The 557208-nt window shown below is 44.0% G+C and overlaps 8 protein-coding genes across 9 annotated transcripts; 2 read left to right on the top strand and 6 right to left on the bottom strand.

The window, feature by feature from the left end:
- Positions 1-388: 388 nt before the first annotated feature.
- Positions 389-41314, bottom strand: LOC120053281 (UPF0606 protein KIAA1549-like). Its single transcript, XM_039000417.1, has 19 exons — positions 39700-41314; positions 39343-39431; positions 36869-37028; positions 36605-36735; positions 30194-30374; positions 29926-29985; positions 29422-29567; positions 27058-27235; positions 24629-24816; positions 18249-18475; positions 15381-15523; positions 13877-14097; positions 12957-13192; positions 12099-12237; positions 11407-11727; positions 7848-7900; positions 5263-5408; positions 4750-4880; positions 389-2416 (listed from the first exon to the last, which is right to left on the bottom strand). The coding sequence occupies exons 1-19, from the start codon at positions 41312-41314 to the stop codon at positions 2174-2176; spliced, it is 4608 nt and encodes a 1535-aa protein (XP_038856345.1). The 3' UTR covers positions 389-2173.
- Positions 41315-88672: 47358 nt separating this feature from the next.
- On the bottom strand, positions 88673-189654 carry LOC120054091 (homeodomain-interacting protein kinase 2-like). Its single transcript, XM_039001472.1, has 16 exons — positions 189335-189654; positions 170104-171259; positions 120132-120255; positions 118499-118621; positions 113969-114055; positions 107407-107585; positions 107030-107192; positions 103566-103788; positions 102414-102535; positions 99295-99425; positions 97939-98130; positions 96735-97073; positions 95944-96215; positions 95504-95661; positions 94896-95375; positions 88673-94558 (listed from the first exon to the last, which is right to left on the bottom strand). Exons 1-16 carry the CDS (start codon positions 189351-189353, stop codon positions 94475-94477), a joined length of 3852 nt encoding a protein of 1283 aa, XP_038857400.1. The 5' UTR covers positions 189354-189654; the 3' UTR covers positions 88673-94474.
- A 1969-nt stretch (positions 189655-191623) lies between these two features.
- On the top strand, positions 191624-293536 carry tbxas1 (thromboxane A synthase 1 (platelet)). Its single transcript, XM_039001471.1, has 14 exons — positions 191624-191728; positions 199435-199576; positions 219629-219722; positions 232557-232609; positions 236815-236911; positions 253398-253514; positions 260987-261075; positions 261274-261422; positions 261716-261843; positions 262264-262614; positions 291074-291162; positions 291643-291780; positions 292073-292235; positions 292585-293536. Exons 2-14 carry the CDS (start codon positions 199482-199484, stop codon positions 292699-292701), a joined length of 1680 nt encoding a protein of 559 aa, XP_038857399.1. The 5' UTR covers positions 191624-191728; positions 199435-199481; the 3' UTR covers positions 292702-293536.
- An 8833-nt stretch (positions 293537-302369) lies between these two features.
- LOC120054088 (protein mono-ADP-ribosyltransferase PARP12-like) lies at positions 302370-330163 on the bottom strand. The gene is made up of 12 exons (XM_039001470.1): positions 329847-330163; positions 328834-328969; positions 309705-309969; positions 309490-309627; positions 309263-309395; positions 305711-305879; positions 305023-305152; positions 304757-304853; positions 303909-303993; positions 303694-303824; positions 303289-303440; positions 302370-303184 (listed from the first exon to the last, which is right to left on the bottom strand). Exons 1-12 carry the CDS (start codon positions 330161-330163, stop codon positions 302928-302930), a joined length of 2010 nt encoding a protein of 669 aa, XP_038857398.1. The 3' UTR covers positions 302370-302927.
- Positions 330164-332813: 2650 nt separating this feature from the next.
- Positions 332814-492425, bottom strand: LOC120054087 (SLIT-ROBO Rho GTPase-activating protein 1-like). The gene is made up of 22 exons (XM_039001469.1): positions 491965-492425; positions 430429-430624; positions 416254-416416; positions 404449-404511; positions 390098-390277; positions 388845-388973; positions 385693-385914; positions 385056-385157; positions 373445-373642; positions 372756-372840; positions 371385-371412; positions 367723-367756; positions 363906-363966; positions 362728-362805; positions 361703-361837; positions 358900-359008; positions 357969-358193; positions 356063-356142; positions 341987-342167; positions 340090-340227; positions 336828-337212; positions 332814-335799 (listed from the first exon to the last, which is right to left on the bottom strand). Exons 1-22 carry the CDS (start codon positions 492026-492028, stop codon positions 335398-335400), a joined length of 3258 nt encoding a protein of 1085 aa, XP_038857397.1. The 5' UTR covers positions 492029-492425; the 3' UTR covers positions 332814-335397.
- An 8167-nt stretch (positions 492426-500592) lies between these two features.
- Positions 500593-505003, bottom strand: rxylt1 (ribitol xylosyltransferase 1). The gene is made up of 6 exons (XM_039001468.1): positions 503778-505003; positions 503391-503570; positions 503134-503236; positions 502711-503025; positions 502182-502352; positions 500593-501825 (listed from the first exon to the last, which is right to left on the bottom strand). Exons 1-6 carry the CDS (start codon positions 503923-503925, stop codon positions 501423-501425), a joined length of 1320 nt encoding a protein of 439 aa, XP_038857396.1. The 5' UTR covers positions 503926-505003; the 3' UTR covers positions 500593-501422.
- Positions 505004-524228: 19225 nt separating this feature from the next.
- On the bottom strand, positions 524229-534556 carry zgc:112052 (protein C19orf12 homolog). 2 transcript variants are annotated; one of them, XM_039001466.1, is made up of 3 exons: positions 534406-534556; positions 533477-533637; positions 524229-524797 (listed from the first exon to the last, which is right to left on the bottom strand). In XM_039001466.1, the coding sequence occupies exons 2-3, from the start codon at positions 533634-533636 to the stop codon at positions 524532-524534; spliced, it is 426 nt and encodes a 141-aa protein (XP_038857394.1). In that variant the 5' UTR covers position 533637; positions 534406-534556; the 3' UTR covers positions 524229-524531. The 2 variants fall into 2 exon arrangements, with proteins under 2 accessions (XP_038857394.1, XP_038857395.1); XM_039001467.1 differs by lacking the exons at positions 533477-533637; positions 534406-534556 and adding an exon at positions 528944-528991.
- Positions 534557-536045: 1489 nt separating this feature from the next.
- LOC120054084 (unconventional prefoldin RPB5 interactor 1-like) lies at positions 536046-548283 on the top strand. Its single transcript, XM_039001465.1, has 10 exons — positions 536046-536442; positions 537617-537651; positions 537880-537958; positions 538358-538493; positions 539652-539743; positions 545713-545960; positions 546115-546376; positions 546501-546652; positions 546849-547089; positions 547358-548283. The coding sequence occupies exons 1-10, from the start codon at positions 536371-536373 to the stop codon at positions 547538-547540; spliced, it is 1500 nt and encodes a 499-aa protein (XP_038857393.1). The 5' UTR covers positions 536046-536370; the 3' UTR covers positions 547541-548283.
- The last annotated feature ends 8925 nt before the right edge of the window (positions 548284-557208 follow it).

Genomic DNA, 557208 nt, shown 5'->3' with positions numbered 1-557208 from the left:
CCTGACTGCAGGTCGGTGCCGTTAACGACTTCAGTGAGCAAATGCTCACCTTTGATGACCACTGGCACGCTGGAGAAGTGTGCTCTTTACGTCTGAATCCCGCTTTCAACTGTACCAGGCAGACAGCAGACAGCGTGTATGGCATCGTGTGTTAGTTGTTTGCTGATGTCAACATTGTTAAGAGTGCCCCATGGTGGCGGTGGGGTTATGGTATGGGCAGGCATAAGCTACGGACAACGAACACAATTGCATTTTATCGATGGCAATTTGAATGCACAGAGATCCTGAGGCCCATTGTCATGCCATTTATCCACCGTCATCACCTCGTTTCAGCATGATAACGCACGGCCCCATGTCGTAAGGATCTGTACACAATTCATGGAAGCTGAAAATGTCCCAGTTCTTCCATGGCCTGCATACTCACCAGACATGTCATCCATTGAGCATGTTTGGGATGCTCTGGATTGGCGTGTCCGACAGTTTCTTCAAGTTACAGCCAATATCCAGCAACTTCACATAGCCATTGAAGAGGAGTGGGACAACATTCCACAGGCCACAATCAACAGACTCATCAACTCTATGTGAAGGAGATGTGGTGGCAAAAGGTGGTCACACCAGATACTGACTGGTTATCTGATCCCCACCCCAACCTTTTTATTAAGGTATCTTTGACCAACAGATGCATATCTGTATTCCCAGTCATGTGAATTCCATAGATTAGGGCCTAATGCATTTATTTAAATTGACTGATTTCCTTATATGAACTGTAATTCATTAAAATCTTTGAAATTGTTGCATGTTGCGTTTATATTTTTGTTCAGTGTAGTTTACCATACATTGGTATTTAAAGAGTCTTAATATTAATACGGTAGCATCATCAGTAACCTGGATATATTAGGACAAACATGTGGACATTGTGCTGAAGCAACACAAAATCTAAACAAGGCTCACGTAGAGTGGGGCGAGTTACAAACTAAACCTAGCAGTGCTCTATCATTAACTATCTCTGGTTCCACTACTGCATTGGTAAAGCTATGCATGGGAGTTGCTGCAGTATGTTTATTGCAGGTCTCTGTCTGTCTGTGTCTAGTGTTGTCTGCTCTGAACTCTGATTTTAGCTGTACAGTAGATTGAGACAGTTGCACTCCCTCACGCTGTCACAACACAAGGCATTGTGTGGCTCGTGGCGGAAAACAATGTAATCCTGCACCTGGGGCGTGTTTTGACAGATTTGCGCATATCAATATCATGACGGAAAACACAAAGCGTAGAAAGAAGCACCAAAGGAAGATGGAGGAGAAGTAAGAAGCTCTTCAAAAACCAAATAAATACCTAATGGTAATGGTAAGATGCCTCATTGTTAAAGGTAACATGGTATCAATGTTTTGAGCCTAAATGACAGATGCCCTACTGGCAGAGAAATCCCACTGTTGTGTAAAATGTTGTTAGGATGTCAAGGCAGGATGAGAGAGAGAGAATCAAACCACTTTGCTTATTATCGTCACACAGAGAGTCTAGAATGCTGTTTAAAAAGGAAGAAAGCAACAACACCTCAAATAAAAAAACTGGGCTAGGATCAGCGGTTATAGCCAGGCTTGGGCAGAGATACCTTGGCCAACGCTGGAGAGCAGGGGACCATTCACCTTCTTGCTCTAACCACTAGGGTCACTTGGTCCAGTATACTGTACGACATAGGACAGTCTGGGTTAAGAAAGCCAGAGGCTAAGATCCAGAGCCTAGAGAACAGTTCATTCATATAATGATTCTAGCCATGCTTACGCTACCAGCTGGCATATGAAACAACCTCCTCATTCTACCCAGCCCAGCAGATAGGTGCAGTGAAATGTGTTGTTTTCCAGGGTCAGCCATTTTAGTACGGCGCCCCTGGAGCAAATTAGGGTTAAGTGCCTTGCTCAAGGGCACATCGGCAGATTTTTCACCTTGTTGGCTCGGGTATTCGAACCAGCAACCTTTCGGTTACTGGCCCAATGCTCTAGCCGCTAGGCTACCTGCCGCCCCAAGACAGTACGGTCTTGTCTTTCTCCTCCTGTACAACGGAACTTCCATGGGAAGCATTGCTAGGTTGGAGCAGGCAGGCAGGGGCAGTGGTATGACTGGTGGATGTAGTATTAGAGGTGAAGGTTCAGTGAGGACCAGAGGAGGCCATCTGTGATCAGCTGTGGTAGCTGGGCACGGCTTGCTGTTTCTGGGAGAGGCGCAGCAGCTCCTCCCTGATGGCCTTGATGAGGGAAGCAGAGGAGTGATTGGGGGGAGAGGAGGACTCCTCTGGAGGGTAGCCGAATCCGGTTGTGTGTGTGTCCAGGTGGGCCAGGGGGGATGAGGGCTCCCTTAGTGCACTTCTACTAGGCATCTGGAACATAGAGGAGGAGGAGTAGTCAGGGTAGCCCAGAAGAACCTGACGCAAACAGGGAAGGAGGGAAAGAAGAAGAGGGAAAAGAGAAGAGAAAGAAGTTTTAGGAGAAAAGAGGAAAGTATGTGTTTTTACATTGCTTATTTCACTACAGTTCTCAATAGATCATGGGAACGTTCATCTCTACAGATTGACAGCTGGGAGGTAAAATAACTACAGATGCAGGATCTTCATTTTCACCAGTTTGCTACAGCAGGAAAATGATCCTGCAGCAACAGGAAATGTGAAATATTATGTGGATTATAATTCATGGACATTTGTGACCCGTTTCAGGAAACTAGGTGTTTGTCGCAAGTCACGACTTCACAGGAGAGCCATTTTAGCATTAAAGCAAAAATTAAAAAAATGGAACATGTGAACTTTTATGTGCCCTAATTACAAACTTGTATGCCATCTGTAAATACAAATACAATTGTTAAATTATGAGCCTAGTTGTTTAAGCCACAGAAAAAGTCAGCAACCTTCCCACTAGCCATGATTGGCTGAGATAATGAGTGGGCTGGACATGACGAGCCAGAAGTTCGGATTGGTCTGCCATATAGATTGCTTCTGTCTATTTGAGCTGGTCAGTCTATGTTGGTAATCCTGTCGAACACGGCTTTAAAAAAAAATGTGTAGTGTAGTGGAGCTGCATAAACGTTGCTCTCCACTTTCTGGAGGATCGAGTTTTGAAATCAGTGGAATTAGAGTATGATAGCTAAAGAGATGGAGAAAACACCTGTCTCCAGATTACATCAACAAACTAAGGGCAAACGTGGCATAGCATCCATGACAGGGAGACGCGTCCATCATGCATGATGATGTATACGGACGGGTAAGATAGTCTAGCTAGCTACATTTTCAGATATTACACGTTTCTAATTTTGACATAAAGTGGTTTCATTTCAAGCTAAAGTGTACTGTTAGCTAGCTAGCTAACGTTAGCTGGCCGGCTCTCCCTAGCTAATGTTACGTGTATGACGTTATTATTCGTATCCCAGAACCGTTTGCTTTGCTAGTTAGAGCCTAATGTTAGCTAACATGGAACCTAGTTGGTTAGCTCCCAGCAGATTCATGCAGGGTAGTAACGACATGATTTGGCACTATGTTCATTGTTGTTTAACTAGCTAACGTTAGCTGGCTGGCTCGTTAGCTAACGTTACGTGACGTGTGTGATCTTACAGCTAGGTTCATTCTTGACCTAGCTAGCTAGCTACATGTCTTAGGCTAAAGTGTACAACACCCGGTGAATATGGCCAGAGTCAGTAAACGTCGGCAAAAAAGCATAATGAAATTGTTGTTAGCAGAGCTGGTTAGGCTGTTTTCATGTTATCCAGAGGTAAACAAATCATCGGCCGGACCGTCAAGTGTGCGCTCTGAACGCTCCGAGAGCAAAACGAGATGGGTGGGGCTAAAGCTTAAGAGGGTGTGAACGATGCTGAATGGGTGTAGACAAAGAATAGCTCTTCACTAGATACCAAAACATTCAAAGGCATTTTTCGTTGGGGTTGATACATTTTTCATCTGACATTTCAAAGTGAAAATTACAAACTTCAGAAGCATAAAAAAAAAAGTTTTATATATATATTTATTTTTTTCTCCCCAATTTCGTGGTATCCAATTGGTAGTAGTTACAGTCTTGTCTCATCGCTGCAACTTCCGTACGGACTCGGGAGAGGCGAAGGACGAGAGCCATGCGTCCTCCGAAACACAACCCAACCAAGCCGCACTGCTTCTTGACACAATGCACATCCAACCCGGAAGCCAGCCGCACCAATGTGTCGGAGGAAACACCATACACCTGGCGACCTGGTCAGCGTGCACTGCGCTCGGCCCGCCACAGGAGTCGCTAGTGCGCGACGAGACAAGGATATCCCTGCCGGCCAAACCCTCCCTAACCCGGACGACGCTAGGCCAATTGTGAGCCGCCACATGGGCCTCCCGGTCGCGGCCGGCTGCGACAGAGCCTGGACTCGAAACCAGAATCTCTGGTGGCACAGCTAGCACGGCGATGCAGTGCCTTAGACCACTGCGCCACCCTGGAGGCCCCAGAAGCCTTTTTAAACCTCAAATACACTACACGTTTTCCATTTCCTGGGTTGCAGGCAAGTTCTCCTGCAACAGGGTGATCAAATTAAGAACCTACATCTGTACAGTGAACCAACATCCATAACTACAGAACTCAAACTGATATGCAGCAACATAGAGTCTAGAAGAACAAGAGCATGCCATTGTACAGTACATTTGTAGATCTAGAGAGGCTAGCGGGAGGAGGAAAGGATTAAAAACGGAGGTACAGTAAGTCTCATAAGGCGATGTGAAGTCAGAGCAGGACTCACAGGGTCTCTGGTGGGTCTGTAGTCATCGTCAGCGTACGGTCCCCACCCTGAACCTCCAGTCTGACCTGGAGGGGCCCTGCTCCCCGCCGGGTACCCCCCGTTGATCCGGCTCAGGTGATAGAGCGGGGCACCTACAAACAGATGCACGTACACACACACGAGCACACACAAAAATATACATATCAACCCTCAGGCATATCTGACATTTAATCCTCACTGGCCTGTAATACACTTTGATGCAGTTCCTTCAGTTAACATCTCTGTGCAGCAGCAGCACTCCATAAGGCAGAGTCCATTTATATTAGTGTAACTCTCACAGCACACCAAGACCCAGACTCTTTAATAATTCAATAGAGACTAGGCTGTTTGAGGCTGACAGGCTCATGGGAGAGAGGTGAGTAGTCTGGGTTAGACACACATACATCCAGTGACTGTTGAGCTGTGTGTGTGTGTGTGTGTGTGTGTGTGTGTGTGTGTGTGTGTGTGTGTGTGTGTGTGTGTGTGTGCGCGTACCTGTGGTGCCCCCTACTGGTCGTGGCCTGGCAGAGAAGGGGAGGTCTTCAGTGTACAGGCCCCTGGTGGAATAGTGGCTGTCTGGGGGGAGCTGGTCAACGTGTCCTAGGTCAACTGGTGGCAGGTAGCTGGAGCCCTGGCTCTGTCTGAAACACAGCACAAATGTCAAATAGAGGTCCTATTATATAACGTCATAGCTTCTATAATGTGCATCAGCCTTCAGTCATTGTTTCAGTGTGTGTGTGTGTGTGTGTGTGTGTGTGTGTGTGTGTGTGTGTGTGTGTGTGTGTGTGTGTGTGTGTGTGTGTGTGTGTGTGTGTGTGTGTGTGTGTGTGTGTGTGTGTGTGTGTGAAAATCAAAAGAAGATCAACCAAAGGAATCACCACCATCTCTGTCTTTTATTGGGCAGTTAGGAGACTGGATCAATTAAACCAGTGGTTCCCAACTCCGGTCCTCGAGTACCCCTAACAGTACATATTTTTGTTGTGGCCCCTGACAAGCACACCTGATTCTACTTGTCTACTAATTATCAAGCCCTTGACAGGTTGAATCAAGTTTTTTTGTCCAGGGTGACAACAAAAATGTGTTCTGTTGGGGTTACTCGAGGACCGGAGTTGGGGCACACTGCATTAAACTACTAAAATAAAGATGAACTAAATAATGTATGAGGCCCAATTCCCTGCCCTCCGCATGGACACACACAAGGTAAAACATCCCCCCACTAAAGATCTGGTAATATGAGACCATATATTCAATGTATGGCTCAATGTAGCCTACAGTATGTATGGCTCAATGTAGCCTACAGTATGTATGGCTCAATGTAGCCTACAGTCGTGGGGGAAAACATAAGAAAAATGAAAATGCTCTTCCTATCCTCTCAGAGTTAGGTAGCTACACATACTATTACATTATATCACATACAGTTGAAGTCGGAAGTTTACATACACTTAGGTTGGAGTCATTAAAACTAATTTTTCAACTACTCCACACATTTCTTGTTAACAAACTATAGTTTTGGCAAGTCGGTTAGGACATCTATGTGCATGACACAACTAATTTTTCTAACAATTGTTTACAGACAGATTATTTCACTTATAATTCACTGTATCACAATTCCAGTGGGTCAGAAGTTTACATACACTAAGTTGACTGTGCCTTTAAACAGCGTGGAAATTCCAGAAAATGATGTCATGGCTTTAGAAGCTTCTGATAGGCTGATTGACATCATTTGAGTCAATTGGAGGTGTACCTGTGGATGTATTTCAAGGCCTACCTTCAAACTCAGTGCCTCTTTGCTTGACATCATGGGAAAATCAAAAGAAATCAGCAAAAACCACAGAAAAAAAATTGTAGACCTCCACAAGTCTGGTTCATCCTTGGGAGCAATTTCCAAATGCCTGAAGGTACCACGTTCATCTGTACAAACAATAGTACGCAAGTAAAAACACCACGGGACCACGCAGCCGTCATACCGCTCAGGATGGAGACGCGTTCTGTCTCCGAGAGATGAACGTACTTTGGTGCGAAAAGTGCAAATCAATCCCAGAACAACAGCAAACGACCTTGTGAAGATGCTGGAGGAAACAGGTACAAAAGTATCTATATCCACAGTAAAACGAGTCTTATATCGACATAACCTGAAAGGCCACTCAGCAAGGAAGAAGCCACTGCTCCAAAACAGCCATAAAAAGCCAGACTACGGTTTGCAACTGCACATGTGGACAAAGATCGTACTTTTTTGAGAAATGTCCTCTGATCTGATGAAACAAAAATAGAACTGTTTGGCTATAATGACCATTGTTATGTTTGGAGGGAAAAGGGGGAGGCTTGCAAGCCGAAGAACACCATCCCAACCGTGAAGCACGGGAGTGGCAGCATCATGTTGTGGGGGTGCTTTGCTGCAGGAGGGACTGGTGCATTTCACAAAATAGATGGCATCATGAGGATGGGAAATTATGTGGATATATTGAAGCAACATCTCAAGACATCAGTCAGGAAGTTAAAGCTTGGTCGCAAATGGGTCTTCCAAATGGACAATGACCCCAAGCATAATTCCAAAGTTGTGGCAAAAAGGCTTAAGGACAACAAAGTCAAGGTATTGGAGTGGCCAGCACAAAGCCCTGACCTCAATCCTATAGAAAATTTGTGGGCAGAAATGAAAAAGTGTGTGCAAGCAAGGAGGCCTAAAATCCTGACTCAGTTACACCAGCTCTGTCAGTAGGAATGGGCCAAAGTTCACCCAACTTATTGTGGGAAGCTTGTGGAAGGCTACCTGAAACGTTTGACCCAAGATAAACAATTTAAAGGCAATGCTACCAAATACTAATTGAGTGTATGTAAACTTCTGACCCACTGGGAATGTGATGAAAGAAATAAAAGCTGAAATAAATCATTCTCTCTACTATTATTCTGACATTTCACATTCTAAAATAAAGTGGTGATCCTAACTGACCTAAGACATTTTTACTAGGATTAAATGTCAGGAAATGTAAAAAACTGAGTTTAAATGAATTTGGCTAAAGTGTATGTAAACTTCCGACTTCAGCTGTATGTATTGTATTGTATCTCTATGGTTAGCTACTCACCGCTGTAGTAAGCCTTGGACTGAAGGAGGGGACATTCCTAACTCAGCGTATCTCTGAGGAGAGAGACATTTTGTCAGGACAAAGACACACAGACACTGGGATGGATAAGAGAGACAGGCATTTTGTCAGGACAAAGACACACAGACACTGGGATGGATAAGAGAGACAGGCATTTTGTCAGGACAAAGACACACAGACACTGGGATGGATAAGAGAGACAGGCATTTTGTCAGGACAAAGACACACAGACACTGGGATGGATAAGAGAGACAGGCATTTTGTCAGGACAAAGACACACAGACACTGGGATGGACAAGTAAAGACTACAGGGACCTCACTGAAGCGTGCAGATCATGTATAATCAAAACAGATATCACCCACTAACACAGTATATATCCAGATAAAGCACTTTACACATAAAAGGCTGGAGCATAATATTGATATTTATGTTGATTGAATTTTACATTACGCCATGATAGACTTTGGCTGAGAGTCTAACATCGTACAGCACACTAAGCTTTGGTGTTTTGCAGGGAGAAATGGAGAAATAGCCTATGGGCTTCTCTTGTTTCAGCTGGATGTTGTTTTCCTGCTCTAAAAGTGACCTTTCAGAGCACATTAACGCACTGAACCAGAACAAGCACTGAGAATGGCTTTTATGAGAGCACAGATGAATTTAGAGCTCTCTCTACACCTGAGGTAGCCAACTGTCTTTATTGGGCTGGTTTTAGACAACAGAGCTATTACTCTGCTAAGACGTCTGTATGAATTTAAAATGACTGGGAGTGAACTTTATAAAACTAAATAGGAAAGGTCAAAGAAAATGTTCATCTAGAACGCTGAAGAGACAAACCTTTATTTGCTCTTATCAAATTTATTAAGGTCTGCTCTTGCCTCAAATGCCCTAAAATCAACTTTGAACAGCAGAAGGTTTTATATTTAAGAAAGGAATGCAGTGTACATTTAAAGCACTGGTATATCCACTACTATTGCATAATACATATAGTGCTGGTATTTGTTTGAAGCGGTTGAATCTGGACTGGAAAGTCCCTAATATATATCATTCATGATAAACAGCTCCTTCCTCACATTTGAATGTATATTATATTGTAAATCTTCCTAATATAATCAGTGTAATCGGGAACACACGCTATAGCAGTAATCTCATATAACCACACATAACACAATGTAGTATCTTATCGTTTAATTAATTAGCATGGTACTGCCTTGAGGGCAATTACGACCTAGTCCTTTTCTTTTTTTAAGCACAGTCAAAGGGTTGCTGCATTGCACGTTAACCAGAGGACTGTACTGTAGTGTAGATGACAAGTGTTTTGTTGCACCTTATGGCAAACAACCATACCAAACCACCAGCAGCCTTACGTCTCAAAAGGTTGGGCTGTGCAGCTCACATGTCCTAAGACTTAGGAGTTTGTTAGGAACATATGTACAGTAGTTACAGTATTACTGAGCAGGCTTATGGCTCGTGCAATGTACTGTAGTAGTGTACAGCTGCATGAAGGTCTTATGTGCTGTAATAATGTAGTGTTGAGTGGGGTCAGGGGTCAGGGGGCTGGGTGGACGAGACAGACGGAGACTTCTTTCACTGATTAGTAACTAAGAAGATCTAATTAAACCGGAACATGTTGTAAATGCAGTGTGTCTGTGCGGAGAGTCAAACTGACAGTGAAAACCTGAGAGTGGCGAGGTAAAGGAGGAAAAACAGTCTATCGTGACGTACAGTGAGGGAAAAAAGTATTTGATCCCCTGCTGATTTTGTACATTTGCCCACTGACAAAAAAATGATCAGTCTATAATTTTAATGGTAGGTTTATTTGAACAGTGAAAAACAGAATAACAACAAAAAAAAACAGATAAACGCACGTCAAAAATTGTATAAATTGATTTGCATTTTAATGAGGGAAATAAGTATTTGACCCCCTCTCAATCAGAAAGATTTCTGGCTCCCAGGTGTCTTTTATACAGGTAACGAGTTGAGATTAGGAGCACACTCTTAAAGGGAGTGCTCCTAATCTCAGTTTGTTACCTGTGTAAAAGACACCTGTCCACAGAAGCAATCAATCAATCAGATTCCAAACTCTCCACCATGGCCAAGACCAAAGAGCTCTCCAAGGATGTCAGGGACAAGCTTGTAGACCTACACAAGGCTGGAATGGGCTACAAGACCATCGCCAAGCAGCTTGGTGAGAAGGTGACGACAGTTGGTGCAATTATTCGCAAATGGAAGAAACACAAAAGAACTGTCAATCTCCCTCGGCCTGGGGCTCCATGCAAGATCTCACCTCGTGGAGTTGCAATGATCATGAGAATGGTGAGGAATCAGCCCAGAACTACACGGGAGGATCTTGTCAATGATCTCAAGGCAGCTGGGACCATAGTCACCAAGAAAACAATTGGTAACACACTACGCCGTGAAGGACTGAAATCCTGCAGCGCCCGCAAGGTCCCCCTGCTCAAGAAAGCACATATACATGCCCGTCTGAAGTTTGCCAATGAACATCTGAATGATTCAGAGGACAACTGGGTGAAAATGTTGTGGTCAGATGAGACCAAAATGGAGCTCTTTGGCATCAACTCAACTCGCCGTGTTTGGAGGAGGAGGAGGAATGCTGCCTATGACCCCAAGAACACCATCCCCACCGTCAAACATGGAGGTGGAAACATTATGCTTTGGGGGTGTTTTTCTGCTAAGGGGACAGGACAACTTCACCGCATCAAAGGGACGATGGACGGGGCCATGTACCGTCAAATCTTGGGTGAGAACCTCCTTCCCTCAGCCAGGGCATTGAAAATGGGTCGTGGATGGGTATTCCAGCATGACAATGACCCAAAACACACGGCCAAGGCAACAAAGGAGTGGCTCAAGAAGAAGCATATTAAGGTCCTGGAGTGGCCTAGCCAGTCTCCAGACCTTAATCCCATAGAAAATCTGTGGAGGGAGCTGAAGGTTCGAGTTGCCAAACGTCAGCCTCGAAACCTTAATGACTTGGAGAAGATCTGCAAAGAGGAGTAGGACAAAATCCCTCCTGAGATGTGTGCAAACCTGGTGGCCAACTACAAGAAACGTCTGACCTCTGTGATTGCCAACAAGGGTTTTGCCACCAAGTACTAAGTCATGTTTTGCAGAGGGGTCAAATACTTATTTCCCTCAATAAATGCAAATCAATTTATAACATTTTTCACATGCGCTTTTCTGGATTTTTTTGTTGTTATTCTGTCTCTCACTGTTCAAATAAACCTACCATGAAAATTATAGACTGATCATTTCTTTGTCAGTGGGCAAACGTACAAAGTCAGCAGGGGATCAAATACTTTTTTCCCTCACTGTATGTAACAGTTATCCATATAACATTAGGAAAACGGTGCACTGCTGCACCTCACGCTTACGAAAGCCGGTGAAATCCCCCCCAAAAACCTCGAACTTACGAGACACCCTTCGGTGTCAATTGCACTCGTCTGTAGCAGGACAAGGACCAAGCAGGAGAGCTGTCAGTAGGCCCCAGAGGTGTTAGTGAATCAATAGAGCATACAGACTCACCGAGGAGAAGGGGCTGAGTGCTGGGTAAGACGAGCCCCAGGGGCGGGTTCCACCACGGGGTGGGGGGCTAGAGCTGGGGAGGTTGGAGTTGACACCAGTTTGGGTGAGGCCGGCCGCGCTGCCCTGGGAGGTGGGGGAGACCAGGGCAAAGGCATCGTCCAGCAGAGAGTGCATCTGCTGCCGGGCCTCCTCGATGGAGGGCTGGGGGGGCATGTAGGGGGGCGGGGGCGGGGCATGCCCCGGAGGGGGCGAGTTGGGGCCAAGGAAGACGTCGTCGTTGGGGGAGGGGGTCCCGGACTCTGGGGCCTGGTCAGGGTCCGACTGGGAACAATAAGAGACTAGATTTGACTAATGTATTACTAATGTAAAGAAAGGAGGAGAAATATGGTCATTAGCCAAAGCCATCATACACATCATGACTCTAATATTCATTCAGATCAATTTGGAGTTGGAAAAAAAATATAAAATAAAATAAAATAAAAAATATTATTTTAAAAAAAATATCGCAAAAATGTGATTCTGTTATATGTTTTGTAACAACGCCAAAAGGAACAGAAATGTTTTATGTAAGTTACATCTGGACCAAGAAGACCAAGAAGACATTCCTCTCCTTTGACAACATAAAAGCACCTCTCTGACTGAGATTTCTATTGTGTGTATGTGAATACAATATGCTCCACAGGTATACCCACCACATAGGCCACGTTGTTGACCCCAGGGTATTTCCTGTAGGTGCCGTCGCTGTCGTTGGAGATGAGGCGGTCCTTGTCTGCGTCCGTCAGGCTGCCGTTCAGCTGGTGCTTCTTCTTCTGCTTGGGAGAACGCCTCCCCCTGCCATTGAGAGAGAGAGAGATGTCAATACAGAGTAGCAGCACATACAGTATTATGTAAGGGCAAACAAACACCGACAAACACACTGAAATGGCACCCTATTCCCTACAGTTAACAATTCTTTGACCAGTTGGTCTAAAAATGGCACTAATCCTTATATAGTAGTGCACTATATAGGGAATAGGGAGCCATTTCCAACGCAGGGACAGAATCAAAGTGTTTAGGCCTGGACTCTTATCTACTGGTCGTTTGGAATGGAATGGAGGCCTGGCAATCTGAATAGACATCAAACGTGAGGGTTTTTTATTCAATGGAGATATCTTTATCTTTCTCCCTAAAATGTTAGCAAACTGAAGGTGCATTTTAAAAACTCGTTCTACTTTTCCACTTTCTAAACTACTCTCCTACCGGTAGGAGACTTCTCCTCATTGTGACTGCAAAAAGCACCGGAAGTTTCTCCCAAGTTCAAAGTGATCAAAACAAATTAGTCTAGATGTTTCTGGAGGACGTACAGCTCCAAAAATGATTTTTCTCTGTCAGTCATCAGTGAAGAAAAGCTGGATGACATTCTCTTGAGAAAAAGTTCAGAATCGCGGTATCTTTTATAAAGAGAAACATACAGACATACCGCAGTTCCCTCAGGTACATTTACTGCACAACCACGCATGCATACCCCTCACTGTGTACACCCTACCCGTCCCAAACCCCAAATAACTGACCTCTTTTTAGGCTCCATGAACAGCGAGGGCATGTGGATGTCGGGGTCCAGGATCTTGTCGATCTGCATCTGGGCCTTGTGGTAGATGCGGTCCTGGTCCTTGGGGTCAGTGGTCAGACCGTTGTCCACCAGGTCGTCCATGGCTGGGAAGTCATAGTGACCCTTCCTCTTGGCCCGCAGACGGATCTTGTTCCGGTGGTGCTCGATCTCAGACTTGTGCCTCAACGCCACCTGGGTCTTAATAACAACAGGCAGACATGACTGCAGTGACTCACTTGGCCAGATGCATCTTTACTATACGCACGGCATACTTCATTTGACCTTGGTTTATACAGGTGAGTCTGACTGAGATGACATCTCTTTTGTCTGTACATTCGTAAGAGAAAAAGGTGCTATCTGGAAGCTTAAAGGGTTCTTCGGCTGTCCCCGTAGGACACGGGCGTCAAACTCATTCCAAGCAGGGCCATGTGTCTGCGGGTTTTCGCTCCTCCCTTCTACACTAGTTAGTAAGGAACTCCTCTCACCTGGTTGTCTAGGTCTTCATTGAAAGACCTAGACGGCCCTCCGTGGAATGTGTTTGACACCCCTGCCATTGGAGAACCCTTATAATAAGCCTTTTTGGTTCCAGGTAGAACCCTTTTGGGTTCCATGAACCCTTTTTGGTTCCAAGTAGAACCCTTTTTTGGTTCCTGGTAGAACCCTTTTTCTGGTTCCATGGAACCAAAAAAGGGTTCTACCTGGAACCAAAACCTAAAGGCTTCCCCTACGGGGACAGCCGAAGAACCCTTGTGGATGTCCAGACAGTGGGGAGACTAGAGAGGATCAGAGACACTCACATTAGAATCTACTGTTCATTACTGTAACCTGCATACATGTGTCTGAGGAAGGGTGTTAGTGGGTCCTAGAGGTTCAGCATCTCACCTCCTTGTTGAAGATGTTGTGTGTTTCTTGCCCACTGCCATTGATACCGTTGACAGTGGCGCCGTGGTGCAGGGCTGGGAAGGCCATGGGCTGCATGGCGATCAGCTGGATCTTATTGGACAAGCGCCGGCTGTCGTCGGCCGAGCGGGACATGCGGTCCACATGCTCGAAGATGGAGGCCGACGACAGCTGCTCGTCATGGCCGTTCATGGGTGGAGGACCTGAGGGGGACCAGGGAGGAAGACTAAGGTCAACATCACAGCCATGCAAGTTTGTGATAGAACTTACAGGTGTCATGCAACTATTTTCACCACCAGGGGGCAGATCCTTTGAAATAGACTCACTGAACAGTGTACTTACTACACAGGCATGAAACTGCATTCAATCGGATTACTACTTTTAACATGATCACGATATGTTTTTATATGTATTCCAATGTAAGATAATGTTTTTGTTTTGTTTTGTTGGGAGCTACAACAAGAACAAGGCAAGTTCATGACAAAGCTAACGTTAAAACTACTGTTGTTCAAGAACATTCATTGCTCCCCATCTCTGACGACACATCTGACTTCTGAATAGTGGTGATTGATGAGAAGCACGACACAAAGCAACCATGACACAACGGAGGTCACGTCACGGTCGCACAGACAGCAGCTACAGGTCCCAAAAGCCTCATGTCTACTTCAACACCGAGAGAAGTTGAACTGACAGAAAGCAAAACTCTTACCAATTCTATTCTTCCCTGAGAGCCAAAACAGACAAGACAGAGAAAGTGAAGTCACAGGAAAACAACGGACAGAAAGATTCAAGTTAACTAGATGACAAGGTAATTCTGTTTAAAACATATCCATATAGGCTAAAGTCTCTCCCTACCATTTCTACAGGACTAAGTCAGCGGCAGACCCAGAGCATTTAGAGCAAATACTGGAGGAGTCGGACATCGCTCTGCACTACATCATCACTGGTGTGTATACACTACTCTGAGTGCTATGTCAGGTCTTTGACCATCCACAGCAGAGGGTCATCTAGAAGAAGAAATTCCAGTGCTGATAACGTCCTGTCTCCTGGCCTCAGCCAAGCTTATTTAGACTGTGGAGAGAAGCGAAGGAGCCTCTGTTTAGCATGTGTGTATGTGCAAGTACTCTAGAGTGCTTTGAGGTCGTACTGCTGGAGCCATTCCTCTGTGGTGAGTCAGGTTCAGTCTGTGCCTGGCTGGCGTTGTCTCGGTCTCTGTCTGCACAGTGTACACACCCAGCAACCAGGCCAGAGTGGCACTACACAGGCCTTTCAACAGACTGTCAGACGTACTACCTACCTCACTTTCACACTAACTCAGTCTCTCCCCTTTCTCTTGCTCTCTGTCCCTCTCTGTCCCTCCTTCACTCCTGGTCTGTATCAGTTGCTTGTTTCTCTTCCCCCAAGTCTCTATTTCCCTTGTTTTCCCTCTCTCTCTCTGCTCCCCTGCCCCACCTCCTCTTCTCTCTGTGTTGCCAAGGACACTTGCCATTTAAAACATTGATGGGGATCTTGCGGGCCTGCTTGCTGTCGTTTGGCATGGCGATAGCTCTCAGGTTCTCCTCGGCTGACTCCCTCTCACGATCACTGGACCCAGCACTCACCATGGAGTCCCCGTCCGATGGAGAGATCCTGTCCCCGGAAAGCCACACACAAACCTGTCATGTTTGTACAAACACGCGAGCACGCACACACACAAACATGCTTACACATGTATACACAATTCCGAAGCTCTATATACTGTATAGAATGAAAACAACTGTGCTTTTAATAGTCGTTTTTAATTAATCAATTCCAGGGGGAAATACGTTTGTAATGACTTTTTCTCAAAAGAAAAAAGATTTTTGTCATAATCTATCACTAGGATTATTCCCATTGACAGCATAATTAAGTTCCTATCCAACTTGGTAGAACAGCTTTCCAGAGTCAAGGACATGTCAATATCAATCCTCTCTTTCAATCATTACCGCTCTAATCCCCTACATTAGTGACAATGTGACAGCAAACTATCATACTCGTCACCGGATTCAGTGCTGACTGCCACTCCTGTATTCAAGCCTAAATGATCTGCTATTAGCTAAAGCAATTAGCAAGGAGAAATGATCTTTCAGTCAGAGCGACCATTCTCCCGTCTCACGAGAATAGACCATCACGCATTGACACCATTGATTTAGCTGTGACGGTTCGGTAGTGGAGAGGCCAGCGATAGGCTACTCCACAAACTGCTAACCGTGCTGTGCGGGTCATGGGACAGAAAATGAACTGAGCTGTCCACAGTAGGTCACAAACAGGAAGTATATGTCACTGCTTTTACATTTTCTACCAGGATTATGTATCATAATATTTCATTTGTAAAGAGCATTTCCCACGCTCAATGTGCATAAGGTAGAAACCAAAACACAAAGCTCAGCGACCATACATCAAAAAGTAGAAAAAACAATCCCAGCATATCAAACCTTACCAACATATCAAACCTTACCAATATATCAAACCTTACCAATATATCAAACCTTACCAACATATCAAACCGTACCAATATATCAAACCGTACCAACATATCAAACCTTACCAACATATCAAACCGTACCGACATATCAAACCTTACCAACATATCAAACCTTACCAATATATCAAACCTTACCAACATATCAAACCTTACCAACATATCAAACCTTACCAATATATCAAACCTTACCAATATATCAAACCTTACCAACATATCAAACCTTACCAACATATCAAACCTTACCAACATATCAAACCTTACCAACATATCAAACCTTACCAATATATCAAACCTTACCAATATATCAAACCTTACCAACATATCAAACCTTACCAATATATCAAACCTTACCAATATATCAAACCTTACCAACATATCAAACCGTACCAATATATCAAACCTTACCAATATATCAAACCTTACCAATATATCAAACCTTACCAACATATCAAACCTTACCAACATATCAAACCGTACCAACATATCAAACCTTACCAATATATCAAACCTTACCAAAATATCAAACCTTACCAACATATCAAACCTTTTGACATATCAAACCTTACCAACATAAACCTTACCAACATATCAAACCTTACCAATATATCAAACCTTACCAAAATATCAAACCTTACCAACATATCAAACCTTACCAACATATCAAACCTTACCAACATATCAAACCTTACCAACATATCAAACCTTACCAACATATCAAACCTTACCAATATATCAAACATTACCAATATATCAAACCTTACCAACATATCAAACCTTACCAATATATCAAACCTTACCAACATATCAAACCTTACCAATATATCAAACCTTACCAACATATCAAACCTTACCAATATATCAAACCTTACCAACATATCAAACCTTACCAACATATCAAACCGTACCAATATATCAAACCTTACCAACATATCAAACCTTACCAACATATCAAACCTTACCAACATATCAAACCTTACCAACATATCAAACCGTACCAATATATCAAACCTTACCAACATATCAAACCTTACCAACATATCAAACCTTACCAACATATCAAACCTTACCAACATATCAAACCTTACCAATATATCAAACCTTACCAACATATCAAACCTTACCAATATATCAAACCTTACCAATATATCAAACCTTACCAACATATCAAACCGTACCAATATATCAAACCTTACCAATATATCAAACCTTACCAACATATCAAACCTTACCAACATATCAAACCTTACCAACATATCAAACCTTACCAATATATCAAACCTTACCAAAATATCAAACCTTACCAACATATCAAACCTTTTGACATATCAAACCGTACCAATATATCAAACCTTACCAACATATCAAACCTTACCAACATATCAAACCTTACCAACATATCAAACCTTACCAACATATCAAACCGTACCAATATATCAAACCTTACCAACATATCAAACCTTACCAACATATCAAACCTTACCAACATATCAAACCTTACCAACATATCAAACCTTACCAATATATCAAACCTTACCAACATATCAAACCTTACCAATATATCAAACCGTACCAACATATCAAACCTTACCAATATATCAAACCTTACCAGTATATCAAACTAATGCAAAACTATAGACTATATGGCATTTCTATAGAAGGAAACCCCTTTAAAGAAAGACATCAAATGTCTAGTGTACTGTGTACTGCATTAATAATTGATTAAGATGGGCTGTTGTGAATGGAGCATCTTTCAAAACCTGTCTACTGGAATCTCCCTGCTGAGGTGAATGAGGCACAGCCACACACACACTCTGTACGGGGGGGGGGGGGGGGGGGGGGGGGGCTACTGACCTTCCTCGTCTGCGTGCGCTGCGGGATGCCTTGGAGGAGGAGACGGAGATCCCCTTTGACTTAGGGGTGGGGACCTCACCGTTCTCCGATGCGGCTTCCTTGGCGCTGGGGTTGGGCAAGGGAGGGCCGGGAGCGCCAGCCTCCTGGATAACCATGATGTCATCCTTACTGTGCTGGCCCAGGTGCAGCTTGGCAAAGTCAAAGCCCTTCACACTGGGAGCCTGGAGCTGACAAGGAGGAGGATAGAGGACACAGAGAGGAGGAAGGGATGGAGGGATGGAGAGAGAAAGAGAGCGGAGGGAGAAAGAGAGATAAATAGAGGGCGGAGGGAGAGAGGAGGGGGATAAAAGAGAGGAGAGAGGAACAGGAGCAGGAGGATATATAACAACAGGGAAAATGGAGAGATTGAGAGTGGGGGTGAGAGGGAGAATAAAAACAATCACAGTCATCGATTTGCCAGCTGCTTTCAGAATCGAGGGAAGGTGTCATCAGACAGATATACGACGACAGCGGGAGGGAGGGAGGACAGACAGACAGAAGTAGGCCAGGCAGGCTGCCTTTCCCCTCAGGAGAGAGAGAAGCGAGCGAGCGAAGCGACAGAGAGATGGAGGGGTAGTGAATTGTGAGTGACTGGGGCTGCCTGAGTGATGGGGAGAGCGCAGGGAGAGTCTGCCAGGCATTAATGAATTAAAAGCAGGGGGATAGTAAAGTGGGGTAAACACAGGACTGTCTGTCTGTCTGCTATCCTCAAGGGGGTTCGTGCACTGGAGTCTAAAGCCTCAGGGGCTGTCTCACAACACAGGAGTAGACAGAGAGACCTGAGCTGTGTCATGTTAGTGCAGTAAGTGGGTTTCTGGTGTTAAGAAATCAGTCAAGTCACAGGGATTCCTTATTGAATGAAGAAGAGGAGACTGGTTGACACTGCCACCGTCCCACACTATAACCCTCGACAGCATACATTAAATCGACATATGGGAATTGATTCTTCTGGTGGATCACACCGCTTTCTCTAAAATGTACTGCTCTGATGGAGCGAAACATGGATGGTTTCACGAGAGGCTTGCTCGATGGAGTTCAACATTTTTAAATGGCGTGTAAAATAACGGTACTTTTTGCGATTAAAGACACCATTCTAGCTAGCTGACCACCGATTTACATTGCAATTTTTGTAAGGTTCTGAGAGTTTTCAAAAAGGTTATATATATACACACACACACACACACACACACACACACACACACACACACACACACACACACACACACACACACACACACACACACACACACACACACACACACACACACACACACACACACACACACACACACACACACACACACACACACACACAGTTGAAGTCGGAAGTTTACATCATACCGCTCAGGAAGGAGGAAGCATTCTGTCTCCTAGAAATTAACGTACTTTGGTGCGAAAAGTGCAAATCAATCCCAGAACAACAGCAAAGGACATTGTGAAGATGCTGGAGGAAACAGGTACAAAATTATCTATATCCACAGTCAAACTAGTCCTATATCAACATAACCTGAAAGGCCGCTCAGCAAGGAAGAAGCCACTGCTCCAAAACCGCCATAAAAAAGCCAGACTACGGTTTGCAACTGCACATGTGGACAAAGATTGTACTTTTTGGAGAAATGTCCTCTGGTCTGATGAAACAAAAATAGAACTATTTAGCCATAATGTCCATCATTATGTTTGGAGGGAAAAGGGGGAGGCTTGCAAGCCGAAGAACGGCGGCAGGTAACCTAGTGGTTAGAGCATTTGACTAGTAACCAAAAGGTTGCAAGATTGAATCCCCGAGCTGACAAGGTAAAAATCTGTCGTTCTGCCCCTGAACAAGGCAGTTAACCCACTAGGCCGTCATTGAAAATAAGAACTTGTTGTTAACTGACTTGCTTAGTTAAATAAAGGTAAAATAAAAAATGTAAAAAGCCGAAGAACACCATCTCAACCGTGAAGCACAGGGGTGGCATGTTGTGGGGGTGCTTTGCTGCAGGAGGAACTGGTGCACTTCACAAAATAGATGGCATCATGAGGCAGGAAAATGATGTGGATATATTGAAGCAACATCTCAAGACATCAGTCGGAAGTTAAAGCTTGGTCGCAAATGGGTCTTCCAAATGGACAATGACCCCAAGCATAATTCCAAAGTTGTGGCAAAATGGCTTAAGGACAACAAAGTCAAGGTATTGGAGTGACCATCACAGAGCCCTGACCTCAATCCTATAGAAATTTTGTGGGCAGAACTGAAAAAGTGTGTGCGAGCAAGGAGGCCTACAAACCTGACTCGGTTACACCAGCTCTGTCAGAGCTGGGCCAAAATTCACCCAACTTATTGTGGGAAGCTTGTGGAAGGCTACCTGAAAAGTTTGACCCAAGTTAAACAATTTAAAGGCAATAATACCAAATACTAATTGAGTGTATGTAAACTTCTGACCCACTGGGAATGTGATGAAAGAAATAAAAGCTGAAATAAATCCTTCTCTCTGCTATTATCCTGACATTTCACATTCTTAAAATAAAGTGGTGATCCTAACTGACCTAAAACAGGGAATTTTTAACTGGGATTAAATGTCCGGAATTGTGAAAAACCGAGTTTAAATGTATTTGGCTAAGGTGTATGTAAACTTCCGAATTCAACTGCATATATATACATACACATTTTATGGTACACGCTGCATATTGTAAAATTTGAATGTGCAACAGACCACACATAATTTAATATACAACTTTTTTACCTAAATGATTCATACTAATTTATATGTTAGTATTAAACTGTTATCTACTTTCTCAAAACATAAGATTCATCTGTAAAACAAATAATGAGACATTATTTGGTTACAACACTGAAGAAGATGTGGGTGAAGAAACATTTTTAAGAGTCTACAGGATGCACAATGAAAAGTTGACAGGCAGGTTTTTTTTCTTCTGGAAGGTTAGCCAACTATCTAGTAAACACTTCAGATACGAGGTTGGCGTTTCTTTTTTGAACACAATTAAATGGATATATCTTGTAATAGAACAAAATAGTAAGGTGGCCAATAACTGGGGACCGTATGCCAATAATACGCGCTGTATTTTTTTGCTAAACCTCTTGTCAAAAAGCTAATAGTATTAGTACTTCAACTGAAATGTCAAACATGCTAATTGCTAACAAGTTAGCGAACATTTTTGCGACACGAATCATCACAAAACATTGATGGCTTGATCAAAAGATAACCCTGCTACAGGTAATATATTTCTTAAACACTGTTGAATATGCATATAATACAGGGTGCTACGCTAAGCTTTTGTCTTTGAGAGGGAAAGCTCTCCAGTATGATAAACCGGGCATGCTAAGCAGTAAGCACCCATTGGTCTTACAGTCAGTCACCAACTGAATATCTAGGTAAAAACACCACCACCCCACACAGATCTAGACTATGCTACTGATTCTACCCACACACTATTCACTATGTCGGGAGAAAACAAAAGAGAGAAAGAAATATTGAAACCATGGCCTAGTCTAATGGGACCTACAGTACTTACTAAAGACTGATACTGTACATTATAGTATGGTATCCATCCAATATATGGCTTACTTGGATGAGACTTCAAAAACTACCATGATAAGCATCAAAAACATTGAAGCCAAGTATTCAAAAAAGACTTTGTTTTATTATAATACGTAAACATGAGTACTGGGCCAAACTAGCTACCATCTCTGTGTGTCTGACCAATCGCTCTCTAAGGCCTGGAAACAGGCCAACACGTGTAACAAGGAGAGGACTACTTTCTTTATACAGTACATTGTACCTTCTGCTTTGCATTCTTCCCTTTCAACACTGTTTTCTCTTCCTCCTCCTCATCCTCCTCTTCCTCCTCATAGCTCTCACTTTTCTGCGTGGGCTTTGGTTTTGGCTTGGGAGGAGGAAGCTTTGGCCCCTGAGCAGATGGAGTGGATGGAGATCGATACATGTGATGAGTTGACAAGGTCTCTGGGTGTTCACTACCATGGGACTTCATTGCCCCTTTAGTACAGGGACAATATGCTACCATCCTCTGCTCACAACAACCAATGGATCCAAGTCCACTACACACTACACAACCCATTTTCTTCAGGGTCTTCTACAAACTACTTGCTTCTACTTTGTACCTTCCCCTTTTTCTCATCTTCATCCTCCTCCTCTTCTTCTTCCTCTTCTTCTTCTTCCTCCTCCTCTTCCTCCTCACTCTCGCTAATGGTTATTTGCCTCTTGATTGAAAGAGGAGACCTTGATTCCCTAAACGATGATTCCCTGAATGGTGATTCCCTTAACGGTGATTCCCTGAATGGTGATTGAGTCGACTGAACAGAAACAGGAAAGAGAAATAGAAGTGGAAAGAGGGGATGTGTTATGTGATGATGGATGATAGAAGTGTTGGGCAGAGGTAGGGAACGATAGATGTGTCTGATCATCAGTGTACGGCTGCCTAGCCCCACTCAAGCAGCCCTGGAGCCAAATGGCCCAGTTGGACAGAGAGGTTGGAGGAAGAGAAGGCAGACAGACTGATCTATCAGAGAGACAGGATGAATCCTAATAACTACACAGACAGACCAGACAGACTGATCCATCAGAGAGACAGGATAACCCCTAATAACTACACAGACAGACCAGACAGACTGATCCATCAGAGAGACAGGATAACCCCTAATAACTACACAGACAGACCAGACAGACTGATCCATCAGAGAGACAGGATAACCCCTAATAACTACACAGACAGACCAGACAGACTGATCCATCAGAGAGACAGGATAACCCCTAATAACTACACAGACAGACCAGACAGACTGATCCATCAGAGAGACAGGATAACCCCTAATAACTACACAGACAGACCAGACAGACTGATCCATCAGAGAGACAGGATAACCCCTAATAACTACACAGACAGACCAGACAGACTGATCCATCAGAGAGACAGGATAACCCCTAATAACTACACAGACAGACCAGACAGACTGACCCATCAGAGAGACAGGATAACCCCTAATAACTACACAGACAGACCAGACAGACTGATCCATCAGAGAGACAGGATAACCCCTAATAACTACACAGACAGACCAGACAGACTGATCCATCAGAGAGACAGGATAACCCCTAATAACTACACAGACAGACAGACCAGACAGACTGATAATAGCAGAGCCTAACAGTATACAAGAGACAGCCGCCTACATATCTCTGTGCGTGTGTGTGTGTGTGTGTGTGTGAGAATAGAGATTAGACAGCCCCCAGCAGCAGTAGGCAGAGCAGATCCTAACTGTCTGGATAGCAATGAGTGTGTATTATGCAGGGTGTCTGTGTGAGCGCGTGCATGCGTATATGTGAGTGTGAGCATGTGTGTGAGTGTGTTGCTGTCAGCCAGGGGGATCTTGCAGAGCTGTGTGGAGCTGCAGTACAGCGGGGGCAGCCATGGGCAAGAACACAGCCACTGTGCCTTACAGCAGTGAGAGCCAATTACTGTCAGAGTGCCTGCCACATAGGGAGCTTGTGATCCTCTCTAATGCATGGGATGCTGCCACATAGGGAGCCTGTGATCCTTTCCATGAATACACTGGATCACTGGACAGCAGGGGAGATAGATAGGCTAAACTGTATGGGAATATAGAGTAGTAGTACTATCAGCACAGGGGCAAAACTCCCACTTCAGTCACATTTTCACTTAGTCTCAAATTGACACCAAAAAAATTCTACTTAAGTTGTAGGATTCGCCCCAGAGACCCAGCCTGAGACTACCACAACCACCCTATATGGCGAGAACTACAGCCCTCCAATCATAACAAGGAAGTAGTGTGTCATACAGACATGGAGAAACAGAAGTGGTTTAGAGGAGTGCACTGCCAGGGAGATATAGAGCTCTAGATATCGTGATGGTTTTTAGAGAGGCGATAACCGTATAACACAAACAGTGGAGAGACAGAGGAGTCGACTGGCTGATAAAACATCTCTCTCCATGCCGTGTGTGAAGGTAGAGGAGGAAAAATAGCTGTCAGTGTCAGAGATAACTAACAGTACAATGTACAATGCACAGAGGTGCTGCAGATGGACATATATACATATACAGTGAAAACATGTTCAGAACAGAAGAGACTGAAACAGTAACCCTACAACCCATAGCCTGTGTAGAGTAGGGCCATTTAAGACCGTGGCTATGGACAAAGAGACAGGCAACATAAACATGTAAGACCCAACACACCCAGACATGACAGCAGGTTAAAAGAGGTGAATAAACTCTAGGATCATGCTCCTTGGCACATCGTCCCTCCTCCTCCCCTCCTCCTCCTCCTCCCTCACCTTCAGTCTCTTTATTTCTATCAGGTTTTTGATCACCTTCTGTCTCTGCTGGACAGTGGTCACGGCGTCGGGCTGGAAGTCCAGCTTGTCGGTGCGACACAGCTTCCAGTACAGGATGGAGATGATGACGACGGCCACGCCTAGCGGCACCACCACGCCGACGATGATCCACACGCTGGTGTTCTCCGTGTCCGTGGGAGGGTAGCCCGCCACCTTCTCCACAGCTACAGGGCCATAGAGACATACTTAACACGTAACATGATATAGAACATTATAGAGTGTGTGTACATCATGTATGTGAAATTACATGCATGTGTCTGCCTGCCTGTGTGTGTGTGTGTGTGTGTGTGTGTGTGTGTGTGTGTGTGTGCACGCATCTGTCTGTGTTTATATATCCTCATCAGACATCCAGACTAGCACACCAAGTTAATTTCTAAACAGCTAGAGTAGATGCACTGCATGGTACACACTGTGTTCCACGCACAACATCTTTAGGCTGTCGGTTCTTCTGCTGTAACCAGGGGACTTCATTAGGCTTAATTAAGGCTTGTCGTACCCCTTGGGAGAACCCTCGCCTGCCGTAAGAGCAGTCTTACAGCAGGGACAGAAGTCCCCTGAGGTGCTCTGACCGTGTGTTAGGCTTTCATCCCGAACATGGGTATATAATGAAGTTGATAGGCATTTGACACAGTCTATAGGATAAAGTCATTAGTTGAAACACTGCTATAAATACACGTGAACATATACTGAGAAAGCAATTCATCAGTATTCTTTTTTAATCCTTTTTTATTGTGCAGATTCACTGTACTATGATCAGGAGCTCCAGACGCTTAATGAACACATTCTGTGCCAATGAATGCACTGATGCATGGATATGTGCATGGACAAAGATAAATAGATTAGATAGATAGGATAGAGAAAATAGATAAGATAGATAAAATAGATAGATTAGATAGATAGATTAGATAGATAGATTAGATAGATTAGATAGATAGATTAGATAGATAGATTAGATAGATAGGATAGATAAAATAGATAGATTAGATAGATAGATAGATAGATAGATAGATAGATAGATAGATAGATAGATAAAATGGATAGATTAGATAGATAGGATAGAGAAAATAGATAAGATGGATAGATTAGATAGATAGGATAGATAAAATAGATAAGATAGATAGATTAGATAAAATAGATAGGATAGATAAAATAGATAAAATAGATTAGATAGATAGGATAGATAAAATAGATAGATAGATTAGATAGATATATAGATAAAATAGATAGATCGATTAGATAGATAGATAAAATAGATTAGATAGATTAGATAAAATAGATTAGATTAGATAGATTAGATATATTAGATTAGATAGATATATTAGATCGATTAGATAGATAAAATAGATTAGATAGATAAAATAGATAAGATAAAATAGATTAGATAGATTAGATAGATAAAATAGATATATTAGATAGATTAGATAGATAGGATAGATAAAATAGATAAGATGGATAGATTAGATAAAATAGATTAGATAGATTAGATAGATAAATAGATAAAATAGATAAAATAGATAAAATAGATTAGATAGATAGATTATATAGATAGGATAGATAAAATAGATTAGATAGATAAAATAGATATATTAGATAGATAGGATATATAAAATAGATTAGATAGATAAAATAGATTAGATAGATAAAAATAGATATATAGATAAGATAGATAGATAGATTAGATAGATAAGATCGATTAGATAGATAAAATAGATAGGAAAGATAGATAGGATAGATAAAATAGATAAGATAGATAGATAGATTAGATAGATTAGATAAGATAAATAAGATAGATAGATTAGATAGATAGATAGATAAAATAGATTAGATAGATAGGATAGATGAGATAAAATAGATAGATAAGATGAATATGATAGATAGATTAGATAGATAGGATAGATGAGATAAAATAGATAGATTAGATAGATGAGATAGATAAGATAGATACAATAGATTAGATATATTAGATAGATAGATAGATAGATAGATAGATAGATAGATAGGATAGATAAAATAGATAAGATAGATTAGATATATAAAATAGATAGATTAGATAGATAGATTAGATAGGTAAAATAGATAGATAAAATAGATTAGATTAGATATATTAGACAGATAGATTAGATATATTAGATTAGATATATTAGATTAGATATATTAGATTAGATATATTAGACAGATAGATTAGATATATTAGATTAGATATATTAGACAGATAGATTAGATATATTAGATCAGATATATTAGATTAGATATATTAGATAGATATATTCGATAGATTAGACAGATAGATTAGACAGATAGATTAGATAGATTAGATTAGATAGATCTTCTATAGTCAAGAACATAGGAGTTGGCAAGACAGCATAAAGCGACCTGGGACCAGGCTATGGCAGACTGGAACTCACGTGTAGCCAGGATGCCCTCCACTCTGTATCCCAGTATGATGGCTGCCCTCTGCACGTCAAGGCGGTTCAGCATGTTGGCTGTAGTGATTGCAGGCTGCCGCTCCCCGCTGGGACCCTCCACAAAGTACACCATCTCCAGGGGGTGTTCCGCTCCCACCAGCCTGGTCGTACTCACAATCTGAAGGGAGGAAGATGTGTGATTTTTGAATGACTAACCCAATACATATAACATCTGTATGGTCCCTCAGTCAAGTATTGAATTTTAAAGACGGATTCAAATAACAAAGATCAGTGAGCTTTTCGAAAGCCTCAAAAAAAAGGGCAGTGATTGGTAGATGGGTTACAATAACAAATCAGACAATGAATAAATCTTTAAGCATGGTCAAGTTATTCATTATGCTGTGGATTATGTATTAAACCATCCAGAGACATCAAAGATACAGTCGTCCTTGAACTGAGCTGTAGGACAGGAAGGAAACTGCTAAGGGATGTTACCATGAGGCCATCGGTGATTTTAAAACAGCTACAGAGTTCAATGGCTGTGATGGGAGAAAACTGGGGACGGATCAACAACAGTGTAGTGACTTCGCAATAATGAAAAGAAGAACACAAATACAGAATGAAAATATTCCAAAACATGCATCTTGTATGCAACAAGGTACTAAAGTAATACTGCAAAAAAACACAACAAAGGAATACACTTTTTTTGCTGAATGCAAAGCCTTGTGTTTGGCTGGCCTTTTTTTCAGAAGAATAATGGGCAAATATGGCACAATCCAGGAGTGCACAGCTCCTATAGACTTACCCAAGAAGACTCACAGCTGTAACCGATGCCAAATGTCTTTCTAAAATGTATTGACTCAGGGAGCTAAATACTTTTCCTAAACTACTATATTTACATTTTTCTTCCTCTTCGACATTATAGAGTATTTTTTTGTAAATTGTCGACCAAAAAAGTAAAATTAAATACATTTTAATCCCACTTAGTAACACAATAAATTGTAACGCTCTGCAGCGTCAATGCCTGGTACTAGCTTCCAGTGGTTTAAATGTGAAATAGGTGGTTTCTATTCTGCCTCTACTTTTCTTTCCCCATTACCCAATAATAACATAGCAATACTCTGTAGAAGGGTATTGGTGCATGTGGTTGCAAACAGAGTGGACTAGTACAGTGTTAGTCACATCAACTGGTAAAAGCGTCCTCCCTACTAATTCAGTCGATATTATTCCTTGTGGTGAGCTCTCTATGAATCGGAACAGTGAGACTCATTATCAAGGCCTTGTAGTCTTTTCTACCCAGAGCACCACTGCTTTACTAATCAAGCTCTGCCTTTTGTGGAGCTCCACAGCACCTGCTCTCCTCTCTCCTCTCTCTTAACAACATTCAGGGGACAGGATAGGCCAGAGTATCCATGGCAACTCCACCTACAGTATTCATCACAGCGCCAGCCACTCAAAGACCAACCACCAAGTCAAATTGTCTTTCTTTCAAGACCCGTTACTCGACTGCTGTGTGCACCAGTCGCTAATAGCAGATCAATTATTAATTCTCTCTCTGCCTGGCAGCTGGAGTTATTATAAACCCAGGAGGTGTGTGTGTGTGTGTGTGTGTGTGTGTGTGTGTGTGTGTGTGTGTGTGTGTGTGTGTGTGTGTATGTGTTTTGGAAGGGGGTGGTTCAGGTGGGGCCACACACTGTTCATCATTCCACTCTAATAAACTTGGGGACTGGATGTGGATTAGAGGCTGGCTGAGGGAACACAGGTTGTTTTTCTGTGTCAGATCACACACGACCCAGACTTACTCTCTTCAGTAACACAGTACTTAGGGCAGGACGTGTAGATGTGTGTATGGACACGTGTAGATGTGTGTTTATGACTTATTCTGTATAAATGGCTCTGAGTAGCAGTACACTTTTAGAAAAAAAGGTGTTACCTAGAACCTAAAAGGGTTCTTCGGCTATCCCCATAAGAGAACCCTTTTGGGTTACCAGGTAGAACCCTTTTGGATTCCATGTAGAACCCTTTCCACAGGGGGTTCTAACTCGAACCAAAAACGGTTCTCCTATGGGGACAGCTGAAGAACCCTTTTTTCTAAGAGTGTAGTACACACTCAGTCACCCTTACCTCAGATAAACTGTACACACACATCTACCTGTGTATAGTATAGTGCAGGGGTATTCAAAACTTACCCTATGAGGTCCGGAGTACTGCTGGTTATCTGTTCTACCTGATAATGAATTGCACTTACCTGGTGTCCCAGGTGTAAATCAGTCCCTGGTTAGAGGGAACATTGAAAAAAACTGTGGAACTGGCTTCAAGGTCCAAATTAGAATTTGATGGGTATAGTCGCTCCGATGCGGTTACCTGAACACTGTGGTTAGCCACGCTGGTGGCCCTCTTGGTGCGCCTGGCCGCCCCCAGCACTTCTCCTAGCAGCAGGGCCACACGACGTTCCATCTTGGCCTGGAAGATCCGCTCGTCCACCCCCTGATCCAGCACACCCAGCAACACTGGTCAAGGACAGGAAACAGAGAGTTATGATATCACTCACAGGACAGGAAATACAGAACCAACACACAGCCTATCACACAGCCAGAACATAGGCCCTGCATGTGTATATCTTTCAATCCATCCTCTTGCTGCAGTTGACATTTAGATTGGATGGAATACTTAAAGGAGCGTTTCCCAAAGTCAGTCCTGGGGACCACAAGAGGTGCACGTTTTGGTTTTTGCCCTAGCACTACACAGCAGATTCAAATAATGAACAAATAATTCCAACAACCAAAACATGCACCCCTTGAGGTCCCCGGGACCGAGTTTGGGAAACGCTGACCTAATGTCAGAGGTGTTGGCAAAGGGGAAGCTTACCTGTTCTAACCCAAGACGAGCGAAGCAACTGGGTGGTGTTCAACTCTGGGTAGTGGAAAGCTATTGTGAAAGAACAGAGGGAAACCAGACAAGTACAGACAACCTGAAAATACTCTCTATTGAGGTTAAAATAGGTGTATAGAAGGTGAAGCAGATTGACTAATAGAATACATTTGATTAGAATACATTTATTTCCCCCCAAGTGAACTTCCCAGGAGTGGCGTTTGGCATAAAATCCCAATCCATTAGACTATGATAATAGACTTACGCTCGGCGATCTGCAGCACGGGGAAGCCCAGATAGTAGCTGAATTCCACCATGTTGAGCAGCCTCAGGTGGTTGCTGACCTCTGACCCCTTCAGGTAGCCGATGGCCCCACGCACCGCAAAAGTCACATCCACCGGCTCCCTCTGATGACTACTTGGCTGGTTCATGGTGATGTTCACAATCTAGGAAAATATGACATATCCACACGTCTTTGAGCTAGGGATGGATATCAAAAGTTCAGTAAATGGTAAAAAGAGACTCTGCACAACAAACCTTGTCACCAATAAACCATGTGAGCATACACTGCAGTGTGATGTTCGCAATTTGCCACACATAACCCACTGGGCAAAGATGTAAATTTAACATTGGTTTAAAGAGTTTTGAAACATTTTTTGGGACAAAAAACAGATGTTTTAGGCTTAGTTATAGTGAAACACGTCAATTCTGGTCTTCATTTTGATAGTTCGTTGCAAAAGTGATATATGTTGGTCTTTTAGTAATAAATCGAGCTCTTTTTGCCCCTAGCAGTTCAACTCTACCATTTCAATTGTGATGTAGAGGCACCTTGAGAAAGTGCATCATCTTAAGGGAGGGTACTTCTAAATGTGCTGGGAGGTACAGTACCACATCAAGGCTTACTATAAAAGCAGGTGACAGCGTGCCTTATTTGGCATTGGTCTTGGTAAGGGGAGAGTGACAATATATACTGCATGATGCTTCCTTGACTAGACAATTGACGTTACACAAAATGCAAGGTTTTTGCTTATGGTTTCAAACACATCTACAGTGCATTCGGAAAGTATTCAGACCCCTTGACTTTTCCCACATTTTGTTACATAACAGCCTTTTTTTATCTCATCAATCTACACACAATGTCAAAGCGAAAACAGGTTTTTCGAAATGTTTGCTAATTTATTAAAAATAAAAAACAGAAATACCTTATTTACATACAGTCAGGTTCATAAGTATTTGGACAGTGACACAATTTGCATAATTTTGTCTCTGTACTCCATAATGGATTTGAAAGGAATCAAGATGTGCTTTAAGTGCAGACTTTCATCTTTAATTTAAGGGTTTTGTCAAAATGATTGTATGAACCGTGTAGGAATTACAACCATTTTTATACACAGCCCCCCAATTTTAGGGGCTCAATAGTAATTGGACAAACTAATATAATCATAAATTAAAGGACCAAAAGTAATTGGACAATTGGCTGCACAGCTGTTCCATGGTCAGGTTTGTGTTTTTCCCTCATTAGTTAATTTACAAGTAAGCCGATAAAAGGTCAAGAGTTGATTTCAAGTGTGACATTTGCATTTGTGTTGCTGTTAACCCTCAATATGAAGTCTGTCACTGCCAGTGAAGCAAGCCATCAATAGGCTGACAAATCAAAACAAACCCATCAGAGAGATAGCAAAAACATTAGGTGTGACCAAATCAACGATTTCATACATTCTTAAAAAGAAAGAACGCACTGGTGAGCTCAGGAACACCAAACGGCCCAGAAGACCACAGAAAACAACTGTGGTGGATGACAGAAGAATTCTTTCCCTGGTGAAGAAAAACCCCTTCACAACAGTTGGCCATATCAAGAACACCCTCCAGGAGGTAGGCGTATCTGTGTCAAAGTCAACAGTCAAGAGAAGACTTCACCAGAGTAAATACTGTCGGTTTACCACAAGATGTAAACCATTGGTAAGCCTCAAAAACAGGAAGACCAGATTAGAGTTTGCCAAACAACATCTAAAAAAGCCTGTACAGTTCTGGAACAACATCCTATGGACAGATGAAACAAAGATCAACTTGTACCAGAATGATGTGAAGAGTATGGAGAAGAACTGATCCGAAGCATACCACCTCATCTGTGAAGCATGGTGGAGGTAGAGTTATGGCGTGGGCATGTATGGCTGCCAATGAAGCTGATTCCCTTGTATATATTGACGATGTGACTGCTGACAAAAGCAGCATGACGAATTTTGAAGTGTTTAGGGTTATATTATCTGCTCAAATTGAGCTAAATGCTTAAAAACTCATTGGACGGTGCTTCACAGTGCAGATGGACAATGACCCGAAGCATATTGCGAAAGCAACCCAATACTTTTTTAAGGCAAAGAAGTATAATGTTATGCAATGGCCAAGTCAATCACCTGACCTGAATCCAATTGAGCATGCATTTCACTTGCTGAAGGCAAAACTGAAAGCAAAACGCCACAAGAACAAGTAGGAACTGAAGACAGCTGCAGTAAAGGCCTTGCATCTTTTACCAGATCTAATGTGTTATATTCTCCAACATTCATTTCACATTTCCACAAACTTCAAAGTGTTTCCATTCAAATGACATCAATAATATGCATATCCTTGCTTCAGGTCCTGAGCTACAGGCAGTTATATTTGGGTATGTCATTTTAGGTGAAAATGTAAAAAAAATGGTCCGATCCTTAAGAGGTTTTAAAAAGGGGGGGACCACATATAAAAAGTGCTGTAATTCCTACAGTTCACCGTTCACCCGATTTGGAAGTAAATACCCTCAAATTAAAGCTGAAAGTCTACACTTTATTGAATTAATTCAACTCCAATATGCTGTGGTGGACAGCTAAAATAGGAATAACTAATATTTATGGAACTGACAAAGTATTCAGAGCCTTTGCTATGAGACTGAAATTGGAGACTTGGAGTCCACCTGTGGTAAATTAAATTGATTGGACATGATTTGGAAAGGCACACACCTGTCTATATAAGGTCTCACAGTTGACAGTGCATGTCAGAGCAAACACCAAGCCATGAGGTCAAAGGAATTGTCCTTAGAGCTCTGAGACAGGATTGTGTCGAAGCACAGATCTGGGGAAGGGTAGAAAAATATTTCTACAGCATTGAAGGTCCCCAAGAACACAGTGGCCTCCACCATCCTTAAATGGAAGAAGTTTGGAATCACCAAGACCTGGCCGCCCGGCCAAACTGAGCAATCGGGGGAGAAGGGCCTTGGTCGGGGAGGTGACCAAGAACCCGATGGTCACTCTTGGAGTTTGCCATAAGGCACCTAAAGGACTCTATATACGGGCAATTCCCCCCACCCACAACTTCTCACCTGAATGCATTTGAAGAGGTTGGGCAAAGGCTGAAATTGGGGTTGAGAGTTACCCTTTAACGTAATTTGAGTGAAATGACGTGGAAACAACGTCGATTCAACCAGTGTGAATATACAGAAGAAGAGCTTGATCTGATCTCATTTCATTTGCGGAATTGAAATAGAAAGGGAATTGAAAATTAAATGACCAGGCATAATTAAAATGGTATTCTCCAGATTTGAATTTATTATCCAGTCTAATCCGTTAATTTACTGAGTATGAAACCTACAGTTGAAGTCGGAAGTTTACATACACTTAGGTTAGAGTCATTAAAACTCGTTTTTCAACCACTCCACAAATTTCTTGGAAACAAACTATAGTTTTGAAGTCAGTTAGGACATCTACTTTGTGCATGACACAAGTAATTTTTCCAACAATTGTTTACAGACAGATTATTGTGGATTACTATGGATGTATTTCAAGGCCTACCTTCAAACTCAGTGCCTCTTTGCTTGACATCATGGGAAAATCAAAAGAAATCAGCCAAGACCTCAGAAAAAAAATAGTAGACCTCCACAAGTCTGGTTCATCCTTGGGAGCAATTTTCAAACGCCTGAAGGTACCACGTTCATCTGTACAAACAATAGTACGCAAGTATAAACAGCATGGGACCACGCAGCCGTCATACCGCTCAGGAAGGAGACGCGTTCTGTCTCCTAGAGATGAACGTACTTTGGTGCGAAAAGTGCAAATCAATCCCAGAACAACAGCAAAGGACCTTGTGAAGATGCTGGAGGAAACAGGTACAAAAGTATCTATATTCACAGTAAACCAAATCCTATATCGACATAACCTGAAAGGCTACTCAGCAAGGAAGAAGCCACTGCTCCAAAACAGCCATAAAAAAGCCAGACTACGGTTTGCAACTGCACATGGGGACAAAGATCGTACTTTTTGGAGAAATGTCCTCTGGTCTGATGAAACAAAAATAGAACTGTTTGGCCATAATGACCAATGATATGTTTGGAGGAAAAAGGGGGAGGCTTGCAAGCCGAAGAACACCATCCCAACCGTGAAACACGGGGGTGGCAGCATCATGTTGTGGGGGTGCTTTGCTGCCGGAGGGACTGGTGCACTTCACAAAATAGATGGCATCATGGGAAATTATGTGGATATATTGAAGCAACATCTCAAGACATCAGTCAGAAAGTTAAAGCTTGGTCACAAATGGGTCTTTCAAATGAACAATGACCCCAAGCATACTTCCAAAGTTGTGGAAAATGGCTTAAGGACAACAAAGTCAAGGTATTGGAGTAGCCATCACAAAGCCCTGACCTCAATCCTATAGAAAATGTGTGGGCAGAACTGAAAAAAGTATGTGCGAGCAAGGAGGCCTACAAACCTGACTCAGTTACACCAGCTCTGTCAGGAGGAATGGGACAAATTTCACCCAACTTATTGTGGGAAGCTTGTGGAAGGCTACCTGAAAAGTTTGACCCAAGCTAAGCAATTTAAAGGCAATGCTACCAAATACTAATTGAATGTATGTAGACTTCTGACCCACTGGGAATGTGATGAAAGAAAAAAAAGCTGAAATAAATCATTCTCTCTACTATTATTCTGACATTTCACATTCTTAAAATAAAGTGGTGATCCTAACTGATCTAAGACAGGGAATTTTTACTACGATTAAATGACAGTAATTGTGAAAAACTGAGTTTAAATGTATTTGCTAAGGTGTATGTAAACTTCCGGCTTCAACTGTATGTGTCTGAAAACTTTCCATACCCTTATGGTTTGCTACATTCAAGAACGGCAAACTCGAACAGCGAAATAAGCACTTTCTCAAGCATCTGAATACTTTAATAGTGGACAACCTTTATTGAATCAAACCTGATTCAATAAACCAAAGCTGGTCATTTTGGTCTTGAATGAGTGACCACTGATCTAAAGACTTGTGTGCTGGAGACTGAGACCAACACTTAGGTTGTATTATTGTAGCACACACAGTCACGCAACCATACATTTCAACCATTACTCCCTGTTGCTTCACAAGCTTTAACAATTGTAATATAAAAGTCAAGCAGCTCCTGCCTCTCTTTCTCTCTCCAATCCGAAGCAAACCCTGCAGCTGCAATCAGCGTACTTGTCACTCCCTGACCTTAGAGAGCCTTTTTTTATTCTCTATTTGGTTAGGTCAGGGTGTGACTTGGGTGGGCAAATCTATGTTTCTATTTCTTTGTTGGCCTAGTATGGTTCCCAATCAGAGGCAGCTGTTTATCGTTGTCTCTGATTGGGTATCATACTTAGGCAGCCCTTTTTTCCACCTTAGGGTGTGGGATCTTGTTTTTGCATAGTTGCTGTCTAGCCCTGCAGAACTTTACGTTCGGTTTTGTATTTTGTTGTTTTGTCGGAGTTCAGTATTAAAAATCATGAACACTTTCCACGCTGCGCTTTGGTCTCATTCATCTAACGACGGACGTAACAGTACTGCTGGTGCAACAATCGTTAGAGGCAGTCCCACTCTATGTTCGAAGTCAGCGAACAAGCACCGCCAATTAAGACTGCAGTCTAGGCCAGGGGTATTCAACTCTTACCCTACATCACAGGTGTCAAACTCATTCCACGGGGGGCCGAGTGTCTGCGGGTTTTCGCTCCTCCCTTGTACTTGATTGATGAATTAACATCACTAATTAGTTAGGAACTCCCCACACCTGGTTGTCTAGGGCTTTATTGAAAGGAAAAACCAAAAACCTGCAGACACTAGGCCCTCCGTGGAATGAGTTTGACACCCCTGCCCTACATGGTACAGAGCCTGCTGCTTTTCTGTTATACCTGATAATGAATTGCACCCAGGTCTAAATCAGTCCTTGATTAGAGGAGAAAAATTAAAACAAGCAGTGGAACTGGCTTCAGGGTCCAGAGTTGAGTTTGAAGGGCCTAGGTACTGCATTTGCACACAGTAACCCAATTAGTTTCTAACTTTCTAATTTCTTGGCCTCAGCAAACTGGCTCTCTTGGAAAATCGGAGCTTTTCTCTCTTTTCCTTTCCACTTCCAGACTTATTCCAGCAGACGCTGCTCTTACCGAGCTCTAGCAATAAGAGCATAGCTAAAGTACACAGCCAGTGGTCTTTAGAAATAACAAATGTGTGAGCTAAGGGTTCCTGACAGAAATGGGTTGCGATTAGGGGTGATTCCAGACAATCAGTGCCAAGGCGTTGGACTCTATGGTTGAAAACCTTGGAAGGAGTAAGTGACTGCTAATGATAACAGAGCATTAGAAGAAGCTCTACTCTGTTCTAGTTGACTGGAGTGCTACACTGTATTCAGTCAGTCTCCACTTACATCCACAGTGAAGTTTGTGGACTCCTGCAGGCGCCGGCGCACTTCGGCATACGCCATGGTCAGGCCTTTCTCAATGCGCTCGCTGAAGTTGCAGACGCGCACGTCAATGTGCCTGGGCACAAACTGCAGCACTGGATGGGAAACAGAAGAGAAGAGTTACGTCTACATTCAGACACTAACAACATAGTACATACTGGGAATGCACTATTCAAATCTCCATTTCAAAAGGAGCTTGTATAGTTCGATACCAAACAGTGCTCTTACCTGAGTGGACCTGGTACTGGTGGTCTGGTACCTTCCAGTAGTGTGAGATGGACAGGAAGCGTCGACTTGACTGGCGCAGGGCGTTGATGACTGATATGGCCGTGTACACCACAGGACCCGACACTGCCCGGAACACAAAGTCTGGAGGATTCTTAGCAACCTTTACCAAGACACAGAAAAAAATATATATAATTTCTCTTCCTAGCAAGAGTTATTTTAATGTTTAGATGTATTCTTTCAAATCAACTCGGTCTTTCTTTTTGTCTTACTTTCAACTTCTACCATCCTCCAAGTGCAGCTGAATATCTCTTATTCAGTTCTGGCACCATGAACTATGAGGTACTGTATGTGTATGCACACTACCGTCTCCTTTTGCACTGTACAGCATTTAAACCGTTAAAAGGTAGAGACAGTGTCTTAAGGTCACTGCCTCTCTGCTGGGCCATGGAGTGTTGGGTGTGCAGTTAGCATTAGTGTGGTTTGTTTATCAAAGAGCCTGGAGATTAAGAGTCCACAGGAAGTGGGCTGTCCTTCCTGGTGCGTCCCATACCTATACCCCCACACACATGACCTGGGCCATTACACAACAGCCTCATACCCACTGCTGCAGCTCCCTATCGCTTGATTAAACTCAGAGCATGTTGCAGCTGTTAGGCGGTTTCTTAGGGAGCCTGCACTTTCTAATGTAAAGCTAACAACAGTGCCAGCACTTTGAGGTTAGCCCTAGTTGTCATGTCAGACCGCGATTATGGGCTCATTTATATACAGTGCCTTCGGAAAGAATTAAGACCCCTTGACTTTTTCCACATTTTGTTACATTACAGCCTTATTCTAAAATTGATTGATTAAATAAAACTATTTCCTCAGCAAACTACACACAATACCACATAACGACAAAGTGAAAACAGGTTTTTAAACATTTTTACAAACGTATTAAAAATAAAAACAGAAATACCTTATTTACATAAGTATTCAGACCGTTTGCTATGAGACTCAAAATTGAGCTCAGGTGACCTGTTTCCATTGAGCATCCTTGAGATGTTTCTACAACTTGAGGCCACCTGTGGTAAATTCAATTGATTGAACATGATTTGGAAAGGCACACACCTGTCTATATAAGGTCCCACAATTAACAGTGCTTGTCAGTGCAAAAACCAAGCCATGAGATTGAAGGAATTGTCCGTAGCGTTCCGAGACAGGATTGTGTCGAGGCACAGATCTGGGGAAGGGTACCAAAATATTTCTGCAGCATTGAAAGTCCCTCAAAACACAGTGGCCTCCATGATTCTTAAATGAAATAAGTTTGGAACCACCGAGACTCTTCCTAGAGCTGGCCGCCCGGCCAAACTGAGCAATTGGGGGAGAAGGGCCTTGGTCAGGGAGGTGACCAAGAACCCGATGGTCACTCTGACAGAGCTCCAGAGTTCCTCAGTGGAGATGGGAGAACCTTCTAGAAGTACAACAATCTCTGCAGCACTCCACCAATCAGGCTTTTATGGTAGAGTGGCCAGACGGAAGCCACTCCTCAGTAAAAGGCACATGACAGCCCGCTTGGAGTTTTCCAACAGGGACCTAAAGACTCTCAGACCATGAGAAACAGGATTCTCTGGTCTGATGAAACCAAGATTGAACTCTTTGGACTGATTGTCAAGCGGTGAAGCATGGTGGTGGCAGCATCATGCTGTGGCAAGGTTTTTCAGTGTCAGGGACTAGTCAGGATCGAGGCAAAGATGAACGGAGAAAAGTACAGAGAGAATTTTGACGAAAACATGCTCCAGGGCGCTCAGGACCTCAGACTGGGGCAAAGGGTCACCTTCCAACAGGACAACAATCCTAAGCACACAGCCAAGACAAGGCAAGAGTGGCTTCGGGACAAGTCTCTGAATGTCCTTGAGTGGCCCAGACAGATCCCGAACTTGAACCCGATCGAACATCTCTGGAGAGACCTGAAAGAAGCTGTGCAGCGACACTCCCCATCCAACCTGACAGAGCTTGAGAGGATCTGCAGAGAAGAATGGGAGAAACTCCCCAAATACAGGTGTGCCAAGCTTGTAGCGTCATACCCAAGAAGACTCAAAGCTGTAATCGCAGCCAAAGGTGCTTCAACAAAGTACTGAGTAAAGGGTCTGAATACTTATGTAAATGTGATATTACAGTTTTTTTAAATTTGTAATACATTTGCAAAAATGTTAAATGTAACTTTTTGCTTTGTCATTATGGGGTATTGTGTGTAGATTGATGAGAAAAAAACTATTTAAATCAATTTTAGAATAAGGCTGTAACGTAACAAAATGTGGAAAAAGTCAAGGGGCCTGAATACTTTCCAGATGCACTGCATAACATAACTTTATCTATGTAAAGACTGAAGAAAAAGTCTGCTTTTTCAGTTCACTCTTATCTCTACCCATTTCATGAGGTATTGAAGTGAATAATAAACCCCAATAAAAAATGCCCCATGCTGCATAATAATGTACCTGCAGTTCAACTGACTTATTGAACTCAGTCTTCAGGACATCTCGGATTTGGGATTTGGCAATTCCAACAGTGGCCCCAGCCGGAAAACCTGCATAGGAAGATGGAAGCACACATAGGTAGTAAATCTCATTATCAGATCATTATCTCATCTCTCATTGATAAATGCTGTTATAGATTCATTTAGTGGACAATATTATCAAAACATTACATCACAAACGATGACTTTCATACTAAAAGGGAAAGAATAAGACAGAGTTGTTGATTATATCTTAGTAACATTGATTAAGTTGACATTCCACATAATGTTGCTGCATTAAAAAAGTATATTAATACGACAAAGAGGTTATACACCTTACCGACTTCAACAAAGTACACAGGCTTGGAGACGTTACAGAGGTACTGGCGGCCGATGGTTGTAGGCGGGCTCTTAGTAGTAGTTAGGAGGGTGGTGGTAGTGGTGGTGGCCAGAGCGGTGGTTGTAGAGGCCTCAGTGGTGATGCTGGTAGTAGTAGTGGTGGTGGTGGCAGGATCAGTTGTGGAGATGTCTACACCGCTAACTGTAGTCTGGCTGTCGTTGGTCACTGCTGTGACAGGACTATCAGTATCAACGCCTTGGTCAGCCATGACTGACACCGGGGGGATGGTGGTGGCATTGGTGGCTGGTTCTGTCGGGCCTGAGGTGACATTGGGGGGTAATTCTGTCTGGCCGGGAAATGGGGAGAAGGCGATAGAGGTGGTCACCACAGGAGTTACGAGAGAGGTGCTGAGGAGGGCCGTCTCTGTGGCGGAGGGAGAGACGTACCACAGGATGTCTGTCTCCGAGGCAGTAGCACTAGGCTGCACTGACACTAAGACAGAGCTGTTGTCCAGTCCGACACTGGAGGTGGCCACAGGGCTCGTCCATTCACCGGACACCTGACCAGTGACACCCCACAGGGAGGACGAGAGATCCATGGAGGGAGTTGGCGCTACTGAAGCCTCCAGGAATGGCACTGTGACATTCAGCGGAGTCATCTCCGTAGTGTCCGCGGTGGTCGTATTCAGAGGCTCTGAGCTAGAGATATCAGCGGAGGACTCTTCGATCCAGGAAGTGTTGTCAGAAGGCTGGACCTCCACTCCATCCACTCCATAGAAGGCTGTGAGCATGTGGCTGAGGTCCACAGTGAAGGTGCTAGTGGCCACGATGTGCGTGGTGCTGATGGACATCAGGGAGAAATGCCTGGAGGTGGTGGTCACGTTAGTGCCCCTGTGTTCTTCTGAGTCTTCCTTGGTCAGCTGGATGGTGTAGTACTCCAGGCTGTTCATGTCTGGTAAGAGAAGGTCTGTTGGTTCAACCATAAAGGTATCTGCCCAGTCAACATCTGAACCTCCTGGTAAATCCCCTTGAGGTGTTAGTATTTGTGTTGAGGCTAGCGTGGGGTGACTGGGAGAGGGATGGATGGAGAGAGGAACGGACGTGGGGGCCACACTTCCAACGCTAGAGCTGTAAGCCGCTGTTGTGAGACTAGGTGAAGACGTCATGTGACGCATCGAGGAGAAGGACACGCCGACCCTGGAGGGGAAGGAGGTGTCGTAGCTTTCCGCGTTGGAGTCCTCCAGGTCGTACATGTCTGTGGGCAGGTTGGTGACCAGGGAGAAGTCGTCCCTTTCCAAGCCCATGTAGGACGCGGTCTCTGGGTAGTCTCCGGAGCCCCAATCCACCACCATGGTGTTGGTGGGGAAGAAGTCCTCAGGAGGGACCATGGTGGGCTCGGACGAGGAGGATGTGGTGTGAGGGTTCAGAAAAGGCACGTAGCTGGGAGCCAGCTGCATCTCAGGTGATGGTTTCGGGAGCATGTGGATATCTTGAGCAGCATCGTCCTTCTGCATGAGCTCGCTGTTGGGGCGAAGGTGATCCAGATAGATTAACCTACTTGAGGGATCAAGGGGCAGTTTGGGATCCAGCAAGAGATCGCCTAAACTCGGGGACATGCCTGGATTATGTTTAGACTCTTGCCTGGCTTGGTCTGACTGGGCTTCTACATCGACCAGATTGTCAACAGGCAGTCTAGGCTGGTCGAGGGGTCCAACAGGAAGTGATGTCATAAATGCAGGAGTTGTCTGTTTTGATGCGTCTTGCTGGTTGCTGGGGGATAATAATGGAGGTTCATCTGGAGCTCTCTCATTAGAGTTTGGAACAATGAACTGTACCAATGTAGTCCAACTGGTGGCTGTAGAGAAGTTCAAGGGTGTTGTGGATTTGTTGGACTGTGGTCCGAGAGGTTTCAGAGGTGGTACTGTAACAAGGGTTGGAGAGAAAATTTCCATGGTTGAGTTAGGACCATAGAGCTTCAGCTCCCTTGAGAGTCTGGTAGGGCCTTTATGTTGTTGCTGAAGGCCAACCACAGGCTCTGAGGAGCTTAAAGTGGGAGTGGAGAGAGGGTCTGGACCAATGGGGAGTGGATCTCTAGAAGTCAATGATTTGGAGTTTTGAGAAGCTGAAATACCCCATTGAGTAAGTGTTAGTGTAGATTCAAGTGGTAGGTGACCAGGTGAAGGGAGAGCTGTAGTTGTTGTGTCGTCTGGGTGCTCAGAGGCCTCAGTGTGTGAAACGAATAAGGCTGAGGGTGATTCAGTCCAGCTTGATGCTTCTTCCTGAAACTCATCCAACACGGTGGGATCCAACGAAGAACAGTCTACTGAAAAATAAACAACATCAAACTTGAACATTGATAATGGCAAATTATAGATCAGATAAGTTATCTGTAGAAAACTGAGTAGCCTAACTAAGACTGCACTGAAATAAAGTACTGTGGAAAATAGCGTGCTCTTCAAATTGACTAAGAGATCAATATGATCTCATTCTCATTGAAGACTTGTTGTTGATATACAGTGAAGCTTTTTCATTTCATTTTCTTGCTCAGTGAGTTTTGGCAACAACAACCTTTGGAAATGACCAGGAAGGAAGCCATCCATCACTCTTCAGAGAACAAAGTAGGCTATAAATGTTGAACCAAATTGCAGGATCAAATCAAACAACATTGGATAAAGTCAACCGATTTAGCCTAGTGACTCAAAGGGGAAAAGCTGTGGGGGTATTTCCACACAGGCATATAATTATAGACATTTCCTACATCACATCAATAGGACTCAAATATGTTCTGCCAGGCTCTTTAGCCTTAATTAGTAGGCTACTTTTCTCCATAGAATAAACACTGATCTGTGACTGTCAATAAATAACATACAAATTAATGAGAAGAATCATGAATGGTCCCAAGGACATAATATAGGATTACCATTTATCATCGGAGGGCTCCATATGGGCCTAACCTGATCCTCACCTCTGGAGCAAAGGTTATGGGATGATTATTGGATGCTAAAGGTACACATTTGAGGCCTATTCTTAATCTGTCGTGGTCAGGGTTGGGGAGTAGGCCTAATCAATTACATATAATCTGATTACAAAAAAAACGGTGACTGTAATCAGTTAATTTACCAGCAAAAATATTGTAATCAGATTACAGATACTTTTGAAAAATGAAATGATTACTTCTTGGATTACTTTTAAATTCAGAAAGGATGTGTGCTGAGAAAAAAATACATTATGACGCCTTTCTGTTTTCTCAGTGACATTCAATTCAGCATCGGAAAAAAGGTGCAAGTTTAAGTTTGTTCCACCTGAACGAGTCTGACCACAAGTCAGAGACCACAATGATGACAAACCAAATGTGTTTGATGGATCCTTTTTGTCTTCTTCTAATGCCTCTTAAGGGGAAAGTAATCCAAAAGTAATCAGATTATGTTACTGAGTTTAAGTAATCCAAAAGTTACATTACTGATTAGGACTTTTTCCTACAATTTTAGACAGGTAACTAACTAGCAACTGTAATGTAATAAAAGTAATGAAATCCACACTAAAACATTAACTTAAGCCTGATAACCTAATTTGAGTAGGCCGGTCTATGTGCAAAAAGATTCCAACCAACAACGTTACATAAAACGTACAATACCACTTATAGGCTGCGACATTGTGTTTGTGCACTTCTACAAAATCACTACAGTGCCTTAGGCATCAGGCTAATCACTAGTCTAACTAATGCAGTACCATTTGCCAAAGTGGCTGTAAAATGGAAAAATCTATTCAGAACCACAAAACACTGTTACAGTCCAGTGTGACTGGATGCACACAACAATGACAAAAAAAGTTATCGGCAGAACCCTCATGGAACAGCAGTGAATAAAAGGGTTAGGCTATCTCACAGTGAACATTTTGTGATGGTGTACTATCATTTCCTTTGTGTGTATGATAATACATTTAGTTTGTATAGCCTAATTAATGTTGTGTGTGGATGAGGATATATGGAGACCATATGTTCCAGAGTAACAACCTCAGGTCATTCTAGTTTAAGGGTCCAAAGTGAGCTACGTACTGAAGCACACTAGTAGGAACAACTAGCTAGTTACATAACATTTTCTGGTGCTTGACCTTCGTATGTCCCTATTCTCCCTCATCAAAAGCAATTGTATATTTTATTCAAAAGCCATCACAAACCTACCAGGACTAATTCTAGTAATTTTTTAGAGTGGGGTTTGGTTGGGCACTGAAGTGCTGTAATGGACAATATGTCTTCGCTGATGCAGTGAGTATGTTTCTGACTAACTTGCCAGACTAGAGAGTGCTAGAGAGTGCCAACGGCCTTTAATCAGTCATTTGCTTCTTGCGTAACTTAAGCATCATGCATGATTTAATTGGGAACTGCCATGATTACACAAGTCACAGTCTAATACACGTGTGTTTTGTGTGTACACGTGCGTGTGTGCGTGTTTCCGGGGCAGGATGTGTGTGTGAGCTGCCGGGAAGCCATGGGTGCCACGCTACAACACTTTGAATAATTCATAGTAGTGGACCTTCAAATCGGGTTCCAAAGAGCTGTATCAATTTGCCTAGTTTATATTCTAAAACGTGTTCTATACATTTTCCATTAGAATCGCGCTTAAAGTCCAAACAGAGGCTTGTGCTGTTGAATCAGGGAACTTTGAGAACCAGAAAGCTGTATTACCCTGCAATCAGACGAGAGGTGTACTGTATGTCATCACAGTTGGACTACTAGGCAGATCAGACAGCTGAGTTGAGGTGGTCTCCTGATGGTAACTGAGATGGTATCTTGAAGAAAGTAGATTGTCAACATGAACCTTCTGGAGGAATACTGTGAGTGTGTGAGTATCAGGTTTTGTTTACACTGAGGTGAACTCATGGCAGGTAACCAACAGGAAGCTGCTGAGGGGAGAACGGCTCATAATAATATCCGGAACGGAGCGGAATGGAACGGCATCAAACACCTGGAAACCATGTGTTTGATGTATTTGATACCATTCCACTCAACCGCTCCAGCTATTACCACGAGCCTGTTCTCCCCAATTAAGGTACCACCAACCTCCTGTGCAGGTAACAGGTCCTTCGAGCAGCATGGTGACTGCCTGGCTCTGTGAAGACTGTGAGATGGTAGATATTCTGGAACTGTCTGTGGTAAACCCGGCTGAAATCCACTTCAAATATCCCCTTTCAGAAAGTGTAGCTCATTCGCAAGAGATCGTATTGATTTTATGGGAGAGACAGAGAAACGCTGAGTTGTCCACAGTTTCATTTGAGAGGACTCGGGAGAAGACGCAATAAAGAAAGCAAAGTACGTTAGAAAAAGGGTCCGACTTTCTGTAATTCTTCTGTAACGTAGGCGTATCTAATGTAAACATAACAGGAATCTTCATCTATTCTGTTGGGTGTTAAAGCAGTGAAGTGAGCTTGATCGGGCTATGGGCTTCAGTATGCCGTGCTACTGTAAATGTTTTACACTGTCTGTGAGTACATTAGAGGGACTTCAGAGTTCAGACCCTGACTAGGCATCGCTAGCAGCACAAGCCACAACCAGACTCATCATACGGAGTGACTCAGCAACTGCCTGCCATGTCACTGCTCTCTGTACGAGCTCTCTACACATCAAAACAACCACAGTACCAGATGACATCTATTTATACAAAAGAAAGATAGAGGAAAACTCATAAACACACGCATCATCATCATACAACCCAAACTACCGAGAAGCAGTGAGCGATCCAGCCAAAGAACCACAGCTGCTCAGACATCTAGACTGGCTATGATGCATCTGAACTTTGTTTGTGGAGATGAACTTGAACTCAGTCAAGGTGCTCTTTAGGATCTTTGTTTTCCTTCATTGCTCCCATTCAGTCAATGTTAGATCTAGACAGTGACTGGCTCCCCTAAGAGGAAAACATGCTAAATGCTATCCTTTGGTTCTGTAACATGTACGCTGGGAGTTGGGGAGGAAGTACAGGGAGTGTATTTAATAAATAAATGAACATAGAAGAAAACAAGATACACGAGTAGCGTACAGACATCAAACACAAACAGAGTCAATAACGCAGAGGGAAAGAACCAAAAGGGAGTGACATATATAGAGAAGGTAATCAGGCCGGTGATTGAGTCCAGGTGAGTCTGATGAGGTGCTGATGCGCGTGACGATGGTGACAGGTGTGCATAAAAATGAGCGGCCTGACGACCTCGAGCGCCGGAGAGTATACGTGACAGTACCCCCTCCCTGAGTTTTTTTTTACAAAATAATTGTCATGCACCTATGCACTTAAATAGCGAATGGAGGACGCTTTTCCCATGGTTCATTTTCATGCCAGCCAGGTAGGCTATACTCCTGTTGTAAAGTGAAGCAATGTGCTTAATATTAGGAAAGTTGAGAAATAAATATAGTAGGCCTAGCCTCTAGAAAGGCGATGGGATCCTTCCCTTTTAATAGAGGCCATCAAAACTCTGTTAACTTGCATAGCCTATAGAAATGTTGCGCAACATGAGCTCATAGGCTCTCATGACTTTTTGTGATTTTCGATTGCATTTCCATTGACGCCAGAGAGATTATTTTTGTATTAGTAATTATTATGGATCCCCATTAGCTGCTGCTTTACTCTTCCTGGGGTCCAGAAAAAATTAAGGTAGTTTATACAATTTTAAAACATTACAATACTTTCTCAGATTTTACAACACACTGTGTGACCTCAGGACCCTACTCCACCACTACCACATATCTACATTACTAAATCCATGTGTGTGTGTGTGTGTGTGTGTGTGTGTGTGTGTGTGTGTGTGTGTGTGTGTGTGTGTGTGTGTGTGTGTGTGTGTGTTGCTGTTCCATAAGGTGTTTTTTTATCTGTTTCTTAAATCAAATGTTACTGCTTTGCGTCAGTTACTTGATTTGGAATAGAGTTCCATGTAGTCATGGCTCTATGTAGTACTGTGTGCCTCCCATAGTCTGTTCTGGACTTGGGGACTGTGAAGAGACCTCTTGTGGGGTATGCATGGGTGTCCGAGCTGTGTGCCAGTAGTTTAGACAGAGAGCTCAGTGCATTCAACATGTCAATACCTCTCATAAATAAAGGTAGTGAGGAAGTCAATCTCTCCTCCACTTTCAGCCAGGAGAGATTGACATGCATATTATTAATATTAGCTTTCTGAGTTCATCCAAGGGCCAGCCATGCTGCCCTGTTCTGAGCCAATTGCAAAAAAGTAATTTTTGTGGCACCTGACCACATGACCGAACAGTAGTCAAGATGCGACAAAACTAGGGCCTGTAGGACCTGCCTTGTTGATAGTGCTGTTAAGAAGGCAGAGCATCGCTTAATTATAGACAGACTTCTCCGCATCTTAGCTACTATTGCATCAATATGTTTTGACCATGACAGTTTACAATCTAGTGTTAGTCTAATCTAGTGTTAGTCATCTCAACTTGCTCAATTTCCACATTATTTATTAGAAGATGTAGTTGAGGTTTAGGGTTTAGTGAGTGTTTTGTTCCAAATACAATGCTTTTAATTTTAGAAATATTTAGGGCTAACTTATTCCTTGCCACCCACTCTGAAACTAACTGCAGCTCTTTGTTGAGTGTTGCAGTCATTTCAGTCGCTGTAGTAGCTGACGTGTATAGTGTTGAGTCATCCGCATACATAGAAACTCTGGCTTTACTCAGTCAGTGTCGTTAGTAAAAATTGAAAAAAGCAAGGGGCCTAAACAGCTACCCTGGGGAATTCCTGATTCTAACTGGATTATATTTGATAGGCTTCCATTAAAGAACACCCTCTGTGTTCTGTTAGACAAGTAAATCTTTATCCACATTATAGCAGGGGGTGTAAAGCCATAACACATATGTTTTTCCAGCAGTAGACTATGATCAATAATGTCAAAATCTGCACTGAAGTCTAACAAGAGCCCCCACAATCATTTTATCATCAATTTATCAGCCAGTCATCAGTCATTTGGTATGTGCTGTGCTTGTTGAGTGGCCTTCCCTATAAGCATGCTGAAACTCTGTTGTCAATTTGTTTACTGTAATATAGCATTGCATCTGGTCAAACACCATTTTTCCCAGAAGTTTACTTAGGGTTGGTAACAGGCTGATTGGTCGACTATTTGAGACAGTAAAAGGGGCTTTACTATTCTTGGGTAGCGGAATGACTTTAGCTTCCCTCCAGGCCTGAGGGCACACACTCTCTAGTAGGCTTAAATTGAAGATGTGGCAAATAGGAGTGGCAATATTGTCTGCTATTATCCTCAGTAGAGGGACAATAGAGTGCTGAGTACCAGGCACATAGCAAGTTTGGTAGGCTCCTAATGACCATCAGCAGCATCAGAGCTCAGTTTTGGAGAAGCCTTGTTACCGTGACTAAATGGTCACGTGGAATTTGACTGTGGTCATGACTCGTAACCGCCGGTGTGGCGGTAATACGGTCACCGTAACAGCCCTAATCAGGCCAACATGTTCCTTTTTCTTGGGTGTCCTGAAAATGAGTAGTGTCTCAGTGCCTGGATATTCCAGAGCGTACACTAGCTAGCTAACTTCCATGCGGCATGCAGCGCCACGGGGCGCCAAGCGTTTGAACCCCAGCAGCCGGGTAACACTCCTCCACACCTCCCTCCTTTCCATGACCATTAGTAACACACAGAGAGAGAGATAGATATATAAAGAGAGTGAGAGAGAGAGAGAGAGAAAAAGAAAAGTCTATATTCTTTAAAAACTTTTGTGAGTGTAATGTTTACTAATGTTTCCCTTGTTAATTTCCCTTTTGTTTATTGTCTATTTAATTTGCTTCGACAATGTAAACATATGTTTCCCATGCCAATAAAGTCTTTTGAATTGAATGAGAGAGAGAGACAGAGAGAGAGATCTTCTGCACAGATTCTGCCAGACCTGGGCCCTGACAGTAAAACTCAGTAAGACCAAAATAATGGTGTTCCAAAAAAGGTCCAGTCGCCAGGACCACAAATACAAATTCCATCTAGACACCGTTGCCCTAGAGCACACAAAAAACTATACATACCTTGGCCTAAACATCAGCGCCACAGGTAACTTCCACAAAGCTGTGAACGATCTGAGAGACAAGGCAAGAAGGGCATTCTATGCCATCAAAAGGAACATAAAATTCGACATACCAATTAGGATCTGGTTAAAAATAATTGAATCAGTTATATAACCCATTGCCCTTCATGGTTGTGAGGTCTGGGGTCCGCTCACCAACCAAGAATTCACAAAAAATGGGACAAACACCAAATTGAGACTGCATGCAGAATTCTGCAAAAATATCCTCCTCGTACAACGTAGAACACCAAATAATGCATGCAGAGCAGAATTAGGCAGATACTCGCTAATGATCAAAATCCAGAAAAGATCCGTTAAATTCTACAACCACCTAAAAGGAACCGATTCCCAAACCTTCCATAACAAAGCCATCGCCTACAGAGTGATGAACCCGGAGAAGAGTCCCCTAAGCAAGCTGGTCCTGGGGCTCTGTTCACAAACACACCCCACAGAGCCCCAGGACAGCAACACAATTAGACCCAACCAAATCATGAGAAAACAAAAAGATAATTACTTGACACATTGGAAAGAATTAACTAAAAAACAGAGCAAACTAGAATGCTATTTGGCCCTAAACAGAGAGTACACAGTGGCAGAATACCTGACCACTGTAACTGACCCAAACTTAAGGAAAGCTTTGACTATGTACAGACTCAGTGAGCATAGCCTTGCTATTGAGAAAGGCCACCATAGAGACACCTCCCTATCCCTCCCTCCCTCCCTCTCTCTCTTCCTCTCTCCCTCTGCTTAATGCTGGGCCTGAGAGGAAGCTACTAGCTACAGAAGCATCCTTCATTAGACAGAAACATTGTTACTTCTTACAGTGTCTAGGCCTACAGTGCCTTCAGAAAGTATTGACACCCCTTGACTTTTTCCACATTTTGTTGTTTCAGCCGGAATTTAAAATGTATTAAATTGAGATTTTGTATCACTGGCCTACACACAATACCAAAGTTGAATATTGTTGAAATGTATTGAAATGTATTAAAAATGTATTAAAAATGAAAAGCTGAAATGTCCTTTTTGTTATGGTAAGCCTTTTATTTTATTTATTTCAACTTTATTTAACCAGGTAGGCTAGTTGAGAACAAGTTCTCATTTACAACTGCAACCTGGCCAAGATAAAGCAAAGCAGAGCGACACAAACAACAACACAGAGTTACACATGGAATAAACAAACATACAGTCAATAACACAATAGAGAAAAAAAGTATATATACAGTGTGTGCAAATGAGGTAAGATAAGGGAGGTAAGACAATAAATAGGCCATAGTGGCAAAATAATTACAATTTAGCAATTAAACACTGGAGTGATAGAAGTGCAGAAGATGAATGTGCAAGTAGAGATACTGGGGTGCAAAGGAGCAAAATAAATAATAACAGTATGGGGATGAGGTAGTTGGATGGGCTATTTACAGATGGGCTATGTACAGGTGCAGTGATCTGTGAGCTGCTCTGACAGCTGGTGCTTAAAGTTAGTGAGGGAGATATGGGTCTCCAGATTCAGTGATTTTTGTAAATCGTTCCAGTCATTGGCAGCAGAGAACTAGAAGGAAAGGTGGCCAAAGGAGGAATTGGCTTTGGCTTTCCTAACTGCCTGTGTACAGTGGGGAGAACAAGTATTTGATACACTGCCGATTTTGCAGGTTTTCCTACTTACAAAGCATGTAGAGGTCTGTAATTTTTATCATAGGTACACTTCAACTGTGAGAGACGGAATCTAAAACAAAAATCCAGAAAATCACATTGTATGATTTTTAAGTAATTCATTTGGATTTTATTGCATGACATAACTGAATATTTGGTACAGAAACCTTTGTTTGCAATTACAGAGATCATACGTTTCCTGTAGTTCTTGACCAGGTTTGCACACACTGCAGCAGGGATTTTGGCCCACTCCTCCATACAGACCTTCTCCAGATCCTTCAGAGTTTCAGCTCCCTCCAAAGATTTTCTATTGGGTTCAGGTCTGGAGACTGGCTAGGCCACTCCAGGACCTTGAGATGCTTCTTACGGAGCCACTCCTTAGTTGCCCTGGCTGTGTGTTTCGGGTCGTTCTCATGCTGGAAGACCCAGCCACGACCCATCTTCAATGCTCTTACTGAGGGAAGGAGGTTGTTGGCCAAGATCTCGCAATACATGGCCCCATCCATCCTCCCCTCAATACGGTGCAGTCGTCCTGTCCCCTTTGCAGAAAAGCATCCCCATAAGAATGATGTTTCCACCTCCATGCTTCACGGTTGGGATGGTGTTCTTGGGGTTGTACTCATCCTTCTTCTTCCTCCAAACACGGCGAGTGGAGTTTATACCAAAAAGCTCTAAAAGCTCAATATTCCAAGGTAAGAGGTTTTAGGTTGTAGTTAATATGCAAAAATGTATCAACGTAAAATTAATCAACATTTAGTGTTTTCTTCACCCAACTTTTAACCCAAATCCAATGACGTGGAGATTTTTGGGTTGTTGATTTCAAGTTGAATTCACATTAGTTGACAACTCAACCAAATGTAAATCAAAACTAGACAATGAACTGACATCTGTGCCCAGTGTGTAATTTGACCGAGGACAATGCAACAGCCAGCAGACGGACAGGTAACTTGGGTTGACATTACAGTAGGCACGGCTGGACAAAGGGTTACAGGACAGAGTACCGCTGCCACCTGCTTGCTGAAACACGAGCGTTTTGCGCACCACTGGGTTTCATCAATTTAACAGGCATGGAACGCATGCACGGAGACACCTTCAAATATCCCATCGTCGTAGCACAAATGTCAAGTGCGTGAACTGGCAAGAGAAGTGTGCCATAGGACAGGTTTGATGAAGTACACTTATTTTGAGAAATAGGCCTAGTCATGCTCTCAAAAGGAACATTTGATAAAGAAATGTCCTGTTTTTATCAAAATATGACATAAATGATGCCAATGTTTCTTTGTGTAACTTGTGGTTAAATTAGCATAATATTCAAACGGAAGGTCAACAAGGAATGTGGACTATTATACTGTACAATTTTATGGTTACTGTTTGGCTAAATTATATTGATGAGTAATCAAATAAAGAATTTCCCATTTTATTCCTTCATTAAAACAAAATAACACTGAAATAAGCCCTGGTTTCATTAAAGGCTGACAGCATTCTTGAATTAATGTGGTGGGAGGTTAATTAATTCCTTACATGAAAAATCCCCTAATAATGAGATTCCTGCTGCACGTGATGGGGCCTTGAGGTGTCTCATTTGCATCAACACACAACATCTACATACTGGCACAAATTGTCTTCATAACAAATATTGGTCTGCCTCCTCACTCCTTCTAAAGACTTTGTGGATGAAAGAGTAGCTGAGTTGATCATAACGTCTACTAGCAACACAGGCCCATTCATATGACAGAATTATTCAATCAGTTTGAGCATCGGAGTAGCTGGCAGGTGGCCTGCACAACAGGAGGATTATCTGTGCTGCCAATGGCTGATCCTACCATTTCTTGTCATCCTAATAACATAACAAGAAATACACATAGCCAGAGAGAGAGAGAGCGAGAGCGAGAGAGAAAAGTGGGACACAAAATGGAACAAACACCCAATTGAGACTCTGCATGCAGAATTCTGCTAAAATAGGATTTAGGACTATACCCGCTAGTTATCAACATCCAGAAAAGAGCTGTTCAATTCTACAACCACCTAAAAGGAAGTGATGCCCACACATTCCACCACAAAGCCCTCACCTACAGAGATGAACCTCGAGAAGAGTCCCCTCAGACAGCCAGAGCCTCAGGACAGAAACACATTTAGACGCAACCCAATTATGAGAAATCAAAAAGATAACTAATTGACATACTGAAAAGAATCAACCAAAAAACAGAGCACATTGGAATGTTCTCTGGCCCTAAACAGAGTATACATTGTCAGAATACCTGACCACTGTGACTGACCCTAAATGTATAAAGTCATTGACTATGTACAGACTAGAGTTCGACTGATTAATCGTCATGGCCGATTGATTAGGGACGATTTCATAACAACAAGTTTTCATAACAATCGGTAATTGGCCTTTTTGGACGCCGATTATGGCCGATTATATTGCAATCCACGAGGAAACTGCGTGGCAGGCTGACCACCTGTTACACGAGTGCAGCGTCTAAAGGAGCCAAGGTAAGTTGCTAGCTAGCATTAAACTTACCTTATAAAAAACAATCAATCTTCACATAATCACTAGTTAACTACACATGGTTGATGATATTACTAAGTTAACTAGCTTGTCCTGCGTTGCAAATAATCAATACGGTGCCTGTTCATTTATCGTCGAATCACAGCCTACTTCAACTTCGCCAAACGGGTGATGATTTAACAAAAGCGCTTTCGCACTAACCATAAACATCAATGCCTTTCTTAAAATCAATACACAGAAGTATATATTTTTTTAAACCTGCATATTTAGTTAAAATAAATGCATGTTAGCAGGCAATATTAATTGGGGAATTGTGTCACTTCTCTTGTGTTCAGTGCAAGCAGAGTCAGGGTATATGCAACAGTTTGGGCCGCCTGGCTCGTAGCGAACTGTGTTTCTTCCTAACAAAGACCGTAATTAATTTGCCAGAATTTTACATTATTATGACATAACATTGAAGGTTGTGCAATGTAACAGCAGTACACTTAGGGTGGCCACCGTTTGATAAAATACGGAATGGTTCCGTATTTCACTGAAAGAATAAACGTTTTGTTTTCGAAATGATAGTTTCCGGATTTGCCCATTATTAATTTCTAAGGCTGGTATTTATGTGTGTTTATTATAATTAAGTCTATGATTTGATTTTGATAGAGCAGTCTGACTGAGCGGTGGTAGGCAGCAGCAGGCTCGTAAGCATTCATTCAAACAGCACTTTACTGCGTTTGCGAGCAGCTCTTAGCAATGCTTGGTGCACCGCGCTGCTTATGACTTCAAGCCAATAAACTCCCGAGATTAGGCTGGCAATACTGAAAAGAAAGTGCCTATAAGAAAGTGCCTATAAGAACATCCAATAGTCAAAGGTATATGAAATACAAATGGTATAGAGAAAGTCGACGCGTCATAATTCTACAACCTAAAATTTGAATATATATATATATTTAAAAATAAAATAATAATAAAATAAAAAATAAAAATCGGCCAATTAAATCGGTATCGGCTTTTTTTGGTCTTCCAATAATCAGTATTGGTATTGGCGTTGAAAAATCATAAATCGGTCAACCTCTACTACAGACTTAGTGAGCATAGCCTTTCTATTGAGAGAGGCCGCCATTGGCAGACTCGAGAGATGACAGGCAATGTGCCCACTGCCCTCAAAAGGCGGAAACTGAGCTACACTTCCTAACCTCCTGCCAAATTATGACCACATTAGAGACACATATTTCCCACAGATCACACAGACCCACAAAGAATTTGAAAACAAATCAAACATTGGTAAACTCCCATATCTGTTAGGCTAAATACCGCAGTGTGCCATCACAGCAGTAAGATTTGTGGCCCGTTGTCAAGAGAAAGGGGCAACCAGTGGAGCACAAATTGCATTGTAAATACAACCTATATGTATCTGTTTATTTATTTTCCCTTTTATACTTAATATAACATTTGAAATGTCTATATTCTTTTAAAACTTTTGTGAGTGTAACGTTTACTAATGTTTCCCTTGTTTTTTCCCCTTTTGTTTGTCTATTCCATTTGCGTTGGAGAGAGAGAGAGGTGGGTGCATCATCGAAAGATCTGAGGCGAGCCTTGTACACACATTTCACTTGCACATTTTGTGTAATAATAACATTATTCTGTGGAAAAACTCTATGGATCCTGGCCTGATACGTAAAGATCCTAATCAAGACCCATTGCAGAGGTATGCTACCACAAGAGTTTTACAGGAAATGTGTTGGTCATCGGTCATAAGCCCTGTAGTTTCCCTCATCCTGACCTAAATGACTGGAGATAAAGACTGAAAGCTACATTATCTTTCTAATGCAAGGGCGCTGTGGCCAGAGTAGACTGCATAGTGATTAGACAATGGAAACAAAGATCAACTTTGTGTAGACATTTCCAGATTTAGGAAATGTATTTTAAGGGGAAATTTGAAAGCTAGTTTTAGGCTAGGCTACAGACAACAATTTGTGTCACACTAAATTTCACATGACGTGACTGGGCACAAATTGCTTGATTCAACATTGTTTCAATGTCATTTGTCATTGTATTCTGACATGGAATGTGGAAAATACACTGGATTTGAAAGAAAGTCATCAAAGTAAACTGTTGCTTTAAGGATGAAATTTCAACCACAGGATTATGGTAACCAAATTTCAACATAGACAAATCTTGTATAAAAGATGTTGAATTTGTACTTTTAAAACAGGGGATGTCAAACTCAATCAGTGCATGTGCCATATTGAAAAAACACAAGGCATTTGCAGGCCAGACATAACCTAATAGGTTTGTTTTAACACCAGATGAGCTGACAGCCATTTTGCACTGTTTCGCTATGGCTTTAGTCATCAATCTAGCAAGAGGGCAATATTTTATTCATGTAGTAGTGTCAGCGGGGAAGCAATAAAATAGGCCAATGTAAACATACACATCTTTTTTTAAGTCATTCTAGCGCCCGATTTCGGGGACTGTCAATTTATCTTCTTTTTTTGTTGTTGCATAGGCCTACAACTGCGACCCAAACTGGCCTTTGTTTTATTCAGAAAAAACATATTTCAAGTTTGATTTGATTTAGTCCTATTTTTTTTTAAACTTACATTTTTCATTGAGATGGAAATGTGAATCCAGCATATCAATTATTCATTTGTAGACAAATTGGAATTAAAGCCAGAATAAGTCAGTGGCACAGATGGAACTATCCAAGCAGAAGATAAATCTTGTTCAAATGTTGATATTTGGTTGCGTTGACAACCAAACACAATTCAATAGCACTTTTGAAAAATAATAAATAGCCTTACAAACTAATGTAACGTTCAAACTTGGCAACATTTTGAGGTTGCTGTAACTACACATTTCTTCTGATGTAATCATAGAAAGCGTGCATGTTTAAGATAGCATGCATAGGTCATTGCAGGTCTGTGGAGATCTTCACAGTTGCTGTAATAATCTGTACAGAATCTCAAACAGATCACTTTCCCCATATACTTTTATACTCAACTGCAATCCAGGACACTTGGTTCTGCTATTAGATGAAGATCAGTGATATCACATTAACATGTTGTATAAATAAACAAAAGATCTTACATGATGTAGTGCGCCCAGTGGGTGGGCTATACTTTTTACACGGATGGATTTTCATACAGTGCTCTCATTTACTAGAGTTTCTTTCTTGGGCACAAACCGAGATGCTGTGTTGAGCTCAAATCAATATGAATCATTCGAGTGAACCAAAATGTAATTTACCCCTCCCACACGTCCTACTGATCCCAGCTCCGAAATATAACTAACATGATAAGGCCCGTCTGCAGATTCTCTTGATGTCTGTGACGTTCAGTGATTCAATCACAACCCATCCCATTCTCTCTACACATCCATACCCAGCAGGCCACCGCTGTAGGCTAGATAGAAAAAGCAACAGTATTGCCAGCTATGCAGAGTTTTTCTGTTCTGCCATTTGCAGGACAATAAAAAATTAAATCAAAAACACGTCTCAATATTTGTAAAACGCAAAGGAAGATAAATGGTACCTTTTAGATCAAGGCCCATTTTCCTGAAAAATATAACTGCATTCACGACTCTAAATTGTCTTCGTCGGGCTTCCCTATGCTGAGAACATTTAGCAGAGATAGTGTTGGTGTCTGCCAAAGCTGGTATGTTATAGCTACATCCAAGTCTGAGTGGAAACATATGTTTTTAGATGAGACTAATAATCTATTTTCACAAACTCTGTGTAGCATTCACAACTCTGAATTGTCTTCATCGGGCTTCCCTGATGAGAACATGATGTAGCTCGGAGAGGAAGACTGGTACTGCGGAGCCAAAGGCAACCCGTGTAAGTCTGGGTTTGAGGCAATGACAAAACTCACTAAATAAACACACACGCACGCACACACACACACACACACACACACACACACACACACACACACACACACACACACACACACACACACACACACACACACACACACACACACACACACACACACACACGTACGCACACACACACACACACAGCTCCGAGCAGAATACCACTGAACCATCCAGTACCCTCATATGGGTCATTTTATGAGAACCCACCCCACCTTTCATTATCAGAGTCACATTACAAATTCTGTTTCAGCCAAGCAGCTATGAAACACACACATACATAGACAGAGCCCTAGCTTATATGAGCTGCTGGGAAAGCTGAGATACCAATTACAGCCCCCCCCCCACCCCCCCATGATATCATATCCTTTGTTTGACAGGCTCCTTATAGCAAAAGAGTAAGTCATTTAATGGGTTGTGCAATTTGAAAAAAGGAAAGGGTGGGAGAAGAAAGAGGTATTTTGGTATTAATGCTAACTACAAACCCACACATGGTTCTGTTTTGAGCAGAGCCCCTCGCGTGACTGGCTCTTCTGAGTCTGGCAGTCGTCTGCGAACCCAGAGTGCAATAGAACAATCAAGACATGTCTGTGTTCACGTTTGCTTTATCTGGGGAGCTTTTGAGGTGGGAAAGATTCCATTGTTTTTATTAGCTGACTTTCATTAGATCTAGCTAGATCCCAGGGAGAAACAGCCGAGCACTGAGCAGACCCCCACTAAAAGTCAATAGTTTTGTGTTATAGGATCGGCGTTATCGTTGATCAATTGCTTTCCCACATGCTCACTCACTGCTCACATTTGCTTAGCTTATGGATGTAACGATAAAATCAAGATTGTATGGTGATTCAAGTCCTCATGACAAGGGAGAAATTAGAATAGAAAACAGTTTTAAGTCTTTCCCTAAGGAGCTAAGAGAGTGAACAAGTGAGATAAAATAGTACTGCTGGTTAGTCTACTTTAAGAAAATAACATCAAAAAAATGTGGGTCCGTGTTGTAAAAAAAATCACTTATATAAATCCCTTTTTATAAGCAACAAAAGAGGAGTAAAAATAAGTGATGTCCTTCACAGACAAAAAGGACATTTCTATCCTTACAGAACCTCGTACCTCTGGCAGTAGAACGTCTATAATAAAACACTATCAATGACAATTAGCTTGGCACTATCAACAGTTTAACAGGCCATGGTAAATTACATCACCGAAAATGACAGCTAGCTAGGGTCCGTGACAGATGACCACATACTGTAGCTTAGCAGTGACAGAGTGGTTTTCATAGTACAACCTAGGGTTGCAAAGCTACCAGTAATTTACCAAAGTTACCGGAATCTTCAGTCATTGTGGTAATTAACAGAAAATCTCGGTAACTTTGGTAATTTATACTTGAATAACTTTTATAAAATGTATTCATATATAGTATTCCTTTCTTTTACATCTGTGTCCATATTGTCCATGATGTTTGGTAGATAGATCATATGGTACAAGAGAAAATAGCCTAATTCATTTTTTAAAGTATCTAATCAACAATGGCATTATTTTCAATTACCTTTGTGAGGTCTTATCACATGAATATACAATATGAAATAATGACATACGATGATAAAACAAAACAAAAAGTTGCAAAACATTATTCTAAATATAAACCATTAACTTAGTGAATGCCATTGGTGTTTCGGCATGAAATATCCTTGGTATTTTTTTTGACACACTTTTATTTATTTGACTGTGTTAGTATGTATTTGTTGTCAATGTTTTTGTATCAAACTGGTGGCAGTTGTGAAAAAAGCCTTTTCCACCACTTATGTAATTATTTCATATTGTATATTTATGTGATAAGGCCTCACAGTGGACCAGAGATAATTACAGACACCTGTGATCATCTGAAGTACCCAAAAGGGCTACTAGATGTCTTGTGATAGATTACATCAAATCCTTGAAAGATACCACAATTCTGGTAGTTTACTGGTAAACTTCAAAAGTTTACCCTTTGCAACCCTAGTCCAGCCAAGTGCTCTCGTCTGGGCTGCCCAGCCAGATGGAGCATGAGTGTAGACCTGACTGAGGTCATGCCTGCATTTCATCAAATATTCATGGAGCCCTTGTGTTTAATCCTCTGGGAATCCATTTTAAGATAAGACAGAGAGGAAGAGGGGGAGGGGAGTCTGTGTGAGAGGGAGACCAGGAGAGAGGAAGAGAGATACAGAAAGAGGGAGAGAGAAAGAGAGAGAGAGAGAGGAGGAAGAAAAAGGTAGAGGAGTTAGTTTAGTTAGCAACCACATTATTTCCCAGTGGTTTTCTCCAGAGAAGCAGACTTTTCCATTGCCGGAATATTGTGTAATTCATTGGAGAAGACTGAACTTCCCCATGCGTCTTCTCCCACTCCCCACCCCCCTCCACTCACCCTGGCCCAGATTTTCTTCGAAAGACAGGAAGGCAAAGGGAGGCTTGTAACTAGAGAAGCCCTGAGGACTGTGTCATTGGGACTATGGGTGCAAATGAACTTTTGGCTAACCCCGACACATTGACATGGACGTGGCATTATTGTAATATTGATGTTGATTAATGTGCATTGTCACCTAAATTGTTTATTTTTATTTATTTTAAAAAATTGCACTCTCCTCTAATCTGCCTCAGTCTGACCCTGGATACGACTGGGGATTCTCAGGCCTGCTCCTAAGAAAGCAAACACTGTTACTGGGACAGAAAAACACATGACCTCATAAAGGAAATCATTCTTAATCAATGAAGTCGGCTATATAAGCCTGAGACGGTGGTTTATTGCTATGTTGGGTGGCTGGGTGAGTCTGGCTGCTTAAGGGTGCAGGCCAGGGTGGATGAGGAACCAAAACAACAATACACAATTTACCCCACAGTACCTCAAAAGAGGCCGGACCGAGCGGCACCACCTGCTGAGAGAAACATCTAAATAATTTGTGGCCGTTCGTTGAAGCGTAGAGTGATTTGCACCCGGAGCAATATGGCCTTAGTGTTGCCTTCTGCCAAATTTGGAACTTTGCCTCCGACAAAGTTCACAACAGTGGTGTTTTTCTTTTCACACCCCATTGAAAGCAGCCACGTTTATTTGGAGTATTTCTCTATGCCTGTGTGATAACAGGAGCGTAAAACTAGGACTGTGGCAATGGAAAACTAAAGACACTCTGTTCATTTCAAAGTCTAAGTTCAACTGATTTGAACGGCTCAAGTTAGAGTCCCCAAATGTTGTTCCTTACCCTACTTACACTAATGACATCACAATCTCTCTGCTATCCGACTGACACAGCCAGGCTTCCATTCGGAGTAGTCAGTTTGTTTTCAGGTTTGATTACAAACTGAGACATAATGGTCTTATCTGCAGAGAGAGAGAGAGAGAGAGAGGGAGAGGGAGAGAGAGAGAGAGAGAGAGAGAGAGAGAGAGAGAGAGAGAGAGAGAGAGAGAGAGAGAGAGAGAGAGAGAGAGAGAGAGAGAGAGAGAGAGAGAGAGAGAGAGAGAGAGAGAGAGAGAGAGAGAGAGAGAGAGAGAGAGAGAGAGAGAGAGAGAGAGAGAGAGAGAGAGAGAGAGAGAGAGAGAGAGAGAGCTATTGAGAGCTATTGGCTCTCAAGAGAAGAAAGGCTATGTGCACACTGCCCACAAAATGAGGTGGAAACTGAGCTGCACTTCCTAACCTCCTGACAAATGTATGACTATATTAGAGACACATACTTCCCTCAGATTACAAAGATCGAAAGAATTCGAAAAACAAATCCAATTTTGATGAACTCCCATATCTACTGGGTGAAATACACCAGCAAGATTTGTAACCTGTTGCCACAAGAAAAGGGCAACCAGTGAAGAACAAACACCATTGTAAATACAAACCATATTTACATGTATTTACTTTCCCTTTTGTACTTTAACTATTTGCACATAATGACATTTGAAATGTCTTTATTCTTTTGGAACTTTTGTGAGTGTAATGTTTACTTTTAATTTGTATTGTTTATTTCACTTTGGTTTATTATCTACTTCACTTGCTTTGGCAATGTTAACATCTGTTTCCCATGCCAATAAAGCCATTAAACTGAATTGAAATTGAGAGAGAGAGAGAAAGAGAGAGACAGGCTTTCACTGTGGAATACTCTGTAGCAGAAATACAACAGGAAACAAAGCCTTGCACATGGAGTCACTGATAAAAACCTCTAGCCAGGGCAATTCAGACCTTACTCATACAAAAACCATCAATAAATTACTATTTTATGACCATCAACGATGGCGTATGATCCAATCACATAGATGAGCACAAGCAGGCCTAGGACCACACAGTCCAGACCTGGACATATACAGTAGGTCTACTGATATTACCCACCAACATCTATAGAAAAAAATCCCTTTCGTTTGTTACATGACATTTAAAACATTGTAATCTACTACACGCCCATGTCCAGCCAAAGACCACCCACCTGTGAGTCCTTGATTGCCCTGGATCACTGTCAACCATCGTAAGTAGAATAAACAACATTTAGAGCTGAACATTTTGTGGGACTGAAAAACTGCAGTGGAAAATTGCCTTGTTACAAACAGAGCCAAATGGTGCTCTCCTTCACACACCAGCTTCATACGGTGACCTATGCTATATTACTGCTAGTTATATTGCAGGTAATAGGGCTGAAAATGTCCTGGTATTAAGCAGCCAGGAGGAAAAAAAGATGTAATGCTCTTACTGTTGCTTGAGGGGCAGTGTTATACCGTCCATAACACAACTAAAGGCACCCGCATACGAGGTTGGGTTTGCTCCTAGCAGAACTAGGCTAGGCATACTAGGTTGGGTTTGCTCCTAGCAGAACTAGGCTAGGCATACTAGGTTGGGTTTGTTCCTAGCAGGACTAGGCTAGGCATACTAGGTTGGGTTTGCTCCTAGCAGAACTAGGCTAGGCATACTAGGTTGGGTTTGCTCCTAGCAGAACTAGGCTAGGCATACTAGGTTGGGTTTGCTCCTAGCAGAACTAGGCTAGGCATACGAGGTTGGGTTTGCTCCTAGCAGAACTAGGCTAGGCATACGAGGTTGGGTTTGCTCCTAGCAGAACTAGGCTAGGCATACAAGGTTGGGTTTGCTCCTAGCAGAACTAGGCTAGGCATACGAGGTTGCATTTGTTCCTAGCAGAACTAGGCTAGGCATACGAGGTTCGGTTTGCTCCTAGCAGAACTAGGCTAGGCATACGAGGTTGGGTTTGCTCCTAGCAGAACTAGGCTAGGCATACGAGGTTGGGTTTGCTCCTAGCAGAACTAGGCTAGGCATACTAGGTTGGGTTTGCTCCTAGCAGAACTAGGCTAGGCATACGAGGTTGGGTTTGCTCCTGGCAGAACTAGGCTAGGCATACGAGGTTGGGTTTGCTCCTGGCAGAACTAGGCTAGGCATACGAGGTTGGGTTTGCTCCTAGCAGAACTAGGCTAGGCATACTAGGTTGGGTTTGTTCCTAGCAGAACTAGGCTAGGCATACTAGGTTGGGTTTGCTCCTAGCAGAACTAGGCTAGGCATACGAGGTTGGGTTTGCTCCTGGCAGAACTAGGCTAGGCATACGAGGTTGGGTTTGCTCCTAGCAGAACTAGGCTAGGCATACTAGGTTGGGTTTGTTCCTAGCAGAACTAGGCTAGGCATACTAGGTTGGGTTTGCTCCTAGCAGAACTAGGCTAGGCATACGAGGTTGGGTTTGCTCCTAGCAGAACTAGGCTAGGCATACGAGGTTGGGTTTGCTCCTTGCAGAACTAGGCTAGGCAAAGCGAACGTCTGTGCCTCACACTCCCTTAAAACACCTTCGCTTGAAAAAGAGACAAAAGTGGCAATATTTCTGTTGAGACGCTGTAGCAACAACAGCCAGTTCCTCAAAATAGAAATCTGCAATTAATTTAGACTAAGACCTCCCCTTTTGCAGAGGAGGTCTTAGTCACACAATTTTACATCTAATTAAGACGTTAGGTGCAGTACTTCACAAGTGAAAAAATATGCATGAAAACTAGTCGTCTCCCATTGAATGACAACAAACACTTCATTGAAGAATCCTGTCCACGGTTCCCACTCCTACTAGGAGTAGTACTGTTGACCAATCACCGATGAATGGGTGTTGACTTCGGCCAACACACTTCGACTTGCCTCATTTTGTGTGTGCGCGAACAGCTGAAAAAACCCTCATAATATAAGACGGACTGTTTCGACTAGGAAGCAAGTGACAGGCTTAAGAGGTAGGCCTTAGATTTAGGGAACATTTTCACAGAAATATCAAAAGATGCCTACCTACTTACAGTATTCACATTCATAACAAATACAAGTCATTTGTTTATAGCCTAGGCCTATAGATTATTGTAATATGATCTTGTAAATTGTAGCATACTTCTAAACCCCATTACATTGCATTGACCTGTCCTTGACCAAACAAAAACAGACTACCTCTCTCCTCAAAAGCGATCCCTAAGCCAAAGAATGCAGCTTCAAAGAGCAGAAAAAGATAGCAATACTGGGGTTGTGGGTCAATAAAACTGTTTGGTTGTGCTACGGGGCCTGGCGACAGCATCAGCACCCCAGTGTTTGGCTTTTGATGGCTGCTGTCCATTGATCTGTCTCTGGCTCCCTGCTCTAATGAATAATGAATGGCTCCATTGTCATCCAGCATGCATCACATTTCACATGGCAAAGGACGCTACTCATAATTAGCCAGGGCTTAAGCTAGTTTGGACTAGAGTCCGTTTTTTCTTATTCTTTTTTCGCCTGGGTAGCCTATAGTGTGATGCTGCTGGAAAACGCACCAGCCCAGATTTCATTCACAGCGACAGGGAAAGAAGCAGAACTAGGGCCTATAAGGAAGTCAAGTAGAACAATTACTCTGCTGTGTCTGGGGGAACAATTATGCCAGAGTCATCATGGTCCATTTGACCTAGAAACTTTTTCTCTGAGCCAGAAGGAGGAAAAGCTGTGGGCTGATAGCTGACTGCAGAAACAGAGCATGGAACTGTTGTCATCACTTTTCACTGTGCTGACGTGAACTGTATGGTGATAAGTAAGGATTATGTGCAGCTCTCTACACAAAGGGAGGCCAGACCCATAGATAGCTGAAATAGATCACTGTAGCCAATATTCCTCCCTTTACTGCTACTGGCCTTGGGATGACTAAAGTAAAGAAATTGAAAATACTGATTCAGAGTTAGCCTAAAGATTGTCCAGTTCAAGGTCAGTTCATTGTCACTTTAACTGTCTGTTTCAGTGGGGGGGACAATGTTTCCAGTGGGCAGAAAACTGATATGAAGAAGACTGAGGGAGCTGACCTACACTGTGTGGCTGTAAAATGATAACACCAGAGGGAAAATGAGTCTGGAGTAGACTACTCAGTATGGTGATTTCATCATCAAAGCCACTTCATTAATGCCTAATTGAAAGAGGCACTGCTGCTGCTGAATCTACGGAGTCTTTCAGCGGCGACGGTACAAAATGAGTCTGCTGAATACGATGCCGATGTGAATACGATGGTGATGTGAATACGATGGCGATGTGAATACGATGGCGATGTGAATACGATGGCGATGTGAATACGATGGTGATGTGAATACGATGGCGATGTGAATACGATGGCGATGTGAATACGATGGCGATGTGAATACGATGGCGATGTGAATACGATGGCGATCTGAATACGATGGCGATGTGAATACGATGGCGACGTGACGATGTGAATACGATGTTGATGTGAATACGCTGGCGATCTGAATACGCTGGCGATCTGAATACGCTGGCGATCTGAATACGCTGGCGATCTGAATACGCTGGCGATCTGAATATGCTGGTGATCTGAATACGATGGCAATCTGAATACGCTGGCGATCTGAATACGCTGGCGATCTGAATACGCTGGCGATCTGAATACGCTGGCGATCTGAATACGCTGGCGATCTGAATATGATGGCGATCTGAATACGCTGGCGATCTGAATACGCTGGCGATCTGAATACGCTGGCGATCTGAATACGCTGGCGATCTGAATACGCTGGCGATCTGAATACGCTGGCGATCTGAATACGCTGGTGATCTGAATATGATGGCGATCTGAATACGCTGGCGATCTGAATACACTGGCGATCTGAATACACTGGCGATCTGAATACGCTGGCGATCTGAATATGATGGCGATCTGAATACACTGGCGATCTGAATACGCTGGCGATCTGAATACGCTGGCGATCTGAATATGATGGTGATCTGAATAGGATGGTGATCTGAATAGGATGGTGATCTGAATACGATGGTAATGTGAATAGGATGGTGATGTACATCTGTGGTCCCCATCAGCCGCTGGGGAGAAGGTAGGAGATAGCAGGGGCTCATTCGCTCACTACTGCTTCTACTTCCAAGTGCCAGACTCTTGGACGATGTGATTCAAGTTGTCACTGTTACCACTACTCCTCAATTAAGGCACCACCGACAGCCAAGCAGGAGCCAGTCAAGTGGAAAGCAAAGCAGTGGGCATGATAAGGAAGACTTATTTATAGGAGTGCTGCTCTGCCAATCCCAGAGGGCCTAGCCCCTTATGGAAGAAGAGTTTGTTTTAAATATTCTTCCTCCCTAACAAGAACACAGATTACAGTAACGTCAAAGATGTCAGAGGCACGGTAAACTGAAACAACTAGCCTAGCTAAGTACTGGCTGAGGCTAGCTCGTTTAGGAGTTAGGGTAATAGCAATGCTGCATGTTGATGTCTTGAAGGATCATTCAACCATGTCTTTACTTTATGATAATAGTGATGAGTAAATAGCCTATGCATATGATATTACTGTGGGCAACCATAAAGCTAATAGCCTAGTTCTACCATTGTGGCTATAGCCCTCTTAGGGTCCTATAGAATCTGCATAGTGGAATCCTGATATTAAAACTGAATTCAACAATATTAACATACCTTAAGGGACATGTGAGACGGGAGCCGTATGGTTAGTGAAGAAAGTCCCATTGCAAATGTACGGTCCCTTACCTGACGTCCGGCGACGTTTCAGAAAATCGCGGACGGCGTCGGGCCGCGGGCGGCGGAGAGCTCTTTCAGGAAGTCACCGAAAAAAACGTCTCGGACTTTCGGTTTACGTTTTATAAAAATGACACATTTTTGACTTTTTTCCGCATTCTCGAAAATTCCCACAAGGGGGAAAATAAATCATATTGCAAGCGCACGAGCACGTGGCAAACGAGCGCGGCCTTTTCTCCAAAACTGAAAATATTTCGAAGACGAAACTCGGCGAGCGTAGGTTTGGAGTAATGGGCAGTTGGCCCCGAACGAGATGGCGTCGAGACCTCGGCGCTTTTTGAGTTATGGCCATTTTTCTGGGATTAAAGGGTTAAAACGCAAGTAGGGTGCTAATTTGACCGCTTCATGTCAAAGTACATAAGCATACGGTGTCAGGAAAAAAAGAACCAGCCATTTATCTATCGTAATTTAAGAGAAATCGTACATTGACCGTTTGGTGATGTTCACAAAGAGGAATTTTTTTCCCCAAAAATTCACAGATCCAGTTGCAGTGTGTTCAGACGAACATTTTTAAAGTGGGTCTCGAAGCTCTGCGAGAATCCTGTGATTTTTTGTGATTTTATGAAATAACACACACTCATTTAACCCTCTTTAAATAAGTCAGTTCTTAACATAAAGACTTAAAACTCAATATTATATAAGAGCCTACCCCGAGGAGGGTATGTGTTCACTTTCAGCTTCCTATGTCAACTGGAAGTACCTTAAAATGGTGCCATAGGGTCAGGTTTGAAGGGTAATAAGGTCAGATCTTTTCAAAACTTCACTTGTGTGATTAGACAACCCTCATGAACTGTAATCAGTCATTTTTCCCAACAGATGTCAAAGAAAAGCTCTCTCACACAAACACACACACACAAAAAGGAAGGATGGAGTGAAAAAGTACGGTGCTTAAAGACACACAAAGCCTGCAATGGCATTACTATTATCTCCAGGCCGTGCCGAGTTCAACGAGATGCCCCGCTTGACCGTAGCTCGCTCGGTCTGAGCGCAGCGACCGTTACAAGAAGATGGACACGAATGACCCTTTGACCTCAATATCAATTTTATTTGCTTTTGGGAGACAGAGAGAGAACCGTTAAGGTTAGAAGCACAATTTCACCTCAGGAACAATCCTAAGGTCCTCCCGATCTGTGCAAGCCTAACCTTGACCTTGTGGCATTAACCCTTCACAGTTAAAAGAAGGTGTTTACATCAAACAGTTTACAATGACATGTCTCCCCATTGGAATGCATTGACTGCACCTCTAAATTCAACCTGAAGCCTATGTGGGTTATGAATGTCTTATGACCCTGTCTTTGATGTCAGTCCATCAGGCCACCATGAGGTCTACCTGTGTCGATTCTAAGCTTCCTGGAGCAACCGGAAGTGGTTAAAATCACCCTAAAAGTGTTTGCAATATCCAACCTGCAGTTTGAGAGAAATAGTGCATTCAACCCTATGTAAATCAGTCAATTTTTAACATACAGACTTAAAACTCAGGATTCTGTAAAAGCCTACTCCAGTGATGATATGTGTTTATTTTCAGCTTCCTGTGCCAACCGGAAGTGCCATAATTGGTGTCAAATGGGCTGTTTCGAAGGGTTAAAAATGTCAAATCTTTCCAAAACTTCATATATGTGAATAGACAACCCTCCTGAACTGTAAATCAGTCATTCATCCCATCAGATTTCAAAAACAAAATTACACACCCACACAGAAATGATGGAGGGACACACTGAGGGGCTAAGAGGCAAACAGTGCATGTAGTAGTTACTTTTGTTTGAACTTTTAAAGAACCGTCAGACCTAGAGTTCTGAAACTTTACAAACCTGTTCTAGACCTCAGGTCGATTGTGCACGGTGAGTTATGTGGCTCTAGAAGGTTCTCGGACCGATAAAAAAGCCTCGTGTATTTGCAATGTTTTCAATTCATTTTGAGCTCAACGAAACTGACGACATTTAGAAACGTCCCAGAGTCTCAAGACTAGGTGCATTGAAACCGGCTCGGCCCATAGAGACGGACTCCAACGATTCTGTGCGATTGCTCATTCAAGCACCCCGTAGCAAGGCAATGAAAAAAGTGGAATTTCAGCACCAATTAGGGTTTTGCTCGGGCACCGAATGACCTATCGAGCCGAAACTTGGGATTCGAGGTCGCCTCACATAGGGCTAAACATAATGTGAGAATTGGACCCGCAGCTAGAACATAACTACGTATTATTTGTTTTATTATGGTTTAAAGAGAAGGCGCTGTGAATTTTGGGCCTGCTCTGAAATATGTTATAGTTGGCTTCTAAAGGAGTTGGAAAAAGTGAGTTTGGTGTCAGATGGTATCAGTTTGGTGTCTGACAATATCCAATTGACTGATGGACACCGACTTGCTAGTTGACTTTTGTACATTTGCAATATGTTTCAACGGGGGGGTACCATCACCAAAATCGACATGATGAAATTTCATGCAACGAGCGATGGAGAGGAACCACTATCACTGCCCGGCCATCCTGAGGTCATCAGGACGTTGACTTTTGCATTTCTAAAGTATTTAAGAGAATGCACGTTACATTTGCAATATGATGTGATGTTTTTCATATTGCAAATGCACGTTACATTTGCAATATGATGTGCTGTTGAATCATATTGCAAATGCACAAAAGTCGACTAGCAAGTCAACTAGCAAGTGTCAACAAAAGTCAACTAGCAAGTGTCCATCAGTCAATTGGATATTTTCAGACACCAAACTGATACCATCTGACTCCAAACTCACTTTTTACAACTCCTTTAGAATCCAACTATCACATATTTCAGAGCAGGCCCAAAATTCACAGCGCCTTCCATGAATGCACCAAAATAGCATTCTGAAATCACCACTAAAATGACATCACCATATTCTCCAGGCCGTGCCGAGTTCAACGGGACGCCCCGCTTGACCGTAGCTCGCTCGGTCTGAGCGCAGTGACCGTTACAAGAGAACGGACACAAATGACCTTTTGACCTCAATGTCAATTTCATTTGCTTTTGGGAGACAGAGAGAGAACCGTTAAGGTTAGAAACACAATTTCACCTCAGGAATGTTCTTAAGGTCCTCCCGATCTGTGCAAGCCTAACCTTGACCTTGTGGCATTAACCCTTGACAGTTAAAAGAAGGTGTTTACATCAAACAGTTTACAATGACATTTCGCCCCATAGGAATACATTGACTGCTCCCCTAAATTCAACCTGAAGCCTATGTGGGTTATGAATGTCTTATGAACCTGTCTTTGATGACAGTCCATCAGGCCACCATGAGGTCTACCTGTGTCGATTCTAAGCTTCCTGGAGCAACCGGAAGTGGTTAAAATCACCCTAAAAGTGTTTGCAATACCCAACCTGCAGTTTGAGAGAAATAGTGCATTCAGCCCTATGTAAATCAATCAATTTTTAACATATAGACTTAAAACTCAGGATTCTCTAACAGCATACTCCAGTGAGTATATGTGTTTACTTTCAGCTTCCTGTGCCAACCGGAAGTGACATAATTGGTGTCAAATGGGCTGTTTTGAAGGGTTAAAAATGTCAAATCTTTCCAAAACTTCATATTTGTGATTAGGCAACCCTCCTGAACTGTAAATCAGTCATTAGTCCCATCAGATTTCAAAGAAAAATTTACACACCCAAACAGAAATGATGGAGGGACACACTGAGGGGCTAAGAGGCAGACAGTGCCTGTGGTAGTTACTTTTGTTCCAACTTTTAAAGAACCGTCAGACCTAGAGTTCTGAAACTTTGGAAACCTGTTCTAGACCTCAGGTTGATTGTGCACGGTGAGTTATGTGGCTCTAGAAGGTTCTCAGACCGATAAACAGCCTCGTGTATTTGCTATGTTTTCAATTCATTTTGAGCTCAACGAAACTGGCGACATTTAGAAAAGTCCCAGAGTCTCAAGACTAGGTGCATTGAAACCGGCTCGGCCCATAGAGACAGACCCCAACATGTCTGTTTGATTGCTCATTGAAGGACCCCGTAGCAAGGCAATGAAAAAAGTGGATTTTCAGCACCAATTAAGGTATTGCTCGGGCACCGAATGACCTATCGAGCCGAAACTTGGGATTCGAGGTCGCCTCACATAGGGCTAAACATAATGTGAGAACTGAACCCGCAGCTAGAACATAACTACGTATTATTTGTTTTATTATGGTTTAAATGGAAGGCGCTGTGAATTTTGGGCCTGCTCTGAAATATGTTATAGTTGGCTTCTAAAGGAGTTGGAAAAAGTGAGTTTGGTGTCTGAAACTCTCCAATTGACTGATGGACACTTGCTAGTTGACTTTTGTTTAAACTTGCTAGTTGACTTGCTTGTTGACTTTTGTGCATTTGCAATATGTTTCAACGGGAGGGTACCATCACCAAAATCGACATGATGAAATTTCACGCAACGAGCGATGGAGAGGAACCACTATCACTGCCCGGCCATCCTGAGGTCATCAGGACGTTTACTTTTGTATTTCTAAAGTATTTAAAGAATGCACGTTACATTTGCAATATGATTCAACATCACATCATATTGCAAATGTAACGTGCATTTGCAATGTGCTTCAACAGTGAAAAACATCACATCATATTGCAAATGTAACGTACATTCTCTTAAATACTTTAGAAATGCAAAAGTGAACGGCCTGATGACCTCAGGATGGCCGGGCAGTGATAGTGGTTCCTCTCCATCGCTCGTTGTGTTAAATTTCATCATGTCGCTTTTTGTGATGGTACCCCCCTGTTGAAACATATTGCAAATGCACAAAAGTCAACTAGCAAGTCGGTGTCCATCAGTCAATTAGATATATTTAGACACCAAACTGATACCATCTGACACCAAACTCACTGTTGGTGAGTTTTTTGTATTTCTAAAGTATTTAAATAATGCACGTTACATTTGCAATATGATTCAACACATCATATTGCAAATGTAACAGTGTGTGTTATGTTTGCAATATGATTCAACACATCATATTGCAAACGTAACAGTGTGTGTTATGTTTGCAATATGATTCAACACATCATATTGCAAACGTAACAGTGTGTGTTATGTTTGCAATATGATTCAACAGTGTGTTATGTTTGCAATATGATGTGATGTTTTTCACTGTTGAATCATATGCAAATGTAACGTGCATTCTTTAAATAAACCCTATGTGGGTTATGAATGTCTTATGAACCTGTCTTCAATGACAATCCATCAAGCCACTATGAGGTCTACCTGTGTTGATTCTAAGCTTCCTGGAGCAACCGGAAGTGATAAAACCACCCTAAAAGTGTTTTGCCATACCCAACCAGCAGTTTGTGATATATAGTGCATTCAACCCTGTGTAAATCAGTCAGTTCTTAACGTATAGACTTAAAACTCAGGATTCTGTAAAAGCATACCCCGATCAGGATAGGTATTTACTTATAGCTTCCTGTGCCAACCGGAAGTGCCTTAAAATGGGGTCATAGGTGCTGTTTCAAAGGGTTAAAAAAGTCAGATCTTTCCAAAACTTTAAGTGTGTGATTAGGCAACCCTCATGAAGTGTAAATCAGTAATTTCTCTAAACAGATGTCAAAGAAAAGCTCACACACACACAGACACACACAGCAAGGATAGAATGAAAAAGTATGGTGCTTAAAGACACACAGAGCCTTAAATGCTTTTAGGGGGGATCCAGACTTCCATACCCGCTCTGGGAGCACTATACTACGGGCAAAAATCAATGGGTGCTGGCCTAAGTGATTTATGGAGGTTTTCAAAAAAAGTCAGAAAATATTCTGTTTTTTCTTCTGGAATTTTTGTTTTGTTTTTTCTTCTCGAGTCAATGGGGGTCCGGCCTGAGTGATTTAAGGAGGTTTCCAAAAAAAGTCAAAAAATATTCTATGTTTCATGTTTTGGGTTACCAGGCGTCATTTTTCAAAACGGTTTTAAATGCTTCATTTTGGCCTTTTAAAAACAAAATGTTATTTTCGACTATGAAATCCAAAAAGCACTTTTTTAAAGGGGTTGATAAGTTTTTTCTAATTTATTCACATTTTTGACTTCATATTAAATCAGATTGCAAATGCACAAAACATATTCCTTAAGTACAAGTAAACATTTCAAAAAAAATTATGATAATAAAATGTGACTAAAGTATCTTCATACAGTTCTTATACATGTGTAATTGACCTAAAAATCGAAAGAATTTCAAAAAACGGTCCAGAAAGCACTTTTTTAAAGGAGGTTATACGTTTTTTCCAAATTTTTGACATTTTTGACTTTTGACTTTTGACTTCCTATGAAATCACATTCCAAATGCACAAAACATATTCCTTAAGTACAAATAAACATTTATAAAAAATTATGATAATAAAATGTGACTAATGTATTTTCATACAGTTCTTATACATGTGTAATTGACCTAAAAATCGAAATAATTTCGAAAAACGGTCCAGAAAGCACTTTTTTAAAGGGGGTGATACGTTTTTTCCAAATTTTTGACATTTTTGACTTCCTATGAAATCACATTCCAAATGCACAAAACATATTTCTTAAGTACAAATAAAAATTTCAAAAAAATTATGTTAATAAAATTTGACAAAAGTATTTTCATACAGTTCTTACACATGTGTAATTGACATAAAACTCAAAAGAATTTCAAAAAACGGTCCAGAAAGCACTTTTTTAAGGGGGTGATAAGTTTTTGCCAAAACTTTCAAAATCTCAAAATTTTACTCTTGGGTCTTGACTTGCGTTACAAAAGGCCTATGAAAAATTTAGATAGAACACACTCGCCCACTATAGGAATTTTGGAGTGTTACACAGCTCATTTGCAGCATGGCATTTGCCATCAACTTTGGATGAAACACCGCCAGAAATAGTGTATTTGTCCATCGTGTATATGCTGCGCCCGGTGCCAATAACTTGCCATGTTATTTTGTACAATTGGGGGGGACTTCCCTTACAAATGTATTGAACTTAGTAGGAAGGCAACTACATGTGTTGAACTTAGAAATTCATTAATTTAATATATATATTTTTTAAATCATTATTTTGCACAAGATTATCAAATCAAATACATTTTTATTGGTCACATACGTCGCAGATTCAGCTCCAACACTGCAGTAGTATCTAAAAATGATTCACGACAATACACGTACATCTAAAAGTAAAAGAATGGAATTAAGAAACATATCAATATTAGGACGAGCAATGTCGGCGCGGCATTGACTAAAATACAGTAGAATAGAATACAGTATATACATATGAGATGAGTAAAGCAGCATGCAAACATAAAACAAACAAAATGCACCAATGATTCGTATTGTCCTTCGACCTTCTGAAGAGGTAACGGCGCAGGAATGGTCCTGTCTGTGTATGCACGTTTGTTTACCACTTTGTGTAGCCGTTAGCGATGATGCTAATGTAATGACTGGTAAATGGAAAGGCTTTCCCAAAAACATTCTCAATTCAATTCTACCTACAAAGTAATCTATGCCTACCCGGCAGAATGATATCACGATTATATGCATCAATCCAGTGGCCATATGTTTTGCAAACTATATGAGCGCTAAAGAAACATTGCTAACCAAACAATGGTCTCTGGCTGGTGAACAGTTGACTTAAAGGGAAACTACACCCAAAAAATTAAATGTATTTGATTTTTCCCAGACCTCAAATGTGTAGTCCTGATGTGGTTAAAGCATTGTTGTGGACTTACAACATCCAATTTAGTTGTTTTTCTACGGAAAAACTGAATTTGGGAGAAAACTAAACGGAACAGATTTTATAGGGCCCTACCTTCTACATCAGACTCAAAGACCAAGGCCCCCTATTACAATCTTCATTTTCAGAAGGCCACGCAAAGAGAGTTCCATTCAGAACACAGGCAAAGAAACGCAGACCAGAGCTTTCCTTTGTCTGAAGGCAGTCCAAGCCATGGGTGATAAATATGCACATGCAGTGGTTCTCTGCTCTCCCTGCCAAGGGGAATCATCCCAGCCCTAGCGAAGCCTTGCTCCAGCCAAGCCTTGCAGATCCTAAGTGTAAAGTGGTGGGCTTGCTGAAATCATCAAACGAGCGAGGATAGACACACATATTCATTTCCCTCCACGGGCCTAGATTATAAAACCAGCCTCTCTCTTCCTACAACTCACTTCCAGCAGGAGAGGAAGCCACTTTGATGAATCTCTCTCTGCACAGCACAATCCCTTCTTCCGCCGATGTAATTTCAACCCCTCGTGGGAATAAGCCTGGGCCTGGGTTTGCATCATCTGCAGAGATCCAGACGGCCAGAGTCAGTTATCACAGTTATCAGCTAGAGTCGGGGTTCTCTTATCTGCAGACAGGAACTAGCTATATATGGGCTATATCTGGGCTATATATGGGCTATATCTGGGCTATGGCACACATCTACAAACCCTGAGGCACATCTATATTCTAAAGACCTCCCATCTCTTCACACCTCTGATAACCTCTTTAGTGCAGATGGGAATGTTTCTGAGGGCCTCTTGGATTGTTGGCGAGACAAACACTGTAGCATTGCCTCTACTGTAGTTCTAACACAGCTTGGTAGGCACCTACATACTTTGGTAGCGTAGAACAATTTCATGACTACAACGCAATCAAAACAAGGCATGGGTGAGCTCTTGTCGATTGTTAGGGAGGTATTAAAAAAGGATTATCTTTTGGTAATCTGATTGAGCTGCTTGCAAAATGTTCGGCGATGTAACAACCGTTCCGGTTTCCCAGAAGTGTGCACAGCAGTGCACGTAGGCTACTGTGGATGCGGCTCATCTCTACAGGGGGGCATGAGCTTCCCCTGCCATGCCTGCTTGCTGCCTACTGACTGTACTGAACTTTTCACAGCCATTCAAATGCCTGATTGAGCAGAACAAGAGTAGGCAGCAATAATAGGAGATCAGAACCAGCACTGGGCAAAGCTCACGTGAACATGGGCCCTACTGAGTAGGCTATGTTGTGAATCTTTTGGATTTATCCAATTCTTAGCCCTTTCCCCAACAGCTCTTTCTCTGTGTCCCGGGATAATTTTTTTAGGCTAAACATTGTCGTCAGACCATCCTCAACACTCTCACTACAGTCTCTCTCGCTCGCTCTCTCTCTAGTTCTCTCCACTCCTCTCTCTCATCACAGTCCAACACTAGTGCAATGAGAGGCAAGGGGAATAGGACACCCCTCTGTCTGCCAGTGAACAATTATGTTTAACAGGTGTTTAATGGTTCAAACCGCTATTAGTTGACAGTTGAAAAATAAGAGAGTTGTTGTGACTGGCCAATGGCCAGGGAAGTGTGTCCATGATTAGAGCTGAATGAAAAGGAATACAATTGTATCATTCCTGATTTCCTGGGGGGGAGGCTTCCCTCAGGCGTTCCAAATTAAATCCTATTACCATAGTTTCATTAGTTTTTGACAGCTCTTTAAAAAGCCTTTTTCATGGCACATGATAGATGGAGAGGAGGGGATGGGGAGCTCAGGACATGATCTATAAAGTAGCCCAGAGTAAATTGAAGGATTGGGTCCTTTCTCTCTTTCTCCTCACGACAGGAAATTGGTTTAAAAGTCAAGCTTTTACTAAGGGACCATGCCAACCCTCGTCTCTGAATCCTCTCTTTATTAGGAGTACCAGCATCAAACAAGCCCTCTGTCCACACTATGTAAATCACACCATCATGCAGGCGGTGCCTCTGGATCCACTAAATCCAGTGTGGTGGACTCTCTTCACTCATCAGAAGACACTAAGGGAATTAACTATTGACAATGGTTTGCCAAAGGTTTGTCATTCAGTGAAATACAGAGAAGCTGTGTTCAAATCTGCTAAATTAATTTCCTAAATAGGCAGGTAAGCCTACTCAGCAAAGACTGTCTGAGCCCCAACATTGATCAAGGTCTGACAAGTTACAAAAATAGTAGCCTATCTATTCTTGGTTCGGTCTTGATGTTGCTGCTGATATTGTGAGCGCACAAGCAAAATAACAATGATTCTGTTCTTTTCGGTAGGTGACCCCAATCCAACCCACTGAGTTATGCCACGGGCCAACTTCAACAAACCCACGTAACTACGAATGAGAAGCTCCAGAATGTCCAGGGTAGTGGTTCTTAGTTAGCTTTTGTTAGCAGGAAAAGCTGTGCAAACACTCAACAAAAAATACTTGTCATACAGTCCACTAAATAAAGTAAAAGCCTATTCGCATCATAGCATCAAGGCAAGATCAAGAACAAGCTCCTAAGAGTAGGTCTAAATGGAATATCAATAATGCATTGTAGACATTTCATGGCACAGTAGGTATAATAATAGAATCATTCAACAAAGCCAGAGCAACCCTAAAATAGGATCAGAGAATTCATAAGAGCTGTCATTGTTGAAGCCTGGAGGGAAAACTAATCCATTCCGATTTGGATCTTGAAATGACATCGCTTTCATATCAAATAAACTGCAAGTTAGCATGAATGATGCAGACTGTTTCACAGCCAAATCAAGTCATTATGGATAGGATAACCTCATTGCTTTGAAACCAGAAGTTATGAGCAGTGATATGACAACCATATAAGCTACTGAAATCAGTCTTCTAAAAAGCGCACTTCTGATTCTTGCGTGCTAGCTGCAGTCTTCTCCATCATTGCGTCTTCAAAACCCACGTTTCTGCTAGGCTATAGCCTAATTCATGTAGGTTATTAGTCTAGCCTAGGGCTGTTACGGTGACCGTATTACCGCCACACCGGCAGTCATGAGTCATGAAGGCAGTCAAATTCCACGTGTCCGTTTAGTTACGGTAATTAGTCTTCTCCAAGCTCTGATGCTGCGGATGGTCATTAGTAGCCTACCAAACTTGCTAACTGCCTGGTACTCAGCACTCTATTGTCCATCTAATCACTCAGACATCGATGCAAATGTTTCAGCCATTTCAGTGCATAGATGACATGTATTTTTTCCCCTGCCCCTATTTTGAGACAGGTGCATGATAATGGTCCATTCTAAATCAAATTTCACACATATATTATTTAGTATATGTAAAGACAAAATTATATATCATCACTTGTGAATGATGCCCAGAGTAAGGCAAGAAACAATGCCTTTTTTCCTCCTTTTCTTTTAAACGTAGTCCCACACCTCATGTAGCCTAGCCCATGGGCCTGTATGTTTGTCACGGTCGTTGGTGTTACGCACACCTCTATGAAGAGGGAACGCAACACCCTGCTACAACTCAACGTGAAGTGAAAGAGGTATGGACTGTAGGTGCGAGTAAGGATGACAAAACGCAGAATTTTACAGTTTACAAGGAATTTATTCCGTCACATGGTAATTTTGGGGGAAAGGGGCTGGACGGAACCAAAGCAAGTAAATATCAAAGCCCCCTCGCCTACCTACCCACCTAACTTAGCACCACCTGGTGCGCTAACCAAAATACAGGGGGTGGTCCGCCCAGGTCTTTCCTAGTGTGCCTAGACAGTGAATATACTACGGGTATATGTATGCCCGCGGGCCTCTTGCCTAAGCACTCCCTAGGTGCCTTCCCCTTCCCCCCTGGGAACAAATGAAACAGAATTATCCAAATGTAATTAAACAATTTCGAGAATCAAAAACAGTTCTATTAGCACACACATACCTCAAATCAGCAGCTACAAAAATACTTAACAAAACCTGTCTCTGAGCCACAACCAAGACAGGACATCAAATCAGCTCTCTCTGCAACAACCACAGAACATAACCATCTCTGTTAGCAACAACCAACATAATGACCCTCAGCCATCAACCTCCTCTCTCAGCAATGACCTCTCAGCAATGACCTTTCTTCTGAGCAAAAGAACACTGGTTTTTACATAGCGTCAGAAGGCATTGGTAATTGGAGACAGCTGGGTCCTGACGAGGGGGCGGGGTCAGCTCTCCAATTAGCCATGGAGTCGACCAATCAGCTGCTTAGGGGGGATTTCAGGAAGCCATCCTGAAACACACACCTAACAAACCACAACACAGAAACTGGGGAACGTAACAGTTGGAATAAATATCAGACCAAGGCGCAGCGGACGTTGAGTTCCACATAATTGAATGATAAAGTGAAATTTAGCAAAGACAAAAAACAAACAAAAAAACAATAAACTAACAACGAACAGTGACTACAGAGGTGCTACATGCACTAACTCAAAACAATATCCCACAAACACATGTGGAAAAAATGCTACTTAAATATGATCCCCAATTAGAGACAACGATACCAGCTGCCTCTAATTGGGAATCATACCAATCACCAACATAGAAAAACAAAACTAGAACCCCACATAGAATAATAAACTAGACTAACCCCCAGTCACGCCCTGATCTACTCTACCATAGAAAATAAGGGCTCTCTATGGTCAGGACGTAACAATGTTTTGATAAGGTTTGTATCACAACTAAAGTAGCCAAATAACTTCTTAAAATTAAGCACATGCTTTACAAGGGGTGTAGAGCCTAACTGGTATACATACATAAGCAGCGCGTGAGTTTCAAGTTTGGGGAAGATCATTTTCACCATAAAAATGCACCTTTTATAATAAAAGCATTACATGCATAATCACATTTGTGGTCACTTTTGATAATGGTGTTTTCCCGCTATTGGAACATTCACGCTTATAGCCAACTGCCGCGTGTGCATTGCTGCGCTTATAATGTGAAGAAATTTTAAGGTAAACGTTTTGATCTGTTGCGTCAGCCACATTTTGCGTAAAAAAAGTTTTTTTGATGCTGGTGGTTGTATTAATTTGGGATCTATCGCATCCCACAACTGTTCCAGACTATAGAATAGGTCAACTTTTGTACCATGGGGGAAAGTAGATTTACATAGGCTACTGCTTTAGCTGTTCGTTAGGCCTACTCATCTTGATGACTGACAAAGTAAATGTGGACAGTTCTTCCAATATTTTCAATATGCACCTCGGAATTGGATAAGGACGCATGCAGTTGCGTCCCTGAGAGGTGGTTCGGAGCACGTAGCACTCAGGGAGAAGGGCACAACGCAGCACTCTGGGCCAAGGGCACAATGGCCACTGGCTGCAAAAGGCATGTATTTTAGGGTGCATTACGGCCACACAAAGGGGATGCCACCAGGAGATTTGAGGCATTATCAAGTGCTTGTCAAATTGTGAATGAGAGACTGATGAAGTGTGTACAGCCTGCGCAAAAAACAAAGCAGAGGTCATGCCTTTCAAGCAACTTTTTTCAAAACATCATTAGAGTCGCAAAATGCAGCCTTACAATGTATTAAAAATATAAGCATATAGCCCAATATTGGTAGAATGACTAAAGTTACATTAATAACTCTAAATTAAGCATCTAGGAATACCTATTTCTTTGTTAACCGCTCAACACAGAATAGCCACGTGCGCATTCCCTCAAATCATTTGGAGAAAATATCCTTTCTATTTTATTCAGCTTTGTTCAATTGTATTCTTCATACTATAAAATAATATAAAATAATGCAACGGAATTCTAAGCAAATATTGTCTGCTAAATGAACTAGTGTAGCCCACAGCCATATGTCATAGCCAGATCAGGACCTAACATAATGTAACGATCGTCGTCTTCTTCGGACGAGGAATATGAAAGATCGGACCAAACTGCAGCGTGGTACGTGTCCATGTTAAATTTATTACAACTGAACACTGAATACAAAATAACAAAAGTGAAACAACGAAAATCGAAACAGTCCTATCAGGTGACACAACACAAAACAGGAAATAACTACCCACAAACACAGGTGGGAACAGGCTACCTAAGTATGGTTCTCAATCAGAGACAACGATAGACAGCTGCCTCTGATTGGGAACCATACCAGGCCAAACACAGAAATACAAAACATAGAACAAAACATAGAATTCCCACCCCAACTCACGCCCTGACCTAACCAAAATAGAGACATAAAAAAGGAACTAAGGTCAGGACGTGACACATAAGGACAACTCAGAGTATGCTATTCTGTTCTTCTGAAATAGAATACATTTTCTTCATATCATGTTTCTTTAGACCTGTCTAAAATAAATAATGGATTTATTGTGAAGGTGTAGGCTATATTATAGCCCCAAAATTATATTATAGCCCCAAAATTGCCCTCACCAGAAGCCTGTGTTTCAGACATAAGGAAGTGGATGGCTGCAAACGTTCTACTTTTAAACTCGGACAAAACAGAGATGCTTGTTCTAGGTCCCACGAAACAAAGAGGTTTTCTGTTGAATCGGACAATTAATCTTGATGGTTGTACAGTCGTCTCAAATAAAACTGTGAAGGACCTCGGAGTCACTCTGGACCCTCTCTTTTGACGAACATATCAAGATTGTTTCAAGGACAGCTTTTTTCCAACTATGTAACATTGCAAAAATCAGAAACTTTCTGTCCAAAAATGATGCAGAAAAATGTATCCGTGCTTTTGTTACTTCTAGGTTAGACTACTGCAATGCTCTACTTTCCGGCTACCTGGATAAAGCACTAAATAAACTTCAGTTAGTGCTAAATACGGCTGCTAGAATCCTGACTAGAACCAAAAGATTTGATCATATTACTCCAGTGCTAGCCTCCCTACACTGGCTTCCTGTTAAGGCAAGGGCTGATTTCAAGGTTTTACTGCTAACCTACAAAGCATTACATGGGCTTGCTCCTACCTATCTTTCCGATTTGGTCCTGCCGTACATACCTACACGTACGCTACGGTCACAAGACGCAGGCCTCCTAATTGTCCCTAGAATTTCTAAGCAAACAGCTGGAGGCAGGGCTTTCTCCTATAGAGCTCAATTTTTATGGAATGGTCTGCCTACCCATGTGAGAGACGCAGACTCGGTCTCAACCTTTAAGTCTTTACTGAAGACTCATCTCTTCAGTAGGTCATATGATTGAGTGTAGTCTGGCCCAGGAGTGTGAAGGTGAACGGAAAGGCTCTGGAGCAACGAACCGCCCTTGCTGTCTCTGCCTGGCCGGTTCCCCTCTCTCCACTGGGATTCTCTGCCTCTAACCCTATTACAGGGGCTGAGTCACTGGCTTACTGGTGCTCTTCCATGCCGTCCCTAGGAGGGGTGCGTCACTTGAGTGGGTTGAGTCGCTGACGTGATCTTCCTGTTTGGGTTGGCGCCCCCCCTTGGGTTGTGCCGTGGCGGAGATCTTTGTGGGCTATACTCGGCATTGTTTCAGGATGGTAAGTTGGTGGTTGAAGATATCCCTCTAGTGGTGTGGGGGCTGTGCTTTAGCAAAGTGGGTGGTGTTATATCCTGCCTGTTTGGCCCTGTCCGGGGGTATCATCGGATGGGGCCACAGTGTCTCCTGACCCCTCCTGTCTCAGCCTCCAGTATTTACTGTATGCTGCAGTAGTTTATGTGTCGGGGGCTAGGGTCAGTCTGTTATATCTGGAGTACTTCTCCTGTCTTATCCGGTGTCCTGTGTGAATTTAAGTATGCTCTCTCTAATTCTCTCTTTCTTTCTTTCTTTCTCTCTCTCGGAGGACCTGAGCCCTAGGACCATGCCTCAGGACTACCTGGCATGATGACTCCTTGCTGTCCCCAGTCCACCTGGCCGTGCTGCTGCTCCAGTTTCAACTGTTCTGCCTGCGGCTATGGAACCCTGACCTGTTCACCGTACGTGCTACCTGTCCCAGACCTGCTGTTTTCAACTCTCTAGAGACATCAGGAGCGGTAGAGATACTCTCAATGATCGGCTATGAAAAGCCAACTGACATTTACTCCTGAGGTTCTGACTTGCACCCTCGACAACTACTGTGATTATTATTATTTGACCATGCTGGTAATTTATGAACATTTGAACATCTTGGCCATGTTCTGTTATAATCTCCACCCGGCACAGCCAGAAGAGGACTGGCCACCCCTCATAGCCTGGTTCCTCTCTAGGTTTCTTCCTAGGTTTTGGCCTTTCTAGGGAGTTTGTCCTAGCCACCGTGCTTCTACATCTGCATTGCTTGCTGTTTGGGGTTTTAGGCTGGGTTTCTGTACAGCACTGAGATATCAGCTGATGTAAGAAGGGCTATATAAATAAATTTGATTTGATTTGATATTACATGGATTTATTAGACTTTTAAAAATGTAGATGTTCCAAAGGTCAGCATCAGTGGTGATGTGTGTGGAAGCCAGGAGATGCTAAATGTGTTTATGTTAATTAATGGTGAATTACAATGAGACCAACAGTTATTTGCTTGACAATCACCAGATGACAACATTTTGTGAGATCCACAGCCCTAGTCTAGCCTAGGCTACACTCTTAGAAAAAAGGGTTATTCGGCTGTCCCCATAGGATAACCTTTTTTGGTTCCAGGTGGAACCCTTTTTGGTTCCAGGTAGAACCCTTTAGGGTTCCATGTTGAACCCTATGTGGAAAGGGTTCTACATAGAACACTAAAGGGTTCTCCTATGGAGACAGCCGAAGAACCCTTTTAGGTTCTAGATAGCCCCTTTTTTTCTAAGAGTGTACACAAAGAGAAGGCAGTCTAAGCAATAAACAACTGTAGGCATCATTACCATCAGAGCATAAGATGTAATACATTAGTGTTAATAACCTAACAATCAACATCCAACAAGCCACAACTAGGTGCAAATAAGGATAAGCTTACTTACCTATTCACATCTAGGCTACGTAGAATATAGTCTTGAGTGTCTTCTTCAAAACTATAGCAGCAAAACTAATAGCAAACAGGGCTGTAAAACCCTGTGTGGGTATTGGGTACAGTGGTTGGGAATAGCAACACCCTCCAGTCGATTTCATATTCGTCTAATTCCATATTAGTGGTTACAAAAACTGCCACTCATACAAAAGGCAAGCCTGCCATTAGCCACCTGAGTAAAAGCTAGCGTGATATGCGGTAGACTACAGTACATAATGCATAAATCCAGTTAACCGAAGTGCAGATTAAAATATGAGAAATCTTTCAGGAGGAGTTGGCTGGACTTCATTTGAGTGCTATAGATTTTCCTGATTTATGGACTGACACTTTCAATAGAACAAATGAGTGTGGTTGGTAACATGTTCCATCAGAAAGCATGATCATACAGCAGGCTATCATATCAAAAATGTAGATCTTCTTTTAAAAGATCAATGCAATACCTCTTGACATAGACTAGTGTCTAATAACACTGATGGGTGAACAGACTCAGTTACGAGCCAATAGCTTAGGCCTACTCCCTATTTTGCACATTAGGGATGCATTATTCTTCATTTCAAAGAAAATGCTAGGAAATCTGTTATATTTACATCTGACGGAATTAGCCAAGAATAACAGCTACTTGTCTAGGTCCATTAGATAAACACAAAGACAGGCATTTCAATGTGCACCTTCAGCCCACAGACATACAGTATAATTCCACCTGGCCCAATTTGTGGTTTGCACCAATTCAGGTTTAAGGATGCACTATGAAGAAATCGCTCCACCATTTCCTGGTTGCCAGTAATCAAAAAGTTTGCTTAATTTTCAGCTGGTGTACAAAACCGAAAGTAAAAGACACAAAAATGTAACTTAGGAACGGGAAGAATAGAAATGGCGCACATAGAACAGAGCTACCGCTTCTTAGACTTGCTTTCAATGAGAATGACAGATCTATAACACACATTTTTATGTGCATTTGGTTGGGCCGCACAAAAAGTTACATATTGCAGCTTTAAGACTTTAAGGCAATAGGCTACTTTGCCAAGGACATCATTCAATGTTCTCATACATGTATAGTAATGCTGTAATTACTAATAGTAACGATATTGTATTAGCCTACATATAGATACAGTATGAAAAAAGGGCAATATAGAAGAGTGAGTCAAGCCAAATAGGCCAGTAAAATGCCTGTCACTCTTTTTGTTAGGCATTGACAATAGCACCATTACAATATGAGTGTGCACTATCTATCTCTGAATGACTCTTGTGTGTGACACCCACTTAAGAATGCAACTGCCTGATTCAGACCATAATGTGACTCCAAACAGAAGTGGCCGTGTCCTACTCCTCTTGCTACTCAGCACAATCAGAACAATGTCCGCATGTTCACAATTGCTTTTCTGTTTCAGTGCTTTCAGAAAGTATTCAGACCCATTTACTTTTTCCACATTTTATTACGTTAAAGCCTTATTCTAAAATGGATGAAATTATTTTTTCCCCTCATGAATCTACTGTGTGTAGCCCATAATGACATTTAAAAAATATATATAATTCCTATTTATATAAGTATTTACTATGAGACTCGAAATTGAGCTCAGGTGCATCCTGTTTCCATTGGTCATCCTTGAGATGTTTCTACAACTTGATTGGAGTCCACCTGTGGTAAATTCAATTGATTGGACATGATTTGGAAAGGCACACACCTGTCTATATATGGTCCCACAGTTGACAGCGCATGTCAGAACAAAAACCAAACAATGAGGTCGAAGGAATTGTCCGTAGAGCTCTGAGACAGGATAGTGCCGAGGCACAGATCTGGGGAAGGGTACCAAAATATTTCTGCAGCATTGAAGGTCCCCAAAAACACAGTGGCCTCCATCATTCTTAAATGGAACAAGTTTGGAACCACCAAGACTCTTCCTAGAGCTGGCTGCCTGGCCAAACTGAGCAATTGGGGGAGAAGGGCCTTGGTCGGGGAGGTGACCAAGAACCTGATGGTCACTCTGACAGAGCTCCAGAGTTCCTCTGTAGAGATGGGAGAACCTTCCAGAAGGACAATCATCTCTGCAGCACTCCACCAATCAGGCCTTTATGGTAGAGTGGCCAGACGGAAGTCATTCCTCAGTAAAAGGTACATGACAGCCCGCTTGGAGTTTGCCAAAAGGAACCTAAAGACTCTCAGACCATGAGAAACAAGATTCTCTGGTCTGATGAAACCAAGATTGAACTTTTTAGCCTGAATGCCAAGCTTCACATCTGGAGGAAACCTGGCACCATCCCTACGGTGAAGCATGGTGGTGGCAGCATCATGCTGTGGGGATGTTTTTCAGCGGCAGGGACTGTGAGACTAGTCAGGATCAAGGGAAAGATGAACGGAGCAAAGTACCGAGAGATCTTTGATGAAAACTTGCTCCAGAGTGCTCAGACTGGGACAAAGGTTCACCTTCCAACAGGAGAACGACCCTAAGTACACAGTCAAGACAACGCAGTGGCTTCTGGACAAGTCTCTCAATGTTCTTGAGTGAACCAGCGAGAGCCCGGACTTGAACCTAATTGAACATCTCTGGAGGGACCTGAAAAGAGCTGTGCAGCGACGCTCCCCAGCCAACCTGACAGAGCTTGAGAGGACCTGCAGAGAAGAATACAGGTGTGCCAAGCTTGTAGCGTCATACCCAAGAAGACACCAGGCTGTAATCGCTGCCAAAGGTGCTTCCACAAAGTACTCAGTAAAGGGTCTGAATACTTACGTAAATGTGATATTTCCGTGTTTATTTTTAATAAATCTGCAAATATTTCTAAAAACCTATTTTTTGCTTTGTCATTTTTGCTTTGGTATTGTGTGTAGATTGATGAGGTAAATAAACGATTTAATACATTTAGAATAAGGCTGTAACGTAACAAAATGTTGAAAAAGTCAAGGGGTCTGAATAATTTCCGAATGCAATGTAATGTGATATTTCACCAACTGTGAGTAGGCTATTGTCAATATGGCAAATACAATTAAAGGTTATTCAACTAAGGGTTATTACACTGACATTATCACTTAGCATTCCATAGCATTTCCCACCTGTTGATTTGCCATCTGTTTGTTACCAGGCATAGGCTACTTGCCCGTCCTATGTGAAGTTATCAAACATTAATATAACTTTACATACTAATGGAAAGTAACATGCTATGGGTGTAATAACAAACAGTAGATGGCTCCCTATAGTTAAGATTGACTTGCCATCCTCATATGACCTTCAAAACCCATTGAAATGTCTTATTGGTCCATGGTTGTTACATCATGACTGTATAGGTTTGTTACATGATATCAACGCAGTACAAATTGGTGGTAAATGCTGTCTGTGAGAGGTGTGCCTGCTTACCTGCTGCAGGTGAAGCTGATGTGATCATCGTAACCAAGACGATCAGCCCCAGGCCCGCTGCACCAAAGCATTGAATGCGCAGCAAGGTCTTGGGAATCACCACTGAACCCATAGAGAAGCTTAAACCCTCCATTGCATGGAAGTCAGGGCATTTTATCCACTTATGAAGAGAATAATCATCCCAGTATATACAGCAAACTTGAGAATGCAGGTCTTGCTTGTGTGAGCTCCCTCAATGTGCCCCTTCTTCCATATGATCTGCTTCTGGTAACAGAAGGGTGATTAAGCTGTGTGCAAAAAGAAACAACTATGTCAGAGAAATGCAATACATTATGTGAGCATAGACAGATGTCCGTCTGTCTACCAATCTGAGGACATAACAAAGCAAAGAATATAGGCAATAAATATGCAGCCCAAACAATATGAACACACACAATACGGAAAGACTAAAATGTTATGTTTATCCTAAAAATCACTCAATCTTAATGACCCTGACCTGACGGTGTGCTAGGCCGGACGCAGGCATGCTAGTTAGGTCAACCCTGGCGGGGGGGGGGGAAGAGTTCAGCTGCCTGGTTATGTCCTTTGTTCTCTCCTGGGTTAAGCTTTTATATTGGGGACTTGCACTTGCAACTCATTAAGAAGACACCCATCTTTAATAACAGGCCAGGCACTTGACAAAGGTGATGTAAATGCAAACTAGGGATTAGCTACAGTAAATTGCAAAGTGTGGGGGAATTTACCCGCACGTGCCAAAACCAGTTACAATGTAACATAACAATTGTGAATATGTGTGTCTGACTGGCAGCACTAGTAAATACTAATATTCTTCTTATTTACTAGTTCAGTTGCTTGGATTCAATAGCTGGAATTGTAATAGTTGTTGCCCTTGTCCCCTTCTCTGTGATTTGTCATTCTAATGGAATCCAGAAGAAACAAAACCCTGTCCATCGAAATGTGCAAATTTATGGGAAAAGACACAAAACATCCACATCAAATGAAATATTTTTCTTGACCAAATATCATGGAAAACCACTTTTTGTGCAGTATTAATTTACCATCCTTACAAACCACTTAATGTCAATGTACTTTTGTGTATGGTACATAGGCTGGTCATCTAGGGTACCTGTTGACTTTCCATCACCATGAAGAAAAACAATGCACAGTAATTTCACAAAAGTAGTGCACTGGGCCTTTACTAGTCCTGTATTAGCTGAATGATTTAGACTACAGGATTTTTTTTCTTCTGCTCTCCCAGTCAAAAATCGCAGCACCCTCACCCACAAACTACATCCCTCCGCTATGCCTAACGGGTCTCAATGGGAGATTATTCTCGTTCACTACTAACGTTAGCTAGCTAGCCTGCTGCCTGGCTGGCAGTCTCGTCATGAGGTAGTCTCCTTATCCTCCGTCCTATCCCGACCGGTTCCTAAATATCACTTGAAATATCTTATGATTAAATAAAACAAGTTATACTTTGTTTTTCTCATAAACAATCTTGAGTCAATATTCAACAACTGAAACAAACCATGGACATGTTTTAAACAGTTTAGCTAGCTAGCTTGGTAGGACTCGGTGTTAAAATAGATAACAGGAATCCTGTGCCCATCTATCCCATGCATTTACTACGTCCCAATCACAGACATAGCAGAGTACATCCTCTTACCAAAACGGAGCTTCACGTTCTGTTTCTCTTTGTCTGGACGTTTTCATATCCATAAAAACAATAACATGAAACCGGAATAGCTATCTAAATACCACTTGAAATAGCTAGCAAGTTAGTTTAAGATCAAGGAAAAATATAATTTTCCTTCCCGTTTTCTTTAGACATCTCTCGCTCTCACAGTGACCACTCGTCATGAGGATTGCAATAACTCCTCCCCCTGAACCCTTATTAGATATCTATTTTGTCAGGTCCCACGGCCATTGGCTACAGGGGCAGTCCTTCAAATAGGTCATTAGGTTGTCCAATTCAATGGTCCTATTTGGGTTGTCCATCTCTGTCGGCATCTGTGGTTTCACGGCAACGTCGCGATGGACCCAAGCCCTTGAGCGATCTGCATGGGATCAAATGAAATGGGCAGACAGAAACAGACTGAAGGATAAATTCTGAACTACATCATACAGAAAATGTTGACCTTTTATTTTCCTTAAAGCATTGTCAGGGAAGGTAAGAGCGTCTGCTAAATTACTCAAATGTAAATGTATACAATACATTATTTTCCCTACCTCAAATATTTGTTAGCAAAATCAATAGACAGACCACTTATAGGCTGGGATATTGTGATTTTATAATAAACAGCGCATGTCAACAAATATAGACAAGACTATTAAACACTTTGAGTTAAATATGCAAATAGAGGAAAAAAATGATTTGACCATAATCAAGTAGCACAACAATAAATTATGGTTAATCGTTGCCATCTAGTGGCATAAAATGTTCAGTAGAACATTTACATCAAGGATGGATTTGAAACTGAGCTCAGCCTGGCGACTGTACCTCTGATACTGAATCAATCTACAGAGCTAGTTAAATATTTTCTAGGGTTATAGAGTTTCTAGGGTAAAGTTGATTGTACCCACTGAACTACAACAACAAAAAATACAGAGACATTTGGCACAAAACAGATCAACGGATGAAATGAGTGATTCATTCATGTATTTTACTCCAATTGCAGTGAAACATCAACCAGCGACTAATTGGACTTCACCTTCAGTGCGGTGTCTTTCAGGTTTCTTCAGGTGCACATCCTTTTGTCTGTCAAAACATCCATCAATTTTCCACGTTGATAAACTGTATTTCTATCTGCTTTTGCATTACATTTTATCACAACCCCCCCACACACACACATACACAAACACACACACATACACCAGATAAAAAATAATGATAATTCTATGACACAGGAGACTGGTGCCGTGACTTAACAGTTTAATGTAAATCCAAGACAAAGTGTGATTACATTTCTACACATATACAATATGCATATGTGAGCATACAAATTCTCATGAATAACTCGATTCACCTCGGAGACCGAAGAAATGATCAAAAGTGACAGTGAATAACAAGCTAGAACATAGTTCACCACAACGCCAGCCCCTTCTCACCCTACAGTTAGTAAAGAGGACAATTAAAATCACTTTTTTTTTTCTATGACAAAGTTGTCGGTTAAAATCCTCCTGTAAATGTACAATGCTATCATTAGTTTTTCGAAGCCTATTATAAATTCACTCAATTTTTCTACAACGAAAATGATTAAGAGAAGCACACAACATCTTAAATGGTAACACAAGCGCTTAATAGCCAATTACTCAACTTGTTAGGAGTTTAATTAATCATTCTTCATTATTATATTTAAACATTCTATAAAGCCAGTAAAATATCCATTCTCATAACATACTCAGTAATATTAGTCTAAAGAACACGATACATGAACAGATTGAAACAAGGAGTCAACAAACACTTCTCAAAAAATCCCTGATAAACATAAATGAGAGACAATTAACAAAGAAGTATACTAGGAAATACTGCAGCATACAATAGCCTGAACGACAACTTATGAGATTTGAACATCATTAACAAACCATATAGCAATGGACACACAACAGGGTCAGGGTCTGATGCTTTTTAGGTCTTGAGACTTTGTACCCATTTCATTGTGAATGCTGTTGTGCAAGTACAAAATCGAAATCACGATCAAGATGACTGCAAAATGGCTACAGTGTGACAGTTACAGCGCTTTACTGCTACGTCTCATCTCTTGTACCGCTGTCAACTGTGGAGAAATAAGGTTTGTGTTGGGCTTTATATATGGGAATTCATTAGGCAAGAACCCATCCTCTGAAGGACTTTACTACAATGCTTATTTCCAATTTGAGCTGGAAAGAACTAGCTAAAGAATAAACTTTCTAAACCAAATTGTTTCAAACTGTTAGTCTATAATCAAAAGAGACCTCTAACATGTCTTTAGCAAGAGTTGAGAATATTTTTTTTATAAATAGAATACATTTTGGTTCTCAAGTACATGTGTACAAAAACTGGCCAAATGATAACACTTGACCTATTCCATTACAGACAGCATCAAACCCTTCACCAATTCAGCCTGAATCCCCAAAGAAAAAAACAATGAAGGAGGTGATTCCCTTGACAAACACACAAACACATACAGACCAACTCTCATACAGAAGGGCTTTAAGAATGTGTTGTTACTGGTTTATGGAGTTTCTATTGTGTATATAACCTAAATCATCCTAAAATAAGTACTTTTCCCACCTCCCTGCTTCTTTGGGAGAATGTGCTATGCAAAGCTCTAATGAAATGATTGCAAAATGTTTCAAAGGAGTGTAGCGGTTGTAAGATTATTATTCTCGTCTAGTAAGGTGTTAAAATGATTCAAGTCACTTCAGATGGGTTTGGCCTGAGAAGACTAACTGGAAATGTGTGCCATGCCTTCAGGAATGTTTCGCAATATTTCAAACAAAGCTCCAGGAAGAGTACTCGCAAACACACTGTGGGAAAAGTTGGAAGCTGAGCACTTCTTGTGTAGCAAGAGTATTTCAAGAACAAAGCTGTAAAAATACCAGGCTTCACAAAGAGGCCGCTTTACACAGCTCTCTTTCATTGAAACCACATCTTAAAGCTCTGATGATATCGTTAAGTTATTTGGAAGGCAGTATTCTAACATTGAAATGGCTACAGTAGCAGAGGAGAGACAATGTTTAAAAGTAAAGCAACTTCATTACCACAAGAATTTCTTGACACTCTAAAGAAGCACATTTTGGTAATTGTAAGGTCACTGGATCTATGTTGATGCTCACATTTCTGATTAATATTTTCCTTAATAAAAACACATAACGCATGTTAAACAAAGTAGTATGATACTAACATATTTTACACATTCAAATACATGTTCTCATTCAAAATATAGCAAGTCCGTTGAAAAAAAATTGAGTGTAAGATTCAAAGGGCTTCTCGTAATTTGCTAAATTTAGATTATACATGAAAAAAAATAGAATGAAATCGAATATATCATATTTGAAAACCCCATATCGGAATAAAAATGTTGACTTTTTCAAATGAATTTATGCTGAGTCAAGTTGTTTTTGCTGGAATCACAGACTTATTGCATCTTGCATGGCAACAAATAATGTAGAAATCAAATCTTTACTTTAACTAATGGTCACTCAAGCAGAAATATTTAAAGCATTTCAGATGAAGCAGGTCACATATTACATTCATTTTGTGCTAGTGACCATTATTTTAAAGGTATTATTGGTATTTTTTTTTTTATTCATTTCACTCTATAGGTCATTCCATGGCACATTAACTTATAACATGTTTTTGTTTTTAAAAAATTCATTTGCTTACAACATTAATAAAGCTAAAATACAACTTTAACAACGTAAAAAACACTTATATAAAACAATTCGAAGAAGTTAGAGGATTCCATTTTTACATTTAGGGGGCAACAAGTGACAGATATCAAATAATACATTGTTCAAATCATAGATGTTTGAGAATGGTGGACTGCAAATGACAGTAAACTCCTTCAAAATAGCTCAACCATAAACAGATATTGTGGCAACTCTAATCACTCATATGTGTGTGTTGTGCACATACTGTATGTATTTCTACAGTACTATATGTGCACATACTGTATGTATTTCTACAGTACTATATGTGCACATCTCACTTGTCATTTGTGGACTTTTTTTCCCCCACCAAAGAAATTCAACATGTTGATGTACAGTACAAACACAAACAATCCCCAATGTGGTCTGGCAATAACTTCTGGTCTAAACATGTACCTTTAATGCAGACGTTATTGCCAGACCACATTGGGGATTGTTTGTGTTTGTACTGTACATCATCAACATGTTGAATTTCTTTGGTGGGAAAAAAGAAAAGTCCCCAAATGACAAGTGAGCAGAGAGCTATAGGGGCTGTTGGGTGTGCAGTATGGATGTCGGATTCTCTCTGCAGTGGAATGTTTCAGTAGTCTTCCTCTTTATGGAGGCGCCAAACTCTCGTGTGTAAAAGCATCTCTCTTATGTGTGTGCTTAGGCCCACAGGCCTTAAGGAAATGAACAAAAACGTACAAACAAAGGTACAACACGGAACAGAAAGAAAATGATGTAACCAGCAATGTATACCTACTGCACGGTATCTCTACACCACATCTTTGACTGCCAGGAACCCAAGGCTTGCATGGTGGAGCCGGTTGGAGGGAGCACGGTGGCATATTGGTGAAGTACCAAGATGTTGTTGTTTTAGGTTTGGTTTGAGGAGCAAACCTGGGTCTGACACACTCAAGCCTAAATTACCTACAGTACCTATAAGGGCCCCAATGGATTATCATCAACTTTACAACCTTATTATTGTCACCGGTGTCTGAACACTGTACACAGGTATACACACCCTCCTAGGAATACTTAACATCAACGTACAGCAACTCCCAGTTACAAATCAAAATAGAAATGAGCCTAATAACAAATCATCAAAACACTTGATTGCAACTATCTGTAAAATAACACAATATATACTGTACCTACAGCCATTTCAAAAGTTCAATAGTGACATAAAAATAAAACAATCACTTCAAATGCAAGTACTATGGCATGATATGAAGGGATAAGGGGGAAGGCTCTTCCTAAAACCACAAGCAGTTCTGATGTGCCCACTTAATGAGGACAGTATAACATATAACAGAGAGATTATTCATATATCATTGGCTAAGACAAATAAAACAAATGTTAAATTAAGTAGCAAACACATAGAAGCAATAGGCCAATCAGTTCTCTTACTACATATCTGGTATCCCTTTCTGGTGGTGTGGTGTCTGTGAACACATTCCAAAGACAAAACAGAGATAGTGTTAACAAATGAAGCCCATTTCACAGGAAGACCTTCCAGGTGTACACTGTAGCATTTCTGTTCCGTTCCAGTCTCTCCCTCTCTGCTGAGAGGTGCTACACAACCCTCAGAGCAGAAAAGACTAAATCACTTCCATTTATCTTTGCAAGACAACAACAACAACACAACAACTTGTATCTTGAGTTAGGTGTGCATTCACGTAGCCCCTGTAACTCCTACCCACTGTTCCTACCAACCTGCTCAGTGCCAACATGCTATTCTTTTAGTCCAATTAACATGAGGAATGCCACCCTACCACTCTGCCATCCTCAGTTCCTACCCATCCCAACCCAAATCTTTCTAGTAGCCGCTCACTTACTCAGATCTGGGTTTAAATACTATTAGAAATCATTTCAAACACTTTAGCTGGGCTTGACTGAGTTTGCCTGGCACAATGGAAGTAATGCTTGCTAAACTGCAAACATAGCCCATCTGGCAATCCAGGCAGGCTAAAACAAATGTTCAAAGTATTTGAAAATTTTCAAATATTATTTGAGTCCAGGTCTGACTCCTACCCAGCAACCCCTCTCACCAGCCCTCAATACTCTGCTTCCCCACTGCAACCAACCAGACTCTCTCTCACTGGCCTTCTCAGGATCTCAGCCATAGCAACCACAACTTCCCATCAGGCCTTTGCTATTTTTTGTCGAACTCTGGACTCTGTCACCCTATGTTGAACTCATCACATACATGTTTTTGACAGTCACATTCTTGTATTTCTGCATTTTCCATTACCCCAAAATGGATCCTTGTGCTAATACTTCTCTGTTCTATCATTCCTCTGAACCAATTCCTTGTGTGATATAAAAACAAAGTAACACATCTCAAACTTAAGCCATGGTATGTATGGATATCACGGTGACAAAGGCTTATACTGTACACATATTAACATTAATATCCAGCACACAACGTAACGAGGATTGATCTAACGACTTTGGTTCAGTACCCTAAGCAAGTTAAACTCATGCACACTTAACAAAAAAGCCAAAGGTCAGGCAAATATGAACTCTGACCTCTGAACTCTGTAGTATACTGTCATAAGGATAGGAAACAGAGCTAGGGGCTAAGCCTACACCTGGAAGAGAAATCAAAACTGCCCCGACAATAACATGTCAAACCAAGGAACCAGTTCCAGCTAGTCTGTTAGTTCTCAAGGTTCCAGCGACATAAACTGTGTCGTTATATCTGTAAGGCACTACAAGGGAACAATGGTCAAACCTAAGACTGCGGAGGATTCAGAGAATTATAGCACAAAGGTGCAAGAGGAGGTGGACTACACACACATGGCTGACAGTAGCACACGCACACACAGATAATCACGTTGTACATGCCTATGTTATTATAACCACTTTGTGCAATCACATTGAAAAAAGAGAAACAAATCAATTCTATTGGTATCAGAAAAAGCTCTTGATAAAAGAATCTGGGTGCAGACTGCTACATTCTAAAAACAGGGCCCGGCTATGACTCCTATACCTATAACATAAGTCTCCTCAAAAAGGTGAGAACGAAAAAATGAAGGGAAAATAGCTATAAATACATTAGAATGTTTTTTTTGTCTTTCGTTGGTTATATTTCCAGAAGATTCCTGACTCCGGTTGTCTGTTGGAGAAGGAGGGGTGCTTTGTTCTCTCTCCCACACCTTGAATGATTTGGAAATGTTTAAGACAGTTCAAGGCCATCGTTATTTTTTAAAATTCTTTGAAGAGCAGCAGGTTTCCGTATTTCACCTTCATTCCCAAATCCTCATGGGAATTCTCACATTGGGAATTCCAACATCCAGAGAGGGACCCCCAATTCAAGAGAAGAAAACAAAACAAAAAGCCGTGTTAGAAGAACAGAAACCCTCCATCTCTCTCAAACGCCTGTCACGAAGACCTTGCTGTAAAAGAATGAGAATAATAAAATAAAACCAAGAGAGAAAACAAAGCAAAACTGGCCCTTTTGGAGAAAAAAATTCACCCCTCCTTTCCCTTAGAGGGGCTGTGTATTTCCCTTTTCCTCTCTGTCGTTATATCTTCAAGTTAAACGTGACAGTTTCATAAAGAATGCATGTCTCTCTATCTCTCTGTCCGTGGAGTAGGGATAGGGAGGGAGGACATGGGGTGAGCTGCATCAGTAGTGCTGGGGTCGGGGGGGGGGGGGGGGGGGGGGGGGGGGGGGGGGTTCTGGGTCTCCAGTGTGTTGGCTTGGCTCTAGAGGTAAGGGTACTGGTTCACCTTGGTGGGGCTCAGTGGGTATCCAGTGTAGACAGTGGAGGCAGGCGAGGCGCTGATGTACGTCTGGTGGGTAAACTGGGCCTGGTACTGGCTGTGGTGGAGGGTGGGCGAGGGCAGCACGCCGTGCCCCATGCTGACAGGCACCTGGTGGACGATGCCCGGTGTGTGGTATGTGGCGTGTTGGACCGTGTGGCGGGCCGAGCCCTGAGTTGCCACCAGGTGGGCCACAGTGCCTGTGGAGCCCAGGGCGACGGGCGCGGCAGTGTAGGTGTAGAGGTGAGGCTGGCCGGGCAGGTGGGTGGCAGCCAGGTGGGTGGCAGACAGGTGGGTGGCAGCCAGGTGGGTGTGCACGTTGGCAGTGTGAGAGGGGCTGTTGTGGTGCTGGAAGGAGTAGGGGGCCTGGGCTGCAATGGTTGGGGTGATGTAAGCCTGCTGGCGCCGGTGGCCTCCGTTCCTCTCAGCTACCATGTGCTGCTGGGCCTTGAGAGGGAGAGACACGAGGACGGAGTCAGTGCAATCCAAATTCTACTCTGTCAGAGACAAACTTTCCACACGGTAAATGATACAAGGTAATTTAGATGGGTTCTTACTTGGCTCTCTCTCCATACCTGGCTGAGATTGAGAGGCTGCTGCTGCTGGAAGGGGTGTGGCCCCGAGCGCTGCTGTCGGTAAGCCACGCCCCCAGACAGGTGGTTGTTGCCAGACATCATGCCCACGCCGTTGGAGGTTTTGAACTTATACGCCGAATTCTGATGATTCATTGCATCTGAAGCGGAAATGAGACAAGGGAAAGAGGTCAATCCAGGTCAAGAAAATAGCACGAGTACAATATACAAACACAAAACACCCAATTGTTGACCAAGGTAGCAACAGTAACCAATCGGGCGGGACTTAGCGAATGGGTAAACTGGAGTACCGACAATGATAATAATGATCATATTCAACTCAAATAAAAAGCTATCTCTACAGAATATAGTATTTCCTATACTCCAGATGAGTATCGACCATCCCTCCTTGTCTACATGGGTGTGCGGATCTGTGTAGGTACCTGTGTAGATATCTGTGTAGATACCTGGCATCAGGCGCTCACACTCGCTCAGCACCTCGCTGGACTGGCTCTTCAGAGGGGGGATGATGATGGTGCGGGGGTTGTTGCCATTGCTGTAGTTGTCCAGCAAGGTGGTCTTGGAGTCATGGTAGCCGTTGTTGTTGGCCAGCCTGGACTCTACGGCATAGGGACTGTTGTTACTGGACAGGTCCGAGTCGGGGGAGTCGTGTACCGTCACACAGCTGATGACGTTCTTCCTATGCTTGGACAAGCTGCAAGGAAGAGGATGCACTCTATTTAATGCCTCATATAGTACTCATCAGCCTACTAACCTACTAACCAATGTTTGTGTCGATTCCATAATAACTTGTGAATTCAGATCAATTCACTGATAAATGGCCTTATGCCAATCATGTCCAATCTTATTACAGAATTCAATCAATCAAACATATTTTATAAAGCCCTTTTTACATCAGAAGATGTCACAAAGTGCTAAACAGAAACTCAGCCTAAAACCACAAACAGCAAACAATGCAGATGTAGAAGCGCGGTGGCTAGGAAAAACTCTCTAGAAAGGCAGGAACCTAGGAAGAAACCTAGAGAGGAACCAGGCTCTGAGGGGTGGCCAGTCCACTTCTGGCCGTGCCGGGTGGAATTGTCTGGAACTGAAACGAAATCAAACCCAACTCTGTCAGTAATGACACTAAACATGGCATCCTGTTTTGTATTAAACCCTGGCTCCCAGATCTCTGCACGTGTGTAATGTCTGACCCAAAATGGCTGACTTGTACCTGGTATGGTTGGTGTTGCTCTGCTTGTGATCATCCTCCTCGTCCGTGTCACTGCTGATGGTGATTATACTGACAGCCGGGCTGGGTGTATCAGGGATGATGATGGTCTGACGCGGCCTGTTGTGGTGCTGGTGGTGGTCCTGGGTGGTGCTGGAAGCCTGCTCTGCTTCGCCCGCTCCCCACCCGCCACAACCCTGTGGGGGTCCACAGCCGGAGCTGGAGGAGGGGGCGTGGTTCTGGAGCACAGCACAGCGTGGAGGGGTGTTCTCCTTCACCCGCTTGGAGCGCTGTGGGGACAGTACCGCCTGGGAGGAGGACACCTCGTATGCAGACACGTTCCTGCCGGGAGAGAGAGAAGAGAGGGATGAGCCATTATTAGGTTAACAACTACTACATACTACATACTATATACTTCTTACACATGTAAAAGGTCCTGTGTATGTACATAATAACAATACGCCCTTGTGTTCTGAATGGTTGAAGGTTGAAAGTCAGCAGCACCAGTCAACTGCAGGTGATGGCCGGTCACTGACTGTGTTGTGTTCAGACCTAAAGAGATCCTAGTTGTGTAGGAGGTCCTAGTTGTGTAGGAGGTCCTAGTTGTGTAGGATATCCTAGTTGTGTAGGAGATCCTAGTTGTGTAGGAGGTCCTAGTTGTGTAGGAGGTCCTAGTTGTGTAGGAGATCCTAGTTGTGTAGGAGGTCCTAGCTGTGTAGGAGGTCCTAGTTGTGTAGGAGGTCCTAGTTGTGTAGGAGATCCTAGTTGTGTATGAGATCCTAGTTGTGTAGGAGGTCCTAGTTGTGTAGGAGATCCTAGTTGTGTAGGAGGTCCTAGTTGTGTAGAAGGTCCTAGTTGTGTATGAGATCCTAGTTGTGTAGGAGGTCCTAGTTGTGTAGGAGATCCTAGTTGTGTAGGAGGTCCTAGTTGTGTAGGAGGTCCTAGTTGTGTAGGAGATCCTAGTTGTGTAGGAGATCCTAGTTGTGCAGGAGGTCCTAGTTGTGTAGGAGATCCTAGTTGTGTAGGAGATCCTAGTTGTGTAGGAGATCCTAGTTGTGCAGGAGGTCCTAGTTGTGTAGGAGATCCTAGTTGTGCAGGAGGTCCTAGTTGTGTAGGAGATCCTAGTTGTGTAGGAGATCCTAGTTGTGTAGGAGATCCTAGTTGTGTAGGAGATCCTAGTTGTGCAGGAGGTCCTAGTTGTGCTTACCTGGCAGTCATCTGATGCTGCTTGGTCTTTTTGGAAGAAGAGTTGTTGTTATTGGTCAACGGTTGCCTCATCACATGGGCCACGCCCACATTGAGAGGCTGATTCTGGTTGGATGGTAGGGTGACGTGGCCAGTCAGCAGCGCCGGCTGTTGCATGATGGGATTGTAATGGCCGCTGTGCTGGTGAGAATTCCTGGAACACAACATATGTCTCATCACTACTCTGAACCTGTATTTTATATGTATGTGTTTAAGTTTAAACACTGTCATGGTGAACTTGCCCGATTTTAATCTCTAAGCACATATCTATTACAGCACATACGCACATACTGCTTTATTTGAGGGACTAGAGTTTAGACAAAGCATGTGTATTTCCCAGAGGAGCCTGTGGGTGGCAACAGTCACCGCATGACACAGAGGGGAGAAAAGAGAGCGGAAGAGAGGGGAGGGCATGGGGAGCTGACACCAGAAGCTGTAGAGGGATAGCTCTGCAGAGAAGTGTGACACTTTCACAATCATCTTTGTGAGGACAATGGAGCTGTGGGCGGCGAGAGAGGGAGAGAGAGAGAGAGAGAAAGGGAGAGAGGGAAAGGGAGAGAGGAAGAGAGGGAGAGCGAGAGGGGGAGAGAGAGAGGGAGAGAGAGACAGCGAGAGGGGGAGAGAGAGAGGGAGAGAGAGGGGGGGGGGGGATAGAGAGAGACGTGTCTGGCCACCACCCTGTCCTTAGACGGCACTGCTAAATTACACACACACGCAAACACACTCATATACCTGCATCCTGCTTATCTTCCTGCAGGCACCATCCATCTAACATGTGATCCATGTGACACGCCATGCCTGGGATGATGTCCTTTTATGTGCATACATCTCATCTCCCTGAGGTAAATGTGCTCTTATAAAAGCCTCGCTGTTCACTTATAGACTGTGATTCATGGCAGCCCTCTGAGTGCCTGTCACAAGGCCATGCTCCTCTGTCAATCAGGACACTGCTGTGCTGATCCTCTCTGCACTTTGTAAACATCCGAACTTTCGCTGTTGACCAGGCTTTAATACACAGTTGGTCAATGAAACTAGCCTGGAATCTCATCAGGGTGAAATGGAGGATATAAAATTGGATTGCAGGCTACAATGAAACTACTGTACCTTTGTCATTTGGCTTCACTTACAGATATGCCAGGCTTATACTAGTCTAATCTTTCATGACTATTCTGGTCTTATAGGTTTTGATCGATTGATTTGTTATGGTAGTGTCTTGCATCTTTTCAGATGCCCAGCCCACATGGGCTTATAAGACACTGGATTGCCAAAAAGTATACAATTTACAGTGTGCAACATAAAGAGGAGGCATGTTCTTTACCTCCAATTAGCCAGGGGCTGTGAGGCCATCATGGAGTCTGGGATGACGGAGGCGTGCTGGACCGAGGTGTGGGTAAGCTGCTGCCAGGCCGGGGGTAGGAGTATCTGCTGGGTGCCACTGGGCCAGGCCTGCTAGGGGGAGAGACGGGGGGAGAGACGGGGAGAGAGGAAGGAAGAGAATAAGAAGAATTCTGGACAGCCACAGAATGAAATAGAACACTGTTTCCATTCTACCGTATTCTATCATATCTCTAATTAACCCTGCGCTTCAACCATGTGAGGTATACTTAAGCAATAAGGCCAGAGGGGTTGTGGTATATGGCCAATATACCATGGCTAAGGGCTGTTCTTACCCACGCCGCAACGTGGAGTGCCTGGACACAGCCCTTAGCTGTGGTATATTGGCCATATATCACAAACCCCCGAGGTGCCTTATTGCTATTATAAACTGGTTACCAATGTAATTATAGCAGTTTTGTCCACCAAGTTTAAACACTCAGTTTATAATCAGTCTTAGGTAGGAAGAACACATCCAACACAAAATGTGTTGTTTTATCTCCCATTGTTTTAATTCCAGAGATTAAAGCAACAGGGAAAACAAGAGAAAATAATTGAATGCGCTAAAGTGTAACAAAAGATAAGGGATCCCTGTAAAAACACAAAACAGCCAATAGGTTTGCAGACACAAGCAGAACAACTGGCCAGCGTCTGGCTATTTAAACAAAGCCAGTTGAATTCTCTGGCCTTGCAGACAACACACATCAACAGTTCATAGATAGGACTTTGGATGTTTGATAAAGATGTGTTGCCTCCCCCCTCCTGGTTCCTGTGTGTGTGCTGAAGTGTTTGGCATTATCCAAATCAGTTCCGCTTTTAATTAAATTCACATTGTTGCTGTGAAAGGACGTGCTTTGTATTACTGGTGCAACACGCAGAGAGTTTCCAGGCATAATATGCCACGAGTCGAGTATGTGTGTGTGAGTGAGTGTGTGTGTGTGTGTCTGCAGCCCTAATAGTTTAATGCAGCTCTATTGATTAGCACTTTAATGTGGGGTTCTAATGAATTGTTCCTTTATTAGCATTTGCATTCTATTTACCTCGGCAGCATCGGTATGTGTTGCAGCACACAGCACAGAGGACAAAGCACTCAATACTTAGGCCTACATCTGGGCTGTGCTCATACAGAGTGCAAGGCATACATCTCCAGGTCTATTCTTCTGGTGTCGTCCGCATTTCTTGACACAATGTAACTGTTATACTCTACTGTTAAAAAATTATTGTAAGGTTGAACAGCGTATGACCGCTAGCTTGTAGGAGTGGAATTTTTTTGTCTGAGGTACGTTGGGAGAGATGATTAACTTCAAACAAAAACAGTCCATGGGTGAAGGGGGAGGGAGGCATCTTTAGGTCAACAAAACATGACCGGGCTGTGGATGGATAAAGGACACAGGCACATCCAATGGAAAAGCACGAAAACCCGGCCAATAGAAGACAACCTAAGCCACTTGCAGACTCCCTTTACATATCCCATGGTTAAATTCACATCTCAAGTCCTTTTATCAACATGCCAGAACCCATTAAGAGCCACTAATACTTCCATTGCCTTATCTCCACCCCTCTATCTCTTCATCCATCCTGCTCACTCCATTCCTGGCAGTATGCATTCCTCTCTCGCCGGGCGTCTGTGTTGTGTAATCGGCCTGTCTGCCTCTAACCCGGTTAAGAGGCCCTTTTCTTTTCTTCCCAGGCCCATCACCCCAGCAGCAGCGGTGCTAGTTAGTTCCCTGCTTCCCAACAACAACCTCCTCTCCCCGAGGAAAAAACCCTTTGTCACCTTAGGGCCCTGAAAGCCCTGGCTCTCACTCCCCAATTGTTTCCAAATTTTCTGCATTCCTGATCCAGATAAAGGTCCTGCCTGGCTGCCTGCCTGGGGCCCTCCTCCACAGCTCCACCACCCAGCCTCAGCTCTGCTCTACAGACACCCAGGGAGATTGAGCCCAACCTGGGCCGAGGGTGGGCTGCGGCTGCAGAAAGGCCTGAAGGCTAAACCCACCCACACCCACTAGAGACCTCCCAGAACAAAGGGAATGAGGGATTTAGATCCAGTACTTCCACATATTGGATGTGCTACTGGTCTGTATAAACGGCATGCTTTGTACAGTATTAATATACTGTGAAATATTTTATGAAAGCTTCTTTTGAAGCAGTCTTTCAGAATGAATGCTAAAAATTAAGTTAATGCTATAGGGTATAGGGTGACCTTTGTAGCCTTCTGGAGTTGAGCGAACCCCTCAAAACCCTCAAGCGTTTCCTAATCTGTCCCTCTCTTCTGAGGCCTATAATTCCAGAGCGCCTGACTTGGAAGCAGCCCTAAAGCTAATCATCATTTGGAATCTGACAGATTAGTCTTCTACACAGCACAGAGAGCCTCGCTAGTTGGCTACTGCATGATTAACAAGAGATAAGGGAACCCTTCTTACTCCTAGGACTTTAAAGCGCTTATGGAAATTTCCAGAAACCAGAGGGGGAGGTGGCCTACTGCTCCACTTTACTACTTTATAGTCTATTGTAGGAATAATGCATGGGTATGTATGTTCTTTCAAACGACTGTACATTAGCTGGTAAACCTACTACAGCTCCACTGCTAAGGGTTTTAGTGAGAACTCTGAACGCGAACAAACAAATTCTCCCTCTTATTCATCAAACCATGGCAGCCTCTTCCTCTTAGGAGAAAGGGAGGGTGGGAGGACACTAGAAACAGGGTTTAACTCACTCAGGCAAAGCAGCTACCAGCAGGGGCAGAAGGATCACAAGAACACACAGACTGACTCCCTGCCTTGATCAAAGTCTAGCCTGTTACACTGATGTAGGTAAAGGATACAGAGGTACGGCCTGACATTTCCAAAGTAGCTTTCATCAACAAAAGCATACAAAAGACCCTTTTAGCCATATGTGTGTTTAGGGAGACATTCATGTCTCCCAGTAAATAGAATAGGTTCAGTGTATTGTGCACCTCAGGGAAACAAAGATGAGCTATCATTATGAGTTCAGAGATGCAATTAAGGGCCTATATGTGGGCCCCCTGATCTCCACGACGACCGCCGCGTCACTACTCCCTACCTGTGTCAACAGGCCTGGCTGGATCTGCAGCGGCTGAGCGCCGGGGGCCTGCGTCACTATAGGAACGGCGCTCTCCATCCGCACAGAGTAGCCTGTGTGCTTGGACGGGGAAGCCTGCAGCCCTGAGGACACACACAACAACATAGATGAGGTCAACAACAACAATACTCTACGTGTCACACAAAAAGGCCTGCACCCTGGAAGAAACAATGATGGCAAAATTGTTAAAGAAAATTTTTCATTTCAAAACAGTTTTTTAGTTTATAGTGATACTGTACTCAATTACTGATTCAGCTTGAAAACATTAAGTTAGTAATGACAACATAAATGATATCTATATAACCCTTGGTTGAGTGGAGCAAACAGGAAATGGAAATTCTTATCCGCCGTTCCACAGAAACCCCCCCAAAAATAATGTTTCTTTCAGTCTTAAAACCTCATAAACAGAGGTTAGACCAGAGCAGTGGTTCAAAAGCATCAATCATAGATAAATGCATTTTTATATGACTAATTAGCTCATAAATGTATCACAGCATATCTCTTAAACATGAAGACTGCCGTTGCCTTGGGGGGTCAGTGGAAGTTACAGAACAAAAGGTCTACACAGCCAGTGGTGTGCAGTGCCTGCTCACAGCTTGATAAGCCCTTCTCTCTTCAGGAGAAAAACAAAACTTCCTAGTGCCAGACAGTGCTGATCTAGTCTACTGAAACTGACTGAGCCTTTGACAGGCAGTGTCTGAAATAGGTGCCGTTACTCATTTTGGGTGCCGGTACTGTTTATATTTACTTTTGAGCTAATATTCTATAAGATGAATAGAAGCTCAAGCAGTAGAACATTTGAGGTGCCGGTACTCAGCTCCAGTGAGCTCCTGCCCAAGTCAAGCACTGTTGGCTATAGAAAGGCTTATAGAGGCTAATTTAATTCACTCATTTAGCATTTATGTATACAGGTAATCCTGTTGCAATCTTTTATCTTTCTGATGTTTTTTCAATGTAAACCTGTTCCAAGATGGTGGCAAACAATCCATCGTTACAGACACCTAACCACTGATACAGGACCAATGCTTAAGGTTAAGCTCAGGGATAGAGGAAGCTGATCCTAGATCTGTGGCCTTTTTACACAGCATACACTGTGTTGGTTTAATCTCTTACCTTGGAAGCCTGGTGGACAGACGATGAGGGCCTGCTGGAAGGGGTCAGGCCGGGCAGGACAGAGTTGAGGGGCCCCGGGCTGCAGGGGCATGCTCCTTTGTGCCACGGCAGCCATGGAGGCCGCGGACGGCTGGTAGAGTGCAGATGGGTAGTTTAGTATGGAGACTTCGGGGTTGGCAAGGGAAAGGGTGGCACTGGTGGTGGAGGGAGCTAGGTTGGTGGCCTAAAGGAACAATGGGATCGAAACAAAAAGCCATGAGGAAAGGCTGGGTGGTGGTGGTAAGCTCAAAAGGTTCTGAAGGTTGGTGGGTTGCTGGGGGGGATACTATCATAACTCATCGCAACATAAAATATCATTGTCATTTATTTATTATGCGTTAGATGTCTTAATGGTACATTGGTAATACATTCAAACAGAGGGAAAAATTAGGGCATTGTAATATCTCTCCGAATATTATAAATAGTGTGATATTTCTCAGCCTGTGTCCGACAGCTTTAATGTACTGTGCATGCTGCATTTCAGTGAAAAGAGTGAGAGAACCCAGAGAAAGAGAGAAATAGAGTATGTGATGGAAAGAGAGAATCAATGTGACAAATCACTTCCATCACCAACCTATTATTTGATTGTGCTGTAATTACTGTACATAAACAGTACATTGAGCCGCAGAGGATTATTTGTCCATACTGTACATGTACATACACACATACTGTTAGAACTGCCACAAGTATGCATGTCAATGGAGATTCTCTCAATGTATTGTGTACACAACTAAATATCCACATACATGTACATATACACTCAGAGGCTTCAATGAAGCACTATAGGAACCAAACAGAAACACTCTGATCTGGGTTGTATTCATAAGGCACCAAACAGATGAAACTGGACTGAAACAAAGAGGGACTAACTGAGCTGGTCCAATAAGAAGCACTTGTTTTTGTTTTCCGTTGCAAAACGTTGTACATTTTGCTACAGTGAGCCTAATGAATAAAACCCAGGTTAGAGGAGACTGATATAGAGACGAGACAAAAAGACAAATCCTTTTTCCTCCCAGTGTCTTTGTCCTCCCTCTGGCTACACAACAATATGTCTCAACGGACCCAAATAATCCTGGACCCAGTACTCAAGACACGCAATTATCTCTGTGAAGGGTCAACATTGAAAGAGCCAACTGGATTCCTAAGTGACAGAATCGAGGCTTATGCAATGCTCTTAAAATGCAAATGTTGCCAAAGTCTAATAATGAGCAGAGTAGTTGCTGGGCAAACTGACATTTTGTCTCTCGGCTTCACTATCTTGACTCCACATCTCTATCCTTGAGCAGACATATTTCAAAAGATGTCAGGCACTTGCTAATTGCGTGAACTGATGTAAACCTGGGTCGTATTCATTAGGGCATACCGTAACAAAACGGTTTGCAACGGACAACGAAAACGAGGGTTCTTAATAGACAAGTTCAGGTAGTCCCTCCCTGTTTTAGTCTGTGTTCTTCTGTTTGGTGCCTAATCAATATGACCTTGGACATGGGGAGATCATCAATGAGGCCTAAGTAAGGCTTAAAGATAGCTTTGATAGGAACAAATGCTTTTAAAGACACCCAGTGCGCTCAGGTCTTAACTCAAATACTATTTGTTCGACAACACCCGGATTAATTAGCGTCTTTTCATTAAGCCCGAGTGGTTGAAAATTCAGAGACGGCACGTTCATTTTTCATTTTGCACATCTTAGCAAGCTCGATGAGCACCGAGGGAGAGGAGTTAATCAATATGCAAGTGTGGCATTTATCATACACAACACAGAGAGAGCCTGCAAATAAGAAAACTCAAAGACATTTCAATGTTCTCCGGCTAAATAAATCACTTACTTAGCGCTGCTCATACCACACAGAACCAAGTTGCTCTGATGGCGAAGTAGAAAAATTAGCGTTAAGCTATTTATTACAGCGCAGTCTAGGTTTTACCTCGTTCTGCACAGAGTGGGTTCTGTGCCTGTCAATATGTTTAGTGATAAAGAACACTGTTTGCCAGAAAAAACGAGAGCTGCAAATCTAATTCAGCACAATCTGAAAAATGTAAGTATGCAGCCATTTCATGATTCCAGGAGAAGCAAAAAGTCAGCAGTTTAGAGTCACATACACCCCACAAAGCCCTACGTGCTGAAGCTCCAAAGGCAAAATGAAGAGAAACAGGAGGAGGAGAGGAGGAAGAGGAGGAAGCCCGCTGGTGGGATATTGAAGGCCTGAAAAGCGCTAAACTGCAAGCCAAGCAGGAAGTGTAAGTTTGTCATGTATCTCTTCAGCAGTTTGTGACAGTCCCCAATGAGCCTGAGGCACAGACAGACACCTAGCTTGGCTGTCTTGGCCTTAATATGCTCCTTTAGCGTTCTACTATAGGGAGTGTTTTCTTGCAAATGGTCAATGCATTGCTTTCAAATAAAGAGATGTGGGCTGATTGTGCGTACTGTGCTGTGTAAAGTGTTAGCCTGAAAAAACACACTAACCAAGCCATCTAGCGGTTGCCCAGCAAACGGGACGTCCTGAGGATATTAGGTGACGTTCCCATTAGGTCCCTTAAGGGTTTCGGCGCAACGTTATCCCTCTGGCGTTCCGAGAACGTTCTAAAAACATTTGTGATAGTGCCAAGGAAACGTTCTCTGAGGGACCTTTGTCTACTTCCCTGTAAGTTCCCAGGACGTCACTGAGGACCATGTAAGGACCTTATTAGGACGTTCTCAGGACCATTCCACCTGCGTTTTTTATTGAAAGTCAACAGTGTTCTTTTTTGCTTCAGTAGTGACCAGCGGCGTGAAACTATAGTTTTCCTTCACTCAAAATAAATCAGTGCAAAAAATGTGTCAAAAATAGCTTCATTTTAATCAGAAAAGTGTAACTCTATTTGGCTAGCAGCCACACATAATTAAATTAGCTTACAAGGTCTTTTTTGCTAAAATAACGCATGGCCATCAAATTTCTAATGTTTATCGTAGAAAGAATTTCGCCAGCTACATTTCCTAATGTTTTGATGAAGTCAATCTTGCAGGGACAAACTGGGGACTAGACAAAATCTCCAGGGGACCATGACAGAATGTCCCAAAGAACATCGAAAAAAACCCACCTCGGGACAAACCGGGAACTAGACAAGGGGACCACGACAGAACGTCTCAATGAATGTCCTCTGGGACGTCCCCGGGACCAGCCGGGAACTAGACGAAACCCCCAGGGGACCATGACACAATGTCCTGACGACTTTAACAGACCATTTCGTTACATCCCGGGGACGTCCTAATGACACATTGTTTGCAGTGTGTATTGCACACGGGTAGTAGTGCATACGCTTCATTACTGCATTAGCTTGCTACATGTCCTGGTTATGGATAGTGCTGGTCACCACCGACAGTAGCTGAGGTTGTATGAATAGTGAGGAGTATGTGAAGTAAAATCCTCCACACTGTGCACAGTAGGTACCTGGCTGTGCACAGTGTTGAGCTGGTTGTTGAAGGTCATGGTGAGGTTGGTAGAGGTGCTGGGGGCCACGTGGGTGATGAAGGGGGTCTTGCTCTGGTTGACCGTGTCGTACATGCCCACACGACGCTTACAGATGTCCATGTTCTGGAAGCAGGACTTGACACTGGAGTGAGAGAGGGGGAGAGAGAGAGAGAGAGAGAGAGAGAGAGAGAGAGAGAGAGAGAGAGAGAGAGAGAGAGAGAGAGAGAGAGAGAGGTGAGTATGAGCCTGCCTCATTTCGATTTAGTTCAGTTACTAGGCTACTTTTTGCCCAGTTATCTTCTCGCTATCTAACTATCTCCATGAGATACGGGGTGGAATCTCTCGAATAGACGTACTGTGTGCTGTGTGGGAGGAGGTGAGTCATGGTTACGAAGGGATGATTGAGGGTCTCGATGGGGGTGATCCTTTTGTCCGCGTCGATTGTCAGCATCTTGGTCAACAAGTCGATGAACTCTCTCCTGTCTGCCTTCTCCGCGAGCATGTCACTACCCTCCAGATCTGTCGTCATATTCACCTGCAGACAGAAAACATACAGAATAAGCATTAGCGATTAACATTTCGGAGGGACATTTTCAGACCTTAAAGGGGCAATCTGCAGTTCAAACAATAACAAAGCCTGACCCAAACACTGATATGGTAAATAGCTGAAGGATGGGGCTGGAGAAATGTAACCGCTCTTAAATTCATAGACAGAGTTATAGATGCAAGGACTGACCTTCAAAATGACATTTTTTAACCATATTTTGAGGCTATAGAGGGGTTGTTTACAATAATTTTGTTGATAATCAAAGGAGTAAAACAAGCTCATATTTGGGTAAGATGGGGTAAGATAATTTAACTAAGCTCATAAGTTTAACTAAGATTATAAGTTATAGCCTTCAAGAATCAATGGGTATATATCATACATTTAAAAGTCAAAAAATGGATGTAGCAATCGCAGATTTCCCCTGATCTTAGTGTTTATTGAGGCTGTGTCTGAAATGGCACCCTATTCTGTATATAGTGCATTACTTTCGGCACCCTATTCTGTATATAGTGCATTACTTTTGGCACCCTATTCTGTATATAGTGCGCTACTTTTGACTAGAGCCCTATGGGAATACTGTGCCATTTCAGAGGCAGCCTGTACTATTGCTGCGAACGACAGGAAAAACACTGCTGCCTTTCCCATGGATAGAACTATTTATAAACACACATGAAGGCTTCATCAGTTAGGGTGTCAACATCAGTGTCACAGCGCATAGTGATACCCTTGCACCTTACTGACATTACAAACATTTACACTGGTATTCATAGAAAAGAGCGGAGCCGCTTCAAAACTCCACTGGCGCCGTCGCTGAGATTTTTATCTACTGCTGAGAAGCAAAATAAACGAAGAATTAACCCGATATGTGTTGCCGTTTGCTTATTAAAAGAGGGTAAGGGGAGGTAGAGGGGGAGGTAGAGGAAGGTAGAGGCTGAGGGGGAGGTAAAGGCTAAGGCAGAGGGGGAAAGTAGGAGGGGGAGGTAGAGGCTGGGGCAGAGGGGGAGGTAGAGGTAGAGGCAGAGGGGGAGGTAGAGGCTGAGGCAGAGGGGGAGGTAGAGGCTGAGGCAGAGGGGGAGAGGAGGAGGGGGAGGTAGAGGCTGGGGGGGAGGTAGAGGAAGAGGGGGAGGTAGAGGCTGGGGGGGAGGTAGAAGAAGAGGGGGAGGTAGAGGCTGAGGCAAAGGGGGAGATAGAGATAGAGGCAGAGGGGTAGGGAGAGGTGGAGGCAGAGGGGGAGGTAGAAGCTGAGGGGGAGGTAGAGGCTGAGGGAGAGGGGGAGGTAGAGGGGGAGGGAGAGGCTGAGGCAAAGGGGGAGATAGAGATAGAGGGGGAGGTAGAGGCTGAGGCAGAGGGGCTGAGGAGGAGGGGGAGGTAGAGGCTGAGGGGGAGGTAGAAGCTGAGGCAGAGGGTGAAAGGAGGAGGAGGAGGGGGAGGTAGAGGCTGGGGCAGAGGGGGAGGTAGAGGCTGAGGCAGAGGGGCTGAGGAGGAGGGGGAGGTAGAGGCTGAGGCAGAGGCTGAGGCAGAGGGGGAGAGGAGGGGGAGGTAGAGGCTGAGGGGGAGGTAGAGGTAGAGACAGAGGGGGAGGTAGAGGAAGAGGGGAGGTAGAGGCTGAGGCAAAGGGGGATATAGAGATAGAGGCAGAGGGGGAGGGAGAGGTAGAGGCAGAGGGGGAGGTAGAAGCTGAGGCAGAGGGGGGGTTGAGGTAGAGGCAGAGGGGGAGGTAGAGGTAGGGGGGAGGTATAAACTGAGGCAGAGCCGCTCTGGAGCAGCCCACAGCCTTCAGTGGCATGTCTGAGTTGGGGGGACAGGGACACAGACGGGGACAAGCGTGCTTGTTTATTGCGATTGCTATGCTGAGATAGCGGGCCCGTTTTTCATAAAGATACAGCTTACCTATAGCCCTGCTTCAGGGGCTATCTGATGTACTGCCAGTCAACGCCAAACAATATGATTGAGTTCTCGTTCCTACGCAAGTTATTCAGGCTCCGTCCCTAACCCCTCCCTGCCTCGCACATCTCCACTCGCCGTGATAAAGGAATAATCTCTGGAATGAGGTGGGGAAAATAATCACGCTGTCCTCTGCGAGAGGGAAAAATTACTTTGGGAAACGCACTCAGTCGAATTGCGAATGTGTCGCCTTGCCTATGTATGTGTACGGAGGCAATCTAACGCCATACTAGCATTTTAGCACAGCAGAAATGTACAGTATATATGTTAATGTTACGGAGAACAGCATGCATTCTATTGTAGTGAATTGATTGAATGCCGAACCATAGCAAGACCTCTCTATGAGTATGCTAGATCATAAAGTCAAAGAGCAGCAAAGCAGTAGAATCATTTTAGTATAATCATCACTTCTCTTTATCCTGCCCACAACACAAAAAGCTCTGAAATTGAGCATAGTCCTATTATACACTGAACAAAAATATAAACGCAACATGTAAAGTGTTGGTCCCATGTTTCATGAGCTGAAATAACATTTTCCATACGCACAAATATTATTTATCTCAAATATTGTGCACACATTTGTTTACATCCCAGTTAGTGAGCCTTTCTCTTTTGCCAATATATCCATCCAGCTGACAGGTGTGGCATATCAAGAATGATCATTACACAGGTGCACCTTGTGCTTGGGACAATAAAAAGCCCCTCTAAAATGTGCAGTTTTGTCACACAACACAATGCCACAGATGTCTCAAGTTTTGAGGGAGCCTGCAATTGGCATGCTGACAGCATGAATTTCCACCAGAGTTGTAGCCAAATAATTAAAATGTTATTTCTCTGTAAGCCTCCAATGTCATTTTTTTCGAGAATATGTCAGTATGTCCAACAGGCCTCACAACAGCAGGCCACGTGTAACCACGCCAGCCCAGGACCTCCACATCCGGCATCTTCAACCTGCGCGATCGTCTGAGACCAGCCACCCGTACAGTTGATGAAATTGTGGGTTTGCACAACCGAAGAATTTCTGCACAAACTGTCAGAAACCATCTCAGGGAAGCTCATCTGCGTGCTTGTTGACCTCACTAGGGTCTTGACCTGACTGCGGTTCAGCGTCGTAACAGACTTCAGTGGTCAAATGCTCACCTTCGATGTCTACTGGCACACTGGAGAAGTGTGCTCTTCACGGATGAATCCCAGTTTCAACTGTACCGGGCAGTATGGCGTCGTTTGGGCGAGGGGTTTGCTGATGTCAACGTTATGAACAGAGTGCAACATTGCTGGTGGAGGGGGGGTTATGGTATGGTCAGGCATAAGCTACGGACAACAAACACAATTGCATTCTATCGATGGCAATTTGAATGCACAGAGATACCGTGACGAGATCCTGAGGCCCATTGTCGTGCCATTCATCCGCAGCCATCACCTCATGTTTCAGCACGATAATACACGGCACCATGTCGCAAGGATCTGTACACAATTTCTGGAAGCTGAAAATGTCCCAGTTCTTCCATGGCCTGCATATTCACCAGACATGTCACCCATTGAGCACGTTTGGGATGCCCTGGATCGACGTGTACAACAGTGCGTTCCAGTTCTCAACAATATCCAGCAACTACGCACAGCCATTGAAGATGAATGGGAAAACATTCCACAGGCCACAATCAACAGCCTGATCAACTCTATGTGAAGGAGACGTGTCACGCTGCATGAGGCAAATGGTGGTCACACCAGATACTGGTATTCTGGTCCACGCCCCTACCTATTTTTTAAGGTATCTGTGACCAACAGATGCATATCTGTATTCCCAGTCATGTGAAATCCATAGATCAGGGCCTAATGAATTTATTTAAATTAACTGATTTCCTTATATGAACTGTAACTCAGTAAAATCTTTGAAATTGTTGCATGTTGTGTTTCTATCTTTGTTCAGTGTAGTTTACATGACGAGTGCAGTGTCTGTATATGCATGTCAATGGATATTTCTGGCCTCAGAGACATTATATCATGGAAATAGAATCTAGAATCTAGTAACTCCCGAGGACCTACGACATGGCACTCCAGAACACGAGGACACGACAGCAGATGTTATTATAGAAATATCATCTAGAATCTAGTGCGTCTATTTCTATGCTGAGGAGCTGTGACATGACATGGCACTGGAGAACACGAGGACACGACAGCAGATGTCCAAGCAGCACTGGGACACATCCGGCTGCCTGTGCCTGAGGAGAGGTGGAGTTAACCATGCAAGACTATGATGTGTACAGAACAACCTCACAACCCTAGTATAGAATATCAGGTTTAATGTTGGACAACTAACAGCATCCCATCTGAGTTGAGGTCAGTAATATTACTTAGAGGAAAGGAAGAGTAGTTAGTAGTAGTGAAACTGAATGTGAGGAGCTTGTCTTTCGGCCATTGCTTCACTGTCAGCAACTGCTACTGTAAAGTCATGCTGGGTCGCAGAGTTGTGTGTGGGGAAAACACAGCCACGACTAAAATGTCTTGGCCTCCGTCTATCTAGTTCTCCATTCAGGCTGCATCCAGTTTAGCTAGTGCTAACTAGAGATCAAATGGAGATGGGTCCTCCAGAACTTTAAGCTCTCCCCACATTTCCCAAGACAGTGTGGAAGCAACAAGAATGTCACCATTGGCAGACGTCCCAGTAATCAACCCAAGTCTCTCTCTCCAGTCCCTCTGTGCCTTCAGATATGATCCATTATACAAATGAAGACAGATGTCCACACTGCTAACTTATTTATCTGGCCCTAGATTCTGACTCGGCCTGAGCTCTTCTCCCAATTAGGACTGGGCTCCTCTTTTTACTTTCTGTTTCTTTTAGTAACCTGTGTGTGTCTGTGTGTGTCTGTGTGTGTGTGTGTGTGTGTGTGTGTGTGTGTGTGTGTGTGTGTGTGTGTGTGTGTGTGTGTGTGTGTGTGTGTGTGTGTGTGTGTGCCTGCCTGCCTACCTGTGCGTCAGTGGAGGCTGCTTAGAGGACGGCTCATAATAATGGCTAGAGTGGCGCGAATGGAATGGCATCAAACACCTGGAAACCATGGAAACCACGTGTTTGATGTATTTGATACCATTCCACTGATTCCGCTCCAGTTATTACTCACGAGCCCGTTATCCCCAATTAAGGTGCTACCACAACCTCTTGTGCTGTGTGTGTGTTTGTGTGTGTGTTGGATGGGGTCCTGGCATGTTGATTTCATTAGACCAGTGTTGTGTGTCTGGGAGTAGGAGCAGCTTGGAGGTATGGCCTCCTAAACTAACCCAGGCAGAGGCACTAACTTCACCGAGCACCACTTCCGCTGGGCCTGCACACTATGCCAGACATGGAGCACTCTGGCTCAAGTCATATTTTACCTGACTTAATCTGTCATGTACCTTGACAGCTTTTTATCCTCCCCTCAAGGAACAAGACATTTTAGATGCCTGGGAAATGTATCACGGTTTCCATCATTACCGGTATGTACGCTACAGTATGCGTGCTGTTAAAACTAGTATGTTTGGGCGGGTGACAGTGAGAACAAAATATGGGCAGAGACACTATCGTATCATCATCTGCAAAATGTCATAGGTCTGTGTCAACTTTCCCACCGCAATCGGAATGAGAGTTGGGGAGAGGAGACGTGTTATGAGAAGGATCACATAAGATATAAGCCGTTTGGCGACAGTGCTTTTCTACACCAGGGTTTAGTTGTATGAGTCACTTCCTGGTTACGTAAACATTGTAATGCATCCTTTCTTTGTTTTACCAAACAAATGGGTTCACAGGTGTTCTCTCTGTAAACGTTGCGCTGGAGAGAGCAGGCTCTTGTTCATTGGGCACCAAACGGAAGAAAACGGACTGAAACAGGCAGGGACTACCTGGACTTGTCCAATAAGAAACCCTCATTTAAATTTTTCCTTGTGAAATGTTTTAAAACGATTTCCTAATGAATACGACCTAGCTAAGGGCTAAAGGCTATTGTCTTGGTTCCCACGCTGCAACTCCTCTAGCCTTCTCTGTCTCGTTTTGTACATGTCCTACACAGACGTGTCCAGTTAGGTGATGGCCACAACATTCACCCAGCTTAAATAAGAAAACAAACTACACACAGGAAATACTGTGACTGAGTTGACCAAATGCTCAACTACGATGTCAGCCTGTCATTTATTAAGAGGTGGTTTTAGAGAAAATAAGAAGAAAGAAAATAATCTGAAATGAAGAAGGGTTTCGGTCGGAGCACAGCCAGTTTCATTTCCCCTGTGCGACTGCATATGCAAGGGGCTCCACTGCGTGTGTGTGTGTGTGTGTGTGTGTGTGTGTGTGTGTGTGTGTGTGTGTGTGTGTGTGTGTGTGTGTGTGTGTGTGTGTGTGTGTGTGTGTGTGTGTGTGTGTGCATGCGTGCATGTGTGTGTATTGTATATACAGTGCTCTGAACCTGCGCCATATCGTCCAGGCAGTTGAAGATGTACTTCCGGGCCTCCTTCGACTTGATCGCTGTCTCTCCTTCATGGTCCTCGGGTGTCTGTGGAGACAAGAAACAGATGTTCCATTCAGTTCCCATGAGACTTCCTCTAGTCTCTGAAAATACTCTATTTACATGTCCCTCATTACAGACTATTGTTTATCGGCAGCAGGACTGAGCTAGCTAGCAGGACTGAGCACTATTGTTTATCGGCAGCAGGACTGAGCTAGCTAGCAGGACTGAGCACTATTGTTTATAGGCAGCAGGACTGAGCTAGCTAGCAGGACTGAGCACTATTGTTTATAGGCAGCAGGACTGAGCTAGCTAGCAGGACTGAGCACTATTGTTTATAGGCAGCAGGACTGAGCTAGCTAGCAGGACTGAGCACTATTGTTTATAGGCAGCAGGACTGAGCTAGCTAGCAGGACTGAGCACTATTGTTTATAGGCAGCAGGACTGAGCTAGCTAGCAGGACTGAGCACTATTGTTTATAGGCAGCAGGACTGAGCTAGCTAGCAGGACTGAGCACTATTGTTTATAGGCAGCAGGACTGAGCTAGCTAGCAGGACTGAGCACTATTGTTTATCGGCCGCAGGACTGAGCTAGCTAGCAGGACTGAGCACTATTGTTTATCGGCAGCAGGACTGAGCTAGCTAGCAGGACTGAGCACTATTGTTTATCGGCAGCAGGACTGAGCTAGCTAGCAGGACTGAGCACTATTGTTTATCGGCAGCAGGACTGAGCTAGCTAGCAGGACTGAGCACTATTGTTTATCGGCCGCAGGACTGAGCTAGCTAGCAGGACTGAGCACTATTGTTTATAGGCAGCAGGACTGAGCTAGCTAGCAGGACTGAGCACTATTGTTTATAGGCAGCAGGACTGAGCTAGCTAGCAGGACTGAGCACTATTGTTTATAGGCAGCAGGACTGAGCTAGCTAGCAGGACTGAGCACTATTGTTTATAGGCAGCAGGACTGAGCTAGCTAGCAGGACTGAGCACTATTGTTTATAGGCAGCAGGACTGAGCTAGCTAGCAGGACTGAGCACTATTGTTTATCGGCCGCAGGACTGAGCTAGCTAGCAGGACTGAGCACTATTGTTTATCGGCAGCAGGACTGAGCTAGCTAGCAGGACTGAGCACTATTGTTTATCGGCAGCAGGACTGAGCTAGCTAGCAGGACTGAGCACTATTGTTTATCGGCAGCAGGACTGAGCTAGCTAGCAGGACTGAGCACTATTGTTTATAGGCAGCAGGACTGAGCCAGCTAGCAGGACTCTGCTAGCTAGCAGGACTGAGCTAGCTAGCAGGACTGAGCACTATTGTTTATCGGCAGCAGGACTGAGCTAGCTAGCAGGACTGAGCACTATTGTTTATCGGCAGCAGGACTGAGCTAGCTAGCAGGCCTGGGGTGGTGAAACACACACACCGGCGCAGACACACTTTTGGGGTGGCAGGCAGCCTAGTGGTTAGAGCGTTGGGGCAGTAACCGGAAGGTCGAATCCCCGAGCTGACAAGGTAAAAATCTGTTGTTCTTCCCCTGAACAAGGCAGTTACCCCACTGTTCCCTGGTAGGCTGTCATTGTAAATAAGAATTTGTTCTTAACTGACTTGCCTAGTTAAATAAAATAAAATACACACACAAAATGTGTGTATGGGCAAAAGCAGGGACATACGTGTAAGCATAGAAACACACACACCCACATGTAGTATGTGGACACACACTAATCTTACAGACCTATTATCAGAGGAAAACTCTCTGACCAAACACGCTGTATTCGTTTTAATTACAGTATCAGCATTATCACGGCTGCTGTAAAATGGAAATACACGACAAGCCAAGGTCGAAGCGAAGCTTAGCAATCACTCTGACAGGCCTATCCCTGTTTCTGTCTCAGCGAAAGGGAAAAAGTTGTCGGTTACTAGCTATCTGATTTTCCATTGCCAACAACCATGGACAAATATGAGGCTGTAGCCGTGTCCTAATATACAAGGTAATAATTTATCTCTACCTTTTCACACAGTGACAGCCTCTTGTATAACTTAAGAGCACACACACACACACACACACACACACACACACACACACACACACACACACACACACACACACACACACACACACACACACACACACACACACACACACACACACACACACACACACACACACACACACACACACAGATCCTCTATACTTACTGAAAGGTCAACGTTGCAAGGAGCTACACTATTGGATGTCAATGTGGTATGTTGTTGTGCCTCATTTTGTATGAATAAGAACAAAGACATGGGGTGTGTCAGACAATGGCACGTTGGTCAAAAGTTGTGCACTTTATAGGGAGTGAGGTGCCATTTGGGACGGACTCGTGGTGAGTCTCCAAGGAGAGCTGATCAATCTTGGGAGAGAATATTGCTAAGTGCAGTAGAGTGGTGAGGGCGTATATATCCAGCTGAGATATTGGTATTGTGGGGTCAGGATGTTCAATACAGTAAAAATATGTCTGCAGATTCACTGCATGACTCCAAAGTACTCCCAAAGGGGGAAAAATGCTGGTGCTTGAACAGGTCAGCACCTTATTGAGTGGCCTGAATAGAGCAACTTTTTTTTGGAGCCAGCGATGAGTCTATCCTGTCAATGCCTCACACTGGGTTTCTGTAGCTCGTTTTTTAAAACACATTTAATCAGGAGTACCCATTGAGACCATTTACAATGGTGGACTAAGGACAACAATACACCAAATTAAAAATGATTAATAAAAATAAAATAAAATAGAATTTACAGAATCAACACTACAGCTTCAAACATCACACATACAATGATTTGCATTAAATCCAAACAGTTGCAATTATCACTAAATGAATTTAACATTAAAGTCCTAAACTGCTCTAGAGACACCAGAGTCAAGAGTTTGGTAGGCGTTTCCAAAAATGGGGGTACTGAAACTGAAGGCGGATTTACCTAGATCGTTACGTACTAGTGGAAACTCGAGAGTTAACCATCCCTGTGAACGGGTTGGCTGTCTCATATTTTTTCATTTTAACAGTGAAGTGAGGTAGGTCGGAAGCTTGTGTAGTAGAGCTTTGTAAACAAAGAGGGAATAATGTAGTGATCTACGGGAGTTTAATGAGGACCAGACAACGTTTTGATACAGGATGCAATGGTGAGTATTACAACTGTCACCTGTTATAAAGCGAAGGGTGCTATGGTAGACAGCATCCAAGGATTTAATAGTAGTGGCTGCTGCATTCCCATAAATGGTGTCCCCATCGTCAAGAACTGGCAGGAAAGTTGACTGTTTAGGCAGAGGCATTAAATCGCAGCTTTTTAACTAGCTCATACGTACGTTTTTTTATAAGTCAAATTATTCTCAATCCAAAAGCCCAGATATTTATAGGCGGGAACCGGCTCGATCAAACAACTACCCAATGCATAAATGTGTAGACCATCTTAATTATTTCTACGAGAATTAGAAAACAGCATACATTTCGTTTTTTCCCCGCATTAATTTATTTTAAATCAACAAGGACTTTCTGCAAGGTGACAAAAATCTAAAATTGCAGCTCCAACAGCCTGGTCAGCCATAGGGGCAATAGCGTTCATAACAGTCTCATCTACATACAGATGAATGTTACAGGTTTTTGCAGAGAGACCAATATGATTTATATAGTATAAATAGTAAAGAGGACACCTTTAGGAATATCGAGGTAACTTGACCTGACACCATCAGAAAAAACACATTGTGTCCTGTCTGACTTGCACGACGCCTGGTCGAGGCCCATTTCAGACAACCTTTGAATGAGTAGGGGATGGTCGACAATCTCAAGCCTTGAAAAGGTCTATAAATATGGCAGATTCCTATGATCTAAGCAATTTAATATATAATGTAAGTGTAGATGCTGAAACTGTGCTCTAAAACCAGACTGGTACACATTAAGAGTATAATTCAAAGAGCAAAAAATGTTATTAGCTGAGAGTTTGCCAGTGATTCTAATATTTTTGCAAGGCAAAATAGTTTAGAAATTGGGCGGTAGTTATCTAGGTCAGAAGGAACTCCAGCTTTGTGAAGGGGGAAGACAGGTCCTAGGGATACCACCAGAAGCAATTGTTTAATAAAAAATCTAGGTCAAAGGTTCTACAATGAGGGGGGCAGAAAGCTGCAGTAGGAAGGGATCAAGCCAATCAGCTCCTGAGGAGTTTTTCACATACATTTATTGCAAGGCACTTAATACATCATTGACATACTGGGTAGGTCACTTGGTGGGCAAATACAGTTTTACATGATCGACTCCACTGAAACCCAACTCCTCTTTTGATGTGTATGGAGAGTTTTGACGCGACAACAGGGCAATCGTAATTAGTGTTTCTCAATGTGTGTGTGTGTGTGTGTGTGTGTGTGTGTGTGTGTGTGTGTGTGTGTGTGTGTGTGTGTGTGTGTGTGTGTGTGTGTGTGTGTGTGTGTGTGTGTGTGTGTGTGTGTGTGTGTGTCTGTAATAGAGGCCTACCTTCAGTCTCCACAGGGGGTAGTTGGTAGAGTCTGTGACTCGGTTGAAGAACCTAGTAGTCTTAGTCCCTGCACTCAGGAGGAACTCTGCAGGCAGCCCCTGTGTCTGAGAGATGTACCGGATCTACAGGAGGACGAGGAGAAAATATCAAATAACACATCAAATTTTCATTCAGAGTTTCAAACACAATCAGCCAAACAGCATTCAAATGCAGACGTGCAAAATAAGGCACGCTTAATTGGATATTGTTAGTTTTGCCCTTTAAGGCGCAAATTTGTTTGACTGAAAATGTTAGTCAGTCAGACTTGGAAAATTATTGCTGGCACAAATATTTAGGGTGATAACACTCAAATAATCACATCTGGTAAATATGTTCACTGCAGAGGGAATATGCCCAGACCCAGATTCACTATAATCCATTACTGATAAAATCCCAGTGTGTTAGGCCTTAGCTGTGGCACATTTTCACAGCAGGGTCAATCTGGCAAGGTCATATCGTCAGGAAAAACTCTTGGCCCTAGCCATGATTCACGACTACGGTCATGAGATTTAGCCCACCATGTGACCTACCCAGTAAAAACTCCTGTATGTAACTCTGAGCCAGTGTGCTTGTGTCTGGTACACCGTGTACATAGCCAAGTTATTATTACTCATTGTGTATTTATTATTACGTGTTTTCATTTTCTATTATCTCTCTATTTTCTTTCTCTCTGCAATTTTTGGGAAGGGCCCGTAAGTACGCATTTCATTGCTAGTCTACACTTGTTGTTTACAAAGCATGTACAGTAACTAATAAAAATGTATATGATTTGTTTAGTTCTGTGAGTGACCGGGATGAGGCCTGAGTGTGTGTGTGTGTGTGTGTGTGGTTCAAATCAAATGTATTTGTCACATGCTTCGTAAACAACAGGCGTAGACTAACTTACTTGGTTGTGCGTATGTGCGCATGTGTGTGTATGTGCGCATGTGCGTGTGCACGTGTGTGTAGGAGTGTCTCGTCTCCTCCTGACAAACAGGCAGCTCCTGATCCCTCTGTTTATTCCAGCAGATGCCACTGAACCACTTGCACCAATTAGCAGCGCTCTGGTGCTCCAGAGCAACAGATCTCTCTGTTCCTCTCATCTCTATCTCTCTCTCTCGCTCTCTCTCTGTTCCTCCTCTTCCCTCTCTCTCTCTCGCCCTCTCTCTTTTATGGCTCTATGGGAAAGCCTTGAGCGAGTATTGCTCTGTCTCTCAGAACAAACCAAGCAGTCTGTTTTTCTCCAGTCCTGAAACATATTATCTCATTTCCAAAGCTCTAATTTGCAAAGCTCTGCTACTCAGCATTGATCCTCTCCCTTCCTCTCTGACTGACACTACTACAGCGTAAGCATGACTTGTAGTGATATATCAGTCCTCGTCAAGAAGTGGACTAGTGACTCTTCGTATGCCACTTATGTAGAATGCACACCTTGATAGATTGAAATGGTGTTTTGAATTGAGAACTTTCACATTTCCTGTTTATAGTAGCATTCAGAAACAACTTCTTCTAGCTCTTGTCTTGGAGGTTCTCTCTCATTTAGGCATCATCTTCCTGCTTGTCACCCACCTATGCACCCCCCCTTCCCCCCCACGAGCAGACCCTCAGACCTACCTGGTCGTACTCGGAGGCCCCTGGGTAGAGGGGCCAGCCCAGGAAGAGCTCAGCGATGACACAGCCCAGGGACCACATGTCGATGGCCTCACAGAATGGCAGGCCCAGGATGATCTCTGGAGCTCTGAGGACAGAGAGATATAGCATTGTTAGATCCAGACCAATGTGACAAAGGGGGGGGTCAGCTGTATGAGCTATGGAATTGACCACACCTTGTCTCTAACCGGGAAAAAGTCCATGATGAGCTTGAAACCAACAGACAAAAGGCCCGTTCACTGCCATTGAAGTTCATTTCTGCTCGAGTTGAACATGATCTCTGTGACCGTCTGGGAAATTGCATTTGAAAGTCTTTCGTTTTGGATTGAATCCCGTCCCATGTCAAACGAACATTTGTCGATGTAACATTAGCTTTAGTTAAATATCTCATTTGGAAGCAGCAAACAAATGAGTGACATTCACTTTCTTTTCCCACCCAGTATGTGTTCAGGGAGAACAGACCAATGTAATGGAGAGAAGAGCTAGACTAGCTAGAAGAGCTCGACTCAGGCACTTCAGTGTTAGGAGCAGCAGATAACCCTACCAAAACATAAGACAACTAGGCAGCTCTATTAAAAACATCCCCTAAACAAACATTATTTAATTAGACTACAATGCCAGCAGCATTATTTCAACGCTCCGCCCAAGATAAATTAATCAATCAGTCTGTCATTCTCTGATATGTTATTTTACACTGATCTCAGACCAGCTTTGTGCCTTTAATACAAACTCCTCGCTTGTTTAGAGGAGCTTTGAAAAAAGTTGGATTCAAGGACTTTGTTTTCTTTGATTGTCCTTCAAATGGCACTGGCAGTCACGCTGTTCATTTCAGTGCTAACTGTGTGTGTGTGTGGGGGGGGTGGGGGGCAGAGCTAATTGACTGATAGCCGTGCAGGAGCCAATCGGGATGACTGATCTCGGGAAGTCTGGCCTCTGGGATAAAAGGCGGGGGAGGGGAGGATAATCTGGGGAAGAGGATGGGTCTTGGTTACGGTGGCCCAATGTGGAATCAATTGTGCCGCCATGAAAGATAAAATCAACGTAAATATCTACAGAGTCAGAGCAACCCTCGTTCGTCTCCGGGTGGATATTTAGTTGATAACGACAAAGCCCGGTTCCTAGACTCTGGGGCCTTTACGCAACACAGGGGCCAAGGGGCCACCTCACGAGGGCCACCGATAAATAACTGGGTCTGATTGAACACTGAACAGGAAGGAAAACACTGTCTCGGTTATACGAGTGTAACAACTGACAAACTATTTAGAAAATTATACATTTTACAGTGGACCCACCCTGAGCTCTGTTACATTACACCAGTTAGGTTATAGTGCAGTCCACTGAGCTGAAGTCTCTGATGAGCCTTTAAAATTACTAGGCAGACTGCCTCAGTCCCCAATAAGGGAAACGCACTGTGACTTCAGAGTGAACTAGAGAGTGAACTGGAGACGCTGTCTCACACACACACACACACACACACACATGCATGCACGTACAAGCACACTCACGCACGTGCACACACACATACACAAACTAGAGACGCTCTACTTCATCATAAAACGTTATTAGCGATACATTTTAATGGCGCGACAGCAATTCTCTGAGCTTTAGGCTGATCCTGGAACATTTCTGTCCCCAGTTTGCTCCGAGAGCCCCTCGCCGAGTTCCCAGCGTTTCCTGCCTGCGGTGGTCATGACAACGAGGCGAGTGGAGAGGAGCAGAGGAGCGCGGGCTCTAGGCAGCACAGCAGAAGCCTGGGAGAGAGACAGAGACAGAGACGTAACGCCTGGCCTGGAGCCTGCTGGACAGGCCCGGAGAACAGATCATGTGGAAAAGAGCAGGGCTTTATGGGACTGGGGGGGGACGGGGGGGGGGGACCGGGGGTGTCTTTTGGGGGGGCAACGGCTGGGGGAATCGGATCACATTTTCCACATGGGCCTCAGACTCCTCTCCTCACAGACCCGCCTCCCTTGCTATGTGTGAAAGAGATGGCAGGTTTAACATTGTGAGAAACAGCTGGGACGCGGCTGTTTCACAGTGGCAGACTTACACAGGGGATATCGCACTATCAAAAGAGAGAGACAAGACAGTACAAATGAGAGAGGGAAAGGGCGAGCAAGAGAGTAGGGAGAGAGAGAGAAAAGGGAAGACAGCAAGAAACAGCGAGACAGAGAGCGAGACAGAGAGCGAGACAGAGAGCAGTAGCCTCTCAAGCGAATATCACATTCACTGGAGAGGGCTCAGTAAACACAAAGGGTGGTTATTGGGGTCTCGGGGGGCAACACAGTGTCTGAGAAGGAGGGGCTACATTCCACATACAAAGACACCTTCAACACAATGAGCTGGGCCATCTATCGTGGGTTACCAAAGCACCATTGAGGCGCCTGCTTGGAGAAGATAGCACTGGGCAGGACAGCGTGTGCTGAGCGGCGAGAGGGAGCTTGAGCTATGGGCCAGGAACTAGGGTCAGTCAGCACAATACTCCCTCTTCAAACTGCCTGGGGTTTCACTTTAGAGAGGTAGGAGGCTAGGAACTTTACGATGAGGGATGCACAGGATCTCACACACACACACACACACACACACACACACACACACACACACACACACACACACACACACACACACACACACACACACACACACACACACACACACACACACACACACACACACACACACACACACACACAAAATAGATTCTATGGTTCTGGCTGACAGGCTGCTTTTCTACACCCCTTCCAGTATGAAATGCATCCGGCAAATAGCCAAGATTATGGAAAACTACTTTGTAACTTTCCGCTGCAGGAGATAAGCTGTTATTGCATATACACAGATTTGACACCCCTCCCCCAACAATGTACAGCTTTCAGTTCCCCCCCAGAGAGAGATAGAGGTCTTTGCTCTGTAATTAGCACTAAAATGACACACACGCGCACACACGCACACACACACACACACACACACACACACACACACACACACACACACACACACACACACACACACACACACACACACACACACACACACACACACACACACACACACACACAGAAGCCCTCTTTTTGCATGAGTATATCAGCCCCATTAGGCTTCAAAGCAGAGGGGCCATTGCAGCATGCCAGCCAGGCTACTGAAAAAAAGGCTTTGAACCGCAACCCAAATTGAGATGAAATCAGCCTTGGGAGGAAACACATCATTATATTGACCCCTAGACCACACTGGACCACTGGACCGCACTGGACCGCTGGCCCCCATTGCTCCTACTACTCAGGTCACAGAACCTTCCAGTCCACAAGGTCCTTTCTAGAAGTTACACCAGCACCCCGCCCTCCCCTGCATATCCAATCTCCACCTTTGGAATATTAGTATCATCTCAGCATGAAATGAATATGACACAACAACCAATCATGGGGAAAATAGTCAAGTCTGTGCCGGCCGCAATGTTGTTATTTTCCATGGTTGACGTTGTGGCACGTTTGATGTCATGGAAGTGTGGATTTTTATAACAGTCGGCTTTGGACCATACTATTTAAATTAGAGAGCAATTAGTCCTGCATCTTTAGCTGTGTGCGTGTCTCTATGCGTGTCTGTGTGCGTGTCTGTGTGCGTGTCTGTGTGTGTAGGTGTGTGTGCACGCACCTCCCCAGGCAGGGATCATGTTGAGGACCGTTAACGTTGATGATGTTGTGCTTGGATGAGTTCAGGCAGAACCTCCCCGGCCAGGCCCTTTCCCATGATTCCCCTGCCCTGGTCTCACCAAGGTCCAGCTGCACTCCACCCAACCCAGTAATGCAAATCTCCTCACTGCTTCCATGGCATGCAAAACACAGCAGCAGCTGCCGAAGCAGGCCTCTACACAGGCAAACAAGAAGCACACTTGTAACGGCTTTCCTCCTCCTCTTCATCCGAAGAGGAGGAGCAGGGATTGAACCAAAATGCAGCGTTGGAATATGACATACTGATTTATTGAACAAGACGAAAAAAACACGAAAACACTTTAACAAACTACAAAACAACAAACGACGTAGACGCACCTGAACATAAGAACTTACATATAACGAAGAACGCATGAAACAGGAACAGACTACATAAACCGAACAAACGAACAAACAAACCGAAAACAGTCCCGTGTGGCGCAACGTACACAGACACAGGAGACAACCACCCACAACAAACAATGTGAAAACACCTACCTTAATATGACTCTCAATCAGAGGAAATGAAAACCACCTGCCTCTAATTGAGAGCCATATCAGGTCACCCTTAAACAAACATAGAAACACATAACATAGACTACCCACCCAAACTCACGCCCTGACCGTCAAACACATACAAAATAACAGAAAACCGGTCAGGAACGTGACATAACCCCCCCCTCAAGGTGCGTACTCCGAACGCACCACCAAAAGTCTAGGGGAGGGTCTGGGTGGGCGTCTGACCACGGTGGTGGCTCAGGCTCTGGGCGAGGTCCCCACCCCACCATAGTCAATCCCAGCTTACGTCTCCCCCTCTGAATGACCACCCTCCTATTCCACCCACTTAATTTAAAGGGTACCGTCGATATAAGGGGCAGCACCGGGATAAGGTAGCTCAGGACAGAGAGATAGCTCAGGACAGAGAGGTAGGTCAGGATAGAGAGGTAGCTCAGGATAGAGGGGCAACTCCGGACTGAAGGGCAGCTCCGGACAGAGAGACAGCTCTGGACTGAGAGGCAGTTCTGGATAAATGGCCGCTCTGGGCTGAGGGGCAGCTCATGACTGGCTGACGGCTCTGGACGCTCATGGCTAGCTGACGGCTCTGGACGCTCATGGCTGGCTGACGGCTCTGGACGCTCATGGCTGGCTGACGGCTCTGGACGCTCATGGCTGGCTGACGGCTCTGGACGCTCATGGCTAGCTGACGGCTCTGGACGCTCATGGCTAGCTGACGGCTCTGGACGCTCATGGCTAGCTGACGGCTCTGGATGCTCATGGCTAGCTGACGGCTCTGGACGCTCATGGCTGGCTGACGGCTCTGGACGCTCATGGCTCGCTGACGGCTCTGGACGCTCATGGCTGGCTGACGGCTCTGGACGCTCATGGCTGGCTGACGGCTCTGGCAGATCCTGTCTGGTTGGCGGCTCTGGCAGATCCTGTCTGGTTGGCGGCTCTGGCAGATCCTGTCTGGTTGGCGGCTCTGGCAGATCCTGTCTGGTTGGCGGCTCTGGCAGATCCTGTCTGGTTGGCGGCTCTGGCAGATCCTGTCTGGTTGGCGGCTCTGGCAGATCCTGACTGACGAATGGCTCTAGCGGCTCCTGACTGACTAACGGCTCTGACGGCTCGGGACAGACGGGCGGCTCTAATGGCTCGGGACAGACGGATGGCTCAGACGGCACTGGGCAGACGGATGGCTCAGATGGCGCTGGGGAGACGGATGGCTCAGATGGCGCTGGGGAGACGGATGGCTCAGATGGCGCTGGGGAGACGGATGGCTCAGATGGCGCTGGGGAGACGGATGGCTCAGATGGCACTGGGCAGACGGATGGCTCTGGCCGGATGAGGCGCACTGTAGGCCTGGTGCGTGGTGCCGGAACTGGAGGCACCGGGCTAAGGACACGCACCTTCAGGCTAGTGCGGGGAGCAGGGACAGGGCACACTGACCTCTCGAAGCGCACTAAAGGCCTGGTGCGTGGTACCGGAACTGGTGGTACCGGGCTAAGGGCACGCACCTCAGGGCGAGTGCGGGGAGAAGGAACAGTGCGTACAGGGCTCTGGAGACGCACAGGTGGCTTAGTGCGTGGTGCCGGAACTGGAGGCACTGGGCTGGAGACACGCACCATAGGGAGAGTGCGTGGAGGAGGAACAGGGCTCTGAAAACGCACTGGAAGCCTGGTGCGTGGTGTAGGCACTGGTGGTACTAGGCTGGGGCGGGAAGGTGGCGCCGGAAATACCGGACCGTGTAGGCGTACTGGCTCCCTTGAGCACTGAGCCTGCCCAACCTTACCTGGTTGTATGCTCCCCGTCGCCTGACCAGTGCGGGGAGGTGGAATAACCCGCACCGGGCTATGTAGGCGAACCGGGGACACCATGCGTAAGGCTGGTGCCATGTAAGCCGGCCCAAGGAGACGTACTGGTGGCCAGATATGTAGAGCCGGCTTCATGGCACTTGGCTCAATGCTCAATCTAGCCCTACCAGTGCGGGGAGGTGGAATAACCCGCACCGGGCTATGCACACGTACAGGAGACACCGTGCGCTCTACTGCGTAACACGGTGTCTGCCCGTACTCCCGCTCTCCACGGTTAGCCTGGGAAGTGGGCGCAGGTCTCCTACCTGCCCTAGACCCACTACCTCTTAGCCCCCCCCAAAGAAATTTTTGGGGTTTCTTCTCGGGCTTCCTTGCTAGCCGCGTACCTTCATATCTGCGGTTTTGAGCTTCATTCTCCGGTTTCCAGCCACGTCTCTTTGCTGCCTCCTCATACCACCGCTCCTGGGCTCTCGCTGCTTCCATCTCCTCACGAGCGCGGCGATATTCCCCAATGTGAGCCCAGTGTCCTTTTCCCTCCAATACTTCATCCCATGTCCAGGATTCCTGTGTAGCAGGCCACTGCTCGAATTCATGCTGCTTGGTTCTGGTGTGGTGGGTGGTTCTGTAACGGCTTTCCTCCTCCTCTTCATCCGAAGAGGAGGAGCAGGGATTGAACCAAAATGCAGCGTTGGAATATGACATACTGATTTATTGAACAAGACGAAAAAAACACGAAAACACTTTAACAAACTACAAAACAACAAACGACGTAGACGCACCTGAACATAAGAACTTACATATAACGAAGAACGCATGAAACAGGAACAGACTACATAAACCGAACAAACGAACAAACAAACCGAAAACAGTCCCGTGTGGCGCAACGTACACAGACACAGGAGACAACCACCCACAACAAACAATGTGAAAACACCTACCTTAATATGACTCTCAATCAGAGGAAATGAAAACCACCTGCCTCTAATTGAGAGCCATATCAGGTCACCCTTAAACAAACATAGAAACACATAACATAGAGTACCCACCCAAACTCACGCCCTGACCGTCAAACACATACAAAATAACAGAAAACCGGTCAGGAACGTGACAACACTACCCTTCTCCCTCCCTTCCTTCACTCTCAGTACGCAGAAGCAGATACTGGAAGTTGCCTGTCTCCTGTAGCACACGGGGGCACAATGTCTGTCAGCCCTGAGAGCTGCAGTTAGAGCCGTCCGTAATAGTTCGCAGACGGAGGTGAATAAAGGAGGTTGTGGGTGAAACCGTCAAATGGAAAATGGCAGGTAGTCAGGCGATAACGACTCACCACGTCCTGGTGCTTTATGAGCAGAGCTGCTCTGCATGCAAACCTCAGCTCTGCACACACACACACACACACACACACACACACACACACACACACACACACACACACACACACACACACACACACACACACACACACACACACACACACACACACACACACACACACACACACACACACACACACACACACACACACACACACACACACACACACACACACACAGCCACTCATTGTGACGTTTGCACCAGAGGGTGGTGTGCTGTGTGCAGTGCAAGGCCTGAGTGGCACTAACATGCACACTGAAGTCAGTGACCTATATCTCTGTCTTATCAGAGTAGGCTTACTATATTCAGCATTTGTTAACGCATAGCTCCAAGCTCTCTTCTTCTGGAAAGTTCCATCGGCCCCACATGTGCAGCATGTGCACTCCATAAGCAGCGGCACAGAAACCCCATCACTTTGAGTTACACCTCCAATGTAACAGCTTTAAACTAGACCTCATCTAACAGCTTTCTCAAAGTGTTGTACAAGTCAACACTATGAGGGGGTGGATTCAGAACACTGACCATGCCTGTGGCAGACTGGTACACTCATTGCTACAGTACTGCATGTGCACTGTGCCTGATGTAACCACACAGACAGTCACATAGAAACAGTCAGGCTCTTCCTTGCATTTGAATCCCTGGCCGAATAAGAGGCCAGTTCTGCTGTGTTCAGGCTGTGGGCTCGTACAGCAGTGGTCCCTGGTCAGGGAGGGCGAGCGGAAGGGAAGCGAGGGAGGCGAGCACTGTGACATCCTCCCAGCTAGCCTCTCATTGACGAGGCCAATCCCCTGGGAGCTACAGGGATGGCATACCCCCCCAGAACGTTTCTTCTGCCCCCCTTTAACTAGGGCAGACCAGACGGGCAGGTGTGCAGAGCCGCTCCTCTCCTCCCCAGCCGTACCGCGCTGCAGCTGCTACTCCCGGCTCTGACATCCCGGGCGTTGGGCCGTCAGGATGCTACCATCACCCTGACCTTCCCTCAGCTCGGCTTCACTTCAGTCTCCTGGCAGTCTGGCACATTACCAGTCTGGACCACCGTGTTTACATTCTATTGCCATGAGGTTGAACCATAGACATCATTTGCTGCATATGACATATTTGTCTTGGCATGTGCAGCATTTACACAGGACAACGTTTCTGTTGCAATAACTCTGAAACATAGACATTATATGTATCATAAATATTACTGTATTCATATACTGTACGTATGACGTCCTTGGTTTGAACTGCTCTTGTATAATGGAGTGAAACTCACAGCCCACTTAACAACTCTGAGTAATAGCCTATTTACTGTGAAGAAAACTGGGCTGGTTGAGTTAACTCCATTCAAAGAGCTCTCTGCTTCCTGACGTGATGAAGGGAGGACAGAAAGCTCTTTAGTTATTATGTACAGTATGTTTACCTGTCTGCTCTTTTCCCAGCCATAGGGAAGAGATGGGTGGAGGTATGGGTGGGGGAGAGGGTAGATGGGAAATTGGGTGAAGGGTTGGGGTCAAAAGTGTGTGGGTGGGCAAGAAAAGAAACATTCCTGTAGTATGAATTACTGTCCAGCTGTATATTATGTTACCGTGCAGGAATAATTGTGAAAACGTAATACAAATATATTCATCAACAACAAAAAAAACTCTGGTGGTTGACAGGAAAAAGCTCTTGTTGGGGAAGGGAAAGTTCTGGCCTGTGGTTTCCCCTATTGCCCTCTCGTCCTCTACAGCCATCACTCCTCTCCCCCTGGCTGGTCTTATGAAAGAAGCCTGGGTCTGGGTCTTTTTTCTGCTCTGTGAATGAAGGACTTCACTACCCAGAGATCCATCTCTATAACAGTATGTATGTCCTCAGCGTTTCAGTGGCGACCGATCAACCTACAACTCTTTAAAGGCCTGTTTGATTACACACAATGTGAAGGCCAATGACTGCGGGACCGAGTGACAGAGGGATCGCCCAGCCCTATCCTGCACCTGTGGCCCCTCCTCTGGCCCCAAGGATGGTGGTTTCCTCTGTCAGAGAGGCTGAGATGATGACACACATACACACTAAAAAGAACCAGCCCTGCCCAGCTCAGCCATTACGTGAGGGAGAGCAACGGGGCAGAGTGAATGCTGAATGCCTATTGAGGGCTGCATGATAAAAGGCTTTTAAATGTAGTTTCTGGTCCACCCAGAGCCCCCGGGCCCCAGTCAAGGGATGTAACTAGTTGGGTAAGTCAGGACATAGTAAACTTTTACAGAGACCTTGGGAAATAGTGTCCTTTCATTCAGGGTCCAGTTAACATTATTTGTACTCAAGGTCTTGTAAAGAGGGCTCCATCTCTCCACTCAAAAGGCACAGAGAAGTGCTGACGGTGCTGTCACTGTTTCACCTGTTAATACATTCACATAGCTACCGCTGAGTATCCACAGGACTGGAGGGAGGGAGAGAGGGAAGGAGGGAGGGAGAGAGGGACGGAGGGAGGGAAGGAGAGAGGGAAGGAGGGAGGGAAGGAGGGAGGGAGAGAGGAAAGGGGGGAGGGAAGGAGGGAGGGAGAGAGAGAGGGAGAGGAAGAGGGAAGGAGAGAGGGAAGGCGGGAGAGAGGGAAGGAGGGAGGGAGAGATTGGAAGGAGGGAGAGAGGGAAGGAGGGAGGGAGAGAGGGACAGAGGGAGGGAAGGAGGGAGGGAGGGAGAGAGAGAGGGAGAGGAAGAGGGAAGGAGAGAGGGAAGGCGGGAGAGAGGGAAGGAGGGAGGGAGAGATTGGAAGGAGGGAGAGGGAAGGAGGGAGGGAGAGAGGGACGGAGGGAGGGAGGGAGGGAGGGAGGGAGGGAGGGAGGGAGGGAGGCAGGGAGGGAGGGAGGGAGGGAGGGAGGAAGAGGGAAGGAGAGAGGGAAGGAGGGAGGGAGAGATTGGAAGGAGGGAGAGAGGGAAGGAGGGAGGGAGAGAGGGACAGAGGGAGGAAAGGAGGGAGGGAGAGAGGGAAGGGAGGGAGGGAGGGAAGGAGGGAGGGAGAGAGAGCGAGAAGGAGGGAAAGAGGGAAGGAGGGAGAGAGGGAAGGAGGGAGGGAGAGAGGGAAGGAGATTGGTAAAGGCGAGACAAAAATGAATAAAGGGGCTTTAGTCTTCTGGTAGAATTACCTGTGATTCTATAGGAAAACATACTTGAGTAAAATCACGATATGTTCCACTTTAGGTAAACATTCTATGTAAAGGACTGACAGAAATAAGAAGAACATAAGCCATCCTAGAGCTAGTCAGGCATTAAGGACAGCACAGCACTCGTCTGGTACCCAAAGCTTTTTCTGTGCCATTTTAAAAGCCCATACAATATTAACTGGGACAAGTACCCCCACCCCCCATGCTGGCACAGGGTGCCATGATCAATATTTGAAGAGTTTATTTCCAAAACGCTATATCCACAAATTTTTCACATTTGTGTTTTCTCATCAGAAATGATTGCTTCTGGCTACCTTCATGTGTGTGTAAAATATTACTGTTCTCAGATGTTTAATTCATAGATTTTAGATGTGTTTGAAAAAAATACATATTGCAAAACGCTGTAAATCCATTGTTTAGCTGGAATGGAACGTTCATATTCTGTATATTTGACTGTGATATGTGGTTGTCTCACCTAGCAATCTTAAAAATGGGGCGGCAGGTAGCCTAGTGGTTTTTGTGTTGGGCCAGTAACCAAAAGGTTGCTGGATTGAATCCCTGAGCTGACAAGGTAAAAATCTGTGGTTCTTCCCCTGAACAAGCCAGTTAACCCACTGTTCCCTGGTAGGCTGTCATTGTAAATAAGAATGTGTTCTTAACTGACTTGCCTAGTTAAATAAAGGTAAAAAAGATAAATCCAAGTTCTGGATGTAAGAGCATCTGTCAAAATGTAAATGTTTTACATACAGATGATCATTTCAAAACATTTCAGTGAAACAGCGACAACAGATTCAACAGTGATTCAATATCTATTGTACTCTTATCAAACGTAATGTTCCTTGCAGTTGTCTGCTATAGAACTAATCTCTCTAGTTGGATTGGTCCATAGACAAGACTGCCATTCCATTAACCTATTCCAATGTGTGTGTGTGTGTGTGTGTGTGTGTGTGTGTGTGTGTGTGTGTGTGTGTGTGTGTGTGTGTGTGTGTGTGTGTGTGTGTGTGTGTGTGTGTGTGTGTGTGTGTGTGTGTTGTGACAGAGAGAGTGGCTGCAGAGCTGCAGCCCCGGAATTACCTCTTTTACTGTCCTTATTTGCGTTCTCCAGATGGACAGACAGATAGACATGAAGGATAAAAGACGTGCCGGACAAGAGCCAGAGCCTGACTGAGCAGTCTAAGCTCATGGCATGGTACCCCGAGTCTGACTACCTGCTCTTGACCCCCTTCAAATGGCCACCCTGGCATTTGCCTGACCCGTGGAGCAGCACTACAGTGAGCCACAGCCCTCCACTCTCTCCACTCTCAAGGAGTTCCTGGCCCCGCCGAAAATATGTGGGTCACGACAAGTACTCTCCACCAGGAGGAGCGGTGTGGCAGGTGGTGTCTGTCTCACCCAATCAGCCGGCCAACCAGCCAGCCGGAGACTGTCTGTCTGGTCAGTCAGAGAGCAGAGCAGGAGGACTGTTTAAACCTCAGAGCCCCGATCACTCCGGTCTAATTAGACGGTGTGAGGGATTTTATCAGCAGCTAGAGCTTAACCCTCATCTCTGAGTCTGGTAGAAATGTCTGGCATAAGGGAATCATGCATTGCACATACACAATAAAGACCGGAGCCCAGCAGCACATACAGGAAGTGCTCACCGCTCAGAGACCTCATCAGTGCACACACAGTGTGGAGATTTATAGTGCCTCGGATACAAAGAAGAGACTGAGAGGAAACATTAGCAGTGCTGCAGGGGCCACAGTAGAGCGTCGTTCATATTGGATATTTAGTAAAACGCCCGACTCCCCAAAAAGCCATTTGAAATGAGATGCCTGTGAACGCTGGGATGGGATGGAGCCCTGGGAAGACGTGACATGGTGTGCATGCAGTCGTAATGGTTCAATTTTTGAAGTCTGTACTCTTCAAGCTCTCATCAACTTCCCCTTATTAAGTGAATTCTTTCTACTGCACAGTGACAAAGAGCAGGGGGAGACATTTGCAAACACACAGGCTGATAAATCTCCCCCCTCCATCTTCCTACCTCCTTCTGAATCCTCCTCTCAATTAAATTCAAAGGGGGCTTTATTGGCAAGGGAAACATATCTTTACATTGCCAAAACAAGTGAAATTAACAATAAACAAAAGTGAGAAGAAACAACATAAAAAAAAAAAATGTCTTGCTCTCCCCCTCACTCCCTCCCTCCACCTTCCCCTGCCTAATTCAATTCTGGGTTACATGCATTCTCTGTGCCTGAGGTGCCACTCCCTCCCTCGCAACAAGCAGCAAGGACCAGAGGGAGCTGTAACCAAACCTAACCAGTAACCATGAGCCTCCAGTCCAGTCCAGTACAGTACAGTACAGTACGCAGGCAGGCACAGAGGGGCTCTTCTACATATGATATGTCCCCCTGTCTGTCTGGCTGGCTGCCTGTCCGCCTGCCTGTCTGTCTGCATGTCCGCCTGCCTGCCTGCCTGCCTGCCTGCCTGTCTGTCTGTCTGTCTGTCTGTCTGTCTGTCTGTCTGTCTGTCTGTCTGTCTGTCTGTCTGTCTGTCTGTCTGTCTGTCTGTCTGTCTGTCTGTCTGTCTGTCTGTCTGTAGATCTGTCCCTGGAGTGCAGCTGTGTGCCAGTTGATTAGACAGTAGTATGAGATGAGCCTCCCCCTGACAGACATACATATAGCCTTACATAGCCACTCATGATGGCACTCTCATCTACAGTATGCCCATCTCTCTCTCTCTATGGCATGCCGTCAGACAGCTAAACGCCATTAGCCACACTGCATTCTTCCCTGGGAGGAATTAGAAATGTCATCACGTACAGAAACAAAAGCAGGATTATCAACGTTTAGAGAGGAATTGGACAAATTAATCATTCCCACTCATTCCCTCATTCATCCTACGTTTCATATCAGAGAGGGGACTTGGAGGCCGTGTTGTAGGGGGTGTTGGGCAAGGTCCATGGCCAAAGTGCCAGGGCCAGTAGTGTGGCTTCTGATTTACCATGCTCGTTTAAAAATTGGAGAGAGGTGTGACACTGCAACATAATGCAGCCAACTACTGTACCGCTATCACAAGCCACATGGATACATCTGATGCATCCTCATACAGATGTAGGATCTTCATTTGATCACTCTTTTGTTGCTCAGAATTTTGCTGCACTACAGGAAATGCAAACTTGTAATGTATTTGAGGTTTAAAAGGGATTTAAAGTTGATAATTTTCCCACTTTATAATGTCAGACTTGATTTGCTCTAACAAAATAATATATCAAAACATTATTTTCCTGCTGTAGCAAACTGACTGGCTCGAATTAAGATCCTACATCTGTAGTTCATCGCTCACATGCTTTCAATAAGTTATTGCTGTTTTGTCAATCACTGACTGAAATAGAAATGACAATATTCACTACTCAGCACCTCTGTTGTCAGGCACCAGCAAATGTAATGCATTTTTGCTTCAAACATATTCATAAAACCCCCCCCTGAGATTCTGAACCAAGATAAATAAAGTCAAAACCAGCTCCCTGAAGTCTCATTTGAATGTACAGAGAACACACACACACACACACTCCTAATTATTACTATTCCTGTTCCCGCTGCGTTGCCACGTTGCCTCAGTTGTTTGTTCACTGCAGTCCCTGAATAGTGAGGGATTTCTCCAATAACAATCACTCACAATGACAGGTCATTCATTTACCCAGCCAGCGGTGCCCTGCAGTCATTTGTAAGTATAGTTATTGTTAATCACCTCTCAATGACAATGTTCTTCTATAGTGATAATCCCCCCCATCTTCTACACAACATGCCCGTCATTAAAGAACGTTGTTTAATCTGCTATTCTTTGTCCTCCCAGTGAAACACAATTATGGCTGGGTAAAAATCAATACAATATGATCCATTTTATGTTCCTTCCTTGAAGACTCAATTAGAATGGACATAATTATGTTGTCCTCTCGCTGGCCCGATTCAAAAGGAATTCTGTGGGAACGGGGGGCAGACAGACCTGCATGATGAACGCGGTCGTTGGGAGGAAACTAAAACAGATCCCGCAAACCATTTTCCGTCAGCCGTGTTGTGCTGTGTTCAGTTAAGTTAAGAGTGTAGCCTAAGCACAGAAGGTCACATGTAGGTAGACAGAGATACATTATCTTGATTAGCCGTCGCCTCCTCTGTCAGCGTGTCAAATGACAAAGGGAGGAGAAATGAATGTAAGATATTTTTGAGCTGGTTTGTTTGTGAAGGGGGCTTGTTGGATTGGACGAGGCAGAGACAGGCTGACGGCATATATAAAGAGGTGACAACGTATATAAAGAAGTGACGGCGTATATAAAGAGGTGACGACGTATATAAAGAGGTGACGGCGTATATAAAGAGGTGACGGCGTATATAAAGAGGTGACGGCGTATATAAAGAGGTGACGACGTATATAAAGAGGTGACGGCGTATATAAAGAGATGATGGCGTATATAAAGAGGTGACGGCGTATATAAAGAGGTGATGGCGTATATAAAGAGGTGACGGCGTATATAAAGAGGTGACGGCGTATATAAAGAGGTGACGGCGTATATAAAGAGGTGACAACGTATATAAAGAGGTGACGGCGTATATAAAGAGGTGACGGCGTATATAAAGAGGTGACGGCGTATATAAAGAGGTGACGACGTATATAAAGAGGTGACGGCGTATATAAAGAGGTGACGGCGTATATAAAGAGGTGACGGCGTATATAAAGAGGTGACGACGTATATAAAGAGGTGACGACGTATATAAAGAGATGATGGCGTATATAAAGAGGTGACGGCGTATATAAAGAGGTGATGGCGTATATAAAGAGGTGACGACGTATATAAAGAGGTGACGGCGTATATAAAGAGGTGACGGCGTATATAAAGAGGTGACAACGTATATAAAGAGGTGATGGCGTATATAAAGAGGTGACGGCGTATATAAAGAGGTGACGGCGTATATAAAGAGGTGACGGCGTATATAAAGAGGTGACGGCGTATATAAAGAGGTGACGACGTATATAAAGAGGTGACGGCGTATATAAAGAGGTGACGGCGTATATAAAGAGGTGACGGCGTATATAAAGAGGGGACAACGTATATAAAGAGGTGATGGCGTATATAAAGAGGTGACGGCGTATATAAAGAGGGGACGACGTATATAAAGAGGGGACGACGTATATAAAGAAGTGACGGCCTATATAAAGAGGTGACGGCGTATATAAAGAGGTGACGGCGTATATAAAGAGGTGACGGCGTATATAAAGAGGTGACGGCGTATATAAAGAGGTGACGGCGTATATAAAGAGGTAACGACGTATATAAAGAAGTGACGGCCTATATAAAGAGGTGACGGCGTATATAAAGAGGTGACGGCGTATATAAAGTGATGACGTATATAAAGAGGGGACGACGTATATAAAGAGGTGATGGCGTATATAAAGAGGTGACGGCGTATATAAAGAGGTGATGGCGTATATAAAGAGGTGATGGCGTATATAAAGAGGTGATGGCGTATATAAAGAGGTGATGGCGTATATAAAGAGGTGATGGCGTATATAAAGAGGTGATGGCGTATATAAAGAGGGGACGACGTATATAAAGAGGTGATGGCGTATATAAAGAGGGGACGACGTATATAAAGAGGTGATGGCGTATATAAAGAGGTGATGGCGTATATAAAGAGGTGATGGCGTATATAAAGAGGTGACGGCGTATATAAAGAGGTGACGGCGTATATAAAGAGGTGACGGCGTATATAAAGAGGTGACGGCGTATATAAAGAGGTGATGGCGTATATAAAGAGGTGATGGCGTATATAAAGAGGGGAAGACGTATATAAAGAGGTGATGGCGTATATAAAGAGGGGACGACGTATATAAAGAGGTGATGGCGTATATAAAGAGGTGATGGCGTATATAAAGAGGTGACGACGTATATAAAGAGGTGACGGTGTATATAAAGAGGTGACGGCGTATATAAAGAGGTGACGGCGTATATAAAGAGGTGACGACGTATATAAAGAAGTGACGGCGTATATAAAGAGGTGACGGCGTATATAAAGAGGTGACGGCGTATATAAAGTGATGACGTATATAAAGAGGGGACGACGTATATAAAGAGGTGATGGCGTATATAAAGAGGTGACGGCGTATATAAAGAGGTGATGGCGTATATAAAGAGGTGATGGCGTATATAAAGAGGTGATGGCGTATATAAAGAGGTGATGGCGTATATAAAGAGGGGACGACGTATATAAAGAGGTGATGGCGTATATAAAGAGGGGACGACGTATATAAAGAGGTGATGGCGTATATAAAGAGGTGATGGCGTATATAAAGAGGTGATGGCGTATATAAAGAGGTGATGGCGTATATAAAGAGGTGATGGCATATATAAAGAGGTGACGGCGTATATAAAGTGATGACGTATATAAAGAAGTGACGGCGTATATAAAGAGGTGACGGCGTATATAAAGAGGTGACGGCGTATATAAAGTGATGACGTATATAAAGAGGGGACGACGTATATAAAGAGGTGATGGCGTATATAAAGAGGTGATGGCGTATATAAAGAGGTGACGCCGTATATAAAGAGGTGACGCCGTATATAAAGAGGTGACGCCGTATATAAAGAGGTGACGCCGTATATAAAGAGGTGATGGGCGTATATAAAGAGGTGATGGCGTATATAAGCACCACCTGAGATTGGAGAACTCTGCCCTTGAGAGCTTAATGACAGAGTCCAATGTTTGGCTTTGATAACTACCACAGGGTTGTGTGTGTGTGTGCGTGTATGCGATGAAGTGCTCCGAAGCAGTCTGAGTTACGACTGCACGCAGCAATGTGTTGCCGTGACAGCTCTTTGACCAATGGTTACCTCCTAAACAGGTGTCGTCCCTCTCAGAGCGTATCTTGCCCTGAAGGGGAGATCAACCAACCGACTCCTTTGAATGTGCACATAACAAAAGCATACAGGGTAAGGGCTCTGGGTTTCTGAAAACACTTCCTTTAGTGAAGCAACAACACACACGTCCCACTGGGCACACACTGGTTGAATCAACGTTGTTTCCACATCATTTTAATGAAATGACGTTGAACCTACGAGGAATAGACATTGAATTGACGTCTGTGCCCAGTGGGGTGCAAGCTGAGCAGCGGTGGCAGTTCTGACACAACCACCTGTGAACATCAAACCAGTACTGAACAAGACACCTCCCAGACATCAAGTAGACTTTACTACAGATTATACTGTGTAGACTGTATACAGTTGAGCTCTCTCTCTCTCTCGCTCTCTCACTCTCTCTCTCTGACCATCTCTCCTGCCCTGGGATAGGGTGAGATGCCAGGGTCACAGATGTGCCCTACACACACACACGCATACACAAAAAACACACACACACACACACACACACAAACACACACACGCATAAGCACCCCCACTCCCACCCCCACCCACTGCTCTCAGAGTACACTCGACTCCTGCAGTTCTTACAGCTGCCAGCCCCAGGCGTCTCCCGCCCCAAACCCCAGACCCAGATCAGCCGCATTCCTGGCCCCCCGGACCCCCAGGGACTCTTCCACAGCTGGGCACTGAGTACAGCCCCTGACTCCATCTCCCTCTCCCCTTTGTTCACGCTTCACTTCCATGACTTAAATAGACATGACTGAGGCCAACGGGTGCATAATCACTGGAAAAGGCTTCTTTTTCAGAGTTTTCCTGGGATAACGTGGAGCTTTTACTAACGATGACGTTCCCAGGTTTGACAATACATCATGAGGGCCATGGTAACAGAAGTACATTCACATACAAAGAACTGAGTACATCATTGGCTCATATCAACAGAAACTGAAGAGTGACTGTATGATTGCAACTGGCAATGACCAATATACTGTCCAACAGCCGTCCGGCCTGCTTGATACAACTTGAGGTGTGCAACCCAGAAACGTGACCAACTCCAGTAAGACACTGACAGCTCCTCCAAGTGAGCAAATACCAGTCAGAGGAGCCCCCCAAATACTCCAGCCATCACTCCCTTCTCTAATTGTGCGGCTTCAACATTCAACATGCTATCATTTGCCCAGCTGTCAAATCAGGAGTGACCGACTGACCGCGTGCATCGCTTTGAGGACTGAGACTGATGGCCTCCTCTGGCCTCCCAGATTAAATAACATGATCTCAGAGACCTACTTCCCCTGCAGGCAAGCTTCACATAGCAACAGACTTATCACGCCCACATGCACGTACACACACATACACTAACGTGCACACAGGCACGTGCGGTTCGGGGGTTTCCGTTAGGACAACGTGAGCGGCAAGATTTTAATTTAGCAGACATTTGAGAATTTGTGCGGACATCCATATGCATTGGGTGTGTAACGCATTAGGCCGACCACCCACGGTGCTCAAAATCACATTTACATTATTGTAATTCATCTAAACAGACTAGAAATGAGCCTGTAAAGTTGTAATAACATAGAATGATGTTTTTGATGACAGGTTTTATTGAAAATCAAAACATTGCCTGTTGCGTCTTCATCCGTGCTATAAATGATAAATTCATATAATGTACAAAAAATAAACACATAACCTCGAAGAACAAGTCGCCTACACAGTAATTAAACACAACTTCAAAATATAATATTTGTATAATCTAATTTACGAATGACCTGTCCTATAGGATATTTGTATGAACATTTTTATGAATAAATAACAAAACACACTGTTTTCAAATACAATCTAGGCCTGAACATTTGAATTAGGCCTACTAAATAACAAAACACACTGTTTTCAAATACAATCTAGGCCTGAACATTTGAATTAGGCCTACTAAATAACAAAACACACTGTTTTCAAATACAATCTAGGCCTGAACATTTGAATTAGGCCTACTAAATAACAAAACACACTGTTTTCAAATACAATCTAGGCCTGAACATTTGAATTAGGCCTACTGAATAACAAAGCACACTGTTTTCAAATACAATCTAGGCCTGAACATTTGAATTAGGCCTACTAAATAACAAAGCCTACATGGCAGCCTACGAACACCAGGGCCGGCCCGGCCCACTCCCCATTCCTGCTGCGATTCATCACCACAGCAGTGGAAAGAAGCCACTCTAGACGGCCACAAAATGAAGAAATGATAAGCCTGATGTTGGACAATCAAATTCAATATGTAAATAAACTCCATTTGTTAAGGCTGGTTCATTGAGAGAAAGCGTATTTTACAAGCCCCTGTGAAACGAGGACTCTGCGCAACACACTTATGAAAGCTACTTGTTTCCAAAGCTCACACTATATCTGCGTCTTTTTACAGTTCTACTGGGTGATGTTAGTAAATGTTATGTTTCCTGTCATCTGAAGATAATGGAGTCGTCACTCATGTCATGTGTGATATGTGTGGCTTATTGATAAACTACTCTGTTTCCTACTATAGGCAGTTGGCTGCCTAGTGACATTGTAACATCTCCGATGTGTGTTGGCAACGATGTTTAGTCACGCTACTGAATAAGCTCAACTGAAATGCACCAATTGTGCATGATAGCCGACACATAATTACCCTACTCTAGTTTATCAATCCATTCCACATCTGTATACTATTCCTGACATAGGGGAGGCAAATGTTGATCAGGCCTAGGCCGGCAGCAGCACTGCTACGACCGGGCCTGGCAAACACAATCATTTGCCTCTAATTTAGTTGCATTTGCGGAGGACCTTGACCTGCTCAAAGTGAGCCGCTGCTGTTGGGAGGTCAAAACTGTCCACCTCCTTGGAGCAGCTTGATGCACATCAGCCTCGTTATGTAGTCGTCTTTCCTCTGTTTTGGAGAAAGATTCCCCCTCTCGGCGGGCACACTGGAAACGGGGATAATCAACACAATATTCGCCAATTTCTCCCAGTCGGCGTACACTTAGCTGAAGTCCCTTATGACAACCTTGCATCTTTTGTGTGAGTAAAGATAGAAACACACTTCATTTCCCAGCAGCTTGAGGATTTATTAGCCTTTGAAGTCGGAGCACATCCTGGTATTTCCATCAATGAATAAAAAACATTATTTTGCGATGGATATTTTTTAATCTCCCGGACAATTTGGCCGGCAACAATTTTATTTATGGCCTTAAAAAAAAAGCCTAACAGAAATCCTGGTGCGGTCGTGCGCACACACATGCAGGCATAGAGAGAGAGAGACACACACACGGACAGACACACACCCTCTCGGCCCCTCCAACCCTTATGGAATGTGCACAACTACATTTTGGGAAAAACAAACCCAAATGAAGCCTTAATATCACATGTATATGTAACCCCCCCCTTACCATAGACACGTTTCCACTGCCCTTCCTATGACATACACCATGTACAGTAAACCCTCCAACCTTCCAGTGCCCCAGACACCCTGGATCATAGCAGAGCACTAGTCTCCTGGAACGCATCCCAAATGGCACCCTAATCCCTATATAGTGCACTACTTCTGACTATAAGGCTCTGGTAATAGGCTGACATTTGGGATACAACCCTTGCCCTGGTCGGTAAAACACTCAGTAAGTACGGAGGGAGTTAAGGCTTCGGGTCTGATTCATCATGTTGGTAAATGCCAGCAGTATATCAGTCTCAGTGTGTCTGTCGGAGCCCATTTCCATATCTGTAATAGAGGAGCCCCATCTACCAGCCTGTCCTGCCTCTCTGCTTGCCTGCCTCCTTCCCTGACTGGCTGTCCTGACTGCCTGACTGACTCACTGCCTCCTTGCCAGCCTGCTCCTCCACAGCTCTCACAGAGAAAGCGAGAGGGTTATGGCTATGCTAATACGCAAATGTGTAGTCAAACGGGCAGGGGAATCCTGCAGTCTGACGAACAGACAGACACACACAGACACACAGAGACTCATAGGAATTCAAAAAGCCAGTGAAGACCCCTAGTACAGTAGATACCACGTGTTAGTAGATCTCCTTACAGTAAAGTGCATTGCTTTTGCGATACAAAACCCGAGCGCACCATTGTCTCTGCACCCCCCCAGAAACGCCACTGTACTGAGTGCGAGCCGCGCCCCGCAGCCCCCAAAGAGCTCCCTGTACGCCCCGCACGCCACTTTCAATTAGTTCCACAAAGAGAGTGTTCCACTGCTGGGAGGAAGATGGGAGCTCATTAGTAAATTCCTCTCCTCTGGCTTATATAGATCAGGGGGCTGTGTCTACTCTGTCTGTCTGTCTGCTCTGGTTGTGTCACCGTGGCACTTTCAGCCCAGCCGACTGTAGGGAATTAGCCACTTTTCAGCTTGAAATAAATGTTTTTAAACACAAAATACCAGGATTGGTCAGGAGTCTATATATTATATTTCAGCACCATTCTTTCCTCATTAGCTCTGCTGCTACTGCTAGGCTACTGCTGGTGCTGGTCCTGCTACTGGTTCTGCTACTGCTGCTGCTACTGCATTCAATCTCATCCTAACCCACCCTTGCTCGCTGTGGCGCAGACAGCAGTCTTACTGCCTGACAAAGCACAAGGTGAACACTGCTTGAATCCATCTGTTACGTTTTTAATAAAAGGACACAAAAGGACCATTAACTACGCGGAACAATCCAGACAAGACATGCTGGGGTTTTGTCATGCCTGACGACACTGTAGGCCTATAGAGTGTGTTTGTGCATGATGCGTGCTGTTGGTCAGACAGCTCCAGCCACCTATCCATGTTTATGTGTCTAATTAACGACTTCAATTAGCAAGCCCTCCCAATGGAAATGCCATCGCCTAGTAAACAGGGACGAATTCAACGGAGGCGATTGGATGTGGCCGGAGTGTGATGCAACGAGGGGGTGATGGAAGCGTGACTGAGGGGGAGAAGGACCTGCGCTGCTGGACAGGGCTCTGGACGGAGTCTCGCTCTACTCTAACCCCCAGCCTTCTCGCCTACCTCGCCACTCAGTCAGCTCAGGGAGAGATTTTAGGCATTCCTCTAGCTCTCTGTTGCTAGGGCCACTGATAAGATGGTGGCTCAGCAAAGCGTGGTGGTTAGGGGAGGTAAGAACGGGACAGGAGGTGGAGGAGGTGAGGGAGGGAGTGCTTCTTGATGATTCTCTCTCTGATTTGCTCTATGCAAATGACAACAATCACAGGAAATGCCTGAGCCCCAGCTTCCGAGTTAATTGCCATGGCAATAACAAAAGTGCTTCCTTTGAGCGGATCGAGGCAAATGAAACATTCGTTTAGAATATTTTCTTCTCGGAGAACGACGACGAGGGATGTTCTGATTCCTCAGAAATCAACACATCAGCAGTTTGTTGCGTCTTACTTTCACACAAGCAGGGAGAGGAGGGAAAACAACTGCAACCGTGCCACACATTCCGTGTGAGAGAGAGAGAGAGAGAGAGAGAGAGAGAGAGAGAGAGAGACAGAGAGACAGAGAGACAGAGAGAGACAGAGAGACAGAGAGAGAGAGAGAGAGACAGAGACAGAGAGACAGAGAGAGACAGAGAGAGAGAGAGAGAGAGAGAGAGAGACAGAGAGACAGAGAGACAGAGAGAGAGAGAGCGAGAGAGAGAGAGAGAGAGAGAGAGAGACAGTGCTGCTATGTATAGTGACAGTCCAGCCTATTCCATGTTCTTCCCCTCCCATAACACTGAGAGAGAGAGAGAGAGATAGAGAGGGGGAGAGAAAGAGAGAGAGAGAGAGAGAGAGAGAGAGAGAGAGAGAGAGAGAGAGAGAGAGAGAGAGAGAGAGAGAGGGAGAGGGAGAGGGAGAGGGAGAGAGAGAGAGAGAGAGGGATGAGGGAGAAGGGTGGAGTAGGTGCTGGGTGGATAGAGGTGGTTCTCATTCCACCCACCCGTTCCATCAAAGTGGAAATAAGGCAGCAGAATGCACACACACACACACACACACACACACACACACACACATCATCAGCATGTTGGCCCCAACCTCCCCAGCTGACCCCTCTCAACTACATTAGCATAAGGCTGAGTGGAAGGGCACTCCTATCTACAGTGAGTCATAATGTACCAACCCAGTTCATTCTCCATTAACCGTTCAGATTCCGCAGACTGTCAGACATGCAGGGAATAAGAACACAGATAGCCTGTGCAGCCTGGGGGGCTGATTCCCCTACAGCAGGGCATTCAAGGGTTAACTCCACCAGCGCTTCATTAATGTGGGCTGAAACACAGGAGAGGAACATGCTGCAGTGGTTAAACAGACCGCCCTGGACTTTAAGAGGATCTCCACTCCAGGGAGGGAGGCCCACATTAGTGAGGCGAAGCTGGGCACTGGGCTCCGAGGGAGGGGGACCCTGTCTGTTGAATGATGAGTCCCCTCCTGGGCACAGGTAGATAGAAAACTACAGATAGCCAGTTTGTCCAACCTAAATGCTCACTGAGAGAGCCCACTTCCCCTGCAGTCATGCCCTGCACCTCTCTGTCTGCCTGTCTGCCTTCCCATCTGACTGCCTGCCTGTCTGTCTGCCTGCCTGTGTCTGGATGACTGAACTCACACGATCCGCTGCCCAGGCCCCGGAAATCTAATCATTCAGCACAGATGGTTGTGTGTGTGCAGTGACAAAACACACACAGATGTGCATACAGTGATGCAAACAGCCAAACTGACTCACACACATATAAACAAATAGGTTTCATTCAGTTCCAGCTGAGAGACATGTCGTGCTGTGTGCTATACACATTACTATTTGAGCCCAACATGTTAGGGGTGATAAGTCAGTCACATCACACAAACAGGGCACAGAGAGAGAGAGAGAGAGAGAGGGAGAGGGAGAGAGAGAGAGAGAGAGAGAGAGAGAGAGAGAGAGAGAGAGAGAGAGAGAGAGAGAGAGAGAGACAGTGCTGCTATGTATAGTGACAGTCCAGCCTATTCCATGTTCTTCCCCTCCCATAACACTGACTCTGACCAAAGGGAAAAAGGTAAACCCAAGGCTGCTAACACGTCTCCATCACCCAGATGAAAATATCCACGACTGCTCTGGAGGAAATCAACCGATTTTCTCAAGCTGGTTTTCATTCTTCCGACACACACTAAAGCTCCCTGTACCAGCGAGGCAAGAGGGTCATAAAACGTTTGCTCTTTAATTGCTATGCGGTAATTGCGAGCTCTCATAACAAAAAAGGGCATTTTACCCCATTTAATGTTTAACGCAGATACTAGGCTAGCCTATATGTTATCGTAAGTTAATGATAGACCTAAAGGATTTCACTTTCACATCAAAAGTGTATTAGGCTACTCTACAGAATTAGCTTTTTCTTCCAAGATGCTGGTAACGACATGAGTAATTACAGAAAATTACAGACATACAGTATCTCACACAAAACTTGACAGCTTATGACAATAGGAGGACAGTCTTCTAACTGGACAGCACACAGTGTTTCTGACACACATGTTGATAACTAGGATTACATCATCCTGTGAGGGTTACACAATCAAATCAAATTGTATGTCACATGAGCCGAATACAACAGGTATCTTACAGTGAAATGCTTACTTACAAGCCCTTAACCAACAATTCAGTTTAAGAAGGAAAAAAAACACACAAAAAAGAAAGAAAGTAACAAATAATTAAAGAGCAGCAGTAAAATAACAATAGTGAGGCTATATACAGGGGGTACCGGTACAGAGTCAATGTGCGGGGGCACCGGTTAGACCCAGGGCTGCGGAACGAAGATCCTTCTGAGAAAGCACTGGGACGGAAATTACTCGTCTCTACGTGTCTGTCTCTGTGAGTGCGAATCAAGAGAAATACCCAGCCTTGGATAAAGAAAAGGTTAATGTATTTTACAGTATTTTAGGAAGCGCAATCCAGTGTTGTATTCATTAGGCATCAAATGGAAGAAAACTGACTGAAACACAGAGTAACTACGGTAGGACATGTCCAATTCATTTTCCGTTGCAAAATGTTTTGAAACTTTTTCCTTTGGGTGCTCTTATGAAAAGGACCCTGGCTGAGACTCCTCAACCCAGGCTGAAGGAGGGAGTGATCAGTGACCTCTTCCTGTGACCAGGTCGTTCTGCAGTACAGGATGGGAGAAGATCAGAGCATCACATCTCCCCATCAACCATCAGAGTAATTCCAATCCCATGGACACGTTAAGAGCCACAGTGGAGAGATCAAATGATGAGCGCAATGACTTGTGAACCCTGTGACATCACCACCCGTAGCTACGCTAGCTAGCTCCGCCAGAGTTGGGTCCTTCCCTACGAGGACAGCCAGACCAGGTCAGTGGGAGAGCGGAGAAGAGGAGAAAAGAGGGGGAGAGGAGAGCCCCAGCATCCTGCTGCATGGCCAGGCCCCCACACCATGCAGCCTAGCCTGCTCAGTGCTCAGCCCACTGTTGTAGACTAGACTGTAGGCAGAGGCTGTGCTAATTTCCCCCACCTGTTGGGAAACTAATCCAGGGGTCTAGCTAGCACCCTCTGGAGAAGACGCAGCAGGAGCAAGAACAGGACTGCTTCCCTTCTCCTCTAATCTCTTCTCTCACTGGAAAGGCATCTCTCAACAGGCCTGCTATTGACCCGGGGGAGTGAGAGGAGGAGGGAAAGAAGGAGAGCGAAGGGATAGGGTCAATGCAGAGAAAGCCAGGGGGCCATTTTGGAACCACTTAACTATAATCAGTAAGTATACCCCAACGCAATTAATGCTGGGCCACCCTGAGAGTGTTACATTTCCATCACAGTTCTTTCAGTGTTTTCATGCCCTCTGTCTGGAGGAACCCACAGAAGGGAAAATAAATAAATCTTGCTAAAGTGGGGGGCAGGGGGCACAGGTAGGGGTACAATGGAGTGGTGGTGGCGTCATCCTTGGTTTTACACTCTTTCCTGTGAGGACTTGGAGTGTTGAACTATAAATCTTTATTGTCTGACCATTTTGTTATAAATGGCTGCCAGCTCACGTGAAAATAAACCTTTCAACTCACTGCCTCACGTAGGAACTGTGAAGTTACCGAAAAGTCATGATCTAATGTACTCAGTCTTAATATTTAACATGGCTGTCGAAGGACTGATTATTTGCCTTGGTCGATGCTTCTAGTCCTTTCTTTTCTACACCAGAGATTTTTTAAGCAGACAGTCAATGAGAGATACTACTTCGGGTCTGTCACGCCCTGGCCTTAGTATTCTTTGTTTTTTAATGTTTTTTAGTTAGGTCAGGGTGTGACATGGGGAATGTATGTGTTTTGTAGTGTCTAGGGGTGTTGTATGTGTATGGGGCAGAGAAGAGTGTAGTTGTCTAGTTATGTCTATGGCTGCCTAGATTGGTTCTCAATCAGAGACAGCTGTCATTCATTGTCTCTGATTGGGAGCCATATTTAAGGCAGCCATAGGCAGTAGGCTTTTGTGGGTAGTTGTCTATGTTGTACGTTTGTAGCTTGTTATTTGCACTTACGTCTTTAGCTTCACGATCGTTTGTTGGTTTGTTTCGTTTTTGTAATAGTGTTCGTTGCGTGTTTTTCCCTCTTCTAAATAAAGAGATGTATTTTGCACACGCTGCGCCTTGGTCCACTCTCTCTCACGAAGACGATCGTGACAGAACTACCCACCAACCATGGATCAAGCAGCGTGAGAGGAACCAACAACAGCGGCAAAGAAACCAGGACTCGTGGACATGGGAGGATGTTTTGGACGGCAAGGGTTGCTACACATGGGAGGAGATCCGAGCTGGAAGAGATCGCCTCCCATGGGAACAGCTGGAGGCGATTAGGAGAGCAGAGGCAACCGGAGAGAGGAACCGGAGTTATGAGGGTACGCGACTAGCAAGGAAGCCTGTGCGTAAACCCCAAATATTTATTGGGGGGGGGGCTTAAAGGGAGAGTGGCGAAGTCAGGTAGGAGACCTGCGCCTACTCCCTGTACTTACCGTGGAGAGCGAGAGTACGGGCAGACACCGTGTTACGCAGTAGAGCGCATGGTGTCTCCTGTACGTGTCTTTAGCCCGGTTCGGTACATTCCAGCTCCACGTATCGGCCGGGCTAGATTGAGCGTTGAGCCGGATGTCATGAAGCCGGCCCAACGCATCTGGCCACCAGTGCGTCTCCTCGGGCCGGCTTACATGGCACCAGCCTTACGCATGGTGTCCCCGGTTCGCCTACATAGCCCGGTGCGGGTTATTCCACCTCCCCGCACTGGTCGGGCGACGGGGAGCATACAACCAGGTAAGGTTGGGCAGGGTCAGTGCTCAAGGGAGCCAGTACGCCTGCACGGTCCGGTATTTCCGGCGCCACCTCCCCGCTCCAGCCCAGTACCACCTGTGCCTACACCACGCACCAGGCTTCCAGTGCGTCTCCAGAGCCCTGTTCCTCCTCCACGCACTCTCCCTGTGGTGCGTGTCTCCAGCCCAGTGCCTCCAGTCCCGGCACCACGCATCAAGCCTCCTGTGCGTCTCCAGAGCCCTGTACGCACTGTTCCTTCTCCCCGTACTCGCCCTGATGTGCGTGCCCTCAGCCCGGTAACACCAGTGCCGGTACCACGCACCAGGCCTATAGTACGCCTTGAGAATTCAGTGTGCCCTGTTGTTGTTCCCCGCACTAGCCTGAAGGTGCGTGTCCTTAGCCCGGTACCTCCAGTTCCGGCACCACGCACCAGGCCTACAGTGCGTCTCAGCCGGCCAGAGTCTGCCGTCTGCCCAGCGGCGCCTGAACTGCCCGTCTGCCCAACGGCGCCTGAACTGCCCGTCTGCCCAACGGCGCCTGAACTGCCCGTCTGCCCAACGCCGTCTGAACTGTCCGTCTGCCAAGCGCCGCATGAACTGCCCGTCTGTACTGAGCCTGCAAAGCCGCCCGTCTGCCATGAGCCTACAGAGCCGTCCGCCAGACAGGAGCCGCTAGAGCCTTCCGCCAGACAGGAGCCGCTAGAGCCTTCCGCCAGACAGGAGCCGCCAAAGCCTTCCGCCAGACAGGAGCCGCCAAAGCCTTCCGCCAGACAGGAGCCGCCAAAGCCTTCCGCCAGACAGGAGCCGCCAGAGCCTTCCGCCAGACAGGATCAGCCAGAGCCTTCCGCCAGACAGGATCCGCCAGAGCCTTCCGCCAGACAGGATCAGCCAGAGCCTTCCGCCAGACAGGATCAGCCAGAGCCTTCCGTCAGACAGGATCAGCGAGAGCCGTCAGCGAGCCATGACCAGCCAGAGCCGTCAGCGAGCCATGACCAGCCAGAGCCGTCATCCAGCCATGACCAGCCAGAGCCGTCATCCAGCCATGACCAGCCAGAGCCGTCATCCAGCCATGACCAGCCAGAGCCGTCATCCAGCCATGACCAGCCAGAGCCGTCATCCAGCCATGACCAGCCAGAGCCGTCATCCAGCCATGACCAGCCAGAGCCGTCATCCAGCCAGGATCCGCCAGAGCCGTCATCCAGCCAGGATCCGCCAGAGCCGTCATCCAGCCAGGATCCGCCAGCCAGCCAGGATCCGCCAGCCAGCCAGGATCCGCCAGCCAGCCAGGATCCGCCAGAGCCAGCCAGCCAGGATCCGCCAGCCAGTCCGGTGCTGCCCCTCAGTCCGGAGCTGCCCCTCAGTCCGGTGCTGCCCCTTAGTCCGGTGGGGTTAATTTGGAGGGTGGCCATTTGGAGGAGGCTACCAAAGCGGGTATTGACAATGGTGGAGTGGGGGCCACGTCCCGCACCCGAGCCGCCGCCATGATGGGGCCCACCCCGGACCCTCCCCTTTCTATTTCAGGTTGTGCGGTCGGAGTCCGCACCTTTGGGGGGGGGGTACTGTCACGCCCTGGCCTTAGTATTCTTTGTTTTTTAATGTTTTTTAGTTAGGTCAGGGTGTGACATGGGGAATGTATGTGTTTTGTAGTGTCTAGGGGTGTTGTATGTGTATGGGGCAGAGAAGAGTGTAGTTGTCTAGTTATGTCTATGGCTGCCTAGATTGGTTCTCAATCAGAGACAGCTGTCATTCATTGTCTCTGATTGGGAGCCATATTTAAGGCAGCCATAGGCAGTAGGCTTTTGTGGGTAGTTGTCTATGTTGTACGTTTGTAGCTTGTTATTTGCACTTACGTCTTTAGCTTCACGATCGTTTGTTGGTTTGTTTCGTTTTTGTAATAGTGTTCGTTGCGTGTTTTTCCCTCTTCTAAATAAAGAGATGTATTTTGCACACGCTGCGCCTTGGTCCACTCTCTCTCACGAAGACGATCGTGACAGGGTCCTCGTCCTCACATCCATCACCACTGAACTTCATACAATTAGCTCCTTACAAAATGGCCACCCTTTCATAAATCAACCCGGGCAGAGAAAAGAAGTACCCGGGTGAAAACAAGAGAGACTTTGTCATAGACAGACAGGTAACGCTACTATCACACTGCAGAGCTGACTGCACTGACGCACTCCCCAACACTCATTTGGAATTCACAGCACTTAGTCATCCCCTTTCCTACCTGTGGAAAAGCAGAATAAAACAAACAAACAAAGAGACAGACGGGGGCCCTTTTAACCAAGGCCATCAACAACATTCTTGAAGAAAAGGTGTTGAATTTATGATTGATTTTCTGCCGCAGTATGAATAGCTCATTCAAATGAGAGAGGGAGAAAAATGACTGCACTTAGAGGTCAAAATAAAAAGCATCATCACTGTCCTATGTTGAGATAAAGGACTAAAGTCGGGTATAGTGTGGTATCTACAATGCTCCGGGCCTGCTAGCTTACCACCAGTTAACGGTCCTGTTAATGGCCCTGTTTCTGATTAATATAATACAGCTATTCATATTTACTTAACACTGCTACTCCAACTTTACAGTTACCAGTATATTTGTGCCCAGAGTGCATACTGTATACACCATTCCGCCCCATCTAATGGCCTTGCCTTTGTGTATCTTTATTGGGGATAATGCAATAACTCTACAATCTCAGATCTTAAGCTATAACTTGTGTCCATATGGCCAGGGCCCAGTTTTTCAAAAGTTATCTATCCGGATTTCAGTTATCGGAGAGGATTAAATGCATAGAAATAGAATGAATAGAACGGGAGTCCCCTGTCAAGTCAATGATTTGTCTGTTCTATTCATTTAATCCTCTCTGATGGCGAAATCCAGATAGATAACTTTTGAAAAACTGGGCCCAGTTGATAGCATGTTGATCAGATGCACCACAGTCTAGATGTGCATGTGGGTGGGTTGCGGGGTAGGGTAAGGAGGGGAGGGCGTGGGACAAAAAAGTTCCCTGCTGTTTTCAGCTGGTCTTGGTGCCCAGAACTCTGGGTAATCTCCACAGGCCCTCTCAGCCTGTCCTCCTCACACACACACACACACACACACACACACACACACACACACACACACACACACACACACACACAGCTCCAGTCAGTCAGAGCCATCTCTTTGTGTCTGCCCCGCAAGCATGCACATCACCATGGAGACGAGCTGAATAACTGAGGAGAGACGGTTGGGTCGTTGGGAGTTTTTGTGTGTTTTTGTGTGGCCCTCTCCTCCAGAACCTAACGCTATGTCAAGGGCTTGGCAGGAACGATGGGGGAACATTGGGTCAGGTTAGGGTGGGAGTGGCCATGAGTTCTCAACAGTGTCTTGTGTCTGCAGTTTGCATCATAAGACTTCTTAGAAACTGTGATGGAGAACTATGGAGAACTCTGGAGATGTCACTTGTGCGTACAAGAAGAGTTATTGCAAACTCTGAATTCAATGACATGTTCTGGTATAGGTTGGTTGGAAAAAGAAGGAGAAAAAGAAAAAAAGAACCAAAACAGGTTCAAAAGAACCACAAGAGGTCAAAGCAACAATGCGCTTGTCATGGTCAATCTCCATTACTATGGTGCTCTGAAACGCAATACAAAGGGCTTCAGACTGCGGCCATTTAGCTGCATTTACGACCCTTTGACTTGGCTGTGCGAGTAAACTTTTTAACTGGTCACATCGGTCCAAGCTGCACATTCTACATGGTCACCTCACTCAAAACGTCCTATTTTTTAGAAGGCTAAAACCATGATTTGGTCAAACGGTAAAGTAGAGTATCCGCAGGATTCCTGTAATCAAAGTGTCTGCCTGTCCCTGTACCTGTTTTGTTGGGGCCTGCTAATGTGTCGAGTAAGCCACTCTCTCCCTCCTTACCCCGGGAAAAAAAATGCTCTGGGAGAAAAAAAGGGTTCTGATTGTATAACATTTCAAAATCCAATTGTGGGGAAAACACAGCTAGCCACACTTAAAGAGAGAATGTTCTCAGCTTTCTGTAGGTATACTTTGTATTTATCAACGCTAATGTTTGAGCTCAATAGCAACTATTTTACAACCAAAACATTTGATATGGCTTTGAGATACAGAGAGCGTGAAATTGCGATTGCATAGGCCTCATTGGGAAGTAGGCTAAAACTGCAGCACGTTTTTGGACATTAAATTGTTAGATTAATACATGGCTACTAGCTGGTGGTATTATATTTACAGTTAGCAATCTAGCTAATGTATTTTGAGTTTCCACTTAGGCCTACTCAGGTGGTGAATTAGCCCCCAAAACTTTAGTCTATGATATTAGTACACATAAAGATGCAGGCAAATTCATCTTTATTGCACAAAACAATAAAATAAATTCTGGAACCCTATTTTAACAAAAATGGCCTAATGTTCAACCAATGTTCCCTATAAGCTGCGCGCAGTAGTCCGAGACTGCAGCGCAGAGATTGAACTTCACTCAACTTTCTAGAGCAGTGGTCACCAACCAGTCGATCTCGATCCAAGGCATTCCTAGTCGATTGCCAAACAGTGTTCCTATTTTTTTTTAAATTCGTCTTGGGTTGTTAGCGGCAGGGGCATCCGATTCAGCTGTCCTGCGCGCTGGGTAGGCGAACTGTTGCCATTTTGAACGGCGGGCCCAGAGAGCTAATCAAGTGCACTGTAGGCCTACCTCTGGAGAATCAGATGGCTCAAGTGACTGTGTCTGCAGTAATGTAGCAGGCATAAAAAAAAGCTAAAGCAAAGTTGATACTGTGAAATTTCAAAATGTTTAAAACCATGATTAGAGAGACTGTCAACGAATACAGCAAAGAGCTGCTGTTTTTATGAGTGAGTTCATGTTTAAGTTATTACTCAGCACTGTCGACACTTTGTATTCAACACTTTTATAAGCCATAAAATGCACATTCTTCCCATTTCCACTCAGCGCTACAACAAGCACTGCAGCAGTAATGAATGAGTAGGAAAGTGTATCTACAGGCTTGCGTTGTTGCTATCATTAGCGGCTTGGGTCTTTTTTAATATCAAGGAATATTTCACTTCCTCTGTTCATAGGAGTAACAACATGAATTTGTGCATGAGGCAGAAATAATGCGGTGCGACTCTGGAAGACGCTGGAAGACGGTGGCCCATTTTGGTCAGTGTCAGTGGAGGAAAGGGAGAGCGGAGGGATGTTGAGAGATGGACCCTCAGTCTGCTGCTCTCTCCCTCTGTTGAGACTGACCATCAGATGCAGCCCAATAAAATGAAAAATAAAAAGCCAATTATTTAAATAGTTGCTCACTCAGCTGTGCTTCACAAGTAATACAACAATTGATCTATTACCGGTGTGATCATATAGCCTACCTCAAATTTACAAAATGGCCCGAACAACAATGCATTGGCAGGTAAATTCGAGCCAATATGTGGTGAAAATGTATTGGGTCTATAGCTTACTGCACGAATCTCATTGCTACAGTACTGTCTTTAATTGGTTAATGTTGCATAGGCTTACATTTTTCATGTAAAAATCTGAGCGGTAGATCTCGGGCCAACATCATGATCATATAGCCACAATAGCCTACATGGCAACTTTTCAAATTTGTACTTAAAGCGGGTACAGCCTCAGTGTTCACAGTAAAGATGCGCTGGAAGTTGCACAGAATTTTCACAACGTTCAAGTTTGCGCTCAGCAGACCTGAAATTTACTTAGTGACGAAACACATTTGAGGGAACATTGTTGTCAACCCAAAATGCATGACAATCACTGGATTAGGTTGCACATTCAAATATTTTGAATCCCAACATGAAAAGATGGTGCCACCAACTACAAAACTTAGTAGCAGCAGTGCCACCAGGGGGAAAAGTTGGTATTGAGCCCTGAATACACACCCACGCATTGTACACAACTGGTAAAAGGCAATTTTGGTTCTTTGTGAAACCGAGAGATACTGTTGGACCACAAGGCCTCCGAAGATAGGAACAAGAGAGCAAGGCCCAACCTGGACAAACAATAGCAGAGACATGAAAGTGTCACGGCAGTTCAAAGAGAAACACTGTTCAGGTGGTGGTGCCGTCAGTGTCAAGGCCAATTTTAACAACAACAGTCAGCAACTCCCCTGCAATAACAGACACTTCTAAAAAATACATTCCCCTCATATGCAAAGTGAATGTCTTGGTGATATGTATTCATACCCCTTGACTTATTCCACATTTTGTTGTGTTACAGCCTGAATTCAAAATGGATCAAATCAGTTTTTTTCTCCCTTTTACCCATCTACACAAAATACTCCATAATGTGAAAACATGTTTTTAGAATTGTTTTCAAGTGTATTGAAATATCTAATTTACAGAAGTATTCACACCCTTGAGTCAATACATGTTAGAATCACCTTTGGCAGCGATTAGATCTGCGAGTCTTTCTGAGTAAGTCTCTAAGATATTTGCACACTTGGATTGTAAAATATTTGCACATTATTACTTAAAAATTATTCAAGCCCTGTCAAGTTCGTTGTTGATCATTGCTAGGAAACCATAAAACTGTAACTTCAGTTGAAGTCGGAAGTTTACATACACTTAGGTTGGAGTCATTAAAACTCCTTTTTCAACCACTCCACAAATTTCTTGTTAACAAACTAGAGTTTTGCAAGTCAGTTGGGACATCTACTTTGTGCATGACACAAGCCAATTTTCCAACAATTGTTACAGACAGATTATTTCACTGTATCACAATTCCAGTGGGTCAGACGTTTACATACATTAAGTTGACTGTGCTTTTAAACAGCTTCGAAAATTCAAGAAAATTATGTCATGGCTTTAGAAGCTTCTGATAGGCTAATTGACATAATTTGAGTCAATTGGAGGTGTACCTGTGGATGTATTTCAAGGCCTACCTTCAAACTCAGTGCCTCTTTGCTTGACATCATGGGGAAATCAAAAGAAAAGAATTGTAGACCTCCACAAGTCTGATTTCTCCTTGGGAGCAATTTCCAAATGCCTGAAAGTACCACATTCATCTGTACAAACAATAGTATGCAAGTATAAACACCATGGGACCACGCAGCAGTCATACCGCTCAGGAAGGAGACGCGTTCTGTCTCCTAGAGATGAACGTACTTTGGTGCGAAAAGTGCAAATCAATCCCAGAACAACAGCAAAGGACCTTGGGAAGATGCTGGAGGAAACAGGTACAAAAGTATCTATATCTACAGTAAAACGAGTCCTATATCGACATAACCTTAAAGGCCGCTCAGCAAGGACGAAGCCACTGCTCCAAAACCACCATAAAAAACAGACTACGGTTTGCAACTACACATGGGGACAAAGATCATACTTTTTGGAGAAATGTCCTCTGGTCTGATGAAACAAAAATAGAACTGTTTGGCCATAACGACCTTTGTTATGTTTGGAGGAAAAAGGGGGACGCTTGCAAGCAGAAGAACACCATCCCAACCGTGAAGCACGGGGGTGGCAGCATCATGTTGTGGGGATGCATTGCTGCAGGAGGGACTGGTGCACTTCACAAAATAGATGACATCATGAGGGAGGAAAATTATGTGGACATATTGAAGCAACATCTCAAGACATCAGTCAGGAAGGTAAAGCTTGGTCGCAAATGGGTCTTCCAAATGGACAATGACTCCAGGCATACTTCCAAAGTTGTGGAAAATGGCTTAAGGACAACAAAGTCAAGGTATTGGAGTGGCCATCACAAAGCCTTGACCTCATCATATAGAAAATTTGTGGGCAGAATTGAAAAAGCGTGTGCGAGCAAGGAGGCCTACAAACCTGACTCAGTTACACCAGCTCTGTCAGGAGGAATGGGCCAAAATTCCCCCAACTTATTGTGGGAAGCTTGTGGACGGCTACCTGAAATGTTTGACCCAAGTTAAACAATTTAAAGGCAATGCTACCAAATACTAATTGAGTGTATGTAAACTTCTGACCCACTGGGAATGTGATGAAAAATAAAAGCTGTGATAAAAGCTGAAATAAATCACTCTCTACTATTATTCTGACATTTCACATTCTTAAAATAAAGTGGTGATCCTAACTGACGTAAAACAGGAATTTTTCCTATGATTAAATTTCAGGAATTGTGAAAAACTGAGTTTAAATGTATTTGGCTAAGGTGTATGTAAACTTCCGACTTCAACTGTAGGCCACTCAGGAACATTCATTGTCAAGTTGGTAAGCAACTCCAATGTATATTTGGCCTTGTGTTTTAGGTTATTGTCCTGCTGAAAGGTGAATTTGTCTCCCAGTGTCTGTTGGAAAGCAAACTGAACAAAGTTTTCCACTAGAATTTTGCCTGTGCTTTGTTGTATTCCGTTTCTTTTATCCTAAAAAACTTCTTAGTCCTTGCCGATGACAAGCATACCCATAACATGATGCAGCCACCACCATGCTTGAAAAAATTAAGAGTGGTACTCAGTGATGTGTTGTGTTGGATTTGCCCCAAACATAACGCTTTGTATTCAGGGCATAAAGTACATTTCTTTGACACATTTGTCCATACAACTTATTATGTGATGTGGGGTGTGAATACTTTCTGAAGACACTGTAGACAACATGTAGAATCAAAAAAAGGAGAGAGCCACTTAGAATAGATCTATTTACATATTATGGGCTATGTTTGTAAAAAATCTTCTGTGTGCTGCATGTGAGTTGAAAATGCTACGGCGTCGGTCTCACCCCCAGCCTGCAGTGCAGACTGGGATAGGAGGGTTGGCAGTGGCGGCGGCTCAGTTGCATTGATGCTCTCTGAGTGAAGTAAAAGACGGGGGGGACTGCTTTGGGTTGCCCAGCCGGTAACAGAGGAACGTCTATACCCCTAAACCCCCCTATCCCCCGCCCTCGACCCTTAAATTCTTCAAGATAAGAGTTTGAAAGGTGAATGTGAAAACGCAGAGAGCGAAGCTGCGTGTCTTAACAGTGCAAACCCTCTTTACTGGAAGATCACAGGAGCAGTTTTAGCTGGTTGGTATGCATGCAGATGGCAGATAAAGGGTGTTGGAAGTCATTGTGTTCATTGCGTCTCGACAATAACGCATGTTCAGAACCAAACCGCACTGGAAAACGCATGTAATCCCTCTCAGCTTGAACTAATGACCACCCAAAAAAACATCTTTGTTTAAACTAGAGCCATCTGTTTTGATGATAGAGTTCGCTTGTCTCTCTGGCTAAATGAAAGACTATCTTTAACCGTGGTTGTCGGTTCTTTCATTCTCCCCATGTTCATGTTGCTGGGGCTGGGTGCTGTAATGAGAGTAATGTTCTGTTGGGAGACAGACACTGCTGGTATGCTGTCACCCTCCCAGGGAAGGACGCTATGTTCCATGTTCTCCCGGCTAGCCCCGCTCACTTATTGATAACCAGTCTGAACATGTCTGCTCTATGTCTGGTGACTCCTCTCTGCTAGCTGTAGCTACCTCAGGCCAGTGAGGCCACTTCAGAGCCATCACGTGTAATGACCTGGCTAGTGTGAGACATGGAGGGAGAGAAGGAGGAAGGGAGGAAAAAGAGCGAGAGAAAATGAGAAAGGGAGAACATTTTGGGAAAAAGGCGAGAAAGGGAGAGAAAGGAAACGAATGGAAGCGAGGGAGCGAGGGAAGGCGCATGGCCAGTATGTCTGCAACACTCTCATCACCTCTACATAATCCTGCCCCTCTGCTGCTCCACAGCCCACTGCCATGCGATGAGGGTTATGAAGGCTAAAATAAATCAGTAACTACACCAAACAGATCCTAAGTACATTCTGCTCCTCTCCGCCTTGACAAGCTCCAAACTCCTGAGCCATTGCATCATACATGTAGCATATGCACATTTGAACACAAAGCTATGACCTGCACCCATATGTACATCTTTGAAAGATTTCTTAATTTATGTTTTGAATTTTCTTTTCTTCCAGGCCACTCTTTTCTCCTCAATTCCTATCGTCGGACTAGAGCAGGTTTTTGTGTGGAGATTAATCATTGTTTAATGCTGGACAGTGCTATTCTGCTTGTGCACTCAATATAAGCTAATAGCCAAGGCAGTCGGTTGAAACAGATAAATGGTCTACGTTCATAAAACAGACGGATTAGACTTCAAGAAGTTGCAGAGAAAAGTCATTATCCCCCCAATTCTTATTTTTTATTACATTTTTTTATTCAGTCAGTGCGTTTTTCTTCACATTTAACAATGAGAAATACTGTATATTTCTACACACAAAACAGCCCTATTGATTATACAGCCTTCTTTCTGAAGCCATTGCAGTCGGTAGTCATCAATAAGGGCTATGAGCTAGGGCTGGGAATTGCCAGGGACCCCACGATACGATATTATCATGATACTTAGGTGCCGCTACAATATGTATTGCAATTCTCATAATTGTATCTGTATTGCGATTCGATACTGCGATTTTATTGCGATTTGATGTTCCAAACATATTGCAAATCGATATACAAATCAATACTTGGGAGTCAAATATAATATTGTCCAAAAACAACAATGCAACACTAGCTATAATGGTGCCTCCTCCTACCAAGATAAAAACAACCACTGGATATAGATCAGACCATTTTCCAATGCTAACCCTTTTCATTATTAACCAGTATTCAATACAGGAGTAATTCTTTTTCCAAACAAATGATGCCTCGGGCACCAAACGGTTGCAATTTGATACATGGCGATACATTTCTGCTGCTGCCACACAACGCTATTAGCCATTTTCAATTATTTATCAACCAACCAGGGTGGAATAAGATTTACTAACGCAGTGTTTCATTTTCCTGGTTAGCCTATAGCTTTTGGAACACTTTTCATATATTCTGAAAATGATATGCATTTGTAAAGCTCCACAGGCAATCACAGAGACATAAGGAACCAATGCGTGCTCAGTCCACAGAGACTTCTTTGGTCCATGAGAATTGGTTAAAAGCAAAATGGGATTTCTGACATGCACTTTCTGGTTATGATGAACACTACTGGTGCAGCTGTGAGAGCAGATTCTGTCTATGGATACCAGTTAATGAATACAGATGGATGGTTGGTTGGTAATTTATGGGCAGGGTGCTGAGAATCAGTGGTGAGTAGAGGTGATCTCATTTAGCCTAGCTAAGTCTGGTAACGTCAGAGACGACAAAGGACCAGAGAGGAAAGGACTCTGAGATATGTTTAACAATTTTTTGGTTCGTCTTGGTAAGAAAACAAGGCTGGCAAGACAAGCCCAAAGGGTCATCCCACATCTAGAAGGGAGGTTAAGTTAAAAAGTTGAAATGTTTGGTTGAGGCATCTAGGCGACCATGCAGGGACTGTGCAAATCACTGTGTGTGTGTGTGTGTGTGTGTGTGTGTGTGTGTGTGTGTGTGTGTGTGTGTGTGTGTGTGTCTGCTCTCCCGCAGTCACATTAGGCAGAGAGAGAGAACTCCAAGCCGACTGCTGCTCTCTCCTCACAGGGACCTCAGCTAGCAGAGTGAGCTAGGCCTGCCTGCCTGGCGCAAATTAGCCAAACTATTTACCCTCATATACGCACATTAGCAAATTCTTCCCATTGAGAAAACAAATACATCTGTTTTCTTCTGTTCACATCATGGGAGAATGCCCACCAGGCATTCTCCATCCACTGTGGCAGTCAGTCAGAGAGGCCGGATGGAGCTCAGCGCAGCCCAGGCCAGCTGCACTACCCTGGGCTTCTCTCTGTGGACCTGCCCCTGACTGCCCCAGCCTCTGGTCTCCTGTGACAGGCTTTAAATGACTGGCTTTAAAATGAGGACATTCAAATGAACGTTATTCTCTTTCCACAGCCAGCGAGCACCATGATGCATATTTTCCATCCTGGTGTGGGCTTTAAAATATTAATGCACCCGGTTGGGAGAGGAGGGAAGGCATTTTCTGGCTCCCTGTGGAGGGGTGGCAGGCGTGCAGGCAAAATGGGGACCTCATGATTAATTTAGACCTGAGGGAACCTGTGCCAGTCAGCTGCAGTGGACGGGCACTGCCACCACCACTGACACCACTGACTCAGGAACAGTGGCAAAACATCAGCACGAGCACAAACACTTACGCGAAACCGTGTGCTATGCAAACCACCTCAGGAGTGTGCTACGCTAACCACCTCAGGAGTGTGCTACGCTAACCACCTCAGGAGTGTGCTATGCTAACCACCTCAGGAGTGTGCTATGCTAACCACCTCAGGAGTGTGCTACGCTAACCACCTCAGGAGTGTGCTACGCTAACAACCTCAGGAGTGTGCTACGCTAACCACCTCAGGAGTGTGCTACGCTAACCACCTCAGGAGTGTGCTACGCTAACCACATCAGGAGTGTGCTATGCAAACCACCTCAGGAGTGTGCTATGCTAACCCCCTCAGGAGTGTGCTATGCTAACCACCTCAGGAGTGTGCTATGCTAACCACCTGAGGAGTGTGCTATGCTAACCACCTCAGGAGTGTGCTATGCTAACCTGGAGTGTCAGTAGTGAAAACCCTGTGATTCAAAGAAGCAAATCAGTGATACAGAGAGAAGATTTCAGCTTTGATTCCTTGAGTGGGCGGCACTCCGTTTCATCAAATTTCATGAAGGCAGCAGCTTAATTTCTCCAGCTTAATATCGGGAAATGTATGGAAATTGAAAAATGAGTAACTGTTAGGGGGAGGACATTAATGGGTGCTAGAATGTAGCCTAACTAGATGACCTGGAACTCGGAAGTATCACTCTGCTGCCGATGTGCCCTTAAGCAAGGCACTTAACCCTAATTGCTCCTGTAAGTCGCTCTGGATAAGTAAATGTAGCAACAGAGGAGAGGGTTAGACACTGAACAAATGACAACAATTCTGTCATACATCCTAGAGACGGTGCCATATATCCTAGAGAGGGTGCAGTGTCAAAAGAAAGAGTAAATTATTTTGGCCTTTTACCTAAAGCACCTCACTTTACAGAGCAACAACTTACAATTCACAAACAACAGTCTGATAGCCTTGAAACTGAAATGTCACAACAAAAAAATCAGGAACAATAAAAAAAAACAAGAGGCTCTATTTGCATTTCTAAACTGGCACTGCTGGGAGGCAAATTGCCAAGAACTGCCAAGGAATGTGCAACAATGAAGACTCCCACTCTCCAGCTATGATGCTCACTTGTGAATCTTCACCGCCATCTAAACAACACCTACACCTTTTGTCTGCTCGCAAGTCAAATTTGGGAAAGGGGATACCTAGTCAGTTGTACAACTGAATGCATTCAACTGAAATGTTGTCTTCCACATTTAACCCAACCCCTCTGAATCAGAGAGGTGTGGAGGCCTGCCTTAATCAACGTCCACATCATCAGCACCTGGGAGCAGTTGTTGTTGGGGGTTAACTGCCTTGCTCAAGGGCAGAACAGCAGATTTTTCTACCTTGCCGCCTCAGGGATTCAAACCAGCAACCTTTCAGTTACTGGCCCAATGTTTTTAACTGCTAGGCTACCTACCACCCCGATAATTTGGCTCCTAGTAACCCGATTCCGCTAGCGTTTAGTCCACGCCATGGTGAGAAAAACACACCTTATGCACGCATCAGAGAACAGTAACTAACGGCAACCTCATTCATTAAGATCTCTCCTTGATGTCTCACACGGAGGCAGGTTAAATGTGCTGGAACGGCTCTCTGGATTCTCTTTCGCTAACAGCAGCTAGGCCGGGCTAGTGTTACACTGGGGCCTGTTAGTGTAGACTGTAAGCGTAGCGTTAGCGTGCTGGTTGTGCCTGACTGTGAGAGATGCTATGGCTAATGAGCACCATAGAGAGCGTAGAGTAATAGAGAAATAGTGGTTGCTTGGTTGGGGCTAAGGGTTGAAAGTGAGAAACCCTAAATATGGCTGAGTGGTCATGCCACTATCACTGTATCTAGAAATGATCAGATCACCACCACTAGTGGAAAGAGAAAATGTAAAACGCAGTCCCCTTTAGACATTTCTTTCCTAAGATTTCTAGGAGGCTGCCATGAGAGGCCTCTAGCCATGGATACCAATTCAGCAGACTGACAGCACAGATGCTAGCTCAACTCACTGATGGAGTCAGCACTCCCAATATCCCTTACAGGAATACAAGTCACGTGTGTCGGGCTATTTTCTCCACTCCACCTAAAATTTCTAACGCACCGTTCAGATGGCAAATGTACGGCAGGTCAAACTGAATAGAAAGGAAGAGCTTGACGTTTGGTTTCATACAAACGCTACCGAACTACCATCAGAAGTCAGACAAGGAGAACTCGATTGTCTCAGACAGCACTCTATCCCCACTCTTCCAAATGTTTTTTTATTTAACCAGGCAACTCAGTTAAGAACAAATTCTTATTTATAATGATGGCCTACCAGGGAACAGTGGGTTAACTGGCTTGTTCAGGGGCAGAACTACAGATTTTTACCTTGTCAGCTCAGGGATTTGATCCAGCAACCTTTCAGTTACTGGCCCAACGCTCTAACCACTAGGCTACCTGCCACTCCCAAAGAGAAAGTTCCATATTTTTTGGTTCAGTGCGGCGATTGAGCGCTGGTTGAACTAGAGCTAAAGCAGACTATTCCCGAATTCATCCTCCCGGGCACCTATAATAAGCCTGTATGTGTGGGGTATAGACATTGGGCAATGACTGACAGGCAGGACGTGACAGGCAGGCACTTCCTGCCTGTTACATCTGACATGAGTCATGGCAGGCTGTGGCTGTAGGGTCCTGGAGGACTTTTCCCCATGGGGAACAAAAAGACACAGAGCTCCCAGGCAGCATGGGATGACGTCAGATAACAGGGGTCAGTGAGTCTGCAGGTCTCCTCCTTAGTCCTCATCTGTCTACTAAAATCATCCCCTCATCCTCCAACCACACATAGATAGCTAGCTAACATGGCTAGCTTAGCTGTCGGCTGTAAGAACCTGAGCTACACTTATTTCAGCTAAAACTTAAATAATGACTTCACTGCAATTCACCCATCATATGTCCTTTCCACTGAAATAAACAGGGTAAACAGACCCAACTGGGACAATACAATAATCCCTTTATCTGGTCCAGTGTAAGCCGAGCCAGTTTACCTGTTACATCATTAGCTAGGTACCGCTGAGAGGAGGGAGGGAAGGAGGCCAGGGAGGGAGGCCATGGGGAGGCTAGCTAGCTAGCTGACGTAACAAACTGAATAAACACACAGTATGGTCCGCACCAGCACAGGCACTGCTCTGCAGACATAGGCTACAGGTCTGCAGGCCAAATAGACGGATAGAAGGACTTTATACACTGACTACAAGGCTGTGCCGTGCTAGCAATAATAGATTTAGACTAAAAGTACACAAGAAACAAATGTACTGTGTTTCTCAGTGTTTGATTAATTAGAACCACTCCTATCGGAGGAGCTTGCTCATGGCATTGCTCATGTTTACCTTGAAAACCGTGTTTTATTTGCATGAGTCAACCTTGTGGAAAATCCATAAATCACTTGCAACGCTCACGTACCCTCAGCAGCATATCTATGGCCTGCAAACAGCCATGTACCAGGGATCACATTCCCACGAAACACAGTAAGTAAGAGAGCAAGTAAAGACAGAGGGATGGGAAGAGGGTTTAAAATGACTTCCGTATAAAGCGGAAATCAGTACGTAAATAAAACACATAAAGCAGGGCAAAGCCCTCTTCATAGCAGAAGCAGGGCAATTTTCACACTGCAACTTCCAAGCTTCATATCAAAGGTCTAGAGGAGCTTTTGAAAACCTGATAAAAATTGAGAGATGTTGCCTAAACAGAAATAAGGTGAACATCCTGTCTGGTGCTGCTAGGCTAGCCGTGGTGGAGGTCGAGTGGAGTGGACCTGCCCCATGGATTATAGCCTGGACCAAAATAAATCATTATGGAGAACTTTGTGCACAAAGCCAGAGTGACTGAGCACATTTTTATATAACAGTTCCCTGGAAAATACATCCTTTCCCGAACAGGCATCATTTAGTTATCTGTTCATCTGAAATCATCATGGGCCGCTTTGATGTTAAGCCTATGTGTATGTGGCCTTTTGAACCTATCATAAATACAGCCAAACACTGCCCCGTGAATGTCACCACAATTACCTTTATGACACTAACACTATGCATTTACTAGTACAGACTAATTTCTGAGCGACACACATGCACACGCACACTCACACACACGTCGTATAGCATTGACAAAGGGCACCCAGTCCCAGACCTGCTCCAAATGTAGGTCGGAGAGGAGAGATGAGGCCTGATGGGTAATACTCTGGTCAGTGTCAGCCCCCCCCCCCCCGCTACAAGAGGAAATGAAGGGATAATCTTCTCTCCACTCCTTAACCAGAAAACAAACAGCTCTGTATAGTTTTACTGGCCTGCTTCTTATCCAAGAGGAAAAACAACATGTACAGTGCCTTCAGAAAGTATTCACATCCCTTGACTTTTTCCACATTTTGTTGTGTTACAAAGTGGGATTAAAATGGACTTAATTGTCATTTTTTGTTAACGATCATGGCAGCGATTACAGCTGTGATTCTTTTTTCGCAAGTCTCTCGATTGTACAATATTTGCCCATTCTTTTTAAAATTCTTCAAGCTCTGTCAAGTTGGTTGTTCATAATCGCTAGACAGCTATTTTCAAGTCTTGCCATAGATTTAAAAAAAATGTTTTAACCCCTTTTTCTCTCCAATTTTGTGCAACTCCCGTAAAGACTTGGGAGAGGTGAAGGTCTCGTGCGTCCCCCGAAACACAACCGCACTGCTTCTTGACACAATGCCCACTTAACTCAGAAGCCAGCCGCACCAATGTGTCAGAGGAAACACCGTACATCTGGCGACCGTGTCAGCGTGCACAGAAGTCGCTAGTGCACGATGGGACAAGGACATCCCTACCGGCCAAACCCTCCCCTAACCCGGACGACGCTGGGCCAATTGTGCACCGCCCCATGGGTCTCCCGGTCACGGCCAGCTGCGACAGAGCCTGAACTCGAACCCAGAATCTCTAGTGGCACAGCTAGCACTACCATGCAGTGCCTTAGACCTATGTGCCACTTGGGATTTAAGTTAAAACTGTAACTAGGCCACTCAGGAACATTCAACGTCATCTCGGTAAGCAACTCCAGTGTATATTTGGCCTTGTGTTTTAGGTTATTGTTCTGATGAAAGGATCTACCAGTATCTGTTGGAAAGAAGACTGAACCAGATTTTTGCCTGTGCTTAGCTCTATTCCGTTTAATTTATCCCCCAAAAAAACTTCCTAGTCCTTTGTTACATACGCCTCTTGGAGGGAACGCAACACCCCGCTACATTTCAACTCCCAGTGGAGTGAAAAAAAGTATGTGATCGTAGGTGCGAGGAAGGATGACAGAGGCAGAGAAAAATACCGTTTACAGGGAATTTATTATTCATAAACACGGTAATGTGGGGAAAATGGGCTGGACGGAACCAAAGCAAAGAAAGTCAAAGTTAAGGAATCCCCTCTCCTACCATACCTGCCTTCCCACTTCTTACCTAACCTTTAGCACCACCTGGCACGCTAACCAAAATACAGGGGGTGGTCCGCCCAGGTCTTACCTAGTGTGCATAGACAGACTAAATACTACAGGTTATGTATGCCCGCAGGCCTCTTGCCTAAACACTCCCAAGGTGCGTTCCCCCCCAGGAACAAATGAAACAGAATAATTTACCAATACTTTAAGTGAAAAAATTAAATAACCAAAAACACTAAGACTTATTGGCATACACATACCTCTGAAGGAGCAGCTACAAAATAATATCAACAAAACTTTCACTAACCAACACAGGATATAAAAACAAGCTCTCTTCTGACAAAGGAACACTGGCTTTTATAAAGCTGGAGAAGGAGTTGGTAATTGAAGAAACAGCTGTATCTCCTGCACAGAGGGAGGGGTCAGAGCTCCAGCATACCAATCAGCTGCTTTTGGAATCCGGGAAGCCATTTCCTGAAATAGACACACTTACAAACCCACACCAACACAGAAACTGGGGAACGTAACATCCTTGCCAATGACAAGCATACCCATAACATGATGCAGCAAACACCATGCTTGAAAATATGAAGAGAGGTACTCAGTTATGTGTTGTGTTCAGTGGCAATTTTAGCATGTCAAGTAGTACACAACGTACACTTAGTATTACTTTCTTAGCTACAGTATACATATCTCCCTGGCATATTATATAATTTATGCAGCAGTATACAATACATTTTTGGATTCAGCTCACCTCACCTCACTTAAACAGGAAGGTGGCGCGGCAGTCCTTTGTTGGCAAATTCTGTCATCAAACTTTGTCATCAAAGTCTGGAATTCTCTGGATTTATAGTGGGAACTCGGAAAAAACACACACAGCCACTCCACTAAATAGCAGGCTAGTGATTGCTTTGGAATGCTTGCAGTTAGCCACTGATTACTTCCAAACCACTCATTGTTGAATTAGCAATTTCCAACTTGCTGTGTATGTCCAATGAGCACCCATACATTTGACCTATAAATTCTCTTCACTATTTATTTTTACATTTATTTAACAAGGCAAGTCAGTTAAGAACAAATTCTTATTTACAATGACAGCTTACCCCAGACTACACTGGGCCAATTGTGCACCGCCCTATGGGACTCCCAATCAAGACCGGATGTGATACAGTCTAGATTCAAACCAGAGACTGTAGTGACACCTCTTGCACTGATATGCAGTGCCTTAGACCACTGCGCCACTCGGGAGCCCTATGACAAGGATTAAAAAGAATTTGCCAACAGATTGTAGACTTTTCTTTTTTTAAATTTCACCTTTATTTAACCAGGTAGGCCAGTTGAGAACAAGTCCTCATTTACAACTACGACCTGGCCAAGATAAAGCAAAGCAGTGCGACAAAAACAAAGCAGTGCGACAAAAACACAGAGTTACACATGGGATAAACAAATGTACGGTCAATAACACAAAAGAAAAATCTGTATACAGTGTGTGCAAATTAAGTAAGGAGGTAAGGCAATAAATAGGCCAATAGTGGCAAAGTAATTACAATTTAGCAATTTACACTGGAGTGATATATGTGCAGATGAGGATGTGCAAGTAGAAATACTGGTGTGCAAAAGAGCAGAAAAACAAAAACAAATATGGGGATGAGGTAGGTAGTTGGTTGGATGGGCTATTTACAGATGGGCTGTGTACAGCTGCAGCGATCGGTAAGCTGCTCTGACAGCTGACGCTCAAAGTTAGTAAGGGAGATATAAGTCTCCAACTTCAGTGATTTTTGTGATTCGTTCCAGTCATTGGCAGCAGAGAACTGGAGGAAAGGCAGCCAAAGGAGGTGTTGGCTTTGGGGGTGACCAGTGAAATATACTTGCTGGAGCGCGTGCTACGGGTGGGTGTTCCTATGGTGACCAGTGAGTTGAGATAAGGCGGAGCTATACCTAGCAAAGACTTATAGATGACCTGGAGCCAGTGGGTTTGGCGACTTGATTCATGATGATGACTGCTAGCTAAGATTTTGGAAGTAAGATGTTGACATGATCATTCCAATCAAAGCTACTGTAGATATAATGTTATTTGAAGTCATTTTATCTGTGGCCAATGACCTTGAGTCTTCTTGGAAGGGTACTTATAATATAACTCTATGGCAGGAGCCAAAGGGCTGAAATTGTTGATGTCTTCTCTTACTAAGGACTTAGACTTGGCCTGTGACTGTAGTGTCCCCATGAGTGACAGAACACTGAGCCAATCAGCGCCATGCTCCTATTTTCGCTGGCTGCCACACCACCACAGAAAGCACTGAGCTAGGCTGAAACACCTGCATTTTGGAGCTGCCTTACTCAAGAAAACAAAAAAGAGACCATGTTTGTACGCGGCTTTATTAATTCAATGATATACATTTTTTTACATAGTTTACAAACTGATATGTGACACGTATTAATGCCAAAATAACATGCCCCCACAAAAAATATATATATTTTTTTTTTCTTCTAAAAATGTGGGTCTCAAAATAGGTGGGGCACTGAATGACCGGCCACCACTAGCTGTGTTGGATTTGCTCCAAACATAGCGCTTTGTATTCAGGACCTAAAGTTAATTTCTTTGCCACATTTTGTGCAGTAATAAGGGCCTTGTTGCAAACAGGATGCATGTTTTGAAATATTTTTTATCTGTACAGGCTTCCTTCTTTTCACTCTGTCATTTCGGTTAGTATTGTTGAGTAACTACAATGAGTTGATCCATCCTCAGTTTTCTCATATCACAACCATTAAACTCTGTAACTGTTTTAAAATCACCATTGGCCTCATGGTGAAATCCCTGAGCAGTTTCCTTCTTTTCTGGCAACTTTCAAGTGACTGGGTGTATTGATACACCAATCAAAGCCTAAAGAATAACTTCACCATGCTCAAAGGGATATTCAGCGTCTGTTGTTTTTACACATCTACCTATCGATGCCCTTCTTTGCGAGGCATTGAAAAACCTCCGTGGTCTTTGTGGTTGAATCTGTGCTTGAAATTCATTACTCAATTGAGGGACCTTACAGATAATTTTATGTGTCGGGTACAGAGATGGGGTAGTAATTCAAAAATTATGTTAACCACTATTATTGAACACAGAATGCGTCCATGCAACTTATTATGTGACTTGTTAAGCACATTTTTACTCCTGAACTTATTTAGGCTTGCCATAACAAATGTATTGAACACTTATTGACTCAAGACATTGCAGCTTTACATTTTCTATTGATTTCTAAAATGTTCTACATACAAAATTCCACTTTGACATGATTGGTTATTGTGTGTTGATCAGTGACACAAAATCTAAATTTAATCCATTTTGAATTCAGACTGTAACACAACAAAATGTGGAAGAAGTAGGGGTGTGAATAATTTCAGAAGGTACTGTACAATGGCTACTATTTAAGATGGCCTACTAGCATAGACATAGCCTACATATTCATCATTGGTTACTAAGCTTCTATTTAAGATGAGATGGGTAGAGTAGAGGGGGATACTGTAGTGTTTCCCCATTTGCATATTTCGGTTAGCCTCTACCTCGTTCTCCAACTAAAGAGACTGTTGGGACACATATAGAGTGTTAGATCATGATGAGAGGGTTTTTTCTTATTAACCTCATTTCCATTTCAAATGAAATGGAGGCATAGCACTCTATAAAAATGTATATCATATGGTCTTATGTGAGATAATTCCAGAACAAGCTTTTAAATGACACACATTCAGGTTGATATCAATTACTCTAAGTCCCTTTCAAGTCTAAACACCTTTCTCTATCATCTACATAAGCTGCAGAAAACAATAATCTGCCATGGCAGATATAAAATAAACATGTCACACCAACACATTATCAACATAATCACCTCTCTGCAGAGTGTGTGTGTGTGTGTGTGTGTGTGTGTGTGTGTGTGTGTGTGTGTGTGTGTGTGTGTGTGTGTGTGTGTGTGTGTGTGTGTGTGTGTGTGTGTGTGCTTACTGTGCCTCACACCTGCTCTCCCCAGACTAGGCAGTGCCTAAACAGAAACAAAGCTGCTCTCTGTGTGAACACTATTAGACTTCTCGCTCCCACCAACGCGGTGTAGCCCAAACAGCGGAGTTTGCTATAGGCAAAACATACTTTAAGAAGTAGGGGAGAAGAAAGCCCTACCCAGCGAGTCATCTGTTTCTAATGCTGGGCCCGCTGGTGTGGATTACAGGGATGAAGAACTCAGCCTGACCCCACATCTCCATCCCGGGGAAAATGGGAGCCTTGGTGGGGCGGGGGGAGCGGACTGTTTACAGTCCCTCTACATGTTTACAGTCCCTCTTCAATGAGGGGTTTCTCTGGCTTGTTTTTCTAATAACACAACATCAAACACATTTTTCTCAGAAACTAGTGTTTGAGACCGAAAATGTCTCTGCGGCAAATATTTCCCTGGTGCTGTCATTGTGGCGCTGTTACCGCCACGCTGTAAAGCAGCACACTACTCAACAGACCTGCCTTCTTAATCTTCAAAGCAGCACCACAACATGGGTGTTTTATCATATTAAACACGATAAGCAGCTGGTTTCTCAGCAAGCCTCAGAGTTTTTACTGTCCCCGCATCTCACAGCGGAAAGGGGGAGGGTTAACACTGAGGAGAGAGAGAGAGAGAGAGAGAGAGAGAGAGAGAGGGAGAGGGAGAGGGAGAAGGAGAGACCCTAACCAACTACACCTCATAAGACTGGCACAGAGCTGTCCCATCTAAACCTTTTCAAACCCTATTTTTTATCAAACCAACTGCCAGATCTCTCTTGGGAAAGAGGTTTTCTGATCTCAGTGGGATTTCCTGATTAAATCAAGGTGATAGAAACTGCTCTTACCTGTAGTATCTGGACTGCAGGTAGGTGGAGCACACAGCTTTGGACACGTGGCTGGCCGAGCCAAAGTCGATGACCTTGACGCGGTACGGCTGCCTGGAGGGGTCCACCAACATGATGTTCTCCGGCTTCAGGTCAGCGTGAATCAGGCCCAGGCTCTTGAGCTTCATCAGGGCCGTGGCCACCTGCTGCAAGACCGGTCTGATGTACTTCAACGGCAGTGGACTGAATTTGTTCTGCTTGAGGAAGTCGTACAGGTTCTGCTCCAGCATCTCGAACACCAGGCACGTGTGGTTTTTGTGCTGGAAGCACTCGTAGGCACGCACAAAGTTGTAGTCGTCTGCACTCTCCGTGCTCAACCGGGCCAGGATGCTCACCTCGATCTGGCCCTGGCGTGCGTATGACGGGTGGTTCTTCAAGATCTTGATGGCAACAATCTCGTTGGTGCCCCTCTTCCAGCACTTGACCACCTGGCCGAAGGTGCCTCTGCCCAAGAACTCTAGCACCTCGTAGGTGTTGGTCATGGAGCAGACCACCTCGTGCTGCACCAACTGGTAGTCCCCTTCATTGTTGGAACCACTGTTCTTGGAGGTGGCTGTCGATGTGGCCGTTGCCGTGGCGATGGCCACAGCGGCCCCGCTGGCTGCGTTCTGGATCATCGTTGTGCCGCTGCCGTGCTCCTCGATGATCGTCACGCTGCTGTTGCTGTTGTCAAGCTCCTCACTCTTGCGCTTAAGCCCGCATCGCTGGTAGGTGTCCAGCAGACTGACGGTGCTGCGACGGGTCAGGTTGTGGATGGCTCCACCACTTCCTCCTCCGCTTCCGCCTCCACTGCCGCTACTGCTACTGGCCAAGCCCAACAGAGGCCCCAGAGGCCCTGCGGTGCCCGAGGTACTGCTGGCCGAGGCGACCACGATGTGCCCCGCGCTAGACGGGAAGATGAGCGCTGGCTGCTCGTAGGGCAGAGAGGAGTTGATGCCAAGAGGGGTGGCGTGCGACACTTGCTGCTTGCTGTTCTGACTGTAGACGACTTTGCTGTGTGTGCCGTACCCTGTCATATCCCAGTATGAACTCTGCTCCACCTTCAGCTTCTTCACGCTAAAGAAGGCACTTGACTGGAGAGTGTGAGGGGACAAGACTTGCACTTGCGAGGCCATACCTGGAAAAAAGGAGGGGAGGGGGAGAAGGGAGTGGGAGAGATAAAAAAGTGAGAGGTAGGAATGTGAGACAGTGCTTGAAACACGAGCGGCGTCTTTAAATAAAGAGCGCTTAGGTCAGGGCTGGTCGTTACAGCGTTCAGCTAGGCCCATGCTGACACATCAATGCCTCACTCAACCGACACGTACACTGGACACTTAGATTCACATTGGTTATTTCACAGTTTAAGGCAAATATTCATAACTAAGTATCATGTATGCTATTCATGGCAAGAGAGAGAGAAATGTGTGCATAGATGTTTTAAAAGTATTTATACAACGGGTGGGTCTAATCCTGAATGCTGATTGGTTAGAAGCGCATTCCAGACGGTGTCTATTCCACAAGTTACCACCGGCTAAATCTATGACGTTAAAATGGCTATTTACTCTGTTCCATCTGACTGTGCAATCCACTGTCTCATCAGCCCAGGCAGGGAAGAAACTTGATCTCCACTGTAAAAAGCATCTAGACATTATCTCACATTTCTTTTAGACTAACATTTAGTTTTCAACAGTAGAGATTTGTATAAACCTTATTGTATGTCTCTCAGACATTTGCAACATTGTTTCAATATTCAAATTCGATCTCCAACTGTCCCATAGTAATGAACAAGTAGGGGTCGAGAGTCGGGATGAGAGAGAGAGGCAGGTAGTGTTTCTCAGCCAGTCGAAATCATGAATCAGCTGCCGTAATTTTTATGGATATATACAAAGAAATGTCAATTGAAAAAAAGTTAAACGAAATGAAGTGCAGCTAGTTTGCAGTCTTTCCAGCTTCAGTTTCAAGTGATTGTATTAGCTGTGTAGTTGACTAGCTCCTCTGAACAACAGTGGCCTAACGAGAGAGCACATTTTCTATGCCAGGTGAAAACGTGCCTCATTAGTTCATTATTATGGATGTATCCAAATAAATGTCACTAGAAAACAGCTTAAACAGATGCAGCTACTGTTGTTATTCTGTCTGCACTGTTTGACGTGACTGCAAGTTAGCCGTAGTTGGCTAGCTAGCAAGCAAGGGATAAGAATGTGGCCAGCCAGTATGGCAATGGAACATTTAGAACGAACGACTGGGTCGCGTCCATAGATACAGAACAAAAAGACGGAATGACTGAGTCGCATCTCTGGCAACCGAACCAATAGAACGAACGACCAGCCGGTTGGGTAGGATGAAATAGTAGGATGAAATAGTATGAATAAATTAATCAAAATTACGTTTTTAATGAAAATATGTAAATCATTACTTGAATATGTTGGTAACCCGTTGTATAAAAGTGATAATGCCCTCAAAGCCCGTGTTTGTAGGATATATTGGCAACACCCGTGCCAATATATCCTCCAAACACAGGCTTCGAGGGCATTATCACTTAAATCCAGTATTGGGACGTGCTTCATTATAGGATACATGTAAGGTTTAAACAGGAACTTTGTGTATGAATGATGACTATATAGATATGATATATATTCAGAGGAAATACCATTTCTCTTCTGTTCCCATCTGGACTAATGTAAACAGAGGTCTTTCGAATACTCATTCATAGGGAGCTCAGAGAATCATCAGAGGAATACAGAAATGTGAACCAAAATGTTTCAAGGAATGATAGAAATTTGACAACTCAGACCCTGCATCTGTTGGTACATAGAAAGAGAGGGAGAGAGAAAAACCTTCATCTACTTTCGAAACAACAGAGAAGCATTTGAACTCCATCTTAACCGCAGATCCTGAAGGCGACAAATCAAAACCGGTAAACTGCGAGGCACTGAGCTCATGGGAATCGGCTGCCTCAGAAGCAAAAAACGGCACAAAAATAACCAGCTCAAACAGGGTTTTTAGCAATGATGTTTGTAGCACTGAAATTATTGTTGCAGCACACGCTTGCTTACATGCAGGCCTCGGTACTGCTATATTTACAGTCTCCCATGTACCCCGAATTAGTGTACTAACAAATTTAAGAGCTACCACTGTGTACATCTTCACTCACACTCACATTGCCATTTTTAAACATAAACAAAATCCTTACACACATACTCAAAATCCTAAAACACACCCACGCATGCACACAGTGAGTACAGTATATACAGTACCAGACATAGCCCTAGCCAAATGCTAAAACCAATCATGCTTTCCTGTCTCCTTATAGATGACTTAACACACAGTGACTCCGAAGAGAAGAGGCTGTGCAGAGGTCCAGGAGCTAATGAGTAGAACATTTCCCCAACGTTTCGGAGGAGTTCCTGAAACGTTCCCAAAATGATGATTCAGGAGTGTGTTGGGACAGGGAGTGGAGGGAGGAGACGTGCTTAGTCACTCTGTCATTATTAGATTTTTGAGTTCTGATAGATTATTAATTCACTGCAAATCTCCTCTCCACCTCCTCTTCATCCTCCTCCATCTCCTTTCCTCCCTCCTCTTCCTCCTCCCTTCCCTCCTAACAAATGTCTGTCTGACCCGATATAGCCAGGGACACTGGTCATCCTAACGGTCATCTGGTCTTAACCTTAATGCTGCACACTGAAGCCGACGCCTGTAGGCTAGCTGATTAAAGGAATAGTTCGGGATTTTGGCAATGAGGTCCTTGCCCTTGGCACGCTAGCTGTACCCAAAGACTTCCAGTCTTTGTGGTAAGTTAGTTAGCATTGGCTCATGAAACTACCTCTAACTTCCTACATACTGGATGCAGATACATAACCATGGTACCCACGAGTTCATCTGACTCTGGAGAAGCAGTTAAAGGGCTTCATTGAGGAAACCCCAAACTATCCCTTTAAGCATATTACTAGGGGCTATTTGCTAGCCTCAAGCTTAATCAAACTACTCGTCTTGCATAAGGGTTCCCCTATAGCCCTAGACACTCCTCTCTGTCCCCCACCTCGGACTGGTCTGTGTGGACGGCCGCTGTAGAATTTAGACCCACCAGGCCGCTTTGTAACAACGTGGCAACAACGTGTGGATGGATGGAGTAATGGAGTAATGAAGACTGTCTGCTGGGCTATTAGGAGCAAGGCACTCAGCTAATCACATAAGACACCAGGGCCAGATGTCACTTGGATTACCCACCGATTCCTTAGCTGGGCACTTTGCTGCTCAAAATAATTTGGGCACCGTAGACACTAGTCACCGTCAGCGTGGGACTGACTGAGAGCCTATGGGAGGATAATAAGATACTATGGAGCATTGGCCTACTATTCTGATGGTGATGGAACATTCCAGGATTATAGCACTATGATTAGGGATGACCAACAGTAACTGCATCGGCCAGGCAGCTTTGGGATTATGGCTTTAGGCTCAAATTGTGACTGCTCTTTCCATAGCAGCGCCATCGCCATCTGAAATGATCCTCAAACTGACGTTAGTTATTAGTCATTGACTCCTGTTGGTTACTGTTCTGTTATAGGTATCCAAACTTGAGCCACATGGGGAAATGTAGGCGACAGCCAGGACACTTGCCACATGGGGAAATGTAGGCGACAGCCAGGACACTTGCCACATGGGGAAATGTAGGCGACAGCCAGGACACTTGCCACATGGGGAAATGTAGGCGACAGCCAGGACACTTGCCACATGGGGAAATGTAGGCGACAGCCAGGACACTTGCCACATGGGGAAATGTAGGCGACAGCCAGGACACTTGCCACATGGGGAAATGTAGGCGACAGCCAGGACACTTGCCACATGGGGAAATGTAGGCGACAGCCAGGACACTTGCCACATGGGGAAATGTAGGCGACAGCCAGGACACTTGCCCCCACTTGTCTAATTTGGGAAACTGTACTGAAATGTATTCTGAGGAAATACTTGGGAATCTGAACTGAAATATATTCTGAGGAAATACTTGGGAATCTGAACTGAGATATATTCTGAGGAAATACTTACTAAACATGGCGAATTTAACGTATCCATGACTCACTAGGGTAACTCTGGGAGCTGGGAAAGTTCCAGTTAACACAACTGAAGGGTTGAATAAAGAGTAACTGACTCAGAGACAGATAAGTATTTAAATGAACAAACAGAATGGGGTCAAACGGCTGGAACGTTATCTCTGAACAACATGCATAGGCAACAACGTGCACAATAGTACCTCACTGGAATGTCAGAACGCATTAATCACCGTATTGAATCGCCACATAAGTTCAAAACGGTTTCAAATCTGAACCCTGAACACGTAACAACCACCTCCCTTTTTGTTGTTGTTAATTGTTGCCTTTTTATATTTAAAACAACATTGTAGTCTACAAAGCTTCCAAATGCCCTCATTTATTTGAATTTCTGAACTCTGTGCCAAACACAAAACAGTCAAGGGCCCATTGTTTGACATTTACAATGTTGGAATGCCTTGAGTAGCCTGCCTCTCCATTTAAAATACCTGAAAGAGCATGGTGTGTTTAGTGCACTGCAATTAAGCAGCATACCACAGTGGTATTTCCCCCTGTTCAGAGGCAGTATGCTGAAATGGTAATGTTCAATGTCTTCAGGGGGGATTATGTCCTCTTTCAAAGGTTCATCTGCTTTTTGAGAGGATCAACTCTATTCTGCACTCTTAGAAAAAAGGGTTCCAAAGGGGTTCTTCGACAAGGGTTCTACATGGAACCAGCATTGTTTATTATTGAACTGAAAGGGTTCTACATGGACCAGAAAGGGTTCTTCAAAGGGTTCTCCTATGGGGCAGCCCAAAAAAATACAATTAGGCAGGTAGCCTAGTGGTTAGAGCGTTGGAATAGTAACTGAAAGGTTGCAAGGTCAAATCCCTGAGCTGACAAGGTAAAAATCTGTCGTTCTGCCCCTGAACAAGGCAGTTAACCCACTGTTCCTAGGCCGTCATTGAAAATAAGAATTTCTTCTGACTTGTCTAGTTAAATAAAGGTTAAAAAAATATATATATAACCTTTTTTTTCTAAGAGTGTGCGCGGGAGGCCGAGGGAGGGAGGGAGGATGGAAGGAGGGGAAAATAAAGGCTGGAGGCCCTCTTGGTCTGCTTACTGACTGACTAGGTCCTGTGTGCTTGGCCGTTTTAATAAAGGCCTGTATAGTGGTATGCATGACAACGTGCCATGCAGCACTCTTCTCTAGAGGAGAGAGGATGAATCAAATACACAACCCTTCCTCAGTCATAGCGGGACCCTTCACAGAGCTAACCCTCTGTGAATGTAGCAGAAACTAAGTCCAAGTTAAGACCTGGAACTCTATGTCCATGGTCCTGAACCATCCCCTTCAGCAGAATGGACAAGGTGGACACTGGACAAGGAGTCCATGTGCAGTCTGCAAGAGATCACCAGAGGCCCATCTGAGGGTTGTCTGTCTCTTAGGGATGATCCAGGACATTAAGGCATCTGTAGGAATCATCAGAGCGCATGGGGGGCAGATCACTGGTTAATGACTTGACCTCTGTCCGTCGAGACAAAGCATTAGCTCCCCTCGGCTCTGATGGGGACAGTGGCGTGAGAGAAGAGAGGGAGCAGAACCCCTCCAACCCCTACCCTTCTCTGCTGTCCACTCCACTCAGCATCAGGGTCATCGCTATCCACCCCCCTTCCAAGAGAGAGAGACACCGTGGCGGGTGTCTGACTCTCGTCTCTCCGTCTGTCCACACCCGTCCTTCAAGTCCCATAGCAGAGACTCTCCTGTGCCATAAGCAGCACAGAGTAAGCCAGCCTCTCAGGGGACTGGAGGTGAAAATGAATGCAGCGGTGAAGAGGAACATATTGTCTGTTTGGATCGAGCCAGTAAGCCATGTCATTCAGCCTGGCCTTGTGAGTCTGTCTGCCTGGAACGGTCCTTAGAGGGGGTGCTAGGGCCTGTCGCTCCCCTACTGTCTCACATAAACACACACTACTCCAGGCCACTATTGACCCCCCTGTCCACTTTTATAGCTCCCATCTCAGCTTATTTATAGAATAATTCCTCAGAGAGGCAGTCAGGGACAGCTAGTTAGCAGGCCACAGCCTCAGTACACAACAAAGGTCCTGTTCAACCTACAGGTAACTACTGCTGGCGGACTAGCTACCATACACACACACTACAACACAAATCCATAAGGTCACTTGTAGCCAATGCATTCCAAATCTTCTTTATAATGAATGACAAATAGTCTACTACCTAGGTGGTGGCCATGAACACGCATCTAAACGAAAAACAAAGCAGCCGCTCAGCAGTGGTTAGATAATAGATTACAGCTTGTTATTCACATGTAAAGTGCAGACGCTATAAAAAGCCACCTACCTCTATGAGGCACCTTTGGCATGGTTTCATTCTGCCACAGCCTAGCCTCTGCCTGTTTATTTATTAGACACATTTCAATAGATTATTAAAAGTTCCCAGAATTTTGCAACCCTAGCCTTGGGAGAGGGAGAGAGGAGAGAGGAGAGGGGTACAGGGTGATGGCAGCATGAGCTCTATTTGAGCAGTCTTTCTTATTAATGAAAAATCACGAGCAGGGCAATTGTACAAAGCACAGCACCCAACTTCCTCTCTACAGAGACAGTGAGAGAGAGAGGGAAAAAGAGAGAGAGAGACAGGCAGGCAGACAGACAGAGACCCAGGGCAAGACAGATCAAAGAGTAAGAGAGAGTGAGAGACAGAAACAGAAAGATAGAGACAGAGCAAGAGTGAGAGAAACAGAAAGATAGAGACAAAGCAAGAGTGAGGGAGAGAGAAACAGAAAGATAGAGACAGCAAGAGTGAGGGAGAGAAACAGAAAGATAGAGACAGCAAGAGTGAGGGAGAGAAACAGAAAGATAGAGACAGCAAGAGAGAGTGAGAGACAGAAACAGAAAGATGGAAAGAGAAAATAGAAAGGGAGAAAGCGTAACATTGCTGCTGCACTAGGCATTTAACCCCACCATCCCTCTCAAAACGACTCTCTTTTAACTACTGTTTCAGGTCACCAGGCAAACACAGCGAGGCCATGCAGGGACACACACCTGATAAGCAGCCTGCCTTTCTTCTCTCTGCTTATCACCCATGTACAGTACCGACCCGACAGGCCTCTCTCCGCTGCATGTTCTATCCCTCTCACTCCTAACGAGCAGCAGGACAGCAGGTTATTGTTTGTATCTATAGATACGTAGGCCTAAACGTTCAGTCACCAAGGCAGTCTAACCATATGTGATATAATCGTGTGTGTGTGCATGTTGAGGTGGCATGTGTGCAGTTCTTGCAGTGCTGCAAGAGCTGATCAAAGGCTGCTGTGCCAGGTTACAAAACCCCAGAGACAGACACACACAGACACACACACACAACATATCAACCACCATACTTCAATCTAAAGATCGACCAATATTGGCCCTGTGGCATGTAAAGATTTCTGAAGAAACCATTAACTGTCATAGACCATAATCAGATTGTGGATCAGACCAACATTTTCCAATGAAATGTAATTATCGACCCAGACCAAACAATCAACAGACAAGTAGAACAAGACAAAGATACCAAGCAGAGGGAATAAGGCAATAAACAATCAAAGAGAAAATACATGAAAATCAACTGGGTTTGTAAATTAACTGGGCTGCAGACAGATAGTAATAGCATTTGCGAAGGGGCATATTTGTATTACCCTAATATGATTATCATTGGGAAAGTATTTTAATGGCTTTGCACTTGTTTCATTTTCAATATTATGAGCAGAGCAGGCTTTACATCCTCCATGCCCTCCATGATACTGTGCTGAAGATGGCAGGGAGAGAGAGAGAGAGAAAAGAGAGAAAAGAGAGAGCGAGTGAGAGAGAGAGTGAAAGAGAGAGAGAGAGTGAAAGAGAGCGACAGAGAGAGAGTGAAAGAGAGAGTGAAAGAGAGAGAGAGTGAAAGAGAGAGAGAGAGAGAGAGAAAGAGGGAGAGAGAGAGAGAGAGAGAGGGAGAGAGAGAGAGAGAGAGAAAAGACAGAGACATATCCCGTTGGAATAGCATTATCTGTCAATAGGTTGTGGTTTCAGAGACATTAAGAAGCACCAACCAGTCCAGTCCAGTCCACCATGGAGGAGCATTTCCTGGGGTATGGGTGTGCTTTAACACAGGCGCCAGGGGCCAAGGAGGAACCCAGGGGTCAACAGCTCTGCACTAATCTCCAACATACTGATGGAGCTACGCCTGTACTCCGGTACAACTCCCACCCATTGGAGAAACTGTACAGCCCAGCCTGGTCTCAACACCCTGCCAGGAATGAACCAAATACAGTGTGTGTGTATGTGTGCGTGTGCCCACAAAACCCAGCAGGTATTTTGAGTGACAGACACCCATAGCCCGCCCCTGCGTCTCTGCCTCGTCGGGCGGTGAACCACGACCACAGAAGAACCAGTCATACCCGATAAGTTACCCAGCGACCAATCAGCAGAGAGGCAGGCAAGGTGTTTTCAAAACATGTTTGATTTTGAGCAGCAGCATTTTCGAGGAAGTGGGCTGGCCTATTAGCCTGGTCTTGTCTGCTGGAGTGCAGATTGGACTGACAGGCAGAATGTGTTGTAGGGACGCCATTGAGTCAATGTGTCGGATAATGATAAGAGACTAGTGCTACTCCCACTCCCTGCTCTGCTCTGAGATGGCCAGCCGTGGAGGGGACAACAGCCCCTGTCTTGAAGCTCTTTATCCCTCACACGCCAGAGCAAACAATCAATACCCACGTGTGGTTAGCCTTTCCTTTCCTTATTCCTTGTCTCCCTCCACCTCCTCCTATTCCTTTCTGTTGTCACATAGAACTTAGGGATGGGGCAGAGCATGGCACACATGCTTCCCCAGGTGACAAGGGGCATGCTATTTCAGGGGAGGGGGTTGAAACTGAGCTGAAGACCAGGAAAGGGCCATGGTGCAGAGTCATTTAGCAGCTTGGTTCCTGTTCCAATTAACTAACTGGTGGTTCTCTGAACAGGGGAGTAGCTTCCTCTCTGGAAGACCCTCCCACTCTCTTCACAGAATCCAGGAGAGGCCACAGCAACAGACCCATATCAAGCAGACAGGCACGGCCACACACCAACACACCAACTCACGTGAATTACACCTACCATTTGAGGAGGGTGTAGAGTTTTCAACGCAATGTGCGCTAAACATGGCAGAGACTGTCTGGTGACATAACTGCTGAGGTAATGAGGGAAACCACCAAGCAGCCAACTCAGCTCTCCACACAGTCTGGTTCACAGCCTAGGCAACATAAGGTCTTCAAGGATATTTACAGTGAGTATGCTCACAAATAACCAGACCTGGGTACAAATCTAAAATCCTTCAAATACTTTGAGGGTTTGCTTTAGCCTGCCTGGAGTGCTCGATGGGCGAGCTTACACTATTCTATAACTTCCATTGCTCCAGGCAAGCTCAATCAAGTCCAGCTAAAGTATTTGAAATCATTTCAAAATGCATTTGAAACCAGATCTGCAAATACACATAACATCCAAAACCCGCTATGTAAATAGCCAAGCATCACTGTTAGTGACCACACTGTCTGCAAGCCAATAAGCACCATATCAGCTACTAGGGCGGAGGCCAGGCCTCAACTCCCTGACTCTGTTTATTTCAGGAAGTTAACGAGGCAAAAACAACAGTCCTGCAGCGCCGGAGATGGAGGACAAGCTTTCATATATCTAAAGGTCAGGTCTTGCCCTTTTTCTGAGGCGCATTCTCTGAAAAGCCAGAGCTTTTGCTAGCCCCCTGCCTGAGCGCACAGCTGCCACGGCCCATCATGGAGGACGAGGGGTGCCTGCACGTGTGTTTGCGTGTGTGTGTGCCATTAATGCTCAATGTGAGGAGACAGGTTAGAGGAGATGGGTGCACCCCTGCAACCCTTCTGCACTCCCCTCCTCCTCCCCTGCACCCCCCACGACCTCTGAGAGCACCACGGAGGCCCATGGGTCTCTCCACCCCCCCTCGGTCTCTCCTTCACTTCCCCCTTTCTCTCTAACTCGCTCTGAAAAGAAGGGTCAGCTCTAAGAGCAGTGAGGCAGAGCTGTTTTTACCCATGTGCCTCAGGCTTTGAAGTGAGGAGTCGTTTCAAAGGACTGAAAGCCTGGTCTATGTAGTCATGAATGAGGCCTTGAAATAATAATAACCAACTGGCTATCAAAGAAATATATAATAAGATGAGTGAAAAGTAAAAGAAAAAACCCGAAGAATCCCATTTTTCTTTGAACATAAAGTTACATTATTTTCTATTTCGGGCAGCTATGACAGTGACGAAAGCATGAGGCCATTATAGTTTCAAAATGCACTAAAGAGATAATCATGGGATGAAGTAAGATATGGGAAAGTATCTGAACTGTGGCCTGGGGAACATTCTTTTCTTTAGCTTTTGTATTTTCCCGTCAGCACGAATGGAGGACCCAGAGGCCAGTTGAATCAGTGATCTGGTGTCAGCGTTCTCTCTACCCTCCAACACACCATCAAAGCCAGTAATATCTGAGTCTTTGAGGGTAATGTTGACCACACACACGTCAGCGATAGACTGAGCAACGCCAACTAGGTGATTAGTCAGTGATCCAGCAGAAACGAAAGAGCTGAAAAAGAAGAGGTGAAAGAAAAAGGAGAAAGGGTGATAGATAAAGGGTGATAGATAAAGGAGAAAGGGTGATAGATAAAGGAGAAAGGGTGATAGATAAAGGAAAAACAGACAGAGAGGAAAGACAGCAAGCAGAACATAAAGATGTGTGATGGTCATTTCCATTCCTGTTGATTCCCTTGATTGGCCCAGTCTCTCGCTGTACTGTGAGCTGTGTCTGTCCCTTCTCCTACCCCCCCCCCCCCCCCCAGCCGCAGACAGCACATCTGGCCGTTTGAAGTCCTTAGTTTATCAGCCAAGTGTGTCGCTGTACCTGCAGCCATCTGTGAAGGGGCTGCCAGCCCTCCGCCAGCCAGCCGGACGATGCTCCGCTTCCCTTCCGTGACCAAGAACGACCCACACTCTCTCGCTCCGTCAACCTCTCTCTGTTGTGTTGGTAAGGCCAACTCTGCTGCAACTCTGCCCAGTGCTTTTCCAATCGTTACTTCATCTAGTGGACAATGTCTCTCTCTCTCTCTCTCTCTCTCTCTCTCTCTCTCTCTCTCTCTCTCTCTCTCTCTCTCTCTCTCTCTCTCTCTCTCTCTCTCTCTCTCTCTCTCTCTCTCTCTCTCTCTCTCTCTCTCTCTCTCTCTCTCTCTCTCTCTCTCTCTCTCTCTCTCTCTCTCTCTCTCTCTCTCTCTCTCTCTCTCTCTCTCTCTCTCTCTCTCTCTCTCTCTCTCTCTACACCTACTCATTGAAGGATTTTTCTTAGTTTTTACTATTTTCTACTATTTTTCTTCACATATGGAATCATGTAGCAACCGAAAAAGTTTTAGATTCTTCAAAGTAGCCACCCTCTGCCTTGATGACAGCTTTGCACACTCTTGTAATTCTCTCAACCAGCTTCATGAGGAATGCTTTTCCAACAGTCTTGAAGGAGTTCCCACATATGCTGAGCACTTGTTGGCTGCTTTTCCTTCACTCTGCGCTCCAACTCATCCCAAGGTTCATCGAGGTTGGGTGATTGTGGAGGCCATGTAATCTGATGCAGCACTCTATCACTCTCCTTCTTGGTCAAATAGCCCTTACACAGCTTGGAGGTGTGTTGTGGGTCATTGTCCTATTGAAAAACAAATGTCCCACTAAGCGCAAACCAGATGGGATGGCATATCGCTGCAGAATGCTATGGTAGCCATGCTGGTTAAGTGTTCCTTGAATTCTAAATAAATCAATGTTAGTGTCACCAGCAAAACACCCCCACACCATCACACCTCCTCCTCCATGCTTCACGTGGGAACCACACATGCGTAGATCATCCGCTCACTTATCTGCGTCTCACAAAGACACGGCGGTTGGAACCAAAAATCTCAAATCTGGACTCATCAGATCAAAGGACAGATTTCCACCGGTCTAATGTCCATTGCTCATGTTTCTTGGACCAAGCAAGTCTCTTCTTATTATTGGTGTCCTTTAGTAGTGGTTTCTTTCAGCAATTCAACCATGAAGGCCTGATTCATGCAGTCTTCTCTGAACAGTTGATGTTGAGATGTGTCTGTTACTTGAACTCTGTGAAGCATTTATTTGGGCTGCAATCTGAGGTGCAGTTAACTCTACTGAACTTATCCTCTACAGCAGAGGTAACTCTGGGTCTTCCTTTCCTGTGGCGGTCCTCATGAGAGCCAGTTTCATCATAGCGCTTGATGGTTTTTGCAACTGCACTTGAAGAAACTTTCAAAGTTCTTGACATTTTCCGGATTGGCTGACATGTGTTAAAGTAATGATGAACTGTCGTTTCTCTTTGCTTATTTGAGCTGTTCTTGCCATAATATGGACTTGGTCTTTTACCAAACAGAGCTATCTTCTGTATACCAGGAAAATAAATCCACAAATTAACTTTTAACAAGGCACACTTGTTGATTGAAATGCATTCCACGTGACTACCTCATGATGCTGGTTGAGAGAATGCCAAGAGTGTACAAAGCTGTCATCAAGGCAAAGGGTGGCTACTTTGAAGAGTCTCAAATATAAAATATACTTTGATTTGTTTAACACTTTTTTGGTTACCACATGATTCCATATGTGTTATTTAATAGTTTTGATGTCTTCACTATTATTCTACAATGTAGAAAATAATAAAAATAAAGAAAAACCCTGGAATGAGTAGGTGTGTCCAAACTCTTGACTGGTACTGTCTGTCTATCTATCTATCTATCTATCTATTTTTATCTGTCTACACTAAACCATGCTCTCTCTCTCCCTCTCCCCCTCTCCCCCTCTCTCCCTCTCCCCCTCTCTCTCTCTGAAGTAGAGGAAAGAAGACAGAGAACATGAAAGCCTTCATTAAAAATGGCCATACATTTTTCACTTTGAAAAGCTCCCATTGAAACAAAAAGAAGAGGGTGGGCAACTGGGCAGTTAAAAAATGTTCTGTTCCCTTTGTGTAGTAACTGTACTGTACCCATCCTGCAATAACAATCATTTAGATACTGTAGACTGTAGTCTATACACAATGGTGAAGATATCCTACTGAGCATACACTGGTTGAATCAACATTGTTTCCACATCATTTCAATAAAATGATACTGAACCAACATGGAATAGATGTTGAATTGACGTCTGTGCCCAGTGGGATCATTGGACAGTATTGGGCCCTGGCTCCATGAGTGTAATGTGACATGCCATGATGAAAGGCTAGAAGACCCTGTCTGTGATAAAGAACCAGTCTGTTGTTCTTCCAAAGAATGCTATGCCAAATGGACTGGGTATGGGGGGGATATTATCCAAAACAATAGGATTAAGGGCCTGGACAATGTCCACCACCAAACAGGCTGGTATGCGGGGTGGGCTGGGGTGGGCCGGGACGATAGGGGAGGGAGGGGTGGGAGGCAAGATTACGAGAGCACAAAAGCTGTCGCTACAGAAGCCCCCACAGGCCCTAAACGCACCCCCCCCCACCCCCCAAAACCGGGCTTCCAATCTGCCCATCAGATGGTGTCCATTGGTGTCACATGGGTTGAGTCTGAGCTGACCAATGGCTTCTCATCTCACAATCAAACAGAGCGGTATTTGGGGGTGGGGAAGTGGGGATGGAGCAGGGTGGGTACATGGAGGAGAGCTGCTGGAATCACCAGGCAACCAGGCCTGAGGAGGCAACACAAAAAAACACACAGAAAGATTGCCACCTCGAAGCTCTGCCGTTCTGCTGCACAGAAGTCATTACGAACCAGAAATGACTATACAATGAATAGCTTAACAAATACAACTTCTATTTACTCTATCCAGGGACAATGTCTCCTTAAAGATGGAAGAAATAGCAAGCAGAGACACGCAATACTTAAGCAGAACACAAACCACAGCATCCAGATAGAGCTGGATGTACTGCACAGGACCTGCTTGTCAGAGTCAGAGCCACAGGCAGCTGCTCTACACAAACTGACAGCAAACACAGAGCAACAACAGAACTGCCTGCTGGAAGAAGGCCTTCGCACACGCATAACACTCTGTACGGAAATGCCTTCTGTCAGCACTGAGCAGCACATCCCCAGCCAAAAACTCACTCCCCCTCAAAACACTGAGCACACTAGCAGCAACTCACGTTAAAACGTGAGTTGTCCTCCAAAGACTCACACTGTCCTCCAAGAGTGGGAGTGGTCCTTGCAGCCTTGAATGTTGCCAGTGCTGAGTTTTTCGAGGAATCGAGGAATTATGCACACTTGGACTAATGAAATAATCTGAATAAATTGCTCCTCGTTCTAATCTCTCTATCTGTCCCCATACCAACGTTTTTATGGGAACATGTTGAATGAACAGAATAGAGCCTGTAGAAATAGGCCACACACAGTAACGTTACAGTCCCATTGACGTTTTGCCTGTGAATGCTTTGTTCAGCCTGACCTCTAACCTGTCATTTCAGCTCGGTCAGAACTCAACCCGCGCCCATCTGTTCCTCACCAAACCAAACCGCCAGAGCAGCACACCTGTGAACCATTTCACCAGACAGACACATCAGAGGGATCCCATATCCCTCCCGCTTCCACCGAGATCTGGCTAACACACACTCACTGTCTGCTCTCATCAAACTCACATTGATTATGCCGTATTCCTAGTACCACCTCTCCCTGGCTTAGCTTATTCTATGACACGCTTTCACAAATCAATACCTCCAAGAACCTGAACAGTGAACACTAGATTTTCATTTCCTTTTCACATAGACTATTTTGAATAATGCAAAGGGGATGTTTGTAACATTCTCCGGCATGTCAATTTTCATAACATTTACCAGCAGACTTCAAATAAGCAACTGCACCAATGGGATGAGGGGGAAAGAGTCTGCACGCTGAAGTGAAAGCATGTGATAGGCTTAAACTCTCGCAGCGAGCTACCTGTGCATCGACAACACAGGGAGAACGACGATCACTACTACGTACAGATCTGCTGAATACCCAAGCTATGTCACTAGCTAAACTCTCAAAACTCTCCGCTCCGCATTGAAACATAATCGCCGGGAAGCTCAGTTCTAACTTAGTAAGGGGTGACTTGGCCCCAAATTCCTGTGGTTTTGCTGGAATTCTAATCAAAGTTGAAACCCTGTGACCTTGGAATGAAAACTGGGGTCACGGCCCTATGAGGACGATACCAATCAGCCAGCTACCAACAACAGAGTGAGAGAGGTGGCAGACCTCAGCCTTTCCCTCTCTCTGCCTTTACATACCCACTGACACAGAGCAAGAAGGGCACTCACCCCATAGAAGACAGGGAGTGGTGTCTAAACCTCTCCCTCCTCCCCCAGTTCCCTCTTTTCCTAGTATGTCTCTCGGAGCCACAGAGAACTCAAACACACAGCTACACATGAACAGCAGTGCTAGGCTAGCCTACAGTCCCTGTCACCACCACCACAATCATCATCATCTCAGTAGCAGCCTCTGATCTATTCTCTGTCCATTTTTCAATGAGAGTGTCTCCGGCCTTGCGAATGCTCTGTAAGATATTGTTTGACCTGAGAGACAGATCCACAAATTAAGCTAGCTGGTGCCCTGCTCTGGGCTGTCTGGCGCCCACTGACCCCCCCTCTCTATACCCCCCCCCCCCCCCCCCCCCCAACCCCCACTTTCCCCTGACTGGGACATGAGTCTGTGTCTGAATACTAGCTTTTCCACAGCTGGGGGCTGCTGATCCTGCTCCCTCCATCATACATTCATCAACGTGTCAGTTTGGGTTATGAGACTGGGCAGCCAGAGCGCTGGGCAGCCAGAGCTTAGACTAACACACAAACTCAACAGGGCAGAGACAGGCAGGGCGGCAAGACTGGCACATCTGGCTCCGAACCATCACTACCACAGCGTCCCATAAGACACTAACTCACCTACTCTCTGATTCTCTTTCTCCATAGGCACACTGTTGATCAAATCAAATACCAGTGGTTTGTTGGTACTAAATTGATCATGAGAAAAAACCTTGAGGGGGGGGGGGGGGCAGTGCCTACTGCACAGTACCTTTAACATTTTACTACAGTGGGCTAAATCAGGGTCACACAGTGTTTCTTGGTAGTCTTAAACTTTGAAACAAAATGGGCTTAAAAAAAAGAAGACACCTGTACCATGTCAGATATAGAGGTGAAATGTATTCAGTTTGCACCCCAATATTACATCACAGAAGACTGAGATATTTTTTAAAAACGTTTCACATAGCAACACCGGATTTTCTGCTGGTTTGTTAAATAATGTTTATTAATTATGAAAAATATGAATAACATTCCACCCATGAGGCCACAGTAATGTGACTGTAGGATAGGGCTACAGATTCGGGAGGGAGATGTTTCAGTCTTGGTTATTGAATGTCCACAGAATTCCAGCATCATGATGGTCTCTTTGCACATGGATGGTCCCTGTCACCATTTTCCACCAGTGGATGTGGCCATTTCCATTGCTGTTCTTGGCTGCTGCTCCACATAGCAGGCGAGAACAGAGAAGGTAGACAATTAATTCCTCAGCTTCTCGCCATGATGAAAGGAAAGCCAGGGAATGCCATTCCAACTAATTACCTTGCACAGTGGAGTCTCATTTCAACTCTCCTTTTCATGCTAATGCAAACCTATTTGGCTGTTGAGTTTAACATGCAGAGCTCTCTAGCCAGTCTGCAACTAATCAGTCTGGCTGGATTGGCATAAAGGATATGACCATGCATGTAGCCTACTTTTCACAAATCTAGTGAAACGAATTGCCTACTAAATAATCAGTCACTTGTCCCTCTCTAACTATAGTTTCAGCTGTAGCCTATGATTCATGAGGAAATAGACCTAAATTGGAATGACATGCTTCCTAACAATTACTAGGCCTACACTATTTGTTTTTGTCATAATTTAGGCCTACGCCAATTTTCACATTTTCAACAACAAATAAATTAATCCAAACTAAACGTGATTGTATATGTAGTTACTGGTTTGTTACAAAGGGGTATGTTCCAAGTTAAACCAGCAGAGGGAGCACGGACTAATAGTAAAATACACAAACGGCAATAATAAAAACATACATTTTCAGATTACACCCTAACCAAAAAAGAAAGTAATGGTTCCTTTTTGGGGGTTAATGACAAGAATATATGTCAAAAACAATCTGCAGTGTAATTCTAAAGAGCATGGAGGTGTATTGTGCAGTAGCCTTTAATACGAAAAGATTATGGATATTAGTAGATGACCAAATAGCATTTGTCCTGGTAGTCATCACAACATGTAGCTACTGTATAGAAAATTACAATTGTACCATAGCCATGAGACCTGTCTCTATCTGGTCTGCCTTATTCCAAGAATTAAGGCTCTTTACCTTGTGAGACATTGTAACAGAACAAAATAGAATCGCACTCTACTCGTATGTCTTTAGGGCATAGCATTTTTCCTAAACATGCTGAGTACAATTCTCTCAATGGGATTAGTCACAGACGTAATGCAGCAACAGCAGTATGCTACATAAGCATGTCTTTGCTTTTGGTTGAAAATCTATCTTTGCACAAATGAATAAACGTTATGGAGCACTAAACATTAACCAGAAATTGAAAGTGTAGGTTTTAAATGGAGATAAATTAGGCTAAATTTGCTCTCCGGTTGCGTGACTATGTGCGAACTGCGATGTTCTTTCTTCTCGCCCTTTCTCTCTCCTCTGTAGGCTATAGAGCAATGGTGTAATTTCCACACCAAGACTATTTGGAATCAAATGCAATAGCTTTCAAAGGAAGATTTCGAAATGTATTTGTAGCCGACTTGATTAAAATCGTGGGATATCACACGGGAACATCACAAGAGAATAATTATGACGGCTAGGGATGCAGACTGTAGCCTACATAATGATTCGACCATCGATGTCACACTACATGTTTGCAACCAGAGCAATAACTATTATGACAAAGTGATACATATTATCAAACTAATATGGAGCAAAACTAAACACTTAACAGAAAATGCATAATTCTATCATTTTGCGATACAAAGAAGCGATAGCGTGCAAGACAGTTATCTCTCTTGCCTCTTTCTTATTTACAATATTATTTTATACAAGACTGGTTGACCACAAAAAGACTTCAGATATAAAGATATCTTACCTTCGTATACAGGGGCCATCGGTGCAAGGACTTCTGTTATTCATGGCAAAAAATAAAGCGAGATATCTGTTCAGAACTCAGTAAAAATCTGCCATCTTGAGCCACTGACAGAGTCGCTGTCTCCTGCATTACTAGCTCAGTTCATTAGTGAGAAGAAAAATCTAAAATCCCATCCAGGGTTACAAATTCGTGCTCAGTCCACGGGGAAAATATAGTGTATTATTTCTGCAACAAAACCCTGTCGATTGTGAATTGTTTTGGCTCAAATGTTGAGCCAAATTGCAGGTTGACTTCAGCTAGTGTACGACATGTCTGTAGAGTCCCTGCAAAAGTTGCAATGCGAGCGGAGCGAGTTTGGTGTACAGTATAGTCAATTGACTATCGAGTCGATCCTAGTCTTAACTGTTACATTGTAGTGTAACTTTGTAACTATTAATTCATAACGTTGAATGTGATTTGATATTTGGAGAAAAGGCCTACATATAAAAATGTATATCAAATAATAGTGGGTTATAGGTTATATGCATGTGGATGTGGTAGCCTAGTTTTCATTTGTTAAAACATGGGCCTATAGGCCTTTTGTTTTATAATTTTCTCAATAAAAATACAAACCGAATCCTTCCCTACTGTGCAAAATGTTTTTAGACATCTCACCTGTCTGATTCATGTAATATATTTAAGCAACATAAAAAAAAGTGTGTCTAGCAGTGCTTCCGGAACTCGGTCCTGGGGACCCCAGGGGATGCAGGTTTGGTTTTTGCCCGAGCACTACACAGCGGATTCCAATAATGAACGTTTAATGATGACTTGAGTATTGAATCAGCTGTGTAGTTTTAGGGCAAAAAACAAAACGTGCACCACTTGGGGTCCCCAGCATCGAGTTTGGGGAACACTGGTCTACAGGCTAACTGCAATCATTAATTAAGCTGTAATTAAGATGACGTTTTTAATATTAGGAGGATGCCAATCTCCTCCAGATTGGCATCCTCCTAATATTAAAAACGACATCCTAATTTACACAAATAGTATCAGGTGCGTAGTAACCTCATTTTAAACATTTGTATTAACAGAAGCTCTACAGGAACAAACGCAAATGTAACATCATGAACTATTATGCAATAACCCAGTATAAAGTATCGCTGGGTCTAGTTTTCGAAATACGCATTTGCATAGTGTTGAATGATTCTGTGGGCCATTCGTCGTGCCTGTATCAAGCACTCATCATACAGCATGACGACATTGTATTTTCACAGAGCGAACTAGACAGGAATCAGATGACATAGCTCACACAGATGTGAGTACTCTGTCATATACTAGCAACATTAAAATTCACCCTCTGCACTATTTTCCCCAGTCACACCCCGGTACATTTTAGATTCTTAACGAGAAAAGGGGCGTTATTTATTTGCACCATGTTTATAAGAGTATAAAAAATAATGTGCAGTGATGTAAACATAGGATTCGTATAGAACCATCACTAAAATAATACGTTCAGCAGGTTATTATGGATATTTTGAATGCATGAGTCTAAAACAAAACATATGGTGGATAAATGAATGGATGAATGCATTACATAATATGTGTGATGTAACTGGGCAATATTAGTATTAAAGGACAGAATCATGTTTTTAGTCTACTATTTATGTATGCTACTTGTGAGACCATACGGTGGTGCCAGTTAAATAACATCAAGAACATCATGTGATTGTAGGCCTATAGCCTATTTACCAATCTGGACTCTAAAGTCAGTGCCCTTTCAACTTTGCGTGCACCGCACCTTGTTCGACATCCTCCTCGTCCTCTCCACGCAGCGACTTCTGCAGCTGATCAAATCTGATCTGAGTCACGCATACCCATAGAATTAGGAGTTAATATAGTAATAGGATCTCGTACCATTGAAGCCATCATCTGGAATCCTGAAACAATTAAAAGTACAATAAGAACTGATCCCCTGTTCTCCATAAAGTCAGCCATAACCCTACAGCCAATAGCCCAATGCTAGACAAGAAAGCTTATTCTAGTTCAGGGCCACGGTTAACAGTATCATATATGACTGTTAACTATCTCTGTTATACATGCACATATGATAGTATATTATCTGAAGAGCAATACAAGTGCATTGCAATAGGTTAATCTGATGTATATAGGCCTAGTATTTTGATAGAAACGCCTTTCATTTTGATAACAGATTGTTTTACTTCACACAATTCCTTTATATAGCCTATCTTTATCCGATCAGCTGCCTTTGCTTGAGCAAAAAGACTTCAACTACCAGGGAGCAAAGTCCACGCAGAAATGTAGTCCTTCTAAAGAACTACAGTACGTATTCTTCTCTTCCGTGTCAACAACCAGAAGTGGTCTAACAACTATAGTCTACAATCAAGTAATAACGAGGTAAGAACTAAAACATAAATAGATACAGTAACCCTGTGTCATTTTGTTCACTCTCTGTAACACTTGAAGCTTCGAGGGACTGGCGTAATGTGTCTAAATGTACCAGTTGTGATCACGTGCAACCATCAGTGACTTAACGCAACATTGCGGCATTATCAAACACCAGTCAATCGTATTACAATGCAAATGTGTCATAATTAAACGATCCCACATTTTGACTTGGGTTATTTGATAGTTAGCCCCATATTTGTTGACCTCAGATTCTACGATATCAGTCGAATTAGGCTACATAATGTGACACTAACTCAATGCAATGTAGCCATTTCTTTTACACGGTCTTGGTCAGGACATAGTACGATTTATCAGTCTCTGTACATGGCTTGGACAATCTTTAACATACATTAACGAATTGTTGAATCACATGAAAGGAAACGGGCAAAGTGCTGTTTGAAATTGTACTAGAAATTAGAATATAGTTGTATTAGGCTACATGTCATTACGCCAATAAAGTAAAACGTGGTGAAAATGTATGGTAGGCTATGTGTACAACTTAACGACCCAGAAATTGTATAATCTTATTTAGAAGTTTTCAATTTTTCCTTATTAATAATAGTATTAATTAATTATAGTATCCTTATATAAGCCATTACATTTACATTTCAGTCATTTAGCAGATGCTCTTATCCAGAGCAACTTACAGTTAGTGCATTCATCTTAAGATAGCTAGGTAGTACAACCACATATCTCAGTCATAGTAAGTACATTTTTCCTTAATAAAGTAGCTATCAGCAAAGTCAGTGCTAGTAGGGGGGAAAAGTCAAGTGTGAGTGTTAATTCACGAAAGGCCTGGGGGGGGGGGGAAGGAGAAAAGTAGTTGAGTGTCATCTGATAGTTCACAGTGTCGAAGGCAGCAGATAGATCTAGGAGGATGAGAACAGAGAGTGGAACTTTTGTGAGTGTAATGTTTACTTTTATATTGTTTATTTTACTCTTGTTTATTATCTATTTCACTTGCTTTGGCAATGTAAAGAACTGTTTCCCATGCCAAAAAAGCCCTTTGAATTGAATTGCGTGAGTCAGCTTTGGCAGTGTGGAGAGCCACCGTGACACAGAGAAGAGCAGTCTCAGTTGAGTGACCCGTCTTGAAGCCTGATTGGTTAAGGTCAAGAAGGTCGTTCTGAGAGAGATAGCGAGAGAGTTTGTCAGAGACAGCACATTCAAGTGTTTTGGAAAGAAAAATAAAGAAGGGATAAGGCCATAATAGGGTAAGGGATTTTTGATTGAGGTTACCTTAGTTGATGTGTGAAATGCTTCTAAAGCAAATATTTCACTAACTTGATTCTAAATTCCTACAGAAGTCTAGTCTGAATAATTAATTTCACAAGCATGTTGTAGTCTTTTGGAAATAATGGCAGAATCTTCCATATTCCTCTGTATAGTGACCTGAATTACCCAGACCCATATGATCATCTACTATGTCATGGTTCACATATTGTGTTAAAGATCGACTGAATACTGAATGTTTCTCACAGGCTGATCGACTTTAACAGATATATTAAGACAGATGAAAGCATCAGAATGTTCAAAATGGGTAATCGTTTGAAAGGTCTTATAAGTCAATTTAATAAGTCATATTTAGCCTAAATGTGTTGTTTTCCTGCTGTTGTCTCTCCGCTGTACTGCTGCATGTTGTGTATAATTGAGTCAGTAATGATCCTTTATATGCTCTAGTCAGTCTAGTGTATAAATCCAATATCTGTTTCGATTACACTGTTGATTTAGTAATATTTTTTATAAAATATATTTTTTACCTTTATTTTGACAGGGAGATAATGCTGAGACCAAGGTCTCTTAAAAAAATACATATTAAAATACAATATACACATTAAACTACACATATATATACATATTAAAATACATGTTATTATACACAAAAATACATGAACAGCAAAACACAATAACAAACACATTCTTCAGTGTAAAGTGTAACAGCTGTCTGAAATGCCCTAGAGGCAGCAATTCCTCATATATATATTCTTTACCCCTTTTTCGTGGTATCCAATTGGTAGTTACAGTCTTGTCCCGTCACTGCAACTCCCGTACGAACTCGGGAGAGGCAAAGGTTGAGAGCCGTGCTTCCTCCAAAACACAACCCAGCCAAGCCACACTGCTTCTTGACCCAACACCCGCTTAACTCGGACCAATGTCGCACCAATGTGTCGGAGGAAACACTGTACACCTGGCGACCGTGTCAGCATGCATTGCACCCGGCCCACCAGGAGACACCATCCAATGTACATACAATGTACATCTGAGACAATTTTACGTGATATGGAGAATAACATATACTTGGTTTGCACGATGGGACAAGAACATCCCTGCTGGCCCTAACCCAGACGATGCTGGGCCAATTGTGCGCCACCTCATGGGTCTCCCGGTCGCGGCCAGCTGCGACAGAGCCTGGACTCGAACCAGGATCTCTAGTGGCACACTGCGCCACTCAGGTGTCCCTAATTCCTCATATTTTAAAGTGCATTGGTGATCATTCCACATGTAAGGTGCAAAAAAACTGAAAGCAGATCTACCCAACTCAGTGGAGATGGAAGGGATCTCCAGAGTTAACCATCCCTGAGACCGGGTCTGGTATCTCATATGTCTATAAGTTAACAATGAAGTCAGGTAGGGTGGAAGTTTATGCAGATAAACTGTGTCCAAGGGCTTCAATACATTGGCAGCTGTGTTCATATAGGCAATATCCCCATAGTCTATAACCTGTATGAATGTCGACTGAATTATATATTTTAATTTAATTCAATGAAAGGCATATAAAATAAGCACATTTGAATTCTTAATATCTTAACTAACTCATCATGCTTTTTCAAAAAGCTTTTTGTCAATCCAGATGTCCAGATATTTATAAGCGCTGACACGATCAATGAGGACACCATCCAATGTACATATGCATAAATCATCAGAGACATTTTTACGTGATATGGAGAATAACATATACTTGGTTTTACCTGCATTAAGTACCAGTGTCAGTTCAACAAAGGCTTTCTGCAAATCAATGAAGGCAGATTGAAGCTCCAAAAGAGCCTGGTCAACCGTGGGGGCAATAGCATACACAAACAGTGTCATCTGCACTGCATACAGGTGTATGTTAAACAAATTAGCAGATAAACCAACATTGCTTGTATAGACAGTAAAAAGTACACAACCTGAAATCGTTCCTTGTGGGACACCTTTTGTAATATCAAGGAAACCTGACTCAACACCATCAGAAAAACATTATTTAAAAATATATATAAAATAGAAACATACGCTACATTTTTTATTTTGTTATGCAGCTTATCAGTCTTATGTGGAGTTCAAAGGGCCCTAAAACCAATCATCTGAGAAAATTGATTTAGGAAAGTTGTGTAAATTCAGCCTGGTTAAACCAGACTGAATGTAGCTACATTACTTTGGGTGCCAGGCTAGTGTAATTAAGATTAAGTGTAATACACTTATTTAATTTAGTTATAAGACATTTTTGAGGAAATGACCATTTAAGAATAACTGATTTGTAGATATACACCTGTTTTGCCTTTAGTTATAAAAACAGTGAGCCAATATATAACAGCTATAAACCTGAAGGATATATACAGTAGGTCATAATGTCCTGGCTTATAGTAGGACAATTTTAATTCAGATACAATTTCCATCAGAATAGATGACTGTTTTGAATCAAATCAAATCAAATTTTATTAGTCACATGCGCCGAATACAAATAATGAAGTGCTTACTTACGAGCCCCTAACCGACAGTGCAGTTTCAAAAAATACAGATAAGAATAAGCAATAAAAGTAACAAGTAATTAAAGAGCAGCAGTGAAAAATAACAATATGTACAGATGGGTGCCGGTACAGAGTCAATGTGCGGGGGCACCGGTTAGTTGAGGTAGTATGTACATGTAGGTAGAGTTAATTAAAGTGACTATGCATAGATGACAACAGAGAGTGGCAGGGGTGTGGAGAGGGGAGGGACAATGCCTTTGACTAGATGTTCAGGAGTCTCATGGCTTGGGGGTATAAACTGTTTAGAAGCCTCTTGGACCTAGACTTGGCTCATGAATCATGTTGTTAACTCTTTGCCATCCTCCTAGACCTGTGGGGTATACTACAAAGCAGGATCAATGAGTTTGCCAGCTAACTTTGATAAACAGCCAAATAACTGTTGATTATCTGGTTCAAAAGGAAAACGTATGTTTTTGGTTGTTTTTGGCATGCAGTATTTTTCTTGATTAATATGTCAGAGTAATATGATTCATGTTAAATACACTATGTCTTGCTTAGTTTCAGGAGGCTAATATAAGTTGTGAACTGTTTTTGTTTCCTTTGTCTGCTTGTGTGCAAATCCCCTTGTGGTTTCTGTTTGTATGCAGTGTGGTGATTTTCCTGCTTATGAAAAGAAACTGGGTTACACTGTGAAGCAGCCTTTTATCTGTAAACACAGTTAGTTTGATCTGACAATGATTTTCCCGCTCATCAGTTGTTGTTTTTTTGTGAGCCAAGCGCATTGAAACAATGCACAGCTCAAACTGGACCAATACACAGAAAAGGCAAAGATAAGCCATCAATGCTGAAACATAGTCTAGTTATTTTTTGGCCAACTGTGTTTCATATCACACAACATTCAGAAACACTGCCATTCTATAGGCTTAGTGGCCTGTAGGCCACTTTCTTTTCCAGAGTGTACTGCACTCATTTAGCTAGTTTCTCCAAATGTCATTTTTGTTTTGCCAAAACGTCCGGTCTGTACCACACATTGAGTGTGACTGATTGTGCTTGTTCACAAGGTCAGCGTGTGATCATCAGTAGCAGGCCTGACCTGTATGTTCCTCTCAGAGGGTTGATCATTCAGCAACATGTTGTTACAGAGGACAGCAGGGCAGACAGGACAGAGGAGGCTCGCTCTCAGCCTCAGGGCTCTCTCTAAGCAGGGGAAGGGGGAAGAGCTAAAACGAATAATTGACAGTGAAGGGGATGTTACCTTGGAAACCACAAACCTGCAGAGTTTGAGACAGTTGAAGTAAGTCCAGAGCAGTCTGTGAATAGGTGTTTTTCTTATGTGGTGACATGTGCTTTAACTGCAGGCAGGCAGGAGGTTGAGTAGGGTGCAAAAAGTGTGTTTTATTCACAAAATAAGGATAGCCTAGTGATAGCAGTGGTTAGGATAAATTATAGGCCTAATGTCTGCAAACATAGGCAAAAATAACTTACAAAACAAACAAACAATGAACAGAAACTTAATCAAAGAAATTGAACTCAATCCAAACTGGATTTGAAACAGGCTATGGGTAGGCCTACTGTGAAACAAAATACAGCCTACTCACATTCTGATAGGCCTACTCATCAGAGCTCCTCGGTGTCGATCAAGAACACTAGGAAAGCCAGGTAGAAATAACCATGGGCTAAACCATACCTGCACTGAACATCACCGATTAACTGTTAAAATACACAACAGAGAGGCTATACACTAGAACTGTCTAAAACCAGACGAATCACATTATTTAAATGCCTTATACTTAACCATTTTACAATAGAAGATATCTCATGATTAGGCAAATAAACAACAAATATAAAATGGCCAAACCAGCTGGAAAAAGGTGTGCATGCTTGTGGAGCAACCGAGGATGTACACGCACAAGTCCGCGGGAGCGCTTCGTGAAGTGTGCCGTCATGCACGATCGGAGCTCCGAAGAAGCGGCACTAATCACAAAGTAAGAACACAAGATAAATGCTCAAACTGAAGGAAAATAACTTCACTTTATTAACAAACCTGACTCACGATTAGCGTTTATACCAACATTCAAATCTCAAGAAAGTTGGGGCAAGTCTAGCAGGTTGGACAGGTGATCGCAAGTCACGATTAGCCTAATTAAAGAGCGCCTGTCGCCATTACATAACCTGGCTAGGTATAACTTTGAACCTATAAATCAACAGCCATTGTGTGTTTTTTACAAGCACATATTTCACCTGCATCAAACCATGCGTCATGATCTGACTTTTTAAATGCTTTGACTTCCCATTGCAGCCCCATAGGGGAGACCAGGGCACAAAGTAACAGCAAAATAACTGAAATTAGAAACCACTTGAAAAGCGTTTATTCGATGTGCTAAGGGACAGATCAAAATGTACTGGAGGGGAGGGGCTGGTCCAACTCGAGGTGTCTTAAAAACAAATGCACCCCCCCCAACATTACCAATATTTTCACATGACCCTCCCCTTGTACTGTAAAATAAATTGAACACCCTTCCCCCTCATAGAATTAACTCAAAATAATGTTTACGACCACAAAAAAACAATACCTGTAGCGACCCTGTTTAGAAACATGGATATTGACTTTGGCCCTTCAGCCTGCTTTTGTGGCACAGTCGACGCAGGGCTATAGCCCACGCAGGGCTAGGGGCCAGAATGTTGAGGCTTCGCGGACCACCACAGACGAGCTCACTCTCCCTGCCTGTTTCATTACACTACGATCAGAGCTGGCTGCAGACAATGATCAGCGAGGAGGAAATCAGATTTTCAACATTTTGATGCCATATTTATAATTATATTAAATATATGCAATGAATTTTCCTACCAACAGACAACCAATAAACAAAGCATAATGACTTCGTGCACTTCAATATCATGGTTTGCATTTTCAACACCACAATAAATAGACGATGTCAATCTCAACAAACAGAAAACACGCCCCTCCCTACCTTGTAGGTTACCCTGTATCAAAGGCTTGGCTTGACAATCTCTGAATGTCATTCAACTTTTTGGTGTTTTGTAACAGATGTCTCTTTCCATTCATCAATTGTTTAAAAAATACATATGTATACAAAGATTTTTTCAAGTGACCACGATTGCACAATAAAGTTGGGGACTTATTTCCATTGTGGTCCTTATTTTTTTTAAACATAAATACATATATAATTACATAGATACAGTCACATTACAGAGATAGAGACACGCAAACAAATGCTCAACCTCCAGGTGAGTATAAAGGGGGGAGTTTAAGTACAATTCTTACAAGCTTGTTTTGGCTGGTGTGTAGCTTATTATTTAAATGTTTGGGGCACGTAAATGTGGCTCATTTGTCCAACATCCCTCGTTTATTGATGGAGCTGGCTGCGCCAGGTCAGATCTGAATGCATATGGTTGTCCCTTACATTTCTCAAATGTCCGGTAAATTAAAATCTTCCCTGTCATGTTGTCCGGTGACATATGCCATTTCAGAGTTTCCTCCAGGAAAATTGGACACCGGACAACATGACAGGGCAGATTGTTATTTTTGGCTAATTTAGTTTATTTTAATCCAAATATCAGTTTCAAATCAGAGCAGTTTTCAATTACAACTCATTTTTGCCATTGAAGACCGTGTTACAATTAATCCCACAGCCTGTTACAATTATCCCTGTGAGAAATACAAGGGGAGCATTTTTCTTCAGCCACTTTCAGTTGAATTGTAAACTTTACTGGTATGTCCTAAAAACGTTATTACAGTGTATAATTGTAGCTGAGATACTGTATGTATGTTGTTTGTATAAAGAATACGATGAATCTACCTAAAATAATATTTAAAATAAACAAAAGCCTAAAAGTGTTATTTCCCTGGTTTTCCCTACATACTCACATAAATACAATCTCTTCTCTACCTTCTCTTCTCTCCATAAGAGCTATTTGGCCAGTGTTCGTGTTGGTCTGAGGTGGTGATCAGCATCATGGAGATGGTTATGAACATCCTGAAGATGCCAGTGTCCAGTGGAGTATCTGTGTCCCTGGGCCTGTTCATGATCTTCCTGGCTCTGCTCTACTGGTAAATCAATGTCTTTTGCCTCTAGTCTAGGCCAATAGAACAAATCCAAAACTCAGCATGTATTGTAAACAGATGTGTGTATCGGTACTGTATGTGTTTTTCAGTTTAGTATGTGTTGTGTTTATGACATGATATGCTTTACATATTCAAGCAAATACAATTACGTATTGTATAGGTGTAGCAGTGTCATCTTGTGACGTCATTATATTACATATTGATGTACTGCAGGGGTTGTCAACAGGTGGCCCGCGGGCCAATTTTAGATTTGTTTTGAAATTTTAGTTGTTGGTCAGAAAAACACCAGGAAAGACACCAGGAATTCTGAAAATATGTTCCCAAGTATTCCCGCAAATTAAACAATTTGAGATATGTGATCGTGTCTCAATGTAATCAAGATATGAATTGATTGTTATTGTCACATTTGCATTGTACAATTTATAATTATTATTTTCAATCGGTCTGCGGCTGAATCTAGTTGCCTACCCCTGAGGTACCCCCGATGTACTACATGTCACAGATCTACATGTCACAGAACTACATGTCACAGATCTACAGATCTACATGTCACAGAACTACATGTCACAGATCTACAGATCTATATGTCACAGAACTACATGTCACAGATCTACAGATCTACATGTCACAGAACTACATGTCACAGATCTACAGATCTACATGTCACAGAACTACATGTCACAGATCTACAGATCTACATGTCACAGAACTACATGTCACAGATCTACAGATCTACATGTCACAGAACTACATGTCACAGATCTACAGATCTATATGTCACAGAACTACATGTCACAGATCTACAGATCTACATGTCACAGAACTACATGTCACAGATCTACAGATCTACATGTCACAGAACTACATGTCACAGATCTACAGATCTACTTGTCACAGAACTACATGTCACAGATCTACAGATCTATATGTCACAGAACTACATGTCACAGATCTACAGATCTACATGTCACAGAACTACATACTGTATGTTACAGTATGCATAGTACTGTTCTAAGCTTTGATTTGGGGAATGTTAAATGTTAGTGCACAGAAGCCTGGATGTCAGGATAGTTGTAGGGTGTTCAAATGACACACACTACAAGTCCTCAATTCAGTCCCTCAATTCAGGGTAGGAGGTTAATCAGCATGAACCGATCAAAATACAACATTTAGCATATTCTCAACCTTCACCACATCTGACTAAAAGTGAGAAAACCACTTTGCAGAAGGAGCACGTTTCATTCCAGTCCCACATTAGCAAGGATTAGTAGCCGTCTAGGCCAGCCATGCCAGATTGATGCTCTGTCATACAAAGTAGCGAGAGAGGCTGACGAGCATGTTCTTTCTCTCTCTGCAGAGTACAGAGACTGACTGAACACTGTTGGGTGTTCAGTGTTGTGGAAAATGTTGTTTTGTAAAGCAAGCATAAAGCCTGCTGTTTGTGGTATACCGGTGATACACTTGGTTTCTCTTTAACTTGTGGGTTATACAGTACATACTGTAAGCTTCCACTTCAGATGTATAGCAGTTTCAGGCACCATGTTGAAACTGTTGGTTTTTGAAGATGCCGACTACACACGCACACGCACACGCACTCAGTTCCTCAGGACAAGTCAATTCCTGTCTGTTGCCATTCAGTTGTAACAAATCAAAAGAGGCTGTGGTATATACGGTCCTCTTAAGCTGTCTCGGCCCAAATGAAGATTTATATCTGACGATGAAACTAACTTGCACGAGGGGCCGTCATAACCCTGTGGTTCGAAATGACTAGATTTAGGAGAGGTCAAGTCAGTTTGTCTCTGGCTCGCCGTCATTGTCATAAGCAACATCAGAGAATTATTATGTTTGCCATTTAAACGTTGCTGAACTGCAGAACGTGTCTCGGCATAGAACCTTTCACCTCATCTAAACTGCACAAACTGTTCTCTGGGAAATCAGAACGCTGCCTTGTTTTTCAGTGAAGTCCCGTCCTTTTCCATTTACTTCACATGAATACTCTCATACTCTCCGCGCTGGAAACGTCAACATGTGTTAATGATCTTTATCTCCACGAAATGGCTTAAACACAGTTGCAGCATTGCTGGCAGTTTTAGTACAGGGGTGTTTTCAACAGTAAGAAGCAAACATCTCCTCTCTGAGGAGTCCTAGGGCTAGTCTTGGCCAGGCAGTGTGTGCCCAGTCAGAGTTTCACACAGCTCAAACTGAACCTCAGGTGAACCCTCCCTGGGACCAGACTCCACCTCTCTCTCATGGTAGACCCAGCAGCTGAATGTTCAGCCCTGTCTGCCTAGAAGACCATAGGACAGAGTGCCACCTACTGGCCAGTGGAGTATTGACCTGTCTGTCTGGAAAACAGAAGTTGCCGCCTGGTTAAACAGAGTCATATTCTTTAGGCACCAAATGGAAGAAAACGGACTGAAACAGGGAAGGACTACTAAACGTGTCCATTCTCTGTTTTGCTACAGCCTGCCCTAATGAATACTACCTTGGTTTATTCCCACTATAAAATACTTTGATTGTCTGTTCATGCGTTTTATGGAGGGATCAAATTCTGCTTAGTAAAAAATGATTTTTCCCCCCACATGGTTTTGGCAGGTCCAGTCATTTTTCGGGCTCCTGATTGGCGCAGCGGTCTAAGGCACTGCATCGCAGTGCTTGAGGTGTCACTACATAGCCTGGTTCGATACCAGGCTGTATTACAACCGGCCGTGGTCAGGAGTCCCATAGGGCTCCGCACAATTGGCCTAGTGTTGTCCGGGTTAGGGGAGGTTTTGGCCGGGTTAGGCCGTCATTGTAAATATGAATTTGTTCTTAACTGACTTGCCTAGTTAAATAAATATAAATATGATTTACTTCCTCTCTGACTCAATTGTCATTTGCTTTGCCCCTCTTTTTTCTCCTTGACTCATGTAAGTTTGATGGGGAAACTTTCTGGCTGTTTGAGGATACAGAGAGACGTTTCTATAGCTTAGGTAACGGGGGATATTGCCACCACATTGCAACCTGTGTGTTCTCCATAGGGTCTCCCCAATAGCCTAGCTGTAAGTGCAGTGTGAGTTTTGTGTGAAATACAATGCCCGCCGGCACACATGCAAAGTGACTGAACTCCCCCCTCACTCCATCTCTCACACACACACACACACACACACACACACACACACACACACACACACACACACACACACACACACACACACACACACACACACACACACACACACACACACACAGACACACACACCCACACACCCTTCTCCTTTGTAACTGTAGACGTTTGTTTTCCTGGCCCACTGTCCCCTCGAGAACGTGTGTTAAACTATGTATCAGAATGAACTCTGGAAGGAACACAGTGTGTGTAACCCAACCAGGGTCCATTCACTGGCCACTCAGTCCAAGTGGAACGGATGACATACCCCCCGATGATCTCACGACAAATGAACTGACTGGGGCTGTGATATCCAAGTGTCATCGTTGATGGACACTCTAACCCATAGGCACCATTTCAAAGGTTATAATAAAGGTGGTGATATCATCGGATGTTCAGACACAGATCCATATTGCTTTTATAAGACTTAGGTAGCGTCCCATATATAAATGAATATAGGGAGGTTTGGTATAAGGAGATACTCCTTTAGTCTGTTTTTGATATAAAATCATGGCTATAAAATGTATGTGGGAGCAACATATTGTGCTCCATCCGTGTGTGGTTTCACATGCACAGTTCTCTGGATTGGACTCTGACAACATGCATGACCAATATGTTTCATTAAGGCAAGCAGACGAGATAACAGTGGCTTAGCTAATTGGAATAAGCAGATGCCCAGTCTGTGTGCAATAATATCCCTCATTGGAAATATGCAATAAGAGGTTGATCAGATCAGAACGTTTCACCCCACTCCTAACATGCATTGCCAGTGCTCTAAGAGTATTGTGTGTGGATGTGTCTGGGCCTTTACAGCTCCCCCTAATAAAACCCTACACTCCTGAAGAATAAGAGGGAGTAACAACAGGCAGGCTGTAACCAAGGTGGCAGAACTGGGCATCATAAAACACCCCACCCTTTGGAGTAGCTCAGTCTGGAGCCTCTTCAGGCAGAGCTGAGCCATAGCACAGAATCTAATCAGACCTGTGTTCAAATACTATTCGAAATAATTTCAAATACTTTATCCGATCTTGATTGCGCTAGCTTGGCGCAGTGGGACAAATAGAGTAGTCCCGCAAATGCAAACCCCGCCCAATCTGGAACTCCAGGCAGACAAAAAGCAAAAGCTGAAATATTTGAAATAGTATTTGAACCCAGTCTAATAAACCCAGGACAGCTGACTTGGCAGCGCTGCGCCACGGTGCTCCGGTATCCTGCAGTTGGCCTTCCGTTGTCATTGGACGAGCCCCGTGGTGTACTTATTGTTTAGTTGAGGCTGGTTGGACAGCTCGTCCATCACACCTGCTAATCATACCACTGACTGCACACCTCACACATCACACCCCCCTGACAGACAGACAAGCTGCCCTGCTCAGCCATTTTTATTTGAACATGTTTATTAATACTGAATATGGTCCACGACTAAAATATCACATAGACGACCCACTGAATGGTACAGTTCGTCCTTTCAAGTCGATGTAAGTGTGTACAAGCGGCGAGTGTTAGACTAGAACTGAGGCTTGGGGTTGACATGCTATGGACAATGGCTCATTCTAGCTCTCCTCCTCATGACATCCAAGCTGACAGACTGACAGACACTTGAACCCTTGTGCTTCGCAGAGTCAACAGGAAAGAGGAGGACTGTACACCATTAAAAAAAAAAAAAAAATACATGTTTTTAGACACAAATTAATTCATTTTTACAAAATATAATTCCATTTACAATTAAATTGTTCCAGTAAGGCCTTCCCGAGTTGTGAACTTTGACTAGACATGTAGTTGTTATGGTACTCTATCTAGAAGCTACTCTCAGTACAATGCTAGTCGGGGGGAAGCTGATTAGCCAAGGCGCTCTCTTTGTGACTGAGCTGACGTCAGAGAGAACGTGTTTATTTTTCCATGATGGATGAAGTGGAAATGAGCTATGGATGCAATGACTGACCATCCATGATATCAAATTCACAGTGTTATCTATGTTTTGAGGCTATATAGTGTTTGTTTACATTGGCTTTGTTTACAAACATTGGAGTAAGAAAGTTTATATGTTGGGTTCTCGTGGAGTGTGACAGTTGAACTAAGCTCATGAGGCATTTATAAGTTATATTCTTCAAGAATCAATGGATATATATCATTCATTTATAAGTCCAACAATACATGTAGCAACTGCTGATTGCCCCTTTGATGGGTCAACAACGCTCATTTAGTCACCTTTACTTTGCGACAACTTCCTGAGAGAATCTTTGTCTCCCCTGGGGTTAGCTGTAAGTAGCTTTGTTCTTACTGTTGTTCTGGTACGTGGTGAAAAAGGCAGAGAGAAACACTGTGTGTGTGTGTGTGTGTGTGTGTGTGTGTGTGTGTGTGTGTGTGTGTGTGTGTGTGTGTGTGTGTGTGTGTGTGTGTGTGTGTGTGTGTGTGTGTGTGTGTGTGTGTGTGTGTGTGTGTGTGTGTGTGTGTGTGGTGCCTGCCTGTCTGCCTGCGTGTGTGATTGTGAGGGCGGGATCCATGTGACTCATAATTACTGTAAATCGAATGGAGGTGCCAGTCACATGTGCATTTGTTTTGCGGCAGTATGACTCCGCATCGCAGCGTGACTCGCCATCTCTACAATACCCCGCTCTAATATAACAGTGTGATGCACCTCTCCAACCAACAGCACTTTCTCTCTGCCATCTTTGTCAACCATTCTCTCAACGAAAACCCACACTCTCCACACATGTCCTCGTCACTGACTTTACCTTTGTGGTTCATTTCGGTCTCCTGCTTTGTTTGTGGAAGCTCATTGGAGCGACACTGAGTAGCCCCCTGGATGGTGCATCCGTACTGCAGCTGTGCGACTGTCTACAGCACAATAGAGGGATGGCAGACTTTGCATTGGTCCAGAGCAGTGAGTTGTGTGTTTAAATAACAGTCTTAGCAGTCTTAACACAAGGCTTATGACTGCAGTGGGAGACCATGACGAGAGGGGAGAAACACACTGTGTCCAATAAGTGAGAACCAGTGGTCATCATGGCACCAGTTGGGCCTCTGGTTAACACAACTCAAAGAGTAACGCTGCTAATGAAATGGAGATGAACCATGTCCTAGGGGAGATTGTTCAGTGTGTGAGGTGGATGTGCATAGATTGAAAAGGATTCTAAAGAGATTTTCACCTGAGGCCGTCCGCTTCGACCGTCTATGTGTGTGGAGACAAGACTATTATGAGCTGTAAACAATGTGCTGATGTCTCACATTATCCCCCCGGTTTCTAGCGGGATACGACAGCTGCTAAAACACTTTGTCTGTGGTGGGATTGGGTCATTTTTGATGGATAGTTTGTGTTAAAGTGGAGTGGGTTGTCTGTTAGGGTTGATGAGCCCTTACAGACAACCATGGACACTTCCTTATCAATAATTGAAGGAGATGGGATGCTTGGACCAAAAGCATTGATTGTTCCGAGTGTGTGTGTCCGTGTGCATTCAGGGTCGATAGGGTGCATGCTTTTGTGTGCATCCTAGTGTCTATATGTGTGACTTCCTGAGTCGCTATGTGTGAAGCCATTGTTTTACCAGGGTTAATATTCATGGGTTGGGGATTGCAAGCCGGCTCAGTTATTGATGTGGCTCATTGCTTTTCTGCGCGGCACAATGGATGCCGTTGATTGATGGTGTGGTACGATGGATTGGGTGACAGAGAGGAATGCCAGACATGTACAGCTACGGGCATGCATCAGGGCTACAACCGCAGCTACACGGCCACGCGGCTCCATAATGAAGACAGCTCTTGTCGGATAATGAGGAACATATCGCCTTTTATGGTATGGAGATAAGCAGTGTTCAGACAGGAACAATTCATATTCACGGCAGGGAGATATAAGTTGAGCTAGACAAGGCCTGGGTATATAAATGTGGAAAGTGAGAAAAAAAACGAATTAAGAAACGAATTAAGTTAGTTTGTGTGAGACATTTTATAGATAAAATAATAAGTAGCATATTGTTTTTAAACGTGTGCTTTGTTTTCTCCTCTAATAAAACAACAGCTAATTCGAAACTCTTCGGCGGTAGGATACACTTGTGCTTCCTCACCGAAAGGAGGCTATCGCGGGGAGGACCCTCTTCCGTTTTTCTACTAACGAATTGACACTCGACCACTTATCGGTTTCCGGGTCACAGAGGGGAGAGGACTGAAGATTAACTTTTTCCCAAACAAGACCCCCCCCATCCCCCTGGTCTCTGGTTGTTGTGTTCTGGCTGTATGCTGGTACATAGCTGTATATAGTCCATCGGTATATAGCCCACCTGTCACGATCGTCTTCTGGTGAAAGAGTGGACCAAGTCGCAGCGTGATATGAATACATCTTCCCTTTTATTTATAACGAAGATGAACACGAAACGAAACAACAATAAACAGCTGTCTCTGATTGAGAACCAAACCAGGCAACCATAGACTTTCCTAAACCTCTATACTGAACACAACCCCCTAAACAATACACACACCCTAAACTAGACAAAACACACAAACATCCCCCATGTCACACCCTGACCTAACTAAACTAATAAAGAAAATCAATATAACAGAGGCCAGGGTGTGACAGTACCCCCCCCCCCAAAGGTGCGGACTCCGGCCGCAAAACCTGACACAGAAGGGGAGGGTCCGGGTGGGCCTTCCTATGGTGGCGGCTCGGGTGCGGGACGTGGACCCCCCTCCACCATAGTCACTAACCGCTTTGGTGGCGCCTTTGGAACGGCGAGTCCCGGACTGAATACCATCCCAGAGGGCGCCACTGGACTGAGGGGCAGCTCCGGACTGAGGGGCAGCTCCGGACTGAGGGGCAGCTCCGGACTGAGGGGCAGCTCCGGACTGGCAGATGGCTCTGGCGGATCCTGGCTGACTGACGGCTCTGGCTGGTCATGGCTGGCTGACGGCTCTGGCTGGTCATGGCTGGCTGACGGCTCTGGCTGGTCATGGCTGGCTGACGGCTCTGGCTGGTCATGGCTGGCTGACGGCTCTGGCTGGTCATGGCTGGCTGGTCATGGCTGGCTGACGGGGCTGGCTGACGGCTCTGGCTGGTCATGGCTGGCTGACGGCTCTGGCTGGTCATGGCTGGCTGACGGCTCTGGCTGGTCATGGCTGGCTGACGGCTCTGGCTGGTCATGGCTGGCTGACGGCTCTGGCTGGTCATGGCTGGCTGACGGCTCTGGCTGGTCATGGCTGGCTGACGGCTCTGGCTGGTCATGGCTGGCTGGTCATGGCTGGCTGACGGGGCTGGCCGGTCATGGCTGGCTGACGGCTCTGGCTGGTCATGGCTGGCTGACGGCTCTGGCTGGTCATGGCTGGCTGACGGCTCTGGCTGGTCATGGCTGGCTGACGGCTCTGGCTGGTCATGGCTGGCTGACGGCTCTGGCTGGTCATGGCTGGCTGACGGCTCTGGCTGGTCATGGCTGGCTGACGGCTCTGGCTGGTCATGGCTGGCTGACGGCTCTGGCTGGTCATGGCTGGATGACGGCTCTGGCTGGTCATGGCTGGCTGACGGCTCTGGCTGGTCATGGCTGGCTGACGGCTCTGGCTGGTCATGGCTGGCGGCTCTGGCTGGTCATGGCTGGCGGAAGGCTCTGGCTGGTCATGGCTGGCGGAAGGCTCTGGCTGGTCATGGCTGGCGGAAGGCTCTGGCTGGTCATGGCTGGCGGAAGGCTCTGGCTGGTCATGGCTGGCGGAAGGCTCTGGCTGCTCCTGTCTGGCGGAAGGCTCTGGCTGCTCCTGTCTGGCGGAAGGCTCTGGCTGCTCCTGTCTGGCGGAAGGCTCTGGCTGCTCCTGTCTGACGGACGGCTCTGGCTGCTCCTGTCTGGCGGACGGCTCTAGCGGCTCCTGTCTGGCGGACGGCTCTAGCGACTCCTGTCTGGCGGACGGCTCTAGCGGCTCCTGTCTGGCGGACGGCTCTAGCGGCTCTTGTCTGGCGGATGGCTCTAGCGGCTCCTGTCTGGCGGACGGCTCTAGCGGCTCCTGTCTGGCGGAAGGCTCTGAAGGCTCATGACAGACGGGCGGCTTTGAAGGCTCATTACAGACGGGCGGCTTTGCAGGCTCAGTACAGACGGGCGGCTTTGCAGGCTCAGTACAGACAGGCAGTTCATGCGGCGCTTGGCAGACGGGCAGTTCAGGCGCCGTTGGGCAGACGGGCAGTTCAGGCGCCGTTGGGCAGACGGGCAGTTCAGGCGCCGTTGGGCAGACGGGCAGTTCAGGCACCGTTGGGCAGACGGGCAGTTCAGGCGCCGTTGGGCAGACGGGCAGTTCAGGCGCCGCTGGGCAGACGGCAGACTCTGGCCGGCTGAGGCGCACTGTAGGCCTGGTGCGTGGTGCCGGAACTGGTGGTACCGGACTGGAGACACGCACCTCAAGGCTAGTGCAGGGAGAAGGAACAGGGCATACTGGACCCTGGAGACGCACATTAGGCCTAGTGCGTGGTGCCGGAACTGGTGGTACCGGGCTGGGGACACGCATCTCAGGGCTAGTGCGGGGAGCAGGAACAGGGCACACTGGTTTCTCAAAGCGCACTATAGGCCTGGTGCGTGGTGCCGGAACTGGTGGTACCAGACTGAGGGCACGCACCTCAGGGCGAGTGCAGGGAGAAGGAACAGTGCGTACAGGGCTCTGGAGACGCACATTAGGCCTAGTGTGTGGTGCCGGAACTGGTGGTACCGGGCTGGGGACACGCATCTCAGGGCTAGTGTGGGAAACAGCAACAGGACTCTGGAGACGCACAGGAGGCTTGGTGCGTGGTGTAGGCACTGGTGGTAATGGGCTGGAGACACGCACCATAGGGCTAGTGCGTGGTATTGGCACAGTCTTCACCAGACTGCTAGCACGCACCTCAGGACGAGTATGAAGAGCTGACTCAGGTGACATCAAATCCCGCACACGCTCCTTCAAGCGGATGCGGTGCTTTATGCTCCACAACAGCAAATCCCTCTTCTCTCTCTCCTCCAATTTCCCCATTAATTCATCCACAGTCTCAGCTTCATTCCCATTGCTCACCTCCAATATCAGCCCGACTGTCTCTGGTTCTTTCTTCGGCTCCTCACGAGAAGCACGGGGAGCTGGCTCAAGTGTCCTACTTGACCCAGCTACACTCCCCGAGAGCCCCCCCAAGAAATTTTTGGGCTTGATTCTCAGGCTTCCAGCCTCGCTTCCGTGCTGCCTCCTCATATCGCCGCCTCTCGGCTTTAGCTGCCTCCAGCTCTTCACGAGGGCGGCGATATTCTCCAGGTTGTACCCAGGGTCCCTTACCGTCCAGAATTTCCTCCCACGTCCAGAAATCCTGTGTATGCTCCTGCTGCTGCTTAACACGCTGCTTGGTCCTGGTTTGGTGGGTAATCCTGTCACGATCGTCTTCTGGTGAAAGAGTGGACCAAGTCGCAGCGTGATATGAATACATCTTCCCTTTTATTTATAACGAAGATGAACACGAAACGAAACTTTTACAAACTATACAAAACAACAAACGACCGTGAAGCTACAAAACGAAAGTGCACACACAAGCTACTAACGTTAGACATAGACAATTACCCACAATCACCTAAAGCCTATGGCTGCCTTAAATATGGCTCCCAATCAGAGACAACAATAAACAGCTGTCTCTGATTGAGAACCAAACCAGGCAACCATAGACTTTCCTAAACCTCTATACTGAACACAACCCCATACACTATACACAACCCCCTAAACAATACACACACCCTAAACTAGACAAAACACACAAACATCCCCCATGTCACACCCTGACCTAACTAAACTAATAAAGAAAATCAATATAACAGAGGCCAGGGTGTGACACCACCCAATTTACCTACCTCACCCCCCCATACTGCTTTTATTTATTTACTTTTCTGCTCTTTTGCACACCAGTATCTCTACTTGCACATGATCATCTGATGATTTATCACTCCAGTGTTAATCTGCTAAATTGTAATTATTCGATTTATTGCCTACCTCCTCATGCCTTTTGCACACATTGTATATAGATTCTTATTTTTCTACCATGTTATTGACTTGTTTATTGTTTACTCCATGTGTAACTCTGTGTTGTTGTCTGTTCACACTGCTATGCTTTATCTTGGCCAGGTCACAGTTGTAAATGAGAACTTGTTCTCAACTAGCCTACCTGGTTAAATAAAGGTAAAAAGAAAATAAAAAATAAAAAAATGCAGGCGTTGCAGCTCCACAGTTAAACAATCAGAGGAGCGCTCCAGATAGGACTGAACTCTCCAATGCACTGTGACAGCCAGCCAGGCCCTGGGACACAGACACACAACCACACAACACATACAAATGCGTTTTCTTTCACACACGGCTCCCCGCCAGCACAAAGCACCTACTTCCATGCTCCTACCGTTTCAGCCAGCACACAGCATTATGGGGGACTCGCCCCTCCCTCCATCCTCCTCCAATCGACCCATCTGGACCCATACATTAATTTCCCTGTGAGTCTCCAGTGGGAAGGCAAGGGCTCAGGCTGACAGATCTCCATGTTACTGATGCTGCACACTTCCCTCTGGTTGAGTGGGTGTGCCTTCATGTTTGTGTGCTTGCATTTTCAAATGGGGGCTAGTGTCTGGAGAGATTATCCAGCCATGCACAAATCAATGGGCACGTATTAATGCCGATTTTATGAGGCACTTAACAATGAAAAAAGCAATAAGCTATGACATGGATAATCCAAAAGGGGCATCAAAGGCATTGCAAAGCAATTACAACAGCTCTGCTCCTCTCCTGTTGATTTACAGACATGCTTGAAACCACTGAAACCAACAATATTTTCCAGGAAGTGTGTGTATGATATCTTCTGTTACCACTTTTTGTACACTGCTTGGGTTTCGAGTTTGGTGTGTGTGTCCATGTGCCTTTACTCTAATGGAGGTATGTGTGTGGGTGGATGTATTGTCAGATGCAGTCAGAGAGGACTGATTGTGTTTGTCGCTAATGATGGATGCCTCTGAGGTGTCTCTGATTGCATGTAGGCTCAATGGCACTCTGTGGCTTCGCACTTACGCATGCACACACACACACACACACACACACACACACACACACACACACACACACACACACACACACACACACACACACACACACACACACACACAGCAACTGCTGAGAATCATACTGGGTTATTCATGAAGAGAAACAGCATCGCGACATGCGTCGTGAAGAGAACACAATAATAGCACAATAAAAATTGCTTTCTGTACGAGGGAGGCTCTGATGGTAAACACATGACAACTACAAGAACCAGTGGGGAGCTGGGTTGTGTTCATTATGGCAAGCAACGGAAAAGGTTTTGCTACGGAAAATGAAAATCAATGTTTTATTTATTAGACAAGTCCAGGTAGTCCCTCCTGGTTGCAGTCTGTTTTCTTCCGTTTTATGCAACGCTATGGTTTACCCATGATGCCCTGGGAACACCCCCTGTCCTCACCCTCTGATTGGCCGAATCTCACATTGCCAGATCTGTGGGGTTGTTTGAAGGAAGTGTGTCGTCCTAATCTCTGACACCTCTAATTTCAGTGGCAGACAGATAAAACAGCCCTGCCAGCTGTAACCCTTCAATCTAAATGAGACTCCAATCCCCCTGACCACCAAATGACCCGTCCCGTGTGTCTGTGTGCCTGTGTGCGTGCAATGTGTATGTGTGTGAGTGGGAGACAACTCTATAAATCTGTCTTTTGTTCATCGCAAGGAGGACTCACAACCCCAAAAAATTCACCATCCGCTCTTTATTGCATTCTTTTATAAGCAACGTTTTATTTATTTTTACTCTGGAGGAGTGAGTCCTGTCTTTTCTCAGTGTCTCGGAGTGCGTCATTGGATGTTCCTTGAGATAAAGGTGGTTCCCAGGTGAAGCTGCTCCGCTCTGACGTGGGTCGGACTGGGGAGATGATCGGTGAGCTACGGCTTCAGCAGTTTGTGCTCACAGCTGGCTGAGACAACCCAGTGTCTGTGGCTCCCTCACACCCAGTCAATCAAATGGAGAGCTCCGAGTCAGTCATGCACTAAAACTCTGTCTTACCACGTGTTCGCATAACATTTTTGTGTGCTATTGAATTATTGCTGCAGGCTCAGAGCTGTCATGAAGGTGCCCTCTGTTCTTGGCAGACCCCCCTAGAGGGCTTTTGTTTTTCACCCACTGTCCTTCTTTACCTCTCCTGCCTGACACCCCTCTTTCACACACACAAGCTGTGTGTGACTGCAGCATAACACTGTCAGCCAGGTCACCCGTGATACAAGTCAGTTTTCGACGTCCATCCATGTCTGAGGACGTCGGGAGATAATGTGGAAACCAGCCACTAGGGGCAACAGTGAGCACTGTTACCTTCAGGTAGGTTTAGTTTTTTGCTAAGGTGTTGTGGACGGGGGTAAGCAATGTTACTTCTAAGCTGCGCGTGCGCACAGCTCCACTCGGACTGCCACGCAGAAGAAATATCATCCAGCGCAGAGAAGCATGTGATTGAACTTCACTCAACTTTCTAGAGTTTTCCCCATTAGTTAACACTATCAACGTTTCCCTTTACTGTGGCAATTGTGATCGAATCAACACAATATTAGCCACTTTCAATGTACCATACCCAAAACAAAACAAAACTATGCAAGACTTAGTATGCAAAACTAACTGCTCAAGGCATATCGCATTAGAGTAGGATTCAATTGCATTGGCAGGCACAACTCAGGCCCGTACTCTAAACAAACCGGTGCGCCATTATACCAATCAGAGCTGCAGTCGGACTATATGCAAATAGCCATTGCCATATATATATAGATCTGTGCCATTCACTTTGAACTGGACTGTGTTTCCTGCATTAGTGGTCGCGAGTAGATGCGTTTGTTTTGAAATCAAAGCAAGAGCTGCATGTAGCCCCCTGTGCACATTTGTTCATATCCTTTGCTAGTTAGTATTAGCCCAGTTATAGTTAATTTCTAGTCAACAATGGGGGAATGGTTGCTTCCAACAAGAGCACCAAACATGTGCATTTCTAGCCATCTTTGAAAAGCGAGTCAAATAGAGCTTTTTTTGTCTTAAAGGGGCAGTGTTGTATTTTGAGATGGTCTTGAATAAGCTAAGTAAGTGTAGCATAATTTGTCTGATCAAATCAAATCAAATTGTATTTGTCACATGTGCTGAATACAACAGGTGTAGACCTTACAGTGAAATGCTTACTTACAATCCCTTAACCAACGATACAGTTTTAAGAAAATACAAAACAAAATTTAGGGCCTTCCTCTGACACCGCCTGGTATAGAGGTCCTGCATGGCAGGAAGCTTGGCCCTGGTGATGTACTGGGCCAAACGCACTGCCCTCTGAAGTGCCTTGCAGTCAAAGGCCGAGCAGTTGCCATACCAGGCAGTGATGCAATCCGTCAGGATGCTCTCGATGGTGCAGCTGTAAAATCCTTTGAGGATCTGAGGACACATGCCAAATCTTTTTCAATCCTGAGGGGGAATAGGTTTTGTCGTGCCCTCTTCACAACTGTCTTGGTGTGCTTGGACCATGTTAGTTTGTTGTTGATGTGGACGCCAAGGAACTTGAAGCTCTCAACCTGCTCCACTACAGCCCCGTTGATGAGAATGGGGGCGTGCTCGGTCCTCTTTTTCCTGTAGTCCACAATCATCTCCTTTGTCTTGATCACGTTGAGGGAGAGGTTGTTGTTCTTGCACCACATGGTCAGGTCTCTGACCTCCTCCTTATAGGCTGTCTCATTGTTGTCGGTGATCAGGCCTACCACTGTTATGTCATCAGCAAACTTAATGATGGTGTTGGAGTTATGCCTGGCCGTGCAGTCATGAGTGAACAGGGAGTACAGGAGGGGACTGAGCACGCACCCCTGAGGGGCCCCCGTGTTGAGGATCAGCGTGGCGGTTGTGTTGTTACCTACCCTTACCACCTGGGGGCGGCCCGTCAGGAAGTCTAGGATCCAGTTGCAGAGAGAGCTGTTTAGTTCCAGGGTCCTTAGCTTATTGATGAGCTTTGAGGGCACTATGGTGTTGAACGCAGAGCTGTAGTCAATGAATAGCAGACAGTGCCTTGCAAAAGTATTCATCCCCCTTGACGTTTTTCCTATTTTATTGCATTACAACCTGTAATTTAAATAGATTTTTATTTGGATTTCATGTAACGGACATACACAAAATAGTCCAAATTGGTGAAGTGAAATGAAAAAAATAACTTGTTTCAAAGAATTCTAAACAAAGAAAAATGTAAAAGTGGTGCGTGCATATGTATTCACCCCCTTTGCTATGAAGCCCATAAATAAGATCTGGTGCAACCAATTACCCTCAGAAGTCACATAATTAGTTAGATTGCACACAGGTGGACTTTAAGTGTTACATGATCTGTCACATGATCTCAGTATCTATACACTTGTTCTGAAAGGCCCCAGGGTCTGCAACACCACTAAGCAAGGGACACCACCAAGCAAGCGGCACCATGAAGATCAAGGAGCTCTCCAAACAGGTCAGGGACAAAGTTGTGGAGAAGTACAGATCAGGGTTGGGTTATAAAAAAATATCTGAAACTTTGAACATCCCACGGAGCACCATTAAATCCATTATAAAAAAAATTGAAAGAATATGGCACCACAACAAACCTGCCAATAGGGGGCCTCCCACCAAAACTCACAGACCAGGCAAGGAGGGCATTAATCAGAGAGGCAACAAAGAGACCAAAGATAACCCCGAAGGAGCTGCAAAGCTCCACTGTGGAGATTGGAGTATCTGTCCAGTATCTGGACCACTTTAAGCCGTACATTCCACAGAGCTGGGCTTTACAGAAGAGTGGACAGAAAAAAGCCATTGCTTAAAGAAAAAACACATTTGGTGTTAGCCAATAAGGCATGTGGGAGACTCCCCAAACATATGGAAGAAGGTACTCTGGTCAGATGAGACTAAAATTTTGCTTTTTGGCCATCAAGGAAAACGCTATGTCTGGCGCAAACCCAAAACCTTTCATCACCCCGAGAACACCATCCCCACAGGGAAGCATGGTGGTGGCAGCATCATGCCGTGGGGATGTTTTTCATCGGCAGGGACTGGGAAACTGGTCAGAATTGAAGGAATGATGGATGGTGCTAAATACAGTGACATTTTTGAGGGAAACCTGTTTCAGTCTTCCAGAGATTTGAGACTGGGACGGAGGTTCAGCTTCCAGCAGGACAATGACCCTAAGCATACTGCTAAAGCAACACTCGAGTGGTTTAAGGGGAAACATTTAAATGTCTTGGAATGGCCTAGTCAAAGCCCAGACCTCAATCCAATTGAGAATCTGTGGTATGACTTAAAGATTGCTGTACACCAGCGGAACCCATCCAACTTGATGGAGCTGGAGCAGTTTTGGTTTGAAGAATAGGCAAAAATCCCAGTGGCTAGATGTGCCAAGCTTATAGAGACATACCCCAAGACACTTGCAGCTGTAATTGCTGCAAAAGGTGGCTTTACAAAGTATTGACTTTGGGGTGGGTGAATAGTTATGCACGCTCAAGTTTTCTGTTTTTTTGTCTTATTTCTTGTTTGTTTCACAATAAAAAAAATATTTTGCATCTTCAACGTGGTAGGCATCTTGTGTAAATCAAATGATACAAACCCCCCAAAAATCAATTTTAATTCCAGGTTGTAAGGTAACAAAATAGGAAAAATGCCAAGGGGGGTGAATACTTTCGCAAGCCACTGTAGGTGTTCCTTTTGTCCAGGTGGGAAAGGGCAGTGTGGAGTGCAATAGAGATTACATCATTTGTGGATCTGTTGGTGCGGTATGCAAATTGGAGGGGGTCTAGGGTTTCTGGGATAATGGTGTTGATGTGAGCCATGACCAGCCTTTCAAAGCATTTCATGGCTACAGACGTGAGTGCTACGGGTCGGTAGTCATTTAGGCAGGTTACCTTAGTGTTAATGGGCACAGGGATTATGGCGGTCTGCTTGAAACGTGTTGATATTACAGACTCAGACAGGGAGAGGTTGAAAATGTCAGTGAAGACACTTGCCAGTTGGTCAGCGTATGCTCGGAGTACATGTCCTGGTAATCCGTCTGGCCCAGCGGCCTTGTGAATGTTGACCTGTTTAAATGTCTTACTCACATCGGCTGCGGAAAGCTTGATCACACAGTCATCCGGAACAGTTGGTGCTCTCATGCATGTTTCAGTGTTACTTGCCTCGAAGCGAGCATAGAAGTTATTTAGGTCGTCTGGTCGGCTCGTGTCACCGGGCTGCTCTCGGCTGTGCTTCCCTTTGTAGTCTGTAATAGTCTGATTATCTGTAATAATGTTATGGGAATAATAATTAATTGTATTTTGTATAGTGGTTTCTTGAATCAAATAACACAACATTTTCAGTCATCTCCTTGTCTGAAGGACAAGTGGTGAAACAAGTTAATGTCAAACCCTGCAGGTTTTTTCAAGTCTCATCGAATCACACATTGGCTGCTGTTACTGTAGGCTGAATGATAAAACAACTATTTCCCTGTTAAAATGTTATGGGATACATTTTATCCATTGTTTTTGATGGTAGGTCATTCTGGTAGGCCTACATTATGAATAAATACCTGCAGTAGCCTACTTGGCCACTGTTAAAACCGGGTACAGCCTCAGTGTTCACAGTAAACGCGCGCCGGAAGTTTAAATTTGCGCTCAGCAGAACTGAAATTTGCTCAGTGCCCCCAAAAATTTGAAGGGAACATATGAGGCGTAAGCATCTGCCTCTGATTCCAAAGGTAACAAGTTTGAATCAGGCCATAGAAAGCTGTTTTTGATATTTTTGTTTTAAACCTATCCAAAACATTAACCCTTACCTGAACCATCCGGAGTTAATGCCTAACCTTAAGATTTTTGAGATAATGCCTAAACTTAACCTCAAATTTGACGTTTGCTACAATTTCGAAATGTGACGTTTGAGAAACATGGATGAATGTCTAATGCTGAATTGAGACTGAGAGCTAGTCGAAAACTGTGTGGCCTAATGTATGTAGCATAGCTCAGCACATCTCTTTGTAGCACAGTACATCACAGCTTAGCCTGGTTAACCTGAACATGTGCTGTAGCATAGTACGTTTCAGTCTATTTCCCTTTTCCTCATAATTCAATGAAGCAACAGTATAGTTTGTTGGTTTCTAGGCTTATACAGTATGTCAATCATATAACAGCTATGCCCCAGCCTTCATTTTGCTGCCGTGGTGTTGTAGGAACACTAAAGCTTTGCTCTCATAGGAGCACCTGTCTGTCTCTCTCTTTCTGTGTGTGTGTGTGTGTGTGTGTGTGTGTGTGTGTGTGTGTGTGTGTGTGTGTGTGTGTGTGTGTGTGTGTGTGTGTGTGTGTGTGTGTGTGTCTCTTCATGGCCTCTTCATGGCCTTCTTCATGGCCTCTACAGCAACGCCCACAGTTAGATATGTTTGTTCTCTGTAGTCAACGTGTAGAGACTGACAGAGTGACACGTGCCTGCTGCTGATGACAACACCACTACCCCTGTCTCTCCGTAAATGAGGCCATGCCACCAGCCGTTATAAACTCCCACATTGCCACAGCAACAGTGGAAACAAAACACAATATCTCACCCAGTCTGCATCACTCCGTAACATAGGACATTAACCACTGTGTCAATCAGGGATATAGACTAGACCTTGGGGAGTATGGGACTTAAAGGAGTAAAACGCCACGGAATTCCAAAGCAGTTACTATGCACTGTGAGTCCCTCTTCTGATGTACATTGAGAGGGATGTCTGTCTGTCATGGCTGTGTGATGCGCGTCGTTATAATTGCGAAGGTGTTTTAAAATGAGTCGGTGTGATGAGATTTCTTGGCCAGCGTTTCATCTACAGTTTGAGTTTCACTAATATGGTAATGGGCCTCCTTAAGGGGCTTAGGGGGAGATGAAGTGGATGTTCAAATCTATTTTGGTTTTTAGTATAAGAGGTCTTGGGGTGTGTGTGTGTGCGCGCGTTTAGCATCAGAGGTCTTGGTGTGCGCGTTTCCGTGCCTGTGAGCGTATGTGTGAATCAGACCTGTGTTGGCTGCTCTGTCTTGCGGCCTTCCTGTGTTGGTTGTTTATGTACGGCGTGGAAATATGACTTCCTCAATCCAGTCAGAGTTGTTTGCCCTGATCCATAAGCCTGCCTGTCTGTCACATCTCCCTCCCTGCCTGTGTGGGAGTGTTTGTGTGTACAGCTTTATTTTCTGACTGTAAACACAATTTCCTGTCTCTTAGCCTCGTAGTCCGTGACTGTAGCAGCAAACAAGGAGGCAGCCATCATTTAATTGCCCTTTCATTGGCCAGGATACTCAAATACACACACGCACGCACACACTCTACAGAATCCACCACGTTTAGAGCAGACGGCGTATTACATGACTAAAGAACGTCCCAGCTGTCGTATCCCATAATGCTCCACAAAGTCCTGTACAAAAGGCCCCTTCCACATTCCAAGGACTTGCATGTCAGCAGAAAACGGCAGCAGCTCCTGTGATGAATAATGCATGCTGTTCCATTTTGCTGTTCTGTTTTAGGAGTCAAAGTCTGGAATTTTATACATTCCCCCGAACAAATAAATCCTTCCAGTGTAATAATGTTGTGTGTTTGTGTGAGGCGCTGCTTAGGCAGCATATCTGCCACATTAGACGCGGTAATCTCTGTAGCATTACTACCTTATCCCCCGTTCCCTTTTACACGTTACTAGCTCACACTCCGACTCTCTTTGTCTCTCTTTCTGTCTCTGTTTCTCTATTTATTTTGTCCCCCCTTTCTCTCTCTCTTCTCTCTTTCTCTCTCTCTGTCTCTCTCTCTCCTTTCTCTTCTCTCTCTCTCTCTCTTTCTACTCTCTCTCCTCTCTCTCTCTCTTCTCTCTCTCTCTCTTCTCTCTCTCTCTCCTCTCTCTCTCCTCTCCTCTCTCTAGGTATGCTACATTCCCCTATTCAGCCCTGGCTCGATGTGGAATCAGGCACCCCAAACCGTCCCCGTTCATTGGGAACATGTTTCTATTTCGTCAGGTAAGATACCGACTGCTATGGAAGATGTATACACTCTCACTCAAAGAAACTTAATTTATGCATATTTTCCCTTCTAACTATTGTGATATTTAAATGCTTAATACAGAGTTCAGTGCAGAGTTCTGCTTCCATTTGACCGAGGCAATGATTGGGTATTGCCTGTCTTTTTGGGGGGTAAATCACTTAACCCCCACGCACACGCACACACACACACACACACACACACACACACACACACACACACACACACACACACACACACACACACACACCACCCCTGAAGGTGAGAGAAATCAGGCTTCTAACATCTAGCTGCACTTCATTAGATTTGTTCATTATAAATGACTAACAAGTTCATTTGTCACGTTCGTCGTAACATTTAAGTGAGGAGGACCAAGGCGCAGCGTGATAACAATACATTCTTCTTTAATGAAGACGAAAACGAAACGAACACTATACAAACTAATCAAAACAACAAACAGACGAACGTGAAGCTATACAAACAATAAGTGCAGACACTGGCAACTTACACATAGACAGGAAACAACCACCCACAAAATCCCAACACACAACAAGCCACCTAAATATGATTCCCAATCAGAGACAACACAAAACACCTGCCTCTGATTGGGAACCATATTAGGCCAAACATAGAAACAGACAAACTAGACACACAACATAGAATGCCCACCCAGCTCACGTCCTGACCAACACTAAAACAAGCAAAACACACAAGAACTATGGTCAGAACGTGACAGTACCCCCCTCCTGAGGTGCGGACTCCGAACGCACCCCCTAAAACTCTAGGGGAGGGTCTGGGTGGGCATCTGTCCGCGGTGGCGGCTCCGGCGCTGGACGAGGACACCACTCCACCATTGTCTTTGTCCCCCTCCTTAGCGTCCTTTGAGTGGCGACCCTCGCTGCCGACCTTGGCCTAGGAACCCTCACAAAGGGCCCCATCAGACTGAGGAGACAGCTCCGAACCGAGAGGTAGCTTAGGACAGAGAGGTAGCTCCGGACTGAATGGCAGCTCCGGACTGAATGGCAGCTCCGAACTGAATGGCAGCTCATGACTGGGTGGCAGCTCATGACTGGGTGGCAGCTCATGACTGGGTGGCAGCTCATGACTGGGTGGCAGCTCATGACTGGAAGGCAGCTCGTGACTGGAGGGCAGCTCATGACTGGCGGGCAGCTCATGACTGGAGGGCAGCTCATGACTGGAGGGCAGCTCATGACTGGAGGGCAGCTCATGACTGGAGGGCAGCTCATGACTGGAGGGCAGCTCATGACTGGCGGGCGGCTCATGACTGGCGGGCGGCTCATGACTGGCGGGCGGCTCATGACTGGCTGGCGGCTCATGACTGGCTGGCGGCTCTGGCGGCTCCTGACTGGCTGGCGGCTCTGGCAACTCCTGACTGGCTGGCGGCTCTGGCGGCTCCTGACTGGCTGGCGGCTCCTGACTGGCTGGCGGCTCTGGCGGCTCCTGACTGGCGGGCGGCTCTGGCGGCTCCTGACTGACAGACGGCTCTAATGGCTCGGGGCAGGCAGGCAGCTCAGATGGCGCTGGGCAGGCAGGCAGCTCAGATGGCGCTGGGCAGGCAGGCAGCTCAGATGGCACTGAGCAGGCAGGCAGCTCAGATGGCGCTGGGCAGGCAGGCAGCTCAGATGGCGCTGGGCAGGCAGGCAGCTCAGATGGCGCTGGGCAGACGGCCGACTCTGACCTGCTGAGGCGCACAGTAGGCCTGGTGCGTGGTGCCGGAACTGGTGGTACCGGTTTGTAGACAGGCACCTCAAGGCTAGTGCGGGGAGCAGGAACAGGGTACACTGGACTCTCGAGGCGCACTATACACCTGGTGCGTGGTACCGGCACTGGTGGTACCGGGCTGAGGGCACGCACCTCAGGGCGAGTGCGGAGAGAAGGAACAGTGCGTACAGGGCTCTGGATACGCACAGTAAGCTTGGTGCGTGGTGCCGGAACTGGTGGTACCGGGCTGGAGACACACACCACAGGGAGAGTGCGTGGAGGAGGAACAGAGTTCTGGAGACGCACAGGAAGCCTGGTGTGTGGTGTAGGCACTGGTGTTACTGGGCTGGGGCGAGGAGGTGGCGCCGGATATACCGGACCGTGAAGGCGTACTGGCTCCCTTGAGCACCGAGCCTGCCCAACCTTACCTGGTTGAATGATCCCCGTAGCCCGACCAGTGCGGGGAGGTGGAATAACCCGCACTGGGCTGTGCAGGCGAACCGGGGACACCATGCGTAAGGCTGGTGCCATGTACACCGGCCCGAGGAGACGCACTGGAGACCAGATGTGTTGAGCTGGCTTCATGACACCTGGCTCAATGCTCAATCTAGCCCGGCCGATACATGGAGTTGGGATGTACCGCACCGGGCTATGCACACGTACAGGAGACACCGTGCACTCTTCCGCATAACACAGTGTCTGCCCGTACTCTCGCTTTCCACGGTAAGCCCGGGAAGTTGGCGCAGGTCTCCTACCACACTCCCGTTTAGCCCCCCCCCCCCCAATAAATTTTTGGTGTTTCTTCTCGGGCTTCCTGGCCAGCCGTGTTCCCTCATAACACCGGTTCCCCTTCGCAGCTGCTTCCGCTCTCCTAGCTGCCTCCACCTGTTCCCATGGAAGGCGATCCTTACCAGCCAGGATCTCCTCCCATGTGTAGCAACCCTTTCCGTCCAACACGTCCTCCCAAGTCCATTCCTCCTGGTACCGCTGCTGCTGCTGCTGCCGCTGCTGCCCGTTACTACGCTGCTTGGTCCGAGTTTGGTGGGTGATTCTGTCACGTTCGTCGTAACATTTAAGTGAGGAGGACCAAGGCGCAGCGTGATAACAATACATTCTTCTTTAATGAAGACGAAAACGAAATGAACACTATACAAACTAATCAAAACAACACACAGACGAACGTGAAGCTATACAAACAATAAGTGCAGACACTGGCAACTTACACATAGACAGGAAACAACCACCCACAAAATCCCAACACACAACAAGCCACCTAAATATGATTCCCAATCAGAGACAACACAAAACACCTGCCTCTGATTGGGAACCATATTAGGTCAAACATAGAAACAGACAAACTAGACACACAACATAGAATGCCCACCCAGCTCACGTCCTAACCAACACTAAAACAAGCAAAACACACAAGAACTATGGTCAGAACGTGACATCATTAAAGACTTTTAATACCATGTGATTCCCAAATACATTACCCTTATTGTTAATTGCATTATTTTTATGATGAATATATAATGTAAAATGTTTTTAAAAAAGTGAGTGGGTTAAATATCACTGATTTAATATGGGGATATTTTGATCCACTCACGATTCTACCCATCCTACCCTACAACAAAGACACCAGAGATTAAAGGGGAATAACAGTATTTTCCAGAAATGTATATGATTTACCGACATTTACATACAATCTGAAGTCATGGGTGTCATGCCTTAAATTTACTCACACAGTAAATACTATCCCTAACTATTGATATCAACAATAGTTGCGCACGCGTGTGCCTGTGTGCGCCATTGCACGCATGTTGATTTTATACCCCCACACCAGACACAATCAGGACATGCAGGTTGAAATATCAAAACAAACTCTGAACCAATTATATTAATTTGGGTACAGGTCGAAAGCATTAAACATTCATGGCAATTTAGCTAGCCAGCTTGCTGTTGCTAGCTAATTTGTCCTGGGATATAAACATTGGGTTGTTATTTTACCTGAAATGCACAAGGTCCTCTACTCCGACAATTAATCCACAGATAAAACTGTAAACTGAATTCCTTTCTCGTCATCTCTACTCCTTCCTTCAGGCTTCTTTTTTTCTTCTTTGGACTTTATATGGCGGTTGGCAACTAACTTTACGGTGCGTTACTACAACCAACTGGAGTGTGGACGTCAATTAATCTTTCAATCACCCATGTGGGTATATGCTCCTAAAATCCAATGAGGAGATGGGAGAGGCCGGACTTGCAGCGCGTTGAGCATCACAAATAGAACCTATTTCTATTTTAGCGCCTGGCCACGCAGACACTCGCTGAGGCGCACGAGCAGTGTGTGATTGAATAACATGCATGTGTACATTTATTTTGCAGCGCTCGCGTTGCGGTGTGGTCAGCATGTTACTCTTATGCTTGACATTCCGTCTGACATCCATTCCAGCTATAAGACAATTCCTTTAAATGCTATGTGTGATTATTGCCAATGGTATGGTGTGGTGGCTTCTGGATGTTTCTCTGCAGGGCAGATCTTGATGAGATTCAGAGGTCAATAATCCTTAGCGGGGCAGACAGGCAGAGTGGGCTGGGTCGCCTGTCACTCACTGTAACTAGCTCACTGGGCTTTTTCTAGGGCCGCTACGACTTTCTCTCTCTGGCTTCCTCTCGCTCTCTCTTTTATCCCTCTTCTTCCTACTTTGCCTGTTTGTCTTATTCTGCCATCATTGACGTAGGATTGGGAATGAGTGCTCTGTAGGCTGGTGTCTCAAATAGGAACTGACTGTTGCATGGTCTCTCTTCGATGAATATATCTGAGAGATACAGTGATATGATTTTAAAAGCTTGATCTAAGGAGAACCTAGTGCTCTGTAGCCTCTTACACAATAGCGAGTGCTCTTAGAGTGTCCTTCTCAGCTGAACTGCAGTGGCAGCCTGGCAGGCTAAGGGCTGAGGTGGTTAAGTATGCATGAAGCTCTGCCTTCAGTGCCTTGCATAATTTCATTGTCTGTCTGGGGCTGGGCGGTCTCCCCAGGTGAAGCAGGGGAGATGCTGCTGCTGCCATAGTGTGTGTGTGTGTGTGTGCTGAGACTCAGATCTGCAGACACAAAGAACCCTCTCTGGAGTGGTGCTCTCGTACAATCATCTGACCCACTTCTGAAAGCCACACTCACAGCCAAACACAACAACGAGAACGTGTGTGTCTTTGTGTGTGTGTGTGTTTGTGTGTGTAAGTGCATGATCATACGGTATGTGGATGCATTTGTACGCATGCACGTGTGAGTTTTACTGGCATGGCGTCTCTGTATCCAACACACCCAGCACATATGATGTGCCAATTTAGTCGGTTTTCAACATGACGCTAACTTCTGCCAGTGACCACCACACAGTCAGTGCCTAGAAGAAGCTCCAGTGGTGGCAGACCTGTCACCCATTTTAGTGGAATCCTGAGTGGCGCAGCAGTGCTAGAGGCGTCACTGCAGACCCGGGTTCGATCCCGGGCTGTATCACAACCGGCCGTGATCAGGAGCCCAGTAGGGCGGCGTACAATTGGCCCAGCATCATCCGGGGTAGGCTGTCATTGTAAATATGAATTTGTTTTTAACTAACTTAACTTGCCTAGTTCAATAAAGGTTAAATAAAAAATGTAACAAAGTAAAACCCAGAGTACGGGAGGAGGTCTGAGATGGTCTAGGCAGATGGGCTGACATCAGGGCTGGGAATTGCCAGGGACATCACGAGACATATTATCACGATACTTAGGTGCCGATACGATATGTATTGTGATTCTCATGATTCTATATGTATTGCGGTTCGATAACGTGATTTTATTGCGATTTCATGTTCCAAACATATTGCTCACTATGTGTCTGAGACAAGAGAGAGCATGAGAAAACGAGTTTTGATTAGTCAGGGAAATAAAAGTGCTGAAAACATGTTGGCTCACTATTTAAAAAGTCTAGTGGTTAAGAGCATTTGGCCAGTAACTGAAAGGTCGCTTGTTCGAATCCCAGGGCCGACTAGGTGAAAAATCGGTCAATGTGCCCTTGAGCAAGGCACTTAACCTTAATTGCTCCTGTAAGTCGCTCTGGATAAGAGCATCTGCTAAATGACTAAAATGTAAAAGATGGAAACCAAGCTATAGGGTGAAAAATAGCTGATGCTATAGCTAGAGTGCATTCGGAAAGTGTTGACTTTTTCCACATTTTGTTACGTTACAGCCTTATTTTAAAATGGATTAAATAGTTTTTACACACAATTTATTTTTTGCAAATGTATTAAACGTAAAAACCCTTTTCCCAGTACTTTGTTGAAGAAGCTTTGGCAGCGATTACAGCCTCGAGTCTTCTTGGGTATGACGCTACAAGCTTGGCACACCTGTATTTGAGGAGTTTCTCCTATTCTTCCCTGCAGATCTTCTCAAGCTCTGTCAGGTTTGATGGGGAGCGTTGCTGCACAGCTATTTTCAGGTCTCTCCAGAGATGTTCGATCGTGTTCAAGTCCGGGCTCTGGCTGGGCCACCCAAGGACATTCAGTGACTTGTCCCGTAGTCACTCCTGCGTTGTCTGTGTGCTTAGGGTCGTTGTCCTGTTGGAAGTTGAACCTTCGCCCTAGTCTGTGGTCCTGAGCACTCTGGAGCAGGTTTTCGTCAAGAATCTTTCTGTACTTTGCTCTGTTCTTCTTTGCCTTGATCCTGACTAGTTTCCCAGTCCCTCCCGCTGAAAAACATCCCCACAGCATGATGCTGCCACCACCATGCGTCACCTTAGGAATGCTGCCAGGTTTTCTCCAGACGTGACTCTTGGCATTCAGGCCAAAGAGTTAAATTTTTGTTTTATCAGACCAGAGAATCTTGTTCTCATGGTCTGAGAGTCTTTAGGTGCCTTTTGACAAACTCAAAGCAGTCTATCATGTGCCTTTTACTGAGGAGTGGCTTCTGTCTGGCCACTCAAATCAAATCAAATTTTATTTGATCAGGCCGTGATTAGGCCTGCAAGGCGAGAGTGGCCCACAGTTTTCCTGCTTTAGAGTTAATTAAGTACCAGGCAGACACCGTTTGGCAGAGTGCCCCGGCTGGTCTACCCCCCTCTCCCCTCCGGAGCCCTGGGATGGCTACCGCCCTGGCATTCCTGCAGTCTGGGCCCCCATGGAGGGGTGATGGGTACAGAGCGTTGGGGTGCGCCCGACAGAGTGGCCCTTCATGGTGCTGCCCACTGCACCAGTCCAAACTGTCTCAAACTGTCTCCATTCATCCATCTCTCTCTCTCTTTCCCTGTTTCTTTACCCCTCTCTTTTCCTCTCCTTCTCCACAGTCCCTCCCTCTCCATCTCTCTCTCCCCCAGTCTTTTTATCACTGCAGAGACCGTCGCATAGCAATACCGGACACACAGTGCTGCTTAATGTTCTAACCACAAAGCCGAGCAGAGCCGGAGAGGTGCCGGTCACCAACAGAGGCATACTTCATCAAGTCCAGGATAGTGTGTGTGTGTGTGTGTGTGTGTGTCAAGCATAAACAGGACAGACTCCCCCAAAACTCCTGCCACAGACAACTCTTAATTGAGGATTCATCACTGACGGAACCAATCAATAGTTTGCGGTCTTGACTCGACAACGCAACACATTACATTCGGAAGTTTGTCCTATCCGAATTCCTCTTACGACTGCTGCAGAATGAAACACAGCAGCAAGGCCTTGGGTTCCATCTGAAACTGTACCCTATTCCCTATATAGTGCACTACTTGTAGGGAACTGGGTGCCATTTGACTATGGCTCTTGTAGGGAACTGGGTGCCATTTCGGACGGATCTTTGGTCTAGGGAGAGATAGACATTCCTCTCTCTATCTATTCACCATGCCCAATAATTACTCTGCCCCACTTTGTAGTTCCATTCAGAGAGTCTGCACCGCAGTGTCCTCTGCTTTAGCCTGACCTTGGGAGTCATGGAGAGATGTTGGCCAGGGAAGAGGCTGGACCATGCCATTAAATCTGTGGGGGTTTAGCTCTCAGAGCTCTCAATCTCTTGTAAGCTAGGCCCGGTAATACCAGCTCTTTTTCGCTGGCTAATGTACTGTTTGGCTGTGTTGTGTTGAGGGGCCAGAGAGGTTGAGGGGATGCCATCTTTACAGGGGGGCACATGGGGGTGGTGGTGGGTGAACCTCTATATCTGTGGCTTGGGTATCAGAAAGGGTCAACCAGCCAGCCAGCACGCCAGTCAGCCAGATAGAGATAGAGCTCAACCAGAGCGCTAGGGAGCATTCAGCCTGCGTGTTACCCTGTCAGCCAGCGAGCCAGTCAGGGACTGAGCTCAACTGTGGGGGTGGGGAGCAGTCACTGTGTGTGTGTCAACTAGTGATGGGGGGGAAATAAATACAGTTACATATCGCTATACGTATAATTTATCGCTATACATATCATTTATCGCTATACATATCATTTACCGCTAAACATATAACTTATCGCTATTTGACTCCAGGTATGTGTCGAGGTACAGATCTGGGGAAGGGTACCAAAAATGTCTGCAGCATTGAATGTTCCCAAGAACACAGTGGCCTCCATCATTCTTAAATGGATGAAGTTTGGAACCACCAAGAATCTTCTTAGAGCTGGCCGCCTGGCCAAACTGAGCAATCCGGGGAGAAGGGCCTTGGTCAGGGAGGTGACCAATAACCCGATGGTCACTCTGACAGAGCACTAGAGTTCCTCTGTGGAGATGGGAGAACCTTCCAAAAGGACAACCATCTCTGCAGGCCTTTATGACCGGCACCTCTCCGGCTCTGCTCATTGTCGAGTCAAGACCGCAAACTATTGATTGGTTCCGTCAGTGATGAATCCTCAATTAAGAGTTGTCTGTGGCAGGAGTTTTGGGGGAGTCTGTCCTGTTTATGCTTGACACACACACACACACTATCCTGGACTTGATGAAGTATGCCTCTGTTGGTGACCGGCACCTCTCCGGCTCTGCTCGGCTTTGTGGTTAGAACATTAAGCAGCACTGTGTGTCCGGTATTGCTATGCGACGGTCTCTGCAGTGATAAAAAGACTGGGGGAGAGAGAGATGGAGAGGGAGGGACTGTGGAGAAGGAGAGGAAAAGAGAGGAGTAAAGAAACAGGGAAAGAGAGAGAGAGATGGATGAATGGAGACAGTTTGAGACAGTTTGGACTGGTGCAGTGGGCAGCACCATGAAGGGCCACTCTGTCGGGCGCACCCCAACGCTCTGTACCCATCACCCCTCCATGGGGGCCCAGACTGCAGGAATGCCAGGGCGGTAGCCATCCCAGGGCTCCGGAGGGGAGAGGGGGGTAGACCAGCCGGGGCACTCTGCCAAACGGTGTCTGCCTGGTACTTAATTAACTCTAAAGCAGGAAAACTGTGGGCCACTCTCGCCTTGCATATCAACGAGCCCAGTGCTTTCTATAAGCATCTTAACGAGACAGGTTCCCCTTTGTGAGCCAACGGACCACTATTCAGTTCAGCCAGAAGGGTTGAGGAGGATTGAGGAGCCCTCTCTCTGTCTGTCTTTCATATGATCATATGTAGGGGTTTTCTTCGTAAACATGAAGACTGAATGAATGCCCACCACAGCTTTTTTTTCTATGTGGAGATGCAAGCCTCTTTGAGACTCCCCTATTGTTCTCGGTCTGTGGTTCGCCTCCAAAGGGATGGGTGAAGGGGGGGCCAATCAGGCTATTCAACTCTGGTTCTTCTCTGATTCTACTGCCTCGCAGAAAGACGGTGAAAGAGTTGAGACAGAAAGGCAGTTTTAGCGTGTGTGTTCTTGGTCAGGAATGTAAGACATTTTCTTTCCTTTATTTTTGCTCATACATTCCCTCACCCTGATCCACTGAATACTGAGGGAAATGTATCCTAATCATTTTTGACTGGTTTCCAGTGCTACCCCTGATTCCTGCAGACATGCACGGCACATGAGTACATTGTTCACGGTTATATTCTTATGCCATCTATGAGAAGGTCACGCAAGCAAACCCTTTCTGTAGACAAGCTTTATAAAAAGCCCTGGGGAGCGTTCACCAACCCTCCACCAGCCCTGTCTCTGCTCTGCACTGACATCTAGTGGCAGGACAATGGAGTCATCATGAGCAATACACTCAGCATGCACTAGTCAGACTGCAGAGTCAGTTACAGAGTATCAGGGCTCTGTCTAAGATATTACCAATTCATAATCGTAGTCTCTTGAATGTGGGTAAAACTCCTGTGAAAGAGCTTGAGCTTGGTTCTACTGTATATGTACACTCCTGGGCCCAGATTCACAAAACCTTCTTAAGAAGACATTTCTTCTTAACTGCCATTTTTCCTTAACGATAGACTTAAGAATTAAGTTAAGCAAAGTTGCTATTCCTCAAAAAGGTTATTGGACATTTGATTGCGCTATTTCTTATGTTTCTCCTTAAGCAAAAAGTTAAGAAGAAATTAGATTGTTGGAAATACAGTTATTGGAAATGTTGTTAATTTCAAGAGCTAAACCCTCGTCTTAAACTCAGGGTAGTGAGAGAAGAAGCTCATGAAAGCAATTGAACATGTTTAATTCACTCACAAACTTCCTCTGAAAGTTTCGGTATTTATTATTTTAAGCCCAAGAACATGTTTTAGAACAGTCATCTCAGTAAGAAATATGCTAACATGATTGCCATTGCTAGCTAGATAGCTTGCTAAAACTTTTGCAGAGCAACAAACATCTTAAGAAGATATGTAGGAAGATATTTGAGAAGTTCGTAAGAAAATCATTAAACCTTAAGATATTTTTGAAGAATTGCGCTAACGAACTATCTTATGAACCTCTTTTTTCTCTTAACAAGCTTCTTAAGTTTTTGCGTAAGAACGAAGTGTTTTGTGAATCTGGGCCCTGCTGTCTGAGCCCTCATGGAGAGGTGGAGTATCAGGCTTGGATCCAGAGTATAGATCATAGACAGGGGAATAACACTGTGTGTGCTTGCAGATAATACCATTTATTTAGTAGTCCACGTGACACCATATCCCTGTCTCTAAAAGCTTAACCTTTTCTACGGTGAAATTGTTACTTGTCAGGCGTAGTGTGTTGATGAGAGGTGATGCGGGACACAGAGGTCCGCTCTGATCCATTCTGCTGAGTTCACTGTGTGATGAGAGGAGAGGATAGCAGGCCTGCCTGGGTTATTAGATTTGTGTGTGTGTGTGTGTGTGTGCGGGGCGTGTGTTGGGACCTATTGTATATTTCATCAGACCCATCAATCCCCTGGCTAACGGCGCCACTGTCTGTCACACAGGGACTACTTCACAGCCAGGCTAGCCATCACAACAACAAAAAACGTTATCCCCTCAGAAGACAGGAGGCTGCAGCACATGCGACATGTGCCAAGAGTAAGGTGCATCTAGTGCACAGACAGGGAGGCAGTAAGTATACACACTGCAGTAGACAAAGGCTTAACAAAACCCATAGTACACACACGCCAGGGTCAAACCATTGGTCCGCATGTGAATACAAATTCATGACTGCAGGGAATCTCTTACAGGTTACTCTCTTATAGGGATGAGCATGCTGAAGTAGACAAGTATTCTGTGTTTTGGATTCTTTGAGAAAACGTCACTTAAAACTGTAGCTCTTCTCCTGTATGCGTTTAGTGCAATACTGGCAGTGTGTTATATTCAAATATGCAAATGATGCCGAGACCCCATACTGAGAACCAAATAATATTACAGGTTTGCCTTCTCTCTCCCTTAGTTCTGGTGCCGATTTTAACAAAGCCTCCCCACAACACGTTTTCAACAGTTCAACATCCGACTGGTTGTGTCGTGTTAATTCATAACAGATAAGACAGAGTCCTACAGTGGGACAAACAAGCATCTATACTGGGCCCATATTCAGAAAGTGTATCAGAGTGCTGATCTAGGATCAGGTTCCCTCTGTTTACACAATCGTATTCATTATGATCTAAAAGGGTACAATTATTAAGTGTGGTTGAATTAAGTGTGCTCAGCTACATTGCAGTAGGCCTACCATGGATTCATTCCCCAGATCGATGTGAAAGGAAGTGAATGCTCCACTAAAGTCACAGTGGCTGATGTTTTGTATTATATAGCTGTGATGAGTTAAGCTCTCTCTCGCACGCACGCACGCACGCACGCACACACACACACACACACACACACACACACACACACACACACACACACACACACACACACACACACACACACACACACACACACACACACACACACACACACACACACACACCCACACCTGTTTGTTTTACTGTCCTTGTGGAAACCAAACAATTGATTCCCATTCAAAATCCTATTTTCCCTAACCCCCTAAACCTAACCCTAACCTAACCTTAACCTTATACCCAAACCTCTAACCCTAACACCTAAACGTTTTTCCCTGTGGGGACTGGCGAAATGTCCCCACAAGGATAGTAAAACCCAAAACACACACACTCGCACACACACACACAGGCCTTGAGACAGGAACTGTTTGAGCAGATCAATAGTGAAGATCAATGCACAGCAGAACTGAAACGTCACATCTCCTTCTTTCTGTCAGTCTGGCAAGCTTGTTGTTCTGTAGAAGATTGCGAACAGGTCAACTGGAAGAAGATGAAAGGCAGTTTTTCAGATAAAACGACTCGTTTGTATGGAGAAGCACACAGTTCAAGGAGAGTGTGTTTTTAAGGAACCATACTCACATACCCTCTCTCACGCAGACACACACTTTGCATTTCCGGTACCCTGTTGGTCAGGGATCATAGTTCAGGGTAAAGTTTTAGCAAATTACGAAGATGTCAGTCATGTGTCAATGTTAGCATCTGACACAGTAATGTGAAGGAGTCTGAGGTTGTTAAGACGTGACAGACAAATCAATGCAGCTGTCGTCGTGTGCTGCTAGGGTGTTTCTGGGCGGCTTTGAAGTTTACACCAGTAGCTAAGACAACGGGCAGTGCTTATTTAGCAGATGTCAATCGGCTACCCACAGGGAATCACATCATTTCATTATAGCAGAGACAATGGATAAGATGTCACCAAAGCCTCTCATATAAAATGATCAATTCTATAAAATCTCAGTTGGTTCTTTTCTAATCTTTCTTTTCAGGGCTTTTTCGGTGTTCACACGGACCTGATTCACAAGTATGGGAGAGTATGTGGGTAAGTGACTGACACTTCTCTGCATTGACATCATAGCCAAGTCATACACCAAACCCAAGTCATACAGGACACTCTTATTGACTTGTCCAGTGTCTAACCTGTCCTCTGTTAGATGTGTTAGAAGTATCAGTGAAGCTCGTGAAAAGCTAGGCTGGTCCCAGATCTGTTTGTGCTTGTCTTGCCAAACAATGATGTGACAATGACCGTAAGAATTGGCAAGACAGCACAAACTGATCTGGGACCAGGCTAGTGAAAAGCAACACTATAAGATTAAAAAGAAGCTTCTTGGAAGACTTATGCCAGTGCCACACACTTAGATGTGCAGCTAGATTAGCTCTGCGTTGATTATACAGGCATGCTTATGGAAGGCAGATTTCTTTCTTAAGAGCACATCAAAGGCAGTAGGCTACTCTCTTTCTCTCTGTATGTAAAAGTTTGGAGGAGTAGAGCGGGGATAATTGGTTTTGCTATGGCTGGATTTCGTGCCATGACAGGAAAAGCAAACTTAAGCCAGAATGCACGGATATATGCCAAAAGACATTACTACAGCCTTCAGTAAGAGTAGTACACTAGCTTGATACGTCGTTTTTCCAGAAGAAAGAGGCTCATGGCACATTGATTGAACCCGTCGTCTCAGAACGCCCCCCTATCAACTTATCAAAGTTGAAAGCACTTAGCGCTAGAACAAAGTCTTTCAAAGTGTCTTTATTTTTCATATGAGACATACAGTTGAAGTCGGACGTTTACATACACCTAAGCCAAATACATTTAATCTCAGTTTTTCACAATTCCTGACATTTAATCCTAGTAAAAAATCCCTGTTTTAGGTCAGTTAGGATCACCACTTTATTTTAGGAATGTGAAATGTCAGTATAATAGTAGAGAGAATGATTTATTTCAGCTTTTATTTCTTTCATCACATTCCCAGTGGGTCAGAAGTTTACATACACTCAATTAGTATTTGGGAGCATTGCCTTTAAATTGTTTAACTTGGGTCAAACGTTTCAGGCAGCCTTCCACAAGCTTCCCACAATAAGTTGGGTGAATTTCGGCCCATTCCTCCTGACAGAGCTGGTGTAACTGAGTCAGGTTGTAGGCCTCCTTGCTCACACATGATTTTTCAGTTGTGCCCACAAATCTTCTATAGGATTGAGATCAGGGCTTTGTGATGGCCACTCCAATACCTTGATTTTGTTGTCCTTAAACCATTTTGCCACAACTTTGGAAGTATGCTTTGGGTCAATGTCCATTTGGAAGACCCATTTGCGACCAAGCTTTAACTTCCTGACTGATGTCTTGAGATGTTGCTTCAATATATCCACATATTTTTCCTGCCTCATGATGCCATCTATTTTGTGAAGTGCACCAGTCTCTCCTGCAGCAAAGCACCCCCACCACATGATGCTGCCACCCCCGTGCTTCACGTTTGCAAGCCGCCCCCCTTTTTCCTCCAAACATAACGATGGTCATTATGGAAAAAACTGTTCTATTTTTGTTTCCTCAGACCAGTGGACATTTATCCAAAAAGTATGATCTTTGTCCCCATGTGCAGTTGCAAACCGTAGTCTGGCTTTTTTATGGCGGTGTTGGAGCAGTGGCGTCTTCCTTGCTGAGTGGCCTTTCAGGTTATGTCGATATAGGACTTGTTTTACTGTGGATATAGATAATTTTGTACCTGTTTCCTCCAGCATCTTCACAAGGTCCTTTGCTGTTGTTCTGGGATTGATTTGCACTTTTCGCTCCAAAGTACGTTCATCTCTAGGAGACAGAACACGTCTCCTTCCTGAGCGGTATGATGGTTGCGTGGTCCCATGTTGTTTATACTTGGTGTTTATACAATTCCACTGGAATTGTGATACGGTGAATTATAAGTTAAATAATCTGTCTGTAAACAATTGTTGGAAAAATTACTTGTGTCATGCACTAAGATGTCATAACCGACTTGCCAAAACTTTTTTGTTAACACAAAATTTGTGGAGTGGTTGAAAAAGGAGTTTTATTGACTCCAACCTAAGTGTATGTAAACTTTTGACTTCAACTGTATAACATAAATACAGATAATATAAAGACATCTAATGGACAATCGAATAAGAAAAAAAACACAAGAAACTAGTTTCTCTGCTAACAAAATTCACCATGAATATGCTCAGGCAAAAATATTTGTGATTTGTATTTTGGAAACTAAAATACAACAGGACCATACAATGGCAGGTGAAACTACACCTTAACTTTGCGAACACACAAATGGAATGATATGCATTCATGCATTTGTATAGTTACGATGTTGCAACTGTAGCCACCGATTAGTCATGAAACACACTAACACACAGAGGAGCCTGCATAGCGACTAGTTGGTCTGAGTAGCCAGGACAGAGTGGTGATAATGTTACCCATGCAGGCTATGGAATGGAGCTCCCTTCTGGGCCAGATAACTAGACCATTACCCGTCCAGTGTCACAGCCTGGTGCAGTCATAAACAGACAAATGGAGTGTTAAATGACCTTCTTTTAAAAGGAGGTCAGAGTCCTCCCTCTAATACTGCTTGACCATTACCCCATACTATTTAAACCCTGCTACATGTGGAGTAACATTAGCTTTGCAACTGGGGACAAGACTAGGGCAACATCTTCTGTATCCTACCCTCCTTTCATGTCGTCCAGAGTTCATAGCCTATGTTCAAATAATGTCTCTGAGTAGGAGTGCTGATATAGGATCAGGTCCCCTCTCCCGCCTGTACATATAATCTTATTCATTATGATCGAAAAGGCAACACTGATCCTGGATCAGCACTCCTACTCTGAGACGCTTTGTTTTATGGGTCCAGGAGTTGTTTGTGAATCTGTTGAAAGCCCACGATACCATCAGTCTCTCAACCAAGAATGCTGACTTAGAAGTGTTGAGAGGAATTGTCTGTAGTTCATGTAACTATTTACAGCTGTTGTAGTAGTCTGAATGGCTATAGACACCCTGCATCTATCAGAGGCAACATGTTTTTCTGTAAGTATTATAACAACTATAACAGGAATAGAGATTGGCCACAGGCTGAGCTGGATTAGTGTGTCACTGTAGGAATGAGACACTGCCATAGGAGCAGCAGGAATAGCTGTCTGCTTTTTGATGAGCCCTGATGAGGGGTGTGTGTGTGTGCGTGCATGTGTGCGTGTGAGTAACTGTGGGGAGCCAGGGATGAGCACGGTACTCTTAATTCATACTGACAGACAGTCTCAGTGCTCCACTGTGGCTCCCCATACAGCCCCTCGCTCAGGGCTGAATATCATATTTATACTAGCTACCTTTAACCAGCACTGTATTCCACTGATGATTGGAAACCTTAGACTCTCCAATAAATGAGGAGCTTTTAAAACCTCCAATATTCCTAGATGTATTGTATCTCTTATTTGCCTGGAAGATTTAATATCCAATTACTAATCTGCGGTGTCTAATTATCTACAAAAAAAAATGTGCATTTGAAATGTACTTTCATTAAAAAGGCACTTAACAAGATGGAGTTCCTGTGAGAGAGGACTTTCTCCTTACCTTTTAACCTTGGCTTTATAGCACCAGGCATTAGCCCTCCACTCAGCCTTGTGAAGAATCTCCTATAGCCTATGTCCTATAACATGGTGAGATAGGACTGAGCAGTTAGTCAGTGTTTCCTGGCTAACATTGCAGTGAACTGAGGCAATCCTGACAGAGAGGACTAGCCTAGAACAATAAAGAGTGGTGCTGTAGGAAACAAACAAAGCTATGACTTTGCTTCTTTAAATCCTGTGGTTTGTCAAGCCCATGGCAGCTAGAGTGGGTTGTGTTGTTCTTCCGTTGTAAGACTCTACTTCAGTATTAGCCTCCTCAACAAGTCCAAGTCTAAGGTGTGTGGGTGTGGTTTAGAGTATATTCCTCCCCAGGCCTCACCTCCTCTGTGATGACCACCACTTTTGATTGGCGTCCTGTTATTTATTCATGCTAGCCCCACAGCCTTTTGTGTGTGTGTGGTGTATGTGTGTGGTGTGTGTGTGTGGTGTGTGTGTGTGTGTGTGTTTGTGTGTGTGTGTGTGCGTGCGTGCGTGCGTGCGTGTGTTTGTGTCTGTTTGTGTGTGTGCGTGGGTGTGTGGCTGTGTGCATGCTCCTGTGTGTTTGCCTTTGTGTGTGTATGCATGCAAACAAATGTGTCTGGCATGTCAACCTGTCCTGTGTTGTCTCTCCAGATACTATCTAGGCCGGAGGCCCGTGGTGGTGGTAGCTGACCCTGACATGCTCAGACAGATCATGGTAAAGGACTTCAGCACCTTCCCCAACAGAATGGTAAGTCAACGAGGAAAATGCCCTTTACACCTACAGCTGAAGTCGAAAGTTTACATACACTTAGGTTGGAGTCATTAAAACTTGTTTTTCGGGGGGGATTGGAGGGACGCCATGTGCGACTGACGTGTTTTCCGTTTGCTCCCGTGGTATTTTTAAAGTTTATGTGAATTTTGCAGCAGAACCGTATTTATTTTCATATATTATTTTGGTGATCCCTTCCCGTAAAAACCAAGACTACTTTACTTCCAAATGTCAGCATGTCGACGAAACATAAGGCCAAAAGCATGACTTTGAGAAAACCCGGCCTACAAGACACACTCTCATCACCGCCCTCCCCTGAGCCTGACGGCCCGGGGACTGATACTTTACCCGGGGGGGCGGCTTGGCCTGGCGGCGCTGAAGTGAACATTCTCGAGGCCATCAAACTACTACGCTCTGAGATAGTTGAAATGAAAACGGAGGTGGTTGCTACGATTGAGGCCCGAATAAAGGAGGTTTCTGATACTTTAAAAGCAGATCTAACCATCCTGCGGAACGAGACGGTGCCAGCAATCACATCACTCAAAACAACAATGGCGTCGCACACTACAACGATTGCAGCACTGGAGACCTTCGCTACAAATGTCTCCGACTTAACTACATCCCTGGAGGCTGACGTGAAACGCCTAGCTGCGGATTTGAAAAAGGTGAAGGAGAGCTGTGTAAGTTTAGAGGGATTCTCTCGCCGCAATAACCTGAGACTTGTATCAGTCCCAGAGTCAGCGGAAATGCCTCGCGCCACGGATTTCGTTTCTGGCCTGCTGAAGGATGTTCTTGCCTTAGATGAAAAGCCCCTGATTGATCGTGCCCACCGGTCGCTGCGCCCAAAGCCCCGGGATGGGGAGAGGCCCCGTGACATAATTCTTCGAGTGCACTTTTTCCATGAGAAGATGGAGATTCTCCGACGAGCCCGCAATACCACTCTGAGCTTTCAAGGACAGAGCTTCTCCATCTACCAGGACTACTCCCCCACTGTTTCCAGGCAGCGCGCAGCTTTCGGACAGGCCAAACGACTACTTCGGGACCATCCAGGTGTGAAGTACGGACTGCGATTCCCGGCCCGTTTATGGCTATCTCATGATGGTAAAGACTACACATTTGAATCTCCGGATGAGGCTCTCTCTCACATTCAACGTCACATCAAGAAGTCTTGAACTTGCTCATAGTTCAGCAACTGTTGCTTGCGAACTGTGGATAGTAAGTAACCCACCTGTGGTACAATTATGTTTAGCTACAACATGCTAATTTTGTATAGTTGGGGAGTTGGCGAACCCATTCAGGCTTATTTGATGTGATCTAATGTTTTGATCATCTAGTGTGCTTGCCTTACAAGCATTCAGTCATTTTAATTTCATTGTATTGAGGTTTTACTATACTCCTGTGTTTTCTAGGCTGTCTTGCTCACCTATTCAGTTTGTTTACATAGTGTCTCAGTGACTCAAAATATTCTTGGTTATTTGCTTACTGCATCCGTTTGCATTGACCCAGTAAACAGTAAATGCTTCCCGAGGCGACACGTTTTTTGGGGTTTTCACTTAAATTTTTAAAGTTCTGAGTGTCATTTATGCCCAGCAAGCGTTCAACGTTGCGCACACGTAGTTTTTTGGTCTTGGTTGTAAGCTGTCTTACTATGATTTCCTTACTTCAAATTAGGTTTTCGGCTGAGAGCCTTTATACATTTTATTTATTTTCTTTATTTTCTCACTCAAATGCCTGTTATAAGACTGGGAATATAATTATATACATCTGCAAGTGGTGCTTTTGTAATTTCGTCTGCACAAGGGATTCACTTTTATTTTTTTTAATTTAAAAAATGATTATCTATTTTTGCTGTTTGATCCACTAACAAAACGCGACTTTAAAGAGCGGGACTGTGGGTTTAGGTTTAAGACCGCACTCTCACAGACATACTGTGCGAAGAGAACATGTTCTATTTAGGCTTGTACCTCGTTTGGGGAGGTATTGTCTGGGATGGGGGGAGGGGGTGGGGGGAGGGGTTGAATTGTTCAGTTCTAATGTTGTCATTCTGTCTTTTTTGTTTTTTTTTCTGTACTTTTTCCAAACATCTTGCACCGTACATTATTACTCTGAGACAAGTTATTCTGGGGTTTTTGGGCGCTCATTGCTTTTCCATTCTATGCTCTAATGACAGGGTTGTATAACGGGAATGCCCAGAGGGGCCGAAACAATGCGATCAAGTACATTTCGTGGAACACCAAAGGGGTTAATAACCCAGTGAAGCGTAAGAGGGTGTTGACACACTTAAAGGGTTTGAATGCAAATGTTGCATTTCTACAAGAGACTCACTTGAGGACTGGTGAGCACTTTAGGATGCGTAGGGACTGGGTTGGTCAAGTGTTCCACTCTAACTTTCATAGTAAATCAAGAGGGGCTGCCATTTTGGTTGATAAAGCCACTCCCTTTGTAGCTTCTGAGGTTATCGCTGATCCTAAGGGACGATACGTCATAGTAACCGGTAAACTGTTTTCTACCCCTCTTGTTTTGGCTAGTGTTTATGCTCCCAATTGGGATGACACAAGTTTCATTTCTTCCTTTTTGTCTGCTATACCCAATTTAGATTCTCATTTGTTGATTTTAGGGGGGGATTTCAACTGCAAAATGTCCCCAGTTCTTGACAAGTCCTCACGAACAACTACAGGCCCATCTAAATGTGCCCTACTTATTCAAGCCTTTCTTCAGAAATATGCCATGTTTGAGGCCTGGCTTTTCCTACATCCTACAGATAGACAGTATTCCTTTTATTCTCATGTTCATCAAACATACTCCCGGATTGATTACTTCTTTTTGGACAAAAAACTTCTGCCTAACCTTCGGCAGTGTACTTACAAGAGTATTGTTATTTCTGACCATTCACCATTAGTGCTTGAACTAGAGTTTCCCCAGCGACCTCCTATGTGTTATCAATGGCGTCTTAACCCCATTTTACTCTCAGATAAGGAGTTTGTCAATTTCATTTCTTCTGAAATCACCTTATTCCTAGAAACTAATTCAACACCAGGTATGTCCTGCTCTACCATATGGGAGTCTCTCAAAGCATACCTACGTGGCCAAATTATTTCTTATACAGCCAACCAAAACAGAGTTCGCTCTCAGCGACTTCGGGACCTGAGCGAATCCATAGCCACATTGGATGAGAAGTATGCTACGGTTCCTTCCTCTGATCTGCATAAAGAGCGCCAACTACTCCAATCTGAATTTGATGAGCTTTCTACCAGGCAAGCTGAACAGTTACTCTTGCGAGCCCGGTACAGAGTATACGAACAAGGCGACAAGGCCAGTAAACTCCTTGCACATCAGATCCGTAAATCTGAGGCCTCACGTTTAATCCCACAAATAAGGACCCCGTCTGGTGCCACCACAGTTATACATAAAGAGATCAATGATCAATTCAAACAATTTTACTCTGCGCTATACACCTCTGAATCCCCTCAAGACCCTTTGCTGATTGATTCCTTCTTTAATGGCCTGAATATGCCTTCAATTGATACAGACACCCATGACTGTCTAGAAGAAGAATTTACACCTGAGGAGATTGCAACAGCAGTGTCCGCAATGAAAAGTGGTAAATCACCGGGTCCGGATGGTTTTCCAACCGAATTTTACAGGACGTTTTCTGGTCTGCTTTGCCCATTCTTGTCTCGACTATTTGCAGAGTGCCTTAATACCTCAAAGCTACCGCCTAGTCTTTATCAGGCTTCAATTTCATTACTATTAAAGAAAAACAAAGACCCCCTGGAATGTGGATCCTATCGCCCAATCTCGCTTTTAAACTGTGATTACAAAATCCTAGCCAAGCTTTTAGCCATCCGTATGGAAGGCTCGCTGCATCAAGTAATACACTCTGACCAGACTGGCTTTGTGAGAAATAGGCATTTGTTTTTCAATATTAGGCGCCTTATGAATATACTGTACTCCCCAGCGTCGGAGGACCCAGAGGTGGTGGTCTCACTTGATGCAGAAAAAGCGTTTGACCGCGTTGAGTGGGATTACCTAACAGCTACCCTTTATAGATTTGGCTTTGGCCCCAAATTCATTGCGTGGATAAAGATTCTTTATTTTTCCCCCATGGCTTCGGTACGGACTAACAACTTGTCCTCTGACTATTTTCCCTTGCACCGCGGATCCAGACAGAGCTGTCCACTCTCCCCCTTGTTGTTTGCTTTGGCAATCGAACCTCTCGCCATTGCACTACGCTCTAATGATGCCATTCAAGGAATAATCAGGACGGGCTCAGAGCAGAAAGTCTCGCTATATGCGGATGACCTCCTTTTGTTTATCTCTAACCCTGATACCTCATTGCCACGCGCCTTATCTGTTCTTAAAAGGTTTGGATCAATCTCAGGGTACAAGCTGAATCTAGGCAAGAGTGAGCTTTTTCCTGTAAACAAGGCTGCTTTAAAGTGCTCTTTTACAAGTTCTCAGTTTAGGATTGTCCGGGATCAATTCACCTACTTGGGAGTTAAAGTGACAAGGAAATATTCAAATCTGTTTCAGGAAAACTTGGTTGCTCTAGCAGACAGTTTGAAACAATCTTTTACTTTTTGGAATGCGCTACCTCTTTCTCTTATCGGAAGGATTAATGTCATTAAAATGAGTGTGTTGCCCAAATTTCTATATTTATTTCAATGTTTACCCATTTTTATTCCAAAATCTTTTTTTATTTCACTGGATCAAACATTCATGCATTTTATTTGGGATGGCAAGGTACCACGGATTGGTAGAAAACATTTACAGAAGCCTAAGTCATTGGGGGGTTTAGCTCTACCAAATTTTCAGACATACTATTGGGCTGCAAATTTCAGAGCCCTTCTGTACTGGCTGCAGACTGATCCTACTGGCCCTAGACCAATCTGGGTCCAGATGGAGTCTGAATCGTGTAAACCTGCTGCACTTTCTTCTGTGTTGTGCTCGTCTCTCCCAGTGTCCCTAGGCAAAAGGTGTGTCAACCCAATTGTAAAGCAGTCTCTTAAAATTTGGAATCAGTTCCGTTTAGCCTTTGGCATCCGAGGCTTTTCTCTATCAGGCCCAATCAATCAGAACATTTTATTTCCTCCATCTTTGAATGATGGGGCTTTTGGCATCTGGCACTCACTAGGCCTCTCCTCACTAGCCCAATTATTCTTTGATGATACATTTGCCTCTTTTGCTCAGCTACAGGAAAGGTTCAACCTCCCCCAATCCCACTTTTTCCGCTATCTCCAGACTAGGAACTTTGTCAGAGCTAACACACCTGAATTTCCCCATAGGCCTGCGAATACAGCTATAGAGAGCATCCTGGAGCTGAACAAGCTTCCTAGGGGCGCAATTTCAGATGTATATGCAATCATTCATGACTTACAGAACCCTTCTTTGGTGCCTTTAAAGACTCGATGGGAAAAGGATTTGGGGGAGGAACTTGGGGAAGACACCTGGGAATCTGTGCTGCGCAGGGTGCATTCGTCCTCTTTTAGCACTAGACACAGCCTCATTCAATTCAAGGTGGTTCACCGTATCCACTGGTCTGGGGCCAGACTTGGAAGAATATTCTCTGATTTTGATCCTACCTGTGTCAGATGTAAAATTGAACCAGCCACACTGTTGCATATGTTCTGGGTCTGTCATAAACTGTCAGGTTTCTGGGAATTAATATTTAAATGTTTCTCTGATATATATAACACTGTTATAGATCCCTCTCCCCTTACAGCCCTTTTTGGAGTACTGCCCATAGGTACCCCCCTGTCAAGAATCCAGTCGGACACTGTTGCTTATACAACTCTTTTAGCTAGACGGCTAATACTACAGAACTGGAAGATGGCAGCTCCCCCATCTTATAAATATTGGGTGAGAGATGTGTTGTGCTCTCTGAAACTAGAAAAAATTAAATTCAATTCACGTGGGAACCCCAAACTGTTTAATGAGGCTTGGGCTCCATTCCGGTCTTACTTTAAACAGTCCATCCTCTGATGGCATTCCTATTAAAACCAAAATAAGTCTGTATTTGACCCCCCTGTGACTTAGAGGTTGGATGAGCATTTCTCTGTGTTTTTTTCTGGGGTGGGGCTGGGGGGCATTAAGGTTGATGTGCTTATTGATTGTGACCTGTGGATGCCTTGTTCATCTTGCCCGGGCAGAGACTAAGGTGTGAGCTTGTTTCTCCCAGTTATTTTTATTTTTTAATTCTGTTCACGCCTACATAAAATTATTATTATTCATTTTTTATTTTAAAGCATTGTAACTTTTTATTTTTGGTCCAGTGGATGGTTGGTCTGTGGCCTTGACTGTCTGTGAGTGGTTGCATTTCTCCACCCCATCCCTTGACTGTTTACAGGAACAATGGTGAGGTGTTTGCTCTGTCCCTATACTATAGATTGCCCTTTAACCTTTTGTAGCCTTCTGCCTGGTGTGTTTAACTTGTCTAAAGTATGGTATCTTTAAAGTTATTATTTTTTTTTTATATGTATTATTTGTATTTTTTCTAGTTGAGTATATTATTTATATTGCTTTGTCTTGTCTGTGTGTGTAAAACTTAATAAACAGAGTTTTCAAAAAACTCGTTTTTCAACCACTCCACAAATTTCTTGTTAACAAACTATAGTTTTGGCAAGTCGGTTAGGACAGCTACTTTGTGCATGACTGTCACGCCCTGACCTTAGAGAGCGTTTTTATGTCTCTAGTTGGTTTGGTCAGGGTGTGATTTGGGGTGGGCATTCTATGTTTTGTTTTCTATGTTTCTTTATTTCTATGATTTGGCCTGGTATGGTTCTCAATCAGGGACAGCTGTCTATCGTTGTGTCTGATTGGGAATCATACTTAGGTAGCCCTTTTTCCCTCCTTTCAGTGTGGGTAGTTATCTTTGTTAGTTGCACTTTGCCCTGTAAGCTTCACGGTTGTTTCTTTCATTTGTTGTTTTGTTGGCGACATTTTAAATAAAAAGAGAAATGTACGCTCACTACGCTGCACCTTGGTCCACTTCTTTTGATGGCCGTGACAATGACACAAATGATTTTCCCAACAATTCTTTACAGACAGATTATTTCACTTATAATTCACTGTATCACAATTCCAGTGGGTCAGAAGTTTACATACACTAAGTTGACTGTGCCTTTAAACAGCTTGGAAAATTCCAGAAATTATGTCATGGCTTTAGATGCTTCTAATAGGCTAATTGGCATAATTTGAGTCAATTGGAGGTGTACCTGTGGATGTATTTCAAGGCCTACCTTCAAACTCAGTGCCTCTTTGCTTGATACCATGGGAAAATCAAAAGAAATCAGACAAGACCTCAGAAAGAAAATTGTAGACCTCTACAAGTCTGGTTCATCCTTGGGAGCAATTTCCAAATGCCTGAAGGTACCACGTTCATCTGTACAAACAATAGTACGCAAGTATAAACACCATGAGACCACGCAGCCGTCATACCGCTCAGGAAGGAGACGCATTCTGTCTCCTAGAGATGAACGTACTTTGGTGCGAAAAGTGCAAATCAATCCCAGAACAACAGCAAAGGACCTTGTGAAGATGCTGGAGGAAACAGGTACAAAAGTATCTATATTCACAGTACAACGAGTCCTATATCGACAAAACTGCCATAAAAAATATCCACATGGGGACAAAGATCATACTTTTTGGAGAAATGTCCTCTGGTCTGATGAAACAAAAATAGAACTGTTTGGCCATAATGACCATCGTTATGTTTGGAGGAAAAAGGGTGAGACTTGCAAGCTGAAGAACACCATCCCAACCGTGAAGCACGGGGGTGGCAGCATCATGTTGTGGGGGTGCTTTGCTGCAGGAGGGACTCGTGAACTTCACAAAATAGATGGCGTCATTAGGAAGGAAAAGTATGTGGATATATTGAAGCAACATCAGTCAGGAAGTTAAAGCTTGGTCGCAAATGGGTCTTCCAAATGGACAATGACCCCAAGCATACTTCCAAAGTTGTGACAAAATGGCTTAAGGACAACAAAGTCAAGATATTGGAGTGGCCATCACAAAGCCCTGACCTCAATCCTATAGAAGATTTGTGGGCACAACTGAAAAATCATGTGTGAGCAAGGAGGCTACCCGAAACGTTTGACCCAAGTTAAACAATTTAAAGGCAATGCTACCAAATACTAATTGAGTGTATGTAAACCTCTGACCCATTGGGAATGTGATGAAAGAAATAAAAACTGAAATAAATCATTATCTCTACTATTATTCTGACATTTCACATTCTTAAAATAAAGTGGTGATCCTAACTGATCTAAAACAGGGAATTTTTACGAGGATTAAATGTCAGGAATTGTGAAGAACTGAGTTTACATGTATTTGACAAAGATCTATATAAACTTCCGACTTCAACTGTATGTGTCCATCGTTTAGATCATAATATTGATGCATTACATACAGTCAAAAGTTTGGACACATAGTGAATAAAAGTGAAGACATCAAAACCATGAAATAACACATGGAATTTGTGGTAACCAAAAAAGTGTTAAAAAAATTCAAATATAATATATATTTGAGAATCTTCGAAGTAGCCACCTTTTGCCTTGATGACAGCTTTGCACACTCTTGGCATTCTCTCAACCAGCTTCACCTGGAATGCTTTTCCAACAGTCTTGAAGGAGTTCCCACATATGCTGAGCACTTGTTGGCAGCTTTTCCTTCACTCTGTGGTCCAACTCATCCCAAACCATATCAATTGGGTTGAGATTGGGTGATTGTGGAGGCCAGGTCATCTGATGCAGCACTCCATCACTCTCCTTAGTCAAATAGCCCTTACACAGTGTGGAGGTGTGTTTTGGGTCATTGTCCTGTTGAAAAACAATTGATAGTCCCACTAAGCACAATCCAGATGGGATGGCGTATCGCTGCAGAATGCTGTGGATCCATGCTGGTTAAGTGTGCCTTGAATTCTAAATAAATCACTGACAGTGTCACCAGCAAAGAACCCCCACATTATCACACCACCTCCTCCATGCTTCACGGTGAGAACCATACATGCAGAGATCATCCGTTCACCTACTCTGCGTCTCACAAAGACATGGGGGTTGGAATCAAAAGTCTCAAATTTGGACTCATCAGACCAATGGACAGATTTCCATCGGTTTAATGTCCATTGCTTGTGTTTCTTGGCCCAAGCTCTTCTTCTTATTGGTTTCCTTTAGAAGTGGTTTCTTTACAGAAATTCGACCATGGAGGCCTGATTACGCAGTCTCTTGATGTTGAAATGTGTCGGTTACTTGAACTCTGTGAAGCTTTTAATTGGGCTGAAATCTGAGGTACAGTTATTCTAATGAATGTATCCTCTGCAGCAGTGGTAACTCTGGGTCTTCCTTTCCTGTGGCGGTCCTCATGAGAGACAGTTTCATCATAGCGCTTGATGGTTTTTGTGACTGCACTTGAAGAAACTTCTTGACATTTTCTGGGTTGACTGACCTTCATGTCTAAAAGTAATGATGGGCTGTCGTTTCTCTTTGCTTATTCGAGCTGCCATAATATGGACTTGGTCTTTTACCAAACTTTTGACTGGTACTCTACGTTATGTGTATGCCAAAGGGACATTTTTCCGGTATGTACTTTTTCTGCTCATTTTATGTAGTGAGTCAAAATTAGATGATCTATTCTGAACTGCTTAGTTTTACAGCAGTTTTTGACAAGCTATCTGATGATAATCTCGAGTTGGGCTATGAAATCTGTACTCTTGCCTACCACAGGTCCCTAAATCTCATCAAGCCCTCCCGGGTGATTGTGGAGGCCAGGTCATCTTCAATTCTTCAATTCTGTAAATTCATTCAAACCTCTGCAGCGAGGATGTGTATGTAGTCACCATTGTCATTCTACTGTGAACCCATTGTCATATGTTTTCCATCTAAAGGAGGAAAATCTGTGTGCACTCTTTCTGACTGCATTGCAGGAAGAAAGAGGACATGTCCCTGAATAAGTTCAGGCATAGTGATTTTTTTTCAGCCAATAGGCTTTGTCTTTGAGGCTCTAGACATACAGTAGAAGTGTTTGTGTCTGAAAGCAGAACTGACCAATGGCGTCCGAGGGTGCCAGGTTCACATCTAATGATAGAGTGACACGTATCAAACAGATCAGAGGTCAGGAGGTCCCAGTTGCTTTCATCATCCACCCGCCATGTTGGCTCTGGCTGTGTCCCAAATGGCACCATATTCTCTAGTTTTTTCTGCGTCGGGAGATAGAACTACCCAAGGAGCTCTGGTTTCTGATGAAGCATGTAAGATATGTAATAGACGACAGAGGTTATCTCTGAATAATAGTTTTTTAACAAACCCGTTTTGGTCCGGATGTACCAATTTGGGTAAGTGCGTTTTGAGATGGGACAACAGAATTTTAGATGTTTTTTTAATATCTGTGTTTATCAAAGATAGGGGGCGATAGTGAGAGCACTGGGTGGCGTCCTTACCTTTTTTTCACAAAAGCGAAGTTAGTGCTGTATTTACACCCCTTCCAAATGTACCTTTGTGAACGGCTGTGTTAATAATTTCAAGTAACAGTGGACCTAATTGGTTCCAAAATTGTAAATGGACCTCAGGAGGAATACCATTACAACCAGGTGATTTGCCTTTATTCATGTTATCCAGTGCCCTTTTGAGTTCATGGAGAGAGATGTGGGCTCCCATCAAGCCAGCTTCCTCAGTTGAGAAAAGTGTGGATTTACAATCAGAGGTGTACCATTCTTTATAGAAACGGGAGACTCTTTGGTTGAAAACAATGCCGGCTGGTTTTGAGCTGATGCGAGAGAAAATGAACTCCTTCTTCGGAATGAAAAGTTGCCCACTCACATCTCATATGTTGCCTGACTATAAAAAGTTGACCTTGATACGCTAATAAATACATACTGTGTTAATTTTGCCATGTTTAATTGTCTAGAATATCCACTGTAGTGTGTGTAACTGACAAAGAACTGGTAGCTAGCTAGCTAACTTTACCCACAAAGAATTCATGGCTAGCGTGGCCTTTCATAACAACACAAATTGTTTAGTTTTTTACATGTAAATCTAGCTGGCTAGCTATATTAATACAATTCACATGTAGCTAACTGAGAATTATAAAGTCACACTTACTGTGTGAGTAGTGCCTCCATTGCCTTTGGCAGAGCCCTCAGAGAGTGGGCTCAGGGGGGTTGAGGTGTGGGTGAGACCTCCAGTTTAGTTTGGTTTATTAGCATATCCATTAGCTACTGCACATGCAGCCGCTACTCTTCCTGGGGTCCACATAAAACATACAAATACATGACAAAGTACGGAAGAGTTATAGACAAGGACTTTACATTCAAAGTTTAAAAAATACAATAAAAATAAGAGTTATATATTGGAAAGACACCAAGAGACAACAAAAATACTATTTACACACTATTCATACAATACAGTACAGTTAAATTAGATCTTTAAAAAGAGGGAAATGGTACTGGTGTCCCTGTTCACTCCTAGGTACATACTTGTCAATTTGCCTCGTGTAGACAGCTATTGGGTGCGTTCGTAAATTCACTCTGGCTACTCCGATTTCAGAGCACTCTCGTCTGATTGAGCCAGAGCACAGAATAACTGACGAATTTACGAACGCTCAACATGGCCAGTGTCAGTAAACGTTGGCAAAAAAGCGTAATTAAATTGTTGCCAGCAGCACAGTTACAGTCAGCAACGCTCTGGATAACATGAAAACAGCCTAACCAGCTCTGCTAGGGTGAGTAAAATGGTCAGAGTGAGCCGGTTAGCTTGGGTGCTTGACTGCCGTTGTGAGGTCAGAACGCTCGGATCAACCCTACTCCTCGGCCAGCGTCCAGAGGAACGGACGATCTGACAGTGCTCTGAATTTACAAAACACCCAGAGTGCGCTCGGAACACCCATTGTTGACAAATGGATAATCTCAGATAGCAGAGCACAAGTCACACACCTAGTCTTGGGTTTGTTGCCACCAAAACTAAGTTCCAACCAAGCATTCTACCTTGAAAACATGCTGCATTCAATTGAGATGTCATCATATTCAAAAGTAAATGTTTTTGTATGATTTAGAATCACCATGGCAATGGGTTTAAATAAACACTGGCTCTTATCAACCAAACATTCTAATTCCAACATTCTACCTAATGTATTGTGTGATGTCGTCATATGTATTTTTATGATTCATAATTGCCATGGCAATGGAACAGGGTGGCTAAGAAGATTTACATGGTCTAAATTGCTATATTTTATTGTGATTCAAATAATAATAAATTATTAAACTTCTATAGTGCTTTTCATAATAGAAATCTCTAAGCGTTTCGTAAGCAAAAAGCAAACAAGCAATATATCATGACAGGTCAAGTCAACCCATAGAGGCCAAGTCTTTGAATTCTGCATCCTCTGCAGATGGAGAGGGTTGGTTCATGTATTTTTTTTCTTCCTTTATTTAACTAGGCAAGTCAGTTAAGAACATATTCTTATTTTCTATGACAGCCTAGGAACAGTGGGTTAACTGCCTTGTTCAGAGGCAGAACGACAGATTTTTACCTTGTCAGCTCGGGGATTCGATCTTGCAATCTTTTGGTTACTAGTCCAACACTCTAACCACTAGGCTACTTGCCGATGGTGATGGAGTCTGCTGATGATCTTGTAGAGGGCAAGTCTGGGAACCAGCCTGAGTCATATAGCCACAGGTCTACTCTTCCACTCTGTGAAGCACCCACTTAGGTGATGCCTCGGCAGCTCTAGGTGCCAGAAAGCTCACCACACAAAGTTCAGAATAGTAGCCAGTCGTCCTCACTACGAGCCCTCTGCCTCAGCACTGTATTCCTCCATCTCCCATTCCTAACACTCTTCAAGTGACTCCTCACATGATGTTCTCAAAAGATCAGGAACTGGCAGCCAGTTGAAATAAAAAAGCTGGTACTGTGTCCAGATGCATTTTCCAAACAAAAACATTAGCCAGCTAACTAGCTACCTACCCAAGCTAAAAATAGTTCACCTGTCAGTCAATCTGCAAATCCATGGCTCAAAACCACCAGCAATTTGCAATAAAAACAAATTGTTATCAAAAACAACCATTTTTGGTCCAAAAACAATTAAAATATATATTTTTTTGTAACAGAATATGTACACATTTGTAGGAGCTCTCTGCAAATGAGGAGCTATCAACCAATCAGCATCCAGGATCCAAACAAGCCGGTTTTATAATGGAATGTATTTGGAAATACACTTAAAAAGTATTGGAAAATACTCAAATACACAGACTCAAATACACTCCAATGCGTTTAACGCAGGCATTTGAAAATAGTATTTGAAATAAGTATTTGAAAATACTTTCAAGTAGTAGGCTATCAAAAGGATATAAGTAATTGTTTCGGGCATAATTATTTGAAAATACTCAGGAAATAAGAATTGAAATAACAAATAATCAAATACACATGTATTGGAACTCGGGTCTGATTTTAACACCAATCCACCAGAAATGTTGTGCACCAATGACCCATAAATATTGTGGTATGTATGCAGCACGCACACACACAAATACAGCCCTCAGATCCAGGGGGGATACAGGAGCTTAATGACATTTTTACCTGTTTGATTTAGTGAATTTGACTCAGATGGTGTTTACTTGCCCGCTTCCTGTATGACCAAGTTCCTGACTCATTGTTCACTTAACAACCACTCTAGCAGTAGATGTGGATATCGTGCTGAGATGTGGATGTATTATGGAGATGTGGCACCCGCTGTGTTTCTGAGTGGTGTATGGCTAGTGCGCTGTCGGTATGTGTGTGTGTGCGTGCGTGCGTGCGTGCGTGCGTGCGTGCGTGCGTGCGTGCGTGCGTGCGTGTGTGTGTGTGCGTGTGTGTGTGTGTGTGTGTGTGTGTGTGTGTGTGTGTGTGTGTGTGTGTGTGTGTGTGTGTGTGTGTGTGTGTGTGTGTGTGTATATGGTTCAGAGCCTTTACACACCATCTGCAACCAGCAGCAGGAGCAGACCCATAAAGAAAGTCTCCATGGAGGCAGAGAAACAAACACAAGTCACTGTAATTCTGTGGCCGCAAATATGTGGCTGTACAAAGCCAAATATAAATGGCATAAACACTCTAAACTACCGAACAACACTTGTCCTTTCCAAATATTTTATTGTGTTAGAGCACTAATAAATTACTACCGACAGAACATTGCCAAGACACACAGATGAATAAATTATTATTTTTATTACATTGTGTCTGGAATGTTATACCGTCAATGGAAAATGCTAATAAATGAAAATGATGGATACTGTTTACACCAGTAAACACATCACAATACCACATGAAACGTACAGTATTGTCAGCCAGAGAGCACCTACATATGTCACCCAATGCTTCATGAACATTTATGATCACTTTATGAACATTTATGAACACCTTTTTAGCATTTATGAACACTTTATGAACACTTAATGAGCATTAATGAACACCAATAACAGTAAAAGATCAGTGATGTCTTGGAGCTTAAGCCACAATGCCCTGTATTCCACTGGAGTTCTACCTCCAAGTCTTCAGTATTCTAGCATTGCTTCCTGTGTTAGTTTCAACACAGAGGACCATAGGATCTAAGGACTTAGTGATGACCATTGCCCACATACGACTGGACAGGAATACAAAAGAGGGCTAGGCATGCTGATTTCTCCATCTCCTCCTGAGATTATTTGACGTGTTGGAGGTGAAGCTGGTTGAGAGAATGCCAAGAGTGTACAAAGCTGTCATCAAGGCAAAGGATGGCTACTTGGTCTGTCCAAACTTTTGACTGGTACTGCACATGTGCATGATCTGTATGCTGTAGTATGTACAATACATGTACAGTTGAAGTCGGAAGTTTACATACACCTTAGCCAAATACATTTAATATCAGTTTTTCACAATTCTTGCCATTTAATCAGAGTAAAAATTCCCTGTTTTAGGTCAGCTAGGATCACCACTTTATTTTAAGAATGTGAAATGTCAGAATAATAGTAGAGAGAATGATTTATTTCAGCTTTTATTTCCTTCATCACAGTCAGAAGTTTACATACACTCAATTAGTATTTGGTAGCATTGCCTTTAAATTGTTTAACTTGGGTCAAACGTTTCAGGCAGCCTTCCACAAGCTTCCCACAATAAGTTGGGGGAATTTTGGCCCATTCCTCCTGACAGAGCTGGTGTAACTGAGTCAGGTTGTAGGCCTCCTTGCTCGCACACGCTTTTTCAGTTGTGCCCACAAATTTTCTATAGGATTGAGGTCAGGGCTTTGTGCTGGCCACTCCAATACCTTGACTTTGTTGTCCTTAAGCCATTTTCCACAACTTTGGAAGTATGCTTTGGGTCATTGTCCATTTGGAAGACCCATTTGCGACCAAGCTTTAACTTCCGACTGATGTCTTGAGATGTTGCTTCAATATATCCACATAATTTCCCATCCTCATGATGCCATCTATTTTGTGAAGTGCACCAGTCCCTCCTGCAGCAAAGCACAACATGATGCTGCCACCCCTGTGCTTCACGGTTGGGAAGGTGTTCTTCGGCTTGCAAGCGTCCCCCTTTTTCCTCCAAACATAACGATGGTCATTATGACCAAACAGTTCTATTTTTGTTTCATCAGGCCAGTGGACATTTATCCATAAAGTATGATCTTTGTCCCCATGTGCAGTTGCAAACCGTAGTCTGGCTTTTTATGGTGGTTTTGGAGCAGTGGTTTCTTCCTTGCTGAGCGGCCTTTCAGGTTATGTCGATATAGGACTTGTTTTACTGTGGATATAGATACTTTTGTGCCTGTTTCCTCCAGTATCTTCACAAGGTCCTTTGCTGTTGTTCTGGGATTGATTTGCACTTTTCGCATCAAAGTACGTTCATCTCTAGGAGACAGAATGCGTCTCCTTCCTGAGCGATAAGACGGCTGCGTGGTCCCATGGTGTTTATACTTGCGTACTATTGTTTGTACAGATGAACATGGTACCTTCAGGCATTTGGAATTTGCTCCCAAGAATGAACCAGGTCTTGAACCAGGTATTTTCTGAGGTCTTGGCTGATTGCTTTTGATTTTCCCATGATGTCAAGCAAAAAGGCACTGAGTTTGAAGGTAGACCTTGAAATACATCCACAGGTACACCTCCAATTGACTCAAATGATGTCAATTAGCCTATCAGAAGCATCTAAAGCCATGACATTATCTGGAATTTTCTGGAATTTTCCAAGCTGTTTAAAGGCACTGTCAACTTAGTGTATGTAAACTTCTGACCCACTGGAATTGTGATACAGATAATCCGTCTGTAAACAATTGTTGGAAAAATTACTTGTGTCATGTACAAAGTAGATGTCCTAACCGACTTGCCAAAACTATAGTTTGTTAACAAGAAATTTGTGGAGTGGTTGAAAAACGAGTTTTAATGACTCCAACCTAAGTGTATTCAAACTTCCGACTTCAACTGTATATTCTTGTGTGCTTCAGATACTCCCTCCTTTTCACTCTGTAGACGATCCGGTCTGCCACTAAGCCCATGAGTGACTGTCTGCTGATGCTGAGGAATGAGCACTGGAAGAGAGTACGCAGCATCCTCACCCCCTCCTTCAGCGCAGCCAAGATGAAAGAGGCAAGACAAGATGACCCCTCTCCTCTCCTCCTCTCTTCACCCCTCTCCTCTCTTCCTCTCTTCACCCCTCTCCTCTCCTCCTCTCTTCACCCCTCTCCTCTCCTCCTCTCTTCACCCCTCTCCTCTCTTCCTCTCTTCACCCCTCTCCTCTCCTTCTCTCTTCACCCCTCTCCTCTCTTCCTCTCTTCACCCCTCTCCTCTCCTTCTCTCTTCACCCCTCTCCTCTCTTCCTCTTTTCACCACTCTCCTCTCCTTCTCTCTTCACCCCTTTCCTCTCTTCCTCTTTTCACCCCTCTCCTCTACTTCTCTCTTCACCCCTCGACTCTCACACCATCTTCACCCAGCTCCTCTCCCCCTCTTCAATCTGCTGTTTGCATGGAACCAATACACATTTACTATGTAAATTATACAGGCACATGTATTACTACCTCTATATATACACACAATCACGAGCTGCAGGTAGCCTAGTGGTTAGAGCGTTGGGCAAGTAACCGGAAGGTTGCTGGATCGAATCGCCGAGCTGACATGGTAAAAATCTGTCGTTCTGCCCCTGAGCAAGGCAGTTATCCCACTGTTCCCCGGGTGCTGTGGATGTCGATTAAGGCAGCCCCCCGCACCTCTCTGATTCAGAGGGGTTAAATGCGGGAAGACACATTTCAGTTGAATGCATTCAGGTGGACAACTGACTAGGTATCCCCTTCCCCCTCTGTTATATTTACATGGAACCCATACACCACATATTACTACCTCTATACATACACACAATCACTCCCCACTCTGTTATATCTACATGGAACCCATACACCACATATTACTACCTCTATACATACACACAATCACTCCCCACTCTGTTATATCTACATGGAACCCATACACCACATATTACTACCTCTATACATACACACAATCACTCCCCACTCTGTTATATCTACATGGAACCCATACACCACATATTACTACCTCTATACATACACACAATCACTCCCCACTCTGTTATATCTACATGGAACCCATACATATTCATAAACATCTATACAGCCATGCTGCATCAGGCCTTCAGTCGCAAGCTATCTTAACTCATCTTTTCATTTCTGTGGATTAACCAGAATCATTATCTTAATAGAAGTTGTCTCCATTTAGAGCCAGCCCAGCCAGATTGAAAATATGTTGTTGGTGTAAAAATGTTAAAGAGGATCAGGGGACTTAAAGAATAGCACGGGAGATTGACGCCCGTAATTTAGTTGGAAAATGATAGCTCGTCTCCATCGAAGGCTTTCAAGCATTACATCTAATTAACGTCTGATGAACCAATGTGGTCTGGGTATCGCTTTCACTTTCCCTCTCCCTCTTTCCCTCTCTCCTTCCCTCCCCCCTCTCCCCATCTCCCCCCTCTGTGCCTCTCCCTCTCTCTCTCTCGCTGACTTCTGTGTATGGCCTGACATTATAATAGTGTCATTAGAACAAACAGTGGTTCTTCTACCTTATAGTGTGGAACATAATTACTGGAGCCTGTTGGAACAGCAAGTTTTATGTTATTGTTGAGTCCCCTCTACACTGATACACTGACTCAGTGATTGAGAGAGATTGGTGAGCCTGCCTGCCTGCGTGCCTGCCTGCCTACCTGCCTACCTGCCTGCCTGCCTGCCTGCCTGCCTGCCTGCCTGCCTGCCTGCCTGCCTGCCTGCATGCCTGCCTGCCTGCCTGCCTGCCTGCCTGCCTGCCTGTGACACCAGAGGCAGCAGCCATGAACAGACGTCAGGAGCTGCTATTGAAAGGATCCAACTGCTCTCAAAGTATTGCAAAGACCCTCTATTCTCCAAGTTGTGTGTGTGTGTGTGTGTGTGTGTGTGTGTGTGTGTGTGTGTGTGTGTGTGTGTGTGTGTGTGTGTACATCACACAGTTTCTCAGAACTACCAAAATAAAAGAAAGAGAAAGCATTGAAAAGCACCTCCTGTGCTGTATGTGCATAAAGGTCATTGGTACATTGTGTGCCTGTAACTGTCCGAGTGCAGGATTTACACTGGATGACAAATAAGGCCAAGGCATAATGTCAAATAAACACACTAGAAGTGTAACAGTAGTCATGTAATTATCGTGTAGTAGGGTAGAGGTGGGTGGTCATTTAGCTGGACCCTTAATTGTGATTAGGGCTGTGATGGTATGTTTCCACGGCAACCACCAGTGGTAGACCACTAAGGAAACCACACACACTCATCTTTCACGCTCCAGATACAGCTGGGTACACTCGCCTGAAAACAAACTGTTAGTGGATAGCCACTAAGGATAAAGTGTTTCAGGCTGAAAGTCAGTTATGACTGGTTTTGTGTTTACACATTGTCCCACGCAGGTAGCTTTCGTAAACGCTGAGTAATTCCTGCTGTAATTGACCGTTTGGATTTGATTTGTTACTTGCAATCAGTCCCTCAATTCGAGCGTGTGCTCTGTGTGGCTGACACTCAGTGTGTTTGTGTACACGTGGACGTTCTCTCACTTTCTCTGAGTGTGTGTGATTCATATTCTGTCCAAATAGTTCATAAAAGAAACAGGCTGGGAACTCAGTTAAGAACATCACGGAGATTGGAGTTGCAGTCAGGAAGAGCTAATGACTAGTTATTACTTTCTGCGTTTGTATTTCGGAATCACACATTTCTGAATCAGTCAACATGTTTATCTGACTCTGATGCTATGAAGCAAGGTTGTGCGTGTGCAATCAGGGTGTGTATAGTGTAGTAATAGCGCTGTGTTCTGAGCAGGGTTGTGTTAGCAACGTACTTCCCTCATGCACACAAACACATGTCCAGTTAATGAGTGGAGAGGAGACATGCTAATTATTGCGCCCCCCCCCCACACACACACACGCACGCACATACACACAGTCCTGCTCCAGAATTTAGCATGGGAGAATGAGACTGGCGGGAATATGAATCATTTACGAGAGCATAAACCATAAACCACCGACTTTACGATCGGCACCAAACAAACGCTCGGACAACTGGCGCTCCGAATTCAGTCACATTACCCAGATATGTTTTTAGCGATGTCTGTTTTAGTTTACTGCTGTTTACAATCATAGCGCTCCAGTCTGTTTGCTGAGTGGACAGAACAGATGGAGAGAGAGGGAAAGCACACTGAGAGAAAGAGGTGGTGTGGTCTCTGGATCATTATCTATCTGCTTCTGTCTGGAGAGGGACAGATATGCTGTGGCAGGATACACTGTTGAGGTTCGCTCTGTGATAAGAGGAAGCTGTTGTGTCTGTCTGTCTATCTATCCGTCTCTCTCTCTCTCCTTTTTCTTGTGTGCATGTGTCTGTGTGTGTTTGTTCGTGTGTGTGTGTGTGTGTGTGTGTGTGTGTGTGTGTGTGTGTGTGTGTGTGTGTGTGTGTGTGTGTGTGTGTCTGTGTGTGTTTGTTCGTGTGTGTGTGTGTGTGTCTGTGTGTGTTTGTTCGTGTGTGTGTGTGTGTGTCTGTGTGTGTTTGTTCGTGTGTGTGTGTGTGTGTGTCTGTGTGTGTTTGTTCGTGTGTGTGTGTGTGTGTGTGTCTGTGTGTGTTTGTTCGTGTGTGTGTGTGTGTGTCTGTGTGTGTTTGTTCGTGTGTGTGTGTGTGCGTCTGTGTGTTTGTTCGTGTGTGTGTGTGTGTGTGTGTTTGTTCGTGTGTGTGTGTGTGTGTGTGTGTGTGTGTGTTTGTTCGTGTGTGTGTGTCTGTGTGTGTTTGTTCGTGTGTGTGTGTGTGTGTTTGTTCGTGTGTGTGTGTGTGTTTGTTCGTGTGTGTGTGTCTGTGTGTGTTTGTTCGTGTGTGTGTGTCTGTGTGTGTTTGTTCGTGTGTGTGTGTGTGTTTGTTCGTGTGTGTGTGTCTGTGTGTGTGTGTTTGTTCGTGTGTGTGTGTCTGTGTGTGTTTGTTCGTGTGTGTGTGTCTGTGTGTGTTTGTTCGTGTGTGTGTGTCTGTGTGTGTTTGTTCGTGTGTGTGTGTCTGTGTGTGTTTGTTCGTGTGTGTGTGTGTGTGTGTGTGTGTGTGTGTGTGTGTCTGTCTGTGTCTGTTTGTTCGTGTGTGTGTGTGTGTGTGTGTTTGTTCGCGTGTGTGTGTGTGTGTGTGTGTGTGTGTGTGTGTGTCTGTCTGTGTCTGTTTGTTCGTGTGTGTGTGTGTGTGTGTGTGCGTGTGCGTGTGCGTGTGTGTGTGTGTGTGTCTGTCTGTGTCTGTTTGTTCGTCTGTGTGTGTGTCTGTATGTGTGTGTGTCTGTGTCTCTGTGTGTGTGTGTGTGTGCGCGCGCTGTAGTCTGGCTATGTTTGACTGACCAGTAGCCCCTGCGTATCCTCTCAGCTGGCAGAGCCTTGGGATATAGATTTTCATTTGAGCCACCCTGCCCCTGTAGAGGGGGAGGATACTGCTCCTGTCATAACCTATCAGGCTGCTCGTGTTTCTTCATCTGTCCTCCCTCTCTCAGCTCCAGACCCCAGTACCCTCTCCTCAGACTGACCAGCCTTAGGCCTCATCTTATGTTGCCATATACACTCAGTGGCAGGTTTATTAGGTATGCTATCCATGAAAATGGTTGAGTCACGTGGCCGTGGCTTGCTATATGATGCAGGCAGACAGGCATCGAGGCATTCAGTTACTGTTTGATTGAACGTTAGAATTGGCAAAACGAGTGACTTAAGCGACTTTGAGCGTGGTATGATCGTCGGTGCCAGGCGCACCGGTTCCGGTATCTCAGAAACGTCCGGCCTCCTAGGCTTTTCACACACGACAGTGTCTAAGGTTTATTGAGAATGGTGCGACAAACCAAAAACATCCAGTCAGCGGCAGTCTTAGGTGCGAAAACAGCTCATTGATGAGAGGTCGAAGGAGAATGGCAAGAATCGTGCAAGCTAACAGGCAGGTCACAAACAGACAAATAACACCGCAGTTCAACAGTGGTGTGCAGAACGGCATCTCGGAACACACAACTCTTCGGTCCTTGTCACAGATGGACTATTGCAGCAGACAACCACACTGGGTTCCACTCCTACCAGCTAAAAACAAGAAGAAGCAGCTCCAGTGGGCACAGCATCACCAACACTGGACAATTGAGGAGTGGACAAACATCCCCATATCTGCTGAATCCCGCTTCCTGTTGCGTCATGCTGATGGCAGAGTCAGGATTTGGCGTACGCAGCATGAGTCCATGGCCCCACCCTGCCTGGTGTCAACGGTTCAGGCTGGTGGCGCGATGGTGTGAGGAATGTTTTCCTGGCACACGTTAGATCCCTTGATACCAATTGAGCAACGTTTCCACGCCCCGAAGAATTCAGTCTGTTTTGGAGACAAAGGGGCTTCCTACATGGTACTAGATGGGTGTACTTAATAAGCCCCAGTCTTAGCCCCATTCCCATTCCAAAGCTAGCCTCTAGCCTTGTCATCATAGACTGGTCAATTTTGGAAGCTTATATAAGCTTATACTGGTCTTAGCCCCCTCTAAAGCCTAATCATTAGACTGGTCTTATTAGCAGTCACAACCTTATCCTGTGACTAGGGTTAGCCCTGTCCCCCGCATCCAACCTCAGCCTTATCCTAATCGTTATGAATTGTAGTTTATTGTCACGTTATATTAACTTACAGTGTAGACTATGCTCAGTATTATCACATTGATGCCAATGACAGTAGCCCTGCATGTCACAGTCGTGTAACTGCTTCGGTCACAGCTCATTGTACCCATAATGCTACAGCATGTTTATCCATTAGCATCTCCTCTTGTGTAAGGATCTCATTTCCCATTTGATCCCAGCGTGTATTGATCGCTGGGGAGGAGATGAGGAGATGGTGAGGGTAGATAGGGGAGATGTGTAAACGTTGTCTAGATTTCTCCGCGTCTCTGTCTCTCTCTCTCTCTTCTCTCTCTCGCTCTCTCTTCTCTCTCTCGCTCTCTCTCTCTCTCTCCCCCCTCCCCTGCTCTTCCTCATCCCCAAATCTTCCGTCAGAGCTTAGTGGCTCCTCGGATTCCTCCGGCCCTGTTTGGCCGCTCCTCTGAGGACTGTGTGTGTGTGCTGTCTGAGGGGGATCAATAGATAGTGCTAATGACTGCTGCTCCCTGATCACAGGTCCAGTGTAGGGAGACGGAGCAGAGAGACCGACCTAGGGTAGAGCCTCACACTCGAGGCCACTCGCGCTCTCTCTCTCTCTCTCTGCTGTACTGGCTGTAGAGAAAGGGGAGGTTCTCTGCTGTACTGGCTGTAGAGAAAGGGGAGGTTCTCTGCTGTACTGGCTGTAGAGAAAGGGGAGGTTCTCTGCTGTACTGGCTGTAGAGAAAGGGGAGGTTCTCTGCTGTACTGGCTGTAGAGAAAGGGGAGGTTCTCTGCTGTACTGGCTGTAGAGAAAGGGGAGGTTCTCTGCTGTACTGGCTGTAGAGAAAGGGGAGGTTCTCTGCTGTACTGGCTGTAGAGAAAGGGGAGGTTCTCTGCTGTACTGGCTGTAGAGAAAGGGGAGGAGGTTCTCTGCTGTATTGGCTGTAGAGAAAGGAAAGGAGAAAGCAAGCAAGATATGAAGAGAGAGAGGGAGACGGCACAGCCCAGAATATTCTGGACCCCTGACACTCAGCAGTGAGACCTGAGGTTCAGAGGGTGTTTCAGCATTTTTTCTCATGTACCTTCAGCAAATATTCCATGCCACTGGACATAGCTGTCCTTCCTCTCTGTGGTCAAATATGTGTTCGGGTCCTCGTTTTCTTTGATACGAAGAGACTAGGGAGTTGACCTGAGGATTTGTTGTTTTTGATATTTTTGATATTTTTACATTTGAGACATGTTGCTACTGCAGTATAACTCTGTCTGCCCCGGAGAAGTTATGGTAGAGAGTGTTCTTGAGACTCTCTCAGTCCCGCATTGTAACACAGCAATCACCATGCTCAGAAGAGCTCTTCCCTTAATGAATAAATGAATTAATTAGATATCTGTTTGATCCATCATCATCAGGGTTCTTTTCCCCTTGGTAATGACCTCTGTAATGGCAATGACTTTAATGGGATTTTAATTGATTCAGGTCCTCTCCTTGCCTCAGGGTGTCCTCACACACACACAAACACATACACTTTTCTGAGAGGGGCTGGAGGTGAGGAGAAGAGGAGAGGGCACCACATACACGGCAGCAGTATCCCCTCCTGTACTGTACTTATGACCAGGACTGATTCATGCACGTGGACCAACATTCACTCCTGATTCCATCTCGCACATTTGTCAGATGAGTCTTGATTTAAAGTGATTTTTTTGCACAGGAAAATATGAAAAGGGATCAGTTGTTGTATCTATATTCATATGATATTTTGCAGCGTATTTGGGGGGGGTAGCCCCCGACAGAGACTTGAACCAGGGTCCAATGACTGTCAACCCAAGACCTTAGTCGTTGCGCCAAGATATCCAAACGTCTTCACATGGTCCCTAGGTCTTAAGTTAACATTATGTTAGATGAGTATAGAAAGTAGATGCTCATGTTTCTGTCTCGGTGCAGATGGGTCCTCTGATCAACATGGCCACGGACACCCTGCTCACCAACCTGAATGGACATGTCGAGTCTGCAGAGAGCTTTGACATTCACAGGTACTGTAACTACAGTAACTTTCCCTCTCATGGGGGTCATTATAAGGATGGTTCATTCATTAGGCTATACAATTGTTATTGTCTATTTTTCCAAACAAACAAAAACCAGATGTTTGTAATGTATTATCATTGGATAAGGGCTATATAATATCCTCCACATACCGTATTGTGTTGACTGGGTTGGTTCTCTCTCCTCAGGTGTTTTGGCTGTTTCACCATGGACGTGATAGCCAGCGTGGCCTTTGGCACCCAGGTGGACTCTCAGAAGGACCCAGATGACCCATTTGTTCACCACGCCCAGAAGTTCTTCTCTTTCTCCTTCTTCAGACCCATCATGTTCGTCTTCAGTGAGTACTGTGGAGCCCTGCCTTAATCCAACAAACTCATCATAGGCTGAGAAATACTGTCTAGGAAACAGCTGTACTACTAGCAACAATTATCCAAATGAAAGAGAGAAAGATTTTAAAACAACAGTGTTATGTTTTTAACATAATCATACACACTATTATTGGACTCTATATACAGTATATATTACAAGGGGCATGTCCACTTAACATATACTGTACTGCATTCCCTAGATGCTGCCGTAAGTGGACTGACACAGATGGTATTGTGTTGGTTCTTCTCTTGCTGTCTACAGTTGCTTTCCCATTCCTGGCTCCTCTGGCCCGGTTCATCCCCAACAAGGGGAGGGATGAGATGAACAACTTCTTCATCAACTGTATCCAGAAGATCATCAGACAGAGAGATGAGCAGCCTGTTGAAGAGGTACAGTGTGTTACTGAGCTTTCCTGTGAAAACGTCTGCTCCTTTATAAAAGATGGGAATGGTATGAAGGACTCTTTTTCTATCTCTCTCCCTTTCTCTTCTCTGTTCTTGATCTTTGAGTGCGTGTGTGTGTGTGTGTGTGTGTGTGTGTGTGTGTGTGTGTGTGTGTGTGTGTGTGTGTGTGTGTGTGTGTGTGTGTGTGTGTGTGTGTGTGTGTGTGTGTGTGTGTGTGTGTGTGTGTGTGTGTGTGTGTGTGTGTGTGTGTGCGCTCATGTTTATTTCACCTTTATTTAGACAGGTAAGTCATTTAAGAACAAATTTATTTACAATGACGACCTGTCAAACACATCAATAAACAACACATCAATAAACAACATATTAATTAACAACAAGTGTGTGTGTGTGTGTGTGTGTGTGTAGCGGCGGCGAGACTTCCTGCAGCTGATGCTGGACACGCGCAGCACCAAGGAATGTGTCTCTCTTGAACACTTTGATGTGGTGAACCGTGCTGATGAACTGGCCCACACACACCACTCCGGAGAACAAGAAAATGGCGGCGCCGGCAGCCACGAGTCGCCCGACAGGCGCTCGGTCCAGACCCAGAAGAGCACGATGTCGGAGGATGAGATAGTGGGTCAAGCGTTTGTGTTCTTCCTGGCGGGTTACGAGACCAGTAGCAACACGCTGGCCTTCACCTGCTACCTCCTGGCTCTACACCCAGAGTGTCAGAGAAAACTACAGGCTGAGGTGGATGACTTCTTCACCAGATATGTGAGTATGGGCCTTCTTGTATGCACCTTATGTTCACAATCACCTTCGTTTGTCGTCACAGTATGTGTGCCATGATGGATTATTGAAACTACTAAAATCCTAACCAGATTATGTAAATGGTCCCACACTGATTAGACCTAATCTATGGATTTCACATGATTGGGAATACTGATATGGATCTGTTGGTCACAGATACACCCCCCCCCCCCCCCCCCCCCCAAAAAGGTAGGGACGTGGATCAGAAAACCAGTCAGTCTGGTGGGACCACCATTTTCCTCATGCAGCATGACACATCTCCTTTGCATAGAGTTGATCAGGCTGTTGATTGTGGCATGTGAAATATTGTCCCAATCCTCTTCGATGGCTGTGCGAAGTTGCTTTATATTGGCAGGAACTGGAACACGCTGTTGTATACACGACGATCCAGAGCATCCCAAACAGGCTCAATGGGTGACATGCAGGCCATGGAAGAACTGGGAAATTTTCAGCTTCCAGGATTTTGTACTGATCCTTGCAACATGGGGCCGTGCATTGCAGTGGTTGCTCAACTAAAAGTTTTGAGATTACTTTATGCTGCGGAATTTAGAGGTAATTTGTGGTTTAGTACGGTACCCTGCATCACTGCGTCACTGCTCCAGACCAGCGTAAGGGGGACCTAGAGCACTGATTATGCTTACTGGAAAATACTATTTCAAAATGAATGGAAAAGGCAAGTGGAAGGGGGAAAGACGGCATTCAGAGGTCAAGACAGCGCTGCTCTGAGACAAGCACCGGGACTGGTCTTGATAAGTAATGAGATTTTATATTCACGGAATCTCCTTTTGGGTATTGGCTAGACTACAATTAGTGTGTTGAAATGTTAGGGTTATTTTGCTCTTACTGTAGTACTGTAGCCTTCTCCTGAACAGTCACGTTGTACAGCGCCATTATGGGCTATTAACAGGACAATAGACTCTTGCCAAGAAGGAGGGTAAGGGGAGAATTGTATCGTCAAATGTATTTCTTAGTTAGGTTTGCTGTATCACAACCGGCCGTGATTGGGAGGCCCATTGGGCGGCGCACAATTGGCCCAAGGTCGTCCAGGTTTGACCGGTGTAGGCGGTCATTGTAAATAAGAATTTGTTCTTAACTGACATGCCTAGTTTAATAAAGGTCACATTGTACAGCTCCATATTTTCTAACAGAAACCCTGAGGGTTTAGTTTTTAGTTTTTCTTGGAATAGAAACACCATAATATTAATCAAATGAATTAAGCTACATTTCTTAAAATCAATCCCATATACTATGTTCTTACAAAAAAAGGTTTTAAATTCTCTAGTACAGCCAATAACTTTAGCTTATTTGAAAATGAAATCATCTCCAATATATCATAATTGTTTAAGCAAAGTGATTATTATTATTATTAACCCTGAATTATATTTATATAAAAGCCCCTTAGATATTCTCACAGACCAGTTTTGCCCTAACTAAAAATGCCCCTTAGATATGAATTTAGAATCCGCCAATCCTCTAAATTGAATTATTGGTCGGAGAGTCACGTCATTGAAAAAATTATTTTTACATATACTGTAGCCCTACCGTAGGCGACATGAGTCTCCCTAGTGTTGAGTAATGTGCTGTTAATTAGATCTACTACTGTACAAGGACATTTTATGGATCTGACAGTATTTTCATTTAGAGATTCTGGTAAAGAAATGTGTGTGTAGAGGGGTAACTTTCTTCACCAGTTCTCTTACCATTTTGTACAATTGTGTGATTAGCCTACCAGTTGGTGTAACTGTAATGTTAATTCTCTTGAGAGGAATTTTGCTCTTCACTATCACAATATTAAAAAACTTTCAAATGCATTCATGAATTAAATCGCTTTAGTCGACACATATATAACCGTAGAATACGGTTGCAGGTCGGAGGGCCATCTAACAAGTGCAGATCAGAGGGCCATCAACCGAAACAGACCAATGAAGCATTGGAAAAACCCTGGGGGTTTCATTTTTTGTTTTTCTTGGAATAGAAACACCATAATATTCCTTAAATGAATTAAGCTACATTTCGTGAAATCAATCCCATATATTATGTTCTTACAAAAAAAGGTTTTAAATTCTCTAGTACAGCCAATATTGAAGAATGCTTTTCAAAGATGCCCTCTGGTGGTCAAACTAGCACTAACTAGCATTAGTGGCAACAATGGCTGACAATGAAATAAGGTGCCATAGAATTCTGTGCTGCAGTATGACGCAACTTTTACAAGAAGAACCACTGTATCATGCTGAAACATGAGGTGATGGCGGTGGATGAATGGCACAACAATGGGCCTCAGGATCTCGTCACGGTATCTCTATACATTCAAATTGCCATCGATAAAATACAATTGTGTTCGTTGTCCATGGCTTATGCCTGCCCATAACATAACCCCAACGCCACCATGGGACTGTCACACCCTGATCTGTTTCACCTGTCCTTGTGATTGTCTCCACCCCCCTCCAGGTGTCACCCATCTTCCCTATTACCCTCAGTGTATTTATACCTGTGTTCTCTGTTTGTCTGTTGCCAGTTCGTCTTGTCTTGCCAAGTCAACCAGCATTTTTCCAAGCTCCTGTTTTTCCTAGTCTCTCTTTTTGAGTCCTCCCGGTTCTGACCTTTTGCCTACCGTGACACTGAGCCCGCCTGCCTGACCATTCTGCCTGCCCCTGACCTTGAGCCTGCCTGCCCCCCTGTACTGTTTGGACTCTGACCTGGTTATGATCTCTTGCCTGTCCTCGACCTGCCTCTCGCCGGCCCCTCGTTGTTCAATTAATATCAGAGACTCGAACCATCTGCCTCCTGTGTCTGCATCTGGGTCTCACCTTGTGTCGTTATAGGGACACTCTGTTCACAATGTTGACATCAGCAAACCGCTTACCCACACGATGCCATGCACGCTGTCTGCCATCTGCCCGGTACAGTTGAAACCGGGATTCATCCGTGAAGACCACACTTCTCCAACGTGCCAGTGGTCATCGAAGGTGAGCATTTGCCCACTGAAGTTGGTTATGATGCCGAACTGCAGTCAGGTCAAGACCCTGGTGAGGACGACAAGCACGCAGATGAGCTTCCCTGAGACGGTTTCTTCGGTTGTGCAAACCCACAGTTTCATCAGCTGTCCAGGTGGCTGATCTCAGACGATCCCGCAGGTGAAGACGCCGGATGTGGAGGTCCTGGGCTGGGTTTGTGGTTGTAAGGCCGGTATTACGTACTACAACATTCTCTGGCAACAGCTCTGGTGGACATTCCTGCAGTCAGTATGCCAATTGCACGCTCCTTCAAAACTTGAGACATTTGTGACATTGTGTTGTGTGAAAAAACTGCACATTTTGGAGTGGCCTTTTATTGTCCCCAGCACAAGGTGCACCTGTGTAATGATAATGCTGTTTAATCAGCTTCTTGATATGCCACACCTGTCAGGTGGATGGATTTTCTTGGCAAGGAGAAATGCTCACTAACAGGGATGCACAATAAACCAATTTGTGCATAACTTTTTTGAGAAATAAGCTTTTTGTGAATATGGAAAATGCATGGGCTATTTTATTTCATGGGACCAACACTTTACATGTTGCGTTTATATTTTTGTTTAGCGCAGAAAACGTGGTATTTAAGTACTATGACCATAATCCATTGCGTGCCTACTTGTCCAGTCTGTGTGTTTCTTTTACACCTGCTAGGTTAATGTGGGGCAGACAGAGAGAAAGAAGAGACAGAACAATACAAGATCGAGAGGGATAGAGCAGTTGATTGATAGTTTGTATTTAGCAGTCAATAAAGTATGCCTTATTTACATCGAATAACTAGTAAAATAGTGATTTTGTCAGACAGCGTAGGCAGTAGCTCTATAGAGATGAGATGATGACTTGGAATGAACAACTGAAATATTTTATTAAAGTAAAATGAATAAATTATGATTAATAAGTGATAAGCAGTAATGGGTAGTCACTACCATCATGGGACTTTGATTAATTGTTTTATTCTGTGTTGTTACAGCATTCAACCCACATAATGCAGAGGTCATTTAATGTAAAAAGCAAATAAATCTAAACCCGAAAATGATAACTGTGATCATTTTTTCAGAATCAAACCGAAACTGAACCAACCTCAAAAAGCACTAATCGCTCAGCACTACTTCCTGCATTAACAATATAAATGGAATTGACTGCAACTCTGTAAACAGGGGATTCAGCATGACCCAGTCCCATATAAACTCCACCTCAACTGTAAGAAGTCCATCTCTGCTGCAGGCCAGTCTGCCACGCTGCAGGCCAGCTGTGGTGATGAGTGTGAAAGACAGACAGTGATCGGACCTGGCTGGAACAAAAATAAATCAGAGAGACTGGACTGGATAGGATAGGGGGGTGGGGGGCAAAGAGGGAGGGGTGGGTTGGCATTTTTCAGATTGAGGATTTTCAATCTGTTTCTCCGGGGTCACAACAGCCTGCGGTTTGACGTGCGCTGCCACTCTATTGCGAGATAAAAACCCAGACAACAGCCAATATTTTGCTGCATTCATTTTGGATGAAAACCTATCTTTGTCTGGTAGATGAAGCCGGGGTTTGCAGGACAACAGGGGCGCACACCAGACTATGTGAGCACAGAGTTGAGCAGTCGGAAATCCTGCGCACGGCTCTGGCGCTCCATGTCCTTTCCAACCGCTCTGCGCAATAAAAACACACAAAAAAACGCTCCATATTCGCTCCATTCATTAATTTAAGCAACACCCATCTGTTTTTGTGACTACCTGGACCTACCATTTGGTTTTGAAGTATTGACACCAAACCATATGATTTGAATGAAAAGTATTTTAATAAACATGAAAAGGTGAATGCAAGAAGTGCTCATCATTTCAAATAGGCCAGATGTCATATTAAACAGCATATAAACACTGTAAATAGGTCAGGAGCCAGACAGGAGCCTAAAATGAATTATTTAGGCTTTATTATTTCAATTATTTCAAGGCTATAGCTTACAAAGAAATACATTGTGAAGCATTTGCGAGTGCGCCACAAATCAAATCAAATCAAAGTTTATTTGTCACGTGCACCGAATACAACAGGTGTAGACCTTACAGTGAAATGCTTACTTACAGGCTCTAACCAATAGTGCAAAAAAAGGTGTGTGTGTGTCTGTGTGTAGGTAAGTAAAGAAATAAAACAACAGTTAAAAGACATTTGAAAATAACAGTAGCAAGGCTATATACAGACACCAGTTAGTCAGGCTTATTGAGGTAGTATGTACATGTAGATATGGTTAAAGTGACTATGCATATATGATGAACAGAGAGTAGCAGTATTGTAAAAAGAGGGGTTGGTCGGTGGTGGGACACAATGCCTATAGCCCGGTTAGCCAATGTGCGGGAGCACTGGTTGGTCGGGCCAATTGAGGTAGTATGTACATGAATGTATAATTAAAGTGACTATGCATATATTATAAACAGAGAGTATAGGCTGGTAGGGCTGGTAGGGACATAAAGCAACATTTTGTTGTATTAAATCATTATAGTCTATAAATTGTGCATATAGGCTGTGGGTTACATAGAATTAAATACAAATTAAACGTAAAATGCCTTATTTTAGAAACACGAGTTTGGCCAGTCTGTGGGTTCAGGCTCATGCGATGGTGCCTGGAGAGCAGGCCAGCAGCGGAGAATATCCTCTCCACACCTGCACAGCCACTGGGGATGATAAACACCCTTTATGCCACTCTTGCTGGCTGGGCAGGGATGCATTTTGTTCTCTATAGGTAGGCCTGAAGGTTTTTAGGCAAAATAACCCAATCAAAACGGAAAGCTCCTTGAAAGAGGGAATATGCCAGGCCTATTGGACCAAAATCAGTGATGGCCTATTGTATAGATAATAGAACAAAAATGAATGAAACTTTTCAGAGATCTGATTTTTAGTTTATAAATACTTTGCTACAATGACACACTAAGTTATCTACCCACCTCGTTCCTTTCTTTTAGCATGTGCACATAGTAAGTATGCCATCATGCTTTCGGGATATATGTCTTTTCAGGTTCCACAATGATTTAGTTGTGGATATTACATCACTGCACTCCCTCTCTTGCTATTGGTCCTCATCTTTGTAAGTCTCCTTGATTTAGCACCTGTGTGTTTTATCAGTTTCTTTATGAAAATATTTAGCTATAGATAGCAGAACACAAGTAGACTACAAATGCATGCTGGGACGGGCATGCCCTGATCTCGTGAAGTGAGCGCTACTGGAGTGAAATTGGAGCGGGCGAGAAGGCCGACGCTCCAGCCTTTTGGAATCTCACTCAGCCTACAGTCAATTAGGCACGCTCCTCACTCCAGCTCCGCTCTGCTCACATACTCTGACGCATACACACATACACATACATACACACATACACATAGATACACACATACACACACACATAGAAACAAGGAGATTCAGAGGTTGCTTATTGGTTGTTTCATTTCACTCTGCATCTCTTCTGTCTATGAGTCTCGCAAGAAGCTCCAGCGTCTGTGTCTTCCGGCCTTAACAAAGTGCCCCATTAAATAACCACCCCTGCTGTTGTCACAGCCATGATCAACTCTGCAGCTCTAATATGGAACACATAAACAGTTAGACGGGGAGTGGAGGCTCTTACAAGGTTATGTGTGCTTCGAAAATGGCACCCTATGTCCTAGGGTCCATAGGACCGTGGTCAAAGTAGTGCACTATATAGAGGATAGGGTGCAATTTCAGACGCAGCCATGACCTTGTTAGATCCTCTACTCCCCCATCTCCTTCTGCATCTTAATACCCGGACCAAGGCCTGAACAGCGGAGAACAGAGTGGAGCAGGCAGCAGACCGGAAGACAGGATCAAACGCACACAGAGGAGGAGATCTCTGTGACTGGAGCATCTGGAGTCAGACACTCTTTCATCTCATCTTCCCTCGTTCGGGACCGTGCCGATACGCTGCTCTTTAATGCTTAATCCTTCAACTCACAAGGGAAGAAGTGTCTCCAGAGAGAGCTCGCAGTGTAAACCAACTGACTCTGCCCGTTCTGCTTCCTGTGATTTACTTCCTGATCAAAATGTATCAGTGCAAATGTAACAGTGCTCACTTCCTCACTGTTTAATTTTTTTTTTTGTATCTTCTTGGTGTTGGAGTCAATCTGATGTGATATACAGCATATTTGTTTATTATCTCAATGCCTTTTTTCTGCAGTGGACTTTTATCCATTCATACTCTGACTTGCCTCTGAAATAGAGCACTGTTATTGGACGTTGTGAATAGAAGCCTACTGAGCAGCCTGTAACATTAGATGTTGTTACAAGGCACCGCAACAAGATCTGGTATTTACTGTTATATAATGAAGGAGATGAGATGAAGAGTATTGTCTGCTGATTGGACTGGATATAATTTGTCCTAATGGTAGTTTTAATGATAGGCAACACCACTGATAACTGTTGTCAACACTACTCTGCATTGCAGCATTTTGAAAGTCCTCAGATATTGTATAAGACCCTGGACTCTAGACTTAACCCACCTACCTCAAAATATGACTCTGTCCTGAACCTTTCTAAGGAGTCTGAATGGGATATGTCAGTGGTAGGTTTTCAGAAAACTCTACAAAAAAAACCCCCAAAGACTAATGTTAGGTAGGACATTCCCTGTAGAGTGCTAGCGCGCTGTATGCCTAGCTTGCTGGTGAGGGCCATTGGTGATTTCAACAGTCTGAGCGAATTTTCGAGTCTTTGACGCAGGGAACTTGATTGGATACACACAGCAATGCCTGTGTACATAAACGTGTTTATACACTCTTAGAAAAAAGGGTTATTCTGCTGTCCCCATAGGAAAACCCTTTTTGGTTCCAGGTAGAACCCTTTTGGGTTCCGTGTAGAACCCTCTGTAGAAAGGGAATAGGGTGTCTGGAACCAAAAAGGTTCTACCTGCAACCAAAAAGGGTTCTTCAAAGGGTTCTCCTATGGGGACAGGCAAAGAACCCAAAGAAGGTTCTTTTTTGTTCTTTTTGTCTAAGAGTGTAGACCAGCTGGGTGGCCATTTTATCAGACGTCTGGCTGCTGACTGGGTCGTTCTTTCTCTCTGCTCCTGCAGGGCTTCAGAGCTCGTCACAGCTACCTCAACCCACTGCCTTTCTTTCAGCACTGTGAAAGACTGACTGTGGTTTTTTAACCTACTAGCATACAGGCTTGTTCAATCCTGAAAGCTTTTTCAATGTCAGTCAGTCATCTCAGATACATGGTATTGCAGAGCCACACACATTGAAAGAGCCACACTATTTCATTCCTTCAAGTCATCTGCAGCCTATCCTGGTCTAATCTGAAGTCATTGCCAAAACTTTGACGTTCCATCGATTGTAATTCTTGTTCAGTAATTGATTGTAATTGTTATTCTCATTCACAAGCACGTTCTGTAGATTAAGTTTTTAGTCATGATTAATCTCACGTATGTTTAGTGTGTGGCAGTAGGAGTTGGCAGCAGGCGGGCTACGGCAGCCTAGCCTCCAGCAGAGACACACTGTGTTCAGGCAGGCTACGGCAGCCTAGCCTCCAGCAGAGACACGCTGTGTTCAGGCGGGCTACGGCAGCCTAGCCTCCAGCAGAGACACGCTGTGTTCAGGCGGGCTACGGCAGCCTAACCTCCAGCAGAGACACGCTGTGTTCAGGTGGGCTACGGCAGCCTAGCCTCCAGCAGAGACACGTTGTGTTCAGGCTGGCTACGGCAGCCTAGCCTCCAGCAGAGACACGCTGTGTTCAGGAGGGCTACGGCAGCCTAACCTCCAGCAGAGACACGCTGTGTTCAGGTGGGCTACGGCAGCCTAACCTCCAGCAGAGACACGCTGTGTTCAGGCTGGCTACGGCAGCCTAGCCTCCAGCAGAGACACGCTGTGTTCAGGAGGGCTACGGCAGCCTAACCTCCAGCAGAGACACGCTGTGTTCAGGTGGGCTACGGCAGCCTAACCTCCAGCAGAGACACGCTGTGTTCAGGTGGGCTACGGCAGCCTAACCTCCAGCAGAGACACGCTGTGTTCAGGCGGGCTACGGCAGCCTAACCTCCAGCAGAGACACGCTGTGTTCAGGGGGGCTACGGCAGCCTAACCTCCAGCAGAGACACGCTGTGTTCAGGGGGGCTACGGCAGCCTAACCTCCAGCAGAGACACGCTGTGTTCAGGGGGGCTACGGCAGCCTAACCTCCAGCAGAGACACGCTGTGTTCAGGGGGGCTACGGCAGCCTAACCTCCAGCAGAGACACGCTGTGTTCAGGGGGGCTACGGCAGCCTAACCTCCAGCAGAGACACGCTGTGTTCAGGAGGGCTACGGCAGCCTAACCTCCAGCAGAGACACGCTGTGTTCAGGAGGGCTACGGCAGCCTAACCTCCAGCAGAGACACGCTGTGTTCAGGTGGGCTACGGCAGCCTAACCTCCAGCAGAGACACGCTGTGTTCAGGGGGGCTACGGCAGCCTAACCTCCAGCAGAGACACGCTGTGTTCAGGGGGGCTACGGCAGCCTAACCTCCAGCAGAGACACGCTGTGTTCAGGGGGGCTACGGCAGCCTAACCTCCAGCAGAGACACGCTGTGTTCAGGGGGGCTACGGCAGCCTAACCTCCAGCAGAGACACGCTGTGTTCAGGAGGGCTACGGCAGCCTAACCTCCAGCAGAGACACGCTGTGTTCAGGGGGGCTACGGCAGCCTAACCTCCAGCAGAGACACGCTGTGTTCAGGGGGGCTACGGCAGCCTAACCTCCAGCAGAGACACGCTGTGTTCAGGGGGGCTACGGCAGCCTAACCTCCAGCAGAGACACGCTGTGTTCAGGAGGGCTACGGCAGCCTAGCCTCTAGCAGAGACACGCTGTGTTCAGGCGGGCTACGGCAGCCTAGCCTCCAGCAGAGACACGCTGTGTTCAGGAGGGCTACGGCAGCCTAGTCTCCAGCAGAGACACGCTGTGTTCAGGCGGGCTACGGCAGCCTAGCTTCCAGCAGAGACACGCTGTGTTCAGGAAGGCTACGGCAGCCTAGCCTCTAGCAGAGACACGCTGTGTTCAGGAGGGCTACGGCAGCCTAGCCTCCAGCAGAGACACGCTGTGTTCAGGCGGGCTACGGCAGCCTAGCCTCCAGCAGAAACACGCTGTGTTCAGGGGGGCTACGGCAGCCTAACCTCCAGCAGAGACACACTGTGTTCAGGGGGGCTACGGCAGCCTAACCTCCAGCAGAGACACGCTGTGTTCAGGGGGGCTACGGCAGCCTAACCTCCAGCAGAGACACGCTGTGTTCAGGCGGGCTACGGCAGCCTAACCTCCAGCAGAGACACGCTGTGTTCAGGCGGGCTACGGCAGCCTAGTCTCCAGCAGAGACACGCTGTGTTCAGGCAGGTTACCGCAGCCTAACCTCCAGCAGAGACACGCTGTGTTCAGGCAGGCTACGGCAGCCTAGCCTCCAGCAGAGACACGCTGTGTTCAGGCAGGCTACCGCAGCCTAACCTCCAGCAGAGACACGCTGTGTTCAGGAGGGCTACGGCAGCCTAGCCTCTAGCAGAGACACGCTGTGTTCAGGCGGGCTACGGCAGCCTAGCCTCCAGCAGAGACACGCTGTGTTCAGGAGGGCTACGGCAGCCTAGTCTCCAGCAGAGACACGCTGTGTTCAGGCGGGCTACGGCAGCCTAGCTTCCAGCAGAGACACGCTGTGTTCAGGAAGGCTACGGCAGCCTAGCCTCTAGCAGAGACACGCTGTGTTCAGGAGGGCTACGGCAGCCTAGCCTCCAGCAGAGACACGCTGTGTTCAGGCGGGCTACGGCAGCCTAGCCTCCAGCAGAAACACGCTGTGTTCAGGAGGGCTACGGCAGCCTAGCCTCCAGCAGAGACACGCTGTGTTCTGTGAAAGCTAGCCGGCGGTGACTCAATCATCTCACCTCACTCTCTTTCTGAGAAGGGCCATCCCCGTGTGGTGTCTTCTGACTGTGCCACTCAGGCTAGAGCAGTCAAACATGCAAATGTGTCGCTGACTGCCTCTCTCATGCCTGGTCACTCTCTCTCTACCGCTGATGGGCTTGGTTCATTCTAGTTCATTCTATTTCTTTGGTGTTAACATAGCTTTGGGTTGACATGGATGAGTTAGCATTCCAGCTGTTTTGACCAGCTAATGAATGTTCCTCTCTCTCTCTCTACCGCTGTGTCGATGTCCATAGGGGGTCCTCTCATTAATTTGCAATTCTTATCTCCCTAAATAACAGAATGAGTTGAAGCAAGGCCTATAATGACTCATGCAGAAGATGTTAAGACGGAAAAAGGGGAGAGACCGGCACTTCTTAAATGACATGTTTCAGCCTGAGCAGCCCCTGCTGTGTTATGCTGCTCCCACACTGTCTGTCTGTTGGCAGAGTGCTTCAGGGAGGGGGAGAGGGGATTAGAGGGAGAGAGGAACAGAGAAGGAAAGAGAGAGAGAGAGAAAGAGAGAAAGAGAGAAGGGATTGAGTGTGCAAAGAGAGGGTACAGGGTTCATTGTGGAGATGGAGGAGAAAGAGAGAGAGAGAGGGTACAGGGTTCAGTGTTTACTGTAGCAGTACAATAGAGAGCTTGTCATCTATTGTTTAAGTTACAGATAAAAGGTTATATGTTCTGGAGCTAGTCTCTATAGCTGTTGCAGAGGTAAGGGCTGCCTGCCATAAAGAAGTGAGAGCTGCTGTAAGCCTATGGCACGATGCCAGGCCTGGCAGGGGGAGCAGGAGGCTTTGGGCTTTCTCTGAACCTCTGCCCACAGCTCAGGTCAAAGGTCAAAACATCACTCATGCTGAAATGTGAACTCATTTGGCACAAACTCTATTGTGCATATCTCAGACATAGGCTACAGGCCGATTTTTGGGGGGTTATTCTTCATAACGAGCAGGGAGAGAAACCACAAGAAAGAGACAGAGAAACTGTGAGAGAGACACAGAGAGAGACACAGAGAGAGACACAGAGAGAGACACAGAGAGAGAGAGAGAGGTAGTTGCCAATGCTCCTGCACACACAGCGCACATTAAGCAGCCGGCTGCTCCCGTCCACACAGTAGGGTTGTATTCATTGGTGGACACCTTTGCAACAGAAAATGAAAACAAGCGTTTCTTATTGGACAAGTACTAGGTAGTCCCTCCTCAATACAGCCTGTTTTCTTCTGTTAACCTCAGGGTTCCCAAGGCGTCTGAACTACATGCATCGTATGGTTCCTATAACCCCTACTTATGTCGCTCATCTTATTGCCACGTTTTCATTTATTGGTGATGTTAAACATATGTATCCAGCCCGACAACAGAGAAACTCATTCCGAGAAATTCTATCTAATTCTTTAGTTGCGCACGAAAATCAAATCGTCATTTCTCAGAAATGATATAACCTGATATTGACACATGATCGTCACAAGGCTATGAGAACAAGGCTGGGGGCAGTCAAAGCAGCAGTGATCCAATTTGATCTGTTTGCGGTTCCAAGGCTGCGCCCACATAAATGTATCGCTTTCCGAATGTGAAATCATTAGTACTCTCTCTAACACAGTCAGGGGTCTTACAGTGCCTGTGAACTACAGTATACTGATAATACGTTCCCTTTTGGTAGATTCCATCCATATACCACCAACTGTGCTGTAGATGCAACAATCTGAACATCCTCAGTGCACTTGGTCATGTTTTATGGCAAGTTTCATATTTAGAGAATATAACAGAGTAACTTTATTTATTGATATTGAGTGCCCAAGAAAGTGGTCTCCCTTCATTGAGCTGCAGACAAAGTCCATGTTCCTGTTCTGGTCCAAGGTCTGTGAATCCAGGCTTACAGCATTCTATTTTGGGGCTGATCCTGTGATCTCTACAGGGCTTTTTCACCAGTTCATTCCAGTAAGGCAGCAGCAGCTGGTATTTCTGCTCTCTCCTATCATCCACCGCTCTACGCAGCTTTTCTATTCTCTTTTCAATAGACTGGATGAAATGAGGACTGGGCTGTGTGAACATCTCTCCTTCCTTTCCTCTCTCCCTCCCTCCTTAACATCCTTCCCTTCCCGTGGGGCATTGTTCAGATGATCCTGAAAAGCCACTGTCCTCTTGATTACTTGAGGAGGGGGGGGGGGGTGAGGAGGAACGGAGGTATGGAGAAGGAGAGACAGAGGGCTTTGAGTAGGGCCGCATAGAGCCTCTCATCTCCATCACTAAGACTCCCTGACCCTGAAACCTGACCTCGCACTAGTAGAGAGAGAAGGAATGAGGGAGAGAGGGATGAAAGAAGATAGGGGGGAAGTAGTGAGAGAGAGAGAGAGGAAGAAGGAGGTCAGAAAAGTATTTATATTTAGAGCAAGGAAATGGTTAAAGGGAAGGTGGGGGTGGAGAAAGAACGAGAGATGGATAGGGAGAATCAGTTTGAAAGACGGAGCGAGGTAAAAGGAAATGCTGATATGAATCTGAATCTTCAGATTTCTGAATCACCTTGTGTTGAATGCTTGTTGCACACAGTGTTGATTGAAGGAGGGCTGGTTGTGTGTGAAGATGCAGGTGGTAATAGATATAGAGGACCAGTATAGATATAGAGGATTGAAGATGGTGTGTGTGTGTCTGTATGCATGCATCCATGTGCATGCGAGCTATCACATTTGTGTGTGTGTGTGTGTGTCTGTATCTGCGCGTGCATGTGTGCGACAGGACTGTCCCTGCAGTCACGTTTCTCTGTGCTCGCTGATCAGCAATGTCTGTCACGTCACCGGGAAAAGACAACAGTGGGAGAAAGCGAGGGAGAAAGCGAGGGAGACAGAGAGGGAAACAGAGAGGGAGACAGAGAGGGAGACAGAGAGGGAGACAGAGAGGGAGACAGAGAGGGAGACAGAGAGGGAGACCGAGAGGTAGAAAGAGAGGGAGACAGAGAGGGAGACAGAGAGGGAGACAGAGAGGGAGACCGAGAGGGAGACAGAGAGGGAGACAGAGAGGGAGACAGAGAGGGAGACAGAGAGGGAGACCGAGAGGTAGAAAGAGAGGGAGACAGAGAGGGAGACAGAGAGGGAGACAGAGAGGGAGACAGAGAGGGAGACAGAGATGGAGACCGAGAGGTAGAAAGAGAGGGAGACAGAGAGGGAGACAGAGAGGGAGACAGAGAGGGAGACCGAGAGGTAGAAAGAGAGGGAGACAGAGAGGGAGACAGAGAGGGAGACAGAGAGGGAGACAGAGAGGGAGACCGAGAGGGAGACAGAGAGGGAGACAGAGAGGGAGACCGAGAGGTAGAAAGAGAGGGAGACAGAGAGGGAGACAGAGAGGGAGACCGAGAGGGAGACCGAGAGGTAGAAAGAGAGGGAGACAGAGAGGGAGACAGAGAGGTAGAAAGAGAGGGAGACAGAGAGGGAGACAGAGAGGGAGACAGAGATGGAGACAGAGAAGGAGACAGAGAAGGAGACAGAGAAGGAGACCGAGAGGGAGACAGAGAGGGAGACAGAGAGGGAGACAGAGAAGGAGAGGCGCATGCCCCCATGAAAGAGGGTGGATTGAGAGCTCAGGCTGATCCTTGAGAAAGGCTGGGGCTTAATATCTTCCCCAGCCAGTCAGTCATCCTGCAGGCTCCTGGTGTGTTCTACAGGGGCCAACCCCTGTGTGTTCTACAGGGGCCAACCACGGGTCTCAGTACTGACGTCCGGCCCCGTCCCATAGGGTCATCGCTATTGAATCTCTACTGAATCTCTATTAAATCTCTACTGAATCTCTATTGAATCTCTATTGAATCTCTACTGAATCTCTACTGAATCTCTATTGAATCTCTACTGAATCTCTATTGAATCTCTATTGAATCTCTACTGAATCTCTATTGAATCTCTATTGAATCTCTACTGAATCTCTATTGAATCTCTATTGAATCTCTACTGAATCTCTATTGAATCTCTACTGAATCTCTATTGAATCTCTATTGAATCATTCATGCCCACATAATTCTCCCCCTGACGGCTTTGCACAGGGAAGGGCAACAATCTCGCTGAGTCCCCGTGATACATTGAGTAAAAAGCCATTGATAACATATTTCTGTCCTGTCTAAGAGTTGTCTGAATATCTGTTTTTGAAATGTGGCCTGCTGCGTAGTTACGGTATGTCATGGAGGATGGGAAAGGGTTTAGCATCCATGTAAAGGGATTTTAAAAAGCGTTCCCTTGTTTATTGCTGGGTGTATACAGTATATACAGTTGAAGTCGGAAGTTTACGTACACTTAGGTTGGAGTCATTAAAACTCGTTTTTCAACCACTCCACAAATGTCTTGTTCACAAACTATAGTTTTGGCAAGTCGGTTAGGACATCTACTTTGTGCATGACACAAGTCATTTTTCCAACAATTGTTTACAGACAGATTATTTCACTTATAATTCACTGTATCACAATTCCAGTGGGTCAGAAGTTTACATACACTAAGTTGACTGTGTCTTTAAACAGCTTGGAAAATTCCAGAAAATGATGTCATGGCTTTAGAAGCTTCTGATAGGCTAATTGACATCATTTGAGTCAATTGGAGGTGTACCTGTGGATGTATTTCAAGGCCTACCTTCAAACTCAGTGCCTCTTTGCTTGACATCATGGGAACATTAAAAGAAATCAGCCAAGTCTGGTTGATCCTTGTGAGCAATTTCCAAACGCCTGAAGGTACCATGTTCATCTGTACAAACAATAGTACGCAAGTTTAAACTCCATGGGACCACGCAGCCGTCATAGCGCTCAGGAAGGAGACACGTCCTGTCTCCTAGAGATGAACATATTTTGGTGCGAAAAGTGCAAATCAATCCCAGAACAACAGCAAAGGACCTTGTGAAGATGCTGGAGGAAACAGGTACAAAAGTATCTATATCCTCAGTCAAATGAGTCCTATATCGACATAACCTGAAAGGCTACTCTGCAAGGAAGAAGCCATTGCTCCAAAACCGCCATAAAAAAGCCAGACTACGATTTGCAACTGCACATGGGGACAAAGATTGTACTTTTTGGAGAAATGTCCTCTGGTCTGATGAAACAAAAATAGAACTGTTTGGCCATAATGACCATCGTTATGTTTGGAGGAAAAAGTGGGACGCTTGCAAGCCGAAGAACACCATCCCAACCGTGAAGCACGGGTTGGCAGCATCATGTTGTGGGGGTGCTTTGCTGCAGGAGGGACTGGTGCACTTCCCAACCGTGAAACACGGGGGTGGCAGCATCATGTTGTGGGGGTGCTTTGCTGCAGGAGGGACTGGTGCACTTCACAAAATAGATGGCATCATGAGGCAGGAAAATTCTGTGGATATATTGATGCAACATCTCAAGACATCCGTCAGGAAGTTAAAGCTTTCCAAATGGTCAAGTATACTTCCAAAGTTGTGGCAAAATGGCTTAAGGACAACAAAGTCAAGGTATTGGAGTGGCCATCACAAAGCCCTGACCTCAATCCTATAGAAAATTTGTGGGCAGAACTGAAAAAGCGAGTGCGAGCAAGGAGGCCTACAAACCTGACTCAGTTACACCAGCTCTGTCAGGAGGAATGGGCCAAAATGCACCCAACTTATTGTGGGAAGCTTGTGGAAGGCTACCTGAAACATTTGACCCAAGTTAAACAATTTAACGGCAATGCTACCAAATAATAATTGAGTGTATGTAAACTTCTGACCCACTGGGAATGTGATGAAAGAAATAAAAGCTGAAATAAATCATTCTCTCTGCTATTATTCTGACATTTCACATTCTTAAAATAAATTGTTGATCCTAGCTGACAGGGAATTTTTACTAGGATTAAATGTCAGGAATTATGAAAAACTGAGTTTAAATGTATTTGGCTAAGGTGTATGTAAACTTCTGACTTCAACTGTAGTTAGTATAGACAGTATTATAGTTGTATTTTATACATTGGCAGCTAAAAGTGGAATTGCAGCGTGACAGTTAGGGCAGATACAATAAAACAAAACAGTACCGGTACGATATCAGGAAGAAAGGGAGCTGTTCTAGAGAACGAAATGATCCACTGGAGTGATTGAGAGAAACAGAATGCTGCTGTCTTCACAAGGGCCCCATAACAAAGCAATGGCTTGTGGGATAAGAAGGGCTTTAATATGCCAGTGTTAAATTGCCATAAACAAAATGTTTTGAGTAACTCTGCCATGGCTGCTCTCTCTCTCTCTGACTGATGTGTGCTGAATGTCAACAGCTGTCACGAGGCCGTCATGGTTAACAACCAGCAAGCTCTACAGCTGTGGCAACGGGGTCCTCTCTCTCGCCCCCTCTTTTCTGTCTCTCTTTTTCCTCTCGGTCTGTCCTCACTAAATACTGTCTTCAGCTTGCGTAATGAGGGAGAGAGATGTGACACTTCTGCCATTCTGTGAGCAGTGGATCATACGGAGGTTCAGGCTGTCTTCCCTGTGGTGTCTCTCGAGGCAATGATAGCATTACAGTTGCTTATTCTTTCAAACAGTTCCTCACAACATACTGTACTACAGAATGTATTTTCCATGACACTTTGAGATGGAATATAGCACGCTGGGATGTATTTCATAGCAGTAAGCAATAGTGTGTGCCTTGCTGTAGTATAAGCATAATAGACCACACCACTGAAATCCAAGCTCTCCTTTGTAAAAGCCTGCTACTGTATTATTGCTATGAGTGTGGTGTGGCCTGTAACCTGCCATTACAACCTCTATCTATATCATCTATCCATCTCCCTCCATGTAGAGAGTGGACCCAGGGGCCGTTCGGATGAATCCAGTCCAACATTGGGCTGCTGTGTGGTTATTGACTCCATCAGAGGCAGAGAGGGGAGGTTGAGTGGTGCTGGGTGATGAGTGAAATAGACCCATTAGAGAAGCTGGGAGTTCACAGCCCCATAATAGGGATGGTCAGAGGAGTGGAGCGTTATCATAGCAATAGAATTACTAGAAAGGGGATTCCCATGTGTCTCTGTGTTCTGTGATGGGTGGACCAGCGGACATGTTGAGTGTACCCCTGAGTGTTCCAGGCAAATTGCTGTGGTCTGAAGGGCTTGGTTTGTTCTAGTTAATTCTATTTCTTTGGTGTTAACATAGCTTTGAGTTGAGATGGATTGGTTAGCAATGAAGGTCTCTCTCTCTCTCTCTCTCTCTCTCTCTCTCTCTCTCTCTCTCTCTCTCTCTCTCTCTGTCTCTCTCTCTTTCTCTCTCTCTCTCTCTCTCTGTCTCTCTCTCTCTCTCTGTCTCTCTCTCACTCTCTCTCTCTCTCTCTCTCTTTCTCTCTCTCTCTCTTTCTCTGTCTCTCTCTCTCTCTCTCTCTCTCTCTCTCTCTCTGTCTCTGTCTCTGTCTCTCTCTCTCTCTCTCTGTCTCTCTCTGTTCTTTTACTGTGAAATCAAATCACATATTTCACATCATTATTGGTATTTAGATTGATGGAGAAGATTAGGATTAACCAGTTGCGATATATTAGTTCTGTTAAATCACACAGAGAGATTCTCTGTGGTTTGCTTTGTGTTTGCAGAGAGCACAGACATGCTCTCTCTCCCCTATCCTTCTCTCTCTGAACCCCCCAAAAAAGTAACATCCTATCACTGTCAACTGCGTTTACTTTCAGCAAATTTAACATGTGTAAATATTTGTATAAACATAAGATATACCAACTGAGACAAACTGAACAAGTTACAGACATGTGACTAACAGAAATGGAATAATGTGTCCCTGAACAAAGGGGGGGGGGGGGGGGGGGGGTCAAAATCAAAAGTAACAGTCAGTATCTGGTGTGGCCACCAGCTGCATTAAGTACTACAGTGCATCTCCTCCTCATGGACTGCTCCAGATTTGCCAGTTCTTGCTGTGAGATGTTACCCCACTCTTCCACCAAGGCACCTGCAAGTTCCTGGGCATTTCTGGGTGGAATTTATACGATCCAACAGGTCCCAGACGTGCTCAATGGGATTGAGATCCGGGCTCTTCGCTGGCCTTGGCAGAACACTGACATTCCTGTCTTGCAGGAAATCACGCACAGAACGAGTAGTATGGCTGGTGGCATTGTCATGCTGGAGGGTCATGTCAGGATGAGCCTGCAGGAATGGTACCACATGAGGGAGGAGGATGTCTTCCCTGTAACGCACAGCGTTGAGATTGCCTGCAATGACAACAAGCTCAGTCCGATGATGCTGTCACATGGACCCTCCACCTCCAAATCGATCCCGCTCCAGAGTACAGGCCTCGGTGTAACGCTCATTCCTTCAACAATAAACGCGAATCCGACCATCACCCCTGGTGAGACAAAACCGCAACTTGTCAGTGAAGAGCACTTTTTGCCAGTCCTGTCTGGTCCAGCGACGGTGGGTTTGTGCCCATAGGTGATGTTGGTGCTGGTGATGTCTGGTGAGGACCTGCCTTACAACAGGCCTACAAGCCCTCAGTCCAGCATCTCTCAGCCTATTGCGGACAGTCTGAGCACTGATGGAGGGATTGTGCGTTCCTGGTGTAACTCGGGCAGTTGTTGTTGCCATCCTGTACCTGTCCCGCAGGTGTGATGTTCGGATGTACCGATCCTGTGCAGGTGTTGTTACACATGGTTTGCCACTGCGAGGATGATCAGCTGTCCGTCCTGTCTCCCTGTAGCGCTGTCTTAGGCGTCTCACAGTATGGACATTGCAATTTATTGCCCTGGCCACATCTGTAGTCCTCGTGCCGCCTTGCAGCATGCCTAAGGGACGTTCACGCAGATGAACAGGGACCCTGAGCATCTTTCTTTTTGTGTTTTTCAGAGTCAGTAGAAAAGCCTCTTTAGTGTCCTAAGTTTTCATAACTGTGACCTTAATTGCCTTCCGTCTGTAAGCTTTTAGTGTCTTAACGACCGGTGCATGTTCATTAATTGTTTATGGTTCATTAAACAATCATGGGAAACAGTTTTTGAACCCTTTACAATGAAGATCTGTGAAGTTATTTGGATTTTTACGAATTATGTTTGAAAGACAGGGTCCTGAAAAAGGGACGTTTCTTTTTTTGCTGAGTTTATCTCTCTCTCCCTTATCTATGTCTCTCTCTCCCCTCTCTCTCCCCTAGCTCTCCCTCTCTCTCTCCCCTATCTTTCTCTCTCTCCTATTTCTCTCTCTCTCCTATATCTCTCTCTCCCCTATCTATTTCTCTCTCCTGTCTCTCCCTGTCTCCTATCTCTCTCTCTTATATCTCTCTCTCCCCTATCTCTCTCTCTCCTATCTTTATCTCTCTCCTATATCTCTCTATCCCCTATCTATTTCTCTCTCCTGTCTCTCCCTCTCCCCTATCTCTCTCTCCTATCTCTCTCTGTCTCTCCTATATCTCTTTCTCCCCTATCTATCCCTCTCTTCTCTCTCCTATCTCTCTCTCCCCTATCTATTTCTCTCTCTCCCCCCTATCTGTTTCTCTCTCATATCTCTCTCTCCCCTATCTAACTCTCTCTTTCCTCTTTCTCTCTCTTTGTTCCTTGCTATTAGAAGACAATGCAAACCGACAGTCATTGCATTTGTGTATTAACAATCCCCCAAAGCCACATCTCTTGTTTGAACATATACGCCTCTATCACTATCAATAACCATAAGTAACCGTTGCTGTGGCAACCCCGCCTGCAGGATACAGCGGAGATAAGGGGGCCGCGGTGCGATCACTTCGATGAGGCTGTGTGTGTTTGTGTCTATGTGTGTGTTTGTGTTTGTGTCTATGTGTGTGTTTGTGTCTATGTGTGTGCGTGTCCAACGCACCTATGTCTCAGTGCCTCCCCAGGCCCTGGCCTTCAAATGGGGGCAATAGAATGTAAATAAACCGGAAAGACTGGGCGGCAAGGCCAGACACAGAGGTTGCATCTCAAATAGCACCCTATTCCCTATATAGTGCACTACTACTGGTTAAAAGTAGGCACTATATAGGGAATATGATGCCATTTGGGACGCAACCACACTGTGTGGTAGTAGGCCACAGGACATGAAAGCTAGAGCCACTGAGGCAAACTAGGCATGAAAGGGAGGGTTACAGCTCCCATATTCAACACAGTAATGACTTGTTTTTCTCCTCCAAATAGGCCCCTGTAATGAAGAGGGGGAGAGAAATAGAAATAAGCACACAGGCACTTTGAAGGCCGACTACTTTGGAGTCTCACTTTCCGGCTGTGCAGAAATGAATCTCATTTTGCAGCAGAGAAGAGGTGAATATTAGACTCTGAGTGGCTTTGAAATGTGTCTGGTGAAGTAACAGTAAAAGAATCCTCTGTGTTTTCAGGGTGATTCCTTTGATGCTTTGAACATAGCGGGACTTTCCGTCTTCAATGAATTTCGAATTTCAGTGAAATGCAGTAAATGTGATACTTCCTCATGTACCTTCTGCTTGTTCTGTGTTTAAAGTGCTTTACCTGAAATACTCAGATGTTGAAGGCTAGTCTTGGGGGACTACCTACCCAACAGGCCATCATGACTTTATCCGTGCTTTGGTGGATGTTGTAGTACCTGTGTGAGTGTCAGAGACGCCAGTCGAGGGACACTGTTCAACTGGCTTCTGTTACATAAATGGGTGGATCTCTAGACCTGCGGAGTCAGAGTTAGGCTACCCCTCTTTAGACAGACATGTCAAATGGAGATTATTTTCTACCCAGCATACCTGTCAAATCTCTCTTTCCTTTGGGCTGCATTAGTTTGACGTCTTTTACACTAGAACCAATGATTTAAAGGGATTTACCAGGATTTGACACCCCCTGTATGGTGCCAAGAACAGCTTTTTTCACCTACATTTGAATCAATGGTTTTGTGCCTTGACAGAAGGCTACCTTTAGCTAGTCGTACACTCGATGGTTGGACAGGTCTCCTGCTGCTGAGGTGTGGGAGGTAGACCTGTCAGTAACAGTAGATGATAGGAGATCAAACAGCAGGCTTTATGGAACGGCTCGGACTCCTATCATGACCTTGGCCCCCCTGCTGCTGCTCTGCCCTTTAAAACACTGATCCGTGTCTTTTAGGAAGAGCTGGTCCTCTGATGGGGTCTGGAAGGGCCTCGGAGAGCCTCAAAAGAAGGTCTGGAAGGTTTTGAAGTGAGCTCAGGTTGACTGGAGACTGGAAAGGGTCTCAAAGTGCATTCTTGCTGGACGTTATCATTGGAAGAGCTCTGACATTGTTTTCAATGTACCACATGCAGTCAAGCAGACATCAAACCAACTCAGGAACTCAGATGCTTAAGGGGGTCTGGGTGGGCGGGGGGGGTCAGAACACACTCCAATGCCCCTGTGCCCTCTGGACGTCCCCAGGACAGGCAACAGACAGAGCGGGGTTCCTCTCCTCGACACCCAGTCCCTCCATCCATTAGCCGCTTAGTGCCGCTCCAGCTCCCTCTGTCATTCCTGTCTGGCTTCATGTTGTGCTTTGTTTGGGGGGAGGGCTATGATTCCACACAGGGCCTAGCACACCACGCTTATCAGACCGGAAATATTCTGTATTTATTCTGCCTGGGAGTCAGTGTGAACGCAACCCTGGCTCCAGATGCCTCCTCCCTTGTGTCTGTCTGTCATTGTCTGTTGTCTCTCAATCCATCCCTCTCCCTTCCACTCTCACGCTCTCTTCCTTCCCTCCCTCTACCCCCTCTATTTCTCTTACTCCCTACCCCTCTCTCTCACTCTCTCTCCTCCTTCCCTCCCTCTACCCCCTCTCTCTCACTCTCTCTCCTCCTTCCCTCCCTCTACCCCCTCTCTCTCAAACTCTCTCCTCCTTCCCTCCCTCTACCCCCTCTCTCTCACTCTCTCTCTGTCTCCCTCCCTCCCATCTCTCTCTCTCTCTGTATCATGTTGTGATGTGTGTTTTGTCCTATATTTTTATTTTTAATCCCAGGCCCCCCGTCCCCGCAGGAGGCCTTTTCCCTTTTGGTAGGCCGTCATTTTAATAACAATTTGTTCTTACCTGACTTGTCTAGTTAGTTAAAGGTTAAATAAATAAATAAAACATCTCCCTCTCTCTTTATCTCTCTCTCCCTCTCTGTCTGTCTGTGATCCCTGTAAGGAGAAAGGTCAGGGTGGTCAGATCAGTCAACTCTGACCCTTTTGTTATAGAACACTGCTCATCAGCAACTTTCCTGTGTCTGATACCTGGGTCATATTCATTAGGCACCAAATGGGAGAAACAGGGAGAAAACATGAACTTGACCAATAACAAATGCTTGTTTTCATTTTCCGTTGCAAAACATGCCCGCATTGCAAGGGAGTATGTTTTCTCGACGTTTCTGTGTGCTGTTGGAACATTCAATGGGCTGAATTTGATGGCTAAAGAGCTGAGACATGATGTCTGGTGCACCTCCCACCACTATGCTCTGTGTCAGGCCCCGTGATGCAGAACCAGGATATCTGATGCACCTCCCACCACTATGCTCTGTGTCAGGCCCCGTGGTGCAGAACCAGGATATCTGATGCACCTCCCACCACTATGCTCTGTGTCAGGCCCCGTGGTGCAGAATCAGGATGTCTGATGCACCTCCCACCACTATGCTCTGTGTCAGGCCCCGTGGTGCAGAACCAGGATATCTGATGCACCTCCCACCACTATGCTCTGTGTCAGGCCCCGTGGTGCAGAACCAGGATGTCTGATGCACCTCCCACCACTATGCTCTGTGTCAGGCCCCGTGGTGCAGAACCAGGATGTCTGATGCACCTCCCACCACTATGCTCTGTGTCAGGCCCCGTGGTGCAGAACCAGGATGTCTGATGCCCCTCCCACCACTATGCTCTGTGTCAGGCCCCGTGGTGCAGAACCAGGATGTCTGATGCACCTCCCACCACTATGCTCTGTGTCAGGCCCCGTGGTGCAGAACCAGGATATCTGATGCACCTCCCACCACTATGCTCTGTGTCACACCCCGTGGTGCAGAATCAGGATGTCTGATGCACCTCCCACCACTATGCTCTGTGTCACACCCCGTGGTGCAGAATCAGGATGTCTGATGCACCTCCCACCACTATGCTCTGTGTCACACCCCGTGGTGCAGAATCAGGATGTCTGGTGCACCTCCCACCACTATGCTCTGTGTCACACCCCGTGGTGCAGAACCAGGATGTCTGATGCACCTCCCACCACTATGCTCTGTCAGGCCCCGTGGTGCAGAACCAGGATGTCTGATGCACCTCCCACCACTATGCTCTGTGTCAGGCCCCGTGGTGCAGAATCAGGATGTCTGATGCACCTCCCACCACTATGCTCTGTGTCAGGCCCCGTGGTGCAGAACCAGGATGTCTGATGCACCTCCCACCACTATGCTCTGTGTCAGGCCCCGTGGTGCAGAACCAGGATGTCTGATGCACCTCCCACCACTATGTTCTGTGTCAGGCCCCGTGGTGCAGAACCAGGATGTCTGATGCACCTCCCACCACTATGCTCTGTGTCAGGCCCCGTGGTGCAGAACCAGGATGTCTGATGCACCTCCCACCACTATGCTCTGTGTCAGGCCCCGTGGTGCAGAACCAGGATGTCTGATGCACCTCCCACCACTATGCTCTGTGTCAGGCCCCGTGGTGCAGAACCAGGATGTCTGATGCACCTCCCACCACTATGCTCTGTGTCAGGCCCCGTGGTGCAGAATCAGGATGTCTGATGCACCTCCCACCACTATGCTCTGTGTCAGGCCCCGTGGTGCAGAATCAGGATGTCTGATGCACCTCCCACCACTATGCTCTGTGTCAGGCCCCGTGGTGCAGAATCAGGATGTCTGATGCACCTCCCACCACTATGCTCTGTGTCAGGCCCCGTGGTGCAGAACCAGGATGTCTGATGCACCTCCCACCACTATGCTCTGTGTCAGGCCCCGTGGTGCAGAACCAGGATGTCTGATGCACCTTTATGGTCCCCACAAGGATAGTAAAACCAAACCAAACACACTGGGGCCAATGTGTTCCCGATCAACTTGTTGAGTTAGCTTTGTTATTCCGGCCCGCAGGATTCGGATAAGTTATTGTCATTGAATCTGCATAAGTAGAAAAGCACAAGCGCTCCCCCTCCCTCTCCCCTGGTCTTGCAGTAAAAACACGCTCTGGAACTTTGACGACTACTAAACTACATATACAAAAGTATGTGGACACCTCTTCAAATTAGTGGATTCGGCTCTTTCAGCCACACCTGTTGCTGACAGGTGTATAAAATCGAGCACACAGCCACGCAATCTCCATAGACAAACATTGGCAGTAGAATGGCCTTACTGAAGAGCTCAGTGACTTTCAACGTGGCACCGTCATAGGATGCCACCTTTCCAACAAGTCAGTTCGTCAAATTTCTGCCCTGCTAGAGCTGCCCCGGTCAACTGTAAGTGCTGTTATTGTGAAGTGGAAACATCTAGGAGCAACAACGGCTCAGCTACGAAGTGGTAGGCCACACAAGCTCACAGAACGGGACCGCCTAGTGCTGAAGCGCGTAGTTCGTTAAAAGCTTCTGTGCTCAGTTGCAACACTCACAACCGAGTTCCAAACTGCTTCTGGAAGAAACCTCCGCACAAGAACTGTTCGTTGGGAGCTTCATGAAATGGGTTTCTATGGCCGACCAGCCTCACAACACCCTAAGATCACCATGCTCAATGCCAAGCGTTGGCTGGAGTGGTGTAAAGCTCCTCGCCATTTGATTCTGGAGCAGTGGAAATACCTTCTCTAGAGTGATGAATCATGCTTCACCATCTGGCAGTCTGACGGACGAATCTGGGTTTGGCGGTTGCCAGAAGAACGCTACCTGCCTCAATGTAAAGTGCCAACTGTAAAGTTTGGTGGAGGAGGAATAATGGTCTGGGGCTGTTTTTCATGGTTCAGGCTAGGCCCCTTAGTTCAAGTGAAGGGAAATCTTAACACTACAGCTTACAATTACATTCTAGATGATTCTGTGCTTTCAACTTTGTGGCAACAGTTTGGGGAAGGTCCTTTCCTGTTTAAGCATGGCAATCCCCCGTGCACAAAGCGAGGTCCATATAGAAATGGTTTGTCGAGATCGGTGTGGAAGAACTTGATTGGCCTGAACAGAGCCCTGACCTCAACCAAATCAAACACCTTTGGGGTGAATTGGAATGCCAACTGTGAGCCAGGCCTAATCACCCAACATCAGTCCCCGCAGAAATGTTTCAACATCTAGCGGAAAGCCTTCCCAGAAGAGTGGAGGACAAACTCCATATTAATGCCCATGATTTTGGAATGAGATGTCTGATGAGCAGGTGTTCACATACTTTTGGTCATGTAGTGTAAGTATTTGTTAAACCTCCCACTTTGGGCTGGATGTGTCAATGTGTAGTTCATACGTGTATAATCTATGAGCAGAATTACTGTCTTACCTCAATTAGCCACGGAATACCTAGTTTGAAAGCATCTGTTTTTCTCAAAGCTGTGCTGTGCCATTTTCCCTACATTTCCCTCCATGTGGGCCAGCCCCCTAGCAATTTGATTTCAACCAATGAGCTTCAGCTCCCCGTCATTTGAGTGACAGCTAGTCAGATGCACCCACAGCAGAGCGAGAGAGAGAGTAATGACGTGTAGCACATATCTGCACATATTGTGACGCAGTACGCACTTTTAGGGGACAACTTCTGGCTCGTGCGCGCTACTTTCAGAACTACTGGCTAAAAACTATAAAAATGACCGGAGAATCTCTTGAATAATCATTAGCTACACCCAGCACTGCAGGCAGAAAGGGCACTGCAGGCAGAAATGGCACTGCAGGCAGAAAGGGCACTGCAGGCAGAAAGGGCACTGCAGGAAGAAAGGGCACTGCAGGCAGAAAGGGCACTGCAGGAAGAAAGGGCACTGCAGGCAGAAAGGGCACTGCAGGAAGACCTCGCTAAAACTCACTGTCTTTCTGTTCTGAAAGTCTTTTTCTCTCTTTCACACCTCTCGCTGTTTTCCTCCCTCTCTCTATATGTCTCTCTCTCTCTCCCTCTCTCTATATGTCTCTCTCTCTCCCTCTCTCTATATGTCTCTCTCTCTCCCTCTCTCTATATGTCTCTCTCTCTCCCTCTCTCTATATGTCTCTCTCTCTCCCTCTCTCTATATGTCTCTCTCCCTCCCTCTCTATATGTCTCTCTCCCTCCCTCTCTCTATATGTCTCTCTCTCTCCCTCTCTCTATATGTCTCTCTCTCTCCCTCTCTCTATATGTCTCTCTCTCTCCCTCTCTCTATATGTCTCTCTCTCTCCCTCTCTCTATATGTCTCTCTCTCTCCCTCTCTCTATATGTCTCTCTCCCTCCCTCTCTCTATATGTCTATCTCTCTCCCTCTCTCTATATGTCTCTCCCTCTCTCTATATGTCTCTCCCTCTCTCTATATGTCTCTCTCTCCCTCTCTCTATATGTCTCTCTCTCTCCCTCTCTCTATATGTCTCTCTCTCTCCCTCTCTCTATATGTCTCTCTCTCTCCCGTCTCTCTCTCTCCCTCTCTCTATATGTCTCTCTCTCCCTCTCTCTATATGTCTCTCTCTCTCCCTCTCTCTATGTCTCTCTCTCTCCCTCTCTCTATATGTCTCTCTCTCTCCCTCTCTCTATATGTCTCTCTCTCTCCCTCTCTCTATATGTCTCTCTCTCTCCCTCTCTCTATATGTCTCTCTCTCTCCCTCTCTCTATATCTCTCTCTCTCTCTCTCTCTATATGTCTCTCTCTCTCCCTCTCTCTATATGTCTCTCTCTCTCCCTCTCTCTATATGTCTCTCTCTCTCCCTCTCTCTAAATGTCTCTCTCTCTCCCTCTCTCTATATGTCTCTCTCTCTCCCTATATGTCTCTCTCTCTCCCTCTCTTGTGGTAAGATGCCCATCTTACACAACAGGTCTGGCGGCTGCTAGGCTTTATCAGTGGAGCAGAGAGCTGCGTTAACTCTTAGTGCTCATTAGGGACATGTCATTCCCCTTGGGATCTGTGTGGCGCCCAATAAGAAGTGACAGCAAGGCTAGACAATGGAGCCGTCTTGCACAGGCTCTTCACTGGCCCTCACACACACACACACACTCTCTCTCTCCCTCTCTGCATGGCAGTGACTGGCCTTCCAACCCTCCAGCCACACACACACACACACACACACACACACACACACACACACACACACACACACACACACACACACACACACACACACACACACACACACACACACACACACACAACACATGTCTTGCATTGTTTTAGGGACAGAGGGTCGTTCAGCTGCACTACACATAGTCAGTGTTTAACAGTGCTAGACAGGTTTAATGTCCACTCACTCACTCTCATCATTCATACAACCATGCTCTAGTTTCTGATGTAGTTCTTCTTTGTGATTTGTTTGGTGCAGCCTATGCCAAACTCTTCTATTCTTAGCCATGCTCTCCAAATAACCTCATAGCCGTAACCTGAAGAACGTGGTGTTTTACTGCTCTCTGCTGGCACAAGTTTAAATTGCACTTAGCTCCTTTTCTTCCTTGGATTTGCTTGCTTTCAGTATTGATGTTATAGGGATTGTTTGGTACCAAAGTAAATACAATTTAACTTACATAAATGCTTTTGTGTTCCTTTTATCTTGTAGGATTCACCAGATTATACCAATGTGCAGGATCTGAAATATCTAGACATGGTCATATCCGAGGCTCTGCGTCTCTATCCTCCTGGTTTCAGGTATGTTTATGTATGTTTAGAATGATTCCCAATCCCGACATAGCTTCTTCTAATATTTCTCCTACTGGACATTGTATTTTAGTTACACTGTTTATACACACCGCATATTTGTATTTATAAACTGGGTTATAGCTCTCTGTAATATAGCTGCTGCTGTACATATCATTCTTAGTTTAGCTTGTGTAAATTCCCCTGGTGTACATGTGCATAGATTGAATTTTGATACTAATTGGATTTGTTCCACCGTTCTTGATTTCTTTCTTTTTTGTAAAAAAAAAATCTTAAAATTGTAGCTGTTTGACATTTACATTGTTAGGAGCTAGTAACATAACATTTCACTGCACCACTATAACACCTGCTAAACTATGGATGCGACCAATAAACTTATCTTATGTACTGTACATGGCCATGTCCCCCATGTTTCCACAGTTCACCATTTCTTATTTGCATTGTTGAAACTGAGCAGCCATTTTGTTTCAGGTTTGCCCGGGACGTAGACGAGGACTGCATGGTCAACGGACAGTTCCTACCGAAGGGAGCCACTCTGGAGATCCCTGCAGGCTATCTGCATTATGATCCAGAGTACTGGCCCGAGCCAGAAAAGTTCATCCCTGACAGGTAGGAGACAGTCAGTCTACTGTAGCTCAGTATTCTTGTTCCATTACTATGGGTCTAGCATAGAGATACCGTAGACAAGTCCCAGCACAGTTACATCGTTACACAGCACAGCTACACTCAGTCATTGCCTCACGTTATGTCCCACTGTGGGTGTTCTGTACAACGGGGAGTGCTTTTACATTGACACAAGTAATGATACAATGCAGAATGCACGTTCAAGTGTATTTGACTAGCACGCTATCAGAGTGTACTCCAGACTGACCACTAAAGGCCTCTACTCTCTCCCATGCAGATTCACAGCGGAGGCCAAGGCCAGCAGACACCCTTTTGTGTACCTGCCGTTTGGGGCGGGGCCCCGCAGCTGTGTGGGCATGAGGCTGGCCCAGCTGGAGATCAAGATGGCCCTGGTGCACGTCTTCAGGAAGTTCAACATTGTGGCCAGCACAGACACTAAGGTGGGTTCAACCTGCGATGGCCCTTCTTTTGGCACTTATCTCAACCTAAGTGTTTAAAGGTCATTTAGTTGATTTCATTAAAATATTGAAATACAGAGGCTAAGATTCCAACAAATCGTACTTCACTTGACGTTTAAAGGTAATTTACGCTTGAGCAGACATCCGAGACGTTTAGTGCAGATGCGATCTTTGAGAATGTCAGGGAAATGGACTTTAAAAGTCAAGTGCAGTGCAGCGTTGATGCAGTTTGTTTGCTTGAGTCCCAGTTTGAGTCACATGTAGACAGCTCGGTCTATGCTGTGACCTTGCTCTCTCTAACCTCTGCCCTATATTGCTCTTTATGTTCCAGGTTCCTCTGGAGTTGAAGTCTCACACCACGCTCGGTCCTAAGAATGGCATCTATGTGAAAATCACTAAAAGAGAGACAGAGGGAGAACCAGTGACTCCCCCTGCACAAGAAGAATAGAAGCTCTGTTCTCCTTTATCGGCTCTTATGAAACTGATACATCATCCATCCAATGAATGAGCTTATTTTAAGGATAAACATAAAGTATCACTAACCTAGCCTGGTCCCAGATCTGTTTTTGCTGTTTTGCTAACTTCTATGGTCATTCTCACCGGTTTGGTGCTGTCCCTTTAGATAGTTGGCAAGACAGCACAAACAGATCTAGGACCGGGCTAGCATTAACCTCTTCTTTAACTAGAAAATCTCAATTCACGTGCCTATCCCTGTGTCTTGATCCCCGATGGACCGGGTTGAGTGAAGTGTACAGAGGAGCAGCAGCATTACTATGGTAAATGACCATTAGCACATGAAAAGTGAGGTTGGGCCAGGGGCGGCTCACCTTTTTAATCAGGCAGTGTGCTGGACAGAGGTCAACACCTCATCAAGGCCCCCGAGGCCCCTGCCAATGGCACATCGATCGCCAGTGTGATTCTGCAGGACTAGCGAGAGAGAGAAAGAGAGAAAGAAGCAGGCTGGGGGAAATCACATTGCTCATGTCTCCGCCCTAACAATGGGAGTCGTTGTCCCGAAGGCGGGAAGGCAGGCGACAAGCTTAAGTCCAAAATAAGTCCATAGAAACGGGCTTATTTTGCCATAGAAACGGGCTTATTTTGGCGAGAGTGAAACCTCTCACTTCGCCTCTTCCTCTCTGGTTGGGGGGAGGGGAAGACTGTGGAAAAGGCTGTCCTGATTACAATAGAACAACAACACACTTTGACCTCTGTATAAATTCATATTGGACTATTGATGTTAACATGCCCGTGAACTATTAAATCATCATTGTATGTCTAATAAATCACTGTGTTTGTTTATTTAATGAAAATAACAGTTTTCTATCATTTTGCCATCGAAATGCTGTCTGATCGTGTGGGCGGTTTGATACAAATGTAAATATATTTACATACTCAGCCCTGATTGGCGGATAGGATCGTCTACTCTAGAGTCTACCCTGCTTACCCCTTCAAAGTAGGACACATAAGTAAATAAAAGATTAATGGTCATTGGTCAGAATAATCAGATAAGATTGTGACGTCATGCTGTGGGCCAAAAACTCAGCCCCATTTTCACAATTTCCGTGTTATTTCGACCTCATAGCGTGGAAATATTATTACAAGAACTGGAAAATCACATTTTTGACCGCACTGCCCCGTTAAAGGGATAGTTCATCCAAATTTCAAAATAACATTTTGGATTTCCTGTAAGTAGTCTATGGACAAGGTAAGACTGCGATCCATGCTTTGGTTTTGTTTACCTGGCCAGTCTCCAAATGCTATGCAATAACCTTGTCCAAAGACTGTTTACAGGATAAAGTAATGAATGTTATTTTGTAATTTGGAGGAACTAGCACTTTAAGGATTTGCAAAGTCTCTACCAACTGCTCTATGGCAAGCAAGTGAGTTTAATCTTCCTCACAATCATCCATCCAATCAATCATAATATTGTATTGTAACAGGTCAGGCATTGACTCAATGATATGTCATGGTCCAAACACACCAAGATAGTCATGAAGAGGACACGACAACACCTTTTCCACCTAAGGAGACTGAAAAGATTTGGCATGGGTCCCCAGATCCTCAAAAAGTTCTACAGCTGCACCATCGAGAGCATCTCGACCGGTTGCATCACCGCCTGGTATGACAACTGCTCGGCATCCGACCGTAAGGCACAACAGAGGGTACGGCCCAGTACATCACTGGGGCCAAGTTTCCTGTCATCAGAGGAAGGCCCCCCAAAAATTGTCAGACTCCAGTCACCCAAGTCATAGACTGTTCTCTCTGCTACTGCACGGCAAGTGTAACCGGAGCACCAAGTCTAGGTCCAAAAGGCTCCTTAACAGCTTCTATCCCCAAGCCATAAGACTGCTAAACAATTAATGAAATGGCTACCCAGACTATTTACACTGACCCCCCCCCCCCACCACCACCACCACTTTGGTTTTACACTGCTGCTACTCACTGTTTATTATCTATGTATAGTCATTTTACCCCCACCTACTGTACAAATTACCTCAACTAACCTGCACCCCCGCACATTGACTCAGTACCGGTACCCCCTGTATATTGCCTCGTTATTTTAATTGTTTTACTTTTTCTATTATACTTTAGATTTATTTAGTAAATATTTTCTTTCATTAACCAACTGCATTGTTGGTTAAGGGCTTGTAAGTTTTACACCTGTATGTGACACATTGATAATGGCTGCAATCCCGTTAACGGGATCGATATGACAACAGCCAGTGAAAGTGCAGGGCGCCAAATTAAAACAACAGAAATCTCATAATTAAAATTCCTCAAGCATACAAGTATTTCACACCATTTTAAAGATACACTTCTTGTTAATCCCACCACAGTGTCCGATTTCCAAAAGGTTTTACAGCGAAAGCACCACAAACGATTATGTTAAGTCATCGCAAAATCACAGAAAAACACAATCATTTTTCCAGCCAAAGAGAGGAGTCACAAAAAGCAGAAATAGAGATAAAATTAATCACTAACCTTTGATGATCTTCATCAGATGACACTCATAGGACTTCATATTACACAATACATATATGTTTTTTTCCCCGATAAAGTTCATATTTTTATCCAAAAACCTCCGTTTACATTGGCGCCGTGTTCAGAAATGCCTCCAAAATATCCGGAGAAATTGCAGAGAGCCACGTCAAATAACATAAATACTCATCATAATCTTTGATGAAAGATACATGTTTTACATAGAATTAAAGATAAACTTGTTCTTAATGCAACCGCTGTGTCAGATTTCAAAAAAGCTTTACGGCAAAAGCACAATATTCAATAATCTAAGAACAGCGTTCAGCCACAAAAGGAAGCCACACAGTTACCCGCCAAATTGTGGAGTCAACAAAAGTCATAAATAGCATTATAAATCTTCACTTACCTTTGCTGATCTTCGTCGGAATGCACTCCCAGGACTCCCACTTCCACAATACATTTTTGTTTTGTTCGGTAATGTCCATCATTTATGTGCGTTTTTGGTAAACAAATCCAAAGTCACGAAGCGCGTTCACTAAAAGCAGACGAAATGTCAAAAAGTTCCGTAACAGTCAGTAGAAACATGTCAAACGATGTATTGAATCAATCTTTAGGATGTTTTAACATAAATCTTCAATAATGTTCCAACCGGAGAATTCCACTGTCTTCAGAAGTACATGGAACATAGCTCCCTCTCATGTGAACGCGCATGGTCAGAGCATGGTCAGCTCATGGCAGACCTTACTCATTCCCGTCTCCTTCGGCCCCACTTCACAGTAGAAGCATCAGCCAAGGTTCTACAGACATCTAATGGAAGCCGTAGGAAGTGCAAACTGACCCATATCCCACTGTGTATTCGATAGGCGATGAGTTGAAAACCTACAAACCTCAGATTTCCCACTTCCTGGTTGGATTTTTTTTCCTGGTTGGATTTTTTTTCCTCAGGTTTATGCCTGCCATATGAGTTCTGTTATACTCACAGACATCATTCAAACAGTTTTAGAAACTTCAGCGTGTTTTCTATCCAATACTACTAATAATATGCATATATTAGCAACTGGGACTGAGGAGCAGGCAGTTTACTCTGGGCACCTTTTCATCCAAGCTACTCAATACTGCCCCTGCAGCCATAAGAAGTTAATGACTTCTCCATCTTTGCCTCACATTGATTTGCTAATCTTCCACCAAAATGCTGCTACCATTTCCATGATGTTAATATCTGCACCTACCGTTTTTCATGATGTTAATATGTGCACCTACCGTTTCCATGATGTTAATATCTGCACCTACCGTTTTCCATGATGTTAATATGTGCACCTACCGTTTCCATGATGTTAATATCTGCACCTACCGTTTCCATGATGTTAATATCTGCACCTACCGTTTCCATGATGTTAATATCTGCACCTACCGTTTTCCATGATGTTAATATCTGCACCTACCGTTTCCATGATGTTAATATCTGCACCTACGGTTTTCATGATGTTAATATCTGCACCTACCGTTTCCATTATGTTAATATCTGCACCTACCATTTCCATGATGTTAATATCTGCACCTACCGTTTTCCATGATGTTAATATCTGCACCTACCGTTTCCATGATGTTAATATCTGCACCTACCGTTTCCATGATGTTAATATCTGCACCTACCATTTCCATGATGTTAATATCTGCACCTACCATTTCCATGATGTTAATATCTGCACCTACGGTTTCCATGATGTTAATATCTGCACCTACCATTTCCATGATGTTAATATCTGCACCTACCATTTCCATGATGTTAATATCTGCACCTACCATTTCCATGATGTTAATATCTGCACCTACCGTTTTTCATGATGTTAATATCTGCACCTACCGTTTTTCATGATGTTAATATCTGCACCTACTGTTTCCATGATGTTAATATCTGCACCTACCGTTTCCATGATGTTAATATCTGCACCTACCGTTTCCATGATGTTAATATCTGCACCTACCGTTTTTCATGATGTTAATATCTGCACCTACCGTTTCCATGATGTTAATATCTGCACCTACCGTTTCCATGATGTTAATATCTGCACCTACCGTTTTCCATTATGTTAATATCTGCACCTACCGTTTTCCATTATGTTAATATCTGCACCTACCGTTTTCCATGATGTTAATATCTGCACCTACCGTTTTCATGATGTTAATATCTGCACCTACCATTTCCATGATGTTAATATCTGCACCTACGGTTTCCATGATGTTAATATCTGCACCTACGGTTTTCATGATGTTAATATCTGCACCTACCATTTCCATGATGTTAATATCTGCACCTACCATTTCCATGATGTTAATATCTGCACCTACGGTTTCCATGATGTTAATATCTGCACCTACGGTTTTCATGATGTTAATATCTGCACCTACGGTTTCCATGATGTTAATATCTGCACCTACCATTTCCATGATGTTAATATCTGCACCTACGGTTTCCATGATGTTAATATCTGCACCTACCATTTCCATGATGTTAATATCTGCACCTACCATTTCCATGATGTTAATATCTGCACCTACCGTTTCCATGATGTTAATATCTGCACCTACCGTTTCCATGATGTTAATATCTGCACCTACCATTTCCATGATGTTAATATCTGCACCTACCGTTTCCATGATGTTAATATCTGCACCTACCGTTTTCCATTATGTTAATATCTGCACCTACCGTTTTCCATGATGTTAATATCTGCACCTACAGTTTCCATGATGTTAATATCTGCACCTACGGTTTTTCATGATGTTAATATCTGCACCTACCATTTCCATTATGTTAATATCTGCACCTACCATTTCCATGATGTTAATATCTGCACCTACCGTTTTCCATGATGTTAATATCTGCACCTACCATTTCCATGATGTTAATATCTGCACCTACCATTTTCATGATGTTAATATCTGCACCTACCGTTTTCCATGATGTTAATATCTGCCCCTACCATTTCCATGATGTTAATATCTGCACCTACCGTTTTTCATGATGTTAATATCTGCACCTACCATTTCCATGATGTTAATATCTGCACCTACGGTTTTCATGATGTTAATATCTGCACCTACCGTTTTCGATGGTGTTAATATCTGCACCTACCGTTTCCATGATGTTAATATCTGCACCTACCATTTCCATGATGTTAATATCTGCACCTACCGTTTTTCATGATGTTAATATCTGCACCTACCATTTCCATGATGTTAATATCTGCACCTACCGTTTTTCATGATGTTAATATCTGCACCTACCATTTTTCATGATGTTAATATCTGCACCTACCATTTCCATGATGTTAATATCTGCACCTACCATTTCCATGATGTTAATATCTGCACCTACGGTTTCCATGATGTTAATATCTGCACCTACGGTTTTCATGATGTTAATATCTGCACCTACCGTTTCCATGATGTTAATATCTGCACCTACGGTTTCTATGATGTTAATATCTGCACCTACCGTTTCCATGATGTTAATATCTGCACCTACCGTTTCCATGATGTTAATATCTGCACCTACGGTTTCCATGATGTTAATATCTGCACCTACCGTTTCCATGATGTTAATATCTGCACCTACCGTTTCCATGATGTTAATATCTGCACCTACGGTTTCCATGATGTTAATATCTGCACCTACCGTTTTCCATGATGTTAATATCTGCACCTACCGTTTCCATGATGTTAATATCTGCACCTACCATTTCCATGATGTTAATATCTGCACCTACCGTTTCCATGATGTTAATATCTGCACCTACCATTTCCATGATGTTAATATCTGCACCTACCGTTTCCATGATGTAATATCTGCACCTACGGTTTCCATGATGTTAATATCTGCACCTACCGTTTTCCATGATGTTAATATCTGCACCTACCGTTTCCATGATGTTAATATCTGCACCTACCGTTTCCATGATGTTAATATCTGCACCTACCGTTTCCATGATGTTAATATCTGCACCTACGGTTTCCATGATGTTAATATCTGCACCTACCTTTTTCCATGATGTTAATATTTGCACCTACCGTTTCCATGATGTTAATATCTGCACCTACCATTTCCATGATGTTAATATCTGCACCTACGGTTTTCATGATGTTAATATCTGCACCTACCATTTCCATGATGTTAATATCTGCACCTACCATTATCATGATGTTAATATCTGCACCTACCGTTTTCCATTATGTTAATATCTGCACCTACAGTTTCCATGATGTTAATATCTGCACCTACCATTTTTCATGATGTTAATATCTGCACCTACCGTTTTCCATTATGTTAATATCTGCACCTACAGTTTCCATGATGTTAATATCTGCACCTACGGTTTTTCATGATGTTAATATCTGCACCTACCGTTTCCATGATGTTAATATCTGCACCTACCGTTTTCCATTATGTTAATATCTGCACCTACAGTTTTCATGATGTTAATATCTGCACCTACGGTTTTTCATGATGTTAATATCTGCACCTACCGTTTTCCATTATGTTAATATCTGCACCTACCGTTTTCCATTATGTTAATATCTGCACCTACAGTTTTCATGATGTTAATATCTGCACCTACGGTTTTTCATGATGTTAATATCTGCACCTACCATTTCCATGATGTTAATATCTGCACCTACCGTTTTCCATGATGTTAATATCTGCACCTACCGTTTCCATGATGTTAATATCTGCACCTACCGTTTCCATGATGTTAATATCTGCACCTACCGTTTTCCATTATGTTAATATCTGCACCTACCATTTCCATGATGTTAATATCTGCACCTACCGTTTCCATGATGTTAATATCTGCACCTACCGTTTTCCATTATGTTAATATCTGCACCTACAGTTTCCATGATGTTAATATCTGCACCTACGGTTTTTCATGATGTTAATATCTGCACCTACCGTTTCCATGATGTTAATATCTGCACCTACCGTTTTCCATTATGTTAATATCTGCACCTACAGTTTTCATGATGTTAATATCTGCACCTACCGTTTTCCATTATGTTAATATCTGCACCTACCGTTTTTCATGATGTTAATATCTGCACCTACAGTTTTCATGATGTTAATATCTGCACCTACCATTTCCATGATGTTAATATCTGCACCTACCGTTTCCATGATGTTAATATCTGCACCTACCATTTCCATGATGTTAATATCTGCACCTACCGTTTCCATGATGTTAATATCTGCACCTACCATTTCCATGATGTTAATATCTGCACCTACCATTTCCATGATGTTAATATCTGCACCTACCGTTTTCCATGATGTTAATATCTGCACCTACGTTTTCCATGATGTTAATATCTGCACCTACCGTTTCCATGATGTTAATATCTGCACCTACGGTTTCCATGATGTTAATATCTGCACCTACGGTTTTCATGATGTTAATATCTGCACCTACCGTTTCCATGATGTTAATATCTGCACCTACGGTTTCCATGATGTTAATATCTGCACCTACCGTTTCCATGATGTTAATATCTGCACCTACCGTTTCCATGATGTTAATATCTGCACCTACGGTTTCCATGATGTTAATATCTGCACCTACCGTTTCCATGATGTTAATATCTGCACCTACCGTTTCCATGATGTTAATATCTGCACCTACGGTTTCCATGATGTTAATATCTGCACCTACCGTTTTCCATGATGTTAATATCTGCACCTACCGTTTCCATGATGTTAATATCTGCACCTACCATTTCCATGATGTTAATATCTGCACCTACCGTTTCCATGATGTTAATATCTGCACCTACCATTTCCATGATGTTAATATCTGCACCTACCGTTTCCATGATGTAATATCTGCACCTACGGTTTCCATGATGTTAATATCTGCACCTACCGTTTTCCATGATGTTAATATCTGCACCTACCGTTTCCATGATGTTAATATCTGCACCTACCGTTTCCATGATGTTAATATCTGCACCTACCGTTTCCATGATGTTAATATCTGCACCTACGGTTTCCATGATGTTAATATCTGCACCTACCTTTTTCCATGATGTTAATATTTGCACCTACCGTTTCCATGATGTTAATATCTGCACCTACCGGTTTCCATGATGTTAATATCTGCACCTACCGTTTTCCATGATGTTAATATCTGCACCTACCGTTTTTCATGATGTTAATATCTGCACCTACAATTTCCATGATGTTAATATCTGCACCTACCGTTTTCATGATGTTAATATCTGCACCTACCGTTTCCATGATGTTAATATCTGCACCTACCATTTCCATGATGTTAATATCTGCACCTACCATTTCCATGATGTTAATATCTGCACCTACCGTTTCCATGATGTTAATATCTGCACCTACCGTTTTCATGATGTTAATATCTGCACCTACCGTTTCCATGATGTTAATATCTGCACCTACCGTTTTCATGATGTTAATATCTGCACCTACCGTTTCCATGATGTTAATATCTGCACCTACCGTTTTCATGATGTTAATATCTGCACCTACCATTTCCATGATGTTAATATCTGCACCTACAATTTCCATGATGTTAATATCTGCACCTACCATTTCCATGATGTTAATATCTGCACCTACCATTTTTCATGATGTTAATATTTGCACCTACAATTTCCATGATGTTAATATCTGCACCTACCGTTTCCATGATGTTAATATCTGCACCTACCGTTTTCATGATGTTAATATCTGCACCTACCGTTTCCATGATGTTAATATCTGCACCTACCGTTTCCATGATGTTAATATCTGCACCTACCATTTCCATGATGTTAATATCTGCACCTACCATTTTTCATGGCCTCTTCAGTTGAAAAGCTTGCATGTCACTGTGTATGATTTAAGCTCGACTGTATACCTTTCTTACTCATAAGATGGTGTAACTTCTGTTGATTTGGAGTGTTGCGCTGCTATTTTATGTTGCATATGAGATGTGATCAACAACAAAAAATCAGGGAAAGAATATGTGTAACCAGTATAATTTCAGAAAATCTTTTTTTTGATTGAAAGGGAAAATGACATGCTATGGAAGAGTACATGCAATGGTGAAATAAATGTTGAAATGGGACACATCATGAATAAAGTTTTATTCCAGTATGTGCACACTGTATAACTTTGGAAAAATACATATCAAGTTAACAGTATGCTAGTTATGCCATGTGATTAAAAAAAGCCTCTTTTTTTTTTACTGACAAGACATATATTTAAAACTTTGAAGAAATTACTTTTTTTTTTTTTTTTTAATTAGCTAAAGTAGTTGAGTAATGTTTTGTGTAAGGTACACCACATATTGTACTTTCGTATTACAGGAATAAGGTTGATGTTTCATCTACCTGAGAGAAGAAAAAACAAGTCGTCATAATAACAATCGTACACATCTGGTTACATAGGGCCTTTACAAATTCATTGGCACTAAATCCTATGACCTTGGTATAAGTCACCAAAACAGCAGTTTTGAACCCAGTAAAAGAGAAACCCCTAAACCGTTTTTATATTCTGAAGAATGATTTTCAAATAATTTTCTCCCACCACAATAATGGATGCGTTTTGCAACGTGTCTAAAAAAATACTTGATGACCACACAATTACTCGTTTTCAGAAAAACATGAAGCTACGCACTACCGTGGATTCTAGGAGTACTCAATGATGAATTCTGGGTAAATCTGCTGTTTCTCAAACACAACAAAAATGCCTGGGTTGCTTTCGGAGTCGACACAGCTGTCGTAGAGCCCCTTGCTGGTGCCTTTCTGAGGGGGGCGAAGGTAGTCCTTGTTTCCCTTAGTGAACTCCCCGACCAGCACCAGAGCCACAAACATGATCTTCTTGCCAGAGCCTGAAGACTTGGAGAATCTATTAGAGTACAAGGCATCTTTGGCAAAATAGCTTCCTGGAAAATAATCGTAAACACGTTAGAGTAAAACAATAACATGCACAAAAAGTTTCTCAGAAGCAGTGGATATTAGTCATTGATATAGCTGTATAAACATTCACCTTTGCCATAATGTGATCCATGGATGCCACAGACCCTCCAGTCAAAGTTCTGTTCACAGATGGCCTCTACGATAGACAGTTCTGTGCCGTGGAACAAGTGTCTCTCATCCACAAGTTTCCCTCCATTCTTCACCTTCATCTGTTCCTTCTGCCTGGCCACAAACACACCAACCAACACATCCATGAGGCACTACTATAAGTGGACAGTTTAAAACCTAAATATTCCCTCTGCACTCCAATGTTACCGTCTTTTCCACTAAACCACAGAAAAACTAAAACAACTAAACCACAAGGGGTGGTAGAATTTCAGGTCTTATAAAGATGGCCTCAGTGCGTCATACTGAGACAGCTACATCTAACCTACAACTGTCTCACTACTACACTAACATAGTGTAGTGTACATACCACTGGAAGACCCTCCAGAGTGAGGGGTTCTGGATCCTGTTGATTTTGTGGATGGTGCTGGTGGACATGGTACGTTTGAACAGACTCTGCACCATTTGGTACTCTGTCATCAGGTCTAAGAGTGGAACCAGCTGAAGGAAACAGTTGAATCATTTGGATGGTGTGTGTGTGTGTGTGTGTGGTTAACCGTATCATCATATTATGACTGGGAGTACCTTGTATGTGAAGTCAGGCAGGGCTCCCTTGTCCCAGTGTGGAGGGACAGACACAGTAGAAGAGCTGGTGCTCTCTGGAGATCCACTACCATGGAGACAGAAACACAGGAAATTCAAAAGGGAAGCTTTCTGTTTTGATGGATTCAGAAATATATCCAACAGGGCTTCCTCTACAAACTACAACATTTCTATTTCAAAATCACTGCCCCTTTTGAAAGGGATAACATTTTAGATAACAAACTAGTAAACTTATGTCGTGGAAATTACCACCATGGACACCTGTAGTCAATCTTAAATTAATCATTCTTTATTAACAGCAAGCTGGAGAGGTCACAGTCAAACTTAGATGCATAAAGTACAGGTCTGAAGTGAGCTCTACCGGGGCAGTCCCGTTAGTTCTCTTATATACTGCTTACACAGACAAGCTACATAGGCATGGTTCCTGCATGTGTCTGGCACCGTCTCCTATCTTAACTTATAGAACATATTCTGGGGGTTCTGCCAAAATGTCTGAGGAGGGAGTCATGACCGTCTCCCCCAAATACCTCTACCCAGCACCTACAGGAACTCATGATTTTATGAGACAAGATGTACAGTTCAAGGCTCTCTCTTCAGACAACAGAAATTCCCTCACACTTGTACAATCTTTAGTAGTATTACGGTCAGTAAATATCCTGATGATGTTTTGAAGGAAAACATGAAATACTAATCGCAATGAAGGATTTCGCTCTAAACGAAGAGCTATAACAGGCCCAGATGACGAACATGAGTTAAGGTGTGGGAGGACATTAACATTACATAGGCCTACAATAGAGTCATGAAGGACAGTCACAATAGGCATACTGTACCTCTTCAGCTTGGCCTCCACATCCAGTCCAGAGAGAAAGCAGGGTCTCCTACGAACCTCTCTTTTGGTTTTGAATCTAACATTCTGCTGATACATCTCTGAAATAGAGAATCTATCAAAATGCATCTAGTATGACAAAACACAGTTTACAGGGTTGTTTGCTGACAAACATTTAACCAGGTAAGTTATTGAAAACAAATTATATTTCGTAACAATGGCAAATAGCTGCTGAAAGGACACATAGTTGTCCCAAACTGTTTACAGTACCTTTGAAATAGAGAATGTACTGGTTATGGCCAGATCCAAATGGAATCTCGCTGTCCGAGTCAGCTTGGTATACATTCTCCAGGGTCTTGGAGGTGACAGAGGCCACTTTCTCCTTACCATCATCATACATCTACATAGAACACGAACAAGGCTCAGATAAACCCACAATGAAAACATTCCCTAACACATTAAAACGGTACAACTTGCACTTATTCCTGTGTAGTAACACTGGTTACTATAGTAACAGCATTGCTCAACTCCATTACTATGCAAGTATAAGATGTACTTCATTGTCCATTAACTTAACAGAGAACTGAAACTTGACTTTGTGCACAACCCAACCCCCAGAGACACACACATCACCCCCCCATCACCCCCGAAGGGCTGGAAGCAAAATAGGTCAGCCTCAGCACAGCGCCAATTGAGCAATTATAGGTGGTGAAGTGCCTTGCAAGGGCACAACGGCAGGTGATGGTATCTAGGTTAATACTAACAACCCTCCGGTTGCAGGCTCATTCCGCACCAGATTTTCCCGTCTGAGCTGGGATTCACACGCCGCTTCTCTAACCACTGGGCTACCTGCCACCAGTTGTAATGCAGTTACTAAAGTACCACGTAACAACATGTTAATACAATTGTTTGTGTTGTTCTCTGAAGGACAGGAACTAGAAGTATTAATTGGACCGACCTCCTGGCCATACTCTATCCACTGTCCCAGCTCACCCGACCAGTACCACAGCCATTCTGTGGTAAGGATGAAGTGAGGAGGTTTGGTGACGGACGACACAGTGGACAGACGACGCACTGGAGACCTTCCACATGTCATGGTGAGGAAGTTCACTGGCTGGATACCTCCACTAGGGGCAACACAGAGAGAATGCTGTACTATATCGAACAGTCAAATAAAATAACATTTTGTCACATGCGAACACAACAGGTGTTGACTTTAAAATGGGAAAGACTTACTGACGAGCCCTTTCCCAACAATGCAGAGATAAAAAGTAAGACAAAAAGGTAATATGTACACGTAGGTAGGGGTAAAGTGACTAGTTGCAGCAGCGTATGTGAAGAGTTAAAAAGTGCGAAAGTGTGTGTGTGTGTGTGTGTCTGTGTGGTGACAATATGCATGTGTGTGTGTATGTATGTTTTGTGTGTGTGAGCATATGTAGTGTGTGTGTCGGAGTTAGAGGTTGACCGATTATGATTTTTCAACGCCGATACCGATACCGATTATTGGAGGACCAAAAAAGCCGATACCGATTAATGTGCCATGTAAAAAAGCTAACGTTTAAGTTCCTTGCTCAGAACATATGAAAGCTTGTGGTTCCTTTTAACATGAGTCTTCAATATTCCCAGGTAAGAAGTTTTAGGTTGTAGTTATTATAGGAATTATAGGACTATTTCCCTCTATACCATTTGTATTTCATTAACCTTTGACTATTGGATGTTCTTATAGGCACTTTAGTATTGCCAGTGTAACAGTATAGCTTCCGTCCCTCTCCTCGCTCCTCCCTGGGCTCGAACGAGGAACACATCGACAACAGCCACCCTCGAAGCAGCGTTACCCATGCAGAGCAAGGGGAATAACTACTCCAAGTCTCAGAGCGAGTGATGTTTGAAATGCTATTAGCGCGCACCCCGCTAACTAGCTAGCCATTTCACATCGGTTACACCAGCCTAATCTCGGGAGTTGATAGGCTTGAAGTCATAAACAGCGCAATGCTTGACGCACAACGAAGAGCTGCTGGCAAATGCACGAAAGTGCTGTTTGAATGAATGCTTACGAGCCTGCTGCTGCCTACCACCGCTCAGTCAGATACTTGTATGCTCAGTCAGATTATATGCAACGCAGGACACGCTAGATAAACTAGTAATATCATCAACCATGTGTAGTTAACTAGTGATTATGATTGATTGATTGTTTTTTATAAGATAAGTTTAATGCTAGCTAGCAACTAACCTTGGCTGACTGCATTCGCGTAACAGGCAGTTCCTTGTGGAGTACAACGAGAGGCAGGTGGTTATAGCGTTGGACTAGTTAACTGTAAGGTTGCAAGATTGGATCCCCCGAGCTGACAAGGTGAAAATCTGTCGTTCTGCCCCTGAACGAGGCAGTTAACCCACCGTTCCTAGGCCGTCATTGAAAATAAGAATGTGTTCTTAACTGACTTGCCTAGTTAAATAAAGATTAAATACAGGTGTAAAAAAATAAAAAATAAATGTAATAATAATTTGGCCAAATCGGTGTCCAAAAATACAGATTTCCGATTGTTATGAAAATTTGAAATCGGCCCTAATTAATCGGTCATTCCGATTAATCGGTCGACCTCTAGTTGGAGTGTTAGTGTAGTAGGTGTGAGCGTGTGGGTAGAGTTCAGTGAGTGTGCATAGAGCCGGTGCAAGAGAGTCAGCGCAAATAAAAAGGGGGTCAATGATAATAGTCTGGGTGGCCATTTAATTAACTGTTCAGCAGTCTTATGGCTTGGGGGTAGAAGCTGATCAGGAACCTTTTGGTGCCAGACTTGGCGCTCCGGTATCGCTTGCCGTACGGTAGCAGAGAGAACAGTCTATGACTTGGGTGGCTGGAGTCTTTGACGATTTTTAGGGCCTTCCTCTGACACCGCCTGGTATAAAGGTCCTAGATGTCAGGGAGCTCGGCCCCAGTGATGTACTGGACCATACGAACTACCCTCTATAACGCCTTATGGTCAGATGCCAGGCAGTTGCCATACCAGGCGGTGATGCAGCAAGTCAAGATTCTCTCAATGGTGCAGTTGTTGAACTTTAAGGATTTGAGGGCCCATGCCGAATCTCTTCAGCCTCCTAAGTGGGAAGAGGCATCGTCGTGCCCTCTTCACGGTGTGTTTGGACCATGATATGTCCTTAGTGATGTGGACACTGAGGAACTTGAAGCTCTCGACCCGCTCTACTACAGCCCTGTCGATGTGAACGGGGTTGTGCTCGGCCCTCCGTTTCCTGTAGTCTACGATCAGCTCCTTTGTCTTGTTGACGTCGAGGGAGAGGTTGTTGTCCTGGCACCACACTGCCAGGTCTCTGACCTCCTCCCTATAGGCGGTCTCATCGTTGTCAGTGATCATGCCCACCACCGTCGTGTCATCGGCAAACTTAATGATGGTGTTGGAGGGAGGTGTTCAGTCTCAGGGTCCTTAGCTTAGTGATGAGCTTGGAGGGCACTATGGTGTTGAACGCTGAGCTATAGTCAATGAACAGCATTCTCACGTAGGTGTTCCTTTTGTCCAGGTGGTAAAGGGCAGTGTGGAGTGCAATAGAGATTGTGTCATCTGTGGTTCTGTTGGAGTGGGTCCAGTGTGTCTGGATTGATGGTGTTGATGTGAGCCATGACCAGCCTTTCGAAGCATTTCATTGCTACAGATGTGAGTGCTACAGGGCGACAGGTTACCTTGGTGTTCTTGGGCACAAGGACTATGGTGGTCTGCTTGAAACATGTATGTATTACAGACTTGGTCAGGGAGAGGTTGAAAATATCAGTGAAGACACATGCCAGCTGGTCAGTGTATGCTCCAAGTACGTGTCTTGGTAATCCGTCTGTGAATGTTAACCTGTTTAAAGGTCTTACATTGGCTACAGAGAACATGATCACACAGTTGTCCTGAACAGCTGGTGCTCTCATGCATGGTTCAATGTTGCTAGCCTCAAAGCAAGCATAGAAAGCATTTTGCTTGTCTGGTAGGCTTGCGTCACTGGGTTGGGTTTCCCTTTGTAATCCGTGATAGTTTACAAGCCCTACCACATCCGACGAGTGTCAGAAACTGTGTAGTAGGATTATATCTTAGTCTTGTATTGACACTGCTTGTTTGATGGTTCGTCTGAGGGTGTAGCGGGATTTCTTATAAGCATCCGGATTAGTGTCCCACTCCAAGAAAGCGGCAGCTCTAGCCTTAGGCTCAGTAAGGATGTTTCCTTTAATCCATGGCTTCTGGTTGGTATATGTAGGTATGGTCACTGTGGGGATGACATCGTCGATGCACTTATTAATGAAGCCGGTGACTGACGTGGTAAACTCCTCAATGCCATCGGATGAATCCCGGAACATATTCCAATCTGTGCTAGCGAAACAATCCTGTATCTTAGCATCCGCTTCATCGTACCACTTTCATATTGAGCGTGTCACTAGTCGAGTGTAGTACATTAAATAGGACTTTGTTTGTATTTCAAAAAATAAAAAATAAAAATAAATCTGATATGATGACAACTGTACCTTGTATCTTTTCCTGGGATACAGTAGGCCTTTTCAATCTCCTCCATATTGGGCAGGTCTCTCCAAGTCACTCCATCTCTCTCTAAGATCTGCCATTTGTAAGGCAGGTGGTAGTGGATACGGACACACTTCTCTGACAGAACACACAGGCACAGAAACACATGTAAACACTTCAAACACAGTACTGTAAACTAAAATGTTGATAAGGTAGGTTTAGTTCATGTTACCTTTGAAGCTGCAGTGTCTGCGGATGAAGAAGAGGCAGATTTCATTCCTGTCGGTCTCACTGATGGAGCGGGACGAAGGCTTACGAGAACGCTCTCTCCCAACTGGCTCTATGGCTAGAGCAGGGGAGGGTACTACAACTAGACACAGGACATACACAGTTACTACATTATATTACAATGATATTTCCATGGATTCTACCTTGTCATTTCCATACCAGATGGCTTTTCTTCGTGACCCTGACCGATGATGATGAATTTGTTATTGTAGATCTTGTCGAGGATCCTGATGTTCTCTTGGCTGAATCCTCTGCCATTTAGGATCTTCAAGATGGTGGCATCAAATGTGTGGGCCCTCTTACATCCAGCACCAAACTTACAGTCTCCCTGGAGGAAGTGCAGGCAGAGGTGGAGGCTGGTGCAACTGGTTTTAAACTTGCAGGAGCCATGCTCACCAACACCCTTGTTGTAATGGGAGCAGATCTGGAAAGAGTTGAAAGGAGATGGTAAAACATCCAGATACTACTGTAGACTACATGCAATTAACATTTGGCAAGGCATTTGGCAAGGCACACTCGTTTTCCCTCATACAAGTAGGCCTACAGGAATGCATGCATATCTATTGAAGTCGAAAAACAGGACTAACTGTGAATTTGAAACTTGCAAAAGCCAGTCACCCAGTCAACCGATTGGTACATGTCCTGACCTTAAATAAGATTGATATGTGTAACAATACGACAGGTGAAATGAGGACAATGGAAGGTATACCCTTAAAATGGCAGGTAATCCAAGATAGGAAACAATTAGGCGTCCAGTACGATGCAAAACAAGTCATTGAAATATTTACAGAGAATACATAAGTAGAAGCAGATCAGCCTATAGTTTACACATGTATCTGCATGTTCCATGAGGTTGAATATACCCATTTTTTTCACCCCAATTTCGTGGTATCCAATTGGTAGTAGTTACAGTCTTGTCTCATCGCTGCAACTCCCGTACGGACTCGAGAGAGGCGAAGGTCGAGAGCCATGCGTCCTCCGAAACACAACCCAACCAAGCCGCACAGCTTCTTGACACAATGCACATCCAACCCGGAAGCCAGCCGCACCAATGTGTCGGAGGGAACACCGTACACCTGGCGACCTGGTCAACGCGCACTGCGCTCGGCCCGCCACAGGAGTCGCTAGTGCGCGATGAGACAAGGATATCCCTGCCGGTCAAACCCTCCCTAACCCGGATGACGCTGGAGTGGCAACTGTCCATCTGTATGGTCGAATGAAATTAAATAGAAGACTTGTGGTTACCGCTCGATAGTATTATAATATTTATTGATAGAGGAATGCTCAGACAGGCAAAAAGACCTGAGGTTACCACTCTATAGTCGACAGAGGACTGCTCAGACAGGAAACAATCCTATGGTTACCGCCTATTGTGCTGAGGAAGTGTATCAAGTGTATTGGCAGGTAGCCTACTGGTTCGAGCGTTGGACTAGTAACCGAAAGGTTGCAAGATCGAATCCCTGAGCTGACAAGGTAAAAATCTGTCATTCTGCCCCTGAACAAGGCAGTTAACCCACTGTTCCTAGACTGTCATTGAAAATACGAATTTGTTCTTAACTGACTTGCCTAGTTAAATAAAATAAAAATATAAAAGTTTGCTCGGGTAGGCACAAAACCCTGTATAATACCGCTTTTCTGTATCGAGGAAGTGAATCAGAAAAAAAGGGATGAATTTGCAGGTCGCTTGTGAAAGTGAGTGTGAAAGCTTTCTGTCCTTGGCGGGGGAAGAGTTGCGTGCTTCTCCTGAACAGTATGAGTGTGACCTGGCGGAGTGGACGCATCTGGTTCTGCACTGAGAGAGGGGAATGTAAATGGTATGAGAGAGACTGTTGAAGTAATATAAATAGTAGAAGTTTGAACAAGTCAGGAGAAATAAAAAATATGAACATTATAATATAAAATAGTAGATAAATGTCAAAACAATATCAGCGATTGCCGGGTAAGGCCATTAAAAATTGCATACTGAGCTGCAAGGTAGAAGACTATACAGTACAGAGGAACATAGAATTAATAACATTTGAAGTAAGCATACACTAGGAAAGAGAGAACAATTATAAAAACCTAGAAACAGGTGTAATAACCAATAGACCGAGTGCAATAATCAGAGAAAGAAAAATAACACGGATATCAATAGGAGGGAATAGGGTGTGGTCAAGCCACCCAGGGCTTAATTAACAGACCGTTAGGAAGATTTAGCCCTGGACCAGTACGGAGAAATCTAAGAACAAAAGAAAGAGAGTGGCTTTAATAAAGTGAATAGCACATTAAAACGAAACTAGGGAGCAAAGAATAAATATGAATATCACAGGAAGCTAAAGGAATAAATAGAAAATAAACCCAGAAACAAGAATATCAGTAGCGTTAGAACAGATAACAAATGAAAAAGCAGCAATAAAAAAAACTGACAGACTAATATTAAAGAAAATACTAGTAACTAGCAGACCTAACACAGGAAAAGGAATACAACTGAGACTGACGGTAGGAAGACCAAAAATAGAGGCTGGAAAAATGAGTAACGGCAGTAGAAATTCTGGGCGCTAGGCATCCCCTATGCAAGGAAGAACTAATAGAAATGTTTTAAAAAATGGGTACTAAATGGCCAGAGGGGGGAAAATGTGATGTCTTAGTATGTGAGGAAATGGAAACTCTAATAAAAAAAAACATAAAACAAGTGACACAGGAAAGAAAAGGAAAAATAAAAGAGGAAGAGAAAACGAGGTGCTAAAAATGTTCAAAGCAGAAGGAGGATTGTTGAAAAGTATAAATAAAGCTAGAGGATTGTTGAAAAGTATAAATAAAGCTAGAGGATTGTTGAAAAGTATAAATAAAGCTAGAGGATTGTTGAAAAGTATAAATAAAGCTAGAGGATTGTTGAAAAGTATAAATAAAGCTAGAGGATTGTTGAAAAGTATAAATAAAGCTAGAGGATTGTTGAAAAGTATAAATAAAGCTAGAGGATTGTTGAAAAGTATAAATAAAGCTAGAGGATTGTTGAAAAGTATAAATAAAGCTAGAGGATTGTTGAAAAGTATAAATAAAGCTAGAGGATTGTTGAAAAGTATAAATAAAGCTGGAGGATTGTTGAAAAGTATAAATAAAGCTGGAGGATTGTTGAAAAGTATAAATAAAGCTGGAGGATTGTTGAAAAGTATAAATAAAGCTAGAGGATTGTTGAAAAGTATAAATAAAGCTAGAGGATTGTTGAAAAGTATAAATAAAGCTAGAGGATTGTTGAAAAGTATAAATAAAGCTAGAGGATTGTTGAAAAGTATAAATAAAGCTAGAGGATTGTTGAAAAGTATAAATAAAGCTAGAGGATTGTTGAAAAGTATAAATAAAGCTAGAGGAATGTTGAAAAGTATAAATAAAGCTAGAGGATTGTTGAAAAGTATAAATAAAGCTAGAGGATTGTTGAAAAGTATAAATAAAGCTAGAGGATTGTTGAAAAGTATAAATAAAGCTAGAGGATTGTTGAAAAGTATAAATAAAGCTAGAGGATTGTTGAAAAGTATAAATAAAGCTAGAGGATTGTTGAAAAGTATAAATAAAGCTAGAGGAATGTTGAAAAGTATAAATAAAGCTAGAGGAATGTTGAAAAGTATAAATAAAGCTAGAGGAATGTTGAAAAGTATAAATAAAGCTAGAGGATTGTTGAAAAGTATAAATAAAGCTAGAGGATTGTTGAAAAGTATAAATAAAGCTAGAGGATTGTTGAAAAGTATAAATAAAGCTAGAGGATTGTTGAAAAGTATAAATAAAGCTAGAGGATTGTTGAAAAGTATAAATAAAGCTAGAGGATTGTTGAAAAGTATAAATAAAGCTAGAGGATTGTTGAAAAGTATAAATAAAGCTAGAGGATTGTTGAAAAGTATAAATAAAGCTGGAGGATTGTTGAAAAGTATAAATAAAGCTAGAGGATTGTTGAAAAGTATAAATAAAGCTAGAGGATTGTTGAAAAGTATAAATAAAGCTAGAGGATTGTTGAAAAGTATAAATAAAGCTAGAGGAATGTTGAAAAGTATAAATAAAGCTAGAGGAATGTTGAAAAGTATAAATAAAGCTAGAGGAATGTTGAAAAGTATAAATAAAGCTAGAGGATTGTTGAAAAGTATAAATAAAGCTGGAGGATTGTTGAAAAGTATAAATAAAGCTGGAGGATTGTTGAAAAGTATAAATAAAGCTAGAGGATTGTTGAAAAGTATAAATAAAGCTGGAGGATTGTTGAAAAGTATAAATAAAGCTGGAGGATTGTTGAAAAGTATAAATAAAGCTAGAGGATTGTTGAAAAGTATAAATAAAGCTGGAGGATTGTTGAAAAGTATAAATAAAGCTGGAGGATTGTTGAAAAGTATAAATAAAGCTAGAGGATTGTTGAAAAGTATAAATAAAGCTAGAGGATTGTTGAAAAGTATAAATAAAGCTAGAGGATTGTTGAAAAGTATAAATAAAGCTAGAGGATTGTTGAAAAGTATAAATAAAGCTGGAGGAATGTTGAAAAGTATAAATAAAGCTAGAGGATTGTTGAAAAGTATAAATAAAGCTAGAGGAATGTTGAAAAGTATAAATAAAGCTAGAGGATTGTTGAAAAGTATAAATAAAGCTGGAGGATTGTTGAAAAGTATAAATAAAGCTGGAGGATTGTTGAAAAGTATAAATAAAGCTAGAGGATTGTTGAAAAGTATAAATAAAGCTGGAGGATTGTTGAAAAGTATAAATAAAGCTGGAGGATTGTTGAAAAGTATAAATAAAGCTAGAGGATTGTTGAAAAGTATAAATAAAGCTGGAGGATTGTTGAAAAGTATAAATAAAGCTGGAGGATTGTTGAAAAGTATAAATAAAGCTAGAGGATTGTTGAAAAGTATAAATAAAGCTAGAGGATTGTTGAAAAGTATAAATAAAGCTAGAGGATTGTTGAAAAGTATAAATAAAGCTAGAGGATTGTTGAAAAGTATAAATAAAGCTGGAGGAATGTTGAAAAGTATAAATAAAGCTAGAGGATTGTTGAAAAGTATAAATAAAGCTAGAGGAATGTTGAAAAGTATAAATAAAGCTAGAGGATTGTTGAAAAGTATAAATAAAGCTGGAGGATTGTTGAAAAGTATAAATAAAGCTGGAGGATTGTTGAAAAGTATAAATAAAGCTAGAGGATTGTTGAAAAGTATAAATAAAGCTAGAGGATTGTTGAAAAGCATAAATAAAGCTGGAGGATTGTTGAAAAGTATAAATAAAGCTAGAGGATTGTTGAAAAGTATAAATAAAGCTGGAGGAATGTTGAAAAGTATAAATAAAGCTAGAGGAATGTTGAAAAGTATAAATAAAGCTAGAGGAATGTTGAAGAAAGACAATGAAAGTCAGACAGGAAGAAGGTGGAATGGTTTACAAAATCTCCACCATATCGGGAGTGGTGGAAATAAAGAGAGAAATAGAGGTGGAAGATGATAAGGAGACTCCCTCTGTGCCCTCTCAGGTAAAAGAAAATGACCTGGAAAGCAAAGGGGAGACTGAGCAAGGTGCAGGAAGGAACCCAGAAAAGTTGAACTGTTATGAAAGATTATATGAAAAAAAAAAAAAAAAATGTTACTTCATGAACATTGTGGTGTGGTGGTTATGGAGAATAGTACATGTTACTTCATGAACATTGTGGTGTGGTGGTTATGGAGAATAGTACATGTTACTTCATGAACATTGTGGTGTGGTGGTTATGGAGAATAGTACATGTTACTTCATGAACATTGTGGTGTGGTGGTTATGGAGAATAGTACATGCTAAATAAAAGATACATAAAAACATTGGTGGATTGAAACAAACATTTCATGATTGGAGTAAGGACAGTGGATTTACAATTATCATGTTTGGTTTATAAGTAATACTTTTGGCTTGCTGATTAAAATGTAGCATCGTGAATGCTAACGAAATGTACACTTTCTTTTCAGAAGAGGGGTGTTTCATTATCTCTGGTTGAAATGTCCCCGGAGACTGTGGTATTCGGGAGAGCAGTTAGTGATATTTGGTAGTTAATTATAAAAGTATCTGGATTAGGCCATAAACAGAGGTCCAGATAAGTAAGGCCGGTTCATGTGTGTTTTTGACCAACGGTTCACCAGTACGCACACACCATTTCCCGGTTATGAATATGCGTTAGTGGTGTTGATATTGTGGGATTTATTTTGGATGGGTTCTTTTCAATTCCGTTTTAAATTGGGCATGCAGAAGGATGGACATTTTTGGAAGGGGTTCTGAAGGACAGGGAAAGAAAAGGGAGAGGAAATATTTAATGGTGTCATGATGCCCTGTATCCTGACTTTCTGGTAAGGCCTGATCAATCTCACTAGAAATTATCATCAAAACAGGTGGCATTTAACTAGAAGATGAATGAGAAAAACACCAGTCTCTATTCAAATTGTACCATTACTTTATGAGACACTATTATTTCCTTAGAATTACAACTCTTTGTAACTCCCTAAGTTGATTAGTTATTCGAATCTGTTTACTTTTGATTTAACATGTTGTTTTTGAATCACGTGTTCGAAGGAAAAATTACCAGTTCCCTGGGGTCCTGGTCTTTGGGTAAATATACAAATGTACTTTGTTCTGTCTGCATATAGAAGGGAAAATATATGTTAATAAGGGATGACAGTTACTCCAAATGGATTGTGATATATGCATTGATGATAGAATTTTTTTCCCAATACAGATTTCACCAGATTTGGATTTATGGAGTGTGGGATTTCCGGAGGGGTTAGGGTGCTAACTTCATTATCTGGTAACTCTTCCGAGAGGTCGCCAGTAGAATAAGGGAGTATAAACTAATTTTGAAAATGGTTTTAGCACTAACAGTATGTTATGCTCTTTGACATGTGTAGTAGAGATAACGCTAATAAGAAAAGATGAATGTAATAATTTGTTATATAGTCAATGCTTGTCTGGATTTCCTGAAACATAAATGAATTTCGACTATGCTTTTTTTAAGGTTATCATGGAAGGTGACGTCAGATCGTGTCTTTATGCATAGTCGAAATAATTTGACCACAAACAATGTGTGTGAACCTCAAAATCCTCCCTAAACGGCTGAAGAAAGGCGTGCAATGCGACAGTGACTTTAAACACTTCTATCTGAGTCCGAGCCATAGACCGGGTTGTGGGTGGCAGGAGTCTTGAGAGCGCGTGTTGTGTGAGCGTGGACAGAGAGATAATGGCTCAGGTGAGATACATCTGTTTCTTCCACGTACACAAGTATCTATTAGGATATTGAAAATCGGGACATTATCAAGGGTCTGGTCCACACACAGTACTCCTTACAGCACCTGCAGCGGTAAAGATTGTTATCGTCTCTCCTTGGTGGGTGCATAGTTCTCACGGGAAGTGAGGTCCAGCATCATGAAGACACCATGACAGAGGAAGTGGAGCTAAAGAGAGAGAGAGACTCCACTGTAGACATGCAGATGTGTTGGGTCTGGGAGCTACCTTAAGCATCATAGTTGGGTTGGGTTAGCTGTTTTATTGGTTAACGCATCATAAGAAAGAGGATAGATGTTTTGGGGTAATTGTACTCTAAACAACAATTTGAAGGCATCGATGTGAAAGCATATACAGTGCTGCGTTCTCAAGAGGATGTATTTGGGATACACACTTGCCTATCAGGTGATGTACCTATCAGGTGGCAATGAAGGAGATGGGGAACAAAGTGATAATGTCATGGCTTGGGAACACCTCTCGGAGCCTGGGGCCGGAAAGGGGAAGACTGGGCGAAAGCATGAGGAGGCTTTTTAGGGCTTTCATTTTTGTGAAATCCAGCAGAAAAGTATCCTGAAGGAATAGGGTCAGGTGAAGAGAGAGTGGGAATTGTCATGGTCTCAGACTTTGGTTTTCATGCACATATAATTATGCATAGCTTATCACATTGTTAATACTGTTATGTTTTGTGTTTCTCATTGCTTAGCAAGTCTTCTGCTATCACTCTCTTAGGAACCAGAAGGAGAAAAAGGTGAAACTAAAAGCAGCTCAGCTGAAGTGAAAGCAGTCACCAGCTTCAGCTGGAATGTCATGTTGTTGTGTGGTGAGAGATGGAAATAAGATCGTGTATGGTGTAATCATAGAACAGAGGCCATAAGTCTCGGAGTTTGAAAACCTCAGAGAAAAAAGGCGAAAAGCTGTACCAGGACCAGAGGTTCCCCGTCCGATGATCCCAGGGGACCAGGTCTACATCCGAGTGTTCCGGAGGAAGTGGAACGAGCCAAGGCGAGAGGGTCCTTACAAGGTGGTCCTAGCAACACCAACAGTCGTCCAGGTGAAAGGAAGCACTACGTGGTACCATCTAAACCACTGTACCAGAGTTCCGGAGGGGATCGGCGAGTGACCATCGAGCCATGAGGAAGGAGAGGATACTGATACACCAGGCAGGAGCTTGAAGGAAACAGAAGGAGAAGAGGAACAAGGTGCAACTCCCAATAGCCAACAGACACCCTCTCCTGAATATCCAGAGAGTCCAGGGATGGGGAGGAGTGACATGCACGTTGCTCCTGATGAAATACCTACTCTGGCAGATACCTTTGACGGAGGCGCTGTCCAACGGGAAGGAGAAACAACGACAGGAGAATGGGAAGGAGACTTCCCTACAATCGACTTCTCTGCCCTCACATGGTCTTCCTTACAGACAGTGGAAACCAGGACAGATGAAGAACGGTAGATTGGCCTTGACAGCAACAGCGGCAAACCTAAAAGAAATGGTAAAAATCACCTCCCACTAGCACACCAACTAAGACAATGGCAAAACCACAAGAAAGTGGGTTGCCGCAGAAAATCTGGACATCTGTTACCCACTGGGGTAGCCACAATGAAGAAACTACCCCAGAAACAAACATTGACCCCAAATTGAGAAAAGCAACAAAATAAATGGCTGGTATAAGTCGGCTCAGTATACGGCCCAAAAACATAGAATGGACGATTGAAAACTTAATAGTACTTGAACCTGCGACGTTTGAGGTTTGTGTAAATGGTGTAAACTAGATGATGTGAAACTTGGACATTTTCATCATGCTGACCCAATTTTCTGTGCTGTGTGTCAAAGGCGTGACTGACCCTTATTTTGGGATATACACATAGTATAACAGAATATAACCATGTACTCAATGTAACAGTTGCTGGATGATAAATTGTTAGACCTTCTGAATATCTGTTCGCCTAGACATGTGTGACATAGGGTTTTTCCAGTTAGAAGATTAAGGGCATGGTCCGTGGACTCTAACAGGTTTTGCACTTATATCAAAAATAGTTGTTAGAGAGGTGTCTGCGAAGGAGGGCAATAATATGTTGAGGTGTCATATTGAGAATGACATTAGGGTTTATGATGTTTAGTTTATTGTTTTTATTCTTCTTATATATTCTACATAACTTAGAGAACCTCAGGCAAGGCAAAGACATGCATGCACATGCTTATACACAGTATGTTAAAGGACACTTGGCTTGACAATGGATCTTTTACTCCTTTTTAGTTATATGTGAAAGGAGATGTTTGATCCTGACTCCCCGGTTAGAATGAGAAAGTTGAGCAAAGGTTATTAAGGTGAAATTGAGGTAGATTGCCTCCATAGCATTACGGAAGGTCTCCCCTTCTCACTTATATTGGAACATTTTAAGGTGTGGTACTTTGAAAGTCCCAGAGGGGGGATATGTGGGAATTTTCCAGGACCTTGAGAATTTTCCAGTACCTATGCTGTTTTCTTAGAAGTAGTAAGTATAATTAATATAGGGTTAACCATTAGACATGTGTAAACAGAATGTAAGCAGAATCCATGTGATTGTGCAAAACTGGATCAACAAAGGCCTAGTCATTTTGGGTCAGGCTTGGTCTTATGAAGGCCTTTAGACAGGAACATTGGTTAATCAGTTAATGGCACCATTAGACATACACTTGCAGTAGGAGTGTTTATGTCTGTTTATTTTTGTGTCATTGCAACGGTCACACTACCATTATAATCTATGCCCTAATGTCTGAGCCAATAATAGAATGGAAACTAAGCAAGCCAAAAAGGGTGGCCAAAGCTAAAGGCTATTAATCATTTACATAAAGTGGAGTGACTATGTTATGCAAGGGTAAAACTGTATAAAAAGAGAGTGCTGAGACTGTAAAGATCAGTTGCTTTATGATCAGCTTGGCATTTGTTACTTTGTAATAAAGTATATTTGAACTCACAGGCTCCGGTATTTGAGAAATATTACTGACTGAATATTTCCACGACACAATAAAAAAAAGAATGCCCTCGTTATGTCGAGATCACAACTTCCCATGATCACTAGATTAAAAAAAAAACTTTTATAGTGTATGTGGACACCCCTTCAAATGAGTGGATTTGGCAATTATTTCAGCCACACCCATTGCTGAAAGGTGTATAAAAATCGAGCACACATCCATGCAATTTTCACAGACTAACATTGGCAGTAGAATGGCCTTACTGAAGCGCTCAGTGACTTTCAACATGGCACTGTCATAGGATGCCACCTTCCCAACAAAATGTATATAGCCTTCCCTGAACTTAGTCACTGTTATTAGCCGGCTACCACCCAGTACTCTACCCTGCACCTTAGAGACTTCTGCCCTATGTACATAGTCAAGGCTGCGTTGAGACAATGACTTATCAGTGGCCCAAACCCTGCTCAGATAATCCCTACCATTGTGTTGCTGAGGGGTCGTAATGCTGCTGCAAATGTACATTGTCCTGGGGCGTTGGCAGTCATAATGTAAGTAACCTAATTTGTGTCCCTCTTACCCCCCTGAATGCCTCTGTCAAGTCTACAGCTATTGTATGCTGTAATCATGAACCGGAGTTATACTGTTAGCACTGAGGTGGTTTGCCCTAGTAGAAATAAAATCAACATTTTATTTGTCACATGCGCCGAATACAACAGTTGTAGAACTTACCGTGAAATGCTTACTTACAAGCCCTTAACCAACAATGCAGTTAAGAAAATAGAGTTACATTTATTCAGTAAATATTTTCTTAAGTAAAAAAAACTATAATAATTTAAAAAAAGTTTAAATAAAATAACAATGAGGCTATATACAGGGAGTACTGGTACGAGTCAATGTACAGGGTACAGGTTGGTCAAGGTAATTTGTACATGTAGGTAGGGGTAACATGACTATGTGTAGATAAAACAGCAAGTAGCAGCAGTGTAGAAAACAAAAAGGGGGAGGGTATCAATGTAATAGTCCAGGTGGCCATTTGATTAATTGTTCAGCAGTCTTATGGCTTGGGGGTAGAAGCTGTTAACTTCTTATGGCTGCAGGGGCAGTATTGAGTCGCTTGGATGAAAGGTGCACAGAGGTGCCCAGAGTAAATGGCCTGCTACTCAGTCATAGTTGCTAATATATGCATATTATTATTAGTATTATTATTATTATTAATCCAACTAATTAATTATTATTAGTTGGATAGAAAACACTCTGAAGTTTCTAAAACTGTTTGAATTATGTCTGTGAGTATAACAGAACTCATATGGCAGGCAAAAACCTGAGAAGTTCCACTTCCTGTTTGGATTCTTTCTGAGGCTGGTAGCTTTTCAACCAAGCTCCCATTGAAATTACAGCGAGATATGGATGAGTTTTCACTTCCTACGGCTTCCACTAGATGTCAACAGTCAATAGAACTTTGTCTGATGACTCTACTGTGAAGGGGGGCCGAAGGAGACAGGAATGAGTCACCACTGCCATGAGGTAACCATTTTTTCACCATGCGCGTTCACATAAGAGGGAGCTCCGATCCATCGCTCATCTGAAGTCAATGTAATTCTCCGGTTAGAACGTTATTCAAGATGTATGTTAAAAACATTCTAAAGATTGATTCAATACATCGTTTGACATGTTTCTACGGACTGTTACGGAACTTTTGGACATTTCGTCAGGTTTTAGTGAACGCGCTTTCCTGACGTTGGATTTGTATACCAAACATGCGACAAAAATAGCTATTATGGACATAGATGATGGACATTACCGAAAAAAATTAACATTTCTTGTGGAAGTGGGAGTCCTGGGAGTGCATTCCGACGAAGATCAGCAAAGGTAAGTGAAGATTTATAATGCTTTTTATGAGTTTTGTTGACTGCACAATTTGGGCGGGTAACTGTATGGCTTGCTTTTGTGGCTGAACGCTGTTTCCAGACTATTGAATATTGTGTTTTGCCGTAAACCTTTTTTGAAATCTGACACAGCGGTTGCATTAAGAACAAGTGTATCTTTAATTCTATGGAAAACATGTATCTTTCATCAAAGTTTATGATGAGTATTTATGTTATTTGACGTGGCTCTCTGCAATTTCTCCGGATATTTTGGAGGCATTTCTGAACATGGCGCCAATGTAAACGGAGGTTTTTGGATATAAATATGAACTTAATCGAACAAGACATATGTATTGTGTAATATGAAGTCCTATGAGTGTCATCTGATGAAGATCATCAAAAGGTTAGTGATTCATTTTATCTCTATTTGTGCCATTTGTGACTCCTCTCTTTGGCTGGAAAAATGGCTGAATTTTTCTTTGAGTTGGTGGTGACCTAACATAAATCGTTTGTGGTGCTTTTGCTGAAAAGCCTATTTGAAATCGGACACTTAGTGGGATTAACAAGATTACCTTTAAAATGGTATAAGACACATGTATGTTTGAGGAATTTTAATTATGAGATTTCTGTTTGAATTTGGCGCCCTGCACTTTCACTGGCTGTTGTCATATCGATCCCGTTACCGGGATTGCAGCCATAAGAAGTTTTAAGGAGCCTTTTGGACCTAGACTTGGCGCTCTGGTATCGCTTGCCGTGCAGTAGCAGAGAGAACAGTCTTGGACTTGGGTGACTGGAGTCTGACAATTTTTTGGGCCTTCCTCTGACACCGCCTAGTATATAAATTTAGGTCCTGGATGGCAGGAAGCTTGGCCCCAGTGATGTACTGGGCCGTACGCACTACCCTCTGTAGCGCCTTATGGTCAGATGCCGAGCAGTTGCCATACCAGGCGGTGATGCAACCGGTCAGGATGCTCTCGATGGTGCAGCTGTAGAACTTTGAGGATCTGGGGAACCATGTCAAATCTTTTCAGTTTCCTGAGGGGGAAAAGGCATTGTCGTGCCCTCTTCACAACTGCCTTGTTGTGTTTGGACAGTTTGTTGGTGATGATAGTTTGTTGGTGATGTGGACACCAAGGAACTTGAAACTCTCGACTCGCTCCACTACACCCCCGTCGATGTGAATGGGGGTGTGCTAGGACCTCTTTTTCCTGTAGTCCATGATCATCTCCTTTGTCTTGCTCATGTTGAGGGAGAGGTTGTTGTTCTGGCACCACACTGCCAGGTCTCTGATCTCCTCCCTATAGGCTGTCTCATCGTTGTCGGTGATCAGGCCTACCACCGTTGTGTCGTCAGCAAACTTGATGTTGGAGTCGTGCTTGGCCACACAGTTGTGGGTGAACAGGGAGTACAGGAGGGGATTAAGCATGCACCCCTGAGGGGCCCTCGTGTTGAGGATCAGCGTGGTGGATGTGTTGTTACCTCACCTTACCACCTGGGGGCGGCCCGTCAGGAAGTCCAGGATACAGTGGCAGAGGGAGGTGTTTATTCTCAGGGTCCTTAGTTTAGTGATGAGCTTTGTGGGCACTATGGTGTTGAACGTTGAGCTGTAGTCAATGAACAGCATTCTCACATAGGTGTTCCTTTTGTCCAGCTGAGAAAGGGAGTGTGATTGGGATTGCATCATCTGTGTACCTGTTGGGGTGGTATACAAATTGGAGTGGGTCTAGGGTTCCTGGGATAATGGTGTTGATGTGAGCCATGACCAGCCTTTCAAAGCACTTCATGGCTACTGACGTGAGTGCTAGGCGGCGGTACTCATTTTGGTTGGTTACCTTTGCTTTCTTGGGCACATGGACTATGGTGGTCTGCTTGAAACATGCAGGTATTACAGACTCGATCAGGGAGAGGTTGAAAATATCAGTGAAGACATGCCAGTTGGTCTGTGCATGCTCCGAGTACACATCCTAGTAATCCGTCTGGCCCTGCGGCCTTGTGAATGTTGACCTGTTTAAAAGTCTTGCTAACATCGGCTACGGAGAGCGTGTACTGTAAATTGAGAAATCATGTGACTACACTAAACAAAAAGACAAAAAAACTGTACTATGAAATAATGTACAAATATATAATGAATAATAGTAAAGCCATAAAATGAAATTTTAAACAAAAAAACTACATCATTCATTGAATCAGATGTCTCATTCAACACAAAACCCACTGATATAGTCCAACTACTTAAAAAATAAAAATATTGGCAAGATTAGCAAATGTAGGCATGATATGCTAACATATGTGACCGACCGGCTCAATTCTGTCAAAATTTGAAATTGTGTTTTATTTTAGTTTCATTTTTTTTACATTGGATCACACACACTACAGTTGAGGAACAATGGGAAAATAATTTTGTCTTTGAAAGTTGATAAACTTGTAACCTCACTTTTGAGAAAATGGCCTTTGAATTAATGTTTTGTTACACCTACTGGAGAGCTCTTCTTTCTCACCCATTCAGCAACGTTCACACCCTCTTAAGCTTTAGCCCCACCCATATATGGATCTGTGCCATTCACTTTAAACTGGACTGTGTTTAGGCTACAGCATGAGCGGTGGTGAGTAGATGCGCTTGTTTTGAGACGAAAGCGAGAGCTGCATGTAGCCAAGTGCAAATTTTTTCATATTCTAAAATAGTAGGTGAGTTATTAGCCCAGTTATAGCTAATTTCTAGTCAATAATGGGGGTGATTGCTTCCTACAAGAGCACAAAATGTGTGCATTTCTAGCCATCTTTGAAAAGCCAGTCAGGTAAAGAGCTTTTTTTATGTCTTAAAATGGGCAGTGTTGAATTTTGAGACTTTTTGAATGCTTAGTAGCCAACATGCAGAACGTAGCATAATTTCTCTGATTCTCTGCAATAATGGTATCGGAATAATAATGATCTTTATTTTAAAAGTGGTTTCTTGCATCAAACAACATTTTCAGTCATGTCCTTGTCTGAAAGACAAGTGGATAAGCAGGTTAATGTCAAGCCTGCATGTTTTTTTCCAAAGGTCTCTACATTGAATACCACACATTGGTTGCTACTGTAGGCTGAATGATAGAACAGCTATTTCCATGTTAAAATGTTATGGGATGCATTTTCTCCATTGTTTCTGATGGTAGGCCACTCTGGTAGGTCTACATCATGATCAAATTGCCACAGTAGACTACTTGGCCAATGTTAAAACTGTAACTTAAAAAGAGGATACAGCCTCAGTGTTCACAGTAAACGCGCACCGGAAGTTGCACAACAGTCAAGTTGTCAATGCACATTTGTGGCCTGCTGGAGGTCATTTTGCAGGGCTCTGGCAGTGCACCTCCTTGCACAAAGGCGGAGGTAGCGGTCCTGCTGCTGGGTTGTTGCCCTCCTATGGCCTCCTCCACGTCTCCTGATGTACTGGCCTGTCTCCTGGTAGCGCCTCCATGCTCTGGACACTACGCTGACAGACACAGCAAACCTTTTTGCCACAGCTCGCATTGATGTGCCATCCTGGATGAACTGCACTACCTGAGCCACTTGTGTGGGTTGTAGACTCCGTCTCATGCTACCACTAGAGTGAGAGCACCGCCAGCATTCAAAAGTGACCAAAACATCAGCCAGGAAGCATAGGAACTGAGAAGTGGTCTGTGGTCACCACCTGCAGAATCCCTCCTTTTTTGGGGGTGTCTTGCTAATTGCCTATAATTTCCACCTTTTGTCTATTCCATTTGCACAACAGCATGTGAAATTTATTGTCAATCAGTGTTGCTTCCTAAGTGGACAGTTTGATTTCACAGAAGTGTGATTGACTTGGAGTTACATTGTGTTGTTTAAGTGTTCCCTTTATTTTTTTGAGCAGTGTATTTTTTACATTTACACCCTTTGCCTTCACAGCTTTGCACCCTCTTGGCATTATCTCAACCAGCATCATGAGGTAATCACCTGGAATGCATTTCAATTAACAGGTGTGCCTTGTTAAAAGTAAATATGTGGAATGTCTTTTCTTCTTAACGCGTTTGAGCCAATCAGTTGTGTTGTGACAAGGTAGGGTTCGGTATACAGAAGATAGCCCTATTTGGTAATTGACCAAGTCCATATTATAGCAAGAACAGCTAAAATAAGCACAAAAACGACAGTCCATCATTACTTTATGACATGAAGGTCAGTCAATCCAGGAAATTTCAAGAACTTTAAAAGTTTCTTCAAGTGCAGTCGCAAAAACCATCAAGCGCTATGATGAAACTGGCTCTCATGAGGACCGCCACAGGAAAAGAAGACCCAGAGGTACCTCTGCTGCAGAGGATAAGTTCATTAGAGTTGCATCTCAGATTGCAGCCCAAATAAATGTTTCACAGAGTTCAAGTAACAGACACACCATCAACTGTTCAGGGGAGACTTCGTGAATCAGGCCTTTGTGGTCGAAATGCTGCAATGAAACCACTACTAAAGGACACCAATAAGAAGAGACTTGCTTGGGCCAAGAAACACGAGCAATGGATATTAGACCGGTGGAAATCTGTCCTTTGGTCTGATGAGTCCAAATTTGAGATTTTGGGTTCCAACCGCTGTGTCTTTGTGACGTAGAGTAGGTGAATGGATGATCTCTGCATGTGTGGTTCCCACCGTGAAGCATGGAGGAGGAGGTGTGATGGTGCTTTGCTGGCGACACTGTCTGTGATTTATTTAAATTCAAGGCACACTTAACCAGCATGGCTACCACAGCATTCTGCAGCAATACGGCCATCCCACCTGGTTTGCGCTTAGTGGGACTATCACTTGTTTTGCAACAGGACTATGACCCAACACACCTCCAGGCTGTGTAAGGACTATTTGACCAAGAAGGAGAGTGATGGAGTTCTGCTTCAGATGACATGGCCTCCACAATCACCCAATCTCAACCCAATTGAGATGGTTTGGAATGAGTTGGACCGCAGAGTGAAGGAAAAGCAGCCAACAAGTGCCTAGCATATGTGGGAACTCCTTCAAGACTGTTGGAAAAGCATTCCAGGTGAAGCTGGTTGAGAGAATGCCAAGAGTGTGGAAAGCTGTCATCAAGGCAAAGGGTGGCTACAATTCTTTGGTTACTACATTATTCAATGTGTGTTATTTCATAGTTGTGATGTCTTCACTGTTATTCTACAATGTAGAAAATAGTAAAAATAAAGAAAAACTCTTGAATTAGTAGGTGTGTCCAAACTTTTGACTGGTACTGTATATGCTAATAGAGGGCCTGCAACTACAGAATTGATGCTTGCTGATACATTTTGCTATTTGCTGCCAGAGCCATAGCTATATTTGTCGTAGACAAGTACCATCCGTCATTTATTTTTACATGATAAACGTTTATGAGAGCAGGCATGTTGTTTTCGGTTAGCAGACGAAGCACCCGAATGCTAGCAAATTCAGGTTAGTTATCATACTGTAACTTTGTCTGAGTTGAAATGAGTTGGCTAGCTAGCTAACGTTAGTTAATATTAGCTAGCCAGTTCAAGTTGAAATATTATTGAAAGCAAGCTGGCTACATCCTATGATTAGCTAGCCTCCAAGTGCCTGCCCTGTATTGGCCCTGTATTGACCCTGAATGCCAATGGCCTACAGTTAGGTGTTGTTAACAAGGTAGCTAGCTAGCATGAGCTATGCACATCTTCCTGTGACATGCTACATCACATTACACGTTAGCTTGGTGTATTTAGCTAGCTACAGTATCATTCCCATTTCATCTGTGGTATCATAGCTAGGCTGGCTCGCTAGCATGATCAAATAATGTATAACCAAAAGTAGATACTAGCTAGCTAATAACATCGATTTACTTAGCTAATATACTCACCAACATCAGTGGTTTGACAGTTGATAGGCATCAGAAATGACTGTCATTTGTAATCCATTCCTGGCCATCTGGCAATATTGTTGAAATGCATGGAAGTTGGCATCAGCTTTATGGAAGCCCATTTTCACTCCTATTTGCAGAGCGAAATGTGCGTGCATTGCACTCATATGCAGACTTGACAACAAAATGTTCACATGGCAGCTGGGGGCATCATTGGTAAAAGTGGGCACGTGACTAGTCCATACCCAACCCTCTAGTAAGTCTCGATGAACTCAGAATTTTGACACTATAATTAATGTTTGACTCATATCGATGCCACATAGAATCAACTTCTCTGGTTTTAAATGGCCTAAGGGCCAGTTGACCTTTAATCCACCTGTCGTCTCAGATTTTGAAATTATGCTTTACAGCGAAAGCAATACAAGCGTTTGTGTAAGTTTATCGATCGCTCGACAAAACATTAAGTACACTTAGCATCAGGTAACTTGGTCACAAAAATCAGAAAAGCAATCAAATGAATCGTTTACCTTTGATGATCTTCGGATGTTTTCACTCACGAGACTCCCAGTTAGACAACAAATGTTCCTTTTGTTCCATAAATATTATTTTTATATCCAAATACCTCCGTTCGTTTGGCGCGTTATCCTCAGAAATCCACAGGAAAGAGCGGTGACGACAACGCAGACGAAAATTCCAAATAATATCCATAATGTCCACAGAAACATGTCAAACGTTTTTTTATAATCAATCCTCAGGTTGTTTTTCAAATATATATTCGATAATATATCAACCGGGAGTGTTGGTTTTTCAATAGGACCGGGAGAAACAATGGCCGCCTTTCTCTGTTGCGCAAAACTCACTCTGAGAGCCCCCACCTATCCACTTACGCAATGTGATCGTTCTCGCTCAATAAAAGCCTGAAACTATGTCTAAAGACTGTTGACACCTTAGGGAAGCCATAGAAAAAGGAATCTGGTTGATATCCCTTTAAATTGATGATAGGCATGCATAAGAACAGAGAGGTTTCAAAAAAAGAGGCACCTCCTGATTGGATTTTCCTCAGGTTTTCGCCTGCAATATCAGTTCTGTTAAACTCACAGACAATATTTTGACCGTTTTGGAAACTTTAGAGTGTTTTCTATCCTAATCTGACAATTATATGCATATTCTAGTTTCAGGGGCTGAGAAATAGGCAGTTTCAAATGGGTACGTTTTTTAGCCAAAAACGAAAATACTGCCCCCTATACTTAAGTTTTAATAAACAGTATGGCAGAAATTCCAGCTATTACAGAGTAAGGAGGTGACCTTACAGTATTACCTTATTGCTAACCTTCCCAGTAACCTATCCAATCTTTTTAGATCCACTAATTGGTAGAGGTAATTTTGGGAGCCACCCACCTCAGGCATCAGGTAGGGGTCGTTCTGCAGCAGTAGTGGAAACAGCTCTGCCTCCCCCAGATCATGGTGACCCACACTCCTTATAAGAGCTGTGTTGTGTGTGGAATCTAGACTGTGGGCATTTTTGCACTTGTTCCTAGAGTTTAAAGAGAAATGCAAACAATGTAAGTACATTGACAAAAGATGAGCAACTTAAACCAAGACAACAAAAGAGTCACATGACTAACTTTCAAGCATTAGTCAGGTCAACAATGCTGTTGGCTCCTCAGCAAAAATATGTTGTTGTTAGCTACTATATCTATTCACTAACTAGTCCAATCAAAGCTTATGATATCCAATACTCATTGCATGAGATATCAAATGAATGAGTCACAGGGCCAGTTACAACAGGTGTGTTTGTGGTCAAAGTGTAACAATAGCAGATTCTACACCCGAATTATCAACATTACTAAATATTGGATATTCAGTTCTCTCTGTCAATAGCTCTTAAACAAATCGTGCCGTGACTATGAAAATTATATATTCTGGATCATGGGAAGATGAAGAAAAATCCATACCTTTTTTGGGCGGGGTCCTCCATCTCCCTTGATTCAGAATACATAATTTTCATAGTCACGGCACGCTTTGTTTAAGAGCTATAGAAGATTGAAATCTAAGAGCTATTGAAGACTTTTCTGGATTTCAATTTACTTTAAAAAAAAAATACATGGATTGTTCTCCATCTTCCCTTGATTCAGATATCATTTTCATAGTCATGACATGATTTGTTTAAGAACTATTCAATCTTTGTTATTATAAATAAAAGTAGCGGATTGTTCTCCATTCACCCGATTCAAAATATACCAGTTGTATAGCCATAGCATGCCTTGTTCAATAGCTATTGAGGAGAGAACCGAATATCCAATATGAAACTAATTTTACCTCAGAGTATTTACCTATGATATGAAACATCTGTAGTTCCACTGAGATAAAACAAATAATGTTTATATAGTCTGACAGAACATGACACCTACCCGAACCTGCAGTTACCGCATACAAAGTATCTGCACAGGTGTAAGTTCTCGCAATGAAGACAATCGCCAGGAGGGCTTTGACAGACTCGCAGTGAAGTCTTTGCAACAATAACACTGTTCTGGCTCATAGCGAGACGCGAGGCCTTTCCTTCGCCTTTACTGATGGCATATTTTCCTCTGTCACAAAGTATTCCAAGTAGGACCTCATCTGCAACAGTGAACTTTTGACCAACGATCTGGTCAAGCTGCTTGAAGTCCAAGCATCCTTGATTTCCACACAGAATTTTTGTTACATATTGAGACACGACAGACGACATCGTGTTTCGGTCGGAGAAATTATATTTTATGATCCTCACCCAATTTGCAATTGGTCGTCAGTCACACTTCCGGAGAAACGAAACTGAAAGTCAAAGCTCGAGTCGTGCCCTTTAAACCGGTTCCACTAGATTTCACAGCCATAACGTCAAAAGGTTCTATAATATTGTAAAAATTCATGAAAAAATATATAATTTTGTATTTTTGGTTAGGCACAAGGTTAGCAGTGAGGTTAAGGTTAGGTTTAACATTTAAAGTAGAAATGGTCGGGGTTTATGACTGTGGCTGTGGAAGCTAGTGCTGCTTTCAACATGGACAATTTGGTAGTTGTTGAAAATTCACACCACCAGGTCCTCTGTTTATATGACCAACATAGGATTTTGCATAACCTCTGCTTTTTATTCCACTGTGTTATGTAAAACATGAAATACATAAATTCATGTAATAATACCTAATGGTCACACGATGGCATTACAGTATAGCAATGAACAATAGAACTCGCAGGCAACTTTTGTTACCTGTCAAGTTGCTTCTACAAAGTATTGACTCAGGGGTGTGAATACTTATGTAAATGAGAAATTTCTAATAATTTACTAAACATTTGTAAAAACATGTTTTCACTTTGTCAATATGGGGTATCGTGTGTAGGTGGTGGAGGAAAAAATACATATTTAATCCATTTTGAATTCAAGCTGCAATACAGAAAAATTGAATAAATCAAGGGGCATGAATACTTTCTGAAGGCACCATATGCAGCAGCACTAACTCTACGTCAGACTTAAATATGGGCTAGCCGCTAGAGAATAAGGAACTCAATGGCATTTACTATATGTAACCCCTTAATTTGTGTGAATTGAATGGTGCGGTTTATTCTTATGGACTTTCAAACATATCAGTTTAGGTCTTATACAGTTGAAGTCGGAAGTTTACATACACCTTATGCAAATACATTTAAACTCAGTTTCACAATTCCTAACATTTAATCCTAGTAAAAATTCCCAGTTAGGATCACCACTTTATTTTAAGAATGTGAAATGTCAGTATAATAGTAGAGAGAATGATTTATTTCAGCTTTTATTTCTTTCATCACATTCCCAGTGGGTCAGAAGTTTACATACACTCAATTAGTATTTGGTAGCATTGCCTTTAAATTGTTTAACTTGGGTCAAACGGTTCGGGTAGCCTTCCACAAGCTTCCCACAATAAGTTGGGTGAATGTTGGCCCATTCCTCCTGACAGAGCTGGTGTAACTGAGTCATGTTTGTAGGCCTCCTTGCTTGCACACACTTTTTCAGTTCTGCCCACACATTTTCTATAGGATTGAGGTCAAGGCTTTGTGCTGGCCACTCCAATACCTTGACTTTGTTGTCCTGAAGCCATTTTGCCACAACTTTGGAAGTATGCTTGGGGTCATTGTCCATTTGGAAGACACATTTGCGACTAAGCTTTAACTTCCTGACTGATGTCTTGAGATGTTGCTTCAATATATCCACATAATTTTCCTGCCTCATGATGCCATCTATTTTGTGAAGTGCACCAGTCCCTCCTGCAGCAATGCACCCCCACAACATGATGCTGCCAACCCCGTGCTTCACTGTTGGGATGGTGTTCTTCGGCTTGCCAGCCTCCCCATTTCTCCTCCAAACATAACGATGGTCATTATGGCCAAACAGATCTATTTTTGTTTCATCAGACCAGAGGACATTTCTCCAAAAAGTACAACTTTTTCCCCATGTGCAGTTGCAAACCGCAATCTGGCATTTTTATGGCAGTTTTGGAGCAGTGACTTCTTCCTTGTTGACCGGCCTTTCAGGTTATGTCAATATAGGACTTGTTTTACTGTGAATATAGATAGTTTTGTACCTGTTTCCTCCAGCATCTTCACAAGGTCCTTTGTTGTTGTTCTGGGATTGATTGGCACTTTTCGCACCAAAGTACGTTCATCTCTAGGAGAAAGAACGCGTCTCCTTCCTGAGCGGTATGACAGCTGCGTGTTCCCATGGTGTTTATACTTGCGTACTATTGTTTGTACAGATGAACATGGTACCTTCAGGTGTTTGGAAATTGTTCCTAAGGATGAACCAGACTTTTTCTGAGGTCTTGGCTGATTTCTTTTCCCATGATGTCAAGCAGAGAGGCACAGAGTTTGAAGGTAGGCCTTGAAATACATCCACAGGTACACCTCCAATTGACTCAAATTATGTCAATTAGCCTATCAGAAGTTTCTAAAGCCATGACATCATTATCTGGAATTTTCCAAGCTGTTTAAAGGCACAGTCAACTTAGTGTATGTAAACTTCTGACCCACTGGAATTGTGATACAGTGAATTATAAGTTAAATAATTTGTCTGTAAACAATTTTTGGAAAAATTACTTGTGTCATGCACACAGGAGATGTCCTAACCGACTTGCCAAAACTATAGCTTGTTAACAAGAAATGTGTGGATTGGTTGAAAAACTAGTTTTAATGACTAAGTATTCTAAGTGTATGTAAACTTCCGACTTCAACTGCACCCGTTTTCTTCAGAGTAAGATATAATTAGTTGTATAGTTGTAAATAGTGAAGTATATCCTTTAACACAATGACCAGAGGTTTATAGTGCTGCTGACAACATGCGCAGTGCTAATTTTATTACAAGAGGACAAGACCACTTCAGACTGAACAATTGCCTTTATTAGAAAGAAAAACCTTTGAGGAACAACCCTCAAATAGCTCTAAAAGTTAAGATATTTCATGCCAAATATACAGTTCTATACATAAAAGTGCATTGTAACAATGTATAAGCAGTATCTTTATTATTCATTAATTAATAACTTTTTCTAAAATGGCATCATCATTATTAATTCATTCATCTTGCTTCCTACTGCTCATAACACAGGGTCTGAAATGAGAACGCAACAGTACAGAACATAGTTCAAGTTCCTCTAAAACATTTTCAAAGGCACTTTCACGTGTACATACTACAGATGTACAAGGACACAAAGTTAGTCAACAGGCAGGACGCTACTGCTAACTGTGTATGATTGGCATAGAGAGAAAACACAGAATACAACAGGCTCATGTTCATTAGGAGACACTGTAGCAAAACGGAAAACTAAATGAGTGTTTCTTCTTGGTACTCCCTCCGTTTGTCAGTTTTCTTCCATTTGGTGTCGAATGAATACGATCCGGGTTTGGGTAGGACACCTGCAACTTTCAAGACTCTGCATTGGACTTCTGAATTTCTACATCCTTTGTTCAAAAAATCCTATTCAATTCTAACAAAACTAAAATCTTAAACAAATGAACATTACATAATTCAGAAAAAAGGGTTGTAATCCAGAATTCAGATCATATTCACTTTTAATATACATAAATGTTTTGCAACAGACAAAAATAAACCTGTTGCAGTTTGTATTTCAAGGAAAACATTGCTTATTGCAAATTTGAGACTGTTTTTTTTTGTCCTTGCTTTTTAACCAGATGCAAGCTTCCCCACACATGCACCTATCAGTCTTCTTTCTTCAGCTACACAGACAGACTTCTAGAGGGCACGGTCACAGAATTGGAAAACAGGGGGACATACAGTTCCAGTATGAGTAGGCCAGTTCCCTTGGTGGTCAGTTGTCACATACACCCACATCATGTGACATGGTCTTCAGTGAACATGCGAGTATGTATTCCCCAGGACCAAATCAATCATTCAAGAGGGGGTTTATCGCCTACATGTAATGACAGATTCCTGATGGAGAATCTAAACATCAGTCACATCTCTCCCACAGAGTAATGGACCAGCCCATCTCCCTATCCACAACACAAGGATTAGCCTACATGGTCAGAGGGGGGGCTATTGGGATAGAAAGCTTCTCACACACTAACATTGACAAGAAACACAAGAAGCAGTATGATGAACAAGGTAGTATTTTACAGTAACAGTCAGTTAGTCCATGGCTACTGGCAGCACTCCGTCGTTGGGAGAGTTGACTGCCGTGAGTCTTTCCACATGTTTCTAGAGTCTTGCACAAGCAGAGAAAGAAAGAGTAACATCCATGCTCTAAAACTATGATTCATTTGGACAGAGAAAGCCAGGCATTGTGTGTACAGTAAAACAAGCTGTTGTGTGTTGTGTATACCATTGGTCATATGCATTGTGGGGCGTCTACAGTACAGCAAACCATTCTCAACCGGCCCCTTGATTCTAAAGACAGAAGGCCAACGAAGGTTCGACACAGGTCTTTAAGAGTATATAACAATTTTCACAGAATTTCCATAGCGGGTAATATTTCACATAGTGGTTGTATCCTCGTCTCCCTCCAGACTTTGTTTAGAACAATGCCACTGTGTTAAAATAAAGCCATGTGAAATCAACATGTAGGCAATCTTGTACAATTTTTCATAACTCATATATATGAGTGTACCCTTATGATCACACACATATCTGGACTCTTCCACTCCCTGCTTCAGTCTCTGTTTCAATCTCAGCTATAAACATTAGTTAGCTACACCCATACTACCAGCAGCTTTCGATTGGTGGTCTGAACACTATTGACAGCTTATATTTCTGAGTGGCAGTAAGGCCTTACGATCAGTACTCTAAACCTAAGCGTTTTACATCTAAGTGAGAAGCGAACTCCAGTCGGGCTCAGCTGACACGGACTACATTTCCCATAGTTCCCCTGGCTGAGTAGGAAACAAAACGTGGCACCACTGTTTCTTTAGCGTTCATTCTTTTGTAGTTCTCTTGTTTCTGTAACCTCAAAGAAAGCCTTTGTGATTTGTTACTGTATATAGTAATGATCAAGAAGAAAAAGTTGACCTATCTAGCGATGCTAGGCATTTCAGCAGATTCTACAGTATTTTCTATATGATCATGACAAACTATTTGTCTGTTGAAAATATTCACACTGAAACATGCCCTTTTCCTTGTGGTAGTTCAGTCTGTTTAGCAGACCCGAGAATATCCCTATGTTGTCATTGTCAATAAATGTGGTTAACTTACTTGACACTGGTTAACTTCTAGACACTGCAAGAAAACAAATCCATCTCACAAAGCAAACTACAGTATCCTTGTTTACTTGAATGTCTCAGATCTCTTTAATCAATGTCCAGGCAATGGACTGTTCTTCTACTGTCCTCACAATGTTATAATTATTATTAGAATCTATAGACATCGATAACATGTTGCTACTGTATCTAGACTCAGAGCCCTTCTCCCATTGTCCCATTGGCCTCTGCTCCCATCCCAGAGTTCAGCGTTCACATGGTGCACGACTTGTCCAGGGGGTCCTGGGGAGGGGGTGCGGCGGGGAGGTGGGCCGGGCCCGTCTTGGGCAGCACCAGGGGCTTAGGCCTCAGGGCAGGTGGCTTGAGCTGCACCCCCATGCGGGGCATCACCACCGGCTTGAAGGTGCTCATGGTGTCGCTGGAGGAGCTGGTGCTGCGGCGCATCGGCGCCCCCCCGGCCTCGCCGGTCTGGGCCCTCAGCAGGATGTTGTGGAGGGGGCTGAGGGACTCGCTGGAACTAGCTGGGGTGGGGCCCCCGGTCGACTGCCTCTGCTCCAGGGTGTCCAGCACCACGTCGGGGGCGTGCTTGGCCGAACTCTGCCTCTCTAGCTCCCGCAGCTCGTTCAGCGCCGTGTTCATCGTCTCCTCTATGTCCTGCAGGGAGAGAGCGCCAGCGGTAGGTAAACAGAGAGGGAAAAGAGAGAAAAAGACAGAAGTTAATAAAAAAACAGTGACATCCCTATGGGACTCCCAATCACAGCCAGATGTGATACAGCCTGGATCCGAAACAGGGACTGTAGTGACGCCTCTTGCACTGAGATGCAGTGCCTTAGACCGCTGCGCCACTCGGGAGGCCATGCATGAATGCGGGCTCAGTCAGGCCAAAAGTGCTGCTTGAGACTGAAATCCCTGGGCATGTGCCCGACTTCGAATACCAAAGACAAGATGCAGAGATGACAAGACATTCATCAGAGCATCTCCCTACTAGACAGAGACAGACAACCCAATGGAGAGAGACATCATCCTCTTTTTGACCATCAGCTTCCTAATTAGAAGTCTCTTCACACTGCTGATGGCTTCTCATGATTTCCCACAATGCATACGGCTACCGCCAAGACGCATCGCATTGTTATCAGAGCTCTGATAAGGTAATTGTGGTCTGTAACGACACAAAGTATTACCATGCAGACACTGATGCCGCTTTGAAATAATGACTTTCTATTTTCTGTTCTGATACGCGGCACTCGGACCAAATTAACAGCTTGTGTGACGGTGTGGAACATTACAAAAATAGATACTCGGGTCTCAAAAGCGATTTAACTCAACGTCAATGTCCCAGAAGCTATATGAAGCAACAAACACACATCTTTTTCTGTGATATTCTTACTAGCGCTGGGGTTGCTGCTAGCAGAAATTCTTTAAAGAATGTTTTACTTGCAATGATGGTGACATGTGGTTGTCTCGTCTCACCTACATTTGTTGACTTCACTTATTGTAAGTCACTCTGTATAGGAGCGTCTTGATAACATGACAACTAGATTGTCAATGTGAATGTGTTTGGGAGTGATGTGACAGAGGTGTTCAGGAGCAGAATACAGAATTAGCACTGACTAGGTTTACAGGGCGGTGCAGGGCTGTGGTGCTGGAGTGAGCTGTGCTCGTCCCTCGTAGCTGATGCTGACCTGTGCGATGGTCTCCGGGTCCAGGGGCTTGCCGCCGCCGTGCGGGTGTGGGTGGGGCTCCTGGAACACGGCCGTGTACTGGCCAGAACTCGTGGAGCGTCGGATGGGCGGGCTCTCCATCTTCTTCAGCGACTCGTGGCGGCTGATGTTGGTCAGGCTGCCGTGGCCGGTGCGCCGCCGGCGCTCTGGACTGTCCATGGGCAGCTGGCCGTGGTTGCGGCTCCGCAGCAGATCCCGGGGGCTGAAGGAGTGACCCAGCACCGGAGAACCCATCTCAGGGGTGTGACCCTGGCCCCCGTGGATCTGCTGGGAGTGTACTATGCAGTGGACGTCACTGGGGCGGACAGGGGGGCGGCGCGATGGGGGCTCCGTCCTCTTTCTGTGCCTGCCGTGGGAGGGGTGGTGCAAAGACACAGAGGTCAGGTTATTTTATTTAACCTTTATTTAAACTAGGCAGGTCTATGGCGTTATACGTTATAAATGTTGCATTGTCTTGCAGACGGGCCGTGGTAATGTAGCTACATTCCCTCACAGATTCTTTGTCACTATGTGGATCGAGACACCAGGCAGAGTTGTTGAAGCATTCTGTCTGAATTTAGTGTTCAGATGTAAACCTATATGGCAGTCCCAAAGTGCTCCTAGTAGCTTGTTCAGAGCCCAGGTATAGTGAGGGCTGGCAGGGCTCACGCTGCAACACTGAGAGGCCTGCAGGCTGGGTCTTTATCAGCACCTCCAGCCACAGCAGGCCCCCTGCCTGGGAGAAGGTACAGCTGGCTCAGCATTAGAGCTGTCCTCCATCTGAACCTGTCTGTCTCAACACACCCTCCTGAACATAGATATACACGCACATGCGCACGCACACACGTCATTTCTACCGGGGCTCTAAAAAGACACTGCTCTGATCTGCATATTTACAACACCCAGCCAGCCTAGCAGGAGACAGCCAAGTGTGTGTGTGAGTCATAATGTTATATCACACAACCTGATCAGCACTAAACACTGCAGGTTGGCTTGCTGTAGTATCCAAACTGGTATCGTTACAAGACCATAGTAGTTGGCAAGACAGCACAAAACAGATGTGGGACCAGGCTAGCTGCACAGCACTTCCTGTCTCATATCAGTGTTGTGACAAAACCTTTATCTCCATGAATTGTCATTCATGAGTCTAGCAGCTATTCATTCCTTAATCATCCCTCCCAGGCTTTTCAGAGTGTTTCAAGTCCCAGTCTAATTCCTGCCTAATGAACACTGTCTCAGCCACCGTCATTAAGAGCCTGAGGGACCTTCATCATGGAGCTAAATATGGGCCATGATGTGTTCTGATACAGTATGGAGGACTGACTGGGGGTTGGGAGAGGAGTGTGTTACTGCAGGGGGTAAACAAGTGCAGGGACTCATCATGACCAGCAGGGGGGAGTAAAATCACACAACTTAATATATGAACAGGCTTATAGCAAGGAAGATAACTGCTACAGTACAACCCATAGACAGTCATTGTGTACTTTTAAACCATATTATACACTAGCTATTCATCCAAGATTCTAGAGTAAATGACATGCATTCCTGTCTATCAACACAATACAGAGACAACGGTTCACTGACATGACGGCATTCTTTACCATGCTTTTGATGATGTCATACAAACGCAAACCAGATTATACAATAATGTTGTCTGGCTGACTGACTACAATTCTATGCTGTAATTAATACAGTTGTATAACAGAAATGATGTAAATCGCCTGACAACATACCATGCACTTCAGGGCTTTTGACTAGCCAGTGAGTGCATCGTTGTTGATCGCGAACAGTGGGAGTAGATGTCTAAATAAAGCCAAAGATATGAATGATTCAACAGTGCCAAGCCATGTCTGCATAGAACAGTGGAGAGAGCGAAAGAGAGAGGGGAGCGAGAGAAAATGGAGGGCTGCCAGGAGGAGCGAGAGAGGGGATAACAACTTGGACACGGCATGGGAATTGGGAGTGGGGCGGGGGTGTGGGGGGGACAGTGACAGGAAATGACTATGGAACATGATTGGAGAAGGTGACTGAGGCTCTGAATCTGCAGAATGGAACACATAGCTAAGATACTACAAAACACAGTGTGATTCATCAACATTCTCTCCAGCAGAGAGACAAGTGAGCAAGCCCTTTAATAAAACAGTATCTTAACTTGTATTTGGGCTGATGCCAGTGGTAGATTGTCCAAGGTCGCCTACACCGCCACACAAATTAGAATGCAGCAATGAAAGGAAGAACAAATACGAAATACTAGAGCTCTCCCAGAAGCCAACATAGTCCCTGCCAAAAAGATACACCAGGAGAGAGAGAGTGTGTATCAGCCCTGGACTGCTCTGAGAATGACCAAGCACCACTATTAAAAAAACCTTCTAATGTATTTACAACATACTCCCTAAAGCCAACTCATTTGAAAACTGAAATGACCCACTGACTGGGACAACTCATCATTAACGAGAACTCTATTGGCCATTACGCTGAGAGAGTAGGTGGGAGCGGGACAGGACAGGGAAACGGGGCCCGTATTCAAGCATTCTCTTAGAGCAGTAGGAGTGCTGATCTAGAATCAGGTCCGTCTGTCCACATAATATCTTTCTAAAAAGGCAAGCTCTACTTTCCTAGACCGTTTGTGAACACGGGCCCAGGTTTAGAAGTGTGGAAGCATCTGGTCATTCTGATCTAGACGCAATGACTTACTCCAATACCCCCTCAGTCGTAACCAGAGGTAAAGGCAGGTATGCAGAATGTATTTTCCTTCATTGGAACTCATAGATTCATCTCCATACAAAATGTTTACATTCCACAGAAAGTTGATATTTTTACATTTTATGTACCACTTTTGCCTTTTAAACTCTAGTTGCCCACAGGCAGTACAGTGGAGTCAGGAGAGGGTGTGGTGGTGCTGGTGGTAGTCCGAGCCAGAGCCCTGGCAGACAGACTGTCCCATCAGTCAGGCAGTTATTGGCTTGGCCATCTTTCATTAGCTAAATGCTTGAGAGGATGCCACAGTGAGACGTCAAGGTGTGCTGGGGGTCACACAAGGGTTGCCGTCCCCGGTAGGCTAGTGTGTGTGTGGCAGGCGGGCAAGCAGCATAAAACATTTTAAAATGTTTTGCAACGGAAAACAAAAATGCGCATCCAAGTAGCCCCCCCCCCCCCCCCCCCCCCCATGTTTCAGTCCGTTTTCTTCCGTTGAATAAATACACCCTCACTACATGAGGTAGAGGTGAGATGTGGTGGAACTCACCTGTAGGCATCAGAGATCCTGGTGTCTGTAGGGGAGCCCGTGTCTTTGCCTGAACACATGCCTTCGTCCTCAGCTCCATGACCGCTGCTGGCCTCACTGTCAGCCTTCTGACTTAGTGTGTCCGAGAAATGATCGTCCCTGTAACACACACACACAAAAGACCAAAAAAAAAAGACAATATATATATTTTTTTATGCAACAAAAGCTTAGAAGTGTAAAGCTTTTGACCACAGTGTATTGAGTTAATAATAATAAAACCCATTTGGCAGACACTTTCATCCAAAGCGACCCTGGCGTTACAAGTGCCATGCTCTACCCAACTGAGCTACAAAGGAGCTCAGTCAATCATTCCTAACTAGCCTCTCCTCCAGGTTCATGTTGACTCATCGGCCTGCATCTATTAGCATGCCATTAGTCATGGTGTGTCCAGGACTGCCAGGCAGCTTGACCAGTGCCAGCTGTCTGGTTTATCTCAGTGGGCTGCCTGTGTGACTGAGCGGAGCTGTGCGCTAGCTGCAGACACTGCAATTGGTGCCCGTTCCTGTCAGGTGGCAGCAATCAGACCTGCTTACCAGCCACAGAGTCTGGTGGAGCGGTGACTAATGGACTGGCTGATAAACCACGCACGCTGCAGTGCACGTATCACAACAAGGATGACCGTGGCCCAGCCATCTGATACGCAAAGCTACATCTTACTGTATTTCAACCAAGTGCTCAGACAGTACACACCATGCTGTGAATTTGCTCAGTCGTGCCTTAGAGTTCCCCTGGCCCCACAGCACAGCTCTGAAAGAGGATACCCTGGCTGCCAAACAGAGACTGAGAAAGGGCGAGATATGTCCCAGACATCACTTTATTCTGGGCCCTTAGATGTGGCCGTGTGTCTCGGAGCCCTGAGAGCCCCCCTACCCCCCCGCACCACTCTAGTACATTATGCTATGTTACGGGACACATGGCAGTAAGTTCTCTGGGCCGTTCCATTAACTAAGAAAACAGCCATCAGAGGGACAGCTGGAAAAGGACCCGCAGCACTGAGGGAGGAGGGGAGTTTTAAAACAGCTGTTTTTCTGGCCATCTCGCCCTCTTAAATGAGGATTTAGATCCATCCCATTAGGCAGCGACTGTTGCTGGGGCGGAGGGGCGGTTCCCGGGGTGGAGAGGTGCTCCAGGGGGGGATGAGGATGACAGACGGCGTAGTTAAGGACCCCTAGAGGACACCTGGGAAAGACGGACGGAGGCCCCCAGCCTGCAGCCCAGGGCCCTGCTTTACACAGCCCCAGAGCCTTGGCCAAGGCCCCTCAAAGTCAGTGTCAGGGAGGACTTGACCACCAAGACGGGGACAGCGCAGTGATTAATCCAGAGGGAGAACATTAAATATGGAAGGGTGACGGCACTTTCACTATGAAAAAGGACCCTAAATGGGATTAAGGGAGGTTGGGTTTATTCTGTTTTAAGAGTGAAATACAATACAAAATGCAGTACAACGTGATTGATTTATTAACTGATTGGTCAGTTACGCAGGAGAGCGGTTGTACTGCTGTACTGAGGAGTCCTCTTCAAGAATGTAGACACATATACTGCATGCAAGAGTCGCTAATCGACAGTCTAACGTATTGGTAAGGGAGTAGGAGTCTAGACTTCAAGGATGGTGACATATCGTACTGTTGTGCAACTACAAATCCTGCCCCACTAACAATTCCTGTGCAAAACTGCTTGTCTGGATTGTACCGTCTTTGGAAAAATAATAGATTTAATTCAACATATTGTCATGTGACCAGATTGATGGATAATACCAGTCCCTTGATGTCTGAAATGGAATAAGAACATGAGCATAACACACTGTATGTGATAGTAGCTCTAGAAGCTGTGTGTTTGTCTCTATGGGCTGCATACTCACATGTCCTGCACCACAATGTACTGGTGAGGCACCAGGCCGTCGATGCCATTGTGCCGTCCCTCCCACCAGTCATCTGATGCCCGCTGGTACAGCAGCAGGGAGGCGCCCTTCTTGAAGGACAGCTCGCGGGCCGAGCGTCCCACGTAGTCAAACTTGGCGATTGCTTCGATGGGCTCACCTTCTGCAGGAGACGAGGAGGAGGAGCACACGATCAGGTGTGTCAAACTAATGGCTGATAAAGTACATGAGGAAACTTTCACAGAGATTGTCAATAATTCTGGCAATTATACACTGAGTGTACAAAACTTTAGGAACAGCTGCGCTTTCCATGTCACTTAAATCCACTTCAAATCAGTGTTAATGAAGGGGAGGATACAGGTTAAAGAATAATTTTTAAGCCTTGAGACATGGGTGACAAAATAATTCAGTGCCTTTGAACGGGGTATGGTAGTATTTTTGTATTAATTTATTGAACCTTTATTTACCTAGTCAAGTCAGTTAAGAACAAATTCTTATTTACAATGACGGCCTAACCCGGCCAAACCCGGACGACGCTGGGCCAATTGTGCGCCGCCCTATGGGACTCCCAATCACGGCCGGATGTGATACAGCCTGGATTTGAACCAGGGATTGTAGTGACGCCTCTTGCACTGAGATGCAGTGCCTTAGACAGCAGCGCCACTCGCAAGGCACAGCGTTTTGAGTGTGTCAAGAACTGCAGTGCTGCTGGGTTTTTCACGCTCAACAGCTTTCTGTGTGTATGTCAGGAAAGGTCCACCACCCAAAGGACATCCAGCCAACTTGACACAACTGTGTGAAGCATTGGAGTCAACATGGGCCAGAATCCCTGTAGAACGCTTTTCACCCCTTTCAGAGTCCACGCTCTGACGAATTGAGGTTGTTCTGAGGGCAAAAGGGGGAGTGCAACTCAATATTAGATATGTTTTGTACGCTCAGTGTATGTCAGTATTATGTAGTATGTATGTCACGGTTATGTATGTCTGAATTATGTCACAAATTGGTATGGTATTGTTGATCTATGATTGAAGGTAGCAATCAGTTAGCCTATTTTAGTCAGTGTCAATAACAACCGAGCTAAACACAGACGACCCAGGACAACAGGCCCTAAAGGCCCTGAACAGGGATATTTATAGTGCAGGGACATCTACTCTACTCAGTGCTGAGGTTAAACTACTACACACCAGAGAGTATGTTTCCAAACTACAAGCTATCACACATATCTATGGAGATTTGGCATGGGATGTCCAAGATGTCAATTTTAAGATCAACCCAATAGAAACACTGATCAAATAAAATGCAGAACGAGCTCTATTTTGGCGGCATTCTCTGGTACATTCTAATGCGTAAATTCCATCCGAAATACACAGCTAAAGGATTGAATACTTTAACGACTTTACCTCACAGATTGGTAAAGTCAGCTGTGGCATTGACTAGCGGTAAAATTTAGTCGAGACATAAAATAACAGAAAATTTATCAATTCAGTGTGTTAGTTGTTTTGGATATCGTCTAGGCCTATATGATCGGGACTATTTTCTGAGTACGATAACCCTTAATATTAAACCTTTCTTCTCTTGAGATTCAAGTAGGGCTGACCTCATTTAGTCGACTGGTCGATTGTTTGGTCAAAAGGCTGTTGAGCAGTAGCACATTTTTTATTAATCATGATGTAACAAGACACCTGTCTGATTCCCGACTGTCTGAGTGGACTCATCCATTGTGGAGGCCGTGGGGATGGAACAGTCCATCACTAAGACATGTGCTACTGAAATTGTATATGGTTAAGGCCAATGGTGCAACACTAATAACACATTATTTGATAACAAACACGTTTCCTCCCGTGTTTGACAGCGGTCGCTGTCCGCGGTTCTGAAACATCAGTGCGCTGTTGAATTGGTGCCTTTCCCTAGACCATGTTGCTGTGCGCATAATAGCAAAGTTAACTTCTTTGGGGTAGGGTGCAGTATTTTCACGTCCGGATGAAAAGCGTGCCCACTACTCAGCCATAAAAGCTAGATTTGGATAGGCACTCTGAAGTTTATAAAACTGTTTGAATGATGTCTGAGTATAACATAACTCATATGGCAGGCAAAAACCTGAGAAAAAAATCCAACCAGGAAGTGGGAAATCTGAGGTTGGTCGTTTTTCAACTCATTCCCTATTAAAGATACAGTGGGATATTGGTCAGTTTGTCAACAGTCTTTAGAGCCTTGTCTGATGCTTCTACTGTGAAGTGGGGCCGAATGAGAGGGGATTGAGTAAGGTCTACCATGAGCTGACCATGCGCGTTCATGTGAGAGCGAGCTCTGTTCCATCGCACTTCTGAAGACAAAGGAATTCTCCGGTTGGAACATGATTGAAGAATTATGTTAAAAACATCCTAAAGATTGATTCAATACTTCGTTTGTCATGTTTCTACGGACTGTAATATAACTTTAACTTTTTGTCCGTACTTTCCGCTGGACTTGCATGGAAAGTTCCATGCATAACACTTGTATTTATCAACATTTATAATGAGTATTTCTGTAAATTGATGTGGCTCTCTGCAAAATCACCGGATGTTTTGGAACTTCTGAACGTAACGTGCCAATGTAAACTCAGATTTTTGGATATAAATATGAACTTTACCGAACAAAACATACATGTATTGTGTAACATGAAGTCCTATGAGTGTCATCTGATGAAGATCAAAGGTTAGTGATTCATTTTATCTATATTTCTGCTTTTTGTGAATCCTCTCTTTGGCTGGAAAAATGGCTGTGTTATTCTGTGAATAGGCACACACCTAACATAATCGTTTGGTTTGCTTTCGTCGTAAAGCCTTTTTGAAATCGGACACTGTGGCTGGATTTACAACAAGTGTATCTTTAAAACGGTGTAAAATACATGTATGTTTGAGGAATTTTAATTATGGGATTTCTTTTGTTTTGAATTTGGCGCCCTGCAGTTTCAGTGGCTGTTGACGAGGTGGGACGCTACCGTCCCACGTACCCTAGAGAGGTTAATCAGCAGATTGGTGTTGAGAACAATGCAGCGGAGGCAGCAGCAGGGTTAGGAGATGAGAAAACAGCCCTTGCCTCAATTGTCTATAAAAAGTGAGGAAACGCCAACGTAATTAGGTCTATAATCAATTGCCTAACTATTACATGTGGCTGGCTTTATAAAACATACATATATGGTGACTCGGTTCAGGAAACTAGGCGTATGTCAAGCATCACTAATTCAGAGGAGAGCCATTTGAACGTAATTTGAAAAAAAAAATCTAAATGTCAAGTTAAAGTGTACTGTTAGCTAGCAAACGTTACGTGTATGAGTGTAGACAAAGAGCTCTTCACTACATACCAAAACATTCAAAGGCCATTTTCTCAAAAGTGAGGATACAAGTTTATTAACTTTCAAAGCAGAATTACTTCCCCATTACTCCTCAACTGTAGTGTGTGATCTACCATTTTCTAGAGTCTCTACTTTTATCCAATGTAAAAAACACAATTTCGGCCTCCCGGGTGGCGCAGTGGTCTAGGGCACTGCATCGCAGTGCTAACTGCGCCACCAGAGTCTCTGGGTTCGCGCCCAGGCTCTGTCGCAGCCGGCCGCGACCGGGAGGTCCGTGGGGCGACGCACAATTGGGCTAGCGTCGTCCGGGTTAGGGTGGGTTTGGCCGGTAGGGATATCCTTGTCTCATCGCGCTCCAGCGACTCCTGTGGCGGGCCGGGCGCAGTGCGTGCTAACCAAGGGGGCCAGGTGCACGGTGTTTCCTCCGACACATTGGTGCGGCTGGCTTCCGGGTTGGAGGCGCGCTGTGTTAAAGAAGCAGTGCGGCTTGGTTGGGTTGTGCTTCGGAGGACGCATGGCTTTCGACCTTCGTCTCTCCCGAGCCCGTACGGGAGTTGTAGCGATGAGACAAGATAGTAATTACTAGCGATTGGATACCACGAAAATTGGGGAGAAAAGGGGATAAAAAAATAATAAAAAAAAATAACACAATTTCAAATGTTGCTACATAAGACCAAATCAAGCCGGTCGGGCACATAAACAGAAATAAGACATACTGCTTCTGTTGCCTATATAAGTGTTTGTTTAATAGCCTAATGATTCTGAAAGCACCAAGCCTCACGCAACCACAACATGTCGGATAAACAATCACACAAATTAGGCTGTTTTTAATCTTTGCTATGCTGTAATTAAGGCTTCACACTTGTTTTTCTTCGTTTGAACAGCCTCTCTGGTATTACTTATAATTGATTTAGTGTTGTTTACACTGTTCCAAATTGTCAGGAAAATTACATTTATAATAATAATAACAAATTATTATTATTGATCTCCTTCTTATTGTTATTATTACTATAATGACCATCATTATAATAATAAGTAATGTCATCATCATTAGTAGGCTTAGTATAGCAGCCTTGTCTAACCATCGTCGAGCTGTAGGTTTAAGAGAGCACCCTGTTTAGTCTTACTTAGGCCTATGTTTTAATATTTATATAGGCTACTCTATCATTCATTCGATGCATTCATGTCATCACACAGAATACGAGGCATTCCTAATTTAAAAAACAATCAAGCATTTTAGTTGTAAAATAAAATAAAGCGTCCCTTGAATAATTAGCATAATAAATCGTTCCATTTCAGCAATTGTATTCACGAACGCATGCAGCAGTTTGTAGTGTTTGCTGTAAGAAAGGCGTTACAAAAAATACACACAAAAAAACAACCTTACAACAGACTCTCTGGTACGCTTATCATTTATTTTGGGTTGTTTACATTGTTCCAAACAGTCAGAAAAACAGTACCTGTTTGGCACACATAATATGCATGCAGAGCTTGGTCCTTACCACCCCTTCTTTATCTCCAGTATTTTCCACAATCAGTCAAATTTATTCCACCGATTTGACTTCCCCTTTAAAGCCTGAGCAACCAGTTCCCGTTTCGAGTTCATTTGTCACGTTCTCTGCATCCATTTTGCGGTCACATGTGTTATGGTGTTTGGAGTTTGTTATAACTCATTTGTTGGTGTGTTTATGATATGCTATAGGTCAGGCCTTATTGGTCACATGCGATGCATACATGCGATGCATACATGTGTCACGTAAAGAGTTAAGGGAAGAGGGAATGTTTTTCCTGAACTAATTAGGGATTTCGGTAACAGAACTTTTCAGTCAGAAACGGATAATTATGTTGCAGCTTCAGCAACACACAGACAGCGCAATAAACACTGCTGATGTTCTGTGGTGGTCGGTGAATTGAATCAGTAGGCCTATTTCAATATCTTTAATAATGCCATATACAGAGCCCTCCACAATTATTGGGACAGTGAAGCATTTTTTATTATTTTGGCTCTCTGCTCCAAAAGTCTGGATTTGAAATCAAACAATGAGTAGGAGGTTAAAGTGCAGACTTTCCACTTTAATTGAGGGTATTTTCATCCATATTCAGTGGACAGTTTAGAAATTACAGCACTTTTTGTACATAGCCCCCCCAAAATTTTACGGGACCAAAAGTATTGGTTTGATTTATGTATGATTTATGAATAGCAAAGGAGTTTTCTAGCCCATTTCCTGCAATTCTATACTTTTTGTCATGTCTAATGTGTATTCATGTCATATTTGAGTGATTAAAAGATTACAACAATCTATGGGCTAAAAAACCTAGCTAAAAAATGTTGGCTGACATCGCCTATTTGATCTGGACATTTCTTACAAGTTATAAATATCTCTCCAATGACAACACAGCAATGAAACAAACGAAGCTAAAAATAGCTCATATTCTTTCATCCCCCCTCTAATTAAGTAATGCCATCCACCATCCACCCCCCAGAACATCCAACCACCAGAACCCATTAAACCAGACAGGGGGTCCCTGGACACTGACGTTCACTTTTGCTGCTCCTCTGCACAGCTTCATCAATAGGAAGAATGTCACTGGAGAAGCACCATAGAGCTGAGATAGCAGGAACCTGAGCATGTGTGAAAAGACACCATGATATTCTTTTAACAGGAACAACTCAGTACCATTCCCTGGTGAGCATCCTGGGGAGGGAAGCAGTGGAGCGAGGACAGAGATTCCACATGTATCTCGGTCCTCTCCCCCTCTCCCTCCTGGGGAATGACAGGCGTGTTGTGGAGTCAATGAGATGTGACAAGCAGGAATTTAGTCTGTCGGATTTAATAAAGGTGACAGCTCTGAGATCAATACGGGACGTTTCTTTCTCCATAGGTATATGTGTGTGTGTGAGAGAGGATGTGTGTTTCAAGTTTCACGTTTTTATTGTCACAAGCACTAGTACAGTGAAATGCCCTTCTTGCTTGCTCTTTCCCAACAATGCAGTAATCAATATCATAGTCAATGGGAGTGGGAGAGAGAGTGGGAGAGAGAGAGAGGGGGAGAGAGAGAGAGTGGGAGAGAGACGGTGTGCGAGAGAGAGAGAGGGAGAGAGGGAGAGAGAGGGTGTGCGAGAGAGAGAGAGGGAGAGAGGGAGAGAGAGGGTGTGCGAGAGAGAGAGAGAGGGAGGGAGAGAAAGGGTGTGCGAGAGAGAGAGAGAGGGAGAGAAAGGGTGTGCGAGAGAGAGAGAGAGAGAGAGAGAGAGGGAGAGAGGGTGTGCGAGGGAGAGAGGGTGTGCGAGGGAGAGAGGGTGTGCGAGAAAGAGGGTGTGCGAGAAAGAGGGTAAAGGAGGGAGGGAGGGAGGGAGGGCAGAGGGTGTGCGAGGGAGGGAGGGAGGGCAGAGGGTGTGCGAGGGAGGGAGGGAGGACAGAGGGTGTGCGAGGGAGGGAGGGAGGACAGAGGGTGTGCGAGGGAGAGAGGGAGGACAGAGGGTGTGCGAGGGAGGGAGGGAGGACAGAGGGTGTGCGAGGGAGGGAGGGAGGACAGAGGGTGTGCGAGGGAGGGAGAGATAAGAGAGGGTGTGGGAGGGAGGGTGTGGGAGTGAGTGAGGGAGAGGGTGTGGGAGGGATAGAGGGAGAGGGTGTGGGAGGGATAGAGGGAGAGGGTAAGGGAGGGAGGGGGTAAGGGAGGGAGGGGGTAAGGGAGGGAGGGAGAGGGTGTGGGGGGGAGAGATAGAGTGTGGGGGGAGAAAGAGAGGGTGGGGGGGAGAAAGAGAGGGTGTGGGGGGAGAGAAAGAGAGGGTGTGGGGGGAGAGAAAGAGAGGGTGTGGGGGGAGAGAAAGAGAGGGTGTGGGGGGAGAGAAAGAGAGGGTGTGGGGGGAGAGAAAGAGAAGGTGTGGGGGGAGAGAAAGAGAGGCTGTGGGGGGAGAGAAAGAGAAGGTGTGGGGGGAGAGAAAGAGAGGCTGTGGGGGGAGAGAAAGAGAGGGTGTGGGGGGGAGAGAAAGAGAGGGTGTGGGGGGAGAGAAAGAGAGGGTGTGGGGGGGAGAGAAAGAGAGGGTGTGGGGGGGAGAGAAAGAGAGGGTGTGGGGGGGAGAGAAAGAGAGGGTGTGGGGGGGAGAGAAAGAGAGGGTGTGGGGGGGAGAGAAAGAGAGGGTGTGGGGGGGAGAGAAAGAGAGGGTGTGGGGGGGAGAGAAAGAGAGGGTGTGGGGGGGAGAGAAAGAGAGGGTGTGGGGGGGAGAGAAAGAGAGGGTGTGGGGGGGAGAGAAAGAGAGGGTGTGGGGGGGGGAGAAAGAGAGGGTGTGGGGGGGAGAGAAAGAGAAGGTGTGGGGGGAGAGAAAGAGAGGGTGTGGGGGAGAAAGAGAGGGTGTGGGGGAGAAAGAGAGGGTGTGGGGGGAGAGAAAGAGAGGGTGTGGGGGGAGAGAAAGAGAGGGTGTGGGGGGAGAGAAAGAGAGGGTGGGGGGAGAGAAAGAGAGGGTGGGGGGAGAGAAAGAGGGTGTGGGGGGAGAGAAAGAGGGTGTGGGGGAGAGAAAGAGAGGGTGTGGAGGAGAGAAAGAGGGTTTGGGGGAGAGAAAGAGGGTTTGGGGGAGAGAAAGAGGGTTTCGGGGATAGAAAGAGGGTGTGGGGGAGAAAGAGAGGGTGTGGGGGGAGAGAAAGAGGGTGTGGAAGGAGAGAAAGAGGGAGGGAGGGAGGGAGGACAGAGGGTGTGCGAGGGAGGGAGGACAGAGGGTGTGCGAGCGAGAGAGAGAGGGAGAGATAAGAGAGGGTGTGGGAGGGAGGGTGTGGGAGTGAGTGAGGGAGAGGGTGTGGGAGGGATAGAGGGAGAGGGTAAGGGAGGGAGGGAGAGAGAGGGTGTGGGGGGGAGAAAGAGAGGGTGTGGGGGGGCGAGAAAGAGAGGGTGTGGGGGGGCGAGCAAGAGAGGGTGTGGGGGGCGAGAAAGAGAGGGTGTGGGGGGGAGAGAAAGAGAGGGTGTGGGGGGGAGAGAAAGAGAGGGTGTGGGGGGGAGAGAAAGAGAGGGTGTGGGGGGGAGAGAAAGAGAGGGTGTGGGGGGGAGAGAAAGAGAGGGTGTGGGGGGGAGAGAAAGAGAGGGTGTGGGGGGGAGAGAAAGAGAGGGTGTGGGGGGGAAGAGAAAGAGAGGGTGTGGGGGGGAAGAGAAAGAGAGGGTGTGGGGGGGAAGAGAAAGAGAGGGTGTGGGGGGGAAGAGAAAGAGAGGGTGTGGGGGGAAGAGAAAGAGAGGGTGTGGGGGGAAGAGAAAGAGAGGGTGTGGGGGGGAAGAGAAAGAGAGGGTGTGGGGGGGAGAGAAAGAGAGGGGGTGGGGGGGAGAGAAAGAGAGGGTGTGGGGGAGAGAAAGAGAGGGTGTGGGGGGAGAGAAAGAGAGGGTGTGGGGGGAGAGAAAGAGAGGGTGTGGGGGGAGAGAAAGAGAGGGTGTGGGGGGAGAGAAAGAGAGGGTGTGGGGGGAGAGAAAGAGAGGGTGTGGGGGGAGAGAAAGAGAGGGTGTGGGGGGAGAAAGAGAGGGTGTGGGGGGAGAAAGAGAGGGTGTGGGGGGAGAAAGAGAGGGTGTGGGGGGAGAAAGAGAGGGTGTGGGGGGAGAAAGAGAGGGTGTGGGGGGAGAGAAAGAGAGGGTGTGGGGGGAGAGAAAGAGAGGGTGTGGGGGGAGAGAAAGAGAGGGTGTGGGGGGAGAGAAAGAGAGGGTGTGGGGGGAGAGAAAGAGAGGGTGTGGAGGAGAGAAAGAGGGTGTGGAAGGAGAGAAAGAGGGTGTGGAAGGAGAGAAAGAGGATGTGGAAGGAGAGAAAGAGGGTGTGGAAGGAGAGAAAGAGGGTGTGGAAGGAGAGAAAGAGGGAGTAGGACTGCTGAAACATTGATAAGAGGGAGTAGGACTGCTGAAACATTGATAAGAGGGAGTAGGACTGCTGAAACATTGATAAGAGGGAGTAGGTCTACTGAAACACTGATAAGAGGGAGTAGGTCTACTGAAACACTGATAAGAGGGAGTAGGTCTACTGAAACACTGATAAGAGGTAGTAGGCCTACTGAAACACTGATAAGAGGGAGTAGGTCTACTGAAACACTGATAAGAGGGAGTAGGTCTGCTAAAACATTGATAAGAGGGAGTAGGCCTGCTGAAACATTGATAAGAGGGAGTAGGTCTGCTGAAACATTGATAAGAGGGAGTAGGCCTGCTGAAACATTGATAAGAGGGAGTAGGTCTGCTGAAACATTGATAAGAGGGAGTAGTCCTACTGAAACATTGATAAGAGGGAGTAGGTCTACTGAAACACTGATAAGAGGGAGTAGGTCTACTGAAACACTGATAAGAGGGAGTAGGTCTACTGAAACATTGATAAGAGGGAGTAGGTCTACTGAAACATTGATAAGAGGGAGTAGGTCTACTGAAACACTGATAAGAGGGAGTAGGCCTACTGAAACATTGATAAGAGGGAGTAGGCCTGCTAAAACATTGATAAGAGGGAGTAGGCCTGCTGAAACATTGATAAGAGGGAGTAGGTCTGCTGAAACATTGATAAGAGGGAGTAGGCCTGCTGAAACATTGATAAGAGGGAGTAGGTCTGCTGAAACATTGATAAGAGGGAGTAGGCCTGCTGAAACATTGATAAGAGGGAGTAGGTCTGCTGAAACATTGATAAGAGGGAGTAGGACTGCTGAAACATTGATAAGAGGGAGTAGGCCTGCTGAAACATTGATAAGAGGGAGTAGGCCTGCTGAAACATTGATAAGAGGGAGTAGGTCTGCTGAAACATTGATAAGAGGGAGTAGGCCTGCTGAAACATTGATAAGAGGGAGTAGGCCTGCTGAAACATTGATAAGAGGGAGTAGGCCTGCTGAAACATTGATAAGAGGGAGTAGGTCTGCTGAAACATTGATAAGAGGGAGTAGGCCTGCTGAAACATTGATAAGAGGGAGTAGGCCTGCTGAAACATTGATAAGAGGGAGTAGGCCTGCTGAAACATTGGGAGCATTTATAGCTGTAGCTATGTTAGTGAATTTTGTGTTGTTTATGGTGAAAATGCTATTAAACCATTCTGATGTAGATAATTGTGTTTCCGTCCCATAGTATGCCTGTAACTCAATGCACTGCTTTTTAAATGGAAAAATCTTTTAGGGCCAAATTTGAGCAAATTCAAAAATGGTGATTAATCGCAATTAACTAATGGCATCAAGTTAATTATTTGAATCGTTTGACAGCCGTACTCCAGATATGTTTACACACTGAGATGAACAGCCGTACAGGGTAGGATGCCGTTACACCCCAGGTGGAGCCAGTCCCATGGCTCGCTCTGCTCAGTCTTCATGGCCATGCATGCGAATAGGGACTGCAACCTTGGGAGTGAGATATGGCTACAATCAATAACGCAAGAGACAGAAAAACAGCAGCCAGGCAGGCCCCAATGAATCCACTCTCTCTCGTTCCCTCGCGCTCCAGACAAACATAAATCTGAGGTCCTGTTTATTCATGGCTACAGCATGGCTACAGAACACCATGCTGATCAGAGACAGATGTGTGTGTGTGTGTGTGTGTGTGTGTGTGTGTGTGTGTGTGTGTGTGTGTGTGTGTGTGTGTGTGTGTGTGTGTGTGTGTGTGTGTGTGTGTGTGTGTGTGTGTGTGTGTGTGTGTGTGTGTGTGTGTGTGTGTGTGTGTGTGTGTGTGTGTCTCTCTCTTAGGGGAAAGGTAATGACCTTTTCAGTGTATAATACACTGGGTAGAGAAAATGCACTACTCCAACCACGGCTGTCCCAACATTCAGCTGCCAGGGTTTGACATGAAACAGCACCCGGAGATAAAAATCACCTTTGACCCTATAGTGTTTTACCAGAAGAGGGTACACCAATGTATTGACAGGGAGGGAGAAATGGCCGTCTAAATAAAGATTATGCAGCGTTGTCATGCATGTCATTGCCGGCCAGAAACGTGTTGCGGGAGCTGACGGGATGCGGTTCATGAAGAATGAGTTCTGTAGCATGTGAAAGAGTTACCAGACACGAGGAAATTACAACCGACTATGTCTGGGACGTAGTAGGTTGTAAACGATTTTCTTCTGCCTTACATGACCACACAGACAGAGGGTTGTTGCTGGTGTCAGGTCTGTAAATGTGGCCTCTTCAGGTATAGTCCATCAGAATAAATGGGCTCTGACACACGCCTGCGGGGGCTGAGCCTCCCAGCCAAAGGAATTTCCGGACAGCTACTTAGACCAACACGTGGAATGACTTTCCCTATTTTTCTTATTCAGTTTCTCTCCCACTCTCTATCCTGAGTAAAGAGGACAGACACATTTGCGTTGAAGAGGAGAAGGGATTGAGGGGGAGGGGAAGAAGGGAAAGAGGGAGAGGGAGGGAAGAGGAGAGAGCTTGGCCTTATTTCAAGTATTGGTAGCTGCAGCCCAATACGGCGAACAAAGTATGGGCGAGTGGGTGTATGGAAAGCGAATCAGCTAATTGAGCACATTTGTTGCCACTGAAGACTTTTGGCTGCATAACGGGTCAATAAGCCGGTGCGAATGACTAGTGCACCAGTGTTGTACCGATGTGCCTGCCTGAGGTGCTTCCCACTGGGCAGCTGTATCACGGTGTCGCGACCGGGAGATCCATGAGGCGGCGCACAATTGGCCCAGCGTCGTCCGGGTTAGGGGAGGGTTTGGCTGGCCGGGATATCCTTGTCCCATTGAGCTCTTGTGACTCCTGTGGTGGGCCGGGCGCAATGCATGCTGACACGGTCGCCAGGTGTACTGTGTTTCCTCCGACACATTGGTGCGGCTGGCTTCCGGGTTAAGCGGTGGGACAAGACTAACTACCAATTGGATATCACGAAAAAGTACAAAAATGTGTCCATTTTAAAACTGAAATTGTACAACTATTTGTGTAAAAAAGTGAAATACGATTCAGACATCCTCTGGATTTGAAACAGATGTCCGTGGTATAATAAAAAATAAAATAAAAAGTTTTTATTTTTTTACACAGCTCAATCGAAACCATCTAACATAGAACAGAGTGCTTTAGACACACCCACTACTTTCCTTTAGACACACCCACACTCTGGTCGCCATATTGGGCTGCAGCTACCCCCTTCTCCCTTATTGGTTAGTTACAGAGGTGGCTGATTCAACAAGAGCTTACAAAAACGTTCAATCCCTGAACACAGCTAGGATCTAACATTGACGTCATACAGCAGAACTGTACATTTTCATACGGTAACACTAAAGAAACAAACCATTCACAATGAGGCTGTAAATCTGAGTAAGATCCTAAAGTATTTTCAGCCACTAACTGAGGACAATAGGCCTGTGAACGGGCTTGAAGAGCCCACCGGGAATGACAATAACATAGGGGTCAGAAAGGCCTTCCGCTCAAACGGACAGGGAGACAATATTTGGACAGAAACCATGGTAGCCCGAGTTAGGTTCATATGATTTCTAAGGCTTGCTTGTCCTTAATTAATAGCTTTGCAATGGATAGCTACAAATGTGTGTTCTCGTTTTAGAATGGAAAACTATGATGTAGCCTACGTGCCCTAGTCTGTACTATCCGGTTTCATTCATTAAGGCATTTAACGGAAAACGCTTTTTGAAACGTTTTGCAGCGGAAAATAGTGGTTCTCATTGAACATGTCCATTAGAAGCCGAATGAACACGACCCAGGTGTCTTCATTAGTTGGAATGGACATGTGGATGAACGTGCCCGACTGAAAGATGGTGTGCTAGTAAAGATATGTAATGAGAACTATGGCCTACATTTCCATCCTGGAGCTCTTGTATACATTCTGTCTACAGACTGATGATAAATGGCCATTATTATGATTAGGCTACTAATGTGTCTGTTTATTATTACCATGGAAATTAAATGGGGTTGGAAGTTTGGAGAATGTCACTTGTGGACTTAAGTGGGGGGGGGTTGAAAGAGTTGCTGCCCGCACTGTCTGCCTGAGAAACGACCGGTTTCTGGACTTCTACTCAGGCCACCTGAACCTTTTGTAGTCCGCTGAGGGGGTGAGTCAGTGTGTTTGATTTGGAACAGAGCAACTTCATCCGTCTGAGACCGGGTCCAACAGACCAGATGGAAGAGCAGGCAGACATCTAGATTTTTTTTGGGGGGGGGGGTGGACTTTGTCTGAAAAGTACAGTATATAGTTCCCTGGCCTGCTTGTGTCTGAGGCTGGTGTGAGTGAGGCCTATCATATGAACACATGGTGAAGTAATGTAAAAAGCAGGGACACCAGAGATGGTATTATTAAGCTAGTCTGGAAAGTCTGAAGTTGTATAGACCAAATCTGACATCGAAACAATCATTCATCCTCCTCATTCCAGTTTGGAGTTCAAGAGGGAACCGATTGAGAACTCTCCAAAAAGTAGCTAAATATTCTTGGTATACTTGAGTGGCCAACCCATAGAATTAGGACTTCTTTCGAATTCAAGTTCTTTCTGACCCCCAAAAATTATAGAGCCCTCATCACATCACCCGAGGGGGTCAAGAGGGGTGCAGAAGAGCCCGCCAGGGGCCTGGAAGGGGGGTGCTGCTGCCAGCGTGTGACCCAGGTCCCACGGGGAGATGGTGATGCAAAAATCATTTGAATATCAATAGACACCCACATCTCTGTTCCCTGCCCCTTTAAGGTCATTCCATTTAGCAGGCTGAGTTTAAGAAAGTTTATGCTTTTCCCATGATGTTCACATCTGGTATGTCATTACAGCATAGGCTTACGAGGATGCCTGTTTGAAGGGTACTCACCGTCCTCGCTGGTATGCGTCTCTGTCCCTCCCTCATTGTCCACCTCCTCAATGGCCCCATGCTCACTGTAGGGACTCTCACTGTGGGGGGGGATCAGAGGTCAGGGTTTATAGGTTAGGGTCAGGGTCCGGCTACCATGGATACAACCGTACCAGCTACTCAATTTCATTTCAGCCTATGGGTGTATCTTAATAGTGTGAAGTGGATTCCCGTCCTCGTCTCCTTTCCTTCTTCGGGCAATGATGTGACACTGGACTGGATTGGTGAAAGCAAATACCTGGTAAGTGGTACACCCTCATATAGATCTCGTCCGTCTAATACTTTTAGTGTAGATGAAGGGGAGCAGGCAAGCAGTGGACTTTATACGGCTGAGATGCATCTACAGCCAAATTAAGAGGCAGCCACAAATCGAGGGCATCGTCAGTATTCCCATGACACAACCTGGGTTTGAATGATCTGTTTTCAGGCATTGTCCCCGGGAACCCTGCGGCATGAACCTGGCACTAACGCCCCTTACATCTTCCACAGATTACCCCCGGCTGGCACTTAGCGCCATTTCCCAGGGTAACACACCACCACCACCCGCCTCGCATCACCCACTGGGGTAGGAGGGAGGGAGAAAGCGAAGACAGAAAATCTCCACGTGTTTGATGTGCCTCGGTCAGGGACGGCGTCCTGACGGCTGTGATGGGTGATTAGCTCTGGCGGAGCTAACGCTAACACTCCGCCAAGGAACAGAGAGAGAGAGAGACAGAGAAACAGAGAGAGAGACAGAGAAACAGAGAGAGAGACAGAGAGACAGAGAGACAGCCGTGCTCTTCAGAGGAAGCAAGTGATAGGCTGTCATCCTCACAGCTGTGGAGCTAGCTGGCCCAGAGTCTTGACTCTGGTCTGTTTTAATGTACTGTACTTCTATGTGCTGCACTTTAGGTTAGAGTTTCCTTACTAACCTCGTCAAGGCCGATATGTAAAGCTAAGGAGTTGGCAATACAGCACTAACAGATCTGGGACAAGGCTAGTACTCTTCGGGGGTAGATAACCTCTCGCTGCTCAACTGTGGAGCTAGTTGGCTTGGGAACTTTACTCTGCTCTGTTTTAACATAGCTCTACGTGCTCCACTACTTGACATTATAATGATGACGGTTTCCTTGCCAAGTGACTTGTCTCCTTTCCTCTACCCTGATGAAGGGTCTTTACGGTGATCGTTTAGTCTGTCTCACCTCGTCGAGGCAGATATCTAAAGATTCAAAATCTCGAACGCAGGAAAATAAGCTCTCCCCCTTGTCATATTTTCTCACCAAAGACACCTCATCAGTTAGCCTAATTAGCTGCATTAACTCTCGCTCATGATGTATTGAGACAGCTGTGGCCCTTGGACGGACTCCACACCGCGTGCATACATACCTGCAGCATGGAGCATTATGTCCCTTATGAAGGGGTCATTTGGCTGCGAGCCGGAGTTAGACTACAATCACAGGACGGGAATGAGAAACACCCCACGACTTTGTAAAGAGCTCTCGGGCCAACACCTCACCTTGCACATCTGTGAAGCTCGTCAAAATTACATCATCGCAAGTTGCCCGTATCGAGAATCACTAATTGATGACCCCTGACCCCATAAACGGGTGACCCTGCTCACTTAATCATCTCACAGGGTCCCACAGGTCAGAGAACTTGTGGAATATCAGGGAAATGTTGATTTCAGACAGGGAAAGCCAGGTAATTTAACACATTTCATGGAAAAGTCATGGAATTCTTAGTGTCGAACAGTGGGAACCCTGACCTGACCAGTAGTCTCCGCCGGCTATGCACTTCACATAAACGGGCTCATCCAGGTCCATTCTAGTAGTTATATTTCGAAGCTCAGGTCTATGTTCTAGTAATTACATTTCTATGTTCAGCTCACCAGTAGTCTCCCCCGGCCATGCACTTCTCGTAGACGGGACCGTCCAGCTCCTTGGCGTCGGGGAAGATAGTCTCGTGGTGGATGATGACGGTCTTGATGATCTCGTTGACGTGCGCCTGGCACGACACCTGGTCCTCGATGTTGGGCGTGGGCATGAGGGTGGGGCCGAAGCAGATGGCCAGGTTATAGGGGTCCATCATGTTCTCATCACTGTACTGGGACAGGCTGGGGGGGGGGGGGGGAATAGAGAGATACAGGGTTTACACACAACAATCGACTTTACGTTAAGATAAGTTGGCGTAATCTCTTCAACAAGATAGTGGATCAACTTTGCCCTTCACAAAACACAGCATTTTCATTAGTTTGTGTACAAACAGGAATGAGTTCTCTGTGGTACAGCTGTATTTTCAGCTGAGGCACCAGATAGCCTGCGTATCCTCTCACTGTCTGGGTAGTGATCGATTCTCAAACCTTGTAATAACCTAACAGAGTTCACGCCGTCATGATGCTCCTCTCTGTATCACCTAAACAGTAAATAAACAATGACAGCCTTTCAGGTAGAGTAAATTACTACATCTCTCCAGTCACGCCTTCTTATTAGTGGACACGTCTAACTTAACGCTAGCTAATCATTGTCTCTCCCTCTCTCTGCATACAGTAACAAACCAGAGTGTACTGTACAATGATCTTAAAAGGTTAAAGTTTAGGGCTATTTGGTGATTGACTAACATGTCCCCCATACAGTAGTACAGTCAATGTGTGTTTTGTACTTACTAATGGTATATCAAATAAGCCTGGGTCATATTATTCATTATGGCACACAATGGAAAACAAACATTTGGAGTTTCCTATTGGACAAGTCCCTTTCAGTCCATTTTCTTCCGTTTGATGCCTAATGAATATGACCCTGGACTGGTTGTTGAGGACTTACTGGTTGAGAAAGGCGAAGAGGTAGCGCATCACGATGAGGACAGACCTGGGCACGGCGGTCAGGAGGATCTTACGGATGTACAGGGATCTTTCATACAGGTTCTCTATTCCTGAGAGAGCGAGCGAGCGGGAGAGAGAGAGGGAGAGATGTATTAAATCATTCACTATTGCACATCATGTAAATCTTGGAAATACAGACCGGAGCCATTTAGGCTACAATGCTTTAGATTCAGGTTGAACAGTTTTTAGCCTGATCTATATTTCTTATGAGTATGCATGAAGCTATTTAAAATACATGTATCCGAGGTGGTGTTTGTGTGTGTGTGTCACACACGCTAACGTATCAGCCATTAAGCTGATTAAAGTCTTCCTGTCACAGTGAATCGGGTGACATTCAGGGACAATCTCTGTCTGTGCGTCGTCCCTGATCTTCTCTAAAATGTGCCTGACATGCCACTTTGCAGGGCTGCATATTTAATGGCGGATATCCATCTGAATGTGCCCACTCACTCATTGATACCCAGTGTGCCTGCAGCTGTAAGCAGCATATTAAGGGCGAGGCCATTAGGATAAGGCCCAACTCTCTATAGCAGGGGGGCCGGAACACAATTATAATCATTTGTGCACAGCGTATTTGAAAATAATAATACTTTCATACCTTGATTACATTGAGACACGATCACATGTCTCTTTTGGGGGGGGGGGGGGGGGGCATACTTGGGAACAGATTTTCTCAATTATTCCTGGTCTTTTTTCTTTTTTTTAACCAAAAACTAAAATACAACCCCCCCCCAAATTAAATCACTTGTGGGCTGGATTTGGCACACCTGTTGCCGGCCCCTGCTCTATAGCCTGGTTGAACCAGATTGAATGCTACGCTCAATGGTGAGCGCCACATTCACTCTGGTTTAATCAGGCTACAATCTCATGGGCCCTTACAAAGACTTACTAACCATAGATGAAGCTCCAAGCAGCTCCAAATACCAGTAAGGATACTCACACTGTTCTTAAAACCGTTATAAATATCATTGAGGACAATTCCACAGTTATAAATCACACTGGAATAAATGCTGCCGCTTCCAGTTCTGTTGCTGCCCTAAATATCACAAGAAAGTGACACTCTAACAGATGGGAAAGGGAGCGTGCGCGCACGTGCACGCGTGCCTACTTTAGTTTAAAAAAGCACTGATTGTAAGTGCTTGGGCAAGAGTGTCTACTGAAGTACTAAAGTACAAATGTACCTCGCACTGTTTCTCTACCTCTTCGTATCTCTCTCTGTTATCATCTCCCTCTCGATTCTCTCTTGTCAGCGAGAGGAAAAAAATAAAAATAAACTCTGCCGTATTGATCCATTTTTTGTCACTGCTGCAATAATTATGACAAAGCATCTCACAAAACTTTAGTCTTGTGTCAGAACGATCATACAAAGTGTTGAGCGCTGCTCAATTACGCTTTAACTCGCCCATCTCCTCTGTTCCAAAGCAGCCCATTTCATGTTGTTCCATTGGCCACGACGATGGCTTCCTGAAATAGCGCTGTCACCGTGAAACGAGTTTGGGCCATCTGGGAGATGGGCTTTAGGGAATACTTGTGATGTTATTCATCTTACGTGAGTTCTCTTCTGCATGGTTCCTGAACACTTCAGAAGGATGCTATTTAAAGAACAGTCACACCCCCCCCCCTCTTTCCTCACGATCACCCCACCTCACTCGCTGTGGAAGACAGTAGACAGACAAGGCAGAAACTTGCAACTATACAACCTCATGTACAGACACGTGTGTTTGTCCAATACCCAGTAAGGCAGCCATTTAAAGTAAACTTGACACTGTGCTGGATACAGGGTTTTATTCATATGGAGACTGCTGGCTGGGCACGAGGCCCACTCTCCAAGCGCTGGTATGTTAGGCCTTAGAGAATGTAAACAACAGGGAATCCCCATCCCTCACAAGTGTAAGCCAATGCCATATCTCGCTCACACACACACACACACACACACACACACCCCACCGTCGCACCAAAGGCATTACAGCACACGTCGAGTACAGTACATGTGACTCACACTAGCCAGTTTATTGTTCTTGAACAACAGTGGCTACTCCACTAGTCCACCCTCAAAGCCCCCACATGACATCTTATAAGGTCAGAGCGAATCCCACAAAGGGCTGACTGAACTACGTCAGACCGTGTCACACTGCCATTACGGTAAGAGAACAATACGACCGTCTGTGTGAGAGAAGCGAAGTCACCACTGTTTGGTTTGATGTAAACACTACTGTACTTCTGCCTTTCTACATTTCATCACCCAACACCAGGCTGTACGGTGAGCTTCGTGTCCCAGCTCATCCCATGAATGCTCCAGTCAGCGCAGAAGACCGAACAACACAAAGTGGTACTATTCACACCCGGGCACAAAGACGGGGTAACACAGCAGCATGCTATTGACGAAAACAGCCCAGACGAGCAAGTAACTATAATGTCTAGGCCCAAGGCTGTTTGTGATGATTTCCCCAAAGTGGGACATTACGAGTTGGCCTGCAAAGAGCATGTGAATACGGTCTAACTAATGATACGGTCCCATCAATGCCATGAACAAGGCCACTTAGGACCTACATGGCTCATAGAACGCCCCTGGTCTGGCTGACACACAATGAGTCCCAATGCACTCCCATTGAATATCAACACACTACGTTGAACATCATATGTATACCCATAATATGTGTGTGTGTGTGTGTCTCAGTTTGAGTGTGTATTATACTGTAGTACACCCAGCTGTGTGGAGACGACTGGTAACTAAAGCTACTTACTGATACTGGAGAGGAGGTCGTTAAATCTTTCCTTGGGCAAGAGGGACTTTTCCAGGCCCCGGAAGTAGAGTTTGAGAACACCGGCCACTGAGTTGATGTCGTGGTTGTTCTCGTCATCTGTCAACGGGTCGTTACCTGGGAGACCGATAAGTGTATGTGAGGGATATGTTGTATGCAGGTAATGATGTGATTTCCCCTCACTAGAAGGAAGTTAAACTTACACACTGGCAACGCCTCAGGACTACTTGGCCTGATGACTTCTTGCTGGCCCCAGTCCACCTGGTCGTGCTGCTGCGGCTATGGAACCCTGACCTGTTCACCGGATCTCTCTCTCTCTCTCTCTCTCTCTCTCTCTCTCTCTCTCTCTCTCTCTCTCTCTCTCTCTCTCTCTCTCTCTCTCTCTCTCTCTCTCTCTCTCTCTCTCTCTCTCTCTCTCTCTCTCTCTCTCTCTCTCTCTCTCTCTCTCTCTCTCTCTCTCTCTCTCTCTCTCTCTCTCTCTCTCTCTCTCTCTCTCTCTCTCTCTCTCTCTCTCTCTCTCTCTCTCTCTCTCTCTCTCTGAATGGTCAGCTATGAAAAGCCAACTGACATTTACTCCTGAGGTACTGACCTGTTGCACCGTCTACAAACACTGTGATTATTATTTGACCCTGCTAGTCATCTATGAATGTTTGAACATCTTGAAGAACGATTATGCTTTAATAATGGCCATGTACTGTTATAATCTCCACCCAGCAGAGCCAGAAGAGCACTGGCCACTGTGCTTCTACATCTGCATTGCTTGCTGTTTGGGGTTTTAGGCTGGGTTTCTGTATAAGCACTTTGTGACATCTGCTGATGTAAGAAGGGCTTTATAAATACATTTGATAAGTTCCTACCAGTGTAAACAAATTATTTTAAAATAGTAAATGAAGTGACAACTAGACCAAGTCAAAGTCTGTAGCTACAAAGTATTATATAATCAATTCATGTCCACTCATTTCAAATGTGTGAAGTGTCAATTGACTAACATGTTAATAACATCCCACCTCTCTCAAATGAGTTCTTGATGTCATTGATTTCCATCTGAGACCCGGACACACGGAATATTCCTTGATGTTGAAGGCCTGAAGAGAACAAAGAACAGAGCGAGAAAGAAAGAGAGGAGATAGAGATAGAGAGAGACACACACACACACATTTAGTTCATGATGACAGGCAGCCATTACAAAAAACACCAGTGCAAAAAGCCAGTTTAAATCCCAACTAAAAGGCCACATCCCGTTCCTCCAGCCCTTCACTTTTCCAATTAAAGATAATTAATGAGCGAGAGAGACCGCAATCAAGTCTCACTAAAGTGTCCTCCAGCCGGGATTTAATAAGGAGATAGGTCAGAGGTTAGCGCAGAGCTTAATTAGCCGATGTCTGCCCCGTCACAAGACGGCCGCCCCAGTACTGTAAGACGTCGCCGGTGTCCGCAAAACGCGGAAAGAGGTCATTAGCGTCAAATGATTAAGCTGACATGTTCTGTAAGAGTTTTATTACAGTAATAGCCTAACTAACCTATTTCACAGCGTGTGTGAAGGAAGTGTGTTCGTGTGTTGCATCATTAGAGATGTTTAGAGAACTCAGGTGCCCAAAAGCCTGTTTTAGCATGGCCAGCACCACTGAGGACTTTCACCATTTTGAAGTAGTCAACTGGGTGGGACTTCCTATGGGTTAAGGAAGGATCACACAATTCCATCCAGGTCATCAGGAGGGATCAGCCAATTCATTATACTCGTGAGCAAACATCTCATAATGGAGATGGCCTCAATGGCGCTTCCTGCGTGCTCACAGACGCCAATAAAAGGGACAGATACAATGTTGCGATCTCTCTACGGTTGCATCCCATTGGCTGTATGGAGGGTTGCAGTAAACAAGATGGTATCTGCGTAGTCTTTCCCATGACTGACTAAAATGAAACGGATTCTAACACTGACACGGGAAGAATGGACCCACGCAAACAATGAACACTGAAATTGCCGGAATGTTACATTTGACCAAACTTGGAAAGGTCAAATATTGAACAGGTTGAACACAATTTAGGAGCTTTTAAAAAGAAAAAAATCTGCACCAAATAGCAATTTGACTGTTACACTTGGTTGGCCTGCAAATGGTGTGAAAATGAAAGAAAACCATAGCTGTTGCATTGCGAAATATTAGTAAATCATGGATGATCAACTCACCATACAGATTGATGAATCGAATACAGCTCTCAACCACGCGGGGGATAGCTTGTCCAGAGTCCTTCACAACAAGAGGAATGGCATGTCATTAGTGATAGATGGATCATCCTCAAACGCAATATATTATACAGACTTTACACACACATTTTTATCTACATGCATGTCCACCATTAGACTGATAATGATCGGTAACATTTTACTGAAGCCCCCCTTATGTATGCATTTATAAAGCCTTTATAACAACTATATAAGACATTATACCATCTGCCATAGGCATGAGAGGGACTACGGTAGTGTTACCAATGATCCTATTGAAAGTTTACAGAGACAGACTGGAGTTTTGCAGCTGCAGAACCATTCACGCCACTCACAACGTCTCCATGATTTGAATAGATCACTAAATCTACAGTAGTGACTCACTGACCACAACGACAAGCCTGTGCAAGTGTTCCTCTTACCCAATACAACTCTACGGGGCTCCAGTGGTACAAAAAAATGGCCTCTTTATCGTGTTAAGTCAACACTTGAGCACACTTGGGAGTGATAAGTTATGTCAGGTTATGTAACGGCACTACTAACGCACTCCTATGGAGTGGAGAGTAAGAAAGGGAAAGAGGAGGAACTGTCCCTTTACAGCAGGGGTCCCCAATTACATTCATCCGTGGACATATTCTTCCTTGACCGGATGGTCGGGGGACTTGAACATAGTTATAAATAATTTGTCCAGTGCAAATTGACCTCAAGAATCCCAAACAGATTTAGTATTTGACAAAAAAATAATAATTTAAATCCTTAATTACATTGGGATGAGTCTTTATTTATGCGTGGGAATAGTTGGGAACAGATTTTCTAAATTAAAATAACCTTGAGTTGATTTCCTGGTGATTTTACAAAAATATAAAACACAACATGTACAGCGTTGGTCCCATGTTTCATAAGCTGAAATAAAAGAACAGACATTTTCCATATGCACAAAAGGCTAATTCCTCAACAGCAACAAAAATTGCACAAATATGTGAACATCCCTGTTAGTCAAAATTTGTCCTTTGCCAAGATAATCCATATATAATTCGTTAAACAGAATTACCATTATACAGCTGCATCTTGTGCTGCGGACAATAAAACGCCACTCTAAAATATGAAGCTGTCCGGGTGGCTGGTCTCAGACGAGCCCGCAGGTGAAGAAGTCAGATGTGGAGGTCCTGGGCTGGCGTGGTTACACATGGTCTGCGGTTTTTAGGCCAGTTTGACGTACTCCCAAATTCTCTAAAACAACGTTGGAGGTGGCTGCCAATGGCACGCTCCCTCAAAACTTGAGACATCTGTGGCATTGTGTTGTGTGACAAAACTACACATTTTAGAGTGGCCTTTTATTGCCCCCAGCACAAAGTGCACCTGTGTAATGATCATGCTGTCTAATCAGCTTCTTGATATGCCACACCTGTCAGGTGGATGGATTATCTTGGCAAAGGAGAAATGCTCACTAACAGGGTTGTAAACAAATCTGTGCACAACATTTGAGAGAAATAAGCTAAATGTGCATTTGGAAAATTTTGGGGATCTTTTATTTCAGCTCATTAAATAATTTTACATGTTGCGTTTACATTTATATACACACATACATACATACACACACACAAGTTTGGACACACCTACTCATTCAAGGGTTTTTCTTTATTTTTACTTTTTTCTTCATTGTAGAATAATCAAAACTATGAAATAACACATATGGAATCATGTAGTAACCAAAAAAAGTATTAACCAAATCAAAATATATTTTATATTTGAGATTCTTCAAAGTAGCCACTCTTTGCCTTGATGACAGCCTTGCACACTCTTGGCATTCTCTCAACCAGCTTCACGAGGAATACTTTTCCAACAGTCTTGAAGGAGTTCCCACATATGCTGAGCACTTGTTGGTTGCTTTTCCTTCACTCTGCAGTCCAACTCATCCCAAACCATCTCAATTGGGTTGAGGTCGGGTGAATGCGGAGACCAGGTCATCTGAGGTCATCTGATGCAGAACTCCATCGCTCTCCTTCTTGGTCAAATAGCCCTTACACAGCCTGGAGGTGTGCTTTGGGTCATTGTCCTGTTGAAAACCAAATGATAGTACCACTACGCGCAAACCAGATGGGATGGCATATTGCTGCAGAAGGCTGTGGTAGCCATGCTGGTTAAGTGTGCCTTGAATTCTAAATAAATCACACAGTGTCACCAGCAAAACACCCCCACACCACCTCCATGCTTCACGGTGGGAACCTCGGAGATCATCAGTTCACCTACTCTGCGTCTCACAAAAACACAACAGCTGGAACCAAAAATCGCACATTTGGACTCATCAGACCTAAGGACAGATTTCCACTGGTCTAATGTCCATTGAAAGTGTCATCTTCTTATTGGTGTTCTTTAGTAGTGTTTCTTTGCAACAATTCGACCATGAAGGCCTGATTCACGCAATTGATGCTGAGATGTGTCTGCTACTTGAACTCTGTGAAGCATTTATTTGGGCTGCAATCTGAGGTGCAGTTAACTCTAATGAACTTATCCTCTACAGCAGAGGTAACTCTGAGTCTTCCTTTCCTGTGGCGGTCCTCATGAGAGCCAGTTTCATCATAGCGCTTGATGGTTTTTGTGACTGCACTTGAAGAAACTTTCAAAGTTCTTGAAATTTCCCGGATTGACTGACCTTCATGTCTTAAAGTAATGATGGCTTGTCGTTTCTCTTTGCTTATTTGAGGTGTTCTTGCCATAATATGGACTTGGTATTTTACCAAATAGGGCTCTCTTCTGTATACCACCACTACCTTGTCACAACACAACTGATTGGCTAAAACACATTGAGGAAAGAAATTCCACAAATTAACTTAAGGCACACCTGTTAATTGAAATGCATGTGTTATTTCATAGTTTATGTCTTTACTATTATTCTACATTGTAGAAAATAGTAAAGATAAAGAAACACCCTGGAATGTGTAGGTGTGTCCAAACTTTTGACTGGTACTGTACTATTTGTGTTTGCTCAGAAAACCTAAGGGGCCAAACAAACACACCGGGCACGGGCTGACCACTGGGGAACTCTGCATTACAGAAAACACATTCCTCCCTCCCTCCCTCAGTAGAAGGGTACAGATCTGCACTCTACACTTTGCAGAAGTACCAGCTGCCATCTCTCTGCTGGGGCAGAGAACTCTTACATGCTTCTAATAATGTTTTGGCTCTGTTTTCACCCCAGGGGATATACACATGGCCCCAAACACAGAAATCATGCCAGGATTCCAGGAATCACCGGCTACCAATGCTCTGTAGCGGAGATGGACAGGGCCTGGGCCACTACACTGCATGCTGATGTAATACAATCACATGATGTGAGGACTAAGCCAGATAGTATATGTTGGGAGAAATCCAATACCTATCAACATAGATGTTGGAAGGTTTAAAATAAGTGTTGGGTATTCTAATAATTGTACAATGTAATCTGAGCCAAATTGTAAGAACGGGGTAGATGTGCAATTTATTGGGTACGGGCCAAGTTATACTTCAGTATCCAGCTCAACCATGGACACAGGGATATAGGAATTAGGATATCAATGAAATGACATCTATAGATGTGGGCAGTTCAGTCTTTCAGAGCAAACCTCCAGGGAGTTAGTATTGCACATCAACACACACAGGTCCAAGGTTTTCACAGACAGGAAGTGGCAGTGGTGTTAGGGGCAGGGAAGAAAGAGAGACAAACAGACAGGAGGGAAGTCAGTATAGACAGACAGGCAGCAGTAGGGATCGGTCCCTTTAGACTCCAGGTTCTCCACTCTACCTGGTGTCTGGCGTGCGAGTTCCGTCGTCCGCGGCTACAAGGAAGAGTAAAAGGAAGCAGAGAGAACAGGAGGAGAGAGAACGAGAGAGAGAGAGAGAGAGAGAGAGAGAGAGAGAGAGGCGAAACCGAGATTAAATCACCACAGCAGCCACCTACAGTACCACAGCCTAGCCCAGCCCTCACCCCCCACACACTGAGTACAGAGCGGCTATCAAACGCGGCGGAAGGAGCAGGGAGGACAGCAGGGCACTATGAGGTGGTGAATCCCTTATCGCTCTGGCCACCGTCCCCTGGCTGTCGCATATATCCTGCTGACAATGGCTGCTTTCATACCAGCCAGAGGAGAGAGAGAGAGAGAGAGAGAAGAACAAAGAGAGGGAGGAATACCAATGCCATAGCTGACGGCATGGACTCAGGGGGAAAGATGGAGACAAACATCGTCCCTCAATCCTCTCCTCCTTCACCCCCCCACTCCGTGCTCACGTGCCCTCTGCTCTGCCATTATTCCACCTCCCCTGGATTCACCCTGTCAGTACCAATGCTGTTTCTGTGCTTCCCCAGCATTTGAGACTACACAGCTGCAGAGAGAACCCGAAAAAAATAGAACCACAGACTTTTAGTCGGCGTAATGATCAAACCCCAGGAAAAAGGACAAGCGAGAGTGGTTGAGTTACGGTCATCATTATGGTAACGGTCGGAGAGACGGTCGGTAGGGATTTGAGGCCGGACTTGACCAGTACCTTGACAAAGGACTCCAGATTGCCATTAAACAACTTGACGTTAAAGACCGAGCGGGGCCTAGCCCTCCTATTCGTGCCACCGTGAGGTTTTGGCGGCACATTGGGAGGCCTAGAAAATGGAGACGGTGTTACAGAAGCTAGAGAAATCGTCCACCATGAACATACAGTATACATAGTTTGGTAAAACATTCTGACATTGAGAGTACAGATGCGTGCTTAGAGCAAGTAAGCATGCATTTTCTAAACTTTGGCAAAAAAGTGACTTGTGTTGTCGTTTATGGGGTCAGTCAGGGACAGGTAAGCCTGTTCTGAGAGTTTCCGAGTGTTCGTCATGAAATGATGCTGGGCCCTGATCGGATATCCCCACTAGTCTCATTGAGCGGTCACCAACTCCTATATAGTTAGAGGGTTTGATAGCCTTCCTTTTCCTTTCCACCCAACATCAAAGGTCATGAAAATAACAGGCCTGCTGGGTGGAGTGTGAGGGGGCGCCGTGCGGTAGCATCCACCTCACGACATGTCCCGGTGGGAGAGGGTGTGTGTGTTTGTGTGTGGCATCTAGGACGGGGGTGGTTGTCTCGTGAGTTCAGTAATCTCACGACCGTTACCAGCGGGGTTGTCCCTCTAGTCATCCCCCGTTGCTCCCATACTGATATTAACTGTCATTCTCATGGTTTCCACTGGAATAGGCAAGAGAAGAATGCTCATGGAGCATAACTAACGAAATGACAGTTAACTCAAATGTACGCTTAATCCAGTCTGAAGTAATATAGGGAATTTATTATACTAGAGGCAAAATTCACAAGTTCTACAGCACAACTGCAGAGTCATATCTGAAGTGTAAAACTAATAACGACTCAATAATCCATGCTCTCTGGGAATGTGATGAAGTCAGGAGGTTGTGGGCGGAGCTATAAGGTTTGCTGTCAAAAGTATTACAATGTAAACTTTGTTTTAATCCGTCTGTCTGCATATTTCAAGACATGGCATATGGGGGTGTAGTGAGATACACAATGGGCTGGACGATTCTCATCTCATCACTCATCTTGAAAAAACGTATACTAAACTTGGAAGTCAATCAATCTGCCATCATTAGTACAATGGAAAAATCGAATGATTTATTATTGAAATAACATGGGTGACCGAGAAAAAGAAATTGGTACAATTTAAGGCCAGGTTACAAACAATAATACAGGCACTAGGGATGGGGGTGTGAGCATGTGGGTGTGAGCATGTGGGTCTGGGCAAATGAGATGTAGTCATTGTTCATGTGTCTAAGTTGTTATTCGTAATTATACGTTTGTATATGGAGTAAACCATTTTTGAATACAATAATACCCTGTACCAAGAGCAAAGTGTCAAAACAATCAATATATCAGACTGCTTAAAGTCGAGAGAAATGTTTCATTATTCATAGAATCACCCTCAACCTTAAATGTGATCCGTTTCAAGAAGCTAGGCCTATGTCTCACGTCACTAGTTCACAGGAGAGACATTTGAACGCTTTCTTTTTTTAATTATCAAAATGCATTTTTGGGCAGAAATGGAACATGTGAACTTTCATGTGCCTTAATTACAAACTTGTATGCAATCTGTAAATACGAAAAAAATTGTTAAATTACGAGCCTAGTTGGTTTAGCCACGGAAAAATATAGGAACCTTCCCATTAGCCGTGATTGGCTGAGATAATGGATGGGCTGGACATACTGAGAGACGAATTCGGATTGGCCTGCCATGTAGCATACTTCTGTCTATAACATGAGCTTCTAAGTATGTGTACATACAACGCGGCATTAGAGTTGGGATTATGGTTCATTGTTTAGCTAGCTAGATGTCTAAACCAAAGACTCCACTATGCAAGTAACCATTTCACTGTACTGTTTACACCTTCTGTATCCTGTGCATGTGACAAATAAACATTTGATTTAGTTTCTGTTCACCAGAGACGGTAATGTGAAGAACAACATGACCTGCACCAAAATCAGATTAGGATACTGGCCAAGGTCTAGATAGTGTATTTTCACTACTACTTTCTGCTTCAACTTTCACCACGTTTAGTCTTGAAATCTTTGGTTGTTTACTACACTACCGTACTCACTCTGTTTAGCAAATGGCCTCACATGTGAACCCTTAAAGAGATGGGTGGGGCTAAGGCTTAAAAGGGTGTGAACGATGCTGAATGGGCGTAGACAAAGAAGAGCTCTCCAGTCGGTGTACCAAAACATTCACGGGCCATTTTCTCAAAAGTGGGGTTACAAGTTTATCAACTTTCAAAGCAGAATTACTTTCCCATTGTTCCTTAACTGTAGTGTATGATATACAATTTTCTAGCTCTGAGTCTCTACTTTAATCCAATGTAAAAATACAATTTAAAATTTAGGACCGAATCCAGGTGGTGGGTCACAAATATTCCCTCCAAAAGGGACTTTGATCTTGATACTAACACACAGTGCATTTGCATGCAAATGACAGTATTTCTCCCTCTCTCTCCCCCTGTGAAAGAACATTGCTTTGCTATCTGAGAGAATTCAAAAAGGGGGGGAGGGGGATTCAGAATCATTTCCATGCCATGCTCGGCATATGGCAAATTAAATCCCAGGGGAGTCCAGAGCAGTAACATCTGCTCTCTCTGCTCCGCTGTCCATCTCTCCAAGGTCAGGAGTTACAGTAGGGATTACTTCACTGTGCACATAGTGATGATGGAGAAACATTTCACGGGGCTAACTTTTATTTTCTTTACAAACCAGTGTAAATGTGTCTAGACGTTATTGGAAATTTGACTCTAGGAGGATAACGAGAAAAAGTGTTCGCAATGGAAAGTACAATGACTTTTGGGGGAAGGTTTTTAAAGAACTGAATTTGGACAACTCGGTCTTATTAAAACCTAAGAGGTTTGTATATGAGATAGTGGTAGGATCTTACCTTGTGGTCATATAGTCCCCTCTGTGACCTGTGGAGACCGAAGGGAGAAAGGGGAAGAGAGAGCGATTAGAGGGGGGACATGAGTTGAGACTTGGGACCTGTCCCCGAGACACTGCAGAGCTTTGTGCACACGCTCAGTAAAGCACGATGCAGCCCTGCCATCTGCCCATAACCTCTGGCCTCATTATTATACTCTTAGGTAAAGAGTATTTATTTTTAGGGCAATCTCAGTAGACATGGTACAAAAAGAGAGGTTAAAGACCCTCGTGACACATCACAGTAAAATAGAAGGATGTATTGTATAAGGAAATGGTAAAATACTGGTAAAAGATGGGTTACTCTGTGGACATCTGAGGGGTGGAATTAAGATTAGCGGGATTGGTCGATTTGCGGATGCACTTGGGAGTCCAGTAAAAATAGGAAGAGGCTATATGTATGTATATTGAATGTTTATGTTTTCCACCAGGTCCTCCAACCAGGGAAGGGGGTGGTTCAAATAAATACAAATAAAAGATAAAGACGCATGACGACGACACACACAGTAACACACACACACTCACACAATTGAAAGCTTTGTAGAAGGCAGGATCCCTTGGCTCGTCATAATCAAAGTCCCAATTCTCGATCTCAACTCCCTGTACAGTCAACAGATTGACTAAGACCGACCGATTGAGACCACCCTGGGAGCAGCCTTTATTGTTGCTATCAGGAACAGGAGCAGCTCAGTGTTGACAGAAGCTTAGTCAAAGGCCTTGAGGAGATATACCACCGATGTAGAACACAGGGACCCCAGACATAACAGTAATATGCGCTAATTCTGCCGGGCCATTAAGCTAACCACTAATCAATCTATAAGAAGGATAATACAGCAGCACAGTCCCTTTAGCTCTGACTTGGCTCGCTAATGCTGAGATTATTTCTCAGTCGTGAGACCCGATGGAGAAAGTAGCACAAGGGAAATGTTACCACGTCCAGAGGAGATTGAATTGGACCATTTTAGAATCAACCAAGTATGTTATTAACTGTTTCTAACTAGCTGAGTTCTAAAGCACAGCATTTCGTTCAGAAAGTGCATGCAATCTTTCTCTTTCACTTAGCCAGGAGTTCCTTTACAAACCCCAGCCCACTGAAAACAGACAATAGCCAAGACTTTCAGTCAGTGTACTGTTTAATACATATGGAAACATGCTTAGTTAACAACTGAGCCAAACTAAGCCCAGTCATTTTCCTCCTGTCTTGATGGTGGAATGACCGACAGACATACGGACAGACAGAGGGCACAGACAGAACGACAGAGGGGACAGACAGAGGGGACAGACAGAACAGACAGACATGAAGTAGGCCATGACATTAGGGTCTCTGACCCCTTACCTTCTCCCAGAGTCCTCTTCAGCAGGTCGTGCTTGGCCTGCAGTTTGGAGATGAGATTGCTGCCCTCCAGAAACTCACGGAATTTCTGTGGAGAATTCAGAGTAATTACTAGGGCTGATGAGCCAAGTGAGCGTTGCCTGCCCTTAAAACACCAATCTCTGATAAGGCAGCCACAGGTAAAGGACACAACGACAATGGGATTTTTTTTTTTTAAAGCTTTATCGCACCATGTCTAACTTTAGACAGCCAGGAGGACACAATAACAGAGAATAGCCTAGTCGCTCGCTAAGGAAGAGATACTTTTGGAGAGCTTTGTGTCAGAGTTACATTGCCCAGAGAGGGAATACATAATATATTCAGCATTTTAAAGCTCTTAAAAAATACAAATAAATCACTAGAAAAACAAGTACAGTGAGCACATACTATTTTTGTCACATGCTCTATTACTAAGATACATTAGAACTACTATCATGACACCACGGATCACAACGATCCAACGTAGTCAACATGTATTCATATTTTCCAGCCAATCGATCAACAGCAGCAATTTCTATAACGACTGTCAGTCTGAATTCAAAGTCAGCACAACTTACTGAAAATATTTTTGCTACTGTGTTCAATGAATATGACCCTGACCAGTTCTCTCCAGTCATAGCCCAGAGGTTACCATTAGAGGGCGCTCCACTCACCATGAAGTAGAACTGCTCCGTCTCCTGCTGGTTGGCCCTCCGCTTGGCGATGCTGGGCTTGCTGAGGTAGGTCTCCGACACGGTGGACTTGACCGACTCGGTGGAGCGGCTGTGGTGGAAACACTCGGACACGTCATAGTCTTCAATGGTCACCATATCCTGGATGGTGGTCAGGGTGGCCTCTGACGTCTTCTTGATCTGAACAGAACACAAGAGAGGACCACAACTTTACTACAGGTTTACAGTGCCATCACTACAGACCCTGTTTCGATTCCAGGCTGAATCACAACCGGCCCAGCGTCGTCCGGGTTTGGGCGGGGGAGGCCGTCATTGTAAAAAAGATTTGTTCTTAACTGACTTGCTTAGTTAAATAAAGGTTAAATAAATAAATACAAATAAAAACCAATTCAAATAACTTATACCACCCTCTTAATGTGAGAAATTCATGGCTTTCTGCCAGCCTCAGACGCAGCATGACAAATGCACCAGTCCTTGAGCATGACTCCAGACCAGGCAATCAATTTACAGACACAGATAGAATAGAGCTGGAAGGTAGGTAGGGAGGGAGGAATGATGCTCAGTCCCAGGCTTTTCATTCTTATTTCCAAAGCCGCCACTTCACTGTCAGCGATTGCTTTTCCAAGAGCTTATAAACGCCAGGGCTTGGCCAAGCATATCCCATCACCTCCAACAGAGGGAGGACACCACAATGCAATATTCCACTAGACACTGACGGTAACCGTGACTAAGTCAAAAATATACTTCTTTCCAGGGGATGATGTATGCATTGTGTTAAAGCTTTAATGAAATGCATGTTATTTGCGAACAAACTGTTCCCACCTTCAAATAGGTCTCACTCAGAGACATGTTGGCTCCTGAAAACACTCCCATTCCACTGATGCCCTGATGTGATACATTTGGCGGGGGGGGGGGGGGGGGGGGGGGGATCGAAGGAGAGAGATGAAAGAGAGAGAGAAAGAGAGAGAGAGAGAGAGAGAGAGAGAGAGAGAGAGAGAGAGAGAGAGAGAGAGAGAGAGAGAGACTAAGAAGAGAGTTAGGAGGTAGATAGACGGGGGAAAGGATGGTGCTGCATGCCGAGGGCTCACATGATTTCAGAGAGCATGTGTTCACCTGATGAAGTGGTTCAGAGAGAGTATGAGAGAGAGAGAGATACCTGCCAGAACCTGAGATTGACTGTCGAATGTGTCAGCGTGAGTCATCGACAAAGAAACGATGCAGAGAGAGAAAGAAGAGAGAGAAGGGGAGAGAGAGAAAGAAGGAGAGCGAGAGACAGAAGGAGAGAGAGAGAAAGAAGGAGAGCGAGAGGGGGAGAGAGAAAAATAAGGAGAGTGGGAAATAAGGAGAGAGATAAAGAAGGAGAGAGAATGTGAGAGAGAGAGAGAGACCAACTCGCAAAGAACAGAAACAGCCTAACCACCATCTGAAGCAGAAAACGCCACTCTGCATACAACAGAATTCTGACAGGGAGGTTACGGCGTGTGACCATCAAAGTCAGAAGGCATGTACTACTGATAGACGAGCTAGTAACTAGTCGAGATGTGAGTGCTTGAATGACAAATATCTCAATGAAACCCATGACCTCTATTAGGAGAACAACATTGGCGTTACATGGTTTCACATGTAGCTACGACACACAGAGACAGGAACAGATTATAGCTCGTCTTTCTATTGTCTGACCCATGACTCATTCAACATTTGCCCCACCTGAGAAAAACAGGGTGGTATGAATGAACCCAAGGCTCTCTTTCTTTCAAGTCCCCTTTCATCTGTGTGTTGTTACGTTTAACGGATCACACAACTGATTCTGCGTACGCACACACACACACACACACACACACACACACACACACACACACACACACACACACACACACACACACACACACACACACACACACACACACACACACACACACACACACACACACAGAGTGGCTGTAATTAATGTCATTCATTGCTATGTGGAGCAAAGAAACAAAAATGACACACTATGCCAAGAAAGCATGCCAAGTCCCACTGTCATTCGTCACTATGTTAACTTCTTATGGCTGGGGGAGCTATTTTCACGTTCGGATGAAAAGCGTGCCCAGAGTAAACTGCCTGCTACTCGGGTCCAGAAGCTAAGATATGCATATTATTAGTAGATTTGGATAGAAAACACTCAGAAGTTTCTAAAACTGTTTGAATGATGTCTGTGAGTATAACATAACTCATATGGCAGGCAAAAACCTGAGAAAAATCCAACCAGGAAGTGGGAAATCTGAGGTTTGTAGTTTTTCAAGTGATTGCCTATCCAATATACAGTGTAAAATTTGGTCGGATTGCACTTCCTAAGGCTTCCACTAGATGTCAACAGTCTTTAGAACTTGGTTCAGGCCTCTACTGTGAAGGGGGAGCAAATAAGAGCTGTTTGAATCAGGGGTCTGGCAGAAAGCCTTGAGTTTAGTGACACGTGCGGCCGTGAGCGCGAGCTCCGTTCCTTTTCATTTCTAAAGACAAAGGAATTGTCCGGTTGAAACATTATTGAAGATTTATGATAAAAACACCCTAAAGATTGATTCTATACATCGTTTGACATGTTTCTACAAACTGTAATATAACTTTTTTGACTAAACGTGCGAACAAAAAGGAGGTATTTGGACATAAATGATGGACTTTATCGAACATTTATTGTGGAACTGCGATTCCTGGGAGTGCATTCCGATGAAGATTATCAAAGGTAAGTGAATATTTATAATGCTATTTCTGACTTCTGTTGACTCCACAACATGGCGGTATCTGTATGGTGGATGAGCGCTGTACTCAGACTTTCGCATGGTGTGCTTTTGCTGTAAAGCTTTTTTGAAATCTGACACAGCGGTTGCATTAAGGAGAAGTATATCTTTAATTCTATGCATAGCACTTGTATCTTTCATCAGCGTTTATGATGAGTATTCCTGTAAATTGATGTGGCTCTCTGCAAAATCACCGGATGTTTTGGAGGCAAAACATTACTGAACATAATGCGCCAATGTAAACTGAGATTTTTGGATATAAATATGAACTTAATCAAACAAAACATACATGTATTGTGTAACATGAAGTCCTATGAGTGCCATCTGATGAAGATCATCAAAGGTTAGTGATTAATTTTATCTCTATTTCTGCTTTTGGTGACTCCTCTCTTTGGCTGGAAAATGGCTGTGTTTTTGTGACTCGGCGCTGACCTAACATAATCGCATGGTATGCTTTCGTCGTAAAGCCTTTTTGAAATCGGACACTGTGGTGGGATTAACAACAAGTGTATCTTTAAAATGGTGTATAATACTTGTATGTTTGAGGAATTTTAATTATGAGATTTCTGTTTGAATTTGGCGCCCTGCACTTTCACTGGCTGTTGTCAAAACGATCCCGTTAACGGGATTTCAGCCGTAAGAAGTTAAGCAAAAACAGAAATGGCACACCATGCCAAGAAAGAGAGGCCATCTGGTGGGCAGGACACAGAGCAGTGGTTCCTCGTCCTGACCTGTGTGGGGCATCCGTTTCATCCAGGCAGACAAGGTCATGCAGCACCATGGCTTTTCACGACCTCCCACACAGAGGGGTGCTGCCTGCACTGACTACATACAGCCAGTGTGAAAGCACCAGCTGGGCTTAGGCATCAACAACAACTCCCCGTTCAGAAATACATTACACACCCAGTGTGATAGCCTGAGCCTTGTAGCCCAGCATGAAATACCCCAGTCAAACCACAAACATACAGTACTACAACACTATAGGTCTGGACAGGGAGAATGACAGTGTACGATAGGAAATTGAGGGTTGGCAGGCGATTAAGCTTCTCATAGCTTAGACGTTTCAAATTAAAGACGTCCTAAATCACCAAACAAACTTTTCAGGCTTTCGCTATTATAGTACTACCTTCAATTACTAAGCGAACTGGATCATTTGAAAGTTTCAGATGAGTGATGATTCTGGAATGAGGAGTGAGGAGTGATGATACTGAGTGGAATGAGGAGTGGTGATTCTGAGTGGAATGAGGCGTGGTGATTCTGAGTGGAATGAGGCGTGGTGATTCTGAGTGGAATGAGGCGTGATGATTCTGAGTGGAATGGGGCGTGGTGATTCTGAGTGGAATGGGGCGTGGTGATACTGAGTGGAATGAGGCGTGGTGATTCTGAGTGGAATGAGGCGTGGTGATTCTGAGTGGAATGAGGCGTGGTGATTCTGAGTGGAATGAGGCGTGGTGATTCTGAGTGGAATGAGGCGTGGTGATTCTGAGTGGAATGAGGCGTGGTGATTCTGAGTGGAATGAGGCGTGGTGATTCTGAGTGGAATGAGGCGTGGTGATTCTGAGTGGAATGAGGCGTGGTGATTCTGAGTGGAATGAGGCGTGGTGATTCTGAGTGGAATGAGGCGTGGTGATTCTGAGTGGAATGAGGCGTGGTGATTCTGAGTGGAATGAGGCGTGGTGATTCTGAGTGGAATGAGGGGTGGTGATTCTGAGTGGAATGAGGGGTGGTGATTGAGTGGAATGAGGGGTGGTGATTCTGAGTGGAATGAGGAGTGGTGATTCTGAGTGGAATGAGGAGTGGTGATTCTGAGTGGAATGAGGAGTGGTGATTCTAAGTGGAATGAGGAGTGGTGATACTGAGTGGAATGAGGAATGGTGATACTGAGTGGAATGAGGAGTGGTGATACTGAGTGGAATGAGGAGTGGTGATACTGAGTGGAATGAGGAGTGGTGATACTGAGTGGAATGAGGAGTGGTGATACTGAGTGGAATGAGGAGTGGTGATACTGAGTGGAATGAGGAGTGATGATACTGAGTGGAATGAGGAGTGATGATATTGAGTGGAATGACGAGTGATGATACTGAGTGGAATGAGGAGTGGTGATACTGAGTGGAATGAGGAGTGGTGATACTGAGTGGAATGACGAGTGATGATACTGAGTGGAATGAGGAGTGATGATACTGAGTGGAATGAGGAGTGATGATATTGAGTGGAATGAGGAGTGATGATATTGAGTGGAATGAGGAGTGATGATATTGAGTGGAATGAGGAGTGATGATATTGAGTGGAATGAGGAGTGATGATATTGAGTGGAATGAGGAGTGATGATATTGAGTGGAATGAGGAGTGGTGATACTGAGTGGAATGAGGAGTGGTGATACTGAGTGGAATGAGGGTGCTTAAAATTCCCTTCCTTTCGCGTGACGGGATTGACCAACATTCTGCTTTGATGGGACCCAAAAGACCTGCGTCTTCCTATATTACCACTCCTACTATGAAGAGACGCTTTGTGAATACGGGTCCAGAGTTGCACTGTTTAGGACCAGCCCATGGGTTCCATCACCACCGTGCCCTTGGCACGGGAGTACAGTACCTTTCTTAACTAACTCCTGGGTATGAGACAAGCCCCCTCTTCCCCCAGCCTCTCCTGGGTGGGCCTGTGGAGGCCAATGGGCCCAGCTGTCACAGTATGGAGAGGACCCACGCATGCGAGAGAATCGCTCCCAGCTAAATAGCTGTTGAAAGTCACTGTATTATTCAGCAGACTACTAGTTACCAGTGTTGACTGCTAGGCTCAATTACAGCCGGGCTTTTAGATAGATGCGCTCACTGGAATATGCCAGTTGGGGCCCAGCAGGATTAGAGCAGGAGGCCTGGAGGTGATCCCTGTGACTGCTGGGGGGGAAGGGGGGGGGGGGGGGGGGGGGGCGGCTGAGACTACGAGGCCATAAGGAGAAAGATACTTGTCCCTAATGGAATATAGACATTTCTTATCACCTTGAATCTAGAACTACAGACCTTCTTGACATTTGGCATTTAGGGTCTTCAAGGTGTATTTGGCTTCTGAACTCTGGGGTTGAATATAATAATAATGCCATTTAGCAGACACTTATCCAAAGTGACATACAATCATGAGAGCATACATTTTACGTATGGGTGGTCCTGAGAATCGAACCCACTACTCTGGCATTACCAGTGCTATGCTCTACCAACTGAGCTACAAAGACCATGGGCAGCCTGACAAGTGACTTCACAACTAACACATCTCCAGTATAAAACTTGTCTGGTGAGGAGCAGGACTTCTATCCATCAGGGTCTGTGGTGAGTAGCAGGACTTCTATCCATCAGGGTCTGTGGTGAGTAGCAGGACTTCTATCTATCAGGGTCTGTGGTGAGTAGCAGGACTTCTATCTATCAGGGTCTGTGGTGAGTAGCAGGACTTCTATCCATCAGGGTCTGTGGTGAGTAGCAGGACTTCTATCTATCAGGGTCTGTGGTGAGGAGCAGGACTTCTATCCATCAGGGTCTGTGGTGAGGAGCAGGACTTCTATCCATCAGGGTCTGTGGTGAGGAGCAGGACTTCTATCCATCAGGGTCTGTGGTGAGTAGCAGGACTTCTATCCATCAGGGTCTGTGGTGAGTAGCAGGACTTCTATCCATCAGGGCCTGTGGTGAGTAGCTGGACTCTTATCCATCAGGGCCTGTGGTGAGTAGCTGGACTCTTATCCATCAGGGCCTGTGGTGAGTAGCTGGACTCTTATCCATCAGGGCCTGTGGTGAGTAGCTGGACTTCTATCCATCAGGGTTTGTGGTGAGTAGCAGGACTTCTATCCATCAGGGTTTGTGGTGAGTAGCAGGACTTCTATCCATCAGGGTTTGTGGTGAGTAGCTGGACTTCTATCCATCAGGGCCTGTGGTGAGTAGCTGGACTCTTATCCATCAGGGCCTGTGGTGAGTAGCTGGACTTCTATCCATCAGGGTTTGTGGTGAGTAGCTGGACTTCTATCCATCAGGGCCTGTGGTGAGTAGCTGGACTTCTATCCAGCAGGGCCTGTGGTGAGTAGCAGGACTTCTATTCAGCAGGGCCTGTGGTGAGTAGCAGGACTTCTATCCACCAGGGCCTGTGGTGAGTAGCAGGACTTCTATCCATCAGGGTCTGTGGTGAGGAGCAGGACTTCTATCCATCGGTCTGTGGTGAGTAGCAGGACTTCTATCCATCGGTCTGTGGTGAGTAGCAGGACTTCTATCCATCAGGGTCTGTGGTGAGGAGCAGGACTTCTATCCATCGGTCTGTGGTGAGTAGCAGGACTTCTATCCATCAGGGTCTGTGGTGAGGAGCAGGACTTCTATCCATCGGTCTGTGGTGAGTAGCAGGACTTCTATCCATCGGTCTGTGGTGAGTAGCAGGACTTCTATCCATCGGTCTGTGGTGAGTAGCAGGACTTCTATCCATCGGTCTGTGGTGAGGAGCAGGACTTCTATCCACCAGGGCCTGTGGTGAGGAGCAGGACTTCTATCCATCAGGGTCTGTGGTGAGGAGCAGGACTTCTATCCATCGGTCTGTGGTGAGTAGCAGGACTTCTATCCAGCAGGGTCTGTGGTGAGTAGCAGGACTTCTATCCAGCAGGGTCTGTGGTGAGTAGCAGGACTTCTATCCATCAGGGTCTGTGGTGAGTAGCAGGACTTCTATCCATCAGGGTCTGTGGTGAGTAGCAGGACTTCTATCCATCAGGGTCTGTGGTGAGTAGCAGGACTTCTATCCATCAGGGTCTGTGGTGAGTAGCAGGACTTCTATCCAGCAGGGTATGTGGTGAGTAGCAGGACTTCTATCCAGCAGGGTCTGTGGTGAGTAGCAGGACTTCTATCCAGCAGGGCCTGTGGTGAGGAGCAGGACTTCTATCCAGCAGGGCCTGTGGTGAGGAGCAGGACTTCTATCCAGCAGGGCCTGTGGTGAGTAGCTGGACTTCTATCCATCAGGGCCTGTGGTGAGGAGCAGGACTTCTATCCATCAGGGCCTGTGGTGAGTAGCAGGACTTCTATCTATCAGGGTCTGTGGTGAGGAGCAGGACTTCTATCCAGCAGGGCCTGTGGTGAGTAGCAGGACTTCTATCCATCAGGGTCTGTGGTGAGGAGCAGGACTTCTATCCATCAGGGCCTGTGGTGAGTAGCTGGACTTCTATCCATCAGGGCCTGTGGTGAGGAGCAGGACTTCTATCCATCAGGGCCTGTGGTGAGGAGCAGGACTTCTATCCATCAGGGCCTGTGGTGAGGAGCAGGACTTCTATCCATCAGGGCCTGTGGTGAGGAGCAGGACTTCTATCCATCAGGGCCTGTGGTGAGGAGCAGGACTTCTATCCATCAGGGCCTGTGGTGAGGAGCAGGACTTCTATCCATCAGGGCCTGTGGTGAGGAGCAGGACTTCTATCCATCAGGGCCTGTGGTGAGGAGCAGGACTTCTATCCATCAGGGCCTGTGGTGAGGAGCAGGACTTCTATCCATCAGGGCCTGTGGTGAGGAGCAGGACTTCTATCCATCAGGGCCTGTGGTGAGGAGCAGGCTAATCTCCTGATCAGTGAGTCAGGGCTGCGGCTGGCCAACAGTAAGCTAACACTGAACACACATCTCCTAGGCTTTGATGTGCCACCCTGAGGTTTATCTGTAGAGAAACAAACAACGGCTCCCTACAAAGGAGACCATATTGGATTGCCAGGGTTAGTGCAAAACGCCTAGAGAATATCCATTAAGTTTGGTACACATCTAGCGAGAGAGAGAGAGAGAGGAGGAAAGAGACTGTCTGTATCTATCTAAAGCCGTGTTTCATCCAAATCTCAGAGGCAAAGGGAATTTAAATAACTGGATTAATAGCGAGCTCTGAGAAACACCCACGTTGAATGGCGAAGGAATTGTAATAAACACAACTCTGTCCTCTGAGAAGGGTAGAGGTTTAACCAACACAGCATAACATATTCCAGAATTTCTGAAAATATATCTGCATATATACACCCAAGACCAGAGGACCACAGTGGGCCGTCCCATGCTAAATAGCTCCCAGTCTTCCATCGCTGACGTTAATAAATCACCTTGTCGGGCCGCCCGGGTGGCGCAGTGGTCTAGGGCACTGCATCGCAGTGCTAACTGCGCCACCAGAGTCTCTGGGTTCGCGCCCAGGCTCTGTCGCAGCCGGCCGCGACCGGGAGGTCCGTGGGGCGACGCACAATTGGCATAGCGTCGTCCGGGTTAGGGAGGGTTTGGCCGGTAGGGATATCCTTGTCTCATCGCGCTCCAGCGACTCCTGTGGCGGGCCGGGCGCAGTGCGCGCCAACCAAGGGGGCCAGGTACACGGTGTTTCCTCCGACACATTGGTGCGGCTGGCTTCCGGGTTGGAGGCGCGCTGTGTTAAGAAGCAGTACGGCTGGTTGGGTTGTGCTTCGGAGGACGCATGGCTTTCGACCTTCGTCTCTCCCGAGCCCGTACGGGAGTTGTAGCGATGAGACAAGGTAGTAATTACTAGCGATTGGATACCACGAAAATTGGGGAGAAAATGGGATAAAATTTAAAAAATAAATAAATAAATAAAAAATAAAAATCACCTTATCCATGTTTTCTTACACCCTCTCATGGAGTCAAGGGTCGAGGAAACAGCTGCATGTCAATTGATAGCAGAAAACAAAAAACAGCTTTTCACTTCCTGTCTGGAACAGATCTTGGTCAGTCAAATCCTTGCCTCATCCGTCCTTGTTTCCTCAATTCCTTTCAAAGGGCATTGGCGGAGAGGATACAAGGTCCCTCCCTCAGACCTCCTCATCCAATGAGCTTGGAGAGGAATTGAGAAAACAAGGACGGAAGAAGCAAGGAATTGACAGCTTGGCACGTTTGAAATAGCCAATGTGTGTACAGTTCTGCTTCAGTGTTTTGACAGCCCCTGGAAAGGCCTTTTCAATTACACACCATGCCAAGAAAGAGGCCATCTGGTGAAAGAGAGAAAGAGGCCATCTCAGCAGTGGTTCCCCGTCCTGACCTGTATGGGGCATCCGTTTCATCCAGGCAGACAAGGTCATGCAGCACCATGGCTTTTCACGACATCCCATGCACAGGGGTGCTGCCTGCACTGACTACATACAGCCAGTGTGAAAGCACCAGCTGGGCTTAGGCATCAACAACAACTCCCGTTCAGAAATACATTACACACCCAGTGTGATAGCCTTATCCTTGTAGCCCAGCATGAAATACCCCAGTCAAACCACAAACATACAGTACTACAACACTATAGGTCTGGACAGGGAGAATGACAGTGTACGATAGGAAATTGAGGGTTGGCAGGCGATTAAGCTTCTCATAAATAACTTAGACAGTACTAGACCCTACAATAGAAAAGTTCAAAGACACTGAGAACTTGCAGACATATCATGCATCATCTCTGACAAAAACACATATCTATAAACTTTATTTAGTTGTATAATCAAGCCAGTCTGAAATCTCTTGAAGCAGCGGAAACTGACTGACACATTCACAAGCATTCATTCCTAAGTCCTTATTTCTTTGTGATATCAAAGAGAGAAGGCTGTGCGCACTGATGTGAGACGAGAGGAGGGAGCGGAGATAGCAGGTCAGATGGGAGACAACGTGAGACACAAGAAGCCAGACTGATGGACGTGATTGCACTCCCTAACACCGCAGCAGCAGACAGACAGACATTTCCTTCCAGTTGGCTTTTTACTTAGCAAGCACTCAGGCATGCCAGCCAGCACAAGTCCGATTAAAATGTTACAGCCAGGGATGTATCGCCAATGTCAAAAATGAGAGGTGGGGGACAGAGTGTTCAAATAGAATATATATTGTGTCTGTGTGTGTGTGTGTGTGTGTGTCTGTGTGTGTGTGCCTCTGAGAGAGAGAGATTTTTTCCCCCACCATTGGGACAAGGGAAAAAACTTCTCTGTATGGTTCTGAAGGCTGCCTGCAGGGCAGGAGAGGTTTTTGTTGTACGGTAATTATTCCAACTTCGATTTCTTTCTTTATTTATTTTTTTCTTCTTTTTTTAAATTTTTTTTATCCCCTTTTCTCCCCAATTTTCGTGGTATCCAATCGCTAGTAATTACTATCTTGTCTCATCGCTACAACTCCCGTACGGGCTCGGGAGAGACGAAGGTCGAAAGCCATGCGTCCTCCGAAGCACAACCCAACCAAGCCGCACTGCTTCTTTAACACAGCGCGCCTCCAACCCGGAAGCCAGCCGCACCAATGTGTCGGAGGAAACACCGTGCACCTGGCCCCCTTGGTTAGCGCGCACTGCGCCCGGCCCGCCACAGGAGTCGCTGGAGCGCGATGAGACAAGGATATCCCTACCGGCCAAACCCTCCCTAACCCGGACGACGCTAGCCCAATTGTGCGTCGCCCCATGGACCTCCCGGTCGCGGCCGGCTGCGACAGAGCCTGGGCGCGAACCCAGAGACTCTGGTGGCGCAGTTAGCACTGCGATGCAGTGCCCTAGACCACTGCGCCACCCGGGAGGCCCCCAACTTCGATTTCTAAATGATTTAAGCCATCAACTCTCCTTGGCTGACTTCTGACTTGAGGTAACTTTCCATACAGCATTTTACTTCCTTCCTAACATGCGACCACAATGGACCCAAACAGTTGTGTTCATTAAGCTCCAAGTAAAACATTTAAAAAAGGACTAAAACATGGAGGACCACCTGACCTTAAGGACTAATTGGTCCAATAATCAACACTCATTTGCGTTTTCCATGGCATCACTTTTTCTGTTGCATGGCTGACTAAATAGGACCAAGGTATGTCAGAGCTGGCCTCCCTCTTACCTCCTCGTTCTCAATGTTCAGAGTGGCCAGGCGGGACTGGAGCTGCTGGAACCTCAACATCAGCTCTCCGTTCACCGGGGGCTGCATCGCAATCTGACACACCTGTGCAGGAAGAGGAAATGCATCATCACTGTACAGGAAGTCACTTCATCACCACTGTCGTACAGATGGCTCACTTAATCTTTAACCTAAGAAGTAAATCAGTTTAAACTACACCACAAACCACAATGGTTTCCACTGACCCAGATCTGAATCCAGACAGCCGCAGAACAATAGTTTGTGAACAAACATGATATCAGGGACGCCAGAGCCAACAACTCCTCAGTGAAACGTATAGTACTCGACTTAAGGCTGAGAAATGAGACCTGCTTGTCATTGGCTTCGGCCTATAAAAACCTGCTCTGTCGGCTTAGACACAGTAAAGTTACGCAATTAAGCCGCCAAAACCAGGGCTCATTTAGTACGAGACATTTGAATCAAATTCTAATTCAATTCCACACTGAAGCATTTAGGACTGAACATATTGATTCCAGTAAAAACATGGAGGTGTCTTCAACCATTTGGACAAACAGCACTAGCTTTCACTACAATAATGGATGAATGAAAGAGCAGATGACAAATTAACTCGATGTCTCACCTCGTCGCCCATGTGGGGCTGGAACTCAAACTTGATGGGCGGGCAGAAAGCAGTGGGGTACAACTCCATGAAGCGCTGGCGGTCGCTGCGAGGGTCCAGACTGTCCACGGCGTTCTCGATGATGTCCAGGCCCTCGTGGCGACTAGTCTCCAGGTTGTACTCCGCTGACAGGTAGGTCCTCAGGGCCCGGTTCAGGCTGGCGTGGTAGCCCAGATCACAGCACTGGTAGAGGGGAAGAGGAGACTATATTTGAATCAGGAAGTCCCGTTTCCTGGATCTTCTGACAAACTGATAGTAAGCCATGCAGAATGTCGCAGGCACTAAAAGGTTAGGTCCAAACACATTTGTCAGACTGCCCTAAAACATGAAATGTTATCCAGCGAATACAAATACACTGAGTGTACAAAACACCTTCCTAATACTGAGTTGCACCGCTTTTCCCCCCTCAGAACAGCCTCAATTCGTCAGGGCACGGACTACAAGTTGTCGAAAGCGTTCCACAGGGATTATGGCCCATGTTGACTACGATACTTTACACAGTTGAGTCAAGATAGTTGGATGTCCTTTGGGTGGTGGACCATTCTTGTTGGGAGTGAAAAACCCAGCAGCATTGCAGTTCTTGACACACTTAAACCGGTGCGCCTGCCACCTACTACCATACCCCGTTCAAAGGAACTTCAATATTTTGTCTTGCCCATTCACCCTCTGAATGGCACACATAGACAATCCATGTCTCAACTGTCTCAAGACTTTAAAATCCTTCTTTAACCCGTCTCCTCCCCTTCATCTACACTGATTGAAGTGAATTTAACAGGTGACACCAATAAGGGATCATCGCTTTCACCTGAATTCACCTGGTCAGTCTATGTCATGGTGTTCCAGTTTGTTTATGGAAAAACCAACAACTCTGTAACATTTTCAACAAAGTTGACAAGGTATGCTCTCTAAGTCTTTCCACACACTGTAGCCATTAACACTATTGGCCGTTAAGAGAATAGTCTGATACTTTCTCTGACAGCTGCCTTGGCCCTGAGTCATAGAACCTGAATACTGTGTCCAACATGAATAGTTCCTTCAGCATCTGATGCTGGATCTCATTAACGAAGACATTGGTTAGCCAGGGCCTGTGAGTTCACACGGACAGCATTGGAGGCTGATGGAAGACACCCAGACTCAGAAGCACTGTGCCAGGCAAGCTAACCGCCCGGTTTGTCTAGCCTAAATAACATTGGATCCAATTCATCAGATCCAACTTTTTTGAAACCCTGTCCTGTCACCTCCGAGACAGATCACGAGTGTGTGTGAACACCAGCACAAACACAATTAAAGCAGCAGGAAGGCAATTTTAGCACCCAGCATGGCAGCTTGGTCGAAAATATAAAGTTTAGGACACGAGGATTCTAATATAAAATATCTATTATTCATAAATGTGGAAGAATTCTAAACAAGGGGACTAGCAATACTGGAAGTAAATGTTGTCAGTACAGAAAGTTCTCCATCAAATTGGAAAATAAACACATTCCTAGTGAATTTCAGCTAACTAGTCTGCAAGCACATAACTGTTTTACAGTCATTCTATTAATTTAAACATTTTTCAAATGATCTACAGCCACTTCATTACCTTTCCTGACCACTGGTCACGTTTTCAATGATAATCCTGTGGAATCAGCAACGGTCCAGTGAATGTGTTTATTTTTTAACGCTGCTGCATGGAATTATTACATTATTACAAGTGGCTGTAGATAATTTGAAAAATGTTTTCTAAATTTTCAACCTAGCATGGAGGTCACATTTCTCACGGATCACCTACCTTACCGACTGTCTGGAATACACCATCGCTAAAAGTCCCCAGCCTTCTCCGGGGCTGTGCTGGCAACTCCAGACACATGGTACAGTACATATTTTACTAAAGGGGAAAAACGATATCCCAGGTAGGCCAGTGTATAAATAACTCATGTTTATAGGTCTAGTCAAACAAAGTAATCTGCTGGGTAGACAGAGTACAGAGCACATAGTAGTACTGAGTACAGAGCACATAGTAGTACTGAGTACAGAGCACATAGTAGTACTGAGTACAGAGCACATAGTAGTACTGAGTACAGAGCACATAGTAGTACTGAGTACAGAGCACATAGTAGTACTGAGTACAGAGCACATAGTAGTACTGAGTACAGAGCACATAGTAGTACTGAGTACAGAGTGGTGATGAGAGGGATGGGACGGCTGAACTACAACATACACCAGTAATCGTCGAAAACTGTGTTTCAGGGGCAGGGCTTTTCCCCACACCCCATTCAAGCTAAAGATGTGATGACGTGTGTGTGTAGGTGCGTCTGTCTGTACTGTCCGTCATGCAGTACTGTGTATAACATGAGGACATGGATGGTAGAATAGTAGAATAGCTTGAATCACAAGCGCTACTAGTCCACTGGGCTTTTTATTTCTCTTCCTCCAGTCATTTCCATCCCACAGTTTGTTTGTTGTGTCTCTTCGCCATCGTTCATATTTCAGCTCTACTGCTAAACTCATCAGTTTCTTTCTACAGACCCAGATACTAGGTCTGGAAAGGACCTAAATAAATACTGCTGAATGGCAGGGTGTCTTCAACATTACGAGGACCAAAAAAGAGCGTAATACAATTTACCTTAGCAGTGAGACGCGTTTAAAAAAAAACCACATACCGTATGATTGGGTGTGCAGACGGCTTCATTTGAAGTCTGGGGAACGGGAGAGGCTTAGACTGAGAAGCGGCTCTCTGTTTGTGGCAGAGTGAATCTCTCTGCGGCTTGTGTTATGGAGTAATGTGTACATTCCCTCAGATCTTTAGGAATGTATGAGTGAACAGCATTAAGCATGTTAAGAAGGCTATGTCTTAAATGGCACCCTATTCACTTTATAGTGCACTACTTTTGACCAGAGCCAATTGGGCTCGGGTCAAAAGTTGTGCACTATTTAGGGCATAGGGTGCCATTTTGGATCCCACCAAGGGCTTATTAACGAGAGAAGAGGGAGTAGAGACGCTGTTTGATAACACACTTTCTAATTTGGCCTTGACAACCAAACTTTCCCAGTTTTACAGTGCAGATAAATGAGTGTCTGTTCTTTAGCTGGAAGTTTCTCCCAACTAAAAACAAGTCATGCGGTTTACTTACATCAATTAAGTCGGACAAGTCGTGGATGTAGTACTTGAAGATGGAGGAATTTGTCGCCTCCAGCGTCAGCAGGTACTCGTTTCGAGCTTTGATTGACTTCAGCTTATTCTCAGAGTACTTGGCCTGGCGCTGATATGAGAGAGAGTGAGGGCGTGAGGGTGAGAGAAAGGGAGGAAGAGAAAGAGAGCGAGAGAAACAGAGAAATGAATGATCACAAATGCCTTCAGTGACAGTGGCGCATGCTGTCATGTCTCCATGCACACTGTACGGCGGCTCTCACACAAAACAACACATTTCAGGATGACTGGCAAACAGGAGCTGATGCAGATAGACAACAGCGGAGCGGAGGGCAAATAACAGCTACTACGGCAACAAAAAAAGAACAAAAACACAAGAATGGGCCTAAACTATGCATGCTTAAAATACAAATTCATCTAGGATTAGCCCCTTCCCAGCCCAGCCGTGCTCATTCTGACTTACTCTTAAGTCTGCATGCCAGACGGACAGAGGGACCGTTAGTTAGTCACCAGCCAATGACCAATGAACACTGACTCACATACTGACATGGTCTTAGATATTTTAGTGCTTTGCAGGAGCCTGTGAATAAAATGCTGTTCCCGTGGCCATTAAACCTTTGGTCACGGAGCTCTAACAGAAAACAGGCCTGCTCCTTCTGAGAAGAACACAAAGCAATCTGGCTGTTAAGTTTCCATCACACACATGGGAGACAAACACACACACACACACACACACACACACACACACACACACACACACACACACACACACACACACACAGAGGACAGCTTCTGATACAAAATGGAGGTCTGGCTGGCCGGTAGAGGTCTGTTTCTGTTACAAATGATGAACACTTTCAGGCACACCTGGATGGCAACGTAAGTTCCTCAAAGTTGGGGCCGTAGAAAGTGAAAATATACACTATTAATGTAGAGGAGAGCTTGACCATACAAATATAATCGATGAGCGTGACTAATCACAGCTGGCCAACTGTGTTAAATGAGAAGACATTCCAACATTCCCTTCAGCAACCATTATCATCATTAACAGTGTAAAGACCTTCACAAGACTCATTTTCTCACATTATTGTGCCGTTCCAAACCATACTGTGCTGGCTCTGATTAGGTTTACCTGGACCTTTCTAGCACGGTTCCAGCCAATATGATGGATGCGTAACCAGGCCGGCGCAGAACAGCTTGGCCCATTAGTGTAAAGCAGGAATAAGTGCGCTGTACCTTCTCCTTCATCTTCTCGATCTTCTTGACGGAGCTGCGTCTCTGGTGCTTGTCCTCCAGGCGGATACTGAAGACAGGCTCGGCCCGGCCGATCTGCTTCTCCTCCTGCTTCTCCGCCTCTTTCAGCTTGCTCTCGGCGCTGGTACTCTCCGTGTGGTACATGTGGTAGGTCTTCATCACCTGGGGGGGGGGGGGGGTTGGAGGAAGAGGTCAGAGGTCAAGGGTCAGTCATTCAACCTCACAGTAAGAGTGAGAGGCTGCTTTGAACCAAACAAAGCTTTCATCTACTTCCCACCCACTCTTCACAGACCGTTTCAGCTCTACTTCACAGTGGGACATTCTTACTTCACCACCACAAATTAAAGGCAGATTGCCCTGCTCTGTTTTTATATGAGGCTCTTATACAGTATGAACTCAACAACCACGATTCACTGCCGTTCCCATTTACCATATTGCTCTGCATTTGAATTTCCATCGACAGAGAACTCCATCTACACTTAGCAGTTTGCTGGAATCACCACCACCGTTTAATACGGGATGACAATTCCATCTGATGCGTATAGGTAATGCTAGAGCTCTGTAATGGGGCACCCAGGGACAGACACGCAATCATCCCTGGCTGCCGTAGCCCAAAACGGAGTGCTGACAGCGGGGTGCCAGCAGGCAGGCAGGGCCCGTGTCAGATCAGGTGGTGACGGACCTACAGACTAAACCACATACACAACAACCCTGTTCCCTCCCCTTTGAAGTGGAGAGCTATGATCCCTCAAAGGTAATGTAAAATTCCTGAGGCCAGGAGTTTCAAAAGACACCAAATTGTAAATAAGTTTGGCATGAGGTGATACGCAGACCTGGGTTCAAACACTATTTGAAATCATTTCAAATACTGTAGCTGTGCTTGATTGAGTTTCCCTGTTGCAAGCAAATCAATAGAACAGTACCTAAAAGTGCAAGCACTGCCCACCTGACACTCCAGGCAGGCTAACGCAAACACTCAAAGTAATTAAAAGATTTAGTAATTGTAATCAGATCTGGTGATGCACTACATTTTAAGTGGGTATGCTCCCCTTGTCAATGCATCAGAACCAGAATTGAGGAAGAGTGATGGAGGCGTAGTGGGAAATGCATTACCACCACAGCAAAACACAGATTAAAGCTACTTCCTTTGGTTTGACTCATTGTTATCCAAACAGGAGGGAGCTATTACTATTACTCACACGACTGTAGAATACATTAGGAAGTGGCTCATGAGTAACCAGGTACAACTGCTGCTCAAGTAAACCATGATTTCTTCAAGGGTCGTGACAAGTTCATAAGAGACTATTTATGACACATCCTAATAGCTCTCTGAGTGTAGGGGTTGGAATGGAAAGCTGACATAGAAATGAAGGGAGGGGCTCTGAATGAGACTGACGAATCACCAAATCAAAACAAACTTTATTTGTCACATGCGCCGAATACCTCAAGTCTAGACCTTACCGTGAAATGCTTTCCAGACCAACGGGAGTCACGACTGACGACGACACATGCACTCTAGTAAAGTTTTTGTAAACATTGCTTTCATCCGGACTCGAGCAGCTAGCTTGTTAAGCCACCCAAAAGCGATAAGACCTCTGACCTCCGAACAAACGCACATCTCTCTCCTTCCGGACCTTCAGAGGTCATTGACAGTGTGGCCATCAGGATGGGGGAGGTACTGACAGAAAGCTGCTGGGGAGAGGAAAAGACCTTAGCCTGGCTTTCACTGTAACCCTGTTGGGTCTGAGAGAATCAGTCCCCTTCCCCTCCTGGGGCAGCCCTAGCCTGAGTCCTAGATCTGTTTCTACGGTCTTGCCAACTTCTTTGCTGTCAGTAGTAGAGCTAGCCTGTGTCCCAGATTTGTTTGTGCTGTCTTGCCAACAAACAATGACAACAAGTTGGCGAGACAGCACAAACTGAACTAGGACTTGCCAAGGCTGTCCCTGCCAAGGCTGTCCTTAAACCCACTACTGACGCAAGACCAGCCACAGGAAAAAAGTCACCCCGAAGCTGACGGAAAAAAGTGATCCCACGGCTTAACCCAGTAAATTACAGTTACGCCGTCCGTATACATTAGATACGGTCTGCATAACCTCAACCTGAATCAAAATACAGACCTAAAACCTAAACATCTCCGCTCCTCCCCCCAAAAACAAGATATTTTCATAACGGGTGGACAGACTTTGCCCTGCTTGTCTTGTGCTGGTGGCCAGAGCCACGTAATCGGAACCAGTGGAGAGAGCCTGAGGGGCGACCAACCACAGGCCATACTACTGACTTACTGGTCTGGAGCCCTGGTGTTTTAACTTTAACTCTCCTCTGCTTCTTTTAGAGGGACAGGTTTAGAACAACTGGGACCAGACCTGTTATTTCACAGGCCCCAGGTAGCCTAGTGGTTAGAGCGTTGGACTTGTAACCGAAAGGTTGCAAGATCGAATCCCCGAGCTGACAAGGTAAAAATCTGTCGTTCTGCCCCTGAACAAGGCAGTTAACCCACTGTTCCTAGGCCATCATTGAAAATAAGAATGTGTTCTTAACTGACTTGCCTAGTAAAATAAATAAAAAGGTCCCAGTGGCTGTCTGATGCAATAGTCTTTCTCTCTCCCTCTCTGTGTGTGTGTTTTTCTGCACAAAGGGGTAAATCAGGTCAAATTGGACTGCAGCGAGAGAGACAGTGACACAATTTGAGATGTGGCCGTTACACGTGTCATGAACGATTGTAAGTATAACACAACGTAATTTTTGTTTGTAACCGAAGACTTACGCTACGGGGAAATTGAACCCCTGCTAAAAATCTCCCGGGACAAGAGTAACTGTTCCCAGATCTGTTTCTTGGGTTTTACCATAACAATCAATCAATGTTGTAATCATAACATGATACAGGTAACTGCCAAAATAAAGGAAACACCAACATAGTGGCAGTGTCCGAATACCCATACTAGCGTACTACAACATACTTAAACTGCATTCCTGTCACTCACCGTCCATACTATTTAGCGCCTACCGTTCAGTAAAAAGTATCCTGTATGCCACGGCCGCAACGCAGTAGCGGCTCCTGATTGGCTGAGTAAGTGGGGCCGAGTGCGGGTGTTCGAAGTTAAACAGATATGCATCGCATTAACCAGCCTGATAATGTCTCATTTTGATACATTTGGGTAAACTCTGAATAGAATATAAAATGATATTTATAGCTACTCAGGCTGGTTACAGGCAGACTATCACATTCAACCTATACCATAGACGACCATGTAGCCCATATAGAATATTTAAAAAGGACTGAAGACAGAAACAGATCATTTGGTTCCGTTTCAACGTATTTATAAGTGCTGTAACATATCAAATAGCCTAGTACACACACCAAAACTCTTCAAATGTATTGCACAGAAAAACGTGGGACGGTTGGGTGCTTCGCAAACTCAGAACCTCTGGACAGCAACATAACAAATGAAAGCACTGATCATTGGGAATGAGATCAGAATGACTGCGAGGGACTTGATCCATAAATTAAATAATTAAATAGTTAGCCTAGCCAACAAAACTAAAACAATCCATATGTTCAAATCAAAAGGCCTGTTTAACATGACATCATTACCGCAGCCACATCCCGAGTCCCCGGTGCAGATACATTCAGAAATCAAAAGATGGTTTAGTATTTAGTTTAAAAGCTCTGATGAAGACCAAGAGAACAAGAAACCCAGAGAAAATAGCACCCCCCCCCCCCCCACCCAAAAAGACTTCTGTTTTCAAAGATGTAGCCTACGATGCAATACTCATGATAATTTTAAGGAGAACTAAAACTACTTAGCCTACATTTGAACACAACTGCAGAAATTTCAGGCATCTTCCCAATTTAGTAGCCTAGTTTTGTTGTTTGGCAACTTGAAGAGAACTAGAGACTATCACTCGCAGCCCACCTCTTCCAATGCATTGTGGGAAAGTGTGCATCGACTAGATGAAGAGCCTAAATTAGTATAACATCCTGGCATTTAAACCATATGTCGCATACTGTTAAACATTCTATTTTTGTACAAGGAGAATGCGGCATGCGTGATTGCGTTGTTTCACGCTATTCGTTGATTTCAGTAGCGCATCCCCATGTCTAATTGATGAGCGGTTTTAAAAGCCAATATGAGTATGACATCCGGGCAATTAAAGTATACTCTAAATCAACGAAACGCTCAATTTTGCATACTATTAAACAAAACAAAAATCGACATACTCAAACGGCCTACTATTTAGGACGCAATGTATGGGTAATTCGGACATGGGCGTTAATAGGGCGTTGGGCCATCATAAGCCAGAACCACTTCAATGCGCCTTGGCAAGTGCCTGGAAGTGCCTGGAACTCTATAGCAGGGATGCGACACCCTTCTTCCAAGATGTTTGGTGTTTTGTGGATGGTGGTGGAAAACGCCATCTCAGGCACCACTCCAGAATCTCCCATAAGTGTTCAAATGGGTTGAGATCTGGTGACAGACACAAACACACACACACACACTTTAAACCCTCCCGCTCTTTGAGACCCCTCTTTCAAAGTCACAGATCTCTTCTTCTAGCCATGGTAGCCAAAATAATGGGAAACTAGGCATTTTTCTACATGACCCTAAGCATGATGGGATGTTAATGGCTTAATTAACTCAGGAACCACACCTGTGCGGAAGCACCTGCTTTCAATATACTTTGTATCCCTCATTTACTCAAGTGTTTGCTTTATTTTGAAAGTTACCTGCATCTTTGAGGGTTACACACCTAAATAGATGATCTAAATTGTCACCGAGCACTTACAACCTGCAGTGCAGAGTGATGCATTTCGTTTGACGTTATTGATATAACATGGAGGGCTGTGGTTGGCTGGTTGTGAAAGAGCCACACATTCACTACTTAACGATTGAGGATAGATCAACTACTTATCTTGCCCTTAACTAGTATAGTTTGCAGCCTCATTGCATAGTAGCCACATTATGTGTCCTGTGGTATGGGAACGGGGAGAGGGGAAGGATTACAATATTAATGCACTCAAGAATAAGCCCTATGATAAAATATCTCTGGAAAGAAAACAGTGGATGTTATGTTATGTGTGCTAAGTCTCTGGTCAATGAAAGATCCCAACTGCTCTCTAGCCACTGGCCAAATTATCCCTTTAACCAGGGCCGGCTCTAGCATGTCATGCCAAATAGCGTACCCCTTTCCAAAGAGTGTGTCCCCCTGCGTCACAATGGGATTTGATGAGCTCTAGCTTCCATTGCTAGGGCTGTTGCTAGAACTTGCAAAATTCTGACCGGCCTACGTAACAAACCAAAGCGTCCGTTGCTATGCTGGTTGCTTGGCGCCAATTTACCATGTAGCATTCAGAGGACGCGGGCAGTTCTAGTTCGATTTCACCTCATAAGCGCTCGCTCAGTCCGCGCAAAATTATTACCTCAGAATCGCTCACCAACAACAGTGTTTCTGACCGTGACTACCTGCTGACTACCTTCTGCTTCAGAAGACTGAAAAGACAGGAAAGAGAACACTCTTTACCATATATCTGTCTTTATACAAGAAAATATTGTTAAATAGGAAAAAATTAGATTTATTTCAGATTGACATTGCTAAGTACTTATTTACCTCAGCTTGTCTAGTCAGCAATCTAGCTAACGTTAGCTAAATAAAACAAAGTGTTATTGTATCTTTCTGTTTGAATGTAGCTTGCACTTTAATGGCATTAATGAGATTTTATTTTATCTTCCCAAACAGGAGAATTACTATGAAGGGACCACTGATCTCGACATTGAAGCAACATTCGTAGGAGGGCAGAGAAATTCACAATTCAGGGTAACATTAAGCAGTTAACTTCTATTAGATCACTGGAAGTATTTATGTACAACCATTTTTCAACAACCATTTTGTATTTATTATGTATCCCCATTAGCTGCTGCCAAGGCAGTAATATACATAATATAAATGTTTAACATTAAAATACATTTTACAACAGATTTCACAATACATTAAGTGTGTGCCCTCAGGCCTCTACTCTACTACAACACACAATCCAGGTGTAAAGTATGTCATGACTGTCCTGTGAGGATCACAATGGGTCAGATCATCTTGGCAATGCCTGACAATAACAACCTCCACTCAGAGGGGAGGGAACTGGTGTGGGGGTTTTGACACCTCCACACCCTGTCGTAAATTAAGGAGAAAAGGGGGCTCTTTCTCCCCCTTTAGTATCAACCAAAGGAATGTCTTTATTCACAGACAGTTTTCCCTCTTAAACTCTAACACGGTCAAAAGTGAATACTGGAATAATATTCTTAACATAACAATGTGGGGAATGGTCAGTGGGGATTCATGGAAAACAAATGTAATATTGGTTTTCATTTTGTGATCTCATTAAAAACTGTATGGATGAAACACTAACTTGGAAAGTATATCCCCTTTATCTGTCAATTTTCCATCCAATACGCATATAATATGAAAAGTGATGAAAGTATTTTTTTTAAGAGAGGAATGTGATTTTAGGAGGTCTAAGATAATCTCTCCCCTATAAACTGTGCACAAGCAGGGAAACTTAAATCAGTTCTAACAAATTTCTATAAGCATGTTAAATGTGCAACCAGAGGGAAAAAAATTCTAGATCACCTGTACTCCACACACAGATTGTCTAGGGCGTACAAAGCTCGCCCTCCATTTGGTCAATCCGACCACAACTCTATCCTCCTGATTCCTGCTTACAAGCAAAAAGTAAAGCAGGAAGCACCAGTGACTCGGTTTATAAAAAAATTGGTCAGATGAAGCAGATGCTAAACTACAGGACTGTTTTGCTATCACAGACTGGAACATGTTCCGGGATTCTTCCGATGGCATTGAGGAGTACACACCACATCAGTCACTGGCTTTATCAATAAGTGCCTCGAGGACGTCGTCCCCACAGTGACTGTACGTACATACATACGACAAAGCCTATTCCCCCTCAAGAAACTAAAAAGATTTGGCATGGGTCCTGAGATCCTCAAAAGGTTCTACAGCTGCAACATCGAGAGCATCCCGACTGGTTGCATCACTGCCTGGTACGGCAATTGCTCGGCCTCTGACCGCAAGGCACTACAGAGGGTAGTGCGTACAGCCCAGTACATCACCGGGGCCAAGCTTCCTGCCATCCAGGACCTCTACACCAGGCGGTGTCAGAGGAAGGCCCTAAAAATTGTCAAAGACTCCAGCCACCCCAGTCATAGACTGTTCTCTCTACTATCGCATGGCAAGCGGTACCGGCGTGCCGAGTCTAGGACAAAATGGCTTCAACAGTTTTTACCCGCAAGCAATAAGACTCCTGAACAGGTAATCAAATGGCTACCCAGACTATTTGCATTGTGTGCCCCCCAACCCTTCTTTTTATGCTGCTGCTACTCTCCGTTTATCGTATATGCATAGTCACTTTAACTATACATTCATGTACATACTACCTCAATTGGGTAACCGGGCCATCTGCATTGTGTCCCGCCACCCACCACCCGCCAACCCCTCTTTTACGCTAATGTTACTCTCTGTTCATCATATATGCATAGTCACTTTAACCATATCTAAATGTACATACTACCTCAATGAGCCTGACTAACCGGTGTCTGTATGTAGCTTCGCTGCTTTTATAGCCTCGCTACTGTATATAGCCTGTCTTTTTACTGTTGTTTTATTTCTTTACTTACCTATTATTCACCTAATATATTTTTTGCACTATTGGTTAGAGCCTGTAAGTAAGCATTTCACTGTAAGGTCTACACCTGTTGTATTCGGCGCACGTGACAAATAAACTTTGATTTGAAGTGGGTAGCCACGCCCCAAGTGAGGTCGGAGAGCTGGTCAGACGGACGGAGCCGCCCCCTTTGGCCAGAGTGCATATAAAGCATTGGTAATGAAATTAACTTCAGACCAGGAAACATGAGGCGTTAGCTACATGTTTGAAATTGTTGAAACTTTGAACCTCAACATGAGGTGAAGAAATAAACTCACCTTCCTTTAGGCCAGAGAGACAAAGAGCTGCAGCTCATGTCCATAGTGGTCTAAATCCTGAACCCTGAATAATCAACATGAGGAGGAAGAGGCGACAAACTCCTCTCAGACAATCATTGGTACAGCTGATTAGCTGTTCGAGACAAATATCTCAACTCTTCAAACCACCCCATCCTACTACGAGTCTTAAATCACCGTACGCTACTCTTATCACCCCACTGGAACCATCGGCACGGCAGGCTTATCTTCAAATAAGCAGCTTCAGGAGCGAATGGAAGAGTGTGAACTCTGTAGTTCTGTTCAGGACTACACGACGGACAAAGACACACATACGTAAATACATTTGTGATTTCTTATTTCAAACGGGTGGCGGTTCATTTGCAAAGTATATGATTAATGGTAGAATAGTTATACAATGTGTACATGATAAGTGTCCCTCTTTTTTCTCTGTCTCTCCATCTTTGTGTAATAAGCAGTCATATCTTGTCAGTCCACTAGGGACCTTTGTCTCATGTAAAGGGTGTATGTTTATTCTGTGTTATTATTTAGTTAGCTAGTAAATAAATAACTAAACCAATTGGTGTAGTAGGGCGGCAGGTAGCCTAGTGGTTAGAGCGTTGGGCCAGTAACTGGTTGCTGGATCGAATCCCGAGCTGACAAGGTAAAAATCTGTCATTCATCCCCTGAACAAGGCAGTTAAAACCACTGTTCCCCGGTAGGCCGTCATTGTAAATAAGAATTTGTTCTTAACCCGACTTGCCTAGTTAAATAAAGGTTAAATAAAAAATAATATTTTTTTTTTGTTTGTTTAAATAGTACTGAATCATGAGTAGGCTGGGTTTTTTGCAGATGCATGAGGTTACTGTTCAGAATGATGATATGATAAGAGGTAATGATTAATAAGATGACTGTTTATCGATGTAATAGATATATACCTTATAGAGTTTAATTCGGGAGATGGTAACTCTTAACAACTTCTTCCGTGTTGCCCCAAATTCCTAATGAGTTAATTGTTACATGATTAATTTAAAATCGGGTAACAATTAAACATAGTTAGTTGATTAGATAAATAGCAGTCATCAGATTAATGAATGTAAAGTCATGACAAGTAGGTGTTTGTATGCGTGTGTTGGTACCTGTGTGTGACTTCACAGTCCTCGCTGTTCCATAAGGTGTATTTTTATCTGATTTTTTTTTATCTGATTCTACTGCTTGTGTGAGTTACTTGATGTGGAATAGAGTTCCATGTAGTCATAGCTCTTTGTAGTACTGATTGCCTCCCATAGTCTGTTCTGGACCTGCTGACTGTGAAGAGACCTCTGGTGGCATGTCTTGTGGGGCATGTATGGGTATCTGAGCTGTGTGCTACTAGTTTAAAAACAGACAGCTCGGTACATTCAACATGCCAATACTTCTCATAAATACAAGTAGTGACTAAGTCAATCTCTCCTCTACTTTGAGCCATGAGAGATTGACGTGAATATTATTCATGTTAGCTCTACGTGTACGTTTAAGGGCCCTGTACTGGGCCAGTTGTAATTTTCCCAAGTCCTTTTTTGTGGCACCTAACCCCACGACTGGCCAGTAGTCCAGATGCGACAAAACTAAGGGCTGTAGGACCTGCCTTGTTGATATTGTTATTAAAATATTTATATTTTTTCCTTTAGTTTATTTAGTCAATATTTTCTTAATTCTTATTTTTCTTAAAATGGTATTGTTGGTTAAGGGCTTGTAAGCATTTGACAGTAAGGTATTGTTGTATTCGGCACATGTGACAAATAAAAGTGGATTTGATTTGATGCATCAATACGATAACAGTTTACAATCCAGGGTCTCCAGTCTAATCAACTTGCTAAATTTACACATTATTCATTACAAGATTTAGTTGAGGTTTAGGGTTTAGTGAATGATTTGTCCCAAATTCAATGCTTTAAGTTTGAAATATTTAGGACTAACTTCCACTACATGGCCGAAAGTATGTGGAAGCCCCTTCAAATTTGTGGATTTAGCTATTTCAGCCACACCCGTTGCTGACAGGTGTATAAAGTCGAGCACAGAGCCATGAAATCTCCATAGACAAACATTGGCAATAGAATGGTTCGTACTGAAGAGCTCTGTGACTTTCAACCTGGCACCGTCATAGGATGCCACCTTTCCAACAAGTCAGTTCGTCTGATTTCTTCCCTGCTAGAGCTTCCCCAGTCAACTGTAAGTGCTGTTATTGTGAAGTGGAAACTTCTAGGAAAAACAACGGCTCAGCCGCGAAGTGGTAGGCCACACAAGCTCACAGAATGGGACTGTCGAGTGCTGAAGCGCGTAAAAATAGTCTGTCCTTGGTTGCAACACTCACTGCACAGAGCTCTAACCCCAATCAAACACCTTTGGGATGATTTGGAACATCGTCCATCATCAGTGCCGAACTCACTAATGCTCTTGTAGCTGAATGGAAGCAAGTCTCCGCAGCAATGTTCCAACATCTAATGGAAAGCCTTCCCAACTCAACGACCATACTTTTGGCAATGTAGTGTATTTCTTGCCACCCATTCTGTAACTGACTGCAGCTCTTTGTTAAGTGTTGCAGCGATTTCACTTGCTGTAGTAGCTGACATGTATAATGCTGAGTCATCCACATACAGACACACAAGCTTTACGCAGAGATATTATTTTTACAGAAATAAGGGGCATAGACAGCTGCCCTGGGGAATTCCTGATTCTACCTGGATTATGTTAGAGGCTACCACTAAAAAAACACCCTCTGTGTTCTGTTAGACAGGTAACTCTCAATCCACAATATAGCAGGGGGTGAAAAGCCATAACATATACCTTTATACATACAATGATCTATAATGTCAAAAGCCGCACTGAATTTAAAAAAAACAGCTCACAATCTTTTTATTCTTTTCCATCTAGCTAGTTGGGAGGACAACCTAAAGGTAATTCTCTTTTCACTCAACAGCAGCGTCCAGGCCTCCACTGAGTATTCGCCATTCGCCTAGTGTACGGATGGGAGCTGCAGCTGTTGACTGAGGTAAACAAAGTACTGTGTATACAATTATTGCAAATTGATTGAATTAGTGTTGTTTGTCTATTGCTATTTTTGTATAACATACTTTGCATCAACTTTTGACTGGTACTGTACTTTTCTTTATAGGCACACGTAGCCTACATATCAATACATACACACAAACTATCTAGGTCAAATAGGGGAGAGGTGTTATGTTTTTTTTTAAACAAGGTTTGCTGTTTATTTGAGCAAAATGGGAAAGAACGGTTCCATGCAATAATGGATCTATATAATACTGTACGCTTTCTTGAATTTGTTCTGGATTTGGGTACTGTGAAAAGACCCCTGATGACATGTCTGGTTGGAAAAGAGTGTGCGTCAGAGCAGTGTGTAAGTTGACTATGCAAACAATTTGGGATTTTCAACACATTGTTTCTTATAAAAAGTGATGCAGTCAGTCTATTCTCAACTCTTAGCCAAGAGAGACTGGCATGCATAGTATTTATATCAGCCCTCTGATTACAATGAAGAGCAAAACGTGCCGCTCTGTTCTGGGCCAGCTGCAGCTTAACTAGGTCTTTCCTTGCAGCACTGGATGACATGACTGGACAATAATCAAGAGAAGACTAAACTAGAGCCTGCAGAAATTGCTTTTTGGAGTGTGGTGTCAAAAAAGCAGAGCATCTCTTTATTATGGACAGACCTCTCCCCATCTTTACAACCATTGAATCTATATGTTTTGACCATGACAGTTTAAGTTGACGCCAAGTAATTTAGTCTCCTCAAATTGTTCAACAGCCACACCATTCATTACCAGATTCAGCTGAGGTCTAGAACTTAAGGAATGATTTGTACCAAATATAATGCTCTTAGTTTTAGATATGTTCAGGACCAGTTTATTACTAGCCACCCATTCCAAAACAGACCTCAACTCTTTGTTAAGGGTTTCAGTGACTTCATTAGCTGTGGTAGCTCATGCGTATATGGTTGAATCATCAGCATACATGGACACATATGCTTTGTTTAATGCCAGTGGCAGGCCATTGGTAAAAATAGAAAAGAGGGCCTAGAGAGCTGCCCTGCAGTACACCCCACTTTACATGTTTGACAGAGAATCTTCCATTAAAGAAAACCCTTTAAATTCTATTATATAGATAGCTCTGATTCCACAATATGGCAGAGGTTGAAAAGCTATAACACACATTTCTTTCAACAACAGGTTATTGTCAATAATATCAAAGGCTTCACTGAAATCTAACAGTACAGCTCCCACAATCATAATTTTACCAATTTCTTTCAACCAATCATCAGTAATGTGTCAGCGCAGTACATGTTGAGTGCCCTTCTCTATAAGCATGCTGAAAGTCTTTTGTTAATTTGATTACAGAGAAATAGCATTGTATTTGGTCAAACCATTTTTTCTAACAGTTTGCTAAGAGCTGGCAGCAAGCTGATTGGTCTGCTGTTAGAACCAGTAAAGGCTGCTTTACCACTCTTGGGTAGCGGAATTACTTTGGCTTCCCTCCAGGCCTGAGGACAAAGACTTTCCTCTAGGCTCAGATTAAATATATGACAGATAGGAGTGGCTATAGAGGCAGCTACCATCCTCAGTAGCTTTCCATCTAAGTTGTCAATGCCAATACTTTTTCCACCTCTCGCACGCTAATTCAAACCTGCAATGCTTCTCTTTCATTATTAGTTTTTTATGCATGAATACGATGGCTCACTGTTCATTGGCATTTCCTGTATAAGTTTGCCAATTAAGTAATCATTTGGATGAAGGACGAGACCTATGAAACCTCGCTGCTCTTTCGCTCCTAGCTGGGGTCACAATATGTTAAAGTGAATATAAAAATGTCAGATAACTATTTGCATTTGCACTCAAAATAACCCAAAGCTAGTTTTAGGTTTCCTATCAATTATATTTTTCTCTTTGTCTTCCTAGGGTTACCTCGGTGGAAGCCAACAATCTTCTCCAGTTGGAGCAGTTGGACGGTCGACCACTGAAAGCCCTGACGCTCCCTACACTTTTGGTGAAGCCCATGGGACAAAGTATGTCAAAGCTAACCACTGGGTCACTGTAAGTAACCTCCGCTGCCAGGTAGGTACTATTAAGGTGTATGACTCCAGTGGTCATGACACCACCCCAAACTCACCTCTCTCTTATCTTTTCCAGGGACCATCCCTTACCTCCCTCAAACCCTGCTGACGTAAAAAAAATTACAGACAGGTATGATTTCTTTATTCTCTGTCTGCCATTAACATTATTGCATGTCTAATTGAACAATTAATTTAAATACATCTGTAGAAATGTATTTTTATATACCTGATCTACCTGTAACCTATGCGTTTGCTTGTTTTACGTCTCTGTCTCCTCCCCGGTCTCCTTTAACTCTGCTCCTGTTCTCCAGGACCTAGGGGGTTCTGCTTAACACCCAGACGTGGATCCACCGGATGTCCTCCATTACCAACCACCCTCCAACTTTTCATTACATACATTTTTTTAGCTGACATGGATAATTGAGTGACTGTCAGTGACAGACATAAGGGAAAAACTGCTGATGCACAACCTCATTTGAAATTGCACCTGGTGTATTCCACTATTCTTACTCTCTATAGGAAGTTGAGTGCCTGACTGAGCACACCAAAAAATGCAAAACATAAAAAACATTTTTGGGGGTTGGGGGACCCCTAGCGAACATTGTCCCTAAGCGACTGCCTATGTCGCTTATGCCTTGAACCGGCACTGCCTCTAACAAAATCTTCCTCCAAAGGTTAGAAAGTCTAACAAAGCAGATAGCATGGTCACCAGATTAATGGAAAAGTACATAAACTACACGTCACACAATATATGTGAGTAGGTTATACAAAAGGGAAGATGCCAAGACCATATAGACCACAAAAGCCATCCCCTTCTACCCGAGGAAGTATTAGAACGTCAGGGTCTTCAGGGCCACCTGGGGAACATGAATCTCAGCTGCCACTATTCCAGGCCTGACTGCAGCAATTAAAGCTACTGAATTAACTATTGATTAGTGGTTTAAGCACCCTGCTCTCCCCCAAGGTCAGAGACCTGAGGTGGCATTATCCACATAGGCTGGTCCCAGATCTGCTTGTAACAATGACCATAAGAGTTGGTATGCAGCTACTTTATAGGCATGCAGCTACTTTAAGGCCAGACCAGGTAGGCTCTGATCTGAGAGGCCTGCCTTAATGCCCGAATCATGATTTATCACTCAGGCTGAGAGTTGTTCCCAACTGTGACCTGATCAGGAAAAACTTGATACACTATTGTTACAGTGATACAGCAAAATAGGAACCAGGAAATTAAATGATAACGTACAGTGTAGAGCTCGTTGAGGACTTTCATCAAGTCTTCCTGGAGCTGAAACGTTATCTCCTTACTCTGAAAAAGAGAAAAACAAAGAACATATTCAATGTGAGACATCTGTCGACTTTGCAGTACAGTAACATATTCATACATGGAACAAACAAGTAGTGTCAGGAGTACAGTAGGGCACAGAACTGGAACGAGGATATCAAACAGAGACACAGTTGCCCATAGAGCCCATGACACAAGATTCACTCAATGCCATCAGACATGAGCCCACAATTGATAATTCTGATATTTTTAATACAGGGAAATAACAGTTGTGTGACTCATGCATGGTTAAAGCAGGGGTCTCAAACTGGCGTCCTGCAGACCAGATGTGTGGCCCCCGGGCAAAATGAGTTTCAAACCCCTGGGTTAAAGGCACTTTTACTACGCACGCCACCTATTCTTTCACTATGTAACATACAAGTCACGGGGTGGGTTTATGCGATATATAATAAGATCTGACAAAGCATTTGGATATCCCTTTCAACGTATGTATTACCTGGGTGTTATCACACAGTCTTCCACTGCACTTAAAGTCTCCCACTAACCCACTTATCTGGACCCTAATCTTATTGTTGAGGCCTTTCCCAGCAACGGGGCCTCAGAGGGCTGTGACAATTTGATCTATCCCACCACCACTATCCAAATTGAGGGAGAGAGAGGGCTTAGATCTGATCTGGAGTTAGTAGGGGTAGTCACCTCTGTGCCCACCTTAACAGTCAGTCAAACTGGGTTAACAGAGAGGAGGACAGATCTTTCAATACACCAAACACCCAAACGCTGTGCCGCTTACCACATGAAAAATAAAGTTGGGTGGATTTGAACTTGATTCTCACTATACATATGAATCATACTGGGTGCCAGTAGTTGCATTTCAAAGGTACACATTTGTACAATAACAGTGTGTGTCATTTGAGAGAAGCACATATCTGATAGGAGAGGTCATGTCCAGGGTTACTGTAGTTCACATGGGGTTTCATATAGCCTTGTAATAGACATCTGTGGTTTCCTGTGGGCGTGACCAATGAGGAAGTGTCTCTGCTGAGGTCACCAACCTCACTGATCCAGGTGGATCCGTACACATCCTAGCTGGCAACTGCAGATACAGTCAATGCTACTCCAATAGAAATTACGGACCACTGTGGAATTCCACAGGTCGAAGTAGTGAATCTCTAACCTGGCCGCCAGAACTGAATAATATGCATTATCCAACCCCTCTTGATGCTTGTTGTCATGCCATACATGTTTGGCGTGACAACGAACACAACAGGGGAGTTGGCTAACGCACCAAAAGATCTGCAACAAAGCCTTGATTAGGGTGAAAGGCATGCTCTTAGTCAGATCATAATTTGATTGTTTGAAGGAGGAAGTCAGTACACAAACAAACACAGGTCCATCCCAGAAAGAGCTATAATCTAAATCCTGCTGACTGACTGACTCAGGTGGAAAAGGTAGTGCCAGTCCAGACATGTGGGCGTAAACCAGAGAGGATTAGTTCTCGTCGTTTGTGCGTTTGTGTGTGTGTTTGTGCATGTGTGCATGCATGCGTAAGTAAGCAATCAGCCAGTCTCCTCGGGCTGACCTAGTCAACACCTCCTGTCCTGGCCCTCACCTCCACCTACTCAGCCAGCTCTCTCTTTTACTTACCTATTCACACAGGCACCAGAAAAATAGACTTAGCCCTGTATAAATAGAACTAAGTCACCGAAGCTTAAGCTAGGGTGCTCTCACGCACATTTAGAGAATGGAGGGCAGGATCTATAGGCTGGTTGGGGCACTGAGTTTTGGGCCAGGTAGGTTGCTGAGGCTGCTGAAGGGAGGACGGCTCATAATAATGGCTGGAACGGAGTGAATGGAATCAAACACATGGAAACCACGTGTTTGGCGTATTTGATACCTTTCCACTGATTCCGCTCCAGCCGTTCCCACGAGTCTGTCCTCCCCAATTAAGGTGCCACCAACCTCCTGTGGTAGGTTATGGACTGGTGAGATCGTTCCTCTTGCCCAAGTTTGTGAAGCAGGCTGCAAATCTAAATAAATGAACAAGTCTATGTTGTTCATTCTCGGCCGAGAATAGTGCTTTAATGTTGTTGCTGTTATGTCCATAACTGTATTCATGAACATTATCAACAGCTGAATTGGGCTGCAAAGTGAGATCTTCACTGAAATTACTCGCACTTCCTCTCCTGGGAAGAGCCATTAGAAGCCTCCGTTCAGAGAAGAGGACCTCAGTCAACTTGTTAGATCTAACGCTTGTTAGCCCTTTCCCATTGAGAGAACTGGGAAGCGGTCCAGTGGTCAATGAAAAGGCCTCTCAGGAGAGCTTGGGCACGGATCCGACAGCTCATCCATTTCCTGGCTCTGCAGATGCCCCAGTTATGTGACCTGGGCAGGGCCTCTGACAGGAAGCAGCCACCTCACCCACTCCACTGGCCACTGAAGACACAGTAAATCAGAGAGGAACATCTGAAGTACAAACCATTCACTTATGGAGTGAACATTTATTATAATAAGGGTTAAAAAGGAGAAAATCGGACCTCTCCGAAATAAAAATGGATGGCCCTCCCTTCAGCAAAATATATTTTACCTAAACCTACTGAATGCTTGAAAATTATTTTTCAATTTCACTGAATTTGAAAAAGCATGACCCTCCCCCATTTTCCTCCAGGTACCCATTATGTAAATGTAAAACCATCCTTTAATGATTCATTATAACTGTAAAAAATTTGCCTCGGAGCCGTAATCACTCTCGGCCTGTACGTTTTGTAACCTATGGGCCCACGAATGTTATGATTCAATTTAAAAGGGTAGGAAGCATGAGTTTTTAGTCAAAGTAACAGTGTGGTCAAAGACTTAGTAACTTAGTTGTAGTCATGATCTGGTTACCTATAACTACAAACATAGTTATGTTTTTGCATTTTCAGATATTTATTAACTTATTTCCAGATATCTTTGGAACTACCCACAAGGCACTTTTTCTTAACATCATGTGGAGAACCAGTGCTACCTACTGTAGCTAGTTCCAGCTGGCTAACATTCGCTACTAGCTATGCTAGCATGTAATTAGATTCCAAACCAAGTGTTGACGTTGATGAGCTACCATGTACATCGACAAAGAAGAAACCATATACAGTTGAAGTCGGAAGTTTACACCTTAGCCAAATACATTTAAACTCAGTTTTTCACAATTCCTGACATTTAATCCAAGTAAAAATGCCCTGTCTTAGGTCAGTTAGGATCACCACTTTATTTTAACAATGTGAAATGTCAGAATAATAGTAGAGAGAATGATTTATTTCAGCTTTTATTTCTTTCATCACATTCCCAGTGGGTCAGAAGTTTACATACACTCAATTAGTATTTGGTAGCATTGCCTTTCAATAGTTTAACTTGGGTCAAACATTTCAGGTAGCCTTCCATAAGCTTCCCACAATAAGTTGGGTGAATTTTGGCCCATCTCCTGACAGAGCTGGTGTAACTGAGTCAGGTTTGTAGGCATCCTTGCGTGCACATGATTTTTCAGTTTTGCACACACATTTTCTATAGGATTGAGGTCAGGGCTTTGTGATGCCACTCCAATAACTTGACTTTGTTGTCCTTAAGCAATTTTGCCACAAATTTGGAAGTATGCTTGGGGTCATTGTTCATTTGGAAGACCCATTTGCGAACAAGCTTTAACTTTCTGGCTGATGTCTTAAGATGTTGCTTCAATATATCCACATAATTTTCCAGCCTCATGACGCCATCTATTTTGTGAAATGCACCAATCCCTCCTGCAACAAAGCACCTCCACAACATGATGCTGCCACCCCCGTGCTTCACGGTTGGGATTGTGTTCTTCGGCTTGCAAGCTTCCCCCTTTTTCCTCCAAACATAACGATGGTCATTATGGCCAAACAGTTCTATTTTTGTTTCATCAGACCAGAGGACATTTCTCCAAAAAGTACAATCTTTGTCCCCATGTGCAGTGGCTTCTTCCTTGCTGAGCGGCCTTTACGTCGATATAGGACTCGTTTAACTGTGAATATAGATACTTTTGTACCCGTTTCCTCCAGCATCTTCACAAGGTCCTTTGCTGTTGTTCTGGGCTTGATTTGCACTTTTCGCACCAAAGTACGTTCATCTCTAGGAGACAGAATGCGTCTCCTTCCTGAGCGGTATGACGGCTGCGTGGTCCCATGGTGTTTATACTTGCGTACTATTGTTTGTACAGATGAACTTGGTACCTTCAGGCATTTGGAAATTGCTCCCAAGGATGAACCAGACTTGTGGAGGTCTACAAACCTTTTTCTGAGGTCTTTGCTGATTTCTTTTGATTTTCCCATGATGTCAAGCAGAGGCACTGAATTTGAAGGTAGGCCTTGAAATACATCCACTGGTACACCTCCAATTGACTCAAATTATGTCAATTAGCCTATCAGAAGCTTCTAAAGCCATGACATCTGTTTCTGGAATTCTCCAAGCTGTTTAAAAGGCACAGACCACAGTGTATGTAAACTTCTGACCCACTGGAATTGTGATACAGTGAATTATAAGTGAAATCATCTGTCTGTAAATAATTGTTAGAAAAATACTTGTGTCATGCACAAAGTTGATGTCCTAACCGACTTGCCAAAACTATAGTTTGTTAACAAGAAATTTGTGGAGTGGTTGAAAAAAGGAGTTTTAATGACTCCAACCTAAGTGTATGTAAACTTCTGACTTTAACTGTAAGTCAATGGGAAAAACTGCAACTCCTCTTCTCCCGTGCGTTTGATAGTTGTAGTAAAGTGAGCGAGTTAGTGTTGTAGTAGTTTTCTGTGGCTTGTAGCTAGTGCAGTAATACCCACATGGTGCAGTAATACCCACAAGGATGGGGTTATGACTCATTTGTGGCCCAAAAATGACAAGCAAGCTTTAAAGTCGGAACGGTTTGTCAGGTTGAATCGACGGACCTCTATTTCCCACCGACCTACCGGTACATCAAGAGTGTCAGCAGTGATGGAGATAAAATAGGTAAAGTCGATGTGGATTTACCTCAAAACGCTATTCTATTAGCTAGCCGACTAACTCTAACGGCCTCACTTTTCTTTGACTTTGGTAGTCAACCGGTAAGTCTCCGCTCTCTCTACTTTATATCTGATGGATCTTTTTGTTGCGTTCTGTGGATTCCTGCCTATGCTAGACTATTTCTCTGGCTTACTACTTAGCTATGTCGACAGTGGTGGTTGGCTAGCTAGGCTAGTTAGCTGGCTAGGCTAGCTAGCAGGTTAAAATAACCAACTTGACAGGTAAAATTATTTGATAACTGGTAGATGAAGTTAAGTATTTCCAAAACTTTGGTTTACTTTAATGTAGCTGTACGCTAGGTGTGGATAACAACTGGCTGACTCACACAGAGCTAACATAATGTTAGCAGGCTAGTTGGCTAGCAACATTGCAATCTATAACTTCACATTAAACTAAATAATTTGCCCTCATGACTACTTGCTTCAAAACAATTTTCAGGCAACTTACAAGCAAATACTTTATGAATTTATTGTAAGTTGGCTGAAAATTGTATTGAAACAAGTAGTCATGAACGCAAACGATTTGGTTTAATTTGAAATTATACATTGCAATGTTGCTAGCCAACTAGCCTGCTAACATTATGTTAGCCTGCGTGAGTCAGACAGTTTAATATGAAGTTATACATTTGAAGTTATTTCTGTTGCAGTTTACAATATGGGGAATAATAGACTGGCTTCTCAGGTCCTCCATATTAAGTCACATCCCGCAAATGTTTTTTCGGCATGACTTCGACATTCTTCAGAATTCTGATCAGTTTTAAATAAAAACTCGAAAAATTGAAAAGTGAGGTGTAACTTTGCATTGGGACTTTTGATGTTTTTTCTAATGTAAATCCATGTGTTACACGTGGTTGGTTATGTTTATTCTACCTACCTTTAAAGGCTATGCCCTCTCTTATTTGAAAGACCAATGCAGCAGTTTTCATCCAAATATCAAGGACTGTCTTGGAGTGGTCTGAGTGAGGGGCCTAACAGAGAGCCTAATGGGATTGATCAGTAACTTAAAACTAGCTGCTATTGGCAGAGAGGTTTGAAACTTGTTATTGATCGATTAAATTACACCGCCTGGTGTTGTCACCATGCAGGCCAAAACTTCATCCCATCAAAACACGCTGAAATTTCAGGCAGCCTTCTCAAACAGCTCTTACATTAAAAGTGCATTATCAGCATTTTCACAATTTCAGTATTATTCCCACCTCAGTGTGGAAATACAAACTACTGTTCAAAAGTTTGATGTCACTTAGACATTTCCTTGTTTTCCATGAAAACTTACATGAAATGAGTTACAAAATATAGTCAAGCAGTTGACAAGGTTATAAATAATGATTTTGAATTGAAATAATTGTGTCCTTTGCTTTCGTCAAAGAATCCTCCATTTGCAGCAATTACAGCCTTGCAGACCTTTGGCATTCTAGTCATCAATTTGTTGAGGTAATCTGGAGAGATTTCACCCCATGCTTCCTGAAGCACCTCCCCCAAGTTGGATTGGCTTGATTGGCACTTTTTTACGTACCATACAGTCAAGCTGCTCCCACAACAGCTCAATAGGGTTGAGATCCGGTGACTATAATGGAGTGGCCAGCACAGACAGAATACCAGCTAACTGCTTCTTCCCTAAATAGTTCTTGCATAGTTTGGAGCTGTCCTTTGGGTCATTGTCCTGTTGTAGGAGGAAATTGGCTCCAATTAAGCGCCGTCCACAGGGTATGGCATGGCGTCGCAAAATGGAGTGATAGCCTTCCTTCTTCAAGATCCCCTTTACCCTGTACAAATCTACCACTTTACAACCACCAAAGCAACCCCAGACCATTACATTGCCTCCACCACGCTTGACAAATGGCGTCAAGCACTCCTCCAGCATCTTTTCATTTTTTCTGCGTCTCACGAATGTTCTTCTTTGTGATCCAAACACATGGACAGACAAATCTTAGTTTGATAACACTTTTTTCCAATCTTCCTCTGTCCAGTGTCGGTATTCTTTTGCTCATCTTAATCTTTTATTTTTATTGGCCAGTTTGCGCTGTTTTGTCAAGGGACTCACACCGTGTTGTATGAGATCTTCAGTTTCTTGGCAATTTCTCACATGGAATGGACTTCATTTCTCAGAACATGAATAGACTGACGAGTTTTAGAAGAAATGTATTTGTTTCTGGCCATTTTGAGCCTGTAATCGAACCCACAAATGCTGATGCTCCAGATACTCAACTAGTCTAAAGAAGGCCAGTTGTATTTGTTCTTTAAATCAGAACAACAGTTTTCAGCTGTGCTAACATAATTGCAAAAGGTTTTCTAAGTTTTTATTTATTTATTTTACCTTTATTTAACTAGGCAAGTCAGTTAAGAACAAATTCTTATTTTCAATGACTGCCTTGTTCAGGGGCAGAACGACAGATTTGTACCTTGTCAGCTCGGGGATTCAATCTTGCAACCTTTCGGTTACTAGTCCAACGCTCTAACCACTAGGCTACGCTGCCGCCCCATGATCAATCAGCATTTTAAAATGATAAACTTGGATTAGCTAACAACGTGCCATTGGAACACAGGAGTGATGGTTGCTGATAATGGGTTTCTGTACACCTATGTAGAGATTCCATTAAAAATGTTTTGGGGGAAATCAGCCGCTTCCAGCTACAATAGTCATTTACTACATTAACAATGTCTACACTATATTTCTGATCAATTTGATGTTATTTTATTGGACAAAAATTGTGCATTTCTTTCAAAAACAAGGACATTTCTAAGTGACCCCAAACCTTTGAACGGTAGTGTATATAAAACACAGGAACATCACGTTTTTGACTGCACTAGGCCTTTAAAAGGGGAATGCCAACTGGGGATTTTCCAATACGGATAATTATCCCACACGATTAAATCGGGGAGGGGACTATTCATCCGTACGTTCGTTCATACTTACTTTTGTACGTTATTCACACGTGATATCTCAGAAAGCACTTTCCCCATTTTTACGAAACTTGCTTGAATGATGCGTCTTACCATAGAGATCCGGCATTTACATAATTACACTGATTGGACCAAGTTAGACGCTGCATCATTTGTGGGGGACGACATGTTTACTGTTGCCAAGTTTATTAGAGGACTAGCACAAATGGGCTTCCCCTTTAAGTGTACTGTTTATGAGTGACGCTAACCACATCTGAGAGAGAAGACTGGGAGAGACTGGAATCCACTAAGCCATGTGTGGGGGGGCATGGATTTCACGTTGCCTCCAACATCAATCCGGCCCCAGAGAGGGACCGTACTCCTAGGGTCCATGTCTGGTGGGTGGTGCACCAGGGGCATGACTGCTCCATATGGCAGAACTCTAGTGAGAGCCTACACAAATCATATTGGCTCCTACACAGTCAGCTCAAAAATGATTGCCACCCATAAAGATGAGCAAAAAAGACAGTATAAAATAAATACTAATACTGAGCTATATTGTATGCCCACCCCAAAAAAATGTAATATTATTTTATACTAGTACAATTGCTCAAAGAGACTTTGTTTAACAAGTCATTATTATTTTTCTTAAAAAGAATGGGTCAAAACTATTGGCACCCCCGTTTTCAATACTCCGGCACCCTCCCCTTCAAAAGGATAATGGCACTGAGCATTTTTGTTAAATGTTTTATATTGATTGGAGACCACATTGGGAGAGATCTTAGACCATGCCTCCATGCAGTGTCTTTCCAGATCCTTAATATTCTTTGTCTGTGCTTATAGACTACCCTTCAATTCAAACCACAGGAGACAGATAGCCATTGCAAAATGTTTAATTTTTGGTAAATTAACCATTTATTTGTGTAGATTTTACCCTTGAGTAAGGCACTTAACCCCAATTTGCTCCAGGGGTGCCGTACTACTATTGATGACCCTATAAAACACCACATTTCACTGCACCTCTCTGGTGAAGGTGACAATAAAACATGTATATTTTTTTTGTCTTGCTGAAAGATCCACTTTAGTATAAGATCCACTTCTTATACGAATAATCCAAGTTTCAGCCTCCTGGCAGAAGCAACCAGGTTCTTGGCTAAAACGTCCTGGTACTGAGCAATTTTCTTAGTTTAAAAATACTAATTTCCCCCTTTTTTTGTTGCATACAATATAGCTCAGTATTTGTATTATTTATTGTATGCAGTCTTTTTTTCTCATCTTTATCAAGGGTGCCAATAATTGTTGACCTGATTGTACTATACAGAAGCAGCCCAGGAAGGTAGTCTAGTAATGGACTCCACCAAGCCAGGCAGTAAACTGTCAAGCTCTAATCCAAATGAAGTGTTAAAACACATTGCACTCCGCTTGATCAAATGCCAAGACCAATTCAGTAGTACCTGGTGCAGTTTCATGTTTCCCTCACCCTCCTTCGTACCTACCACTGTAGCGAATCAATTTGCAATGTAGGAACTAGATTAACTAATACCTTCCTTCCGCCATACAGCTAAGGATTTCAAGCCTTGGGTTCTCACAGTTCCACCAGAATGTGACCTCCATAAATAAAAAAATGACTGAGTAAAACAAAGAACCAGTTGTATGAATGATGAAGAGAATACATGTGATAAGACCTGCCCGACAATCAATGGACTGCGTGACAAGACTCGTATTTAGAGGTTTCGCCATCGAACAAAGACACAATTCGAGGTAAGCTGTGACTTTCAATAACAACGGTAAAACATGAGCGCCCGCAGCACAGAGAGCTCAGACCCACTTGGCCACAGTAGTACTCATAAATAAAACAACTACTGCCGAAGGCATGAACACAAATCAACGGACTATTTTCAAAGGTCCACCATGCTGAAGCCTGATAGGATATGTCATTTAAGGTCCTATACTGATTCAACTCATAACTTTAAAAAGTTAGAAAACATAAGAATTTGGAAATATAAAAACACTGCTCTTTGATGTCAGGATGACAAAACAGCATCTGTCTCGAGTTAAAACAAGACGACCTGTACTGACTGTTGTAACTGGGGGGCCTCCCCTGGTGTTTGTCTATCATTACTGGAGCTCAGCGGAGATCAAAGACAATGGGATGTACTAATTAGAGGGCAGGGGTGTCTCTGCTCCTCTGTGACAGACTGCACCCCACTAGGGGGATGCCGTTTGGTTTGGCCCCTGGCTGCCAAACGTCACTATACGAGCCAGAGGGGAGACACAAACACACACACACACTCACACAGTCACTGAATACTTACTGTAACTGCAGGTCGTTGCCTGTTGTGCTCAAGGCCAACCAACAACAAATTGGTGGAGCAATAAGGAGAGTTGGTACATGAGGGGAAACATGAACTGTGTGTAATGTCAATGCAAACCTCTTTATATGAGGGATGCTATGAACTAAATGGCATACATTATATCGTCTTGATCGAAACACCTAAAAATGAATACATATCATTGGTAACACATTGATGAGTTTACTGATGTTTAAAATGACAGACTACTAATGTGGATTGAGTCGGGGGGAGAAAGAAACATCTGACAAACCACTCCGCTCCAGCTTCACATCTGGCCCATTAGTAAACCAGGAGCCTCTAACTGCTATCAAAGGGAAATTACTGCCTTAACTTCCTGTGTGTGTTGCAGTTGTTCGAGCAGAGGGTGGGGGTGGGGTGCAGAGCAGACCACTCCTCTGTACAAGCCAGAAGAAACCACCAACATCGAGACAATAATGACTTTAAGATGAATAAAATAACTATTTTTTTCTGTCTCCATCTAGCAGACGAATCTAAAGAACCCGCAGCAAAAGAGAGAGAAAAAGGCAAAAACGTTGACGCAAAGCACCCCACTGAAACAGCCTCTGGTTTGTCATTTCCCGGACTGTGGTCGGTTCATGTGACTCCTAGTGCATAGGAGAGCTCATAATCTGGTAGGGAGTGGTCCGAGTGAAACAGGCGGCGGCAGTATTAACAGGGTTTCGGTCACGAGGCGACCGACTTCGGATGGGAGAGTTAGATAGGGCGTTTAGTCGTATGATCAGGCCTGTGTAGAGAAGAGGGTTCTTCTCTCTCAGCATAGAAGTTCACAGAACTAAACCACAACCCAATAAATGACCTGCTATCAAGATGTCCTCAAACACAACTTGTAATGTAATACGTTAAATCTACATTCAGCCAGACATCAAATCTGAGTGCAGTCCAGTGCCTGGTTTATTTAAAAAGGGCAATCAGCAGTTGCTACATGTATTGTTGGACTTATAAATGAATGATATATATCCATTGATTCTTGAAGAATATAACTTATAAATGCCTCATGAGCTTAGTTCAACTGTCACACTCCACGAGAACCCAACATATAAACTTTCTTACTCCAATGTTTGTAAACAAAGCCAATGTAAACAAACACTATATAGCCTCAAAACATAGATAAAACTGTAATTTTTGTATTATGGATGATCAGTCAGTGCATCCATAGCTTTGTCCATGAATTTGAGAGGGGTTACATTTCTCCAGCCCCATCCCTCAGCTTTTTACCAAAACAAGAGCAGGGAGTCTGTTTTGTTATTATTTTAACTGCCGATCGCCGCTTTAAGGCTGTAGGATGATAGACGTATCATTAGCAGCAGGGCCCAGAGTTTTTTCCTGACTATGTGAATGAGCCAAGGATTTATCCAATATAACGAGGTACCAGAGTTTTCCCTGATCAATTCAAGACAAGGAACGACTTCCGTCAGATCAGTGGGATCTCACCTCGTCTGAGCTCTTACCTCTACAGAAGAGCTTACCTTTTTGAGCAGGCGTGTGGAGTCCTCGCTGATCTGCATGAAGCGCATGATGACGTTGTTCAGGTAGATGTCACTGAGGGTGGCGTGGTCCTTGCTCTCCCTCCTCACCTGGTTCAGCAGCAGGTACCAGCAGTTGACCGGTGACAGCAGGTTCTGGTCCTTCCTATAGGGGGACACAGCAAGGCAGCACTATCAATCAACTGGGTTGTATTCCTTAGACACCAAAACATATGAAAACAGACCAAAACGGGGATGGACTAAACTGCTCATTGACATTTTTCGTTGCAAAACGTTTTGCTACGGAGTGCCCTAATGAATATGGCTGACCTCCTTACAGAAACAGCTTCCCCTGACTGCTCAGGTTCATTCATACAAAGCGTCTGCGCCAACAAGCGTCTGCGTTGCCAAGGGCTAAAATAGAAGTCGTTCCTATTTCTGATGCAGATCGCGCTGAAAGTCCTGCCTCTCCACACTCCTCATTGGTTTATAGAAGCAGGTACCCACGTGGGTGATTGAAAGACGAACTGTTTTGCCGGTAGTCGTGGTAATACTATGAAAGTGTAGATGCGATCACCATATAAGTTCAAAGATGAAAAAGCCTGGAAGGAGGAGAGGTGACTAGAAACGATTTGGTTGGCCGTTTTATGTGTGGATTAATTTGTCGGAGTAGAGGACCTTGTGATTTCAGGTAAAATAACAACTCAATGTTTATACCCCAGAACAAATTAGCTAGCAACAGCAAGCTAGCTAAATAGGACAAATTAGCTAGCAAGTACAAGCTAACTAGCTAAATTGCCATACATGTTTAATGCTTTGAGACCTGTCCACAAATTAATGTCATTGGTTCAGAGTTTGGTTTGATATTTTAACCTGCGTGTCGTGATCTCGTTTGGTGTGGGGGTACAGAATAAATGTATGCACGATAGCGCACGCGCGCAGCCGGTTTGGGTTACGTGTAACTTATTCATGATACATATCACTGCTAATCACACAGAGAGAGAAACAAGAGACAGGCACAAGGAGAGGCGGGGACATGTAGGGATGTATTCATGCTCCCTGAGAGACAGAGTGAGCGAGTATGCCTGTGCGCACATGTATGTGTGTGTGCATGCGTGTGTCCTCGCCTGGCTGTCTTTGCAATCTGTGCTTAGAGATCAAGGTCTCACCTACCTGACAGGTCTATCCTGTCTGCCTAACTGTCCTCATCTAGCGAGATGTTTTAAGACTTCCTAAAGTGGATCAAGTCCCATCATAAAAGTAATAGCTAGTAGGGATGTTTCTTCCACAGCCCTCCCCTGGTGATGAATGCCCTATATAATAGCATGCACTCTATATAATCAGCACCGAGTGCATACTGCGCCTGAAGGAGAGTTTGTATCAACGACATTTCTGGGGCATAGCCGGAGGAGCGATGTTCTGAGTGGACCGGACTTCTCGCAACAGGGGAGAGCGCCCTCCACAAGTAAGCTGAGGAGACTCGAGACTTCCTTGTAAGATCATTTGTTAGAGACGGTACGTTACATGTAGTAAAGTTTTGGAATAGTGCATTACAAGAGACAAGACAGGAAGAGAGAGAGAGGGGAGGAGAGGCGTTTCCCCTCTAGTGCGCCTGCCTGTCCGCATACTGCGGGATATAGTCCAGGCCTGAGAGAGAGCGAGAGAGCGAGAGAGACAGACACAGAGTGAGCCACGGCTGTGCATAAGCAGCGGCCTGCAGCAGGCTGACTCCGTTGAATCTAAAACATTCCTCCTGCTATGGAGCTAGCCAAGGGAAGGCAGGAGGCCAGAAGAGAGGCCAGGGCCTGAGGCTTTAGGGCCAGCAGGGAGGAACCATATGGAAGCTCTCCTCTAGAACTCTGGAAGGGCTTCCCCCCGAATGTCAGTCAAAGACAGGCAAGCACACCAGCATTTGTCAACGCAACAGGTGAAACTTTGTACATTGGCCCTGGCCCACGACCCATGCTGCAGCCCTTAACTACATAACTCTATGATGATAGCTGCTGGAAGAGCAGATGTTTTTCTCCTGACAGACAGTGGGCAAAACATTCCGGACCACAGACCTGAAACATTGTCTCTCCCTCTCTTGGAAAACAGGAAATGGTGCATGTGACAAAAGACAGGACTGGAAATGAAAAACATCCCGGCTAAACGCAAGACCATTTTTCATAGACGATGTAAAATAAGGAATTATCCAATTTAGCTAAAAGTGGAGCGTGGGGGCAACATATACAGGCCTGCATTCAGAGGGAAGTTACCAAGAAGAAAGTTACAGTGACTTCAGAAAGTATTCACAAAGTATTCACACCCCTCGACTTCTTCCACATTTTGCTGTTACAAAGTGGGACTAAAATAGATTCAATTATTATTAATATAATACGATTTTTTGTGTGGAGGATCTACACAAAGTACTTTAAATGTCAAAACTTAAGAAAAAAATTGACATTTGTAAAAATACCCCCCCCCAAAAAAATCAACATATCTTGATTAGATAAGTATTCAAACGCCTGAGTCAATATATGTTAGAATCACGGTTGGCAGCGATTACAGCTGTGAGTCTTTCTGGGTAAGTCTCTTTGCACACCTGGATTGTGCAACATTTATGACTCGTTTCAAGAAACTAGGCGTATGTCGCACGTCACTACTTCACAGGAGAAACATTTGAATGTCATTTTTTTCATACGTTTTGAGAGAAATGCCTTCTGGAACATGTGCACTTTCATGTGCCTTAAACTTGTATGCCATCTGTAAATCAGAATGAAATTGTTAAATAACGAGCATAGTTAGTTTTGCCACGCTAACCTTCCCGCTAGCCATGATCGGCTGAGATAATGGATGGGCAGGACATGCCGAGAGATGACTTCTGATTGGTCTTCCATGTAGCTTGCTTCTGTCTATAACATGAGCTGCCAAGTATGTGTGGATAATCCTGTCTACCACGTCTTTTTTTGAAAGCTCAGTGGGAAAATGTTGTGAAGGACTACTTTCTGGAGGATGATCGTGCTGTTGATTTTCTCGGAAAACGAATCAAACAATGAGTAAATCCCTGATTTAGGTAAAAATATTTTAATTGAACCAGACAATATAGCGTCTTCTGATAACAATGTTGGTGAAGAAACGGTGTCGTTGTCACGGAAGAAGTTGACCAAGTTTTGAAATCAGTGGAATGCCCGGTGGAAGCAGAGAGAGGATTGCCAAATGCAGTGAGCCCAAAAAAGAGAACACAGAAAGAAGATTGATGTATAAAACACCTGTCTCTGGATTACATCTTTAAACTAAAGGGCAACCATGGCATCCGCGTTCATCCATGTATACAGGTAAGAGTCTAGCTAGCTACATTTTCAGATATTATATGTTTCTAATTTTGTCAGAAAGGTGTTTTTATTGCAAGTTAAAGCATACTGTTAGCTAGCTAGCTAACGTTAGGTGCATGATCTATGTAGGAGCTCAAGAAAGAGGCCCAAGTTCCAGAGTTGGAATTCTGAGTTGGATCGGTTCAAATCGATTTTTCCCAGTCCAAGTTTTTTTTTTTTCTCCAGAGTTCGCAGTTGTTTTGAAAGCGGCATTAGAGTTGGGATTATGGTTCATTGTTTAGCTAGCTACATGTCTAAACTAAAGACTCCACTATGGAAGTAACCATTTCACTGTACTGTTTACACCTTCTGTATCCTGTGCATGTGACAAATAAACGTTGATTTTATTTGATATAGTGTGTGTTTACAAGAGACGGTAATGTGAAGAACAACATGAGTAGCACCAAAGTCAGATTAGGATACTGGGCAAGGACTAGATAAAAACATTTTACTACTACTTTCACCACCTTTAGGCTTGAAATCTTTGTTGTTTACTACACTATGAATCCTTAAAGAGATGGGTGAGGCGAAGGCTTAAGAAGGTGTGAACGATGCTGAATAGGTTTAGACAAGTCCTCTGCAGTAGGTGTACCAAAACATTCACAGGCCATTTTTCAAAAGTTACTTTCTCGTTGTTCCTCAACTGCAGTTTATAATATACAATTTTTTAGCTCTGAGTCTCTACTTTATTCAATGTAAAAAAAAAAACTAAATCAAATGTTGCTACATTGGACCGAATCCAGGTGGTGCGCATTATTATTAAACAAATTCTTCAAGTTCTGTCAAAATAGTTGTTAATCATTGCTAGACAAACATTTTCAGGTCTTGCCATTGATTTTCAAGCAGATTTAAGTAAAAAATGTAACTCGGACACTCAGGAACATTCACTGTTTTTTTGGATAGCAACCCCAGTGAAGATTTGGCCTTGTGTTTTAGGTTATTGTCCTGTTGAAAGGTGAATCTCCCAGTGTCTGGAAGAAAGAAGACAACCACATTCCCCTCTAGGACTTTGCCTGTGCTTAGCTCCATTCATTTCTTTTTTATCCTGAAAAAATCCCCAGTCCTTAACGATTACAAGATACTCATAACATGATGCAGCCACCACTATGCTTGAAAATATGGAGAGTGGTTCTCAGTAATGTATTGTATTGGATTTGCCCCAAACATAACACTTTGTATTCAGGAGAAAAAGTTAATTGCTTTACCATATCTTTTGCAGTATTAGTTTAGTACCGTGTTGCAAACAAGATGCATGTTTTGAAATATTTGTATTCTGTATAGGCTTCCTTCTTTTCACTCTGTCAATTAGGTTATTATTGTGGAGTAACTACAATGTTGTTGATCCATCCTCAGTTTTCTCCTGTCACAGCCATTAACTCTGTAACTGTTTAAAGTCACCATTGGCCTCATGGTGAAATCCCTGAGCAGTTTCCTTCCACGCCGGCAACTGAGTTAGGAAGGACGCCTGTATCTTTGTAGTGACTGGGTGTATTGATACACCATCCAAAGTATAATTATTTACTCCAATATGCTCAAAGGAATATTCAATGGGTGAAAATAAAAAACAGACATCTACCAATAGGTGCCCTTCTTTGCGAGGCATTGGAAAACATCCCTGGTCTTTGTGGTTGAATCTGTGGTTGAAATTCACTGCTCGACTGATGGACCTTACAGATAATTGTATGTGTGGGGTACAGAGATGAGGTAGTCATTCAAAAATCAGGTTAAACACTATTATTACAGAGTGAGTCTATGCAACTTATGTGACTTGTTAAGCACATTCTTACTCCTTTATTTAGGCTTGCCATGACAAAGGGCTTAAATACGTATTTACTCAAGACATTTAAACTTTTCATTTTTATTCATTTGTAAAAATATATAAATAAATAAAAATCTATTAGGACAGTGTGTAGGCCAGTGAAAAACATCTAAATGTAATCAATATTAAATTCAAGCTGTAACAACAAAATGTGTAAGGAGTCAAGGGGTGTAATACTTTCTGAAGGGACTGTTGCTGGACAGCGTCACACACACTCTGTCAAGACTGCAGTTACCGTAAATCCCTTCTGCCTTAGTGGAGTGGAGTGCCAATCTCTCATTTCTCCTCTGTTTCTGCGTGTGTGTGCGTGGATATAGCCTAGAGTGTATGGGAGGGCGAGGCTTGTCAGCAAGTGGTGAGTCTGTGTGAGAAGTGGGCGTGTTTCCTTAAAAGACCCCCAAATGAGGGAGACATTGTGGTCAAAACTGATTACCCACTAGAGAAAAGGGAAACCTCCATGGAGGTCCAGTGGGAGGGGGGGGGGATTACACGTGGCCAATGAGCTCAATGCAGTTTTACGTACAAATGTGGCTCATTTACCCACCCCTGCACAGGACAAAGATTAAACATCAAAGACCTGATTACCTGCATGCCCACCAATGTTGTTTACATGTTGAAATGACCTTGTGGTCTGTCCTACATTGGGAAAAACCAACAGAAGGTTTAAGACTTAAATATTTGATCACATTCCGATATATATTTTTACCTCCCGTTACAGGAAGTGATGTCACTGAGCACTGCCCCTATATATATAGGACTTTCCACCCCCACCTGGGATATGGATGCCTGATGAAGACCTAAGAGTCTAAACGTTGTTATAAATAAAACCACCTGGGAGCCTGAACAGCAGTGTGCAGCGTGTTCCTCTTTATTTTTCATGAGTTCACATAAACACCTGCAACAACAACAAAAAGTGTGTTTGTACTATTCTATCTCTGTGTGTGCGTATGTACGTGCCTATGTGAGTATGTGATTGGCATGTCTCTAACTGTAATGAGCTTGGGCATGGGACATCAGCTGTGACCGGAGGGTTATATAACTGGGCTCTGTGCACTAGTGTGTGTCCAACCGACCGACCCACTCTGGCTCGCCTCAGTGCACAGAGCAGCACAGTGGGGCCCAGGCGCTGTGAATGGAGTGACCCGATTCGCCAGACCATGCACGCCACGGCCCAGTTCCTCATGAATACAGACAGTGCACTAAATGGTTCCCTATATAGTGCACTCATATAGGCCCCTGGTCAAACGTTTTGCACTATATAGGGATTGTAAATAGGGTGCAATTTGGGATGCAGGCTGAAAGAAAAGGGCTGAAATTACCATCGCAGCATTCTTTCAGCCCTTGCTATGACTGTACAACACATCCAATACAATGAAGAACAGACGGGAACTTACAATTACAGTCTCCGAAAAGTCAGCGTGAATGGAGGAAACGGGGTCATTATTCCAAATGCAGGACTTAGTGTAGATGGAAACACTACAGGGAGCCATTGAATGAACACTAGCCATTCCAATAAATCAATGGCCAAACAGTGGGGCTGTGTGCTGGCTAATGAGACAACCTGCTGGACCAAATGACACGCGCCTGCCTGCCTGCCTGCCTGCCTGCCTGCCTGCCTGCCTGCCTGCCTGCCTGCCTGCGTGCGTGCGTGCGTGCGTGTGTGTAGGGAGGGCCATGGCAGCAGTGACCTCAGGGACTCTACTACCTAGCCTACATAAATGGCAGGAAACTCTCAATGTCATAATTTTCCCACAATGCAGGGATTAGGTCAGACAGACAGGTATAGACAGGAGGGAGAGATAACTACGGGCCTCAGAGGAGAGGAGAAAGAAGGAGAGAGAGTGTGCGTGTGTTTAAGAGTGAGCTTACGTATGCATACAGGTGTGTGTGTGTGTGTGTTCTCACATACATGCATGCATGACAATGCAGTGCATTCAGAAAGTATTCAGACCCCTTGACTTCTTCCACGTTGTTACATTACATCCTTATTCTAAAACGGATTCAATTGTTTTTATTTTTTGTCAATCTACCCACAATGCACCATAATGATAAAGCAAAATAATGAAAAATCACATTTACATAAGTATTCAGACCCTTTAGTCTGGATTTTGTTGAAGCACCTTTGGCAGCGATTACAGCCTCGAGTCTTCTTGGGTATGACGCTACAAGCTTACTCTTGGACACTCTTGGCATTCTCTCAACCAGCTCATGAGGTAGTCACCTGGAATGCATTTCAATGAACAGTTGGAATTTCTTTCCTTCTTAATTCTTAATGCATTTGAGCCAATCAGTTGTGTCATGACAAGGTACTGTAGGGGTGGTATACAGAAGATAGCCCTATTTGGTAAAAGACCAAGTTATTATTATTGCAAGAACAGCTCAAATAAGTAAAGAGAAATAACAGTCCATCATTACTTTAAGACATGAAGGTCAGTCAATGTAGAAATGTAAAAGAACTTTGAAAGTTTCTTCAAGAGCAGTCGCAAAAACCATCAAGCGCTATGATGAAACTGGCTCTCATGAGAACCGCCACAGGAAAGGAAGACCCAGAGTTACCTCTGCTGCAGAGGATACACTCATTAGATTTACCAGCCTCAGAAATAGGCAATTAACTGCACCTCAATTTGCAGCCCAAATAAATGCTTCAGAGTTCAAGTAACAGACATCTCAACATCAACTGTGTGAATCAGACCTTCATGGTCAAATTGCTGCAAAGAAACCACTACTAAAGGACACCAATAAGAAGAAGAGACTTGCTTGGGCCAAGAAACACGAGCGGTGGAAATCTGTCCTGCGGTCTGATGAGTCCAAATTTGGTCTCCAACCGCTGTGTCTTTGTGAGACGGAGAATAAGTGAACGGATGATCTCCGCATGTGTGGTTCCCACCGTGAAGCATGGAGGTGATGGTGTGAGGGTGCTTTGCTGGTGACAAGGTCACTGATTTATTTAGAATTTAAAAAAAGGTACACTTAACCAGCATGGCTACCCCTACATTCTGCAGCAATACGCCATCCCAACTGGTTTGCGCTTAGTGGGACGATCATTTGTTTTTCAACAGGACAATGACCCAAAACACTCCTCCAGGCTGTGTAAGGGCTATTTGACCAAGAAGAAGAGTGATGGAGTGCTGCATCAGATGACCTGGCCTCCACAATCACTCAACCTCAACCCAATTTAGATGGTTTGGGATGAGTTGGACCGCAGAGTGAAGGAAAAGCAGCCAACAAGTGCTCAGCATATGTGGGAACTTCAAGACTGTTGGAAAATCATTCCAGATGACTACCTCATGAAGTTGGTTGAGTGAATGCCAAGAGTGTGCAAAGCGGTCAAAGCAAAGGGTGTCTACTTTGAAGAATCAAAAATATATTTTGACTTGTTTAACACTTTTTTGGGTTACTACATGATTCCATGTGTTATTTCATAGTTTTGATGCCTTCACAATTATTCTACAATGTAGACAATAGTAAAAAAAAAAGAAAAACCCTTGAATGAGTAGGTGTCCAAACTTTTGACTGGTACTGTATATTTGGGGAGTTTCTCCCATTCTTCTCTGCAGATCCTCTCAAGCTCTGTCAGGTTGGATCGGGAGCGTTGCCGCACAGCTATTTTCAGGTCTCTCCAGAGATGTTCGATTGGGTTCAAGTCCGGGCTCTGGCTGGGCCACTCAAGGTCATTCAGAGACTTGTCCCGAAGCCACCCCTGCATTGTGTTGGCTGTGTGCTTAGGGTTGTTTTCCTGATGGAAGATGAACCTTCACCCCAGTCTGAGGTCCAGAGCGCTCTTGAGCAGGTTTTCATCAAGGATCTCTGTACATTTCTCCCTTAATCTTTCCCTCGATCCTGACTAGTCTCCCAGTCCCTGCCGCTGAAAAACATCCCCACAGCATGATGCTGCTACCACCATGCTTCACCGTAGGGATGGTGCCAGGTTTCCTCCAGACGTGACGCTTGGCATTCAGGCCAAAGAGTTCAATCTTGGTATCATCAGACCAGAGAATCTGGTTTCTCATGGTCCGAGAGTCCTTTAGGTGCCTTTTGGCAAACTCCAAGCGTGCCGTCATGTGCCTTTTACTGACAGGTGTTTGCCTTCCCAAATCATGTCCAATCGAATTTAACACAGGTGGACTCCAATCAAGTTGTAGAAACATCTCAAGGATAATCAATGGAAACAGGATGCACCTGAGCTCAATTTTGAGTCTGAACACTTAAGACAGAAATACCTTATTTACTTATCAACAGAGGCCCTATCTGAAATGGCAAATCCCTTTAGGGCCTCTACCATAAGATTTTTCCCATTAATAAGCCGCATCACTAGCTTTAATGTCAGTCTCTCTCTGGGTGGAATGCAAACGGTTATAATGTTAGTATTTTAATTCATTGACTGACAATTGAGGCAATACACTGAGTGTACAAAACATTAGGAAAACCTCTTTCCATTACATATTATACTGAGCAAAAATATATGCAATATGCAAAACTTTCAATGATTTTACTGAGTTACAGTTCATATGAGGAAATCAGTCAATTTAAATTAATTAATTAGGCCCTAATCTATGGATTTCACATGACTGGGCAGGGGCGCAGCCACGGGGGGTCCTGGCTCCCAAGTGGGTGGGCCTATGCCCTCCCAGGTAACGCTGTTGGGTTTTTCAAGCTCTGCATCAAGGGGAAGCCTTGGAGTCAACTTGGAACCAACAGCCCTGTGGAACGATTTCGATACCTTGTAGAGTCCACGCCCCGATGAATTGAGGCTGTTCTGAGCTCAGTGTACAACTGTAGGCAATTGGTCTTCTGTGGCTCAGTTGGTAGAGCATGGCGCTTCCAAAGCTAGTATGGTGGGTTCGAGTCATGCTGGGTCCACCCATTTGAAAAATGGATGTATGGCATGACTATGTCGCTTTGGATAAAAATGTGGCATATATGAGTATTTGACAATTGCAAGTGGAATTTACAAAAATGGAGTGATAGCTACTATTTGGGGGTATATTTATTGAATCATATCAACATGAATGAAAGTCCCCCTTAAACCGATTGGCTTTATTGTATGGGGGAAAGAAATCTGGTCTATTCAAGTCACTCCCTCTCAGGGGTGGCTACATAAATAATTCAATTATCGCTCTCTCCCTTCCATCCCTCTTGCACTCTCTAAACAAACAGAACTGCATAATGTGTGTGTATAATGTGTTCGTTTTGCAAATAGCCATGGCGCTGCCGCAGCAGTGAACTGACTGACTGACACTCCCTGGGACATGGTTCTGGCTACTCCGCTGTGTGGCCTGTTGTAGCCCTCTCCCCACTGCATTCTGGGGAAAAAAAAAAAAGAGAAAGCCAGTGGACAAAAGAGCTGCTGATCCAGCTGGAGGCTTGTGTGCTCAGGGTGTCTGTCTCCTGTGGAGGGGAGCGGCGAGGAGAGAGTATCACTGTCCACACGGAAAAACTGTCCGTTTGGTTCTCAAGAGAGGAGAAGAAAAAAAATGAGGTGCTAGCGGATAAACCGTCCCATTGGTTTTATTTTTGTAATGATCAGGGTTGACTTTCTAGCAAAGAGAACTCCCGCCCTAACAATACACCTCCTGCAATATTAAACTCTGTTCATTACACGTCTAGTTATCAGGGTTGATCAACGGTGCAGATAATCAGATCTAATAAACTGTGCCCGTTGATTGAATGAGCTTGATGAGGGAACTGTACTTCTCACGAGAGGTGACAGCCATTTGACTAAGCCAAACCCTATCCATCTAAGCATCAGTAATAAAGGGGCCAACAGATATTGCTGTCGGCCCCATCCGTGCTGCAGAATGGGATGTAGAAAGCGGACAGGCTTGAAAATTACGCAATACTCGGAATAACTTAGGCACACCGAATAATTCAATATGTGGGATGATGTTGACAGATTATCACCGATAAGTGTGAGTCACAGAGCTTAATGTCAAGGGATGGATGCCCAACATACAGCGATGTGATTCCCATACACAATATGTCCTGTGTCCTGTGTATACCGACTGTAGAATCATCTACTAGACCTGGGTTCAGCGGGGCAGGGTTTGCAGTTGTATAACTATCCTATTGGTTCCACTGTGTCAGGCTAGCTCAATCAAGCCCAGATAAAGTATTTTGAAATGTTTTCAAATAGTATTTGACTGTAGTTTCATACCAGTTCCACCTCCTGCTGGTCCCTCAGTACCAACTTTCATCCATCACAGCGAGCTTAGAGAAGCTGCAGAACGTGCCTATACCACTTACCACTGCTGCTGTGCCCAAGCAAGATTGATTCTGGGCCAACTGAGGTGCTGTAGCAATAATTCCATAGGTATCACAAATAGTGTATTTTCACTTTCTCTCACTCCTGAAGGCAACCCGATAAAGGAGAAAAATATGGCTGACGAGGCATTCCTGGTCCTGAACACTGAAATGTACCACAGCTCCTCTGACTAGTTTCTCCTCAGAGGAAACAGAGGCTAGACATCAGGGTCAGTACAAAGCATCCTACCCTTAATTCTCTAACTTCCTCACAGCTCCTCTGACTAGTTTCTCCTCAGAGGAAACAGAGGCTAGACATCAGGGTTAGTACAAAGCATCCTACCCTTAATTCTCTAACTTCCTCACAGCTCCTCTGACTAGTTTCTCCTCAGAGGAAACAGAGGCTAGACATCAGGGTTAGTACAAAGCATCCTACCCTTAATTCTCTAACTTCCTCACAGCTCCTCTGACTAGTTTCTCCTCAGAGAAAACAGAGGCTAGACATCAGGGTTAGTACAAAGCATCCTACCCTTAATTCTCTAACTTCCTCACAGCTCCTCTGACTAGTTTCTCCTCAGAGGAAACAGAGGCTAGACATCAGGGTTAGTACAAAGCATCCTACCCTTAATTCTCTAACTTCCTCACAGCTCCTCTGACTAGTTTCTCCTCAGAGGAAACAGAGGCTAGACATCAGGGTCAGTACAAAGCATCCTACCCTTAATTCTCTAACTTCCTCACAGCTCCTCTGACTAGTTTCTCCTCAGAGAAAACAGAGGCTAGACATCAGGGTTAGTACAAAGCATCCTACCCTTAATTCTCTAACTTCCTCACATTTTTGCAATTTGGGCATCGACAAACCGAATACACATAACTTGGCTCCCTGTCAAATCTGACGAACACTGCATTCAAATCTGTGACTTAATTCTCACCTCAGTCAGTAGCACTTAGCAGCCCAACTGCACGCAGCATGTCAGTATTCACTGCTCTCCAGTGCGGAAACACCAGCTAATTAGCCAGTGATTTAATGCGCTAATTTTAATGCTAATTCAGCTTATTACACACACAGCCAGCCCAAGCTGGGCTGAGGCTCTGCACTATCATGAGGCCAGAAAGCTCAAAGTCTGAGTGAAAGTGCACTTTTACAATCCTCACAACATAAAACATTGGTCCAGAGAAAACAACCTGGAGAATGTGGAGAATACAGAAGCGCCTCTGTATTAACCTTGTTTGTACGAATACAAGTCTTAAAACTGTTATTCAAATGTCTCGCGTTTACAGAGCACCGAAATATGCTGCTCGCTTGGCACCGTGCAAATGTTTACCCTGCGAATGAACTGACCAGACACTATATCACTCGAAAACCACAGCTAACAAGCCACGCTGTCGGAATCTCCTCAGCCTCCCGGTTCTGCACACCCAGCTGCTAGAGTCATTAACAGGCCCAGTAGACTCCGTAGAGGAATATTTCCAGACACAGTAGGGCAAACAGGCGTGTTATTTTTGGTCCCTACTGCAAGTTCAAACAATGTGCCAATATCTGTCTTTTCCATAAGCAGTCTCCTAAAGCGTGATGAGACTGCGTGTCAACATTCCAATAAGGCTCATCCATGACATCCATGCCAGTCTGTGTTGTACCACACAGGGGTAAGGAAAGTAAAGCTATGGGAGAGAGATGAAGTACTTCTTCTCTTACAGCGTGATCATATTTCAATTGATTTGGAGCGAGATTCCCACATTGTGTCTTTCATCATTTCAGGTCTCATTTGTGGTTAGATCGAAATGACAGACCAACTCACTGTAGACATGGACCAAGCTGGTTAGGTTATTCTCCACAAGAATGATTGTAACACTAGGAGTCCTTTCACCATTCCATGTATTCTGTACTGTGGATCTGGGAGCAGTCATGAATCTGATGTCCATTTTTTTACATTTTTAACAACTCAAAATCTATACCCATTCTAGGGAGGTATTAGTTACTTCATTGGAGTTTCTCCAGTTCCATAAGTCACAGTACACTGTGCTGGAAATACCATATGCACATTGACAGAGGGTGACGGTTTGAATTGTGAGGCTAGATGGGGAAAGTGTTTTAAATATAGGGCTACCACTGCTACCCAGATGAGCTACAGAAGAACAAAGGGACATTATGCAGAATCGGCTGAGAGGGGTAAAATAGTTTGGGATATTTATCGCTGGAGCCCCTGGTGTAACAGTCTGCCTTCACAGGATATTTCCTTTCAATAATTCATGTAAATGTATTCATATTGGGAACACACATTTTAAAAGTATGAATAAAATTGGTAAAGAAAGCCCGCAGTCCAAATCGATTTCTGCCGTCGAATTTAGGAGATGAAATGAGTAGAGTGACATGACAATAAAATGTCTCATTGATGGAGTTTGATAATGAGAAATAAATAGGAAATTGAATCATTGAGCACGGCTGCTGTGCGTATGTCTTCCCAGACTGACTGTAAATAGAAACCAGATTGATTCGCCTCATCAACATTGTAATAAAACATTTGAATATATTTTCCAGATTGATATGTCATCAACATTATAATCAAATATGAAGTTGATTTTGGTTGCCTAATGCAACAGGTATTCATGAACACTGAACCAGAGAGAGGCATATTTCAGACAGAGACACTGTTCCATGCAGTGACTTAACTTCTTCAGGAAAAATGCATAGACCGACAGAAAAACACTCAGACCTAGACCCAGGTACACAGACCCAAAGTCAGACACAGACAAGACACTGGTACTTACTTGTACTGCTGGTGGTCCTTGGTGCTCCGCGTCTTAGCCATGAAGCGCTCAGCCAGTTTCTCCAGGTTCCTGGAGTACTCCATCTCGATCTCTGACTTCTTCCTGAAGAAGTCCTGCAGGTCCTGGAGGAGCTGCACCCTCATCTCTGTCTGCTGGTCCAGGCATTTCTGCTGCTCCACCAGCTGGGCACGGATCTCTGAGAACAGACAGACACAACTATGTCAGATTGATATTTACAACTACACACAAGTCAGCGGTATGTAACTCTTAGAAACTCACACAGCAGACAGGTCAGAAATGTCTCCGTAGTCAACACCAGCCCATAGTCTAATGACATATATAAAGGGGGAAGTGATCACGAAGCACAAATAGGTGCATTGTGAGAGGAGGTTGGCTGCGCTGGTCTCAGGTGGTTCATTAAAGCCACTATAGAATGAATTAGCCCTGTTACTAATCAATCACCCACTGAGATGGAGCACGGACATGCTTTCTTGACATCCTGCCGGGAAACGCCAGGGTCTTCACTAGTGCTACTGGTTGACTGCACGCCACATTCACCAGCAGGGAAACAGGAGAGAGACAGGAGGCTTGTCTTAACCAGGCTGCATATGGAGCTAAATTACCCTCCAGCATGAGATATCTCACCAGTCAATGGGAATGTTTGTCATTAAAATGTACACCAGCCACTACTGTAGGCTACATCCCCCTACCGTAATGGTATGTGTGAGTGAACACACAGTGTCCTGTGATGGCTGTGTGACCCTGGCTATGTATAATGGATTTGTCATGAGGTACCAGGGCTTGACATCGCCACTATGAAAGGAAACGGATGCATGAGGTGATTTAAAATACACACAAAATTCCAATAGAGGCCACAAAATGATGTTGCTGTAATGAAAAATCCCGGGGCCTTGTGCCCCGTCACAAACGCCAAGAGGAATTGCATGGTAAGTAGCTAACTAGAGGCCATTGTAACTGCTGCTGCTTAGCCCTGCTGTCAAAACTTCAGAACATTACATAGAAACAGAGTTGTTCTATAAGAAACGCATTTTCTAATTAATTCCTGACACGAAATCACGTCTTATCTCTAGCAACGTGGCGGCTTAAGCCTCAACAAATCTATCAGATTGTATAGCATTGAGAATCCAGTGGAAATCGACTCTGGCCAAGACTATCATATGGGCATCATCGGCTTTAATCCCACACAAGGAAAACCCTCCAAAATGAACTGGCCCTATTACATGAAGTATAGCGCAAACACGCTGATTGCAGTTAAGGCCTGTCATACTCGTCAAGTGTGTGTATTCACACCGGATATGCCTAATCGGGACTGGAGTCTGGGGTGGATGTGTTTTGGAGACGAGCTCCTGTAAAAAGGAGAAACTCAATGATGAAAGTCAGACCAAAAATCACTGTCAATGTCTCTGGAGGTTATGGTTTTAGTAGTCAGCCAGCATGAAACTACTATACTGACAAACTGTCTAATACCACAAAACACACCTCACCAGTTCACACAACAGTCTTGAACATCAGTCCAACACAACTTGATACTCTATGACCAGACTGTAGGGCTGGAAATAGCCACGGGATGGTTTTTCAATACCATCAATACTATTTCTGAAGTTTTTTCTACATTTGAATATGTGTCGCTACTTTTTAAGTAGATAGTTAAAGTCAACTTGTGCGATACTTTAGATTAAGAATATTTCATTCTTCATTTCACCTGTCAAAATGTTTCATTATGAACTTTACTGGTAATCCCCAGTCACGTGGCGTTTGTTTACAAGCACACAATGAAGAGAGACCGGAGCTTTGTGAATATTTCTGCCGAGGTGCAGTTTGAAGATACTAGAACATTCCACATTTACTTTTCCTCTCCAAACAAAATGAGTAATGAATAGAAAAATCTGACTACCACATAGCAGAATAGTTATCTATTTACCTACTCGCCTTTCTGTGCGGGAGAGGAGCATTCAAGTTAGTAGTGCCATAGGGAGGGAAACATGCATTCTGACAAGCTGTTGCGGGGAAAGAGGGCCTTTGTTAAGAGGAGGATCCCAGCTTTCCATTCCTACTTTATTTATTTATTTAGAGTAACTTGGGGTAAAATGCCACCCTACCTCAAAATATTTTTGGGGGAGTGACTTAAATGGTGATGAGACAGATTTCATTTTTAGATGAGTAGTGGCAACCAGGGAAGGTGTTGAGGGGAAAAAATACACTCATTAGCATTTAGTTAGCATTCTCTATGAGATTTTACATGTACTTGTTAGCAAGTAAAAAAACGTAAAAAACTAAGTGGGTTTTGAAAATAGCGCCCCTTGTGTCCAGTGCCAGTATTACTGAATATCCCAGTATTGCACAAGGTCAGTATGAAGATATGACAAACCGGATACCACCCAAGCCTAGTCCAAATACAGACAAGGTTTTACAGACAAAGTTATGATTATTATTATTTTTTTTTAATAACAGTGAAAGAGGGCTTTTCCAAACTGCCCAAATGATTCCCCATAGAGTAGACTGCTCTATTGGGCACCCATCAATAACTGGCCAAGTCAAGCGATTGAACCGAATCATTGATCAATTAACTGCTGACTCAATTAAACTGTCACTGGGCCCTAAGAGTTCCTCGTTGTGTTTCCCAAAATGCAAATAAGTGGAATAAGCCGAGAACTTGGCTTCATTCATCAGCTTTAAATGCCTACACAATCTTGAAAAATGAATGATTTATATGTAGGGTCTATTAGAAATCCCTGATAAATGATTTTCTTTCCCAAGGCTTCGGGAGCGGCTCTTTCATCCTGGCACCGAGTGGGGGAATAAACAAATCAAGTTGGCAAAGGTGGGACAGGAAAGGAGGGAGGGGGGGTTGAGTCTCATTTGTTGAGGAAACAAACTGCAGTGATATGCATCCAGTGTCTGACTAGCCAGATAGAAACCAACAATCAGCTGGAAGTACATTTGGCTGCAGTGTAGCAAAGAGTCCCTTCACCCCAATGGGTAATCACGCCATGGCTACTTGAGTCTGAACTCGGTTTAATCCAAACAACATTTTAGATTGTATGTCCAGTGCAGGTAAGATAAGCCTAGAGGGCAGATTGAGATTGGTGCCAGTTTCCTTTTTCAATCATGATGGGCTACCAAGACCTGATGTTCATTGTTTGGATGTCACAGGTTCAACCAGGTTCTCCAGCAACGCATTTGTTCCATTGAGAGAGCGAGGGATTTCTATGGGGAGCTAAAGGAGAAAGGATGTTCCTAGAGACGTTACCAGAGCTTCGGAGTTTTCTTTATGAATGAGAAACCCAGAATTCCAAGTGTGAATAATTCCTCACTCCAAACAGTGAATGAGGATGTGGAATTAAAACAAAGCAGCCCCGGCCTTTAAGCAAAGGAGCAGAGCGGATCATTTAACAGAATTCTATTCATGACTGAACATTAAATCATTCATATTGCAAGTCAAACATTGACCAGTGACACCATGCCATGATGGATGACATTGCAGAAAAATCACCGTTCAACATTTGGTGCATATTATTCACCCGTGACAATTTAGGTAAAGCAGGGATAACAATTAGGACTCTCTCTACCTACACAACATTGTATTCAACTAAGATAAAATCAGACAATCATACTATAATTCTTTCCCTCGAGTGACTCCTTGAACCTTCACAGAGAAGCCTAATCCACTAGTCAGTGAGGCAACTCAAGTGGATATCGCTGAGAATTCCACAGGTTCTCTCTGTCATCTTGGGACAGGTGAAAGCCTCGCTTTGATCAAACAGCCTGGGCATCAAGTATTCTGCTGTAGGCAGTTTCAAATCAATTGTCTGAACTGAACACTCCCGATTCCCACAGACCCTCCAGAGAAATATTACACAAACAATGAACATTTCTCTAGCCCACACTGGCACAATGAACCTTGAATTTCCTTCATAGAATAATACACATTAACTCAGTGTGTAAAAAAAAACACCTTGAACAAAAAAAAGCTCAGCTAACGACAGGTTCACAATTGTATCCTTCGCTCTCTCCGCGCATGCAAACGCTGCATTGAGTGGTCATCCTCTATAAATACAGTGGTACAATCCTGTCTGAGGTCATCTGTATGGTAAACACGTGCAGAGGGGCCCACTGCGGAGCTTGAGGGGGGTGACTGCGATCAAAGCACTCTGTGATCCACTTCAAACAGGCAGCAGGGAGATGAGTGCACCTGTGCACTGCTGTGAATTGACACTTGCAGGACCTGGAAATAAAGTCAACGGGCCAGCAGGGAGCAGGAGGCTGGGACAGTCAACAGGTGGCTCTCTGTGGCTGTAAAAGGGAAGAGGACAGGGCCAAGAAGGGAGTCTATGGATGGGCTTTGAGGGATTCTGGAAGTTCATGGCTGGTTCCTGGAACCAGAAATGTCACAGTTCAGCCTGGTTTGGCCCTGTTGTTGAAAAGGGGCATACGTAGGCATGGATACAGATTTTGTAGGCCTTCGTGCCCACTGCATGTCCAGGGTGACAGCACAAAACCAAACGTTCAATAGAAATGAAGGGTATGTGTCCCAGAATACACACTGGGTGGACGTTTACAATGAGAGAGCGAGTCGTTTGGTCTTTATGACGATCTGTTGGAACCAAAGGCTATTTGTTCTGGACTGGATGTCATCCAACCATCCCTTTTAAAGAGTGCACGACAACATATTTCCCATAACCCCATTCACGGTGGCAAATATGTCCAAAGTTGCAACTCTGAATTGCTTTTGATTGCGGGCCATTTGTTGTGAGAGAGAAAGTGCAGTGTCAGCAGGACGACAGAGAATGAAACACTGTTGACCTCCTGAGGAAAAACAAGCATCAGTGAAAACAACCCGCCCACTGTCCGAGAAGCAGGGCCAAGTTTTTCCTGCCTCTGCCACGTGAAAAGGTTCTTCATTGTTCCACCAATTCACTTTGCTATGAAACAAATTGAATAAACAGCTCCCCTGGCCTGCTTGCTGCTCTTCTTCCTCTGTTATATTTTACCATTAGTTATATAATTCGTCCTCCAAGGGTCCTGCTGCAGACTTCTTCTCTGGTTCTTCCTACTTTATCACTGCCTCTGCCAAAAGCTATCTGGGGCATACTATACTGTACTGTGGACCCGACTCCCTCATGTCTAATATAGACAGGTGTGTGTGTGTACTGTAAAAAGTAACTGCTTAACTCATTGAAGAAATTGAGTAGTGGCTACTCAAACATCTCCAACTGTCAGTAGTACTCAAATCATAAAAGTGGTACTGCCTGGTATGGCAACTGCTCGGCACTACATAGGGTAGTGCGTATGGCCCAGTACATCACTGGGGCCAAGCTTCCTGCCATCCAGCACCTCTATACCAGGCAGTGTCAGAGGAAGGCCCTAATTTTGTCAATATCATTTCTTATAACGTACTGTTTTTGAGTACTGTTAACAAATATTAGGTTATTGAGTAAATATAATTTTAATTATTTGTGTTATGCTAACCTAAAGTAGGTTTTATAAGTTTTGATTTTATTATACACTGCTCAAAAAAATAAAGGGAACACTTAAACAACACAATGTAACTCCAAGTCAATCACACTTCTGTGAAATCAAACTGTCCACTTAGGAAGCAACACTGATTGACAATAAATGTCACATGCTGTTGTGCAAATGGAATAGACAACAGGTGGAAATTATAGGCAATTAGCAAGACACCCCCAATAAAGGAGTGGTTCTGCAGGTGGTGACCACAGACCACTTCTCAGTTCCTATGCTTCCTGGCTGATGTTTTGGTCACTTTTGAATGCTGGCGGTGCTTTCACTCTAGTGGTAGCATGAGACGGAGTCTACAACCCACACAAGTGGCTCAGGTAGTGCAGCTCATCCAGGATGGCACATCAATGCGAGCTGTGGCAAGAAGGTTTGCTGTGTCTGTCAGCGTAGTGTCCAGAGCATGGAGGCGCTACCAGGAGACAGGCCAGTACATCAGGAGACGTGGAGGAGGCCGTAGGAGGGCAACAACCCAGCAGCAGGACCACTACCTCCGCCTTTGTGCAAGGAGGAGCAGGAGGAGCACTGCCAGAGCCCTGCAAAATGACCTCCAGTAGGCCACAAATGTGCATGTGTCTGCTCAAATGGTCAGAAACAGACTCCATGAGGGTGGTATGAGGGCCCGACTTCCACAGGTGGGGGTTGTGCTTACAGCCCAACACTGTGCAGGACGTTTGGCATTTGCCAGAGAACACCAAGATTGGCAAATTCGCCACTGGCGCCCTGTGCTCTTCACAGATGAAAGCAGGTTCACACTGAGCACGTGACAGACGTGACAGAGTCTGGAGACGCCGTGGAGAACATTCTGCTGCCTGCAACATCCTCCAGCATGACCGGTTTGGCGGTGGGTCAGTCATGGTGTGGGGTGGCATTTCTTTGGGGTGCCGCATAGCCCTCCATGTGCTCGCCAGAGGTAGTCTGACTGCCATTAGGTACCGAGATGAGATCCTCAGACCCCTTGTGAGACCATATGCTGGTGCGGTTGGCCCCGGGTTCCTCCTAATGCAAGACAATGCTAGACCTCATGTGGCTGGAGTGTGTCAGCAGTTCCTGCAAGTGGAAGGCATTGATGCTATGGACTGGCCCGCCCGTTCCCCAGACCTGAATCCAATTGAGCACATCTGGGACATCATGTCTCGCTCCATCCACCAACGCCACGTTGCACCACAGACTGTCCAGGAGTTGGCGGATGCTTTAGTCCAGGTCTGGGAGGAGATCCCTCAGGAGACCATCCGCCACCTCATCAGGAGCATGCCCAGGCGTTGTAGGGAGGTCATACAGGCACGTGGAGGCCACACACACTACTGAGCCTCATTTTGACTTGTTTTAAGGACATTACATCAAAGTTGGACCAGCCTGTAGTGTGGTTTTCCACTTTAATTTTGAGTGTGACTCCAAATACAGACCTCCAAGGGTTGATAAATTTGATTTCCATTGATAATTTTTGTGTGATTTTGTTGTCAGCACATTCAACTATGTAAAGAAAAAAGTATTTAATAAGAATATTTAATTCATTCAGATCTAGGATGTGTTATTTTAGTGTTCCCTTTATTTTTTTGAGCAGTGTATTTTAAAGTCAATCTAACATTTATTAAATAAGTTGTTCTTACTTGATTCTAAAGAAACGTCCTCTCACTGTCAACTGCGTTTACTTTCAGCAAACTTAACATGTGTAAATATTTGTATGAACATACCAAGATTCAACAACAGAGACAAACTGAAGAAGTTCCACAGACATGTGACTAACATAAATGGAATAATGCGTCCCTGAACAAAGGGTGGGGGGGGGGGGGGTCAAAATCAAAAGCAACAGTCAGTATCTGGTGTGGCCACCAGCTGCATTAAGTACTACAGTGCATCTCCTCCTCATGGACTGCACCAGATTTGCCAGTTCTTGCTCTGAGATGTTACCCCAGTCTTCCACCAAGGCACCTGCAAGTTCCCGGACATTTCTGGGGGGGGGGGGAAATGGCCCTAGCTCTCACCATCCGATCCAACAGATCCCAGACGTGCTCAATGGGATTGAGATCCGGGCTCTTTGCTGGCCATGGCAGAACACTGACATTCCTGTCTTGCAGGATATCACGCACAGAACGAGCAGTATGGCTGGTGGCATTGTCATGCTGGAGGGTCATGTCAGGATGAGTCTGCAGGAAGGGTACCACATGAGGGAAGAGGATGTCTTCCCTGTAACGCACAGAGTTGAGATTGCCTGCAATGACAACAAGCTCAGTCCGATGATGCTGTGACACACTGCCCCAGACCATGACAGACCCTCCACATCGATCCCGCTCCAGAGTACAGGCCTCGATGTAACGCTCATTCCTTCGACGATAAACGTGAATCCGACCAGCACTTTTTGCCAGTCCCGTCTGGTCCAGCGACGGTGAGTTTGTGCCCATAGGCGACGTTGTTACCGGTGATGTCTGGTGAGGACCTGCCTTACAACAAGCCCTCAGTCCAGCCTCTGTCAGCCTATCGCGGACAGTCTGAACACTGATGGAGGGATTGTGCGTTCCTGGTGTAACTCGGGCAGTTGTCGTTGCCATCCTGTACCTGTCCCGCAGGTGTGATGTTCGGATGTACCGGTCCTGTGCAGGTCCCGTGCACGTAGTCTGACACTGAGGATGATCAGCTGTCCGTCCTGTCTCCCTGTAGAGCGGTCTTAGGCGGCTCACAGTACGGACATTGCAATTTATTGCCCTGGCCACATCTGCAGTTCTCATGCCTCCTTGCAGCATGCCTAAGGCACGTTCACACAGATGAACAGGGACCCTGGGCATCTTTCTTTTGGTGTTTTTCAGAGTCAGTAGAAAGTGTCCTAAATTTTCATAACTGTGACCTTAATTGCCTACCGTCTGTAAGCTGTTAGTGTCTTAATGATCGTTACACAGGTGCATGTTTATTAATTGTTTATGGTTCATTGAACAAGCATGGGAAACAGTGTTTAAACCCTTTACAATGAAGATCTGTGAAGTTATTTGGATTTTTACAAATTCTCTTTTAAAGACTCGGTCCTGAAAAAGGGACGTTTCTTTTTTGCTGAGTTTATGTTTTACGTCTTTACTTAAAATAATAAAGTAGTAGTCAGACATGATATTTGAGTAAAACAACACTTGATTTATCTGCTGATAGAATTATTACGTTTTTGAAAGTTATGAATACTTAAGTGTCATGTGACTCTGTTTTTAGAGGATTGTGGGTAATTCAAAATGTTTGACTTGATATACTTTTACACAAAGTTGTTTGAAGAAAGAAACATTTCCTAAAATAGTATTAAGCAGTTTGTTGTGCTATGAGTTGTAATTCAAATGATATCCAAACCATCGGGCAAATTGACGTTCAATAATGAGACAAGCCATTCTCACCATAAAAAAGGTCATGTCAAATAAAATTGTATTTGTCACATGCGCCGAATACAACAATAGACCTTACAGTGAAATGCTTACTTACAAGCCCTTAACCAACAATGCTTAAAGTTAAGGGGGGAAAAGGTGTTAGCTGTTCAGGAGTCTTATTTATTGGGGGTAGAAGCTGTTAAGAAGCCTCTTGGACCTAGACTTGGCGCTCCGGTACCTCTTTCCGTGCGGTAGCAGAGAGAACAGTCCACGACTAGGGTGGCTGTAGTCTGACAATTCTTTGGGCCTTCCTCTGACACTGCCTGGTATAGAGGTGCTGGATGGCAGGAAGCTTGGCCCCAGTGATGTACTGGGCCATACGCACTACCCTATGTAGTGCCGAGCAGTTGCCATACCAGGCAGTGACGCAACCAGTCAGGATGCTCTCGATGGTGCAGCTGCAGAACCTTTTTAGGATCTGAGGACCCATGACAAATCTTTTCAGTCACCTGAGGGGGAATAGGCTTTGTCGTGCCCTCTTCACAACTGTCTTAGTGTGTTTGGACCATAGGGCCTACCGAGTGGCGCAGTGGTCTAAGGCACCACATCGCAGTTGCTAGCTGTGCCACTGGTTCGAGTCCAGGCTCTGACGCACCCGGCCGCGACCGGGAGACCCATGGGGCACAATTGGCCCAGCGACGACCGGGTTAGGGGAACGTTTGGCAGGAAGGGATGTCCTTGTCCCATCGCGCTCTAGTGACTCCAGTGGTGGGCCAGGCGCATGCACGCTGACACCATCGCCAGGTGTACGGTGTTTCCTCCAACACATTGGTGCGGCTGGCTTCCGGGTTAAGTGGGCATTGTGTCAAGAAGCAGTATGGCTTGGTTGGGTCGTGTTTCGGAGGACGCACGGCTCTCGACCTTCGCCTCTCCTGAGTCCGTATGGGAGTTGCAGCCATGAGACAAGACTAACTACCAATTGGATACCACGAAATATAGGGGAGAAATAAATGTGTTTGGACCATGATAGTTTGTTGGTTATGTGGACACCAAGGAACTCGAAGCTCTCAACCTGCTCCACTGCAGCCCCGTCAATGAGAATGGGGGCGTGCTCGGTCTTCCTTTTTCTGTAGTCCACAATAATCACCTTTGTCTTGATCACATTGAGGGAGAGGTTGTTGTCCTGGCACCACACGGCCAGGTCTCTGACCTCCTCCCTATAGGCTGTCTCATCGTTGTCGGTAAACTTGATGTATTGGTGTTCAAGTCGTGCCTGGCCATGCAGTCATGAGTGAACATGGAGTACAAGAGGGGACTGAGCACGCACCCCTGAGGGGACCCTGTGTTGAGGATCAGCGTGGCGGATGGGTTGTTACCTACCTTCACCACCTGGGGGCGGCCCGTCAGGAAGTCCAGGATCCAGTTGCAGAGGGAGGTGTTTAGTCCCAGGGTCCTTAGCTTAGTGATGAGCTTTGAGGGCACTATGGTGTTGAACGCTGAGCTGTAGTCAATGAATAGCATTCTCACGTAGGTGTTCCTTTTGTCCAGGTGGGAAAGGGTAGTGTGGTGTGCAATAGAGATTGCATCATCTGTGGATTTGTTGGGGCGGTTTGCAAATTGGAGTGGGTCTAGGGTTTCTGGGATAATGGTGTTCGTGTGAGCCATGACCAGCCTTCCAAAGCACTTCAGAAGTGAGTGTTACGGGTCGGTAGTCATTTAGGCAGGTTACCTTAGTGTTCTTGGGCACAATGAGAGATTCAAAAGCTTTCTTTGCGGGCACATTACGGAGGACCTGAAATGTTCCTACCACACCGGCACAGTGGTGAAGAAGCTGTGCAGCGACACAGGCGGCTGAAGAAGCATGGCCCATTAGACCCTCAAACTTCTTCAGCTGCACCATTGAGAGCATTCTGTAGGCTGCATCACCCCCTGGTACGGCAACTGCACCACCCTCGAATGGTGCAGTCAGCCCAGCGCATCACCAGGGGCACGCTGCCTGCCCTCCAGGACATTTACAGCACTCAGTATCAAAGGAAGGCCAAGAAGATCATCAAGGACCTCAGCCACCCGAGTCACGGTCGGTTCACTCTGCTACCATCTAGCAGACAAAGACAGTACAGGTGCACCAAAGTAGGGACCTTAAGACTGAAAAACAGCTTCCATCTCCAGGCCATCAGACTGTTGAATAGCTATCGAGCCCACCACCTCTTGTAATAAGAGAGAAATACTTACTCACACAACACTGCTGTTCCATGTACTGTATATAGGGACATTAAATACTGGGCTGTTTCTTTTACGTTGTGTATTCATTTACTGTATTCTTCACATAGCTCATTCTAGGATACAGTATCTACTACTGTACATTGCATTTTCTTACACTATATTTACACACTGGATTCTCGACATAGCTCACTGTAATATATCTACTGCTGTACATATCATAGTATATATATTTTTGGTGTATATACACTCATAGATTGCATTTGGATTACTGATACAGTGTTATAGGGTTGTTAACCGGACTTGATTTTATAGTTATCCGTGTACTTGTTTGACATTTTGGCTGCACTATTACGAGCTAGTAACACAAGCTTTACGCTGCACCCGCTATAACATCTGCTAAACTTTGTACGCAACCAATAAACTTTTATTTGATACGGGTTACTCGGTTCTAGGCAACGGCTTTCCACAAAATGTTTTGGCAGAACTAATTTCTTTTAACTTTTTCCCTACAAGCTCACTAGCAGCAGCTGAAATAGCTCAGCAGATGTGGGGTCTGGAAGTATGATTTGATCTGTTAGGACAGCTAGTCTTACTGGGGTCCAAACATTTAACGAAAGAGACATGACAGAGAAAATACTTTACTATTTACATACATTGTAAATTATGCAGGAGGGTCCCTTGCCTCACCATCTAGTAGAGATCTGGGGTTATGAGGGTCTCTTGCCTCACCATCTACTAGAGATCTGGGGTTAGGAGGGTCCCTTGCCTCACCATCTAGTAGAGATCTGGGGTTATGAGGGTCCCTTGCCTCACCATCTACTAGAGATCTGGGGTTAGGAGGGTCCCTTGCCTCACCATCTAGTAGAGATCTGGGGTTAGGAGGGTCCCTTGCCTCACCATCTAGTAGAGATCTGGGGTTAGGAGGGTCCCTTGCCTCACCATCTAGTAGAGATCTGGGGTTAGGAGGGTCCCTTGCCTCACCATCTAGTAGAGATCTGGGGTTAGGAGGGTCCCTTGCCTAACCATCTAGTAGAGATCTGGGGTTAGGAGGGTCCCTTGCCTAACCATCTAGTAGAGATCTGGGGTTAGGAGGGTCCCTTGCCTAATCATCTAGTAGAGATCTGGGGTTAGGAGGGTCCCTTGCCTCATCATCTAGTAGAGATCTGGGGTTAGGAGGGTCCCTTGCCTCATCATCTAGTAGAGATCTGGGGTTAGGAGGGTCCCTTGCCTCATCATCTAGTAGAGATCTGGGGTTAGGAGGGTCCCTTGCCTCACCATCTAGTAGAGATCTGGGGTTAGGAGGGTCCCTTGCCTCACCATCTACTAGAGATCTGGGGTTAGGAGGGCTGCCCAACATGGCGTTATATGAAGGAAGACCGACTGGATAAACGGCATCAAGAAGGTAATTATGGACGTGGCTCATAATTCTTTACCAGATCGCATGCTCTCAATACCCGCAGAGAGCTGGATCGCATGCTCTCAATACCCGCAGAGAGCTGGATCGCATGCTCTCAATACCCGCAGAGAGCTGGATCGCATGCTCTCAATACCCGCAGAGAGCTGGATCGCATGCTCTCAATACCCGCAGAGAGCTGGATCGCATGCTCTCAATACCCGCAGAGAGCTGGATCGCATGCTCTCAATACCCGCAGAGAGCTGGATCGCATGCCCTCAATACCCGCAGAGAGCTGGATCGCATGCCCTCAATACCCGCAGAGAGCTGGATCGCATGCTCTCAATACCCGCAGAGAGCTGGATCGCATGCTCTCAATACCCGTAGAGAGCTGGATCGCATGCTCTCAATACCCGCAGAGAGCTGGATCGCATGCTCTCAATACCCGCAGAGAGCTGGATCGCATGCTCTCAATATCCGCAGAGAGCTGGATCGCATGCTCTCAATATCCGCAGAGAGCTGGATCGCATGCTCTCAATATCCGCAGAGAGCTGGATCGCATGCTCTCAATATCCGCAGAGAGCTGGATCGCATGCTCTCAATATCCGCAGAGAGCTGGATCGCATGCTCTCAATACCCGCAGAGAGCTGGATCACATGCTCTCAATACCCGCAGAGAGCTGGATCACATGCTCTCAATACCCGCAGAGAGCTGGATCACATGCTCTCAATACCCGCAGAGAGTTGGATCACATGCCAGTCTCTTGTATTCTGACGTTTGGGTGGATTATTCAATTGGCTGAGAAATCTTCATTACCATACCAACTATACTGGTTGCTAGACAATGCTTTCTACATTTAAAAATTAATACTTCTGATTTCGATTAAAATGCTTTTTTAAGATGCAGGGAATTTCAAAATGCTATCTATTACGATCAATTTAGCGCAAGCAATGTTACATGTATAAAAGTTAAGATATTGCATAGTGATATTGAAAGTACGACTTAAGTAGTTTTTGGGGGTATCTGTACTTCACTATTTATATTTTGGACAACTATTACTTTTACTTCACTACATTCCTAAAGAAAATGATGTACTTTACACTCCATACATTTTCCCTGACACCCAAAAGTACTCGTTACATTTTGAATGCTGGACAGGAAAATGGTCCAATTCACAGACTTATCAAGAGAACATCCCTGGTCATCTCTACTGCCGCTGATCTGGCGGACTCATTAAACACAAATGATTAGTTGGTGCCGTCTGGTTTTCTTAATATAAGGAATTTGAAATTAATCATACTTTTTCTTTTAATACTTTAGTACATTTTAGCAAATGCATTTACTTTGACACTTAAGTATATTTATAACCAAATACTTTTATACTTTTACTCAAGTAGTATATTACTGACTTTCACTTTGAGTCATTTTCATTAAGGTATCTTTACCTACCGGTCTTTTTCTGGGGCGCACCGTGCATCACATAAAAACTACATTGAAAAGTTTGTTGTTTTATCAAATGAATCATTTGAAATGTCATGGTATATCCTTCTATGTAACAATGTCACATGGATATTTTAAATTTAATTTAGGAAAAGTACTTGTGTTAAAATATGCCAATATTTTCTTGGGGTTGGCAAAAATGAATGCTCACACAAGTATTCGATTACTAACTTCTTTTCGGATTTTCTAATAAGCGTGCACATCCCTAGTAAATATAATGTCAGCTTCAAGTTCTGCCCTGCTGCTGAATATTATACTGCACCTCCCGCTCACACCAGCCCTCTGCCCCATGCCCCCCCAGCCCTCTGCCCCCCATCCAAAGGCAGATCAGATGAATGCAGTGTGAGGGCCTGCCTGTGGCGTGACTGATTCTCACCAGCTCCATTCCATCGGACAGCCTCACAGCGTTATCACCACCCACGCGGCCGCAGACCCTCCAGCAGATCAGGATGACTTCTACCTCACAGAGGAAAAAGCCCAGCACCGCATAGCCTTGTTTGGCCCAATTACTTACAACCCAAATAATTAAAGTTCAAAAGGACCTCACACAATGGAGAGAGCTCAAAGTTTTCAGATTTAGTTTGACCATAATATCATGTTAGCTTCAGGAGATGTGCGTACAAATACATCCCAAAATTGTGCTGATTCAGATTCAACATTTTTGTGGAGAAATAAAAATCACTATGCAACGTGTTGCAGCTAAGTGGTACCCATGTCACAACATGTGTTATTACAAAGAAAGACAATGAATGACACCAGTGGGAATATAAATAGTAAGCTATTCATCATTCATTTGATTTGAGAGACACCGAGCTGAACTACAACAGTGGAGTCTCTTGCCAGTGACAGAGCTGGGCAGATAGAGGCCAGAATGGGTTACCACCGCAGTGTTACAGTATGATGCCACAGAGCTGTCACTGAAGGACCCAGTGTCCGACTGTCTGTTGAGCTATGACGACAACATAGAAAGATGCTAAACAACTTAGCCTGCCACTGAGGCAACTGTAGCCTGGTGGTCCCAGATATGTTGTGCTAACTTGCCAAAACGCCTATCTGGGACCTCCAGGCTAGAGCTAGTGGCCTACTGCCCTAAAGGTGGAATAGTGAATAGTCCATCTTACCCACCTGCAATGTGACAGGAAAATAACAATAGGCTACATTTATCAAGTGTGGCTAAGAATTGGCAATGCCACAATTATGGCCTGGTTTGAGAAAGCACAGACTTGACTGACAAAAGCTGGACATTTTCATTATTACAGACATTGTCCAATACTCTGTAGTGTGTTCTATACCCCAAAAAATGACTACATTAGCCACATGGACCATATTTCAAAATCTGACTGACACCAAAGCAGCATCCAAACATTCCTGTGCGTGTAGACAGAGTTGGTGTAATGCTGCGTATGTGTGAGTAAATTCAGGCTACTCACACCGAGCATGCATCCTTGGGGACACTTGTGTGAGGCAGTGAGTCTGCGAGAGTGCCATGCTTCCTTCTCAGAGTCAAAGCTCTTGATGATGATATGGGTTGTACATAGTATAACACACCCAAAAATTATAGGCTGTTGGAACTGGCTTTTATACAGAGTATTTTCCAATTTCAATTCACGTCAGAGCCATCAGACATCTTTCTGTGAGAAAGTACAAACATTTCAAATGTAAAATTAACATTAACACAACTTAGTCAATGGCCGTGTCCGAAATCTGTCTTGCCTACTTTTTACTTAAACTGCATACTGTGTACTAATCATACTAATTAGAACTATTTAGTGAAAATGGATGCAGTAAGCTACAAATATCAGCATACTAGGCTCCTCCTACTGAGAATGTGTCATAATATCAGCATACTAGGCTCCTCCTACTGTGAATGTGTCATCTAATATCAGCATACTAGGCTCCTCCTACTGAATGTGTCATCTAATATCAGCATACTAGGCTCCTCCTACTGTGAATGTGTCATCTAATATCAGCATACTAGGCTCCTCCTACTGTGAATATGTCATCTAATATTAGCATACTAGGCTCCTCCTACTGTGAATGTGTCATCTAATATCAGCATACTAGGCTCCTCCTACTGTGAATGTGTCATCTAATATCAGCATACTAGGCTCCTCCTACTGTGAATATGTCATCTAATATCAGCATACTAGGCTCCTCCTACTGTGAATGTGTCATCTAATTCGTTCATTTTGGTTATCAGCTGTTTTCAGACATTTGGGTCTCGAAATACGATTCTCTTCCAAGTGTGTAGCAAATTCTACTATACTGAACAAAAATATAAACAACATGTAAAGTGTTGGTCCCATATTTCATGAGCTGAAATAGAATATCCGAAATTTCCCATACGTACAAAAAAGCTTATTTCGCTCAAATTTGGGGCAGCAATTTGTTTACATCCCTGTTAGTGAGCATTTCCCTTTTACCAAGATAATCCAACCACCTAGCAGGTGTGGCATATCAAGAAGTTGATTAAACAACATGATCATTACATAGGTGAACCTTGTGCTGAGGACAATAAAAGGCCACTGAAAAGTGCAGTTGTGTCACATAACAAAATGCCACAGATGTCTCAAGTTGAGGGAGCGATCAATTGGCATGCTGACTGCAGGAATGTCCACCAGAGCGGTTGCCAGAGAATTTAATGTCCATTTGTCTACCATAAGCCGCCTCCAATGTTGTTTTAGAGAATTTGGCAGTATATCCAACCGGCCTCACAACCACAGACCAAGTGTAACCATGCCAGCCCCAGGACCTCCACATCCGGATTCTTCATCTGACACCAACCATCTGGACAGCAGATTAAACTGAGGAGTATTTCTGTCTGTAATAATGCCCGTTTGTGGGGGAAAAAACTATTCTGATTGGCTGGACATGGGTCTATTCCCTCCCAGGCCCACCCATGGCTACACCCCTGCCCAGTCATGTGAACTCCATAGATTAGGGCCTAATTCATTCATTTCAATTGGCAGATTTCCTTATATGAACTAACTCAGTAAAATCGTTGAAATTGTTGCATGTTGCATTTATATTTTTGTTCAGTATACGTAGATGAAAAGCAGAAATGAGTATGACATCCTGCCATTTATACCATATTAAATGTTTTTAAAAATCCCCATACCCAAAATGACTACTATTTAGAACGCAACTGTGGGTATTCGGACACAGACAGAATTATGTGATGTTGGGCTAGTTCCCTCTCCTGTCCCTCATGTTCAAGTATTGTTATCAGGCAGGGAGTCTCTGGGTTGTTTTGTCAGGAGCAGCAAGAGCAGCTTTGTTTGTTTGTTACTACAGCCACATCAATACCTCTGAGGAGCAGATGTCTGTACTACTATTAGCCTGTCACGGTTTCCTGGCTGGTACTCACACACCAGGCCTAGGGCATGGCCACACACACACACGCACGCGTGTAAACACACACGGGAAATTCTGCTCTAGTGGCCAGCTTTTTCTTTTGTTTTCTCTGTGGCTCAAGAAGAATGAGGGCTGCTGACCGAGAGAGCTCTGGTTTCTTCCTGTACCCTGATAAAAAAAAATGTATAGGCTGATTCACAAAATATCTCTGTCTCAGCCGATCGGCCATGCCCACTTGCACATAATTAAAAGCTATACTTAAAACAGTAAACCGAGACTAAAGCATTGCCTTGCTATGTTGTTGTCTTAGGTCCATCTTTATATAGTGTTGTCTCTCTTGTTGTGATGTGTGTTTTGTTCTGTATTTATATTGTATTTATATATTTTTTTTAAATAAGAATTTGTTCTTAACTGACTTGCCTAGTTAAATGAAGGTTAAATAAAATAAATAGGCCTCAAATTCTTGTAATGCTGTAGTAGCAGTTGAAGTAGCTTTGTTTCAGTGGCGAAAGTAGAATGCACTGTGTTTAATGAGCCAAAAACATTATCAGATTTCTGCCTATTAATATCTGACTAATGTTGGTTAACCCAGAACTTAAGTCTGGCTTAATAAGTCAAATGCTCGATAGAGTTCTGGGTCCATACGTGCTAAGAGAACAGATAGAGCGAGGACCAGAGCCGGAACGAAGACCTCCACCCTCTCCATTTGCAAGTTACTGGCAAGGCCATGGGCCAAATGCCCCCCCCCCCCCTTCGAAATTCAATAGACGCCAACACTTGCGAAATTGTGACTCGTCCAAATGATGAAAAACCCAAGCACCAGGAACTAATACTGCTCGTTATCTCATGCATCCAGTTGTTTCATGACAAATCTAAGCTACCATTTATGTTTACATAGTCATAGGATTCTCGAAGCAAAATCCTTCACAAACAGGCCAGGCCAAAGCAGCTCATTGCATTGTGATATGAATACATTTCACCCTCATTCAACAGGATGATTATTCAAGTGTATAATCACCCAGGCAATAACTGAGATGTAATAATCCTCAAATCAGCATTAGGTCATCTCTGCCAAGCGGGCACAATAGCCAATGGTGACGGTTGCCAAGGCGACGCTTCAACAAGAGTGAATCCCAGCAGAGCAGGCGGTGGGGCATCAATCACCACGGGCATCATTATGGTGGCCTGCGAGGATCCTCATTCAGCTGCAACCCAAATAGAAGAGCGGGGTTCCTGGAGATTAATGTGAGCACACTTTAGAAGGAAATGATATTTACTCAGCTGCTATGTAATATCCAGCAGCAGTCCTGTTTGCTCTGGACGCCTTTGGTTCTGCGCTTTGGCTCCTTGGCCGGCGGGGCTGAGTGTGTGTGTGTGAGAGTGTGTGTGTGGTGGGGGGGGGGGGGGGGGGGGGGCTACAAATCCAGCATGTACAGCCACCCTAGAGCCTCCACAGGAGCAGGGACGTTAGATGGAGAAAAAAGTTGATTGAGTCAATGGCCATTCTCTGTCTTTTCATCCTCTATGCCTTTCCCCTACATCCTCAACCCTCTGCTTCACCCCTTCAACTTCCCTCTCATCAATTATCTCCAGTCCCTGCCTAGCTGCTGTGTCTGTCTGCCCTGAGGGGACAGGAGTGGAGAGAGAACTCCTTTGCTTTGGAGACTCAAAAACAGGTATTCAGGCTACGGTTGTGTGTGAAATAGGGCCGTTCCATCGTATACACTCCCTTTGGAAAATGACATCAACTCCGCACTTCAGATCTACCGCCTATTTTCTCCCAGAGCTCTGAAAAATGACACTTGTGAGACTGTGTTGGCTTTGTACTTTTGTTTGGCAATACCAGTGATGGGAGAGCGATGGAGGGGGCTGAGGCTCGTATATCAGCCCCCACACAGGTCAGACCACCACCTCCCTGCTCCATCACACAGTGAGCTTACCCTGGCGTAGGCCTGTCAAGGCAGGCCCCAGTTCTTAAACTTCGGATGGATTGTTTGAGAAAATCCTGAGGTTGAGAGATCCTGCGGTGCTAAAGCCACAAAGTGTAATTACATGGGGGGTTCCCAAAAACAACTTAAAGTGTGGCCCATATGCAAATTCCATATTAATATTTCTGCTTCCACTGAAGTGAACACTCGTTTTGAAAGTAAAGGCATGTCAATCTTCAACTGAAATAAGGACTGACAAAATGAACAGGTGAATCACATGAATGGGTTGTTGTAATGCCCAGGGGGACGAGCATTTGAGGGGAAGTGGCAGTATTACTTCTGAGCCCTCTGCCTGAGGGCACCCTGGGATAAAGCATGACGCTTAAGGGGCCCCTGGGACAAAGCATGCAGCCTTGAGAGGAGAGGGGCCACACAATGAGGTGTCTAGTCCAAAGCCAATGCATACGCACATACACACAGGCAAGAGAATAGGCCTAGAGTTCAGAGGGAAGAGATACAAGACCATGCACCTGTGTGTGAGGAGTCTTTCCTAACAATGCAAACCAGACTCAGACCATTCTTCTGACACATCACAGGGGAAAGTAAGTTTGACAGTCCTCCTCACCCATTCCTCACCCCTGGTCCTCAATGCTCACACTGTCTCCCTCCAATGAACAGCCTGTTCTCGGTTTGCTCCTGTCTGGTAAGGCCTTGTCAGCAGCCCCTGACGGAGCCTCTGCGCCTGAGTCAATCCATTTGAAATGAATCACCTTTGGATTTAAACTAAAAACTTTCCATACATGTTTGCCCATGGAAGAAGTGGTCAGAAAGTAACTTTTTGGACTTGAATATCAAGACATAAATTTGTCAATAATCAACTGACTGGCTTTCTTGATGTCTATAGTATTCTCTCTGGTATGCAATCTGGTTTCCGCTCAGGTTATGGATGTGTCACTGCAACCTTAAAAGTCCTCAATCATGTCACCATTGCCCTTGATTCTAAGCAATGTTGTGCTGGTATTTTTATTGACTTGGCCAAAGTTTTTGATACGGTAGACCATTCCATTCTTGTGGGCCGGCTAAGGAATATTGGTGTCTCCGAGGGGTCTTTGGCCTAGTTCGCTAACTACCTCGAGTGCAGTGTATAAAGTCAGAACATCTGCTGTCTCAGCCACTGCCTGTCACCAATGGAGTACCCCAAGGCTCAATCCTAGGCCCCACGCTTTTCTCAATTTACATAAACAACATAGCTCAGGCAGTAGGAAGCTCTCTCATCCATTTATATGCAGATGATACAGTCTTATACTCAGCTGGCCCCTCCCCGGATTTTGTGTTAAATTCTCTACAACAAAGCTTTCTTAGTGTCCAAAAACCTTTCTCTGCCCTTAACCTTGTTCGGAACACCTCCAAAACAAAGGGCATGTGGTTTGGTAAGAAGAATGCCCCTCTCTCCACAGGTGTGATTACTACCTCTGAGGGTTTAGAGCTTGAGGTAGTCACCTCATACAAGTACTTGGGAGTATGGCTAGACTGTACACTGTCCTTCTCTTAGCACATATCAAAGCTGCAGGCTAAGGTTAATCTAGACTTGTTTTCCTCTATCGTAATCACTTCTCTTTCACCCCAGCTGCCAAACTAACCCTGATTCAGATGACAATCCTACCCATGCTAGATTACGGAGACATCATTTATAGATCAGTAGGTAAGGGTGCTCTCGAGCGGCTAGATGTTCTTTACCATTCGGCCATCAGATTTGCCACCAATGTTCCTTATAGGACATATCACTGCACTCTATACTTCTCTGTAAACTGGTCATCTCTGTATACCCGTCGCAAGACCCACTGGTTGATGCTTATTTTTAAAACCCACTTAGGCCTCACTCCCCCCTATCTGAGATATCTACTGCAGCCCTCATCCTCCATATACAACACCCGTTCTGCCAGTCACATTCTGTTAAAGATCCCCAAAGCGAACACATCCCTGGGTCGCTCGTCTTTTCAGTTCGCTGCAGCTAGCGACTGGAACGAGCTGCAACAAACACTCAAACTGGACTGTTTTATCTCAATCCCTTCATTCAAAGACTCAATCGTGGACACTTACTGACAGTTGTGGCTGCTTTGCGTGTTGCATAGTTGTCTCTACCTTCTTGCCCTTTGTGCTGTTGTCTGTACCCAATAATGTTTGTACCATGTTTTGTGCTGCTACCATGTTGTGTTGCTACCATGCTGTGTTGTCATGTGTTGCTGCCTTGCTATGTCGTTGTCTTAGGTCTCTTATGTAGTGTTGTCTCTTGTCGTGATGTGTGTTTTGTCCTATATTTATATGCATTTTCTTTTCTTCCCAGCCCCTGTTTTTTCTTCCCAACCCTCTTTTGCCTTTTGGTAGGCCGTCATTGTAAGTAAGAATTTGTTCTTAACTGACTGGCCTAGTTAAATAAAGGTTAAATAAAAATAAAAGGTTCTCAAAGTTGACCCATTTTGCTTACCCACCATACCATGAGACATCCATGTCTTCATCACTGGAAAAGATAAACGCTTGAGTTTCAAGCTTACAAACAGTGTCAAACTATTTTATAATTTCTTAAAATACAAAAAAAAAAAAAAAATTGTAATGTTTTAACCTTTAACGTCAACTATCTAAAAACACGTTTTCATATGCATATGTTGTAGCTTAGACCCTACTTTACATTATCTGAGGTTTTGTGTTGTGCCAGCCATCGGTTGAGACACAACATGTTGTTGAATACAATATAGTCCTAACCCATTAATAAATCCAGACTGACCCCCAAAAATTACGTCGCGACTATCCAGTGACCTTTCTGGCAGAATGTCTGAGTAAGTGGAGTTCAGTTCAGCCATGACCCCATTTCCTTTGAAACCACTAGTTAAATGGTCCCTAGGAAACATATTACCGCCCAGCCCTTCAATAATCACTTAGAGACGGGTCCTCACCGGGGCTGGTGGAGTAGGGTAATATAATATTACTAAAAGGCAAACTGAAGCGAGACCATGGAGAAGAGGGGAGAGACAGTGCTAAGTGCTTGCTAACATATATAGCATTAGAGGCTAGCTAAAGAGTTCTGGCACAGGACCAGAGAGTCCACAGGCCCATAGAGGTCCCTCTGCTATAGGTCTCCTCTTTATGCATACTCCATCACCATAAACAGACCGGCTGAATGTGTCCCTTCAGACTGTTCAGAGAGGCTACAGTTAGACCCTAAATACAATGTGTATGGCTGCCTTAATCATTTTTGACAGATTAGAGGGCAGTAGGGGGTGAGGATGCAAAGGAGGCTTAGGTTGATTCTCTCTCCCAACTTTCTTATAGAAACAATAACAGCGAGTTCGATAATTTTCTTAATCCTGTTATTATAACTGAGAAAATATCAAAAGATGATGAAAAGCTGTGCTCTTCAAAGCACTTGAATGTAGTAATTAAATGTATGTTTTCAAGGATAACCACTCTAAGCGGTATACACAAATCAATGGCTTGATCTTCAAAATCATGACTTGTCCTCTAGACCAGTTGATTCTTAACCAGGGGGCCTAAGAGCCCTGGGGGTGGGGGATTAGAGAGCTTTCAGAGGGGGTCTCTGAAAACGCTGGGATAAAACTAAGTTAAAAATAACAGCAGCAAGCCCAAAATATCTCACATGTAATATTTGACAAGCATTAAAAACATTGGACGATTTCCTATTTGGAGTGTATTGACCACACATTTTACTCTTCAAAAGGTGAATTATGGTGAAGATTTTATTAAAGCGTTTCAGTGGGCCTCAGAATGGAAAAGGTTGAGAACCCCTGCTCTAGACAAAAGTCTCAATACTGTCTCTCTCTTTTTTTTCTGTCTCAATAGACTTTCTCCACATGACCCTCAGGGCTGTTAGGTCCAAAATTCCATTATCTCCCTTTATGAATCTCAATACCATAAGATGACAGATATTCTCCTATGCAGGCTTTGAATGAAGAGAGCATTCTCCCCTGTGGCAGAAACCCAGACAGACTCAGACACCTTTTGAAGTGCTTATAGCCTTATAGCCTTATAACCATGGCGACTACCGGTCGCCATGGTAAAGCACGGTGGTGTGACTTCACCTCTAACATTATTACCCGATTCGGTGCGTAGCAGCATGAAGTACTGTCAGGGTGGTAAATCGCTAAGTCCATGATGTAATAAGGTAATACCCTCAGGCCGTGTGATTGACACCATGCCTGCTAGTGCTGAAAACATACTATAAGTCTTAGTTGTCTAGGATCATGTTAAATTACACACGCCTATTTATTGACTAAGGTTAGAGGCTTAGTCCACTTATCAAAGTTGCATAAGAACTCTGTGCAGCATAAGGGTCCATACACACATGACTAGAACTGTCAACTAGAACCAATTACTTCCTTTCTGGCATAGTTTTTCTTTACCAAGAGCAGTCAGTGTACGGACCCTCAAGTAAAGCACATTTCACCATGTCAAACCCAACCGCAGAAGACCACATTTCCTGTGCTCTTATTGTGGACAGCAGGCAGAGATTTCCCCAGATGATCCCCTCTCTAATCATCCTAGTTTCTCCTCCATGCAGCTGACTGGTGTATGACATCTCCTCGGGAAAGGGAACACACAATCGGACAGCATGTCTGCTGCCAGAGTGACCGACCCGAGAGACTACAGACCTCAAACTGCAGAGAGCTGAGGAGTGCATTGAGGTAAATGTCAGATGAGCGCAAATTTGACTTGAAACCGGCCGAAAAAGCCACATGGGAAACATTACCCATTACTTAGTGATTTGTATGACCGTATCCTCTAAACAGCAAAAGAAAAACATCTTCTTCCACTCATGTGTTCTTTCTCCATTCCTGACCGCCCTTCCGTCCTTCTCTCCGCCCCTCCCTCCCTCTTCCTCGATCGACCACAAAAGACGGCTCGCAGAATGTGTGGTTTAGCCCGCCTTCGATAGAGTTGAGCCGGTTGGAGGGAGGGTAACCAGAGAGGAACAGCACTTCCATTCAAGACCCAGCCTGTAGCTCCAGAGGCCCTGACATGCGCTTCAAACCTGGGGGGGGGGGGGGGGTCTGGTTCTGGTTCTGAGTAATAACAGGGTAACCACCATGAAAGCCTAGACCAGGACACAGGATGGTTGGGAGTCCAGATGAGAAGCTAAGCTCCCGTAGTGATCGGGGCCTCCTATTTCCCCATCTCTTTTATATGGACTAATACTTTTGACCTGGAGCTATGAAGGAGGTATGTGAGAGAATAGTTGGAGAGACAGCGAGGTGAGGTGATCATGTACGTGTACACCTCTAGGGGTTGCGTGCAATCGGGGTATAACACACCATAATACCCTTTTCATTGTATAGGCATCAGGTGAAGTGGATGGTATGGAAAGTAACAAAAAGCGTGTGCATGTTGATGATAAGGTCCATGAACAATGATCTCTTTTCTGGACCGTACACAAAAGCCTGTATCTCTCTTTCACTTATCCTGGCCAGAAATCAGGGGATTCTTTCCTATCCTCCTCTTGTTACAGTCTCCCACTTCAAAATCAAGGTCTTTGCACAGCATTACCCCCCACACCACAGCCCCAAACCCCATCTATACAATTAGAAACAAAGCTATCCTTTGAATGACAACAGAAAACAAAAAAAGAACAGACAGCGAAGAGGACTGTCCAATGTTTATCCAGGTTTTGTTTTTATCTTGAGTTTTTAAAACGGGAAAAGGGGCTTCTTTTGAGAAACAGCTCAGATTGGGGGATAAAGGTATCTGCAAGAAGCAGCTGGCTGGTGGACAGAGTCAAAGCACAGCTGGACATTCATCGCTCACATGCACTCACACGCTCAGAAAGAAAAAAGACACTGCCTCTCACACACACACACACACACACGTTCTCTCTTTCAAACACACAATCAGGCACGCACACATGGACATACAGTGCCTTCAGAAAGTATTCCACATTTTGTTGTGTTACAGCCTGAATTCAAAATTGATTTAATAAATAAAAAAAGTCATCCGATCTACACATAATACACCATGATGACAAATTGAAAACGGGCTAGATTTTTATGCAAATGTATAGAAAATTAAATACAGAAATCTAATTTACATAAGTATTCACACCCCTTTGCTATGACACTCCAAATTGAGCTCAGGTGCATCCAATTTCCTGATCATTCTTCAGATGTCACTACAACTTGATTGGAGTGCACCTGTAGCCAATTCAACTGTTTGGACATGATTTAGAAAGAAACACACCTGTCTATATAAAAGATCCCACATGAAGTCCAATGAACTGTCCGTAGATGTCCGAGATAGAATTGTGATGAGGAATATATCTGGGGAAGTGTATAAAACAATTTCCAGGGTGTTGAAAGTTTCCAAGAGCACAGTGGTCTCTATTATTAGGAAATGGAAAACATATGGAACTACCCAGACTCTGCCTAGAGCTGGCTGTCTGACCAAACTGAGCAACCAGGCAAGAAGGACCTTGGCCAAGAACCCAATGACCACTTGGACAGAACTACAGAGTTCCTTGGCTGCGATGGGAGAACCTGCCAGAAGGACAACAGTATATACAGCACTTCACCAATCTGGGCCTTATGGGAGAGAGTGCCAGACGGAAGCCACTCCTGAGAAAAAGGCACGACAGCACGCCTGGAGTTTGCAAAAAGGCACATGAAAGACGGAGCATAAGGCAAAAGATTCTGTGGTCTGATGAGACAAAAATGTAACTCTTTGGCCTGAATGCAAAGCGCTATGTCTGGAGAAAACCAGGCACAGCTCATCACCCGTCTAACACCATACCAACCGTGAAACATGACACTTGAATAAATCCATTTAAAATACACCATCACAATAAATCCATTATTTACTTTAGGCAGGTCTAAAGAAACATTATGATATGAATGAAATGGATTTCAGAAGAACAGAACATGAGTCGGCCTACTGTATGCTATCTGGCTATTCGCCATGCCATAGGCTAGTTCATTTAGCAGTCCCGTGCCATTGTTTTATAGTAAGAAAAATATATTTGCACTTAGCTGAATAAAATAGAAAGGATATTTTTCACATTCCGGAGCGAGTGCGCATATGAAGTGGCTATGTTGAGCATAAAAGTGATCATTTGAAACAGGTCTTATATGCTAGATTTAGAGTTATTTGGCAACTTTAGTTGTGAATAATACAATTCTTAGAATGACTTAGAAATCAAAACATATATGGGCCGAACGATGCGACTAGGCTATTGATGACTTGAGAAAGTCAACAACAAAAAAAGAAGCTTGCTCTGTTCCTTGCCTCAGGCTGCACACGCTGCTCTCTCATCAAGTGATCATATTTTCACCTATCAGACTATTCTCAATGTAATCTTGTCTTTACTAAGAACAGTGGCAGGGGGAAAAATATATATAATGTGGGGTAGGCTACTCTGGTTCATCAGGAAGTGTATAGAGCATGTTGTTAGGGTAGGCTACTCTGGTTCATCAGGAAGTGTATAGAGCATGTTGTTAGGGTAGGCTACTCTGGTTCACCAGGAAGTGTATAGAGCATGTTGTTGGGGTAGGCTACTCTGTTTCATCAGGAAGTGTATAGAGCATGTTGTTGGGGTAGGCTACTCTGGTTCATCAGGAAGTGTATAGAGCATGTTGTTGGGGTAGGCTACTCTGGTTCATCAGGAAGTGTATAGAGCATGTTGTTGGGGTAGGCTACTCTGGTTCATCAGGAAGTGTATAGAGCATGTTGTTAGGGTAGGCTACTCTGGTTCATCAGGAAGTGTATAGAGCATGTTGTTAGGGTAGGATACTCTGGTTCATCAGGAAGTGTATAGAGCATGTTGTTAGGGTAGGCTACTCTGGTTCATCAGGAAGTGTATAGAGCATGTTGTTAGGGTAGGCTACTCTGGTTCATCAGGAAGTGTATAGAGCATGTTGTTAGGGTAGGCTACTCTGGTTCATCAGGAAGTGTATAGAGCATGTTGTTAGGGTAGGCTACTCTGGTTCATCAGGAAGTGTATAGAGCATGTTGTTAGGGTAGGCTACTCTGGTTCATCAGGAAGTGTATAGAGCATGTTGTTAGGGTAGGCTACTCTGGTTCATCAGGAAGTGTATAGAGCATGTTGTTGGGGTAGGCTACTCTGGTTCATCAGGAAGTGTATAGAGCATGTTGTTGGGGTAGGCTACTCTGGTTCATCAGGAAGTGTATAGAGCATGTTGTTAGGGTAGGCTACTCTGGTTCATCAGGAAGTGTATAGAGCATGTTGTTAGGGTAGGCTACTCTGGTTCATCAGGAAGTGTATAGAGCATGTTGTTAGGGTAGGCTACTCTGGTTCATCAGGAAGTGTATAGAGCATGTTGTTAGGGTAGGCTACTCTGGTTCATCAGGAAGTGTATAGAGCATGTTGTTAGGGTAGGCTGCTCTGGTATTATAGCAGAGCATGTGCTTCATATAAGCAGCTGAGAAATACATATAGTAGAAGCTGGGATCCTCCTCTTGAGTGGCAACCATCAAAACTCTGCTTTCACACAGGATTGCATATAGAAATGACTTGGCTTATAACAACACACTTATTTCATGTGTCAATCACTGAGGAGCATGCAGCCTCTTGCTGCATGACAGGTGGTAATCCACCCAAACTATGTATGCCATGGGCTCTCCAAACCTGTTATTGCAGCTACCCAGAGCTTAATTTGGGAAACCAAGTGAAATCTGTTCGGGAACATCGATAGTAAAATGTTTTCACAACAAAACATATTTAAATTAAACTGTTGAAAGCCTTCGTCTCTGCACGCTTGAGAATGGAATGAAGGAGAGCGCTGAGGAGGTGGAAATACACAGTGGTGAGATATAGTGGTCAAATATAGGCCAATGCGCATGCATAAGCTCTAATATGCTGTATGGGTGTTTTGAATGAATCATCACCTTAGAAAGCGCGGTCCATTTCATTGTGTTTGGCTTTGAAACAACATCCACAACAACCATGGTTTCCACTCAAGTTCAACCCGTTGTTGAACTTCTTTCTTAAAATTGATTGATCACAGTGAGGGGAGTTTGTTTTGATAAAGTGTTTGATGTGATTTTCAATTGCATTTATGTCAGAGTGGTTAGATGCCAGAATGGTTAGAAGGACAATAGAGCGCGGAGTACCAGAACATTAGCGACCCGATGGTAGTTAGGTACTACCAACGCATGTCCAGAGTGCATAAGAGGAGATTACCATGACTCAACGGTTTGACTGGCGTCATCACACATGACTGCCGTGTGGCAGTAATACGGTCACAGCAACAGCCCTAGAGGTGGCAGGATAATGATATGGGATGCTTTTCAGTAGAGGTGACTGGGAGACTGGTAAGGATAGAGGGAACAAGGAATAGAGCCAAATTCAGGCTTATCCTTGAACAGAACCTGTGTAAATGACCTTGGAATGTAAATCTTCGTCCCAGTCTAACAGGACAATGACCCCAAGCATACAGCTAAAGCAACGCAGGATGAGCTCAGGGTGAGGATCTCCTTCCAGAGAGACATCAGGGAATGTAACACTCTGTTTCACGGAATCATGGCTCACTCCGGATATACTGTCTCCGTCCATACAGCCACATGGGTTCTCAGTACATCATGCAGATAGGAATAAAGAACTCTCCAGGGAGAAGAAAGGCGAAGGTGTATGTTTCATGATTAACTACTTATGGTGTGATTGTGGTAACGTATAGGAAGTCAAATCCTTTTGTTCACCCCAACTAGAATACCTCAATCAAATGCCGACCGCATTACCTCCCGAGAGAATTCTCTTTGTTCATCGTCACAGCTGTGTATATTCCCCCTGGAAACCGCCTATCCTGAGGCAGCATTTATTGTAGCTGGGGACTTAAACAAAACAAAAAAAAACACATTGCCTGTAGAACTTGCACTTCAAAAACTCTCGACCATTTTTACTGTCCTTTCCGGGATGGCTACAAGGCCTTCCCCTGCCCTCCCTTCGGCAAATCAGATCAGGACTCAATTCTGCTCCTCCCTTCCTATAGGCAGAAACTCAAACAGGAAGTAAACGTGCTAAGATCTATTAAACACTGGTCACCTCCACCTTACTCGACTCCCTAGACCCACTGCCCCAACATGGATGATGGAATCGCCATCGCACTGCCCTATCCCATCTGGACAAGAGGAATACCTACGTAAGAATACTGTTCATTAACTACAGCCCAGCCTTCAACACCATAGTACCCTCCAAGCTCATTATTAAGCTCAGGGCCCTGGGTCTGAACCTCGCCCAGTACAACTGGGTAATGGACTTCCTGATGGGCCACCCACAGGTGGTGAAGGTAGGCAACACCTCAACTACGCTGATCCTCAAGACAGGGGCCCCACAAGTGTGAGTGCTCAGCCCCCTCCAATACTCGATGTTCACCCATAACTGCGTGGCCACGCACGCCTCCAACTCAATCATCAAGTTTGCAAACGACAACAGTCGTGGCCAAAAGTTTTGAGAATGACACAAATATTAATTTTCAAAGTCTGCTGCCTCAGTTTGTAAGATGGCAATTTGCATATACTCCAGAATGTTATGAAGAGTAGTCAGATGGATTGCAATTAATTGCAAAGTCCCTCTTTGCCATGCAAATAACTGAATCACCCCCCCAAAAAAATTCCACTGCATTTCAGCCCTGCCACAAAAGGACCAGCTGACATGTCAATGATTCTCTCGTTAACACAGGTGTGAGTGTTGACGAGGACAAGGCTGGAGATCACACTGTCATGCTGATTGAGTTCGAATAACAGACTGGAAGCTTCAAAAGGAGGGTGGTGCTTGGAAGTATTGTTCTGCCTTTGTCAATCATGGTTGCCTGCAAGGAAACACGTGCCGTCATCATTGCTTTGCACAAAAAGGGCTTCACAGGCAAGGATATTGCTGCCAGTAAGATTGCACCTAAATCAACCATTTATCGGATCATCAAGAACTTCAAGGAGAGCGGTTCTGTGGATGTATTTCAAGGCCTACCTTGAGCGGTATGACGGCTGCGTGTTCCCATGGTGTTTATACTTGCGTACTATTGTTTGTACAGATGAACTTGGTACCTTCAGGCATTTGGAAATTGCTCCCAAGGATGAACCAGACTTGTGGAGGTCTACAATTTTTTTTCTGAGGTCTTGGCTGATTTCATTCATTCCCATGATGTCAAGCAAAGAGGCACTGAATTTGAAGGTAGGCCTTGAAATACATCAACAGGTACACCTCCAATTGACTCAAATGATGTCAATTAGCCTATCAGAAGCTTCTAAAGCCATGACATTTTCTGGAATTTTCCAAGCTGTTTAAAGGCACAGTCAACTTAGTGTATGTAAACTTCTGACCCACTGGAATAGTGATACAGTGAATTATAAGTGAAATAATCTGTCTGTAAACAATTGTTGGAAAAATGACTTGTGTCATGCACACAGTAGATGTCCTAACCGACTTGCCAAAACTATAGTTTGTTTCCAAGAAATTTCTGGAGTGGTTGAAAAGCGAGTTAATGATTCCAACCTAAGTGTATGTAAACTTCCGACTTCAACTATACATACATGCAGTACCAGTCAAAAGTTGTGACTAGAGGTTGACCGATATATCGGCTTTGCCGATTAATTAGGGCTGATTTCAAGTTCATAGCAATCGGTAATCTGCCTTTTTGGACACCGATTATGGCCGATTACATTGCATTCCACGAGGAAACTGCGTGGCAGGCTGACCACCTGTTACGTGAGTGAAGCAAAGAGCCAAGATAAGTTGCTAACCAGCATTAAACTTATTTCATAAAAAACATTCAATCTTCACATAATCACTAGTTAACTACACATGGTTGATGACATTACTAGGTTAACTAGCTTGTCCTGCGTTGCATATAATCAATGTGGTGCGTGTTAATTAATCATCGATTCACAGCCTACCTCGCCAAACGGGTGATGATTTAACAAAAGCACAATCGTTGCACGAATGTACATAACCATAAACATCAATACCTTTCCTATAACAACACACAGAAGTATATTTTTTTAAACCTGCATATTTAGTTAAAAGAAATTACTGTTAGCAGGCAATATTAACTAGGGAAATTGTGTCACTTCTCTTGCGTTCATTGCACGCATGTCAAGGTATATGCAACAGTTTGGGCCTCCTGGCTCGTTGCAAACTGTGAACTAATTTGCCAGAATCCTACATAATTATGACATAACATTGAAGGTTGTGCAATGTAACAGCAATATTTAGACTTGGGTTGCCACCCTTTCGATAAAATACAGAACGGTTCCGTATTTCACTGAAAGAATAAACGTTTTGTTTTCGAAATTATAGTTTCCGGATTTTACCATATTAATGACTAAAGGCTCATATTTGTGTTTATTATATTATAATTAAGTCTATGATTTGATATTTGATAGAGCAATCTGAGCGGTGGTAGGCAGCAGTAGGCTCGTAAGCATTCATTCAAACTTTACTGCGTTTGCCAGCAGCTCTTAGCAATGCTTGAAGCACAGCTCTGTTTATGACTTCAACCCTATCGACTCCTGAGATTAGGCTGGCAATACTAAAGTGCCTATTAGAACATCCAATAGTCAAAGGTATATGAAATACAAATGGTATAGAGAGAAATAGTCGACGCGTCATAATTCCTATAATAACTAGAACCTAAAACTTCTTCACTGGGAATATTTAATAACTGGTAAAATTGAACCACCAGCTTTCATATGTTCTGAGCAAGGAACTTAAACGTTAGCTTTTTTACATGGCAAATATTGCACTTTTACTTTATTCTCCAACACTGTGTTTTTGCATTATTTAAACCAAATTGAGCATGTTTTATTATTTATTTGAGACTAAATAGATTTGATATATTATTTAAAGTTAAAATAAAAGTGTTCATTCAGTATTGTTGTAATTGTCATTATTACAAATATATACCAAAAAATAAATATTAAATAAATAATGAAAAAATAAAAATAGTCCGATTAAATCGGTATCGGCGTTGAGAAATCATAACTCGGTCGACCTCTAGTTGGGACACCACCCCATTCAAGAGTTTCTTTGTTTTGACTATTGTAGTTCTGTTCTTGCCCTAATATGGACTTCGTCTTTTACCAAATATGGTTACACTTTTTTGGTTACTACATGATTTCAAACGGGTTATTTAATAGTTTTGATGTCTTCAGCATTATTCTACAATGTAGAAAACAGTAAAAATAAAGAAAAACCCTTGAATGAGTAGGTGTCCAAACTCTTGACTGGTACTGTATACATTTATACTCCAACATTGCTCATCCTAATATTTCTTAATTCCATTATTTTAGTTTGAGTTGTGTGTATTTCTAGTTATTACTCAACTATTGGAACACATTTCTCTACACCCACAATAACATCTGATAAATATGTGTATCCCCAAATTTGCAAAGCTGATACAGACATACCCAAGACAACTCAAAGCTTTAAATCCCCACCAAAGGTGCTCCTACACTCTGGGGTGTAAATAGTTATGTAACCGAGATATTTCTGTATTTCATTTAATACATTTGCAAACATTTCCAAAAACAAACAAAATCAATTTTGAATTCAGGTTGTAACAAAATGTGGAATAAGTCAAGGGGTATGAATACTTGGCTCTTGTCTAAGAATAATTTTACAAATCCCTGTGTCTAAAGAGTGATTTCTTCTGAAATGATTTTCACATTAGCCACACTAGGTGACACACTGTGCCCATGTGTCCTAGCATGCTGAGAATGTATAGGATATATTAAGCCAATGAGTCCCACCATATCACCGGTGAGGTTTACACTTCTATCCCCTTTTAAAGACATTGTGTGATTGAGCTATAGAATTCCTGTTTGTACCATTGGATTCATCTATTTTTATTGCATCCATTTTGTCTACAAACAGATATTGAAACCTTAGTGTGTCACAACAAGGAAATGAAGGTTGGGATTACAATTATGTCAACAAATCATGGTCCCTTTTGCCAAGCCCCTCCGCCCACTTCACTTCCTATCATTGAATGAGGCTCTGTTCTGTCAAACGCCCCCAACCCATTCAAAGGAGCACAGCCGTTTGAGACTGAAAAGACCTTTACGGATTGACCATGCAACGCATGATTCCAGCAGGATGCACCGCCAACAACTATGGTTGACATGCCCAGCTGAAGGACCCTATGCGGAATAGGTGGTTGGAGTTCATTGGTACCCAGTGGTTGTGAGTATACCGGTAGCTAGACCATAACTAGATGCATAACCAACAGTCGATGTATATCGTTATCGTCGCCAGCATAGCTGACGTTCACTAGATACTGTAGCTACCAACTAGCTGGCTAGATATCATTAGAATACCTCAATACAAATGTGGATTTGGCTTGGAAACACAGTAACATTTCAAAATAAAGTAAATAATTAGTAGGAAAACCTTTTGTCCTGATTGTGATGTCGCCAGATTGACTTTAGATGCAGAATAACTTTAGCCATCTAACTGAGATTGAGGGGACCACCGTATTTTAGCTAGCTAACAATAGCATTGCTTGCTATTTTTGACAAACTTTGCTAGTAACAGTAAATGGCAACACTGCCATCTCTCTAAATAAATTTGACGACAACCTAATATGGCAAAGTTGTTTCCTACTAATTATTTTGGGTGTGAAGTGCAATTTACCACTTGGCTGTCTATTATATCACCCTGTCACAGGCCCTCCCAGTCAACACCAGCTCATAAGATTGCCTGCTGCAGTTGCTCGAGATGCTGCATGTTCGGCTTCAAACTGGGCATAGAGAAGACCAGCAAGAGGGCCCTCATCAGCATTATGCAGACATGCCCTTGCTATGAGCATTCCTATGAATGGAACAGTCAGTCACATATTGGAAAGTATCTGGCCAGCAACATACACCTGTCAGCAGCAACAGCTTTAACAGGCTCATCATTTGTACAAATACAGAAGGTAACCCACTTCATTGCATTGCGCATGTCTGCCTGTGCACACACCAGTATCTTTGATGAGGGGCCAGGAGCTGATCTACACTGCTATGCTCATCAAGGGGACTCTGGCAAAGACCTCCCCACCAGCCTCACCTCTTGCCTGCTCACCAACGGTCGTCAATGAGGAGAACAGAATTAGGTAGGTTTAGTCTGACTTGTTCAAACTTCAACATAGTATATGTTTGTGTGTCAGATACCACCTATCCCGAACTGCTATTGGCAATAGAACAGTGACTGTGTGTATGTGTTCACAGATACATGAGACACAGAGAGACCTGGCACTCAACACATCCACCATGAGGTGATTAATAATAATAATAATAATAATAATAATACAGTACAGCATAAAGGTCCAACAATAGCAACACCCTTTTCATTCCATGTGTTGCTGATGAACTCTGCCTCAACTCTGCCTATTTCTACTGATGGACTGGAGATGCTATTTCCAGACGGCAGCCTCAGTGGTTTGATGGGGAGACCATACTTGGGTAGGTTTTTACCTGACCTGTTCAAACTTCAACATAGGTAATATCTGACACACAAACGGGTACTAACTGCCATTGGTAATAGAACAGTGACTATATGTGTATGTGTTCACAGAAACATGTATGGAGCCAGCACAATAGGGCTGTCCCCACCTTAAAAAAAATCTTGGTCGACCGAGAGTCATCCTGTTCTTTTGACCAATGGACTGGTCAAAATGTTTAAACTTATTTTCCATATAGACAGATACACCCTATGTGTTTGAATAAAATCAACTACATATGCACCGAGCTTGTCTGTACTATTTAATGAACCTGCCAGTCTAGGACTTGAGGCGTCTGTTTCTCAAACTAGACACTAATGTACTTGTCCTCTTGCTCAGTTGTGCACCGGGGCCTCCCACTCCTCTCTCTATTCTGGTTAGAGCCAGTGTGCGCCGTTCTGTGAAAGGAGTAGTACACAGCGTTGTACGAGATCTTCAGTTTCTTGGCAATTTCTCACATGGAATAGCCTTAATTTCTCAGAACAAGAATAGACTGACGAGTTTCAGAAGAAAATTTTGTTTCTGGCCATTTTGAGCCTGTAATCGAACCCACAAATGCTGATGCTCCAGATACTCAACTAGTCTAAAGAAAGCCAGTTTTATTGCTTCTTTAAAATCTGAAGAACAGTTTTCAGCTGTGCTAACATAATTGTAAAAGGGTTGTCTAATGATCAATTAGCCTTTTAAAATTATAAACTTGGATTAGCCTACACACCGTGCCATTGGAACACAGGAGTGATGGTTGCTGATAATGGGCCTCTGTATGCATATGTAGATATTACATTTAAAATAATCTGCCGTTCCCAGCTACAATAGTCATTTACAACATTAAACTTCTGATGGACGCTAGCGTCCCACCTCGACAACTTCCGGTGAAATTGCAGAGCGCCAAATTCAAATATTTAACTTTCATGAAATCACAAGTGCAACACATCAAAATAAAGCTTAACTTGTTGTTAATCCAGCTGCCATGTCAGATTTCAAAAAGGCTTTACGGCGAAAGCAAACCATGCGATTATCTGAGGACAGCGCTCAGCGCACAAAACATTACAAACCGTTAGCAGCCAAGTAGATTAGTCACGAAAGTCAGAAATAGCAATAAAATGAATCACTTACCTTTGATGATCTTCGTATGGTTGCACTCACAAGACTACCAGTTACACAATAAATGTTCGTTTTGTTCGATAAAGTCCCTCCTTATATCCAAAAACCTCAATTTTGTTGGCGCGTTTTGTTCAGTAATTCAATGGCTCAAATGCGGTCACAAGAGGCAGACAATTCCAAATAGTATCCGTAAAGTTCATAGAAACATGTCAAACCATTTATAATCAATCCTCAGGTTGTTTTTAGCCTAAATAATCGATAATATTTCAACCGGACAATAGCGTCGTCAATATAAAAGAAAAATAAGAAAAGCGCTCTCGGGATTGCGCACCAAACAGGTTGGAGACTTTCCACTGGCCTCTCATTGAAACTGCTCATTCTCCCTCATTCTTCAGAATAAAGGCCTGAAACAATGTCTAAAGACTGTTCACAGCTAGTGGAAGCCATAGGGAACGGAATCTGGGTCCTATCCCTTTAAATGGTGTATAGGCTTTCAATGGAAAAACACCCATTTCAAAATAATAGCACTTCCTGGATGGATTTCTCAGGTTTTCGCCTGCCATTTCAGTTCTGTTATACTCACAGACATTATTTTAACAGTTTTGGAAACTTTAGAGTGTTTATATCCAGATCTACCAATTATGTGCATATCCTAGCTTCTGGGCCTGAGTAGCAGGCAGTTTACTTTGGGCACGCTTTTCATCCAAAATTCTGAATGCTGCCCCCTATCCCAAAAAAGTTAAATGTCTACACTGTATTTCTGATCAATTTGATGTTATTTTAAAAATGGACACATTTTTTTATTTTATTTTAAAAAACATGGACATTTTTAAGTGACCCAAAACTTTTGAACGGTAGTGTGTTATATATATAAATATATATATATAAATATATATATATATATATATATATATAAAAGCTCATTGTTTTTATTTTAGTTTAAAACTTAAATGCTTGATTGCATTTCAAAGCATGAATGTCTCCTATGCTGTGTGATGTCATGAACAAATTAATGATTGATTGATTCAGTAGCCTATATATTGAAATATAGGCATAAGTAAGTTACGGTATTAAGACTAAACAGGACACGCTCTTAGGCCTTCAGCTCGATGGTGGTGAGCACTTGAGTATGAAAGAAATGACCCTGATAACCACATTGTTTAAAGTTTAATCACTGGAGTGCACTATAAGTGTAATACCTCCATATCATAGGCTGTAACATAAAACTGTTTAGGGATGCTCACTGCTTATCTCAGAACAGCATGAACATCTAGACAGAGTTACTAATGGTCTGCAGTCTCTCTAACTAGACAGGCAGCCGATAAACACATTTACTATCCTGAGAGCCGAGGCAGAAAGAGATCCTCATGCTCTCAAAGTGCCCATCACACTGCTCAGTTCATCTATCCCAAACCATCCCCAGGAAAAACACCAGCCACAGGCAAATGGACAAAAACATCAACGTCAACAGCCGAGAGCATCTTCACTGCAGCCAGACAGCCCTCCGACGTTTGAACTGCTTAAAGACGGTTCTCTTGACAGTCTTAACAGCCAGTGAGCTCTTCTGAGGAAGAGCAGCCATCTTTTCCCGCCTCGTGCCTGGAGTTGTGACAGCTGAGATAATCCACTTGTAGATGGATGCTTTAGCCCCGTGTAAACATCTTGACTGCAAAGAACGTGAAGCAGCAGCATCTCTACTCAGAGGCTTGGAGGAGTGTGTCGGCAGCCAGGACCCGTTTCATCACAGAAACACCTTAGGATGCCACCCTTACACAATGAGTCTCAGACCAATCTCATATCTGCTTTCCTCGGTTATTCCTTTATGCTATGTGTAATAGCCTCGTTCATTATCGTGCTATATCCGTGCAAGCCAATGTATGCATGTGCCAGACAAGTCATAAAATCGAGAGACCAACGGTTCCATTCCTTCCTGTAATTTCCAAAGGGAGAATTGACAAGTCAACCCAGAATCACGGTACTTCCGGGAACTCGTCGCAAAGCACTCGACAGACCAGACCGGGGTTTGGCAAGCCATTGGAGAAGTGAAAAATGTGTCCTTAGTTGTTAAAGACAAACCTAGATTTGAGCCAATGTCTTAAGTAGCTGAACCTGCCATTACTACAACCTTGTGAAAGTGACATTTTCATTTTTGTCAAAAACAACAAATATATCGAAGGAGAGCCTTTCATTTAACGGCCTGCACATGCGCAGTTCAGCGCGACACAACTGTTTGACCCAATGACGTGTTTCTGCGCACGAGTATGCTAGCCAACGTCACCATCACATCGCCTAAAAGTGTGATCAGGGATTTTTAATTGGAGAAGCAGTTTCTTCATATTGTACTGCCATTAGTACAGTTGTACGTTCTTATTTCAATCGTGTGTTGAGTCTCAGTTCTGAAGCTTCTCTGCTGCTAGCATGCATTGGCTTGCACGGATGTAGTGCGGAAATGGGTAAATAGCTATTGTCACCAACAAACTAACTCCCTTCTAAGCACTGCCAATGACAACTCCCTAAGATAGAGGGATGATGGAGGACAAAGTGGAGGCAGCAGAGCAGCTGGTCAGTCACAAGGAGAATGTGAGAGTGGGTCTGAGCCAAGGCCCCGGGACACAGTGGGTCAGCAGAATGAAGACTGGCTCTGGCTGGGGCTTACGGGCCAGCGATCGGTGGCGGGGTATCGTAATACATAGCAAGTAGGGTTGTGTACGGGTTATTACACAAGTATTCGAATACTAACGTCCGTTCGGATATTTGAATATTCTGAGTATTCACTTTTGCGAGAGAAAAACAATTAGTCCCATTTTAACACTGAAAAGGCTTTTTCTACATTAAAATACCCATGTGCCATTGTTACATACAAGATACACCATGACTTTTCAAATTAATTTAATAAAACAAACTTTTAAAAAGACCGGTAGACAACCGGTAGCCTTCACGCTTGTTGTTTATGATGGCCAATCAAAGCGGCAGAGGCTCAATGTGTAGCAAGTGGAGTGAGAGTCCACCAATGCAATATGGAATATAATTATGAAATAAAAGTTAGCGAAATGAGGATTAGGCTACAACACACAACCAACAGGTAGGCTGTTATTTTATCTGAATGTGGTTGGGGAGAAAGCATAGCATGTAGCCTCAAATTAGCCTAGCTAGCTATAGCTGGCTAGATTAGGCTACTCCAGTCAAGACAGGCACTGTTACATGGAATGATAAGTAACATTATGGCTGCTACAAGTTAGCTAGACTTGGCTGTAGTCGGGTTGCGTTGGCTTCTTGCTCTCTCACTTATTCTGCACAATTCTATCTCATACAAACCGGCCCCTCCGCAGCTTCAGCAATAGAACGCCAGCCTCTCTCCATTGCGCAGCAGTGCTCAGGTTAAAAACGTACGTTTAAATTTTTTTTTAAACGTATTTAGAATATCCGGATATCTGACAAGAATTCATGCAGCTATTCGAATAGTAAAATGATTTCAAACCCCCATCCTTAAAAAGCAACATGCTCTCACAGGAACCCAGAGAGAAGGATATCTCTTACAAAGGATGACTCTCTACAATGGGGTTGAACTGTTACCTCACTGACTCAGTTTGTGGATGGTGATAGTAAACGTAAATGAAAATATGCTATGAAGCTGGAGAATGAGGCAACGTAGGATGTCCGAACGCATCAGGCAATCAGACCCAATTCAATTGCATCACTTCCTTCTTGCTGAAAACCATTGTAGGCGCACAACACTTCAGACACTTGTGGAGCATGAAGAGCTCCGCTCACTGACGTTTTGCCAGGAGCCCGTCTTCAAAGCGACAGCCTAATCCCAACTAAAAAGAGACATAATTATGCAGATAGGCACACACTTTGGAGTTTCTGACCAGAGATGCACATGTCTTTTTAATGGCTGTTTTTCAGGCCTATCTGCTAATGACTCAGGCTGTTGGGATTCGTCAGCATTCTGACACTGCAGAGAGAGAGGGAGAGAGTGATGTACACACCCTCCCATCATTACGCATGCAGGCTGCAGCAGCCTCAGCAGACCCCACCCAGACTGGTGCAACACAAGTCTATACCAACAATATACTAAGTAGGAGAACTCCACCTCACCAAACTAAACTGACACCTCAAAAAGAAAAAACAAACAGAGTGCAGCACTATAATCAGGAGGACTTCACATTCCCAGTGCTCATTGTGGCAACAATACCGGCGATGACATGCCATCGCTATTTGGGCGCGAAGATATCCCTTGTTTGAAGAAAGCTGATGGTGATTGGTTGTATTTGTGGTTTTACCCTGCGGCATCATGGGTAAACATTTCCTCACACATCCCTCATACCCAAATCTATTGAGTGATGGCAGAATGACATTGGGCTTGGAGACAAGGCGGGGGTGTGGGAGGATCCGTTACCTGACAATGGAGGGGTTGGGCGGTTTAGGGAAGAGGTAGGTTAATTACATGTTTACACCTGACTGGGCGCTGAGGAGAGTGGCAACGCTGTAGAGGGTCACTGCCTATAGCAAAACCTCTACTGTAGTCACTCTTGCCATGAGGTAAATCGATCTATCAATGCTTTGCTATGCTTGTTCAAATTCGGTAACAAGAATCTGGGCCCTAACTCTTGTAAAAAAAAATGTTTTATCTGTGTAGTTTACATTTTTGCTCCTGAAAGTCAAACTGTGACTCAAGTCTTTATAGGTTTGGTCCACATGATATCGCTTTCCCCTTCACTCAGGTTTCAACCATTTTAGGAGGGCCCCAACCCCACCTTGCAGCCTGCGGCTAGCTCAGTCTCACTCCCCCCCTCAGTCTCCCAGCCTGTATTGATTTTTCAGCAGGCATCTGTAGTGAAAGTTAAGCCGTAGAGAATGAGAAAGGGTACAAACACGAAATACCCTGTGCCCACAGGGCACCAGAGGCCATGGGAGGCTAATGAAATCACCCCCCCCCCCCCATCCCAGAGCCTTAATCTGGGGCCAGATCTGAGGAGGACTCCTCAAAGCCCACGTTCCCAGGTAATTACAGCGGAAAACAATATGGAGGTAGTGACAGAGGGTCACATCCTGTTGTCTCCTCCTGTGACTGGCCCTTGGGGGCTGTTCAGCAGCCAGGTCCTGCCCTCTTTCCCAATGTCTCAATTCAATGGGCTTTATTGGCATGAGAAACATACGTTTACTTTGCTAAAGCAAGTGAAATAAACAATCAAAAATGAACAGTAAACATAACTCACAAAAGTTCCAAAGGAATAGAGATGTGCAAATAGTTCAAGTACAAAACTAAAAATAAATAAACAAATATGGGTTGTTTACACAATGGCGTTCTTCACTGGTTGCCCTTTTCTTGTGGCAACAGGTCACACATCTTGCTGCTGTGATTGCACACCGTGGTATTTCAACCAATAGATATGAGAGTTCATCAAAATTGGATTTGTTTTCAAATTCTTTGTGGGTCTGTGTGATCTGAAGGAAATATGTCTCTCTAATATGGTCATACATTTGGCAGGAGGTTAGGAAGTGCAGCTCAGTTCCCACCTCATTTTGTGGCCAGTGTGTACATAGCCTGTCTTCTCGAGAGCCAGGCGGCCTTTCTCAATAGCAAGGCTATGCTCATGGAGTCTGTACATAGTCAAAGCTTTCATTTATTTTGGGTCAGTCACAGCGGTCAGGTATTCTCCCACTGTGTACTCTCTGTTCAGGGTCAAAAAGCATTCTAGGTTGCTCTATTTTTTTTGTTAATTACTTGACACATTGGAAATAATTATCTTTTTATTTTCTCATATTTGGTTGGGTCTAATTGTGTTGCTGTCCTGGGGCTCTGTGGGGTCTGTTTGTGAACAGAGCTCCAGGACCAGCTTGCTTAGGGGACTCTTCTCCAGGTTCATCTCGCTGTAGGTGATGGCTTTGTTATGAAGGTTTGGGAATCGCTTCCTTTTAGGTGGTTGTAGAATTTAACGGCTCTTTTTTGGATTTTGATAATTAGCGGGCATTTTCCTAATTCTGCTCTGCATGAATTATTTGGTGTTTTACGTTGTATACAGAGTATATTTTTGCAGAATTCTGCATGCAGAGTCTCAATTTGACCCCAGACATCATAGAACCCATTGCCCTTTATGGTTGTAACTAATTTAAGTATTTTTAGCCAGATCCAAAATTGTATACTGAATTTTATGTTCCTTTTGACGGCGTAGAAGGCCCTTCTTGCCTTGTCTCCAAGATCTTCCACAAAGCTGTGAATGTTACCTGTGGCGCTGATGTTTAGGCAGAGGTATGTATAGTTTTTTTGTGTGCTCTATTACTTTTGTCTTACTGAGATTTATTGTCAGGTCCCAGATCTGACTGAAACTGTGCAGAAGATCTATGTGCTGCTGTAGGACCTCCTTGGTTGGGGACAGAAGCACCAGATCATCAGCAAACAGTAGACATTGACTTCAGATTCTAGTAAGGTGAGGCTGGGTGCTGCAGACTGTTCTAGTGCCTTCGCCAATTCGTTGATATATACGTTGAAGAGGGTGGGGCTTAAGCTGCATCCCTGTCTCACCCCACGGCCCAGTGGAAAGAAGTGTGTTTTTTGACAATTATACACCTGTTGTTTGTATACATGGATTTTATAATGTTACATGTTTCCCCCCCATCCCCGCTTTCCATCAATTTGTATAGCAGACCCTCTTGACAAATTGAGTCAAAATATTTTTTTAAATCAATAAAGCATGAGAAGACTTTACCTTCTCTCTCTGGGTCTTCAATCTTGTGTCTCAATACTGAAACTGCCAAGTTCCTCGTCCTTTTTCCTTTGACTACTCAGTAGGTCTATAGGTGAAACCGAATGCTAGTTTTGGCTATTCACATTATTGCGTTGACATATCCAGGCATTTGAGTAGAATCAACAGTTGCCCCAAAGCGCTTAACAGTAAGCCGGATCATAAGTCATGCAGGATATGATAAAGAGAAGAAGCCATTTATGAATATTTGGGCCACAGCAGTAGAGAACCACAAGGCATCTGCCCACATCGTGTATGAGTGAAAGAGAGGGGAGGATATCAGCTTTCAGAGCCAGTCCTTTGTTTCTCCCCACTATAGAGAGCAGGTCTGTCTAGGCCTTTCTCTGTGGGTCAGCTCTCTCCTATGCACTGCAGGTGTCTACATGTATGTGTCTGAGGCCTCAGACCTCTCCACTCCACTCATGCCTACGCCACATGTCCAGGTGACCATACATCACCTCTCCTGTGACACGTCGTTAAACAGAACAAATCACAGCACCCCAGGGAAGACCGCAGCTTCCTCCACACACACAAATGGCCTGATTAAAAAGTAAGATAGAAGCCTGTATATCTCAGGACTCACACACGCAACTTCACAGTATTTACATGGATACAATACAATCCTCCACATCCTGATATATTGCACATATTTGATGTAAATCCCCAAGCCATCATTTTGATTACGGAGCTGATTGTGTAATTAGAATCATGCTTAAAATGTAGCATTATAATGAGCAATATTATAGCCTATGATTCAAAGACTTTGAAAACACGGTGAATAACCCTTTTCCATTCTTCATGGGTGTCCACTTTGGCTAAAACTGTATTTGCTCTACTTGGGACAGTGACTCATGACTAAAAGAACTGAACAAAACAGTGTCAGGCAGGCACAGTCTATTTCCAGACCAACCTGAGCTCAATAGACTAACTTTGGATTGCTGCATGCGTACTGCCAGTGCCCCTCCAGACTCAACCATTATAAAATGAGATGCCTAGGCCTACAGAGACTTGCACTATGCTCCATTTCATTCTAACCCAAAAAACGAAAGAACCCCCCTCAAAAATGTGCATGACAAAAAAAAATCATAACCGCATTGCAGCCATATCTGTCAGGGCCGGAGGCTCCACACTACACCCACCAGTAAGGCAGCCACATGGGACAGGAGGAGCAGGGGCCGAGGATCAGGGGGGCAGTGTGCACTGGACAGAGGGGGGACAGTAGCGGGTCAGGAAGTGGACAAAGGAGATAAAGGGGGGGGGGGGGGGGGGGGGGGCATTCTGTCGTGTTTCTCTTTGCTAAGCCTGCTCATTCTTCAAGGCCCCTTCACTTCTACGCTTTCAAGATGCATGACTGGTGAACAAGATGACTCTAGCACAGACTGTGTGGGTATGCGCGTGTGTGTATTCTCAAGTGTGTGCGTGAGAGAAATTAACTATTTCATTATCACATTGTATTTACTGAAATGCTGTACCGCTATGGCAATATCTACACATTGTATTTCATGCCCATAAAGCAATCAATCTGAGCGAGAGAAACATGTGTGGGTGCCTGTCTAACTCAGCAGTTCCTGCAGCAGAGGTGGTGACTCAGTGGGGATCTTTTACAGATATTTTTTGTTCCTGTCTGTATGCCCCAGCCTACCGGGTGATACAGTAGAAGCCAAGCTTTCAGGTTGGGCATCCCATAAGAGATATGGTGCATCCATTCTGGAAACACGTCTGAATAGTGCAGTCACTAACAAACATAGCACATGTATGGAAGGCCAGAGGGGTCATTACATTGACATCTAAGCACATTTATGCACAATGACCTTAGCATTATGACCCCTTTGGCTTTCCACAAATGTCTAATTTCTTCTGTAGTTATCATAGGGACCTAATTTCAGACAGAGGACAAATCCTCTCCAAGAAACCCTAAAATAGAGTGCAGGCAGAGCCAAGGACAGAACAGAGGTTTTACATTAAACTCAGTGAAGACCAAAGGAGGACCGGCGTCTTTCTAACCACTTCTCCATGTGTGGACCGCTGGCAGCAGGCACACAATGAGGAACATGGCGCACAGATCTCCATCTCCTGAATGGGCCTTTCTTTCTCAAAAAGAACATCCGTGTCTGGAACCGAACCCATATCTCCAGTTTCCTCCTCCAGGGAGTGTCCAGGGGAGTTCAGGCCGGCCCGCCGCTCACAAGACCAGCCTGGAGCTCCCAGATCAGACAGCCAGCCCGCCGCTCACAAGACCAGCCTGGAGCTCCCAGATCAGACAGCCAGCCCGCCGCTCACAAGACCAGCATGGAGCTCCCAGATCAGACAGCCAGCCCGCCGCTCACAAGACCAGCATGGAGCTCCCAGATCAGACAGCCAAGCCCTCCTCCAGACAGGCCTGGGCCCTCTCCTCAGTCTCATGCTTCCTACAAAAGGCCCTTTATTGTGTGATAAGCCATGAAAGACCAAGGGAAACTACTCTTCCCTCTTTCCGGCACTACTTCTCACAGATTGGGGACAGAGTTAAAGAAAAACGTGGCAGTGGCCACATAAGCCAGTGGAGACATTTTAAGGGTGTCCACAATGGTGAAACGGCATTGAATTTTTACATAAGGACAGAGGGTAGCTTATGTTGCCTCCCAGCTCTAATTCAAATCAGGCTTAGAGGATACAATGGAGACGAGGTCTTTGGCTGACATTTTATTGAGCGTGGTGTTTTAAAAAGAGCAGCTTCCCCCTCGTCTCCTCCTCATTGTGGTCCTGGACATCTGTTTGAGGCTGCCTGGCTGAAGGGGTGGCCTTTGGCTATTTATTTGGCAGGTCAAGAGGTCAAGGTAGAAGAAAGGGGGAAGCGGGTCAAAAGATCAGCAGATGAATCTCCTCTCCATCAGAACAAAGAGCAAATGCAACCTGTCTGTTGTCCATTGTCTTTGACTCCAGGTGACAAAAACCATAACCGCTGTGAAAATAAATAAATAAAATGGAGCTTCTTGGTATAACCACACACACACACAGGAGAAATGGTGAAGTTCCCCCCTATCCAGAAACACTAGTAAATGGCAGCAACAATTAACTAGCAATCACTAGAAGAATATTAAAATGGGTGATTGTTTCAACTACTTCAGACATGAAGAGGAGCATTTATATGCTAATCCCATAGAACATTAGCACTACAACCACTAAGTTAGTTCCCCATGAGGTGGAAAATCACATACTGTAAAACTAAAAATAAACTGATTAACCACAGTGGATGCACACTGTTTAACAACTAAACAAATCTATTGTTACCCAGCGGTCTTTGTCAATTCCAGGAAATATGACTGACCGCCTATTTTATGAAGGAGGGAGACATGGCTTGACTTGTCAGCACAATAAAGACTGCTCCATTGCTGTCTCTGCCAAACATTGGATTGTTTCAAATTCCATTTAATTTGCTGTTGAACCACGTAGCGAGGCGGGTTGCGAAGAACACCAGGTAGAGCAATGGGAAGTAGGAATAGCGGAGATGGGCTGCGTCCAAAATAGCACCATATTCATTATGTAGTGCAGTGCTTTTGACCGGGGCACTACATAGGGAATAGGGTGCTACTGGGCTCCCGAGTGGCGCAGCGGTCTAAGGCACTGCATCTCAGTGCAAGAGGTGTTACTACAGTCCCTGGTTCGAATCCAGGCTGTCACACATCCGGCCGTGATTGGGAGTCCCATAGGGCGGCGCATAATTGGCCCAGCATCGTCCGGGGTAGGCCGTCATTGTAAATAAGAATTTGTTCTTAACTGACTAACCTAGTTAAATAAAGGTTAAATAAAATAAATAAATAAATACAAATTGGGATTCAGCAAGGGAGGCCATGCTGCTTGGGAACACCCAAAACCAGAGCTTAGCTTTGGGATGTATCTATACAGTGGAAGAGAGAACAGACAAAGCCACACAAATGAGTCTCACATAATGCCATGGATAACACTGTACATCAGTAACATATGACAGTAAGGACAGAAAGTTTGGCCAAAAAGCGATGATATCCACGAGAAAATATTGAGAGAAATAATCATAAAAGATCGGCCACCAGGTTTGGTCAGACATTGAAGTGGAGAGAGGGACATTCGTTTCTCCAATTTGGGGCTGAGCCAACCTCATATGCCAACAAGAAGGCCTAATCATCATATCATCGCTGTGACACATCCACTTAAGAGAGTCTTCTCTGAACGCATCAATAATGGATGAGATGACTTCATGACTCAATAGTGTACATGTCTTGGTAATGAAGTGGTTTCAGTACAGAGTCATCACGTTACCTTATGCACTTACAGTACCAGCAATGCATCTCGTGATCTTCTGCATCTAGGGGCAGTTTCCCAGACAAAGACTAATCCTGGACTAAGAGATATTCAATAGAGATTCTACATTGAAATAGCTTCTTAGCCCAGGACAAATCAGTGTCCAGGAAGTAAGTCCAAGGCCTAAAATGTTGTGGCTTTTTAAAAGGGAAGAAGTGGAGACTTGAGGGGATTTGTTGAGGACGTGTTAGCTTTAGCCTGACTTCTTCCCAGGGGGTTGTTACAGGACAAGCCATGTACCTGAGCCTAGCAGCAACAGCTTGTGGACAAATTGCTGTAGTCACTCAGGCTTTAAAAATAGAAAGGAGGAAGCGAAGTGGCAGATGTCACATTGTTTAAGAAAATTGTGGAAATAGGGTGGGGGGGGCTGGGACCGACTGACTCAGCCTGCCTTCTAGGATGTTTACACTTGTCTTAAGAGATCCCTCCACTGCAAAATGCATAAACAGCTTACCTCCACACACCAGAGGAGTTGGCTAAACATGCACACAGATTAAAACGACTTGTCAACCGTGAAACTGAGAGGCGATGACCTGAACCCTGTCTAATTCCTAGTCTGAACTCATATAGAGACACACACACACTGAGTGTACAAAATATTAAGGACACCTGCTCTTTCCATGACAGACTGACCAGGTGAAAGCTATGATTACTTATTGTCACTTGTTAAATCCACTTCAAATCAATGTAGATGAAGGGGAGGAGACAGCTTAAAGAAGGATTTTTAAGCCTTGAGACAATTGAGACATGGACCAGTTTACAAAATGAGTATAGAGTGCAGTGATGTGTCCTATAAGGAGCATTGATGGCAAATCTGATGGCCGACTGGTAAAGAACATCTAGCCGCTCGAGAGCACCGTTACTTGCTGATCTATAAATTACATCTCCGTAATCTAGCATGGGTAGGGTGGCATCTGAATCAGGGTTAGTTTGGCAGCTGTGGTGGAAGAGGAGCGATTACGATAGACGAAACCAAGTCTAGATTTAACCTTAGCCTGCAGCTTTGATATGTGCTGAGAGAAGGACAGTGTACCGTCTAGCCATACTCCCAAGTACTGTAGCCATACTCCTGAGCTATGTTGATGTAAATTGAGAAGAGCGTGGGGCCTAGGATCGAGCCTTGGGGTACTCCCTTGGTGACAGGCAGAGGCTGAGACAGCAGATGTTCTGACTTTATACACTGCACTCGAGGTAGTTAGCGAACTAGGCCAAAGACACCAATACTCCTGAGTCACCCCACAATAATGGAATGGTCTACCGTATCAAAAGCTTTGGCCAAGTCTACAAAAATAGCAGCACAACATTGCTTAGAATCAAGGGCAATGATGACACCATTGAGGACCTTGAAGGTTGCAACTTGACACAACTGTGGGAAGCATTGGAGTCAACATGGGCCAGCATCCCTGTGGAATGCAGTTCTTGAGACAAACCGGTGCACCTGGAACCTACGAACATACTTCGTTCAAAGGCACATACATTTTTTTTCGTCTTGCCCATTCACCCTCTGAATGGCACACGTACACAATCCTGTCTCCTCCCCTTCATCTACACAGATTGAAGTGGATTTAAAAAGTGACATCAAAAAGGGGTCAAAGCTTTCACCTGGTTCTTAATGTTTTGTATACTCAGTGTAGATGTATTGTCACATACACCGGATCCCCCCTAAGGGAAGCATGTATTTTTGATCGGTGGTGTGGTTCTCAAAAGGTCAAGAATCTTGAGGATATAAAGACACTGATAGCAGGCGAGCAGTTAAAGAGTGGCCTTAATGAAAGGGTTGCTACCTTCATAAATGAGTAGAAAGATCAGTGGAAGCCCACCCCGGACAGGCTGTTGGTCTGTGTGTGTACAGTGCATTCTGAAAGTATTTTCACTTTTGCCACATTTTGTTACTGAACAGCCGTATTCTAAAATGTATCAAATTAATTCCTCAACCTACACACAATACCCCATAACGACAAAGCGAAAACAGGTTTGAGATTTCTGCAAATGTATTAACAATAAAAAACAGAAATACCTTATTTACATAAGTATTCAGACCCTTTACTATGAGACTCGAAATTGGAGCTCAGGTACATCCTGTTTCCATTGATCATCCTTGAGATGTTTCTACAACTTGATTAGATTCCACCTGTGGCAAATTCTATTGATTGGACATGATTTGGAAAGGTACACACCTGTCTATATAAGTTCACAGTGCAGATCAGAGCAAAAACCAAGCCATGAGGTCTAAGGAATTGTCCGTAGAGCTCAGAGACAGGATTCTGTCGAGGCACAGATCTGGGGAAGGGTAACAAAACATTTCTGCATTATTTAAGGTCCCCAAGAACACAGTGGCCTCCATCATTCTTAAATGGAAGAAGTTTGGAACCACCAAGACTCTTCCTAGAGCTGGCCACCCGGCCAAAAATGTTTTTTTTTGCTTTGTAATTATGGGGCATTGTGTGTAGATTAATGAGAAAAAAAACAATTTAATCAATTTTAAAATAGGGCTGTAACGTAACAAAATGTGGAAAAAGTGAAGAGTTCCGAATACTTATGTCCATTTGCTGATCCTTCCCAAAGATTTATACCCAACTCAGCCCTACTGAGTGGCAGGCAGCAGCCTCGCACAATGGACAGTCTAGGGGTCTGTCTGTCCGTCCGTCCATCCGTTGGTCCTCTCGGGAGGTTCAAAGGAATGGATTGGCTGCCAGGCGGGGTGGGTGAAATCCCAGCAGCCTCGATCCACAGTGTGGTCCAATTTCATTAACACCGCATATCTCATATCAGCACTGATGCAGTGCAGCTATATCCTGATTCCCCATCCAGCTCATTACCGGCTCTACAGTCAGGTCCTGTCCCACCCAGAGATCCCACTCTGTGACTAACACCACAAGCAGACAGAGATGGGGGGGGGGTAAGAGAAGTGTAGTGCATATATAATGCACATAATCCACACCTTCCGGGTGGCGCAGTGGTCTAAGGCACTGCATCGCAGTGCTAGCTGCGCCACCAGAGTCTCTGGGTTCGCGCCCAGGCTGGGCTGGGTTCGCGCCCAGGCTCTGTCGCAGCCGGCCGCAACCGGGAGGTCCGTGGGGCGACGCACAATTGGCATAGCGTCGTCCGGGTTAGGGAGGGTTTGGCCGGTAGGGATATCCTTGTCTCAGTATGTAAAATGTAATAAAATGTATGCACTCTACTGTAAGTCGCTCTGGATAAGAGCGTCTGCTAAATGACTAAAATGTAAATGTAAATGTAAATGTAATGTGGCTTGCACTTTGCAGGGTTAAGGAGTAGAACGGAATTCAATTAACCAGTGTCAGTTAAAGCACATGACAAAAGCCTGGGCTCCTTTTCATTCATCGGTTCCCCCTGCAACAGTGCAACTTGAAGGCTCGTACACATTGCACTGAATGGATCTAGCGTTTGTATGCCGATCGTTCAACTCGCTGTGTTTTAGGGACCACCCGCTGTAGACATCTGACAGCAGGCATTTTTCACATGATTCTACATGTAAAATAGGTGCGCACTCGGTTCGCAAATTACGTTCAGAAGTGCTAAGTACTCTCGGCCAGTAAACGCTATTGGTGTGTCTGAGCCCTTAGTGTTTGGCTTTGGGATGGGGTCTGGCATGGGATGGGGCTGCACTGTTGTCCCAATGTCTTTTGTGGCCTGAGTGAAAAGCACAGCAGGGGTGGCCCTTGTGTTTGTGCTCAGTTGAGTTTATTAAATAGCAACAAGGGTGATTGCACACAGATGGTGCTGTCAATCACCTACCGCCCACACCAACACCCATCGCCATACCACCAGGGGTGAAGACAGCAAGGCATATCCAAAAGGCGGCAAACCTCGGCACAAAGCGGAGGGGGCTGTGGAAAACAGATGGTAGGTGTGTGTGAATGGATGTGTGTGGTGTGTTTAAAGACAACGTGCTGTAGAAAGTGTCTGAATCCCATTAGCTTCTCTGAAGCCTGATCTTTATTAACACCCCTGTTCCCTGGGGCATTAGTGAGCTTAACAGAAGTAGAGGCTGAGCTCTGTTAACAAATTCCCTGTTACTCTGTTAGAATCTCAGCTGACACAGAGGACTTGACTCTCGAGACAAAAAAATGTAGTGATTTGGATCCGATTAAGATTCATGCATTGGCCTGCATGGAAAGTTAACGAGGCGACTTCTGTATAGTACGAATCAAGTCCAAGAGAATATATAACAACGGAGTTCATCAACCATTTCGCATTTTGAGAATAGGAGGAGGAACTTGCATTTTATTACTGTATTTCCGGCTCCCGAGTGGCGCAGAGGTCTAAGGCACTGCATCTCAGTGCAAGAGGCGCCACTACAGTCCCTGGTTTGAATCCAGGCTGTATCACATCCGGCCGTGATTGGGAGTCCCATAGGGTGGCGCACAATTGGCCCAGCGTCGCCCGGGTTTGGCCGGGGTAGGCCGTCATTGTAAAAAATAATTTGTTCTTAACTGACTTGCCTAGTTAAATAAAGGTGAAATAAAATGACATGTCGCCATTCACCCCTGCATAGCATGGGGGAACAGTGTTCATTAACACATCTCCAGTATAATTAGCTAGGCCCAGGAGTCAGCAGCACGGATCCATGCGACCCGAGAGTTAACGAGAAGATGAGATGCCTCCCCAAATAAGGCGGTGACGCTGACAGCCGGCTTCAGCTTAACTCGCACTTCACACACCCTTTATGGATGTTTACCAGGCGAGGATGAAAGGTGACAACAAGGCACGGCCATTGTGAGACAGACTTCTTTCATAGCGTCAACAGAGCATGACCATGCACAAACCGTTTAATCTCGCAGCATTGTCTGCCACCTCAACCAGAACGCAATCACACAGACCACAGAGTTTGAATGTGGCTCATAACCTGGCACATGACACCTTTTAGTCTGTTCCAGAATGAAGATGCTGAGGAAAAACAGCTGCCTGCCCATAAACTGCTCGCTGGTGTCACCCAGCAGCCTCCTGGGAACAGTTTGACTATATTGCTAATCAAAGTCCTGGTATTACATGCTCCGAGGCACCGCCATAAAAATCGGCTGTGTGATCATAGGAAAGCCACACATGATGTGGATCTCTTAGTGTCATCAACATCTCTGTAGAGGACATTGAGTCTATTACATACTGTAGGAAACAGCTGGTAACTCGGAAGTCCATCCAGATTGGCCATTTGAAAAAAGTCCTGACAGTCTTTTTTTGTTATTTGGCATGGACAGTAAAAAAAAAGTAATGAAAAACAGGATATCCTTGACAAGAGTCAAGTCTTTAGGAAACTAGTAGGCAGAGCAGCGAGACAGACAGCAGAAAACTCCCCGCATGTTCAACATTCTGAGCAAACTTTCTAAGAGCTGCTCTTGTTCGTGCGTCTTCCCTCTATAGGACTATTTGGTAATGACCTGTAAAAGAGAAGGTCTCATAGTTTTGGCAATTCAAAATGGTGGTGTCAGCACACAGCTGCACGATGCGCCACAGGTACAGCTGGGAATCATGTCTAAATAAAGAGCAAGCAGCTTTAGTGTGCACGGCTCTCTGGAGTACCACCACACATTTGGATTCACATAGACTACCGTCTCTGTGCCTCACCCACCAGCCAATCACAGTACTGGCAGTGCTGGGCTTGTTTTGATTACTCATAGAACTAGAAGTCCACTTCTGTTTAGTTATGAGCTATTAAATCATGTACACCATCTATTTTGTTCCAGTATACTCACACGCCAGTTTTTGCTCAAGTAAACAAAATATGAATCTACTGTATGTAGTCAAGCTAAACAACATGAACATCCTTTACCCCAATACAAATCCATTCTATTAAAACATAACTCGAACATGGGCTATGATGTGTGCCCCCACCCATTGCCTTGCATATATATGAACACTCCCAGCCATCCTCATCAGCAATGCAGTGGCAAGCATCTCATTTCAAAAGCTGTGGGGCACCCTTTATGATGGTTTAGGACAGGACCCCTGTCAGCAGCTTGTGGGGACTGGCCGACAGAGTCACGACCCGGGGCCACAGACGGCAATGCCATCGCCAAACATCCAACCAACAAGAGGGGCCTCTGGGGTCAAGAGAAAACAGACAGGGGAATGTTGTCGTCCTCGGTTCAGAATGACAGATGAAGTCCCATTTCACACAAACCCCTCACCGGGCTTAAATAATGAGCTATCCAATGTCTCATGATAATACATGATGTATAGGCCTTAGTCAGTGAATAGAACACATGGACGTCTTGATGAAGTTTAACACCTGATGTTAATTTCAGAGTCGCAGACTTCCCAGTAATATAGCCAATTACTCATTTCCTTTAACGTATTATTTGGTGGGGAAGAATACAAAACTGTTCCTGGAAGATGCTTAAGAAATGAATGGCGGTTGAATGACAGATTAGGCTTTGATTGAAAACACTGCCAGCCTGCCAAGAGAGACTGCCAAGACAGACTGCCAAAGCCAGACTGCAAAAAACTCCAGAGGATTAAATAAGAGGATAAACTATTGACTTAATAATAATCACTCTTAGCTTTTCTCCACAAAGCTCTCAGAAGTTGTCAGTAGAGAGTGGGAAATGCTTTATACTTCTTTGCAAAGTAGAATCACTGGAGTTGATGTCAGGCATATCTGTCAGGTGGACAATGTTTGACGACTAGTAGGATAAAAGACCAGTACTCATGTAAAAACAAAAAATAATAATAATAAATGAGGCTGGAAAGTAGCACATCAAACAGACTCTCCTTTCCTTTGTGGATGCTTGTTGTTCTGCTCCTTGAGGAATCAATGTCTGTACAAAAGTCGCCTCCGGCTTCAGAAATAGGCTTTGGCTAATGGTCATTTGCATGTGAAAGGACCCATGAGCACCAACATGTGACGTTCATAGAAGCATGTCAAATTGGGTGTCCAATGAAAGCTAAGAGTCTATACAGTTTCGAACTTAAGACATACTGTATATACATATTATCAACAATTTTCCATCCTAAACATTAGGAATAAGCAACGGATATGATTTATTGTCAAACAGATTGAAAAGGGGTCTTAGAAAACATCTAGCAGAAAAAGTCTTAAGGTATTAGAGACATCAGAACACAATCATTTTGAAGTCAATACCCCCCTGCTAACTAATATTAACACTTACAGTTGAAGTAAAGACCCCTGCTAACTAATATTAACACTTACAGTTGAAGTAAAGACCCCTGCTAACTAATATCAACACTTACAGTTGAAGTAAAGACCCCTGCTAACTAATATCAACACTTACAGTTGAAGTCAATACCCCCCTGCTAACTAATATTAACACTTACAGTTGAAGTAAAGACCCCTGCTAACTAATATCAACACTTACAGTTGAAGTCAATACCCCTGCTAACTAATATCAACACTGACAGTTGAAGTCAATACCGCTGCTAACTAATATCAACACTTACAGTTGAAGTCAAGACCCCTGCTAACTAATATCAACACTTACAGTTGAAGTCAAGACCCCTGCTAACTAATATCAACACTTACAGTTGAAGTCAAGACCCCTGCTAACTAATATCAACACTTACAGTTGAAGTCAAGACCCCTGCTAACTAATATCAACACTTACAGTTGAAGTCAAGACCCCTGCTAACTAATATCAACACTTACAGTTGAAGTCAATACCCCTGCTAACTAATATCAACACTTACAGTTGAAGTCAATACCCCTGCTAACTAATATCAACACTTACAGTTGAAGTCAATACCCCTGCTAACTAATATCAACACTTACAGTTGAAGTCAATACCCTGCTAACTAATATCAACACTTACAGTTGAAGTCAATACCCCTGCTAACTAATATCAACACTTACAGTTGAAGTCAATACCCCTGCTGACTAATATCAACACTTACAGTTGAAGTCAATACCCCTGCTAACTAATATCAACACTTACAGTTGAAGTCAATACCCCTGCTGACTAATATCAACACTTACAGTTGAAGTCAATACCCCTGCTAACTAATATCAACACTTACAGTTGAAGTCAATACCCCTGCTAACTAATATCAACACTTACAGTTGAAGTCAATACCCCTGCTAACTAATATCAACACATATTTACTTTCAGAAAAAAATGTCTGCCTTCTGTAAGTTTAAGAAACATTGACTTAATTCCGTTACCAAAAACCCACATATCTTAAAGATATTTTCTAATTTCTCTCCCTCATGAGGGAGAATAATGAAAGTTAACAGAAGTAACAAGGTAGGCCTATCAATTAGTTGTGTTTTTACTGATATTCATTTTGTTTATGAATGTGTTTAAAACGCAAAATCCTGTTGCCAAATTGGTAACAGAATTTCTGAAAAATCAGTAATGGAATTGGTTACATTTTTTTTACATTTACATTTTAGTCATTTAGCAGACGCTCTTATCCAGAGCGACTTACAGTAGAGTGCATACATTTTATTACATTTTACATACTGAGACAAGGATATCCCTACCAGCCAAACCCTCCCTAACCCGGACGACGCTATGCCAATTGTGCGTCGCCCCACGGACCTCCCGGTTGCGGCCGGCTGCGACAGAGCCTGGGCGCGAACCCAGAGACTCTAGTGGCGCAGCTAGCACTGCGATGCAGTGCCCTAGACCACTGCGCCACCCGGGAGGTTGGGAACAATGGGAAATCATAGTAGTCATAAACCACAGTTGGGTCACCTACTACGGTCCTCCCTTCCACTGGCATACTGTTATGTTCAGCTCAATACTATTTTCTCTCTCTTTCTGTCTGGTGGTCAAAGCAAGATGTGAAAACAGTCTGGACTCTCCCTCTCTCCTCTCCAATTAATGTCACCTCTCCTAGCCCTTACTGACACCTACCCATGAGCCCCCTCTCTTTATATTTACTGTAAGCAACATCCTCACCCACTGAACATCCAAGAACGTTGAAAAGTAGTTGAAATTTGTTCAGTTGGCCCTGGCCTTGATTTAAACGTCCACAGATGTCATTTTTTGGTCCAGTCCGGACCAGCCTTGCTTTCAATGTTCACAGATGTCCGGACCGGCCTTAATTTTGCCCAAACATAGACATCTATCATTGGACCAGATCTGAACCATCATCGACATCTATGTTTCACATGTTTGGACAGCACAGTACCATAGAGTGCAGTAAAGAATAGTAGAGTTTTTCAGTACAGTCATGTAGAGTAGAGCTCAGTAGAGTACAGTAAAGAAGAATAGAGTTTTTCGGTACAGTCATGTACAGTAGAGTTCAGTACACTAATGTACTGTACTCTACCTTGCTGTACTTTGATGTCCAAATGTGTGATTGGTTCAGATTTGGTCTAGACCGGACCAAGCAAATTTGGTCTTGATTGGTGGCGGAGCTCATTAAAATATTAGCCAGTATGTAGAATACCCAAATATTCAAAGTAGAATATTGCATATTTCTACCTTTGTGTACCCATTTAGGATACATCACCATGAAGAGAACGACATTCATATCCAATATTATGCATGTATGTAGTACAGATCAGGGACCCACGATGAAAATCCTGTTACCGCAATTCTGTTACCGGGTGTAAATCCACTTCACCTGCTGTAGTTCAATAACCTAAATATTTTTTTTTCAAAGTCAAGGTGTCATGTCATAGCTGACACCCCATTCTTTCTGCTGACATCTTTGAATCTTAATGTGGAGCAGATATTTAACAGATATTTAACAGAGTTCTTGGAAAATGGGGTCACAAACTGAGGGAGATTTGACTGAAATTCGGTTACCAAACTCTGCATCTGTACAGTACTTCCAGTAAAATGTGTTTATGTAAAATGTTCAGTGTAAACCGGTAAAAACAGTCCTCGTGCATAGAGTTGTTTGGTTTGACGTACATTTTAAGTGAAGAATCGATGTCGCCGCGCAATTCCGTTAATATTAGGGCAATCCCAAGCTAACTTGCATATCTAAACTCTTAGAGACTCCCTATCAAAGCTGCTACAAAACTGGGATGCCATAAGGATTTCACAACCTAGTGTTTACAGTGAATGGAGAACGTTGTTTTTAGTAAGTAGCCTATTTTACAAGTATAACTCATGTCCTTGATTTCTGTAACACCAAATGTCTTCATTTTGAGCCGGTTGGAGCCTAGCAGGACTGGGACGATACCAGTATCGTGATATTTTCTCTCTTTGGTCCTTCAAAAACCTGCTAAATGTAAAATATTGTGTACTATAGCTTGAGAAATAAATAAATGTTACTCTGAATGACAACATAATTGTTTCCTAAAGGAGTTAAATCCTCTTTGTGTGGTTTACTTGCCGTGATACTAACGAGTATCGCGATACTGGTATCGGTCCCAGCCCTTGAATCTAGTAAATTCCTGTAAAAAGTATGATCCAATTTTTTTTCAAACATAATGATAGTGACAGCTTTAGCTGAGTATGAACATTTTAAACACCTTTCCTGGTAATGGTCAGGATTATGGTGAATGAAAGAGCCAAGGAATTTGTATACAAATCAAGATGCTGGGAGTAGAGACTGGTGGCAATCTACCCTTAACATACTAAGATGGAATCCTTTTTCTAAGTAAAGCCACTCTTTCAAACTTGTATCACACAGACTGGTCTATGCCAATGTGTTAGGGAGATATCACGTCCATTCCCTTGTTTCCAAAAGTCGCTGAAATCCTATTAGCCCATGCTTCCTACCAGTACTCATGACAAACTGGATGGCTATATAGGATGAATGTAGAACACATCTAAGGTAAATCATCTTGAACAGACACTTCTCACACTGAATAAACAAAAGTTAGAGATTTACAATGCAAAGTTGACAGCAAGGTATGCAAATAATAGGATAATGCCATCATGGAACACTCCCCTTAACCTAATCATGGGGTAAACTCAATCTTTCTCAAAACGTAATATGTGGCAAACTACATTGAGTATCTACAAACACAACTGTAAAACCAACGAGCCAGATCAAGGCTGATTGGCCATAGAGTAACACGCTGTCTGTCTGTGTACTCTACTCAGACCTCCGTTCCCCATCAGGAATGGTACAGTCGTTCTCAGTTGTATCAGCCGTGTATCATTACAAACGGAAGGTCCCGCACCCAGTGTCCCTTATGACTGTGCATTCACCCTTCTATTACAGGCTGAAGGGCCTTAGTCATCACAGGCGAAGGTGCTGCACACATTCCTCGCAAATGAGAGCTTCTCAAACGTACACAATCTGGTAATTCCTCAAGTGACATGCCCCCCCCCCCCCACCACCACCAGCCCTCTCTCTGGATTGAAGGTTTGCTATGGAGATGTGAATAGGTGGCATTTCAGAGCTCCTAACAGCTCTGGAGAACAGCAGTTCCTTGGCTGGGGGCCAAGTCCTCATGGTTACCACAGAGCAGGTGCAACTGCCTCTTTCCTGTGCACTTTTGTCTGGAAAAGAACCTTCTGTCTGTTTGTAGGTGGCTTGGAGGAGACTGGAGAAGTTGGAAAATACACATACACGTCGGCAAGCTAAGTATCAAGAGAAGCACCTGTATAAACACCAGGTTTTATTGCTAGTGTTTGTTATTTTTAGATCCAGGCTTGGTTGAGGTGACAAGAACACTCCAAGCCAAAGTGGAGCTATTTAAATCAGTACCTTCGGTTGAGAAGGATTAGGACACGCCTGAAATAAGATTTGGGTTAGACTACTTTTACTGACCTGTGTTGCAGACAGTGACCGATGATGGTATATTTGAAACAAGTCATACATGACATGAGGAAGGCAAAACAAGTGAACCCAAAATAGCAGATAGAGCATTTGAGAACAGTGAGGATAAAAGGGAACACAGACTGACAAATGCTAATCTTTCAATCTACCTAAATAGGTTTCAATCTCTCGCTCAATATTCAGTCAGACTTGTATATAATATTGGATACTACACCAGAATAGAACAGTTTGTTCAATTATTTTTACGTGGCCCAAACATCTTTTTGATCTCTCATCAGTGACTGAAGCCTGACAAAAGCTTTAGTGAGTTAAAACTATGCTATACGAGTAATTCCACCTGAAACAGTACAAGAAAGAGGGTTGACACTCACCATCTCAGATTGTTCTGAAATAGTTTCTGTAGTTAGAAACAGATAAGATTAGCATTCCTGAAACATTATTTTGTTTAAATATAATTTAATCACAGAGAAATTAAGCTAATTTATTGAACCCAAATTGGACATTTTATTTTATAGGCAGGTAGCCTAGTGGTTAGAGCGTTGGACTAGTAACCGAAAGGTTGCAAGATCGAATCCCCGAGCTGACAAGGTTAAACAAATCAGTCGTTCTGCCCCTGAGCAAGGCAGTTAACCCACTGTTCCTAGGCCGTCATTGAAAGTAAGAATTTGTTCTTAACTGACTTGAAAATATATTTTTTTTAATATAATCTTCAAATAATATAGAACCCAACATCCAATTTGCACCATAATCTTTCATAACAATGAGTAAGACATGAGCAATCCATGAATCCCACACACACACACCCACCACACCAATCCAACAACCAATATACAGTATCAGTTCTCTAAGTCTAACAAGTAGTATGGAGCTGCTGCTTGGAGTATTGCTTCTTCATCTTTTTTAACGTATTCCCTGTGAATGTGGTGATGTTTTCCATTGAAGTGACTTGCATTATTTACCATAAATTAGTGTATAAGAACAAAGTCTTACCCAATAGATGCCGCTGTTCCTGCTACTGCCACCACACCCTTATATCAATTTAGCTGGATTCTTGTGTTTATTAAATGGATCACAACATCTTCTTTGCAGCTTTGGGTAGGAAGCCAATAACTTTTGCTCATGATGAAAATAAATGGTGTGGTCATCCTCACAATTCAAACCAGTCCTCTTGGAAAGCAATTCAGTGTGTCTTCTTTTGTAAGATGACATTTTTTAAACAATACAAAAACATATATACAAACGACAGTATACAGATGCACACAAACATCAATGACATAACACCTGCTCACACCCATCTCCAGCGCTCGCATCACTCTTTCCCACATGGCCTCAAACTGCACCATTTTATTTCTCTCCGTCACCCACGCACATTCAACATTTAGATAAAGCATTTGACCTTTCCATTATGTTAAGGATGGAGGATTTGTTGATTTCCAGTTATGTATAGTTTTTTTCCCAAGATGATTGACAAGAGAAATATCATCCAACCCACCGGGTTTCTCACTGCACCCTCATATGCCATGTCTTGAAATATGCACACAGACTGATTAAAAGTTAATTTACATTGTAATACTTCTGAATGACAACTTTCTAGCTCCGCCCATAACTTTTAGACTTCATGGCATTGTTTGTCCTGCTCTTAGGCTTCATTTGTGTCCAGAAAACAGCCCCTCTGTTTGGTTTATTGCCATCAAAAAAGGTCTGGATTAGTTTGAACATTCCTGGTGAACAAGTGAACCATTAGGCAACAGCAATTCTAATGGTTTCAATGTTATGGTCTTCGATGGTTAAAGTCCCAAACAAACACTGTATAGTGTTTTGTAATGGTGTTGGGTTGAATGGTAAATGTCACTGTTCACACTACATATAGAGATGTCTTTTTAAATAAGTTTTTTGAAAACCATTTGAGTGCCATGCAATGGTTTATAATTGTATTATTTTATTAGGGTTGTCACATTTTAGTCACTAGCTAATTTCTCATTCAAAAGTTTGGGACTTGTAGGAAAAGTCTTCATATGGGAACTGCACCGTACCAATAGCCATCTCAGAGAGCTGCCATCTATTCAAGTAGAGTTTGGTTGAGAAGGACAAATGAAATTGCTTTCATGGAGGACTGGCTTGACCACATAATGCATTTTCATAATAAGCAAAAGCTATTGGATTTCTACCCAAAGTTGCAAAGAAAATGTTGTGATCCATTTAATGAACACAAGAGACCATTAAAATGGATTAAAGGGTGTGGTGGCAGTAGCAGGAACAGCGTCAGGAACAGCGGCCCCCCCACCCCGAAGATAGCGTGTGAATCAGTGGAGGCTGGTGGGAGGAGCTATAGGAGGACGGGCTCATTGTAATGGCTGGAATAGAATGGAGCCAAACATGTGTTTTTCATATGTTTGATACCGTTCCATTTATTCTATTCCAACCATTACAATGAGCCCGTCCTCCTATCGCTCCTCCCACCAGCCTCCACTGATATGAACACATAAACCATGGCAACACACAAAATGTGTAGAATAGCAGGAAATGCACTTTTTTTTATTTCTCTCAGTCTCATTGCCAAAATGTGCAGAATAGCAGGAAAAGTGCTTTAAAAATGCAAATGTATCTCAGCCTCATTGCAAAATGTGTAGAATAGCATGAGATTAGCTATACAACTCTGCTCCATGGCAATGTGTAGAATTGGAGAAAATTAACTTTAAAATATAAACATTTTATCGTAACCTCATGGCAAAATCTGTACAATAGCATGAGATTAGTTATAGAACTGCAATTCTTACTCAGACCTTGAAACTGCGGTATGCCACTGACCCATTCATCTTATGGTCTGAGTTTAGACATTGGACACACGGATTTGGTTTGTCATTGAATAGAAGTTAGCCACATGGGGATAAAATAAAATTAACATAAATTATGTTCATACAACATTATAAACAAACGTACCTTTAACTTGACTCTCGTAATCAGCAATGATTTCTTTATCCTTTTTGAACTTTGTATTAGACATTTTCAGGTCGATTCAGAGTAGTTCGGAAGTTAAACTATTAGTCAACACAAAAAAAGTTCCTTTTCAAGAAAACGTTCAGTCCATTCTCCTACGCGAGTAGACTATTGCTGGAAAAGACTAGGCCAACACGAAATCCTGATATCAATCAATGAAATCACAGATAACCGCTGGCTATGCCGCGGCAGGCAGAGCGAAGATGTCGAGTCGGGGCAACAGCATAACCTTTGATAATCAGATCAACCACGCAGTAAAGTATAACGTTACAATTTTCAACGCAGGTAGAGAAGGCGCGATGTTTTACTGCACTCGGAGTACCAATATATAGTATGTAGACTTTAATCTTATACTTCCTTTGGTGATCTAGTTTCCCCGGTCCCACACTTCCCATTTGCCTCGTTGTTTTTCACAGACAAGACTGACTGCAGCTCAGCTGCCGGGGAGTCACTGTGGAAATGGGAGGGATCGAAGAGGCATAACGGAAACAAGACATGGATTGACATGATTTTTGTCTAACCAGTAGGGTCGATTACAGGGGCGGACTTCGGGCCTGGCATTTTATCCACACCAGCCCACATCACTGCGATCCTCCAACAACCTCATACCAGCCCATGATTTGGTCGGAACCCCCCCCCAAAAAGGAACTCAGTCTGGTTTCAACTTACTACTGAGAGTTAAAATTTTAGAAAAACTGCAATTTCAAAATTTGGTTGTGCATCAGCAATTTTTCTCTTGTTATGTCAGTCACTGACAGTCACTCAGTTATCCATGTCAGCTAACAATGTTCAGATTGGTAGTTAGTCTAGCCAGCTATCTAAACTTAGCTTTAAAATTGCACATTTCTCTCAGCCTCATTGCAAAATGTGTAGAATAGCATGAGATTAAGTATACAACTTCTAATTTTTCTATTAGCCTCATGAGAAAATGTAGAATAGCAGGAAATTTGCTTTAAAAACACTTGATTATCTCAAGCTCTTTGCAAAATGTGTAGAATAGCATGAGATTAGCTTTAGAACTTGGTTGTGCATCAGCAATTCTTCTCTTTTTATGTCAGTCACTGACAGTCACTCAATTAGCCATGTCAGCTACAATGTTTAGATTGGTAGTTAGTCTAGCCAGCTATCTAAACTTGTCGGAATCATGGCCGAATACCAACCGGGCACGCAGGGCACGTGCCCAGGGGCCCTGACCTCCAGGGGGACCCTCGTTGACTTTGTTAGTCATTCCCACTCAGATATCATATTAACATGGCATAGCATAAGTCATTACAAAATGTGTAGAATTGCATGAAATTAGCTTTAAAACTGGATTAAAAAATGCTATCTTCACCCCATCGCAATATGGGTAGAATTGCAGGAAATAAGCTGTAAAACTGCAATGTTTTCTCTCCGCCCCATGGTAAAATGTGTAGAATTGCAGGAAATATATATTTTTTAAATTCTCTCCACTGTCAAGAGGGAGGCCAATAAAATGTTTTGCTGCGAGAAGGGGTGCCCCCCCAACTTGCTTAGGGCCCCCAAAAGTCTAGAGCCGGCCCTGCAAGGCTTCCAGTACCAGAGGCAGCAAAGCAACCCCACAACATTGTCAAACCTCCCCATAATTGATTGTAGTGAGGATGTTATTTTCTTTGAACGCTTCCTTTGGTTTTTGGTAAACATAGGAAGCAGGGGCGGACTTGACGATTTATAGGACCCAGGAGAAGGCCCCCCCCCCCCCTTCGACAGGGACAAGGGTACGAAGCTTCCAAAGCTGTGTTTTTCACAGGAGGCACCTGTGGTGACACCATAATTGTGGAGGACAGGCTTGTGGTAATGGCTGGAGCAGAATGGGTGGAATGGTATCAAACACATGGTTTCCACCTATTTGATGCCATTCCATTTGCGCCGTTCCTGACATTATTATGAGCCGTCCTCCCCTCAGCAGCCTCCACTGGTGTCTTTCCTGCAATTGCATATTTAAACGTTATACGACCAGGACACATTTCTCTCTCGAGCGCACGGGGGAGAGGAGAGTGGCTCGCTCATTACAGCAGCAGGCCCCAGCAAAACAGACACAGGGGCACAGCACACACTTTCATTACAGGAATCATGAGGATAATCCATTACTGTTTGACCAAGTCATGGCTTTAGCCACCTGCAAAATAGAACGTTTAGAGTGAGAGGACAATGTAGAATGTACTCTTTCTATGTTGACAGGCACCCTTTCCATTTTTTACCATCCATGATCTTGGCTGTCTAACTGATGACAGAGTCGGAACAGGTCTCTATGCTGATGCTGCGTTTTCACTTTGAATGTGAGTTTGCGTGACCTCAGCTCAGCCTATCATTAAACCGGGCCTGCCAATCTTGGTAGGGGGACCGGTCGTTGCTCAATGACCAGCCAAAGGCTCATCATAGATTAGTATAACAGAGAAATTGTGAATATTTAAAAATATATATATCACCTTAACAGGCCAATGGTTCACCGGCCTTGTCACCTTTAATTTATTTACTTTTGTATATATATAAAAATATTTTTGTGTGTCAGTTTTGTGTGTCCAGCCCATCTGGAATTTGCCAGAATTGCTAGATGACCGATTATATATTCTGATAATATCGGTGAAATCCCTGCTAAAGTTCCCCAGGTATGTACGTACAGGGTGTGATCCACATATACATACGCCCCAAGGCAGTGTTGATATTATAAGCACGGCTGTTCATTGCATCAGTGGCACCAGTGACATTGAAATGATTATACAAATTAGGCCTCACCTGCTACCAGTGTTACAATATTCCCATTGGTGAAATAGCTTTGGCGGTTTCTACACTTCAAAATGGTTTTGTAAAATAAAATATATTCAATACAATATTACAAGTCATCCATTGGCTAATCTGTGGTGTGTGACATAAACCTCAATTTAGGTGTGTCTACGGAGAGACTAGAACCTACAGATCAGTGAAAATATATGTATGAAATTATCTTATGTAAAAAGTGACATCAACTTACATAAGTTGTTTTCTTTAACAGGATCAACGTCCCTGGTAAGGACACTGAGAATATAGAACATATTTGGTAATCAACATTCTTTGTGAAAAGAGACCTTATAATATTTTCAACTATTCCCATTGTAACTGAGTAACAATTGTGCACATTATGGGGTTTCCTCGTTTGGGAAAAAGACCGTCCTCGGTCCTCTCTCCTCCGTGACCTGGAAAACGATAAGTGGTCGAGGAGTGCCAATTCGTTAGTAGATAAACGGAAGCGTCCTCCCCTCCTCGATTGCCAACTTTCATTGAGGATACTCATGTGTATCCTACCACGGAAGAGTTTTGAAATCTGCCACACCCCTTTTGAATCACCTTTTGTTGTGTCAGAAGAGAAAAACATGCACCCGTTTAAAAACAATATGTTAATTTATTGCAATATGTCAGGAAACACAGTTATTTTGGGATCCACCCCTGTAAACATAATTTGCCTAATGATGTGAGCGGAGAAGGACCGTCTCATTTCAAGCAAACCAATTTTCATCCATCACCAACTCTCATCGATTAACTTTGACCCTTTTCAGAAGGAGGCGAGAGAGGACGGAGGAGAGGACGAAGGAGGTGAGAGAAGACGGAGGAAAGAGGACGCAGGAGATGAGCAAATCTAATTGATAAAAGGTCCATCTATACCTGTATTGAACAAAAATATAAACGCAACATGTAAAGTGTTGGTCCCATGTTTCATGAGCTGAAATAAAAGATCCCTGAAATTTTCCACGCATATGAAGCGTATTTGTCTCAAATTTGGTGAGCATTTCTCCTTTGCCAAGGTAATCCACACACCTGACAGATGTGGCATATCAAGAAGCTGATTAAACAGAATGGTCCTGACACAGGTGCACCTTGTGCTGGGGACAATAAAAGGGCACTCTAAACCAACCGGACAGCTGATGAAACTGTGGGTTTGCACAACTGAAGAATTTCTGCACAAACTGTCAGAAACCATCTCAGGGAGGCTTATCTGCGTGCTCATCATCCTCACCACGGTCGTAACCGACTTCATTGGGCAAGTGCTCACCGTCAATGGCCACTGGAGAAGTGTGCTGGATGGATTAATCCCGGTTTCAACTGTACCGGGCAGCGGGTATGACGTCCTGTGGGCGAGTGGTTTGCTTATGTCGACGTTGTGAACAGAATGCCCCATGGTGGTGGTGGGGTTATGGTAGGGGCAGGCATACGCTACAGACAACAAACACAATTGCATTTTATCTATGGCAATTTGAATGCACAGAGATACCGTGACGAGATTTTGAGGCTCATTGTCATGCCATTCATCTGCCGCCATCAACTCATGTTTGAGCATAATAATGCACAGCCCCATGTTGCAAGGATTTGTACACAATCCCAGGAAGCTGAAAATGTCCCAGTATTTCCATGGCCTGCATACTCACCAGACATGTCACCCGTTGAGAATGTTTGGGATGCTCTAGATCGTCATGTACGACAGCGTGTTCCAGTTCCCATCAATATCCAGCAACTTCGCACAGCCATTGAAGAGGAGTGGGACAACATTCCATAAGCCACAATCAACAGCTCGATCAACTCTATGTGAAGGAGATGTGTCCCGCTGCATGAGGCAAATGGTGGTCACACCAGATACTGACTGGTTTTCTGATCCACAACCCTACCTTTTTTAAAGGTATCTGTGACCAACAGATGCATATCTATATTCCCAGTCACAGATTAGGGCCTAGTGAATTAATTGAAATTGACTGATTTCCTCATATGAACTATAACTCAGTCAAATCTTTGAAATTGTTACATGTTGCATTCATATTTGCTCAGTATATACACTGCTCAAAAAAATAAAGGGAACACTTAAACAACACAATGTAACTCCAAGTCAATCACACTTCTGTGAAATCAAACTGTCCACTTAGGAAGCAACACTGATTGACAATAAATTTCACATGCTGTTGTGCAAATGGAATAGACAAAAGGTGGAAATTATAGGCAATTAGCAAGACACCCCCAATAAAGGAGTGATTCTGCAGGTGGTACCAAAGACCACTTCTCAGTTCCTATGCTTCCTGGCTGATGTTTTGGTCACTTTTGAATGCTGGCGGTGCTCTCACTCTAGTGGTAGCATGAGACGGAGTCTACAACCCACACAAGTGGCTCAGGTAGTGCAGCTCATCCAGGATGGCACATCAATGCGAACTGTGGCAAGAAGGTTTGCTGTGTCTGTCAGCGTAGTGTCCAGAGCATGGAGGCGCTACCAGGAGACAGGCCAGTACATCAGGAGACGTGGAGGAGGCCGTAGGAGGGCAACAACCCAGCAGCAGGACCGCTACCTCCGCCTTTGAGCAGGAGGAGCACTGCCAGAGCCCTGCAAAATGACCTCCAGCAGGCCACAAATGTGCATGTGTCAGCATATGGTCTCACAAGGGCTCTGAGGATCTCATCTCGGTACCTAATGGCAGTCAGGCTACCTCTGGCGAGCACATGGAGGGCTCAGTGTGCTCAGTGTGAACCTGCTTTCATCTGTGAAGAGCACAGGGCACCAGTGGCGAATTTGCCAATCTTGGTGTTCTCTGGCAAATGCCAAACGTCCTGCACGGTGTTGGGCTGTAAGCACAACCCCCACCTGTGGACGTCGGGCCCTCATACCACCCTCATGGAGTCTGTTTCTGACCGTTTGAGCAGACACATGCACATTTGTGGCCTGCTGGAGGTCATTTTGCAGGGCTCTGGCAGTGCTCCTCCTGCTCAAAGGCGGAGGTAGCGGTCCTGCTGCTGGGTTGTTGCCCTCCTACGGCCTCCTCCACGTCTCCTGATGTACTGGCCTGTCTCCTGGTAGCGCCTCCATGCTCTGGACACTACGCTGACAGACACAGCAAACCTTCTTGCCACAGCTCGCATTGATGTGCCATCCTGGATGAGCTGCACTACCTGAGCCACTTGTGTGGGTTGTAGACTCCGTCTCATGCTACCACTAGAGTGAGAGCACCGCCAGCATTCAAAAGTGACCAAAACATCAGCCAGGAAGCATAGGAACTGAGAAGTGGTCTGTGGTCACCACCTGCAGAATCACTCCTTTATTGGGGGTGTCTTGCTAATTGCCTATAATTTCCACCTTTTGTCTATTCCATTTGCACAACAGCATGTGAAATTTATTGTCAATCAGTGTTGCTTCCTAAGTGGACAGTTTGATTTCACAGAAGTGTGATTGACTTGGAGTTACATTGTGTTGTTTAAGTGTTCCCTTTATTTTTTTGAGCAGTGTATATATATATATATACTCCCCAAATATACAGTACCAGTCAAAAGTTTGGACTCACCTAGTCATTCAAGGGTTTTTCTTTGTTTGACTATTTTCTACATTGTAGAATAATAGTGAAGAAATCAAAACTATGAAATAACACATATGGAATCATGTAGTAACCAAAAAACTATTTTATATTTGAGATTCTTCAAAGTAGCCACCCTTTGCCTTGATGACAGCTTTGCACACTCTTGGCATTCTCTCAACCAGCTTCATGAGGTAGTCACCTGGATGACATTTCAATTAACAGGTGTGCCTTGTTAAAAGTTAATTTGTGGAATTTCTTTCCCTCTTAATGCTTTTGAGCCAATCAGTTGTGTTGTGACAAGGTAGGGGTGGTATACAGAAGATAGCCCTATTTCCCCCTCAGGAAACTAAAAAGATTTGGCATGGGTCCTGAGATCCTCAAAAGGCTCTACAGCTGCAACATCGAGAGCATCCCGACTGGTTGCATCCCTGCCTGGTATGGCAATTTCTCAGCCTCTGACCGCAAGGCACTACAGAGGGTAGAGCGTACGGCCCAGTACATCACTGGGGCTAAGCTGCCTGCCATCCAGGACCTCTACACCAGGTGGTGTCAGAGGAAGGCCCTAAAGATTGTCAAAGACCCCAGCCACCCCAGTCATAGACTGTTCTCTCTACTATCGCATGGCAAGCGGTACCGGAGTGCCAAGTCAAGGACAAAAAGGCTTCTCAACAGTTTTTACCCCCAAGCCATAAGACTCCTGAACAGGTAATCAAATGGCTACCCGGACTATTTGCATTGTGTCCCGCCACTCACCACCCGCCAACCCCTCTTTCACACTACTGCTACTCTCTGTTCATCATATATGCATAGTCACTTTAACCATATCTACATGTACATACTACCTCAATGAGCCTGACTAACCGGTCTGTATGTAGCCTCGCTACTGTATATAGCCTGTATTTTTACTGTTTTATTTCTTTACTTACCTATTATTCACCTAATACCTTTTTTGCACTATTGGTTAGAGCCTGTAAGTAAGCATTTCACTGTAAGGTCTACACCTGTTGTATTCGGCGCACGTGACAAATAAACATTGATTTGATTTGGTAGAAAACTAAGCTCAAATAAGCAAAGGGAAACGACAGTCCATCCTTACTTTAAGACATGAAGGTCAGTCAATCCGGAAAGTTTCAAGAACTTTGAAAGTTTCTTCAAGTGCAATCGCAAAACCATCAAGCAGTATGATGAAACTACCTCTCATGAGGACCGCCTCAGGAAAGGAAGACCCAGAGTTATCTCTGCTGCAGAGGATAAGTTCATTAGCGCTACCGGCCTCAGACATTCCAGCCCAAATAAATGCTTCACAGAGTTCAAGTAACAGACACATCTCAACATCAACTGTTCAGAGGAGACTGGGGGAATGAGGCCTTCATGGTCAAATTGCTGCAAAGAAACCACTACTAAAAAACACCAATAAGAAGAGACTTTCAATGGACATTAGACCGGTGGAAAACTGTCCTTAGGTCTGATGAGTCCAAATTTGCGATTTTTGGTTCCAACCGCCGTGTCTTTGTGAGATGCAGAGTAGGTGAACAGATGATCTCCGCATGTGTGGTTCCCACCGTAAAGCATGGAGGAGGTGTGATGGTGCTTTGCTGGTGACAATGTCTGTGATTTATTTAGAATTCAAGGCACACTTAACCAGCATGGCTACCACAGCATTCTGCATCGATACGCCATCCCATCTGGTTTGCGCTTAGTGGAACTATCATTTGGTTTTCAACAGGACTATGACCCAACACACCTCCAGGCTGTGTAAGGGCTATTTGACCAAGAAGGAGAGTGATGGTGCTGCATCAGATGACCTGACCTCCACAATCACCCAACCTCAACCCAATTGAAATGGTTTGGGATGAGTTGGACCGCAGAGTGAAGGAAAAGCAGCCAACAAGTGCTCAGCATACATGGGAACTCCTTCAAGACTGTTGGAAAAGCATTCCAGGTGAAGCTGGTTGAGAATGCCAAGAGTGTGCAAAGCTGTCAGACAAAGGGTGGCTACTTTGAAGAATCTCAAATATAAAATATATATTTTGATTTGTTTAACACTGTTTATTACATATGTTATTACATAGAATAATAATGGTGAAGACATCAACACTATGTAAACTTTTCACTGGTACTATATATATATATTCAGCAAAGCAATGTGTACTGAAATTAATGTGGTTCTATTGCTCCATCTGCTGCTGATCATGTTATGGTACAGATTCATTTTCTCTCCAGTCTCATGAAAAAATAAAACATTTACAACTTAACAAACATTACACGTTTTAATAGCAACAAACAGTTTACAACATTTCACAGAAAACAAGATGCTACAGGAACAGTGTTAATCATTTTTCAAGCTCTAATGCATTAACAGCATGAAAACATGAGGTTATGGTTTACTGCAATTGCACTGGAGATAGACCTACTCCTGTCACAATAACAAGCCCTACATAGTTCAAGGACAGGTCTATGATAAATGTAAAGGAGATATCCACCCGACAAATATCTAGATGGGAAAGATATCAGAGGAGGCTGGTGGAAGGAGCTATAGGAGGACGGGCTTATTGTAATGGAATAAATGGAACGTCAAACATGTGGTTTCCATATGTTTACTGTGTTTCATACAGTTCCATTCATTTCATTCCATTCCAGCCATTACAACGAGCCTGTCCTCCTATAGCGCCACCCTCCTCGGGTAAAAATTACAATAACTGGGCCTTACTGAAAGGTCGAATAAAATGTTGCTTTGGAGTGTGCATTCAGCAAGTAGTTCAAGAGTAACTGAAATCCCTAATCTTTTAAGTTACAACATAAATACATGTAAATCTTGAACTATGTAAAATAAATTATGAAGAACAACAAGATTTACAGCCACCTCATTCTAATATAATTCACCCATAACCTGAAATAAATGGTTTGTTTGAACATTATCTTGTGAGAGACAGTTGTCAGCTACCAGTGGAAACTTTACAAAATGGAGCCATAAGCCCACAAAAATGTGGCTTTTCTCCCTTAAACACACTGCCAATGAGATCCACATTGTACCTCGTAATTATGTGCCATTTTGTGTTTTACTCTGAACTTTAAAAAGACTTAGCTGTTTTTGAAGAAGGTCTCCTCTAAGACCTCGGTGAACCTGTCCTTCATCTGCTGGCGGAAACTGCTATACCACTCCAGCAGTCTCCTCCTCCTCTCAGTCCTTTCCTCCTGGCTCATCATCTTCTCCTTTTCCAGGAGGCCTGGAAGCTCCTTCCAGTCTTTGAGAAAGATGAAGGGGGCTCCTGCAGCTTTGAGGAGACGCAGTGGGGAGCTGCGTGCAGCAGAGCACCCACCTGGGGTCACCATGTCTTCCACCACGGGTATGGAGCCGTAGGCACAGGCCTCGTAGATGCGGTAGCACTCCGTGTTGATTCCCACAGGGCAGAGGGTGAGCTCGCTTTGGGCCAGGGCTGTCTGGTACCGTCTCAGACTCTCCACTGTCTCCTGAGGAAGCCACCTGACGCAGAAGAGGAGGAATATTAACATCTAGTGAGCAGGGAGTTAGTTTAATGTATTACGTATTTAAACAGTGCTTCTGTTGTGAATATATTCACATAGTACTTGTAAATTCCCTTTGCGCTTCATGAATTTTTAAACGCAAAGATCAAAAAAGGGTTGAACTTCTATTTGAGTGTGCTGACTCAATTGATATTTCACTGGTAAACAAAGCCTACCAACAAAAGCATTTCAAGTGAAGTGAGCTACTAGAGGTCCAAACCTCATTGAGAAAGACAGGATGCAAAAATTGGACTGAAAACCATTATTGTGAATTGATACAGTGCTTGACAGTGACAGCATAGCATAGTGAAATACTTCTCTCTGCCTGTAGTGATGCACTCTTTGTCCAGTCCTGTTTGTTTCAAGATCCCCATGAGTGCTTCCCTCGAGGAGTTCTTGTAGACAGTTCCCAGGAAGTTACAGAGGAAGGGCCTTGTGGAGCTCACCATATGAGAGTTTGGCATGACCACAGGAAACTGCCTGTATCTGAACAGAGTGGGCATACAAATCCACTTTTAGAATATGCTCCTCTCTGGTGCAATGCTATACCTAAAGTGTTAAAATGTACTATTATGTAACCTACAATGGAAACATGAGTGAAAGAAGGGAAAAGTACATGGTGAGGGAAGAAAGACAAACAAGTGCAGAATTCTGAAACATGAGAAACAAACTCAGTGAAACCCTCAAACTAAATCAGGGCCTGTATTAACAAACCATTTCAGAGTAGGAGTGCTGATCTAAGATCAGGTCCTTTTTCCATATAATTATGATCTCAAAGATATAACTGATCCTAGATTAGCACTCCTTCTCTGACACTTTATGAATAAGGGTTCAGATGACCTACGTGGCTACTCCAAGGGGCCACTGGAAGACATCCTTGTCGTTGACCCAGGGGCTGTCATAGACCAGGAAGAGCAGGTCCACAAAGCCCCCGTGCCTCCTCAGGTAGGGGCTGATCCAGTCGTTGGTGCAGCGCTCGCTGCCCAGCAGAACCACAGCCACACGATTCACAGCGTGGAACTGCATCAAGGTCTGGACATGCTGCAGCCACCGGGTGGCGTAGGAGATCTTCTGCTGCTCCCGGCCGTTCAGCACCAGAACCACACTGTCTGTGTCCAGAGGAACGTGGCCTTGGATCACCGCTGGGCCTGTGTAGAAACTACAGACAGACAGACATATGGTGGGTGGAGGGCTGTCAGAATAGCTGACATCAGCTAGATCATATGCATCTTATATTGTGATAGGAGTTTCATTTGTGATGGCTTACCTGAAATCTATCTTTCCCACCTGTATCTCCCCCTCTCTCCACTGTGCTTGTATGTCAGTGGGGCTGAGGGGACCTTCTAAAATATGTTCCCAAAGGTAAAGTCCTGATAGAAGAGAGGAGTTACTTCAGAGGGACAATATCCATAAGAATGTTTTTTACGCCATAATGTAACCTAACATTGTAAGAGGAAGCGTCAAACAACAAAGAGATATCAAGCAATATTGTACAATCACAGAAGATCCCTAAAAAAGCATTACCTATGGCCGCTTTCCCCCAGATTTGAACTTTGTATCTCTTGGGCCTGTTCTTGTCAATGCGCTCCTGGTATTGTCTGAAAGCCTCCCTCTGTTTGTGCAGAGCAGAAAGCGCATTAGCCTGCTCATCCTCCCAAGGGTTCCACACATCATCCCCAATGTAAGGAGCCACAACACCACCACCTGTAATCACCAAAACAACAGTACAAGAACACTTATTGGAGTTAGGTAGTTAGTGGTTTTCAAATAGCCAATTCACATGACCAGTCCATAACCATGTCAGGGTATTCACGTGTTGACTGTATATGATCATATACAACATTGGACATGACTGCAAACTATGGACAGTGAGTTTATTTTGTCAGATAAGTAGCTAGCTAGGTAATTTACCTGAGGTTGCGACTGTAATTTTCTTCACCACTCTGTGGACACGGGTGATCACCTTCGTATTAAAAAATACATTGTATGCAGCATACAAGGAAAACACCACATACACAAAAACTATCAGGATGAATATTTTTCTGTGATGTTTTTTCATGTTTTCCTTCTCACGTTACCATTCTGCACTCGAGTATCAGTTAAAGTGACCAATATATGTACAGCTCGTTGTCTCGGAAACACTGAGAAAGCAATCAAAGGCGACTGTTAACAGTTCAAGGACCCAGCTCAAAGGCTGGCATAAGATTTGCCGGAGAAAAATGATTCCCCTTTTGGAATTAATCTACGTGAAACATTTTCTTCTTATCGTCATACAGAGCCGATTTGTATTTTGATAATTAAAGCGACTCGTGTGGCATAATTGAAATTAAATACAGAACAAATTGCTTACAAAGATGTTATAAGATTTGAGACTGCGCGCTGAAACCTATTCCCGGATGTTACCCAGGACGTACGTAAGGCGGAGCGAGCTGACAGTTAAGGCAAAGACAGAAACTGCTTATCCTTTATAAATCCACGATCACGCTCGTAGGCGATGTCATGGAGACTTTGTCTAGCTAAACTCATGCGCAGAAACACGTAATCGGGTCTAACGGTCGACAAACGCCAAACTGCGCATGTGCATGCCATCAAATCAAAGGCAATCCAATATAAAATAGTGTTTGACGAAAATGAAAAGGTGCAGTTTATCACTTTCAACAGGTTGGACTAATAACATGTACAATTACTTAAAACATTGGCTCGAATCTAGTTTGTGCCTTTAGATTTCGACAAATAAAAAAATATAAAACTTCTCTCATTGACTACTCAAACCCCGGCCTGGTCTGCTTCACAAGCTTTCCCGAAAGTCTCGCAATGTTGCCCCTATGGGTTTAAAAACTCTGTGGTTAAGGCAGATTTATTAGAGAAAGGAGGAGATATGAATCCCACTAGGCAATAAATGGATGAATGTATAAGGTCTCACCCAGCACATTGTCGACCAATCGCGAATCTAGAAACCTGCCTATTTTCCTCGAAAGTACTTAATGTCAAGATTCCAAAGCTATGTGATATTACAGATAAGTTAATTATCTCACATCTCCGAAAATATTTGTTATGTTGTACTTCTTGTTGACGAGACGTATGCCAATATATATTTTTTGAGCTAGCACCCAATTGACTCCTATTACACCTTAAAGTAGAGCTCTCCTTGTCCCAGAATGCACCGCGCGGCTCATTGATAACGCATGGGCAACGTACACGATGGGTGTTATTACGATTCCAGTGGATTTTTGCATCTCCTTAAAAGTATCTCTGGTTAAGGTATGGGGAAGACTTCACTGGTCTTTTTCTAGCGATGGGAAGGTTGACTCTTTTTACTCATTGTGATCTTTTCGATTCGTTCAGTCAAAGGAACAATTATTTATACTAATTTCATTCATATGAGTCAGTAACTATGTTTCCATTAGTGTAGGCTGCTGAGTGGAGGATAGCTCATAATAAATGTCTGGAAAGGAGCAATTGGAATGTCATCAAACACATGGTGTTTCCATCCCAATTTTTTATGTGAGTAAAGTCACACCACCCCCCCCCCAAAAAATCAAAACAGCTGTGATGGAAACAGGTATTTTCTGTACAATTTTATAAATGCCGACAGAATTGTTTCATTGGACATGGTGGGATCTTTTTGTGTTGGTAAAATTAATAATGAGAGAAATGGTGGTGGAATGCCTTTATGCGCAAACCATCATATCAAAGTAAACTTGGAGTCACGCGATGGTATGGTGTGTGTTCCTCCCGCTATGACTTGGGAAACCATGCAGTTTATGAGGCTACAGATTAAATAAATGATTAACTTCACAGGGAGGTGAAAGTGCACAGGGGGTCTTGATGCTCCTTTCCAATAAATATTGAGGGTTTTATTTTGGTGACATGATGATTGATGCTTGACTGCCTTTTGACAAATAAAAATATGCATAATAATCTCATCATGTAGACCAGGGGTGTCAAACTCATACCAAGGAGGGCCTAGTGTATGCAGGTTTTAGTGTTTTCCCTTTCAATTAAACCCCAGGTGAGGAGAGTTCCTTACTAATTAGTGACCTTAATTAATCAATCAAGTACAAGGGAGCAGTGAAAACCCGCAGATGAACTTTTGAAGTGAAGAGTTTAGATTTTTGTAGCAAAGCACCGTTAAAAGGTGTCATCTCTGACGTTACGTTGGATGTGGAGGACTCGTGGTTACGAGGAGCATACCAGGAGTAGTTGGAGCACACCGGATGAACCGTGTAGTGGGTGGGGGAAAAGAAGAAAGTCTGTCAGTATTGTTTATGTTTGACGAAGAGTATCTCCCTTCACATGTGAAGGTGGGATATGTTAAGATAGCTTTGTGTTCAAGCCGTTGTTTTGCCGAAATTGCTAAAGCTATGGACATGTATCAAGTGTGTGCCGAAGGAATGTTGTTGAAGAATCTGAGGGTGTACAATGTTGTAATTGTGATGGCAACCATGTTCTCAATTCCCCGGAGTGCTTGGTTAGGATAAAAGAGTATGACGTGGCAAGGGTTAGGGCTATATAGCAGGTCGCGCACACGGAGGGTCAGGGCTATACAGCAGGTCTCCTACACGGAGGGTCAGGGCTATACAGCAGGCCTCCTACACGGAGGGTCAGGGCTATACAGCAGGCCTCCTACACGGAGGGTCAGGGCTATACAGCAGGTCTCCTACACGGAGGGTCAGGGCTATACAGCAGGTATACACGGAGGCACGTGAAATATTTGAAGGAGGTTAGGGAGCTGAAGATATGGCGTTGGATGTTCCGCAGACTGTGGAGATTGAGGGCTGTTAAACAGTTGAGGGAAACTGATATGCTGATTGTGAAGAAGATGGATTTTATGTTTATTGTGCATGTGATTAATTGTACTGCACAAAATAAAATAAAGAAAGAAACTGGACATAATAGAATCAACCAAATAATTGTGTTTATTATTTGGGTTGATATACAGCCAAAACAGTAGGTGGCGGCATGCACCGATAGTATTTGTTTGCGGCCCGCCATAATATCAAAGAAGTCCCTGTACAGTAGGTGGCGGCAATACACCAATAGGTGTAGTCTGCCATAAAACTTAAAAGAGGAAGAAACCTGCAGACTGCGAGAGGCACAGGTCACAAAAGAAGGCGGTGAGGACCGCCGAGTTCGGGCCTCGTCCCGAGGATGAAAAGGATGATTCTGGCCAGGTGGGGGGTGAGGTTTGTGGAGAGAATGGATCCTTGCATTTTGGCTGATCCGTATGTGGTGTCAGGTTGGGGGACTGTTTAGTTGGTGAGAGTAACTCAGAGTGGATTAGTGATGATTTGTGTTTCTTCAGTCCAGAGGGAGCGGGTGCTCCGGAGACAAGAAATGTGACTTGCTTTGCTCTCTGGAGCAGGGTGTCGTGGAGAGGAGTGATAAAGGGGGAGTCATTAAGTGTTGAGGAGGATTAGTTGAAATGAAAGATTCCCAGTACCTGTCATGCCTGCTGTTTGGTGCGATGCAGATCCAGTGTCGAGTCTGGGGAAATGGAGAAGACATTGTCTGTCCTGCTAAGTTTTGATGTAGTCTTGACGAGGTCAAGTTAGGAAGTGTAAGTCATTTAAGGCAAATCACTTAAGAACACATTTATTTGCAATGACGGTCTAGGAACAGTGGGTTCAGGGGCAGAACGACAGATTTTTACCTTGTCAGCTCAGGGATTTGATCTAGCAACCTTTTGGTTACTGGCCCAATGCTCTAACCACTAGGCTACCTGTTATCCTTGAGAGCTTTTGTTCTAAAAATACTACGGTGTTTCAGGTGTCAAGTTTATGGGCATGTTGCAGCAGTGTGTAGGAGGGAGATTCCTAGATGTGAGAAGTGTGCAGGAGGGCATGAGTCGAAGGAATGTCTAGTATCGGTGGAGAAAGTTGTGTGTGTGTGTGTTAGCTATGAGATTTTCCATGGGGATGGAGATTGGAGGTGTCCTTTGAGAGAGAGGCAGGTTTAGGTTGCCAGGGTTAGAGTAGTACGGAAAGTGGTGTATGCCGAAGCAGTGAAGTGAGGGGTAGAGGAAGATGGGTACCGGGTGAGGGATACTGAGAAGATTCCTGTGGATAGGCAGAGACCAAGAGAGAGTGATTGGAAGAACATGTGCTTCAGTAAGGTGGGCTTTTCAGCATTTATAGCCATGGTTGTCAATTGTACTGCAGAAATGGATCATAGGTCACAGAAAATAGAGGTTGTGGTGGCAGTGGCAGAGAAGTACTTGGGATTGCGAGGATTTATTGCAGAGCAGTTGTAGGGGGTGTTGATTGGTAGTGTTCTGTCCTCTCAGACCATTGGTCTGGAGTAGAATTAGATCGGGTTAAATAGTGAACTAGTGTAGTGTTTTTTTTGGAGAGGGTCAATTGTTGGCGGGGAAATGTTCCTTTTCCACAATTTTCTATATTACTGTATCAAGAATTGAATGTACGTAGGCCGTGAATGGCCTCACACACCAGTACAGTACGTGGCGGTGTATGCACCCAAAAGTTGGATGCGATCCGCCAACCAAATCCTAAAGAAGAAGAAACCCAAAGACACTCGGCCAAAGATTTTTATAACTAAACCAAGATAGACCACAGCACGTCATTTCAAATGCGAACAACGAACAAATGAGTCATAGTGGGCAGAACAAGCAAGGAGGTCGGCAGAGCCAAGCACGAGCTAGCGAGATCCTATTGGTGCGTTCCAGCTACATTTGCATATTTCCGTTAGGGATCGCCTACTCTGAAGTGTGCGTATGCAATAACTCAATTCGCCTTTGCACACCTTCTAAACAATGACATGTTTTCAAACTTTGGTAAAGGGTAAAGTCTACAAAACTTAGTCTACTCTGTTCGTAACAGATTGTAGTTTTGGGAACAGAAAGCTGAATTGAGGTCAAATGTTTATTTGATAAGAAAATTAGTAGAATGTCGGCCACAATCATCTCGTTCCATCTTCTCCCACTGCGGCCACTTCAAATCAAATGTATTTTGTCAAAAGCACCAAATATAACAGACCTTACTGTGAAATGCTTAGTTACAAGCCCTTAACAATGCCGTTTTAAGAAAAATAAGAGTTAAGAAAATATTGACTAAATAAACTAAAGTAAAAAAAATGTAAAAGAGTAACAATAAAATATCAATAACTAGGCTATATAAAGGGGGTACTGGTACCGAGTCAATGTGCGGGGGTACAGGTTAGTCAGGGTAATTGAGGTAATATGTACATGTAGGTAGGGGTAAAGTGACTATGCATAGATAATAAACAGCGAGTAGCAGCAGCGTAAAAAGTGGGGGGGTCAGTCCGGGTAGCCATTTGATTAGCTGTTCAGCATTCTTATGGCTTGGAGGTAGAACGTGTTAGAACCCTTTTGGACCTAAACTTGACGGTCCGGTACCGCTTGTCGTGCGGTAGCTGAGAGAACAGTCTATAACTAGGGTGACTGGAGTCTTTGGAAATTTTTAGGGCCTTCCTCTGACACCGCCTGGTATAGAGGTTCTGGGTGGCAGGAAGCTTGGCCCTAGCGATGTAATGGCCCTCTGTAGCGCCTTGCTGTCAGAGGCAGAGCAGTTGCCATATCAGGCGGTGATGCATTCAGTCAGGATGCTCTCGATGGTACAGCTGTAGAACTTGAGGATCTGAGGACCCACGCCAAATCTTTTCAGACTCCTGAGGTGTTGTCATGCTCTCTTCATGACTGTGTTGGTGTGTTTGGACCATAGTAGGTCCTTAGTCATGTGGACACCGTTGGGGTGTAGTAGACCGTCTCCACTACACCCCGTTGCCATGAATGGGGGCGTGCTCAGCCCTTTTCCTGTAGTCCACAATCAGCTCTTTTGTCTTGCTTACGTTGAGGGAGAGATTGTTGTCCTGGCACCACACTGTCAGGTCTCTAACCTCCTCCCTATAGGCTGTCTCATCGTTGTGATCAGGCCTACCACCGTTGTGTTGTCAGCAAACTTAATGATGGTGTTGGAGTCACGCTTGGCCACGCAGTCATGGGTGAACAGGGAGTACAGGGGGGGATTAAGCATGCACCCCTGAGGGGCCCCCGTGTTGAGGGTCAGCGTGGCAGATGTGTTGTTCCCTACTTTTATCACCTGGGGTGGCCCGTCAGGAAGTCCAGGATCCAGTTGCAGAGGGAGGTGTTTAGTCCCAGGGTCCTTAGCTTAGTGATGAGCTTTGAGGGCACTATGGTGTTGAACGCTGAGCTGTAGTCAATGAACAGTATTTTCACGTAGGTGTTCCTTTTATCCAGGTGAGAAAGGGCAGTGTGGAGCGCAATAGAGATTGCGTCATCTGTGGATCTGTTGGGGCGGTATGCGAATTGGAGTGGCTCTAGTGTTTCTGGGGGGATGGTGTTAATGTGTGCCAAGACCAGCCTTTCAAAGTACTTCATGGCTACAGATGTGTGTGCATAGGTCGGAAGTAATTTAGGCAGGTTACCTTGGTGTTCTTGGGCACAAGGACTATGGTGGTCTGCTTGAAACATTTAGGTATTACAGACTTGGTCAGGGACAGGTTGAAAATGTCAGTGAAGACACTTGCCAGTTGGACAGTGCATGCTCTGAGTACACGTCAGTCTGGCCCTACGGCCTTGTGAATGTTGATCTGTTTAAATGTCTTACATTTATAGCCAGCACCATACCACCCTGCATACCACTGCTGGCTTGCTTCTGAAGCTAAGCAGGGTTGGTCCTGGTCAGGCCCTGGATGGGAGACCAGATGCTGCTGGAAGGGGTGTTGGAGGGCCAGTAGGAGGCACTCTTTCCTCTGGTCTAAACAAAGATCCCAATGCCCCAGGGCAGTGATTGGGGACACTGCTCTGTGTAGGGTGCTGTCTTTCGGATGGGACGTTAAATGGGTGTCCTGACTCTCTGAGGTCATTAAAGATCCCATGGCACTTATCGTAAGAGTAGGGGTGTTAACCCCGGTGTCCTGGCTAAATTCCCAATTTGGCCCTCAACCATCACGGTCACCTAATAATCCCCAGTTTACAATTGGCTCATTCATCCCCCTCCTCTCCCCTGTAACTATTCCCCAGGTCGTTGCTGCAAATGAGAACGTGTTCTCAGTCAACTTACCTGGTAAAATAACGGATAAATAAAAAATAAAATAAAATCGACTACTGAGACCAGGATTATGCAGTCGTCCGGAACAGCTGGTGCTCTCATGCATGCTTCAGTGTTGCTTGCCTCGAGGTGCGCATAGAAGTCATTTAGCTCGTCTGGTAGGCTTGTGTCACTGGGCAGCTCGTGGCTGGGCTTCCCTTTGTAGTCCGTAATAGTTTACAAGCCCTGCCACATCTGACGAGTATCAGAGCCAGTATAGAATTTAATACTAGTCCTATATTGACGCTTTGCCTGTTTGATGGTTTGTCGGAGGGCATAACATAGCGGGATTTCTTATAAGCGTCTGAGTTAGAGTCCCACTCCTTGAAAGCGGTAGCTCTACCCTTGCTCAGTGTGGATGTTGCCTGTAATCCATGGCTTCTGGTTGGGGTATGTACGTATGGTCACTGTGGGGACGACGTCGATGCACTTATTGATGAAGCCGGTGACTGATGTGGTATGCTCTTCAATACTATCGGATGAAACCTGGAACATATTTCAGTCTGTGCTAGCAAAATAGTCCTGTAGCTTAGCACCTGCATCATCTGACCACTTCATTATTGAGCGACTCACTGGTACTTCCTGTTTTAGTTTTATACATGTGGTGAAAGATCTATCTGTGACTCGGCCCTAAGTTTGACATTTGATGTACACACTGTATCTGCAAGCTGTTGTCTAGAGCGCACTTGCCAAGACGAGTAGACACATTTACTATTTAACGCAGTTCTTGTGACAAAACTATGAGTAGAGTTGAAAATGCGATGGAAACACATTGATCTTTAGATTTGTATTCGATACATGAAAACTTAAGCGAAAAAGTACATTTTGTGTGCTCTACATCATCATCCACTGACTTTTATCTGCAACAAGACTGTTTGATGGAAACACACCACTGGATGAAAAATTCACATTTTATTTATGCAGATTTAGTATATTGCATTAAGATCTATCGCCAATTGGATGGAAACTAGCTACTAATATAATTTGTGATTGCTAGGCATACAAATACAATTATTGATTTAAACCTTTGAAACGAGGTCTAGTTGCGTCCGCAACCAGATTGCTTGACTGCTGCAAAGGAGATTTGCCCAATAGCAGAGCCCCGCCTGTTTTGAGCTCCACCTGTTTAGCTAAAGCAGCTCCAAAATGCAGGTATTTCAACCTAGCTCAGTGCTTTTTCTGGTGGTGGGGCAGCCAGTGGAAAATACAGAGCTTAGGGGTTGGTAATGTTCTCTAATTGCGCCGTGAATGGCTGTCACTCATGGGGACAGTATGTCACCGCAAAATCTACGGGGAGAGCTCGAAAATTCAAGCCCCTTGGGTATTGCCATAGAGTTACATTAAAAGTGCCCATCCATGAGCACGTGATGCCGCGGAGCTGAGCAGACGTTGACAAACCGAGCTCTTCAAAGTTATTCCATTATTACCTAAATAACAACGTTGAAACAATATTCTAACATTGGCTGATAAATTGTCAAGTAGTTACCTTCCAAAAGAGCCATGGACCTCCGACCGAGAGGCAAGAAGGACGACCAAAACGTTGTTGATTCCCAAGATAACGATAACGCTACAGCTAGCAAGATTAGCATTAGCCCTCATAACTCAGACGACAGTTCCAGACTGTTGCTCTCGGCAGGCTCGCAATGCTTGCTACTCTCCTCTGGGAAATTCAGGATAGTAAACAAAGGTCTTTCTCTGAAAATTGACAAGAAATCGGCTGAACTCTCTTTCTTTGACGACCTGAAATCCTCCATGAATGATCTCCTTTCGAGAACGACTGAGGCGGAGTTGCGCATTAGTACAGTTGAAGATACCATCACTCGACATGACCAGGTTCTGATACAACTGCAGAAGGACAATGCCTACCTCAAAAACAAGGTAGACCAGATGGAGAACCTGAACAGACGTAGCAATATCCGTGTGGTGGGATTGAAACAGGACAGCGAGGGCCGTGACCCGGTCCGTTTCTTCACTCAATGGAACCCGGATGTCCTAGGCATAATCAATTTCACCAAGCCGTTGGAAATCGAACGCGCCCACAGAACGTCAGCGCTGAAACCCCGGCCAGATGATCCCCCACGGGCCGTCCTGATCAGGTTCCTCCATTTCCAGGACAGAGAGAAGATACTGCAACTCGCAAGAGCCAAAGGGGACATCACCATCGATGGCAAGAGGGTCAGCCTTTTCCCGGGATATGAGCGCGGATCTCGCCAGACGTCGCAAGCAGTTCAGACCTGCTGCCAAAGCACTGAAGGAGAAGAACATCACCGGCTACCTCATCCACCCTGCGTGGATGATAGTTCAGTACATGGCTTCGGCCTTTCTCTTCAACACACCGGAGAAGTGTTCACCTTTCTCCAAGAACTGAACGCGTCTGAACCAGGATGGTCTCTCTGGGGGATAAGATGCAGTTTGTTTGTTTTTTTCCTATCCGTGCTGTCCTGGGACTGAACTGCTGATATCTTCTTGGAATTTGGATCTGTTTACCCCGCTATCCGGTCGCTATAATTGATTTATACATTTTCAACTAACCGTTTTCCCCCCCGGTGAGTTCTATTACATTTACAAGAGAGTATATTTTGGTTTAGTCAACATCCACTGGGCGAAGCAAATTAGTGGGCTTAGGCCCACTGCTTTCCCCCCATTTATGTTTCTCCTCTCTTGAAAAGAGACTCAAGCAGGCCTTACTGTGGGCAGTAAATATTCAGCCATAAATGTCTATTCACAACGTTTGTTTTCAACTTAAGAGAGCTCGCAGGTTTTAGTTTACGCCAAGGTTTAGCTAGTAAGAGCAAGATGGAAAGTGAGCATCAACGTATCTCTACAAGTGTATTCATGTTTGATTGTTGTTTTAGTCCGACAGTCGGGGTGGGTGGGGTTTCTGTTTTTTTCTTCTTCTATGTTTATTGTTGTTTCCTTCCTAAAGAGAGACATAGGTCACTTCAGTGTTCAAACTAAAGTTGAAACATTACCTGACTATTTACATATGAGAGATTTCCATTCGGTTACATATCTGAAACCCAACTTATGCTTAATCCACTAAAATGTCACATTCAACATAAAAGGTCTTAACAGCCCGATTTAAGAGGAAAAGAGTCTATACATACCTTAAGAAATTAAAGGCTTTTTACAAGAAACACATCTTACAGCCAGTGAACACAAGAAATTGAAGAGTGAATGGGTCGGACAAGTTTTTGAGTCCTCTTTTAACTCCAAAGCAAGAGGAACTGCAATTTTGATAAGTAGACATCCCCTTCTGCATCAACAACACCATCTCTGATCTCTCGGGCAGGTTTGTTTTGGTGCAGGGGCATATGTTTTCGGAGTCTTGGACCCTATTGAATATTTATGCTCCTAACTTCGATGACCATATGTTTATTCAGAATGTCTTCCTTCAGGTTGCTCAAGCACCACCAGGATGGCTACTGGCTGGAGGAGATTTTAGTTTTTGTTTAGATACAGTTCTTGATAGGTCCTCTGATAAACCCTCTCTTCTTACCAAAGCCGGCAAGCTCACCATGTCATTCATGAAAGATCTTAATTTGCTAGACATCTGGAGACAGTTGCACCCACAGGTTAGGGACTACTCTTTTTATTCACACCCACACAAGACACACACGCATAGATAACTTTTTACTATCGACCCAACTGTTACATAGAGTATCTCCCCAGATTGCTTAGTGACCATTCTCCTCTGGTATTATCAATCTCCATTTCTACCAAAGGTAAATGCAGCCTATAGATGGAGACTAAATTCTACACTCCTGAAGCAACCTGAATTTTGTGCATTCATCAAAGAGCAGATCAATATTTTTACTTTGACAAACAAACCCTCCACTCCTGACAGTTTCATTCTTTGGGACACATTGAAGGCCTATCTGAGGGGACAGATCATTTCCTATACTAAAGGTTTGAACAGAAAACACGGTGCGGAACTGAATGTCCTTGAATCTGAAATCTCTGAGCTAGAGAAAACCTACCAAAGAGGCCCGACTAAAGGTCTATACAGGCTTTTGGTAAATAAAAAACTGAAATATAATACTCTGAACACTTATCAAGAGGGCCATGAGAGGGCCATCACTAAATCAAAACAGCGTTACTACGAGTTTGGAGAGAAAGCACACAAAGTATTGGCATGGCAACTGAAAGTAAGAGGACAATTAATGCTATAGAAACTCTTACTAATGAGATATCTTTCGACCATACTGAAAAAACTTAATGATACTTTTAAGAAATACTACGAAGACCTCTACACTTCCCAATCAAGCGATGATCTATGAGAGATCGACTCCTTTCTCTCCTCTCTCAACCTCCCATGCCTGTCAGAGGAAGACAGAGAGCGCCTAAGTGAACAGTTCTCAGTTCCTGAATTGTTGGAGGCCATTAAATCCTTACCTTCTAATAAATCTCCTGGGGAGGATGGCTTCCCTCCAGAGTTCTATAAAGAATTTAGGGAGTTGTTGGTACCCTACCTTATGGAGGTACTTAAAAAAAGCCGGGGAGGACAACTGCTTTCCAGAGTCTTTGTCTCAAGCAGTGATTGCTGTAATCCACAAGAAAGGGAAAAACCCGCTAAAGTGCGCCTCCTATTGACCAATCTCTCTCAACACAGATTGTAAACTGGTCACCAAGATGCTATCTAAGAGACTGGAGTCATGTTGGTCAACCCAGATCAGACTGGCTTCATAATTAATAGATTGTCCTCCAATAATCTCAGAAGGTTCTTTGATATAATTCACCTTGCTAACAAAAACAAAACACCTAGTGTCGCAATCTCCCTCGACGCTGAAAAGGCCTTTGATAGGGTTGAATGGCCATACCTCTTTCGCGTCTTGGAAAAGTTTGGTTTAGGTACCGTGTTTGTAAATTTGATAAAATCACTCTACAAATCTCCTAAAGCTAGGATTGCTACCAATGGGATTACTTCCTCCTCTTTCCCTCTCTATAGGGGGAACAGACAAGGTTGCCCAATTAGCCCCAACCTCTTTGCCCTCGCCATCGAACCGTTGGCTGAGGCTATTAGAATGTGCCCTGACATACATGGCTTTGAGGTGGGCCCCCATACCCATAAATTATCACTCTTTGCGGACTTATTTCTAACAAACCCAGAACATTCCCTCTCTCACTTGCAGATCCTACTACAGTGTTATAGTTCTTTCTCTGGATATAAGGTCAATTTTGATAAAAGCGAAATCTTACCATTGTCTGTCTTTGACCACCATACCATCAAGCACAAGTTTCCTTTTAGATGGTCGCCTGTGGGCTTCACATATTCGGGCATAATGGTGGATGGTAACCTGAAGAACCTCTATAAACTCAATCTGGCCAGCTTGTTGCAAAAAGTGGAGGGTGACCTATGTAAATGGATGGACTTGCCTCTCACTCTACTGGGTAGAATCAATGTAATTAAAATGAATGTCCTGCCCAGATTTCTATATTTGTTTCAATCTCTCCCTATCCCTGTTCCCACAGCATTCTTTTCCAACCTCGACAAGCTGACCAGACGGTTTATCTGGCACGGCAAAACCCCTAGGGTTGGCCTGGATAAACTGACCCTTGATTACGGTCAAGGGGGCTTAAACCTCCCCAATTTTAGAATGTACTACTGGGCTGCACAGTCTTGGTTTGACAATGGTCCCTCTCCCTCATGGTTGAACATTGAAAAGTTTGAGGTAAATGATGACACTGGGGCAGAATTGTTTTACAAATGGGACAGAAAATCTATAAAAACCATCACAGACAACCCTTTAATCATACATTCTGTCCTGGCATGGTGCAAACTGCATGAGCTGTTCAGACGAGAGGGATTCATTTCCCCTAAAACCCCTTTATGGAACAATAGATTGATCCCTATGTTTTTCCAGAATAGTAACTTTAGACCATGGTCTGATAAGGGGATCACTCTTCTGGAACATTGTTATGAGGAGGGAGTTCTTATGTCTTTTGATCAGCTGAAACAGAAATACGACTTGCCTAACAGGGACTTCTTTAGCTACCTACAACTACGAAACTTTATTAGGGTGACTCAAGGGACAATGGAACCTACCTAAGATGTCACCTATTGAACAACTCTGCCACGCAGACCAACCACTGTTTAAGACCATTTCCCGTGTTTACGATACCCTTATGTCAGGACTAACACTGCCTGAGCTAGATAAACCCCAACTTATATGGGAAAAAGTTCTGGGTATTGATCTTGATGAGGGTCTATGGAGTGACCTATGCAGGGATGGTGTTACATCCACATTGAACTCCAGATACAGACTGATCCAGTCTAATTTACTCCATCAGCTCTATATCACCCCATCTAGACTGCACAAGTTCAACCCTGATATCTCCTCCCTATGTTTTAGATGTGGCTCAGATGAAGGAACATTCCTCCATTCCACTTGGCAGTGTTCAAAACTACATGGTTTCTGGCAGGTGGTATGCGATACCATATCCTCAATTCACGGGATTGCATTACCTTTAGACCCGGAGGTCTGTCTACTGGGTAACTTTACTAACTCCAATCTTAGGCAAAGCCATACTATAAAGCTAACAGAAAAATTGCTAGCGATTGCCAAGAAATGTATTGCCTTGAAATGGAAATCGGGTTCCCCCTGCAGCAGGAACCCAAACGATTCGCAAACTGCAGCAGCCACCCAAACGATTTGTCCTCGAGTTCGAGTGTTGAGCAGAGGCAGGCTGTATGTTTTGGTTCTACAAAGCTGTCCATTGATACCATTCAATATTCAATTAATTGTATTAATTCTTGCACCATGTGATCATTTATCAGTTCTAAATGTGTATTTTCCTTCACTATGCTGCCTGTAGCATGATCTATTTTTCTGCACGCACATGATAGACAGTTGGTGTCGTTGCGGCTAGCAACGACTAAAATGAATGAGTCACTCGGAAAAACGAATCATGACTCTCAAATTGGTAAACAGAGTCATTCCAAAAGAACGAATCGTTCACGAACTACACATCACTCGTCTTTTCAAAGGTCGACATGTTCCCGAAACGAGTTCAAGTACCGGTTAGGTTAAAGATGCTGTCCTTAGGTGTTAGGTGTGGGGCTTTGTCCCCGTACTTGCAGGCGACCAATGTAGCTGTGAATAGATCACTCCAAGCTCTGATCCCCGGAGCCATGAAGGCAGTGTTGCCAATTTAGCGAGTATTCAGACTCCTCTAGTGACACATTTTCAAAAAAGTGACTAGCGACAAATCTAGCGACTTTTTCTGGTGCTATTGGAGACACTGACGTGAGAGCACGAATTGTTCTTACTCTTCTGAACGAGCAGCGGGTGCTGCCATGGGCCCCACCCCCGTCCCAAAGCACTCACAGGCAGCCCGGTCCTCGCGCTGCAGTCAGAGCAGGAGATGTTCAACCCTCCACGTCGACTGCAAATGAATCGCGCATGCGGGAAGCCGCCGCTGGCTGATCCCTACAGGGTTGCCAACTTTTTCACTACCAAATAAGGGACAAAAGGTTGCGTGCCAGCGCACGGTGCCACGGCGGTATGGGTATGGTGTTGTGTGAATGAATATACAGTGTATATTCTCATTCAATTGGAAAGGCAAAACATTTGTATATTCCATTTAGTCTATAGCTTTACTAAAATTGTATCATTATGTAAACTTATGTCAATAAACCTCAAAATAAATGACCTAAGAAATCACAATTTGGACCTTTACAGCAAAAAAAACTACTTTTCAAATGCAAAAGAGGAAAAGAGGGGCATGAGTCACTTACCAAGTCTACATATTTTTTTTCTGCTCTTGACTGATTCAAGCAGTTCTTTCTCCTCTTGCATAGCCAGAGAGAAGTCATTACATGACAAATCACAGTTCCCAGATATTCGAAGTTCATTTTTGATCAGCTCTGTGCTACATCGGTTTCTTGAGTCTGACCATTTAATGGTCATCAGACAGAAAATCCTCTCTACAAAGGCATTTGAGTCTGGCACACTGAGGAGAAATGAGACAATTCTGAACATGTTGATCAAGTTGGCTTTCCCTAGGTTTTGGAAAAGTGCCACCTACTTCTCACTGGTGGATTTTGTGGTATCCTGTCTGGCTTTCTGTATTTCCTCCCGGCTAGCACAAAATTCTTCCTAGAGTTGGTCCATACGGACTGTCTCATTTTGAGGGCAACCACCACCTGCTCCAGGTCAGTGAAGGAGAGCTCCTCATAGAGGCCGATCAGTTTCACCATTACATTTTCTGGTGAGAAATCAAACCACTTGTCAATGTATGTAATGACAGTGTCATAGAACTTCAAAGTCCTGTTGCTGCTTGGACCATTGTGCTGACAATTGTTTGTCCATCAGCTGCTTGGTCTACTCAGAAAAAAACTGTCCTGTTTCAGCTGAAGCATTTTAAATTTTGAACTTTTGGACTTCCTCGTAAACATCTGTGATGCAGAGCGTTGTTTCGTCCAGCTTTTTTACGAGTTGGTCAAAAACACACCAACTTTGTAGAAAAAGTACAGATAAATCTCAGCAGCTTCCGTTTTTTCTTCATACTCAAAATACTATTCAGTGCCACAGGACAGGTCTCCCTAAGGGACCTGATGTATGATGTAAGAGCTGGCCAGCTTTGCTGGAGATGATTGACAGCTAGATGAAGAGAGAGCCATCGTGTGCAAACATGTCGCAGAATTTCACGCCACTCAGTGTCAACAAAGGCAAAAAATGCACGCAGTTCCTCTCTTCGGGAAGCAGATACTGATAAGTGGCTGTAGATCTGTAAAACAATTGTCTCAATATCCACTGATCGCAGGCGTGCTTGCAGGCATTATGAGCTATGTGAGCTGGGCATTTAGCTTTCAGAATGCGATTGTTGGCACTGCTCAATAACTGGTAAACGGAGAGGTGTTTTCCAATTATGTCAGTTTCCACAGTAGACGTCACAAAGAATGCACCGATATTGCTAGCACCTTTAGCTAGCGTGGCCTTGTGCATTTCTGTGGGTGCATGCGGAGTTAGGTCATTCTCCCCTTCATGGCCAATTGAGAATTCCCAACGCATAAAGTACAGAAAGCTTTCGTCGAGTCACCACTGACAGGCTTAACCCACGTCTGTTTTGCTTCACATTGTTTGTTGTAGCTGCACAGTCTTTTTTGCATGTTTATCCATATTTCCTTGATATGCCAAACTGACCGAACAATAACAGAAATTACTTTGCAGGAATTGGCGCGTTTACACTGTACTGTGATTGGATGAATATACGGGACAAGGGAGGTCCCGTATGGGACAAACCAATTTAGCCCAATATAAGGGACATCCCGGCTAATACGGGACAGTTGGCAACCCTAGATCCCGCCCTGGCTTACATTTTTTTTTAAATAAAAAAATGAATTAGGGTCAGACTAGTTACCATAATTTTCTCACATTGCCATTGACAGTTTTTTCTATTGTCTCTTTTTGGTCCATTTAATTTAAAAAATAATAATGTTATGGTTAAAAATGTTAATGTTTTACTGTGACTTGTTGTAGGCTCCTAGATGGACCATAAGGTTAAAAACCAAAGAAAACTAAACAAAAAAAACAAAAAAAACAAAAAATAAATAAAATAAAAAACAAAGTAACTCCACCAGTGTCTCTTTTGGGTCACTTTTGCCAGTCCCAAGCCCAGATAAAGGAGGAGGGTTGGAATTGTGACATTAAAAAAAACAAGAATCAACAGATGAAAGTTCATTTGTAGTTCTAAACATATTTAGGGTGTTTTTTACTCACTTTTTGTCTCTCCCTCGACGTTATTCCCCTCTCCTACAGCGCCCATCACAATTACATGCACATGGACAATTATGCAAATTAGGTGACAACGTCATTTAGCGACTTCTAACGACTTTTAGGACAGCCAATAGCTACTTTTCTTACTGAGGAGTTGGCAACACTGCGTGAAAGGAGATTCACTGCTGAAATCCAGCTCAAAGACGGCGCCCGCTATTCCAGTTTGTGTCAGTGGTAAGGTCGCAAAATTGCATTTAGCTAGCTAATTGCTGATGTTGGGCTTACTTTACTTGAGCATTGTAGAGAGTAATTTTTAACCCGCCTCAATGTCAGTGACATGATCTATCTATGACTCATTTTTGGTTTGGGATTTGGTTGATTTAAGTCTAAACCAGATTGTTTTGGTACTTTACTCCTTGGCTTTAGTTTGTTATGGTTGTCTGGTCAACTTCATGTTTTGTGATCAAGAATGGCGCCCTTGATCAGACAGACAAGGTCATTGCATCAATGTAACGTAATACATTTATTTGTATTTATTTATCTAACCTTTATTTAACTAGGCAAGTCAGTTAAGAACAAATTCATATTTACAATGGCAGCCTACCAAAAGGACTGCGGAGACGGGGGCTGGGATAAAAAAATTCGGACAAAACACACATCAAGACAAGTGTGACAAAACAACAATACATAAAGAGAGACCTAAGACAACATAGCATGGCAGCAACACATGACAACCACATGGTAGATTCTGCAGTCAAACTTTTTTCATAATGTAATCCAACATTTTTACTGGATATGTGTGCAACAAAAGTTAAACATTCACCTTTTGCTACTATTTCTGTAAATTCTACGCATACAATTTCCACTGAAAAGGTTACAAAAACACATTTACTTGAAGAACAGTGCAGAATATGCAAATAGTCATTCTTGTTCTTCAAGTAAACGTTTTTGTAACATTTTCAGTGGAAATTGTTATAAATCCAATTTATGCATCAAATTGTATAGTCATTGCGCATAGTTTCACTTTGCAATCATTGGTTTTTGTTTGGTGTACATTTTTAAAGTGAAACATCTGAGTCTTTTACTGTGGAATTGCCCATAAAGAACCTGTCTAATAACTTTAACCATTTTCTTCAATTGTGAACATAATGTTGTTGCTATTTGAAATATTATATGTCTCATATGCAGCCCCTGGTGGAATTCGCATGGCCCACACCAGTGGAGGCTGGTGGGAGGAGCTATTGTAATGGCTGGAATGGAATAAATGGAACTGAGTCAAACATGTGGTTTCCAAATCTTTTATGTGTTTTATACGGTTCCATTAATTCTATTCCAGCCATTACAATGAACCTGTCCTCCTATAGCTCCTCCCACCAGCCTCCGCTGGCCCACACCGACCTCAAGGTCCCAGTCTTCTCAGATTACCGTCGTCTTGAGTTACTGGACCCAAAGAAGTTCTCCCAGGAGAGCAGTGAGTCCAGGAAAACGTCCAGGAACTCATAATAACACACTACTACTGCTCCTGCCACAGCTCCCACTATGATGCCTCGGGGAGGATTAGGAACAGACCCGCACGCCTCAACCTGGAGGTGTCCTATTACGAGTTCCCGGACGACGACACAGTTGTTGTGGGATATAAGTTGGAGCTCCATTCACTCCCTCTAGTACACTATGTATACAGAAGTATGTGGACACCTCTTCAAATTAGTGGATTTGGCTATTTCAGCCACCCCGTTGCTGACAGGTGTATAAAATCTAGCACACAGCCATGCAATCTCCATAGACAAACGTTGGCAGAAGAATGGCCTTACTGAAGAGCTCAATGACTTTCAACATGGCACCGTCATAGGATGCCTCCTTTGCAACAAGTCAGTCAAACTTCTGCTGCCCCGGTCAACTGTAAGTTGGCTCAGATACGAAGTGGTAGGTTGCACAGGCTCGCAGAACGGGACCGCCGAGTGCTGAAGCGTGTAAAAATTGTCTGTCCTCAGTTGCAACACTCACTACCGAGTTCCAAACTGCCTCTGGATTTAACGTCAGCACAAGAACTGTTCGTCGGGAGCTTAATGAAATGGGTTTCCATGGCCGTGCAGCCACACACAAGCCTAAGATCACCATGTGCAATGCCAGCTCCATATTAATGCCCATGATTTTGGAATGAGACGTTCGGTGAGCAGGTGTCCACATACTTTGTCATGTAGTGTATGTTTTTAAAGATGGGTCTGGCTGAGAACTCTTAGGTGAAAAGAAAAGTTACTCTACTTTTTTGTTTGCCAAAAGCAATTTGTGGGCAAGAAAAAGTTATTTGAAAATGTATAAGTCCATTATAGTTTTGACATACTTTCTATATAGTTTGATGTTTTAGAATGGCCTGGAGTGTTTCTTTCCCCCCCCCCCCCCCCACAAAAGTATGTGTATATACTGTACACTGAACAACAATATAAATGCAACATGTAAAGTGCTGGTCCCATGTTTCATGAGCTGAAATAAAAGATCCCATACATTTTTCATATGCTTTAAAACCTTATTTCTCAAATTTTGTGCAAAATTTGTTACATCCATGTTAGTGAGCACAATAAAAAAGGCCACTCTAAAAAGTGTCAAATTTTGAGGTAGCTTGCAATTGCCATGCTGACTGCAGGAATGTCCTCCTGCAGTCAGGAGGACATTGGCCAACTGGCCTCACAACCGCAGACCACGTGTATGGCGTCATGTGGGCGAGCAGTTTACTGATGTCAACGTTGTAAACAGAGTGCCCCATACTGGCGGTGGGGTTATCGTATTGCCAGGCGTAAGCTACGGACAGTGAACACAATTGCATTTTATCAATGGCGATTTGAATGCACCGTGACGAGATCCTAAGGACAATTGTGAGGCCCATTTCTTTTAAGGTATCTGTGAGCAACAGATGCATATCTGTATTCCCAGTCATGTGTCCTGTGTGGCTCAGTTGGTAGAGCATGGTGCTTGCAACGCCAGGGTTGTGGGTTTGTTTCGCACAGGGGACCAGTACGAAAATGTATGCATTCACTACTGTAAGTCATTCTGGAGAAGTGTCATTTAAAAAAAATAACAAGTAAATCCATAGATTAGGGCCTAATGAATTTATTTCAATTGACTGATTTCCTCATATGAACTGTTGCGTTTTATATTTTTGTTCAGTATGTATTCTTTTTACTCAAACCTCCCCCGTGTCATATTGAATAGCTTCGCGGCCGGATCCGTATGTTGCCCACCCCTGCTCTATAATCAGTGATAATATTACAATCATCAACACATTCCAGATGGGTGTGAATCCCGGTGTATCAGCATGTGAATGTCAGTTTGTCAAAATGTTACTTATTTAAATGATCTTGATTTTTGGCACCGAATGCATAAAAAGACTGTGGTCTGAGTATGATTGACCAAACCCTCAACAAGTGTTAGGCGGTCTTACTTAGGCCCCTATATTCTCGCTGGTTAAACTTGCAGAGCACACCAGTCTATGAGAAACAACTTACTTGATAAGTGCCAGCTTTCACAGATGTATATAAGTGACATCCAGGAGTACAGAATTGAAAGGATTAAAAGGTTGTATTTCTTTTCACACAATTCTTAACTCAGGTTGTCAATACAGTCACACAAACCCTTGAAATAATTAGCCACAACTCATTTCATGCACTTTCAATCAGTGGCGCCTTCCCTTCTCAGAGACCATGGAGGTTTTCATCCTTGAGTGTACAGCCCCACTTTTAATAAATCATTTCTTGTCCTTCATTTTTAAATTGTCCTTTGACATTGTGCAAAATGTCATACCAGCATCGTTTCCATTTTCCTTTGAAAACCCTAAAGAGATGTGCTCTCTGATAGAGGCCTTGTCAGTCTACATAGTGCACCTCTGCCTGGAGCTCTTTGGTCACATAGCCCAGGAGGGCAGCGGTCACCTGCTGCTGTAGGGTGGCGTTGCCCATGACCAGGGCAGTCAGCTGGGCCATGTCGGTCCACTGGACCTCGCCCATGATGGCCATGATGTCATCGTAGAGCTTCTGCTGCTGCACCGGGGTCAGTTCCATGATGATCTGAGGCAGCGGCTTGAACTGTCCACTGGTCATCCAGCATCCCAGTAGGCCACCGACAGCACCACCTGACAGAGATAATGAGAAAGAGGCAAGGATGATGAGGTAAGGATGTATGTCTGAAATCAATCATCAATTTCTTTGGAAACCTTGTTTTAACACTGTTTAAAATGTGTTATAGACTATGAGCCATTTTTTACACATGTGTCTGTGTATGGACCTCTTACGTGTGATCTCACCCCTGCACACAACATTATCAAATCAAATTTTTATTGGTCACATACACATGGATAGCAGAAGTTAATGCGAGTGTAGCAAAATGCTTGTGCTTCTATTTACGGCAGTGCAGTAATATCTAACAAGTATTCAAACAATTTCACAACAACTACCTAAAACACACACATCTAAAGGGTTGAATGAGAATTGGTACATATAAATACAGTAGAAGTTGGAAGTTTACATACTTTCGTTGCAGTCATTAAAACTAATTTTTCAACCACTCCACAAATTTCTTGTTAACAAACTATAGTTTTGACAAGTTGGTTAGGACATCTACTTTGTGCATGACACAAGTCATTTTTCCAACAATTGTTTACAGACAGATTATTTCACTGCCGACGGTAGCAGCAAGAGGGGGATACAACAGACTTCTTCCGTTGCGACGTCCCTCTAAGGCCCTTCTGCTAGCTTGCTAGCCCCGGCCGCTAGCTGTCTGAATCGCCGTGTCTCCAGCCCGTCGAGCTACTCACTGGACCCCTATGATCACTCGGCTACGCATGCCTCTCACTAATGTCAATATGCCTTGTCCATTGCTGTTTTGGTTAGTGATTATATCCTTACTTCACTGTAGAGCCTCTAGCCCTGCTCAATACGCCTTAGCTAACCCTTTAGTTCCACCTCCAACACGTGCGGTGACGTCACCTGGTTTAAATTATGTTTCTAGAGACAATATCTCTCTCATCGTCACTCAATGCATAGGTTTACCTCCACTGTATTCACATCCTACCATACCTTTGTTTGTACATTATGCCTTGAATCTATTCTACCATGCCCAGAAACCTGCTCATTTTACTCTCTGTTCCGAACGTACTAGACGACCAGTTCTTATAGCCTTTAGACGTATCCTACTCCTCCTCTGTTTCTCTGGTGATGTAGAAGTTAATCCAGGCCCTGCAGTGCCTAGCTCCACTCCCATTCCCCAGGCGTTCTCATTTGTTGACTTCTGTAACCGTAAAAGTCTTGGATTCATGCATGTTAACATTAGAAGCCTACTCCCTAAGTTTGTTTTATTCACTGCTTTAGCACACTCTGCCAAGCTGGATGTCCTAGCCGTGTCTGAATCCTGGCTTAGGAAGACCACCAAAACCCCTGAAATTTCCATCCCTAACTATAACATTTTCCGACAAGATAGAACTGCCAAAGGGTGCGGAGTTGCAATCTACTGCAGAGATAGCCTGCAGAGTTCTGTCATACTATCCAGGTCTGTGCCCAAACAATTTGCTTCTACTTTTAAAAATCCACCTTTCCAGAAACAAGTCTCTCACCGTTGCCACTTGCTATAGACCACCTTCTGCCCCCAGCTGTGCCCTGGACACCAAATGTGGATTGATTGCCCCCCCATCTATATTCAGAGCTCGTGCTGCTAGGTGATCTAAACTGGGACATGCTTAACACCCCGGCCATCCTACAATCTAAGCTAGATGCCCTCAATCTCACACAAATGATCACTGAACCTACCAGGTACAACCCCAAATCCGTAAACACGGGCACCCTCATAGATGTCATCCTAACCAACCTGCCCTTCAAATACACCTCTGCTGTCTTCAACCAGGATCTCAGTAATCACTGCCTGATTGCCTGCATCCGTAATGGGTCTGCGGTCAAATGACCACCCCTCATCACTGTCAATCACTTCAGCGAGCAGGAAATCTAATCGACGTGGCCGGGGTATCCTGGTAGGATATTGACCTCATTCCGTCAGTAGAGGATGCCTGTTTTTCTTTAAAAGTGCTTTCCTCACCATCTTAAATAAGCATGCCCCATTCAAATTCTGAACCAGGAGCAGATATAGCCCTTGGTTCACTCCAGACCTGACTGCCCTTGACCAGAATAAAAACATCCTGTGGCGTACTGCATTAGCTTCGAATAGCCCCAGCGATATGGAACTTTTCAGGGAAGTTAGGAACCAATATACACAGGCAGTTAGGAAAGCAAAGGCTAGCTTTTTCAAACAGAAATTTGCATCCTGTAGCACAAACTCCAAAAAGTTCTGGGACACTAAAGTCCATGGAGAATAAGAGCACCTCCTCCCAGCTGCCCACTGAGGCTAGGAAACACTGTCACCACCGATAAATCCACGATAATTGAGAATTTCAATACGCATTTTTCTACGGCTGGCCATGCTTTCCACCTGGCTACCCCTACCCCGGTCAACAGCCCTGCTCCCCAGGAGAAATGGGGAGGCTTGGGCAAGTTGCTGTTGCTGTGTTGCTGTGGGGGGTCCACAGCAACTTGCCCAAGCCTCCCCATTTCTCCTTCACATAACCTGATGTTCTGAAAGAGCTACAAAATCTGGACCCCTACAAATCAGCCGGGCTAGACAATCTGGACCCTCTCTTTCTAAAATTAACCACCGAAATTGTCTCAACCCCTATTTACTAGTCTGTTCTACCTATCTTTCGTATCGTCTAAGATCCCCAAAGATTGGACAGCTGCTGCGGTCATCCCCCTCTTCAAAGGGAATCACCAGCAGCAAGAGCGACATCATTAATGTATAGACCCAAACTGCTACAGACCTATATCTATCCTACCCTGCCTTTCTAAGGTCTTAAAAAGCCAAGTCAACAAACAGATCACCGACCATTTCGAATCTCCCCGTACGGTCTCCGCTATGCAATTCTCGGGCCGACTCTTTTCTCTGTATACATTAATGATGCCGCTCTTGCTGCTGGTGATTCTCTGATCCACCTCTACGCAGACGACACCATTCTGTATACTTCTGGCCCTTCTTTGGACACTGTGTTAACTAACCTCCAGACGAGCTTCAATGCCATACAACTCTCCTTCCATGGCCTCCAACTGCTCTTAAATGCAAGTAAAACTAAATGCATGCTCTTCAACTGATCACTGACCAGACCTGCCCGCCCATCCAGCATCACTACTCTGGACGGTTCTGACTTAGAATATGTGGACAACTACAAATACCTAGGTGTCTGGTTAGACTGTAAACTCTCCTTCCAGACTCACATTAAGCATCTCCAATCCAAAATTAAATCTAGAATTGGCTTCCTATTTCGCAACAAAGCATCCCTCACTCATGATGCCAAACATACCCTCGTAAAACTGACTATCCTACCGATCCTTGACTTTGGCGATGTCATTTACAAAATAGCCTCCAACACTCTACTCAGCAAATTGGATGTAGTCTATCACAGTGCCATCCGTTTTGTCACCAAAGCCCCATATACTACCCACCACTGCGACCTGTATGCTCTCGCTGGCTGGTCCTCGCTTCATATTCGTCACCAAACCCACTGGCTCCAGGTCATCTATAAGTCTCTGCTAGGTAAAGTCCCGCCTTATCTCAGCTCACTGGTCACCATAGCAGCACCCACCCGTAGCACGCGCTCCAGCAGGTATATTTCACTGGTCACCCCCAAAGCCAATTCCTCATTTGGCCACCTTTCCTTCCAGTTCTCTGCAGCCAATGACTGGAACAAACTGCAAAAATCACTGAAGCTGGAGACCCGTATCTCCCTCACTAACTTTAAGCACCAGCTGTCAGAACAGCTCACAGATCACTGCACCTGTACATAGCCCATCTGTAAATGGCCCATCCAACTACCTCATCCCCATACTGTTATTTATTGTATTTATTTTGCTCCTTTGCACCCCAGTATCTCTACTTGCACACTCATCTATCACTCCAGTGTTTAATTGCTATATTGTAATTATTTCGCCACTATGGCCGATTTATTGCTTTACCTCCCTTATCCTACCTCATTTGCACACACTCTATATAGACTTTTTCTATTGTATTATTGACTGTATGTTTGTTTATTCCATGTGTAACTATGTGATGTTTGTGTCGCACTGCTTTGCTTTCTTGGCCAGGTCGCAGTTGTAAATGAGAACTTGTTCTCAACTAGCCTACCTGGTTAAATAAAGGTGAAATAAAAAAATTAAAAAACCTGTGGATGTATTTTAATGCATACCTTCAAACTCAGTGCCTCTTTGCTTGACATCATGGGAAAATCAAAAGAAATCAGCCAAGACCTCAGAAAAAAAATTGTAGTCCTCCACAAGTCCGCTTCATCCTTGGGAGCAATTTCCAAACGCCTGAAGGTATCACGTTCATCTGTACAAACAATAGTACGCAAGTATAAACACCATGGGACCAGACAGCCATCATGCCGCTCAGGAAGGAGACGCGTTCTGTCTCCTAGAGATGAACGTACTTTGGAGCGAAAAGTGCAAATCAATCCCAGAACAACAGCAAAGGACCTTGTGAAGATACTGGAGGAAACAGGTACAAAAGTATCTATATTCACAGTAAAACGAGTCCTATATCGACATAGGCTGCTCAGCAAGGAAGAAGCCACTGCTCCAAAACCACCATAAAAAAGCCAGACTACGGTTTGCAACTGCACATGGGGACAAAGATCGTACTTTTTGGAGGAATGTCCTCTGGTCTGATGAAACAAAAATAGAACTGTTTGGCCATAATGACCATCGTTATGTTTGGAGGAAAAAGGGGGATGCTTGCAAGCCGAAGAATACCATCCCAACCGTGAAGCACGGGGGTGGCAGCCAATTATGGTGGAAAATAAGTATATGGAAAATAAGTATATTGCAGATTGTCTTCCCAGCCTGGTGCAGGTCTACAATTTTGTTTCTGGTGTCCTTTGACAGCTCTTTGGTCTTGGCCATAGTGGAGTTTGGAGTGTGACTGTTTGAGGTTGTGGACAGGTGTCTTTTATACTGATAACAAGTTCAAACAGGTGCCATTAATACAGGTAACGAGTGGAGGACAGAGGAGCCTCTTAAAGAAGAAGTTACAGGTCTGTGAGAGCCAGAAATCTGTTTGCCTGTGATGTGTATGCCGAGGAACTTAATTTTCCACCTTCTCCACTGCTGTCCCTTCGATGTGGATATAGGAGGTGCTCCCTCTGCTGTTTCCTGAAGTCCATGATCATCTCCTTTGTTTTGTTGATGATGAGTGAGAGGTTGTTTTCCTGACACCACACTCCGAGTGCCCTTACCTCCTCCATGTAGGCCAGGGGTGTCAAACTCATTCCACGGAGGGCCTAGTGTCTGCAGGTTTTTGGTTTTTCCTTTCAATAAAGCCCTAGACAACCAGGTGTGGGGAGTTCCTAACTAATTAGTGATGTTAATTCATCAATCAAGTACAAGGGAGGAGCGAAAACCCGCAGACACTCGGCCCCCCGTGGAATGAGTTTGACACCTGTGATGTAGGCTGTCTCGTGGTTGTTTGTAATTTACATTTACATTTTAGTCATTTAGCAGACGCTCTTATCCAGAGCGACTTACAGTAGAGTGCATACATTTTATTACATTTTTACATACTGAGACAAGGATATCCCTACCGGCCAAACCCTCCCTAACCCGGACGACGCTATGCCAATTGTGCGTCGCCCCACGGACCTCCCGGTTGCGGCCGGCTGCGACAGAGCCTGGGCGCGAACCCAGAGACTCTGGTGGCGCAGCTAGCACTGCGATGCAGTGCCCTAGACCACTGCGCCACCCGGGAGGATAATCAAGCCCACAACTGTTGTGTCGTCTGCAAACTTGATGATTAAGTTGGAGGCATGCATGGCCGTGCAGTCGTGGGTGAAAAGGGAGTACAGGAGGGGGCTGAGCACGCACCCTTGTGGGGCCCCAGTGTTGAGGGTCAGCGAAGTGGAGATGTTGTTTCCTACCTTCTCCACCTGGGGGCGGCCCGTCAGACCCAATTGCACAGGGCAGAGTTGAGACCCAGGGCCTCCAGCTTGATGATGAGCTAGTAGGGTACTATGGTGTTGAATGCTGAGCTGTAGTCAATGAACAGCATTCTTACATGGGTATTCCTCTTGTCCAGATGGGATAGGGCAGTGTGATGGCGATTGCATCGTCTGTGGACCTGTTGGGGTAGTATGCAAACTGAAGTGGGTCTAGGGTGGCCAGTAAGGTGGAGGTGATATGATTCCTTGACTAGTCTCTCAAAGCACTTCATGATGACAGAAGTGAGTGCTACGGGGCGGTAGTCATTTAGTTCAGTTATCTTTGCCTTCTTGGATACAGGAACAATGGTGGCCATCTTGAAGCATGTGGGGACAGAAGATTGGGACAGGGTGCGATTGAATATATCCGTTATGACACCAGCCAGCTGGTCTGCGCATGCTCTGAGGATGCGGCTAGGGATGCCATCTGGGCCAGCAGCCTTGCGAGGGTTAACACGTTTAAATGTTTTACTCACGTCGGCCACGGAGAAGGAGAGGGGCACAGTCCTTGTTAGCGGGCCGAGACGGTGGCACTGTATTATCCTCAAAGCGGTCAAAGAAGGTGTTTAGTTTGTCTGGAAGCGTGATGTTAGTGCACGTGACGTGGCTGGTTTTCTTTTTGTAGTCTGTGATTTCCTGTAGACCCTGCAACATACAGTGGGGCAAAAAAGTATTTAGTCAGCCACCAATTGTGCAAGTTCTCCCACTTAAAAAGATGAGAGAGGCCTGTAATTTTCATCATAGGTACACTTCAACTATGACAGACAAAATGAGAAAAAAAATCCAGAAAATCACATTGTAGGATTTTTAATGAATTTATTTGCAAATTATGGTGGAAAATAAGTATTTGGTCAATAACAAAAGTTTATCTCAATACTTTGTTATATACCCTTTGTTGGCAATGACAGAGGTCAAACGTTTTCTGTAAGTCTTCACAAGGTTTTCACACACTGTTGCTGGTATTTTGGCCCATTCCTCCATGCAGATCTCCTCTAGAGCAGTGATGTTTTGGGGCTGTTGCTGGGCAACACAGACTTTTAACCCCCTCCAAAGATTTTCTATGGGGTTGAGATCTGGAGACTGGCTAGGCCACTCCAGGACCTTGAAAGGCTTCTTACGAAGCCACTCCTTCGTTGCCCGGGCGGTGTGTTTGGGATCATTGTCATGCTCCCGGGTGGCGCAGTGGTCTAGGGCACTGCATCGCAGTGCTAGCTGCGCCACCAGAGTCTCTGGGTTCGCGCCCAGGCTCTGTTGCAGCCGGCCGCAACCGGGAGGTCCGTGGGGCGACGCACAATTGGCATAGCGTCGTCCGGGTTAGGGAGGGTTTGGCCGGTAGGGATATCCTTGTCTCAGTATGTAAAATGTAATAAAAATGTATGCACTCTACTGTAAGTCGCTCTGGATAAGAGCGTCTGCTAAATGACTAAAATGTAAATGTAAATGCTGAAAGACCCAGCCACGTTTCATCTTCAATGCCCTTGCTGATGGAAGGAGGTTTTCACTCAAAATCTCACGATACATGGCCCCATTCATTCTGTCCTTTACACGTCAAGTCATCCTGGTCCCTTTGCAGAAAAACAGCCCCAAAGCATGATGTTTCCACCCCCATGCTTCACAGTAGGTATGGTGTTCTTTGGATGCAACTCAGCATTCTTTGTCCTCCAAACACGACGAGTTGAGTTTTTACCAAAAAGTTATATTTTGGTTTCGTCTGACCATATGACATTCTCCCAATCTTCTTCTGGATCATCCAAATGCTCTCTAGCAAACTTCAGACGGGCCTGGACATGTACTGGCTTAAGCAGGGGGACACGTCTGGCACTGCAGGATTTGAGTCCCTGGCGGCGTAGTGTGTTACTGATGGTAGGCTTTGTTACTTTGGTCCCAGCTCTCTGCAGGCCATTCACTAGGTCCCCCCGTGTGGTTCTGGGATTTTTGCTCACCGTTCTTGTGATCATTTTGACCCCACGGGGTGAGATCTTGCGTGGAGCCCCAGATCGAGGGAGATTATCAGTGGTCTTGTATGTCTTCCATTTCCTAATAATTGCTCCCACAGTTGATTTCTTCAAACCAAGCTGCTTACCTATTGCAGATTCAGTCTTCCCAGCCTGGTGCAGGTCTACAATTTTGTTTCTGGTGTCCTTTGACAGCTCTTTGGTCTTGGCCATAGTGGAGTTTGGAGTGTGACTGTTTGAGGTTGTGGACAGGTGTCTTTTATACTGATAACAAGTTCAAACAGGTGCCATTAATACAGGTAATGAGTGGAGGACAGAGGAGCCTCTTAAAGAAGAAGTTACAGGTCTGTGAGAGACAGAAATCTTGCTTGTTTGTAGGTGACCAAATACTTATTTTCCACCATAATTTGCAAATAAATTCATTAAAAATCTACAATGTGATTTTCTGGATTTTTTTTTCTCATTTTGTCTGTCATAGTTGAAGTGTACCTATGATGAAAATTACAGGCCTCTCATCTTTTTAAGTGGGAGAACTTGCACAATTGGTGGCTGACTAAATACTTTTTTGCCCCGTCTCGTGTTTGAGCCGTTGAATTGCGACTCCACTTTGTCCCTGTACCGGCATTTCGCTTGTTTGATTGCCTTGCGGAGAGAATAACTACACTGTTTATATTCAGCCATATTCCCAGACCTTTTTCCATGGTTCGCACTACTATATGAGAGGACAAGTTGTGTAAGTATTCTCATTTAGATGGAAGACAAACAACTCGTGATTTATATAATCCTCACTCACCCACAGCGATGCCAAGGGGGCCTCCAACCAGTCCTCCTGCAAAGGCTAGTCCCCCTGCTGCCACCGCCCCTTTGGAAGATCCCTTCACTGTGGTCTTTATCTGTTGGTTGGCAGATAACTCGCAACACAGCCGCACAACATCGTTAATTCGTTGCGACATTCTGGGGAACAAAGGTTGAGGGTTTAGACTCACGTTTACAATAATTCAACAATGACACTGACAGCTGCATAGAGTGAATGGGCTGAGGGGAAAAACATAATAGGCTATTGCTGTTTAAAGCCACAATCTGCCAGTTCAACAGTCTGACCCACCAACTTTTGGGGTAAACTGAGGGATGGGGCTGGGGAAATGTAAACGCTCTAAAATTAATAGACAGCGCTATGGATGCAAGGTTTGACAGTCTGAGATTGTCATGATAGTTTAAAACATAAGTTATAAATTGTTTACAAACACTCAAATGACAACAAACATTGACTAATACAGCCATAGATCTTGGGCTATGATAAGACAGCTGTACTAAGGTCATAAAGCATTTGAATTGCATTTTATAAGAATCAAATGGGTATATGATTACCTTAAAAACCCTATGCATGACCTTTGAACAGCAGGAAATATGTGGCTAAAATAAATAGATAAGTATTGTCATCAATGTCATGTTATTTCAGTATATAGTCTATAATCGAAATGTAAGTATTCTGCTTGTTTTGGTTAAGACATTTTTAATTTATTAACTCAACAATACATTTAATGCTTATTCTATTTGCTACAATTCAAGGTACAATGTATCACTTCGGGACCTTAAAGATGATCACGTGACGATGATAAGTCAATTTACTCTCTGACATTGCATGTGATTTACATTGTTTCGCTAAACGAAGTTGCAGCGATAAGATACAAATATTGTAATATAAACTAATAGTCAACATACCTTGATGATGAACTAAATTCCTTGTATATTGTTTGCTTGCTATATTTATATGAATGTTCAATGCCAGTCAAAACTAGAGGTTTTTTCAAGCGTCATTCTTGATTTCCCGAGCCCTGAGGTAGTTCCATTAGACTGAACCGGGGAAAACCGGTCTATGGCACATCACATTACCAGGCAAACGCTTTGAGGGAGGAGCAACCTTCTCATCGAGCATCTTCTGCCCATAATATCAACAAAACATGATGAATCGTTCAGAAACACAAAGCATGTATTTTTTTTATATATAATATATTTTACAATTTCTTTACAAATATAATATAATATAATATAATAAGCGATATATGCGTTTTTATAAAGATCTAACACTTTTGCATGTGAAAACACTGAATCCTAACTCATTAATCCACGTGCTTAACATACGTCACTTGATTTGATTTGACCGTTTCACCCGGCTCACCACCAGGAGGCAGCCCAGTTTTTAAAAACTAATGCGATCAGCACTAACCCGGCGTACCCGGGGCATTAATCGAATTCCTTCCTTGTCACGGTCGCATTGCTTTATGGTAACGGTTCATTTCCTGTAAAGCCACTACGTCAGAGAGCGATGAGCCAATGGGAAGAGGTCTGAAAATAACCTTTATCGTGTTGGCTTGATAGTATTTAATATGTGTTTTTTTCAATAATAGGCTATTCAAATATTCCCATTTTGGGAGTCAAACTACATTAAATTAGCCTACATCTCTAATCAATTAGATTGATAAACATTGCTGGTAGAAGTTGTCTTTGAAACACAGATCTAGGATCAGCTTACTTGTCCCAAATAACAAAGACATGGCCACAGTACTGTCTTTGATATGACTTCGGGAGTGGAGACGATGCAAAAATGTACCTCAGACTGATCAGGTGTTGTCAGTAGTTACCACAGCTACAAAGTCAAAATGGTCTATATCTTAGAAATTCATGAATATATATTTTTGTGTCTTAATTTAAGGTTAGGTATAAGGTTAGAAGTGTGGTTAAGGTTAGGTTTACAATCAGATTTTAAGAAGAGAAATTGTAGAAATAGTCGGGGTTTAGCCATAATTTTGACTTTGTGGCTGTGGTAACTAGTGACGACCCAGATCAGGGCAACTTCATTCTACTTCCCTGAGTCTCTGCTGAGCGCAGTGGACCACGTGGTCAACAGGCAGCGTGTTTACACATGTGACTTCATTGACACATTTCCGGTGTTCAGAGTTCATCCGGCATATTACTTATACCATGTGCATCTTGGAGCAACATTATAAATAGATTATTCGATTTTGCATTATGCCAAAGAATGTAAAATACCATCATTACAGTAATTTTACAACCTCAGTCATCATACTAATTGGATTGATGGGATAATATTATTGAGTGAGAATTGTTTATTTATTCTGTAAATGTGTCTCAGCTCTGTAACTAGTGAATTTACAACTGTAACTAGGGATGTAATTTGCAATATAAGGTAAACACTCAAGGTTTAAAATGTAGTTATTAAAGCATTTGATGGGTAATAAAGATAAATATGTTTAATTTAATAACATTGCAAGAGAGGGAAATCCTGTTTATATGTAGCCTATTGGATACAGTCTTACATAATGTGATCCTTTCCATGCATTGTTGTGAAAGTGAGCATTTTACCCAGAGTACACCGGGAAACAGACAGGGGAACATGGCGCAGGGTCGATGAGGAGGACGCTGAACATTGAGGATTATATTACGTGGATATTTTTGAGATCATGCTGAAATCCTAAAATGAGAGTGTGAAATGGTCTCACTTTCGAAGTCTTGGATATCTATCACTGCCCCTTTGATGAATAAGAAGAAAACGCGTCTCAGGAATACCTGCAATTGTATTCATAAACATTTCTTTAGGACTTACAACCCCTGAGCGTTGTTTTGGATTCACAAACGTCACATTTCATTTGATTATTACATGGGAAGATGGCTGAGAGAAATAAAAGGAACATAGAGGTCCTACAAGGAGTTGACAGACTTCGAGTGGAGCATAAGAAGGTAAAATAAACGAGCTAGATGGATTGTGCGTGCTCTGTCTGACAATGTACGCGGTCGACTTATAATTATCAAATTGTTTTACATGTTCATTAAATGAGACATCCTAACGTGCATTCTCTTTCAGGGTGTTGCAAGCTAGCTATTTAGTTGCATATTCATTTATGCGCGTGTGGCATCTTCGACACATAATTCTTCGTGGAAACTTTCTAGCTAGTTCAACCTTTTCTAGAAGCTTCCTTTAGCCAGCGGTCACATGTTGCTTCTTGTTTATTTCATCTTGGATCCTGGCCAAACCATGTTGTTTAACTACAACCATCGAATATGCAAAGTCAAGTGTGTCAATTGCTCTGATGTTGAATTATATTTTTCAGCAAACATAATGCATAAATAAACAAATGTACTTGCCCAATGCGTGAAGGATAGTTTAATGAACTTACCATACACTTATGCACACAAGCATTACGTTGTTTGGCCTAACGTTAGCTAATTTACTACTGGCCTTTCAACACTGACCTAGAGTCAACATCCATAGCTAGCTAGAGCTAGTATAATCGTATCTAAATGTTCAGAGAATATCAATACACATTGTTGGGCATTGATTGGATGTTTATTAGCATGCATTGATGGCAATGCAATGCAGGACCAAAGTAAAGTTAGTTAGCTAGCTAGTCAGTTGGCAAAGTAATGTTCGTGTTGTTATTACAGTCGAATTTGACTCATGAAGGAGGGTGCAACTTTACTGTAGGCCTACTTTCAAATAGGAACAGGCCTAATGTGTTGACCAGACATGCTTAGCTAAATCTCTGTCGTATTGAGTAAAGAATTGTATCTGCCGCATTCCATAGTACACGTCATATTTCATACCCCTATCAAAAGTGTAGTATTTTTTGGCTACTTCCTAGTATGACATCCACTGTAAAGTGTACAGATGCCTCTTCCTGTCCCCAAGTTGGTGCTTCTGTGTAAGTATATCCTGTGAGTTCCAGAAAAGCCTTTGTCAATTAATCTTTGACAGCTGTTAAATCAAAACACCCTAAACTTCCTGAGAATTTGCTTCCCCAACATTGAGTAAGTGTAAATAACTGTAAAATGGAGGGGGTTATTCAGAGTTGTTTTTAATGGAGAATAAAAATGCAACGTTTGACCTATAGAATTGTCACTCTGTCAACAACAGGTGGTGAAAGGCTGTGAAGTTCAGATCCAGCACTGGTGAGTCTTGTGTAGCGATTCCGCGTAGTGACTGGCGTAGGAGTCAAACAATCTCATATGATGCTACTGTTCTCCTAGATTACTAGTTACACCTAGTCCCTCACCACATCCTTGATAGTACATAGATAGGCTAAACATTAGTTCTGGGATAACCGATAGACCAGGAAGGGCATGTGGATCATTGTGTGTGCCGTTACTTAACTAAAATTAAAAATGTTGAACTTTCAGGGAGAAGGTAAAAGGTGACTATGAAGCCCTTGAGGATCAACTCAAAACTCTTCCAGATGAGGTGTCCTATGACATCATGGTACGCTCTCTCTTATTAAATGCACCGGGGATAGTTTCCGTAGCAGGGGCTTATTTAAAGTTTATTATATGAGGTGTGTCACAGAGTGAATTCCCAGGCCATGCATCCTTATTATAAATTGTCCTGTCTTGATCTGGAATGAAACACACATCAATTAATACAGCTCCTATGATGTGTATATACATGGTGTGTGCAGGGAAGGCCTTATCTTTGACTACCAGTTTGTTCTCCTTTTCTTTCAGCTATTCAGTTTCACTTTCAGTTTGTAAAAAATATGCAGAACCATGTTTGAATTGCCGTAATATAAAAATGATTTTAATCGAGGTGAAACTTGAACTCAACTTAAATAATGCAGTATTTATTTTAAAAACCTTTTCCCTCCCCTCTCTGCTGTAACAGGTGCCATTTGGCCCTTTGGCATTCATGCCTGGGAAGCTGGTCCATACCAATGAGATCACTGTGCTACTGGGAGACAACTGGTTTGCCAAGTGCTCTGCCAAGCAGGCCCAGAAACTCTTGGAGCACAGGAAGAAATGTGAGTTTATTTTGGAAGACATGTAGAATTTTCTCAGATACCATGATTCCTTGCCAAACTTTGACACTCACTTCTCTAGTCTTTTTATAATATTAGTTAACTCGTCAATTGTATATGTATGGTAGTGGTTATGCTTATTGTGAAAGATTGAGGTCATATTATGAATGTCGTAACACTCCCACCATTTGCCCAGCAGAGGAGGCTGTTGTTATAGACTTGCTGTCAGAAACAAAGAGGTGATCACTCAGTGTTGTCAAGGAAAGTTGAATGGCTACTCATTTTGTGAATACTTGGATTATTATAATATTTGATGTAGTCTTGCTGGTGGGCAATTAACAATTGAAAATGTAGAATTGTGACCAGAATGTTACACATTGATAAAGCCGTTGTTTGGTTACTCAAGTCGATTTGACCCTGTTCTGCTATCATTTTGTCACAACAGTCCAGCCTTAAAAATCCTCCTGTCCATTCCACTGCTGGCCGTTCTTTCTTTCTCTTAACCATGTAAGAGAAAGCAGTTTCCCCTTGCTTCCTTTGGTATTCACCCTACGCCCCGAAAAGCTATTTAATATTGTGCCAAATCGGCCTAAATAACAATGTGTGATAGTGATGGGAGCTTTATTAGACTGATGTTTACCGAAGCGTGAATGTGCCATAACCCTGCCCACCCCTCCCTGACCCTGCCCAGGCTGCTTTTACGCAGCTAAGTGCCATAATGCAAACATGGCTGGCTGAGATCTGTCAAACAGCCCCGCTGAGTTGTCAGGCTGTCCGTGTTTGACCTTTCCCCAACGTTTCGGAGACGTACGGCTTGAGGGCTCGCCGTCGCCATGACGACGGGGCCCTTTGCTGCCATTAGCAAATGGGGGTTTAATTGTTGTGAAGATTTAATGATCCGAAGTAGCACCGAGGGCATGAGATATTATGAACTGTTTGTGTCATCATTTTCCCTTTTTTGTCAGTGTGTTCAGGATTTAACCCCTTACTGGTCCGAATACTGTGGTTTTTGTTTCTCTTTTCTACTGACTGCGACCAAACTGGTTCACAAGCTGCATGTCTTGACCCCTTACACACACATTTTTCCAATTCCACACTAATCACACACTTTTTGTGCTTTGTTTGTCAAATTATATCAAATCAAATATTTTTGTTTTTTAGATGTAAGGAGTGCGCTGGATGACTTGCACAAGACGACGAAGAACTTTGAAGCCAGAGTTGGGTTCACAGAGGATCTAGAAAAACTCTCAGGCGTAAGTGCCATCTAAAGCACATTCAAATGTTCTAAATCAACATTGCAGAGTTCTCCCTGTCCTCTGCCATGCCCTGATTGTGTTATTGCTGATTATATCTGGAAGTGTGCATGTACACCCTGGCCCATCTACTGTTGCTAGCCCCAATTCTGATTTGTGCTCCGATATCTGCTTCACTGACTTCTGCTCTCGTAAAAAGCCTGGGTTTTCTGCACGTTAACACTAGAAGCTTGTTACCTAAAAGTGTGTGTTCACAGCTCCAGACCAGATGTGTTGGTCATTACTTAGACGTGGTTAAGAAACTGTGTTTTGAACACGGATGTTAGTGTTGGAGTGGCAGTCTTTACCAAGGAACACCTTCAGTGCTCGGTTGTCACCACCAATTCTGTCCCCAAACAATTTGATTTGCTGGTTTTACGCATTAAACTTTCAAATAACTCTTTGTTGACTGTTGCTGGGTGTTATCGGCCACCATCAGCACCGGCCTTTACCCTAAATGCCCTAAGCTCTCTCCTGGCCCCTTACACTAAGTCTGAATTTGTCCTGCTAGGTGACCTAAACTGGGACATGCTTAAACCACCTGACCAGGTCCTAAAGCAATGGGACTCCCTAAATATTTCTCAGATTATTACCAATCCCAGAAGGTATGACTCCAAACACCCAGAAAAGGCTACTCTCCTCAACGTTATCCTCACAAATAATCCTGATAGGTATCAGTCTGGTGTTTTCTGTAATGACCTTAGTGATCACTGTTTTACAGCCTGTGCTCGCAATGGCTGCTCAGTGAAACGGCCTGTCCTGATTTGTCATAGACGCTTGCTAAAAAACTTTAATGTGCAAGCCTTCCTTCATGACTTGGCCTCTGTAAATTGGTATAGAATCAGCTTGATCCCCTCTGTCGAAGACTCTTGGACCTTTCTTTGATATTTTCAGTGGTATCGTTAACAGATGCATGAAGAAAATGAGAATTAAAAACAGGTTCAGCCCCTGGTTCGACCTTGATCTGGCAGAGTTACTCCACCTCAATAATTCCATTTGGCAAATCGCTCGGCACACGGATACTCAGGCTGACTGGCTCTCGTTCAGGCAAATTAGAAATAAGTCCACTCAGGCTATCCAGAAGGCAAAAGTTTGTTACTTTTAAGGAGCAGTTCTCTCTCTGTGGGTCTAACCCCAAGAAGTTCTGGAAAATGGTTAAAGACCTGGAGAATTAATCCTCCTCCTCACAGCTGCCCATGTCCCTTAATGTTGATGATGCGGTTGTTACTGACAAGGAGCACATGGCTGAGCTCTTTAGTCACAACTTCATTAAGTCAGGATTCCTATTTGACTCTTGCCCGTCCAACATTTCCTCATCTCCCACCCCTTCTAATGCGACTATCCCCAATGCTCCTCCCTCTTTTTCTCTTGCCCCGCTACAAAGTTTCTCCCTGCAGGCGGTCACTGGCTGCGGTCCAAACACTTAAAAGACACACCTTCGTCCACTTACCCTCACCTTATGCCCTTGGGGGAATCCTTGTCGCCATCTTGGATGGGTGGTCCAAATGATTAGCCAAGCAAGGGAACTTTGCAACGTAAGGCCCTCAGCCCTCGTTTTTAGTCGGCTTTGTGAGTGTATAATTATGTTCACTCCGGGGCCTGAAACTCCCCATAATTCAGTTTGTGGCGATTGTACATCCGCTAAGAAAAGTCTGTGAAAAACTTAAAAACAACATCAATGGAGAAGTCAACATACAAGTGTAAGTAAAAACAAATGCAAATACGTTAGAAATTGTGCTACTAATGCACATGACGGCACAAACACGTCTCGTAAATATGTTTTTGTTTGGTTATCTTTTGGAAATTGTAGAAATAAAAACGTTTCCTTCTTCAGAAGTTACAGCTAGGCAGGCTAATGACAGTTAGCTAATTCATTTGCTATCATACAGTAGGCAGACACTACTGTTCAAAAGTTTGGGGTCACTTAGAAATATTCTTGTTTTTTGAAAGAAAACCCCCCAAAATATTTGTCCATTTTTAAAATAACATCAAATTGGTCAGAAATACAGTGTAGACATTGTTAATGTTGTAAATAACTATTGTAGCTGGAAATGGCAGATTCTTAAAAAAAAAAATCAAATATCTACATAGGCGTACGGAGGCCCATTATCAGCAACCATCACTCCTGTGTTCCAATGGCACTTTGTGTTAGCCTTTTAAAATGATAAACTTGGATTAGCTAATTGATCATTAGAAAACCCTTTTGCAATTATGTTAGCACAGCTGGAAACTGTTGTACTGATTTAAAGAAGCAATACAACTGGGCTTCTTTAGACTAGTTGAGTATCTGAAGCATCAGCATTTGTGGGTTCAATTACACGCTCAAAATGGCCAGAAACAAATAACTTTCTTCTGAAACTCGTCAGTCTATTCTTGTTCTGAGAAATGAAGGCTATTCCATGCGAGAAATTGTCAAGAATCTGAAGATTTTGTAAAATGCTGTGTACTACTCCCTTCACAGAACAGTGCAAACTGGCTCTAACCAGAATAGAAAGAGGAGTGGGAGGCTCCGGTGCACAACTGAGCAAGAGGACAAGTACATTAGTGTCTAGTTTGAGAAACTGTCAGCTTCATTAAATAATACCCGCAAAACACCAGTCTCAACAGTGAAGAGGCGACTCCGGGATGCTGGCCTTATAGGCAGAGTTCCTCTGTCCAGTGTCTGTGTTCTTTTGCCCATCTTAATCTTTTTTTTATTGGCCAGTCTGAGATATGGCTTTTTCTTTGCAACTGCCTGGAAGGCCAGCATCCCGGAGTTGCCTCTTCACTGTTGAAAAAGGGCTATTTTGTCAAGGATCGTTAGGATAGTCAGTTTTACGAGGGCATGTTTGGCAGCATGAGTGAAGGAGGCTTTGTGCGAAATAGGAAGCCGATTTTATTTTGGATTGGAGATGCTTAATATGAGTGGAAGGAGAGTTTACAGTCTAGCCAGACACTTAGAATATGTGGATCACTATAAATACCTAAGTCAAAAACGTCCAGATTAGTGATGCTAGGCGGGCGGGCGGGTGAGGGCAGCGATCAGTTGAAGAGCATGCATTTAGTTTTACTTGCATTTTAGAGCAGTTGGAGGCCATGGAAGGAGTGATGTATGGCATTGAAGCTCGTTTGGAGGTTTGTTAACACAGTATCCAAAGAAAGGCCAGATGTATACAGAATGGTGTAAAGGTGGATCAAAGAATCACCCGCAGCAAGAGCGACATCATTGATATATACAGAGAAAAGAGTCGGCCCGAGAATTGAACCCTGTGGCACACCCATAGAGACTGCCAGAGGTCCGGACAACAGGCCCTCCGATTTGACACACTGAACTCTATCTGAGAAGTAGTTGGTGAGGCAGTCATTAGAGAAACCAAGGCTGTTGAGTCTGCCGATAAGAATAAGGTGTTTGAGTCGAAAGCCTTGGCCAGGTCGATGAAGACAGCTGCACAGTACTGTTTTTCATCAATGGTGGTTATACTATCGTTTAGGACCCTGAGTGTGGCTGAGGTGCACCTGTGAACAGCTCGGAAACCGGATTGCATAGCGGAGAAGGTACGGTGGGATTCGAGATGGTCGGTGATCTGTTTGTTCACTTGGCTTTCGAAGACTTTAGAAAGGCAGGGCAGGATGGATATAGGTCTGTCACAGTTTGGGTCTAGAGTGTCTCCCCCTTTAAAGAGGGGGATGACCGTGGACACTTTCCAAAATTTAGGAATCTCAGACAATATGAAAGAGATAGGGGTTGCGACAATGGCGGCGGATAGTTTTAGGGAGAGCGGGTCCAGATTGTCTAGCCCAGCTGATTTGTAGGGATCCAGATTTTGCAGCTCTTTTAGAACATCAGCTGTCTGGATTTGGGTGAAGGAGAAGCGGGGGGGGGGCTTGGGCTAGTTGCTGCGGGGGGTGCAGAGCTGTTGGCCGGGGTAGCCAGGTGGAAAGCGTGGCCAGCTGTAGAGAGATGCTTATTGAAATTCTCGATTATCGTGGATTTATCGGTGGTGACAGTGTTTCCTATCCTCAGTGCAGTGGGCAGCTGCTCTTACTCTCCATGGACTTTACAGTGTCCCAAAACTTTTTGGAGTTAGTGCTGCATGATGCAAATTTCTGTTTGAAAAAGCTAGCCTTTGCTTTCTTAACTGACTGTGTATATTGGTTCCTGACTTCCCTGAAAAGTTGCATATCGTTTGCACTATTCGAAGCTAGTGCAGTGTGCCACAGGATGGTTTTGTGCTGGTCAAGGGCAGTCAGGTCTGGAGTGACACTTTTTGAAAGGGGCATGCTTATTTAAGATCGTGAGGAAGGCACTATTGAAGAACAACCAGGCATCCTCTACTGACGGGATGAGGTTAATATCCTTCCAGGATACCCGGGCCAGGTCAATTAGAAAGGCCTGCTCGCAGAAGTGTTTTAGGGAGCGTTTGACAGTGATGAGGGGTGGTCGTTTGACCGCAGACCCATAACGGACGCAGTGACCCAAAATTTTTGAACGGTGGTGTATATTAATATTTATTTAATATAAGTAGACATGCAATCATAATTGACTGTTGCGCATATAAAGCACCCACAAATTACCGGTGGCTGAAAAGGCAATCATTGCGGGATGAACGAGTGATGAATTTCCGGTCAAGGGTGGTCCATTTAAAAAATAATTTCTGCCTCCCTCGCCCAGCAAGTGTATACTTGTCATACGTCATCAGAAGTGTTCACTTAATTTGAGGGCTGAGGGGATAGGGTTTGTCTTTTAAGTGTTTGGACCGCAGCCACTGAGTCCGAGGTGCTAAAGGTGCTCCTTAAACTTGAACCCCAAAAAACATCTGGGTCAGATCCTTTCTTCTTTAAGGTTGCTGCCCCTATCATCGCCAAGCCTATCTCTGACATGTTTAACCTGTCTCTCCTCTCTGGGGAGGTTCCCATTGCTTGGAAGGCAGCCACGGTGCGTCATTTATTTAAAGGGGGAGATGAAGCTGATCCTAACTGTTATAGGCCAATTTCTATTTTGACCTGTTAATCAAAAGTTTAGGAATAACTTGTCAATCAACTGACTGGCTTTCTTGATGTCTATAGTATTCTCTCGGGTATACAATCTGGTTTCCACTCAGGTTATGGATGTGTCACTGCAACCTTAAAGGTCCTCAATGATGTCACCATTGCCCATGATACTAAGTTATATGGTGCTGCTATTTTTATTGACTTGGCCAAAGCTTTTGATACGGTAGACCATTCCATTCTTGTGGGCCGGCTAAGGAGTATTGGTGTCTCTGTGGGGTCTTTGGCCTGGTTTGCTAACTACCTCAAAGAGCACAGTGTATAAAGTCAGAACATCTGCTGTTTCAGCCACTGCCTGTCACCAAGGGAGTACCCCAAGGCTCGATCCACATTCTGTTAAAGGTCTCCAAAGCGCACACATCCCTGGGTCTCTCCTCTTTTCAGTTCGCTACAGCTAGAGACTGGAACGAACTGCAAAAAAAAACTCAATCTGGGCTGTTTTATCTCCATCTCTTCATTCAAAGACTAAATGATGGACAATCTTACTGACAGTTGTGGCTGGTTGACGTGATGTATTGTTGTCTCTACCTTCGTGCCCTTTGTGCTGTTGTCTGTGCCCAATAATGTTTGTACCATGTTTTGTGCTGCTGCCATGTTATGTTGGTACCATGCTGTGTTGTTGTCTTAGGTCTCTCTTTATGTAGTGTTGTGGTGTCTCTCTTGTCGTGATGTGTGTGTTGACAGCCTGTTGGCTGTCATTGTCAATAGGAATTTGTTCTAAACTGACTTGCCCAGTTAAATAAAGGTTACATATATAAAAAAGTGTAATTACAGTGAAAACAAAGAGCTTTGAGGATCCTCTTCAGCCAGCTTATCTGATAGACAACTCCTCTGTGCAGATAAAGCAATTTGTATGAGCAGATATTGTTAACATGCTGGCTTCTACCCTTCTGTTTCCTCAGGCTAAAGGGGACTATGTGGACATCAGAGAAGAGGTTAGAAGTATTGAAGAATTTGTGAGCAAAGGAAAGCAGCGTGTGGCCCTTAAGCCCCACTCTAAGCCCAAAATGGAGGCTATTGTGAAGATGGAGGAGGAGGAGGGTGGAGAGGGAGATGGAGGGAGTAGGAGAGGAGTGCTGTCTGAGGAGGAGCTGTGGGCCAGACTGGATGAGCTGGAAGCAAAGGAGAAGCTTGAGGAGGAGCATGACCGGTAGAGTTGCACACGCACACACACTCACGCACACAGAACACATGGACTTTCACATTGAGAAGTGATTCAGCGCACTCTTCCCACCTTCACACCTGTTTCATTGCAAAAGTGAAGATTAGATTTCTCATGATGCATTGTTTTGATTTGTTTTCAGACACTTTGGAAGTGCAGACACCAACGGCAATAAGGACACAACATCCTCTTCCTCTGAGGAAGAGAAGGAGGGAGATGGTGGCGGCCATCATCGCGTCAACGGACATGACGAGAGGAGTGAAGGCAAGATGACTGTGCCTCACAACAGTGGCCAAGTTAACGGTACAACCAGGGACAGGGAGGAGGAGGAAGACAAGGGTGAGGAGGAGGAAGGCAACGGTTTGCCTACCATCTATTTCTCTCATACGGTGGAACCCAAGAAGGTCAGTGTTTTATTAATCGTATTAAACTCAATGCAGTCAACAGTCAACAATGTAGTCAATTATGTTATTTGAGTCACGTAAATCAATGTACTACATTTCTCTGTCTCTGTCGCTTCGTTTCCAGGTGAGGATAAACACAGGGAAGAACACCATGTTGAAGTTCAGTGAGCTGAAAGAACAGAAGCAGCAAGCCAAGAGGAAAAAGAAGAACGGCACCAGCAATGGTCACTCTCACCACGGGCTCCACAACATCACCACGCCCACAGACATCTACAAGTAAACCCACACTACACATCACTTATCTAGATCTTGGTTGGCATACCTATTAGCAACATTTTGGGTCCAATGTATTGGCATATATTAAATGTTATTTACTCTGAATCTTTCCAGGTACTTTGTTCTGATTCGGAATGGTGTCTATCTATTAACAAGTTCTGCGATCTGAAGGCCTATGTTTGTGGACTTTTGTCAGGTTGTTTGTGGATGTGAAGAATGGCGAGCCCATCCCCAGGAAGTCCATCCTAAAGTCCCGGAGCAGAGAGAACAGCGGGTGTAGCGACACCAGCGAGAGCAGCGCTGCCGACTTCGAAGAGCGCAGGACGTTCGGACGCACCCTGAGCCACGACGAGAACACGTGCAGTGACACCAGCGATGGCATCACCGAGGAGGACAGCCCCACCGGGAACCCTCTACACCCCATCAGACGCTTCGAGGTAAAACTCAGCTGGGTCATGTTCATTAGACACTAAACGGAAGACAACTGACAGAGGGACTACCTGAACATCTTGTGCAATAAAAAAACATTAATTTTCCGTTGCAGGCCCTAATGAATACGACCCTGGTCCTCTGCTGATTTTGTTTTTCGAATCATGATCTTTGAATGTTGAATAGAGATACACCTTGAACAAGTTGTGTGTCTGTGCACTGTCCAGCTCTACAGCCTCTCATTAACCTCCTGTTATTTTTTTGTTGATCATCCAGGCCTTTTCATGCACAGTGGTGGAGAAGGAGCCTATTCCCTCGTCGATCCCCCACCTAACCATCGCCCCTCCAGCTCTGCCCACTATCCCAGAGCGGAAGCTGGAGGAGGTAGCTCCCGAAGCACCCCGGGAGGCCCCTAAGCGGGTGTCCAAGTTCAAAGCTGCCCGGCTGCAGCAGAAGTGACCCTGCAAAGCCATTCTCCAGGATCCACACTACTGGCTCCTTTTTAACATAGATTTTCTACTCCAGCACTTTGAGCTGGACAGACTGTGAAGCCTCCCTAATATCTGCCATGTCTCTTCTTTTTTTTGTCATCACTCTTCAAGCCTCTCTTCTTCTCTTTCATAAAGCTCTTCCTGTTAGTACACAGGGTATCTATTACAGTATGACTATTCTATAAGAGGCAGTACTCTGTAAGAGAAGCATAGCATTGCTTAGAACGCAACCCAATGCCCTTACGCTTACCCATTTACCTGCCTTGTAAGGAACATCAAGCTTTTGTTGCTAAGTAAGTACTTCATTGCAATATGTATTTAAGTCAAGAGGTTGTTTATTTAGAGCCCTCATCCTCCAACATTATGGCACTACACTAGTCCACAGTGCCTATGTGCTCATTTTATGGTGGTTGCTTTCGTGTCAGTGTCTTGACAAGGCTAGGGGTTTACCACTCTATTTGTTTGATCCATCATTTTGCCTGCTATGCTAAAAACGACATGTTCTGCGTCATTTATTTTTTTCCTTTTTTCTTTTCTACGATTATTCTACACAGGGTCATATGCTGACTGCCCTTTATTGTCCCCAATCCCCTTGTACCTGCCTAATGCCCACCTCTGTGACCAGCTTTATGTCAGAATAAATATTGTTGTAAACTGGAAGGAAAATAAAAGATTTTTGGGGAGAAGTCACGTGTTACTCCCATTTGGGTAGATTTTCTCAAACCTTTTCTCCTTTTTTCACAAAAGAACGAGCCAGACCAACACAATCGTTGACTGTGCGCAGTAGATCACCTGCTGAGTGTCAAAGAGGGTGGTGATTCAACATGTAGAATTGTCGGGAAATTAACAAGATGACGGCTGATGTTCTTTGGTCAGAGGTGATAGGGTGGCTGCCCACTGCTGATGTTCTTTGGTCAGAGGTGATAGGGTGGCTGCCCACTGCTGATGTTCTTTGGTCAGAGGTGATAGGGTGGCTGCCCACTGCTGATGTTCTTTGGTCAGAGGTGATAGGGTGGCTGCCCACTGCTGATGTTCTTTGGTCAGAGGTGATAGGATGGCTGCCCACTGCTGATGTTCTTTGGTCAGAGGTAATAGGATGGCTGCCCACTGCTGATGTTCTTTGGTCAGAGGTGATAGGATGGCTGCCCACTGCTGATGTTCGTGTTGGTCTTTATTGTCCATAACAGGTATGCCACATACAGTACATGACCAAAGGTATGTGGACACCTGCTCGTCAAACATCTCATTCCAAAATCATGGGCATTAATATGGAGTTGGTACCCACTTTGCTGCTACAACAGCCTCCACTCTTCTGGGATTTTTCTGCAGGGACTTGCTGGGCAATGATGTTGGGTGATTAGGCCTGGCTTGTTGTTGGCGATCCAATTCATCCTAAAGGTGTCCGATGGGGCTGAGGTCAGGGCTCTGTGCAGGCCAATCAAGTTCTTCCACACCGATCTCGACAAACCATTTCTGTATGGACCTTGCTTTGTGCACAGGGGTATTGTCATGCTGAAACAGGAAAGGGCCTTCCCAAAACTGTTGCCACAAAGTTGGAAGCACAGAATCGTACCGTTAAGATTTCCCTTCACTGGAACTAAGGGGTCTAGCCCGAAACATGAAAAGCCAGACCATTATTCCTCTTCCACCAAACTTTACAGTTGGCACTATGCATTCGAGCAGGTAGCGTTCTCCTTGCATTCACCAAACCTAGATTAGTCCGTTCGATTGCTAGATGGTGAAGTGTGATTCATCACGCCAGAGTATGTTTCCACTGCTCCAGTGCCCCAATGGCGGCGAGCTTTACACCACTCCAGCCGATGCTTGGTATTGCGCAGGGGATGGAAACCCTTGACATTTCCACTTCACAATAACAGCATTTACAGTTGACCGGGGCAGCTCTAGCAGGGCAGAAATTTTACTTGTTGGAAAGGTGGCATCCTATGACGGTGCCACGTTGAAAGTCACTGAGCTCTTCAGTAAGGCCATTCTACTGCCAATGTTTGACTATGGAGTTTGCGTGGCTGTGTGCTAGATTTTACACACTTGTCAGAAACGGGTGTGGCTGAAATAGCCAAGTCCACTAATTTGAAGGCTTATCCACATACTTTTGTATCTTGAAAATGTCAAAACACAATGACCAACAATAGATCATCTCTCCTATGTACATTTTTTTATGGCCATTTGTAAAAAAATAAAAATAAAAAGATATAAAATAAATTGTGCAGTCTGGTATGCTTAATATAAGGAATGTGAAATAATGTATACTTTTGATACTTAAGTATATTTTAGCAATGACATTTACTTTTGATACTTAAGTATATTTAAATCCAAATACTTGTTTTACTTTAACTCAAGTAGTATTTTACTGGGTGACTCACTTTTACTTGAGTCATTTTCTAATAAGGTACTGTATCTGTACTTTGACAATTGGGTACTTTTTCCACCACTGAACAAGTCCACGACATTGGTGAGTTTTCGAGCATGAACTGCTCGTCTCAGGTCCTGCCATAACATCTCAATCGGGCTTAGGTCTGGACTTTGACTAGGCCATTCCAAAACTTGTTGTTTTTCAGCCATTCTGATGTCTTGATTGCACGCTTTGGATCATTGTCTTGCTGCATGACCTAGTTGTGCTTCAACTTCAGCTCACGGATGGATGGCCTGAAATTTTTCTTTAGAATTAACTGATACAGAGCAGAATTTGTGGTTCCTTCAATGATGACAAGTCGTTTAGGTCCTGAGGCAGCAAAGCATCCCAGAACCATCACACTACCACCACCATACTTGACTGTTGAGGTTCTTACTGTGGAATGCAGTGTTTGGTTTTCGCGGACAACGGGGCCCATGTCGTCCAAAAAGTTAGTTTTGACTCATCTGTCCATAGAACATTCTTCCAGGAATCTTGACGATCATCCAGGTGCTTTTTGGCAAATTCTAGTCGACTATTTGGACGACATGGGTCCGGTTATGTCTGTCCCAAACACTGCATTCCACAGTAAGAACGTCATACCGGCGGTCAAGCATGTTGGTGGTAGTGTGATGGTGAAATTACTTTTTCACACAGGGGCAATTGGTGTTGCATAACTTTTTAAAGTTAAATATATTCAATAAGTATCAATATGTTATTTGTTCACTCCGGTTTCCTTTATCTAATATTAGGTTTTGGTTGAAGATCTGATAACATTCAGTGCAAAAAATAAATCAATCCAAAATAGATCAAATCAGAAGGTATATACTTTTTCACGGCACTGTATCACTTGCTGCTTGCTAAGTGGTGAGAGTGCAGGGTTTGATAAGCAGCTTTTAAACTGAACTGGTCCATCAGGATTAGGGCTGCAATATGAAAACCCAATCCAGGTAGCACGAGACAAATTAGCTAACGGTTAACATGCTTGAGCGTTGGTTAGACACAGATCATTGGACTTAAAAAGCTCGTCTTTGAAGGTAGATGTTGGACCATATACTTAACAGTTCAAAGAGATCTAAGGAACATGTTAATCTGAAACACAACAGTGAGATCTACATTGCAGGGTTTAAACAGGATTTAAGAGTTAGGTTATTTAGGATCTCCTTGCAGAGACAAGCAGGTATTGTTGACCAGACAGTTGCTCAGAAAAGAGGCTCATGCTCCCAGCTACAAATGGGGCATTAAACTGTTCCTTGCTGTACACCTGGACCGGTTTCATGGGCCCAGATAAAGCCTACTCCTGTACTCCAAACCATGTTCCATAGAGAATCACTGCTTGGTCTATGAAACATCCCCTGAAGTGTTACATTAATCTGTGTCTATATAATGTAAGTATGCACACACGCACATGTTCTTGCATCTATTTAATATTTCAGCAATCTGGGGTCATATAGTTAATTTGAATGAAAGTCAGACCTCTGTAAATGGTGTCAAAGTGCACCAGCGGCTAACAGCTAACATCAGTACAGTACTTTGAGGCTATACATTTCATCTAAGTAGAATGCCTGAGGATGTATACACAATAGGGGCTTTTTTGTGTGTGGTTATTGTATAGATAAATTCCATCTCTCTATTAGAAAATAATCCATTGGGAAGGTCATTGGGATGGCAGGAGTGTGATGGATGTTAGAAGCACCCAATTAAGCTTTCTGAAAAGAAGCCTATGAGCGCTCTGAGCACTAACTGTAAAAACAGCTGAATCACAAGTCAGAGGTATCCTGCATTATTCATTATGTTTTACAAAGGGTCAGAGTGGCTAAAATCCTCATTATAAATATTTTGAGAAGACGATCGGAGGTCATAGGGCTACTTTTTCGATGTTGACACAGTCCATGGGTTTAAGGAGCAAGGCTCAATCAAACATTTTACACACACACACACACACACACACACACACACACACACACACACACACACACACACACACACACACACACACACACACACACACACACACACACACACACACACACACACACACACAGAGAGAGAGAGAGAGATCTGGAAAGATTAAGATGATAAGGAGGTGGGCCATACCAAAGTCATACCAAACCTCATCCTGTGTCTGTCACAAACAAGAGGATGCCGAAAATTAACTCTGCGAGGCCTACTAAATGTGACGTTTTTACGGTGCCAAAATTCACAACAATTAATGTGCATTGTGACTAGGCCTAATTTAAAATAACCCACTAAAATGTGACGTTTTTACAGAGCAAAAAATTACTGAATGTTATGTGCATCATGATGACTAATTTAAGTGAAACGGGTAGTTGATAATCTTGGAGTGTAAATAACCTATGCATAATTTACGCAGTGCTTGTCAACTACCAGATGGGGGAGTCCACGCCATCTCGAAGTGGTCATATCCCCTCCTTCTCACGGACATTAAACTATAAGCTCATATGCTTCCATACTTCATTTCGAAAGCATGCATGTTTAATAGTTGAAGGATGTTGACGGAGGTCTGATTTTATTATTACCCTTTAGCGCAGGATCACGGAAAAGTCAGATACACAGGCCATCACTTGTCACTTACTGAACTCAAGCTGTCACTTCGAGTCCAATACGCGCTGGAGTCTTTTACATGCGCTGATCTAAATGCTCAGGTAAGGATTTTTTTTAAACAATATTCAGTCAAACGTATTTATCATCTCCAGCAACTCAGACTTTCAGCTTATTCGAATGCCGTTTTCTCAGAATTACATGGTTTCTCAGAATAGATTTGTGTGCGTGCATGCATGAGCGCCTTATGGTGAGGTTGGCTGCCCCTGGTAATGCCAAAGTCAGTAGGCTATTAAGTGAAGGGAACTTGGGAAATATAGTCAAAAAGTAAGTATAGGTGGGGTAGTCATATAGTTTAGGATAGTGTATGTATTTCAATGCTTGAATTGACCCCAAATTCATTCATAAGTCATGTCGAATGGACAAAACAGGATTGTGTATGATGGTGGAATAGCAGGTTTTATGTACTGTGCCTTCAGAAATTATTCACACCCCTGTTTTTTGCACATTTTGTTGAGTTACAGCCTGAATTTAAAATGTATTAAATTTAGATTTTGTGTCACTGATCTACACACAACACCCCATAATATAAATTGTGATTTTTTTTGTAGATTTTGTTTTATTAATAAAAAATTAAAAGCTGAAATGTTTTGAGTGAATAACTATTCAACCCCTTTCTTATGGCAAGCCTCAGGAGTAAAAATGTGCTTAACAAATTAGATAAGTTGCATGGACTCATTCTGTGTTCAATAATAGTGTTTAACATGCTTTTTGAATTACTACCCCATCTCTGTACCCCACACATACAATTATCTGTAAGGTCCCTCAATTGAGTAGTGAATTTCAAGCACAGATTCAACCACAAAGACCAGGGAGGTTCTACAATGCCTTGCAAAGAAGGGCAACGATCATGCATGGTGAAGTTATTAATTAGGCTTTGGATGGTTTATCAATACACCCAGTTACTGAAAAGATACAGGTGTCCTTCCTAACTCAAGTACCGTAGAGGAAGGAAACTGCTCAGTGATTTCCCCATGAGACTAATGGGGATTTTAAAATGGTTACAGAGTTTAATGGTTGTGATATGAGAAAACTGAGAATGGATCAACAACATTGTAGTTACTCCTCAATATTAACCTAAATGACAAAGTGAAAAGAAGGAAGCCTGTACAGAATACAAATATTCCAAAACATGCAGCCTGTTTTCAACAAGTCACTTAAGTAATACTGCAAAAAAAGTGGCAATTTTTTAAACTTTTTGTCCTGAATACAAAGCGTTATGTTTGGGGCAAATCCAACACATCACTGGGTACCACTTTTCATATTTTCAAGCATGGTGGTGCCTGCATTATGTTATGGGTATGCTAGTCATCGGCAAGGACGAGGGAGTTTTTTAGGATAAAAATAAATGGAATACAGCTAAGCACAGGCAAAATTCTAGAGGAAAACCTGGTTGTCTTCTTTCCAACAGACACTGAGAGACAAATTCACCCTTCAGCAAGACAATAACCTGAAACACAAGGCCAAATATACACTGGAGTTGCATACCAAGATGACATTGAATGTTCTTGAGTGGCCTAGTTACAGTTTTGACCGAAATCGGCTGGAAAATCTATGGCAAGACTTGAAAATGGCTTTTAGCAATGATCAACAACCAACTTGACAGAGCTCAAGTAATTTTTTAAAGAATACTGGGTAAATATTGTACAATCGAGGTGTGTAAAGTTCTTAGAGACTTATGCCAAAAGACTCAAAGCTGTAATCGCTTCCTTAGGTGATTCTAACATGTATTGACTCATGGGGGTGAATACTTATCTAATTAAGATATATTAGTCTTGTATTTTTCATACATAAAAGAAAAAATGTTAGAATTGTTCTTAATTTCTTGACATTACAGAGTATTTTGTGTGGATAGTTGGAAAGAAATGACAATGAAATCAATTTTAATACTACTTTGTCAAGATGTGTGAACAATGTTCCCTCTAAACTGCTCCCCCGGGACTGCTGCACAGAAGAAATACTAGCCTGCGCAGAGAAGCACGAGAATGAACTTCACTAAACTTTCTAGTTTCTCTCTACTGTTGGAATTGCCAATATTAGCCACTTTCAATGCAACATACCTAAACAAAGTGAACTATGCAAGACTTAGTATACAAAACTAACTATGCAAGAGATTTTCTTGTAGGCAAATTGCATCGGAGTAGGATTCTATTGCATTGACAGGCACTCGGCCAGTACTCTACAGACCGGTGAGGCATAACCAATCAGAGCTGCAGTATCCTTATATGCAAAAAGACCATTTCCATATATGGATCTGTGCCATTCACTTTGAACTAGACTGTGTTTACAGCATGAGTGGTCGTGAGTAGATGTGCTTGTTTTGAGATCAAAGCGAGTACTGCATGTGAGCACAGCGAGTACTGCACGTGTGCACATTTGTTCATATCCTTTGCTAGTTAGTGAGTTATTAACCCAGTTATAGATAATTTCTAGTCAGCAATGGGGGTGTGGTTGCTTCCCACAAGAGCACCAAACATGTACATTTCTAGACATATTTGAAAACCAAGTCAGGTAAAGAGCTTTTTTCTGTCTTAAAGGGGCAGTGATGTATTTTGAGACGGTCTTGATTAAGTGAAGTAGCCAATAGGCAGAGGGTAGCACAATTTGTCTGATTCTCTATAGTAATGGTATGGGAATAATAATGATCTTTATTTTGTAAAGTAGTTTCTTGCATCAAACAACACATTTTCAGTCTCCTTGTCTGATGGACAAGTGGATAAACAGGTTAATGTCAAGCCCTGCATATTTTTTCCAAAAGTCTCACGGAATGTAGGCCTACATTGAACACCACACATTAGCTGCTACTGTAGACTGAATGACAAAACAGCTGTTTTCATGTTAAAATATTTTGGGATGCATTTTCTGCATTGTTTTTGATGGTAGGCACTCTGATAGGCCTACATCATTATCAAATAGCCACAGCAGCCTACTTGACCACTGTTATAACTAACTTAGAAGTTGCACAGAATTTTCACAAGGTTCAAGTTTGTGCTCAGCAGACCTGACATTTGCTCAGTGCCGGCATTTTGTTAGGGAACATTGGCTGGGAATACTTTTTAAAGGACTGTATGTCAAAATATACTGTGTGTGGCTGATCGTTGATTCCTAATTAGACTCTCGGGTTAATGCTTCTTTTCTTTCTCTCTTTTCAATGAAAAGGACAATGTGATGTGGTGTAATGACAGTCCACTGTGATCTTCTCATCATAGATAATCTGTTGCAGTAAGCACTCGTTTTAATGCAACACATATCAAGTCATCCACCCTGGTAATTGTGTTGAGGTCTGTTGGATGTACAGATATTTAATTATTGTCAGACTTCTCCTTATGTATAATATTGTGTGTAATGTGAATGGTGACATACAGAGGTTGTGAATGGGTGCAGTGAATGCTTTGATAATAGAGAACCTCTAGTCTAATATCTATCACTGTCACCTAGATAGAGAGGTGTTGTTGAAATACCCCTTAGCCCTTACCTACACTCCCCCCTCTCATCTGCAAATGCTTGCCTTTGAAGCCATGATGCCCCATCTGTCATATGTGAGCTAAGAGTCCATGATGCTCTGTTCCTTTCCAATACAGAGTTCTCCTCTCACAGGCTCCAAGGGGACAGGAGGAGGAGCAGGTGGGTTGCAGCCAGTACGATCAATCAGCATTAAATATTCAGCCTTGGAATTTACACATAATTTAACCGCAACCCTCTTTATTAGAAAAGCAAAAATGGGAGCTAGTTGATAAATGTTTGTTGTTGATGAGAGAATAAGCAAGCTGTGAAATGCAAGGCATGTCTTGATTTGAAAATGTCTCAGAATATTACCTGTTTATTATGATGAAATTGTAGCCTGGGTACCAGAGTTTGGCATGGTAATTCCATGAGAAGTTGGCAAGAAAGCAGAACAGACTGACACCCTGGCTAATGGATTTGTGCTTATGTTAGAATAGCTTTTTCTATCATAATGCAAAATACAACAGGGACAACAAATATGAGTAAATGTGAGTGAAGCGAAAAGGAAAAATTCAGAGTGAGGTTGACTGAAGTTGAAATCAACGTCAAGTCAGGTGCTAGTATCTTATCCTCTTTACTATGTTGCAAGTGATGTTAGAGTGCAGTACATGGCAAAGATATACTTAGCAACTTTCTCCCTTGATGGAATCACTTGTTTAAACACCAAGCACATGATTTGAATATCTGTAATCCAAGCTCAGATGAACAGGCCAAATGAATTTGTTGGCACTCTCTTGCCACCACATGTCAGATTTTCTCACAAAAGGTCAAAGCTGTTTGCCGTTCGGCTTAAAACACTTTGATAAAAGTGTGAAGCCAAAGTTTTTTGAGGTGTTCGTCTGGACGCTCTGGTCCTCGGCAGTACACTGGTCAATCTGGTATCCAGTCAGAGAAGGATAAATGAGTTCAAAAACCTTCTCAACCCTCCAAACTGTTACTTTTATCTTAACATAGTGAAGTTTCATTTTAATAGCTGGCTTTTGATAAACAACACTCTTTCAGCATATTGCCTGAAGAAATTGCCAAAGCTCCATGGCCTTAAGTCTGTGAACTATGAGGCAATGGAATGAAAAGCACAGCTCCCTCATACAAGAACACTA

The sequence above is a fragment of the Salvelinus namaycush genome, chromosome 9 (genome assembly GCF_016432855.1).
Source record: "Salvelinus namaycush isolate Seneca chromosome 9, SaNama_1.0, whole genome shotgun sequence".
NCBI classification, from domain to species: Eukaryota; Metazoa; Chordata; class Actinopteri; order Salmoniformes; family Salmonidae; genus Salvelinus; species Salvelinus namaycush.
This window is presented reverse-complemented; position numbering and strand designations above follow the sequence as displayed.

Bases quoted from the DNA above. Each gene is read 5' to 3' on its own strand.
- LOC120053281 (XM_039000417.1), bottom strand. From the start codon at position 41,314: ATGTCCCCGAGTTTAGGCGATCTCTTGCTGGATCCCAAACTGCCCCTT. The intron at 15,524-18,248 runs GTCAGTAGCCCC...TTCCGGGGACAG, and splicing joins AGCGCACGCAGACGAGGAAG to GATCTCTCCATCGGACGGGG. The intron at 7,901-11,406 runs GTGAGTCTGTAT...CTCTCTCCTCAG, and splicing joins CACTCAGCCCCTTCTCCTCG to AGATACGCTGAGTTAGGAAT.
- LOC120054091 (XM_039001472.1), bottom strand. The intron at 97,074-97,938 runs GTAAGCACAACT...CTCTCCCGGCAG, and splicing joins CAGCATCAGATGACTGCCAG to GAACGTGTCTGCATACGAGG. The intron at 95,376-95,503 runs GTATGGAGAGAG...CTCCCTCTCAAG, and splicing joins AGCCTCTCAATCTCAGCCAG to GCCCAGCAGCACATGGTAGC.
- tbxas1 (XM_039001471.1), top strand. From the start codon at position 199,482: ATGGAGATGGTTATGAACATCCTGAAGATGCCAGTGTCCAGTGGAGTA. The intron at 262,615-291,073 runs GTGAGTATGGGC...TTTATCTTGTAG, and splicing joins ATGACTTCTTCACCAGATAT to GATTCACCAGATTATACCAA. The intron at 292,236-292,584 runs GTGGGTTCAACC...TTTATGTTCCAG, and splicing joins TGGCCAGCACAGACACTAAG to GTTCCTCTGGAGTTGAAGTC.
- LOC120054088 (XM_039001470.1), bottom strand. From the start codon at position 330,163: ATGTCGTCTGTCGTGTCTCAATATGTAACAAAAATTCTGTGTGGAAAT. The intron at 328,970-329,846 runs GTAGGTGTCATG...TTTAAACTCTAG, and splicing joins TGCGGTAACTGCAGGTTCGG to GAACAAGTGCAAAAATGCCC. The intron at 303,441-303,693 runs GTATGTACACTA...GTTTGTGGCCAG, and splicing joins CTCTGGAGGGTCTTCCAGTG to GCAGAAGGAACAGATGAAGG.
- LOC120054087 (XM_039001469.1), bottom strand. From the start codon at position 492,028: ATGTCTAATACAAAGTTCAAAAAGGATAAAGAAATCATTGCTGATTAC. The intron at 388,974-390,097 runs GTACAGCGCACT...CTCTCATATCAG, and splicing joins TCGAGAAGATGAAGGAGAAG to CGCCAGGCCAAGTACTCTGA. The intron at 363,967-367,722 runs GTAGAGTGGAGA...CTTGTTGTGAAG, and splicing joins ACTCGCACGCCAGACACCAG to GACTCTGGACAAGCTATCCC.
- rxylt1 (XM_039001468.1), bottom strand. From the start codon at position 503,925: ATGAAAAAACATCACAGAAAAATATTCATCCTGATAGTTTTTGTGTAT. The intron at 502,353-502,710 runs GTAGGTCATCTG...CACTCTGTTCAG, and splicing joins TGGCCCCTTGGAGTAGCCAC to ATACAGGCAGTTTCCTGTGG. The intron at 501,826-502,181 runs GTATTTCACTAT...CTTCTGCGTCAG, and splicing joins ATCACTACAGGCAGAGAGAA to GTGGCTTCCTCAGGAGACAG.
- zgc:112052 (XM_039001466.1), bottom strand. From the start codon at position 533,636: ATGTCGCAACGAATTAACGATGTTGTGCGGCTGTGTTGCGAGTTATCT. The intron at 524,798-533,476 runs GTGAGTGAGGAT...TATCTCTGTCAG, and splicing joins CCCCCTTGGCATCGCTGTGG to GTGGTGCTGTCGGTGGCCTA.
- LOC120054084 (XM_039001465.1), top strand. From the start codon at position 536,371: ATGGCTGAGAGAAATAAAAGGAACATAGAGGTCCTACAAGGAGTTGAC. The intron at 538,494-539,651 runs GTGAGTTTATTT...TTTGTTTTTTAG, and splicing joins CTTGGAGCACAGGAAGAAAT to ATGTAAGGAGTGCGCTGGAT. The intron at 545,961-546,114 runs GTAGAGTTGCAC...ATTTGTTTTCAG, and splicing joins CTTGAGGAGGAGCATGACCG to ACACTTTGGAAGTGCAGACA.